Source organism: Chaetodon auriga, chromosome 15 (assembly GCF_051107435.1).
Source record: "Chaetodon auriga isolate fChaAug3 chromosome 15, fChaAug3.hap1, whole genome shotgun sequence".
Lineage (NCBI taxonomy): Eukaryota > Metazoa > Chordata > Actinopteri > Chaetodontiformes > Chaetodontidae > Chaetodon > Chaetodon auriga.
Window position 1 is genome coordinate 18,225,127 of NC_135088.1, and position 548,982 is coordinate 18,774,108.

Sequence of the window (548,982 nt, forward strand, 5' to 3'; positions counted from 1 at the left end):
TTTGTAAGAGTGCCCAGCCAGCGTTCAGGACGCAGCGGAGGAGTAACTCTAATATCTGACCCCTCTTGTGACAGTTTGCCATTTTCGTCTCTGTCCCACTGCCACAGCTCTCCATCTATGCCGCATTTCTTTCCTTATCCTCCCTCTCCATGGCGTCTCAGTGGGAGTGGGAGTGTAATTACGCAGTCAGACGGTGTTTACAGACGCAAAAGCGCTTTAATTTATTCCAACAGTTAGCAGTAATTCCCCACTTTAATTTATAGCTCCTCCACCCAGTGGGAAAACGAGAGAAGCAGATAGTGAGAACGAGGGGGAGAGAGAAGGAGCATATGGACGTTATATTACAGAATACAGTTGACAACTTCTACAAGGCGAACAGACACGTAAAAGCCATCACCATTGGTTTTACTACACATTTAAGGTGTTTTTTTTCCAATCAGTGGGGGCTTTTAGCTTGCTCTGTAATGGAGGGAATGGCAACAAAAAAAGATGTTCATGGCTGTGTTATTTGTAGCTGAAAACCATATGTGTTGCTACTGCTCAGTAATTATCTTCCTGCAGATGGTCAACAGTGGTACTCACGTCAGGTCAGGCTGTAGACCACGTAAAGCAGAGGAGTGAGGGGTAGTTTAGTTTCTGGTAACCGTCATATAATCAACACTGTGCCTGGGCAGTCACTCGCCCTTTCCAATGTGTTACACCTCTCGTCTTGTAAACAGGTTTCCAGCCACTTTTAGGTGTGATTTACCACAAATATGGAGTCATTTTCAGGCCAAAAGTGCATCCACTCCTGTGTTTTCTTAACCTATAAGCCCCTCTAAAGCTGTGAACATTGGTGAGAAAACTGGCATTGATTACATTCATACTGCCACCTCACAACAGCTACAATGGTTCTTATTGACTTTTTGGAAACTATGTGAAGCAAGGTACAAAACCTTAATGGCCGCACCAAAAGAATTATGTCAAGATACCCAAGAAAAACAGCTTGCTGAACTGTAGCAGGTGGCGCGGAAACACGCCTCTCCCCAGCATGAAAGTGCAGTATTGATGCAGCTGTTGACGGCAATTTGAAACAGGAACAAGGAAAAGAAAAGAAACCTTAGATGAAATCGTTGCATCGAGGACTGTCTTTGAAAAGATATATTCAAGAAAGCAATTGAGTGTGCTGAGAGAGTTTGACATTGATAGAGACACTAAATGCAGTGTCATCTTCCAGGACTGTATTTGCCATCGTCATGCAGCAAACAAACACTGATAAACCTAAAGGCCTCTCCAAATTGGATGATCCTGATTTACATTTACTCATTTAGCTTCTGTTCCCATACAGAAGGCAAATTGCATTTAATGTAATGCTAGAATAAGCTTAAATTCCTCGATAGCCAACATTACAGCAAAGCATTAATAAGACCATTAGTAGGAGTGCAAGAGTCAAAGCCACAGGGGCCTGACAGTGAATGTAATGAATCTTCCTGTGTGGCTAGAATGATCATTTATAATAAAGAAACACTAATTAAAGAAACAAGGAATTTTCAGTGCACAGAGAGAAAGAAGATATATTATGTAGAGGGGAATGAAGGTTGCTTCAGAGGCCAGAGGACTGCAGAGGACAAGGGGACATGAGGATATTAGATTTTAGGTGAAAACAGAGACACTGATTGCTGCGTTGACTGGGAACATGAAGCTGACTTCAGCCATGATGAACCACAGATGACTAGCTGATGTGACGATGGGTGGAGCCACAGATCTGTCACCACAGGGAAAAGAGGGCTGACCAAAGAGCAGACATGCAAGGAAGCTGGATTCTGCAAATAAGCTGCATCTGTCACTGGTCACACATGTCAGCGGCAAAACCACACGGAATTGGCAGAGAGCTGGCTCATCTGGCAAGTCTCCTCAGTAATTATGGCAGACTAAACGATATCACTGGGTTGTTCTGGTGAGCCAGCAGTCAACACACACCATGTAACTGTGACCTGGTTTGATTTTGGCTGGAAACTTTTATAATGTCATCCTGCTTTTAGAGAGACTAGGCAACGGAGGGCAAATTGGATGAGTGTAAATGCTGACAATTTGGAGTCAAATATTTAAAATCTATTCAAAACAATACTGCACAAAATGATCAGGGTGGCCCAGAGTGGCTGAACCTTGTTTAACAAAGAGCTTAAGATGTTACACTATAAACCTCACTGTCACAACAGAGTTAGATTTAGCATTGCGCTCCCGTACCACTGTCTCATGGTTGACACTTTCGATAGCACAACCAGAGACGCTGTCTTTTTCACTCCCCACATTGTTCTTTCTTGGCGCCTACATAACCAACAATGCAACTCAACTCAGTTCACTCTGCTGAACAGATTTGAGTGTGCTATGCTACTGTCAACTAATGTAGCCTGGAGCTGCTAAACTCAAGCAGAGACGAGGCGCGGGCTGCAGAGGTCCGGTGGACTCACTTCGTCCTAACTCCACACCGACACTTTTTTTTTTTTCATTTGCAAACTTGTAGTCTTCAGCCTTGACTGAGACAGACTCAAGTGACATCAGAGTTTGTCCTCCTCCTGCAGCCTATGCAGCTTTTTTTCATGTATGCAGTAATATCTGCCAACACACTGATGTGCACATTGGACGTGAAATTGAAAATTGGACACAGGCAGGAATAGTCACAGAATATATATCCAGTGTGAGAAACTAATATAAGACCCTTCCCCTGCTCTCCCCAAACACTGAGACTACACTCCTTCACCCAAAAGATTTTAAATCCCTCCCCTTTTACTGACCCCTGTTTGGAAATCTTGATGATTGTGCTATCGCATTTAGTATATATGGCTAAATAAGCAAAGTATGTAATCCTTAAGTATTAGGTATGAACTAATCTGCTTCATTAGGACATTAGGAACAAAAAAAACCCAACAACACTGACATAAATCAAGTGAGATAACCAAAACTGTTAGTGTGTTCACGTTCATTCATTGTTCATAATAAGATTTCCAACAGCCCAGATACAAAGAGAAAACCTCTGCACTGCCTCCGACATTTTCAACTTTATTGCTTATGTCACCAAAACATTTCAGTGAATTATCGCATATGACCATTTCAGAAAGCATCTGTCACATGATTTAGGAATAGAATCTAATGGGACAAACACGGCAGCCATCACTCTCGTTTCAGTGCAGAGTCATTACCTCGTGGACATTTCAGTTCAAAAAGTTCTGCTCATCTGATGAATAATTACTGTGCATGTCGGAAGTCAATTGGTTCTCGAGTGTGATGTCGGTGTTGAATGGGAACATTAGATACCACACAAGCCCATAAACACTGTAGAGGGGGAGATAGATCAATCTTGTGTCCAGATTGGGAAATGAATAAAAACACAGAGCATGTTGAGTTTTTGGAAGCCGTTTCTTCATATTTTTTACACCATCTTAGGTAAACCCAGGAATAGGAAAAAAGGTACAAATTATTGCAATAAATTTCCACAAAAACCCTCAAGACCCAATACAAGTACATCATAAAACACAATCACAGAACAATTTGTGGATAATAAATTAGCATACAGCGTGTGAAGCTTGCAACAGTGGGCCGTTTCACAGCCAGTTTTACTAGAAATGGCTCAAAAACCTTCTCCATCTTAAACACATTTGCATATTCAGAATTGCTACAGTATAAAGATTAAAGAAGTGAAGTTGAAATTTCCCTACCTGTCACATCATCCAATTTTAAATAGCGAGATAAAACTGAGAAAAGCATGTAATGTTCAAAGGACTGCTTATGAACGCTGGAAATTTCACATTCATGTGAAAGTAAATGGGTTTTTTGTGAGAACCATAACAATGTGCTTTCTAACCATATCACCTCTCTGTGGGGCCTCAAACTATAAACACAATCACGTCGCCTCGCTGTCATTTACATAGACATTCCAGTGTTCACTCTCCCTTTAAACCATTCATCTTGCTGCATTTTCTTCACTGGAGACATAAAATCAGCAATAGATGGGTAAACCATATCAATCAGCGCTTAAAGAGGAGGGAAAAGGAATAAGTTTTATTGCTGGATAATAAAACAGGTGATAAACAGGTGTGGAAGAGGGAAGGAAAGAAACGTTCATTTCAGACTTTAATATCCCCTTTTCCTTCTCGTGCAATCAGCAAACCATCAAACCGTACTGTAAAGGGTAGTGATCCATTAGAGCATGATAACAGTCATTTTGACTAGATGAACCGAGTCAGACCACTCAACTAAACCCGAAGCAGCTGTCAAATTCAACTTAAGTGACATGACCTGCTAACTAATAAATCCTCACTGCTCAGTATATTTTGTTTGTCCTTGTAGCTAATTTAATTACATTTCTATACAAGTGATGTTGGTCTCATCCATTTTGTCTGTCCTTGTTTCTCCTACTTGACTAATGCTCCTGGGATCCTCTTCCTGCTGGTGTTTCTGGGGGAGAGGAATTACAGTCAGATTATAGAAGGGGAGGGGGTGTTACTGTCAAGAGTCAGCCCTCCTGTTAATTTGCCACACAGAGTGGTATTTTCCTCCCGGTACTCACAGAGGCACAACCAAATATTTACAGAGGCACACATTCTTAAATCCACATCGCAGCCATCATTTGTACCCTGCCGAGGCAGATGTGAAGCATTCTTGGCACAGAGCAGGCTGGCACAGCAGGACGAGCGAGGTGGAGAGGAAGTGAAAGACAAAGTGAGAGAAACTCAGGGTTAAGTAGGTGTTTGGGCACAGCATCACCGCAAGTTGGAGGCCCAACAAGGGGTAATGCGTCCGTTGTCTGTTTTGGATTTTTCTTATTTTCAATAAATCCCATGAAAAGACCAAAACCAACAATGAATTGATAATACTCACAAATATTGTTTGTGTAGCTGAAGCCTGATATATCTTTTTTTTTTTTTCTCTGCTGCCATAGAGCTCCACTGTTTAAAAAAAATGAGCCACACTGTTGCTCTGGGTGACACGTTCATTCCCGTGAACACACACTGTAGTTTATTTTGGGTTTGTTCCTCACACTGCTGTAAATACTTACCAGTGCACCAAATGTGTCTTAATCCGCTGTGGAAAATAGTCCCAAACAAATGCAATATTTACTCCTGTTTGTGAGTGACATTTGCTAAAAAATACAGTGCAGCCGCTTGGCACACACACACACACACACATATGTATATATTTAAAGAGGAACAAAGGGGTTTGAGTCTGGGAGGTGTAGACTATAGTATGGAAATCAGAAAGTATGGAGAGACAGAATAATGCATTGCTGATTTAGCCTTGGAATTTGTTCACAATAACAAACATGTAAAATATTGGCTGCCTTATCCACTAATTGACTGTAGAGGGTGAGTTAGTCTCAGCATAAAACTCATTCCCCACAACCGCTGAAGACTCACTAAATTACTTATCAAACATTCTTTGTTGATGATTCCCAATTAAAGATCTAATTTTCCACACCACTGAGCTGACTTACTCTGTCCCACAACATACGGGGCAGAAATATTGGAGGCAGGGAAGGGAGACAAAATCACCACAGATGCATATTGTTGGGGGGTGTGAGTGAGTGTTAACGGGAAATCCTCCTTCCTCATACATTACCAGGGCTGCACCTTCCTCACGTGGACAACAATGCGTCCCAGCAAAGAGAGAAATTTTAATTATTGGTTTGAATTGCTGTTTATTTGGTTGTTTTCTCCCCTACAGGCTTGTTGGTTTGTTAACTCACAATTGCAGTTGGAGTTCCTTCCAGTTTAAAACTAAACCCAGAGCTCATTAAGTCTCTCCATCAGGGGTTCAGAAGTGGGTGCATGCTGGTGCGCCTTAAGGACTGGCCGAGGGTGCAGCAAGATTTACCATCTCATTGTTCACTTGTGCATTTTTAATGACGTTTCACCGCATCAAAAAATCTGTGGCATTTAGCTACATTAGCTACGCAGCTATTGACATGACGACTCATGGTTGCCAGTTGTCAAAGTGACAACACGCTTTACGGCTAAGTTTTCCAGAAGCTCAGCAGCCAGAACAATTGTGACGTCAGAGGAAGAGATGGAAACACGTGACACAGTATAAACAAAACTCAAAGAAAAGCTGGTAAGTGTCAGCCCTCAACACAGTGTGACAGGACTGAAACAGGGACCACCTGTCAGTGCAGTCACACCTGCAGGTTGTGATGTCTCTCTCCAGCAGCCTCACACCTGCCATGACAAAGCCAGCGGCCTTTTTTTTTTTGTCACGGTACACCTTAAATATAAGCTCATTTAAATGTTGAAGAAAATTAAAGAAATACACCTTACATATTAGCATTTTTAATTCTATTCATAATGTATTTTAAGTTAATTATCGATCCATAAATCTGCAAAATACCAGTTTGGAGTGATTGGGAATAGACCTATATTTAACTTTTTTCAGTAGCATATCGTAGGGCATTATTAAATGTAAATTTGTTGAAACAGACCAGCATGTTATATAAGGGATCGACAAAGCATTTCCTTTGAAGGGATGCCATGCTCTAAAAAAGCATAGGAACCCATTAAGGGACTGAGGAAATGGCTGGACTCCAAATGCAGAACACGGATACTGATGATTAGAATAATAATATGATTTATTGTAAGGAAAATGGATAATGATCACTGAGAGATGTTTCGTGTAGATCCAGAAAGGAGAGGGCAGGCAGGTGAGGTGAGTCAGCAGGTTTTTCTAGTGGTGGACTGGAGCTGGGCAGGCTTGGCAGGTTGAAACACAAGGAGAGCAGACTAAGCTACTCGGAAGGCAGGCGAGGCAAAACTATAGAGCACAGAACAAAGAACTAAGAGCACAAAGTGGCCGAGACGTGTTACCAGGCTGGTGAGGACAACAATCTGGCAAAGACTGACGAGAGGAGATCCGGGTTTTTATCCCGTGGCTGGTGATGCTGGATTGGCTGCAGCTGTGGCAGATCAATGGCCCTGTGAGCAGGTGTAGGTGAGCCATGATTGCAGGGAACCACCCAATCCAGACACACATACACACACACACACACACACACACACACACACACACACACACACACACACACACACACACACAAGGACAGACACAAGGAGAGACTAACACAAAGGGACAGGGAAAAATACATGGAAACATAAGGAAAGGGAGGAGGAGGAGGCTTCCTAACAGAACCATTGCTCTGCATATTAGTAAATAAATATTTCAATATTTTTAAGTTAGTGAATAGAAAATTAATTGATACCACTAAATGTACATCTGCAATTAAACAAGCAATAAAGCCTAATCTTCGATTTTCTGTTTTGATGAATGTAAAAAGTGTAATGTTAGGGTCTTGGCTGTTGACTAAGAAGTTATCAGATATCAGCCTCAGTCTTTGTACCATGATTAGCATTTGATATGTTATAATGTTATTTAAATACATGGAATGATTAATGGATTTTTAAAGAACTCAGCAGTAAATATTGAATTTTATTTCCCCCACTAATTTTTAGAGTTGTCAGCCGTCATGAAGCTTGCTGATTAAATCCAGCTGATAATGGTCCAATTAACAACCTCTCACTAACTGCATGACTCTACATGACAGACTTAGCTTGGTACACGATAGGAACACATACAAAGACATGGAAATGTCCCTTTTTCTAAACTGATGATTAAATGAAAATATGAACACATCAGTGGGGTGCGGTTCAAAGCTGTGGACTCTGAGTTCTGAGTTACATTTGTCAGAGTTATAGATAGATAGATAGATAGATAGATAGATAGATAGATAGATAGATAGATTAGCTCCCATTTCTAAATCTTAATGTAGCTCTGTTTACATCTTCCCCATTGGCCTTTGGACTTGAGTAATAATAGGCAGATAATTATCCAGGCTCTATTTGTATGAATCAAGGAGTGATGTTTTGGCTGGGAAATCCTGCAATAGCCTCAGCCTTAAGCAAAGTGGTTGGCAATATCAAGATGCTTATCTGTACATTAACAGTGAAATGGGTTTGGGGTTGAAGGAGATAGAAATATTAGGTAGCTTAAAAACTGTGTTATTTAAGGGAACAGTTTCAGTGCCACTGACAGCACTCACTCTCCCAGGGGGAGCCAGCGGGGAGAGAAACTGAGGGCAGTTATTGATCCAGTGATCTGCTCTGCATGTGGGCAGGGAGTCACAAGTGCAATACAGTCCTTTATTTCCCACTAACCTACATCAAATGGTTTTATGGCAGAAGGAGGCAGAAAAGCTTTAGAGTTTGCAAGGAGGTCAGAGCTGCGTCCAGCTCCCTGGTGCAGGAAATGGCTTCACGCCAAGCCGTGAGAACAGCTCTGGATACTGCTGTTGTTGACTCTCTGTCACACCTTTCTCATCTGTCCTGCCCAGTGCAACATCTGCCAGAACCTCAAAAGGATCAAAAAATTTCATCAGGGACAGATGTTCCCCTATTTATACCAGAGCATTTACAGTAAATGACCTTTTGCTGAAACTGAGCTCAGCGTTGGCTTTGCTAACTGGACTTTTTAAACAAAATGGAGCAGGGCTTAATTTAAGTCAGAGAAGTTGGCCATTATTCCCACAGAGGTACAAGATAAGGTTGCTGCTGGTCACTACTTTTGATACTGTCAACAATTTCAATGCATCTTTCATTAGTTTCTGATTTCCCTATCCTGTCTTTGGCACTGAAGCCCATTGTTTTTACTGAAACTATAAACCTTTAATTAATTAACATTTTGGGCCCTGAAAGCATTTCAGTATTCCCAGCAGTAAGACGATGTTCGCCAGATTGGGAACAGTGAGAACAGCGTGGCTCATTAATGTATTTTTAATAGTTTTTTGGACAACAATGGTGCCCTATGGCACAGTGTGTTTCAGTCATGAAAAAACAATTTAGATCATAGTATAAAAGTGCTGGAGTGTGCAGGTAGATTGGGAGAGAGGCCCCTGAACAGACTGAATTCCAAACATATATCTTCATCCACGTTTTGGGAGAGTTCTGCCACAGATGAGGAGTTTGTATCTGTTTGTACTATCCATGCAAGTAAGCCCAGGAACAATCCATGAGAATAACTGTGGGGCAACGCACAAGGAGGAACTAAATTAATAATGAAGCTACCACAAAACAGATTCCTTCCTTCATTGTGCATTATCAAACCCCTCTCCCTCCCAGCCTCCACCTCACTTCCTCACCACACACACACACACACACACACACACACACACACACACACACACACACACACACACACACACAGTGCCACCATAACTGCTCCTGCATTCAGTGTCTGAAGCTTTTCAATGGTAATTAGTTTGTGCACAAGCATGCAGGAATGTATTTCATGTCTCCTTTAGCAGCTTTTGCCAGTTTCAGCACATATGTGGCCCATAAAAAGCATCGTTGCTGTGAGGCTTGAGTGACGGCTGTAGGTGCTGTACACATAAACGTCAGCTAAGAGTGATTTAGTGACTGTTAATAAGAGCAGCGCAGACTCCACAATTGTGTTTCCTCTGAAATGGTGGACCTGTGTGCTGCTGTTGGTCTTGTGTGTGCCTGTAAAGGCACTCATGCATTACAAGGGCTTGACCCAGATCACAGATAGACATGATAATGCATGACAGGTTGTCCTTTTGAAAGCCCTGTGTCCTAAAAGGCAGACTAACCATTCAAGGTCTCCATATCTGATACCCTGACGAACAAAGAAAGAGTCTACTCCAACCACGAGTCACCCTTTAAATTTCACTGTATATTTATTTGAATCTATAAAAACAAATCCACACTGTATGAGATTGTCACATATATTCAGTCACTGCTTGTCCCAACACAGAGCACAGTTCAAGAGGTCATACTGGAAAATGTCCTCAGATTGAGCACTCACATTAATGTGTGAGACTTGAAGATTTCGGACATGTCAACAATATAGTCACAGAAAAGCCCAGATCAGACCTTATTCCAGTCACCAGTAGCTCTAAAAATACTCAGAGGATGTGCTCAAATACCAGGATGTCAACTTAAGCACAGTTTCCATGGCATCTGTGAGCCTATTCAGATTATATTTATTCATTATACATGGGGACGTGTGAGCATGACATTAAAGTTGCATACGAACAGCTTATCCCAAAGACTTTAAAGGCACTCTTCACCAAACAAACAAAGATAATGCATAATTCAAATAATCTCATGTCGTCAAACTGCACCACAAATTCCTCTGCTTCGAGTTATTCGGAGTTAATGAGGCTGAATTTATCCTCCAAGTGGTGTCATTTGAGGGCCACATGCTCCATGTGGAGGGGAAGTGACAGTTCATCCTGGTAGAACATTTACATTTTATAGTTCAGGACTAGCTGTGACAGGATGTGACGCGTGACGTCATGAATGTTAATCCAACAGTCTGGTGGCTCCAATGATCTTTAGTCAACAGGATTTTAGCTGTTTTCATTTTGTGCAGTTATTAATGTTGAGAGTTTGTGGAGGTGAGACACCGGCAGGCCTGCAGGGAAGCTAATACTGTAGGCTGGACTGCTCCTCAACCTCTCTGGAGGTACAGTGAGCATGCTGAGCAGAGAAAAGTGTTCTGCTAAAGTGAAATTATTCAAAATGCAACTGTGTGAAATGCTGAAGCCGAGCAGTGCTGTGGCCCCGAGAGCTCAACGCACTGCAGCTCAAGAAAACACGCTCAAATAAACAAAATGAGTAAATGAGTAAAACATCTTCATCATTTTGACAACATATGTGCAGCATTTAGAAAAAAAAAAAAAAAAAAAACACTGCAAAGTAAGAAAACATACAAACACACAGAATCATGTTGCAAAAATAGAAAACCAGAAATACAGACACTGTCAAACAGGATCAAAAGGCAATAGATTCAAACTAGTGAACAACACCAGATCAATGACAAATATCTGCAATAATATCTGAATCATGCAATCAGGATGTTAAACTGAGGAAAAAAAAACAAAACAGTTTTTTGACATCAGTCACTTCATGAGTCACAAACCATGTCAACAAATAATGTGTCCCAGGTGTGTCCAGGTATGTTCCTTTTAGACTGTGTTTCCTGTCTGTATTTGATTGTGTTTCCTGTATTTGGCTCTGTTTCCTGTATTTGATTGTGTTTCCCATATTTGGCTCTGTTTCCTGTATTTGTCCGTGTTTCCTGTATTTGATTGTGTTTCCTGTATTTGGCCGTGTTTCCTGTATTTGGTTGTGTTTCCTGTCTGTATTTGATTGTGTTTCCTGTATTTGGCCGTGTTTCCTGTATTTGGTTGTGTTTCCTGTATTTGGCTGTGTTTCCTGTATTTGATTGTGTTTCCTGTATTTGGTTGTGTTTCCTGTATTTGGCTGTGTTTCCTGTATTTGATTGTGTTTCCTGTCTGTATTTGGTTGTGTTTCCTGTATTTGGCCGTGTTTCCTGTATTTGGTTGTGTTTCCTGTATTTGGCTGTGTTTCCTGTATTTGATTGTGTTTCCTGTATTTGGTTGTGTTTCCTGTATTTGGCTGTGTTTCCTGTATTTGATTGTGTTTCCTGTCTGTATTTGTTTGTGTTTCCTGTATTTGTTTGTGTTTCCTGTATTTGATTGTGTTTCCTGTATTTGTTTGTGTTTCCTGTATTTGATTGTTTTTCCTGTCTGTATTTGGCTGTGTTTCCTGTATTTGGCTGTGTTTCCTCTCTGTATTAGATTGTATTTCTTGTATTTAGCTGCGTTTCCTGTCTGTGTTTTCTGTGTTGATGAGGTCTTATGTCTGATAATTCACTGATAACAGTGCGGTCATGAGGTCAACATATTCTTTAGCTGTTCATATCTGTAATAACAGCTGCATGTAAACACACTGACAGTGTCTAATGTTCCATCTGAATCTATGTGCTGGTTAGTATTCATCTCTCTCCATAATCTAGTCTGTTAACGTTTCTCGTTGTCTCCTCAAGCGTTTAACCTTGTCAGAGATAGGCTGGGATCCATTAAGATTTCCTGAAAGGGTTGAGCATTACAGGCTCATTTAGAATGACTTCCATTTTTAATAAACTGCTCACAGCCCTGCAGATCAGATACCAAGGAGGTGCACTTAACAATGCCGGAGAGATAGATATGCCTCATAATTTATATTATACAAATCTTTGGAAATCATACTGGTGCAGCCTTCATGATTCTTCTCTCCTTTTATTTTGTTCTGCTCCTTCCTCTTCTTTGTGAAAGCTCTTTTCACACCACACGCTCTCAGTTTGACATGTTCAACACGTTTAAAAGCTGCCTCGTCGTTTGCCCTGCTGAAGCTCTGGTGTCATTTTTTATATGCTGTAATAATGTTTACCTGTTTTTAACAGACTTGGATCATTCCGTTTGTGCATAGCATCACCGCTGCCAGCTGAATCTATAACAGTCTGAACAGGCTTGTTAAAGTGGATCACTGGCAGAGAAGCCGTTCTGAGGATATTAACACTGGTGATTTTACATTTTTACAACACGCTCAAGATTACACTGGGTTTTGTATTACTACACAATCATGCCTGAAGATGGTTGTGTGTGGAAAGGTAATGATCATATCTCACCTGAACCAGAAATGATGGGATGAGAATAAAGCGGATGGGGTTAACAGACAGCGAGAGGGGTGACGGGTGCCAGAGGGGAGGGTGAGGTTAATGGAATTGGTGGAGTAAAAAGTGTAGCGAGGGCTGTTTAAATGGTATGTGAATTGAAAATGCCTTTTTAGCTGCTGAATCAATACGCACTTTCTCTGTTCTGAGTGTCTGTCGGTTAGTGGAGGCTCTTTTACTAGAGAGGTGAGAGGGTGTAGGGCGAAGAGAAACATGACGCAAAGAAATCTTCACTCTCACTCGCTCATAACAGAAATCCCATTGCACCGAGATATTCATAAGGCATCTCAGGCTCACTCTTTTTTTTTTCTTTCAAAATCAAAATACGACAGCTTTAGTGCAATCTTCCCAGTCAACGTGGCAAAGAAATTCACTGCTAGAGAACTATGTCTTTATTCTTCCAATATTTGTTGGGTTGACCTGCGTGATTAAGTGAAAGCAGCTCTATGAGTCAGTTTTCTGAGATCTATTCACAGATGTTAGCTGCCGCAAAATTAAAGTTGCTTGTGCAAATGCCACTGAGTCAGAGGAGGACAAAGGTAAGCGGAAGGAAGTAGATGTGCACAGGATCATTCTCGTTCATTCTCCGACACAAGGTTGTTGGCCAATGATGTATTCAACAACTCATGGAGCAGTTACATAAAATGTAAGAATGCTAACACTTTCATCTACAACACAGAGAGAAAGAGCATTCAGTCATTAGCTGAAAAGTATTAATTTACATACCTCCGTTAATCCACAAACTGTCACTGCCAGCTGAAAGCCTCCTAACTGGTTATTTTTAATTTCTAACGTCAATTAAAGGAAGCTGTAAGCTATGAAAATGTGTTGTCCCTGGGGTTAATGAAAGCTCTTCAGTCCAATGACACAAACTCAAACAAGAAATGCCGCTTTAAAACTTAGTCCCTGACATTTTAGAGAGCAACCGGCAGCAGTAATAGTTGACAGCACCTGTATTATGACATGTTCCATCTTGTGTTCTTGTTCTGGTATTAATTTACCCAACTAAAACACGAGTAGGGAAAAAGGTGTTCTGGTGTTTCAATATTACACACCCATAAAATTTGGAGACTTCTGTGGGAAAAACGCTGGGAAACTCACTAGTCAAGCTTCAAAAGGCCTGATTCCTACAATTCCCAGAATGCAACTCAATCGTATCATTCATTAGACCTTCCCTGCCTGTTAAACCTTTCAAACTCAATGTCCTCCATTTATAACACAGGGGTTTTTTTGGTCAAATATTTGAAGTCTCAAGTCCAACTCAAGATACGTCTGATGACATCACAATGACATCACCCGGGTAATTTTCCTGATGCTTTAGAAAGCTCCCCCGCAGTCATAGAAGACATTATACAGACATCTTAACAGGCTGAGTAGGGCTCCCAGTGGTGAATAAATTGACCTTTACATGTAAAATTGATGAAGTGCTCCTTTAAATTCAGCTGTCAAATTACTTGTCACATAAAATTGATATTCTAATCAATTTTTTTCCTCCAGTCTAATAACACTGTACATTTACCATCATATGCCACAAGTCAATATAGTGTGTTGACGCTTCCCCGCGGAGCCCGAATGCAACTCAAACAAATTTTGTGACTGTTGAGCCGTTTAATAGAGGAATTGCAGGAATGCATCTGTATGTGTGATCTGCTCTGAAAACTCATCAATACGTGAATTATTCCTACAGCATGATGGTGCTGCTGGTCAATGTTTCCCCTCCTTTGTGTGTGCACGCTGCTGACTGAAGGAAGTGCACTCTGTTCTTGGGTCACTTCCAATCCGTACGGATTTTGAGCAAGTGTTCCATCCAGCTCCGTCTTTGTCGTGCTCAATATATTACATTTATTCTGTGCAAATCATCCACCGGGGGATTGATTTGATTAATGACTCAATGACACATTATATTCATGTTATCCATCGCTCCTCAGTCGCTCCCTGTTGCTCTTGTGCTGTCAGTGCCAAGCACCCTACTGACCCCCGGTGGTGTGGAATTTATGGTGCAGCGCTCAGGACCATGGACAGCGTCAGAGTTCATGAAACTCATCATTGAACTAATAGAGCATCGTGGGTCCCTGATGGGCATCATTTTGTAACATATATATTATCACAAACCACATATTTTAATAGCCTGTTAAATATTTCATTAAGCGCTCTCGTCAGTTAAAACACTTAGTGTACACTTTTTAATAAACTGGACGGCTGTACGAGAGCAGCTCCTCTCCTGCATTCAGCACAGACCTGCAGAGCTGTTTTAAGCACAGCATTACATTTCATTGCTTCATTAAAGCTGCAAGGTCTCACACGACAAGGGAATGTTAACTCATTACAAAATATTGTTGTCCACAGCTGTAAATGGATCACATCTTGAAGGACCTTTATATTTTAGTGCACTGCAGATTGTTGCTGGAAATCTAATATCAGCTTTTATGGCACTTTCAAAGGTGTCTGCGGGACTGTTAATATGCTCAAGATGACATTTTAATCCTACCCTCTAATTAATATTTAACTCCTTACAATATCTAAACATAGTTTAAATTTACCATGCCAACAGAGCAGCCCCCCCCCCAACTGTTTGTTGGCTTTCATCCTTGTTCTGTATGAAAGTGTGAGTTTTATGAGTAAACATTTGCTTCTTCCAGCAGAGACAAAAGTCCTGCCCTTCAGAAAGTGCAGCTGTTTGTAAGGGATGTGGTGCCAATAACAGCGGCCTTTGCTGCAGCACACAGTCGGTAGAGTATGTGAAGCGAAGAGTTTGATTAGCCCGGAGGCTCTGCAGGGAATTCATCTGCTGCCAACAATCAATGAGCAGCCTGCAAAGCATGCCAATCAGTTTTATTGGTTTCTCCTTGCCTATGTGTTATCACATGCATCATCACCACCAATATAATATCCCCTTTTGTGGCTCTATGACAATGTCGGCCTGTGGGTCCACAACTGTAATCCAAGCTGAAATATCTCAGCAGCTATTTGATGTTTTGCACTGGATTATGGTGCAGATATTCATGGCACCCAGAGGATGGACTCTGATGATTCCTGCATTTTCCCTCTAGTGCAGCATGAGGTTTTGCCATCTGAGGTTTGAGGTGAAATTTCACATCTATTGGATGGACTGCCATGACATTTGGTGCAGATTGCACAGTGGTGCCTGGAGAGTGAACTTTAATGACTAGTGATCCTCTGACTTTTCAAATACCTGAAAAACTAATGACATTCATCAGCCTCAGGTGTATTTTATGCTGAGTGCTAATTAGCGACTAAGATGGTGAACATGTAACAATATACCTGCATGTTAGCATAAGCGCAGAGCTGCTAGCATGGCTGTTGACTCTCAGTCTTGTTACACAGCCACCTCCATTGTTCATACCTCTATTTCAGAATGGCTTTGCATTGCATATTAATTTGGAGCATAAGTCACCCCTTCCTTCATCAAACAATTTAATGATGAATAAGAACAAAGAACTACATCCAACACAGAGTCACTGAGCTTCTCTTTAGGGCCACGAGCCCTGGACAGTACAGGCTTTTACAGGCTCCTGGCTCGGTGGTACATGAGAACGGGTGTAATTTAGTGAGAAGGTGTAATTGAGTGTCTTGTCCTGTGTAATGAAGCCCTTGTATCATTAGGGTGGGCACTGTGTCCTTTTCTGCCCTGCTCTGTGTCAGCTGTGTCCTGCTCCTTGTGATCTGTACTATTAATGGCCTGAGCGATGTTTCAAACATTCATGTGGTCTAATGAGGAAATGTGCTCATGACCCACTAAATCCAGTGCCACTGACCGTCCGTCACGCATCACATCAAGTAAGAGCAAAATACAAGTCCAATCTTAGCCATTTAAAAAGTATCCACCAGAAGTATCCAGAAGCCACCTAATGGTACAGTAAACTCATTGTACGGACTGCGATACTGTAGCCCCCTGCTAACAATACAGAAGCTAAAGAGATAGAATTGAAGGGTCATCAGGCCACATGAGTGGTGTATGAGCATCAGCATGTGTGTGGCTGTAAACAGAATTGAGCTTTATTATGCAAAGTCCGCTAGAAAATCATCTATGGTTTAAAATACTGTGTGCAGTGAAAAGATTATCAAAATATCCAGTGACATTAGCACAATGCAGCATGTGACAATCACAAGCCTACTCTCCTGTACATGCCACCTAACATACTCTGTCAAAAGAAAGAAAAAAAGAAATCAAGTAAATGATTTCAACATGAGACTTCCAAGGACATGCTGCTCAAGTCAAGGAACAGAAGTAAACAGAATAAAGCTCAACAGTTTTCTACCACCATGCCGGTTCTCTGCACAGTCAAGCCTGCCTGTGCCACCTGTGAACCAAATACAAATCACTGCTGAATTAAAAAGGAGTTCTAAACAAATAAACAAACAAAAAAAATCACTGCACTGCATTTGTGGTTAATTCAGTGTTTTTCATAACTAGATATGTGGAACAAGTACTATGAAAGGATACAAAGCACCCACGCACAATGAAGCTGTCGTCATAAAGCAATGATTATGAATGCTGGGGAAACCGAAAAGTTTGATCAAGACCACAGAAGAACATACACGCTGTGTTCAGTTTCAGCCACAGACTGTCTTTGGTTGGTAATGATGGCATATGAATAGCTGTTTAGAGCAGCACTGTTTACAGATGAAATACAGTCATACCCAGAGGGGAGCTGTTCTGCAACCTGGCTGAGGATCAGATAAAATAAAGATGCTAAGAAATCCACTCACCCACCAATGTTGTCCTTATTTGTGCAAAAAAAGGATGGCAGTTGTTCAGACTAGAGAGGTTTAGAACTCTTAAAGCCACTTCAAACACTACTGAGTGTGGTGACTGGCCTATTGTGAACGGATGTTAAAATCAATGGGGAGTTTAAGATATATTTGAATAACATAGTGGATTTTGAGTATATAAATGGCTCCGCAATTCAAACTGATCTCAATCTGCGGTAAAAGGTCTCATTCTGGCAGTTCGACCATCATTTCAGGGGGAACTGGCTGATAAGTATTCATGCTGTTGGAATAGCAATGGAAAGGTTATTAAACCTCCTGTATAATTTATTGTGTTTGCACTTCGTACCAGTCCCACTGTCAGTACTAACAGATCTCACTGCAGTTGATGCTGACAGAGCTCAAACTAATGAGCACTGTGGTCACAAGCATTTACGGAATAATTACAACACTCAAAAGACACACCAGCATCTATTTAAAAGTAATGTTTATTTTGCACCGACCAAAAAATCTTGGTGCAAAAGATAAATTCCCAGTTATGACATCAGTGACAGTGCATCTCAGTAAAATAGTAATGTTCAAAAAAAAAAAAGAGAAAGAGAGGGATGTCATTTACTACAACAAAAAGAATATCAACACCAATAAAAGTACAGTTTCTTAAGAAAAAATTTCAATGTTCAAACACAACAAACCAGTTACCGTTCAAAAGACAAAGGCGGCAAACAACAAGAAAATAATACAGTAACTTGCAATAATGCTTCATCTGGTACAGAAATATCAGTATAACCAACCTCCCAGCGCCACTCATGCTCTCACACACCCACATCCACATACGCAAACACACACAGTGCTGGTACACAACAATGTCATCATCAATCCCATTACCACAGCATTAAAATCAATTACATGTAATAAATATTAGTGAAAGCACCTTTAAAGCTGAAATGTGTTCAATTGATCAACTGACTGTGCAACAAGTAAAAAAAAAAAAGAAAACGGCCAATAAAAACATAATTACATCAGGAAACGAATATACCATTAAAACAAATGTTTCATCATTCATATTTTTTTTTTTTGCTCTAAATCAAGGATGAGTATGTACACACCAGGTCTCGCTGGTTGGTCTCACAAGAACCATATTAAAATCATTATTATGTGTCTCATTCTGTGACATAATTTGAATTGCAAAGCCATATGATGTATTAAAACCACGTGTAAAAAGATATATCTGGGTGACCCTTACAGCCCAGCTTAATTGAGGGGTAATGATATTTCACTGAATCAGACTGTATTTGTGATAGCCGCATGTAGTACTGGTCTGGTAGGGCAGCAGAAAATTATAACACCCTTTTAAAATTCACAAGCCAGAGGCGACGCTCACACAAAATCACCAAAATGGATTTTGCTCCAATATTCGTGCCAACACTCAACCGCACTTAGTGGCATAAAAACATTCTTGTTGATGCTTCCTTAGTGAGCCCGAAATACCAAAAATATAGAAAAAGTTCTGACAGTTAATCATCACAGCAAGTTAGCATGCTAGAGATTTCCAGACCGGCACAATAATGCGAGTAATTTACAGCAAGTGTGACAAGATAATCACACTGTAATTCATGACTGCTTCTCCATCGCTCTTTACAGGTGCTACTGTACGCTCACGTCGTGTCCAATGGAATCTGTGGAGCTGGTAGTGTGTTGGAGGCTCGACGGCTTTGCTATCTTTCCAACAGAGAAAATTTTGTCTTCCTCTGATTAAACATACCACAAGCATTTCTCCCTGCACTCAGTCCTTCCAGTAACTAGCTTTTTTTTTTCTTTTTCTTTTTCTTTTTTTTCTTTTTTTTTTTTTTTTTACATCTGATCATTTACATTCTCTGCATATAGTGCAAACACCTCGATTTCTGCTCAACCTGCACAACTGAGAAACGACAACAACAACAACAAAAAAAGTAGGCTTCCACTAAACTGCTCTCTTTACAGAGCAGAGTGCCTACACGTGTCACAGCACTCGTGGCCAAACCTTTGCTGTTTCTTTGCCAATCATTATAGGTGTGGCAGGGTTCAAAATAACTCGATACAGTCAAAGAGTTAAGCCTGCTAATTTCCAGAAGGACTATTCATTTGCTATTCGCAAATTTGTGTGTATTCACAACGGCTCAATTGATATATTCACTGCTTTGCTGTATATATGGCTTCTGCTCATTTATGGCTCCTTTTTCCCTTTATCCCTACATAGCCAGGCACTGTTTGTTACCCACAGTGAACATAGGTAAATATCTCATTTTTAATTTTTAGTGTGTCATATCACCATATTATGGTGGTAGAATACTGAATAAGTAAGTATTTTTCTCAAGGCCACAGATTTCTGTACATCTTAAAGATGCCGAGCTAGACCTCAATCAACTTCTCTTCCAGCCACTCAAGGAAAATACATGTTTGGTTTGGGGAGAATATGGCATGATGAATGAGGCTGCTTTGCTGTTAAAAACTGGAATTCAATTTTTGTATTGAAAACTTTGCGCGAGTTTGTTTTTTCCACCAGTTTTCCCTGCTGTTTTAGGCTAGCTCTGCTTTGGGGTCACTGTTTGCTTTGGCTGCGCTTTGGATGCTGTTGCAGAGGCGGAGGAGGAAGTGGAGGAAGAGGAGGAGGAAGAGGATGAACTCCAACGGGTCTCTACACCTGTGCTTGTCATCTTCAGCTTCCGTCGTTTTGCGAGGGGGGCGTTGTCGACACTTTTCAGGAAGAAGCCTTCTCTTTTACCACGGTTGAAAGCCTGAGGGAGGAAAATAAAAGACAAGGAAAGGATGAAAAACATATACGACATACAGATGAAACAAAAGATTAAACATATTAAGCACATTTCCTATAGAGGTGTTCAATGCTATTACCTTGTAGGTGGCATTGACATAGGTGCGGACCGTAGGCCCACTCGACTCAAGCACATCTGGGGTGCACAAAGGAGTGGTGGACATGGAGGCTCCACCCTGCAGCCAGCTGTTCTCTTTAAGATCAGAGAGTTTGAGACGCCTCTCTGGATCCACTGTCAGTAGGCCTTAAATCACACAGGGAGGGGTTAAAACAGACAGAGAAGCACAAAGACAAGAGAACAAGGCATAAGAGATGCAGACAAAAAACATTCTTTGACTGCTAAATGGAAAGTCCTGAAAGCATCACATCACAGTTATGTTATGTGGCCCTATTAGCTAAACCAAACAGCAAATACGTCACTAAAAACCTTTAACAAGTTCCTTGGCATCCTCTGATACGCCCTTCCAGGCCTCCCCATCCAATGAGAAATCGCCCTCTTTTATCTTTTGCATGATGTCAGCCGCAAATGATGAGGTCATCCCACGCTGCTCACTCTGAAATGGCACCTGACCTGACAGCATGGTGTACTGATGAAAACACACACACACGCAGGCATTAGTACTTCATTCAGCCTTACTGACGTGACAGAATTAAGAGTTTAAGGTGAAATTACCAGGATGACCCCGAGACTCCACAGGTCACAGGCTTTGTCGTATCCTGCACTCTCAAAAAGTTCAGGTGCAGCATACTGCAGCGTGAAGCAGGGAGTCTGCAGGGGGGCGCTGCCTGCAGGGCACAGGCGGGCAAATCCAAAATCTATTACTTTCAGCACTGAGTCCTCCCCCTCATCTGTAAACAGCACGTTCTGAAAAGTAAACAATTAAAGTCCATTATCACTTCTTTTTTCAAGAGAAGTAAACACTACAAAATGGTACGTTCCTAAACTTTGAAATATGCTTTGGATCGTGTCCGTATGTGGTGTAAAGGTGGGAGTAGAGGACAAACAGATGGGAATCTCGTACATATGAGGCACCACAAACTTGGCTCTTGATATTTTAGTGAAAATTACATTAGATGCTGGCGGACAAGAGCTATTTCCACATCACTCATCTCACCATGATTCATTATTTGGGGAGTCAGTCAACGAGCGCAAACTCAATACTTAAGAAGAAATGCACAGAGATGGCGGACAGTAAATGTGTTTAGATTGGCATCAAAAATAAAAGTTTGTGCAATTAAGACTGGCGTCTCCGTAAAACACTGTGCAGAACTAAAAGTTAATGGCTGGTTCTTACCACTATCTGTCATTCACAGCTGTTTTATACTACATGAAAGCCTTCCCCTTCAGTTAATTAAATCCCACAGCCATCTGAGACGGCCGAAAATGTGCGTGATAAATCTGCAGTGTTCATTTTAAAAAGTGCTGCGCTGCAGTAAAGAGGCATTATCCACTGTTGTCCACTGTTTACCTCTATTAAATCATGTGCAAACGAAGCTGCAAAAGTAACCACGCTAACATTCCCACGCATCATACTGGTCGGTTGTAGCTCTGTATGCAGACAGTTTCTGGCAGACGTCTTCGGGGTGCACAGGACACACGCAGTTCACAGTGGAAAAATACTGAGACAATTAGACCTTCGCTCTGTTCTCATTCCCACTAATTCTCTTCCTCAAAACACTCCTCAGGCCAATAACATGCCATGGCTTTCTTTCTAATTTATAACTTCTCTGGCAATTTTTAATCATTGAAATGCATTTTTAATAAGATGTGATACAGCAGAATTATGGTTGTAATAACGTTGGACTGATGTTTTCATATGAACAGAATCGCACATGCACGCGTGTGTGTCATTAGAGTCATCACGTGGCTTGTTTTTGTTCTTTCTAAATGAGATACCGTGCATATTTTCAGGAATGAATCAACTGATCAAAACACAGCCTACCTCTGGTTTGAGGTCTCTGTGCACAACTCCAGCCTCGTGCATGAAGCTGACAGCTGAGACCAGGCTCTGTAACAGCTGACTGGCCTCCGCCTCACCAAAGAGTTTCTTCCTCTTGATCCTTTCCAGCAACTCCCCACCTCGCAGAAGCTCCAGCACTAAATACGTGTGGTACTGACAGAGAGGGACATGTGCAAAGAGAAGACTTTACACGACGATTATGTTGTTGCACATTCCTTAATATGCAATGATTGACAGTGCACACAGCTGGTTCACTATTTGTATTGTTAATGGTATGTCAGCAATTGTACACGTCATCCTCTGTGGGTTTCCTCCACCGTACCTGATCAGTATAGACTTCATGCAGCTTGACGATGTTTGGGTGAGCCTCACATTGCCTCAAAGCAGCAATCTCCCTCTGAGTGTTTGCCTCCATTCTAACAGTCAAAAAAGAAAGACTCAATGTTCACAGGGGCATTGTGAGACTTACATCATCAGGCGGTACAGTGATGCTGTAAAGCACGGAGCCAAAGCTATTACTACGACGGTGTAGCAGTCACATCTCCACTCACCTGCGGCTGATGATCTTGACAGCGTACTCCTCGTTACTTTGCTTGTGTCGGCATTTCCTGCACACAGAGAAACTGCCCTCACCTAGAGGTGGCCCATGAAGACACAGCTCATAGTGTTGGAAAAACTGGGACTCCTGAACAAAGAAGGGATGGTATGAGTCAGACAGAGCTGTTAGAGGAGATGTGTTGTGTTTGTTTTATTTTTCCCTGTGCAACAGGATGTGGCCTCCTGCATTGTAACAACAATCTAACTTTGGTGTGCATTGACCAACGTGTGATACAACCCTAAAAAGTCAATATTTATGTCCCTGAGAAGGGTTTGCTACAGAGAAACATGCTTGGATTTATATATAGAGATATAATTCTATTCTCTATGATGAACATCAGCTAGACAAGCTGACATGAGATTTTCCATCCCTACACAGATACTATAATACTGTTTAACGCCATCAGAAGAGAGTCTCCTGATAATTGTGATATTTCTTGAGCATTGCTGAGGCCTTGACAAAATATGACAAAAAGTACTGTGATATAAGGTGAGCAAACTTTGGTTAATAAACTAGGCTACGCAAACTAGTTTCTCTTCCTCTCGTCCTTCCTGTCTGTCCTAATTAAAAACACTGCTGAGCCTTTTTTTAGATGATCTGTCTAGATAACAGAAAGGCTTCAAACAAAGATGTGCTGCTTTTGCAAAACTGCCTCTCTACCATAAGGTACAGAAGAATTAATGCCCCAATAATTTTAAAACTTAACCAAAAATGGCTTTATAGGCCAAGACCCGTACCTCTAACATTGCACTGCGTTGGACAGATGCTGAACCTGGTCGATCAGCACCAACCTGGGATTCTGCAAAGTCTCCCATGACCGCGTTTTTATTGAACAGGATGGAGGGAGCAATAAAGGAGTAACCCTAAAGGAGAGAAAGAGAAAGAGAGAGAGAGAGAGAGAGAGAGAGAGAGAGAGAGAGAGAGAGAGAGAGAGAGAGAGAGCAAGCTAGCTAAAATCACACATTTCAAAAAACATGAATCTACACTAAACAACTGTATTAACAGAAAAGGCATTAAATGATGTCATTTATGATGAGGCTTGTTGAGACTTGAGTTGAGACAACAAGGACTAACCTGGAACAGGCGACCAGTGCTTGGCGGCGTGCTTGCTGGAGAGTAGACAGGGTCCATCCCGGTGAACTCCTCAGCGAAGTTCCCCACATCAAGCTCACTCTTCAGCTCTGGCTTGAAAGGACTTGGCACCTTCTTCTGTGCGAGGTCAGCCCAGTTCAGGCCCTGTTAGGAAACAAAGAGCAGATGCGAAACGTTATGGATGAATGAGAGGAGGGCACAGGCAAAGAGAGGTATTCCAGTGACTGGCAGTTGCGGTAGGCAGGACCTTGAAGAAGGGATGTGCTTTGATGTCTTCAGACCCTCGTGGTCCTGAGCCCAGCCTCCTGTGGGGATCTTTCACCAACAACTTCCTCAGCAGGTCCTGAGCAGTGGACCCAATCATAGAGGGGAATGGTGGATCACAGCGCAAAATACGCCTGACAGGACAGGGGTGGAAAAGAGGGTCAGGGAAACAAAATAACGCCCATTTTGTTAGCATAACACCGTGATGACATACTGTCACATGTTAAATTATGAAATTTCAAGTTGTGCTACATAGATGGTTGAGGAAAAGGTACCCCCAACACAATAGCTGAGATAGTTTTTATGACTTTAGAATAAGGAGGGTTGGTTTAAGATTTGAGTACATGTTTAAAGGTAGAGGTGGAGTCAGCAACACTCACTTTGACACCTCACTCTGGGAGTTTCTCTCTCCCTCCAGGGTAAAAGGAGATGCCCCTGTCAGAAGCTCAAACATCAGGATCCCAAGGCTCCACCAATCTACCGACTGAAAGAGAAGACAGGTTCAGAAGAATTACATAAAAGGAAAAGACCACACAGTGTTGAAAGAAGATGTGATTTCTACGCCTCTTCTTACATGCTCTGCACAGGGGCCACAGTTACCCAAAGTCACAAGACTACTACAAGACACTACTACAACTAAATGTTGAAGTCACTATCCAACTCCCTGCCACCCTGCATTGGAATGGAAGAAGTAGATCATCTGAATAATTACAGCACAGATCCTCACATGTGACCAAATCTACCAAAATGATATGAACACTGAACATCAGTGCTTGTTGCCTTACTGTCCTATATTTACCTTGCCATGCCCGGCTTTCCCTCTGATGATTTCAGGTGCCATGTACTCAATGGTGCCACAGAAAGAGTAGGTCCTTTCCTTCTGTAACAAGGAGAAAGGGAAGATAAAGTATAACAGTAAAAACAAACCTTAAATGAACGAAATATTGTTATGATGTCAATAACAGATAACACTCATTCCACGTATCACTGTCCACATGCACATGCATTCCTATGTTTGGATTTTGTGTATCGTGTTTATGTACCTCTTCCTCCAGAAACTCCTTGCTGAGTCCAAAATCTGTCAATACCACATGGCCTTCACTGTCAAGTAGAATGTTTTCCAATTTGATGTCTCGGTACACGATCCCAAGCTGTACAAAAACACAGTGAAAAGTCACCAGCTGCATTCATTTAAAGTGTCGCAATTTGTGGAAAATGACGGCATGTAGTATACATAGAACAACATGGTCTATTATCTACTGGTTATTTTCATCATCACAGCATTTTTCAGTCCCATTCAGTAGTTACAATGCTGGAACTGTCAACGTAAACAACTGCGAAGACAGCAACACAAACTGAAGCACAAACCCTTAATTGCAACGGCACCTCAGGAAAAGAGAATAGCAGTCGCCAAAGAAGCTGTTGCTGAAAGGGTTTTATTTATACTATTCAAGGGAACAACTCATAAAAGTCAACATTACGGTTTTCAACCAGTTTGGAAAATTTGTGTGAATGGTGATTTTTCCACAAGCTGAAAGTATCTACAAAGTTTTTCAAAGTAAATATTTAGATTTATTTAAATTATGTATCATGAATCTATTGTGCCAAAGTTACAGACTGCTGCAAATTAATAAAAAGATCTGAAGTGTAAACAACTTTGAAAACAGACACATTGTACCTTCTTTCCACAGAGTGTTTTGTGCACATCCTTCAAAAAGAATAAGGATCTTTTAATGCCAGTGGCTTTAAGGGCTGGTTTTAGTGGCTGTGTTGTTGTGAAATCAGGTAACCATTAGGTAACATAATAACAATAACAATGATTTTGTAATACCATCATTACTGCAATAAATGCTTTAGCATATTAGAAGGTGAGTAGAGACTATGCACATACTCATAGAACTGGAGTTACATCCACTACCTACAATTTTCCTTACTATGACACCGACATGAAGATGTGGAAGGTTACATTACGAGCACTGCACACCTATAACTCTGCTGCTGGCTACAAGAACCAACACAAAGCCTTCATCTACACCCACCATCCAAGGAAGTGGAGACCCATTGGGTTAACTTAATGGTAATGTCCCCACAACAACAACGGCAACTGGAAAACTCAGAGGCTATGTGTGTATATGTGTGTGTGTGTGTGTGCGTGTGTGTGTGTGTGGTAATCATTTTACTTTAGACTGCTTTGAAGCTCAGGGATCATTGATATCAACTTCAAACTTAGATTATGTGATGAGTGCCATTTATGCTGCTTTACTGTTTATTTTGCTGGTGAGCCTGTTGAATTTGTTGTTAGCATGTTCAGCGGCTAATGTGGCTGGAAACATCTATTGTAGATCCACCACTGGAGCAATGTATTTAATACTGAAGGACAGTCGAGAGAAAATGTGAACGTTAAGCCTCATTTGAAGCCAATTAAATAACCAGACTAGCAGATTGGATGTGGGAGACTATTTTCTCACATTCTTTCGTGTAGTCTCATCCAGCCAGACTTTAATGTTAATGCCACACTTAATGCTGCAACACAAGTTCAGCTGGTTTCGCTGGTACAGGAAAGTCTTCTCTGCTGTGTGCCACACTGATATGTGTCTGTTGCTGGCATACGTAAATGTACTTGGTATACACACCTTGAAGTAAACTGACTGTTATACTTCTATAATACACTTTGGGTATTTTAAAAAGTAATTTTAGCTTTGGTTGTGTGCAGGCCAACAGTCAGCGTGGAGTGAAAAAGATGAGGAACACTTTGCCCGAAATGCAATTTCGGAACATTGGATGCTTCCCCTACAGGCTAAATCATTGTCAAACGATAGCCAGTGGGTCAGCCACAACAGTAAACAAGGTGATATGTTGGTGCAGTGTCTCTGTAAGTTTGCTTTGTCTTTCTTCTGCCCCCAAGTATCCAAAAATCAATAACAGCTGCTTGAAGTTATAGAGCTGGAGGGAGTGATACGCACCTTGTGCAGGTGCTCCAGAGCCAGGATTATTTCCCCAATATATATCCGCACCGCCTCCTCAGGAAAGTGATCCCGCTGGTACAGATGAGTGAACATCTCCCCACCGCTCACATAGTCTGTACTCACACACACAGACAAACACACAGGTACCTTGAATAGACATTATACAAAAAATACATAAACACATTATGCACAAAATGCCAATTAACATACATACAATAATGGACACAAACATAAACAGAACATCTATTCAGCAGCTCACACAAGAGTTGGTCACATTTGGCTGTAGTGTCGCATCACTCACCCAGGATGAGATGCAGTTTGCTCTGCGTCTGAAAAGCATAGTGGAGCGTGACCAGGAAGGGCGATTGGCGGATGTGCTCCAGCACCTGCCTCTCAGTGCGAGTATGTTCTGTTGTCTTTGCCTTTTGAACAATAGCTGCTTTCTTTAACACCTTGAGTAATAACCAACACACTTAAATTATATTTTGAATAATAGTGATGTTCCATCAGTCTCTTTAAGACAACACCAGATAAACTGACATCCTTAATAGAATTAATTCAAAGACCAGACAAAGCAAGTTACAGCAATGCATCCATTAATACAGCAGCCAAAAGCAACCTCATATACCAAATATTACATAATGTAAATATAATGAGAAGATTCTACTCTAATAGTTCAATGTCTTTTGAATGCTGGCTCAATCTCCACTTTGTGACATATCATCATATCATTAAAAGCAAAATCAGTAAAATATTTACCTAAAATATTTCAAAAGGTTTCCGGTCTTGAATTTAAAACACAGCTCAGTGATTAACATCTTTATCAAAAAAACTGTTTTGTGATCACATTTAGTTAAATATTTCAGACTAATAGTCTCACCTTCATAGCATACAGCTGGCCCACATCATGACCACTGTTCTTCCTGACCAAAAACACTTTTCCATAAGCTAGACGAAGACAAACAAATATTTCATCCAGTCATTCAAATTACATCTGGTACCAAAATGAAACTGAACTGTGCAAAAACATGCATGCACACCAAATTTAATCAGATGGTGTTTTGTTGATGAGAACAGCCTCTCTGATCTCCCACAGGTATTCATTATGGATGGGATCTAATAACAAGAGACATCTACAGCATATGGTCTACCTTCTAAGCACTCCAATATTACTCATGCTGATGATCTGCAACTCCCAAATCAGGATATGAATGTAAAGAAATATTTTACTACCGCATTTAAGTCCTCTGAGACACTTTCTCTCACAGGCCATGAAAATGAATAATAAACACTTTGTCCTCAAGATATTTAACCATGGCAGGAAAATACATTCTGTCTGCATAGGGTATAGCTCATACTGACATCTTACTCTAGTTTTTCTTCAGTTTTGACAACAATTGTATTTGTATTTAATATTTTGCATATTTCATGTAGACACTTGCCTCCAGTGCCCAAGACTTTGAGCAGCTCAAAGTTCTCCATGCCAACCTTCTCAGTGTGACCTGTGAGGTTAGCTAGTGGAAGAAATAACATACCACAATTAAACATTTGTGTATACACGCACCATTTCTGTACTCTGCAAAAACAGACATTTTTGTTTTACATGGACAGGTGGACGTGTTTCAAAAATACATTAGCATCTCTTAAAGTTTGCTGAAACCAGATTTTCATTGTGAACAAGCCAAATTACCCCAACTCATGCACCTTGTGTTGTACAAAGAAAACTGTAACAATATTTTTAGAGCTTTTTGCAAGTATACTAACATCAAAATACATGCATCTGATATAAACGTGTATTACATTGTTACTTTTGAAGATTTACCATTCAGCAGCTACTGTATCGCAACTTATGCTGCATGCCGATCCACTATAAACTAATAGGTTGTTGCACTTCAACCTAAGTCTACACCTTAATCAATGACAAAGTAAGTACAGTTATGCCTTTCTCTTGTCACAGCTGTTGAAAAACATGCAGTGACACCACTGATGAATGTAAACCAGATCTGCAACTAACCTGAAATTTTCACCTCACTGAGGACGCAGCAGCAGTTCTCTGCTTTATGTGATTCTGTGTGGATTTTCACCATGAATTATATTGTAGGACACATACAGAGTCCACAAACAAACTATAAGACAACAAAAGGTCCTTTTTTCAGTCAGGATTCCCTTCTGAAGCAGTGCATCTATACGCTGTTAACAAGCTTAGCACACAGGTGGGTAGTAAGATCCCTTCAAACACATTCTTTGAATATATACTGAAGAACATGACATCCATGATCTAGATACAACGTCAAAAAAATAGAAACACCTGTATGATGTTATGCAACACAATACAGTATTACAGTATTAAAACAGGTCTTTTTTTTATTGTTTTTAAATTGAGAATACAACTTTGTGTGTCGATTGAATTAAATTATACATTTTGGGGTTGTGCTGTATTGCACCACATTTTGCATCCATCTATGATCATTTTCAACTATGAAGGAATTAAACAACGCCTCTGACAAAGCTTTAATAATTCCAAATTAGACGTTTCACAAGCTTAAATTTATAACATGATGGAATTTATCATAACGTGCAAAGGTTTTATTCATCCTACGTAGTGTTTATAATATGCGTGATTACAAACGGTTTGTGGGACTTACCATTGGTGATCTGAAGCTTGACTGTACAGGCCTTTTCATTTGCTTTTGCATCGGAGTCATCGCTACTATCAGATGCGTCCCCAGGCATAACTTAAAGAAAAGAAGACTATAGCCTATACTGACAGTTAAAGATGAACTGGATAGCAAAATGTTTTAGTATGTTATACTACACGGTTAGCAATCACAAAAATCTATTGTAGCTGCATTATGACGAATACGACAATTATCGAAATGAGCGGACAGCTGTGTTTTCTAAACAATACTGTCCTGACGTTAATCCCCATGCGTTTGACATCCTGGTGTTTCGCATTGTTTATCTCGTGTGATTGGCCAAAATCAATCGGAAAACGCAGATGTGTAAATTCACAATTCAGATAAGACCTTCTTACTGGCTGCTCGCTTTAATTCACCACTAGAAGGAGAAAGAACATCAGTACTGATTTTGAGTAACTGTGTATATATTAGTTACAGCGAACTTTAAATGGCTAACGTTAGCATTAGCCGCTTAACAATAGTCATGATTCAAAAATTAGCAGACGTTACTTCTTAATAACATTAACGCTTGCTTTCGATAAGAAAAATAATCAAAATTACGCGTTGTTAGACAGTATGTTAACACCTACAACGCTAGACAGTTGGCACAACTGCTACAATAACAAGACGTTACCTAGCTAGCCGCAGTGCTAGTACATTTACAAAGTAGCAGCTAGCTAACGAATTGCTGCTGTTGCCCATCAAAGTTTGAACGTTAGCTAATGCTAATATTTAGTTAGCTATGTTCACTGGCCTCTTCACAAATCAGCTCTCAGACCATGTTGCAAAGACCAGTTTGTGTAGCTCCTTATCTTCTCTCTCTCCACTAGCGCCACGTTAATAATTCGCCCATTCTAAAATTTACACCCACTTTACATTTTTGGTCAGCGGCTAGCTAACTGCTAATTCCAGGATGCTTTCGACACAACCTGGGCGACGGTCAGTCACGTGACCGGTCGGGGTGGGCGGAGCATCAAGAACAGCGGCCACATATGACCCTGTTTCAAGAGTGGAAGTTGACGGGCCTTTCTACAAGTTTGTAGATTCCCAGGTGTTCATCTCTTCATCATATAAAACAAAATAACTTAACTGGAATGTCCTAAAGGTTTGAGAACAGTGGGTCTACGGCAATACATCCGTGGCCTTGAGTGGCACATCAGAGCTTTATTGGGCCCCAAAGTCCTCTGCACTTTTTAATTACTGTTAGATTTACAGCTGACATGCACACTCTTTGTGCCTCTGTGTGTACACTTATCATAGTTCGTGTTGCTATAGTGTAAATTATATTATAGACCTTTGTGACACAAGGCACACTTTCAACTTTGATGTCTGCAGTCTGAAGTGGTATCTATTTACCAATATACTACAAATGCCTAACAATGTGTTGAAGATGTTATTTTATTCTTCATGTGTCGAGCATATAAAAGTTGAAAAGCATGAATATTAACACATTTGTATGAAGAATTTCTCCATTTGACTTTTTACAGTGTGTGTACTGTGAGATGTTTAAGATCCTGGTATAAAATGTAGTCTACTTGTGCACTGACTCAATGTCAACATTTCTAGAACCCCCCAAAAAAAGCCACCACCGACCTTTAAAATACATTCAGATACTGTATATTTCACAGTACAACTGACTTCCATTAGTACATTACACTTACTGGGACAGTTTCCTGTACATGATGTGAGAGTTCCACGTTTGTTGTGTGCAGTTTATGATTATAATGACTTTGATGGTAAAAATGCCAACACCTCCCATTTCTGCTGTGTTGTGTCACAAGTTCTAGAAAGTTCCAGATGGAGCAACTCTGATGTGGAAAGAAAAACGGTGTCACAGTTCATTTCTAGCATATTCGAGTCCCTCTTGGAAACCATGGAGATTCTACGACAACGCGGTGACTTTGAGGTATCTGAAGCCACATGTGGCATAATGGTCAATAGCAATATTAACACTTAAATGTATCTCGGCTCTGAAAACAAATGCCGAGCAGTCTGCTGCTGTGGGAGGTTGGTACAATTTTCCCTAAGAATTGCCTCAGAGGACAAAACAGACAATAGGAAGTGATGACAGGTAGCAGTGGGCCTTCAGTACTCTGAGACAAGCAGACAAACATTAAAGATGCATCATTAAGTAATTGTGACCCCCTTTACTCAACCAATAGTTGTCGTCTTAGCAAGGTAAATCCACCCTTTTAACTATCACATTATTCCCATCATCTTGAAATATTCAAGCGAGGCAAGTTGTCCCATTTTGTACAGCAGCCCTCTAGTCTCAAGCTGGGAAGCCAAGATTTGAGATCAGCTTGAAGTATCTGCTTTGACTTCAATTATCAACACACCTCCTGCTGCCTGCACACAGTTTAAACCCAATTACCAAATCATGGCACTGTGTGAGGATTATTGTGTCAAGTCAACCCATGCTCTTGCTCACAGAGTGAATTTTCCACAGTTTTCTCAAGACTTTTACTGACAGTCTTTGCTGATACTTCAATTGGCGTCAAAGTGTTGAATGTTTGACTAGCACAGAAACAATAACCTGGCGGGCTTAACTGCTGTATGCACTTGTGTAACGAATCATGAGGGATCAATCTTAAGGCATTGAGTAGCATTCTTCCAGTTCCTGTTCCAATTTGTCTGGATCCATTGTCTCTCCACCACAATAAAGGAAACACTCAACACTTTCCTCAACCAGTACACCAGAGACAGCAGGGCTTAAAGACTAATTTCAAAGACTTTGGATCAGTACTACACTAATATCAAACATGTGCATGGCTAGTTGATAGGACAGATTCAGCTTTCTACCCGAGGTGTGAGAGAGGACCAAAAGAGAGGAAGCACTAAGGAAAACAGAGTGACAGATCAACTTTAAAGCACCATGTTCAGTCAAGCCTTAAATAGGACATGAGACTTGACAACAATGACCCGTTCAATTTGTGATCTACCTTACGATTTTGATTTGGATCGTAGAAATTCGATTTTGTTTCATTTCCTGAAGCCACGGGACGAGGAATATGTGAATTGCTTTCAGGTGGATTTCCCTTTGAAAACACTGAGCATGCTGGTGCACTGAACTGTGCTGTTTATTTTAAGATGTATTTAAGCATCTATACACGTGAATCCAGTTTTCAGATGGCATTTTCTGAAGTCCTGAAGTTCTGATGACACACAAGATGCTTTCTGAAATACAATGCAAAAGTTGTGAAACTGATTTTAAAAAACATAACATACACACAAAGTCTCAGTGGCCAATATAATTTTGAATTTGAAGGCAAGAAAACAGGATGTAATATTTTGGAGGGATTTGCGCATTTGTTCCACTGTTGTCTTGGAGTTTCCTCACACATCTGGATATTGGTTGTCATCAACGAATAGCTATCAGTCCAACATCAATGAGTTTCTGAATCTTCTGAGCGATAACTGGATTTTTTAAGTGGCTGAGGATAAAACAGGAAAAAAAAAAAAAAAAACATTATCATTATCAACCATTAATATGCTTCATGCAGAGACAGAAAGTGGCACAAAAACATGGTAACTTACTCGCTAAGCGCCTGAGGGTCCTTCTGCATTTGCTCGAGGATCATGCGCATGGCTGGATCGCTCATAATCTGCTGCACCTCAGGATCAGCCATGGCCCTTTTCTTCACCTCCTCAGGACTGTCATTCCTCATGGCCTGACTCACCATACAGCGCTGCATGCCCTCTGTGGCTTCCTGAAGATGGAGAAGGCGAACGGTGAAAAAGTATTTGAAAATGTCACTTTTTCAGACTTTTTGATTAGTTTCATAGATTTGGTGCTCAGTAAAAAAGGTGACAAGATAATTGTACCTAGAACTTCAAGAAAAGACAATTCACACTGATTTTCACATGACTTTGGTGTCCGGTCAAAAAAAGTCCAGTAATGACCCATTATTTTAATAGGTAACTTAAGTACTTAACCTGTGATAGTTGAGTTCTACTGGACAATATCATGTAAATCCACTAGTCTATTTATACTCCTTCCCAAAAACATTTGGAATATACAGCATCTCAAGTGTTCAAGACCTCAAAACGTCAGATTTTCCCAGGCTGTTCTGAACCGTGTAGTGACCTGTAACATACCTTTGAGGAAGAGTCAAGCTCCAGAGCCTTCTGGTAAGCATCCATAGCTTTTGAATAATCTTTCATGGCCTCCAAGGCAGCACCTTTGCGTGTGTAGCCTTTGACTGTGGACAGATGTGTTCACGTTAGGAGTAAAATCCGAATATATCCTGAATATATACTTTAATTATAAAAAGTATAAAACATTACTCCTGAAATTCTTCAAGCAGAATGTGAATCAAATAGTGATAAATACAAAGTTTCCTACTCACTGAAGGTGGGCTCAAGTTTGATGCACTCTTCACAATCCTGACATAAAAAAAGATGATCATAAGGTCATTGTTAAAGTGCAAAAGAAGAGGCACTGTTGTCAGGTTACAATCTCATTAACTGGCTCACAGACATGCTTAAAGAAGATGCACTGTACCTTCAGGGCAAGCTGAAACTCCAACAGCTTTGTGTAGCAGGCAGCTCTGTTACTGAAGAGTTTGGCATCGTTGGGGTTTCTCTTGATGGCTTCGCTGTAATGTTTCATGGCTAAGGGGTAGTCACCTGTGAAAAGGAGAGAGTTCATCTTCAAACAAGTTCTTAAAAGAAGAATCAAATGACAATGACCGACCAAAAAGCACTGCAACTTTTACACCCACCTTTCTGGAAGGCGTCGTTGCCCTTGTTCTTCTCTTCCAGGGCTAAGTCAGGGTTGATGTAGGCTAGTTTCTCCTGCTCCTTCAATATCTTCTCTGCCTGCCGACCAGTTATAGTATCAAGATGTAAGTAGAGTTATGTTTTCATCCCTTGTCTGACGCAACTTTCCAAAATCAGTTTAAAAGGTTGTATAAATGAACACTGTCTAATGACGTGAGTTAGAATCATTAAGGAGAACCAGCTTGCACTGCACCTGTTGACACTTCTTCAAGACGTCAGGAGTACGATGCTCTGTCAAACTCTTGTTGAAATACTGAATTGCTTCTTTGTATTTCTCCTGCTTGAAGTATGAGTTGCCAATCCTAGCTAAGGCCCTATAAAAAGAGAACGATGAAGATAAATGTCATTACATGCAATGCAATGATCTGACATGGTTCTTGTTGTCTCAGTAGCTGAAGAAGCTCTTCACTGAAGAAAAGGACAGTTCAGTGATACAGATCCTTATGAAACAAACAACCTTCTACCTTTGTGCTCTCAAACAAAATTCTCAAGGTGAACAGACATAATTTGTGTCCCAATTCAACATCTTTGTTTCATTTTTGGGAAGTAATGGAGCAACACTGCCACCTAGTGGTTCTTGGACAACGCAATGATTCTTGTCAATGCTGCTTGGTGAAATGTGGTTTACCATCCAGACTAAATAAATTCTGTGGCCTCAACAGTTGTTAATCCACAATATACTGCCCTCTAACCTGAGTGTGTGTAGAGTAACTCAAGCAAGAAAAAAATAATGTATAATAATAATAATAATAATAATAATAATAATAATAAAAGACAAATACTTCTTATAGAACTCACTTTGCAATTTGTCTATAGTCCTCCCGGTTCTCTCTGCCAACATCAATGGCCTTCTCACACAGCTCTCGGCACTTCTCAAAATCTCCCTTCTCGAAGAACACAGCTAAAGGGATCACACAAAGGAGTACACATTGAACATTTTGTGTAACTTAAAAGTTCTGATCATGCCTGTTTTCAAATCTGGTTGAACTGAGTTGAACTGGTGTCCAAAAAATAAAAAATAAATTATGTCTACTGGGTCAGTATTTCAGTGCATTCCAACTTTCTGTGCGATTCACTAACTGTAAACTGTAAACCCACATCAATGACATTTGCATTTAAAAATAGTGTTGTTGATAATCAGATTTTTTCCCTCCTACGAGGATTTAGTTGTGGTAGACAGCCCAGTGGCAGAAACTCCAACCAATCACAAAGTCTGATCCAAGAATTGTTCTCGGTGGACAACCCAGATTCATTCTATAGATGAGAAATACTGAATTATCTGTTTCATTCAGGCTGATATTTGTTTTCCAACATATGAGAATATGTACCTGCTTGATTAGATATATAGGTCATGTTGGTCGGATCATGTTTGACTGCTTCCTCATAGTGTTTCAGCGCTGTTTCAAAGTCCTTATTCTTGTACGCAGAATTCCCAAGTTCTTTTTCCTTCAAAGCCTGTTAAAAATTGATATTAGTGGATTAAAAAACTCAGTGGGGGTTCACCAGAAGGGGCAAAGTGGCTGAAAACTCAAAAATGGAAAGCAGGATAAACTGATTTACCTTCCTCTTGTTTTCAGGAAGGTCTTCCTCTTTGGGAGGTGGTGGCTGAGTCTCTTTGGGTTTGGGGGGAGGAGGGGGAGTGGGCTCCTCCTCTTCCTCCATCTCAGAGAGATTCAGTCCCAGCAGCACAGAGAGGGTGGTCATCACTCTGGGATCCTGCAACTTCCTGCAAAACAGTCAGACCAACATATGCATTTCTAAACCACACTATTCAGGGCTACTGCATGTTTTCCAACTCAACTTGACATGTATTTTATTCCGATACACTTTAATTTGGTCCATTTTCACAATTTGAGAGTTTTAAATCAGAGAATGTTGTTGAAACTGACACATTTTTGAAAATGCACATACGTGCCGAGCTCCGACGGTTTGTTCCTGAGCTGCTCCAGCAGTTCTCTGTAGCTGGGATCTGACAGTAGCTCACGGGTCCGAGAATCATTCTCCAGCTTCTGATACAAGTTGGGAATGGCGAAGGGGTTCATCATTGATTTCTCTGGTGAAACAAAATTCCTGATTATTAGTGTACCACATACGGTCACAAAGAAGCACTCAGGGTGCCCACATATCTTGCACTGGTCTCGGATTAAATTCACCAGAGCATCCTCTCCTCTGTGACCTCCACTACTTGTGCATTGTCTAAATGAATCATAACACTCAAAACACAAGTGGGCTGCCTACTCTCCTTTTGAAAACCTGAGCACTCACTATGTGAGTCTACTTTAGTGATCCCGTCAGCAGCCATTTCTAAATCCTCTAACACGTAGGAGGGAAAAGTGAGTCATACAATATTCACATCATAATGCCACTTTTTCTGTAGAATAAAAGACATCACAAATTCAGCAGTTCCAACCTGCAAGTCGGGCCTCAATGTTCTGTAAACCCTCCTTTAGCTGCTGATTATTTGGCTCTTGCCGGAGTCCCTCATGGTAAGTTGCTTTCGCGTCCTCCAATCGGCCAAGAAATTCCAATGCTGCAGCTTTGCGGGAGTAGCCCTGGTTGATCAAAATTGAAAGATTGTAAATTAACTTCTCCATTTTAATTCCTACCTATCTCATAGACAGAACAATGACTGCAAAAATGATAACTCACCTTGCCCCAGTCCGGCTTGATCTTGATGGTCTGACAGGCATCCTGGAGAGCATTCTCATAGTTGCCTTTCTTGGCGTAGGCAGCGGAGCGGTTACTGAACAGGACATGGTTTGAAGGGTCAAGGGTCAAAGCTTCGGTGTAGCAACGTACTGCCTCATCAATATTTCCTGCACTCAGCGCCTTGTTGCCCTGGTCTTTCAGTGCTGAAACCTATGAGCCAGGAAGATACAATCAATTTAAGCAATAAGAGACAAATTCACAATACTCCCACTCTGACTTCTCTATCACAATCCCCAAACTAGTATCCCAATATAGATCTGACAACAGAGAAGACATCCTTCGCAGCTGCTCCTGGCAGAAGTGAAGAAAGAAACTGACAAGCACTCAGCTGTTCACGTCAGACAGGTGCAGCAGCGATGCAGAGAGATAATGTGTCTTTATTTTGTTAATGTACATTCACAGGCCTCCAGGTGTAATCTACTCTACAAGAGTGACAATATGACCTGGAAGGAAGAAGGTTCAAATCTGAAACGGTGACCCCACTTTTTAAAAGGTCTGTTTCAGGAAATAAACACTGTCTGTTGTTTAGACCAACACAGTGTTTGGTAGCTTAGGGTACTTTAAATTGAGAAACAGTCTGTGTGGCCTGCTCAGACTTGCAAAGGCAAAGCATAATGATGATACTACCAGAGAGGGTGGGAGAAAATGAAAAGTATGAGAGTGTACAGATTGTTGGTTGACTGTTGTGGTTTGACAAGTTATCACACTGCAACTGCACAGTATGCGCTAAATTCAAGTATAAACTGAGCTGAATAATGTCTTTAAGTGCAATAAAACTTTATTTTTCATTCATAAGTGTTTTTTTTAACAAAGTTTAGTTTTTGATTACCTGTGGACACTTTTTAATTAAAAAAATGCTATGTAAAGTGTAGATCTACTTAAGCAAATGGAGACAATAAAGACAATAACATTAGTGTTAAAAAAATGTTCCTTTATGTTCAGCAATTGTACCTCATTTGTTATTATTACTAAACGTATTTTATAAGATGCATAAAAACAAAAACATGATATCGGCATTATATATCAGCCATCAGTAGGCCTGCTCTCTAAATATTGGCATCAAACATTGAAAAACCCTCATCGGTCAAGCACTAGAAAGAAGCGCCACTCTGTTTTACAAAGAGCCTCTTGATCCCCTCAGGCTTCATTTGACAGTTAATGTGGCAACACTTCATGTGCATTGACGATTGTCCCCGACTAAGAACAAGGTGTGCTGACTGGCATGGCTTTCCCTCCACTGACGTAATCTGATCTGAACACCTTAAAATATTAGAAAAGCAAAAGGGCAAAACACAGCAATATTGCAATCCTCTGAGACACTGTAGGCTGGGATTTTGGTTAAAAAAATAAAATTATTAAACTTTGTCATTAAAGTTGAAGAAGTACAAACAAATGTAATGTTTCTAGTATAAGTCCTGTATATTTCTCAGTCATTTACCTAACCATCCAATAAGTTGCAACTAAATCAGTGACATTAGTCACAATTAGTTTATCCCAAAGCCATGTGAGCAGCTGCCTACTTGGAAAACCAGGGCTGTACTTAATAACATTATGAATACAGAATTAATCTCAGGACAACTCAAGGAAGAGATGAACAAGAGCGTTAATCTCAGTGAGTTCTGGTTGTTGTTGTTGATGATGATGGTGATGCTGCTGTTCTCTGGACAGGATCACTGATGCATCAGGAAATCCCAGCACACTTTAAAAGCCATTAGGAATGCACACATAATCCAGAATCACAAATGATTAGACCTACTGTCAAAGACAAAAACGGAGCCTGCCTTATTCCATGAGAGCCGGTCACTTAAGTGTCAGGGATGGAGACAATGTGGTTGTGGAAGAATCTTACTCCACTCTGATCAATTACAATCACCCAGAAAGTATTAGCTAACAACACGGTACAGCACTGAGGTGATAACCGTAAAACAGTGAGGCCATGGAAAAGCAGGAAACAAGATACAGGATTGACAATGTCTGTTCTATTTGCATAACTGAACAAATAACCATGTAACGTTAAACATATGAAATTCCAATAACGCCCTGCCCTCTTCTGACTTGTAAAAGTTCCTCAGCACGTATTACGTTTAGCGGCGCTGCCTGTTACGTTATGATGACTGGCACATAGAGGCATGATAACTTGTTCCTTGAAAACAGAGGTGTTATCTCAAAATTGAACGAATCGCTACAAATACTTAAAACTATCAAACTGCAGAAGATTCGAGAGGTCGCGGCAGTGGACGACAAAATGCGGCTGTAGCCATGACAGCGGCGCCGTGTGCATCGAGAATGATCCACCGGTCTGAGTGCGGATCACTGAGGACAACGCTGGGGCCGATCCAAAAATACTCCTGCAGCATGTGCTCCACGCTCACTGCCTGCCGCAGTTTGAGCTGTCGTTCTTCTGACACAACATATAAACAATGGATTTAGGACTTAATCGCTCTTTTCATTTGCCCACCACCCTATTAATGGTGGCCTTCACATTGTGAGCTAACGTTAGCTGTTGAACGGGTACTTGCTAACTCAGGAGTTAGCGTTACTTAGGGGTATCTTGCCGGTGATTTGCTGGGGGTTTACGAGCTGCTTCGTTATATTGAGGCACAGGCAAGGGCAAAATGATGGCAAATCTTACTGTGACATGTTCAGCGACTAAGCAGCTGTGACAATTTTAAGTCACATAACGTTACGTTAGCTTAACGGTTAGCTAACCTTGTGGTGAGCAATTGTAAATTAGCCTCAATTGTGGACAAATTGACAATCAGTTAACCTAGCTAAGTTTGCACTTTTGGAATACACTTTTGACACACTGCAGACCAGCGCTGTCAAAATATCTTGTGTTTGGGAACATCATCAAGCCATCAGACAACATCAATCAAACAGCTACAGCACATTACTACCGGATTGACGCTAAACTAACAAGCTAGCTAACGTTAGCTGTTTCATATTAGCAAACAGTGAAATAGCAGTGTAAAGAGGTGACTAACTACAATAACCTCCCATTTATTACCATAAATAGTCTTAAAATTGCATCAACTCTGAGAAAAACATAGATCTTTGTTAAATACGCAGGTCTGAAATAGTCATTGTGAAGATAGTTGCAGGACACTCACTTTCTCCATGGTGCAAGCATGAGGTTCCTTCCAGAAACTACTGCGGTGTGACGTTAGCGCCTCCCCCTGAACAACTAGCAGGATGCCAGGTTGAGTGATGAAAATCCGTAATCAACGATCGGGTTTACGTGAGTGCTAGGGGGCAATATATAGCCCAGTGACTGAAACTTCCAGAAGACGACAGAAAAACCAAGGATGTGTACAAGATGTATGTCACATGCTCTGTTGAATGTCCAGAGCTGACTGACTGATAAAGATTTGGAGACAGAGCAGGAAGTTTAGGAACCGTGGCTGGAAGGGCAAATCTGAAATGATCTCTTAATATTCATGACTAGGACCTATAGACTGTAATGGGAATTTGCAGTATTAGGTTATATGATGTTATACACTGTTGTCATTAAAAGATGGTTGTTTTATTATATGCCATTATTATATTACATAATATGATATTCCATCTCCATCATATGATTTACAGAAGGTCAGTTTTACAAAATGAGATGCAAGTGGCCATTGAGAATTACAACCAGGCTTCCCATTGTTGGCACTACCACAGCTGTCGGTGGTCTGTGGTGTATGTGACTGTCTCTCAGTGACAAACTCTGAAAATTTCAGCCCCATGTAGACAATGTGCTCATCAAAATCTCTATGTTATTAAGCCAAAGTCACAGCAGACTATGTGTGGTCAGTATAGGTGGGAAGTTAATAAATGATTTGCAATTTACTGGAGATCCAAACATTCCCAGCACAGGGGACCAAATGTAGGCTTCTGTCACCCTGATTTCTACTACAGAGCCAGGATGAATGAGATTCAAAGGGCAGTATGGAGAGTTTTGTTTCTCATCTGAAATAGTCTGATCAATAACACAAATTGTTTGCCGATCCATATAGTTGTTTCTCAGTGGCAGAGGATGTAGTTGATGGCATCCTGAATAGACCTTTCATGTTGCTGTTGCCATGGATTTGCAGAGAGAAGGAAACACAAGACAGAGAAGCTATGTGTGTCAAGATCAAAGAGACTCTCAGCAAGGATGTGACACAAACCCACTGAGGCTGAAATTAGCCTCAGGCTCTGTGCAAAATGAAGAGCAGAGCTGCTAGGTCTGTCGCCTTTGCCCTTGTCTTTCCTTATAGATTCTCCAACAAGATGCCCCCGTCTCTATTTACTTTAGTTCATTCCCTCCCACAAGGAGTCAAGTGAAGTCCACATACAGTATGAGCAGGGCGTTACAGTCACACCGGGCTAGTAACAAATGAGATGAAGCTTACAGCATGTGCCTGTCTCCTTGACAGATTTTAATACTCTTAATACTCGTTGAAAAGAATTTCGGTGCAGATGGGATTTTTGTGTTTTCCTGTGGCTAGAACGATCTTTCAAGGAGTCTCATAGAAGCCCTACTGGATGTTGGTCTACTCTCCAATCCTCCCTTCTCCACTTTTACGCGTTACGAGAATGTCATCGCAGAAATATACACACATTCAGTTTCTTTTTCCCAGTCTCTGTTTATCTCTGTCTTTGAAGTTACAGACTTCTGACTTTTATCACCCCATCCATTGTATTAAGATGGAAATTCCACCTTTTATGACTCTTGTCTTGTTTTGCAGGTGCAAGTTCATTCATATTCCGCTTTCATAGTGACATATTGATGGTAGTGCCTAACCTAAAACCTTGATAATATTTTTCCATGTGGAAAGTGAAAATTATTTTCAAGAGAGCTTCTATTTCATTATACATCTAAAATGCCGCCGTAACTCCCAAAAATACCTTTGTCATGACTTTCGACCAAAGGTATATGAATCAGCTCTAACTTGTGCTAGCGCTTCCGAGCTGGAAAGGGGAACCTGAAGGCAACACCAGTCACCGGTGAGATTTGGCGCGTGTCGCTTTCCAAGGTGCTGAACCGGACACGACATTTCTCGTAGGTTGTTAACATTTGTTAACTCTCGCCAGTAAAAACGAGTTTGTAATTACTGAATGTTCAGTGTTCACAGAAAACTTTAGGCTAGTGAAAGCAGATACAGTTGGTAGTGGTACCTGTACATGACCGTTGTAATGGTCTGAACACGCAGCTAATGCTAGCTTTTCACCTAAATTAGCTAATTTAACGCTACATTAGCCTTGTTGCTGATCTAACAAAGCACTGAAAGAATGTAATCTGTTTAAACTTTCAAGACCTTCAAGCCAATTTAACTGACCTCTTCACTTTTTTTTTAGAACCAAGCAGCTAAAACAAACCAGAACATCTGTTACATGCTCTTTTTCATGTTAATTATATAGTGAATCTCTTTCTTTAGCTAATATCTCTTGCTAGTAAGATGAGCTGCGACCACAATGAGGAGACAAGAAAACCAGCCAGCCAGACCAACAGCAGGTTTGTAACAGATCCATTTCACAGTCCTCATCCCAGTATGTTCATTTCCTCTTATTAATAGTTTGCTTTGATTTCTGCCAAGTGATGAGAGTCAAGTGGTGTAATTTAAGACACAAGAAAAAATGGACCTGTGCTTGTTTTAAAGTGATTTTTTTTTATAGTAATATGTTGGTAAATTAATCGAATTGTCAAGGAGCACTGTTTTGTCTGGTTGAGCAGTCAGATATGTTTCCCCGGCTGTCTCCATCAGGCTGCCTGTCTGTGCCACTCTTTAACCAGAAGAAAAGAACCAGAGTTCCTTTGATGTCTGCTCCCTCAGAGGATGAGTTCTTCTCGCTTACTGAATGTACACCAGGCACCAGCTCAGCTACATCTCACAGCTCATCAGGTGAAGCATTCGGTTATACTCTGTAAGCTTCTGGTGTATTTCAGTCACTAGGTGGCAGTACACCCAAAGATAAATGGGATGCACTTAAACTAGCAAGTCATCATAATTTTTCTAACTGACAGCTTGTTAACATTGTGAATTACACGGAACATTTAGATATATTTTAAAGATGCTAGTTGAATTAATGTTCATTAATATCTGGCTGCTAAAAAACACCATCTCCTTAATCACATAATAGAGACCATTTTACATAAAACAAACACAGTCTTGTAAAGCTTTTCCCCATCAATAGATAAGCATTCACAGCTACAGACAGTGAAGGCTGCTACAAGATCGTTCTCAGAGAATGTACCTTTGCTCAGGTACCTATGGATGTTACCAGGCCTCAGATCCATCCTGTGGTGCTTCACAAAGCCACCTGTGGAACAGACAGAACATCCCACCATCTACTCCGCCCCAGCAGTATGGCAGCAACAGACCTGCTCCAGGACGCGCCCCTGCAGTGAGGCACTATGCAACCATACCACATCCATACAAAGCTGGAGGCACAAGGTATGTTTCACTGACTTTCTGACCCGTAGCATGATGGTCTGTGGTTTGACTCATTTGTCAAAGCCTTGCAAATACACAATGTATAAATAACATTAAAAAAAAAAAAAAAAAAACGAGACCAAATAATTTAAGATCATGTAAAAAATGAAAAAAAAAAAAAGAAAATGTAAAAAGTCAGTTTGGCATGTGGCTGAGGTTTGGTGAGTGCTGGGTTTCAATTTTAAATCCCAGTATGTGAAACTAATGTAGGATTATTAATTATTTTCAGCTCTAAGATGGGACAGCCTGGCAAACCAGAGAGACAACAGGAATCCACTCCCAGTGTTAACTGCAGACAGAGTGAATATCAAGCCGCCCGCATCAGTGAGAGTGCACAAAGCAAGCCAACACCCCGTACTGGGTTGTCTCAGATGGGTCAGCAGTCATTTTACAGACCGCCCAATCCCACACATCAGTATTTCCAGCAGTCCGGACCTCTGCCTGCTCCTGCCACAGCACCCAGCAGGCCCTCTGTCAATGCAGCACACCCACAAAACAACTCCTGGAAGTTTACTAACAGCTTTGGGCTGCAGAAAAAACCCTTTGAGGGAAACAGGAGCACAAACCAACCTCAGACTGCACAACAAACTCAAACTCAGGTAGAAAAATATGTGGGTAATATCTAATAATATACAAAGAAGTTTCATGATTTTGTTAGTGATCAGTGCAGCATTTGTATTTGTGCTTAGCAGGCAACATTTCCAATGAAGCCAGCCTTTGAGAACTCACTGAGGATCCTGACTGCAGTTATTGATGGCATGAGACACTGGAGCCAGTTTAAAGACAAAGTCTCATACTTATTTGAGATATTTGGTCAGTTAATTAGGAGTTGCTGTTGTCACTGATGTGTACTTTTAAGTATTATCAAGCATCATTAAAGTGATTTAACGAAACTGGTTGTGCTCTTCCCTCAGCTACTCTAGACTCTGCGGTCACACTGGGTCACCACGGAGCCAAAAACTTTCTCATGAGAGATGGGAAAGAGGTTGTGCAGTGTGTCTTCTATGAAAATGTGAGTAAGAGGTAAACTGCGTGTGAATGACTGAGCCTTTCCAGAATGCCCTTTTCATACCCAATCATGATACTATCACCTGTTACCAATGAACCGGTTTACCTGTGGAATGTTCCAAACAGGTGTTTTTGGAGCATTCCACAACTTTCCCAGTCTTTTGTTGCTCCTGTCCCAACTTGTTTGACATCAAATTCAGAATAAGCAGATGATGAGATACAGCATCTTTGTACTGTTTTCAAGTCTCAAACACATCCCTACCCTCTTCAGTCTTAATATAACTGTAAACCAAATCTATTTTCAGTTTTACATCATTTTCCAACAAAGTGTCTTATCTCATATTCTCCAAGTAAATTAAATCCAAGGACATTCATAATACATACAAAATTATCACATTCTTTTCTCAGGGATAGTGAAAACAGGTTTGCTTCATTATGTCCTCTGCTGTGAGGCTGCAGCTGAAGTTTTTGTTGTTGTTGAATTTTCTGGGGTTTCCTTTTTGTCTCTGTTTCATTAATGTTTTGGTTCCGAAATGCCACCTTTTTTTGCATGTACCTCTACCCATGAATTTTCAAAATCCTTTTAAATTTTTTTCATGCCAGGCAAAATCATCTGCCCTTTATATGGGGTGGCAGCCCAACACTGGCATTTTGGCAATCTTTAAAGCATTTGAAAAACATAAAACAGCACTGGAATCTGACTGAATTTCTGCCTCTTGTCCAACAGGAACAGGAACTGCCCCGACTCATCCGTGGTCAAGTTCATCGCTGTGTGGGAAACTACGATCGCAGTAGAGATGTCCTGGTGTGTGTGTCCGTCAGACCTGGCCTGCCCTCAGAGTTGAGAAACGCACAGGAAGCTGTCAAAGCCTCCGATGCAGAAATGAGGGCACTGATCAAATCTCTCAGTGAAGTCTGAGCATGAGTAGGTATCCTCATCAGTACAAGACTGGCAGGAAGAAAGTATACCAGTATTTGATGAGAGTACATTGGAGCCAAGCTTAGTGCAGTCTAGTATTAGTTAACTTTTGTCGTGTCTAGAAGATTCTGTAGTTTTAAAAAGCATGTTTAAGGTGTTATTAATGTTTTTTGCTGTTGCCTTTAGTTTGTTGTATGCAAACAAAATGCCCTTGTTCAGAACTTAAACAGCTGAATTCACGAGCGTGTTCTGACGTCGATGTTTGTGCATTTATTTGTGAAACAAATATATAAAGAGTTGTTTCATTTGAACAAACCTGTAACGAAAAGTGAAGCCTCTCTTTTTGTAAGTTCTGAAATATTTTTATTACAAAGAATATTCACAGGACAGCAAACATTGTTTAGAGGTTAATTCGGGTAAAGCAAACACGATGAGGTAATATCTCAAAATATATCTTTGAAAAACGGGGCAGTTAAGAATAGCGTGATATCAAGTACAGTTAGTTTATTTACAGTCAAACATCACAATGAAAAAAAAACAATAATTCTACTCTACCAAAACAGTTTCACCAGTGCTGAGACTTTACACACAATGGTTGAACAAATAGGGGAATAAGTCCAGTGCAGTCACGCTAGTCATTCCCACAGTCAAGCACAGTATGAGGTCCAATACAATACCAACATTTCTCTCCTGACCTTCTTTCAAATATGGCAACATAATCACAGTCATTTTCTTAATGTCAGGTCATTATGGGAACCCAAATTTGGGAGATATTTAAAGATTAACCCATTAGCAAAATCCAACCCATTAGTTAACACTAATATGCACAAAAACACCAACTACAAAAGGGACTCTAGCTTGATGAAGTTGGCAGTGTACAGGAACAGTAAGTGGAGAAGTAGACATTTTGTCCTTGGAACATGACAGGAACGGTGCCAGCAATCAAAAGGAGAGGTGGGTTGACAAAAACACAGCATCACTTTAGCTTATTTGAGGAGCTAATTATTTTAAGCCACGTTTTACACAAAATGTGAATAATGTGTGAGCTGAGCACAGATAAGCAAAGGCAAAGTTCAATTAGTACAGCTCCCTCATCTATCACTCAATTTCTAAATCACATAAGTCAGGGACGCCAGGAATTAATCTGTTAGCTGCATGTCACAACCTTTTAATACAGCAATTCAAGTTACCTCTTTGAGATAATTGGCAAAAATGTCTCAGGGCATAATTGAACACAAGCACACTGCTTTTTTTCTTTTCCCTTCTCTCTGCCATTCCCTCCATGGATTATAAGACATCATCTTTTTTTATCCTCCAGAATATATTCTCAAGTTAATGAGATCATACTGCATCAAGTACAGGAGAAACTCTTTACCTCTGAGAGGGAAAATCAAAGGAGAAAAGAAACACGTCACACAACAGGATCCACAGTTTTCCAGCAGAAAAAAGATGATAACCTGATAATTGTATTAAACACTTGTCTTGGTTATGTTAAAAGGCACAAGGTGGTCAGATCACATTTAAAATCTAGATCAATTGTTTTACCATTAACAAAGCCCATCTTATCATGCATTTTTGACAAAATTCTTCTCCCTGCCTTTTGCAATCACTTTTTCCTGAATTAGAGTGTTTAGTATTGTGTGTTGTAGACAGAAAACGACTGCTCATGTTTACCAAGCCAGTTACATTACACAAACAATTCTGGGGAAAAGGTTAACGAAAGGATGCAGTATCCCAACATAAACGCTTTGACAACACTGCTCTACTTATTATTATGATTCGCCTCCTTGTTATGAGATGTCTGTTTGTCCTCTTGGCAGGTCTGATGCTGTGTCTGCTGTCCATTTCTCTCTGTCTTTGACCCCCACTGGTTCGCTGCCTGGTCACAAGACTGGAAGGCAGAAAAAGTCTGAAGAGCAAAAGTGTTCAAAAGTTTTCTATTTTCAGTATTTTATTTTTCAAACCTCAAACATCAGCTCGGCCATATGTACAGTCCAAACGCGTATGCACAAAACACCGTCACAAGATGCAGCTCCTTCAGAGCTGACACGCCGCCGCTCAGAAGGGCTCTCCTGTTGACTTGAATGTTCTTCAAAAGCTCTTTTTGATGATTTGATTGGACGAATCGTACTGCCACATCACCTCATGCTTCCACTGTCTGTATGCACCCAAGTACCAGTCTGTTTTGGAATGTTACTTATGTTGACTTGTTACCCACAAAAGAAAGGAAGGAAAGAAAACGACTCTTAAATTTTCAGCAAGTTCTTTTTGTGTGTTTGTGTTAGCTTTGTTAAATAGTGTGAAATGAGGTTATCAGGCCTTGCATTTTCTGACTGCGTCATCTCCAAAGCTAACGTGAAGACAACACTGAAGTCAAACTGCAGAAAACTAGATTTGAGGGTATAAATGATAACCACAGACTATCATTAAAACATGAAACCTTCCATTTAAATTAACTGAATTTGAATTAATTACATAACAGATGCAGGAAGACAGTGTTTGTTGTTGAGCGTCAGCTTTAGTTATCACTGAGTAGGGCTTCCCAAACAGCATTGCCTTTAAAAACGGGATGCAGGTGTCTCTCCATGATATCAAGCCCCGGTTAGAGAGAGGGGTGAAGAGAGGAAAAAAACAAGATATTGTATCGACACACTATAACAGCGTGGGTAGAGGGGTGGGGGACAGCTGCTCCTTTGGTGCATATTTGGCAAAAAAGGGCAAGAAGACGGTGAGCATGACTCCAACGATAGCCAGCATGTAGCCCCAGCCGATCTGACACTCGCCAGCGTAGTAGATGTCTGAGTCCCCGCAGAAGGACCTGACCAGTGAAGAGTTTAGGCCGAAGGGGTAGACCAGCAGTCCAGCAGCCATGATGAACACTGCAGAGAAGACAGAGGGAGAGAAGGCAGAGTGGGTTAGACAGCGAGCAGCATATTCATCAATACATGTTGGAGGATAGATTAAGCACAAGATTAAAAAGATGTTTACACGGCTAGAACTGCATGTTTATTCTTTCATAGATAAAATCTTATTGAGAGTAAAACCAAACACTAAACATCCTGAGGGCTAGATTTCTACACTGTCCTGTGTGCCGACTGAGGGCCACTTGGTGGCAGTAGAGGTTTTTCAGAGAACGTCCAGCCTGAGAGTTAAGAGTTTAGGTACTTCATCAGGCTGCAGCAGTGCCTCTTATTTGCACAGAGACTTATGATTTGTTGCCTTCTATTACACAAATAAAAATAAATCATGACCTTGATGGTGTTATAAGTCCAACAGTGGCAGAACAGAGCTTTTAATGTATAGAACAACAAAAGCTCTGATTATCTAATTGACAGAAACTTCTTCTGCAAAATGATTCATGTCTCCTTAAATCCATTTGCACTCCTCATTTTTAAAAACTCCCCCTCCCTCTCCACCCGCACTTGTGCTGCGATCAGCTTTCTAAGACACTGTCCTCAGTGGCCATGCAGCCCGAGAGTGGCTCGCTTTTACAAATTGAGTCAAGTCTCCCTGCCTGTGCTGCCAAGCAGTTATCGACTGCGCTACAGGCTATCATTGCTGCTCTTAGTCATTGTGAGCGCCGGCTGGATTTCCATTACAATACCAGTTGTCATAGCTGTTTTAGCTTTGGAGAGCTGGGGTTACTGGAAAAGCTTGAACTTGTGACAGTGAGTAGCCCTGTTGAAAACACAACAAACATATCTTTTATTACACTGTATTGATTTCAGAAGATGTCTGTTTTCCTCCTTTTCAAGGGCAGGGGAAACAGCGCTCACGTGAGAACTACAATACAACAGCTGCATGAGTATAAATCAATGGTTTGTGTGGGCAGTGAAGGAGCAGGGATGAGGAGGTAGGATGCTTCCACTGATGTTCTTCTTGCACACTGGGGGCTTTGGGATTGACTGTTAGGAAGAGAAAAGCAGAGTGCTGAGGCCTGAATGGGTGAAGGAGAGGTGTCCTCTTAAGTGAGGACTGTCTAGCCTTCAATGGTGTCTCTCTGTGGAGTTCACTGAGGGTCTGCGTCTCAGCCTTGCACATCCTAACCATGTACCCAGCCCTCAGAGCTCTCAGAGTGGCCCCATGCTTTATCTGCAGGGCCCTGGCGTCTCAGAGCTCACTGCCTAATGACACTTTAATGACCTTCTTTATCAAACTATCACTGGCTTTTGTGGAAGAAACACAAAGACACAGGCGTGTGCTCACAAGCCAAGGCCACTTCCCGCCTACTCTGAAATGACGGCATTTAAATCAAACTTGGACACAAAACCAGAATGGATAAATGATGAACAACACAGCACAAACCCCAAATAATCAATACAGGAATGAAATGCAGGCAGCAGTCTCTAACAAGTGTCAGGTAAGCAGGGCGAGGGATGGATTTTATCAATCAGACCAGGAGGGTATGCAGGGCGGGTGTCTGGATCAGATAAGCTGCAGCTTGGGCTGACTGAATCTCGGAAAGCCTTTAATGAGAGAAGAACTGTCGAAAAACCGTAAAATCAACCTCATATCAGAGGCTAACTCAAAAAGGATCAATTTTATCCTTCAAATCTGAAGGGGATGAAACCGAAGCAAAGTGCATTTACACATCTTAATGGAGAAGCCCACTGATTTTACACATGAAAGGCTTTTTTTCTGGTCTTGTGGAGCACTACTGTTATGGGAAAAATGTTGTGTAACGCCTTTTGTGGCTCCAGGGGGAGCAGCATGAAGTGTCCTCAAGTGATGTCACTTGATGGTGGTTGGGTCTGATTAATACCAGTTTGAAAAAAAACTCACCTCCACTTGCATAACACACCAGAATCTCACTTTGCATTGTGGGTAATGTAGGCACCACATTTTGAAAGAAAAAAGATGGCATCTCTGGTTCTGTCATTTGTGAGTCTCATCATGTTATAAGAGCGCAGTGATAGATTGATAGATTGCATAATGCAGATGAATGAGGTCGATGATTTGTGACAAACAAAACGGATGAACAAGCTTAATTTCAATTTCACTAAAGGTAGAGTAACCTGAATGTTTTGCGAGAGCAGGGGAAGCTCTTTTAATGTTTGCCTCATCCCAGGTTTTGTCTTCCTTGTGAGACTGATTGTAAAAAAAAACAAAAAACAGTAATATAATCAAAAAGTTCCACCACAAAGACAGTTTTGTTTCGACTCAGGCTTCGTGTAATTGACTTGAGGGATATCAGATAGCCTATCTGAGCTCATACATATCAGACTATTGCAGCATCTGATCTGATCTGAAATAACTTCACTCATTCTGTGGCTGTAATAACTTTCCAGCAGTTCTTTGTGCAAAAATAAAGAGTGTCTGGAATATCCTGTAATTCTGGTAATACATTATTTTCAGATATGGAGATGGTGCTTGCTTTTTACAAAATGAAATACAAGATTCAACCCCCCTCCCCACCCCAATAACTTTGGCCCAGTCCGTTACACGGGTTTTAAAGAGCCGTCCACAGCAGCCACCAGGCAGTAAAAGGCAACGAGTGCTTCCATCATTTCCCTCCTAATAGACCCAAGAAGCAGACAGTTTACTAACCTCCCAGCCCCCAATCAATTGTCTGCATTTGTACGAACTCAAGACAAGGAGGAAAGTCTAGCTTGGTCAGACCTTTTTCCACAGAGAGGAATAAAAATGAAGAGGAGTGTGGAGAGTCTGTCAGCTTCAATCAGATGAGTGCTGCTGAGTACATGAGGCTATCATAATGGCTCAGAGATGATGAGACAGTGAATAATGGAGAGACCTCAAGTTAGCTGGGCACTAATGTGTCCCAGTTTCATTGCGAACTTTACACACAGTGCCAAAGAGGGGGGGGCCGCGATCGTTCAGCGTGTGTGTTCATTCACAGGAAACGGCAAAACAAAATAAGCCTCTCACAATCAGAGCCTGTGCTAATGAGCAGAAGTGGCCGTTCGAACCAATCATTGTTTTCTTTTCATTCGCAGTGCTGTCACTTAACATACTTACAGTCTGTTAATCTTGAGAAATGTCTTTTCTTGATAATTTGCCATATTTCTCATTACTGGCAACTTGTTTGAATGCACAGACTTCAGACCGAGGGAGTAAAATATTGATTTGGAAATGCAAAACAGCCAGAAGCGTCCAAGACGACTCGGTTTCATTGTTCATCGGCCTTAGCCTGTTTTCACAGGTAGCTGCAAGGCTGTGGAAGCCTTTGTGTATGCTAATGAATAGCAAATAGCGTTATGTGCTTGCTTCTCTCTTTATGTGTACAGGTTTTTTTTGTGTGTGCATCCACGGCAAGGGTAGAAGAGGAGATGCAAAATTAAAGAAAACAGCATTGTACTACCGCACAAAGACGCTGTGCAGCTTTTAACAACTAAATGAACTGAATTAACCTTGAATCTCTTTCTCAGCCGTGCAGCGAGAAATGGAAAGCTGCTCCCAGAGACGGCCAGACAGGTTCACAGCAGTGAGGACGGCAGAAAGAGATTGAATGGGTCTGTGGGGCAGGAAGGTGTGTGATAACCTGGCGTCCAAGCGTGACACCGAATCAATTTCATCACGGACCTCTTACACACAAGTCACACAAGCCCAGAGACACACAAATCATAGGATCAGCCATGTGTCATATTTCAGTGTGAATGCCTGAGTTCAGTTGTAGTAATCTGGTAAATCTGCAATCTACTCTTGTCAGAAATGTCAGAAATCCAATATACTGCGCTCCCAGTCATTTATACACCTTGTATTTAATGTCAAATTCTTTATTCTTCCCATGATATTACTAATAAAAAAATCATTTCTGTGAGCTTTCGGGTCCATTTCATTACGACGCCAAGACCTGCGCTTTGAATCAAACTCTATTTCCGCCCGGCGCTGACTGTCATAACTCTGTTAGCGATGGGACGGCTTGAATTAAACTGGATAGGAAATGGGTGGCTCCCCTACTGTTGATGCAGCGCTCTTAAAATCCTGCTTTATTGTGGTGTCATCCGTCTGTTTTCTCCTTCTGGCAAACAGTTACATAAAATACATTAAGTGCACTGATGATTGTCACCCAGACCGGAAGACGCCTGTCGAGACAAGTAGCACGCAGTAATCCCCGGTGTACAGCGGCCTTGTACTGGAGCAGCGTGATTCACTGCGTAAACCTTTACAGGAGGTCTGAATATGCTGTTCTCTTATATAGGACAGGCACTTTAAAGTATTTCATAATGAGAAGACAAGGGCACTGACATTGAAAAATAAGACAGGACAGGTTATACAATATACATTCAGGCCTTGCAGCCAGCAAGAGGGAAGTGGAATATATTAGAATAGACTAATGTCCTGCTTATCTTCTCTGACCTACAAGCCGGACAGACAGTCAGGCGGAGACCACCAGCTCCACCGGGACGAGAGCAGTCAGACGTGAGGATACACAAACATAAAAAGAAGACGCACAGAACCACAGCGGGCCTTTGGGTGTTACTTCTATCCTCTGTGTCACCAGCACCCGCTACTTACTCTCACTCCTGAGAGAAACTTCTTATCTGGCTGCGGTCCAAACAGGGACATTATCTGCTCCTGCTATTCACTTCAAAGACACATGAAAGAGCGCACACATTAGACTGTGGCCTTACAATACCGCAAACCCGTTTGATGTCACATTACCGTGCATAGCAAAGACACGCAAGCCAGTGGGGAAAAAAACACATATTTTTCTCCTCTGCCGGGATAATGCCTGCCTTCATCCAGGTAAAGTTGCAGGCGAATGCAAAACAACAACAAAGTAGGTCTAATAAATCTTGATTTGTCAAGGCGGCGCTCGTTTGTTTATGTTGCAGGCCATGTTTGTCATTGATGAAACACAGTGACAGGAAACATATGCTGGAAAAGGCTGTGAAATGTTGCTTAATTACAGATGCAGGCCCAAAGCTATACATCAGAACTACTGTTCTACTGCGGCGCCTCCTTCTCCACGTTCATGTTTTTCCATGAATAGAACAGGTGAGCCGATCACTGTCTAGTCCCATGTAGATAACAATAACATAGATGTGATCAGACAAGCTGATGGAAATGAGGTCGGGGGCAGTAGAGTGTGACCTACATACACGCACTTATATTGTATGTTCACATACGATTATGCATTTGTATACATGTACATACAAGACTGTATGGAAAAAGTAGCTTATATAACAATTGGGAGTGAGTGTCTGGTTCAAGGACAGTAAATCTGAAAGATTGCTGGAAATGTGACCGTGTGTGTGTCCAATAATAAAAGCATAACAAAGGACAGTGTGTGTCTCTAGGAAATTGCCTTTTCACTGGCCACATACAAGGAGTATTTCCATTTCCCCCTCCATCTGCAGGCAAATGGAGATGGATCATTTCTGCGTGTGACACTTTTTCCTGCACCTCGGCTCTGGCGGCGTGGAGACTGAAGCGGAGGGACGTCGAAAACACGGACGTGACTGTGCATTATGCAGACACCGCAGATGAAGATAAAGGAACAGCAGAGGAACGTGTGAGCACGCCTGAGAAGAGCACACACAACAGATTGCTCTGTATGAAAAACCAATCATCTTTAGAGGAAAATGAGTAGAAATAACATAGAGCACAGCATACAGACTACAACAGATGGTCCACCAGAGTCTCCGGTGTTACGTATCTAAATGTGCATTGAGTTTGCGCCATTATTTCGACCCCTCGGTGTGCTCAAGGTGAGGAATCGTAGTGTGGAAGATGAAAGTTTTGGAGTTGTTGGGAGTTGAACTGTGCCAGCAATGAATCTTCAGGTAGTCAGCTGGGACCTGGCGGAGCGTGGGCACAAACAGCAGGGACTCCATCCTAATGTGATGAGCTGTGCTCTAGTCTGCACACAGCCATGTTGATAATTAAGCTCAGTGCGCCTCTGGGAAATTATGCTAATGACGCTCCTCCGACTACCTACATTTCTTGAAACATTTGGCTTAAGGTAATCACGTACACAGCAGCAACTAAAACATGACTCCCTAATAAATGTTTCTGAGAGAGATTAAGGAGGAGAGGAATAAGAGAGCTGAGTAAGGAAGAGAAGTTTTCAAAGATTCACTGAAGAACTTTGGTAGATAGGCCTCAAATTGCTCATATGCATAAGGCTTTATTTTCTTTCAAGGATCTTTGTGGAAAAGAAACATGGCAGAGAATCAAGAGAACAGAAGAGGGGGGAAATTACATTTCCACCTGGACCTCAGTTTTACTGAGAGCAAGTGACAGATCAAAAAAGAAAGCAGTTAAAAGTGGTTTCAGGTGGATAAACGAGGGGATTTAACAATCAGTAGCCTGTGATGAACAATAGCTGCTACACTGAAATGATTAATAACCCAAGCAGGAAAATCAATTTGTTGGGTCTGTCTTGCTTTTTAGCAGGGGCGGTGGTAACAGATTAGATTTGTTCTTGTTACTGTTAAAAAGTTTTTCTGTGTACTTAACAAGTAAAAACAAAAGTCATGTGGAAAAAGTAATATAGACTGTGTGAGAATGGAAGAAAAGGAGCCAATCAGCAGCTGCAGCAGAGAAGAAGCTGCTGGTGTGTCTGTGGAGGCGACGCCCTGCACTCAGCTGACACTGAGAAAATGTTCTAAAACGTTCTAAATGTAAAACCTTCGCTGGCCAAATGAAGAAGAAGAAGCCATCATGAGTCAGCATTGCTGTACCTCAGCACAGGTTCAAAAAAAAGGTTTAATCTAGTTTAACTAATCACTGGTTTAATGCATCACCCGCCAAGCACGCTAAGTGACCCAAATCAAACACACAGTGTTGATTGACCAGCAGGTGCATGCTGGGTCTGGCTAACAGGCTCACTGAAATGCTCATGGTGGTCATTTAATGCATGCAGTCTAAAAAGCTTGCTGCACTCACTCACTGTGGTGTCCACGGTTCTGTTTTGATTGTTGGTCTTTTGGCTTAATTGTCTGTGTTTTCTGATTAATTATAATGAGGCTGCACTGAGGAAGAAATCTAATGCAGTAACAGTAACTTAACTGACTTTTTACTTTTATCTAAGTACATTTTTACAGACATAATATTACTTTACTTAAGTAAATTTCTTTCACTTTTAAGTGTTCCAGCACCCTTTCTTTACCTGCTTTTCAGTTACAATAAAGACGTGAGACAAACCACGGGAATGCGCTCGGGATGTCAACAAAACTGGTTTGGAACCACAGAGGAATTACTTGTTGGAGTCCACGTGAAAGCGACTTGTTAAAGAGAACATCGAGCCATTTTCAGTGGCAATGGTCCATTGCTGTCAATGAGGCACAAACCTGTTGACCTTGAGCACTGTACAAAATGAGATAAAAGAGTGAGGGAGCGAGGGAAGAGAGAGAAAGAGAAAGCTGATGAGAAAATAAAATACAGGGAGTTGGGAGAGATTAGCAAGGCAGTAAAATAGCTTCTGCTATCTTTAGAGTGAGCAGGCCTGCCTGTGGACTGGTCAATCACAGCTCAGTAATAGGTCTGTTTATCACTGAGTCATTCAGGCTGCTCTAAGCTCAACACAGGACTGCGAAGGTGGTCAAAGCCTTCGGCCCACAGTGCATTAAAGGATGGAAATGTTTTATTTTGTCTCACAGACTCTTAATTTTTTTTTTTTTACTCTTTACATTTTGGAGATTATATCAGACGATGAGGTGAAGCTTTAATGATTCCTCGTGTGGCGCTGCAGCAACAAAGACAATGACACAGATAAGAACGAAACCGATACAGAGTATTAAAGAAAGAACAACAAGCAGTTACAGTGTGAGGACATACTGTGTGTAAAAGAATAAAGATAACTTTGTAAAGAGATTAGAGATGAATTTAAAGGAATAATTCAACAGTGTGGAGAATACGCTTATTCACTGCCTCGCGTTCTCATCTAAATCTTGAGAAAGCAAATGATGATATTACCACAAAATGTACAATTATTCCTTATAATTATTCCTTATGTTGCTTCACCAGTTGCGTTCAACATTATGTTCTGAGCAACAGAGACAAAGAGATGTAAATGCCAACAGTTGATAGAGAATAAGGGAAAAGAAAGCAGAATGAAAGCTATACAAGAAGACGCACAGCACAGCATGCAGTTACTTGGACACCATTTTTACAGCCTTCAAACAAAGACCACTTCAAGTGTGTGTGTCTCAGCTCCCAGCGCATGCTGAGCCATCTGAACTCATGCTTATGAGTGTGAATCTCCATCCTGGGAGCACTGTAGCGATGACACATGAATCTCACACGCTGCATCCAATCTATCATCTTAATTACTTCCATTTCCATATCGCCATCTATTTTTTTAATGCTACAAATTAATTTACACCTCAGACAAATTGCTTGTCCTTGACTTCCTTATCCATTGTAAAAGAGATCCATGATGTCAGTGCAGCAAACCTGGTTAAGTACAAGCTCAATAAAATCTAAAAAATCCCTTATGAGGCAATCCACAATGCACACGGGGTTGTGTCAGTGTACAGCCTAACCAAACCTAATCTGCTCCTCAATCCATCCGTCCCAACTCCCAGATTGGATTAGCATGGCACACAACCTACCTCACGTGCATGAATGGCAAAATAAACAATAATGAAACAAGAAAGAAAGCGGCGAATAGATTGAAGACATCAATCAAGTGTGAAAAGTTGTGCTCACCATGATGATGTTTCGTGTGAGGAAACAGGCGATGAGGAAACAATGGATTGTCTGATGAAACCTGAAGGTTTGTCCCTGAGCTGCATGTGGACGACGGCTAAAGGTGAGGTGTGTGTGTGTGTATGTATGTGTGTGTGTACAGCCGTGTGTCTGACATTAACCCTGTGATTGTGTTGACAGCCTGTGGCCCTGAGGCTAAACCCTTACGCTAGACGTCTCCTGGGTTCAGTCGCTGCCTCAGGTCCAACAGGGAGTGTCAGCCGTGAAAATCAGAACAGCCTGGTGACACTGGTAGGTGCAATATATATCCAGCTGTGCATACAGTTCACAGCTGTGTGCCATAGAGTCAGGAGGAAGGAAGGTAGAGCAGTAGAGCAGTACGAAATGAAGACTGAGGTTGGTGTTCCCCCTACCTGAGTCAGAATGTGATAGGTATTCGTAAAGGTATTAGCTTATTAGTGTATGGGGAGCCCCTGGGACCGAACCACACTGTTAACATTTGTTGTTGGACAGTCAATCAAACAACCACAAAGCACAACACAGAGATGCAAAATGACCACAAAGACATGTACAACAACCACAAAGAGACACAAAATGACAACAAAGAGACACAAAATGACTACATACAGATGAAAACAATCACAAAGAGACACAAAATGACAATAAAGAGACACAAAATGACCACATAGAGACACAAAATGACCACATAGAGATGGAAAACAAGCACAAAGAGACACAAAATGTCAACAGAGGCAGATTTGCTAGAAAGATTCACAAAACAACTACAATCTAATATAATGACTATTTGTTGGCTGGCACAGTGAATAAAGGTAGCTATTAATAATGTACAGTGTATTGAGCCAGGGCTTTCAATTTGAGTCTTAACACATTTGTACTCATTTTACAAATGTTCCCCCCTTCTTTAAAGCTTTACCCCAGTCCGTCCCCATTCAAAGCTCTCTAAATCCGCCCCTGCTAAAACATGCATTAAAACAGAAGATGTCGTGGATTTCACTGAATAAATACACACATATGCATGAATACAGCAACCACACCAGCTATTTGAGTTTACTGTAGAACTCATAACCTCCTGCAGAACACCACAGGTATAATGAAACGTGCAAAAAGCATGAATTCATGAGGCGGACCAAAACCAGCATACTTATTTTCCAATTGACTACCGCACATTTTTCAAATTGCAGAGTGCGTTTTGAATGGGTTTGCTCCTGTTTCCTGAGGTCACAGAGCTCACTCAGCATATAGACAACCCTGTAACTCCAGTGAGAAAAATGAAAAGTCCTGCGAGTGGAATTCACCTTTGTTGTGTAAATTCAGTTTGCATCCACAGACACATCCATAGACACTTATAAAAGTGTCACCTTGGCAGCGTGTTGTTTTTCATGAAGCAGTGGAAGAGAGAAAGTACATCAGTATTAATGCGATGTGAACAAAGCTGCTGTAGACAAAAGAAGATCTGCAGCCCTGCACCTGAGAGCAGAAACTATAAACCAGCTCCCATTAATCAGTGTGTGTGTGTGTTGCATGTGTGTCCCTGTGTCGCTTGTATAGTCAACACACAGAATGTCTGAAAATAATAAATGAACATCCCTGTTTATGAATCTTGATCTCTATCTGTGTGTGTGTGTGTGTGTGTGTGTGTGTGTGTGTGTGTGTGTGTATTTCTCTGCTGGTGGTGTTGAATTGGTAAAGAGAGAATAGATATTGAGTAAAAGACTAATTTGATTTGTTAAAAGAAATCCGAAAAAAAGGACAAGATGTTTCTGAAAATGTGTTTTCAATAGTGCTTTTTTTCATATTTTACAAAATATTAACGGGCTTCTAAAGCACAGATGAAGGCTCTTTATACACGGGGCCATCTAAGCACAGAGACAGAGGAGCGTTCTTTACCTACTGTGGAAATGAATTGCGGCTACTACATGCAAGAGCCAGAGTGTTCTGAGCAGATACTGCATATGTATTTAGTCCCAATTAGCCTATTATTGTTTAATATTTTCACTTTCCTACAAAAAATTCTGATATTTTTTTAAATATATCAGTGTGAACAGACAAGAAAAACGTGTAAAATCCATACTGATAATTAGATATTACAGTACAAAACCTACAGTTCAACTGCCAATGAGTCCTTAACTCAACAAAAAAAAAATCCCAATCACTCAGTACAACAGAAAATAAAGCCAAATGATATATATGGTCCAAAAAGACAAGCTTAGTGATTCGCCAACAACTCCAGAGCTACCTCCCATAGTCCTGCCAGTGTGCTGCTGATGGCTCCAGTGAATGACCAGCCTGGGAGCCGAGCAGTTTGATGGTGAGAGCATGGAGTTGGAGAATAATCCCATTCTGTAGAACGGGTGAACTATGAAGTATGCACTTTTTGGCGCATTGCCAGGAGTTGGCAAGCTAATCGATGATCACTCTCTCCTCCACTGACGAGTAACTTTAGATGCGCGCATTTTCTGAATTCATTAATATGCTGTGCACTGGATGGGAAGCTTTGGTGGGCCATATGTGGCTCCTGTCGTAAAATATAATGCACTTAATCAAGTTTTCTTGAGGAAAACTTACATTTAGCCAGTAGTACAAGCAAATGTACCTTATCTTCATGGAAACAATAGTTTGAAAAAAAAGCAAGTGAGTCAGATTCTTCTTCAAAAAGCAGGAAGATTGAATTTTGTGGCCTCATAGCACGAGGACTCCTGCTATGGTACAAACCTGGAGGATCATTATCCGACGATATATAGAAACCTTTATGATGAGTGCTGGGTTGTGTGTGTGTGTGTGTGTGTGTGTGTGTTTGTGTGTGTGTGTGTGTGTGTGTGTGTGTGTGTGTGTGTGTGTGTGTGTGTGTGTGTATGGGGGGGGGGCAGCGACATAATGAATCCCTACAGGAGACATGGGGCCCTGCTGGGCTGCTGTAATGAAGCCCTGCCCTGCCATCGCTCCCTGACCCACTGGCATTAAGGAAAAATGGAAACCATTACCTTCAGCCTCCACTTCAACAGCCTACCAAGTGGGGGACCTGGAGCAGACATATATGCGTATATGTGTGTGTTTGTCAGGAATGGGAACAGCAATGAGCCTGCGGTACAGACAGGACACAGCAGGTGATCCAGACCAGACAGGACTCTACTGTATATGAAGAATATGGTTGTGACAGCATTGATGGTTATAGTCTAGCGCAGGTGTTTGTGTATGCGTAGCATGTAAAGTAAAGCCAAACACTGTGTAAGAGAAGAATGTATCTTAACAACTATCTACACAAGTTCAGCCTACACAAACTTCATTTCAGACACATGGCAGACATAGAGGGTTTAAAAGAAGATTAGATGTTCCCTCTAAGACACATTCCAGCAGAAGTCTCTAAAAGTGCCCAGGGATCTTAACAGCTTTGTATGTGTGTGTGTGTGTGTGTGTGTGTGTGTGTGTGTGTGTGTGTGTGTGTGTCAGTAGTCCCCTGCTAATCTCATCCTTGGTCGAATGCATCTTATTAGTAGTAGAATGTCAGTGTTTGTTGTGGATTTCCAACAGAGTAAACAGAGCATGCTTTTTCACGTGTGTGTGTGTGAGTGTGTGCATGTGAGCTTGTGCGTGTGATTTCCGCTGCAGTCTGTTTTATCACATTTTCGAAGTTGCATCTCAAAGCTATTGTTCAGAAGTGAAGAAATCCACAGGACCTCAAGGGAACGACAACAAAAGGGAGGCTATTGTCTTAATTCCCTGCAAAAGGTTTTCTGTGGGCTGCCTTTGCAGAGGCGTCCTCCACTGCTGGTCCCTCTGCCTGGAGAGCCATTGGCTGGAGATCATTTGATCAGCAGATCTTTGGGATCATGTTCATTACAAGAGATGGAGCACCACAGCAGCCTGCCACAGATGAACCCTTGAGATAAGAAGGGCTTCATTTCTTTTGGCTCTGCTTTTCCTTTTTTTTTTTTTTTTAAACTTTCATTACTCTCTCCGTTATTGTTTTAAAGGTTGAATGAAGGGATTGGAGAATGACAGCAGGTGACCAGCAATATCCAAATTGTAATGTTATTCGGACTACTTAGATATATTATATATGAGTCTTAAATCTTCCCCGAACCACCAGATTCAGCTACTTAGCAGCACACGGGTTTCCGAGCGATGTAGTGGGAGATGTGGGGGAATTCGACATAAGAAGTTGTTTTTGTGCCCTTAACTGCACAAAGAGGCAAACCTCCCCTTTAGCTCAGAGTGCAGAATTAGCTTTAGCCGCTCACAACCTGGTCAGAGTCCTGCATTTTAATAAGGAGGATGTTTCTGCACACAAACTGGCAAGGACAAAAACACCGATTTTAAGCTAGCGCAGCTCACTCTGTTGTTGCTTATTTAATGAACAGTCTAACTATGATCAGCTTGGCAGCTGATTACACCTGAAAACACTTGAAAAGAAAAATCACATAAAGGTGTGAAGAGTCTGTGTTCATGATAAACTGGCTGATAAATAACACTAATGTGTGATGTTTTGCCTGTACATCCAAGCCTATATATATATATGTGTGTGTGTGTGTGTGTGTGTGTGTGTGTGTGTGTGTAAAGTGCACTTTTAAGATAACTGCTGTCATACTTTGTAGTATATTTTCAGTGAGTGTGTTAAAACACTATTAGCATAACAATGCACTTAAAATAAACTTAGACGGATCAAAAGTATATTAATTTCATGTTGTCGTTACATACTCTAAAGTATATTTTTACTCACTAACTGGTATATATTCATTTACCATTCAGTGTATACAACATACAGACAGACAAAAGCATGTCGATACATGGCCGACCTCACACATAAACTTCTGTCATAACAGACAATATTAGTTAGTGTCACATTTTTAAAGCTTTTTTCATTATCTTAAGATCAAACATCCGGAATGCTGCATCATGCTGCCAACGACAGCCAGGAGACAATAAGAGGTGCAAAATACTTCAAGGACAGGCACGTATTAATGTGCATTGAATGCATAATATATCTGAGGACATGAATTTACAGCACATCCTGCTCATCCTTAATGTATTGAAAATGCTCAAGAAATGTGTAAAATACACTAGTATCCCAATGTAGATGTATTTGTTTTATCTATTCATGTTAAATTTCATGTACACTCAAATTCCAACATGCATTACATTGTAAATATATTTCATTTGTATTTTAAAGCAAAGAAAAGAATGAGCAAATATAATGTATTTTGAATATTTGCAGTATGTTAAGTATACTTAAAATAGTACTATTTCAGCACAGTCGAGTATAATTAATACAGCTTAAGCTGGACTTGTGTAAAACTTAAATATTATTAAGTGTAATAAGTACAAAATTACTTGTTCCAATTTAGCACACTTTAATATATTAACAGTCTGGATGTAAGTACACTTTAATATTCTCAGTATAGTGATATTTAGTATATTTTAGAATTTTTTTTCACTGGGGTACACGGCATGTAGGCCTAACACATGTAGTGTCTGCTATGTTTTAATGGTAAATAGCAGGATTTTCACACATGTTCCTTTTTGTATGCTAACATTACTAAACTTTGTGTTGCCTCTGTTAACGTTATCTCTGTGCTGAATGTTGCTGTTTGTCATGTTAGTTAGCTAAAACCAACAGCTGTCGACCAAAGCGTGGCATGCAAAAGAAGTTTTGGAAATGAGAGGACGAGTGTCGCATACACATTGTTTTAGAAATACTGAAAATGTCCATGTATAAGCTATCATGATATCAGCCAGGTTTCCATCCAAATGTAGTACAAGTTTTACCTTAATTTTGAGAAAATCAACAAAACAAAATGCACTACCTCTACCATTAGGCAATTCTTAGGAGTTGGCTGGTGGAGATAAACCGTTAGTGGCGTTAAAACTCCAGTCGGGTGCCATTAAATCATTGCAGAAGAACAGGGTGCAACGAGATGATGTGAATAAACGAGCGCCAGTCAAACCTCAAACAGAGAAAAACAATGCAGAAAACACACTGGAAATATGGCATTTATGTTTGTTTCACGTATTAATTCGAGGAACATTACAGCCTCCTCATCACTTCACACCGATCTGATGTTTTTGTCTGCTGCTATTTTTCATTAGCCACCTATTGTGGGAAATCGTTTTCTACACAGCTGCAGAGTGTGTGCCCTCCACGGTTTGCAAATAGGAAGCCCGTCAATAAATTATTTATCTTCTCTAGTTCAAGTCGCAATTTGATTCAGTTTGAGACGATGCTACTTACCTTTCATCATTTTATACAACGTGTAATACATACACAGGCCAGTTAGCATGGAGCCCTGATATGATTTATCAGGATCGTGTAAACGACTTTTGTTCTCACCCTGTGATAAACCAGCAGGTCTCCCCGACACTCAGTGCATTCTTTTAAAACTCGCTGCTCTTACATCTCTTACATCTTTAATGAGCTTCTCCCTTCCTCCCTCTGCCAACCATGAGTGTGACTCACACATGCACACAAATACACATACGTATACACACAAATGTCTTGAAGTGCTGGCCGTACTGGTGGAGTAATAAAGGACGATCGCAGTTCACCTCAACCTCAACCTACATCATCTCACTGGACTTCTAAAGCTCTCTCCTCAAAGCAAGAGGACCCATCCTGCTCTTTAATCAGTCACATATTTTCTTTAATCTGAGGAGACAATTTGAAATCTACCTTCAGCCTCGCTATGCTGATAAATGGCTTTCGTCTCTCCATAAATCGATCACATGCTTTCAGATCTGTAAATGAAGGCTTAGGTAACAAGGATGGCCAGGGAGGTAATCAAGAAGACCACCGAGACACAAGGGAGGGGAGCGCTAATGCGGTGAGAGCATTTCCTTGGTTACAGCAGCCTTCATGAAAGCAGTCAGAGCAGTGGTGCTTGAGCTTGTCTCTCTCACTCTCACACACACACACACACACACACACACACACTGGCCTGTGTGTGGCTGTGGCTCGACATTTGGCCTTTCTTGGGAGCAGAGTCTTGGTAACACTAGTGTGGCTCACTCTCCTTTATTTAATGCTCCGTCCTCTGTCTTCCTCTCTGTCACAGACACACACACGCACAGTGTCAGTGGTCGGGGTCAAAGGGTGACCTCTGCTCATTCAGGCGTGACTCTGGGGTTTAATCACACATACTTATTGTTTCGCCCTGAGAGCATCCATCATGGAAAAACTGACAGGCTGAAAGACGTGAGGGAAAGTATCTAGAAATGCTGGCAACTTGGGAAATTTTTATTTAAAAGTACAGAAAATAATAAATCATTGGATATTCTGATTATTATTATTATTATTTATAGGCCCCATAGTTGAAATATGCTGCTGTGTTATTTTGAAAAACACCTTTTAAAGATTCAGTATGTGTAATTTTGCTGACAGCTTGCATATTCTTCTCAAATGTTTCACAGAACTTAATGGCATCATGAATCATTCATTCAATTGGATGTCAACACACACACACACACACACACACACACACACACACACACACACACAGATGGGCTACATCCCTCTGCTTTGCCCCGCATGGTCTCAAGGCTCGATTTGAACACTACCTCACCTACAAACACACACTGACATCTTGATTGTCCTTCAGTCACAACAATCACTACACACTGATAGGTGGAGTGGACTCACTGTGAGAGGAGAATGCAATCGTGGTGTAATTGTGAAAACATGTGCAAGGTGTACAATGAAAGGGCATCAAACGCTTTTTAGGGATACTAAAATGACCCACTTCTTAAGTTTTTCTCATGTTTCCACCCAGCAAGAATAAAAACATGGATAAAACACAGCAGTATATACCTCCACCACCATGAAACATAAGCTTCAATGCTCTTACAAGCATATCTGCTGTGGAGAGGAATGCAATTTTTGCTGTTCACACCTCCTCTTTTTCAGACCAGCCCACTGAGCAATTTGTCAGGAGGAGGAGAAGAACTCATCATCATCATCATCATCCTGGGATGTGGGATCTGAGAGGTGAATCAGGTGGGTGTAGTCCTGCTGGGGAGGTCAATGAGTGCAACGCTGGGGATCAAGCACATCAGCCTGGTTGCAGAATATCATGTTCAGCCCTCCCCCTCCAACACTCAACCTCTCACACCTGACTCCTACTTATCGTCCTAGTCTGTGTTTGCTTTCAATCAGCCGAAATTGTGCTACATTTGTTTTGTATTTTTGTGGTTGAGCGCAGATGTTCACTGGTTGCTGCTGGTGCTGGCCACTCAGCTGACAGTGTGAGGTGCTCGCACACTAGTGAGCAACTATTAAGTGTTATCACCAGAGATTGTGAGGCAAGCAGGGCAGGATAAATAGAGCTGTTATCTCCCCCAGAAGCAGGTATTGTATGTTTTTGTGTAAGTGTACACTCACAGCACAAGGCCAAGTGTCCCCACTTGATTTTCAGCAAGCCCCATAGAGACACTCATGTCTATGTAATTTTAAAAATGTGGTTTAAGTTATGTTCAAGTTATGATATAGACGATCTTTAAAGGATTCAAGTATATTTTAGAGCTGCGGCTACGCTCAACCACAGGAAGGAGATGAGCCACTTGGTTGGCGCACTGCCTGTGGGAGGATGATTAGACAGAAGACAAAGCCAGGTGCAAAACTGACTGGTCATGCTTTAATAACAAGGCGTAGTCCTTGTTATTAAGACCTTAAATCAGCACTTATCTCCTCTCCTCTCTGTGTACAAACATTCGCTCATTCCAAAAGCATCTCATGCGTGTCTGGAAAACCCTTCCATTTCAGGATGGTGATGTGACAAAACAAGAAATATGCAGGGCTTCTATTATTACAGGCCCCAGTAACCCTCCACACACACACACACACACACACACACACACACACACACACACACACACATAAATGCACACATTCACAGAGAGATGCCCAATGCACATAAACACTGCGCTGTGTTCCCTTGTGTCAAATTATCATGATAACTGGGGCGTTCATCACGCTGCACAAAGACTGGTTAACATCTTCAGTGGCTACTCTATTAACAGCTTTATCACCAAGCAACAGCAGAAAACCCCCACTCCTCCAATCTCTTCTCTTACTCACACACACACAAACACCGGAGGACACACATACACACACACACGCTGTCCATTTAAATGTAATGGTGTTGTGTCTAATTTGGAGGGTGTTTGACAGACAGCATTTTAATGACCATGAGCCCGGGTGAGGACTTAAGCTGACAGAAGCATCTATAGGGCCTCTATCATGTCAGGGAGAAAGACTTTGAACAGTCAAATAAACATCTATGGAGAGTGAGATGGGGGTGCTGCTATTATCATACTATTAAAACCTACAGCTTCAAATAACCAGTGAATAAAGTTAGTGTTAATTACAAAAAAAAAAAAAAAAAAGAACTTACAGTGAGACACTGAAAACCAAGGCAGGCCTTCTCCACCTCCTCAGCATAATGCTATGGCACTCTGGGAGTACTGAGTAGCATGTAATGAGAATAACCATGCAGCTTTAGTCATGAAATGCCTAATTAGCCATTAGCATGCACTAAAAAGCAGCTATGAGACCATCACTGTCTCTCCTCCACAATCCCCCACTGAGCCGATACAATAGAGCACAGGCCCAGAGGACGCTCACTGTGGGGAGAGCAGTCAGCCTATCAGATGTCTCTTTCCACAGTTCAGGTCCCAGCACTGAGCCCACGATAAGGTTTCTCTTTCATAGCGCGGGTCCAGCACGCCCACACAAACTGCGGCGTCCTGTTCCTCTAATTTTGTGGGTTAATTAGAACGAAGCTGTCTGCTGTTTACAAGAATGCAGCCATATGTAGTCCAGATTATGCTCATCAACACTCTGTATTCAGAAGAATGGGCTTCAGCTAAACACACACAGATATATAAATGTACACAAAGTCACACACAAATGCTTGTGCGCATGCTCTGTTTTAATTCGGATTGTGTTCCCTGTCATTAGCAATTTTCTTCTCTCTCTGTTTTGGGCTAATTAAGCAGCTCAATTTGGTGCCCATCTTAGCTAATGAGAGGCGATGTGCTGAGACTGTGTATGTGCACAATGTGTATAATTAGAAAAGACAACACAAATCTGCTATTGAGTCAAAATCATACGACTGTCCCAAAAGAGAAGTTCCGTTTTTTTTCTTTCCACATCCACAGGGAGGTCAGAGGTCAGGCTTAGCTGCAGGAAAACAACACGGAGCACCAAGGACACTTCAGCAGTGAGGATGACTGTCAAACTGAATCTGAAGCATCTGGTTGAGGGACAGTACATGTCTCTGCTCACTGCTGCACCTTCCTGCCCTCAAACCGTTCAACTGGTGTGTGTGTGTGTGTGTGTGTAGGTTTACACTGAATACATTTACATTCATTAGCGTTGACATTTGCGATTGTGGTGCATTGACGTGGTGTTTGTCTTGTACTGGGTGTGTGATTAGTTTATTGATGTCTGAGTTTGAGAGCCAATGAGTGTGTGTTTACTCGGTAATAGCGGTGTAATTTTGCAGAAGCAGAACCACACAGAGGTGCTGCAGGACTGATGCATCAGAGGTGAAAGACCCCGTCAGCGCCGCCATTGATTGAACAGCAAAGACAAACTGAATATGCAGACCTGCACTCAGAGATCTGGACAGCAGAGCGTGATGAATGTGCGAACTAAATATCACCATAAAACCATCTGTAAAGCTGGTGACTGTGAATGACCAGCCAATAATTGCCTGGCTGGATTCTTCTGTGTGAGCCATGCAGACTGAGCTGAGTCATACCTGACAGTGTGTTTAAGTATAGAATGATGTCACATTCAATTTTCCCTCAGTTCCCAAGAATCTTTTATCTCTGATACAATAGAAAACTGTAAAACAAGTAGCAAAGAGTCATAAAGTCAGCAAACTCAATCAGTAATTTCAGTTATACAGCAAAATCTAGCTTTAAGTTAGCCCTCATAAGCTACAGGTCATACCAGACCAAATGAGGTTGTAGCAGCAAAAAAGAAAAAAAAAAAGTTTATGAATTCAACATTTTATTTAAGAGGAAAAATGGGCTATTTGTTGCTTCAAACGATGTGGACAGATTAGTAGCCCAGCCTTTGCAGGCCTGAGGTATGACATGAACAGACTGCACAACATGCATGTCTTTCAGGATGGTCGCCATGTCAGATCAGGTGATCATGGTCTTGCCACGACTTGATCAGGGAAGACATCCAAAGCATCGTACAACACATCAGGTGAGAGAAGGTAAAAAAAAAAATTCACATGACATGCTTGTCTGGGGACCTTGTGAGGCGTCCTACACAAAGAATCAGTTGCCCATTTGACAGACTGTAGAGGATTTAAGGATAAGTTGTTATGCCCGGTGCACATTTTGTCCTTGGACCAGGCCATTTTCAGGCTGATTTCTGTAGTCTGATCCCAGGTTTAAGCAGAAAGTCTCTACACGCTACCAATTCCCAAAGCCTCCTCGTGTCCAGCCCTTTAAATGCACCCAAAATGCACAACCATGAGTCCGACATTACACTCCCTCACTAAGTAAATATGACCAGCGTGCCCAGTGCAAGCCAAAGCGTGTCTGTGTGCTTCCATCACCCACATCACTGCCCATGCACATCTCATGCCCAGCCTGCATCCACCCAATGTACCATCTGCCTTGGCAGTCAACTGCACCAGACCAACCTAGACCATTGCTCCAAAGAGGGGTGGGTCGGTGATGGGGGGCAGCTCCAGATGCTCCTCAATCCAGCTGCAGCCTGTTGGCAATGTCACGGCATGCCGCTGGATTAATGAGCCCCCCCTCTGCTTGTTCCTTGGGCTGCTGTCCCACTATCTGTATGGTGCCTGCCAAGCCCATTATCCATGCACGGTTTAAGTCAAAATGCCACACGCTCGCTAACTGATCGATGGGGTCTTAAACAGTGGGGAGCCATTTAAACAAGGAGTGGGGGCTTGTGTGTGTCTGCATGTGTGACAGTTTTCTTGCAGCCTATGTTCCCACTGCCATCTCATCTTTCCCAGCCGTCTGCATGGATTTAGGTGGCTGGCCTGTGGGCCAGGTTCCATCGATTAGAAACAGCCAACCAATCATGCTGACAGACAGCTCGGTGGAGAGCACACCTTGGCTTTTAATAGCGCTGTCCACGATGCCCATGTGCACGTGGAAGGCTGAGAACAGATAGTAAAACACTGCAACCAACAACCACTGACACCCAGCAGGCACCCACTGTAACCTTATGTATCTGCATAATGAGACAGACCAACACGCAGACACAGACAACCTCAAGCAGTCACAACACACACACAGACCAAAACAATGCTTTTTTTATTTAAGCCTAAGCTTTCTTGTGCTTTTCCCTTGTCCTGTGTGTGTCTCTGCTCCACTGGTGGGCTGAGTAGCAGCTTAAAAAATACTCTGGGAGGAAATGCAAATGACCTTGTCTCATCTTGAAGCAAACACTGGGAAATTAAATTAAGTCTCCCTGCGACTTGGGAAGTGCTGTTTCCTCAGTCTTGTTGGTTATATGTGTTCATGTGTTTTCAGTGTGTGCGTGTGTGTGTGTGTGTGTGTGTGTGTTTGTGTGTAGGTAGCCAGGCTGTGGGGAGTTGGTGCTTTTCTTTAAATCTTGTTAAGTCGTATTTCACTCCTGTAATTTTTTAAATTTGTGTGAATAATAATCAAATTTGGCCGGACCAGATAAAACGTGTTGGAGTCGGTGTGTGTTTGTGTGGCCAGCTTTTGTGTGATTGTGAGAAAGAGTTCAGTGACATGTAGCTGTTTCTCTGCTTTCTGTCTTGTGTGTGTGGGTGCAGTCTCTTTGTCTGGCCTGCCCAATTGTCACAACCACTAATAGGAATTCACAGCCGTTTAATAATTCACACTGAGGTAGGCGGCTACAGTAAACTGTCAACAACACAAGCTCCTACTGAAATCCCATTAACTGCCAATGAATTATTCCCATATTACACACTCCCAGCCTCTATGTACGCAAGCACACACACAGACACACACTAATAACACATATGCACATGTATCACACTTCCTCACAATATTCCTAATGGCTCAACCCTAAGCTGGCTAAGCCTGGAGGTCTGGCAAGGCTCTAAGGCACTTTCCATTATTAGAGTGGTGAAATGGAGACCCCATTGGCCTTTGGGATGGGGTGCTCAGCCCAGGGACATTATGATAATGGAGGTTCTATGGGGAGCGATGCCATACTGGCTGATGAGCTGTCTGGTGACAGAAGTGCAACAGTGTGGCGACTGGTTCAGCTCACTGCATCTTGATCTAAACATTTCTCCCAGTCTTATCAGCTGTAATGTCCTCTGCTACATATTTGCTGCTTGTTTTGCCTTTCTCAATGATTTGAAGTGAAGAAGTGAGGGTCGGTAGGCAAGAGATTAATGTCAGATTGTATTTGCATTGCATATATAAGAATTTGTCATGCACATACTGAACCGCTGATTTACGCAAAATGAAACGTTGAATAATTTAATAATGCTCATAAATCACTTTCTCTGTAATGATGTTCTCCTGTCCTCTCTCCCAAACAAGAAATAGTCCGACACACCACCCACTGTAAACCACAAATTATTGTTTTCACATGGTTTTTATTAGATTCAACAATCAAGACATAACATGTTATTAACAAGCTTCACAGGTGCTGGTAGGCGGCCGTCGTTACCTCCCGACAGAGACAGGCGAGCTATTTCCCCTGTTTCCAGTTTTTACACTCCAGCTTCATATTAAACAGACATATATGAGAGTGGTATTGATCTTCTTATGCATTGCAACCGGGAAACCTTTGGATATTTATATTTCAGATGTTTATGTTAATCTATGAAGGAACACTAGCTCCTTAGCTGATGTGCTTCAAATCAGGCGGTGTGATAACGAGAAGCCAAACAGAAACCTTCATTATCAGTCGTGCTGGGAGAGATCTGTCCATGTTAATTTAGACTAGAAAATTGTGTATCACAGTTCCTGATATTAAAAAAAGTCCCACGATAGAAGACAAACAATAATATGTCATATATTACTCCACATCCCCTGTGCTGTGAAAAATCATTTTATGTTAGCAGACACAGCCTTTCCTCAGAGTTTCAACATAACGTGCATCTACACAACAGCCTTCAACAGCCAGCAGGGAGTGGCTCTTTGTCTGACTGCCTGCATTCAGCTCGCTGTGTTACACATACACATACACACACAGTCACACATGCACTCGCTGACACGCTCCTCTAGCAGACAGTAGACAGTCCCTATTTGTCAGTGACTGGGATTATATGTTTTCATAAGCAGCAGTGCAAAGCTGATGTGAAAGCTACGTGGTGTTCGGTTATCAAACATGTAACGGTTGGGATGCCCCTGGTTACCCAAGTGGAAAACTGGAAATGGTTTGCGATCCCTTCATTCCCCTTTTGATCTCTTTAAAGTAGATTCAGATACTTTAAAATCCCAAACTGGCTGTAATGAACACTTTGGCAAAACCTTTTTCATTTTCACTAATTGCTAATAGGGAACGAGCTATTAAGAAGCTGCGGCTCAGCACTGAAATTGAATGCATTTTGTAACGTAAGCACCTGCTTCAGGAGCCAAGAAGTGTCACGTTAATACTGTCCATTTACTGTAACTAACTGCTTCAATTGAGATAATGGAGAAGAGGTGGAGGGGCAAATGAATGGCCACCATCACAGTCTCCCTTCAAAGATGGCAAACTTGTTTTCCTAAGATGATAGCAAACATTTTCAGTCATACCGGCTTTTATTTAGTCTTTAGTAGCTCCTCAAGGTCATTTACACAGTTTCCATAATTACTTAATATTATAGCCGGTGGTTGGGATCTTAATTGACCTTGGAGAGCCAGACTGGATTGGAAAACATCATTCCAGCCTCTGCTGTAAGGATGAAGCAGAATCCAGAGCCAAATAGTACATGCATCCCACCAGCACAGAAGCCCTAAAAGCAGCATTCGGGCTTGGAGCACTTGTAAGTCCAGAAAAAACGAACACACTCTGGTTATATGATGCTTGAAATGTGGCTTTCCTGCCAACCAAAGCTGTTGGAGCTGTAGAGAAGCCACATTTAAATGAACACAACTGCTGGACGTGCTGGGTTGCTGGAGGGTTTCGGTGACCCGGTCATAGCGTAACCTTTCCTTTCTGTTACAGTTCACAAATCTCTCTGCACTCGGTCCCAGGGCTGTTAGGCATTTGTCACCAATGCTGCCATGTTATGAAAAAGCTCGCTTTAGAGCAAACATGTTAAGAGAGAGCTGCTGCGTCCTGCCTGCAACCTCCACCCTCGGGTGGCTGCAGCATAACATCAAGCGTCTTTATTAGTACCATTAGGACGCGAGGCGTGTTTTTCATACCCAGGCCGTGTTAATGTGAGGTTAGATTGATGATGATGATGCTCGGCGTGGAGATCTTGCATCTGATTTGCAGAGGTTGACAATGAGGGCTTCATTTCCATAATGAATCCTCAGCGCCTCTTTGATGAGCTGTTGACAGAGGACAAAACAAGTGTCTTGTCTTCCACAGATAAATAATGGAAGAGTGGAAAATGAGTCAGTCCAGTGAATTACTCCATCAGCGCTCGAGTTTTTGTCTTTTCTGGGGCTTCAAGTTTAACAGATTGTAACAAATCTAACAGAAGTTTTAAGGCTTCTGCTTACAGCCACAACTATCAAGCCGAAAGCTTTCTGTCAAAGAAGACAAAGCCTCGTCTCTCTTCCACACATATCCTTACGCTGCCCTCCCCAGCTCTGAACAGCCTACCTTCCAGCTTTATTGCCATAGAGCAACTCTGGCTAGATGAGATCCCCACACAGCTTAACATCTGGGCGCTTTGCCGCTGATGCCCTCATAAATAAAAGATAACTCCTGCCTACCGCGCACAGTCGCACTGGTATAAATCATGTATATGGATTTTCACTTGGCTTTCACTCTCTCTTTCTCTTACAGTCTCTCAACCCCCTTCCTTCATTCTGCCCTCGTTTCCATAATTCTTCCTCTCTTGCCTCTCCTTCTCTCTGCCTTTACAACCCAGCATGAAGTCTGTGAGACAAAGGAAGATGGCAGGTAATTAGAAGCTTGGTGATGGTGGGAAGAGTCCTTGTTCTCCTCTGGTTCAAAATCATTGCAGCTCACTCTGTGGACCAGGGTGTCTGAGGACTGCTGTTTGTACTTCAGGTAGCTGTGGCCTGTAAAGCATTTACCTGTGCTCCTAAAATAGAGTTTGAACTGACATGAAAATAAATGTTGGCAAATGGTGTGACTTATGCATCTATGAGCCGTGAGTGCATTCACCTTACAGTGCATCTAACACTCAATAATGCTCCAATTGAGCTGCATTATGGGAAATGTCATGGTACTTGCTTGAGCACGTCCAGTTGCCTTTTTAAGATATCTCAGCCTGCTTCCATTTTGATCGTGTTCTGTTTTTTGGAAGAGAGTCCCATTTGAAATAGCTCTTAAATGGTTTAAGTGGTCATAACCAAAATTTTTATATCAAAAATGTGTCACATGTAAGGGGTTGATTGTAGTGATGAACGAACAGAGAATTATTACCAGATTCTGTGGTTCCTCTCAGCTTTATGTAGCAAATAGCAGCTTTCAGCTCATTCTTTCACATTTTAGGCCCAAAATTGACTGTTTTGACCTTTTTCCTCAGGAGTTTGAGGAGAACAAAACCAGAAGCAAAAGGTGTGTCAATACTGGATTTATGTTCATCAGGCCATCAGAAACTTGACTCCAGTTGAAGCTTAAGTTCCTCTGCCTCTGCTGAGCTGGCCAAGAAGTTCACCGTGTCAACTTAAAAGGTGATAATATGTCAGTATGTTCGCAGCTTGTTTCTGGTGACAAGTACGAGCATAATATAATCTACCCATTTTGTGGATCAACATTTAATAGTACATCCACAGCATAATAAAAATGGATGAAACTGTTCTTAAAAAAGCATTGAAATACAGCGTTTAATACACATTAATATCTCCTTAAATTGTTCAGGGAGAAATAGAAACTACATAAAATGAGACTTCTACCATTGAAAAAGGAAGTATTGAGTAGGTATTGAAGCTGCAAGCTATCTTGAAACCTTTTGATGAACTGCACCATTTCCACTGTAAAAGAAGTTTTTAGGATGTAATATTTTTAAGGCTTAGAGCTCAGTGTTTAAGAGCACCATACATCACAACATATTACATGTCCTTTACAAAATGGATATACTCAATTACAAAGATGAGCTATTGTGAAAATGAGGTCTGAGTGATGTGGCCTTGCCAATAATAACATAGCTTTATTAGCGTTCAGAGTGATTCTTAATTGACGCCTGAGGGGAAATTCTATTTCTTTGCCTCCCCACATCATATTATTGCAGGCATGGAGGCATCATATGTCAGATCATGAGGACACAACACACACAGACAGACAACAGCATTCAGATGAATCAACAGACAAACTGCAGGAGGGGAGGTGCAACACAGATCGCCATGACTGATAAATGGACGGGCTGGAAGGTGGAGCCATGGACAACTTTCTGTCTCTGGGTCTGTTAGGAGACAAGTGACTGTACAGCCAGATGGAGGGGGGACAGTCGAATGATTGGCTGACATATTTAATCCCCAAAGACAGGAAGCCCAAATCATCTTCAAACAAAAAAAAAAAAACCTAATTATGTCAAGTCTCCTCTGGCTGATGATAAAGGATAATTACTTTTTTATTCCCCTCGCTATGGCCGAATACTTTCCCTCAGATGTGGCGACGTAACCTTTAACGAACACCATGTGATTGATGAGGCGCCTCATTTCTCCCTTCCAAATGATTACCGATCACTGTTTCCCCTCCTTAGACACACACACGCACACAAACAATCTATCCATCTGCACAACCGGGAGACACAAGTTTGTGTGTGACACTTGAGAAAGGAAAGCATCTCATTTCAGGACTTTCATTACTCATATCATCTGATAGTTACATCTCCAGTGCATGGAGGCAGAATACAATTACAGAGGAAAGAGAGAGGGTTCTGCTTTATCTGTCCCGGGAATGAGATGCATTCACGTCCACAATGACCGTTTCTGACAACAGTGTCAGCCACAGACAATACTCTGCCATATCTATCTGTCTTCAGTGGAGAGATACTCGGACAGTGAGAGCCAGTGATGAATGAGACATCGCCCCATGTCTGATACATATTTCTCATTTCCAGAACAAACAATACAGACATCTGAAATGAGTATCGCCGGCTGAAGGAACACAGGCAACACGACTCACTTGGCAAGCAGGAGGAAATAGACAATTTGTACATAAGGAAATACCTGCTCTGAAGCTGTATTGGGTTCACTTTACTCAGGACAAGTGAGCAGAAAGCATTTGGCACCAATACAACCCAACACACAGGGGTTGTTTTAATGCAGTTATAGTCGTTTTTTATATATATATTTCTATAAATGCAGTTGTTTACCCAGCCTAAACTATGGTATGATTGTGAACTCTAGCTGAGTCAGACTGAGACAATTTTGATTGTCAGTGAATGCTTATGTGCTTATAGGAACACTTACACCCTCTGAGAGGTTATCTTCCTGACCCCCTTACATTTAAAATCTTCATTTCGGCTTAAGGAAGCCCATTAACTCAAATGTCCAGCTTGACAGTAAATGAAATGAGACAGCTCCCCCTCATCCTAACAGCTTGTGTGAATTCCTGTGAGACGAGAAAGCCAGTGTACAGTTCATGTCCATATCTGGTGTTTGCGCCTCAGCCCTGACACTTGACAAATGTGGTGTTCCTCTCCAAACCTGGTTACTAGCAGGTTGTCCAATGACAGCAGCTATTCGCTGTTTAATGTCACCCAAATCCGATTATGTCTTTTGCGGGTGCATTTGCCAGCCGACAGAGATGGATGGAGATTATAAACTAAGGGATTGGCCGAGTAGAACCTTTTATAAAAGGTTAGGAAACACATAAAAATAGCAAGACTCAAGGATATCTATGGTTAAATATCCCAGCAGCCAAGGTCAGCAAAGTCAAGGTGGAGGAGATGATACAGGAAGAGGGGCAGGTTATTGGTGCTTCATCCTGCAATGCCACCAATCTGTCCGGGAGACACAGACTTTTATATGATGGATATAAATCTTCCCTTTTTCAGTATTTTCATGGCCACTGTAAATTATGACCACAAAAAGAAAGAAAGGAAAAGGACAAGGAATCAGAGGATGAGAGGTTGTTGAGTCCAGGTGCTGTGTATCCTGAGCAGTTGTCCTGAGCAGGTCATTTGATCTGTGCAGGATAGATGAGATAGCGTAGCTCCATGTGGCTAAGCTATGAAGCACAGCAGTGAACACAGATTGCTATCAGGGATCAATACAACGTAATCAACAGCTAAGCATGACCGTGGCTGAGAAGAGTTGGCGCTGAGCAGCGTTCAACGGTCTCATTCTTTTGCCAGTTATTTAGTGTGAATGTTGCACCACCACACATTCAGCCGAGACAGTATCAGTTTCTGAAAAGCACCAGTGAACTCTTTCACTGTATGTTTGCCAACACAGTTTACTCTCTGGGAAATCCAATAATCACATTCCTCCTCTCGTTTTGTCTTTCAGTCTCTGGAAGGGTCCATTCAGAGACAGGGACTATTCTACCTTATCCTGAAAGGCTTTAAACCCGCGCCTCCACTCCTCAATGGCTGAGAACAGGCCGGCCCGGGCTTTCTCTGGGTAACACAATTAGCCATGGAACGTCCGGGCCCGGCCTCCTTCACATTCAGCCTCTGTTTGATGGCCAGCCAGCCCCATGACTTCATGCATACACACTATCAGCCTATTGCCATGCAAAACAGCACCTTCTTCTCCAGCCCTGCACCATCTCACATCGCAGCCTAAAGGAGGTCCCCCTCTTTAGCCGTGCTTTGTCCCACAGCTACTAATGCGTGTAATTTTTGTGCGAATGAGGAATGAAGACTGTGAGCAAACACACCTCTTTCAGCTCGAGCTATTATAGGATTTGGCCCATATGGTGGGAGGAAGATTTGTAATTGTAGCCCACTGGGGACACAGTGGGAAAGACGAGGTTGGAGAGACCAGTATGGGAGGGCTGAAGATTTTGTGGCACTCAGTTAAAAATAGAAAGCCAAAGACAAACAAGTATTCATGGTACACAACTCAGGAAATAACTACCAGACTGTGTTTTCACGAAAATGTCTCTCAAGAATGTTCATACCCATCATCCATGGCTCCAAACTCCAGAATGAAAGTATGCTCCAATATCGTGCAATAAATAAGAAGGCAGAGAGAGAAAAGCTTCTGTCTGTCTCATCCGTCTGAATTCATCTTCGGTTTGAAGCACTTTCAAGCAGTTTCCACGGTAAAGAAGTATTCTAAAACTTCCACAAATGATTCAAAACGCTCTTTAAGGCTCAACAGCTGAGTGAGGAGGAGTGGAATATAAAGCCGGCATGCCTTCAGTGAGGGCCCGAGACAGCTTTATATGATTAAAATTGACTGGCACATGGCGCAGGCCTCCACACCCACCCATAACAGATATTGAAGACCCCCCTGGGAGGGCAAGCAGCCAGAGGTCTCCCCCAGTGAGAGAGACAGGTTTGTATAAAAGCATGAGGCTGCCGCCACAATCAATTCCCTTACATTCAACCCATGTATGCATGTGTGTGCATGTCTATGTTTTATGAGTGTGTCCATGTGTGTGTGTGTGTGTGCATGCTTTGTCCTTGTACCCTGGTACCAGTCACCAATTCCAATTCCGTTAGCTCCTTAAAAACCACTCAAGCTCTCCTTGCCATACCTCCCACCCCCTCCTACAGTGGCGTGGAAATAAATATTTATCACATCAGAGGAAAGAGAGAAAGGCAGACAGAGAGGCAGGCAGAGCAAAACAGGAAAACAGGGACACAACGAAAGAAAGCCAGACGCTTGTGGTTACGATGACAACAGCTTCCCACTTGGCAGAGGACAGAAACTGATGGAAATTGAGCAGACTAGAAAACAATGAGGAACAAGAAAAGGAGTTGTGAGAGAGGGGGAGAATGAAAATAGCAGCTGAAGCCACAAAATGAACCCAAGATGGTGAGCGCCCATCTGGGCGATATGCCGCTCTGGTCAACTCACCTCACTGAATTCTGGGAAAATGGAGAGTGTTTTTCTATGTTTGGCTCCCTAAAAAAAAAAAATCGCAGTGTTGTGTGCAATTTCCCATCTCACATTCCACTCGTCCCCTCCTTCAAGCCTAAAAGAAGAATTCAAATAGTCCCTTTCCAACGCGACGATCGTAATACTAACTGCTGTATTTAATAGTGTCTTGCAAGGAAGTAGAATGATATGTATATATAAAAGCGGTGTGCACACCACAGTAATGCTCAAGATTATTGTGAATGTGGAGGTTTTATGGGTGAAAAATCCATTTAGGATTCAATCAGAGAGGAAGATACTTTGGAACAGATCGCAGAGGCTCCACAGGACTCACTTAAAGCTGCTGTAAAAGAGATGTTTTTTAAAGGGATGGTGCACGAGGATCAAACATTAGATGATCCTCTGTGCTATCAGCAGGAGCACACATTTCCCTGACTGGTCTAGAATCATGACCTTTAACCCCAAACAGGCGACTGAGGGTCATGTGGGTGTCTCTGACTCACGGGAAGTGGGCCTAAGAATCCCACTTTATAAGCAACAACCAGTCTGTGAATCAGTTTGTCGATTGTCACAAAATGAACCAACAGTTCTAATAATGAAGTCATTGTTTAAGTACTTGATCAAACAAAAATGATAAAAAAATATGACTATTCGCTGATTTTCATGTCATTGTGAACTGAATATCTTTGGATTTTGAACTGTTGGATGGACAAAACAAGCAATTTGACGATATCATCTCAAGAAACTGTGGTTGTTATTTTTCTTTCGTTTGGGAAATTTAAAGGGGCACTCCATCGATTATACATATAAAAGTCAGCTTACTCATCATGAGGAGTACTGTTCAAACTGCAAAAATATAATGTTGTCTGTGACTCTGGAGTGGAGCTCTCCAAAGTGTATTTTTCATATTTTTCATTTAAGTAATCAACAATTAGCTTATCAAAAATGAAAATGATCCCTAGCTGCAACCCTGATTCATTTCACTTACACTCACTAATTCATGTAAAGAGATACAAACCCGCATACATCAATTCAACAATAAATGTCTGAAATCGGCATTTAGTTTGGTGTATTTCTATCATCGTGTTTGCCTGTCCCTTCAGGCTCTAAATCCACTTTAATGTTAATAGACACTCTTCCTTTTCTGTCTTTAATGGGGGCTTTAATAATGCAAGAGTATTCCATACAATTCTGTTAAATTCAATTGTGCAAATCATAGCCTGAGGCTTTTCTTTTCCATGCACTCGTTCTCACTCCAGGTAGCCAACCTGGAAAGGTCTCTGGCAGTTGTATCCATAATTCTGAGTTGGCCATAGATAAAACCATTATCTCCCACATTTGATCCACCTCAATCCTCTCTCAATATTATATTTCCTAATTAAGGAAGGTCTAGAGGAGCGCAGAGCCTTCCCTCAAGACTTTTTTCCTGACTCAATTTCTTCCCTTTGCCATCATTTTGCCTCCATCCTCTGCCTCCATGCTTCTCTGTTTCATTCCATACACATCAATCTCACTTTCCTCTCTCCTTTGATTCTCTACTTGTCTGTTTCCTGTTTTTATCACTCTGCCCAACAGCCATCCATCTTTTTTGTTTCTTTGTCTACGTCTCCTCTCTTTCGCTCCCACCACCTCTCTGTCTCTGCCTCCCTCTCTCTTTCTTTCAGGGGCAGCTGGCTCCAACAGAACAGTAGAGGATGATCAGAGAGGACGTAAATCCCAGGGAAAGCAGCAGAGGAGGTGACATGGGTAGTGGTAAAGATAGAGTGATTTGGTGAGAGGAAAAAGAGAAAACCCTAAAGTTCAATTTGCAGTAATTCTGTTATCTGAGGCAGGCAGTGCTAGGTCACAGCCTCAGATACAATGGGTCCCCTTAGTCCTGTATTCCCCACGACCAACACTCAACCTCACTCTTATTGCTGCCATTTGTGTGTGTGTGCCCATGAACCCCTGTCTGTGTGTATATTTTTGTCTGTGTTACCCTGGCCAGCACAGTAATCCTTCAGAGCTAAGATTCTGTCAACAGCAAGGAAGCAATGTGACAGAACTGGCAGCCATTATCAGTGAGGCGACCATAAAGTCCTCTAAAAAAATGAGATGTCTATTTGGAGGAGAATGAACAGAGGAGTATGCCAGACCTCACCTCCCACTCTATCGAGCAAAATCTGGGATGTTTTGGCTGTCTTTCGACATCATTTGCAGATATTTTCAAGCAGCGCATGCTTTAAAGGGTCAAAATAGATGCTGCAAATGTGAAGACGTCCTGAGTTTATGGGTCTCCAAAAGCTCCAAAAGCACTGGATTTTACAATGGCCACAGTGCAGCACTGTGGTTCCCTTTAACCTCTATGGGCCCAGTTTGGAACACAGTTTAAACAAGACTAAGCAGCAAATGCCAGCAGCTCTGTGAGCACAGCCGTGAGCTAAATGTGAAATTTAGCGTGCTAACATCCTCCCAGTGGCAATGCTTAGCAGGTTTAATGTTTACTATCTTTAGTTTAGCTTGTTAGCATGCTAACATTTGCTGATTAGCACTAAACACAAAGTACAGAGGCTGATGGGAATGTCATTAGTTTTGCAGGTGTTTAGTCATAAATGAAGGCAAGAAAATTTCTACAGACGTTGGCATTAGATGAAAAGTCAGGGCATCACCACTATTATGACTAAGTCATCCTGAGGTGAATATGAATGTGTGCATTGGCAATTTTTCCAATAGTTGTTGAGGCATTTCAATCAAAACCACATACTGTCTGTCATCCTCCTGATCAGGGGATCACCAAAGGCAGTACAGGCTTCATGATCAGGGAGCTTCTACAAAATTTAATCTTCCATCCAATAGTGAGATATACCAGTCTGGACCAAAATGATGGACCATCTGACCAACTGACTGACAGATGGACATTTCCATCAACAGAGCAAGGCTAAAAACTGCTGATGACATCACTGGGGTCCCTTCCACAGATTTGACAACAGAGGATATCATACAACTGTTTTTACAGGCTGAGTGTCGCACTCCATGGATCAAAAACTGATTGTGTGATGTGTAAAATTGGTGGAGTGCCCCTTTAAAATTGCTTTTGTCCTCATACAGCTACGCATAAGAATGAGAGCAATGATGAAGAACAGATGCAAGTTCCATAATACACAGATAACCGCTGTCTACGCTGTCTACAAGATACTCCATGACTGCCTCTATCAGCAATCTCTGGTGTAGCAGTTGAAAATCTGTGTTTTCACCTCTGCTGAATTGCACTGCTGAATACTGTTTCAGCCTTCATTAAGCCAGGCAGCCAACACAAAGGTGTGACCTTCAATTACTCCCCTCCACATTCAAATTAACCGTCTTTAGCAGGAGAGATAGAGGGTAAGAGAGAGAGAGACATAGAACAAATAGGCAATGAGATTCAACTATGCAAAAGAACAAAATCTTACACAAATCAGTTTAATGACTTAATACTTACCGCAGGCTTTAATGAGCCCTGGAAAAAGCCACTTATATATTAACCAGCAGGTCATAATTACAAGAGAGGCAAAGCTGTTAAGTAAACAAATTAATAATTAATGTGTATGCAGTGAGAATTTAAAAATGTATCACTTTTGGTAGAGGCTGTATTTCAAAGTTTTGGGGTAGGGAGTAGGGGTGGCTTTGCACCAACTACAAACACACAAAAACATTAACACTTTGTTTTGAGGGGAGGGCTTTGGGGGAGCCAAGGGTGTAAAGAACAGATATCGTCCATTGGGCTCGACTGGCCTGGGCAATGTGTTGGAAAAACAGCCCACTGTGGAGCTGGGATTATTGAAATCTTCTCAGGCAGGGCTGTTTTAAATGGGAAAAAGAGTGGTGGTGCTGATGCTGAGTGTGTGTACGTGTGTGTGTTTGTGTGTGTATCCCTGTGTGCACGAGTCACGGACAAGCATGAGCGCTGCTGTTGATGACATCTCCATGAATGAGTAAATCTGCTGCTTTCCCCTCCTCACACCACTGCTACTATAGTTTTACTAGGAAGTGGAGGGCAAACAGCTGCTGCACTTCTCTATCGAGCACACGCACACACAGCTACGCACACACGCAGACACACACAGTGGTGAGGGGGCTGAAAAAGCTGAAAATGAGGGTGTGCAAGCTGTGACGGTGAACATTAATGGGGACAGCAGCTGTGGAATTAATGTCGCACATCTGGGAGGACGGAGCAGAGAGGAGACAGCAGCTCTGAGAGGGAGTGATGAGGAAGAGATAGAAGTAGACAGACAGAGAGAGAGAGGAAGAGAGGAGGAAGGTATGGAGGAGGCATGTTTGACTTGACTTTCAATAAGCCTCCCCAATCAGTCTCACTTGATGTCGCCTTGCTTGTATTCTAGCATCTGGCTGATGTGATAGATTTTTAAGACCTTCCTGCCCTTGGCTCACCTGTTTGAAAGTGTTCATCTTGGACTTTTATTCATAAAGGAAAAGTTCACTTCACCTCACATTCACTTAGACACACTCCCATTACAACCTGGACACAGACTTGCCGCTCTGACCTTATATTAACATAGCACACTCGAGGCATTTTACTAATGCATTTACCCATTGCAGCCTCCAATAAGCGGGGCAGCATAATAAGCTATAAATTTAATTACACCACCACAACAAGTGCAAGAGCCTTGACATTATTTCTATGACCATGGAGAGATGTTGCAGCAGGGTGCATCGCCGGAAGAAATAGAGCAACAGCTCTGAAGAGAAATCAGAATGTGTGAACATTTTCACAGAGCAATTAGACAGAGAGGAGAAGGTAAATATTTTAGTGGGGAAAAGGTGTTCTTCTTGAAAATAATCATAGGATGCTGCTGGGACTACAAACGAAGGAGTGAAGGTTTAGATGGAATTAAATGGGTGCAACAGATTCATAACCAATTTCTCCAACCTCTACAAAAGCACAACTTCAAGGAAAGACCTTCCTCTATCCCCCCCATTCAAGTGCTATCCCGGGAGCTCCATCAAACAGGCAGCCAGAGGGCAACCTTAAAAGTCTCCTCAGCCTCCCGTCTCTCCTCTCCACTATATGTGCCTGTCTCTCTGTCTCAACACCTTCATTGAGGGCCCTCAAAAGCACATCTCCGAAAATGGAGTTTAAAGCCACACGCAAATACACAGGCAGGCTTCAACAGCCAACAAGGTGGAGGAACGAGAGAGCTGCTTGGATGTCTGTGTGTGCCTCAATGGGAACCCACCACCATGCCTATCAGCCAGAAGACACGTCTATGGGATCGGAAGAGCTTCGTAATGAGCCACCACATTCTTAGAGATCCACTTCACCTTTAAGACGAGCAGCTCAGAATATCAGCGACAGGAGAGAGGGAGAATGAGAGTGGTAGATGCTGATTGTGGTGAGGAGAGAAAAACATACAAACTGTCGCCACTCTTCAGGTCTCTTTCAGTCAAAGCATATGACCTGATGCCATTCATCAGCACCATGATGAATGAATAAGCCTCTTTATTGGATGCTCACAAATGCTCAGCAACCTCTCCACTCATCTGAACATGGTGGATAAGAAAAACTCACAGCAGACAGCAGCATCTTCATGCACATACAGGGAAAGTGTGTTTTCATACCAAAACAAGGGCTTGAAGCTGGTTTAAGGATGATTTCTACAGCCTGTGTCTGCACTGCACGGTCGAATTTTGGATGCCAATGGAAGAAACTATCTAGTTTTATGTAATCTCAAGAGCAACAGAGCACCAGAAAATGTAACACCAAGACGTGAAGAGGCTACCAATGTTCTTGCTGCGCAAAATTAAGATGATCAAAGGGCTGACTTTCCCAAACCTCGGGGTATGTCTTTAATATAGGGAAGAGTACAGAAGAGGTAGAAGAGCGGAGGATTCACTCTGACACTTCCCTATTTCCTATCAGACAGAAATATTAAACACTAAATATCAAGTAAGTTATGACCTATCTGCAAGGCACAATTAAAACTGAGATGAAGATGTAGGCCAAAGAGCTTTGCTGAGATTTTTCTTTAAAATTGGCTGATTAATTGGCTGTCACACATGGCCTGACGATGAGTTTACTGTGGAGAGGAGGGGAAGCGTTCGCTGTAAAACAAGCTGATATCCACCCTTCGCACAGAGCAGAGGATAGAAATGGATGATCTCTCTCTCCTCTCCTGCTCTCTTTTCCTCAGATATATTGTGCCATCAATCCCCCGCAGCGGAAGCCACACGAGGAAGATGAATAAATTAATCTGGAATAAATGGCCTCCTGCTTGACACATAATCACAGATTAGGCCAGGTCGGCTGGGAGTGATGGACTGAGCCAAGCTGTGCGGGTGGGGGAGGTGGAGGGCTGAGAAGGAGGAGGGGGTCACCCACATTAACCCCTACCCAGTGCAGGAGACCCTGCACAGCTTTAGCCAGAGACGGAGCAGAGATGGAGAACGGAGCTAGAAGTGATTTAAGTAGATCTGCTGGCTCGTCCCTGAGGTGTGATTCAAACCATGGGAGGCGGCAGCTAATGATGTCACTAATGAGAGGTTCATTACCAGGTCAGCCCTTTAGCCCCAGCTATGCTAACTCCTGGCAATGAATAACCTTTGCTTGAAAGACATCGATAAAGCTCATCATGTTTTTTTCCTTGACTATAATACACATGAAATCCAATCAATCATCAACAGGCTACATCACATTCCAAAGCGATCAAAAGCATCCACAACATCCAGCAGCATCTACGTCTGATTTTCTGCTGAGTGAAACACAATTATGGTGAGCGGAGAGATTCGTCATGTTGATTTATCCCGCACCTCACCTAATGAAATTTTCCCCACATTCCCTTTTGAGCAAGTGGCTGAAGGGGGGGATGAGAAATTGAAGACGGGACGACCCTCCGCACCCCACGTTGCTCTATTTAGATGAATGAATCGTACCGCTGTCCCTTTCATTTTTCTCAATTAAGTGTTTGCCATTTGGAATGCTTCCCAGCTTCATGATCATTAAAATCTTTGCATGTCAGAGGAGGTTGAGGAGGAGGAGGAAAGGGGGCTGGGAGGCACGCTTAATTCAATTTCACAGCCGTCAGCGCTACCTGCCCTCATCAGCAGACAGCGAGAGAATGCGAGGGAGGGATGGTTACGAGACAGAGAGATAAATAATGACAATAAACACACTATCCATCCGAGACGTGAAAAACCACAGGGCTCGAGCCTGAAAATCTTGCTTTTCTCAAGACGAGTGAAAAAACATCATATGCTTCTGATCCAAAGTTCAAAGATGGTCAACAAAACTGACATTTCTAGTGGAACAATTTCAATGAAACAAAGAAACTTCACCTCAAGCTCAACAAGTAGATTCGCTTTAAGGAAGACAAGACCTTAAGATTCCGTACAACACTGACAGAGTTCAGCATGAAGAAAATTGGATTTTTCATTGAGAGAAACGTAGAAGAGCCACAAGCCAAACACTCATCTTTGGCTAATCAGAATGGACTCTGTACACTTTCTTTATCTTCCTCCTGACGCCGCATTGACCAGTGCATACACCCCTGACCCGGCGTGCTTCAGCAGTTAACGTGATATATTCATGTGTCGATAGCTGGAAATGCAGGGGAGAAAATCAATGCTAATATAATGCACTCACATTAACATGAGAGAGGAAAAAGCAAGGCCACAGAGGAAACCCCCCCACTCCAGAAAATGTCATCTTTCTTCATAGTTTACATATAGGCAGCGCAGGAAAGAGACAGAAACATGGTGGAGGTCACCACCTTGATAACAGCTGAGTTCTTCTTCTGTTTATTCCATCCAAACCTCAAGCATTTCACTTCTTGAGCACTAAAAGATCTTCCAGGGAAAAGCGGCATAGTGTTAAAGAAGTGAATTGGGTAAACTGTGGGATGGATCATTCTCATAGCAAACAGAGAGTTGTAACTAAGAAAGAATATTCAAACTATTTGTTTAACATATAAGTCTGTGTTTATGCCGAAGAGTTTATCTTTTGCAAATAGCTGCGAGTGAGACAGGCCACTGGGACGGTGACTGCTGAATCCCTAAAGGTTTCATTTAAAGGGGAATGCTAATTCTTATCGACCAGCAAGTCAAGTCGGGAAATAAGTGATGGTGGTCTGTTGCTGCTGCCAGCCTAATACCATCACAATCAGAGCAGGAGGAAGAGAAGGAGGAGGAGGAGGAGGAGGAGGAGGAGGAAGAGGAGGGGAGAACCACCTCGGGCTTAATCACATTCATGGTTCATCTGCCTCAGTGATTTGCAAACGTGGGTCTTATGTACCCAGGGGTCCAAAATGAGTGAGTAACAGCAGTTTATTTTTCTTCAGTTTAATTTAGTGTTACTGAGTCTTGGGCTAAGAGTCTTTAGCCATGCAAGCAGCTCTGTGGGATAGCGCTTACTGTAGGCGCAGACACTATGAGAATGCTAACACGTTGCTGTTTACCAGGCAATGTTTAGCATTATCATGAGTTTAGCCACTGCTAACACTCGCTAATAAGCACTCAAAACAACATAGAGCTGAGGCTGCTCATTAGTTCTGCAGGCATTTGCTCATAAACCAAAGTTTTAGACACCTCATAGTTTTGACCTGATAATGACAGGGATGAAAATGTCAACAGGATCAACAAAGTCATACAAATGTGTTTCCATCTTTCTCTTTCAGTCCATCTAGTAGATGTTGAGATATTTCCAAGGACGAAATGAGAGGAGATCACCAAAGTCACTGAGGTTCATCTTCTGGAGACTACAAGAGTCTGCAGCACATTTTTGGCAATCCATCCAGCAGTTTATGAGACACTTAACTTAAAAACCAAAATCAACCTCATGGAAGCACTAAAGGAAAGGTCAGGGCATCACCAAAGTCATTAGGCCTCTTCCTCTGGGGACCATGAATGTCTCTACAAAGTTTCACAGTAATCTATTGAGTAATTGCAGACATATTTCAGTCTGGACCAACCAGCACTGTCATCCCAAAGCTAGCATGGCTAAAAAACAAGAATGTGAATTTTTCCAACCAAAACCTTCCACTGAAGGCTCAGTTGTTAACCTTCAAAATCACCCTTGCAGCTTAAACATAAAGAGAGCATGTTGCGCAATCATAAAATATTTTTACACAGTCAATGTATGTCCAAGGTACGTCTATGACCATCCGTCTCCCAGCAGCCATCCTGAAGCCCATCTTGGCTTGAGCTGGCTCATGAGGAGCTTAAAAGAAGCAGCTGTGGTTGTGTTATCATCTTGCCACCGTTGGGACTAAAAGAGTTTCAGAAGGCAACAACATAATGTGTCTGCTCCTCTTCTCACCGGGACCGACTCCAGTATCGAGCGCAGTCACCCTGCCGACGTCAACCCATTGATTTATACTTCCTCCTCCCTCCGTCTCTGCTCCTCTCTCCATTCCTCCGTCCTCCCTGGATGACTATATGTCGGCGATGGCTTGTCCTGGACGTGGATCGACTCTTAATACAAGTCACACACACACACACACACACACACACACACACACACACACACACACTCAGCAGTCTCCCCACCAGGTTTGATTAATTTGGCTCGTAACGCGTGTGAGCAGAGCTATCACTGGCATCCAGATGTTCCACAGCCCTTTTGTCTGCACCCCCCACCACACACACGCATACACACACACACACACACACACACACACACACACACACACACACACACACACACACACCTGCTTTCATCCCCTCCCCTTGCCTCCAGTAGTCGAGGATGTGATGCGGCGTGTAGCGTGCTGTTGTTTTGATTATTTCTCCTTTGCTTCTGTGAGCCCTCTGCGAGCTGTGACTATCTGCTCTGCATCAGAAGAAAGAAGTGTGTTTTCACAGAGGCTTGCAAAGATTGCATCAAGGACTTAAGGGCAGTTATCAAAGGAAAAGAGCTGTTGTGCAAATACAACGCACAAGCCCTCTCCCTCACTGTAATCGCCACCAATCGCACACTGACACACTCACCCACCACGGTGCAAGTGTGGCGACCAACACTAACAAGCAGAAAGTAAGACATCTCAAGCAGCACCGCGAGGACGCCTGAATCCCATTCCCCAGCTCTCAACCCAGTGTGGCTGAATGCAAACGGCCAGCCTCAGTGAGCGCTGACAGGGATCCAGAGACTGTTCTTCACCTCTGAACTTGCTCTCATCACAGGGCTAACCTCCCTCCTCTGATCCGACCTCCCAGCTTTTACCACCTGCTGAACCGAGGGAGAGTCTGGACACAGGAGCGAGGAAGAAAGAGAATAAGAAATGGGGTTTAGGAGAGGGTGAGAAATGCAGAGGACAGAGAGGGAATGATAGATTGCAGCCATTGGGAATACAGATCAGAGAGATAACAGCCACCTTACGGATGGAGGGCAGCGGTGAAGTTATGCAGCAAGGATCACTTTTGTTATAAAAACAGGATTAAAGGGTGTTTTTTCAGTGTGATTTACAGAGTGATTTGATTTTTACTCATAACAACTACCTCCCACTTCACCCCCATTCTGCATATTGAAATGCAATGAAATATGATGTAATATCTGATCTATTTGGCCATATGGATTACAGGTATACTAACATGACTTAGGAATGACACATCTGCACTTTGTGGGCATTTTTGTGTGTTTATGCTTTATTACATTTTAGAATTTGATCCACAGATATGCTTATTATACAGATATTATTGGTTAGAAAATGAGTATCTTCTATCTATACTCCAGTTGACTACAGAATGCTTTATTGCTGAGGCAGGAGGTGAAAACAGGACTTTCAATTATTTCTCTGAAATAGTCTTTGAAGCAGAGAAACAGATTATTTTTGGAATTATTCTCTTTGACTTTGTTACTTTGAATTGGACGTGTCTTTTCTTAAAATTCATTTATGCACTTTCATTTGGGGCCTTGAAAACCTCTGAAACAAACTTTCCACAGTATCAGTATTTTTCTCCTTTTTTCCACACGTACCCAAATCACTTTCAAACAACTTGTGGCCTGTTTGCAAAGTCAACGTAGGAGCATAAAAAAAAAATAAAATAAATGGAAATAACACTAACGCATCCAAACCAAATCCTGGTATGGAAACACACAGACAAGCAGAAACCAACAGATGCTTGTACACACACTCCAACAAGTGCACGCAGACATGCACACACCCTCAGGGTATTTGTATTTCTGAAGCATATGCGTCCCTCTTTTTACCAGTTGGAGTTAATACGGTTCTGTATCTCAATAAGCAGCTTCAGTCTGTTCTCTGATGATCTGAAGAAAACACACATGATTAACATACCATTCTGTGTGTGTGTGCATGCGTGAGTGCGTGTGTGTGTGTGTCTGTGTACATGTTTATGAGTGTGGCTGTAATTTTCTTAAATACAGATAAATACCAGGACACAGACCTTCTCTGTCTGTCTTATTCAGGCAGACACAGATGGAGGCAGGGTTAATCAGTGTGTTTGTTGGAAAGCAATGATATGAAGCTGATGTCTTGACAGTAGCATCTTGCTGCTTTAAAAGCTTTACCGTTCGCTGTGTATTTGCATACTGATGGCGCTGAAGCTTCCAAAGACTCTGCAGCATTTAGATCAACGACAGCAATCGTTAAGAATCCCTGAATACACACTTCGCTTACGTGTGGGCTGGTGTGGAGACAAACTTTTTCTCACATATACAAACAAACGCGAAAGCCAACGATGGCGTGCGAAGAGCAGCTTTAGCATGAGTTGTGTTGTGCGATGTGTGAAAAGAGCCACGCTAAACCAGAGTCACGCTTCCATCTGTGCTCCAGTTGGAGTTCATCATGTTGAAACAAAGTGATTTTGAGTCAACACTTCTTCTGAATGGTTTAAAAATAATATGTATCCATATAAATAACATATATCCATATTAAATCTTTAGTGGATACTCATCCAAAGTAGAAGCATCCTACCACTGACCTTTAAATTCTGCTGCCTAATGGCGAGCTAAAACTAAAGATTACACTTTGCTGAAGCCTGATAAAACATCCAGCAGTTCATTTCAGATTCTGGCACAATTTTGCATGAATTTGGCAACTATGGCAGGGTGTTGTTCCCGACCGCTACAACAAATTAGCTGCAGCTTTGACACGTGTGACGTCAATAACGACGGCTGTTGTGGCTCCTGGGTATCGTAGTATTTTCTTTCATGACACACTGACAGAAAAGCATGAAATCTCACAAACTACGCTGGGCTGTTTAAATCAGATGTCCGTGACTTAAACCCAGAGAATGGTTAAATTATCCAGAAGACCCCTGTGTTTCTATATTGAGGAAGACTAAGAATATCATTAAAGGAAGATTTTTAAGTCTGGGAATTTTCTGTAACTCCTCCAGTTTCACATCTCTGTACCAGTGAAGATGCTGTGTGTTCAGCAAGGGCAGACATGGGAATATACAAGAGCGCAGGTGCACTTAAAAAAATGCATCCTGAATAAATTTGGGATATAAAAATGAAGGTGACTGTGACGCTTTTGTTCTTTAATGACACAAAGTCAGCCCCCTTTATTTTATTATTTTGCTTCTGTTTTGTTCGTGCAAACAAATCCACCTGTAGTGTCTGTGCATGTGTGTTTTTATATGTGTGTGTGTGTGTGTGTGTGTGTGTGTGTGTGTGTGAGAGAGAGAGAGAGAGAGAGAGAGGTGGTGAGATCTGTAATTGGCACGTAGTAAATGGAACTCTTCTGGAGCCAAGTGTAGGCCATGCTGAGTTGAGGGGGAAAATAGGGCCATCATTATGTTAACTGTACATAGACAATAAGCATGTACATGAGTGTATGTGCATGCAAGTGTGTATGTGTGTGTGTGTGTGTGTGTGTGTGTGTGTGTGTGTGTGTGGATTTTTACTGACAGGCTGTGTGTTTTGCTGGATGGATTGTGTGCAGCCAACGCTAGGGGCCAAACAAAGGAAAGTTGTTTATCCATCTTTGCTTTATAGACACTGCTACACAATGAGCTCACAATGGAAACTCACGCACACACACACACACACACACACACACACACACACACACACACACACACACACACACACACACACACACACACGCACACAGATACAGTTGTTAAGTGGTTCATAGCCTTGGCACTGTTTGACAGGGAGTATGTGTGACTGTACATGACAGAGGAAATTGCCGTCACTGCCGTCACTGGGTAGGGATAGGGCGTGTGTGTGTGTGTGTGTGTGTGTGTGTGTGTGTGAGAAGTGTACATGAGGAGCGACAGGTTTTACATAAAGTGGATGTGACATGCAGCCATGGGTGAATGTATTACGTCGTGTGTGAATGTATGTGTGAAGATGCAGAGAGCTGGGCACAGGTGACACGGTTTGCTTGCATGTTCATTAAAATGCAGACATAGATGGCGTAAATTCTCAGAAAGTGGCCAGAGGATTTATTTATCTCAACAGCAGAGAGAACAAGGACCTTTCCACCGGCTTCATAAGAGGCAGACTGTTATTCCTAATCCTCCTCATTTCACACACACATTGTATTTATATTACAAAAAAATTCAAGTTAATGTACATTTCCACCACATTATTATAGAACAGATTACATACACACCACTCTTTCTCTTTCTAATGAAAATGCTGTTTTCATACACTAATTATTTCCAACCTCTGATCTCTGCTGTTATTTATGTCTTTCCTGTCCTGTCTTAATATTATTTCACACCTGTAGCTGGGCCCCTGTAGTCTGCACCAAGGAATACATTAAATTATTAATGCTTTATGTTCACTCTTGAACCAAGAGGTCTGAACATGACATCATACAGACTGACAGGTAACTCACTGATTGGACAGTTTTTGCCTTTCATCATCAGCGCAACATGGACCCACATGAGGAAATCAAGTCAGCAGGTGATGCTGCACTTTTTCTGGACCTTCTGTGTTTATTTATCTTCTCTGAGGAGTTCGTGAAGAGGTCCTTGATTATGAGCGCTGACAGTATAGGCTGAAACTGGACTTTTTATGCCATTGATAGTGACAAACAGGTAGACACTGAAGAAAAGAAAAGAGACATCTTGTGGTGTAACATTGTCAGAGGACCTTATGTTGTTACTGCACAGACACTAGGTTTCACTCTGATTTTAACTCAGAACACAGCTGCTTCTCACTTTGTGATTGATCAGGGAAAATCCCCGTGCTGACATGCTGATGGGGACATGCGTTACCATCGTTACCAGATGATTATTGCATAAATATACAGATCAACAAATCTTTTCATCTCTCTTTTCAGCTCAGCTTTAGAGGGAACCACGTCCAGTTCTGTATAATGAAAGCATATGACAGCTGCAGTAGCTTGGAAATGCACATACTGATGAAGTCTTCCCACCTCATTACCTTTTAAGATGAATTTTAAACAAACAGCAACTACACACACACACACACACACACACACATACACACAATCTATAAACCACAATCCAGGTCCTCTTATTTACACAAAACCACAACCCAACAATTAATGGAGGTCCTCGCAGGCACTTAAACACACAAGACATCCAGAGAGTAAGAGCCTGCTGTGAACAATGTGTGGATCTCATGTGCATGTGTGAGAAAGGAAATAAAATGAGGCTAAGTCAAGCTCCAAAGCAGAATAAACAAGAATAAAGCTTTTTAATCAATAACTGCAAGCGGAGCTGGACACGGGGAGTGAGCTGACAGGCAGTGAGAGGGTGTAAGTTGATTATCTGTGAGCTCGGGGATTATCCCTCGCCATTCATCCTCTGTAGCAAACCCTCGTCACCTGGATAGAGAAATAACTGAGAGTGGAGAGGCAAGGAAGAGAGAGCTGCTCTCCAGGAATCTAAGCAGGGAGGAGGAGGACTATCCCTTCTCCTCCTTTGTCTCTATGTCCTCTCCTCCCTGTCTCAAATTCTTTGCTGCACTCTATTTCGTCTCCACCCACCTACCTCTCCCTCCTCGGGCTGGTATGGGCAGCAGGGAGGTTCAGATTTCAGATTGCTGGCACGACAGTGACATCAAGGCTGTGCCAAGCCTACCGTGCCTCGCATCATCAGAGAGGGAGAGTGAAAGGATACTGGCAGTGACACCGTCCATGCACAAACACGAACACAAAACAAACACAAATGCAAACAGGGGGACTAAGACTATTTGAACTAGCAGGGTGTATCGAGTGTGTCTGTGTTTGAGTGTGTGCGTGACGCATGGCGCAGCAAGGGAGTGTGTTTGCCAGTCATATCAGAGGGAGCACAGCAGTCCCAAACCTGCCAGCCATGCCTGACATCTTTATCCAGGCAGCCTGCCGGCTTCACCCAAACCCCATCACCCATCCAAGTCACCTTGATCGGGAGGGAGATCACATATCAGGGCTTCATCGCAGTGCACGTGGATACTGTATATATGCACACACACACACACACACACACACACACACACACACACACACACACACACGCACACACACGCACACACACTCTCACACACTGATCCAAAATAATCCCCAATGAGTCAAAGTGTGACTCATCTATTGATTTCATACATAAAACCATAAATCCTATTGAGAAATTAGAGTTTATTAACGGTTACACTTTAATTTCTATTCTGGCAGTAAACTGTTTGAAAGGACTTTATTATCCACTAATCATGTAAGATAACAACAGCAGTAAACCACACAATCCTCACACTTAAACGTATTATTTGTAGTGGATAGGAGCCTTACACAGCCAGCCCACAAATCATGATGTGACACAATCAGACAGATTCATCAGTGGCGGTAGACCAACGTTAGTTTGCAGGAAAATGGATTAGCTTTTAATCAGCTAGAGCCACAAACACAGAACCACCATCAATTCACATTCAAAACACAAAGATGCTGCTCATCCAAACCACTTCTTTAAGGCCTCAAACTGCTGGACTCCGTCTGGGTAGATGTCTTTTTACATCAGCTTTCAAAGCAAAAGCTTGAGAAATTCTGACTTTCCACATGTAAAACCAGCAGACGGGGCTGTGTAGGTGGGGGCATGCTATTTAATGGAGTGGTAATGCAATGAAATATGAAAAGTCATGTTTGAAGGCTTATCAGATGCCAAAACTGCGCAATGCTAAACTTTCTATTGGTAATACTTGCAGAACTGGAAGGTTGTCACAGTGGCAACTATTTGAAATCTCACAAAACAGTTTGATAGTAATCCATCAGGAATGTGTGACTCCATGGATGTGACAGACCAATGCAGCACCTTGCCTGATGATGCTGCATTGAGGCAAAAGAGCCAGATTCAGTTTGTGTTTCTGCTTTTTTTTGCAGGACAATCCTGTGCTGTTTTGCCAGAGCTCCCTGATGGACGGGCTCCATTCAAATGAATGGGAGGGCTGTGTATTTTTCACGAAAGGACCAAAGTCAGTCTGAATGTGGCTGCAGGATGGGACCTATGAGGTTTACTGTGACTGTACGAATGATGGTGAAAACACTTCTTTTGCAGGATATTATACAATATTGTTTCTCTGTTGGAGCCCACATTATGATTTGAATGGCCAAAGTGAGACAAATTCTTCCTTAATAGACATGCACATTGTAGTTACTGCACAAACATGTTTCTACCATGTTCACATCTCAGCTTAGTATATGCATGCTTACATATGCTACTTAACTACAGCACTGAACACACAGTATGTAGGTAAGACTGATGTTGTTAGTTTGGTTATTTGGTCATAAATTAAAGAACTGGACAAACTTTAATTCTGATCTACTGATGGAGCTCAATGAAAAGTGAAGGGGTCACCAAAGGATTCAACATCTGTCCAAAAAAAAAATCCATCTAGTACAGGCAGATGTTCAAATATTTCAGTGAATAAGTGAAAACATTAACCTTCTGGTAGGAGCCATCCTCTGGGAACTATGTACGTCCACAAAACTACCCGAATGCATGACAAAAAACTGCAAACTAGCTGAAGAACTACACTGCTTTAAACACTGCGGTCTGCTTTCACTGACTGTGTGCAGGTATACACAGAGCGGTAGCTGTGACGGGTACTGATTAAAAAGCTGCAGGTGGGGACATACCAGAGTGCTGTTATTATTTTTCAGCTCCTTAAGGGTTGTCTCAGACACCTGGGTACACCTATGACAGCGCTGCAGGCACACTGACACGCATGCACATAGCACAGAGCGCTGAAACAAAGAGCAAACACATTCGTAGGAATGCTGTGGCAGCTGGAGACACACACACAGCAAGGACCTGGCACACACAGTGGATTTTGATATGTAATTATAGGAGTAAAAGTCCATATTCAGCAAGATCTTTCGCCCAGTGTCACTTCGATGCTATTAATCACTGATCAGCAAATCAGCAGCTCTAACAGCTAAAACAAGTCAGGCCTACGAATCAGTAAGGCCACTCTAGAGAAGACGTTAATTACACTGGATCCCTCTAATAGAGTCACGCCGCACCAATTAAAGACAACAGAGACACAGCGTGGACGTACAGAGCTCATTACTCACGTAAACAACACAGTTCTCACGGGACAGAGAGATTAATGGCAGTCCTCTTATAGCACATACATAGTGCCGGCATGATGAAAACACATGCAGCGACGGCGGGGGAAAACAGAGACGGAGCAAAGTGCTGTAACACACTCGCACACGGATGAGAAATTTCCAAAGCCTGTGAGGAGAAAACAATGAAAGAGAAGAGACTTATTTTCAGTCCAGGGTCCTCGTCAGGAGCAGACACCAGACACATTTCAATTTCAGAGAATTTCAAAGATTCTCGGGGGCCGATGAGAGGACGGGAGGGGGTTGGAGGGAAGATGAAGAGGCGATGGAGGGGCGGGGGGTGAAGGAACAAAAGGAAGAGTTGAAAGCAAGACCTAGAGCACGGAGGTGAGAGGGGAACATATTCCTCAGGAAAATTGCATGTGTATAGCATTTTCTTGTTACATCTCTCTTTGAGGCCCAAGTAAGGTATTGGGGTGATAAGTGCATCCACGCGCTTGCTGTCTGGAGAGCCTCTGGTCTCTTGTGATGCGTGCTGCTCAGCGCCATTTCTCTTCCTCTTCTGAAATAGCGGTCAACATGCAGGCGCTGAGAGGAGGCCTGCTGTCGTAAAGACGGGGCAGAAATCACGATCAGGTCCTCTGACAGAGAAGACATCCCTCTCCTCTATTTCGCTGAAGGCCTTTCAGTCGACTGAGGCTGTTTGTTCCTCTCGGAGACGCTGACAGGCTGTAATTCGTGTTCGGACAGAAAAACCTCAAAGTGCTACACCGTGTTCAGAAGCAGCCATATATTCTTTTTTTTTCCCATTTGAGTATTTCTCTCAGGATTTGATGGATACCGTGTCTCTCCTCGGTCATACAAAGTGCTGATTGTCCTTGCGACCTCTCATGAGGGTCGTTGACTTCCTCTGGCCTCTGCGTGCCCAGACTGTGTTAAACAGCCTGGCTATAAAAGGCAAAGCAGAGATGATGGAGGGATTAGGGCCTCAGTGTCACTTCTGTTTCCCATTAAAAGTCTTATCTCCACCACAGAGACCCCTGTGTATCCAGACTGACAACTAGCCCTATATAATTCTTACATCTAATCTGTAAATCTGTCAAAAACCATCAATGGTGCCAGTTTTATCTCAGTCATTGTGGAGCTATTTTTCATGGCTATAATGTTGATGCCCTAGTTTGAATCTATTTTATTTTGCTTTATATCCTTTATTACTGTTTTATTCATGCGCTTTATTAATAAAACACCAACTTATATGACTGCTCTTTTCTGCTTTCCCTTCAGGGTTCACTAAGGATCTTCTTATCTTGCAAAGCCAGCAAGATACTTCTGTGAATATGAGTATTCTGTTTCATTTTATTTTCACTTTCTACACTTAACAAATAAAGAAAAAAATTTGAATATATTTAAATAAGGAATTAAAAGGATGCACTGTACCCATTAGAAAATGATATTTTACCATACGCATTAAGAAATGGATGATAATAATGTCAGCAGGGTTACATGCTCAAAACGGCACTGCTGGTGTTTAGCATAGACAAAGTTCACCATGTTAGTAAGTCAGGGGATCACCACAGCCACTAGGATACAACATCTAGGCATCATTAATGCCCGGACCAAATTTCATGGCAATCCATCCCACAATCATCAAGACATTTCACTAAAAGCCAAAAAATTCAAGCTTCTGGTGTCATCAGAGGTCAGTAGGATTAATCCTCTGGGGACGATGAATGCCACAGCATTGTGTTATTTTTAGGCTGCCGCCACACACAGCACAGATGCCTGATGGGAAAACGTCCTGTGTCAGATCAAAATCCAAAGATTTTGACTGGATAAATCTCTTTTCACTGTGACATCTCTGTGGGATGGTTGAGGAGAAAACTGTGTCCACGCAGATGTGTGTTAGCTCCACTCTGTGTGTGTGTGTGTGTGTGTGTGTGTGTGTGTGTGTGTGTGTGTGTGTGTGTGTGTGTGTGTGTGTGTGTGTGAATGTATGGTGACAGATTGAGGGTGCTGGGAGACTCTGGGGACCGATGACACCTCCTGCTGCTGCTGCTGAACGCGAGCGGCACTCACAGATATGACCCGCTCTGCCCTCGGCAACAAGAAAAAAGAGGTGGCCCTGGTTTCCGAAATGTTCCACTCACCCTCTTTTCTCCCTTTCTGTCTCGTTTAGTTTCGCTTGTTTGTCTTCCTCATTTGTCTTCTCACAAGAGACGACTTGTATCGCATAGATGCCTCCTGCCTGAGAAGCTTTGCTCCCCGGCATTAAACTGCTTGTGTGTGACAGAGAGAAAAAGGAGCAATTTGCAGCCAGTTTCCACACCTCATATCTCATCACAAGAGGCACTAAAAAGGTTTAAGACTTGTTGGCAGCTGCATTTTTTTGACAAAATGTACAGTAAAGAGCTGAATAACTAATCTTTCTCTTCAAGTTTTACTGTTCCACTTAGTTCCCGAATCAGCAATCATTCTGATAACTGAACAAAAGGAATTCATCCTCTGTTTTTGCATCTTGAAGCATCAGCAGCTTAAGATTTACACAATCCTGGAAACTCAAAAGTTAAAATCCAGCTCATGAGTTTTGTTTTTACCCCAGCTAACAAAGCAGAAAGTGATCAGAAATGATCTGTCAGAAGACGAGCACTGTTCAACAGTATTAGGCCGACAAGAAGACAATGACAGCCTGCGTCTCTCAAATTCTTCCAAAAATACACTCTCTCTCCGCACTTCCCATCTATCTGACATGCTTTGGTTAGAAGTTGAGAACCAGGGGAATTCCAACCACGATGAAAGAGTGCAGCTAACTCCAGAGTAAACAGAGCTAGACCGAACCAAGAGACCCGAGAGACAGGGGAAATCATTAATGCATCAAAGGCTGTCAAAAGAATACAGTCTAAAAGTCTGAAAGTGTAAACACAGCAGATGGTGAGCATCTCATCCATGGACGGGCGATTCAGCCCCACTGACACAGAATTAGGCCCTACTGAGGTTGTTTGTGTCGGCCTGTCAGTGAGAAGGGATGATGGGGAAAATGGCTGGATGGATTAGAAAATTAGAAACTTATGTTTTTTGTTTTACTTTTGGTCATCGTGTCTATTGTTTTTTTTAATCACTGAGATCTTGAAACATGCTGTTAACGTGCACAGATGTAGAATGACATTTTCTAAACTTTCATCTGAAATTTGCATGAAAATAATCCTACTAGTTTAAAATGATATGACCAGTGTGATCAAAGATATTTACATCTGAAACAATCCCAGATCTAATAAACACTTAAACATATGGGCTCAACACATAAGTGCTGACAGCTACTTCCTTTGTAGTGTTTTACTGAACAGGCTATTCTTAGTGCGTCACGTTTCAGATGCTGTAGATGTTCCCCAACAATCATCTCACTTGTCTGCCCTCAGCACCGACCGTCTCTGCACAAGAAGTCATTATTGGGTTAGCTGCAGCTCTGAGATTCACTGGCAGCATTCAGCAGCCAGTGTAAATTCTGGATACATGCACCAGGGGATGGGCAGATAACATGCAGCTTCACTGTCACTGGTGAATGGATATTGTGGTTGTTTCAAGAATATTTAAAGTCAGTAATGATCCCACACAGTCAGGAATTTTGTGTGCACAATTACAGTACGTAGAGTCAGCAGGTAGCGAGCAGGAAGTCTGCAGGTAAGCTGTGATGTTTATAACAGTTATGGTAATAACTTTTCTGTATGCCTTCAATTTTGTTCCGTTAAATATGTTTGGCTACAACCTCACATGTCGCCTTGTTCCCAGACACTTTTATCATTAATCTTTCTGGTCAAAGCGACAAAAACAAGTCCCGAAGCTGTAATAACTTAGAATTATCATGTCATGATATCAGACAGTCTGCACAAACACGACCGAGGACAAGACGGTGTTCTGTCAAAAGTGGCATTTAGTGAACATTCAGTTTCCCAATGATCCTGTTTCATTCATGCTTCACTTCCTGTCCAGCAGCCTCGTCGTGACCCCACAGTCGCACGGTGAAAGAAGTGAAATGAACAAGAGAGGCCGTTGAGGGAGGCCGGGCTTTAATCTGTTTGGTCCCAGACCGGCTCCTTGCTCCATCCGTCTTCCTCCCCTGTCTGTCTGCTCCTGTGAGGTGCCCTCTTTAAACTGTAATCAACGAGAGGCGAGCGAGGTGAGGGATGTGTGGGGACAGAGTGAGAGAGCGAGAAGAGGAAAGACAGAGATCTCCCATCCTCTCTATCTTCACTGTGTATACTTCTTTGTTGTAACGGATTAGATCACAAGCTAGAGAGCATCCATCCCACCGGCAGATCAATCAACGTGAGCTGAGTGAGCAGCCCAACACACACAGGACATATCAATTAGGGGGGAACTGTGTGTGTGCGTTAGATGTGTGTATCACATGGTTGCACAAACCTGATTAAGTTTCATAGAAAAAGCGAACACCTTTTCCTTATCTTACTTGAACTGGAGCTTTCAAATCATTCGCAGGGGAGGTAAACAAAAACAGAAGGTCAAAAAAGAGTCATTTTCACAACTTTCACACTGAAACTCAAAAAAGATTGTGATTAAAATGATTTATTTAGATTACTTTTTTTTGTCTATATGAGATGAGAAAGCTGTGAAAAATGCCCATTACAAGTTCACAGAGCCCAAGGTGACATTTTCAGATTGCTGTTTTGTCCATTATCCAAATATATTCAGTTTACAATTACTGTATATGAAACAGAAAACCTGCAAAATTCTCAAATTTGAGAAGCTGGAACAAATGAATGATTAGTATTTTGTTTGATAAATGACAATTAATCAGTTAGCTTTTTTGGGCACTTGACTAATTAATGAATCTATCATTTTAGTACTACACAGAACATTTTGAACATAGCTATCACTGAGAGTGTAAAGCTATTTTCCTTCTATTTATTCAGTTTAAATACTTCTAATATGGTAGACACTAGGCTTTACTTAATCCATACTGCAGGCCACATGTCAGTGAAGTAGAACATCTTCACACACACCAAGAGCTCCAGATCGATGCCATGAGACAAGTGGATCAGCAGGTGAAAGCATGAGGACAGATTTCATTACAAAACTGATCGATGAAATCAATAGATCATAGTTGTGTGTGTGTGTGTGTGTGTGTGTGCGTGTGTGTGTGTGTGTGTGTGCGTGCGTGTGTACATGGGTACAAGTCCAGATAATAAGAGAGTCTGGTCCTGATGGAGGGAGAAAGAACCATCTACAACTGACTGCTTTTATGACAGTGTGTGTGTGTGTGTGTGTGTGTGTGCGTGTGTGCGTGTGTGTGTGCGCGAGCGGTCCCTCCGGTCTGTGGTCCCTCCCAGAATACTGATCCGAGCACTACCTTCATGCTGAGATATGATAGCTGCTTACAAATAACCTCAGAGAGCGATGCACATATCATATCCTCTTCGTCCACAAAGTCAGAGATACACATCTTCAGGACCAACAGCAAAGATATGTGTATGTGTGCATATGTGCATGATATATAATCCAGACAGCGGCAAACATTGTATGTGTATGTGTGTGAGCTCACCCTTACGCCTACCTGCCTTTTTGTGTGAGGAAGAGGCCGGTGAAGGAGTGTGTGTTTGACTGAAGGAGGCACCGTGCCAACTGCATGTGGGGCCCAGGGGGGTCAAGACAGGAATTTGGAGTTCTCTCTCTGTACCTTTAGGTATGTGTTTTGTGTGTGTGTGTGTGTGTGTGTGTGTGTGTGTGTGTGTGTGTGCGCATGTGTGTGTGTATGTGTGTGTGTGTGTGTGTGTGTGTGTAAAGAGGGCATGCATGCACCTGTGGGTACCATCTTTTGACAAAGATGGAATGGTATGTCGGAAACTGAGTCATGGCCCAAAGGAGCACCTCATCAAAATACACACACACACACACACACACACACGCACACACACACACACACACACACTCTGTCTCTCTCTCTCTCTCCCCCCCCCCCCCCCAGTTGGCTTCTCTAATCCCAATAAGTGCCAGCCATCTTTCATTGGCATAATATATTGCAGTCTGTATTCTGAGTGGACAGATAGACGAATCTCACTGTCACATGCCAGACATGTGAACACACTGAAAGCAGGTGTGTATTTGTCACATCATCACACCGCGTCAAAGAATGACTGGTGCATTGTGAGCTCCTTTCTGACTGAGCAAACAACAGATGAAGTGGTCTTACTGCAGAGTTATTGTACATGTGAAGAGAGAGACACTTGCATTGGGAAGTTGACAATTCTTTGCTAACGATTATACATTTAGATTTGTCAGTAAAGGCTGTGCATGTTGAGGGAACTTTGCTGGCAGCAACCAGCATTCTGCTCAGAGAGCTAGGCCCCACTTCATTGACACATACATGGAAATTAAATCTTCATGAAATCAACAATGCCAAAAATACTGCACATAAACTAGAGGATGGATTGGCAGAGAGAGCTGAAGAAGGAAAGGGGTGTAGAATCAAAGTCCAGAGGAACAGATGCATGGACAAACAGAAGTGGTGCATATATACAATATTCCACTGTGACTGTGTTTGAGATCACATTGCTGCAAATGCTTCCATTGTAACAGCTGTATATAAGGATCAGATGGATCACAACTGGGTCGGACAACTGCAAGTACGGACAGAGCAACATCAGCATCAAATTAAGATACACCACAGCAATAAAAGAAAAAAAAATCCATTAAGTGTAAAAGCTTTTTTAAAGAGACCAAAGTGATTCATTGCTATCCTCAGGGGACAGATATCCTTTTTGTTTGAGACAGAAGATTTCCCATCAGCCCTGTCATCATGCTCTGGGAAAAGATGATGCAATCCACATCTGATCATCTGTATCACTGTACATGATTATCCGTCCAGCTTTTTATAATAGTACAGTATAGCAAAACACAGTAGAGTTTAGAGTTTGGTCTAAACAGAGAAACATGACTGCACTGTAGTATGGGCCATACTGTATGTATGTGTTGTTGTGAAGGGAGTGCCATCTGAAGATGATACCCTACAACAAACGAGTGGGTGTGTTTACAGCAGAATCTGGACATGTCCTGCAGGAAGGGGGGGGGGGCTTCCAGTGGTTGGAAGATAACAGAAAACTGGATCCCAGCCAGCTGCCAGCTAGACAGCCTCTGGTGGGGAACAGTTCTGACTGTCTGGTACTGTAGCACAGCTTAGTACAATTATGTGTAGCAAAGCTTAATGTAGTGTATATTATAGTATATGCTATAGTATATGTAGTATACAACAGTTTGTACCCAGATTATACATACATCATGCTTCAACTCAATGATCACTGAATTTTGGTGGATTTTCTCGTGCAGTGCAGATTTATTTCACTTCCTGAATAAAAAGACAATAAACGTTGGTCAGTTTAAGATCAGCAACAAAAGCAGGTCACTCTGCCCACTTCAGCATCTCCACTGAATCTACCTGATATCTGTTCATATCCAGCTGCCTCTAAATGCAGTCAGTCCTCAGCCGCCCTGCTGCTATTGTCTTTGTGAGAAAATATTCCCTCTGCTGCTCTCTCTGCCTTTTGCTGCAGACACTTGAAAGCTCAAACATGTCCTGGATTGCTACAGTTCTTCCCTTCTCATCTGTGCAGACCAGCGACTAGGATACATACAGCAAAAATGGTGAAATGGTTTTATTTTGTGTAGATTTTATCCGCACTGTACATGGAGCTACCAGATATTTGTGACTGCTTGCCCTTTAATCGTCACTTAACAAAGATATTAGATTGATTCAAACCCATGTGGTTTTTGAGAGGGAATATTCAAACGCCATTTTTGTCCAGTTTCAACAGGCCTAAAAGCTACAACCAGAAGTTAGCTAACTTAGCATAAAGCCTGGAAACAGGAAACAGCTTGCCTGACTGTGTCTGGTAAAACCACAAATTGATGTTTTTACACTGGTTTTTGTCGAGATTAAGCAAACGAGATATAACATGTTAATTAGGGAGCTTTGGAGTTTCTGGTAGGCAGACTTTGTTACCTTTATGCTAAGCTACTTCAAATTTCTTGACAAAGCTGTTGAGCTGCGAATGCCGATGATGTAAAAAGGCCGGACTATTCTCTATTTCAGAGTGTATTTACAAGAATTCACAAGTTGGCCAGCGTACATGCATATGCACACCTACACGTAGTCCTCAGATGCAGCATTTTTAATTCACTTAGTAGAGCTAACACATTCATTTTCCTCATGCAAATGAGAAAGTCATAAACACAAGCAAAGCAATAGCAATTGAGCAGCATTGCCTAATCAATCATGGTGTGTGTGTGACAGGTACCGGCGGTCTCAACCCTTCATATTGCCTACAAAAACTAATTCCAAACAACACAGATGGCACAAACAAAAACATGACAACGCGGCACAAGCTCTCACTCATCGCTGTGCACTCAAGAGAAGCCTCTGAGCAGAGGATCAATCACTGCATGAGAGGGGAGAGGATAAAACGACATAAGAGAAATGAAACTGAAAGGAAGGCACGAATAAACATGCGCAAACCCACACACACACACACACACACGCCCGCAAACACTCATCCAAGAGCGTGTGTGTGTGTGTGTGTGTGTGTGTTTACGGCTGAGGGCCCAGTGTAAAGGAATAAAGCAGCTGCAATCCAACAGCCACAGACACAACAATGAGTCATCCTGGCTGTTGTTCATATCAAACAAGCACTAGTGGGAATTCCTGGAAGAAACACACACACACACACACACACACACACACACACACACACACACACACACACACACACATACACACACACAAATGCGAGTTGTATTATGTGACCCACTCTGAGCCAATCTTCAACCAGCGACCATCTAGATTTACTAGCTCAAACACCCAGAGCACACACCTGAGTGCCAGCACAGGTGCGTCTTGTTCCTAATTGCAGGGGCAGGTGTTACCAGGGCTAACAAATGTATTCCCTTTGCAGTCAGGCTATTCAGTGCAGACATCAAATTGTTCCAAAAGTGTCCAGTTCGCTGAACCCAAGTAAACTTTAGATGTTGTTTTGTCCAAAATAATTTCAGGTACAACACAAATTAATTAAGGGGAGATTCAAAGAAAGTGAAACTGGTAACATGGTCTTATTACAGAGAAACAGCAGCACATCAATAAGCAATGGATTTCCTTAATTTCCTCAGTCTCAACTGTTTACGATCATTACACAAAGACAGTACTGAATTGCATACTGATGTTTCAAACTGCAGCACACAATATCTTCGAGTCACACGTTTCCCAGAAGCAGCAGCCTCTGGTTTCTGCAGCAAAGTAAGGAAACAGCCCTTAAGTGCAGGATCTGGCTTCCACCTCATCATCTTTGCTCTAAGTCGCAGAATAAAAAAAAGCAAAGAGGCCTTCAGAGGTGGAGGACTCATGTAATATGCATAGTTCTTTCAGTGTGTTTCTGTGTGAATGTGGGTGCGTGTGTATGTGTGTGCGTTTGCCGGGGCATTCGTGGCAGAATGACGGAGGAGCAGGAAGAGGATGGAGACAGGAGAGGAATAAGAAACAGGCAAACATGTTTTGGATCCTGCAACGCTTCTCCTCCATCTGACAAAAGTGAAAAGACTGATTCGGTCCACCAGAACAAATATGAAAAAGTCTAAAAAAAAAATAAAGTGCAGCAATTCCCCCACCTTTCCTTTCAATCTGCCTCCGTTCATCTGCCTCCTGTCCTCCACCAACAGGGCATTTGTTGCATGTTACTGTGACACAATTATATGGTGTAACTACATGCTGGGACAGCTTCAGTGTGTGCTTGTGTGTTTGTGTGTGCGCGCACAAGGATAATCAAAGGGTTTCCAGCATATACAGATGATAAGGAAGGTTAATTAATATTGTAAAGAACATTAATATCAGAGGGGAAAATTTCTTAAACATGCCGGTTTTCTTGCTTCTTCACATTTGATCTGGAGGAAAGTATCAAAGCACCGGCGCCCTTTCAAAAGGCAACATTAAAGATAGATTAAAAAAAACTGTTGATCTCAGGCGGCTGCCTCAACACAAAGTCTACGGGAGATTCTCGAGGAAACCAGAAAAATAGATGAGTTGGACAAGATGAAAGTTCAGTCTTAATTACAGTCCGGCTCTAATTGACTGGTGGAACCAATTACTTTGGTTTTTGTGGGTAATGTGTCAGCGAGCAAGCAGAGCTGAGTGCCACCGTGCCCATAATTACAATATCAGATTTGACCAATGAGTGAGCCCAGCATACAGAAAGACAAAAACACACACAGGCTTTGATTCATAAGTAGACATTAGGCCCAGTTTATCCATTTGCAATGATGAGAAATGCCGTAATAAAGCAGGGTACATATCAGTGAATGAATCAAACATGTTGCATGTTTGTAAATGCTTTGTCAAGATGGGCTGAGTGCAGATGAAGTGGCTGCGTAATGTTGCTCCAGTAAATATGAATGATTTCTGTGTAAATCTGCTCCTGCCCTGTTTAATTAATGAGATTTGTTAAACTACAGAACAAACCAGAAGAAAATGTTCAGATTGCAGCATGTGTGTCTGAGGGGTGGAGGAAGCAGCGATGGCGAGATGTGACCAATCCCATTACTGTCAACAACAAGAGCAAAACACAGCTCTGATTATACAAAAAGGGACACACACACACATACACACGCACAAACACTCTGACAGACAAGACGCACATCTATGATTAATGTCTATTGTCAGCACCCCTGAGTCACAGGTGAAGAGGTTACAATGTCAGCATCACACTGCGTCTAAACTGGGTCACGTTCTGTCTGCACACACACACACACACACACACACACACACACACACACACACACACACACAGCATGAGCAGAGCAAAGACTTGTGCATAGAAGCTAAATCGACTTTTCTGTCCTTGATTTCTTTGGTAGATCATGAGATTCGGTGGTTCTCCTTGCAAAAAACGACTTTTGAGGTGTGTGAGAGCCTTCGGGCCGGCCGAGTCATGATGAAACAGAATGAAATATAAGTGATTGACAGAAAACAAGCAAAAAAGAGGTTTGGAGTACTGATTGTGATGAAGACGTGCTTATAGGAAATGCTCTGTGAGAGGAGTTAAAAAGGATGAGAGCAAAAATTGGACGGAAGATGGGGGAGTGACAGGTCAGAAGAAGGAGCATGGATTTACTCCACACACGAACTCTCAGAAGCACAGCATATTAAATGAGAAGGAAGCAGCCTGGAGGGCGGAGCAGAAATGAAAGACTCCAAAACAACGGCTGGCAAGGAATGTTTGAGCGAGGCGCTTGACCTGAAGTTGCTCCCATCACACAGAAATACGGAAAACTGGACAGGAATTGCTACGTTTTGTGCCTGGAGGCAGCTGGAAGGAGTTCAAAGATGGCTGAGATAATCAAATAATGCTCCAGTAATGTTTGCTCTCTAAGAAAAGTTATCTCGCTCAGTCTGAGACTTTCTCCAGGAAAACGCTTCAGAATACTAATGGTGACATGAATGATGGGCCAATCATCCTTCCTCCCGCAGTGATGAAAGAAAAACTCACAAAGTGTAATTTAATTGTTGGAGGGACACATTCTGCTAATAGGGTCTGCCACTCTAATCCAGCCCGATATGGAAAATGTATTCATCTGAATTGGAAAGGTGATTGACAGCTGGCACAGGTACCATATGGGCTCCGGCGGCGACAGCAGCACTGAAATAACACAGCAGGTGCTTTGATCAAAGCAACTTCCTATTTTCATCACCATGCTTCAGAGGACATCTGCATAGCAGCTTTGCCCAGGGGAACGCTGACACAGCAGGCCGGGCTTCCTTAGCATCAGCACAATGAAACTGGATGTGAGAGTGTGTATGCGTGTGAGGGAACACACACTGCCTCTCCCTCCCCAAGCAGCCAGGGTTGGGGTGAAAGCACTGAAGGACTCTCTGATGGGGATGCAGATAAGAAGGTACAGTTTCAGAGGGCTGCACAGAGGGAATCTTCAAAGGGAAATATTCACCGGGTACAGCTGGGGTTGGATGGAGTTTAGCTGCAAATTAGAAGCCTTTTCAGCCAAAGGACAGTCCACTGAGCGAATGATAACGTTCCTTCACAGAGCCAGTTTCCATTCACCCTGCTGTGACTGCAAAATTTGCTCGTTCGGTGCCGAGAGTAGTCACAGTGTCATGGCTTTGATTTAATTCAGTCCTGTGGCTCAAACAAAGTACTGTGATATATGCAGATATCAGAAGAATAATTTAGTTGTTACTGATGTTGTTGTACAAGAGGTTGATTTCCCAAGTGCCCACCAGTCATTTAACCTACCTCTCCTCACACTCAAGGACGTATCAAATACTGCTCTTAATCAGTAGTCGCCCTGCAAGGGTCGCAAAGTAAATCTGAAGGGTTGTATGATAAGGAATCAGCTAGTAAAAAGCATGTTAGCATGCTAACAGATAAGATTCACTAAACTATTATGCTGTAAAAAAAAAAATCCAAATACTAAAACAATTGGTAGCTCCCCAAATTATGTTGGCAAAAAATATACATTGAGGTTTACATCAAGTCACCAGGCTTTACTCAAAGCACTCGATGGTCGAATAACATGCAAGGCTTTGTCATCAATAAGGCAAATCTAGATTTCCAAAATAAAATTAGCTGCTTCTTCAGGACTTCGCCTTTAGCTGAGGTGAAACATCATTAGAAAATATGTTTCTTCAGTGACTTGTTGTGCTTTCAGCTTTTTTCTTTCTTGACTTGCCATCAAGGTTAAAGTTAAAAGGATTTCAACAAGATCTTGACATTTTGAAAAAAACACAAGAACATTTTCATGCTCTAGCACATGAAATATTTCGTACATTGTTGAATGCCTTGTGCAGACACTTTGGGTTTATATACTTTTCTTTAAAAGAAACCAAACAAAAACAGTGCTGCCCAATTCAGCGCTCACAGTAAAGCCAGATTTCAGTTGTAGTTTCCCGCTTATTGCAGAGTGATATTTCTCTCCTTTTATCTCCCCATGTAACAATGAAAAACTGCAAACACAAACTTCTCCGACTCTACAGGTAAAAAAAATATCTCTTTCAAGAACAGAAAAACAGAGCTTCAAGCGTATCCCTTTCAAGTCCTCAAACCAAGCAACTCCCAAAGAGCCTTTTTCTCACCACTAACATTTTTTTTTTTTGAAGTGGAATACTACTCTCTTGCAGTCAAATCAATAAAAAACAGAAAAAAAACACCAGGCAATCAATGCAGCAAATAAAATCTCCAGCGGATTTTTATGTAAGCACATAATGCACATTATCTCCATATGTTAATATGGCTATAACCCTGCAGGAAAACAGCTGAGATTAAGCTTGTATGTGCAGCGAGTGCTTGTACACTCAGCCGAGTGTGACATGTCTTTAGCCCCGAACAGATAACTGCACTGCGAGAATCTGCCTGAGCGTTGTACCACGACAAAACCCCAACGCAGCGTTCAGCTGCTTCTGTCAGCGGGTGAGTCTGAAGAAAATGAGCCGAAAGAGCCGGGGAGACGAGCGACGAAAGTCACTGTCGCTGAAAACTGGGCTGCTGGAACGTTATCTACATGGAAATTAAAATGCACTGTGAAATTCTTGTCTTTAATGGACATTAAATTAGAATGCAGTAATGCTTGTATGTATTTCTTAAACCTGCAAAGTGCATGAGTCTGTAGGTTCATGCCTCCCTGTCTGCTCACACACACACACACACACACCAGACCAAAGAGCCGTCCAATCCAGTGGATCCTGACCACTAAGAAGAACGAGTCGATGAAATATGCATGACAGGAGAAAAAGCTCCCCGCCTTCGCACACAGAAATGTTCTACCTCCCGCTCTCTCAAAGCGTAAAACATTGATGGCGGCAGTGCTTGGTGGCGCAGCGGCTGAACCGGCTGGATGAAGCGCCGAGCTCCACCGGTGGTGGGTTAGCAAGTTCACATCTAATTCTGGACTTCACCCACGGGACCAAAGGGCTGAGTAAGAGCTGGGCAGCTTCACCTCAAAAAAAGGTTTTTCTTGGTTCAACCCGGCCCTCAGCCGAGCGTGCGTGTGTGCAAGTGAGTGTTTATAGAGCAGGACATGACAGAATGGTTCACATGTAAGGTCATAATGTGCTTTTACTTCTGAGAGAGTGTGCAAACATTCCTGGGTTGAGCCTTCTACCTTCTAGCTGTGTAATAGAAGCAGTGATACAGAAGATTGTGCTGAAAATGGAAACAGTGTTTTGGAGGTATATGACCACAATGGTTGATGCTGTCTTAGAGCTCTGTGATGAGTGCAGACTGGAATGTTCATATATTGGCAGTAAGGGATCAGCAAGAGGTTGAAGACAAAGGCGACAGTACTTGAAGAGTCCTGCTCTATTTCTGCAGCTATCAACAGCCGCCATATTTGGAGAAGGCGCTGTCAAATACACCCTTAATTTGGGCTGAATGGTGATTGTGCTCGGCCCATCAAACAAAGCTGTCCTTCCCTTCCTATCAGATATTTAAATGATTCATACGCTTGAACGGCCGCACCTTGCATTATGTGTATATAAATGAAGCAAGAACCTCAGAAAACACAGCCTCACCTTTACCCTCGTCGAACCTTAAAAGAAGTTATGATGTGCAAAATGTGTGTCCTCACTTTGTAGGATTTCTCCTCGTAATGACGTCAGCCCTCACAAGTGGAGGAACCCACCTTCGTGCACACACACACACACACACACGTACTGTAGAAAACACAGTGATCAAAGCAGGCATCACGTCCACCTGCAAAGGCAGAGTTGACAAGCAGCGTCTCGTCAGCAGTTCATTTCTCCCTCTCTGCTAGAAAACACGCGCCCTCAAACGCAACACTGATAATATGCACACCACAAAGAACACCATTGTTCTTAATCTACTTGTTTCAGTTTATCAGCTCTCTTTGGTAGCACACACACACACACACACACACACACACACACACACACAAATGCACACACTCATACTTGCAATGCTGGGAAAACAAACAGTCTTCTGATCTGCCCTCCTCGGGGCTTTGTGGGCTCTCTGTGAAATCTCCGTCTATCTAGACAAGAGTCGACCTGGAAACGGAACAAAGGCCCGGCTCCTCGCTTCTTATTGTCATTTAGCAAAGTCTGTCGCCACGAAAGGCACACAGCTCGATTGCACAGAACGGGATTACACTCAGAGGCGCGCACGCACATGCACACACATTCACACAGAGAGGCACAGCCACAGACTCCTTCTCATCTTCCCAAAGCAACACTGATCTGATCCTGGAGTCAGACAGAGAAGTATGAGAGTCTGGCTGTGAGCAATAAGCGCCACTTTAAACACACCATTAACCATGCTCTGCAAAAGTTCCAGATTTGTCACTAAGGATTTAACCTGCCCAATGAATTCAGCCTCTAATTACGTTCAGTGAAATGTCACATGCAAGGATTTAAATTAGCTACTCAATATTCTCAAGGATAGAGGCTACATAATTGCTGCTGACGCTAAATAAATAAATGAGGGGGAAAAAAAATAGCGATTAAGGGTTTGTGGATCAGTTGACCTGAAGAACAGAGTGGGTAGATGAAGCGACTTCAGTCTTAGTAAATCCAAATGGCAAGAAGGTGGAGAAACATGATGAAGAGTCCACGTGCTGGTGGTTCTGTGAGGGTGCACAGAGCTAAATGCTAACATCAGTATGCTAACAACTTACTTTGCTGTGTTACATATGAACATTTGCTAATTAGCACTAGAGCTGAGGGGAATGACACTAGTTTTGCAAGTATTTGGTCCTGCTAAAATTATATTGTAATTAATTTGTTGCACTTTGTCTCATGACAAAAATAGATCATTTTGTCATTTTATCTTAAACAGTGCAGTAGGAGCACCAGAAGTGTCGGCTTTTACAGAGTCAGTGGTAAACGTGAAGGTGTAAAACCCAGACTAACATATGTTGGTATCTAAAGCACACAGGAATCATATCCAACAGAAAACGTTTGCACCAACCGCCATTAAAATGGTCCGATGCACAGGGCATTAGTGTGAAGGCCAGGACTCAGCAGTGACATGAGTCGTGCTGTAGTATGGGTTTTTAAAGCCAAAGCGTTGACATGACTGCGCTTTGTTTACGAGGCTACTTCTCTGTTGGAGTGAAAGCGACGGCCTGATAAGTCACACGTAGCCCTGAACCAATGACCTGTGTTAAGAAGGCATAATTGTCTTTTTACAGCAAGCTCTAAATCTCTCCTCGCCTTCCCTTCGCAGATTCACCCCTACAGGTATCGTGCAGACTCTGGTTGCCTAGCAGCAGCTGTCCTCGAGTTGTTTCTTTTGTCTTTTTTTGTTTTTGTGACTGATGAGCACCGAGTCAGCTCCTTTTTTTACAGGTCTGGTAATAGGCAGTGCTATCAATGCTTGTTGCAGAGTGGCATTAATGGTGAAAGATAGGATAGTGAAGGATGTCTTCTATTTGACAAGCACAGGGACAATTCAAGATGCTGAAATCATGAATTCTGCACAGCTGAAGGACTTCACAAGTTCAAAAATGTTGTGTTATTTCTGAGAAGAATGTCCTCCGTCTCTGTCTGTATCCAGTATAAGTATGCATCTGTACTGACCTGCAGCCATCTGCATGTATCCAGCCAGGGTGCAGATCCTCCTCTCACATCCTCCACTGGGCAGGAAGATTGTGATGATGGCCAACAGGGAGCTGACAGCCAGCAGAGCACAGCCTCCTGAACAGAGCACCGCACTGGTCTGAAGAATACAAACACAGAACAATTTCATTTTAGCTGCGTTTATTCACCAAAAGTCCAACCGACACCTCCCTGATTGACACTCGCACAGTTGCACATATTCACAACCAGGAGCAAATTCTTCTGTGGAAATCTGCTTGTCGTGTCACGTAGCCACAAACCAATGTGTACATGTTTATCCTCATGTCAAAGAGTTAGGACTCGTCGCTACATTTGAAGACACTCCCTGAAGCCAAAAGTGTGGGTTTTGGTTGGGTCAGATTGCATAATCTCACAGTCAATCCTCCTAACAGGTTAATGGCTCTCTCAGCTTGAAAACAGCACTCCATGGCCAAACAACAGGGCTCTGTCCCTATTCATTACATCTTTGCTCAATCACACACACATGCTGGGAGCAGGAGGAGCAAAACAGAGGCAGGAAGCACTACCACACACACACACACACACACACACACACACACACACACACACACACACACACACACATACAACAACAGATTCATTCACAACTTTTCTGATGAGCTTTGACTGTACAAATGTATCCATACTGGTACATACAGCAGCACGCATAGCAGTGAGGAAGATGGGTTTATTTGTACAAATGTGCTGTCAGTGTTTTCACACAGATCAATGTGCTAAACTGTCCTCTTGAGCCGCTCTCACAGAGACTCCTGCGAAAGTGTGCATTCCTGGACGAGTGGCAGCTAAGTTTAAAGCCCTGCCGTACATCAGCCCTGAGGGAGTGTGTGTATGTGCGGGCGTGCGAGCGCGTTTCCCACAACCTGTGTGTCTTCGTGGTGCTGTTTGATCTGCATAACCTCTCAAACTGACTCTCCAGCTTCAATAAAGCTGCCACACATCCTCCTCGACACATTTAGTAGTCAAGTGCTTGGACAAGTGCAGCACACTAACGCAGTCAGAAAACAGAGCCACGCTAGTGATTAGCATGCAGGCGGGGGCGATCGGAGAGAAATGTCTAACATGCACGAGGGAATTGCAGCCCTAAAACACGTGTCATTATGCATGTCCCTGATGTGACTGACGTGAATGGAGGAAGGATGAAAGCAGAGTGATTTCCATGCCAGACAGAAGATTTAATTAGCTTGTTCTGGGTGTTTGGCAGAAAGGCAGAGAGGGGAGCAGGCGACTTTAAGTGCTGTGATGTTGGTGGCAATGATGATGATTATTCCTTTGACCTTTATTTGTCCAGGTTTGTTGGGTGTGTATGTTTTTCTTCATCGGCGCCCTGCATATATAAGCAGTGCATTTATACACATCTGGGTTACAGATCAGCTCCCCGGGCACTGCTGGGAGCAAAGTGCCTTGCACAAGGGCACCTTGACCATGGCTACGATGTAAAGGAAGGGCGTGTGTAGAATAAGAACAACTCCCTCGGGAGAGTGATTTTATTGCAAATCATTTTAAGATTATACATTTAATTTGATGTAATTTACGATTCAAATGCCATCTTTATTCAGCACAGTGATCATTTCTCAGTCTCTCTAGCAGGGCAGTGTCTGGTGACAATTTTTTCCTTTGTGACGGCAGCTGGGATATTAGCTAAGCTACAATATTAGCCAGGGGACAGCAGATGAGCCATATTTTTTCATTCAGACCTGTAATTAATTGCTTCTTTGGCCATTTGGGGGCAGTGGAAAGTTGATTATTTACACATTCAGGAGATACGTAACAACATTGGCATTCATACGGAGTTGTGTCCAATATTCACTCACTTTTAGCTCGGTTTAGTCCTCATCGACTCTTGAGAGAAAAATCTGCCTTAAATGCTGTACTACGTTCCCCAGCTACACTGAAATTGAACCGAAACAATAAAGTTGTGCGGCATAAAACCAAAACAATGAGTGCTAAAATGCTGTAAGCTGCACAGAGCTGAGAGGAACAGCAGACGAGAGCAGTCGCCTGATTATCAGGGTCAATCAGTGCGACTCATGTGCCCCTTTGTTAACATAAAAACACTGATCATAGCCACTTTAATAAACCATAACAGGGACATAACAAGTAAAGAAACGTGTTGCCAATAACAGCCCTTATCTCTGGCACTCCTGCCACAGCTACTTGTTTTTCTTGTTTTGAACCTGGAGAATACAAGAGGACAGAAAATGCAGCAGCACACTTGAAGATACAGAGAAGTCATTAACTTCAGAGGTCTTTGTTCGTCTTCCTCTCTCGCTGGAATGATATTCATGTATGCAGAGAAATGTCTCCTTTCCCTCTGTTGCTTGATCTTGGCGTGCCTTGTGGGCTCCCAGTGTGCAGCCTGCCTCCCACCCTGCTGCTCTCAATTCACTATGACACATTAAAGGTACATCATGTTTCATATAGGGGAGTGGAGCTTGAAAGGGGGGAGGACAGTTATGTTCACGTATATAAGGTATAAGCTCTGAGTTAACAATAAAAGACACATCATGACTAGTCAGCTGAGCTAAGTCCCATAATGATGATTAGCTTAAAAATGCATGACTGGGGGGTAATGAAAAACACATTGAACGGCTGTAAATATAAATATTTCCATATGTAAGCAATAAATCCAGCTACTCTTTCTGTATTCTGTCCACTTTTCAGTCACTTCATTATCTGCAAGCATTAATGGATTTATACACATGACATTTTCTGTATGCCATTTAAACACAACCCAAGAGACTAACAAAGGCTATCAGAGCGCTACACAGCTATTTTTACAGAAACCAACCAACATTTCAATTAGCGGTGCCCCAATTAATCAACTCCCAACACTGCATCTGTGTGTGTTCTGATGAAACAAACTCATAATCATTACCATTTTTACTTACAGATAATAGCCTACAGAAACATTTCGGAAGCCTTTTTCCTCCAACGTACTTGCGTGGCTCTGAGCACAAGTTAATTTAGTAGAAAATGAGCTGCTAACAGCACTGGTCCTCTCAGTGATGCTTCCTAAATAGATTGTAATTATGTGTTAATAACTGGTCGAGCCACTGCAACAGCTGGAGCTGCAGAGGAAAGCGAGGGGCTGAATGAGGGAAGAAGTTTTCATTTGGCAGAAGACAGAATGAGACAGGCAGACATGTCTTAATCTCTTTGTCTTTCGCTTTACTGGAGTCTGTAAACTTGATTTGGAAGGTAATCATCTCAGGATATTGTGACTTACGGCATGTTGAGGCACAAAGACACAACTTATACACCACCACCATATTAATACAGGCAATACCTGACGGACTTGACCAACGAGCACCATTTAATTCCACAATGCTAGCAACAGGCCTGGAGCAGCATTTAATATATCCACACAAGTGTTACAATGCTGATAAAACCAAGGGCTACAGGCTCTGATACACATGTAAGACTACCTGGCTCCATCATAAAGAGACTTTATAGGTTTCCCACAATAAATGGTCCACATCCTGAGCCTGTTGGAGACCAATAACCGCACCAATACAAAAAGCTCCATCCAGCTGCTTTGAGTAATAAAGGGACAGTCTGAAGGGGACTCTTTGATTTCCAATTACATTAAGGAAGTCAGGGATTACACTGTATGGGCCAATGAAATTTCATTGTCTGCTCAATTGGGAGTTACAAGATGGAGATGGCAAGGCATGTCTCATTAAACGCACTTTGCCTTTCCAAGCCTGGACTGACTGGCTAAACGCATCAACGTAGGCTGCGAGAAATGGAGGATTTCAGCTCGTCAGAAGGGGGCAGCTACAGGACACAGTTAATGCTCACGCCGGCCCTTGGCAGAAATAAACCCACTTTACAATCCAACGCCGCTTCTTCACGGAGGACAAGAGGTGAAGCGAGAGCACTGCAGATCCGCCGGTAAGCAGACGTGACGAGTTTGCCATATTGCTCGACGGCTATCTCGTCTGCGTGTGTGTGTAACAGTTGGATATTTATTTTTATATAATTTCACCAAAATGTTCAATGTATTTCATTTTTCACACTGTTGAGGTTTCTCTCTCCTGCCTGTCTGTTTTGGGGAGCTGTGTGCGTGTGTGTAGGGGAGGGGCTATGATGAGGAGGTTTGAGGGTCTGCACCTGCGTGCTCTGGTCAGAGTCTGACTGGAGCATGTCTGCGGGTAAGACGTGTGTAAACTTCTTGCACACTAATATGAGAAATATGTTGTTAAATGAGACTGTTGTTTAGCAGGGTCGGTGCGGTTCATGTCGGGATGTTGTGGGGAAAGTTTTCCATGGTTAGCCGCATTGTGTGTGTGAGAAATGTGACTCCGAAGCAGTCTTTTAATGACGCTAGTTAGCGTTAGCTTCTGCTAACTGTTTACAATGACACGCTTCATTAGCTCAGAGCTGATACACGGCAGAGTTTTTTGTTTTCGTGTGTATGTGACGTTTTCCTCTCTCCTCGGCAGAAGTGTCGTCAGCCTCCTCATGTACACCACTCAAGTCTCTCCTATGTGTTTATTTGTGACAGGTATGGAGAAGTTTAATTGTGTTTATTTTATGTCCATTGGTTAATGTGGTTAAGATGTTATTTACATGTTGAATGAATGATTGAGAGTCTGACTGGAGCATGTCTGCGGAAGTGTCGTCAGCCTCCTCATGTACACCACTCAAGTCTCTCCTATGTGTTTATTTGTGACAGACTGAGTAAAACAAGAGTCAAAGCCTTCCAGCCCGTTTCCCTGGCTTATTCTCGCACAACACATCGCAGAGTACTGGCAGAGAAATATCTACATGGGTTACATGTGCGTTAGTGCTCGTGTTAATGTGTACAGGTACGCGACTGCTGTCTCATCGTCTGTGAGCTCGCCTCGGTCCTCACATCATGAATCAGCTTTCAGCAGCTTGAGAGCCCAGCGGTCACACCAAAGCCTCAGCCTTGACATGTTCTGCCTCTGGAAGCCCATTAGCACCGTGACACAGTTCCCCAGAACATCTGTGAGCCAGAGGTGAGGTGCTTCTGCTGCCTCCAAAACAAGGTATCAGAGATTTCCCCTGTCCAGTCCGCTTTCTGTAAACTGTTTCCCTTCCCCTTCACCTTTTCTCTCTTTGCTTGTCGTGTAGCTTCATCATCTTTCAGAGCAACCCTAATCATCCTGCCAGAGCACTAATACAAAAAGCACCCCCCGCCTCTAAATTAATGTGCTGAATAATACATCCGTCTTCCTCAATGATCTTCACCGGGAGGAGAGTGGTGGAGGCAGTGTAGTACAGATAAGTGTGTGTATGTGTGTGTGACAGTCCTCTGAATGGCTGACGAAGCTGTGTGTACGGAATGAATACGAGATGGAGAGGAGATGAGGGAGAGAGGGGAGTGGAGATTAATCACCTGACAAGTGGATGGAGTGTCCATTTGTGCCTCGGGGACAGGCTGCAGATAGGATGTGACATTCAGGAGCACTTAGGAGGACATGGGAGCGCTCGTTCCTACTCCAACACACACACACGCACATACGGATTCACTAAATGTTTGCATACAAACTAGAGGGGGTCAAACTCAGAGGGGAAAGTCTTATTCCTCTAGTTTGGATTGTGACATGATACTATAAAATCCCACACCAAGTATGATACTGTGGATACAGTGGATTTTCAGGGACAGAACAAACACTTGTTGGTTAACATGTGAAGGCTGGAATGATTTTGAGATGGATTCATCTTATGGGCAGTAGATGTTCACCAAAACTACAAAAATCAGGTCCAGGTTGTAACAAGACCAAAGGCTCTATTTTCCAGCTCTCCCTGTCAGGTCACACTGACAGGTTGAGAATCCTGGAGGTTTTCCTCACAGGAAACTAGTTGCTTTGGACAAGCAGAGCTTCAAATATGAATATATGAATACATCTGAAGATCCTACTGTCACTATGATGATCCACAATAAACTTCAACCCAAACAGTCTCCATCACGTGATGCTGCTCATCACAGCCACACATCTACTTCCATTGTAATTAAAAAAAGAGGAGCTCCCAGCGACACTGTGGCCAGACTCATTACAATGATGAGGCGCACAGGCGTTGCTACGGTTACGCGGAGCTTTGGGATGGAGACACTGGGAGTGGACTGGCATTAACGGATGGTCCAGAGAGAATTATCAGCAGAGAGAGAAGTTTTAATTAATCTACAATTTTTCACGGAACGTGTTTTTAATATGTCTGTCGATGCGCCTGTAGTAGACACTGTAGAATAAATCATTATTAATTATAAGACAAGTTTGATGTGAGCATCAAAGGTTTCTGAGGTCATTTTGCAGCAGTCTGATGCTGGTTGCACACAACTTGACTAGTAAATGTGTTGTGCATGGTTGAGCCATGACAGTCTGCAACATCACTCCAGTTAGTCTGCAGAGGGAACAGACACGTGCTGCCTTCAGGTAACTGAAAAGAGCATCACCAGATTAAAGGACAGTATAGACTGCTGCATGTGGCCTACAGAGCGTGTAAGAATCACTCATTAATATTTATTCTGTCTTGCTGGCATGATCACATCAGCTGGTTGAAGAATAATGAATAATTGAATGTAGAATAAAAGTGGACAGACGGACAAAACATGAGTAAAAGGCTTTGTGTGACTTTAGGTGTATGGGTGTGCCCTCATCAAATCAAGTGGCCAACACATTCAAGAACACAAAGCTGTCAACCTGCTCTGGTTATTCTTTGAGTTATAGCTCCAAGACACAGTCTTACATCATTTTTGCCTGAAGCCTGCATCTGTAATTTGCTCTTCAGGAACATAAAAGAACGCGCTCTCACAGAGATGTTTTTCCAAATAGAAAAAGACATTTCTGTGTCCATACTGTGTATCCTAGCAGTGATTTGCAATAAGGACACATATTGTCACTGTCTTCACAACGTTGCGTAGGCAGACCAACACCAGAGGTAACACGTCTTTTCTAATAGCTGTGTGGTTTCAGTGAATGGAAAGTGCCACTGCTGACTTTAGCTCTATGTCCTCTGCCATTTCACCATTTTGTCACTCCATTGTGGTGTCTGACACAAATACATCACAGGGTTTTTTGTGCATTCTCACATGGCATCCTCAAGAGGACATGATAAGTACATAAAACCCAGCAGCCCCTCTTCTCCCATGTGCAGAAAATGCTCATTTTTAAAATAATCCCACACTGTATTTTCTTCATTTCTATGTCGGAGCTCTCACTGTGACCGGCCTCTCAGACGTTAGCAGCAGCCTCCTCTCTCACCAGAAGTCAGCCGTTTGGTTAGCATTTGTTTGCTAGTGAGCGTAACTGCACTCGCAAACCCAACTTCATGCACTCATCTTCTCGGCAGCAACTTTACAAAACTTTGAGTCGCACAGGAAAACTCCAGCTGTGACTGCCTTAAATAATGTGATGGTGAGGTACAGAAGGTCAAGTAGCAGCTTTAATGTCATTATGTAGTGGGAGATGTGAAGAATTTTTATCAAAGTAATGACATTAAAATGAATAATTTAAAAATGTAATACTTCAATAATTCAAATGCTACGCTCTCAGGGACGGATTTTTGCATTTCAGCACATTTTCTTAACTGCTGTCTGGAAAAGCCAACTTTCTGCATTAATCTCACCACATGGGCTGACTTACTGTTTTTTCTTTTGGCCTCATGTGACTTTAATCTTGGTGCTCATTCAGACGTTCTACTACCTGGCCATGAATTCAGACATCTCTAATGTTTGGCACCACCACTCCTTTATAGAGTCAATGTCAATATCTCTAATCTTTTGCCCAGTAAGAGCCAAGACACACAGTAAGAGTAGAAAGCCCCTCACTGTCATCAGACATCCAGTGATTTCTTCCAAGGACCCATACAGGACGCTCCCTGCTGCAAAGCAATGCTTTAATGTGGTGTTGGGTCTTTGGTATCATGTTAAATGAAAGCACAGTGGAATCTCTTCTGCGCTCGCAGTGTCGCTTTCACACACACACACACAGGCACACACACACACACACACACACACACACACGGTTGGATGAACTGGGAGAAACACCCCTGAGACACACCAGAGACGGGCAACACACACACCTTTATAATACACTTGTGAGCCATGTACAGCATGTCCTGTGAAGGGATGTTTGATTTGGATCACAGTTCAGGGCGGGATGTTAGTTCAGAGACACCAGAGACTGCAGTAACCTGTCATTTCTGTTCTTAGTCTAAACTTCTGTCTAGTGGACTACACAGTATTTACCAACCAAACAGTGTTTTTTTGTGTGTTTGTATCTGAAGCAGAAAGCCTGCTATGAGTGAAGACACTGTACAATCTTCAAGGCCTCTCTCATCTGGACCAAAACGCAGGGTTGAATTACTGCCTCCAGGCCTCACATTGCCAGGGGCCCATAAAATCCACGTTTCACTCCATATGAATTGACTACGCGTTATTTGATTGATTGCACACCTGTTTTGCACCACTGAAGTACAACATCAGCTAAAATGGGTCCATCATCTCACTCTCCTCGTGCTGTGTTCACAAAAAATCCACAGACTAAAAGTCCTAAAAATAAGGGGTGTGCCAGTCCCAAAACCTGCTGCAGGTAATGCATCTTATGGTGTCAGTGAAACAGAAAAAACGAACAATAACGAACTTTTAAAAAGTCTATCTTTGATGGCAGTGAGTTAATGATGGTTTTTGCATAACTCTCCATTACTGTGACTGACGAACTTGAAATATGTCACTCATCTGCTCACACGGTCCATATTCCTAATTAAGATCTGTTAATTAAACTGCTTCAAAGTAACTGACAGGCAGCTTGTTTAATTCCAGCCCAGCAGCACTGGTTGGTTTTTGGGTGTCTGAGGAGTTAGTGAAACTGCCACGTATAGGGGGAGTCAATACAGGCTAAACCACAATTTTTTAGCAGGTGAATGCAGCCATACCCACAGCACTCCAGTTATAGCTGGCCTGGTTCCAGTTTGTCCAGAGCTGCAGGCAGCTGCCTCCCTGCCAGGCCACTGCCTGCCACCTGCTGCAACACCTGGACACCAAAGAGGCTTCACTTCTCGGCTCTGGGCTGATAAATAAACCCAAATTATTGTTGATCAATGAGCCAAAGCTGCCCTGTGATCTGTCACTATGAACTATTCACTAACTGTGTTCACACTGACAGCAGGCAGTGCAATGTCTCCTATATAAACGCTCATATTCCAGTTACATGCGAGTCTGAATGATGGCTCTGCATGCATGCATGCCCTCAATCAGTCCTGCACATTTTGTGTAACTGCAAATATCTATAACTGCAAAACTCTTAGCAGCCAGGTAACAATGCAGTTTTTACTCCTTATCATTTGTCATTACTCTGCAGGTTCCACGGTCTACTCTCAATTTGTTGCTGCTGTGATATTCAACACCTTTTCAACAGATTCAGCTTTTGCCGTGCAGCAATTTCCCCGGAGGACTCATTAAAGTTTGTTTTGTACCTTCTCAGATTTACACCTTCTCAGCTAAATGAACTGCGCAGCCAGTGATAATAATACAGTGGTCAGAAGGACATGCTGAAACATTACATGAGAAGGGCTGCTTGTCGGAGAAGTTCAAAGGTTCAAACATTAAAAACTGCAGCCTAAATGTTTCCAAAGCAACAAAAGTAAAAATGAGGCCAAAGATCACCCCAGAGAGAAATTACTGGAGCTTTTTTTTTGCGCAGTAAAAGCCATTATGTTCTATCATGTTCTCCAAGACGTTTAGAAAAAGATTTATTTCAGTCTATGAATACAAGTTGTATGAATATAAACTGCCGCAGGTATCTGCCAACCTGCCAAAAAACTTCAGTGAGGCGCTGGTCCCAGAACTGCTGCAGAAACACATAAACCGCTGTTCTAGTTTCACATCAGCTGCAGTGCAGGAAGAGGAAATAGATGCATGCTGGTATCATCCCAAAGGAGAATCATCTTTATGAAACCCTCAGGTAGAGCAGCACAGACAATGACTCATGTGTAAGAGACTGTTATGGAGGGCTATAGGGCACAGAGAAGAGCTTCTATTTTCAGCACGGCGCTCAGAGAAAAATACCTCCATTTCAAAACTACGTGAAGTACAGCAGTCCCATTGATTCACATCAAACGGTGGAAATCAAAAGCCGAAGAAACTTTAAGAGACAAGTAAATTCCCTCGATTCACTGATGATGATGATGAGGAGGAGGAGGAGGAGGAGGAGGAGAGCTCATAGAAAGGTTTCTCTTTATGTGTTAATCAAGAATTGTATGATAAGTGATCAAGTGTATATCTGGCAGTGCCCACACACACACACACACACACACACACACACACACACACACACACACACTGCAGCACTACATGGCTGATTACCTCTGTTTTCCTACAGTGCAGAGATCAGGGCAGGCAGATCCCATAGCTGCACGTTCTTGACCAAATCTAAGTCTGCAGTGCATACAAGCGCCTCTCCTCATTGTTATACCTGCTCTGCTGCCATGTGAATCCAATCTACAGCATCAGATCAGAGATCAGAGTCATCACATACCCTGGGGGGGGGGGGGGGGGGCAATGCATCCAAATAGCAAGCAGCAACACACAAGCCTTTTCTGCTCTCTTCATCTCTCTCAATTAAATGATGGCTGACTCCCCGCTGATGATGGAGGGGGGTGTACAGGTTGTTGTGCCAGCAGGATCGAACCAGAAACTTCTTAATAGCGCCTCTTCTCTCTCCTCTGCATCGCACCCTCGTTCATAATAGATCACAAAAGCCAATCGGATCAGATAGGATGATCAAATGGCTGGTTTGAAATGTATGGAATCCCTCACAGCCTGCTTTAATGATGACATCCTCAGAGTCGAGCCAGAGGTTTTTATTCAGCTCTCATAATAGGCTGCTGGAGGTGGGGGCTGATGGGTAGTCAAAAGAGAGCAACCCCAGGCAAAGTTTCCCCTTTCTCTTCTCTCTCAATAGATGCTGTAATTGAATTATAGCGCAACTGATACTTTTGTGTCTGACCTCCCCTCCTCCCCCTTTCCCCCTGAGTCTCTTCAAAAGACACCCGCCATGGAATTTGTCTTGTTTTGTCTCTTGGCTTTGAAAGCAGATGCTAATAAGAAATAGATGAAAAGCATACAGTTAAAATTTGGAATGAAGCACTGAATAAATTAAGGCGGAGTAGACAGACGAAAGACACAGAGGCAGTAACTGTTGATCAGCACGTTTGATCATTAATATGAACGTATGTTTGGCATCCCAATAAACGGCAGAGCGTAATCGGCGCGCAAAGAGGCCCAATCCAGAAATGACAGTTGATCATTTTACATCAAAAAAACCACAGCGCTGTAGGAGGGGGAGAGAGAGAGAGAGAGAGAGAGAGAGAGAGAGAGAGAGAGAGAGAGAGAGAGAGCGGAGGGGAGAGAACCAGATGAGAGGATGGGTGAGTGTGAGAGAAATCTAGAGAAGTTGTGGGGGAGGGGGAGGGAGGGGGGGAGGGAGGGAGGAGCGCTTTGCCTTTTCAAAGTGCAAAAGAAATCCTGTACGTTCTCACAGAGGCATAATAACACCACAGCCCACATACAGTAAGGCTCCATCTGCAGACGTCTTATCCACCTAGTAGCTGTTTATCCACACTGAGGCTCGCTTAGTCCTGTTTGTGGGTAAATAAAATGACTGCAACCTCAATAACATAAAGCATCGTCCCACGTACTCAAACTGCCACGACTGAGGTGAAAAGTAAAATCTGACTTGCTTGAAAAGCACATGGAAACTGTCCCTTTTACATTCTGAACTGTACAGTGAATGCAGCATTCATACAGAGCACTGCTTGAAGCGCTGTTCTTTGTAGGTGGATGACTGTGATCTTCAGAGTTTTTTTTTTTTTTTTTTTTCATTCTTTGAAGCTGTCTTACAATTTATCTGTAACTCTAAATAAGACCTGAGGCCCAAACCTGCTCGTTGTCAGGTAGTTAGTTTCAGGTTGTAGCCCGTACATGAACTCATTTTCAGATACAGATTATATTATGATGAAAACATGTTGATGGAATGACCACGATGATGTATTGGTGTAATTATCACAATTCAATTTCCAGAAAAAAATGTTACCTAAACTTATATGTGATCAGATATTCAACAAAATAAAGATTTCCACTTAAAAAATGAGCCAACCCAAATTCAGTTTGACACAGAAACTCAATAAAAGTGAATGTCATTTAAAAGACATTTAATTTTGCATATTAGTTTCATTTCAACACTGTAACGCATTAAATGATTGACTGCTAAACTCACTGTGCCGAAATCACCAGGTAATTAAAGCAATAGATCAACATATTGGAAAGTAGGTTTATTCACTTTCTTATAGAGAGTCAGATGAAAAGAGACCTTTTGTAAATATGAAGCTGCTGCAAGCAGCGGGTTAGCTTAGCTTAGTTTAGCTCAACATAATGAGTGGAAACAGGTAACCTGGCTCTGTCCAAAGGTGCCAGAATCTGCCTACTGGCAGCTCAGTAATGAACCAGGCTCAGATTTATGTTACAGCGATGAGAGTGGTGTGAAATTCGGCATCTAACTCCCAAAAAGAAAGCAAGAAAGCGTGTATAAATATATCTATATCTATATATATACATATACATATCTATATCTATCTATCTATCTATCTATCTATCTATCTATCTAGCTATACACACACACACACACACACACAGACATATACATGTATATATATATGCATATGTGTATATATATATGTGTGTATATATATATAGAGATAGATATAGATATATAAAGTATCTACATCTACATGTATGTTTATCTGTTGGTCAGCAAAAACATGGCACTTTATTACATTATGGAGATGCTGGGACCAATAAACTGCATTACCACACGTTTAAAAGACAGAGAAGAGTCTGAAAATTAATTAGTCTGAAAAGAGTGTTCAAATGATTTAATCAGTGATTTGTAGAGGAGAGCGTCTTCTAACGAGTGAGCTGCTTTCTACGATCCAGTTTGAACTGGATGACTCATCCCAGATGACAGGAAAAAAAAAGGAATTTACTCTGGATTTTTTGTTTTTTTTCCCCAGAATTTGGATGTAATATTTATAGCTTTTGCAAATTGGCATTTGATTACAAGTCCAGACCGCCCCCCACCCCGTTTAAACTATCAGCTTGTATATGGCTAAATTCTAACAGACGGAGGACTAGAAGTGTGTCCACGTGACGCAGCCTCCTCCACCTGTAATAGAGAAGTTTAAGAGAGCGTGTGGGCTCCAGCGGAGGTCGTCCTGCAGCTCTCACACACTCACACCCCCAAAAACTCACCCAGCCCAGCTTGCTCTTGCATTTATGCATGATCTGCACTACCGCTGGTCCCAAGTGCACATTTCATAATTCATACATACTGTACTGTAGCAACTGGAAACGCTACTATATCTGCCTCCACCACTCTGCTTCATTTCATCAGCGAGTCAGACCAGTCCATGTTACGCTCAGATTATGGCAAACTTCCTGACCCCGTAAAATGAACATATAGCTACTGGGCAACATTTAGAACATTTTCCAGTAACTAAATTAACATCTCAGTTTGGTGATCAAACCAGTGAGCACACCTCTCCAGTTTTCTCTCAGGGTGAAGCAGGGGACTCTTAAATAAGCCCTTTTTCCACACAAATCAAGAAGAAAGTGGATCTCCATGGGGCTAATAAGTGTGTTACCAGGTCTGGATCACAGTTGCATCAGTCTGATAAAGCACTATCCTCGTGGCAGAAAGAGTATCTGTTGCATGTTAAGGGGCTCTGGCCTATAGAGGTTCGGGAAGAGAATGATGTAACTGGACAACAACGTGCTGCTGAGCTGCTCTGTCTTACATGATGACAGTTTATCATTACACAGTAGGTCACTAATTAAGCTCAGCTCTGTAAATCGCTGGAGCTTGCTGTGTGAACACGGATAAAAGATTGAGTACAGCATGTGTTCCACTATTAATTATGCTTTTACTTTAATGTGTAGATCATAGCGTAAACAAACAATAAGTCATGTGAATCTAAAAGCTTGATTCCATTCACAAAGTACTTAAGTTGTTCCTGTTTCAGAATGAGAGTGTAATAGAGTATTACAGGACTCATGGTCAGCTAGGGGCTGCTGTTCTTATTAAAGTCATTACTAACTGACCCACTAATGGGACTAAACACAAGATGCAGGAATTTTGTTGTTGTGGCCTCGGAAGGGGCACATTTCGAAGCACAAACAGTCTGTAAATAGAAAACTTGAGATGTTACACTGACGCACAGATCGACCAGATGGTTTTATTATACATCAGTCCTGCTGCGTGCCCCCATATTCATCCTTTCATTCACTTCTCTCTGTGGAGACGCACATTAGCACAGCGGTGTCAAACTCTTCACTGTAGCAGAGGAGGAAATGAACTTTTTATTGAGGAATATTTTCCCCCCTAAGCTGGTTTTAGCGGGCAAGAGTGAAAGTCTTTGCCTTGAGTGAGACAGCCGACTCCCCACAGAAGGATCAGAAAATCTGATTAGAAGCCGCTATTCCCTTCTGACCCCAAAACTAAATTTTTGAGGGGAGCGCTGGCAATTTGTGTCCCAACCAGCGGCTAATTTTTGAACATCTGACATGTCTAAACTGTCTGAGAGCTTGTACGAGTGAGGTGTTTCAAAGAAGAAATTCTGTGACATTTCCCTTTATGTCGCGCAGAATGAGTCTAAACACTGGGGACTTGTGGATTTTCTCCTCTGAAGCGACACGACTCGCTCCGGAGAAGTTATGTTTGGGAGCTCGGATCTGGAGCTGGATCCCAGGAGCTTTATGTTTTGATGTTGCAGGATTTGTGAGAAGCGAAAAAGTGGAGCAGTAAAACTATATCCAGACACAGCGGAATATCACAAAAATATAGTCCATCAAACGAGCAGCTCCTCCTGTTACAAAAAAACCCTTCTTTCCTCTACAGGATGTCAGCTTTAAGATCTGAAGTGGCGCTGGATTTACCGTATTAAAGTGTTATTACTGTTACCCTGAGCTCTTTTACCTGCAACCCCTGTGCTTCGACTACTGATGGAGGCCGACTCGCGGGGCTACAAGCAGCTTCAGTGCATCGAGCCAAGTGAGCCATCATTTATGTTAAAAAATGGAGAAAGGCTCCCTGTTAAATCAATACATAAACTACCCGCAGGGTCCACAGTGAAGGCAGTGGAAGTGACAGGTTGCTTAACAAATGGACGACGGCCTCCCGGAGCCCGCTGAGTCAGCGCGCTTCCCCGGCGAAGGAAGCGGCGCTCTGGTATGCTGCTCCCTCCGTCCTATCAGTCAGACTGTGTCGACCTGGGAACTGCTGATCAGAGGCTCTTAAATATCACCAAAGCAAAGAGTATAATTCATAAGACAGAGATAAACGCTCACGGTGCCGACACGTTTGCCGCTGTTGGGAATCCAGCCAACATTTAAAGAAACATTTCCTGTCTGCCGGTAGAGCGCATCACAGTTTTGACCATCGGTGGCTTTCATCGCAGCAAATGTTTCGCTGTGCCTGCCGCTATGGGAGCATCGAACATCAGATATAAAAAGCAGCAGAAAATGATCACACACTGCAGGTAACGTCCATCCATCAGGGCTGATGAGATCATAAATCCTTCTCCGTCCCAGCCGGACTGATTTCCTCTCTACTTCACCTAGATGGGTATAAAATGCAGATCAACATCTTCCCCCCCTCTCTCTTTCCATCTCCTCCTCCTCCTCCTCTCTCTGAGCCACCTGTTCTATCCATCATCTGGACAGCTGCTCCTCAGCACTTTCAATTCCTCTCCCATACGCAGAGGCGACCTCTTGCCCCGCTCCGCCTATCGACGCACTCCCCCCAAAATCCTACACCCAGGAATTCGTGACAAAATCTACAGACACAAGAGGTAGATTGGATTGCCTTGAGGACTGACAAGTAGCCCCTAAAACATGAAAATGCATGTGACTTTTAGCAGAATTCTGTTTTTTAATCATGTGAAAGAACCTCTGAAACCTCAAGTGGGCGGCTGTTGCTCAGGCCGTACAGCGCCTCAGCCATTATTGTAGGGTTGGTGGGTCAATCTCTGCAGGTCAAAGGGTCCTTGAGCAGGATGATGACCTCCATAATGCTCCTCATATCTATGTATGTTCGAGAAACTTACTTGCTTTCAACAAATCATTGTACTATTTGTAGTTCTTCAGTTACTCTAAAACCACAGGACAGAAATGTTCTCTAGTGAAACCCAAAATATTCCCATCAATACCAACAATAACACATACAACTGAGTTTAAAGGAGCATGCTCTTGACATTGCATGTTTCCCATGTGTGTCTTATGTGCTGTGTGTATTTCTGATGTGTCTGTGTGCTCGTGTCAGTGCACTAATGCTGATGGAGCCTAACTGCTACAAACTGTGCCAGTAACAAACTCCCGCAGCAAAGCTGTGTGTTCATTTAAGTCGGCCGAATTGAATAAACTACAAATCCAATAATCTAAACATTACTGGCAACCACTTTCTAAAGCCTTTTAAATTGATTCCCTTCCAGGCAGTCATTGCTTTACATTCCTCTCTTAACTTGCTTGACATTTTTAAGTAAACTTACCTGTTAGGAAGTTCAAGGACGCTCTAATATGTGAGATTAGAGAGTGAGATTATAAACCGGACTGTTTGAGTGAGCTACTGTATGATATCATGAATTTAAATCCAGAGGACAAACAGACATGAAGAAATGGATTGTGTGAGTTTGTTTTTTTTCATGGATTAAAAAAGCTTCTTAGATGTCGGCGCATCCTTGAAGGCACCAGCATGGAGAGCTGTGGGAACGCTCCCTGCTCTGCAACTGTATTTCCACATAATAACACCATTTGTAAAAAGAAAAAAATAAAGGCGCAGTATATTCACGGCGGTGGATTATCTTTCTCAAGCAAGTCTCTGTATGTTGATTTTCATTGTGCTCACATGAATGGAGACTGGTAGCTGCATGGATGGTAGAGCATCAATGGAAAAAGCTTTCAGAAAAGGTGTGCAGTTACGTATAGTATGCATAATCTAATGGCATTATAAATGCAGAGCCACTAGTATGATCCTTTAAGTTCCTTCAATAGACAACCAGCAGAGTACTGCAGGCGCAAGTTCCGCAAACTGCTCATATCACAGGGACACGACACTGTCACTGACGCATCAGCAGACTGTCACACACTTTGAAGCCATTCCAATAGGTACTGTAGTCAAACTGCATTACATAACAGTAAACATACTGAAGGTCCTGAATGGTCTTTAGTTCAAACCAAAGGAGAGGAAAAGCAAATTGCGGCTTGTGCGGGAGTAAAAATGAGACTTGGGATGGCATCCAAATGGCCCATTCATCCCCAAATCTATCAGTGTAAAACGCTCCTCTGTATACACACTGCCCACCATTAATTTTGTCACCAGTCAGACGGTGGCCTTGGAGTAAACATGCACTGTATGATAATAAGTCAGCACGCCACATTTCACGCGAGTCTTGCTGTCAAAGGACATCTATCTCTCTTTCCAGCCCCTTCTCCTGCTCCACACTAGTGGGTTTTATTTTTATTTTTTGTTGCAATGAGTCTATTTATGTACATGGTATAAGTCAAGGTGAACAGACAGCCAAATACAAAACACCACTAATTTATATTAGGCTGAGTCTGGGGCCGGGGACATATTTGTCTCATAAAGCAGCGGCTGTGTGCTTTGCCACCAGCAGAAAGACGATGTGTTGCTCTGCTCTGAAGCAGCCACCTGAAAAACAACTCGGCGGAGGAGACGGTAGTAACACACGACTCTTGAACTCCCCGTTCTCGCTCGCTCCTCTCGGCCGCGCTCTTTCCTTTCTCTCTGTTCACAGGTAAGTGCACAGACAACAAGAGGCTGGATTAAAGGTCAGAGGGAGCAGAGTGGGAAATGGGCTGGAGCTGTTAGCCGCAGCATTACAGGTGGAAGTCTTTTTATGATATCGGCTGAAAGAGTGTGAATATGGATGATGGATGTGTTGTGCTGTTAGCAGGTTTGAGTGGATCTGGCCTTCTTTTAGCGTTAGTACAGGTGGGGTTTTGGATGGGTAACGACAGAAGGATTTTTACTGAAATAACTCACTGAGTCTACTACTTTTTCTTCTCTCCTAATGTCCTGCGGCATTCCCTCCCTGAACCCCTAATTACTGCTTCACTGCTGACATGGACAGCCACTGTACATCACATCAATGTCTCTTTTGATCACCCCCTGCTGGGTGAGAGAATTTGTGTGTGTGTGTGCATCTGCATCAGTTTGCCTCTTTTCATCTCACTGTGTAAAAGTGTGTGGGGGGGGGGGGGGGGGGGGGGGGGGGGGGGTTCGTCACATCACTCTGAGTAATCATACTTGCGTGCCTGGTGAACGTGCCTCTTTGGAAAGCACTGTACATGAAGCTCCAAACAGAATGAGGTCGGCAGGAAAAAGCAGCCAGACAAGTCCTCCTTTTGTCTCTCATGCAAACTGGGCAGTGAACTCCCCACGGAGGAATGGGAATACAACATGTGCATTAGACGCCATAACATCGTTTATAACAGGCAGACACACTTCTACACAAATGGCTTTCACCACAGAGGTTCCCCATCAGCATTAACGGAGAGAGGTTATAAGAGGCAGAGAGGGGAGAGAGGAGCTTTACTGCTACAGTAAATCTAAGGAGCAACTCCAGTCTGCATCAAGGACGAAAATGACGGCTTTCTGTTCGGTGGAGATTTCACAGCCCTCTGTAAGTCTGTTGAGCCGGTGTATTTGTCAGTAAGTGGCAGGGAATACATTGACTCCCTTGAGGGTGTGTGTGTGTGTGTGTGTGTGTGTGTGTGTGTGTGTGTGTGTGTGTGTCATTGGACCTTCTGAGCCCCGTGGCCCACTCAGAGCGCACACTCTTCATCTCTCTCTCATGCTGGTCAGAGAGATAAAGGCCAGACCTTGTCCATCATTCTGTCATTAGGCAGCACATGAACTAGTGAACCTGCCGTCCACTCAGTGCACGCCCTCACCTTCTGCTTGGGAGGGTGCGTGTCATAAGTGGTTAAAGAGAAATATTTAATAGCAGTGTATTCACTCTTAACTCAATACCTTCTACTGAAGTCTAAAAAAAGAAGAAAGAAAACTGTGTTTGCTGCTGATTAGTTTTCTCTATTCGGTCCAATCTACTAATCAATTAATCGTCGCAGCTCTAGAAATTAAAGGCAAGCATATTTTGAGTTGAAAGATGTCTCTGAACTGAGTCACTGTCAGTAAAATGTGAACAAAATGTGTTGGATGACTTCAAAAGGCTAAGAGGAAAGACTTCAAACTCGATTCTTTTGGGGGACTGTATGAAAATTACTGGGACGGTGAGGGGAGGCTGAACCTCGTGCTTCTTAAAGGTAATGGTGAAAAAAAGACTTTAAAACACACTTCAAATAGCAGAAGTGTACAAAAACTGCCATGTTAGAGCAATTTGAATAAAGGCAAATAGTTGCTACCTTTTTTGTCTTACAATGGTAAATTTTAAGCAAAACCAAATGTTATGTCAAATGTTATATTTATGTATCTGGCTGCTAGACCAGGGTTTTACTACAAAACCTGTATGATATTCCTCTAGATGAAGCAGTAAATTGTAAAAAGAAAAAAAAAAATCAATCCTGACAGTTAAGATGCTTTAAAATCATGTCATTTTTTGAAGCTTTGACGCAGATTTTTGTGTAAAATTACATTCTCACGCACAGACAACATGCTGCAAATATGGCAGCAGCATCCATTTTGCTGTTAAAATTTTTCTTGACATTAAAGAAGGAGGGCAAAGACAAAAGCTGAGTAGCAGCCAGACAAATGAATCATGAGTGAATTTCATTAAATGAGTTATCTATCTCCTTAAAACTAGTTCTGGCTCACTGAGTGGTGAAATGACATTTGGAGCATCTCGCAGCGTTTATGCACCAGTAAGTGTTCTTCATAGGTAGCTGGCAATTAGGCATGGTAAAACATCTCCAGTAACGTCTATAATTCATCTTGTTGGCATGTGGGAAAGACAACGTGGGCCAATTGTTTTGTCTCGTGTGTCAGAGGATTTCAGCGGAAGCCAATCACATCCCCTTTTCCACAGCCCGGTCTTCGCCTTGTCATGCTGCCATTTTCTGCACAGACAGACAAAAGATGAGGACGAACTCAGACATTTTCCAATCAGTGTTCCTGGAGCTCGGCCATGACTCATTTAGGACTACAAGACGACCTTGACATTGGGTGGGCATGCACTGTATGAGGACAGACATGCCACCACGGAGACAGCAAACACATACGGTGCAGTTCCAAGAGCACCCAGACACACCACCTCCTGTGTACACACAGTTGGATGTGTCTGAGCTGTTGGCTGGTTACTACAGAGGCCAAGCTAATCCAGCTCCGGTGTTTAGTGCTGTGAAGCAGCTGGAAGCACATAAGCTGTTAACAAGTTAAGGTGAAAATGTTCTCTGGCAGGCGCCCTCGTCCTCCTTCACACTTTACCTCGCAGCAGCTCACAGTGAACCTCCTCCACTGACACGTTCAACCTGGCAGCCTCCACCACACGCTTTCACACTTCCACTGACTTCTGCACACACGTATGTACGCTAATGTGTCCGTGCACGCAAGCACTGTCACGCACCGCCACTACTCTGCATCTGCTCTGATGGAAAAATCACACAACCCTGCAGGAACAAGCTGAAGTAATACAAGGAATAATTTAGGTGGAAAAGCACCATGCAGAAGGGGCCGCTTTGAATGGCTTTCCTGCTGCAACAGGCTTAGTGTGTGCCGGGTGGTGCTGTGCTGCACCGAGCAACTGAAAAACACTTTTTATGGATCACTGATAACGCTGAGTCACTGTAAAGATCATTATCCAACTTGGAAATAGCACTCACATACGCACAACTCTGCTATCACACAACCGCCTTTAGCTGCCAGACATAAAGTGTCACATGTTGTAAACATCTTTCCCATCTCGACCGTCCTTGCCACATGACATGAACAAGGCATGAGCCCATGTTTGTTTGCTACCCGCTTTTACATCTCACAGACATTTGTGTCTGTCTGTGTCTGTGCGTGTGTGTGTCTAAATGGAGGCAGCTGCCCTGCCAGCCTGGCGATGGCCCACAGCACAGGGTGCCTGAGCTCCAGCAGCTCTGGATGGCAGCGCGGTCCAAGCAAAAGCTTTTGACAACATGAAGCGACAACAGAAAAGCCCACAGAAACTACAGCACAAGTAGGCCAGACTCTCAGGGAGCCTCCTCCTCCTCCTCCTCCTCCATCCCTGTCCTGTCCTCATCCTCCTCTGCTTCACTCACACAGCATCCGCAGGGCTCAGCTTGTCTTTTCAGGGTGAGCCAAGAGTATGCTCTTCCACTCCGATGGAGACCACAGAGCTCAATATGCAGTGATAGTTGTCTTCTTCTGATAACACAAACACAGAGTGGGACTAATGGCGGCTGGGGCATGTGTCTGTGTGTGTACGCTGCAGCACAGAGTCCACACACAACACTGATTCCTAAGCACATGCTGTGTGTACTGTGCAGGTCTGTGTTTGTGTGTGCAGGTTGTTGACAAGTTGAAAATGGAAGGCGTCAGCAAAACGATGTGCACATCACTGAGGAGTGGTGGAGTAATAAAGTGGCTCTGATGAAAACTTAATGGCCCCTTCACCTTTATTAATGGCTGTGGGAGCCGGATCGTGTGCTCGGGGTTCGCCACCGTAATAACACATGTAGCTCTGCGCAGAAAAGCAGCTCCATCAGCTTCACACTCACTAACTCACTGCAAGAGAAGCTCATAACAGGAGGGAAGACCCGCTAATTGACTCACTGACAACTGGCTAACTGGCAAAATGACTACTGATTTTAGCCAAACGAGCCTTGAACACAGTGAGGCACACTTAAGTTCAGCGAAGCACATGCAGTGGTTGATGTTTGAATGCATGGGGTGATCTGTACACACAGAGCCCAATCTGTTCTGTTCTGTGTTTCTGTCTCTGCAGCTTCAACACCTGTGAGAAGAAACCCAGGCGTTGCGTTCTTCCCTCTTTGCAGATACTACAATCACACAAGCAACCACTTATTAGTATCCCCCTTTCAAATGCTAATGCAATTCATGCATAAATCATAACTCCAGAGGTGGCTCATATAGCGTAGCAGTTCTTTTTTTTGTGTGTGTTTGTTTGTTTTAAAGATTTTCAGGGTGAGGTGCGAGGCTGGGGGGGGGGGGGGTCCAAACAGCCTGCCTGTGGTAAGGAATGAAATTATCCCACATCTTGCATGAATAGCTGTAATAGTTGTAATAATAGACACAAGTTTTCTAATGAGGCCAATTGTTTTTGTTCAATTACAACAAACCTCAGCAACAGCCTGCAACAAAGCAGTCATGTCCAAACTTTTCCAAAGTCAAGGCCCTGCAAACACATCCTCATTGCATCACCATGTCATCACCCTCAAATATTCCCATTTGCATGTGTGTTTGTTTTTTGGATATAATTGCACAGCTGTTAACACCATAGGTGAGGAGCACGCAGTGTGGCCCGAAACAACCGCTCGCACGTTCCCCCGAGAGGCTTCAATTTGACAAAGAGAGACGAAATTGAAATCCCTGCTCGTGGGGAGCCCTGAACGGTGAGCAGCCTGCCAACCCAGTGCCACTCTCACAGCTTTGATGTGTGTCTGACATGCTGCGCTGCAGATGCTGCTCTGTACGATACACCCCCAGATCAATGAATCATTTCTTCTGACTGAAACGCACGGCATCATCCACAAATGCCTGAGTCGTGAAAACAGAGTACAGGAGGAGCATCAGCATCACGGTTATTAACCTTGTTGTGCCATTCAGTTTACTGTGACATGTATGATGTGTGTGCAGCGTGTGTGCTGTACAGAGTTTCCTCATGAGGTGTCAGTGAACCCTGAGCTATGCTGGAGTCACTGCAGCTTCTGTCATTTCCCACCAGAATTTACAAAAAATCTGAAAAATCAAAAGAGCTTCTGTGGATACACGGAGTAACGCTGATGGATGAGCAGATATTGCTGAATGTGCAGCATAACAAGTCCAGAATTTCAAAGACAAACAACTTGTTATGGATGCATAATCAACTTGATTAAATGTCTCTAATCAGGAGTAGTTTTCTTGAATCAGGTGTAATTTTCTTCATTTAGGGCGGTAATTAGGCCTGAATATGATTCGAAAGCTGGATGACTTATTCATTTTTGCTCCTAAAAGATTGCTGCCCTGCCACTCACTTATTCCTGGATCCTACAGCACGTCATCCCTTCCCTCTTTATGCCCCACATGCTCTCATCCATCCACATGTGACGGACATGGGTGTGTGTGTGTGCTGAAGTACCTGCCAGGAGCTGGAGGGGATCTCTGCGAATTTGCCCAGTCCCCCGAAGGTGTAGCATCGGTACATGTGATCCAGAGACTCCGAGCAGTGCCACAGCAAGCCGAAGCTCACGGAGTCCTTGTTGTTGTTGTGGTGGTGGTGGTGATTGTTCCTCAGCTGGTCCTTAACAATCCAGGCAGGCGATATGAAGCTGAAACTGCAGACGGCAACCAGAGCGGAGGAGAGGAGCACCCAGAAGCAGCCCACACAGCTGAACATGGTGGCAGCTTGGGGCAGAAAGCCCGGAGACAGACCCAGATCGAACCCAAACCCGACTTCTTCTTCTTTCTTCTCCCGGCTCAGGAGCGAATGCATTTGGAGCTCACACCTTCAAGAGCAAGTCTTCAACTTCAGCCTCTGACCAGCACTACATCAGCAAATAAATCACTGGACATCCGCAGAGGCAGTCCTGTGTGTGTGTGTGTGTGCGTGTGTGTGTGTGTGCGTGTGTGTGTGCCCAGAACATCTGGTCCGGGAAAACAAACCACTATGAAACCGTCCAGAACACATCAGCAGGAGTGATGGTGATACAGTAAAGTCAAGTCATCCGCGCCTCCACTCAGCCTGGAAAAATGCCCAAATGTGACACACACACGCAACCACGCACAAGATGTTTGTCACACCCAAAACTGGATGCGCAGTTGTCATAGCAGAGCAGGTGGAGGAGCAGCTTAGTTCAGAGCCACGAACACAAACACAAACATGTCCTGGAGCCGCAGGTCTCCTCCGCTCCTCTCAAGGCACTTGCTCTGCCTCAGCACGGACAGCGGCGCACTTGGCGTTTCAGAGAGTGCGTCTGGAGTGGACCTCGTCAAGCTCGCAGGGGTTAAAGCGCCTACTTCCGGATGTGATTTTCAAAGTGAAATCCTGAGAGAGGAGGCGCAGCGGGGTTTGAGGCAGTGCTTTGTGCACCCCGGAGCCCTCCCAGCAAAACAAGGAATACATTTTAGTATTTATAACTGAAGGGGCACTGCACTGATTTTACACAGAAGTGTCACCTTAGGCGCTATGAGGAGTACTTCTCAGTGTCAGCCTATGAAAACTGATATATTATGTCTTGTGTTGCGTTCTAAAGCTACAAAATAACCCCGAAAGTTTTCATCAGATTATGTTATATTGGCTGCATTATTGGAAATGTGGAGCAGTGTCTTGGGAGCATCTCCCAGCTGAAACTACAAGGGCTATATTATCGCTTTTGAGGTACAAAGTGGTATTAGGCAACAGGATGGGCTGGGGCTAGCTGGTTAGCATGCTAACCTCAGTAGATATCTCTGCCACACAATACATAGATGACTTTGACATAATGTCAAAACTGTTATTTCTTCACATTCTGTTGATGAATTTAGTTCAGTGTTTTAAACCAAAATCATTACATATCGCTCCTTTAATGTTCGATCATTCTGTTAAGCCTAATTGACCAATCACTCCTCTTTAGTGTGAATCATTTATGTGATGTAGCGTGGTGTATTTAAATATTGCATCCTGGTCTACCAACATCAGCAAGTTCCAACAAGTTGAATTTTTTAAGAAGTGGATGTAACCACTACCCAGGTAGACAAGTTTTGACAAACATCCACAACAACAGGGTGTTGGCGGTTTCATCACATAGAGACTTGTTTGTGAATTTGGGGAATGCAACAGTAAATGTTGATACTTAGATACAGTGTGGTAGATACCTGAAGGAAAATGTTTTTATTCAAGGAAAGTGGTAGCAAATCCTTCGTGACCTTCTGGTTTAACATTACTTTTATTTTGAAGGCGAACCCCCACTTTTCCGGTGTTTTGCCTGTGACTCTTTTTAACCTGACGGAACAGGCGTCTGGCCGCAAGTACTTGTCTAAATGCGCCTTGCACTTTGTGCACAAGGTTATGTGCACTGATACATCTTTCAGAGAGACAGCGCGGAACAACACTGTAATAAAAACAGTAGGCCTACATGGAAGTATTCGTTTTACGGTTTTAATCTCAATGAAATGTTATTCTCCGCAAAGAAAACACTCCTCATCGACATGTACAGTAAAAGAGCTTATCGTTGTATTCATTGTTGCACAGATGCAGGTTTGTGTCATTCAGTGAGTATAACAGCATCTCAGCCAATCAGAGCTCAGGACAGTGACTGTCCGCTTGTACTGAGGTGGGCGTTGCCTCTGCACGTGCAGGTAGCCTCGGTCTGGAGACCACAATGAGCTCGTGCGGCTTCAACCAGGATGTAGCGATACGCTGTAACAGTAGCAGCTAGCTAATTAACGTGTAAAACCTTTATCACGCCAATTAGCTTTAGTAGTAGGCTAATTTTATCTTTACAATACACACAACCATCAAATTCACCGCCATTCAAATCCAGTTATTGTGAACAATGCGAGGACAGAGCTGTTCTACTGCACACAGCGAGAGGTACCCACAACACTGAGACCCCTGAATATGAAATCAAGAGTTGAAATGCTTTATACTGTACTGGGGTGACTTTTGAGCCCCATGGGTTCAACTGTACTTTACAATTTATGGATTTTTCTGGTCTTGTAGACATACTTATTCCTTAGTCAGAAATAATATACCGTGTCATCACTTTTTGTGCTTTACCCCAACAGCCGACATCGCCCCCACCTGGCCAGAGGTGGTAATAGTCCACCCTGAACCGCTTCTGTAAACATAACCACGGCCTGCAGTGGACTGAAACTGCTATTTTATACAAACACTTCAGCGAAACTGTGTCAAAGAAAAAAAAAAAAAAGGATGACAGACAAAAACATTTCATAATATATGTATTTAAATCAAACACAATTTAAATATATTATAGATTAAGTACACATACATGTCAGAAAACTGTAGTGGTACATAGTACCAAGAGTCTTTTCTGGTTCTTTTCCACGTCTTGGTAAGGCTCAAAACAAATAAAAAAAAATGTTTAATTCACTGAAGCACACCTTCCAGTTGTACAGTCCGATCATCACTGACATTTGTTTCAGTGATGCATAAAAAAACAGCGATCACCATAAAAAAGGACTAACATTAATATATGGGGTAAACCAGAAATCTACATATATATACTGTGTGTATATATATACATATATATATATATAGAACATTTAGGACATGGAGTTTGGGGTTTCCCAACACAACTGGAGCACTTGTTCATTAGGGGAGTACTTCTTTTTCTACGCTCTGTAAAGACGCCAGGAGGTTCATACAGGAGGTCAGCCAGTCCAAGAACAAAATCAGCTCGTCTTCTGATACGTGGTCACATTTCCAGATGCTCTACAGTACGTAAAACAGCCAAGGTAAGACAGCTCACATCAGTGACCAGCAGACAAAACTACTCCAGGCAGGCCGAGGGCAGCAATTTTCAAGCCTTAAGTGTCTGACCCTTAAAGAGATGTCATCTAAAAACAAGGAATGGTTATAAAAGGTGTGGGGAGCTGTGTCAAGAGGGATTGAGGGTAATTCAGTCTTTGTCACATCCTCCACAGGTCCAAGATAAGACATTTTTCTGACAGTATGGCTACAGCAATGCAGTGACTGACAAGCTGTTGTTCCTTGCGAACCTTCCTCTAGTATCATGCTGAACGTTTCCTTCATCGGTGACTTCCTCCAGTCCGATGCAAGCACTCTGCTTTTGCCAGCTACATATGTACCTTTATAGTGTTATGGAGTTGGAAAGATTGGAGCCATGATGTAACTTCAACTTTTTTTCCATCAGCCCATGCGTGAACAATCGCTCACCCGAGCTCACAGCTACACACGTACGTACAGACACATGGAGGTCGGGGAGATGAGGAAAAAGCCTTGTTCGTTCTCAGAGTAATTCAGTTCATTGGAAGGTGAACCCTGTGTACAGTCTGTCACCGGCTTGGCCAGCGTCTGCAGGGGGTGACGGTCCTTTGGTTCCTCAGTGGGGTCATAACTGCAGACAGACAAAAGGAAACACTCAGAGAAGAACTGTAGTCATTCCACACATCACTGCACAGGAAACAGGCTCCTGAGCGAGGTTCTGTACCTTGGTGGCCTTGCCGGGGCTGTCATGGTTCGACTGGTGAACAACGTCGTTGACAATCATCTTAGCGATCTGCCATGCCATCTCCTCCTGGGCCTTGACAGAGAGAGTCACAGCACAGGCAACACAGTGAACTCGAGTACAAGCCATAGAAAGCCTTGCCATGTGCCTCAGACCACTCAATCATTTCTAAATATCTTAAACATCTTGTGGCCTCACCTCATCCGAGTTGCCTTGAACCCATTTCTTCATGGCTTGAGAAAACATGGAACCTAAATGAGGGGAGAGGGAAGGCTGAGTGAGTCAAAGGGACTGCATCAGGGAGCAAACCATGAATGAATCTGAACAAATAAAGACGCAGGCTAATTCCAGAGTGGAGTGGAAGCCATTTTTCTTCAAGGGGAATATTGTTAAATATTTCAAAAGGCTTTGAACTGTGAGAGAAAGGGAGCAGCCACCGCATGAGGTTTATATTCATGGGCACAGAGTGGATGTTTGTCACTGCAAAGAGGAATGAGATCAAATATGACAGAGTGAGGGCAAAGACTCAGAGAGCATAATGAGAGAGGGAGAGCCTAACAGGTAGAAGGGAGAGAAAGCGTATCGTGCCTTTGGATTTCTTCACGTCCGGCTCTGGCTCTGCCTCCCTGATAAACTGGCCCAGCTCATTCACCTTCCCAAACGTCATCTTTCTGAGTGGACAGAGAAGAGGAGACGGATGAAGACGGCAGCGAGAGAGAGCGAATGGGACAAAGCTGAGCCTCAGGCACACACTGCCGACAGACTGCAGCTTCGTCTTTTAATAATACTCTTCAATGAAATTTGTACGGGATTTTTCAAAGCGTGCTGATAAAACACTTTACGAGGGAGTCAATAAAATGACAACGGACACGAGCGTTCAAGCCAAACGAGCAATCAAAGGAACACAAAAGGAGAGAAACATAAAAGCAACAGCTAACAAGGGAAATAATCAAAAATTAGACAACAGCAAATATTTGAAAAGCACATTTTAAAATGCAGTTTTAGCTGGTTTCAAGCCTAACTTGTAGAAAGAAATCAGAAATCACACTCTGTGTACTCTTTATGTTTTTCAAAGCACACCTGCAGTTTCAGACTGAGATCTGATTTTCTGACACTCGGATACTTGCATTTACACATACAGCTCGCCTGGGTTATGTCTGTAAAAGTTCAGGTTTCCCTGTCAGTACAGGACCGTCAGACACACAAAACTCACCCAGCGTATGGCCGCTGGTACAAGGACTCAGGGTCCAGGCTGGCAACGTCCACCGTGATGGCCTCGTCAAAGTTTTTCAGGATCTTGATCGCTGCCTTTCTGGCACCTTGCTGTAGTGAGGACACCATGAAATGAATGTTTGGCAGCATTTCAGGTAGCACTGTTTCTCTTTTCTCTATGAAAACAACCATGGCAGGAACGATCACAGCCCTTTGGCATTAACAGACATCTCTTCATCATTCACGTAACGAGGCGGAGCAGGTCTAAATGTCAGCAGACAGAGCAACACCCCCGCAGGGGCTGAGGATGTGGGTTAAAGGTGGGGTCACCTGAGTCTGAGAGCCCTCGCTGGCATTTGAACCTGTGCGGTCGTTGTCCGCGGGCCCGCCCTGACCTGGAGTGCTGACATTCACAAACTCATCTGCCCGCACCGAGTTGATGAGGTCACTCAGGTATTTGTAGTAAAGGTTGCTCGACAGGAAGCCTGGCATGTAGACCTGAACAAATGGAGAACACGGTGAACTCCGTTAGAGAATAATGAGCTCTCTGATATGTTTCTGGGCACAAGGTACAAAGGTTTTTTACTGACCTTTATGTGCTAACAACAGCGTTCAGCTTTCATTTCATTATCGTAAGGCAGGTGCATTTGTCAGCGGCGTAATAGGACAAAACGTCAGTGACTTACAACACGAAACCTTTGGGAGGATCTTATTCTTTTCAAGGAAACAGTTCAAGCAGACTATTTCAAAGTAGATATTCTAAAGGGCAACGTAAAAGAAGCTTTTCTATGTTTTGGTGTGTTTCATTTTATGTGTGAACGTTCCACATTTCCTTAGATTGTAAAAGAATGTAAGAGATCCTGAAAATGATGAGCCCTTAAAGCTGCTCTATGAGAGTCAGACCTTCTCCATGGTTGTCCAGGCCTGTCTGAGAGGAGTGGTGAAACAGTCGGGGAGCGGCCCTCCCTCTCGGCAAATATTCGACTCTATCTCCATCCGCACGGAGTCGCCGAAGCCCAGAGGGTTGGTGGCCTGGAGTGAGAAATACCTGGAGAGGAGATGGAGCAGTAAACAACGCAATCAGATGAGGGCACCTATATGAAGGTTTTTATCAAAACCCAAAAGCAACACAGGAAGCCTCGAGAAACGTCAAGATCTTTACTTTATCTTAAAAAGAGGCTGCAGTGCCACCGATGATGTTCTTGGTACTGGAAGGCTTTAAAACGGGATGACACAGGTCAGTAGGCAGGATTATGTGCAAAAATGGGGTCATTTATTAACAAGAAATATGAGCTAAACAGAGGCATGAATACAGCAGAGATCACTTAAAGCTGAAGAGGAAGAAGAGACAGTGCAGCCTCACAGCAAGCGGCCACCTAGTCTCAGCCTTCTCAGCCTCCTTCCATCTGCTCAGGCTACCATAGAGTGGGCTGGACTAACACAAAGTGTTCAAAGCACACAGAATAATAAACCCCTTAAAGAGGGTTTCTCAGCGGCTGCAGATTTAAAAAAAAAAAAAAAAAGACGACTGCACTACAGTTGTCAATGAAATAACCTGCACAGAGAAACTAACCTTAAGATCATGATATGATCCACATGTAAAAGACTGGAAAAGTGTCCTATATATAGTAAATATGCCTTTAAGACGTACCCCATTACATCAAAAGACCCACGAGAGCATTCATGTGTGTAATAGGAAGCTTTAGAAATTATGTACAAATACTCAACGTAGGGCCATAAATTAGCCTGAGAATGGTTCTACAGCTAATGTATTGTGAATGAAGTCAGTACTTCAAGTCTGATGATGAGCAAACTATTATGAATATGAGACGCACATTATAAAGTTCAAAGACTGTAGCGGAGAGGAGAGGAAAAGAAGTGCCTGCCTGATAAGGTCGATCTGATAGAAACGTCGCATTTATAATCGTGGGGACTAATTAACAGCGTGTGGATTATTCTCCTCATAAAAGAAAACAGTGGGTATAGTTTTTAGTTCTAATTATCATCACTTCTCTGAGCGGCAGCCATGGAATAAAAGTGTAAAAAGCATCCAGACTGTCAAGCGCCCTGTTGGGAGCAAAATAATCTTTGTGCAATTAAAATGCAGCTATAATCGCCGTCGTGTGTTTAATGTCAACCTGTCCGTCGCTCCTTCTGTTGGAGGCTCTGCTGCGAACGTGGAAACGGAAAGAGCTATAAAAATATCTACTGCTGTTAGCTCTTTTGTTTATGGCGACATCCTGGAGGAATGATGTCTCCGTCGCTGAATGGTTTTAACACAGCGGTGATTTCAGAGCGTCGAATCGAGCCCGTTCTTTGCACAGAAATGTTATCTTGGAGCATGAGAGGATTGCAAAGACGCTGAGTGGACACCTACTTGTCGTAGAGGATCATGGCATCGTTTTGAGCCTCCTGGCCGTCATACTGGCCCTTTTTAGCTGCCAGCTGGTTCTGGAAGTTGTCTGCCGCCAGCCAGAACTGCAGTACATTCATCGCCTCCTCCTTTTCCATGTACTGCAGGGAAAGAGATTCAGAGCACAGGACAATTCAACCGGAAGCCGCTGCGGATTTCTGCAATATCCTCGTTTCAGGGTTTACTGCACGGCCTGTGTGCACGCTGACAACGAACATCTGACGAGTGTGTGTGGAGCTCTGCTGTAACTGCATCATCGTCAGTAGATTTAGAGACTGCAACGGGAGCATCCATGGGTTTGTTTGACTTATGTTATGTTTGCTGTGTCCTCAGTTTATTGCTACTCTAACAATAGAGTTCCCCTCTAGAATTGGTAAACAAACAAACAGAGCCTGTTTTGCAGGAGCAGCAAGAGAGAACAAGTGTATAATGAGGAGTCAAGGTTTGATCGCATCGGTGTAAAAATGCGTTCGTAATGAGACGCCTCAAATGAATCGTGTGTTTTGGGATGCGGCGGGGCCCACTCACCTCAGAGAAGTAGAAGAGAGCTGACTCACAGAACAAGATGTCAGCCAGGAACACGGAGCCACTAGTCAACACTTCAATCTGGTATTTACAGAAATGATGGCTCCGCAGGAATTCACTAAAGTGCCTGGAAATGAAAGAGCGAGCAGGAGACGAATGCAGCCGCTGCAGTGGATGTCAAGGCGGTAAAATGACAAAGGAGGCTAGCTGCACTTTAATCTTTGTGTCAAAACATGGCGGTGGGGGAAACCTCTCTGCGTGACTATTAACTCCTCTGGAAAATGAATAGACAGTAACTTACTGTTGCTCCAAGACGGTGAAGACGACCGACTGTGCAATGACAAAGCAGTTTGGGTCCACCATGCCATCCTCGCCACATATCTTAGCTGCGCAGAGGAAAGACAAATGTTTAATTTGGAGTTTTTGTGGCTGAAAGCACAGCACTGACTTTTAAAAATACAGTAAATTCCTTTTGCTAGCGTCTGTTTCTCACCGACTATGTCGTTTCTGATCTGTTCTGTGATGGGGATGGGCCTCACAGCGTCCGGAGAGATGTACTTGGTGAAGATGGTAACTGCATCTTTCTCTATACCTGAAAAACACACACAGTCACAGCTGATCACCCAGCGAAGCTACAAGATACAGAGGAGTGACATGTGGTTCCTCAGTATATGTCACTGAAAGGACACTTTAAAGGACAGCTTCTTAACACAAGGTGCTTTCAATGTCTGAAGACTCAGCAGTCGCCCGCTCAGTATGTAAAAGCTCGACATATAAAGAGAAAGGGTTGTTAAAGTGACTCACTTTTCATGAGTTTGTCAGAGAGGTCTCGCAGGGTGCTGTTTGGTTGCACCTTGAAGGGCGTCCCCATCCTGGAGGGCGCCTGCTTGCTTGGGGTCTCTGCTCGAGGGGTGCCGGGTCTCAGGCCTGCTTCTGTGCTGGAGGAGTCCCGCTGCTCTGACGGCACCGTAGGGCCTTGACTGCTACTGTCCTGGACGAGGGCATTTGGAGTGTATTGGACAAGCTCCCGGAGCTCTGAGCCATCTGAGGAGGCGGGGACGGGCTCGGCCAACGAGCTGTGTTTGACTGAGTTTAGGCTGTGCGCTCGGACCCGCGACCAGCTGGTTGAGCGGAAACTCTCAGCCTCCAGCCAGAACCGAACCAGGTGGTCGGCGCCCCGTAGTTCCATGAAATGCATGTAGTGGGGTATCGCGATTTGGTCCCGAAGGACATGGTCCACCGTCTTGGACAGCCGAGAGCGCGTCTCTTGGGGCTGATAGTTCACACTGGAATGACCTGGAACATACAAATGCACACGCAACTCAGCCCTCAACCGAGCACAGGTGACTGTAACATTGCATTTTTCAGGTCTTGTGGTTCCAAGACATTTAAGTACTTGTGCCTGTTGTGTGATTCAAGTGTCCATAACAGCAGATCTAACATTACTGCAGACACTGTGTAAGCTTTAGAGGAAACCCCTGCATTCATATGACATTTACATTGCCTTTAAGCACACCAAAGTTTTCAACTTTAATAACAGAGCGAGCACTTCACTTCGCTTCTATTATTTACAGCTTTCAACTTTCAAACTAGAAGGAAGATAAAAATGAGCAGAGTATTGACGGGAGCTGCAACATGAGGTGAAAGATAAAAAGTGGATTTTCTGTGTTCAGTGCTCTTATTTCAACAGAAAATCTGTAGCAGGCTGAAGGCTGACGTGAGCTGAATTTAAACTCCTGGTTATGTATTTTGAGGTCTTGTGAATTTGCAGCTGTCTGTCTGTCTGAAGGCAGCCTTAGACTATGCAAATCTCACACATGATTTAACCCAGGCCAACTTTTCAGAACCGCTCATCAACAGCATCCCCGAGCGCTGTCCATCCTGCCATTCATGCGTGTATGAAGTGGTCGGCAATGACTGTGGCACCCATGGCAACCTTTGACAGCCTCCGGGCTCCCGCTATGTCCCAACACTGAAACAAATCTGATCCCCGAAGAGACGGCACATTATCTGACTTCACGATTTCTCAAATAGAGACTGTTTGAATCCATCGTCCTGGGGAATACAAGCACGGACACACTGCCAGATAACAAAATAATCCAGAGATTTTATAGATTCTGATCTTTAATCATTGCTGTGGACAGACTGAAGCTTGTGTCTGTAAACTACACAGTGCTTCAAGAGATGTGTGAGGTGCTCATCAATCAAGATTCTCCAGATTCCTTAAGATCACACAGTCAAGGCCACCTTAATGCTGAAAGCTGTTAAACCAGTGCTGCGTCTGTGTCTGCACCAGATCATCAAAAAGCTTCATTTGCATATCTTTTCAGAGCCGGCCAGAGTCTGTCACAATGCCCCCTGACACATGCTACATCCGCTCTACACCCTTTGACTACTACCTCCTGCATGGCTTCCAGCCTCAGCTCTGGGCTGACCTGCCATGGCTGCCCTCGAGCTGTCACTGAAACTAACCCACCTCCTCCTCTTTGAATCCTCCTCCCACACCTCCTTCATTTGTCTTCCTGCTGTTCAAACCACAGCCCAGAAATCACTGGCGCTCAGTGCGTTTCATTCACATGTTGTCGTCCGGGCTGCGGCACAGGTTCCTCCACCTCCGCCTGACTCACCCCAGCTAATCTCTACGCTCGCACAGTTCCCGTCACTGCTGTCACTCAACGTGTCAGCCGCACTACATACTCACCGCCTCATATAATGGCATCCGGTGAACATGCCGCATTCACAAGTTAATTTTAGAGTACTTTTGATGAAAGGGATGAGCTGCTTCTTCTCCACGTCACCGTGAGAGGAGACATAAAGCCAGTGTTATTCTGACAGGTGAATGAGGGAGTGTTTTCCTCTTGCATAACACAGTGCGCTGTTTACAAGTTAGTGATGCAAGAGTTACACTGAGGCATAGGAGAAACCCAACTATCACAATAAGCAGGAGCTAATGAAGCAGACTTTGCAAAGTTTAGAATTGCTTATGTTTTCTTCATTTTTGATGGTTTTCATATTCATTTTCATTTTCTTTGCATCAGTATGTTGTGCTTGTATTATTCCTCAGCTTTAATTAAAATATTTTCAGACTTCAGATATATGGTCAAATGTTTGGTTTCGGCCTTTGTATGCTGTCACTAAAAACAATATAGAAAGACGTGAACGAGGGCTCTGTACCAAGATCTCCAAAGTGTGCGGCCTCCATGTGGCTCGGCTGCTTCTTGAGGATGGCGGTGCGACCGCGGGCGAAGGAGTCCATGTTGGCGGAGATGGCGTTGATGGCAACATGGCTGGGCCCGGCAGCTTCCTGGATTGCATGGTGGTTCCTCAGTCCGAGTGATGGAGAGTGAGGGCTGGCTGGAGCTGAGACAGGACGACAGAAAACAGGCATTAGAGAAGCGAAGGAAGAAGAACAATGATATCAAAGTTCTGAGTGTGTGACATCAGCGTGACTTGTATAAAAAGGTCTTTAGTGGAGGTTTTTGAAAGAGCTCACAGTTAGTGTACAGAGGCCTCAGGGTGTTTGAGACGACAGAGCCTCAGTGTTTGACTGTGAGCAGTCTGTGTTTCACGACGTAGCTCGAGGTCAAAATGCTGGTGCTTGTGACAATATAACCAGCAATGATTAAACATAACACGACGGAACAAAGAGCTATATGAATCACTTCTTTACAAAGGTTAATCTCAGCTCTAAGAGCACACACATGTCAAATCATCTACAGTGCATCACAAATAACCACAACAATCAACATTCAAAACACCCTTTTCTATAGTGCTTCCATGTCATTTTACACTGCGTGACACTTTCATAATCTCACAGAGGCCATGATGAACTCACCTCTACTGACTTTCGCATCTGTCACTCTCTCGGGTTCTTTGCTTTTGGCTGCGGGGAGAAAGATGAGAGCGGGGTTGTAACTGGAGAAGCAGGCAGCATTTTCATTCACAATACAGGGCGAGACCAGCCGGCAGAAAAATATAAATAAATAAGTCACACATTGAGGGATGAGGTAAAGGGCTGGCGTGGTGTCACCGGAAAGACTGGAACACACTATCTAGTTTCAGAATGACACAGAGAGAAAATGACTTAACTATGAACGGCTACGCTACGCAAACAAATTATTTACTGCAGACCTGCTTCCTTGCCGCTGCTGACAGATGAGGAGATGGATAGGGAAGCTGTGTTCTGATATGTGAAAGCCCCCTCAGTCCTGCTCATTACATAGTAAGCAGGACTGAGAGGGCTTTCATACTGGACGTCAGCATTAAGAGTCCTTCTTAAGATTTGTGACCTTGGTTTATCAGCTCTGGAGGCTCCCGGCAGTTTAAAGACAGATTTCCCTTTAGTCGAGTAAAGCGTCTGACAATTTACCCTCTCAGAGTTGCAATATGTCTACAAAAAAAAAAAAAAAACGGCCAGTATCATAACTTGGTGGATGAGCTAAAATTACGTGGGCAAAATGCAAAACAATTTAACGCTCCCAAGCTCTGTGGCTACCTGTCAAATGAAAACTGAAATATGTAGCCTGCAGTGGAATAAGTGCACGGTGGCAGACATGGTGGCAAGCAGTCATCAGAGTGACTCACCATTCACATCTTCAGATTAGGCTGCTGCTGCAAAGAGGAGTCAAGCCAAGTATCAATTTCAAGCGCTGCCATTAAAAAATGGACTGAGCGGCCAAATGGTGCAGAAGACGTTCTTTCAGCGAGACACTTTGGACAGAGCTGTTTGGGAGCGCGCGTGTCAGAGTCGGTTAGCACTGATAGGCTGTCTGTCACGGAGAAGAAGAGTCGTGACTTCTGAGAAGTCTGAGCTCCGACAACCTTTGATGCACTGAACTGAAACATGGTGCGAAAAACACCAGATGTCCATACTCTTAAATAAATATTTAAAGGAGCGTGATGATGCTGAGGGGGCCTGATTTTAACGAAATGAACTTAAGGACAAGCGACTAAAACTGATGAGAGCTTAATCTGAGGAACCAACGACACATTAGTACTATAATTTCTTTGCAAAACTTTCTCCTCAGTAAAAACTTTGCGTGGACATTTCAACCATGCCTATGACAAAGAGCACGCTGACTTCCTCTCAGCCGTCCTATTTTAGAGCACTGGAAGAGCACTCTCTCTAGTATTTCCTCATTTCAAAGACCTGCTGTGTCAGCTGTTTTCACCACTGTGGCACGTGAGGAAAACGCACGAATCTCACTCTTGAAGATGAACAACCAGTTTGCCAGTTTAGACAGTGGAGTTAGTGCACCGATTTCCCGAATATCCACAAGCAGACGTCAGCTGAAATCCTCTTCACAATCACTGCCTCTCCATCCTGTCTCATCCCTTTTGTGGATTTTCTACCAAAGCAGTGACGTACACTCACAGTGAGGAAACTGGCTCAGGAAAGAGGCCTCTCGCAATCTAGTTAAGACGGTATAGTCAGAAAAAGTAGCTCCTCTCCTTTAAATACACTTGGTTTCCAATGTATCAGCTACACCTAAAACCTCTGTGTTGTCTGCTACCACAGCCCTTAATGAAGGTCATAATGTTCAGACTTGGTTTTAACTTTATGGTCACTGTGGAGGCTGTAGCCAGTGGTGCTGTTAAACCTGTATTGCCCTGAGAGATGTGTCTGATATTTAGTCCACCCTAATTCACATAAATGATGGGGTCAAAATATAAGATAAACCTGTCAGTGTAAAGCAACTACGGCCTTCAAAATGACCATAAAGTTGAATCAGTGTCTCAGTTCCAACAACATTATTACCTTCATGAAGGCAGGAGTTACTACTGAGCTGAGATATTAGACTGTATTGGTTTTAACTTGGTGTACCTTATAAACTGAGAGTGTAACAGTGGGGCAGCACAATTCAACCACACAAGCGTGTATTTTGCACCACCAGTATACTTGAGTTGCAGCAGCTCAGTACAGATCAAGATAAGTAAATCAATATATTAAGCTGATAAATAATGTCCTGTTTCTAAGACAATATTAACCCCATTCTTTTGCTTGGTGGCCTAAAGTGAAGGTGTTTGACCGGAAATAATGTCTGCTGGCCCACTGCTGACAGATCTCATTCAATCACATCCTTCCTCTTAGGGTGATGCTGACCATTTCGCGGCCAGACGTGTCTTAATTAAGACAGACTACACACATTTTCTTTGACATCTAACCACTCTGATTCAGATACAACAGGCTGTTATCAGCCCTTTTCCTATTTCTCGCTGGTTAAGGCTGCAGGAAGTGATGAAGCTAGCTAGCTGACATAGCACAGGTGGACACTTGTGTCCAGCGACGGCTACCACAGATAACAGAGCTCAATGGGAGTTTTTAACATAGAAAACCAGCATTTTCCGCATACACAATCACAGTGTTGTGTCTAAGGGCATGTCGCTGACAGCTCCCTGCGGTAGATTTATCGCGACCCGTGCTTACGTGAGGTTAGATAGGGCAGGGAGGACAGAGGCCACCGCTAAGCTAACATGTCACTGCGGTGAGCAGCGGCAGCAGCAGAGCTCGTTTCCACAAACGCCGCCGTGTCTCTGGACAGTGTGTATGCAGCCGCTGTCTCGACCACGTTAGTTACATGTTATCGGGGACCCCTCTCCCCTCAGCCGGACTCTCTGTGCTGCTAGCTGCCGTTGACGTTGCAGCCGTCAGAGCGAGCTTCCTCACCTTTCCTCTTGAAAAACGACATGACGGGTTTCACACTCTGGACGTTTCCTCAGCTCACTGACACCATCCCGTGGATTCGCGGGTCCCTTCATTCAAATGCATCTGTTCCGTACACTCCTAAGGTGGAAACAGGTTGGTATCGCAGCCCCGGTCAGTGCTGTCAAATTACAATTTTCTCCAAATCCAAAGCCAGTTCCGCGGCCATATTGTCAATAAACGTCTTACTTCCGGGCTAGTGCGGCAGCAGCATTGTGGGAAATGATGTGTTACCTGCTCCAGTCAGAAGAGGGCGCTGTTTCTATATGTACAACGCAAAAATAATGTTGTGACGTAATGTGGTTTGTAAAATGTAATAAAAACATTTAAAAATGTCTGTAATTGATTTATTTATAATGTCGGCAAAATACCACACTCACAAATCTAAATAGACAAATTACAAGTATTTCTTATTACTATTTTTTATTACTTAAGTAATGAAACCAAACAGCACATTAATCACATAATGTGCTCTTTTTATGTTCTTCTGTACAGACATCTTCTTGGCCTCTGCTGTTGACAATGACTGATAAAGTTAAAAAAAACTCTAAAGCAATCCTTCCAGTCATAGCTTTTCCATACATGTAAACAGGATATGTTTTGCTGAATTTACATTTAAGGCCATTTTATAATACCCATTAATGTCAAATCCACATGTCAGAACAGCTTTCATCATAGCAATGACAAATGTGATGATACTACTGCTAACCCAATTATATTTCATACAACTGTACCACAAATGAATGTTTTGTTTTCTATAACCTACAGTAATTTCTTAACACCAGTAGTCACATTCTTAACCTTTTTGAAATATTGGTCAGTATGAATAAGAATTACAGCAGCAGAGAAAAAAAAATGAAAACATTTTTTGGAGGAACTGTACTTCAGGGGAACAAATATTTCAGGTGGGGTTCTCTCAACGAAGGTGAGCCAGAAGTCAGAATGATAAACATAAATGTGTGGGTTTGTAAATGAACTTTTAATGCAGTAGTTCACAGTCACACATTGTTCCACCAGTGGAGATTTGATCATTTCTCTCTGGAGAAAACTTCATTTGGAAGTCCATCACTTTCTGCGTACACCTTCACTGTCCTGAAAACATGCCTAATCAAGCAAGTAAGTGACAACACCTGCTTGTGCGTTTTGTGTGTGTGTGCACACAGTGCATACACACTATGACGACTGTCTGCTCTCACCTGTCACATTTGTTTCCATCATGATGGAGTTGGCAGGCACTTACTTTGGTTCAAGGTCCCACACTGACTACTTTTATAGATGTGTTTTGCACATTCCTGCAAAATTCTGTGAACAAAACAGCCAAAACACTCTAAAACACTTCAGAGAAATTCAACATTTTTGTAATACATGAAAGGAGTGATTTTGTTTATAAGCAGCCAAATTATTTTTGCAGATGTGTATTAAGAGCAAAGATTCACAGAAGTGATGCAAATTCATCTCATCCATCATATAAAATCAAGTTTATGTGGGGTTTTATAATACACAGAACTCAGTATAAATCATAAAACTGCTTGATTCAGTTAGATTATCAAGAGATGCCGTGCAGCAAACATGATTTATTCATTCATTCATTTTTCAATCCCGTCCAACTCCGTGGGTCTCTTTGGGCCTGTCGATGCGGTACACAAACTCTGCAGGCATGAAGTAGCCCAGGTACTCCACCGTGTCAGGCGTGGTGTCTATGTAGTAATGGCCACCTTCTCCATGGTGGCTGAAGCAGTGTGTGTGCTCCACGCGCAGGTCCAAACCCTGCGAACACAGAAAACAAAGCATTGCAAAGCATTACAACCTACTTTGAAAAATGCACCGCTGATGCTTGAGATGAAGTTGGTATGTTTGACTTACAGGGTCTTTGGACACCAGCACCGACTGGCAGATGAGCGGGGCGCTGACCTCGAAGTGTTTGAGCCAGTTGTTCACGTCATCATTGGTGTTGAGGGGGCAGGCTGAGAACTCTCTTGGCTATCAATGAGCAGACAAAAGGAAATCGATCAATGCGTGTAACTGTCAGTAGCTCAGTTGTGCTGTGACACATCCAATGTTTACCATGATGTGGATTTTAGCTTTCCCTTTCTGGATGACGAAGGTACCTCCCAGAGCCAGGCTTTTATCAGGGTAGTGACCTTCAAGAGTGTTCCTCAAGGCCGTCACAAGACTGCTGCCTCCCGTTCTCTTCTTGGCTCTCACTTCTATGACCTGCAGAGGCACATGGGGGAAGAGGGCACGGCAGCTCAGCTAGTATAGCCACTTACCTTTCATTAATGTTTATCCTTTCAAATGTTGGGAGCACACATGCGATGGGGCTGAAGTTCACGCACATCAACTTTAGCGAGGTTCTTAACTTCCAGATAATTGTGTTTAAGTTCATATATAACCAGCGATGTTCATTATTTGCCAAAAGCAAAAGTCAAGATGACAATGCATTTCTGAAGGGAACCCCACTGCATGACTGATCACCTTGCCAGACTTCCCTTCACAAGCGTACAGATTGCCCAGCAGTCCAAAGCTGCAGTCAGAGAATCTGTCGCTGTATTTTTCTTGCAGACACTGGCCATCGGCCGGATTGATGGAGGAGAAGTAGCTGCTGTTCACCGCAGGCCTTCCCGCCGCTTCGGTCAGAACCAGAGGCATCAGCTGTGGACGACAAAATTTAATCCATCAACTTCTGTATTACAAAACCGGTCTCTGGGTTTCTAATAACACCGTGATACTTTACTGTAGGGAAATCCACTATTTCACCATTCTCCTCAAGGAGGATCTGTGATTCAGTGTCTCACTCACAGGGAGGATGTGTGGCAGAAAGGTGCTTCTTTCAGTCTGTTTTCATTTAACATTTAACAGCCTGTAACTCCTGCCAGAATCAAGTCAGCTGCTTCACTGCAGACCAATCTGACCTTTGCTTGCCAAATGAGCAGCTTTCAGTCCAAACTCCAGAAATCTCCCAAAAGTTTGTCTTTTTCAATCCAATATTTACTCTGTAGTCAGAGACGCTGGTACAAAGATGTTCCAACTATCTGACGTAAGACCTAAATGGTACCAGCTTTGATTATTTTCTGTCCACTGCTTTAACAAATCAATGTTTTGCAAGCTATGGCGGGGCCTCCGCTCTGGGGGAAAGGACAGGACAGCTACACCCTTCAGAAAGCAACACATAAGCAGATGTAGAGTGCACTATGTGAAGCTAGTTAGTCAGGACCTGTGGTGTGATGGGGATTAAAATGACTCACCTCCGCATTCATTCCAATGACTCTGGAGGGAGCTCCTGCTGCGCCGAGGATGAAGGCCCCCGGCAGCTCTAGCTCCTTTGATACAGTATTCATGTCGTATTCCTGGGAGGAGGAGAGACAACTATGTAAAAATCTCATTCACTACAGGTCATTGCTCATTATCTCCATTGTAGTATTTTCTTAAAAACAACCTTGTCCTTCTGAACCAAAGGGATCAGGTACGGCACACCACCAACATCAGTGATGCGAGGACTTCCACACAGGCCTACAGTGGGACATTACACAGAGGTGACATTAAGAGAAACATGGCACAAATCAGGTAAATGTATGAACTGTTTGCTTAACCAGTCTTTCAATCCACAGACTGTAAAATAAATTCAACTACAACCACATGTTGAACCCTATCAGCTCCAGTGGGACGTGATGTGCCGCCTCACTCTTGACGTGGGGCTTGCACACAGATCGACTGGTCTATCTCACTGTCAATCATCATATCAGTCCTGGTCCTTATTATCCCTATGAAATCCTGTGGTGGAAGAAGTACTCAGTTCCTTTATTTAATTAAAAGTACACAAAAGCACACTGAAAATACTCCACTATAAGTAATTCAATAGTAATATTAAATCACTGCATTCAAAACCATCGGTAAAAGTATGTAAGTATTATCAGCTAAATTAATATTAATACTTAAAGTATCAGAAGTAAAAGTACTCATTCTGCAGTAAAATGCTCCCTGGCAGTGTTTACTGCTGTATTCATGTGGATGCAGGACTTCACTTTCACAAAGTGGTATTAGTACTTTTATTTAAGTACAGGATTTGAATACTTCTTCCACCACTGATCATATGTGATGTGGCACTGTGTTTAGTTTTTGACATGTGGAAACTGTGCACACTGTGCAACATGCATGATGTGTACTGGTAGGCTCTTACCTTTGACAGGAAACTGGAAGGGCTCTTTGGTGAGATCCGGGCACTCCACCACACGCACCTGCACTTCAGCAAAGTTGGCTTCCAGTCCAGCTTGTAATACTGCAACCAGCAATGATCTTGATCACTCTCAGTTTATGAGTGTCCTATTTCAGAAACGTGCCTGCGCCACTTTGCCTGTGTGTCAAAGCTAAAGTCCTTACCGGCACGCAGTTCCTCTAAACCTGGGACGTGCAGCTGGACCTTCTCCGTTTTGCTGATATCTGCCATGGCTGTAGCGGAAGGTAAATGTAGCTGCAGACTGTTGGCGGTGCAGGAAAAGTCGATCGTTAAAACGGCACAGTATGGTTCAAGTTCAACCGTAGAGTAAATATTAACAAGATAGTTCGTTTCCCAGATAGTGTTTCCTCGCTTGTGCAGCCCGTTTTATTTGCAGAACTGCCTCAACTTAAATGCATGTATTTTGTTCATGAGTAATACTGTAATAAATCAGTTTAAGGAAGTAAGGTAAGCATACTAAATTGCTGGGTTGATGTTTATAGGAATTATATTCATATCAACCTAAACGTACATCTTATAGGCTATACTTCAATCCATTTGTACAGAAGACTTTATTTAAACATTCACATTCACAACATTCACCTGCTGGGTTATCTATATAAATGAATAAATGCATGCTTGGTAAATATTCAAATCTTTTCTTGAAAAAATGATTCCAATGTTTGGTAGGGAAGACAAAATGTAACTCAGAGGTTAATTGATCAATTTATTCCGGAGCTTTCAACTCTAACGTCTTCATCAGAAGATGGGTTTTGCTCGTGCATCTGCAGTGGTTCTGATGACGTATTTATGGTACGTTCACTGGTTTACGTGAGAACAAGTGATTAAGAGCAACTCAAACTTATTGTGAAAGTCGGTACAGTCGAAAACGGAAGTAGGAAGAGAGAAACCTCTTGTTTCTTTTCGGGGCTTCTGCCTCCTCTTTGGTGATTGGTCAGATGATAATCCGTCACGTTGATGACGTACCCGTTTTCCGGTTGACCCCGGTACCACGTGAGTCGCTCTTCTACTGCATTTGTTTTGGTTCCTACACACGCTGGCATGCGACATTAAGGTTTAGGTGATATTCATCATCATTCATCTGCAGCGGAGCTTTAATCAGAGAGACGAGCAGAGCAGCTTCCTATGGAGGCGCTCCTCGATCCGAACCGGAAATCCGATTCGCTCGCGGTCTTTTGAAGCTACACAATGACAGGAGGGCACGATTCTCTAACTTGGACTCAACCTGATGTCATGGTTGAGACTCCATTAAAAACGCCACGCCACGTTGTCTTAGAAATGTCCTCCCCAGACTATGTGGAGAAAATCTCGCGTTTTTTTGAGTCTTCTGCGGGACAGAGCAAACAGGACACGGTGTCTAATGAAGCTGCTGGAGCAGAGAGGTAAGGATGCCACCCTCACGTGTCACAATGGTCCTACTGCTCCTCCTGTGACAGCAGCGTGGAGATGCTCCTGTTTGACTTGTATGATCTGTGTCTCTGCAGTGATTCAGGTGACAGCTTGTTCATAACTCAGAAGCCCGTACCTGAGGCTGCGAGATCACGAAGACGACGTCAGCATCACCCGAGGTCAGAGCCCACGTCTCCCCGAGATTTTCAAGAAAGTGAAAGTGACACTTCATCGTCCGCTTCCCACGAAGAATCCAAAACTGCCCAAGAGAGGAGAAGAGCAAAATACAGACTACCAAAATACAATTTCCCTTTCCTGACTGGGAGGAAGAGGAAGCCCCAAAGCACTCTGTTACCTGTCAAACAGAACACAAGCCTTCATGTAAGGATGACAACACATTTAATATAAAATGTTCTTGTATAACTTTGATAAATGCTTGCACATGATATTTAGTCCTGGATTCTTTCCTCTTCACAGAATTCCACTATGGGAGGCTTCTTTAAATGTGTCAGAGAGCTGTGGCAGGCCAGTCAAAGAGGAGATGATGTGGAGTCAGCGCTGCCAACGCTTGACATGGAGGGGGATGACATATCTCCATTGTCAGAGTAGGTTTCTTTCAAGGAACCAGGCTTAATTGAAGTTACATTTATGTGCATATAAATATTCTTAAAGTCGGCTACAGCCACCAATACCCAGTGACCACAGATGAATCTCTAATTTTCCATTTTTTAGTACAGTTTTAGAAAGCCTGGTCTACAGTTAACACGGTGTAAAACACTGTAATAAAACCCAACATTTTTTCTGTTACAGAGAAGAAAGGTCAGAAGATGAGGACATCAAAGTGGTGGTAAGTGAGTCCGTTAAAATAAGACGTCTGGCATCCTTGTGTTTGCGAGCTTTGCTGCAATCTGTGTCTCGTCCCACAGGAAAGGAAATGTTTGGTGGCGCCATCAAAAAAAGCAAAGCGCCAGCGAACCTGGTGCAGCCAGTCAAAACAAGAGAGGAGGAATGCTTGTAATGCCAGAGAGGAGACTTCACGAGGAAGACAATGCGAGCTGTTCGATAAAACCCCAGCGAAGGCATCGAGGGCTACACCGCTATGTTTGGACGCAGGAAGCGCTGATAAAGGAGAGTCTTCTTGCGGAGGTGTGGTCGAGAGAGAGAGGAGTAATGAACCTGTAACAAGTGATGGACACTTTCTGGCAGAAATGCAAACACCAAAGACTAAGAGAAACCTTACCCGAATAAACAAGAAGGTTCTTTTTGAGCAAAAAGCAAGAGAGGAAGAGCTGTGCAACGACAGCGATGCTACAGTTTGTGAGCTGGAGACGTTCCAGAGAAGTCGAAGCAAATACACACAGAGCGGTGGAGAAGCGACCACAGCTGCAGAGGAGCCTCGTCCATCCCAGACAGGACAGACGGAGGACAAACCTAAAAGCCAAAATCTCCTCCACAGTCTCCCACTTCTTTTCAGTGACTCTAATAATGACAGTTCATGTAATGAAACCAGGGTAAAGAAGAGGAAAAAGGAGAAAAAGAACAGAGATCAGGAAAGTGTAGAAGAAGAAAATGATCAGAGTCAGGAGGAGCCAGAGGATCTGCATGCTGTGAAATCTGTGAATGTGGAGGTAGAAGAGCCTCCCAGCCTGTCGGAGGGTAACAGGGCAGAGCCTGTGGCCTCACAGACGAGCGATGAGCTGGAGTTTAATGGAAGAACTTGTATGGAGAACTCGTCACATGTTGAAACCATAGTGAGACAGAAAGAGAGAGACAAGAGAAAAAGGTCTGCAGCAGACAGCGTCGGTGAGGAGGTGGATGGAAACTTAGAATCGGATGTGAAAATGGAGGATGCTGTGTTTTCAGTGAGCTGCAACGGTGGCAGGAAGAAGAAAAAGAGGATAAGAAGTGATGAGGATGTTGAGCAGTTACAGTCCAGCACAGCTGCTGAACCTCTGAGTGATGATGCTGAGGCCCAGGTGAAAAAGAAAAAAAGGAAAAAAGAAGAGACGACTGTAGATGCAGAGCAACGTGAAGAAGAGGAAGCAGCGAACAGGGCTGACGATTTGCCGCCAGTCTCAACAGGACAGTTAGAAGAATCAGGAAATGGTTTAGAAAATACTGCTGCGTCTGAAGAAACTGAATCCAGTTATGTCAAAAGAAAAAAGCACAAAAAGAAGCGACAGTTTTCTAATCACGCTGCTCAAGATGGAGGAGAGGGTGGAGATGTGAGCTTCTCTAATGATGCTGCAACCTTGGAAGAAAGTACAGCAGTGTCACAGAAAAAGAAGAAGAAAGCTCTCACTGAGGGGGTGGATAACCCTCACACTGCTGAAGAAAATGAAAAGGTTGAAGACGAGTTTAATACTCAGAAAACAAAAGAGGGCCTTGAAGACCAAAATGCTGAACTGGTGACTAAGAAAAAGAAGAAGAAGAAGAAGAAAACGAGATCCAGCAGGAACGTCTCCGAAGACGGCGTGACACAAAGCGATGATTCAGTGTCTGTGCAGAAAAAGGAAAAGAAGAGGACGTCGTCGTCCTTCCTCGTTGCTGATGCAGAGGAAAGTGATGCTCAGACGCTCAGTGAACAGAAGTCTGCTTCACCCTCTGTGCAGGCTCATGTCTGGGGTGCAGAAAAAAACGCTGTCAGCGTTGGAGATGCTGAGACAGAGTCAGCAGAAATCACAGGAAAGTTGGAGGAAAAAGTTGGGGAGAGGAAAAAGAAAAGGAAGAGAAAGATGTCAGTGCAGCAGGACGGCGTGGAAAAAGATCATGAGAGGGATTTTGAGGAAGTAAACAAAACATGTCAAAGTGCTTTGCCTGAAACCACAGACACAAGTGAGTTGGTGGCCCCCATGGAAAGAGTGGAGAGTGCAGCTGATGAGGATGTGGTGTTGAAAAAGAAGAAGAAGAAGAAGAAAAAGAGTAAAGATGAGCCATGCCCTGTGATCCAAGAGAGTCCACAAGCTGCTGCAGAAGAAACTGAATCTGAAAAATCTTCACTGAGTACCTGCGGTTTAGTTTCACACAAGAAAAAAGGCAAACATAGATGCAGTGCTGACCTATCAGATGATAGTACCTCTGACCTAGACACCAAGAAAACGCTGAACATGGTTGAACCAGCTTCACCATCTCCAGAGACACCTGGAGACCAGGCATTAAATGACATCAGGGAGAAGAAGAAGAAAAAGAAGAAGAAGAAAAGTGAATGCCCCGATAATATTCTGCTTGAGGGGAAATTGCCGAGCAAGTCAGCTGAGTTTGAGCCCGAAGAAAACAAGAAGAAGCAAAGAAAGAAGCAGTCAGCTGTCCTCAGCGTCCTGTCCAGCAGCCCCGTGTCCTCAGGGTCTTCTCTCTCAACATCTGAACTGTCGTCTTCAAACAAGCACATAACGGTCAAACGGACGCTTTACAATCCAAGGAAGGACTTCCTTACAGACTATTAGTGTGACTGGATGAGTTGTAGGTTGGCGGACAGAGTGATGGAAGAAGAAGAGGAATTCTCAACAAATGCCTGAACACATAAATGGACAGTGTTAAAGAGAAAACAGTTTTGTTTTATTTTTTATACTTTTTGTGATGTATTTTGTTTTGTATCAAAGCATTTCACAGACAGTTTTTACGTTTTTAGTGATAAGATTTAATAACACACCATAATAAACCACAATGATTACTTTTTTTTTTTTTCAAAATAAAAGCTCCTGAATATTACATATTTGGAGGACAAATGTCTCAAGACTATTTAAAACCACATCAAATTCTTCTTGTAATCATCTGTTTTTAATTAAACCTCATTGTCAACTAACCTGACTGGTATAAATCTGAATAAATACAGTAGCCTGCCACCTAATGGACATTTGGGAGAAAAGGTTAAAAGGTCATTCTTCAGAGTCATTCGCTGTCTGACAGCAGGGGGAATTAAGCAGAAATGATCGGATAGTCTGAGTGTCAATGAGTTGCTGTACAAAGGGAAACATTCATGGGATTAATTGGTAATATTGTGCCACTGCTTTAGGTCAAACATTTCCTAGAGAGTAGGTATGTTCTCTGGGATTTGCTATCTTACACTTTTGTTAGACTAATATGCTAAATGTTATCTGTTTTTCATAATTTACACATGTCAAAATTAAAAAACAGAACATCTGACTTATCCGCCCCTATTTATCTGCATTTGGATTTATACATGCTATGAATTTGATAAGGGAATAATAATAATAATAATAATAATAATAATAATAATGGTATACATAGTAAATACAGTACATATAGCTTATATGTTTAAATCTTGCGTCATTTATGCTTTGCTGAAAACGTGTTTCAACCCTAGGCTGCTGTATGAAGCAGGATTATGCCACAGCGTATGTTATGAAATGGACTTTAGATAAAGCGTTTCTTAAACATGGCAATTGTTTTTATTTTGAAGGTCGTGACCGGAAGTAGCGTATCTTATCTAGTCAAGCCGAAGAGACTACATGTAAATACCAACACATGGAGAGGTTGTTTAGATTACCTTTTATTTTGGAAGAAATTGACCGGAAACGAACCATATTTCTCGTCAGTTTGACCGTGAGAGGTAAACAAAGGGAGGGATCTTGTGAAGTGGAGTTTCGCCTGCAACTGGAGGAGATGTCGTGCGCGACTCAGCGCATTTTACGCACGGTGACTGACCACAACAAGCCAGCGGGCACGTTACGTAAGCGCGCTGCCACGGCAGGCTTTTAAACACCGAGGCTGTGACGCTCCAGCTGGAAACTTTTCCTCTGTCCCCAAAGCCTCCCAGAGCGGCGGGTCCTCATCCACACTGCACCGTTTCCAGCAGGCACCCCGTCATGTCTTCCTACAACAACAGCGTGCGTTTTAACGAGGCCAGGAGAGTGGCTATATTCGGAGGGACGCACGGGAACGAGATGTCAGGTGTGACGCTGGTGAACCTGTGGGTGAAGAACAGCGCCGAGATACAGAGGAAAGGGGTCGAGACTAAACCCTTCATCACCAACCCGAAGGCTGTGGAGAAGTGCAGCAGATACGTGGACACGGACCTGAACCGAGCCTTCAGCCCTGAAAACCTCAGGTAAACACAGCTGACCCCGGAGCTGTCATGTACTGTGTGGCTGCTGGACGTTGTTGTCGTTGTTCCGGCTCTGCCGTCATACATTGAATGGAAACTTTTTCATGGCACAGATCCAGAAAACACGTTCACGTTGAACAACAGAGCCTTATTTGATGTTACTGCTCGGGCTTTGAGCTAATCTGATAAGAAAAACAAAGACATGTGCATACCTGTGCTGTAAAACGCGAGCCTGTTTGAACAGTCTGTACATTTTCTCGTTGGGGCAGTTTTTGTTCTTTGTTTTTTGTTTTCTTTTTTTCTCGAATGACATGACTAAAGGCAAGGTTCCATCTGTAGTTCGGTGTCAGATCCTTGAAGATCTCGGCTACAGGTCGTGGAAATATGCTGGAAAATGTAATGACAGCGCAGTCGTGCAACATTATTGGCTTCATGACTGCATATGTGTGCGCTGTCAGACAATAGAAATAGATCAGATCTCCTGCTTAGAGAACATGAGGATAACACAATAGATTGAAAAACAGTCCAGCGTGGACGGATGGACGCAGCCGTACATGGAGGACAGCGGACAACATGTTACACTAAAATGTAGAAAGGCTTTTGTAACAGGATTTAAACTGTTTTCCTCCAGGAATTAATACAGCTAAACAGTCACGTGGACATCTCCATCAAACTTATTATTACAGGTAGTGTGTGTGCGTGTGTGTGTGTGTGTGTGTGTGTGTGTGTGTGTGTGTGTGTGTTTACCACCAGCCCTGATGCCCCCCCCCCCCCCCCGTACTCCCCCACCCACGTCCCTCTGCCAATAACAGCAGAGCAGCGTGTCCTCCAGGGCTCGCGCGGACAGTCAGCCAGCAGGAGAAACGTGAGCGAAACGTGACCGAGCTGCAAATGAATTAAGACGAGATCTTTTTCTTTCTCTCTTTTTTTTATTCGTCCCCCCCTCGTGTGCATTACAGCGGAAAATAAAGTCTTACGCAAACGCTGCCTCATATAGTCAGTGTGCATAAACACACACACACACACACACACACACACACACACACACACACACACACAGCAGCCTATTTACTAATGTGGTTGGATAACACCATGTTACCCTACAATTAATTAACCATAGGATGCCCATAATTAAACACCCAGGGTTATTACAGTGTCTGTGCTGCCGACTGAGGAAGTTAGAATTTCTATCATTTTATCACATTATGGCATTAATGTATTATTATTATTACATAATTTCTTATGATGTAATTCCACGTTTCTTTGTGATGTTTTCTGCTCTAGTGTGTCCTCTGAAGATGTTTGACAGATGAAGTGATGGAAGCTCAGATCATACTCTATGGGTGAAGTTAGTGTCACCACCTCGTCATGCAAACAATCTTTAAAGATCGTGTCAGCGCTTTTCAGCTTAGAAATCGTTCGGCCTCTCTCAGAGCAACTCATAAGAAGATTAACAGCTCACGGTGTCCTCTTTCTCAACTTAAATTGACTGACAGCTCTGCTCTTCCCCATATTTACTGTCCTCTCGGCTGAGGTTGGCGTGTTGGAGACCACTTCATCAGCTGTGGTCCACACTGTGCTGCAGTCCAGACAATACCAGATATTCGCTGAAAATGGGGTCAAAAGAGCAGATGTGGGGGAGGCGAGACAATATGGACAGTAGAGGTGCTATTCTACAGTAGCTTGGAGAATGTCCTAGACCAGTGGTTATTTTCACATGCTTTAAAAGGGCTAAGAGAAAAACAGGGAAGCTCTCATTCTTTGCTCAGACCGTGTAGAATGTCTGCATGGGGAGGAAAGCGAGTTCAGTCGGGGGGAAAAAGCACATTTCTCAAGGGTCCTTCAGCGCAGACATGCAAGGCTTGGAGAAAAGGGATTAAATGTCTTCTTAAAGCTCACAAAAGGAGGCCTCCGTCCTGATGATTTCAGCTTTTTGTATTCCAGCTTAAAAGCAACCACGACTTTCTACACCAATGAATCGGATGGAATTATGGCAATTATCAAGACATCATATGCAGCTTTAATGTTTTCCACATGTGAAGAACTGTGGGAAACACAAGGCCACTGTTGTACACAGTGTTGACACACTGTTGTACGTGCTCTCCAGTGTAACCCCACGGTACTGTGTTAACTTGTAGGTTTGTTAATCACAGAGATGTTTCCACTGTGGCCAGCAGTGAGGTGAAAGTGTTACAGGTCGTGCAGGTCAAGTAGGTATGCTTGTGTAAATCATTAACGTGCTTCATAGCTCATTGTTCCTTCGGCAGAATTGCCTGATAAGCTATGAATGTGTCAGCATCTGACTGCTTTGTCGTGCTGTGTGTGTGTGTGTGCTCTGCAGTGCCCCGGGAGGAGATGACCTGCCCTACGAGGTGCAGCGAGCCCAGGAGATCAACAGGATATTTGGGCCTAAAGGAAGCCCAGAGGCCTACGATGTCATCTTTGACCTCCACAACACGACGTCCAACATGGGCTGCACTCTGATTCTGGAGAGCTCCAAAGACCACTTCAATCTCCAGATGATGAACTATATCAAGGTGACGCCCTTGAAGACTCTGTGAGAGCGTTCAATCTGCAACATTAGCTGTTGATGATGACCCATAATGTGGTGAAGGTCAACAGAAGAGCCCAGAGAGAAATGTCCAGTTAATGTTTTATGACGCATGCAGGACATTATGTTAAGAACCGTGATTTTAAGACTAACTTCTCAAAATGAAAAGAGTGACCGAAGGCCTCACTTCTGTCTCCCACATCACTGTGCGTGTGCTTAAAATGTCAATGTTTGACCAATAGGCCTCTTTGCAGAGGTAAAGTTGAACCTGTGTGAATAATCTAATCATCAGTTTACCTTCATCTAAAGGATCAACCATCCAAAATACAGCAGAGGGACCTGAGGGATCTGCTTTGAGCCACAAAACCCTAATGAGCCCAAAAATACACCTTTATTTGTTTCATATACAACCATCGAACTTGCTCAGGGCTTCAAGACAGTTAATCCGCATGACATTAGTTTTGGCCCATGTGAATATTACATTAACTTGTTTGCGAGTTTATTGTATATTGAACTCAGTCTGTGATCGGCTCTAGTTCCTCTTCTTGCTCTTCAACACAAGACAAAGGCATGCAGGGCAGCAGCAGGGAGGAAACAAGCAGCCAAAGGCAACAAACCCTTTGTGACTGGAAGCAAGAGAGGTTATGAGAAACATGTTTTTATGTTTTAAGCAAGACAAAAGCTCACAGAGACATACACGAGGTTGACTTCAGGAGTCACCCACGTACTGTACAAGCCCAGTATACGAGCATCATCCTGTTCAGGTGCTGTGTCAGGCTGGAGCTCAGTCAACACAAATACAATCACACAATCTGCTATTATTTGACGGACTGCTGAAGCAGCTGGACTTTTTTAGCCAGCAGTCTAATGATGACGGCCCACCGCGGTGACAGCGTTAGTGCTTTTCCACTTTGAGTTGGTGCAGATTTAATTTTCCGTTCAGTCGAGCAAAACCTTACGGCAGTCACCCCCAGTTGTTCCTGCATGAGGAACAACTGATTCAAGCTTTATTTGCGGCCCTCATTTCCGACGATGGCGGCCTTTAAAATACAAAAGTATCTCTCGGTCTGTGCACTTCACACTGATGTGAACTTTGTGGAGGTGTGTTTTTTTTTATCTGTGGCTGAGATCCTGTTTTTGTGGGTTTTGTGTTGCAGAAAGCCATCGCTCCAGCCAGTTGTCTCGTTCTGCTCAATGAACATCCTCTTTTGAAATATTCCACTTCACGCTCAGTTGCCAAGCACCCTGTTGGTGAGTGTCTCAAGTCCAGCCAAATTGCTCTGGGGACTGTGGGCTGTATTTAAGACATCCCCAAGGAATCCATTCAGGTGGCAGAGAATTGTTTTTCCGTGTGCGAACGTGTGTTCTGGTTTGTTTCATTGCAGGTCTGGAAGTGGGTCCTCAGCCTCAAGGTGTTTTGAGGAGTAACATCTTTGAAGCTATGAGGGTAATACTTAAACATGCCCTGGACTTCATCGAGCTGTTTAATGAGGGTAAGACAGGCATATCGTAGCAGCTTAAACGTTAACACAGAGCGTTTATGTGGCTAGCAGGCCATGTTTTAAGATTTCAAAGCAGTTGAGATTGAAGCGTGCATGACTGCTGAATGAGCTCATGTTTGTTAAAGTTTGCATGAAAGTTACCTCTGTAGAATTTCGTCTCGGGGACGGCTAATGTGATTCATAATGTGTTATGTAATAGAAAAATAGCTTCTTTACAGTCAGTCTGTTTATCGCCATGGCGAGGAACATTTTGTGACAACATGCCCATGGGTGCCCGTCTGATTCATCCAGATGTACCTACACCCAGATCTCTAAATTTATCTGCATCTGGCTCATCCCGCCTCCGCTCTGCCCCTTCTCTCCCCAAGGCACCGAGCAGTGTTTGCAAAGTTTAGGTGCAGGGCAGCGTTTCCTTCTTTTACATCAACAAGCGGCCTGTGCAAAGAGTGAGTTGCAGTCTGCTGGTTTCCCCTGACGGGCCTGTTGTTGAATGGCCGGCTTGTTGGGACTTGGTCAGTTTCCATGTCATTAGAGTCCGGCTGCCAATGGTGTGGTAATCTTCTGCCATGGGGCCACGCTGGTGCTGATGAATGCTCGGGCATGGGGATGAATCGCTGTTCCTGCGCTTTGAAGCTGAGCAGCATGAAGAAACAAGGCGTTTCGCTTGAAGAGATTCAATAGTTGTTACAGCTGAAAATGATTTCTCTGCAGGATAACAGTCACATAGACTCAGTGAGAAAACTGTTTGTCCTCTTTGCTCTGTGCTGCCACTTGCATAACAGTGCAGCTCAGAGGTCTTACACTTGCGTGGTAAAGCAGTTCATTTGAGCATCTACTCGCTGAACGTCCGAGCTCTGCCAAAAAGCACTTCCTGTTCAGTTCCGGAGAGTGAATAAGGTCACTCTGGCACTGTGTGGCACCTTCCAGCTTCAAGTTCAGCAAACTTCACCAAAATACAAAGTACTACTACTACAGGGGAGCTATAAATGAGGTTTAGTATGCTGCTCTCTGAAAAACTCAACACCTGATTAGACACAGATATGCACATATGAGTAAAGTGACAGACACGTAAAAACCTCAGAGATCATTTGAATATGCTTCTTTTTGTCATATTTGACATCACATCCATATAAAAAATTCTGTATTTTTTAGTCTGTACACTTCACACTCATCTTGCTTATGAAAAAAAAACTAGTTTCTTTTTTTGCTGTTCTAATATAATCTGGCATATGCTGTGTGCAAATTTGACCAATAAGTCAAAATTTGAATATGTCTAATATCTAACTATGCTGTCATGTTTTTACTGATTGTGTCCTTCATTTCAAAATAACTGAAAGCACTGTGAGTTTTCCTCCACCTAATGCAGCAACTGTCATGTATCTGAGGCTTAGCTGGCCTCTTCAGAATGCATTGCAGAAAGCTGCATAATCACAGGTTGCTGATTAATACTCTGTCAACCCATTTCCTCTGTGAGGGTGTTTGTGCCATATTTCCATATTTTTTGGAAACTCAAGACTTTCTCCTCTTTAAAGACCTACAAAAAATGACTCCTAGGTAGCACATTCTTTTTTTTTATTTGCAGTTGCTCTCTGTCATGAGAGCCTTTAGGAACCCATGCTTTGTTTAGTGTTATTTTAGTGACAGCTCGCTCCCAAAGTTTTTATCAGGGATCCATGAGAAAACTGTCCCCTTTTCAGTCTGTTCTGCCCTCGCATGACGATCCCTCTTTAAGCCAGCTGATCATTGGAACAGTGAATTCTTAGCTGGGATCACAGCGGTCAAAAGTTGATTATTTCCAGCTAGAAAGCACCTCACTGCATCTCAGTGTATTGAGAACGTTGTTTCCTGTGTGTTGTTTAGGCATGGAGTTCCCTCCCTGTACAGTAGAAGTTTTCTGGGTCTCGGAGAGGATCGACTACCCCAGAGATGCCAATGGGAACATCATTGCCATGGTGCACCCAAATCTGCAGGTAAACATGGTCTGAATGACGCCTGCCTTCCCCTCTAGCCCCAAATATATGACCTATTCAACGTGTCAATATGAGCCATTATGAAAGAGGAAATGAAACATCTTTGGTTGATGTGAGAATATATTGTTTTAGTTTGAGTACCATACTCAAGTTACTTCTTGCTTGTTGTTGTTTCAGGACTGTGACTGGGAACCGCTGAACCCGGGTGACCCTATGTTCCAAACATTTGATGGAAAAACCATCCCCTACCAAGGCCCAGGCACCGTCTACCCCACTTTTATTAATGAGGCAGCCTATTATGAAAAACAACAGGCATTTGTAATCACCAGGCGAGAGACCTTGGTAGCAAGTGCCATCAGAAAAGCATGAAAACTGGCTAACACGGATCATGAATAGCCACAGCAACGATCCATGTATAGATTTTGCACTTTGTTCTGTTAGCAAATGAGATTTTCCTCACGTAGTGACTAGATACCATCTTTGACACACTGATTATTTTTCTGTGCGTTTACTATCAGAAAATCTATTAACTATGCAAATTTATGGAGGATTTTTCTAAAAGTCACTGTGAAAGTCTTTGATCTGAAGACTGGTAAATGGCTGTGGTAAGTATGTATGAAACTGGTGTTATTTTAAAAAAATATATTTACATTAAATCAATTAAGTTTTTATAATATTAAAGGCCGGGCCTAATTATTGATGGCTTATGAATCATCATACAACACTCCTACTGCTGCTCAGGATGGCCATTGAGGATCATAACCTGCAACTTTGGACCCAAAACTGTACATTGTTTGTCTTCTTCTGAAAATATATTTGTAACATCTTTGGGAGGTTGCTTGTGGCCTTGGATTCTACCTACCTATACCTCCAGTGGTTGCATCTGTGGTGCTGTCCTATTGTTGCCTTAATGGAGATTTCAGAGAAAATTGCACAACAAATTTGGTGTGGAATCTGTAGATTATATGTGTTGGATAACAAGATATTATTTTGATAAGAAAGGGTATATGTTCTGTTCCTCTACACAAATGGGATGCAGTTCGAAACATGTTTTATAATAATATATTTGTGTCTATTTTGATATACTTGTACTGTATGTTTGGTTTCAAGTGATGTGTAAGACTTGTTGAATCATGACGCTCATGTACTTTCTAATATTTTTACGTCTTTGTTGTCTCAAAGTGTATCGCTGTGGTCTTACAGTAATTCATTTTTCATTCAGCAGTATTCTCAGTAGCACCATTTATATGATCAGTAGAGTTTACTGTCCTTGAAGTCCTGTGGAAATTATCCATTAAATAAATGTAGTGCTATGCTTTCCTGTGCTATTTTATTGTTTAAAGCTGCACCCTAAAGACTGCGTAGCTGTCGCTTGTCATGCATGTATTATCATGCAGGGGAGCACCTGCAGCCAGTAGAGGGCATCACTTAACCACTGATTCAAGTCCTCATGGGCACAGAATGTACTGGAGAAGGCAGTTAGAGCTGGATGCTTGACTCCTTAACCTTGTGCAGGACATATCATTATATTGTAGTCATTTAAGGAATTTACTCTCTATATGTTTCAGTACTTTCCTTGTTCCTGAGCCTAAGATGAAATATACGGCACATTTAAAAAAATAAAAAATTCTGACTATTACGTAAACAGCAGAAACACCAATTCAAATATACATGCATATTCATTATGTTATACTAGGAAGAATGTTGAAACACTTTATGGATTAGACGTCATTTTTGAGTACTTAGAAGACATTTAAAATCCTGACTTCTGTTCAGTTGATTGAACTACATATTTTTTTGAATATTGAAAATCCTGACCAGAGCTGATCCTAATTTGGGTCATTTTAACAAAGCTCTGTGTCATCCTTGGCACAAAACACATTATTGTCATTGCATTATAACATAACACTACAGCATGCTGTTACTGATATGGTGTGTATATACTGTAAACAGTATGTTGCAGATTACATGCTTGGTGTTTATAGAAGACACACGGATGAGTTTACAGTGAGGGATCCTTTTTCAGAGTATAGGGTAAATGCTACAATTACAGCATACCTGGAGATTTTGTTTTTTTCCATTCATCCTGTTATTGTTTGCCTCACACTATTGGTTGCTTCTCATTCACGGCAATGAATTCCATTCAACAACTAAATTAGATGTCTCAGGTGGCCCGGGACATCTGGAATTCAGTGGGAGTGAAGTAGGTCGAGAGGTGTGGACAAAACCTTTCAAAATATGTTCAGTTGTGGTGTGTAAAGGGGCTGGATGACCAACAATGAGTAAAAGCATCCAGAAGATCATGCTGAAGGTGTCATTTTAATCTGTAGTATATGTATGTTTGGATCAAAGCATTGGTGAACTTGTTGTTTTCTAAATGAAAACGTTGGGAATGAGATGCAAAGAATGTTATCTGCCAACTACGCTGTTTGAGCTTAGCCCTACCATTTCCCCAATCATATCATAATCTTATTACTGAACACAGCACTGAGCTGAGAGTCATCAAAACCTTTCTGTTTTACCGATATGAAGGGATCATATCAGTAAAGCATGAGGCGTATGGCTGTCTTTATACTTCGGCATTCCACTACCTGACTGTATTGAACACTTGCAGGTTAACCAGAAAAGTCATACATTTCCTGCTATATCATGTTAGGCTTGTGATTTGTAATTCAGTTTCATGACTACAGGCTGGCCATAGCCTTTCTCGTCTATTCATTACAGTAACCCAATCAGGGCTCTCAGGCCTGCAGCAAGTGCTGATCAATGATTCCTCCTGGATACTGAAAGCTTTTAGGAGAATGATCTTTCAGTTCTGGGCAGGGATCCAAAGGGGCACTCGAAAATACCAAGCATACATCTCTGCCTCCACCCTCCCGTTCGTATCGTTCTTGGTCCATAGTGATAAGTTTCTCCTGTGCTGTATAGCATTACAAGTCTGGTTTACTGGAAGTCTCCTGTCTGGCTGCTTTCCAGGTTTTTACAAGGACGCAGCTGCATGCATTCTGCTGGGATGAAGGTGATCAGGTTTTATGTTTAAACCTCTGTGTAATCATCTGTCATGAAAACCACTATGATCAAAGGTTTTCAAGGTAAGATATATATATTTTCCATTGAAAATTTAGAAATGCTGATCAATGTAAATGTATGTCTGGTGTGGCACAAATCAAGTGGGTGGGAAAAAGCTGAGGAAGAGTCTCATTTCGCAGTGATAAAAAAGCATCAGTCCAAACAAGCCAGAGAATGAGGATGTGTTTATCCAGTGTTGTTTATCTAGAGGTTATGAAGTGTCTGTGACCAATATGCGTGTAAATGAAGCACATGCACTAACATGTCTATTGTCTGTGGGAAACGTCTGTTCTTGCTGTTAAAACAATAAGGGAGATAATGCTGCTTGAATATAAAACCACGTGCAATACGTTATGGGAAAATAAAGATTTTGTTCAGTATTTGAAATGCTATTTATTTGATTCTGACTTAACATAATTCAGGCAAAACCGGCAGATCAACCTTAACTGTTGCTTAACTGTAATCAAGGGTGATGAGCTCACACTAATCAGACGGCTTCCAATTGCCTGTGGTTGTTGCATTCATGTGCTGTCGGAATTCTTTTACAATTAAGAATGAAAGGGGAGGTTCTGAAGAGCGGAACTCAGATACTTTATCTGGCAATAAAATCATGCTTCTATATTCCATTTGTAAATATTGGTTATGGTGCTCTTTTTTAATGTTAAAGCTACGGGAACAGTGTCGGTGTTGTTGTCAACCAAAGTCAATAAACCTGATTCAAATGCTGTATCGGCGTGTGCTGCTCTCTTTCTCTTGTTAAACATCAAACGCAACACACGTGTCCGAGCAGCGCGTGAAGGCAGCACGCCTCAATACAGGAAGTCTGGAAACTTTTCAGCGTAGTCGCAAACTTCTCATCTGCATATGACAGACACTCACGGCGCACACGTACGACGCTCGTTTGTTTGTGTGGGAGGCTGAAGATGGTCAGAAAGTGGTCAAGTTAACATCGACAGACTGTTCACGCTCAGAAAGCAGAGGAGGAGAGGAAGGTGGATATATGCGCCAGACACGCCGCTACCTGTCGGTGAAGACGCAGAACAGTTAACGTTAGCTCCAAAATTTCTCTGATTGTTGCGTTGCGAGACTGCGGTTGGCCGAAAGCCCGGTTTGAACATCGATATGTGGGAACAGGAGGAATTTGCAAAACACTGGAGGAATGAATTCCCCGACGGAGAAGTACCCAAAATGGACTTGCACTCCGTAGAGGACATCGAGTCTGAGCTGGAGACATGTAAAACCAACCTGAAGAAACTCCAGAAGGCTCTGGCGGAGGAGAAATTCAAGGTGATCTACCTGCAGACCACCGTGTCTCGACAGAAGAGACACGACCAGGAACGGTTTGAAGGCAAAGATGAAAACTTTAACGCTGACACATTTAGCTTTTCTAAGACGGAGCATGTTCGGAAACCGCAGCGGCGGGACGATGAGGGCGACGGGCAGAGGACCAAGGTGTCTGACTCTGGAGGCGTGAGGCTCCACGCGGCAGGTAACACAGCGGGTCTCGCGAGCTCCTTCGGCAGGGAGCGGAGCAGGTTCAGCGGGAAGACAGGTAAGCCCGTCCCCATCCCTGTCCCGCCACGGAAACCCAGCTTTCAGAGAGCAGACCCGGCCCCAGCTGGCGCCCCTCAGCCGAACGACAACGAGGCGGGCAGCGACCGAGAATACGAGGATGCGGAGCTGAATGAAAATTTCGTCAGGAATAACTTGCTGACACCAAAGGTCGTCACCAGGGACAGCCAGAGGACGTCCAGCGCCCACCGGGACAGCCGGCGGCCTTTCCGCCACAGCAGAGACTTTGACTCCGGTGACGACGGCAGGCTGTCCCCGTCCTTCCCGCAGGTTCTTCGCAGACACTCCCGTGGCTCCGGATGCAGTACCCCTGACAGGAGGAGTGATGGGTACCTGAGCTCCGACCATGACGACTCCTCCTCTGCAGGTACTAACCTCGATGTCAGCAGTTCAGTTCAACTGTATTTCAGACTCATAGGTCCATATCAGTGTGCTGGTAATAAAATGAGAAATGTAAATACTGATGCACAATATTGCTGCTTCAACAAATATAATAGGATGACAGGGCATGGTGACAGTGGCCTGAAGTCCTGCTTCTAAACAGTGGAAAGGTCAGAGAGGGCCTGGCTGAGGGTCTTTAGTTGAAATTAGGCAACTAAAGACATCTCAAGTGCTACAGAGGGCAAGACACAAGGGAACTGAAACTTCTCTACAGATGGCGATATAAATGAATTAAATATAACACGTCGGGTGTTATCAGCCAGTGCAAACATTGCATTTGCTTTGATTACCTCACTGTGCAAACAGCTGGTCAATATTTTAGCACTGCCTCATTCACTGTCCTGCAATCCACAGTCGCTTAGAATTGATCAACAGTGTTATGTGACTTATTTATTTCTGGCCCCTGTTTTCTCCTGCGGGATGAGCCAGCTCTTGCTTTTGAAGTGGACATCATGAAACAGGAGAGACCCTGCCTCAGTTTGGCTGGGGACCAGATGTAATGTCAGCTCAAAGTGCTGTTGTAGATATCAGATCTGAATTAAAGGGAACTGATTCCTATTACCACAAAGTCTGTTGCAACATGGTATTTTTCAGGTATGGGTAAAACAGGAAAACTTCCCATTTAAAACTCTGCTCTGGCATCACTTTGTTGTTGTTGTTGTTGTTTTAACCATGTAGATTAGTGGTTCACCTCAGTCTGGGTCCATGGTATTCTGTCTATGTGCCTTTGGTGCAGCATGCTAACAGAGAACTTTAGAAAATAGCTTCCTTGTGTGATGTAGTTACATTAAGTAGTCTGTCTAGGAGCCTGAGCTATGGGAACTGGGGTCTGACATTTGGGAGCTAAGCGGTGGTGGTAAATCAGCCTCAAAAGTGCGACAGTGGAGGTGTTGGGAGCTATGGAAAGCAGTATCGACACAGACAGAGCAATCCAGTGTTTTGACGTACTTAGAACCAGTTGGATCTTTTCATTCTGTTGTTGTTGATTGAAACCTCGTTATATGATGTCAGGAGGGTGCCGCTCGATGTCATATCCTGTGAGTTAAGCACCACAAAAAATAAATACACACATACTGGCTGTGAGTGTAGCACCAAAGAATGTAGTCTACAAAAGTAAGTAAATTAATTTTATGCCGCTCATTCATAATATTGATTGATGGATAATGTCGCTGCCCTAATTGAAGACTATCTTGCTGCTGCATTTTCTTTGCATTAGGAGGGTGACACTAACATGTGTTTTTGTTCTTTGGATAAAGACTCCTTCATCGTGAACGTGAGAGCCAACACTGGACACAAGTCTCATAGTCTGACACTGGTTCAATATAGAAAAGGATAATTCCATTTATGTCATTTTTATGAGTGAATGTAACTTTGCATAATGCTCTAAGCTACAAGGTGGCTTAAAGGAACAGTGCCACACTGTCTAAAGACTGGATTCAAGGGGAAACGGAGAGCCTGGCTGTGTCCAAGGTCAAAAAACCTGCTGACCAGCTCCTCTAAAGCTCACCAATGGATTTTAATCTGTACAGAAGCTGAAACTTGGTTTGTTATAGTTTTCAGGGGGTCATGTGCTGCACTTTTTTTAAGCAGCATAATTTCCTCGATTTTTGCCATCGTGACTGTCAGGTTGCCAGGCAACCACTGAGACTCCAGGAAGTTACTGCTCCTGTCCCAGAAATAGTCCAGCACATTACTCACAGCAACACTGCATGTGCAGTTTTTACAGTTCAGTTTTTGGATTAAACACACAACATATTGCTTGTTAATTAGTGAGGTTCAGAGGTGTTGATGGGCGGCTTTTGTTACCTTTTGTAATGCCAGGCTCGCTGTTAAGAAACCTGTCTCCTGGCTGCAGCTTCACATTTACTGCACAGATATGAGAGTGGTGTCAGTCCTCATCTAGGCTCTGAGTCAGAAAAATCAAAGCACTGACTAATGACCTGTCAGTAGTCATAGTTTTAGAACACGTCGGGTCGGTGCCATCAGTCTGTCAACTTCGCAGCCCTGAAGAAGAAGAAGTAATCTATGAATTAATAAAAAGTAATAAACCGAAGGGTAATTCAGGAAGCACACAAGTGCTGTGGCGTTACTTTGGAACTTCCTCAAGAAAGTGTGGCAATATTGACTGAGATTGTCTGCATGTTATGAGTCAAGAGTCAGTGACTAACATTAGCACGAGAATAGATTGAGGAAGGTTTTTTAAGCAGACAAAATGTTTTTTTGACACATCCACGTCCATTAATATTTGAGGATTATGAGCGGCTTAGTACTAACTGTTAGCTCATGGTTTCATCCTTTTGTGGTCTGTTGATGGCATAATGATAACTGGATGTTAAGTGGTCTGAGGTATGTTAAAGGATTTGTGGAAATGACTGGCGTTAGTGTTTGAAGGGAGAATCCCAAAACATGGAAGTATTGGCAAGTAGCAGGATGAGCGCTTCAGGGCCAGTGCTTCCTCTCAGTAACAACCAAGACAATGAATACTGACACTAAAGCCCTTCTTTGTGTAAAACGGGCAGAGGAAGGCACTCTTACATGTTGAAATAATTTGATGAAACAGTAGAAAATTGTATATGTGTAATTTTTCAGGGCTAACATTTAAAGACTCACCTTTGCTGAAATGTTTGCCAAACAGACATGAATGTGCGGGTAGAAAATCGCTGGACTTGACTCAATGTGAAAGCGAAAAATGGATAAACCCGGAGAAAGAAAACACCGGCATTGTTTTCTGATCATGACACACGGTTTGGGTCAGGGGATGTGTTTTCCCATAAGCCTGTGGGTCAGTAAGGATAAGCACTTACTGCCAGGCTCTTAATTTATTCATTCTTTGTTGTCCAACACAATATTGATGTTGCGCTCTGACACGTGGGGAAAATCAGCGATTGTGTTGAGGAGCTGTGGGGAGGCTTGTTCAGAGGCTTCTGCCTGCTTGGCTGTGAGGTCGAGTTTGAGGTCAAGTTGACGTAACAGCTTTTGTGTGGTCACTTGGAATTGTGGGATGCGCTCCTCTCTTACTCCCACTCGCACATACACACCAGCAGCGCGCTCATGCCAGGGGTCTTGCTCATCCTGATGCCTTTGTGTAACATGCGTTTGCTGGGAAGAGGTTATCCATCAGGTCATGTGTCTGAAGCTATAAGTCTGGCCTCTCTCTGTGGCTCCTGATTCACCTCTGATTCACAGCACTGTGTTGACCTAAGCGTGGAGTAACCCACTGTTATTTCAAGACTCTTATTAAATATATTAGTTTTCAGCTATTCTCATAATTTAAGGCATTTTGATGGAGAAATGTAATTTATTTTTATTGACTGAGCAAGGATACAGTAGAATGAGGGAGTATTTGTAATACCTTGTTTATTCTTAGCCTGCGGCATCTTTCATCCGCACAGAGAAATGTCCTTTTATTTCTACATGCCTTACACTGTAGAAATCATCACCCTTTACTGTAAGGCTTACAGTAAAGGGTGATGACTCACTGTTTAGTTGGTCATTAAGTTTCAGATGATACAGTAAACATGGCTTGAAGTTTTTCGGCTCAGTTTATTAAGAGCTGTTCTTCTGAAGTCACTGTTTGTTCTTAAGTCACTTTACCAACAGGATGGCTCAGCTGGGGGGGACTGTTTCCTGTTCCTCTTACCTATAACACACTTCTCTGTCAGGCATGTGGTAGCTCAGAAAGTAGCTGAGTGAGAATAAAAACTCTCTGTGTGCAGACAAAGTTCAGCACAGCTCACTTACATTCAAACATATCGTTGTTTTTAAGTACTTAAATATGAAATCCTGTTCAACTGATACTAGCAGAGCCTGATATTGTAATTATTTTAACAGGTAAAGATGAGTCATCACATAAATGGTCACGCTAATAAGAGGGATTCTGTGGCAACATGTATTTCTGTTCTGGACTGTGGGCCGATCATTTTGGATTTCAAGTCTTTTTCTCATGACGTGTGTGTGTGTATAGGTCGTATTTGGATAGTCCCATTAGATTAGATTATGTTCATGACTAAATCTGAGAAGAAAATACTTCAGTGCTCTGAAGCTGCTGGAGAACAAAACCTGTTTTTGTCGCTCTGCTAGAGAGTGGTTGCTGCATATGACACACATATTTCTCCTTTCCCCTGGGTTTGTGCTCTCTTCCCTCAGATAAGCAGGGCCTGTCCAGGCCCGTCCTGAATAGCATGTGCAGCAGGGGAACTATGAGCCTGTCATATTGTTTCCATTTTAACACGCCGTAGCGTAAATGGCAGCTCTGGCTGTTTGATGTGTTTGCGCTTTTCTCATAAACCTGTGAATAGATGTTTTTAGGCTCTTAGGCCTCTGTGTATACCCTGTGTGTGCTTTCTGGTTTGTACGTATTGTGGCTGGACAGTTTGACAGCTCAAGTTACAACAGTGTCTTCCAGCGAAGTGACGGCTTTACACTGACTGTCCTCTAGGAATGCAGGAAAAAATCCCAACACAGCACCCTCCCAAACTCTGGCTCATCTGCATTATTTCCCAGGCAATAGTGCTGTAGAGCTCGGGCAGATATATGGCTGCTCCCGCGGTGTGTCAGCTACTCATTTGCCTCTTTCTGTTAGCACACAGACTTAGAGGGAGACACAGGGTTTATAACATTCTTACTGAGGATACTTAAACTAACAAGTAGATTAGCTAAATGTCAGGATTCGCTTCTTTCTTCTGTTTTTATATGATTGTAAATTTGATTTATTTGGATTAAGGACTTCATCTTTAGCTCTGGGATAACCTGATACCAACATTTTATAGACTAAATGACACTCCTACCCTTAAACTTCCACATTCATTGAAAACAGGCAGAACTATGTGGCCACACCATGGAAACAAGAATCCAAAAGGATGAAAGCTGGAAAAGCAAAATTTAGAAAAGTTTGGTGTTGGAGCTAAAACAGTTAGTTGATGAATTGTTGACTTGATGGACAGAAAATGAATCAGCATCTATTTTGACATGTGTTTGACATGTTTCAGTCACTTTTCTAGCAAAGTGCTGTAATATGATCGTAAACTGAGCATCTTTACATCTTGGACATGCAATTTTAAGATTTCACGTGTTCTCCTTGATGGAAGTATAATTCCTTTTTATGTTTAAGTCATAATTCTTACAGAATATATGGCCATCATTCCTGTTTAATGCCTACCAGTATAACCTCCTGTGGAGTAGTAACGGGAGCAGAACAATGATTTATCACATTCTTCATATCTAAAATGTTCTCAAAGTGGATGCATTCAAAGAATCCATGGCTTTAAAGCCTCTAAAGTACTATTTATGGACTGGCTTGTCCCCATGTTACCTTGGTGATGAATGTGCTGTCCTGACTGTGCAGGCAGGCAGACAGGATGTATCTGTGATAGAGGAGGAGGTGTGGGTTTTGCAGCATCATTGCTTGATGAGAAGGTGGATGCAGGGGTTGAATATTTGTATGTGTGCAGAAACCTTGGCCGTAGTTTTGTATCTGAGGTGTGAAATGCAAGGCCAGCGTTTGCAGTGCATATAAGACCGCTTCAGTCTTGTGTGGTGCTCTTTTATCTATATATACATCTAGCACAGCATGTGCACAGACACATGCACACAAACAAAGAAGGTCCGGATCTGTTTCTCAGAGCTTGTTACATGCTGAATATACCCATATCCTCTGTTTCTTCTTCTCTTCTATTTGTCATAGAAATCTACTGTAATAAACTTTACTGGACCTGGTGACTATAACAGGTGGTTAACCATCATATCATGATTTCCCTCAGTGCAGTGGAGGCTCAAATAACACTCTGTAGTTACCCCATATAAAATCATGTGATGCAATGTCCTCCAGTAGTCTGCTGACGCCAGCAGCTAACTGCCGAAACTGAGTATTGAAAGCAGTTGAGGTGCCAGACCAGATGCGTGATGCTGTTGTGACGTATGGATTCACAGATAGTGTGACTGATTGAAAGTGACATGTAGTGAGCATTTGGTTTCATGTCTTTGTTTCTCACAGTGTCACCTTTGCAGTTGCTGAATGTCACCGAATACAAAAAAAAAAAAAAAAAAAAATAGGGAGTGACTTAATTACAGCACAGCTTGTCTGATCCTGGCAACTATAAGGTAACAGTGCAAAAGTAGAGCTCTGTTCATGGTACCTGATTTCCCACAAGCTTAATGTTTAAAGACATTGGCAGACTGCCCTTTGTACGTTTCTGTGTGTGCCTCCACTCCCACAGTCAACAAAGGCGTGGACCTCCCAGGGGTTTGTCATTTGCGGCAGGCTTCCGGAGGTGGCGGTCATCTCTGGACTCAAAGCCGTACCCTCTATCCACCAACCAAAGCCCCCGCTACTGTTCCCCATCTCTCTTGAGACAGGGCTGAGCTGGATTGCCCCTCACCCGCCCTCTCTCGCCCTGAGTCTACCCATCTTATAAACAAGACTGGACAAACAAACTGCACCAGCTATCTCCCTCGCCGTTCTTCCTTCAGACTAATGCTCGGAGCTAGGATTTTACATGGGGGAATGCTGAAGCACAGGAAACACTAACTCGTTCTCTCAGTTCAAATCAAGTTGAAATGAGCAGTTTCACAACAAGGCGGCAGCTGAGAGTGGTGGTTTTCCTGTCAGTTGACTGATTCATACAGCACTGCTAAATGAACAAGCGACTTCTTTGCCTGAGATGAAAGTGGCATTAATAAATGTATCTCACTGTTGTTGCTTTCTGAATGACCAGAAATGAAGGAAACACACATTTGCTACCAGCCCAATATGGAAAGAATATATTAAAAAGAAAAGTCATATTTCGCTAAAATAACTCAAATGACTTCAATCAGGGAAAACACCAGGTCACTTCTGATTGGCTGAGTGCTCTGGCTGCCATGGAGACCCCTGTGCAGTGTGTGGTAAGAAGCTGATGTCTGTGTGTGTGTGTGTGCGTGTGCAGTGCATAAGGACCCACAGTGCCCTGCAAATCTCTCTGACACACTCTCTGTCAGTGGGTGTGCGTGCAGCAATGCTCCACATTGATTCAGCTACATCCAGTCTGACGGGGGGATTATTATGAAATGTCATTTTTTCATCATCGGACATTTTTTATTTCCAACATGCCTTTTTAAATCTGATATTTTTTTTATTTCATGGTGTTCCCTAGTTTCTGTATCTAATTTGCAGCCGGGTAGTTGATTCAGATTGACTTTGACCTTGTTGTTGCTCTAGCTAACGGGAGCTAAGTGGCTACTGTGAAAGCACTTGCTGATGGTCAGCGTGCGTTGAGGTTAGGGGGTGCCGACTACACCGCTGTCATGAAAAGTGAAATCATACACTTTGGGGTCCTATAATGTTGGCCTGAAAGCCAGTTCAGGTAGCCTGCTTTTCTATTTGTTTTCAATGTTTTCGGTTTTCAAATTTAGCACTACTTCTTATGTAACTCTGCCCGACACCCGATAGCCTCCATCTTTTTCCAACCCACTTTAGATGAAACCACACCCACGTCTGTCTGACCAAAGCCTCGGCAATCCCATTTGCCAACACTACCTAACTAATTCTTTACTCATGTGTGGTCTGATGAGTGGTCATCAACGTCAGTGCCCGATATTACTGCTTTCCAAAATACACACAATACAGCCTCTATGCTTGACTCAGACTGCGTACTTATAGTCCCTATTAACATTTCCCATTACCCAATACCAGACACCCACTGAATGTACAGTTAGGAAATAGCATGCTAGCTAGATAATTCTTATCCCATTTGTGGTCTGACAAACAGTAAATTCGTCAAACTCAGTGCCCCATATCACTATTGTTAAAGTTACTGCAGCTCATATGTTGCAGGATCCACAAGAGTGCAGTTTCCATGGGAACACAGCCATGGAGGATTCTGCCATTTGGAAGTTCATAAAGTTGGTTGGAGAAACGATAGATGTGACCTGGCAGGATAAACAGGAAAATCGATAGACTGTCTAAAAGTCCAAATGAAGACATGCACTAATTGGAATATTTTGCTTAGATTTCAGTCATGCCTTCATTCATGGCCTTCGACCATGTTATATGAAACTTCTGTTTTGAAGGTATGAGTCTAAAATCCTGATTCAGATCATTAACCAGGGGCGAGGGCTGTGTAATGAAACGGCAATGAGTGCAATCAGTGACGGTGCTGCAGTATATTTGTCATAGCCTGTTGTTCTACAGCAGAAGGGCGAGGAAATCTAAATGGTTCATCTAAACGGTTATCAGGTGATTTTGAGAAACGTTTTGCACACGGCTTCCTGCCTCATACACAGTTTACGTCTTTGTCATGTTTTCTTTCAGTAGCGTGTGGCATTTTTGGTCGATCACTTGTTGTAGAAGGAAGCTCAGTGCGATAGCTGGTGAGTTGGAGGCATATTCCAGTGGTCAACATCTGCTGACGCAGACTGGTTAGGACAGAGAACATGTTTTTAACAACAACTGTCCTTGTTCTACTGATTCATATGATTTCATGTGCATAAGCAGACTGATGTTGGCATTTGATAACCACAAGTTCCTAATGCTTACAAAGCCTAATGTTAGAGAAAAGGAAAGAGGGGTGCTCATATGCTAATGTGCTCTTAACTAGATAAAGTAAATTCTAGCATGAAGCACACACAAGACCGTCAAACTGTATGAAAATCTCAAGCTATGTAGGACGATGGTGTACCAAACGTCCTCGGCCTCGTCTCCCTGCTGGTGTGTGAAGTTCTCAGGGTGACAGTGTTATCGTGTCAGATGGCAGCCAGAGGAAACGTGTTTTGGTGAACTGTCCTGGGCCATCACCTCTTTTAAGGAGCCTTGGCTTAGACTTCTAGCTTCCTAGCTATCACAGTAAGAGGCGCTGCCATGACCTGACTCTCTTTTTGCCCTGAGCACAGGTTATTCTTTCTCAATGCTACAAGACGTCATTTCTTTGCAGCGTTTGTCACTCCTTCCCTTCTTTGCCCTTCTCAAGACGGCTATTTTTGGTGTCAGCTGCACACCGGAGGATTAATGAACCACTGGCCATCACTGAAGTATAGAGGTGTTAAAACACCTGTGGTAAGAACATGAAGCCATTTTCAGTTCTCTGCCCCAGTGAGCACTCATCTTATGGACATCCTTAGCTGCACTCATCGCTTTCACTTCCTCTTGTTGTAAGGTGGAAATGGAAACAGATGGACAAATAAACAGGTGAATTGAAAGTTGTTCATGAATTGCACCGCAGAAATCGCCACAACATGATGATATAAAAGTTACTAATGACAGTTAACAATAACAGTTTATTCTCTACTGAGACAGAATGGGAAAACTTGCTTACTGGTTATCAGACTAAGTCATTATCCATGTAAGAGAAAGGAAAGAAGCGTTTGAATTTCAGGTCACATGAGCTCCCTGTGTGGGTATTGAGTGTCATTGTGTGTGATCCCATGTGGAAACATTAGATACACTGAGCCTGCGGGTCTACAGTGAAAAGCATAGGCCTAGCATGACACTTAGAGGACGATCACTCCAGTAGAAACTTGTGTCGTCCTTCCTTTGAATTCAAGCTGTTTTTTGAGGAACTCCCTGCACGACCAGACACTGTTTGTTGATGCAAATCTTAATTGCTTTCTAACCGCATGGTCTTGGCAAATGAGCTGAGAGCAGTGCAACACAGTGCTGTTTGTTCTCTAGATTGGATTTTAGGCCACACTAATTCTGCTACTTCCTCAAACTCTGCCTTCATTTGGACACATTGTGTTTGTCTGTAGGTTTTGGGTGTTTTTGTTTATTCTAACAGCTTCTACTGTTTTAAGAATTGCATGCTCGATTTCTTCTTTTGTTCTTCTACGCATTCATAGCTGGCACCTGTTGGTTTGTTCTGCTACAGGTTGTGGTTAGGTTGGTGGTATCCTGTGAGAGATTAACATGAATGCATACCCTCTGTAGGGGCCAGGAACCAGAGCATGAAAGGCTGCTGAAAAGGTGTGTTTCGGCATGGAGCAGGTTGCTTATTAATATACCAGCACAATCATAAAGATGGTAGAGATGGATGAGAAATGACTGTGATGCAGAGGTGGTGGAAATAGTTGTTGTCTCATTAAGAGACTGGTGTGGATGACTGCAGGGATCTGCTGCTGATGCCTCGGCGTTGAAGCTTTCACTGTCTGTTTTGCGATGACTGTCCCACTCGTGTCATTGCGATTCTGTGTGCGCTGTACCCTCTCCTGATGACACAGTTCACCTGAAGTGGGAGGTGTGCGAATTGGCCAATCAGTGCCTCTGCGGCTCCAGCACCAAGCTCACTCACCTGTGCCACATTTTATCAGCAGCTGTGTTTATGGAGCATTTTATTTTCTCTAATAATCAGTTGCAGCTTCAATGTTCTTGATTTTTCTTTTTCTTTTTTTTTACTTTGAGCCTTTTTCTTTTTTTTTACTTTGAGCCTTTTTTTTTTGTGTTTTTTTACTTTGAGCCTTTGAGCATTATCTTGAGAGACTACAAGGAATTGATCAAAATGATTAATGACTGCTCAGCTCTTCAGAGAGTGCTGCTGGTTTTTGTTTTTCGTCCTTAGACCACTGTGGCCATGTCACTGTCACATGCAGTCAGACTACATGTCAGACCAAAAGTAATCAGGTGAGCGGCCCAGCATGCTCAAACACCTGTGTGACACAAGGTAGTGCTAGCTCACCATGGGATTGTAGGATGTTGGGGGAAGTGGACACAGCACCCCCATGTGGACATCTGTAACAATGACAGTTTTCATCTTCATCCTGTAGTGTGTTTGTTTTTCAAATTTTTAGTTAAACGCTGGGGTTGTGTCAGTACGGTGAAATTTGTTCCACATAATTATTTTCATCACATTTGTGTTTAGTATCTGCACAGGAGGCGGAGCGAGAGCACCATAAAGTGCTGCGTGTGTGTCTGCACAGGATGCATTCAGGCTCAGTACTGAATTCAGGTCACGAACTGAGTCTGAGACGCCTCCTGTGCAGACACGCGGTTTACACATGTTCAGTTTACTTGACATGAGGAGGACTGCTCAGCCTGTGGAGTCTTCTGGACGAGCTATGTGAAGTGAGAAAATAACCCTGATTCCTAGATTCCCTTTTTTTCCTCAAATTCCACATATTCTTTAGTTTACAATGCAAAAATCTAATTTTTTCCAACAGAATATCTGACGAAATGCAGCTTGTTTGTCTGATGCAGATATTTTTTTTTACCTATTGCAGCAAGAAGTACCTGAGTCAGGCTACTTCTGTTGTCTTTCAAGTATTAATCACAAGGATTTGAGCTGATGGTAAACTGACCTTTTTACTGTAGAATGCAAACACCAACATCAGCCTCATCTGTTTGTGGTCGTTAATGTCTACGGGAACCTTTGTTGGACTGATACATCAGTCTTGCAAATACTATTTCCCATAATGGACTCTTAGAGCTCAAGGTCACATCAATACCTCTTGTGGCTTTGTGACATTGTCCATCTGTCCACTACACACACTGGAGAGCTTCACTGGAGCCCCTCAGATTGTGTTGACAGAAACTAAACACTAGAGTGCAGTAGTCCTTTATTTAGACATCAGTGGCTTCGCTGTATTCCCTGTCCACTTTGTTAGTGGGCTGTGTGTTTGTGTTTGTGTCTTTGACTCTGTAGCCTGATGGTGACTGTTGGCATTTGATGAAATCAGTCAGATCAGAAATCAATATGTCGATACACACAATGCCTTTGTGTTCATTAACACACACGTGCAAACGGAGAGGCACTGTGTGTGTGTGTGTGTGTGTGTGTGTGTGTGTGTGTGTGTGTGTGTGTGTGTGTGTGTGTGTGTGTGTGTGTTTGTGTCTGTGTGTGTCTCTGTGTGTATGTGTGTGTGTGTGTGTGTGTGTGTGTGTACAGGCCAGTTCTCGTTATCTGGTGTCTGTCCAATCACAGCATGATTCAGATGATTTCTACATTGACCTCAATAGATCAAAGTGAATTCAGCTGGCACGGGCTGAATACTCTCTCTCTCTCTCTCTCTCTCTCTCTCTCTCTCTCTCCCTCTCCCTCTCTCTCTCCCTCTCTCTCTCTCTCTCTCTCTCTCTCTCTCTCTCTCCTCAATCTCTTTGTCCCCCTCCTCTGTCGTTCTCCTTGACACAAACAGGCACAGGATTGTGTTTAAGGGAGCTCTATCTTATCATAAATCAGTGGCTGGTTTAATATAGAAAGAGCAGACACACACAGATATGTCACAGTGGTCAGCTAGACAGGGCCGTTCCACATAATTGGATTGGTGAAGGAGTTGGGGGGGAGATCCAGGGCAAATGAGGTGAGAGGGGATCTTGCCTGCCAGAGCACATGCTGTGATACACACATGTATGCACGCACGCACAAGCTCTCATGGTTATCCTCTGTTCGCCGTAGCTTTGTCAACCAGATACAACAGCTTAACAGTGAGAGCTCAGTTGTCATGGAGAAGTGTTAACAATTAAATCATGTAAAGAATATTCTCATTGTAATAATGCACATGCATACATGGGAGTAGAGGGAGAGGGAATGGGAGAATCAAGGAAGTAGCCATTGGATGAATGGCTCTTGAACTGATGGAGAAAAAAACACAGATTATGACAAACATGGATGACAGACAAAAGACGTATTTGTGCAGTTGAGATAAAAACAAAACCCACGGGGCTGATCACTCCATTTCACTTAAAAGAAAGAAACGAGCAGGCGATAGCAAACGATGAAAAAAATGCCCCAGATGATTTCAGGCATTCCCATTTAACAAGCATTCATCACAAGTGCACTCCTGGCTTTTTAATAATGCATCGTCATTGCTCGTCCCCGCTGCCATCTCCCCCAACCCCCCAAAACAAAGGAACGTGTCTGAAAAACATACAGAATACCGTCATCCATCTCCAAGCTGTGTGTTTGCACTTTAGAGTGTTCCTCACACCGAGCTGAGTGTAAGTCACAGTACGAGCGCTGCACGATCCTCTGACAGAAAGAAAGTTGAACTTGTTGTTTGTCTCTGTGTTAATGTTATGAATTAAATGGGCATGGTCAGCGAGGGTCTTTTACACCAGCTGTACAGTCTGCTATGAGCTGTCTACAGCCATGTTTTCATTTCAGCCTCTTTCTTAATTCATCAGAAAATACCAGTAATATTTGAAACTCACTTTGGTACAAGCCGAAATATCCCAAGTTTGGCGTCTGTTGAGATACCTTCAAGCATTTCTCGCAGTCACACTTCTACCAGTGAATACTCATATATTCTTCTAGTGATGACTCAATTCCCTCCTCCCTCTTTGCCGAGACTAATTCTATTTCGCCTAAATTATTTGTATTTCTGTGAATTCCCTTTCACTCGAGCGCTTCATTAGGCTTTGAAGGCACTCATATGGAAATACAGCTGTCCTCTTCCTGTGTGTGCAGCTCCGCTCTCTCACCCTCACGTACATAAACTCACAAACCAGTAGTGCTGGCAAACATTTTAATGGGAGGGGGGTGCGGGAGCAGGTTGTTAAAAAAGAGCAGATCTGGCTTTTAATATTCCTGGTTTGCTTTGTTCTCATTAACCAGTTAGTGCCACCACACACACACATACACACACATACGTATACTTACTGCCACCCCTCTGCTGATGCTGGTCCTGGGAGATGGAGTGGGGTGGTGACTGGAAAATTAGTGCTATCAACAAACGGCCCCCTCAGACATGCTCCAGGCTCGGGGTTGGACAACAGTAAATGGGGTAAATGTGGGTGGGGTTGGTGGAGTGGGGTGGGGCAGGGGTATCTGGGTAGAACAGAGAGCATGGAGGGGTGGGAGAGTGGAGAGTGGAGGGTGGCACTTGGATTGGCTGGTGGGCCGCTACGCTGCCTAATGAAGCACGCACACACACATACACACACGCACTCAGGATATTCTGACCCATTGAAATTTCGAGTTAAGTGCCTCCAACAGTTTGGCTTAAATAAATGTCTGTTTTTTCTCTTTTTGTTTGATACAACACAGTCGTAGAAGCTTTGTTCTTGGAAGCTTTTACATTTGAATAGTGATCATCACTGTGATTGTAATGACAGTGTGTTGGTGGTAAAATACCACCAGTAAGCCATTTCCATCCGTATCTGATTAATATTCTGTACATATTGTGTTTGGATTGTTTCATTCTGTATACACAAAGTCCACGATGCTTTTATCCACTTTTAGTTTTGACTCCCTCAAGCACTGAACAAGGTTTCTTTACGCCTTCAAGAGGCAGCTGATTAAGGTGGCCCATTAAATAGCTGTTCCAGTAGAAACAGTGGAGTGAATAATGAGACTTCCTGCGGGAGTCAGTGGGGCAGAAGACCTCGAACTCAAATTTGACTTTGTGAAATTTAAATATGCCTTTGAGCATCCTGCAGTACAGTGGGTTGCTCACAGCGGGATGACATGCATGATCAAAGGCAAGTATTGATTTTAGCCTTTTTTTGTAGTCCACATTTCTTGCTGCACTGAGTAATGGTATATATATTTTTTTTGGGTTACACACACCCATGTGATTCTTTGTAAATGTCCACGAGAGGAGACTGTATGTGATGGTTTTAGACTCCATCTGACCTGAAGGTGATCCAACACAATGCACCTTCTTTCCTGGGAAAACCACTTTCAGTACGGAGACATTTAAAATTATGATGGCCTGGAGTCTAGATCTTATCCATCCATTCAGTCCAAATGCTCTGCCTTTATGCCAACACACACACACACACACACACACACACACACACACACACACACACACACACACACACTCACTCATAGAGTGGAGGGCTGTTGCTGAATGCTGACCTTTATGAAGAATGAACCATTGCAGATGTATCGAGCTTTGTTGTTGTGTTACAAAGAGCTGGACTGCTCCCCCCAACATCTGCAACTCGACTGATACTTCAGCTGCTCTTACCTGAACGAATGCACAAGCTAGTTGGCGGTGTGTGTTGTTTTTTTCTGCGTGTGTGTGTCAAAGGGTTGTGCAGACAGTTCGTAAATGGCCCTTTTTACTACACAGCTTGACTGCCTATTAATATTTGATAAATGTACATTTGTGACGCTCCAGGAAGACTAACATGCAGCTTGGTGTGTTTGCATATATGGTGCGTGCGTGTGAGTAGGTGTATGTGTGTGTTAAAGCATGGCAAGTGTGTTTTCTTTGTTTAGCTCTGCCCCTTCAAGGCTGAGGCCTTTAGGAGGGGGAGGTGGGCAGCTCCATACCCCAGAAGTTCCATGCACACACAGAAATGCACACATTGGTAGAGCTATAGCTGTGTGTGTGTGTGTGTGTGTGTGTGTGTATGAGAGAGAGAGAGAGAGAGAGAGAGAGAAGAGACACCCTATTGTCCCAGATTTAAGACAAAGGATGTGTAAGGCTGTACAGTAGATAAATCTATTTTTGATGAAGTGCCACTCACCAACCCTGTGTTCTTCTCCACCTGCTTGGCTTCCCTTGTACATTCACTTGTGTGTGTGTGTGTGTGTGTGTGTGTGTGTGTGTGTGTGTGTGTGTGTGTGTGTGTGTGTGCGCGCGCGTGCGTGTGTGTGTGTGTGTGTGTGTGTGTGTGCGCGCGCGCACTTTTGAATTGATGCATGTTTTTGTCATGGCGGTGTGATTTTCCTCCTTCCTAATGACACATTTATATTCATTAATAACTCTGACATACATTAACACACGCAGGCTTATATTAAATGCCTTGACGCACAAACACGCGGATGTGACCTCTGGCTAGTAGAGCTCTGGGGGTACCCTGTCGTCAAATGTGTGTGTGTGTGTTTTCTCCAGCTGGCACATATGTGCTCTGTAGCCAGACAAAGAGCGGTGCTCGGGGCCCGGTGCTCTGCCTGCGGAGGGTGGAGGAGGAGGAGGGGGGTTCCTCCTGTCAGCCTTTGTGTCCTAATTGAAGTTTTTCTGCCTCTCAGCCCCTCCCGACTTTCCTCCCCCATGCTGGTTAGAGGAGGATGAAGGGGGGAGGAGTGGACCTGACAGGGGTTTGAGGGGAGGGTTTCATATCAAGCTTTGTGGCCGCTGGCACGATGCTTGCCTTTAATGTAGCACATGCATTCATAAACACAGATGTGTAGTTGGATCGTTGGGCCTGATGTGGGAAAGGATGCTGTCAGCTGTTTGTCTGGGAACAGGACGCAACAGGAGAGCTAATGTGCTAAACGAGCTAATGTGTCCATTAAAACCTGACAGAGAGGAATTTGAAAATCAATAAAACAAACTGAAATCCTAAAATGTTGACATGTTTGCTTTACTGGAACATTTCTGTATGTTTGGGTTTTAAATGTCATGTCATTGTTTTAATAAAAATGTCCCCAGATATACATATTAAGAGAGTATATGTAGAGAAGGAGAATGACTGTTATGGCTTAATGATTTGATGAAAATATTGGAACATGTTGGTGTAGATGGTCCAGAGCATAATCAAGAGCTCATTTCTAGAAAAGACAAATCAGCCACATGAAATGTTTTCCCATTTTATCAGTACATTCGCTGTGGTGCCATCTGACATACCAGTATTCATCTCCGTCCAGCCTCCTTTCCACAGTTACTGCACACACACACACACACACACACACACACACACACACACACACACACACACACACACACTCATTTCTGAGTGTCTCTTTCATGTTCTTCCAAGATGTGTGTGTAGACGAGGGGGGCAGAGCAAGTGGCCGCAGGAACAGAACACGGGAGTAGCTTAAAACGTGACATCTGAACCAGTCACTTTCTGACTGAATGACGGGCTCTGTTTCACACACAGCGGCTCATTGTTGTGTGTGGCAGTCAAGCGGCAGTGATCTTCAGCTGACCATGTTGTGCATTTCCGACCATGATGCGTCAGAATCCCCCAAAAAACGTACACAAACACATGAAACCGTCCTCAGGAGAAGGCAACCAAGTCCCTGTTTAGATAAAGACAAAGCAAAAAAATAAGAAGGGCAGGGACTTGAGACAGAGATGGGGAATTTAAGGTCAACAGTCACGTTTTTTATCAGGCAGTTTACAAGAGGGAAAAGTAAAGAAGGTGAGCTGGCACGCTACAACAAAGAGCTGCTCACCCAAAACACAGGAGGAGATAGTGAATGGAACTTCAGATTGGCATTCATTCACTGACATAGCTTAAAGCGAGAGGATCAGAGAGACAGGTGATCTGCCAGTTAATTCACACAAACCTCATTGAACAGTCATTGTGCAGCGCTTCTGAATTCCTGCCTCTGCTTGAAGACAGAGGGAGAGCGAGCGAGAGAGAGAGACATGTCAGGAGTACGGGAGAGAGAGAGAGCAGCTGATGAGCCATTCGCGCAGAATCGAGAGAGAGAGAGAGAGAGAGAGAGAGAGGAGGGGTGGATGGGAGTGAGCGAGCAAGGCAAAGAGAGAGAGAGAGAGAGGGAGTGCTTCTCCCTTCCCCTAGCAACGGTCGGCGGTGGTCGTCTCCAGCCTGTTGTTTTCTCTCTCTCTCTCTCTCTCTGCCGTACGGACACACACTCGCACACCACTCACTCACACACACTCCTTTGGCTCGCTCGCTCGCTCGTCCGCCTGTTGGACCTCGGGGTGTCTTTTGACATTTTTTTCCCAAATGATCCTTTTTGCTTCTTCCTGGGAGATGAAGGCTGTCTTTCAAGGATAAGAAGAAGAAAAGAGGCAAGACGAAAAGCAGCGACAGAAACGGACGGAAGAAATAAGAGCGAAGCAGAGTGACTGAGACAGGGAGAGGAAAGGAGGATGGAGCCCCTCAGTGCTCGTGGCCTGCCCCGGCTGTCCTGGATCGACACCCTCTACAGCAGTACGTATCCCTCCATCCGTCTATTTACTCCTCTCCACACATCGCCTCGCATTTATGTTTGCGCTCGTCTTTACCTCTAGCTATTTTACCCAGCAACCCCCTCCTTCTCCATCTCATGGGCTGCCTGTTCGGGTTACAGCCAGAGCTGCAGGCACACAGAGAACACTTCTTTCCCTTTCTCTGGACTTCCAATTAGGGTGCATCACTGTGGCTGTCCATAACAAGATGGTCAAACCGCCCCCTCCCGCAACTCCTCCTTTCACCTACGTTGCCCCCCATAGTGGTAACAACTCGTGTCTGCTGTTGTCGAGCTTTTTTTTTTTTTATTTTTTTACGGCTAGCGGGCACAGAGGCAGGGGAAAGCCTGGAGAAATCTAGTGTAGGAGAGTGTGAGTCATGCTTACAACCTGGAGGTAGAACTTTATGTTCCAACCTATCGAGGACACAAGCTGTCTGATTTTGAATTTTTAATCTGCTCTTTATTGTGGTCTTCGTGCTGTGCTGGAGACAGTCTGCCATGTCATACGGTGCGCTGGGTCACTTTGGCACTGTTTTCAGGTCAGACCTCAGCAGCGCTTTCAGGTTACGATGAGAAACAATTCCCTTCGCTTTTCCTCTGAAATGAGCGAGACCTTGATTTTTTTTTTCCACTGTGTCTAAATTCAACTTTTTCTACAAAGGGAATTTTTTAATGAGGTTGATTTACATAGAGCAGAATATGAACAATGGTGTTTCGTGCATCAGTACAGAGCAGTGAGTGTATGCCACTGTGCAGCGATTATACACATCCCATCAGGCGCAGCTGTGATTCCCTGTTGTTGTTGTGTACTGCTGAGATGCTGCGTGTGTGTGCGTGTGTGTTGGGAATTTTGGGCACATGACACAGCCTTTTGGGATTTGCTCTGCTGTGTCACCATTGTTACCGTGGCTTAATCTGTAGAGAGGGAGTGAACAGGAGGGGAAGAGTGAGACGAGGTGGTGATACAGAAAGAAATCCAAAGTACAGTCATGGCGTCAGATGTGAATTTGGTGGGCAGCTGTTTCGTGAGTTCTTCAGAGAGGTCCAGGGACTGTCAGAGACACTGTACAGTCACTGGTCTGTTCTTTGGGTTAATTACAAATAACATAACTGTAGGAGTTTGTACGTTATAATGTCTGCTGCTAAGCACTAATGTTTTTACTGAATATGGTGCGAAACTGAGTAATTGCTAAACAGACGTGTGGTTGTGGTGTGACAGTTGAGCTACACATGTGTGTTGGAGGTCAGTTGTTTCACTTTTAGACAGAGTTTAAAGGACTTGCTCGACTAGTCGGGATCATTTGCATTCTTGCTGAGAAGATCGATACCACTCTGATGTCTCTGTCTGTGCTTGAGCCAGTGATTAGCCTTAGCTTAGCGTAAAGACAGAAAGCAGTTTTGACAAGTGTGATTTGAACAGTTCAACTTTAAATTATGAAATGTAAACATGATGGCTGTGAGAAACTAAAGACTCTGCTCACAATATATAGAGAAATTGTATCAAATAATGAAGAAGACACAACTAAATGGCATGTCAGTAATCAATACTAAACCGTATTGATTATTGACCAGTCAAACCCGACAGTCCGTGTGGGCTATTAGATAACAAACTGGCTTTACTTTCATATTTAGTGCACAGACCTCAAAGTGGTAATAATTTTATCATCTAGCTTGCTGCAAGAAAAGTTCATTTTCTTTGTTTGATGGTGTCGCAGTGTTTTATAATACAGGTCTTTTCATGCTTTCAAAAGCATCATTTTCCATTACCTATGAATGCATCATAGCACTGTATTATCTCTGCACTGAATTCTCTGTGGGTGCGTTAGTCCACTTTTCAAAAATGGATCAGGTCAGTGTGACTGCATGATAACGAATTTTCATCACTTGGGACTGTATACTGAGCCTGTGTACTATTTTAATATTTGCTATTTTGGTTCAGGCATTGCTGTGACCAGACACAGAATGCATCATTATTGAACACCTAACGTGCTTGAACACATCTGACATTCTGTGAGAGGCTGCATGTCTACAATAGGAGATACACTGTTAACATTACAACAGGCTTGATCCAGGCTTTACTATGAGCTCCTCCAGGGAAAAGGGTACAATCCTGTTATGCACCTGGCATTTCATCATTCTTCTTTCCCACCAGTCTTTCTTTTACCTTATGTCCCTGTGTGTGCCTGTGTGCGTGTATAGTAGTAAGTAAACTGGCATTTCAAGGGCTGCTGAACCGACCCCCTTCCTCCACTCAGGAGAATAAAAATACACCACTGCTTTTGTGAGCCTTTTCTGAGGACTAATGTGAAGCGCGGTCCCTCAGTACCTCTACACTGACCCTGAAACAGCCTATTCACCAGTTCACAGGCTATAGCACATCAGCGCACAGCAGACATAACTGTGGAAGATGACTCATACCTGCTTGTTAATGTTGTGTGAAGACCAATCCAGCCCTTCTTACAGTGTAGTGGAGTGCATTGTAGTGGATTACCAAAAACGAGGCTGTAATTGCATCCTTTCTCTTCAGCCATTGAAACTGTGTTAATGGCTCAGTGTTAAGCAGTGACCACACATCCTTAACTCCCTGAGTAAAGTGGGAGTGGATGCTCAAAGCCACAGCGGCCTCGTTACCCAGGAGGCTTTCTGTTCAGCTTCACTGTTTGGCCGCAGCTGATCGAGGCAACACCGCGCGTTTCTATTCCACTGCATCTCCTTGTCAATTGTATTGTTCAGACACTACATATAAGCATGTGTATACAAGCTGCATTAATAAATGAAGGCAAAAAATAACAGCTGCACATGCTTAAGTTAAGGTGCAGAGCGGTATGCACACACAACAGTGTAAGTACACAAAACACACTCCCAAACAAAATCAGTGGCTCAGACCTCTCATCAGTCATCCTCTGCCCCATTTGTCCACTCAGCAGCGTAAGTGGTAGACTCCCAGGCGGCTATTAGTGTTTTTATGTGTGTGTGTGTGTGTGTGTGTGTGTGTGTGTGTGTGTGTGTGTGTGTGTGTGTGTGTGTGCGCGCACGGGCATGTCAGTTACAAATACTTCAGCACACCCCTCTTAATTTCCGTCTCATCCTTTGCTTTTTTTTGTCTTTCTTCTTATCTTGATCTAAGTACTTTCTAATTTTTTGAGTGTATTTTTCCACACATACACACACTGTGCAGCAGTGTAAAAGGTTTTTTTTTTTTTTTTACCCATGATCTGATTTTAGAAGCATCTTGGTTGCACCATTGTCTCAGTTTTCTGTCTCCAAAGAGTTCATCCATTAGTCCTGTATTGTATTTGATATTTCTGTTTTTTTCAATGATTTGTGCACATGAAAATGATCTCTAACAGCTGATTTGTGTAATTGTACTAGTTTGCACCAATACATTGTGCTGACATGCTGGGCCAGTATTGGCCTTTTTTTGGATTATCAAAAAGGAAAAAGACTGTTCCCAAGCTCCCATATGTGATTATTCAAGGGCATGTTTGCCTCCAAGCCCATAATTTTTGTGCATAAACTGCAGTGCTGTTGCCATCTCCACATCTCCACAGCCAGAGTGGCAGATTGACTGACTTCTGACTCTTGCAGCCTGTGCTGTAACCTTCAGAGAATTAGCCAGACTCCTCTCTGGCTTGCTTCAGTGCCACGTGATGCTAAAGCAACATCAAAGGAAAGATGGATTATGTAAGAGCCAGAATATGAGCATTTTGGCATGGCACAGCCAAGGTGGCACGTGCACAAGCATGCATGGACGTATGTCAAAGCGATTTTCCCTAATCCCAGTCACAGTGAGGAAAGCTTGAATGTGTGAGCTCTGAGGGAGCATTCAAAATAAATCTATCCTCATTCCTCTGCATCCTGTCAGTGTATTGGAGAGTGCTTGATTTCATCCCAGCAAGGCATGCTAAAATACCACTGGGTGAGCCGTGGCAGGCTGTTGATCAGTTTGTAAAGGGTTCATATGTGCTATATAATCCCTGCTTTCTGTTGCCATGATTTGAAGATAGTAATATGGAATAATATGCTTCTGGACAGAACTAATCTTCTGTCTGTCTTGGTGCCATCCAACTAGTGTAGTCTAATCATAAACTGTAGAAAAACATGAGCGTGTGTTGAGTTGGTCAAATCAAATCCAAATTTGGGCAACAGAGTGGATCCTGTTTGGAACTGATGTGAAGCAAACAAGCAGTGACCACCATGACGAAACGCTGAAGAGTACGGTACCAGTCAACCAAGGCAAACACGCTTCCAATCAAGTGCCTCTCTATAATCTTACCAGAGCAGAAAACTTCTTAATTGCCATCAAGACGCACATAAAAGAAAATTTCATTAGCTATTAAAACCCTGGATTCCTGAGAAAAAACGCAAGTTAGAATCACTTTGATTTCTTCATGATGAGACGGCGATGCATTGGCTTCATCACTCATCCATAACTGTTACTGTTAAAGCAGAGATTTTAGAGAGGCAAGTTGTTTTAGAACTTACTTATCAAACACATTAATGAAAGGACGCTGCAAGTTTTTGGGTCATACCTCCATATTTCACCACACAGTGACGGTTTTCCCTGGCCGTCAGACCTTTGGTCCGGTTCCCCTCTGCAGCTGTGATGGATGCAGCTGGCTAGCTGCTCCCAGCTGACTGCAATCCAGTGCCAGTTCTGTCTTAAAGTGTTTAATGGTAGTAGTTATTTGGCTGTCACATGGCCTGCTTCAGCAAACAGGGCCACAGCAAAGTGATTCTGGATAGCTTCCCAGCAGAGTGTCACAGGGGAGTTTAATACAACAAGGGATGTCTCATTTATCACATCCTGCAAAATGTATTTTGACCAAACCACCCACCGTTTGTCTCTCTCCGTCTCACTCTGTTTGGGTAGCCAATGGCTCCACCCTCAGTGCCTGCAGAAACAAGTCCAGATCAATGGGATCTGGAAGTGTTTCCAAACATGTCATTTGTGGCTTGACCACAGAGAAGAACACAACACAACAGAGTCCTTAAAGGTCCACTCAAAGCCCGGGTTCACTGTGAAGATGCCATGTTTTTATTGCTGGTACCAGGTCAGAATTGTATTCAGTTTATTGTACGTTAGGATGTTGGTGTCATTGAGCAAAATCTATTGAAATATAGTGAGAACATAAGAGTCTCTGATGCAGTGACATGGACGAGAACTCTGATGGAAAACATGACACCCGGATGAACAATTATCGAGATCGAATCCTGGATCTTTACAGTTATGAGATTGTAAATGCTTGATCGTACCACTATTAATCAATCTATTGCTGTTAGCACTACTGCTGCTGCATTATAGTCTCTATAAACCAGCCCTTACGTCTGTCCACTAAATGTGCAGACAGAGTAATGTTTTGCTTTTCAGGAATGACTCTGTGTGTTGTGTAATTTAATCTGTGCCGTATGTCAAGTCTTGAATCATTGTCCTCCCCCTGTGCAAGCTCGTCCATTATTCTGATCAATAGATGAAGCTGTTCCTTCTCTTCCCTGCACTGTAGCTATAGAAACAGACATTCAGATCTCTCCTCTCACAGACATACTGAGCGGGAGAAAGAGTCTGAGTCAGCCTAAAGCAGTGTTGTTATGTAATACCGTCATCACTACTGCCTCTACCATGCCATGCTTCTCTGCTTTGTGTTCAAGCATCTTCCTCCCATTGGGCCCGGTAAGGGGTTCATGCTTATGTAATCGGCTTTATGTTCACTTCTCCAAAACAGCCAGGAAACAGCTGTGTGATGCTGCGGAGGCAGAGCCAAATGCTCAGTGCTTTGAGTGTGTGACAGAGTGAGAGTAAACAATTTAGCTGCTGCTCCTATCTAGCGAGACCTGAAATCCCACCTTTGTCAACAGATATAACCCCATTAAAAATGTGTTTACCTGCATACCATATATATTACTCATGGCAGGATCCACGTCACTGTTTGTAAAAGCATGCCTGTCACATATTGCCTCTCTTTCCTGACCATCCATACAGAACTTCAGATGGGGTTCGAACTGAAATGAAAGATTTCAATATGTCTTTGATCCTCAGGTCTTCATTGTGTGAAGTGCCAAACACAGTTATACACATTTTTACTAACTGTGCAGCTGTAGTAAAGAGGTGGCCCCATTAAAACGTGGACATGGTCGGTTTGCCATTGTTCCAAGTGAGTGAGTCCAGCTGAAAGGAGTGAAGGAGAGCTTCAGCACCAAGTCGTAACATTAACTTAGCTGCTTGCTCGCCCACATCCACAGTTGGGGTCATACTCCTCTGCCACGGCCGCCTGGGCTCATTCAGTGACAGCCTTGTGAATAATAGATGAAGCTCTTGGCTCAGCTGAGTATGTTGTTGTGGCATTTTCACACACAGCAAACACGCGAGAGCATCTTGTATTACTGGAGCTGAAGGATTTGGGGAGAATATCAAAATTTAGATTTTCTGACCAATATTGTCAGCTTATCCAGCTTAAAGTCAGAGTCTATGTAAAAGGTCTCGTGTTTTTTCAAAAACAAAAATTGCGAATAGAATATCAAGGTAACTCCATGTATTCAAAAACTGCTTGAGCATAAATATCTTTTTTACGAAGAAAAACAACGTAGCGCGCTGATATGCAAGCTGCCTTCCAACTAAAACACTCTGTCCACTCTGTCTTTTCAAGTATCACGTGATGCAGGGTTTCCGGTTTTGACCAAACATAGTACATATTACAGCAGTGAAGGGGTTGCTTTTGTTTCACGTACTAGCTACAGCTGCTAAAATTTAATGCCAGCAGTTTTTTACCCATTAGTCGGTGTACATTGTTGATAATGGAGCTTTCATTGTTTGACATTTTTAAACAGTGCAGTCGGTGTTTTGCATAGAGATGGAGGAATTATGGAAACGTGGTTAAGTTAGCACAGCTGCTCTTCTTGCTTATTTCAGGATTCGCTGGTTTAAGCTGAGATATTATGTAGCTATAATACCTCAAACAGCAGCATTTGCTAGATTCTCCTTTCAATGGCAAATATTTTAAGTGGGTGACGCTCTGAAAATCCTTTGTTGTGCTTGATGTTAGAGGGTGTGTCATGTGTCTGAGTGTGTTTGTGTTCTGTGAGTCTGTGGGGATCTTCACCGTGTCCTGAGGGGGTAGAGCCGTGTGTGTGTGCGCGTGTGTGTGCGCGTGTGTGTGTGCACGTCTGGTATGTTACTATGGACAGCAGTCATCCTGTAGGGCGATGGTAACCACCAACCCCTTCTTCTTTTTGCCACCCATGCCCCTTTACCCTCGGCCAATCGGCACAGAGTAACACCACCGTTCTGGCCAATGGTGCGGCTGGCGTGTTTACATGCTCCCGGAAGGCAGGGGCCATGATTAAGCATTCAGAGTAGTCGAGCGAAAGAGAGAAGAGGAGGGAAAAAGGGGGGAGAAAGGAGGGAGATGAGGCCATTATGAGTTGAGAGGGCTGATGGATGCTAGAGCAGCGACCAGTCACACAGACAGACTCAGGTGAACAAACACACATAGGTCATTTATCACCTCCAGTTTTCTTAAATTGACTTGTAACACTTTCCTAAATCGTGGATATAAATCTGACTCCATACAGGGTCGGTTGTATGTTTACAGTCTGTATTAGAAGCTGTCAAACCAAGAAACCATTAACATACAGATATATATATAATTTTTTTTGTGTGTGTGTGTATGTGTATGTCTGTATGTGTATGTATATGTACAGTATATGTGTGTGTTCACATGTGTGTTTGTGTGTGCATCATTAAAGATTTATGGTCCCAGTAAGTGTTGTCCTTCCCGTCTCAGTGGGTCATCTATCTGCTGGGGTCTGGTCGTCTTTTTGACTTTATAGTAAGAGGGGAGAAAGAGCCAGGGAGGTAGAAGGGATAATACATGTTTCGAGATGTGTTTCATGGGAGATGGTGGTACTTTATCAGGGTGAGAAATGTAGGCTATGATGGGAAAATAGGGTGTATTTTCAGGGGAAACGTATAACTGGATTTAGTTTTAAGAGAAGTGTAGCATCACAGTATAAGGGATTGGTTGAAAACTCAGTGATGGTGAGAGGTTGCAGAGAGATGCATGTTTTTTTTCTTCCTCTGTGAATGGAAGAGATACATTTGTGAAGTTTATTTATTAAAAGGCTGCTGGCACCATTATAAACTGTGATTGCCACGGTGAGGCCACTCTTATAAATCACTGCCCACTGTTTATTCACCACTTAACTCTGACCTTTCCTACATGGACCGAACTCTGAATCAAGGGAGCGATATCCTCAAGGTCTCTCGCCCGGTGTGTGTGTCTGTGTAGGTTTATCAGGCATTGTGCTGCATCCCCTCTTACTCTCTTATCTCTTCTGTCACTCTTTCCATTGTCTTGTTCAATAGAAGTCTCTTAAGATGAACTAAAAATAGAACAAACACCGAGGACACTGCCTGTAAAGTCTGTGCATTCATTTTCATTCATGCATGTCTGCGCATGTGTGGGGAAAACAGAATATCTGGTGACACGTGGGACACCTCGTCGTTTTTACTGCTCAGCAGATGTGCAGCAAGAACAGCTGGCTAATTGTTGGGGAGTATGAGAGGAGAACTGTAAAGCATCACAGCACGATTGTGGGAAATCTGCAGAGAGTCCTGTTCCCAGTAAGATTAACAGTATTTTCCTGAGAAGTCACATGTACTTTACATTTGCTCTGCAGGTTTCTCATTTTCCTCTTATGCAGATATTTCTCGCAAAACCCGTACTCTTGCCATCAAAGCTCAGTAATCCGAATTTTGCATTGAGTAAAATTGTGCCATTATTCTAGTTTTGTATTCAAAATGGTTTTATTTGACAAGCTGGCTCCAACACAGCTGAAGTGCTCCGACTCAACCAGCGGGCTCCGGTTTTAAAGACAGCGGCTCTTTGGCCCCAGAGGTTTTTCAAGCTTGAAAGTAAAATGAAGTACATAAATATCTGGCTTGGTCTGGTGCAATCATGTGCAATAGTTTTCACATTCATGGAGAAGGTTGATATGCACATGCCGATGGGGACAACTGGTAGCAGTGATCACGATGACATAATTCAACAGGTTGTTGACTAATTCTCAAAATAAGTTGCCTCACAGCTCTTTGACAATTTGGCTCCTATGTTCTCTAAAAGCCAGCAAATCTCCAACTTCAGATTATCCCCATAGACTGCTCAAACACACCATCAAATGCTCATGTAATTAGATGGATCCAGCAGAAAGTTTTCTGTACTCTCGCTTGGAGTGTACACCCACACACTGCCAGTTAGTTTTTATCTTCATGTCTCTTTTTGGCCTAATTAGCTTCCAGATGGATATCTTCTCTGTCACCAACTTTCTCATCGATTGTTGTGCTCTCTTTGATTCCCATCAGAGAGGATCGCTCCTTTTTGATATCAAAGGGTCGCTCTTTTCTGTCTTTCATTAATGTTAACTGCAGTGGTGTTATTGTGATGGGAAACATGAACCTGACTGAGCAGCGCGCCACTGCTCAGGGCGTCCTCTTCTATCTGACACACCTAGAGTATATCAAACTCGCTCTCTCTAATCTGCATCATATTCGTCTAACTGGGCTGGGGAGTGCAATGAAAAGACACTACAATCACTGCCAGAGTTGCCCTGAGGGCTATTGACAGCCGCTTGCATTTTAATAGCTGCACTAGTTGTACCTCTTTTTGTTTCGCTGCACGGTTTGACACACTTTCCATTAGCAAATTTCCACGAATGAATGCAGAGGGTACTGCTGCACACTGAGGTGTTGATGCCCACACGGTGCAGCTGCTGCGAAGTACGCTGCTTTGGTGAATGTGGGTGCGTTGGCAGTGAATAGCTCTACAGTACACGTGGAGGATTGATTTCCTCATACCTGCTTACAAACACGGGGATGGCGTTGCAAGGTGGGGCGTGGGAGATAAAATTCGGTAGATTAGTGGATCTTTGTGTGTGCGTGCATAGGTGTGTCTGCACTTGAATGTGACCTATTGTTTGTTTGTGTGTGTGCAGGCAGACATGGCTCCGGGTCTTGTGTACACCAGTGGCTGTCCTAATCTATGGAAGCAGTGGGTTGTAACCAACCAGTCCGAGCCTTGGGGATTTAGCCAGCTAATTACAATGTATAGTGGCTGGCTGCCATGGTAACATTGGTTGGTTGGGTTCGGGGGCCAAAGGAATGGGGGGGCTGACAACAATTCATGCATGTGGCTCTGCAGCAGAGGGGGTCCTTATCTCTTGCTGCCTACAGGCATATGGCACGTGAAGATATGCAGCTGTAGTAGAATTGTCATTCATTTGATGTATAAAGGGACGTTATTGCCTTTTATCGGACTCCTCACCGGCAGGGAAGTGCTCTGGATGTGTGCTCGCAGGTTGTGGAGTGGATAATGGGAGCGCATCTTCATTAGCATCATCTCAGTGCATTTGTAGTGGAATGCAACAGGAAAAGTCTCATCTGTCTGTCTGTGTTAGATGCTTTGTGCTGTTAACATTTTGGATTGGCAACCGTCCTGTCATTTTCCATTAAAGCACAAGGCTTAGGAGGCATCTCTTCCCGTTTTCCTCTCTGTCTGTGCTTCCTTTCGTCTTTCTTTCTCTCTCCAGTAACTAATGTGTGGGAGTCCTGCAGCTTATTGACCTTTTAAAGTGTTCTCAGCCTGTTTCCTGAGCATAGCGGTTAGCTCTATCTGAAGAGCCAACCCATTATCATCTTGATCAGGCTGGATGAGGGGAAAGGGGGAACAAAGACCCCGGCTGACTCACAGACTTTGAGGCCACAGCTGCTCACAGCTCTTGACACTGGTTTAGTTAGCATTGTTTAGCATTTCTGTAGCATCAAAGTGGCAGAAAGTAGTGGGAGGATTGATTGAAACAGAAGTTGCACTCACTGACATTTAACTGGACCAGTGTGTTCAGGTAGTCGTACAATCTGTGGATTATATCTACGCAATGGAATAAAGTGCATGTATTTCATTATTCCAACAATGAATGAAAGCTTTCTAAGTAAATTAGTATTAGGTTAAAATGTCCTTTATCTTATGAAATTGGATTACACCTTGAATTATTCCCAGAGGTGATCTGATTTCTTCAGATAGAATTGGAGGGTTCACTTACAAGCCAATTACCCTTGATGTCCTGGGTTTTGTCAGCACGTGTTGAAGGTGGCCATGACACAGTCACACCTCTCCATGCTGCAGCATCCAGGCATAGACCCAGTCACCTGTATTTATAACTGATCTTGCCTGCTATGCATGTGAACCTGTTCCTGTACAAAACTGTGTTGTAGCAGACAACAAATGTGTGAACAAAATCCTTCACCAAAACCTAAACCACCTGTGAGGTACTGCTGAGCTTCCTTGTCTAACAAAATTCCAATTTAAGCCTTAAATAAGTAGCCTGATTGGAATCTGTGATTGTCTTGTCTCTCTAAACGTCTGCTATCTGTCTCTGTGTGCACGTGGCCACGTGTTCACTCATATACCTGCAAATAGAGTTGTTTGAGGATTCTGTGTGTGTGTGTGTGTGTGTGTGTTCATAATGAAAAAGGTGAGTGCGTCTGCATATTAATCACTACCTAAGCTGCATTGATCACGGTTGAGATGGCTCCTGGGCGAAGCAGCGTGCGGTAAAGAATGCAATCTGTCCCTCCACACCTGTCTCTCTGGCCAGCGGCGGGTTATCGTCAGCCGACAGGTTCACCTTTTTTTCGTCTGGATGCTTGTCTGAGCAAAAATTGTGTAAAGAGAAAGACCTCTGAGCACCTGATGATTCTTGAACCTGGTTCATGATAAAAGAAAATGGATTAAAAGCTAATGAAGCAGTAATATTCAGAGGTTTCTTCTCTGTCCTTGGAGCTTACAAGTAGCTTAAACAGCAGTTGCACCGGCTGGCTAATTTTGAGTAATTTGTAGAAAATATAACCTCTATTTTTCCATTTTATGTTTTAAAATCTGCATCTCACCAATGCTCCCTCTTCATTTTCAAGCTTTTTATTTGAGCCGTCTGCATATGGTGGAATTAAATTGGTTTCCAGTTATGATGTATAGCTGCTGGTTCTGTCCTCAGAGTCTCATGTCATGTTGCTGCCGCTGAAATACTTAAAGTTGATGAGTGGAGTAACGGGCCCAGGCTGTAAAGGTAGACCTTCATAAAGGCTTTTAATTTCCCCAGTGTCGCCTCCTGATTGATGACTGTACTGCAGGGAGGTGTAAAAGCCTACGTGTACACTGTCAACACACATACAATGACCACACATCTGTCAAACCACTGATGTACTGTCATGGTGTCATGGCTCCACGGGGCTGAGCAGGAGGTTAGAGGAGGCAGAGCTCTGTCTTTTTGTTTTTCTTTTACTCTCTGTCTTTTATCTGGTCTTCAGAGAATTGGATCTGCTATGGTTGAGCTCACTTACATCTTCTGAGAGCGGCACTGAAGACACAGAGGAATATCCTGTCAGCCACCCAGAACACACACACACACACACACACACACACACACACACACACACACACACACACACACACACTTCTATACAGTAAAGATGATTGAATAATCAACACGCCCAGCCATGTTGAGACTCTCTCACATATGTGGCTCTCTCTTAATTACCTCCCCAAAGAAGCTGGAGCACAGCGGCCCCTGGCTCATGAACACACGTTTCATCTGTAAAAACGAGTGTGCGCATTTGTGTGTGTGTGTGCGCTCAGCCACTGCAGCCATGCCCCCTATACTGAAGCAGTTTGCAGGGCTGCTTCATGGTGCCCACACAGTGTACGCTGGCTTCAGGGCATGATGTAATCCCTCTCCTCCTTGGAAAAAAATTGCTGAGCAAGGCAGCGCAACTCCCTGATTGAATTCTCACACTGCAGCAGCAACTTTTGCTTCCCCTGACTTAATAGATTTGCAGCCTTGCACAGCCAGTCCAAGCTCCTATAGATAGACAAGGGAGAGAGCTAAGAGGACGGCTATACACTAGATCAGTTGTTTAAGTCCAATTGGCAGATTGAATGACAATTAAAAAAAAAAACATGTCTACCATTACAAAAGTGGATGGAATTTGGGAAAGAATTGCATTGACAGAGAACAGATGTTTACATGTGTGCTGATCTGTTAATAGGTCACACACAGACACAAACACACAAACACACAAACACACACACACACACACACACACACACACACACACACAAAATCTGCTCCTGTTGCATTGTCCACACCACACAGCATACTTGAATATTGCTGTCACTGCCACTCCATGATGCATTAGAGTTCATTCAGAGGGAGGCAATGAGAAAGGAGTTATCTCAGCATGCAGGTATAGTAGCTGTGGGCACGGCTGAATTTGCATACCAACACGTCCTTGGGGTCGTTGATGTTTCCATGTAGCAGAATGATTGGCTGCTCATGTAAATTTCTTTGCTATTTTTTCTCTCTTGCATATGTGTGTACGCTTTTGTCTGCCTTTCACGTGTACACGCTTGTGCATCCCTGCTGCTGTATATATGTGATGGATGCCTCTGTCAGTCCCAGGTAGCCCAGTGGACATGTTGGCTGTGTGATGTATGCCTTGGCAGGTTTCTGCAGTCGTATTCACTCATCATATCACCCCCCATACCACTTACCTCCCTCCAGACACACACGCACACACGACCCACTTTTAAAAAGACACCTTCTATGTCTGAGCGTAAAGTTGAGGTAGCTGAAGCTGCCATTTACGACAACTCTGGCCTCGCTTCAACTGACTGCTCAGTGTAGTTAAACAGCTGGCACGCCGGCCATGGCGGCTCTTAGCAGGGGTCTGCCCGTGTGATATCGCCTGGCAGCAGAGCTGGCACTCAGCTGCTCAGTGTGGGAGTGAGGAGGCGATGCAGCACAGGAGAGGTCGAATTTTTTTAAATGCTATGCTTCAATCCAACCTTACTTTATACTGGTGAGGGACCAACAGGAGCGTGATTGGAAATGATTACGTGTTGTATGTTCTAAGGCAGCATGTCAGCGTCCCACCCTTATCACTTATCACCCTTTCTGCTTGCCCTCAGAATTAACTGCATGACAGGCAGAGAACTGTACAACCCTGGTTTTAGATCTTTTCTAGGAGTTAATCCAATCTGTATTTTACTGCAGATGTTTTCCTCTGTTCGTTGATGGGCAGCGGGAACAGGCAGTGCTCACATGACAAACAAAAAGGAAAGCTGAAATATGAGCCATGATGCCTTCATAGATCTGCTACGATCACGACAATGGGTTTCTTCGATTGTGCGAGGTTAATAGTCAGTGTGTGCTTAGCTGGAAGAAAGCAATCCATATTACCCCTGCAAAGGTTTATTGTTTAGTGTGTGTGTGTGTGGGTGGGGGGTGAGGGGGAGTTTCAAACACCCCTAGTGGAGCCCTCAGTTAGTTTATGACTCAGTCTGCTCAGGTTTAAAAGTTTCTCTTGTCTTCTGGTATAAATAGTGCCACTCTTCCAGGAACATCAGCTAACCCGACATGACCAAACAGCTTATTGGCAAGCAGGAAGCATTTGCATCATCATGGCCAGTTGTCATGGCAGCCTTTGTCCTTGCCATGGAAACGAGGGCTGGTTATTGAGAGTGACAGGTGGGTTTAGAGCTGTCCGTCAGGAGAGGTTAACAGTGAGAGTGATGTGAGCTGACATTGGGCGGAGGTCATTGGGTGGGTGGTGGGGTAGAAGGGATCAGGACTGCAAGCTTCACTGGCTGGTTATGCAACAGTATTTGGGCTTTCTTCCACAGCAGACATAGAGGACTGTGGCTCCTGCCACACACACCACACCAGTGAACCTCCACACTCTGCATCACCAGGATCCATTGCTGCTCTGCTGCAAGCAGTCAGAGGTGAAAATCCCATCAGAGGACACTTGTGTGTTGATGAAACACTCTTCGTTATGGGGTCTTAAATCAAATGATGCTGTTTGCCCTTCATCTTTTCACCTTTGACTTCTTGAAAGGATCACAGGAGAGGTTTTGCTTTTTTTATCTCTTTAACTACAAATAATGTAAACTTCCAACCATTATTCAAAGGGTAGCATGAGTTTTGAGATTTTCCTGGTTAGGAAGGGTCCTCACTTTAAGCTGCTATATGAAAATTTTATTGCAGATACTTCAAAGGTGCTCCATGTCGGTGATCTGTCTAGATGAACATTTAGTCTGCTGCTATATGTTTTGTCAGTGTCACCCATAGCTGCGCCGTATGATGAGATATAGTATGTTGCAATAGAAAAATGTCTATTGTTTCATATGATGCTCTTTTTCGTCACGTCACAAATCACACTAGTCTTTACAGCAGGATTTTTTGTCATTTGGACAAAGCTTTGCGTTCTTCCACACAGATGCAGGCAGGAAATTTGCCCGAAGGCAACACAAAGCGTGGAGGAGAAAGAATGAGACACAGGACGAGGTAATTCTGACCAGCAGGACTCGTGCCCAAAAGAGGAACTACTTCTGACAAATCACACAGCAATTCTAAATAAAAGCAGAAAAAGTACCTTTTATTTGTTGAGTGTAGAAAGAAGCATTCCATGTAGTCATTTCAAGGATCATAATCTTATATGTATCATTATCTGGATATGAAATGAACTAAATTGGGATATGGGATTTTGCTCATATTGTGCTCATATCGCTTAGCCTTAATGTCACCTTATTGTTGCGCAGGGAAAACTCTTTGTTGGTGGAGTCGGCTGCTGAAAAGTGTTGCATTCACATGCTATGCTGTCCAAAAGTCAAACCTGGAGGACAGACAATAACCAAACTGAAAGAGTAAGGTGAATTTGCTTTATTTGCATTCCCATCAAAGGGATTATTATTAAGCAGCTGACACTTAAATGTCATATTTCAGAGGCCCCTTGAATGCATCAGGGAAGAATTCTTTGAAGGCCTCATATGGACATAAATAACATCAGAGACTGAGGTCCGCTGCAGACTGTATTTAATGTCCAGGCGTTTATAGTATTGCTCTGTAGTGTGAGGACAATACTGGCAGCATTTTGGCATTCTTAAACATAAATTTTCTTCCACCACATGTGGAACTAGTTGCTCTGAAACTGCTGAGCTAGTTTTCTCCTCACAAAGCAGATTTGAACACTTGGCGTTTACACTCTGTCGCACTGACTCACGCAGTCGCTGAAGTGAGCAATTGCACAGTTGCAGAGCTGAGTGCTCCGTGTGTGTTTGTGTGTGTATTTACCCCGTTTGAAAGGGTTTCCGGTGCAAGCCATTCCTTATTAACTGGAGCCTCATTGATCTAACCCCATCAACGCTCACCAGGGCCTATGAGTAATTGTGTAGAGCATGTATCTGTGGTGTGAGTGACACGGTGAGAGTGTCTGTGTTCCCTCATGGCCTGCACTAATTTCCCTAAGCATTATGGAGTGCAAAGGACGTCCAGAGAGAGATAAACATCAAGCACATGATACATGAAACTGTGTTTGGTTTTCTAAGAAGCAGCAGGGAAAAATCAAGCCCTGAAACACTAATGATGGTGCTGATGTAGTCTTGCTTTCTGCATCTGTTTTTGTTGCCTTTTGTTATTATTTTTTAAAATGTTTTTCATGTTGTTTATTACTGGCCATATGGAGATGATGCAATGTCACAAGTGTCATAATGTGACCTTTTCTGTGTTATATAACATCAGCCCAAATGTCCCTCAAAATTGAAAAGCACCTCTTAGAGTTTTCATGATTAAAAAGGGAGAAATCCATCGTAGAGGAGACAGATTTCTCCATCACCGTTGGCCTCAGTTGAGCAGAATGTTACAGTTTGTCAAGACTTAGGCGTGGGGTGACAATCAGTCAACTGAACATGCTACAAATGCACCAAAAAAATAAATTCAGTAAAGAAGTATTTCATAAACCATGTCTGATGGTATATATTTTAGATCAAATCAAATCTTCCCTGTAGTTCTTTTAGTTGTTTCACAATACAAAAACATTGTATAAAATGATTGTTGGTATATTTTTTTTACCTTGAAGAGAGCTGAGATCCAAAGGGAAGTCTTCATTTTGTCAGTTGAGACAGCTGTGGTCACATGAAGAACTAAAGTATCTCCACTAAAACAGCTTCAGACAGTGTTTGTTAGAAAGGCCGCGGCAGCAAATGGCAAACTGTTGGTACAGCTTTCATTATGCAGTGGTAGTAGGACTTCCGCACATGCAATGCGGGACATCAACAGCTGGTTCGAACAACCTCAGCATTAAATCTCTGTTTTAATCATAGCTTTTTTTTTTTTTTTTTACTTTCTTTAAAGCTCTCTGCAGGCAGTCCTGCCTCGGTCAGCACACGCAGGATATGAGCGGTGTACATTTGGTTTTTATCCTCCTCATAGCTCTGTGGTCTCCACCGGCGGCGTGTTTATCCAGCCTCTCGGTTCAGCTAATGGTCCAGTAATGGCCGTCAGCTCTAGCCCAGCATTTTAGTAGCACTGCAGGAACTTTTTCTGCACACGTGTGGTTCAGCTATTTGTGCGTCTGTGAGACTGTGCATATCTCTTTTTTAATAGACAGTGTGCCATTTACATTTACAGATCAGGCTCTGATTGTATGATGCACCTAGTTCCCCATTTCCCAAAACTATGTATTTAAGTAATCCTATGAATAGTTAATCATCAGCTCATCAGTATGCTCGCTGGATTCATAGAAGCTTGCTGTGCTGGCTTGCAACAATGTGATTTCAATCATTTCCAAATGTGAAAAGTCCCTAATCCACATCTGGTCTGACAAGTGCTTGAATTCCTGACTGTCTGAACCAGAAATGCAGTTTTGGTTGGTTCCTCATGCTACAGCGCATGGAATGCACCCAAAATCCATGCACAGGCATCAGACCCACACTATTGATTTTTATGGTTACGTGACCCATAAAGCATAACGGGGACAGTCTTTATTGGCCAGCTGGGAAGTGATGTGACATTGTACAGTGGACAGAGAAACACACTGATGTGCTCCAAAGCATTTTATAGCTTCCATACCTCCATGCTTCCTCTTTGGCTGTGGGTGTTTTTGAATGCACCATTGTTGCCTTCATTTGAATGAGTGCTATCTGAAAGGTTCACAACAGTGGAAGTATTCACCAGTGAGCAGCTCTCAAATTAGCTCTCTAACTTTCTCCTCACTCGTCTGGCAGTGCAGTTGAAGAAGCCTCTCAGTTTGTGTTTTGAGTCGTACAAACGGGACCGGTGGGACTTAAGTTGTGACATAATGTTTGCCCGACTGCCTTGGTGACACAGTTGAGTCCCAGCGAAGGTGTTCAGGTCAGACAACACTCAGAGACACGCCAACACGCTCATGGCTTTCTTCTTTGAGGCTGCTTGTGTCATCCGCTCTCTCCTCTCCAGCAATGGTAAGTCTTGCTCGCCCTGTATCTGACTGTGCAGTTTCTCTGGTCCGTTGATGTGTGTGTGTGGGTCAAGTCTGACAGGTTCGCTTCAGTGTAGCGATGTGCCAGACCGAGGCGGCATTGATTTCTCAATAGGATCTTCCTCCTCTGCAAGTCGATTCTTTTACGTGACGTTATCTCCTGTTAAGTCGCATGTCATGTTGACCTTGTCCCTGTTTTAAGCCTGTGTAATGTGTGTGTGTGTGTGTGTGTGTGTGTGTGTGTTTGGGGACTGCTCTATTGAACAGTAATAGCAGGTTAGGGCTGATGAATCCTCTCCACAGAAAAACATCCCTCTCTATAGACTGACAGTGCAGCATTGATTTTTCTGCTTGTTACGCATTGGGATTGTCAGGGTGCATTAGCAGACTGAGGCAGCCTACATTTCAGCCTGTCAGAGCGTGTGCAGATAAACATGTGCACGTGTGGACTCCGGTGTCATTGGCTCATGCACATGTGAGCACTGGGACTGTGTCAGGGTTTTAAAAGAAACGCCAAAACAGCGAAGCAAGCGAGTGATTGATGATGCTGTGAAATCGGAGATACTGCTTCATATCGTTTTTAATGTGCACTTGTATTTTGTTTGGGAAAATGTGTCTTATTGAAACAATTTATCAAAGAAATCTGAAGCAAAGCAAGAATCATTTTCAGTGAGCTTTGTAGCCCAGCGACTATAATATTCAGCTTATTTATAGATTATTGGGAGCAGTGTGTAAAAAGGAGTGTAGAACAAAAGCGCCGTGGCAGACATACATAGATAACAAGAGCCCTTTCAGATGAGAAGATGCCCTCTATACCAGTGATATAGAGACTTGGGGGTACACAGAGTAAACCTCAAGGGTCCCAGAATGATTGGCAGCATAGGAAACCACAAAAATCATATTTCTGCAAAGTAAAATCATTTATTTTTTCAGACCTTTTTCTCGTCTTTATCTTTTGCTGGATGGTTTTACCTCGTCAGGTCTGGAAACATTATTCAGATAAAGCAGCCTTCGAGGGATGAATCAATTTAGTGCAACTGAATGAGACATTCAAAACACACTTTGAGCCACGCTGCAGTCAATTTCAACAGACACAACAAACAGTTTCTCACGCCTGCCTTATCTTCTGGTGGTAAAGCTGCCTCTGCACACTCTGTGGGGCTGTGTAATTAATCTCTGGCTTTAGTTTCTGCCATAAATGTGACACATGATGGCACCATCAGACGATTACATTTCACTTTCAGGGCCAGCTATTCTTAAGATGACCTACTCATTTGTAATGGGGCCTCTGTGCTACAGAGCAGACAGTGTGGGTTGAAACAGGGCAGCAAAATGTGGAAGCTCCTTTGACCAAAGAATGTCATGAAAGTGAAATATTTTGGTAATATTGTTGACTTTTTGTGTTCTTGACAACCAGGCCAGTCTCTCCACCGTTTGGTCACCAGCTCAGGTTTGGTCAAAATTCACAGAGTTACATGTGAAAATATTCTGGTTCGTTGTTTTTCAAATCCACATTCTCTTGTTGACCTTCCTCACTTTCCGGTCTTTAAACAATAAACTAGTTGACACGATTATTTCATTTCTTCCTTCTCTCTTATACCACTCTTCCTCTGCATTATCTGACGGCTTATATAATGAGGGCCAATCAAATCTACAGCAGCTGTTTATCTACTGGAAACACATTTGTCACCGGACAAATGTGTACTGATCCGAATTTTAAAGTTCATTCATTGACGTACCTGCTGTACACAGGCTACAGGCCAACTTCCTGGTCTGAGAGTTGAAGTGATGTGTAAGTGCACTCTGTATGTCCCTCATGCAGGGCTCTGTGCTGCCCTTTACGGTGTTTACACTAATTCCCCTCATGAAACTGCCTTTTGTTAAGTTACACGTTAATGAACACATGAACCAGTGGATGAAGGTACTGAGCTTCTGCACAGCAGCAGCCGTGCATTTCAGTGTCACCACCAGTGTATGTGGTGTTCTCTGCTAACTTTGTTCCACCACATAAAGGCTGTAACGTCAGCGTTACTGAACACACAACCTTTACACCCGCCTCTTTGATCGCCTCTGTTCTGTGACTGTTTTGGTTCTTCTTTGGTCTGATCTCAGCAGCAGCATCCAGGCCAAAGACACGTCTTCACAGTCCGCCTTTTCTTTTGTATTTGCTCCCTTCTCTCTCTGTACCACTGTCTGCCTCGCATTAATATGGCTAATCAGACCTAATGAGTAGAAATAATGAGCACTCACACACCAAATTGCACACAGAGATTCACCAAACACAAAATGACTCTAATGACTCGCTTTACAGTTTAACACACAATGAATACAAAGCTGACATTAAATCAGTGTATGCATGAGAGCTCAGGTGACTGTAAGTAAGCTGGAAGCACACAGCTTGTGCATGTGTGCGCACACTGGAGGCTGCGCGGGAGCCAGAGAGCCGAGTGCAAGTTCAGCCCATTTGCTCTGCTTTGTCCCACTCTGTTCTCCATGGTGGACTGGCTCTCCGCTCAGCACTGTATTTCTGAAGGATTTCTGCCGTCTACTGACGTTTCTGCAAATAGAAATGAAACATCAGCCTCGAGCCGGGCGGAGGAAAGGATTTGGGGCGCACTGTTGAGCGCTACATGTAAAACAACACATAAATATGTTAGCAAAAACCGACAAGTTTTCTGTTTTTCGACCATGCTCACATTCCACCCACGCAACTGGAGCAGATTGGGACAAACTAGCCAGGAGGCCAGAAGGTGTACAGAAGAGTCACAGAGGAAACAGATGGAAGAGAGAGATGGAGGAGAGAGCAAAAAAAAAAACAACAAATGCATGCAACCACACACTTGCATATTGGAAGAGCTGTTCTTTTCTGTGGCTCAGTCACAGCACAGTTGGCATTGGACAGATGACCGTATCTCAGTGTTTTAACCCCATCCTCACCTTTATGTCCCGTGCTCCGCTCGTGTCGTCTTGCAGCGCTTCAGCACACTGTCACACTTTTTTGTAAATGCTTCATTGAGTCAGCTCAGTCCCGAATGCACCATTTGTCAGCTATTTGCCCAACAGCTACAAATATACCATATGGTGGCTGTGACTCCCACAGTCCACACACATACTCGCATGCAACTAACAGATGGAGGGAATTTTTTTTGATTGGCAGGTGGGCGGTCCAGCGACTGTGGGTTATGGTGCGTGTCAGAAGGTGACAGACGGCGGTGTGTCGAGGCACCCATCAACATTAGCTTGATGGTGTGTGTCTTCCCAGTGGGGATTGACCCCTGCTTTTATTTTCCAATTAGTTCTCACTTGTGGCTCGTTACAGTTGTCTGGTATTCTTATGCACAAACACACACACACACACTTGAGCACATGTCCGTCGGTGCAGTGGTGTTGAATTGATATGCATTTGTACCTTAACATTGTTTCTGAGCTCAGCACAGGTTATATATGCAGGCAGATACAATCACCCACGCACCTCCCACATAATTTGCTTTTCAAACATTTGGTTCTGCTTTTACACCAGCCCACTGCTACATGGCTCTTTGGAATAGTTACACAAGCTTTGGTGCATGCGCTTCTCCTATTCCAGGTTTAGAAAATGAACATACTAACGGTATCAGATGGACAAACAGGATTTGTTTGCCATCAGGGTTCAAAACATCCTGCAAAGCTAATCTACATCTAGTATGTGTTGTAGCTACAGCCTGGTTATCAGGCAACACCTCACTGCTATAGGTGGTAATATATCATTGGTATATACTGTCAAAACTACACCTCTCAAGCTATCATATATCTCCCCATGCGCTTTGTTATTCCACTGTTTTCTTCTCCAGTGTTCCTTTGAAGGCACGAGTCGATTCGGAGTCAGAGTCGTTCCCTTCCGCCGGAGCTGTCACTGTTACTCAGGCCTGAACGCCAGCGGTGTCACTGGACATGAGTATCGACCTCAATGCTGACTCGAAGCCTAATATAGAAAACTTCAAGACTGTGATAACCTCAAATACAAAATGAAGCTTAAAGAAAGTCACATGTGGAGTTTGCTGCTTTGGGGCATCTTCAGCACATTCAGCTGGTTTCATGCTGTTGTTGGCATGTTTTCAGCCACTGAGCTTTACAGAAGCAGTCCACAGGTAGTCACTCTGTTATTCTGTGTAGTCCCATCTTTATTCTTCCTTTACCTATTAAAAATCTACATGCCATCTGCATGTAGGCATTTCAGCTTTTGTTTCATCCATTTTCGTTATTTTGCACAAAGGGAGAATTCAGCGTGTGAAAGTCGCGTTGAGGAAGTGCTACATTGCTCTCAGTGAGTTGTGGTTGTGAGTCACTGGGGCCCAGCGATGGCCTTGTTCTCTGTGGTGAAATGCTAATCCACATCCATCTCTCTCCTTTTCCCTTCATCTCCCTCTCTGTCCCCGTCCTCCAGACTTTAACTACAACACAGATGGCTATGAGGGGGACGGAGCGGAGGACGGCAAGTCACAGGACGGCTCAGAGACGCTGCCCTATATAGATGAATCGCCCACCATGTCGCCCCAGCTGTGTGCGCCCCAGGGTCCCGACGGCGAAACTGTCTCCCCCACACCACCAGAGGGTCTGCTGCCAGGGGTAAGAGCACGCACACACATGCACACACACATACAGCGGCAGGTCCAGAGCAGTAGCAGTCCTACATGCTTGAACGTTCACACACAACTCCATATTACTAGACACCGGAATAATGACAGATGGGAGCGAGAGCAGTGCGACGTAAATCACAAGATGGATGTTTCAGGTTGTGATTACACGCTACATGACTGATTGGCTCAGGTACAAATCCTCCAGGCAAGTTTCTGAAGTAGAATATAGAAGAATCCTAAAAGGCCTGAGAATGGTTATGTAGGTCTAAGCTGATCCACTATAACTAATGGATTATGAACAGTATCTTATTCCAAAGCGTACTTAAAGTTATTAGACTGAATTCCTCCACCACAGTGCGTTTGGGTTGCTTCAGGCCTTGTAATGTGTCAGCCTCAGTGATGATTTGGTCACCAAATCTACATGTTTCTTCATTCGTCAGTGTTATGTTATTGTTGACTGACAGTGCAGCAGTATTCGTATTGGCCATGTGGGAGTTTTCTGTTCTTATGTGAAAACATCTTTATCCATTACTGACATGCCCATATGGACATTGATAGAGTGAGATCCAGTGTAAGTGATGGGGGACCTAATCTGCAGCCCTCATTGTGTGTCACAGTGCTTTCTAAAGTTCAGCCAATATGGACGTCAGCAGTGGGAGCCTGTCAGATCAAGTGTGCATGTTTCAGAGTTTCAGTATTATATTCCGTCTTTGTGTTTCCCTGGATGGTGCTTTTTCTTGCTGAGCTGCAGTGTAGCTATAGTAACACAGAGGGGATTTTGTACTGAAAACTCATCTTAAGCGCAGTTTTGAAATGAGGTCATTTTCAAAAGGCATAGAAATTTTCTTTCAAAGTCAAATTATTCACTTTATGAACCCCCTGACATCCTGTGATGAGTATAATAAAGTTAAAACTGATCAGCCAGTGTTTCTCCTTGTTAGCAGTAGGAGCTTCATGTGAGATGATTTCACACCAAGTTCCATCTGTGATCAGAGTCTTTTAGTCTTTTCTGGGCCTCTGATTGTTTCTCCTCGATGTAAGATTCCAGATTAGGGCCCAGTGTAATTGTCAGTGATTAGCCACAATAGCTGGACCCCTGCAGCACACTGCAGGTGACGCATCCACAGCAGCAGGAACTGGCCGCTGACGCCACCATCACTGATCAGCCCGTCCGTGCTTGAATACAGAACACATTCCAGCACCGTGTTTATCCATGAAGTTGTTTAAACCTTTTTTTAAAGTGGTCATTATAGTAATCATTTGTTTTTCTTTGGATTTTCAGTTTATTACTGCACACCAGCGTGCATAATTTCGAGTTTAGAATAGATACTGTTTGTCGCACTCTTTTCTTCATTTAATTGGACACTGTTGCTATCACAGCCCATGGAAAGAAGAAGAGCAGTACCTCCTCTGTTTACTGCACATGAACTGCTGCTGCTGCTGCTGCTGCTGCTGCTGCTGGAAACATAAAAACACTTAATGTTTTCTGTGGATTTTTCCCAGTAAGGTCCTTCTGGACACCAGGCATTTAGAACAGCTGATGAAATGGAAATACACTGGGTCATCATCATTCTATTAATTTCTGATTAGACAAGAGAGCAGCAATATAGTGCTCTCACAAAAATGCTGACTGTTTTCCAAATGTTTTTGTCTGCATATTTCATTGCCTGCAGTCCTGTTATGTACTCACTCCCTCCTTTATATCAGTAGGTCAAAGGTTGGCAGTGCTCTTTTCATGACTGTTAACTGTGTGTGTGTGTGTGTGTGTGTGTGTGTGTGTGTCTATATATCTATGAATGAATGAATGTTGCTTGTGTGTCCTGTGTGACCGCTTGTGTGTCTGGGTGCTTCAGCACCCTCGGGAGGCTCAGCGGGAGTCATGTTGACCCTGACCTGAACTGGCCCACACACACTCACACACACACACACACACACACACACACACACACACACACACACACACACACGTAGTAGCTTTGATTTGTAGCACGAAAAAGCCTGAATGAAATCTACAGCAGTGGTGATTGTTTGGCTCAGACTTTAATGGGAATAACACACAGCACAGCTTCAGAGGGTTCTACCTTGTTTCTTCATTATACATCAAACAGAAATAGAGAATTTGCTCCCGCTCGCTCTTTTTGCCCTTTAGCTGTCTCCCTTTGGCTCTCTTTTCCAAGCTGCTGTATTATCAAAGCATTGTAAACACACTGTTGCCTTGCTCACTGACCTTCTTACAATAGTGGTGATGTGTGAATTATCAAGCTTATTGTTCAGCTGTATTCATTGTGAGTCACTCTGTGAAGAGGTCAGCTCATGTAAATGAAAATGTGTCTCCATCTAGTGGCAAGTCGGGGTAAGAACAGTCGAGACGGGATGTTTTCACATGTTGAAACCATTTAATATATCATAATATTTAAAAGGAACAGCTCCGTCATCATTTGCATTGGGTGATCTCATGAATTAACCCTAATGGCAGTAATGATTAATAATTAATCAGTAATGATTCTCATTTACACCAACCACCAGAAACCATTTTTACCTCAGAGTTTTCAGCAGGGCAGAGCTATTTAAAACACGTTGGTCCTTGGATCTTCAAGACACCAGTATATCATGCACGATGTCAGCCAAACATAGCTCTAGATAATCTAGATTTGTGCTTCCACTGCATCACCCACCCTGTCTTTTATTTCTCCTCACCTCTACGCTCAGAAGGCAAATTGAGTCAGAGCAGTTCATGGTTTGCCACCTGGTTTGATGCTGGCCTGATGCACTCTAAAAGTCTAAAGGCTGTAGTCTTCCCCTCTTCACCGCCCCGTTATATTGGCCTTTCTTTCCGCTGAGTTTGCACCGGCCTTTCATCTGCTGACACAAGAACGCCGACGCTGACACCTCCATGCCAAAATGCATACATTCAGCACGAGGAGCACATTTGTCAGTGTGCATGCATCAGAGCTCAGTTTGGACTTGGAGATGTTTTTGTGTGTATTTTGGGATGGCTCACCAATTGCTCTGCCTGAGGTTTGAGCTCAGTTCTCACTCCGTTAAAGGGTTCTTCCTTATTCAAGTGCAGGGTCGAAGTACAGCGGGTGTTATATGATCCTTTCTCGGCCCATATTAATGGCTTGCAATGGTGGTGACCTAGAAATACAAGCCACGCGCATAAACTTACTCTTTTTTATTTTCCCAACTCTCTTCCAAGTCCTTGGTTTGTAAAATCGGTTTGACCTGTTTAACACAAGCTAGGCGGTTAGCAACCCAAAGAATCAGCCGATATTTTTCCAGATTGGCCTGAAAAGATGGTCCGCGAAGACAAGGTGTTGGACGCTGTGAAGAACAACTATGAAATCTTCAGACACGGAAATTTGAGGGCTCTAGAGGGTGGTTGACAGTGCAGCAGTGGGTGTCACTTCCTGTAAAGTGGCATCCAAAGGTCAAGAGCAGGGTGAGAGGCGGTGCTGTGTTTTCATTCACAAATACACACAAACTCACATGAATCATCCCGTCGTTCACGTTTTTCTGCTTCGTTTTCTTTCTAGTTTTAATCCACAAGTATTGATTTTCCTAACAGCTGGTCTTTGTGCTCACTTTCTTTCTTTTAAACACTATTTCATACTTTAACCCCTTGTTCTGCCTGTGCTAAACTGCTGCGACCCAGTGAACTACGCGACCTGTAATTAGAATCAGCCGCACTGGCAGCACATTAGCCGGTCTCGGCTCCACATCCACACATCCAAGGCTCTCAGCAGATCAATAAAGAGACAATGGCCAGAGAGAAGAGAGACGGGAGAGAAATGCACTCTGTTAACACCCAGTAATGCGAGAAAGAGAGAGACTGTGTGTTTGAGGAAGTGGCTTTTGCCTGAAGATACAGAAGACAGAAACAAAGAGAATGAAGCTGAAGACTCTTCCAGAGAAGCTCAGACAGAAACGGCCTGTGTAGCCATCAAGGAAGTGGCTGGATAGCGTTTGTTGTGAGGGGAGGGGCGGATGTAGAGGGAGGGCAGACCTCATCGACCGAGGTGGAACAGTGGTGCGCGCACACACGCTCACACACATAGCGTACACACATACACGCTCACACCAGGAAGCTCAGCAGAGGAAGGGGGTGGGGTTGTGTAGGCGGGGTCCTCTTTCTCTCTCGGTGTCCAGACGACTTGCTCTGAAGGGAAAACACTGATGTGTCCAGGCAGGCCCTGAAGAAGGGGATCTCGGGAAGAAAGAGGAGAGGAGGAGGCGAAGGAAGGGAAGAAAAAGAAAGAAAGAAACATGGAGGAGGAAGAGGAGGAGGTGCTGTGCTACTTGGACAGGGTGCTGGAGGAGGAGGAGGTGTTTGAATATGGAGATGGGGAGCTGGATCCCATCACTCCGACACTTAGGCAGTTCAAGGTGAGACAGCGGCTGGGCAGCTGGATCCGGGGAGTACACACACACACACACACACACACACAGGGACATACTCATGCAACTCTAACACACTGACCAGACTCGAGAGCTTAGCTATGTATAGCAAAGTGGAAAGTCTTATTGGTGTCTTGGCATGATGTGGCGTCACTATGTGCCGCTACGTGTGCCTATGAGCCATCTGTGCTGCAAGTGTGTGTGTGTGTGTGTGTGTGTGTGTGTGTGTGTGTGTGTGTGTGTGTGTGTGTGTGTGTCACACGCTCACACTCATGACAGCCACTGGGCTCTCAGAGTGGCCTAATGAGCCAGCTACTCTGGAGCACATGTCTCCTTACTCTGCTGCTTTTTAAAGACGGCTGCTTTCTTTTTCGAATGGTAACTTCTGTCTGTTGAGAGGTGCGTGCGTGCTATGCGTGTGTGTGCGTGTGTGGATGAATTGACAAAAAGCGGGGCTGTCTGCGCTGTTGCGATCACTCTTGAGATCAGCTCCTTTAGCGCACAGACTGAGGGCACAATAGGAAAACATGCAGCTTTTTTTTGTATGAAAAACATATCTGAGAAGTGCATGCACGGGAGCAGGTTGCCATGGAAAAATCCTTTCACCGCTCATGTATTTCTCATCTTGCCCTCTCGCCACACAGTAGCTCTTTGTACAGCAGAGGGAAAATATTCCCACTGTCGGGAGAAGTAGTTTTTCCCCCTTCCTTTCCTGACTTTTTCTTTCTCCCTGCTGTGACATGTTTGTCACTGAGGGAGTAAGCTTTACACGTCAGCAACACACACACACACACACACACACACACACACACACACACACACACGTTTACTTTGGTAATAGAATCCATCTCTCTGCACTGCTCGTGGAGCTGGCATCACATCTCAGACCTTGAAAAAGCTTGTTAGAAGTAGCTTTGAGATGTAATAAAAAGAAAACACAATGTCTGGACATACATATGGTTTGCGGTGCTTAAAATAAATGGCGAGCTGCAGTAGTACTTGTATATCAAAGACGCATCGGTCTGACTCATTTCTCGTGCTGCTTTGGTTATGAGTTGTAGTCATAAGCAACACGGTCTTTCTTTTAGTTTCTTTTGAGGAATGCCAACATTATAACAGACTAAAGCTACGTCTCACAGGCTCAAGCCCTGCTGCTGAAATCCCTCTTTACCCTACTGAGGTGATAACATGAACGCAGCTCACCGATAACTTTTCACACTTCAGTTCAAAGCGACATGGTGGAATGAATCAATCCTGGTTCAGCACCGTCATTGCAAGTGTGGAGATACATGTATGTTGATGAACGGGTGCCTAATTTCCCTGTAAAAGTACTGCATGTTGTGTGTTTTGCAGGTGAATAGTAATAGTTTCTGCTGCAAACTAATTCTTAATAATAAATCCTGCAAGTTCATATCTGTCCATCTCGACAGCTGTGTGAGAAGCTGCGTGTTGGTCGTGATTGGGTTAAAAGAATGAGGTCATGGTTCTTCTGCGTCTTATCAGACAGAGCTAGTGTGCTGATATCATTGTAAGGATCTTGTAGTGTTAATAATTAATCTTCCATTCTGCTGTCATGGCTGTCCTTTGGCTTCCCTAACATTACGCATGTCTCACTTTAATGTCACTTTGACTACAGTCCTCCACTTTATTGCCTTTTGTGCGTGTGTTTGTTGTCAGCTGGTGGGGCAAAGAGTCAGTAACAGAACAGGTGTACATGTGTTCTCTTTGGGAAGTTCTTAATGTAAGAGGGTTGTCTGAGTAGCTTTCACACATTTTAATTGTTTTGGTCAACATATTATGCTTGATACAGAAAGTGACCTGACTTGTTTGGCTTATATTAACACCACTGTGGATTTATAGTACATTTACACACAGTGGGACTCGTTGCTGCAGGTGTTAATACATCATTGTTGTGTGTGTGTGTGTGTGTGTGTGTATATATATATGTATATGTATATATATATATAAACAGTCATTATCATCTTCACACCATCTCACAGTGTGTAATATATTTTATCAAAGGCTTTCTTGAACATTTCTGTACATAAAAAAACAAATCAGTGTGCTGAATTGAATACCACACAGTTTGTATGGAGGATATCTTATAAATGAAGACAGATTTCATTTCAGTATTTGTTCTTTCAGTCACATCAGCGTCCACTTCCAACACAAAATATACACTACAATACACTAACAACATAATTCACTTTCAGACTCTCTTCAGGTAAGTCAGGTGGATCATCCTCATCCTTTCATCTGTCATAGTGCTTTGTACTTTCTAGCTCACTGCTTGTATGGGTATTTCTCACCTTTTCTCCTTTTAAGTATTAGTAGATTTACTAGTATTTTCCTCAGTTCAGGGATAAAAGCGCACCCCGTTTTGCTCTTGCTACGTGTTTGTCATACATGACTAGGGCGGTGACTTCCCTGATATTGAAGTCAAAACACAACGTTGAGTGGAATAAGCCTTTCCACAGAGGAAGCAGGCCATTTAGATGTTTTTAGATGAGTGAAGATTCCCAGTAAACAGCTGCACTCTGGATGTGTGTGTTTTAATCTCATGTTTACTGCAGTGGCAGCGTGCAGGAAATAAGCTTGAGTCACTTTATTGTAATGTGACACTGGTTAAAAATGAAAGGTTTCCCAGCGATCCTTGGTGTGTGTGAGATGTATGTGTTTGATATATTATTACAGTCAGGTCTGTTTCATCCTGCAGGGGGACATCGAGAAAGGACTGGAGATGAAGAAACTAGTGCTGTCTGGTTTCTTGGCCAGTGAGGAGATCTACATTAACCAGCTGGAGGCCCTGCTACTGGTGAGACACACACACACACACACACACACACACACACACACACACACACACATACGCATACATGTGTTCGCTGCAAAAAACACTGCTTTGCACCGGACATTCTGTGTAAATACAGCAACTGGAAGATAATCTCACAGATATTCACTTAATTCTGGGGAAAGCACCTCACGTGGCCGCATGCATGTTGCAGTGCTGCATGTGTTGGTGCAGGCCGATGTGAACTGTCATTAGTGGTTAATGGTCATACTGAAAGCAGGACCACATTTCAGCAGCTTCCTGAAACACTAACTGATCATGCTTCCCCATACTAAGCTCACTATGTCATATCCTGCCACTCACTGCCACAAGCAGCGCTTTGAGTGACATCCAGTCAGTCCGACATCAAGGGCAGCATTAAGATACATGAAATGTTGTCAAGTCACACAACAGTTACAGGACGAAACCTCCAGCGCTCAAACACAAAAAGCTGTAGTTAGTTGTCAGTCCGTGACGTGTACAATAGATTGCAGTAATACTTGCAGAAATCTGGTCTGTGTCTCAGTTCCTTTTTTTTTTTTTTTCCATCACTCAGTGACGACACAACAGCCAATAAAGAGTTTTGTCCCTATCCTCCTTCACTTCCTCAGTCATTGAGTGAACGTGTAAAACACACTTTGTGGTCATACTTTTGTTTTTGCTTTCTTGCATTTTTTCATATTTGGCAGGTTTTAGTATACGCTGCCATGTTAAAGGCAAGCTCAGACTTGTAAACAAAAGTCACAAGCCGCTCATATGTTGGACGCGGTTTTGGTATTACGGTGGTGAATTGGACCAAATCGAGGGAGACTGATGTTGACGGCTGGAAGTTGTTTATACACTACTTGGCAAACTGCAGCCTGATATCAACACCTGATGAGGTGACTCATGGCAAGGGCAGCAGACCATCCCAACATACCTCCACTGTGCATCAAAGAGACAGAGACCTCTCCTCTCCTCTCCTCTCCTCTCCTCTCCTCTCCTCTCCTCTCCTCCTTGGTCATCAATATGTATTGACATGTCTCATCTCATGTGAACTTTTCTGCCTGACAACAGATCAGATGACATTGATATGAATATGGGCGATAAGGTTTGAGGACATACGTAGAATCTTCTGCTTTTAGTAACGAGATCAATATCTGTGATCTCACACACAAACTTTGCTGTACTCAGCAAAGAATGAGCCATTTATAACACTTTATTAATAGAGCTATTTCCCATTAATCAGACAAGACATTAACAGAAGCTATCATCTCAGAGTAGTTGGTTGTGTGATGGAGAGGTTACACCCATCCACTGAAATAGAATTGAGTGTCTAGCTAATAGAAAGGAAAAGGCAATGACCCTCTGCAAATGAGCAAGGAGACTGGAATCACCTGGAGCTGAGAATACACCAAAAATAGCAATTGTAGGAGGAGAAGGCATAATATTATAGCCACACCTCTTGGAAATTGGTGTGCAAAGTCCCTGATCTGTCAACAGTGGAGGAAGGAGCCAAAGCAAAATGAAGTTATATAGCGCCAAATCGCAACAAAAGTCATGTCTTTGACACTTTTCATATAAAGCAGGTCTAGACCACATTCTTTAATTTACAGGGACCCAATGATTCCCCCATGAGCGAGCACTCTGGGGGCGTCCAGTGTGTGTCTGCAGCCATTGTCGGTGCTTTTCACACAACCCCTGCAATGAGCAGGGGGACTGACTCATCATCACTCTGAGAGAACTTTTGCTTCCATGACGTGAAAGCCTTCATGTTTTCACTGTAATTCAGCACCCCCCTGCCATCATGTCAACTCCACACATATCTATGATTAACTGAGTTGGCGTGCAATCTGGCAAGAAGAGAGTCACCCAATTGCAGAGCAGAGAGGCTAAGATTACATACTTCCTCACTGTGTGACACATAGCAAGATCAGATGCTTTTTTTTTAGGCACTGGCCCAATTAGACCACTGATTGGCCAGATAATTGCCACAAAATTGTACTTGTTATTAAAGCCTGCTCTTAAATTAGACACAACCTCAATATGCCATAGTGAAATGCTTAATGTGGCTTATTAAACAAACAGATATGAGCCTAGGAAAACCGTTATACAGTACTATTATAAACTTCAGTGTAGCTAACCTTTGGGAAAGATGCTTAAGGTTGGTCCTCGTCAGCTGACTTGTACTCAGAGTCTGTCCGTTCTCTCTGTCCGTTCAGCCCATGCGTCCTCTGAAAGCCACGGCCACGACCTCACAGCCCGTCCTGACCATCCAGCAGGTAGAGACCATCTTCTACAAAATCCAGGACATTTTTGAGATCCACAAGGAGTTCTACGACGCCCTCTTACCCAACATCCAGCAGTGGGACGAGAAGGTCACCGTGGGACATTTGTTCCAGAAGCTGGTGAGTCTGACGTGGGAAATTACAGTGTGGGTTTTTTTTTTTCTCCTCCTCTCCATCAATTGCATGGAACATATAAATGTGTTAAAAGGAGAACTGTCAGACTCTCACTATTTGTACTCATGAGTCACTTGTCTTAATTAGACTGTGCGTGCATCAGTGTGTGTGTGTGTGTCTGTGGTCTGAGTGCATTAGCTGTAATGTTGCAGTCTTGGATCTGTCAAGGCCGTCTTATTTGCACTGGGTTACATTGCTCTCAGTGCATCATTGTTATGCGTGTGGATGTGTCTGTGTATAGAATGCAGGCTCCAGGCCTCAGTCCTCCTTCTGTGTTACATCACTGCATTGTCAGATTTGCAGTGGATGATGTCATTTGAACCAGGCTTCTCAGCACTTAACATACTGTAAGAGCGTGTGCATATACAGCGCTTGTGTGCCTTGATGTATTTCAGATACTCATTACAAGTGTTTGACATACTGTGGATGAGCTGATGCAACATGCTGTAATAGAGACTTTCAGCTGAGACGGAAGAAACTGGACTTCTAGTAGGAAAAATGAATCCTCATAAAAATTTCATTTACAGGATGATGCCCCATGTCGTGTGTAAAATCCAGAGGCCGTCCAATAAAGATTGTTATCTTCAGTGGCCAATTTGAACAACTTGAATGTCATTTACTGAGAGCAGCAGTGTAGCTCATTTGATTGGTCGTCAGTAAACCCTGGCACACTGTGTCCTGTTGGGTCACCATGAGTACGTCCACTGTGGGCAGGCGCTCACACAATATTGTGGTTTATAATTTTCCTGGACTGGAAACCAGACAGACTAAGACACTCTCTATTTAGAGAAGTGTCAGTGAACTGCTGCAGGCCTCTTCTACCTGACAGTGACAACAGGCTTTTTCACGCTAAAGCTGGGAGTGTCAGAGCACCACAGAAGATAGAGAACACAGTGATGACTGTATACAGTGTATGAGCCATTAGCTGGTTTCATTTTCATAGTGTTGAAATTCTCTTTTTTGCCACCCTGCTGCTCATAGTGTTATTGCTTTTACAGCCTCAGTTTGTGATAGAATTTCTAAAAGGTATTGGAGAATAAATTCTTCATTGCCTTCACGAGCATCATCCCTCAGCAATACGTGCTGTATCCTGTAGCTGTCTTAGATGAGTGTTGCTGTGGATTTCATTCTAAATTAGCAATTGATTAGCTGAATGTAAATATGGCCTATTATTATAAATTTACAATGAAAACCTTCATTTTAGCTGCTGCTTCTGTTTTGAAAGATATGATTGAGCTGTGGTATCAAACAATAGTATTGCTGAGCTTTGGAAGATGCAGAGAATTGCATATGCGGTTTTAGACATCTCTATTTATATTTTATGACAATAACCAGATAAATGTGAATAACTGATTTATAATCAGTGGTTAAATATGTCCTGTCTTCAGCTGACACCATGTTTTTCTTGCTAATGAGCTGTGAGTTAATCAGATGTCCTATTACGAGAGATCCTGCGACATTTTGCCAAGTCATGAGACTCACACTGTTGTTTTGACTTGAGCACAAAAGTAAGCGTCATGCCAGCTCAGACAGATAAGCTTGTCAGAAACAAGATATCTATATTGGTCTTTGAAAAATGGAAGTTACTGTATGAAGTTGCAAAATGTTTCTGGCTCAATCTGCCTTGCCTTTAATTCATTGTTTGTCTCAGGGAGCTGGCAGCTTTGATTTACAACCAGAAGTATTTTATGTGACGGATTAAAATAGTCCGTGCAGCGGACCAGATCTTTATTTAAATTTGAAATGTGTAACAGCATGCAGTAGACTGTCGGTCTGTCAGCTTACAGCTTGTGACAGTATATCTCTGGACAAAATCAAGGTGTCACATTGTTTCTTCCTATAACATTGAAAAGCTTAGAAAGTCACCTGTTTATTCACACCCCAGTGACTCCGCTCCAGGTTCTAACCTGATGTATAGATATCACAACTCTGCTCGAATAACTGCCTTCATTTCATGTCACCATTATGAGGAACCTGACAAAGGTGTCTGTCGTATGCTCACATGGAACCGTGCAATCTGCCATGTTGACATCTTTCACTTTTGGTTTTCAACATCAACAAATGGTTTCAGGTACATTTTGACATTCTAAAAAAAAAACATGTCAACCAGAGTTATTATTAGCAGAAGCACACTATGATTCAAAGATTGTAACTTCCCGTTTATTCAGTGGGTATTTATGAGAATGGAAATATCAGTCTGATTCATTTTAAGTATATAAAACGATGCAGAAAGACAGACACACTGTACTTGAAGATTGTTGATTATATAGTCTGAAAAGGTGGACAAGCTTCGAGCACCAAACTGATGTAAAAGACTTCCCCCTAGCACTTGACGAAATAGCGTCTGGTTTTAGACTTTAGCAAGCGAAGCCAGCTTGCAACTGGTGAGCAAAAACAACTAAATCAGTGCTCATTATTTACTAAAATATTTTAAAAAAACCAACATTTTTTAAAGAAAGTTTCAAACATTCAGAGGAGGAAATGTGTTAGCGTCTCAGGAAGATTGATTGAAAATGCTTTAAGCGTATATTTAGTAGCAGAGGAAATGAACAGGGCTCTCGTGTAGAGATGTAATTCTTCTGGTAGCTTAAGTACTTCCTCTCAATCCCCCTCCTCTCTGTGGACCCCAGGAGTCGCACCACCAAGTGACACCTATTAGTGTAGTCATCAGCTCCCATCTGTGCTGCGTATATGTGCGTACATGAGCATGTTATGTGGCAGCTAAACATTTAGTCAGAGTGGCAGTGTGAGAGTACAGATGGCAGCGTAATTAGCTGGTCGACTCCCTACTGCTCCTTGTCAGCAGCAAGGAGACCACTGGAGCAACAGAGGGACAGAGTTATAGACAGCCAGGATGTACAGTAAAAGCCGACTGCAGTTCCACGTTTTCTCACCTTTTTCATGTCTGAAAAAGGGCTCAGCTGCAGCCTGTGACTGCCAGGACTGCGTTTGACCCACCATATTATCAAAGTCCCGGGAGGCAAGTGGGAAGGCTGTAACCTGCTGCAGTTGTGGCTCTGAAGAGCTTTTGGGCTAATAAAAAGAACATTTAAAGGCATTTCTGAGGACACTAACTGTAACTGTAATCTGCCTATTATGCTTTAGTGTTAAATGGATTCCTGCTTCATGTGGTAACCGTTTTAGACATGCTATGGCGGCTCTGTGGATGGCAGTGTTAATTGGTCAGTCAGCTGGTCCACCGCTTTGGATCTGACTGAAGTATCTCAACAACTATTGGATACAGACATTCATTCCCAAGAGGATGAAGCCTGCTGACTGTGGTGGTCCTCTCACCTGTCCTCTAGTGCCTCATGAGGTTGGCATTTTTTGGCTTTTAGTGAGATATGTCGATAACCACTGGATGAATTTTGGTAGACATTGGTGTCCCCCTCACGATGAATTGTAGCAACTTTGGTGATCCCTTAACCTTTCATCTAACTCCATTATCAGGTCAAAGCATGCCTTTGCTTCTGACCAGCAAAACAAATGATATTCCCATGTGTTTAGTCCTAATTAACAAATGTTGCTAAACTGAGATGGCAAACATGTTAAACATTATATATATTCTTTACATCGGCATCATTATGTGTGTGTGTTAGCGTGCTGATGTTAGCATTTAGCTCAAAGCATCGCTGTGCCTAAGGACAGTCGGGTTATCTCGCTGTGAGATTTGGATTTATTTATAAATTATGGTGTTGTTACACAGAGATGCTAGTCGTTGCACCATTTGAGAGTAAGTATTATGGTGAAATCTCCCTGCTTTGGTTGCACAGTGCAGTCATTTGTCACATGACATCTGCACAAATGACTGAAGTTTGAGTGTTAAAGATCAAGGGGAACAGTATTTAGGCAACAGGAGGAACTATGGCCTATTGTAGACCACAGAGTGCGAGACATACAGTTTTAGATTGTGTGGTTGGTTGTATGCCAGAGATGGACTGATTATTGACTGATATTCATATGTTGAGTAGTTGGCTTTATTCAGTCTTTTACTAGATAGCTGTACTTTTCCATTCAGACAGGATTGTATTGTGTATGACAGGATTACCTGATTAATGTTGGTAATGTTGTAAACAGGCTGTCACAAGGCTTAAATGTGTACTAAGAAGAGTGATTAGTTTCTTTTGGATCCTTGGAAATCCCATTGCCACCAAAAACCCGTCTATGATACAGCTCCATTAAGTTCTGTTAGCTTTAGCGTCTAAAGGTTTTATGGCTGCGTTTGTCTTTGTTTTTCTCTTACTGATCAAAACAACGTGATTAGTGTTTAAACAGAGCCAGGCATCGTCTAACATAAATTAAAAATCACAGCAGAGGTTGGACTGCGTGCTGCGTGTTACAATCAGAGCAGTACAATCCTGCAGAAGGTATTTCAGAAACTCACCAGCACTGTCCCCTCTGTCTCTTTCTCTTTCCTCCCGCCTTTCTTTCTTTCCCTCGTCATCTTCTCCCTCCCACCTCCACGCTGTTGTTTTCCTACCCGCCACTTTGGCCTGTGATCTGGTCGTTTGAAGTGCAGCACTATGTTGAGTCCTGCGCTGCAGTGACGGACGGAGCTGGAGATGTTTCACATCGGTCACAGCGTGTCCAAACAACACAATGAGCTGGTGACACGATCGTGTCATTGTCCTCGGTTTGTACTTTCCAGCCAAGCTGCCAGGTCTTTGGAGATTCAGTGATCAGACATGGTGGTTTCTTCCTTCCATCCAAGGTTTTGGTTTGACACAGCAGAGCCTCCAATTATGACGAGATGATATACAGACAGTGACGCTCGTTTGGCTGACTTCCTGTCAGTGCTTAAGTGGCTGTAGCACGAAATAACTGCTGACTATTTGTTTTATTTTCTCCATCATCTGCTCCCATGAAAAACATACTGATCAACACCACAATATGTGTCACATGAGGCTGGATGATTCCCTCACGTCTCTCTTGAGCCCAACTTGACGCGCCGAGGGGAAGTGGAAGGAGAGGAAATGAAAATAGGAGAGAAGGGGGGTTAAGGACAAAAGTAACAACTCTTACTCATTCACTCTATTCAGCTGAATCCAATCTCATTGCTTTAATAGGGTGCAGTCAGCTCTTCAGCCCAGCCATTCAAGCAGAGCTGTAGCAGGATGCATATTCATGCACTGCTGGTCTGCAGCTTGTGTTACAATGCACATACAGTGCAGCAGAGAGGGGCTGTTAATGAAAGGGGCGAGGAAAGAGAGAGTGAATCTGTTTCAATCTGGAAGACTGCGCAGAGACACCAGTGGAGTGGCATTGTGGGAATATGACTAGCCTGTGTGCAATGACAGTATGTGTGTAACGGTGTGTATGTGCGTCTGCTGATAGAGCAAAAGGGAGACTGCAGCACTCTTTTCAAACCTCCTGAGGGGAATAGAAATTAATTAATCTGCCAGAGCTGTATATGAATTTTAATATAATGGTATGACGTGCAGAAGTATGGAAGTGATATATGTATTCCAAAGGATGTTGGTTTGCTGTCGTAACAGATTTGTGCTGCGTTGTAACAGTAAACGAATTGGAGAGTGAACCAGTTGCTCATTGGCTCCTCAGTTTTGTTTCTTCTGCTCCTTAACACGTCTTATTTTCTTTTCACATGCCCCAGGCCAGCCAGCTGGGAGTGTACAAAGCCTTTGTGGACAACTATAAGGTGGCACTAGAGACGGCGGAGAAATGCAGCCAGGCCAACAGCCAGTTCCAGAAGATATCTGAGGTAAATTCATCCTCTGAAGATCAGCAGAGAGTCCAGGAGCTGCTGGCAGGATGTGAGGAAGACATGTCCAAACAGCAAATCTATAGAAACTTCTGTGTCTGTTTGTCATATAATCAAAGTTGCTGTGTTGTATTTTAACATCATTAAATCATCATTTTTAGATGCTAGCATTAAACACAACACACACACGCACACCATTATTATGTTGATTAATCCTCTGCAGTGAAGTGAAGGAGAAAACAAATGCATATGGAACGACAGCACAGAGGGGAACCAAGGCGAGCTGAAACATCCTCTTTTCAGGAGATCTGAACATCCTCTTTTTTTGGGAAATCTGTTCTTATTTTGAGGAACACTACTTCAAAACACAATTAACACATATATTGATGTTGAAATATGCTACACCCAGCACATTTCAGCTTATTAGTGTTTGGACGGATGAGCAGCACAATTCCCAACAGAAGGCTCGCTGTGTGTTTACTGTACGTCCACACGCAGTCACAGCAAGGTGGGGGCAAAAAATCCTCCTGATTGCTTTAAGAAGTTAATTAACAAAACATCTGTGATGAAAATGGCTCCTGATAACCCTGGTAATGCCAAACCCGCCCACGCATCCTTGTTTCCATGCTAGTTAGATGCAAAAGATAAATTAGAGTGGTGGAAATTGCACTGGAACCTCAGAATATGTGACCACAGTATCTACACGGCATATACACTTTACAGAATAGTCACCTTTAATTCAGAAATATGAAATCCTTTTATGTTTTTGACCTCCTACCACCCACACTGTTCAGCTTACAGGACACTAGCGTTGTAGATGCCGGTAGCATGAAAACTAAACATATAATATATACTGTATGTATATATATATATATATATCGATATAAGCCTGAACATGTTTTTAAGATATATAAATAACATTAGATTGTGCTGTAGAAGTGTGATGGTGGTTGTAAATAGTGTTTACTGTGAGGTAAACTTGTGAAGGTTGCGCCGTCCAGCCTCATTCAGCTGTCTCAGTCTGCTGCAGTGACCCTATACTTCTTCATTAGTGCTATCAGCCTCAGCCAAGCCAAGCAAGTAGAGAGCTGTGTGTGTGTGTGTGTGTGTGTGTGTGTGTGTGTGTGTGTGTGTGTGTGTGTGTGTGTGTGTGTGTGTGTGTGTGTGTGTGTGTGTGTGTGTGTGAGAGTTTGTGTGCATGCGTGCGTGCGTGTGTGTGCGTGTGTGTGTGTGTGTGTGTGTGTGTGTGTGTGTCTTTGTGTGTGTGTGTGGGAGGGTGAGTGTGGTAGTCTGTGTATAATTAATTAAATTGATCATTCCTCTGTTTCTTTCAGAACCTCAAAGTGAAGGGTCCTAAAGACTCCAAAGATTGTACCACAACTGTCTCGATGGAGGGTAAGTGTGTGCGTGCGTGCGCGCTTGTATGTGTGCGTCCTTGTCTTTGTATGTCTCTTTGCGAGCGTGCGTGTACGTCTGTCTAGGCTGGCATGCTGCTTTAAGACTCCAGCACTGCCCCGTCTACTTGTGTATGCAGTGGCGGGCTTTGGGAGGCAAACTGGTGCGTGTGTGAGCACTCTCTCTCACACACACACATACACACACACACACACACACACACACACACTCTCTCTCTCTCTCTCCTCTCTCTCTCTCTCTCTCTCTCTCTCTCTCTCTCTCTCTTCTCTCTCTCTCTCTCTCTCTCTCTCTCTCTCTCTCTGTCTGTCTCTGCCTGAGAAAGGAGGCAGCGAGCAGGAGAACAGAGTGAGGAGAGGAGATGAGGGATATGGAGGTGCTTCTGGTCCTCAGACTGTGTTGTAACTGCACATACGGTAACGACTGCATGATATCAGCTGCCGCTGTTTGATTCGGGCGACTTGGAGTGTTCTTTTTCGCTTTTCCTGTCATTTTCCTTTGAGCCAGGATGTCAGCGTCGTTCGTTCTAAGGTAGAACGGGAGCATACCGTGTTTGCTGTGAAGTTGGGACAGTTATCAATAAGCTGTCAGATTGATTTGGGATACCAGCCTGTCGAATTGGAGCTTTATGAACTCATCTCACATGTCTGCTGACAATTTCTGACTTTTAATGGAATTAGCTTTTTTTTTCCTGTGCATTTATGCTGCAGTAGCCCATGTACTGAGGTGATAAAATGAGTTTCTTTTGAAGCATTGGAGCTTTTGTCTGCCTGCTGTGTAGCGATCCTCTGGAATATGCAGCTCACCCGGACTGACAGTCTGCAGTTGTTCATGTCTTTTAACATACAGAATAAACAGGAGGTCAGCAGCTTTGTTGTGCGTATGTTTGTTTAAACGCAGAGCACGTTTAGTCTGTTTAAGGACCGCCGGCCCCAGACTGCTCCTCATGGAGAATACTTATCACCAGTGGATCGGAACAAGTCTGATCTGTATGTGAGTGAGTGTGTGTGTATCAGGGAGCTGGTACATGCCTTTGCTCTACTGGCGTCTTGCAAACTTAAGCTGTTTTGGGGTTTAGTTCACCTAAACCAGGGGGTAGACCTCTTGCTGCAGGGAAAAGGAGAAATGTTGTCGTCTGTCCAAATTATGCATTGATTAGCAAACATGATGGGCGAATGGCTTGTCTTCGTCATGCTGAGAAGGGGCGGCTGAGTGTTCGTATGTATGACAATCTTCAGCTGCATGTACCTGTGAAGTGTGTGTTAATTTATGCATTGTAAATGAGGAAGAACCCAACATGCAGGTTTTCATGATCACATCTGTTTCTTGTCTTCATTGTTGAGACTATGCTATATTATTGGAAACTTCTGTATGATTTGTTTGCTGTATCATATGTTACCATGGCAGTTAAGCAGCATGAAGCTAGTTTCGTATTCCCTCAACGAATCCGTGTTTGTCAGCACCCAGGGCAGCTGCTGTGATTACTTTTTGTATTGCGGTTCCTTAATTACCTGGCAAGGCAGTCGAGGGATTTCTCTTGCTTAGCTCTGAAACTACAACTTCCTCTGTCTTTTCCTCCCAGATTTCTTTGATCATGCTTTCTTCCTACCTGCTTTTCTTCCCTGTACTCTGTGTTGTTCCACATGATTTACCTGCTCCCCCCCCCCACCGCCCCCCAAATGAACTGACGTGTGCTGTTTTGTGTGTTTTCTTCACTGAAATGAGTCAATTTGTCAGACTTGTTAAAATATTGTGAAGCTCACTGTATCATCTGCCTGCCGCATCCTAATGAATGGCAAATAGCAACACAAGTACTAAATCAAACAAGCATCTGACATCCTGTTTTACATGTAAATGGAGACTCCTGCTCCGCACCGCTAGCTCCTTTTCTCTCTTCCTTAATCCTTATATGCCCTCTATCTATCTGTCATTCTGCCTTCTTTATTTCCCCTCTCCTATCACGCACGTTCTGTCCTCCGCATCCTCCGACATGGCTCTCGCCTGGCATTTGTAGCTGAATGTCTTGCCAAACACCGAAGGCTGAGAGCTGGCAGTTCCTTTGTCCTCGCTGTATATCTGTGCAATGCGTTTGTTACGCCTGTTCAAAGACTTTGCCCACATAGTCTATCCTCTCGTTAGTGAAGATCAACTATTTGTCTGCCAAGTAGTCAAGGCGACCTTGAGAACAGGACCAATCAGAGGCACCTCGCTGTGACAGGTCATCGACTTCCAATAATGCACCGCTCTCTCTTTCTGTGTCTTCTCATCCTCCCTCGTCCAGACTCTTGACTGGACTTTGAACTTCGCTCCCCCACCTCCAGATGGGATGCCCCAAAAACATGCAGCTACTGCAAAAATCATCAAGCATAGGTTTTCACACATGTCAGCATCCTGGCATTAATCCATATCCTGTTTTTGATTGTGTTCAGGATATGTTTCCCTGGTACATCTCGTAATCAGAGTCTAAATATCTCTGCATATATAATTAGAGAAAAACAAAAAAGGAGAAGAAAAGGAAAAGAGACAAAGAAAAAAGGTTCCTGATCACTGAGCGTCCTAATAGCTAGCATACTGAGGTGTCTGAAAAGCGCTGAAAGGTGTTATCGAGGTTTCTGTAACCTTTATATGACCTCACCTGGACTGAAATATATAAATATATATGAATATAAAATATATAAATATAACAAATAACTGTATTTATGTTTTGTGCCAATTAGCAAATGTTAGCATGCTAAATCCGGTAATTATTATCATATTTATGGCCTGTTTAAGATCAACATGTTAGCGCTGATGTTAGCATTTAGCTCCACCATGTCATACCATTATGCTTAATTACAGCATCACAAGGCAGCTGTCATGGCTGTGGAGTCTCTTGTTTCCAGAAAATAAAACAATTCCCACCAGCTAACATATTAGTAGTGTCAACTTACCTGCCCTCTACTAGCATCTGATACTTGAACTTGTAACAAAGGAAACCCGAATTCACCTCAACTTTCCTAAAGTACCTGTTCTTGAGCAGAATACGAACCTGCACACGCACATAATTGGAGGTGTTCACGGGCCTTGTAGTCAGTGCAGGTGTAGCTAATCCTCCAGGAGGAAGCGGTATTAGTTCAGTGAACCAGGGCCGTTGATGGAGGCCGCGGCATTAATGACCAGAGGGTGGAGAAACTTCAAAGAGCATCAGCAATGCCCTCTACAAGATTCTCTTTGGTCTTATACAGTAGCTGAGTGTGTGCGTGTATGTACATTTGAGCATATGAGAGTGCGTAAAGTTCAATATGACCAGCCTTATCAGTAGATCTGAACCCTGTTCCCTGTAGGTTTCTGCTCTCGCTCTTTCATTTCTTTTAGTTGAAAGAGGAGGGGAGAAGAAAGCAGACTTTAAAAGAAGGAGAAGAGGAGGGAGATTACATGACTCCTGTACGTTTGAGGGCAGCGCTGTTCGCTGGTTTAAACAGATAAGTGGAACATTGGAGGGGAAGTGTAGCACTGTTTCTGCCTCTGTGTGGGAGCAGGCCGCTGTCTGCCTGTGATCACCTGCCCTGCATACAGAAGGCACATCACTTCCCTCTGTTTCACTTGGCTGGCTCTTCTTCCCTTCACTTCCAAAATCAGTTGCTGTACGTCTTTCGCTGTAATAAATGGAGATTAGCTCGATCACTGAGTGGAACATTGTCAGCTGGTTTCCAGATTTCTATGCCCTTGCGAATCTGGTTTGTTTCTATTGCATACCCTTAAGGTTTTTTGTTTTTTTTTTTCCTTTTTGAGTTCACGTACAGAGCAACGTTATTATCCTTTTTTTTTTTTTTCTTTTTTTTACAATTCTCTGTGACACCGGTGGCATTATTATTTAGAGACCTTGAGACATTTTTGGCATTTCATTACTCGACTGGAAACCCAGAATAGAAGTCCTCTCCCTCCCCCCTTGTCTTTTTATGCATCTATATGTGTGTTTGCCTCTTATTCAACACTCCTTAGGGGTTCTCACATTTGCCATCTTGCCTGCTGCCCATCTCCCTGTATGACCCCCCCCCCCCCCCCCCCCCCATTTCCTGTCTGTCTTTCTCTCTGTCCTATCTGAGTGATTTTCTTCACCTAGAGCTGTCATGTATGTCAGACCTGCAGCTGTTCACACCACCTCAGCAGCAAAGCCATCCCATGGGGAAACTGGCCAAGTGTGGTGGTGCAGGCTTAAACTGTGATTTAGAGACAGGAGCCGTGGCTTTTTGGCACGTGTCTGCCTTTTTACATATACATGCTTTCTATGTGTCTTGCATTCCTTTGTGTTGTTTTATGTTTGTATCCTTGTGTTTCAGAGAGTCTCACTTAAAGTCCAGTGTTAGGCAGGCTGTAGTTTACTGAGTAGCAGTGCTATGTGCTATGGAGCTCTCTGTGTGTGTATGTGTGTGTATGTGTTCATCCCTTCATCGTGCAGCAACAAACTGCTGCATTACTCCACATTCAGTCTATTTAAATAACAATGAAATGCGCCTCCTCTGTTGATCCCCACATGGAAACTGTCTTTTTGCTTGATCCACTTCACAGGAAGGTCAAAGGTCAGGGTCAGCTGCGCGTATTGCTGATAGACGATAAGTGTGGATGCTTGCCGCCGTTAAGCTGAATGTCGTCAACCCAAGAATGGTGTCATCAGTCTCACTACAGTTGCCGCGTTTAACTCGGTGTGAGCTGAGTGGGAGTGTTTATGCTTGTTCGAGCGGTGGAACTGTGACCTCCTGTGTGTGTCTGCGCGTGTGTATGTGCGCGCCTGCGTGAATAGACTTGTGTGTAAGCGACAGTGACTCACAGCCTTCCTCTCCTCTCCCCACAGCTCTCCTTTACAAGCCGATTGACCGTGTTACCAGAAGCACCCTGGTCCTTCATGTGAGTACACAGCCTGCAGTCTACACGGCTCTTTCAAGCCATTTCACCCGAAGTGAGGGGAAAAAATTGTTTCTGTTGCTGCTGAATTTTCTAAATGTAGTTTTTCGAGACTCCATTGTATTAGTATGTAATCTCTGAGACGCTTATCTCAAGGAGTGGCACATATAACCAGTGGTGAAAAGTCACCAAGCACATTTTCTTTTCCCTCACAATTTTGAGGTACTTGTACATTATTTCATTTTCATGCTATTTTATACTTCTTCTCCATTTCAAATGAAATATTGTGAAATATGCTTAATTTATTTCAAAGTATTAGTTACTTCTCAGTTTAATTTGCATGAAAAAACTGATTTTAAGCTTATGAGATACAACACAAGATTACACCAGTGGTCCATAACCTTGTTGGCTTGTGACCTCTGTACAAAAAAAAAAACTGTGTCCACCCTTGGATTGAAACTTTGCCTCTTGCACATCTTAATTCTTGGTTAGCTACTCCACAGAGCAGCCCAAGTGCTGAAAGGTCAGTGCTTGTTTTTAGTTGTTTATCACAGTGCCCTCCCAGCCTAAATAAGCCTGCCTCTGTGGATGAGTTATAATCAAGTGGAAACTGCCAATCAAGCATACAGAAATGGCTGGACGTGCTATGTGTTATGTTTCAGGAGTGCATTGCATGAATACGTTTGCATAAAGTCCGAAAATCAAGATGCCAAGTGCATCCAAGGCTGGTGTGAGTGTCTCTACGAGGGTCATGTTCCTGTCATGCATGCAAATTAAGAGGCGGTGAATACTGGAAGTGTTGGCTTTTGGAAGATAGACGGCGGCTCGAGCCTCTGTTGTCTGCTGTCCTGTTCATCACTCTGCTCTCGTGACGAGAGCAGCTTCAATAAACACGAGGAAATGAGATTTTCAGAGATTACTTAAGTATTCAATAAGAACACTGTGTCTGTGCAGTGCAATTATGGTTTAAATAAGAAGACAAAATTAAATCAGAACTTATGATGGGAGGGTTTTTTGTTAGAAGAAGAAAGTTAATTTCTAATGATAGGCATAAATAAGGTCAAAAGGACATTTTTACATTATTCTATATACCAACAATTGTTTCTGTGTTTTCACAGTATAATAACGTGTTATGTCATGGCACAGATCATGTCTGTGTGCGTTTATCTAACCACGTGTGCTTGTGCATGTGTTGCAGGACTTGCTGAAACACACTCCTAAGGACCACCCAGACTTCCCCCTCCTGCAGGACGCTCTGCGGATATCTCAGAACTTCCTCTCCTCCATCAACGAGGAGATCGACCCTCGCAGAACTGCTGTCACTACGCCCAAGGGAGAGGTGTGTGTGATTATGTGTGATTATAAGTGTGTGTGACTGTGTTTAAACTCTTTTTCTCTAAGTATGAATGAAATTGGTGTTTAGAAATGACATTTAAATTACCTTCAAATAAGTGGATACAGCCCACACACTGTACTTAGTTACTATGATAAATAGAAAAGCTTTAAGATGCTACTGTAGTTTTTTCCCAGTGCTCTCCGGTTTTTCATTTTTAGCTTGTTACAGCTGAAGCAAGAGCCTCGTGTATGGATAATTGACTTTGAAGTTTAGTGCCGTGTCATTCTGTGCAAGGAGACTCTTCGGCGTGTAGGAAGGCGGCCGGTGGTAATGCTCTATATGCATCCTCTGACTGAGGTCTATTCAAACTGTTCATGTCTTTATATCCAGTCAGGTCTTTTCTTTTCCTGTAGTGTGACATGTTTTTTTCTGTTTGGAGAACATTTTAAGGCTATGCTTAAAACCTTTTCAAAATTAAAATCAGGCTTATTATAACAGAACACATTTCATACACTTAGAAGTACTTTTAACAAAAAAGATAATGTTTACATTCAGTGTTCCTCACCGGTACACACTGTGTGTATCCTAAAGAGTACTCCACCGATTTAGCATCACAGTCTTATAATCCTGACAGACTCACAATATGTAAGCACACAGAAAAAAAAAAAGATGAAAATCAATGCAGCAGAACACATTCCACACATAGTTCTCCCCTATGAAAACCTGGCGCCTGGCTTACCCACAACGCAACTCAACAGACAGTTCAACATTATCAGCAACGTGCTCGCGTTGGTGGCACAACAAGAAGTGACGTCAGGTGTTCTCTTAGGCCCGTCAGCTGGTGAAGGATGGCTTCCTGGTGGAGGTGTCGGAAAGCTCCAGGAAGGTACGGCACGTCTTCCTCTTCACCGATCTGCTGCTCTGTGCTAAGATGAAGAAGACGGCTGTGGGGTGAGTCCTCTCCAGCTCCACCTTCATATCCAAGCAGTGTATTTACACCAGAGCCGTTTGAATGTGCACCTTTGAATATCAGCTCTTTCAGGATTATCCTCTCTATGCTTCCATCTGCATGTCGTTCATTTTGCCTTCCACATCAGGGGAAGAAAAGATGACACCGGCACTTTACAAAAGATCCCGCCTCTCTTTCTGCTGCCGGCTCTGCCAAGCAAGACGGCTTTTTGTAGCCTCTCTAACAAAGAGACAGACTCGCGGGCATTTTGCCGCTGGTATTTTGAAAAGAGTAGCAGACAAACAGTACATGGTGAATATAAAGTGAGGATGAAGGTGTTTTTCAGAAGAACGTGTAAGCACAAGCAGAGGATTGTGTGTTTCAAGAAGCAATCTGTTTGAGCTCTGTGTGTGTGCATGTGGCCTGTAGGCAGCATGCTGAGTTGTCACTCTAGCCCATAATAGTCTAATTTACAGGTCTGGTAGTTATGGCAACACTATGGGTTCCTTCAAGTGAGATGTAGCTGCAAATGACACAGACAATCGGCGAATGTCAACCAAAATAAGATCCAATCAGGCTAACAGCTGCCGCCACGAAGCGAGCCACAGTCAATCCCATAAATATGACACTTCATCAGTGGACGTGTTTCAAGCCTTTAGATGTAGCAACACACACACAAACAGTCGTGTTTCCATCGCTTTTGGGCACATTCATTTCTTTGAGATTTACCCTCACCATAACCCCGAAGTCCTCACCCTAAAATGTAATCGTTTACGTCATGGGGACATTTGTCTCTACAACATGAGTAATACACATTCTCTCTCACTCACACACACACACACACACACACACACACACACACACACACACACACACACACACACACACACAGGTGGAGCAGAGCAGCCATCCAGAAACTCAGTCACCTTGGATTAAATCACAGAGGGTCCCTAATCCCATTGTAATCCTGTGATTACTGATTATCTCACTTCTATCTTATTGGAATTGGTCAAATTTACATTGACTCCGCTGCCCCACGTTCCACCTCCTGAATACATATTTTCTCATTTTCTTTATGTCTGTTTTGCCGTTGCTATTGTTACTAAAGGACTAGGATATTGGATATGATTATGTATTCATGTTCTACTCATTTATGTATCTAACTTAGCCCCACTAGTGCACTCGAAAGAAAATTAATGGATGGTCTGTAAAACAAAGAGATTTCCCAAAAGACTACAGAGCATTAAGACGCAAAATGTTTGATAATGGAGGGAGGGGTAAGAGATCAGAGGCTCGGGAGTGGTTTTGAGGCGTGTAAGATGAATCTACATGGATGATAAAGAAATGAATAGCCCATCGTTCCTGTGTTGCTGTGAATATGCATTAAATTGAAGTGTTATATTTTCTGTAGCTGAACAAAAGTGTCCAGCCTAATTTCAAATGCGTTTATGAAATATATTTCTTTTAGTATTGTAATTCACTGTAGTTTCTTAAACTTAACTTCTTGATGCTCTTAATTTAGGATTTTGGACGTAACATTAAGTGTTTTTTGTTTCCAGTATGAATCCTCATTATGGAGCTGCTCAGATTTCCGTCTGATGAAGGTGTTGCTCTGTTAATGAGTTAACTGAGCAGCACACAGGAATACTAATGAGTCTCATTAATGACAGCGCACATCTTCTCAGCACTGTCCTGAGCGTGCATCCTTGTCATTAATATAGCTTTCTGATGACATGAATAGGCTGAAAATGATTTCTTGTTTTAAAGTCTTCAGGTCAAATTAGTGCAGAGGTCAAACCAGAATGCTTCCCAATAGAAAAGTAATACATTTGTAAGTACGGGCTTAAATTGCTCTCAGTTGACCAATTAGTGCTGAGTCATTGCAGCAGGTTTTTTTTTCTTATTATAAAATTGGGAACGTTAAAACTTTTTTTATCATTAGCGATGTGCATCTTTGCAGCTAATGTCTTTACACTAAAGCATAGTCACAAATTCAGTTAGTCCAGAGATGTGTTAATTATGGCATCTCAAATCTTCTTTAAATTCTGACAGTGTATTGATGCATCTTCTGCATTTTACGGTGCAAATATTCACCACCAACTAGTTACTTAATAGCATGCACATTAATAGCATACTGGCTTTTATTTCTTATTCTGAAGATTAGGGTTATTAAGGGTTAGGGTATTATGGCCGTAATTGACGTACAACTACTTAGCATCAATAAACAGTAATTAGGAAGTTATTGAGGGGAAAAGTTAATGGCCTAGTAGTTGTACAATATGGTCATGCAGATTAAGTGCTTTATAATGACTAATAAAGCATTATTATGCTGCTAATAAGCAACTAGTTAATAGTGAATGTGTCTATCTTCATCTAAAGTGTCATATAAAGCTTTTGTTCTGTAGGTCTTTATTGTTTTGTGTGTCCTTAACAAATTTGTGATTGTATGAACAGAGCAAGGATTTATTGTGATTCTTTCTGACTGTGTTTGGTATCCTTTCCCCTCTCTGTCCATCTGCAGTCGCCATCAGCAGTATGAGTGCAAGTGGTACATCCCTCTGGCGGACTTGACTTTCCAGACCCTGGATGACTCCGACTCTTGCCCCAGTGTCCAGGTTCTGCCCGAGCACGAGATTGAGGAGATGAAGATCAAGATCTCAGTCTTGAAGAGTGAGATCCAGAAAGAGAAGGTAATCCTGTCGGTTTTTACTGACATGCAGAGCCAAATATGATGTATTCCTACAAGAACAAGAAGAGGAATTTGGAGCTATTATTAAACGATGTGTTTATATATAGAAACATAAGAAATATTTGGTGCCAAGGTACAAATTCAGTCCCAGAAACCTCTCTTCTCTGAGCGAGACCTTCCAGGGTTCCTTCAAATGAATCTTTAGCACAGTTTTTATTGCTGTAAGAAGGACAAACACATACAAGTGACTCAGGAAGGAGGCCATCTATTTATTTATTATGGCATATGCAGAGGTTCATGGAAAACTCTCCCACAGGAACCACTGTACCTTTAACTCTACACCTCTGTTTGTTTTAGAAGGGGTCAGTCAGGGTAAGGTTGCAATTGTGAGTGCCTAAAAACACAAGACAGAAAAGCGAAAAACTCAAAAACTTCAGGAATTGCATCACCCTTTCTGGTTTACTCCTAAACCGAAAACAACTTCAAAGGAGAGGCTGGAAAAAGAGATGCTGCGAGCCTTACAACAGTTCCATATATGTACACCCCTGTGCCTCTGGCTGAAACACATTGAAGGCTTCAGGAGCACAGAGTTCCTGTTATTCAACTCTCACAGTGTTCAAGTCGCACACCCAGGGCACAGCGAGTGACCACGGCTGGTATTTCGAGTCGGAGGAGGCCAGCGCAGTGAGAGATTCAGCTGATTATATCCAGGCTCTGACTCATGGCTTCCTGGTGAGAGCTGGGAGGGTGTGTGTATTTGTTTTCCTTCAATACTGACAAGAAGCTGAGATCCTTGAATTATATATCAAGACTCTCAGAGCATGGCACTTTCTGCCAGGGGCTTATCCACAGCCTTTCCTGGAAAATAGGCGCATAGAAATAGACAAAGAATTCAATAAGTCTTCACAAGGCTGATAAGAACTGACAACAGTAATGAAATAGTAGTTAGAAAGCGTTAAGTTGGAATTTTAATGTCACCAGAGAACGCTGTGTAATCAATATCAACATTTAACCTGATAAACATTTCACTCTATCACTCTGTTGATTAATTTAGCATCAATTTCGGCGCTAAGTGAGATTCTACGTGTGTGTTTGCTCGGTTGTTTGTGTGTGTGTAGAAAGCACCGAAGGGTCAGAGTCGCGTGGAGCGTCTGAGGAAGAAGATGAACGAGCAGGAGTCCTGGCTGCTCCTGCACTCCCCCACCATCCCCTTCCGCATCCACAATAAACATGGAAAGGTGACTGTCACTCTCTGCGTCGGAGCAGCTGCACTGCTCAACTCTCACCACTAGATGGAGACGTGCATCTGTGTGACAGATTAGATTTTATAGTCGGGTTTTTAGCGCAGTGTGTATCTGACAGTGTTTTTTCTGTGTGTATCCAGAGCTACCTGTTCCTCCTCTCCTCTGATTATGAGAGGTCAGAGTGGAGGGAAAGCATTCAGAAACTCCAGAGGAAAGGTAACACCGGCCTTGAGTAGAGCTTCTCTATTGGCTGCCCTTAGAAAACATTGTGTGCTTCATCTTAAATTGCTTTAAAGCCACTTTTTACACACTGTACCACAGAGAAGTGAAAGCGTGAGTCCGCATTGGTTGCTGTGTGTTTTTCAGATCTCCAGGCGTGTGTTTTAAGTTCTGTCGAGCTCCAGGTGCTGACCAGCTCCTGTTTCAAACTCCGAACCGTCCACAACATTCCTGTCACCAGTAACAAAGATGGTAAGAAACACTCTCATACAATACCGTCTTTATTCTTCTCCTCCTATGTTTGCATGCTCTGGGTGTTTCTCTTGCTTTCTCCTTTTTCACAATCGCAAACACACAGTCTCCCATTGCTCCTTCCTCTGCTTTGAGTTTAAATTCAAACACAAAAGCGCCTGTTACACTCTCGGCACAGAAAAGCCACATAATGAGACAGGGGGCTTTGCAGGAGAGAATCTAGGTTGCAATATGTTTCTCATCTAGCTCGTAGCGGTCAATGCCACGCAGTGTGTCGGCGGTGGCCTGCGCCGAGCAACTCCTATATGTTTGTTTTTGCTCCAGATCTCCACGCTGCACAGCTTTCAGAGGCTGCTGGTGACATTAAAGCCATCTGGCCGACCTACTCTGATTTCCCCAAATGCCACGAGGGTCTCTGCATTCACATGCACACACAATACACACGCATTACCACAGAGCTGACAGAGTGCTCGAGACACCGAAAGGCACGCTGCCTTAATCTTTCTCTCATCCTGCTTCTTATACAATGGCATCTCTATGCAAGTCAGCCGTTATTTTGACATCCAATGCCTTTAAAGCGGTGATCACAGGGATTCTTGCTTTTTATTTTAAATCTGAATTCTGGTGAGCTTCAAGGGAAACAAGAAGTCACTGCTGGAGTGCTTTCTGCTCTGAAGTTTTTCAGTTACCAGCTGAGCGGTGAAGTATTGTACTGTGACTTCTTATTTTTTTATATCCCGGGGAGATAGATGTTTTTTTTTCTTTTGTGCTCGTGCTAATTACCCCGTTCCATCTTTAATTATTCAGGACAAACTACAAATATAAAACACATCACTTCCATATGAATAAGAGGCAGCAAGTCCAACATTTTATATCCGTTTGCAATTTATTTCTACATATATTTCAGATATAAGATTGAAGCTTTAAAAAGCACAGTCACACACTCGCTGCGCAGGTTAATTAAACCAGTGTTTCACCAGACAGGCTGGGTGTCTGACATGCCTATTTAGGCTGTGTTCAATCAGCCATTCATTCGTTCAGCTGATCTCAGTCAGCTGTGGGTTACACACACCTTTTACTTCAATGTCCATCAAAGAAGCATTGAGCACACAATCAGATGGCAGATACAAAGAGTATTGCCAATGTTTTTACAAAAAGCAAACTGCTAAGTTTGGTAAACATTAGAGGATTAGCCATCATACAATACATACATTTAAACAGAATATCTGTAAGAAAGGTCTCAGATCAAACCCAGCATTCATACCAGAGTGAGCTTATTGGTGATATTTCTTTGAGGAACATGAAATAACACCCTTGTTTCTGGATGTGTAAATGTTGAACGTGCGCCACATTGATAGTATATAGTTCCATTCTGTAAAGGACATAAAAGAGTCTGTGAGGAGGTATTTGGAGGAGGACGATCAGATTTAATCAGCAAATCCCGCAGACTGATATTCCCATTGAAAGACGTGATGGGATGTCACACATTTGCCAGCGTATGCCCCCCGTATACCAGCGTTTTGAGTTCTTCGCTGTGAAAATCCATTCACAGCTTAGTACCATTGATCTGCTGCAAATCAGATCTGACCTGAATTTCATCTACATGTTTTCAGTAGCAGAGTCTGTTTGACTTGCTTCATATCCTACGACCTCAAGCTTCTCCTTCATGTCCACAGTTTTTCTCTGAAAAGCGTCAACCCTCTGCCCCTCTTCATGTCAGTCGTTTGTTATAATGTTAAGTGCTCTAGAGGACAGTAGGAGGTTGTCACTTGCATGTAAACCTGCTGATTTGATTAAACCCTCAGCTTTATGCTATAGAACAAGTCTGTCGTTTTGCTTCAGTTTATTTGATATTTTGCTCTTTTTCCCCGAGAGGTAATACCTCTGCGTGTTAAAGCAGAGCTCAGGCCCCACGTCATGAACACACACCGACGCACACACACCTCAGTGACATGTGTTGCAAGAAGAACAGCAGGGGTTTAAATGGAGACCAGCTGGTGAAGGAATGTTTCTCATAATAAAGAGGATTATTACAGAGAATCTCAAACACTCACACCTTCATCTGACTTATTTTGGTGGTTCTCAATTATCACATATTAGTTAATGGATTTCCCCAGTTTATTGTTGAAGTTAGATTGAAAGAAACAGGCACTTAGGCCACCTCGAAGCTGAACCTTTGAACCCTCTCCCTGCGAAACTCTCTAACTTAGATGCAACACACACACACACACACACACACACACACACACACACACACTCACACTCACGTTTAACCCCGGGGGACTGACTGCTCTCGTCTCAGCTGCCTACAGTAGAGCTCCAGACAGCCCTGCAGCCCTCCATCGTAGTTTATTTACCAGGAAACAGCCAGGCTTCACAGGCTCAACCGAAGCAAAAGTGTTTCCATCTCATGTGTCTGTCTGCGGGATGGGGGGTATATCAGGCCACCCAACAAACGTCCGCCCACGAACCTCCACTCAGTGGCCGGCTCGGTTGTTATGGCGGACGACTGTGCTTGTTGATGTGAGGTCTGATCTCGATCTGACAAAAGGTCGTAATAACAGTTAATTTTCACTTAGGTCCTCAAATCAGTTGTGTTCCTCAGCCATTTCCTGCTGCTTTGTGTTCAAGCCTTGGCTAATGTCATCTGAAGTTTAATGCATCTCTTATCAAACATAAATTGGTAACTTGGGGTGAACAGTTCTAGGAGTGGACCTTAATAATGAAGCTTATCCACAGTCTGGACCACCCAACCTGACCTGCTCAGAGTTTAGAAGTGAAAGTTGAGATGTTGTCAAGACAGAGGACTCATGCTCGAGCATCTTTGTATTCCTAAATCTCTCTTTTCCTGTGGGATTTGCTTGTTGAAGTGTTTTAAGTTGGATTCACCAAACTCTCGTCACTGCACAGGCTCGTTGTAAATCCCTCATTCTGGTCTGTTGAATGCTGCGTGCTCATGAGGAGGTGCATGTTCATGAGATTAAGGCCATATCGTCATTTAAGGCTGCCTGTTCTGCTGCATTTGTGGCCAGCTTTCATTCACAAAAATGTTACCAAAGAGAGAAAGACTTTTTTTTAGAAATCAGCAGACAACAGCATAACATTTCCAGTATCAGTGGTGGTATTTGGCAACCTGAAACAATTAGAAAATATGAACTGTACAGCTAAAATATGAAGAGTACAGCTGTAATTCCTCAAACGTTGAGTTTTTCAGGTGTGATCTGGATGAGAAATGTGATTGAAATGACATCAACAGACACAGTAGCACTGGCTGATTTCTTACTGTTTTTATCTATGAATCTGTTTCATGTCTGCGTGATGTTGATGTGGAGATACAGACAAGATTCAAGCCTTAATTTGCAACGACTGTTTGTTTTTTGCATTGTTTTATGTACACGAAACCCCTTCTGAACTTTTAAAAACATTGTGTCACCACATTTCCACGAGGAACTGGACTAATTGCTGTGTGTGCTTGTTTTCCAGATGAGGAGACTCCTGGCCTGTACGGCTTTCTGCATGTGATCGTCCACTCTGCCAAAGGATTCAAGGAGTCAGCCAGTAAGTCAGCCAGAAACAGCTTTTCTTCTTCTTCTTCTTCTTCTTCTTCTTCTTCTTTTTTACCGCTCTTGCACACACTTTGGCTCGGCGTCCCCACATAGCTTCTGTGCCTATACGCGTCTGCCAGCAAAACACATGATCCAGTCAATCACTGCAGTCCGCACATGCAGTTTCCATCATGCGGTGTCCCAATACTAAGATGGCCAGATGGATGGATGGATGGAGGATAAGAGTGTGGAGGACAGGAGAGAGAGAAAGAGAGTCTCAGAGGAGGAATGGAAGCCACAGTGGAATTTCCGTGGTTGTTTTTATTTAGCAGGAATCACAAATGACACAAAAACACTCGAGACACAAAAAAAAGGAAAGAGAAAGAAGTCTAAAACCGTGCACAGCAGATGGGGACAACTTTGAAAGTGAACTGCTGGCAAACATATTGCTCCGTGTCTCTGATATTGGCTGCCTTACTCAAATGTTCCTTTTTGTATTATAATGTGTGCAGATACAGCTTTGTGTGTGTGTTTATCATTGGTCGATCGTGATGCTGGCAGCGCCGCGTCAGTAGTGGACAGCTGGTGCCACGGTACACTGTGTGGTACACCGTGCCCTGTTGCACAATCACCAGTTCAAATATCAAATATCTGGAAAAGAGACAGAGATGAAGAAATGTGATTTCCTCAGTTACCATGACAGCCTTTAGAACGTGAAAGCTGGCCCGCTAGAATTTCCCGGGTAATGGATTGGAAAGCTCTCTCCTCTGAAAGCCTGTTTGATCCTCGGTGGAGTGGGGAGAGCTGAGGGGCTTAAAAATGAAGAAAGACTGTGTGTGTTTGTGTGTTGTGGGCGGCTGCGTACGTGCGTGCGTGTGTATGTGTGTGTAGAGGGAAGTTGGGTAGTTTCACTGGTACAATTTGATGTAAATGCGTCCAGTGAAGCGTATAGAGTCAGGGTGGGGCATGCATGCTTCGGAGGTAGTGTGGTGTAGATATGTGTTGTTGTTCTTAAGGGTCACTCTGGTGGTGATGATGATGATGATGATGATGGCCATTACAGAGGCATTTAGCCTGTTTCATGGAGGAAGACGCTGTAGCTGGTGTAATAATTTGTCCTAATAAAATAAAATAAAATGTCCCTGAATAGTTGGCCCAGAATTGCCTTAATGAGTGGATTTCAGTTTGCACAGCTCTACATCGCTTTATTCAGCTGTGTTCACGGCTCTCTGTGCTCACCGGCTGCACCCACAGTGCACCACTGCTGCCACGGAGCACCTGTGTTTTTAGGTTGGGAACGTGCTGTGTGGGGGACTGTCTTATGTATGTGTGTGTGTGTGTGTGTGTGTGTGTGTACATGTGTGGGTAGTCAGGTGTCTATATGTGGGAGTATACTGGCTGTGCCCATGATGCTGAAATGAGCAAGTGAACCAAACTGTTGTTTCCACTGCAGCTGCTCATCATCGGTAAACACTTCATGTGAAGTGCAAAGAGCTTATTGACACTATTATGTTCCCATTTGATTAATACATTTTAATATTCCTGATGGATGATTCAGTTGTCCTGTGTTGCGTAATTAGTCACTTCAAGCCTACGTGTGACAAACTGGATATATTTTGATAAATTGTTAAAGGTGCGTGACAGTCTGTGTCAGCACTGTGTTTCTCATTTTTCTCATAGATGGCTGTTTTGAAGCCCAGAGATCATAGAGCTGAGGGGAGACATCATGTTCAAAATGCTGTTTCTTCTGCCTGTATAATTCCCTCCACTGCCACAAATTACCAAAATTACACCATTTCCTCCAGATGTGGTATAATGACGGGATGAAATCTGCCTTTATATGTAGATGCTGTGCAGTGTTGTTGCGTAATTCAGCCTGTGTGTGCTGGAGGTTCGATGTGGTTTCAGCTACATCGCTGATGTCTCCTTCACTGGCTCTGTTTAAGTCATTTCTCATTGTGTTGTCTTCCCCTTCAAGCCACGTGTTCTGCGTGAGGATTTTGAAGCAGTTTTACTCTCTTCTGCATAGTAATGTGTGTGTTTGTAGTATGTGTTTTCCATTGATGCGCATTTGAAACGTGTAATGACTTATTCCGTGATGCAGATGGTTGAGTCGACTTGTAATCATCAAGAACAACTTTTTGTTCTTTTTTTCATTGAAAAATCACATGAGCTGTTTGTAGTTGAGTATCTTATTGGAGCTGTGTTATTTATGTCAAAACGATCCCCCCCCCCCAGTGGGAAAGGGCTTTAAATTCAGCCCAGGGCAAAGTAGTTTAACTGGGTCACAGAGGAGGGAGCTGGGAGTCGAGCATCTCCCAAAAACTCTCAGAAACAAACAAAAAACAGTGGAAACATGACCTAGTAGAGAGGTGGAAAACATGTTCGCTGGTTTATTTTTGTGTATTTGTGAGTGTCAACAGGTGACACTGCATTGTTCCCCTTATACGTGTTCAGCCGCTGCTCATGCAGCACAGCGGCAGTAATGTGCAGTCAGTTGCATCAGCTTTTCCAACAGCACCTAAAGAGATTTCAGCCTAATTCATAGGTGATATATATGGCTCATATTAGAACAATAGAGCAGTTACTACCATTTCTCTCTGTCCTACGCTGGAATCACTGAAGTTTTCATCACTCGCCTCTCTTCTCATAAAAAGTAAAGGCAAACACGTCCGTAAGTGTTCGCATGTTCTCATGACTGGTGTGATTTCTGCGTGTAATCCAATCCAGCCATGGCTGCATGCGTTCCCATTCATTGCTCGCCATGCTTTTACTAGTTTTCTCCTTCTGGATTCTATGACGACAATTTGATTATGCCTGTCCCCTCCTGATTTGGTTCCCTTGGAAGAATATTTTCTGGTGAAGCCTTCAAGCTAAACATGCAGACAGTGAGCTGCCCTGGTGGCTGTGACTCGTGGCTGTGGAGACACTTAATTAGTTTAACTGATTATCACGTCTCTTAATTCTGTGAACCTACGGTTTGACCCGGCATTCAACACGGCCTCGAGCAAAGATTAGCCTCCTCTATTAGAACACACACACACACCGCAGAGGCTGCAGGCCTCCACTGATTGAGATGGAAAAGGATGGTATCCATTAACCCCTGCATTTAGGGGTCATAGACCCCATGCTGACCAATTTATCCCCCTCATACTTTGAGGCTGATGGTGACCTGCCAGGAAAATGAAAACTCATGGAGTTCCAGGCCTTTTTTGGGCTGTCCTACTTCTCAAAGCCCTCCTGGATCCACTGCAAGGACACAAAGAGACCTCTCGAAATATGCTCTCTCTGGCCTTGTTTGAATTTTAGGTCTGGGCACATAAACCTACTTCAGATTGAGAGGAAATCAGCTTGCAGAGAAAACTGGGAGCGTCACAGGAATATGAATACGCTCTCCTCTTCTCCTCCTACTTTTTGAAACTGAATATCAGCTGTTTGCTTCAGTTTAAACTAGCTGGATCAGTTTTTATACTTAAACAAAGTCATCCCATCTGTTCACAGAGGCTCACTCTGACAGGTAGTTTGTCCATGTTTGGGATGTCAAACCAGAGGTGACGGCCACGAGCTGTTATGCCTCCTGTATGTAGCGGAAGCGTACGATAACTGCCTCTTTTCATAAATATCCCCCAGATGGTCGCGCTGAATTCCCCTCTGCTCAACTTCCCTCGTACCACCGCCGATAATCTCTTCCTCATTGGGAGTAATTATGCCAGAGCCTTTCAGGATGCTGGGAAAACAAACAAAGAAGGAATGAAACCAGATGAAATGAGATTCCATTATACTGTATGGCCCTGTTCGGGGTAGTCATATGGCTGCATATGTGAATGCTTCATAGCTCACCCAGCTGGTATGCTTGGTATCTCTCCATAATGCCACACAGACTGTTGTTTTCAATGACGCCACTACTTTTGATGATGCAGTGCGAACATAATCTCAACCGTGTGTCTGTATGTATATGAGATTCAACCACTCCCCCGCGTCTCCGTCTCCCTCGTCCAATCTTGGCGACTCTCTGGGTGAAAGGTCGAGCAGTACATCCATCCATCATGCTGTCAGATGGAGGTTACCCCCAGGGACCAGGTCCAGGCTGCGAGGACGTACTAAAGACACTTTATAGACAGCCGGTAGCGAGGTCTGCAGGAACTTCTACAACAGCATTTAAAGAAACACATTAACAGACTTAATTGCTCTGTGAGACCAGAGTGTGAGCTGATCCCAGGGGGGCGGCGGCTGTGGCGTGAGGATGTAAAGAGTGGAGGCGGGGAGGGGGGGTTTGCTGGTCCTGAACGTGTACACAGGCAGGAGATTGATGTCTTGTCAACTGACGAACTACTACAACATATTGACCATTTAGAGGGCTTTTTCACTTTGATGGAATGTAACCTTTTTTATCTTTCAAGCATGCATTCATTACAGATCTGATACGACAATTACTCACCTGCTGTCAGTGTGTAAAAAAATCTACTTTCAGCTTCTCAAGTGTGAATATTTTCTGGTTTTCTTGTGTTAGTAAATTGAATGTCTTTTGGACAAAACAAGACATTTTAAGACATTTTCTGGGCCACGTGATGAATTGATAAATTGCAATAATTAATTAGCAGATTTTTTTATAATTGTTAGTTGCAGCCCCACCTGAGTAATACATAATGATAAAAGTGTGAAGAAAATAATTAACAAGAAATACTGCTGGCCTGTAATTATGTTCATTTTTAATGAGGAGCCTTTGTCTCCATACAGTGACATCATTACCCACTAAAAGTCTTGTTTTAATGGCTGCAATAACTATTTAATGGCTGTGCTTTTACTACGAGATGATTAAAAATGTGATTAACAGAGGCTTGTCGTTGGACTTCACAGTGTTATGCAGTTTGTTTCCCTTCATATCTTCTAACATTTCACACGTCATGTCACAATTGCGACAAGAAGTTAATGTTTGTCAGTGGTCTGCAAGGCTCCCGTTTTCATGATGGATCTGTCTGTCTTCTGTGTTTCCTCCTAGATCTGTACTGCACCCTTGAAGTGGACTCTTATGGGTACTTTGTCAGCAAGGCCAAGACCCGTGTCTTCAGAGACACCACAGAGCCACAGTGGAATGAAGTCAGTCACCAGGACATCTCCCTTTATCGCACCTTTCTAGATTTTTGTGAAAAAGCAAACGCTTGATTCTCCTTTTCTGTATCTGTGTCGCTGAGCAGGAGTTTGAGATTGAGTTGGAAGGCTCCCAGTACCTGCGGATCCTGTGCTACGAGAAGTGTTACGACAAAAGCATGCTCAACAAGGACGACAACGAGATCGTGGACAAGATCATGGGAAAAGGCCAAGTCCAGGTAAGAGCACAGCCGCTTACAGGCCATCACGGAAACCAAGCGTATTGAAAGAGAGACGCCTGTGTCCTCCTGGGGACTTTTCTCAGCATGTGACGCATTTTAATCAGCCGTCTAGCCTCTGCGCACAACGGAGTGGTTTTGCCATGGTGGCCTCTAATGATGCCGGCTGCATTAATAGTTGGAGTTTATTTAAGGGGGATTTCCCTCGTCTCGTTGTGAGAAATGTTCCTATAAAACTCCCTTTCGGTCTTGTTAACTTGATCCTGTCTACACAGTGGAATCTGTGGTTTTTTGGTATCAAGGCAAAACGCTGTCCTCCCTTCTGCATCATTGTTTAGGTTTTGCAGAGGAGTCATATTTCCATTTTTCCAGAAGCCCTTCTGTTTGGAATCTGTTTGGTCAAGTGAGACTTGACTCCTGTCATTTTCCCTGCAGTTCAGTCCAACTGCTGCCGTTGCAGTTTCCTCCTCTGTAATCGATAGAGCTTCGCCTTATGAATTTGGGTCAACTCCAAGGGTTTAGTCGCTCTTATCTTCAGGTCCTCATGTTTTCTTCACCTGATGCATGTCATTGCCAGAGGTGAGCTTATAGCAGGTTATTTTAGAACCTGCTTCTGGTTTTTTAACTCTCCAAACTTAACAGAAAGATATAAATCATTTCAAATCACTCAGGATGTGTTTGTGGCTGCTGCACACAGAACAGCATTTGCAGGTAAAAGCAGTATCAGTGACAAGTTGCACTGGGAATACAAATCTCCTGTCTAACAGGGAGAGAAAGTGGGGCAAACATGAATCACTCTGGTACCATTACATTTTAAAGGAAAGGATGCATCTCAAAAATATCTTGTAAATCTTCTGTTCTTCAGTGGGAATGTTGTTTCTGTTGGATATCTTTCAAACTGGCTTTGAATGGAAAAAAAAAACACCCATGACATATTTGATGCAGCATTTCCTGTTTGACACCATCACTTTCCATGCTTCCCTCATTCAGTTTGATAGTTAGTGTCCTTGAGTGCTGCCTTTGACTTCCTCTGAGGAGCAAATGGGAATAAGAGTGAGTGTGCAGGACGCGGGCATACTTCTCCTGTTCAATACTATCACGTCCACATGCATCTTAATGCATGTAATTGGATTTACTCTTATGATGGCCCTGGATGTCTGTAACATGATTAATAGAAACATCAGATGATGGAAATCTATGAATAGTTAGCTGTCAATCTGAGAGTGGTGTGGTAGAAAATAGTCAAAGCTGACCTTGCCTTGCCTGTGTGATTGGGTTAAGTGTGTCGGGAGCCAGGTCCTGATGAAAGATTGGCTGCAATATGAGAGGATTTAAAACATAATTGTGCACATGCATGTGTGTATGTGTCACATTTGTTTCTATTTCTGCATGTAGAGCAGTTAAGGCTGAAAAAAGGTGGCTTTTATTTAAGCAATTGTCGCAGTTGTCGTAATTGGTTTTAGCTTGAATCTTTCAAGCAGAACCATATGGAGGAATAACACACTGTTTGCTTCCCTTTTCATACTTAAGGGGAACCATCCCATCTTTCCACATATGGTACAGTGGTTCATCAACGGTTCAGCATTGTATCTTACATGACAGTAAAACCCACCCTCTCTGGTATGGCTGCCAGTCAGAGAGACAAACACGGCTGCTGTTGCTGTTGCTGGGAACATCCACTTCCAGCCAACAACAGCCAAAAAAAAAAAAAAAAAAAAGCCCAAATAAATACACCACATGTTTGCTGGCACTCTGTGAGAAGGGGGAAATGGATATGGGGACAGAAATGGAGAGAGAGAATGGTATGTTCTGTCCCAGACTCTGAGAGGGTGGGAATGCTGTGTGAGTGTGTACTGTAAAGAGGGGTGGTGGGGTTGTGGGTGTGTTTTTGGTGGAGAAAGAGGTGGATGATCCTGAAAGAGAAACTGTTTCCCCTGATTGTATCAGCTGTGGAGAGCTTGAAAGCAAAAATGCCAGATTACACATTGACACTGAAATGTGAAAACTTTTCACTTTTCTTTGTCATATATGACTGTAAACTCAAGTTTTCAACTATCTTGAGGCACTGAAGGCCTGTATGCATAATCCATGAACCGTGACATGTTTCGCTTTTCAAGATAAACTTAACCACCGAAGTTGAATGCTCACTTCCGTCTGCTTGTAGTTTTGGTTTGTCGTCACTAAAACATGACGAAATCTTGGGCAAAGAGTGTTTCGTCTCACCGCACACGGTTTAGAGACATGGTGGGACTGATGTTTCATCACATTCCGCAGATATCTCATGTCTTATGGATATGGCAGCTGAGCAACCTACTGTATTGTATATTTTTGCAAAGAATAAGTGAAAGCGACATCAGTCTGCTCTACAGCCCAGAGTGCATACCCAAAGAGACTTTGCCTTGGACCCGAGCTGTTTGCTTTCCTGGTGAAGCTCAGTTTAGAAGGAGCCTTCAATGTTTTGCTTTCCTCTCTGGAGACCCTCATGATTTATTTAACAAGCTTGTGGAATACTGACTGACCGTAAATGGGCATACTGGGCTGGAACTTTTCTTTTTTTACCCACTGCTGTTACTTCACTTTGTTACCGAATTGAAAATTGATTGGTTCTGTCATCAGAAGGTGTTTTGATGCGGGTCAGAGATTTTATTTTGATAGTAACTTATAGGATTTTTGATGCAGTATGCCTGTATGCGCAGGAAGTATATTGTTTGTGTTGTGCACCAGTGAGCACATGCACACACACACACACACACACACCCACAAATGCAGTGGAGGAGAAGCATAAGAGAAAGGCAATGGTAGCTCGCTCATGTTTGCTTGATTGAGTTGCTTGTCCACAGGGGGAAATACCACCATTTATTTCCAGCCATTCACCCAGCTGACATCCTCCGAGCAGATAACCTCTGATCTCTGAGGTCATGCTGCTAATCCTCTGTTAAATGGCAACAATGTCGGGGTCACACTCCCCCGTCTCTCAAACTGGCAACACAAATGGATTCTTAAATGTCTCCGAGCAGGCGATTTGAAAAATTGATCAGTATCAGCTCCCAAAGATGCCAGTTACAGAAAAGTGCTGCCTCCAGTGTGTGGTTTCTTTGGCATGTTGTCACTGATATTGTTGCTCTGTTGCCAGTGATTGTCCTCCGGGGATCATACACACGATGTGACCTCAATTACAGTCAGAAACTTTGATTATTTTCACTGTTGGACGTTGACACTAGATTTTGAGAGCACTAATGAGGAGATGGATGTTTTTTAATTACAAGCTCTTCAGGGTCACACTTGAACTGATAATATTTAATTGCCAGTGTGATGCTTCACAAATCTCTGCTTGCCAGCGAATGGAAAGTGCAAACACTCTCCTGTTCTGCCTCGTGCGCTGTGCAAGTTCTCCCAAATGACCTGTATGTGTCTGCTGTAGCTTGCAATACTTGTCTTCAGAGGACTAGTTATGTAACTGTTTAGGTTAACAGCCCCAGTGCTTTGTGGAGCAGGAACACATCATATCACCCAGCAACAGCAATGCTTTCATCTGGTAACCCATCCCAGCCTCCCGTGGGCTCACCTCTTAGGGCTTTTATTGCTGGTCTTATCAGGGGAATGTGTGTTGTCTTTCATACACCCACCAGCACCTTCAGTCATTTAGCCTGTCACGCTGCTGAGGACTGGTTCGAAAGAAAATGGGATTCCTCTGCAAGTAAGGTGTTTCTTAAAGCTCTAGATTGATGTTTTCATAGAGCAGAGGTTATCAAAGTGTGGGGTGAAAGGGCCAGACGCATGCTGCTGTTCTCAAAACAACAGGAAGTTAGTTATTTGACCAGCTTACCAACACAGCAGTTGGAGCTCCAGCAGTGCCGTGACACACTGCTCATGGAGGAAATTAAGGTGCTTTAAAACCCTGATTGCAGCCATTTGCATCAAAATCCTTCTTTGGAGTCATAGCTCAGCCAAACGTGAACACACAGACATGATACACGTATTTTTAGATTCAGTGCGACTTACATTGCAAAGACTTACATGGCTTTGCAAAGAAATGTCCATAATGACCCCCCAAGTCTCCAGAACTTGCCTGAGAATCATGATGTCTTTAGGTTTTCTTCAGTATCACAGTACCACAGTGACAGTTAGCCATGGCCACACTGCAAACAGGAACGTCTCATAGCTAATTCAGCGTACTTAAAATGGTGCCAAGAATAGAAACAAGTATAGACTAAAAAACAGGGCTCAAGGTGTAGCTCACGGCTAACTAACTGTCTCCATGGCAACATTACATTTCCTATATTTCTGAAGTAAGACAGAATAATTGCGGGGGTGTTAGGGGAGCACATGCCAATTTTATTTGAGGGTGGGTCCGCACTATCAGACAGCAACCTCTCGTCTCAGAGCATCAGCACATTGGTGTCCACGTTACAAGAGCCTGTCACTTAAGACATGGCAGCCAGCACCACGTGGCGCTGCACTGAATGTTGTCCATCTCATATGTGTGTCTGTTGAGGAGCCGCATGTTCTCTGCAGTGTCCTGTTCTGCGTGTACCTCGCTGCTGCAGCCACATATGATGATCCTATTAGTCCTTGTGAGTCATGCAGCACCTCCAGTGATGTCCCCAGCTAAGAGACACCACCTCAACCTCTCTTCCCCCTCCTCCCCCTTCTCCTTCCATCATCCCCAATGCCGTCCCTCTGCACAACGCTGGGGGTTGTTTTCATTGGTTTTGATTCCAGCGTTAGCAGTAACCTGATAGTTTTGAACAGCTTCCCGGAGATAATGGGAGCCAGAGAAGTTGGGCACTGCGAGCGAAATGAGAAAGGGGTGATGAAGCTGTTTGTTCCTGGCAGCTCTTAACTCCCTCTCCGAAGCCAAGGAGCTGGACAGGGGTGCACGCATTAGCCGACGTTACTGTAAAACTACGGGTGCAGAGGGGTTGTAAAGTTTGAGGGCGAGCATCTATCTGCACTCTCATTCCCACTTAAGAGCCAAAGCGCTTTCCTAATGCTATGCACGCAGCATAGCATTAGTTTGACATTTACATGTTACGTGAAGGGTTTATTGGTGAAAGTACCATTGTTTGGGCTAATAGCAGACGGGCCATGTGGGGATTTGGTGGTGAAGCTTGTGGACCAGTGGCACACAGCCAGTGCAGAGAGTACAGGCCTCAAGTTCTGATCTAATCTGTCAGCACTCGATCAAAGATCATGCCAACAGCAGGCTGTCACGACAATGAAATATAGCCTGGTGACTGCATTTAGTAATAAGTACAGTATGTCTGAAGAGTGAGGAAAATTTAACTCGAAAAACAGTGATAATATTTTTATCAGATGATGAAATTGGTAAGAAAATCAGTTCAAACTGAAGATTTTTTATATTTCAGTTTAGCACAGAATTAACACTGACAGGAACAAAATGATTTTTTTTCCTCTCATGGAGACTGTGCCCAGGACTCCCAAGTGATTATTTTTTTGTTTTGTTTTTTTTCATGTAACTCTGTTAAAAAAAAAAAAAAAAGTCTCGCCTCTGGGGCGTGCAGGGTGCTGGTGTTTCATGTTGTATTTGTTTTGAACACGGAGCTCAGTGATTTTAATAAGGGTGTGTGTGTGTATGCGTGTGTTCATGCTTCAGTGTGGAGGTATTCATATGAATTAGTGTCTAATAGATGGTGTCATTTATTTCGTTCCTGCCCCTGTCATTCAGGGCTGTGATCTGTCATGTTTCCACCCTACACACCCCCTGCAGCCATACACACACACACACAGAGCTGTCAACAACATGAACAAATGGGACTCTGCTGTGTGTGTTCAGCCCCCCTGGGGACAAACCAGACTCACAAACACACACACAATGGGTGATGGGCTAATGCATCGTCAATGATATCAATCACTTCAGCCTGCTACATTACCTGGTGTTTAGTAGCTCGCGTCTCCTTTGTCTGGCTAGGTGTGTGTTTGTGTGAGGGTTGTACATGGATGGAGTGTGTGCGTTCATTCAGTAACAAAACTAACCCAACTCCTCCTTTTTCTTTTCCTCCTAAACCCACTTATTTTATTCTTAATGTTCCCTATAGTTTTTTTTTTCTCACTCGAGTTTTTAATGAGGCTCATCCCTCATAGCCTGCCCGTGTTTGAGCATATGGTGCTTTTTTATTGATGAGTCCCAATTAAGCCGACTTCCTCATCAGACGATCCTTGATCAGTGGAGCTGATAGCAGCGTTTTGATGGATTTTTAGTCTTTCCTTGTCATCTTCCCACAAAGAAGCTCCTCCGTCACAACCCTCAGTCAGACAGCCTTTGTTCCCACTTAAAGCATCCACTCCCTGCCACTCGGGATACGCATGCCCTAAATAACTACATGCACTCCTGTAAGAATTCTTAGATCATGCAAACATGCAGATACCCACTTTTTTCTCTTTGTGAGCAGCACAGGAAAAGCCCCAGACCTGCCAAATCTAGTTTATTTGTGAGTGTGAAGGCTAAAGATAGGTTTGATCAACATTTGTCAGCCAGCTTGAGTTTTTCTTGGAATCAGGTGATCTAGGTTGGCAGGAAAAGGCAAAAATGAGGATTTTAAAGTTTTGTTATTATGCCATCAAATAATATGAGGAGGACAGCAGTGAAATCAAATGTTGGCGTGCTGGACTGTCCTGACGTTGCACAGTAAACGATTATATTCTTTATATCCTGCAGTGTGATGAAGTGGTAGTCAGTGGTACATTGTTAATCATGAAGAGCAAGTGGCCAAGAGTTGGCTGCACGTTGACTTCTGCTTTCAGCCTGTGTAATCTACTCCATCATTACTTAAATCGCTAACTGGCGTTGGACAAAATGAAAGTCGTTAAAATTTACCTCAGGGGAGCCGTGAATGTCTGAACCGAATTCATCAAGATGCTGAGACGTTCACAAAAAGCTAAACCTGTCAACATCATGACACGGGAGGAAGAGTCGGGGTATGACCAAAGGCAGTCAGCTTCAGCCTGTGGGGACCGTGGACATCTGTACAGAATTTCATGGCCACCCAGCCAATAGCTGTTGAAATATTTCAGCCTGGACCGACTGACAGACCCACATTGCCTTCCCTTGAGCCAAACTGCTTATGAAACGTTATCGGTTGCAGATTTGAAAATAATGAGCGAAATCTTGCTAAATTCTGAATCTAACCACTGATGAGTAAAGAGATGCCAGAGCTGCTTAGAATCTCAGCGGCTGGACTCAGTACAAGTCGGAGGCGTCGGACAGACTTTTGATTCAAGCGAGGATAAAGAGTGAACTGTGAACCGTGTAGGAAGAGCAAAGCAGAAAAGCTTTGCTGTAGCGCTCGGATGACTGGGGACCCCGTGAAAGAATAAAGTGAGAATATAAAACCGCCATTTAAAGGCCACAGGATCTCTATGTGACCTCCTTCACATCTCTTTTTCCCTCGCCATCCCATTTATCCCTCTCTTTTTTTTTTTTTCCCAGCAGAGAATACAAACACGCTGCTCTCCAGTGGACCTCAGAGAGGGGAAAGCTAGCTTTGTAATTGGTCCTCATTATAACATTACATAATGTTTCAGGGAAGTGTAAGGGATTGACAACAGATGTATGATTTCCTACCATGAACATCCATATGAAACACATGTGGAGAGCGCAGTCAGAGACACGGAGGAGAAAGAGACGGAGGAGGACAATGAGAACGAGAGCCCCAGATGGTGGCCAATTATGTGATGCTGAGAGTTAAAGCGAGAACAAAGGAGCTCATCACAGCCTGAGAAATGAAATGCTCTCCAGAGAGACACCGCGAATCTCTCCACGCGTTTACTACTGCCCCTTTGTCTCGTGGAAGAGTCTGGGTTCAGGAATAATTGGAAACAGTCTGAAGGAAGGGGGGGGGGGTCAGCTAGTACAAAGAGTGTCATATTTGAACACAGAGGCCGTCAATTCTGTGCTCAGATAAAACCACGAGAGCTGATAAGAGCCACTCAGTCCGGCCATAAGAGCTTGAGTTTCCCCCCATTTTGACCAGTGAGGATCAGTTAACTGGGTTGCTATTAAAATTTCCAAGTGCGTCTCTTATTGTTTCAGCTGCTCCGTAGCTTTGAGCCTGAGACTTGAAGAGAATAATGCAGAGGCTCTGCAGTGGGAGACAAAAGCTCAGAGAGAAGTGGCCATTCATGATGGAAAGTAGACTTTTATTAACATCCTGACTCTCACTGTCTCTGTCACCCTGCTGTGTTTAAAACAATCAGCTCTTATCCAGCGTTCATTGTAAGGACGACAGCTAGCAGACTACTAAATGGTAACATAATACATTTCATTGAGTCTCAAAGGGAAATCACTCTTACATATGATTAACCCTGTGTTCCTTCTGTGGTGGTTTCACTGTAACAACAGTTTTTCTTTCTTTGTGTCCTCGGACATTCCAGACTTATTTTAGGTTTTTTTTTTTTTTTTTCCTCGGTCCAGGGCAGTCATCTTTTCTTCTAAATCGCATTTCAACTTCACGTTCACACATGCCCTGGCTGCTCTCAGGCTGTGGATTTATAGACAACAGATGACATTGGGGGGAGAGATTCACCTCATCCCTCTCATCACGGTCCCAGTCTGACTTTCTGAGGGGCAAAGCTCATTTCATGCTTGGCTTTGCCTGCCGGCGCACTGCGAGGCTCACCCCATGGATTGCCTAGGGTTCACTTCGGCTGTGGGTCTGTCAAATCCATGTGTGGTCAGTGGATGAGTGTCCTTGTGTTTAAGTCTCGAGATGTGCCCCCTGTGTCTGCTCCGTCCTCTGTTATTAGGATACTATCATTTCTTGTGAATTGGGACAACTGGGGTTTATAGGGGCATAATGTATAATATAGTAAATTCCTAAAATGCCCCAAAACCACATTTGCTTAAGGTCAAGTGACAAAGCCCTCTAGCAGCCAGAGTAGTTATGACTCTGCTGCTACGTCAGGAGCAAACAGGAAGTGGTATGATGCTATTATAGAGCTGCAAAGGGCAGGTGGTTGAGACGGATGGATTTTTCCATGGTTTCCAAGGACAGTCAATGTAAAATGACCATGTTTGTTCTCTACCAACCATTATGGTGTCAGAGTAGTGTGGAATAGTTTGACATTTGGGGGAAAATTCCCTTCCTGGTTTAACTTCCGAGGAGCAAATGAGCAGATTAGCATAAAGAGTAGAAACAGCTAACCTGACTCGACCCAAATCTACCAAAAGCCGCCTACCACCACCACTAAAGCTCCCTAATTAACATGTTATATCTTGTTTGCTTAATTTCATACAAAAATTTAAGTGCTAAGCTTGTCAATTTATCTTATGCTAAGCTAAGCTGACAAGCTGCGGGTTGTAGCCTTATATTTAACAGACTAATATGAGAATGGAATCGATTCCTCATCTAAATCTCTGCTGAAGTAAGTGTAGTTCAACCTCTTCCTTTAGGGTATCCTCCCACTCTCCTACACTTTCCTCACTCGTCCTTGGTGGACTGGTGGAACAGCTCTACAGAGACACCCGTTGCTGTCTCTCTGCCGTCTTTTCTTTCTTAATCACATTTCACATCACTGCCAGAACCAAATCTCTGACCACCAGATGCGACTGTCTTTTCTATCCCCGAGCACCCAGTGAGACCAGAATACTTTCTCCTTTCTCTTTCCCTCTTGTTGTTGTTGGCAGCCTTTTCGGCCCATATTTAAGTAAATGGGCCTCAGCCACACACTGTGTCCCAGCATGGACGAGCCTTTCTGGCTTTCAAGTGGCCAGTCGGGGGACCAGAGCTGTTCCAACAGCAGTGAGATGCGATGGATATCCATCTGCAGCTGACGTATGCTCTGGGCTGCTTTTGTTTTGAACCACACTCTACCCCAGGGAAGCTTGTGATCGGGTCGGACAGCTATGAAGCCGTAGCATTTACTCAAATGCCACTTTGTTAAAATGCTCTCCTCAGCTGTTTGTTTAGACGTGATGATTGTGCAGGAACTTCAATGCTTTCCATATGGCCATAGCTGGGCTCGGAGATTGAGCAAGTATTTGCCCACTGTGGTTCTGCAGCTCATTATGCAGGATGGTCGATCTGCAGTGGGGCCTGTGTGAGGTTTGGTTTCTTCTAGGAATTGGAGAGATGGTGGGGAGGACAGTGGAGCGAGCAGTGGTCGGCACCAGGAACACATGGAATTAATAGTTATTATTGTGGCTTTAATCCAAAGTATGGTGTGGTATCTCAAGTAGCACACTTGATCTTCGTAGAAGTTGGAAGGTCGGGGTCAGCTATGAAGCAGTATCTGTAAAACTTGTAGAATTTAGTATCTTGGTCAAACACTTGAGAAGGACTGATGGGTTCTTGTGTTGCGGGGTGATTTCCCTGTTCGCCACACTTCCCCACTACATCCTGTCTACTGTGCAGCCTTTCACTCTTAACGTTTTCTCCTGAAGCATTCACAAGAAACCGGTGGTATAGTGTGTCAGAGGGATTACTGACATCTTGGTTTTCCATTTTACAACCTTTGGAGAAGCTTTGTAAAACATCCCTGATCCAATGACAACATCTTGTATCAGCAGAAGTGGTTCGAATCTAATGACGTTGAGATAGAGCGAGGTGGCCTTTCCCAACAAGACGGGGGAAACAGCAGAAAAACAGCAAATGGTTTGATCATCATGGCTGCATGAGGTTTTGATATTGCCTGCCTGTATTTTCCAGTCACGTTTCAGTTTTATTGTTCATTCACATCCCTGTTGAAAATTCCAATGATTTTTGTAAAATGAGCCTCACAGCTGCTGTCTGCCAAGAGCTGTGGGTATGTGTGTGTGTGTGTGACTCATTCCTCGGATGCTCCTTGTCCTCGAGCCCTTTGTTGAAGTCCCTATATGCTGCGCTGTATCTGTATATGCCTCAGCAAGCTGTCAGATCAGTCTTCATACTGTATGCTCTGCTTGGCCCTGTTAGCTCACCCACTTGCTATTTGCAAGTTAATAAATGACGAGTGCTCATCATTTCTAAGAAGGACATTCTGATGAAGAGGAGAGTATACTAAGCTGGTCAACCAATTCAACAAATCTTGCTTGTTAGCGAGGGTCTGGCTTGTGTTTCCTCCACACCGCATGAAGATGAAACAGTAGCTGACTCTTAATCAGTAGCTTGAGGTACCGCAGCTGTTATTTTTGGGTTTCTGCGTGCAGTTTTTGCATGTTAGAGTGTTGCAGAGGCATCTGCTCAGCTCTTGTAGTGATCTGTGTTCATGTTTGAGTCAAGAGAGAAAGCCCCCAGCCTCAAACACACAAAATGAATCTGCCTGCTAGACAGAGAAAAAAATGAGTGGACCTGAAAACTGCTGGCTGAGGAAAATACAGATATCAATAGTGTTATTCCCAGGCTTGTAGGGAGATTTAAAGTGAGTGCAAGGCCCTGAAATAGTGCTTTTGGTTTATCTAGACTGTGACCTTTAACCCCATTGTAAACATGAGCTGATGCACAGTAGAGCAGATGTGGTGTATGATGTCCAGATCTAAACATAGTGGCACAGAGGGCCAGAAGCAAAACAGCAACATCCAGTAACTGCATGACATTCTAGCTTGTGTTAGCTCATTGATTTTCCTTGCTAAAAGCTATCCATTATGAATGATTACTGGTTAAATACTGAGCTTAACTAGTTAAAAAGCATGTCACATATGAATACTGTGTGGATTACTGGTTGTTTTCACAGTTTTTTGTCTCACAGCGGGTTTGGGTCAGTAGTTTCAGGTCATGGCTCAAACCTACACACTTCCCTGTTTCCCTCTCTTCGCATCTCAGCAAGACTTGATGACCTTTCCATATTCCTTCCACTCCACTTATCAGAGTGGTTCAAGGGCTCGCTGTGTTTAATGTAACTGCACAAGGAACAGCACAGTTAGGTAGTGTAATACTGAGCTCCTCTGACTGGTCGTTAATAATTTTAAGCTTCATGTACAGAATCTGTGCTCTGCAACCCCCCCCAGCTACCTTCAGTGGATCAAGTTTTCATAACTTGGGTTATTGCGAAGGCTTTGAGTCATTGCTGAGTCCATGACTTCCCATGACATTATGCTGTTCATATGGCAGGACCGTGAGCAGTGCCAGGCGTTTGATCCGTCTTTATGACTTCCTGTCCCAGGGCAAGGGAGGCGAAACTGCCCATTTCCTTTTCGGACAGTGCAGACCGCATGAACTCTGAGCTTGCTGGTGTACTAATGGCACAGACCCTGATGTAATTTGCTTTTTATTTTTATCAGGAAATATCGGAAACCCTCCCCGCTCTCTGAGGCTTTATTAAACCAGGTTTCGTGGTATTAATGTGTACAGTAATGCAGTTCCAGACTGACAGCTGGCCACCATGACAGGTGTTTATCTTCACTAATGAAGCAAAACATTCCTCATGCAGCAGATATACGTACACCGTAATGAGCCCAAATAATGTAATTATATAACGCTAATGTTTATAAGGTGGAGTCTACGCACGGTGTGACAACAAAGCTCTTTTTATTGGCTTCTTGAGTTTCAGATCCTAAGTATTGGGCCCCTTGCTAATGATGATGTAATTGTTTTCAAATGGAGGAAATGTTCCTAAAGTCTCTCCTGACTCTTGGTGAGGGTGTTTTGAACTTGTCAGCTGTGTAAAAGATGAAGTCATTGCCAGTGTGGTTATGTAGTGTTTATGGCCTTACCAAAGCCAGCTCTGGTGCTGCAGAGCAGACTGACTCCACATGTAACATGTCGGGGATCAAAGGGTTCCAGCTTGATCTTCTGCCTCATTAAGGAATGTTAAACCTCCATGGAGAAGGACCGCAGAGGTGTATAACCCTTTGTTTATAGCTCTCCCTTTGACCTTTTAAACCTTAAACCTGCTTTGTGGTTACACAACATCCAGTGAGGGATACTGATTTATGTGCTCTTTGTTTTTTTTCATATGTTGTTACACAAATCTTAAACAGGGCACAGTTTAAAAGTAGCTTTTAAAACACTCCATGGTGACTTCACCATTGAAACGTACAATTTTGAATAACCTTGGAGAACGGCGCTGTTCTCTCCAGCTCTTTGTGTTTCTCGGATGACGAGTGCTCTCTGTGCATCGCTTCGCTTGAAGCAGCCTGTTGCATAACCAGCGTGTCGTGCTGAATTCATCTCAGCAATCTTTAAAAAAAAAAAAAAAAAAAAAAAAACGTCCCTGGCAGCATCATAAAATGTGTTGATCCGGCGGGGGTGCCAGTACCTGTTCCCTCTGCTGGTCCTGCTTTCAAAGAGCTGAGTGGGTGTTTATGAGGGAGGGCACCTCAAAAGTCCATTACACAGAGTCACAAATTGTTTGAATTATGTAATGTGTGTTGTATAACAGCCAGGAGAGCGATGTGTACTGTATGCGTGTGTTCCAGGAGCTGCAGAGGAGTTGTTTGGGTTGATTGCATCTCTGCCCACTTGTATCTCCTCCTGTCCCTGCAGTATAACCTGATGATGCTTCACTCAGCCAGCCTGAAGGAGACCAGTCAGCTCCGGTTTAACAGAGGCCACCGTGATCCAGCCTCGCTCGTCTTGCCACTGGCTGCTTGGTATCAATCATTAGTGGAAAACTCTTGTTTAGTCCTTTAATCCGTCCTTTTTATCTGTGAATTGGAAGGAGAAGCGGAAGAAAGATTGAGGATCAAAGAACAGAAGAGACTTTAGAAGAGTTGTGTGGTACATCAGAGAGAAAGTTGTTGGCTGCGGCTCCTCCCTCTGAGCCCGAGGTGGTTTCCTGCCCTGCTAACTGTGACACAGAGATGGGTCATCATAACAACCCAATCAGCAGCGTACTTGTGGAGTCTTGATTGATTTTCCACTTAGAAGCTGATGGCTTCTTCACCTGCTAATGAGGTTTTGACCCTACACCGATTGTCTTTTTTAACTGACTATTGGTGAAAGAAAAGGGGGCTGGGAGGGTCTGGATGCAGCTGGGAATTAGTTAACAGAATAGCTGACCCAGTTTTGATGGAGAAGAAAATGTCAGAGCTCACAAAACAGATTTGATGATGATGGGAGTTTTCTTGCCCTTCATTAAGGCACGTTCTCAGTCGCTGAGGAAATACGCCACCGCGATCGCATTTTGTGCTGACAGTAATTTTGAGAAATTGTTGGCCGTGCATTGCATAAATTTTTTTCATAGCTACGCTGTATAAAAGAATAATTTTGGGGATTTTTTTGGGGGGATGTACTCATTCACTTTGAGAGTTAGAGGAGAAGATTGAGACGATTGTCATGCCTGCACGCTGAATATAAAGCTACTGCGGCCAGTTAGCTTAGCTCAGCATAAAGAGTGGAAGCAGCAGTTAGCCTGGCTCTGCCAAAACCTGTAGAAAGCATTGAATCATTTTTAATTTAGAAGAGTGTGACAGTTTAAATTGGTGTACTAGTATCACTGTCTTATCCGCCTCCTACCCTAACATTTAGCCTGTCATACTCAAAATAGTTCCTCAGCAGCGCTTTTTACTGTAGCCTCTAGTTGCGTAATAGTTTCTCGTCTCACTAGAGATCATCTTGTTACCTCTTCCTCTCTGTTCAGCCGGCCCGCCCTCCTCCCTGCTCGCGTAATCTTCCAGGTGGCTGCGTTCAGTCAGCGTGGGTTTACACTTTAAACTGAATTATTCAAGCAGGTCGGCCGTGTCGTCGTCCTGTGAGGCTGCACTCTCTTCATCGCTGGAACGGGGTCACACGGCTCAGATGTAACACAGCCTTGTCCCAGTCAAGCAGAGGGCACAACACCAAGATCACAACTTCAGCATTAAAGCGGCAGAAATCGCACCCAACTCCAGTCTACAGCCAAAATTGTAGCTGAAACAGAGAAGACTGTGTCATCCCTGCTGAGACTTACTTCTTAGCTATGCCCTATTTACACCGATAAAACTGATGCCAGGTATGAGTGCATCTGGAAATCTTGTCTGTGCACACAAATGAACAAATCTAAAGCAGCATGCGGGTGCTCAAGCCAGAAAAACCTGGACGCAGCAATGATGGTTAAACCTGCTGTGGAAAGATTTCTTATCACCATCTCGTCTCCTCCTTGCAGCTAAGGAAAAAAAGCAGGCCCAGACATTCAGGATTATGCGGTTCCTTGATGTTATGCTGCTTTATGAGTAATGAAGTCTTAACTCTGCAAAAATTCCAAAAAAGTTATTTTGCACCACCACTTGGGGTTTCAAAAATGCAGATTTTCCTTGCGCAGCTTCTACTTTATTTTGAGTCATGGGTGTTTATTTAAAGCAAACTGGAGTTTTAGCTTGGCTCAGATTGTACGCTGTGATGTTTGCCAGGAACGGGTGGATCAGCTGTAATTAAAGAAAGTTCACTGTGTTGCTTAGCTGTAATTACCTCCACTGGAGGTTCTGTTGTCTGTTTGACTGAGAAAATGTCTGTTGTTTGGTGAACAAATACATTTTGAGCCAACGAACAACACGTTTGAATCCTGTTGGTACGCATACAGGGCATCAGCTGTGTCGGGACGGGAGCACCTCCGAGTGACTTAAATGATAATCAAATCATAATGAAGAATAGTGACGATAGAAGTGCGAATACGTCAAGATGGGAGCAATAAACTTAACAGTTAGCAATGACAACAAATCAAGTGGAAGTACACGGACCTCAAGATGGAAAAGATGAGGAGCAGCATGTATGTGGAGTGTGACCTCATTGTTTGAGTGGAGGTTTGTCATGCAGAACCTGCAGCGTTACTGCTTCACCATTCGCTCTTGCATCACTCTGCTTGTCAACCTCTTGTTGTGCTTTGTGTCCTCTCGCTCAGTTTATCTTGCCAGTTCTCTCTCTGGCCTTACCTGCATCCAAATTTACTGATCAGACTCAAAAACATTCTTTAGTGAAGGCTTTTCTGCTGATTTGTGCCTAGATTTGCAAATGTGGAGGGTTTAAATAGCTCTCTTTTCATATCCTGAATGCTTTGTTTTTCCACCCGCTCACTGTCTCTGAGAGGACACACACACACACACACACACACACACACACACACACACACACACACACACACACACACACACACACACACACAGAGACTCCTCTTCTTATCCTGACCACACCCAACAACCCACAGCAGACTGGAGCTCCATGCTAATGAAACCTTCTCCTCTCTCCTTCCCGTTTCTTCCCCCCTCACTCTCCATCACCACTTTTGTTCCAAAGTGCTTAATAAGTGATGGAGCGGTTAATCTGAGGATGATGCCCCCCAACGGCTCAGATGAAAGAGAAGCAGGAATAATCTGTAGAGCACCCTGAGGCTGTGATTTCCCACCCTGCCAACCCCCCCCCCCCCCCTCCCCCCCCCACCTCTGCTCTCCCATTTTAGCACTTCCACTGTACCCTGAAGGACCCTCCCTCGAAAGCCCCTCTCTCTCTCTCTCTCTCACACACACACACACACACACACACACACACACACACACACACACACACCTCCACTTTTACTCTTCCTCTTGCCTAAGCTCCAGTGAAGGCAGCAGGAAAGATCAAAGAGGTGGAGTGGGTCATCCCCTAAACATACTTATAGAGACTGTTCAAATTAAATCTGATTGATTTATCCGCTCTCAACGCGGCTTGCGGCTATCGATGTCACCCGGCCCACCATGTCAGCCAATCACGGGCCTCAGAGACACACATGATGGAAATGCAGCACTTTGTCATTTTTGATGAGTAAGTCAAATAAGCCCAAGGCTATTTCCCCCTCCTTTTCGATTTCATCATTTTTCGATACCCGAGTCCCAAATGATCACCTTTGTTCCTCCAATAGCTGCTTCACAGGGATTTACAGTAAAAATCCTACAGAGCTGAGGCCGGGAATGAGAATGTACACACACACTTTGTGTAGCATGAGGGACAGTGGAAATACAGAGTAACTGATAACAGTCTGTCTGTATTTTGGTGAAACCATTCATGCTTTGATACAATGCAGAGAGATTGGGTGAGCCCCTTTAAAAAAAAAACTATTAAACAAGATTAAATTAAAAAAAAAAAAAAAAAATCGGAAAAAGATTTAAGTTCGACCTTGGAGTTGACCAAAACTTTTAAAATCCATTTGGACGGACTGTGAAATGCTCTGCCAGTTGTGTAAATTATCATTAATATTCCCCAAATGTTCTGCATTGAAGGAATAGTTCAACATTTTAGGAAATACACACTTTTTTGCAGAAAGTTAGATGAGAATATCAATACCACTCCCACATCTGTGCATGAACTATGAAGCTAGAGCCAGGAGTCAGTTAGTTTTAGGTTAGCATTAAGACTGGAAACAAGGAAAATGTCAAATGTCTATTAAACCAGCCATCCATACATGTTCTACAGGACAGAACATGCAAACACAGAAAGACCCCAGCACCGAGCTGGCTTGGAGCCCAGGACCTTGATGCTGTGAGGAGAGCCACCGCACAGCTTGCTGTTTGGAAATCTGGAGTTTTAGTTCACAAGATGTTGTTCATGTCCAATATTCCAGCTTTTACTCAGGATGGAATTTGAGACTAAATAATCGTATAATCTGAAAAAAGAAATCATTGTGGCCTGCTCAGCGTCACACAAAGTCAGCTTCATACAATGGGAGAGAACAGTGAAGGTCAACTGCAAAACATTTACCGCCAGATGTTTTCAGCAGCTGTATAATGTTCCCAGGACGTTACATGCAAACACAGTGAAACATCAGACTGACTGCAGTGTCAGGGCCATCCCATGTACACTGGCCAGCCATGGATTCCGAGCTGCTCCATATTCATGTCGGAGCGCCGCAGCCGTTAAATTGATCATTAATTTATCTCCAGCTCTTGAGGCTCTCTGTGATTGGCAGAGCTGTGCTGAAGCCTGCAGAGTGGAGGCCGGAGAATCGCACAATCAACAGAATCGTGGTGCTTGTCAGGGAGCGGCCGCAGTCCCACATGGAGTTTGGAGTGGAATCCAGGCCCTCGTTCAACACTCCCTTCCCCCCTCTCCTCTGGTCATATGGAGCGGCTTTATGAGGGGCCGTGCCACCCAGCACATGTATAATTAAGGGCCAGGACTGGTCCTGATGCCAGACCAAAGGCACTCAGGCTGAGCCTTCTGCTCCCTCACCTTTTCATGTTGTCATCAGATGGTTTTATCTCCATCCTTGAAGTTTAAAAAAGTACGTGTTTCTGACCATCAATGACCAGCAGCAGCGGTTACACTGGCTAGTTGGTATGATTCACAGCATTGAAGACAAAGGAAAGAGAATCGCACGCAGCAAATAAACTTGATCAACAGTAAAGGAAAAAGACAAGTCACCAGTGCTGTCACATGACCTCTATACATGTTTGATATTCTGTCATTCTGTCAGTTATCAAGCTTCTCACACACATGATTAATCCAGTGATTAAAAAAGATCCAAAACACCTGATATCTTCTGGCATCATTTCTACACGCCTTTAAAAACACCACAGCAGTGAGTGTTCAGCAGCGAACCTGACACCCCAAAAACATCTCAAGGATTCCTGCATTTACTAATTACTCCTTTTCTTTTCTTTCATGTACTCTCTCATTCCCACAAGAATACTTCATCTTATCTCCCCGTTGGACTCCCTCCTCCTCCCTTACTTGCATCTTTCGTCTTTTTATCGTTCCCATGTCTCCCAAGCTCAAGGCCCCACACAGTTCATCTTCTCATACAGTTAATTTATCTCCACAGTACATTTTTATCTATGTGAGGGCCTTTTAGGAAAATAAGGGGCCCGTTATTCCGCTCTTCTTACGCACATCAAAACTCATCCAACCAGCTAAACCAGGGAGCTGAAATAGTTTGCCTCCGACAAGATCCAGACAAATATTATCCTTGCTCATGGCTATCCTGTTATTATTATGTCACGTATGGAGTAAATTTGGGTTTTTGGGCAACTGTGGCGGTCTGGACTGGAGCTTGTGTGAGCCCACGGTATTCTGGGTTAGCATGTCTGCATGTACAGCATGTCGGCGTGTTTTCATTGCCATAAATAGTGCATGAGCTAACGGTAGCCACTGGATGGATGAATGTACATGTTCGTGTTCTTCGTACGAGCACGCGTGTTCACTCCATGGTTTTTCTGATGTGATGTGTTGTGATGTGTTGGACTCTGGTTGACCCGTAGTATAGACGCCTGAAAGCTGCTGCTATCCTGTGAAGCAGGGGTTGTCAAAGTGCAGCTTGTGAGCAATGGCGGCCCCTTTGCAGACCCCCAAATGCATGGATTTCACTTTAATTAGCCGAAATTTAATGCAGCACTCAGCAAATTGAAAGGTCCAGTTTGGACGATGGTGGATGATGCTTAATTTTTTCAGCTTTATCATCTTATGTCTCACATATAACATCTACTCGTCCATTTCTACGTTCTCTTTCTGTCTAGTCTTGCCCAAAAATATCTCTTTTCTCCCTGTGGATTTTTTTTCCTCCCGTTTCCAAAACATGGTTTTCCCAGACATTCTTTCCAAGATGTGACGCATGGAGTGTGTATGTCTCACAGTAACAAACCTCACGAGTTAAAAATACTCTGTGGCGAAGGCTGGCTGACGTCTCCTCCATACTAACCTCTCCCTCCTCCTACGTTGATGGTCAGACATGCAGGCTGTCCTGCTCACCCGTCCTATCTGCTCACTGTTTTATCTTCACCACCGAACACGCACTAACCCACATGTTTGTACACCATGGTATCATACTGTCTCGTGCTATCTGAGGCGCCTCGTGATGACATGATGATGGCTCTGTTTGCTTTGTTAAAGTGTGTTCAGAGCCTACACAAACTTAAAATTGACTGCTGAATATGCGCTCTTACATCATTCCTGCTTTTGATTAAACCTGATCCTTGACATTAGTTCAGTAGTTCAGGTTGACACATTTAGCAGAGCACACACTTTTGCATCTCACTTCCTCGTAAAGCAAGCTGTCTCCCACCATTTCACTGGATCAAGGAAACTGTGTAACATGCTCCTTGTATTTTATCTGAATCCCTTTATGAATCACTTTACAATCAGCAGCAGCAGCAGCCGCAGCCAACCTACCAGTAGACACCGACTGTGAATCACAACTACCATTCAGCCCAGCAGACAGTCTGTCTTACTGGTCTGCAGGCTTTAAAATGCATCCTCGTGTCTGTAACCTTTCCCCAGCAGAATATTTCTCCCCTCTAATTCAAATGGGATGGGACACAGCGGATGGAGATGGAGTTTGACAGGCATACACACACTCCCCTGCCCCTATCGATCCATTATACAGAGGAATACGCCTTTTAAGAGCAGCCAGCTCCGGCTGTCCTGATGAATAAAGATGGTGATTCGCTCTGCGTGTCTCCCAGGACGTGTGTGTGCGTGCATGTGGAAACCAGAGAACTGTAAGAGCGTGGTGAGGAGAAGTCATCTTCACAGAGAGGCACGATAACAGGCACATAGAGGAAGAGGAGAAGGTGGAAAGAGGAGGGAAAAAAGGGTGGCTCATGTCATATTTTGAGAGGAAATGACAACATAGCAGCTTTTAAAGCCTCCTAGATTTCAGCTGACATTATGTTTCCACTGTTTTAGACATCATCCTCATGTAATTTGTCTTCATTAGCTCGCCGCTTTAAAGTCTCGCACCTTCTCTTCCTCTGTCTCTTCATTACCTTCCTCTCTTCACTCACATCCTGAGTGTGCTGACCAGCTCTGGGAAAGGTTGACAAGGGGTCAAAGCACTGAACAAAGCACAGCGTTTAGCAGCCCCTCCATCCCTCCGTCCCTCCCTCTTTCGTTCACTCTCCCTCTCTGTCCTCTGCTTCTCATTTCTCATTGACTGTTTACTGCGCCCTCCTCCCCTCCCTCCCCTCTTTGGAGGTGTGTCCATCAACATCTGGAGAAGCAGGGCCGCTCAGTGACAACAGGAGCTCATTCACTCCCCCTCACTCCCCCCTCTCTCTCTCTCTCTGACTCTCTCTCTCTCTCCCTCTGCCTCGCTCTAGCGCTCTGTATCTGTGTTTGCCGTAGTGGAAGTCAGATTGCACACTGAGGGAGATGTTGGCAGCTGACTGTGGAATGAGCTCGCAGAGAGAGGAACCAGCGTGGAATTATTATCAGCCTTATCAAGGAGACCATGGCAGCATCTTGTTCTCCCTCCTGTCATCACTCTCTCCTTTTTTTGAAGTGAATATCTGAGTGTGGGAGACTTTTTTTTGCTGTTGTTGTTGAGGCATCTCTCCAGCACCTGGTCCGGTGATCAGTGAGAGGTTGCGTGGGTATCCATCCCCCCCCACCCCCCCTCCTCATTGTAAGCGGCGTACTTTGGAAGGGGCATTCAAAGGCTTTTGGGATGACGGAAATCCTGGTGTCGGATGTAAACTTGAACTCGGTGTGTGAGCGTCTGGAGCAGCACTGCTGCGTGGACCAGAACCAGCACAATCTGTCCAGCCAGCCGCAGACCCCCGTGCTCAAGAGGCACACCAACACCGGGGCCAAGCTATGGGGCCGCGTCCGCAGCAAGCTGCTCAGACAAAAGGTCTCTGACATATGCTAACATATGCACACACACGTCACACACAAGCTGTGTTTCCTCTCTTTTATCAGGAGCACTGTCACTTCCATCTGTCTGTTGTGCCTCTCCTTTATGCTCGGTGTATTCCTCTCTGTGTGCATGCGCTCTCTCCTCGGGTGTCTTTCTTTCAGTGCAGAGTTGACTATTGTTCTTATCTGATGGGTCTATTGACTGCAGTAGAGACAGTGATGCAGTGATAAACAAAAAGGTGGTAAAAGTGTGACATACCATTGCGCCATCCACAGTAAAAATGATATTCAGAAAAGCCAGGATTTATTCTTTTCTTCTCCTTGAATATGATCTTACCCATCAATAACTATTTGATGCTGTTCAGTGTAGATATTTGTCACTGAGCCTTATGCCAGATTTGAAAAGGGGTAAGTATAGTGTTTCCTGATGTTAACATTTTGGTAAATAGCACAAATACTAGAGAGACTTATTGCCTACCTGGACACTGGACTTAACAATGTCTTTACCAGGAGGTGAAAGTCTCCATCACTGTTTCAGTGGTTTAACATGAACAGTTTCCTCACTATTGTCTCATTTCTGCCACTTAACATTTCACCTTTTCTCCCTCTTTTATTCCTCGTATAAAGCAGCTAATGATGAGTGCATGGTGTTTCCAACTAAACTGTGCTGATTGTGAAATGTTTCAGTATTGGGTTAGCTCCCCCTGTTGATCATTTTCAGGTACTGTCCTCCTCTGGCTGAGGTGATCTAATGCCCCTTTGGCATTTCAAGCACAGATTCCACTAATTAACTGTCACATTATTCCAAATAGCCCCTGAAACATGTGTCTAGCATATTTGCATCATGTCTTTTTAAATACAATTAAGCTCTGCAAGGGTGGGGTTTTGATTAAACTTTGGCATTTTGTAATTATGCAGCCAATTATCAGCAGTTTCTCCACAGTGTTTTGTTCCTTACAAACTGTCGCCGTTTCATGATGAATGTTTAAGCTCATTCAAAGGCAGTAGGTGTTTAAAGAAAGAAAGGGCGGTTGTCACTTGGTTTAAACCTTCAGGTTGGACTGACTGACCCTTGTGTTGAGGAATCTGCCCCCTAAAACTGGGCATGCACATGCGCGCTCACACGCACACGTCTCATATAGCATATTTAAGCAGTACGTGAGCCTGTTCTGGTTCTACGCATAGCTCTGCACACGCAGCTAAAACTTATGACTCATTTATGTTTTTATTTATTTATATTTCACTGTGTGTTTACACATGTTTATTCAGCAGTTCTTCTTCATCATGAGTGCATCGCCAGCATTTTGAGCTGTAATTTGTGTGCATAATAAACAGGTTCAGGACAAAGAATCCAAATTGAGAGCTGGCTTGACCTTTGGTTCAGGGCTTTCCATTATTCAACAGAGGCCTGAGGAGGGCTGACCACTGGTTTTACTGAGCGGGATGAAACGGGGATTACAACCTAAGCCCAGACTTTGCTGCGTTGACCTGCAGGTCCTGTATTGATTCATCCCTCTCCTCTCTATACACGTGTCTCCATGTCTTAATGTCAGACAATGTGATTAAAGAGGTTTCTGTATTTCATTACTGTCCAAATTTGTCAATTTTGCACTTGGTTGCATGTGATCCCACCCTTAGCACTCATCCTGCGCAGAAATCCCCCGTTCACCAAACTGCTCTGGGAAGTCTCATTCATCCTGCCATTCATTTTGAATGAGGCTTTGAACGGCAGGTTTTATGAGGAAACTTGTGTTGCAGTTTTTCTGCACTCTGTTGCCTTTTGATCCCATCAAGTCAGGTCTTGCTTTTCTGCCTTGACATGATGGTGAACTGTGTTTGATGAGGGGTGAGAGGGGATAATGTTCAATCATCCACCTTCATCGTAGGAAACAGATCCACGACTGGCTGCCTGAGGGTCTTTAAAGCAATATGGAAATGTCAAAATCTGAAGTCTTAAATGTCTTAAAAAAAAACCCGACAGGGTTAATATAGTGTTTTTCATTACATGTGCTGTTATAAAACCAGTTGGACATTATTTCTTTTTAAGATTCTCAGATAATCTGCCTCTTTATGATTTTAATCATATAGGAATCAATTGTTTTTACTTTATTTTGCATTTTAAATGAGTCTTAATCTACTTTGAAATTTGTCTTTAAATTCTCTTATAAGATTTAACTTTCCAAAAACATGTACTCATAATGATAATAATAAAACCAGTGGAGGCAGGGCAAGCCATCCTGAGGGCATGTTGCTGTGTGTGTGTGTCTGTGGCATGCATCATGTTATTTACAGGGTGCTGAGAGGAATGTGGATGTTAGAGGATGCGTGAGGGTATGAAAGTGCACCAGGGGAATTGTCCTCCTTCAGCCTAAAGCAGCACCTAATTAAGACACGGTGCGATGAGATGGAGGCTGGCTGGGAACACTAATTGGACTACGCGCAGACATAATGTATGGAATGTGTCCCAGCAAAAGAACAAATGATGATTAAGCCATTACTCGGCTGTTGGTCTGGCTTCTTGGCTGTGTGTTTAACACCGTGTTCTTTTGGCTGATGACCTGTTTGCTGGGCAGGTTTGGCTTTATTTCCTCTGTGCAGTTACAGTCAGCTTAGTGGGGAGAACAATGGAGCTGTCGTGCCGGCTTAGCTGTGGAAAAGAATCAGATCCAACCATTATCATCCGCCCTTCGCCTCGCTTATCCCACCTCTCACCCCCACTGCATTTTAGCCCACATACAAAATTATGCTCTCCCATTTGAGTATGTTGATTAGTGCAGATGAGATATTAGGGTTTCATCCCTCCTGCGTGCCTAAAATGCCAGCCAGTCCCCTAATGGCCTTTTATATAGGCCACATAAATCTCCATCTGTCCCCACCGGAGGGCATAGCCCTTTATTGGCCCCAATCCATCCCCCGTACGCAGGATCTGCGTTTGGTTAATGAGCTCCAGGAGGGGAGTGGCAGGTCAGTAAAGCATTCTCAGGTTGATACCCACCGTGACCCCCTCTGGGATGAGTCCAGCCCCATCGCTTCTAGCCGTACAGCAGGCCGTATGCAGGGTGGCTTTAATCTCAGCAGGGTGACAGCAAGGCATTAATCATGTAATTAGACGGCGAGTTAGGAGATGTGGGCTTCTGGTATGTTTTAACAGTGGTCCAGGCAGGAAAGTTGTTGCGGCAAACAGTTCTGCATATAGAGAATGAGTCAGGGTGACCACGTGGATTCAGGGAATTTGATCCATTTATCTGAAGTAGTCAAGTGCAGTCAGTTTATGACTCGTTTCGGTGGTTTGTTTAAACAGATGTTGGTTTTCAACCATTTTCTGAAAGTTTTCTTCTGAACTAAAATTATCAGACCAGGAGGAAGACATTTTTTTTAGCTTATGAAAGTGCTCCAACTCACAGACTCATCAGAACTGAAGTGAGATCCCTCTGATCATCGCAGTGGCACCTGCTTTGTCGACTCCGCTGAGTAAACATTCGTAGAGATGATCTCATGGCTCACACATGTTACATGCTGTTAGAGGTAAAGATCACCACTAACCTGAATGGTGACATAACGAGCTAGCCCACAGCTACGCAACATCCACCATAAGGAAGATAAGAACAAAAACATCGCAGTCGATCTGTCCGAGACAAACATGAGGGTTCATCAGAGGACAAAAATGTGACTTCGATCCCAGTCTCTTGATAGCACATGTGAATGTTGTCACTGCTGCGCTAGATTAAATCTGAAATTTGGTGGTTCATGTGTCTGACAATGGAACAAAGCAGCCTGTGCATCTGTGACTCCACCATGTGGGTTTGATATAAGAGATGAATGTCTGGAATGGAAGAAAAGAGTTAACCATCCAGTTTAAGGTTGAAATCAATCTTTACTGACTCAATTCGTACTGAACATCATACAGAATGGCAACAACATGATGAGAAATCACAAGAGAATAGTGCGTTTTAAGGGAAGAAAACATGAAAGCACCATTGGATGAATGCAGTTTTTGTGTTTAACTCACAGCACTAAAGGGGTGTTTTTCTCTATCTGCTTGTAAGTGTAGGATAACTCGTGTTACATAAGTATAGTATGTGTCTGCATATGGCTATTTCCAGGGCTCATAAGAGAATCACACACACCGCCTGCAGAGATGCAGGACTACTCTACAAATCACAACCCTCTGCTGCTGAAGCCCCTCACCGATTGGCTCAAACAGCCAAGTTAGAGAGCAAGGCAACATGGCAACCGAGTCAAAGACCTCACATGGCCGTGGTGACATCAGCAGCTGTTGAGTAAAGAGGCTCGCTGTCACTGATGCACACGTAAACATTTTGCTTATGTGGTTCATTTGTCTAAAAATAGTCACGCTTGTACTCCGTGAAGCAACTATACAGCTGCATGGTGTTTCAGCTGCAGAGAAAAAGGCGCAATCGCTGCACAAACAGTTACTGTAATCTCTCAGAACCAAGGAGCCGTGCAGTTTGAGCTACGTTCTAATTAAAGAACTAATAAAAAGCTTTCTGCAGCTGAATGAATATTTAATCAGCTAGAGAGCAGCAATGGAAAAGTGCGATGCAACACAAAGGAGAAATTAAACAGAAATTCATTCATTTAGCATATCAAAAGATCAAGTTGTGTTTTGAATACTGTCGCCAGCATGCATTAACTCTCCAGCACAGCCACAATGGGCTAATTAAGTGTGTAGGGATTTTATTTTTAAAGGCATTAAACGTCACTTCAGTTACTGACTGTTGAGCACAATGTCTTTTGCTGTTTCAGAACACACTTAAATCTTTTTTTTTTCCTTTTAAATCTACATAATCAGCAACAGTTTGTTAAGAAATGCCATCATAGAACAAACAAGCATCCAAACCTAATGACTGAATCTGGGTAACATTTGTTAAAAAAATAAGACGTTTACATGCAGGATTTATGCTGCACACAGAAATCCCAAAATACATCTTTTCAGCAGAAAAAATGCACTTTTTGTGCACATATTGCATTTTTTTCCTTGCTTGTCACTAAAGAATGCTTTCGTGTCTAGTACCCTGATGGATGGGTCATACCACTGAGGGGGCCCTGGGCCAAACATGTTCATGTGTAGGACCTCATGCATGGTTCTTGCTTGGCTGCTTGGCATTACATGGGCTCTTTTCTCTGACAAATGGAAACCCTGGATATATATTCTTCTCCTGCTGTGGTGCTGCATGTGCTGACCCAGGTCTCTGGAGCTGTGTGTTCTGTAGGAAATGTAAACAGCTCCAGAGGGGTGCAGACCTCTGACTGTCCTGCTGTGTCCGTCTGTTGTTGCTGTCACTCTCACACGGGCCTCAGGAGTGTGGCTCACAGGTCACGTGCTGATGAAGGAGGGTAGGATTATCTCTGCAGAGCAGGGAGAGAGCAGGCAGCCAGTTCCCGTAGTGTAGTGGTTATCACGTTCGCCTAACACGCGAAAGGTCCTCGGTTCGAAACCGGGCGGGAACAGCACTTTTTCTGATCTATTACTCGTTCTTTTTTGACAGAATAGATTGAGAAATGAGGTCAGCTGTGTATGAACCGTGGTGCTCTTTGTTTTAAATAAACAGGCTAAACTGGCTTCTTATCACCATATCTGTGAGCAGTTTTATCAGGATGAGCACCTGATTTTGACTCTCTTTAGCCACACGTTCGCACGGCTGCAACCTCCAGTGTCAAATTTTCACTTTCACACCTTCAAAGAGTTCAGCAACCCAAACTTGTTTTCAACCAAAAGGCTGTAACGCCACACATCACTATCTGAATCATTATTCAGAGAAATGAAAAAGTAAGGAAATTATGTTCAGGTGGGTTTACCTCTCCACCAAGCGTTTCCCTCTTTGTTGCAGAAACCGAGCGTGTGAACCGACAGCCTGATCTCCAGCTCTGTCTGTTCAAAAGACCACGTGGCAGGAAAACAGCATGATTTATCTTATCTGCTTTGTTCTGTCCCTGTAGATCAGTCGGACCAGAGTGCAGGCTGCGTCTTCATCCTGGCTCTGTTTCCCCTTTTGAAGTTAAGACTCTTGGCCATAATATTTCTGCCTGTGTTCTGCTTGACTGACAGAAAGTTCCAAAAAGAAAAGATACTCAAGTCAAGCATCAGTGTTCTGTTCAGGGCCGACAAGCGGGCAACATGCTGACTTGTTTCGGACGGTCAAACCTACCAAAGAGCAATAAGGTGAAGATATAGTGTGTGTGTGTGAGCATACATTGGTCGGGTTTGATAGGAGTGAGAGAAAGTAAACGGGCAGCACGGAGACCAGCTGAGCCCCAAACCTGGTGCACACTCAGTATGTACAGTATGAGCTGCTTACAGAACAATGAGTTCCCATGGAAGAGAACAGCATGCTGGTTGGATTGCTCTGTCCTCCAAACACACACACACACATATTTATTACAGTCTATATAAGGAAAAAGCTTGTGCCCCAACTGGAACGCGTACAAATCAGTGTCCGCATCGGTCCAGTAGATTTGAAGTATTTCTGCGCTCTGTTCGGGGCTGCAGTCTGCTGGGGCCCCTCCTCAGTCATATATCCTTGATAGTTTTCACGGCCTCACAAACAGAGCTTTGCCGCTGGAGTGATGCGATCCTAATCGGAACCATATCAGCCTGAGGATGTCTCTGCAAAAAGAAAAAAAAAAAAAAAAACGAGACACTTTCTGACTTTTATCTTTTCCTTGACATGTGCATGAATGCACACACATATGTATAGTAGATGTTCATGTGCTCGAAATCCCCTTCAAGCATTCTTATGAACGGAAATTGGTCATTGGACTTTTCATCTTCTTGGAATGAGATGAAAGGGGGTGAAAGCTGTGCTGGTTTGCTTCCTGTGGCTTCTTAAAAGCTCTGGAAAGGTGTTAAAATACAGTAAATAAGCAAGAAGTGAGTGACTTTAAAATATATATTTTAATAGTTTATGTTATCTATCTTATTATTATTATTCAGTTTGATTAGACCACTTTGACGAGCTTTATTTCTACATTTGTGTTTCTGATTGGCAGATCTCGGCTGCGTGACTTTAGCTCCTGCAGTCTCTGCTCTGCTACCTGCGGCCCTCTCCCTGTCAGTTTCCTGGCTCAGCTGTCACTCAGGATAAAACCTTAAATCCTCTTGCCACTTTGCTCGGACCAGCTGAGTGGACACATCCCACAATAAGTCAAAATTAATTTCCAAGAAAGCTGTTCCTTGTTGTGAGCGCAATATTTAGTATAAACTAAGTCAGTCTGAGTTTGCATCGTGCAGGCCTCCTTAGCCAATCTGTTTGCAGTCATCCCCTTAAGCCAACTCATTCCAGAGGAAAGGAAAAGGGGGCAAACAAGTTCTTCTCCAAGTATTTTAATGAAAAAAGAGCCCAGGTGAGGATACAGTTTCCTGAGGGGTGAATGAGTGCAACCGCTGCCAGTAAAGGATCCTCTGTGTTTTTACAGCCCCATTGCTCTGCATTCATTTTCAATTGGGTTTTTTTGGAAATTAGCAGAGGGTAATAGGAAGGAAATAGGTGGGAGGAACAGTTTTTGTTTTTTCAGTGAGTCTGCTTTGAGGGGTTACAGGAGGCGTCAGCAGCCAGTCCTGGATCGTTGCCCAGTTCTCTTCTTGGCAGTAACTGTGTAAAGACCAATTGCAGTGATTACCTGTCCCTCCTCGTCTCAAACCCGAGCCCTGCTGGGAAAACAAGCCTTAACGATAATAGGAATGCGTGAAACCGATGCCAAATGGTCTTTTTACGAGGTAATGAAATACGCTCACTGAGAACTTTTAATGGCTGCAGCCTAATGCTGACAATAAGAGAAGTGTGCTGCCCTTGTGCTCACCCAACAATCGTTATTTTCCTCCAAGTTGAGCATCTCCGTGCAGGGTTGTGATGATCTAACTGTGTAGCACAGTAGCGCTCAAACAGCCTATAAAAAAGGCATTAGCTGTTGTGGCCTCACGCAGCGGGCATAGACTGCAGGAGACATCAGACAACAACAGGCTGCCATCTATCATGTCTCAGAGGGCATCGTGGGACGTGCAATCCAGACTTTGAGAATGTGTGCGATGAAGTCAGCCAAGTGTGTCTGGAGCCCTTGTTGGACCTCCAGGAGACTGTCGAGGTCACATGTGGGGAAACATAAGTGGCTTTCTTTCCTAAAGTAGACTTGGTGAGTGTGTGTTGTGAAGTAGCAGTGCTCGGGCACAGGCAACACACACAGCTGGACTTGACCGGTCCAGAGATGAACTCTTAACTGTGTAAATGAATGACAGTTTCAAAGCGCTGTCCCTCACTTTCTCCTCACATAACATTACCTTAAAGCACCTTTAAACTTTGTCAGCAGAGTTTAGGCCCGTCAAGCGTGTGTCGGAATGAAACAAGCTGTTTCCTTTTTGATGAATGTGCAGGTGACTCTTTGTTGCTATTTCCCATAATGCTGTCCTGCAGAAATGGGACTTTTCCACACTCGCTATTGTTGTCTGCTGATTTGATCAAGCAGTCTCCTGCATGAGTGAAGTCATACGCCCTTATTTGGTCGAAGACTTGACAAAAATCTTATCTCACAATGTCGTGTCCGTGTTGTGTCTTTCAGCTGGATCCTCAGACGGTGCAGTCCAAGAATTGGCACATGGACGTCATAGAAATGAACGGGGTAAGACACAAGCAGTTTCTAATTCTGACATAATAAATTGTAAAAATTGTTGTGAGATTTTTATCAAAGGAGATGTAAGGTTGTCCAGTGTTTTTATTTAACAGCCAGTGTCTTAACACTGTGTCCTCCCACATCCCAGCAAGAATTCAAAGTGTGACTTAAGTGTTGTGTCCTCAAAAAGTACTGAAATGTGTGTACACACAGATTTTTAGAAAAGAAGAGTTTAGTTGGTAACCTCTAAATCTCTAAATCTAAATAATAAAAAGACAAAATGAGGGTCCACAAGGGTCCCGCACTTCATCTCTGGCCTCTTAAAGGAATGCAGTTTATTCTAGCTGTGTTGTTTGTTCATCGTCAGATCAAAGTGGAGTTCTCCATGAAGTTTACGAGTCGGGACCTCAGCTTGAAGAGAACGCCGTCCAAAAAACAGAGTGGGGTGTTTGGAGTCAAAATCAACGTGGTGACAAAGTAAGCATATTCTTGCCATTGAGGCCAGAATGGGCTCTTAACTTAACTTAACCACTTTCTACACATTCATTGATTTATATTTGAGCTAGCGAGCACACTTCCTCTGACAAAGACATGTAAATCTGCATAACTTCACTAAGAGTAACATGGGTGCCGTGTGTGTCCACAGGCGCGAGCGCTCCAAGGTGCCTTACATTGTCCGTCAGTGCATTGAGGAGGTGGAGAAGAGAGGGATTGACGAAGTGGGAATCTACAGGATCTCAGGGGTGGCCACTGACATCCAGGCCCTCAAAACAGCATTCGACACCAGTAAGACTCCACTCACTGTCTGCGTGACGCTCTGCCTCCCATCATCTCGACTGGAGAAGTCAGGGGCGCTCTGTAATTGAGGCCTTTGCTGTAACACTCTGTAGAGAAGAGACCTGTGGGAACTGGCCTTTAGGGAAGCCAGGACAGATGAGGAGCAGCAGCTGTCAAGCATTCAAGTTTCATGTTGCATAAGAGTCTCTCAGCGTCTGTCATGGCTGCTTTTACGTCACCGAGATCCAACCGAGCAGAGCCCAGTATCACCTTTCATTTTTGTGTATAATATTCTGTCTGCACGTCTGGATGTGGGGTTACTGAGAGATGACATCATTCCTGGAGACAGAGAGAGCTGAGTGTTGTTGTGAGCCTTTAATAATGGAGTGTGTTCAGCTTCTAATCTGTGTTTGCGTCTCACTTGCAGATACCAAAGATATTCTGGTGATGCTGAGTGACATGGACATCAACGCCATCGCGGGAACGCTGAAGCTGTACTTCAGGGAGCTGCCGGAGCCTCTGCTCACCGACCGCCTCTACCCCGCCTTCATGGAGGGCATAGGTGTGTGACCTTAAGTCCCCGAACTGTGTGTTGGGCCCTTTTAGAGCTTTACAGGGGAGTTACTTTTGCCCACGTGGAAGAGAGAAGCTGTCTTGCCAGTAATTGGATCTGACATCTTTTTCCTCTCCTTCACAGCGCTCTCAGATCCGGCAGCCAAGGAGAACTGCATGATGCACCTCCTGCGCTCCCTACCTGACCCCAACCTCATGACCTTCCTCACTCTGCTAGAGCACCTCAAACGGTACACACACACACAGACACACACACACACACACACACACATACACACCGACTGATCACAGTTAGGCCATCTGTCAGTAAAAAGTAGTCAATTCTATTAGATAATCAATGACCCTTTTGGACTTTTTCCTCTCCTTGCACGTTAATTTCCATTATTATGTGTTTCTGTATCTGTAATGACTTTCTTTAACGACCCGGACCCCATGGCTGTTTTTCCTGTGTATTAACCCCGCCCCCCCCCGACTGACCGGCCCGTTGGTGTTTGTTCCTGCAGGGTGGCTGAGAAGGAGCCCATCAACAAGATGTCCCTCCATAACCTGGCCACTGTGTTTGGCCCCACTCTGCTCAGGCCCTCGGAGTCAGAGAGCACGAAGGGACAGCACATCACCTCCGCCTCTGACATCTGGTCACATGACGTCATGGCACAGGTACCCACACACAGTCGCTTATGGATTTAGGTGCTGACTTAATACAAAAACCTGTGGGTGTATGTTTGTCCTTCACAGATTTGAGGCGATGTTTGTTTTTTTAGTTCAACATTTTTCAATGTTGAAACTCTCTGGTGCTCTTTGTCCCTTTGGCTTTCATGGAACATTGAAGCAATAGACACAGATTCATCTCTGTGAGGACATGCAGTAAAAAACTGGTGTGTGTGTGTGTGTGTGTGTGTGTGTGTGTGTGTGTGTGTGTGTGTGTGTGTGTGTGTGTGTGTGCGTGCGCGCGCACATTTCTCTGGTCACTGCACGTTTTTTCCGGATGAATTTTACTCCCACGTCGCTAAGTGACCCATGTCACTGCGGTCTACTCTCCCAGCTGTATTTAGGCTGCAGGCCATCCATTCAGCTCTACTGAGAGATGAGTTTCCTGTGCACAAATGTCTTTTCTTGACAGAGTAAACAACGTCCAGAGTAAATCATCATAAATAGGGCTTCATGCACATGCAGGAGGTCCCGTCTATCCATTACAGCTGAGTGTTTGTATTGGAAGTTATTTAAAATCTAAATGTTTATTGCATAAGTATACAGAATGTCAGACACTATGAAGGAAGCTTCCACCGCCATAACCTGAATGTTATCTCATGGTTACATGAGAGATGGATTCTCCCCTGTTTTGATAAAAGAATCCAGTGATGTTAAAGAGAGGGAAGCAGTCAATTGAGTCAACAGTCAACAATAGTACATCCTCACTGAGCAATCAGATGGAGCACGCCTGAGCAAAGCCAGAGAGGACAGGAGAGGGAAAGGGACAAAGTGCAGGGAACACATGCTTGCATGCAGCCTTGACAATAATAATAAGAGGGACCGTATGTTTCGACATAAGTCAGGCTCACAGTGTCTGGCTGGGGTGAGTTGACAGGGGCTGCTGGAGGGACGCAGTTTTCTGGATTTTGAAGGTGTTTTTCTCTCTTCTCAGGTCCAGGTGCTGCTGTATTACCTGCAGCATCCTCCCATCTCCTTCGCCGAACTGAAGCGCAACACTCTCTACTTTTCCACTGACGTTTAATCCCCACCCACTTCCCTCAGGGCGCCATCTGGAGAGGAGAGAGTGAGAGACTCCATACAAACCTCGGTCCCTGCCTCTCGGTCCTCCTGCCTCACCTCTCCTCCCAGCAGGCAGCTCATCTCGACTGTACAGCCCCTGCCCCTTCACATCCCTCCTGTCTACACCCCCCAAACCAGCCACCCTCCCTCCCTCCCCTCCCCGTCCTGAAATGAGATGGAGCTGAGCACACAGGGAGGTGGTGGAGGAGATTTCCCGGTCGTCTAGTAGTCACACGTCCTGTTTGTAATGTGAGGAGAGCAGAGCTGACCCCCGCCTCCCACAACAAGACGACAAGGCATTCTGGGACCACAGTGGGAAAGGTCAGGGCGGTCCAGGGCCACAGCCTGGCGTGGTGGCACAGGATCACTCCCGTGTGTGTCGTGGTGTCATCTAGTGAGCCCTTTCCAGACTCTGGTTTGATGATCTCAGAAACCAGTGGAGTCCTCCAGCGTTGTTTTCCTCATCAGAGGCATTCCAGAAAAATGGCATTTACATGTTTGATAATTATGTTCAACAGCTGTTTTGTTTCCTTTTTCAGTCTTTCTGGCTTTGTGCATGTGCGTGGTGGAGGAGGCCGGGGTGTGTGAGTGACAATGTGGATGTACTTGATCTGAGTGAGTGAGTGTGCGTGCGTGTTTAAGGGACTATGAGAACTTGTGAGGTTTCGAAGTGGCTGGGGAGCCATCCCAATAAATGGCTGGTGATGTGTCTCTCTGTACTGACAGACACACTTAGAGACCTGCTCTCCCCAGTGAGTCTTGGCCAAATTAGCCCTATTTATTTTGAATATATATAATATGTGTGCCTGTACAGTTCTGTGCAACTAGAGAAATGCTCTAAGGAGTCTGTTTTTTGAAGTTTATTCAGGTAGTGATGTTACTTTTAGTCTGATTTTCTCATTCACCATGTCCATGGTTGGTAAGCTGTACTGAAAAGATCACCAGAAAGTCTGCCAATTAATTTCAGATCACTTTGTAGAGGAGAACGGGCACTCTGTGACATGAGGGTTGTTGGGGAAAAAACACAATGAATGGAACATTTAGCTTTTTTTTTTCTTCTTGTTGTTTCATTGCAAGCCTGTTCCAAGTGTCTTACTGCACCAGTATAATCTATAGGATGATTTGTGTAGTTGCCCTCGTTGCATGTTCAGCTTGTCAATCAAACCAGGCCGGGTAACACAAAGGTAGGTTGTCTCTGCAAGGCCCTCGCTAAGACTGGCAAACGCCCATCTCTGCTCTGTACAAAGCCAACCTTTCTGCTATCAAGCCTGCGACATATCTTAAAATACTGTAAGCACTGCTAGATGAGTACTATTTGATATTTTTAATATAAGATTAAAATGAAATAAAAAATGTTGTATTTTACTTCCTTTGAGAAGAATTTCAATATACTGTAATATTGAGGCTAAATGTTAATGTGAACTTTTTCCCCCTTTTTTTTAGTAAAATAAAAGTTACAAAACACTCACTTTGTGTCTGTTGAGATTTGAGATCTGCAATATCAGTAATGCTGTCTTTCTGGAGACAATGGATCAGTGACACAATAGCATGATTCACATAATCATTCACTATGTCCTGTATGACTCCAGCAGTTAGAATGTAGAGTTGACTGATGTGAAAGATAAACCACGTTTAGACATTTAAAGTTCAGATCTTTGCTTATTGCACCCCCTTGTGGTCAATTTTAAAAACTGCTGAAAGCGACCTCCAATGAATCTTGAACACTATTGGCTGTGTTTTTGTGTTCACCAGTGTCGATATGTTGAAATATTAAGAGCAGAAGAGCAGAGGTCAGACTCGTAGCTTGTACCACCCGCAGAAACTCCTTGTAAGTCCTGCAGACATCACCACAGAGATCCAGTGAGGTCCAAAACTTAGTCCTTTGGGATCACTAAAGGAATTTCATGATAGGGTTGTGACAAAGAGCATTCAGAAGACAACCCGCAGCCAAAGATATTCTTCAGATGCTGTTTTTGAAAAGGGCTTTTGACTGAGTCCTTTGATGCTCCCTCAGTAGAGTCAAGATTCACTTCACAGAGTCGCTCTGGCTCAAGTGACCACTGATTTTCTGATATTCAGATTTTTTTTTTCTGATCCTTTGTGCTTCCAGGCCCGCAGCCCGTCGGCCCAATCTGTAACCAGTCCTAAGAAATCTGAGCCAGGACGTTAAGAAAGTCAAATTTCGGTCTAAAGTGTGTCAATTTTTAAGCATAACACCATTTTTCTTTTTCTTATAATTAATAAGTATCACATATAAACACTCCCAAGGTTAAGGTTTACAATCACCTCTGACATTATTAAAGGGAGCTCAGGAGGTCTTGTCACATACTCAGGAGAGACCAGCAGAGACCACAGCTGCACTCTCCATTACTTTGGGGGATAGAGGACCTGTCCCAATACACACACTATCTCTGCAACATAAAATGTGAATGACATGATGGATTCAGCACTAATACAATCAAATGTTGACAGGTTGTGAGTATGTGCTCCATATATGTAACTTTACAGATAAAACTCTTCTTACAGAAGTGTTTGAAGCATAGACAGTGTTAGATACGATGCAACCCTGACATGTCTTCTTTGGAGCCCTGTTATTGGAGGATTCAGTGGTGGAGGGAGGGACATGACTGTGGTCCTTACGTCACAACACTTAGAGTCACAGCTGTCACCTCTGAAGAAACTTAGCTGAAACCGTTAAAAGACAGTTTACAGTTTTGTGGACATGTAAACTTCACATGAAGAAAAGACGTCCTGAATGCACAAGTAAACAAAAAAACATCTTTAATATAAATAATCCTGCTGTGGATTAGTTACTGACACATCATACCAATGTTCTACAACAAGAACAGCATTGGTCCGAGTCTGATTTGAGATGGTCGGGACTTGTGTTCAACATCAGACCTTCAGACATTCTCTCCTCACCTTCTGCAGATTCTCCACATGAATGTTTGCTTTGCTCAAACTGTCCACATGATGAGAGTAATGAGACACTGGGAAAGACATACAGGTCTTTTCCAGCCTCACTGAACACCACCGTGCACAAAGAGGAACCTGTCACTTCCAACAAATACATCAGTTCTGCTTTTGCAGCAATCCTCCATGTGCAGGGTTGGACGTCTCACGGGGCTCGTCCAGATGTCCATCGATTAAGTTCTTGTCCATGGAGCCACTCTTGAGCGGTTCACCGCAAATAATATTCAATGGCAGCGGAGAATGCAGCAAAGCCTCCACATCCCAGCACCCCAGCCTTCAGACCAGCTGCAAAACAGAAAAAAATAAATAAATAAACACGAGGACAAGAGACATACATTACCTTCAGTTTAAAACACCACGGTACATAAAGCAGGTTACACACCACGAAATCCAATGGCTCCTCCGGTCACACAACCGCTGTACACTGCGTTCTTCCAGTCAGATTTGCCTCTGTGCTGCAAATAAAAAAACAGGTACAGCGTTACACACTTGATGTGGAGGAGAAAAAGGCTGGGGGACAATCAGGGTCTCCAGTTTGAATCACAAGTTGGCATATTATTATATCTGAACTGTAATCATTTAGATGAGTGGGTTGTTTTCCTATATTTTGCAAGCTACAGACTGTACAAAGCTTTGTGCACACAAGCAGTTTTGCACCAGAGGGCGCTATCGGACCATTTTGATGGGGGTAAAATACCAGAACACAACTAGCGTGAGGTTCTAGCATTTCCTTACTTTGGCCACAGAATACATAAATCCTTGTTAGATTATCCCTTTAGCAGCCAATATGATACAAGCCAGTCTGGACACACAACAACTCTAAAAAACTCCTCTCACAGCCGTTGTGAGCCAGCCTCGAAGCAGTGTTTTGTAATTGTAATAGAGATACTTCAGAGTATGAAGTGTTTTGTCTATTCTCTGTTTTGCCACAGGACAAAGGAGGGACATCACGGAATCCTCTTCCTACTCCTTTGTTTTGAGCTCCTGCCAGTCATCAGTTTCAGCCATATTTGTGTGTTATATTGCAGCCTCAGGTAATGAAGAGTGATGCTGTGACCTACTGATTCTATGATGCACTCTGTACAGGAGAACATGGCGCCCACGATGGCAAAGTTCTTGGCGTAGGACATCCCCCTCTGGCCCATGTCTTTGAGCACTTCTCGTGCTGTCGGAGTTCTCAAAGGGTCTTTGGGGTCGAAGCCAACATTGGTATCGATGCCAGCTGTGAAAACACCAAACGCTCCTCCGAGGACAAACCCTGTGGGAAACAACAACACCAACATGAGACAGACACAGAGTCTTCAGCTATTCACCTATGATCAGAGACATATTGGCACCCTTATTGATATTGATCATGTGTGTGTGATGTACAGGAAACATTAAGGTAAGGCTGACATTTATTTATATATTATCGATAAATCGTTTAATATATTTATGACAGGCATATATGCACAGACAGATGCTGAGCAGCTGTAACATATGTTTCCACAGAAAGAGTCTCTGCTCACCTCCCACACAGGCCAGAAGCGACTTGAAGGCGCAGCTCTCCATTCCCCTCTCAATCATCTTCTGCTCGTCGCTTTTAGCAGGCATCGGAAGTCCCCCCATAACGGCGGGGTTCAGGTCCTTCACGGGCCTCTTGTCCCCGATCAGATGGTCCATAATCATACTGTACTGAATCGTTGGGTTGTCCATTCCCGGACCTTGTGAGTCGGAGGCAGCAGCGCTCGCAGTCCCCGTGGAGGCGGCCATGTTTCTCAATGACAGCGCTTTAGGTAAATACAGCCGAGGACGAGCCGGTGCAGATTCGTCACATTTTGTAACCGCCTGAGGAGGCAAAAAATGGGAACACAATACACAACAAACAGTACACAACAGTACGCAATATCAACAACAACAGATGAAAACATATATATTTTTGAAAACTTTTTTTGAATGTTTTTATTCTCTCATCGTAAGATACATTTAAATTCATGTCAACACATTCGACAAAAGCCAACCTGCCAATGTTGACAGCGGCACTGCGGTAAATTCCGTCTTTTCAGAGGTTATGCAACGTTTCTGTTCAAACTTCATGGTCATTTTGGAGGCTGAAGCTTGTGTGCTGATGAATTCCATCGCGTTAGATGTGTTCCACCTCATTTATAGAGCGAGAGGGGAAGAACTATGGGATGGACAAAGTATTGTGAAAAATATTCAGATTTTTGGATAATATTTTTAGTCTTACATTAGAAACACTTCAAAACCCTGCAATAACCCTACATTTCTGGAACTGAAACACACACACACACACACACACACACACACACACACACACACACACACACACACACACACACTATCATTATTATTGTTGTTGTTATTATTATTATCCTCTACATGTAAAGGGAATTACAAAATATTTCTAAAATGCATGAAATCCACTACAACACCAAAAGCAACTGTCTTCAAAATTGTCACCAAGTTTCCTCAGCAGCTGACATCCTGCCAGCAAACATGGAAATACGGTAAACTTCATAAAGGTCAGATTTTTAGTTGGACTGTTGTACTTGTTTCCATGAAGTTGTGAGGGTGTTTTTATTTCAGTGTAGTATACAGTTTTGTTAACCTTTATGGTACAGAATATATTAAGAGCTGTCCCAGGCTGTTTCTCTAAATGTCTAACATTCATTATCATCAACAAATTAAATAATGAAGGAAGTAACTACATGTTAGTTGTCCTAATTTTACACATACATTAAAAAAAAACAAGCAAAAAAAACAAACAAACAAAACAACTTATTCACACATTGGAATGGTCTAATCTTACAGTATACACAAAAACCAATCATCCTACCTTCCAGCATTAGAAAGACTACATTTCCCAGAAGTCTCCCTGAGCACTGCGCCAAACTCGCTTCGCGCGCTCCACCTACCGGCTCCAGCGCAGCGCGGTGGTGACACACTAATGACTCGCGTGCCTGAGGCGGCAGCAGCATCCTGATCAAACAACAGCAGCACCGCCGCAGGACTGAACAGGTGAGATGAAGCTAGTGGCAGATACTCCTCTACGACAGTCTGCGGCTGCTTTCCTCTTCTTTCGCCAATGTGTTGACTTAATATGTGCAAACTTTACCGTGAACGCGTTTCTGTTTGTCGGTGGACGTTGACACCGCTGTCAGAGAGAGTCGAGGAGATGGCAGCGACGCCAAACTGACTTTGATGACAGCTCGCTTGTTGTCAGCTTTCTCTGTCACTGTTGACGTCTTTCATTAAGAGGGTAAGTCGTGCTGAAGCAGACGTGTCCCTCCGGTTATGATAACGTGTGTCAAAAAATGGCAGTTGTTTCCGAGCTAATTGAATGTGCCACTGTATGGCCGTAATGTTGACAGAAAGTGGGGATTTTAACATGGCATGTTCTCACATGTTCCTCCTCAGTGTGTCAGTTTACATGCTAACGCTGCACCATGCACTGGAGTCGTGAGTTCAACAGGGTTGTCGCTCGATCGTTACTCCTCATCTGCTTTCTAAACATCCTCTTCATCGGCTCAGCTCTTATTCCTCCGTCAGTAAAAGCTGTATTGGACTCATAGTACGAACCTACCGTCACCAAGAGTAGTGACTATGAATTTTGTCCTGTGACATGTCAGTTATCTTCACAGGTCAGTGATGACACTGCAGCTGTGAAATGAATGGCAGATATTTTTTATTCATTCGTAGGATTGTTCATATATTATTAAAATTAGGCTCATTTTTCAGCTGTGTTTTCTGTAAATCTTATTTCCCACCTGAAGTTCTAAATTCAGCTTGAACACCATCTCCACACTGCCTTTAATACATATGAGGAGGGGGAGAAATGCTGTGGCTTTTATTTCTTTATTATTATTGTTGGCCTAAAAGTGGTCACATGTAAACATATTGAATCAGAGTATGTTTTTAGTTGAAAAATATTCCAATCAGGTTGCTAAAACCTCCCATGTCCTCTGTGTTCTCAGCGGTGACTATGGCCCTGAACTTAAATTCTTTTAACAATACAAATGTTTTGTTTGCTCGTGATATTACGCAGATTTGACTCAGCATAAGGTTTCTTTTTTGCGTACAGTAGCTTGGCACTGCACCTGCTTCTTTGTGGGATTGTCATGCTTCCTGAGATAAACCCAGGAATATACTGGCAGATCAGGTTACAAATGAATATACCAAATTAGCTGTACTGCTTTGGTTTTCCTGTCTTTGTATGTAAATTTTACATTTTGCTGCCAATGGCAAGTTGCCTTTGGACCCACTTCAGTGCTGCCAGCGTGTTTTCTTCACATGATCAGCCAGCCATTTGTTCCTCATTAGATCAGTGCCTTGTGAAGCAGTCAAACAAGGCCTTTTTGTCTTTAGTGTAGTTATTTATGAAAGTCTGCTGTTTATGTTTTTAATAGGCCTTAAGTGCTTCAATTTCGCGGATTATCCTGACTAAGCTGTAATTCAACTCTTGCCACGTAACATTTACTTGTAAACTACATCACCAGTGTTCCAGATCACCGTCTGAAATAGCGATGCTTGAATAATAAACCATCGCTATTTTGCCCACAGCTTTCTGTGCAGCATAATTGGACATCTCAATAATGACAAAGGGAAAGTTAAGTTGTAAAATATCCTAATTGCAGAGCTTACGTTGTAGTCTTATGTTTATAGAAGAGGCCAGCCTTGCAGTGGAACGCGCCTGGAACCAAAAGGGCAACAAATGACAGCTTTCACTTTACTCAGCTCCTTTTGATCATGCCAGGAGAAAGGAGACTTCAAATATGAGCGGCACACCAGTCATTTATGAGGCAGTCAATGTCAATGGTGTTTGTAGGTAATTACAACTTTTGTTTTTCTCATGGTTAACCATCCAAGAAGGGGAAATAGTTGGAAACCTGTCTTGGGCTTCTGGGCTGTGTTCAGAACAGACTGTGCTGGACACAGAAAGGCAGTGAGGGAGACTGGTCTTGTGTCACTGCAGTATTGGCTGTAAGACCATAGTACCGACTTACGTGGATGCATACAGTTTTTTTTAACTGTCAGCATTTGCTTATAGATGTTGTGTGAAGAGGCTTCTGTGTTTTCTGTGTCTGTGATTTCTGTGCCACTGTTGTCAGAGTGTTTGCAGAAAGGAAAATCACATAAACACATCTGACATCTACTAACAGGACTGCTAAGTTTGCATTCAGTCTTCATGACGTGTTTGTCATCGATGGAGGTGGACACGTCTACGTCTGAATCTGCCTCATCGTCTACGCTCTCATCCCCTGTTCAACTCATTATCCAGGCAGTTCCTGTCATTGGCTTGCTATTTATAGCCAAGGGTTATGTGGGGAGCACCCATGTCCAGTTGTACAGTGGTGGTATGGCTTGTTTTGTTCGATAGAAAAGGATATCTGGTGATTTCCTTGACCAGTCAGCTCGATGGGAAGAACCAAGTGTATGTGAGTGTGTGACGTTCGAATGGGTATTCAAGGTCTCCTCTCATTGCTGCCCCACACACTCAGTAATACCTCCTACCAATGCTGGTGTCCTGGATTCACTTTTGTGAACTTCGTGCTGTGGGACTGTGCATAGAAAATTAGCAGCAGCACTGGAGTCCTTCATCCACGTGCTGCAACAGACCTTTGTGTGAAATGAGTCCGGGTGGGGGTGGGGTAACAACATTTAGAGTGACCTTGTCCAGCTGTGGTAAGAAGGGTGAAAGGCAGATACAGCAGTGATGTAGCTCACTGCTCACTTCAGATGCTGCATTCACTGCCCACTTACGTTCTGTGGAAGGAGATGCCACCATGATAGTGTCCTGTAGGCTCAGTTTATATCTCTCAGACATGGATCAGGGTGTCACACTCTCAGGAATGAGGTAAATCCACACTTTTCAAACCGTTTCAAATATGTGGACAAGGAAGTACTGATCAGACGTTTAAGCTGATATCAAAACTTGTCAAAATCTTTACTTTTAAAGAGTATTTACACCCCTGACTTTGCATTGTGAGCTTATTTAAAAATGTTATGTGTGGTTTGAGGAATAAATGTGTGTGCATGGCCTCATAGTGCAGTGAGGAGTCAAGGCAGCCGTTGTTGGTGAGGGTTTTGAGTAGGGAGGGATTGAAAATTATGAACAGCAAGTGGCATTAGCATAAAAATGTGGTTGAAGGAGTCGTAGGTGGGATACCTAAACATACCCTACCTAAACCACCCCACTCCCCACATTAATGAGATGGAAGATCAAAGAGGCGCACCAAGTTGAACCTGTTGGTAGTCCTGCTGAACCTGATGCTGCAGCTGAGCCTGTAGGTGCTGAGTTCATCAAGTTCCTTAGTTGCTGTGTGGTGTTGGCCTATAATGACCTGTCAATCAATGCGGAGCGACAGTTCTGTCTTTTGAATTTTGTTAGAGTGCCAACCAATGTTGTGCATGTCTAAAATATTCTGCAGGTGTCTTCACAATGCTAATGACCTCATTTATGAAGTGGATTCATGATAATGTTTCATATTAAGTAATGACTTTGTCTTTAAACAGACTCGGGGGTAGATAGGTCAACAACTGCACAAAGAGCGCAGACTATATCCTGGTTCATAAAGGGATCAACATGGCAACCATTTCCCTGCTATTCATTATCAGGTAAAGCCATTAGGAATTAATGCAACTTGTTGCTCAAGGTGCAAGTTGTCTCCTTGAAATGAGATGCTGTATTTTTTTAAAGAATCACATCTGAATGAAGCCAAAGATCTCGTGTATTGATTCAGAGTGACTGGTGAATAGATATCACAACAGCAAAGACACCTCATGCATGTGCAGTAGCTTGAGTAACAGTTTTGTGCTGTGAGGTCAGGTTACCAGGGCTCTGTTGTTTGTCTGAGTAACCGTTTAGCCTTTATTTTTCTCAGTGTTGACCCTCTTGTTAGTTACAGAAATATCTCTCACCCTTTCACCCAGGATCTTAGGAAAATACTAAAATGGTCAGAAACACATTTCTCTGCCTGGTGTGCCCAGACAGCTCTCTTCCCCATTCACGAAGCACTCTGTGTGATCTGAGAAGAAACAGTTGCTATCTACTCTCAAGAGGCGAGGTCTGGTCCGCATACAGTTGAAGTGGCACGTCCTTTACTGCAGTGAAGGAGGCTTTAATTGAGGAGATAAGAGGAGATGGAGCGATTGGAGCAGGAATGAGTACTGGCCTGGCATTCAGTGAGTTGAATAAACAGAAGCACCCGTGTTTCTGACAGAATGTGAGGACTGCTCAGTTCGCTGCCAGCAGGTTGCAGCTATTTTGTGTAATAATTTAACTCAGTGCTTTTGCCTTGTGAAGGCACAGATGGCTCCCAGCCTCCACTGCATTGCCAGGCTGCCTTCTCTCAGCTTTTTCCCTCTGAAACGTCATCTACCTCAAAAGGCAAGTTGAGAAAAATTAACCACACTGGCACAGCAATGTTTTCTGCCTGAGAGGTGTGCACAGCTGTGAAGGAAGGCAACTCCAAGCATCTTTTTCCTCTGGCTCTGTTTGTAGTTCAGCTACGTCCAGGAAACAGGCCGCATACTTGACAAGCATCGCAGTCTGACTCGCTGGCTCCAAGGAATGCTTGCGTTTCTGTAAATGGGTCATCTGGGCCACGGCTGAGGTAAAGCAGAGATATGGTCTTTTCACATCGGCCACCACTGCAGCCTGAGACATGCAAGTCAAGAATAAGACAGATGATTTGATATTTTTGAGTTATTCCATCCAGGTAAACAGGACAAGCGAGTTTACCAGTGTGACGTTTACATGCATGTCGGGTGTGTCGTTAAAATGTTTGCTCGGTAGCTGAAAGAGGTCTGATCTATTGTGATCTCTTTTGGTCTCTTTATATAGGTTACATTGAACACACCCACAGAGGACATCAAATAGCTCTCATAGCTGTGTGTACTGTTGCAAAAGACACACAGCAGGGATTGCTCCTTTTGGGTTGGACAGTTATTCTACTCAGTGGAACTAATACTATGATGTTCCGTTGTGGAAAATCACTGAGCTCTGTGAAGTGGTTGTCTTTTCATTCCCTCGCAGTTCTCATGGATGCAATGCAAGTATTTCTATGGAGCCCGCCCACTCGCTGTACATGCAGCCGACCAGGCAGACAGGAAAGCAGCTTTCTACAACGTGGCTCTGACTGTTTATTAGACAAGAACTTTGACACCATCATAGCAGGAAGTTTGGCCCTCGAGGGAGCCCGGCTCTGAGAAAGATGAAACAGAGGATGAAGCACATGAAATATGCATGAGGACTGTATCTGTCTCAGCTCCTGATACAGTATGCCTGGTGAAGCCAGGACAGAGCAGGTTTCTGGGAGATAATGGATAGCTGGGACTGCTGTGAGTTGCCACAGTTCAGGACATCACTAATTCTTTGTTTGGCTTCAGCCAAACACATGAGGATGTGGAGGCTTGAATGCATTTTGTTTGGAAGGGATTCATTTTGTTTGTTTCCATCATGTTAATAAATTCCACACAAAGGAGATATCATCAGCATCAGCTGTTTTGAGGACTGGCCAATAGCAATTTTTAAGTAAAAATGCTAACTTCTTAAATATGAATATTTTGTGCTTTTCTCTGTCATACCTGATAGTAAATTGAATATTTTTTTAACTGTGGATCAAACGAAAGAAGACATTTGAAGGCGTCTTGGGAAATGTGTGGGAAATTATAAAGAGCATTTTTCACTGTGTAATGACATTTTATAGATTAATCAATAAGATAATGGGCAGATTAATAATAAAAATAATCAGTTGCAGCTCTAGAGGAGCAGGGAGAGTTTGGCTAATTAATTGTATTTGTATCAGTTATACTGTATGACAACATAGTCACAAAATTGCATTACTAATATAGATCGATGTAATGAAAAAGCTTTGAAATGTGAATATTGTATCTGACGTGTAAATGTGGAATTGAACTTCCTGGCCCCTCTCAGATTTGAACCGTCACAATTAATGAGCCAGGATCCCGTAGTAAGCACTTCTTACTTTGAAAGTTTGGGAACCCCCTGCTGTGTAGGCCTAAAAGATGGCTAAACAACCTCGAGATCTCTGTCCAGATCAAAGGAAATCATCAATTCAGCACTTTCCTTACTAACTTAGTTCCTCTAGCTCGTCTTGAACTGAAATGTGCTGATTTAAGCAGCAGCTCATATTCAGATGCTGAGAAGTTTTTGTGTGTTTTGGCAGAGAAATTACCAGAAGCTCGATAGGCTTCTTGTTTTGCTCTCGCTTTACTCTCTTTCTAGCAGTAATTCACTTCAGTGTCACCACACAAAGGACGTTGGCACAATAATCAGTAGCCTCAAACACAATACATACAAGCATATACATATGCGAACACATACCTAGCATTTGTGAACTATTGCTTCTTGACTGTCGGCTAAGGGTTCTCCATTGGACCATTTAAGTCAGTTAGTGTTTGTACAGCTGTAGGCATTCCTGTGTGTTTGGCATCTTGGCTTTGCTCACATTCAGCTCTCACAAATTGCTACTGACTGCAGAAATTGTCACACATTTGCTGCATTGTTTTGTGTGAGAATAGGCTGCAACTTCTCGTACTGCTTTTGAGAAGGTTTGCGCCCTGTTGCGTACTAGTTTCAGATCCCTCCAGACTAAAGGGGAAACCCAGAGGGAGAGCAGAGACCGTCTCACAGCATGGGACACAGACTAATCCCACACTCTTCCTGTTTCACTTTAGCTGAGATAATGACTTTGTAGACACCGTTTCCTTAGACCCAGGTGCTGTACAGATGCTTCAGAGCTGCTGACGTGGTCAGGCAAAATTAATACATTAATGCATGCATGTAAGCACACATATTTGCCTGTCCACATGCTGTCTACTGCAATATTATTGTCTCAAATAAGGCTGATGTTAAAGTGAAAGCAATCTTAATTACAGAGTACATTACATGTTTGTGTAGCAATGGGAATCCGTTCTGGACTCTGTAGTTCGAGTGCAGATGTTAGACAGATGTTCATCTGTAATGTGATATCAGTAGCAGCAGTAGCAACATATCAGTATCACACAGAGAGATAAGTTTGTTTTCAGTATTTTGACACATTGCGGTTGGCCTCATTTCATCATAGTTCTATAAAAGTTTTCATAGACTAAAATTGTGTTTTCTCCTATCAGTCTGTCTTCAAATCTTCTTGTTGCAGAGCCTCAAGATGGCAAGAAACAACCTCATATACAGGGTGAAAAGAGGGACCCATTCACAAGCCAGAAGGCTTCAGTTCACTGATATTTAAGTAGATATGGCTTTAGATAAAAAATAGGTTCATATTTAATTGTATGTTATTTTTATGGGGACAAGTAGGTAGCATAGACCAGTGCCACATGAAGAACACTGGATTTGTAATCCTACAGTATGCTTACAATTGTAATTGCTCACAGTTTTGGATGGATGGTATATAATGAGAGAATGCTCTACTTTCAGTGATCATGGAAAAATCATTATTTTAAGCCTTGTCTCAGCTGAATCACCGGCATTGCACATTTTACATTTGTGTTCACATCCTGTGCAACAGTGATGTGTCTGAGCGGAGAGTGTGACTCAGTGCTCTTTCCTGTGGACGGAGGGAGGAAAACGGAAGAGAAAGAGAGGCAGGCGGTGCTTAGGAGCTTCAGTGTGCCTGCTAATGGTTTTGTCTGAGGAGTGTCGTACTCAGTGGTCCGTCCACTCTGCCTCTTGTGTCACGCAATGGCAGGAATCCTCTGAGAGCCACCTCACCTAGCGAGCATCCAGCCACATGGATTTATGTTCCATCATTATTTATTAACGTCTGGTCTGTTTCATACTCCAGGAGTCTCCTGCTTCTAATTCTCTAAGTGTTCAACTTAAATGCAAAGGATCTTGGCAGCATGGAAGCTTATTCCTGTTGGAAATTCTTTGAAATTTCCTCTTACGCATGTTGTTTGTATGGCTGAGAGATTGTCAGTATACTGTTAATTACTGGTCTCTCATCGTGGTGTTTATGAGTAAGAGAGGTGGAAGTCAAAGCTTTTCCTCCAACTGCATGCTCTACAAAGGGACACCTTGGACTGTGTCATTGTTTTTATACTGTGTTGTTTTGTACTTGTCAGTGGAAAAGTGCTCTGCTTTTTTGTTGCACTGGTGAGTCCAGGTTAGTGGGAGCACCTGTACAGAGTGGGACATAATCCTCTACATGAGCTACGTCCTCCTGGTGAAACTCCTCAGTGTTACATAAATTCAAAGCAGGATGGGAGTTTTTGTCCTTGAAGAGTGGCTCATTTTGATGATGTCACTCTGACAGCCACGTGGTCCGTCACTTTGATCCAGACTGAAGTACCTCAACTTTCAATATTGGGCATTCATGGTATCATGGATGGTGTATCCTGATAAACTTCTAATTAACTGTCTTAATGATCCCATGACTTTTCATCCAGCACCAGTCTCATGGTGGTGGAAAAGTCATGCAGTGTATTTTTCACTGAAATTCTTGGCAACTATTTTGCACACTTAAATACTGAAATTTGGACAGCACTGGCAGACTTACCACATTTCCAGTTCCATTTGTGATTTGTAATGAAGGCAAATCGTGTCGTGGGTCAGTATTTTTAAAATATTGCTTCAGGCTTGCTTGCTTTTTCAGCGCTGCAGACGTCCAGAAAGCGTATCCTACAGTAGAAAATAGAAAACATTCACATTTGTCTAGTTATATCTCTACAGATGGCTTTACTTTGCTATCCTTGGAAAAACACAAAGTACATCTGTTAACTAGAACTGTGTTTGAAGTGTCCCGATACATAACTGCAACAAACACCTTCTGAACATTAGCAACAAGTATCTTCTGTGGTCATGGTGTAATCCACAGTTGCCCCACAGACGTACATATGTGACCACTGGCAGTGAACAATCACAGGAACGGTTCAGTGTTTTGACAGCATTTAACAAGGCTGCAGTCAATAAGGTAGTTTCTGCCAGTGACAACATTACAGAATCAGCGGAGTCGAAAGCGTGCGCCTTACGTCAAATCACATTCAAAATCTGGATCTGCAGCAGGGTGTGAAACAGCATGCGGTGCCTAAAAAAGCATTCTGAACTGTTTCTCAACCCATTGCAGTGCTCTTTTAAAAAGCAGTTTTTGTGGTGGTGTAGGGGTGTGGTCAGACCAAGTTTTCAGTTTACCACTTGCCACAAACTGAAGCTTGTTTCATCCCGGACCAGAGTGCAATACGCTCTCTACCCACATGCTCCACGGCCTTGGCATGCCGTATGCTGTGGGATCCAAATTAGACCAGTATGGTAGAGCATAAAATGCAGACCCCTCCACAAATGATCCACCCTCACATTAAGAAGTGTTTCTGAGACAAAGACGGGCTTTGTCAGGGTTGGTAGCTGCTGTTTGTGCCCAAACAGCCTACAGATCCCTTTGGAAGCAGAGAACTCATAAAAATGCCATAGATCAATCTTTATTTTTCAGACTCCTCTTGCAGGAGCCAGGCATGATTCGGATATACTGAAGTGCACAAAAATTTCACTGAAGCAGCACAGGTACTTGCTTTACACGGCTATGGCTTTTAATTTAAGAAAACATTGAAACAGTTGTGTCTCGCTCATAAACCCTGAACACACATGGTCCCAGGTTAAATCAGATTTCAAGCCTCTGTCCTGAGAACAAAGTGCAGACACCTGCATTACAAACAGCAGCGGTTTAGGCTGTGTGATTAAAATAAAAATCATTACCCTCATTCTGAAAGTGCATAGCCACATGTTGGAGATCTGTTCCTCCTCCTCCTCCTCCTCCTGGTCCATTCTCCCGTTCTTCTTCCTCACAAGTAAGAAAAAGTCTGGAAAAAAAACTGGAAAAACAGGGAGAGGAGAAAAACATGCCCATGGCTGTGACTCTGTCCCTCTTTCTTTGAGAGAGTGAAAGAGGCAACAGTAAAGCGGTTGGCAGCCTGCAGTACTTCCTCATCCTGACTGCTGTATTGAGGCAGACAGTTGTTGCTCTTGACCCTGCATTTTCACCCTCAGACTTTCTCCGTAGAGCTCAGCAAAGGACAAATATTTTGGTCGGTTGTGCTTCAGGGCACTCAGGCAGAGGGCAGGCTCTAGGACAGCATCCAGTACCAAACACGTGAGTGAACTGCGCCACTTTTTTTTCCCTTTAGCATTTTTTCTGACACCAATCTGCCATCAACACCCTCTTTGTCATTACTCACTACCTTGAGCTCTCCGATGATATTGCAATATGCCGTTGTATCTTCAGCCTTATGGGGACTATGCAGTTTATTTTGGATTGAAGCTTGAAGCTGATTGGCAAATGTCAGGTTGGAACAGGGAAGTTTGAAAAAGGAAAAACTGAAGTCATTTTATATAATGAGTTAGGAAGAAAGTGACTGAGAACATCTGCTGCCGATATTTCTGCCAGCTTTCTCACATGTCTGTCAACCACTGAAAGTACAACTCAGAAAGGGAAATGTGGCTTGGGCTAAACTTTGCAACTTGTGAAGCACAGGAATAGTATTTACGCGAGGTTACAACGGTGGCTTACCAGAAGATGCTGTATTAAAGCTTATGATATGCTTACAGCATGTTATATTTAGCTTTATGTTACTTGTGTCTTGGTTACAGTGCAAACCGATGAGCCAGGCAGGCAGGAACACATGAGAGGATGTGATGACACACAGTGACATTTAACCAAGCATCTTATATCCTTTTTTTCTATAAATACAGTCAGGAGCATAAGAGATGCTTATTAGTCATGTTACTGCTTTTGGTCTGATGTAGGTGAGCAGCAGACATTTTAGTGCCCACGGTGGTAAGATGGTAAAGACCTGTCTAAACTCAACAAAGCTTTAAAGCCTTGTTTGGGTATGCTTGGTTGTGTGTTGCAGTGCTTGAACCTTTTTAATCTTTGAATCTATTCTCTGTGGATGGAGTAGAAATTATTGATTGAAGTGAAGCAGTACGGTCACACCTGAATGCACTTTGCTTAATTAAGTGCCACCTCAAGAAGGCAGCAGGTTTTGCAGCCTCTTCTTTGCAGGATTGCAGTTTCCCCTTCTGATGAATGATTTTTTTTAAAGGTATGTGTAAATGGCAGTGACAGGATGTTCGTTGTCATGCACAGAGTTCCTCATGATGGGAGGAGACATTTCACTCGTATCTGCTCAATATTCTACACATGAGCTGAGCATTTGAAGCATTGTGCTGGGGCAGCCTGTATTTAAGGTCAGAGAATGGTCAGGAGTGGTTAGCTAGGATTTCCCTACGTGATCTGAGGAAATGTTTGTGGTGAGCTGAGTGAGTAGGCCAAGTTACGCATTCGTGCAATAAATGTGCACATGTAAGACAGTATTTCCTCTGTAACCCGTGCAGTATAGAGGTTGGTCTGTGAGGAATAATTATTGGTTTTGTCTGAACATCTCTCCCTATTTTGCTGCGGAACAGTTCTACTGCAGGGTGCACCTTTAAAATGATTATACATGTGGATCTTTTTCAGTAAAACTATAAATGAAACTGTATTTGTATGTGATAAATTGCTAAATTATTTTAGTGATGTGATTTAAATGTATGAGAAAAAAGTATTAGGTTAAGTAGTATGCTGTAACATCTTGTTTGACACGTCAAATGTGTTGACCTGTTGTATTTCCTGATTTGATCTGATATGATGAGCTATTTACATTATGTATGAGGCCTTGTGTGCTGATGAAAGCACCCTGTCTTTTCCCTCAGGGTTGTATCATGTCAGATGTGTGAGAGATTGTTTCTTCCAGGACAAAACTGATAACAGTTGACTCCCAGAGTTTTTTCCTTGTCTCCCTCCAGCAGTCCAGTTCAACAACAACCGTCAGAAAGAACCCGAGAAACTCCTCCAGCACGCTGTCCTATATTCAGCCTTTACATACATCTTCCTGTTTTTCGAAGCAATATAATTAAGGCAGATGACAACCCATTACTTATGGCTGTGGCGACTATAAATTACATTCGGTTTTCTAATTGGGTATTTTTTTAAAGCAAATTCCATGTTTAGCTTTTTACCAGCCTTGTTTAAGCCACGATGTCATCACCCCACATATTTGTTATGTCAGACCGTGCAAGCTGTCATGCAGTAAACATCAGTGAATGTCTGCCATCCTCACACTGCATGTCTTAACTCTTGGCTAATTCAAGTTTAAAATCCGCCCCGCTATCTGTCTCTCAAAGACATTTGGGTTCCTAACTAGGCCGTTGTAAAGTAAGTGGGACACAGTTCTGGCTCCGGAGAATCATGTCTCTGCAGAGGAATATGGAGAGGTCATATTCACAGAGTCGAGTCCTGCAGTGGTTCAAAGGAGGTGAAAACAAAGTGGATTAGACTTACACTGTGCACACTCTTATCTCACAGGAGGTTTGTAATTTTAAAGGCTTATGTTTTAAAAATGCTGTATTATTTTTTTCACAATTGTCTGATTTAATTTATTCCACAAAGTATTTGGTTGTTGCTTAGTTCCTAATAAATTATGCAGCACTTCCTCATTTAGCTCACACAGACATCAGAGTAGTTTGGCCTTGTAAAGTAATCGAAAGGGAGGTGAGCCATGGCAGCTGAGGTGTTAGACTATCAGGCCAGGCAGGAGTTAGTCACAGGATCTTGCCTAGGGAGGTCTCAGTATCATATGATGGCCCAGGAGGGAGATACATGCTCTCACAGGGGCAAAAACAGAGCATACAGTGTGTTCTTAATCAGATAAGCCCCTAAGCACCCACAAACATCCTCTAATGACATAATGTAAGAAATCCCAAACTGTACGTCTTCTGCTGGGAACATTTTACTGATGTGGACCACCTGTATTGTCTGCAGTAGTTAGTGCCCACGCTGCTCCCAGCACCATCATAGCATTATTTGTTAGATAATTGGTTCCTGCAGATTTTTACTGCAGCATCTCTTGCCCGCCTCTGAACTGTTGTCTGACCACATTCAACATTTCAGTAAGTCCAGCAGAGCAGAGGGGGAAAAAGTGCTTGCAGAGACAAGAGGGTATCCCCATTAACAGCACTGTGACTCTCAGAGGCAGGAGATCAGGTTACCCCAACGCTGATCAATGACTCAGGCAGTCTGCTGGGAGCTACAGAGCTCTTTACCAGTCCACACTCTCCTTGGTTAAGTGCACTCTTACCTCCTTCCATTTCCTACAGCCACTCTTTGCCCAGATGTGTGCATTTCCTCCTGCACATCAAATACACACCTTTAACAGTCTGTGTGACCACATCCTGTTGGAGCTGGAAAAATGAAGCTATTATTGTACTGTTTTTTATGCCCGTGACAGCTGTGGCCACATGCATTGTGTTGTCTAGTTCTTGTGAACTTGATGTCTCAGGAACGCTTCTGGCCATTATTTAACACCATAACTCAGGAACAGAAAGGGAGATTGTGACCATATTTCACATTTGGTCAGATACTGAATTGTTACCACTAATCTTGGGTGTCCACCTTGAAACTGTGCTGATTGTAGAGATCTTCTCTGCTGTCAGGTTGAAGATGTGTGTGAAGCATCCACATTTTACAATTACCACAACCTCATTGGTTCTGCTGATATTGAGCTTCAGGTGATTGTTGCACCATGTGATGAAGCTCCTTCTATCAGTCCTCTGTACTCTACCTCTAAAAATAGTCTCTAAGTGATGACAGCATGTTTCTCACTGGAATCATACATGTTAATATAGAGACAATATTGACAACATAATACCATCAATACAGTTCAATTTTGCCATACGTACTCTCAAGACCTTTGATTAAATTCCTTCAAAGTCTTCACTGCATATATTATGGACAGACATGGGTGTAAACTGCAGTTTGACTGGTTGGTGGAGGCGCACAGCTGTGAGGCAGTATTTGTTAATATTCCTTACAGAGGAATGACAGTTGTGGCTGCATACCTCCTACTAGATTTTAGGAGATATTGCTGTGAGTTGGTCAGTACTGCTGGTTTGAACATATCAGATAAGAAATGTTTTTTCTCTCCTCCATCTAGCAGGAAGTAGTTCAGTGCTGTTGCTACTGGAATAACCTTAACTGCACTCAGAGGCAACTCCTGCCTTGTATGTTTTGGAACAGCCACAAAATGCCACCAGGCAGAGCTAATACAGTATAGCTTTCTTATTCACATGACCCAGCTGTGTACTGCCCATTACTCCTAAGTTTCATGCAGTTATGGTGCTTGAGGGAGCACAGCTAGTATATTGCTGAAAGTGAAGTGTTTTGTATATGTAATATGATTCTGCAGGGTTTTTTTTATTTTTATTTTGCAGTATTGGTAATTTCATGAAAGCTGTAGATCTATACTGCCCCACAAAGGAAGGAGGCAGAAACTTCAACTTTGGGACAAAATGGATTGAGTGCAGTCAACACGTCACATGTGGATATGCAAAAAATGAGGTTATCAACAAAGTGTTTTTAGAAAGATATTGTTTTTTTGGGGGGGTAATCAAAAGCAGAAGTTTTTACAAATCAAATGCCACTTTTGCACAGTTTGGCTCATCTTGTTCTTTCTAATTAATAGAAGATCATGTATTCATATTTCAGCAGTGCTTACTGGTGCCTCTGGAGCTGCAGACAGTGTGTTACAGTGTTTGAAGAGAGCAACCCTCAGTGAGATAATACTGAGCATCGTCATTGAAGAGTCTGCCAACCAGCTCCAGGGGGAGCTGTTCTGCTGTACTGCAGAGACACATTAATGCTGCCATTTTTCTTGAGATTAGCTGTTCAAAACACTTTCCTCTCTTCTGTGGAATTCTCCCAGGTGTAGTTTGCTGAGACGCAGCCATGATGAAAACGGGCGCCACCAAGGTGGGCCTGCCCAAGCCAGGACTGCAGGAGCGGGCCAAGCAGGCCTCGTTGGCCCCCTCTTCTTCCACCACCACCTCCACAGCCATGAAGACCTCCAGATCCTCCAGCATGCTGGCCTCAGACCAGCGCCTCAGCAGGGTGAGTCACAAGCACACTACCATCTACCGCAAACTAACATAGTGATACTTTGCATGAATAATGAAGCCCATTGGATCGCTCCAGAACATTATTCAAACATTAACATTATTAGACCTTCGTTGTTGATGCTAACAGCGGATGTGTTTCTAGCTGAAAAGAGCCAGCAGTGATGATGCCTTGACAAAGCCTGCATTGGGAGCCGCTGCCTCTGGTTCCCGGATGAAGAAGACTGTGACCACCGGAGCCATCTCAGATCTTGCTGAGGCCCGTCCTCGCAGCCTGTCTGGTAAGGTCCGACCACCACTCCTGTCAGGTATCCTCGAATAGCTAATTTCAGTCACTGAAAAGGGCCAAACAACTGAAATCTTCACAAATTATGAATGTGATCTGAATGTTGTGTCAGAATGGAGAGATCATCATAGTAAATACTGGAATTAGTTCAGCTAACCACTTGTGCCCACTAGAGGGCCACAGTACATCACTAAAGCTGCCTGCCGCGCCGTGGTGACCATTAGCTTGAAAGATGCTTCTCTTTACCCTTCACTCTTTTTTTTCTTGCCTCACTTTATTCTTGTTCTCTTGCCATTGATGACATGCAGGTGGCTGTGGGCTATGGTTCTCGGGATTTTGGTCCAAAACTGAGAGACTAGATGCATTCATAGTCTGTTCCTCAGAAAACATCTGCTCAGCCCTGTTAACAGCAGGCTATGTTTTGGATGACAAATCAAGAAACTTTTTTTTCTATCCAAGGACAGAGAGAGAGAGAAATGATGTTGGTGGTGTTTTTGGCTGGTGTTTTGATGTCGTTTTGCTTTAGTATGTGGCGTGTGTTGTGTGCTTGTGTGCATGTAGAGTAAGTGTTGATATATGTATTGGCTTAGCTAATAGTACGGTATTATGGTTTGTGTGTGTTCAGTCACGAGTTATGATTTAAGAAACACTCCAAAGCTCTGAATGAAAAGAGAACATCTGTGACCTCATGTTACATATATTAGGACATATGCAAATATTGTATAAGCACACGTTATTTCAGACAAACCCTTAAATTCCAGTAATTATATGCTGCATTTCATTAAAGTATTTCCTGTTGTGCTTAAAAGTGCCATAGTATGTATCCACATTTGAACAGAAGTAAAATACAGTTATAATCTGAAGATACTGACTTCCTCAGTGTCCCCCTCCATAGCCCCTTTCCCACTAACCACATGTGTGATATTGTTTTCAAAAACCCAAACCAAAAAATCTGCCTGCGTTTCTTCTTACACATGGCACGTTTAGGGACGTCTTTTAGCTGACAGTGTCACACACTCTAAAAAACCTAGGATTTAAGATGGTGATTCACAGTGCAGTCTACTTCCATCTGTGTTGACTTAAGTTGCTGTCTTAACCCCCAGTAGTCAACACAGTGAAGATCCTTGGTGTGGGATGCTTACACTAAGTATGTAATTGCTTTACTCATGTTAATCTCTATAACAAAAGTGTTCAGGCTGCCCGTAAAGGTATGTCAAGTGGCATAACAAAGGCATGTAGATCTTTTATGGCCCCGGTATTGCGTGTGAAAGTCAGAAGAAGGGTGGAGACACCTGACAGACTTAAGCTATTTAATAATGTACCTCTTTGGACATGTGTGGGACAAATACCTGCTGCCTGCTGTTGTTGGGGATTTGTGGTCCATGCTATCTATGTTCATTTCCTGTGAGTGAATCACACACTTTAGGTTATTAGCTGTACTAGTCACTGAATCTATTAAGTTGGGTGTTAGAATTGTACTTTGCATGAGCAATGCATGCCGCTGGATAAACAGAGCAACTACAAATACACCTGATAGCAAAACATGTATTACACACAGGACAAATGTGGCGGTAGATAATGACAGGGATTTGTTTGCAGTAATTGATGTTTTTCACAGCACATCCTTGGAAAAATCCTCTGCAAGGGAGATGGCTGTGTTTGTTTACACTGGCCTGTGTGTGTAGATGCTGTGCTCCAGTGAAATTCTTCTTCAAAGGGTTGCTGTGCTGAAGCGAACATAATTGAATTCTACTTTGACAAAAGACTCCAAAGTTGCTGTGAAACCACTGCCAAGTGACGCTCTTTCAAACGCAATTAGACCATGATCAGCTTGCATCGGATTGGGCTCTAATTAACCAAAGTTTGGTTTTTCAAAGCGTTTTCACACCCAAGGACAAGAACAGACTCCCAGTTTGTGCTGTTCATGATAAATTCATTACTCTTCACGTACTTCTTCTGGCCTAGTTTTGCAAGCCAACTTGTGGTCGCCAACCAAAGTTAAGGACAAGAATATTGTTAAATAATTCTTTGTCATAAAGAAAACATCTTTAAAACTGGGCACAGTTGTAGTGCTGTTATGACGCTGCAGTTTGCATCAGGCAAGTAGCATCCTTTATGTTAAGCTTGTTTTGCATTCTGGTCACTGATCTTAGCAAGGTGTGTGCCATCACTGCAGGAGCAGGATCATCCATCAGATAGGATGTTCTTTTCCCTTAAAAAAAAAAATGTTATTCCCTGCACTTCAGCTTCAAATGAGGTCAACCAACCAACTTCATTTGCCTAAATCGAAAGGTACTGTTAAGATTTTATCAAGCATATTTGATCTAAATAATTTCACTGAGTTTACAGTCCCCCACTAATATTCCATAATGCGCACTTTCTTAATGAAACACCATCAGATGTATGCAAACTGACATATCCTGTTCTTGTGCATCACTGTAGGACACCCATGACAAGAACAGTGTGTTTTGCTCAATGTGATGTTCCCAGCAGGCAAACTGTATTGTTCTGCACCTGGGCTGGGCCTCTGCACCAGTGCACGTGAAGACTAATGATGACAGACAGTGAATGGATATGTCAAACAGGTCTCAAAAATCAAGCTAATCAGCAAGTGGAAAATCAAATCTGACACCTGAAAGAGCAGTGAAGACCATGAATGTTAGCAGTGACAATCATCATTTAGCCTGCTGCTCTCAAGTGTAAGTCACCAAGCCTGACCTGAGAGCTCTGCTGAGATATCCACACTGGGGAAATACCATGATTTGAATATAGATTGGGGTGGTGATCTGTGGTATTTTGAGCTCATTGATGTTGAGATGCTCAGAAATGTGCTGAGTGTTTTGTATTTATTGATGTGGAAGGGTGGTCTCTGAAGAAAAATCTTTTTCTGAGTGAAGTGAAAAGAATTTCCTTCATGACACGTTGGGATAAACATATTCACTGGAATACTGAGATGTGTCATCAGGCTCGTCTGAGTGACAGTCACCCATTAGTGTCGTCAGGTTGGTCATAAACAGATGAGCTCCTCCCTAGTTGATATGTGACATTACACACCGTCAAGAAGCAATCAGGACTCACTGGGCTTCAAGGCACACTGCAGCAGAACTGTCATCATACCCGTCAGGCAGTAAATGAGTCTGTTTGCAGAAGCCGTCCAAGCACATTTTGTGATTCAGCCGTGGATACATGACAGAATCCTTACCGAGCACTGAAAACATACTTTTACTGAAGTAATGTGTGGAGTCAGAAAGATTATTAAGCAATGCACCATCATTTTCAAACTATATGTGTACCCACACCAGTTTTAGTAAATCAGTGCTAATTAAAAGTAGGAATGAGGACTGCAGTGGTAAGAATCTGCATCATTTATTTTCTCCAGTTTTATCAGAACTGGGTCAGATCTGCCTGAGTTGCTGTGCATGCATGGAAAATCAAAGCAATAAACAATACAGCCTCGTGTGCTAATTTAGTATAATTTAGAAAATTCTGAATTGTGCTGCAGTCAGTCTTCAGTCATGAAATTTATCGCTGCAGCCCTCTTTCCCTGGATGAAATTAGCCAGGATTGCCCACATCAGGTAGAAACTACCAGTTTTACAGTTGTCTTTGAAAGTATTTTCATGGTGTCTTATCTTCAATTCCAACTAGCTGTCAACTATGCAGCTACGGGCTTTGTACTGGAAATCTCACTGCCGTCACTATTCTTACATGATAAAAGGCTTTTGTCTTTCTAAAACACTTCAAACAAGTTCAAGGGACCGACACACAAACGCAGTATCGCCTAAAAAGGTCTGCTGACTAACAGTCTGACCCCACCCCTTGACTGCCCTCACAGCATGCCATACTGATAAGTCAAAACTGTTATCTTTGCTAATGGAGTCTTGTCCCTATCCCACTTGGCACTTAACCAGCTCTGCTGTGCTGTCAGACAATGGGTTAAAACCCAGCCTCATCCTGATGACTTATTTAATACACCTCATCAATAATTCAGTAAAGCTTTCACTAGGAGAGGAGTCCCTGTGGAGTGTGCAAGGAGAAGAGACAGAAGGAGATGAGACTGTCCTGCTCTATAAATAACAGGCCTGGTGGGGGTGTCGGCAGGGCATAACTTTACAAATGGGCACTTCATTGACAGGTGCCATCTTCATGTCTGTTTTGGTCAGTGCTTTCACATTGATCATTAATGTTTGGTTGAGTGGAGTTGATCTTAAGATGAATGTCTTTCAGTGAGTGTTCTCCTTGTCTGATTCACTGAAGTACTCTTATATTTTTTAGCACTTGAAGAGTCACAGTTGCTAATTAAATTGCACTGCTTCAGCATTAATCCAGTTCCAATGATACTCGACCTGCTGTAGTGTTTTGCAATCATACCTGTTACACAGACGGTGCTAAATGCAGTGCTAAATCTGTAGCATTGCATTCCTATAATATTCTCATGTTGCCCTGAGCTGCTCGCCTCAAGCAGAGATGAGGAATGGGCTACGGAGGTCTGGTAAGCTCGCTTCTTTGCCACCCCCACATTTTTTAACTTTCAGACTTGTAGTCTTCGACCCCAGCTGACACTGACTGAAGTGACATCAGTCAGACAGTTTATCAGACTGTGCACAGCTCCCTCTGGAGCCACAAAAAGGCTTTATGCAACTTTCTTCGCATATGCTTTTGTACCCCGAAGACCTGTAAAAAGACTTTGATGTTAAAAATCAACAGACTTCCCCTAAGGCCCAAATTTGTGTGACATTTAGTACTACTTGTTGTTTGAGTGGTTATACCCCAAGTATGATAAATTAAGTTTTGTTAAAAAAAAAAAAAAAAAACGGGATTCATAATACAAATAAATAGATTTGGAATATAGAACTGCTACGTAATCCATTTGGATATGCCTCATTGAAAACAGAATGCAAAACTACCATGAAGCACAAATGTGTCATACTAAATTCAGATAGGACCTGAACGTTGCACCATTTAAAGGTTTTCACCTCAGCTCTGTTTTTTCTGGTTGAGCCAGAAACAGTCAAGATACCTACACTAATCAGGTTTTCTCTAACTCTACTTCATGACATATTCCCTGTTCCACTTTTGGTAGCATCTAGTATCACTTTTTGCCTTAAGGTAAAAGTTGAGAACATGTTGAATCTTTGACAAGAGTTTTGCAGATTGTGTGAAAACACATGCACCTGCCAGCTTTACTGTGTTTCTGCTGCATGCTGTCGTTCTCCTGAGTGACATGTCAGCACAGTACTGTCACTTCATAAATCTCACTCAGCAAACCAACAAAAGTGAACTATCAGGATCAGCTTTACCAAAAAGTGTCAAGCTCTCCCATGCCACAGTGTTTGCTTTTCTGTCCTACTGACCTATGAGGGACATACACAGATAATGTTTAGTCAGTCTCCTGCACGAACGGTATTGTTATCGTATTCACCGCTGATTCAAATCCATCTTGTATGTGCTTTTCTCTGTTGTGATTGAATGTGAATTACTGCAGGCTGAAGTTTTACACAAGACAAAGTTTGTTTTTTGCTGCGTCATTCCCCAAATATCCATCAACCAAACTCAGGGCATTCTTCTCGTTCACCTCCCGCCTCAGCTGTGTCAGTGAATAATGGAGGTGAGGTTTCTCTCAGATTGTTGGCCATATGTGAGGTTTGCTGGCCACAGCAGATGGACGATGACGATCTGTTCCCCATTAATCAGCTCATAGCTCGTATCCTTTCCTCATGGCACCAGTTCGGTGCCAGGAGAGAGGGAAGATGGTGTATTATGCAAGTGTCAGTTGACCTTAGTTAACAGTTGTAGTGAAGGATAAGCATAAAGCCAGAGTATGTGTGAGTTTTACTATGCACAACTCAGACACCGGTCTCCAGACACCAGTAACATGTGGTCCCAGCAGGACCCTGTCTGTCTGTGTGTGTCAGTGTTTGGGAGGCAGGAGGAGAGAGAGAGGTATAGTCCTTGAGCTCCTCATATCTGTCAGATGGATTAATCAAACACGCCTCAGTCCACTGGGATGCCTCAGCCTGTGCAAGCACTCAGCCATGACAGACACATACTGACGTGAACAGTAAAAAGACATACTTGCATGTAAATGCAGACAGACACGTGCAAATATACATACAAAATAACCCACAGCTTTGTCTTTTATGTTCCCCGTACTGCCATGTCCAAGTCTAAATATATACAGTATATACAGTATGATTATGTACTCCTCCAGTTATTATGCATGCAGTGTAAAAAGCAGAAATAGCTTTACTCCTACACGCTACAGTGGATCTAAAGGCTTCGCTTCAAATTCCAGAATTAACACTGTATATACGCATCTGGCATCAACTCAGACATAAACACACCTGGCCCCTTTTAGGTTTGTTGACCAGAGTTTTGGCATGGACTTTGAAATTCCTCTCTTGAGAAGCCTGTGACCCCAGCAAGTCCCCTAAAGATGCAAGACAGAGAGAAATGGTCTTGCCAGATCTTGAAAGAGGCCTGTTGGGCCCACAGAGATGGATGTCCTGTGGTGAGGAGAACATTCTTAGCTGGATTAGAGGCATGTTTGTTTACCAAGGTAGATGTGGTGCTCCAAGATGGGGAGAATATTGAGAAAGGGAGAGGAAAATGTACCAAGAGTTTATGCAACATTCATAAGATATGAAAAGGCTTGGAAGCAGCCTTGTACAGTATTGTATCAAAGAGCTGAATATTCAACCTGACGTGGGCAGAATCATGCAGCAAACGAGCCCTTCCTTACAGCTGCTGGAGAATGTTTTGAAAGGCTTTTCTGGCTAAAATATTTTGTACATCAAATACATGTTGAACAAAACTGCAGTTAAAACTGTAACTGTCCATTGCTTCATTATTCCTCCCAGTCATTTTTATTTCCATGGTTCTTCTCAGCCGTGAACACAAAGGAAATAAGCTGGTCGCTGCTCTGAGCTTATGCAACAGAGATCCTCGTCCTACTGAAAATATCAGTGCTTATCTGTGTCAAGTATGGCTTTAAAAAATTGATGATGCAGTGAGGATGAATTTTAATTTCTGATGAATAGTACTTCATACAGATTTGTGCTTGGCTTGCAGAGGTTCCTGCATACTGTGTCACTGACACTCAGTTAATGTGACATAGTGCAGTCTTATTGTATTACTGTAAACTGACGTTGGATGAAACACTTCGGCTGTCTCTTCAGAAAGCTACAAATAAAAAGCCATTTCTTTGTGTGCATATTTTAATCCATATTGGTGCTTGTATACTGGGTATACTAGAGATATTTTTGGCCCATAGATAAATTATATTGGTCCTCTTGAAATCAATTAATCAGAAGCAATTTGCTGAAGAGTAGTTTCTGACTATCTCGTGTTTTGGCCAGACTTCCAAGAGGGATTCTTAATGATTTTCCTGGTAGTACAACTGAAAATGACAAGTCATTCTCTCTTGTAACTTGGCGTGTCCACGTAGCTCCTGCCATCATGAATATTTAACACGTGCATACATTGTGAATGAGGACAGAAAAAAAACAAGCCTTCCCGTCTTTAGCGCCACACAACCCCACCAAAATTAGCACACCACCCTCGATCTTTATACACATGTAAGTGCAGTCACATGTACACAAATGCTATTGTTGCCTGCTGGGTACGCTGTAGAGAGGATGGTATGGTAATCCTTGGGTGGCCTTTTATCCCCTAGACCAGCATCTCCTTTCCCCATTTATGAAGACTTTTGTTCAGAAATGGCAGTTGTGATAAGGGGGGGGGGGTCAGCCTGTGTGTGAGGTCCCAAGCTGCAAGTTCCCTTAGCAAGAAAAGACAAGAGCTGCACTGTCACCCTCTGCCAAAAATACACATAATGCCTCTGCTTTCCTCTTGCTCCTCCTGCTCCTCTTTCCTTCCTTCTCCCCTCCACCCTCAACTCTCTCTCTCACTCTCTCTCACTCTCTCTCTCTCCCTCGCTCTCTCTCTGTCTCTCGTATTTTCAGTACCAGCGAGAGGTTCATCTCACCATTGTTCAACTGGTATTGGTGAGAGTAAACTGGCTGGTAGTAGAGGGAGGAGGTGTATTAATGTGTGTGTGTGTGTGTGTCTGTGTGTTAGTGTGTTTGTGTGTGTGGCCTGGGAAGCCACTCCTCCTCTGAGCTGATTCCAGTCATCACAGCAATAATGAAGTGCACACAACGCCGCCTGCCCGCCTGCCTGCCAGTGTGACATAGTGTCACCATTCTGGAGGACACGCACATTCGCACACATTCACACACACTTGCAGTCACTCACTGACAGGACGCGCAGCCTGACTCCTCACACATGCATACACACAGTCCCGGGTAGGAGTGGAGAGGAGAAACGAAGACCAGGAGGGAAGAATAAGAAGAATTTTATGTCTCTTTCGGTTTCCTCTGTGTGACTGACCGGCGCTGGTTGTGGGTGCTGGACAGAGAGAGCAACCCCGACACTCACACACACACACCCACACATACACCTCTCCCCCGCAGCCACGGATTCTTGGATTAGTCCGCCCCGGTGTGGAGAGTGGGAGTCGCGGAGTGGACCAACATGGGGAACCAGGCGGGGAGACAGGAGGAAACAGAGTCAGGTCTGCTTCTGTTGTACTGCGCTTTGCCTCAGCATCACTTATGCCTCTTTGTGTCTATCTGTCTGTCGCTATTGATGTAAAAAGCAAAGACATTCATGTGTGAAATACAGTAGATATGAGCAAATCCTCTGTCATGTCCTGTCTGAGTACATCTCAGACACGACGAAGTCCTGACTAATGAGTACTGACAAAGATGCGCACCAACAGAGCACTGACTGATGAGTGCTGATTAATATGCCCTGGAGTTATAGAAGCTGTTTAAACGGGTTAGAAGTTAGTTGTTCTGCTCTCTTCTTGTGGTTTTATGTGTGTGACCATGCATCTGGTATGTTGTTCTTCTGTGTTCAGTCAGCACAGGTCTGCATGTGTATATGTGTTTGCACCTGTGTGTAGATATTGGGATCTGGGCGGCTGAGGGGAAGTGCTGAGTGAGACTTGTCTGACAGTAAGCATGAGGGAACCTGCCAAAGGAGATGGTATCATCAGTCTCATGCTCACATCTCTCCACTGCCCCGAGCTCACTGCGCCTCAGTAAGATTTCCATTTCAAAGTCCCTCTGAACTGCACTCAGCAGCAACTTCACGCTCATCGAAAGACAACCAGGCTCTTCTCTGTCTTTGTAGCCTCTCTGAATTCCTTTACCAAAATTAGCATTTGCATCGTGTACTTGTGTATGAGCCTTCTCACATTTGCACATATGCACTCACAGCTTCATCATATCTTTGTGCTATTATGCGATTATGTCTGCATGTTTCCAACCCTACAAAAATAGACACTGAATAGACCAGCGCCAGGTGGCTTGCGAGGGCAACAGGCACGGACACACACAATCACGCACACACCATACAGTGGAGTATTTTATCAGTAGTGGGTGTAAAGCTGCATCGTTTCATAGCAGTAGTGTGTGTTGCTTGAAGATAGAGCACAGAAGGCTCAGATTGGAAGGCAATGGTAGCAAGCTGCTGCATGCTTAAAAAGATTAGCTCCCGGTTTCTTCTCCATGCACACATGCTCACACACACACACACACACACAGCATACAGTGCAAAGTTAATACATTATACACAAAACAAAAGAGTGTTGTTGAGTTATGAGTCAGAAAGTAGGAACAAAGGAGGCTAATATTATTTTATTTACTTCCTTGATCTCACTAAATATTCTCTAGTTACGAAGCAAAATTGGGCTGCTTGTTGATAAATATTACTCTTGGTACAAAATGATTATGCAACACATGGAACACATGGGTGATATATGGAAGTCTGTGGGGTTAAAAGTGAGTCAGAGTTAAATGTTTGCTCAGCCAGTGAAGGAATGCGCCATCACAGTCACACTCCATACAATCAATCACGTTCTCCAGGCTACGAAAAGTATTTAAACTCTGCAGTACTCCATGGTTCTTGGTCCAGCCTCCCATTTGAACCTCCATTATGAAATGAAGCAGTCAGCTATATTGTTAATTGATTGACCTGTTATGCTTGTAAATCCACTCTCCATTTTCTCCAATGAGCCTCTAGAATAATGAGAATTGATCACGAAAAGGCTTGATTTTTCACGATGCTGCTCATGACATGAAGCTATAGATCCAAGAGCACGAATATTAAGGACACGCAGAAGCCCTTGAGTCTGCTTTTCTCGAGATTACAGTATAATAATAAGCATACAGACTTTTAAACCTTTCATTGAAGCAGGGTCTCATTGTCTGCTTTGCTCTGATGATCAGCAAGATAGTGATGGACAAGAAAAGGTTGTCCTCTCCACCCCAACAATGAAATGGCCAGCTGAGGTTTGTCAGACTCTAAGCTTGGAGAGAAGAATAACAGTTCTGGTGCTGGAAGTGGGGAAAGAAATGTGGGAACAGGAGGAACTCGTTCAGATTTGATTGATGGTGCTATCTCTGAAGTGGCAGGCTAAGGAGTAAGCTGTCTGCTGCCGTGATAAGGAGGTCGTTATCAGAACCAAATTACCCTGACTGCTACTACACCAAGCCTTCCTGTCTCCCAACTGGCTCACCAGGAGAGTGGCCAAGACCAGAGCCTGCGGTCAGCATGTTGTCGGCTGTTGATGAATTGTCAGTGAAATATAGTCCAATAACAGTGGGTCTATTTTCAGGGCTACAGCTCAGTTAGTTGTACCCATTTGGGCCCAGGATTAAAGCAAAGTTAAAATATGTTTGTGCAGTGAGGTAAAATAGATTGTCGGGAATTTCACGTGGTCAAAAATGGGAAATGTTAAACACCCACGGTTTCTCCAGAAGTTTGATGCGGATGCTTGAAGGTAGCTGTAATGTTTGAAGATGGTGCCAAAAACGAACACAGTGTTTTTTGAAAGAACGGGATGCTTTCGATGGAGCGGTAAGCATCTTGTCTTTGGAATAACATTGTTTTTTTTGTTTTTTTTTTCTTGTCCGCACTGAGATTATCAGCAAACAGCAAGTTTAAGTTATTCTTTTTATGGGTGCTGGTGCAGAAACATGGCTCAGCTCAGACATCCAATATGAATTTTCTCAAATTTCAGCACCGTACTGACATTATGTGATGTTGATTTAAAGATTTTTCTCACCTTCTTTAGGACCTCTGGGTACTTCCACTTCTGAATAAGGTTGTGTTATAGATATTTTTTACTTTGACTGACATTTCCTTGATTTTCCTTTCAGCTTTGTTGCATCTGTTAGGGTTGGACAGTCAAACCCTTTGTCGCTCTAATTGGTTCATGGAGTTGGTGACCTCATGAAATTCCCATCATAGCGTTTGCCCCATATTCACACTGCAGAAGTCTAAGCAACCAGTGACCAAAAACACCTGCATGGATGTGCAGGGTCTTTATTAAAGGTACTTTTCATTGATATGCTCTTGCTAGCTCACTTCCGCTAGGCAACAGTGCCCTGGATAGATGTGACAGGAAGCTGTGTTTTCATGTTGTGCTTAAGTAGGATTAAGTTCTGCGTGGCTTCTGCTTGGTGAACTTCTGTGTTAAGGCAATTTCCATGCTCAGGTTTCACACATAAGCCACACTGTTCTTGGCTTCCTCTCAGACAGACAGCGACATCTGTCTTCCTCTTTTCTTCAAACAGTATTTTTGTGCATTGACATTGTTTTAGCAGCCGTCTTGCTGACAAATATATGACAGCCTTGAAAATAAGATCAAGAGACCACCGCAGAGTAGCCTTATTCTAACAATGATACTAAATGCTTATTGTCAGCTATAATGTCTGATGAAGCACTGATTCATCATACCTGCTTGGTAACGTTCCCATTCAGAGCAGACTTCTACGCCACCATGAGCAAAAGCACAAAGAATGTGGAAATGCGTAGATTCTTGTGCCATCTCAACACCATATCCGAGCAGACTGACGTAGAGCAGGGATTCAACGTGAGGAAGCACGTTTGTCCAGCGTCTGATAGCTGTGAGGAAGTTACATCAGTCAGACTTTCCATGGCAGTTAGCAGTTGGTACAGTAAACACGCAGGCCTTTCCACAGAGCTTTGTGTTTGCAGAGGGAGGCGTGTGCTGTATTAAATGTCCTGTTTGTGTGACTGGAGAATATGACCTGGACATCAGAGTTGGTATATTACAATCTTCAGACCTGAGCTCATAAAAATCCCAAATTTATGGTAAAGCAACTAACAAAGCATGTAAAAAAATGGACACCCTAAAAACGTTTGAGTTGGATTTGACATGTAAGCCACTAAGCCTGCCATTGTGTGTTCAATGCATACCAAATCAAACCTGTTGTGATGTGGTTTGTGTATCTGTCAGCAGCTGGCTGTGATCCTGTGATCAGTAATCCTGGCCTTTCTGTGGATGTAGGTTCTGCTGTCTGCTGCTATCCAGTATTGTTTTTGTCTCCAGATCCACAGCCCAAAGAAACCCAGCATCAAACTGCTGTCACTTTCTGAGAGTAAAACTGGGAAAACTCCAGGAACAGCAGAATTCATTAACACATTCTGGCGAAAAGGTTGTGCTAGAAGTTAACATAGGGACTTCTTGTGGGTTGTATGACACAACTAATATGATATATTCATTCAGGTTTGGTTCTTTCACTCTCACCATGTAGGGACTGTCAAGATGGCTTGAATTTACATCACTTTGTCTGAAATGTTGCTTTTGTGAGTGGTGGTGTGAGTCTTTTTGTAGAATTGTTTCTCTCCAGCTGTGGCAAGTGGAAAGAGTTACTTGAGATTAACGGCTGTCCTGTCTTTAAATCTCTATTTGCAGCTTAATCTTTCCACAGTATATGTTTTTTTAATTCTCGTCAATCCAGGAAAGTAAATCACAAATGCTTGATACTTCTTAAATCTTGTAACGTTTATTCAAAGGGTATAAGGATAAAACATATATCATCAGAGGCTTCAAACTAAGTTAGCAATAGTCATCACAACCAATTATCCATCGCACACGCTGATCCTATAAACCTGCAATCATGTAAAATGGTATATTATTATTACCCTCAGTGGGTCCTGTGTTAAACTGTTTTCCATTTGGAGCATAAAGAAATCCCTCAGTTGGCCGGCTCATGGTCCTTGCTATTGGATATCTCTGTAGGGTATTGGCTCCATAAGTAGTGTAAAGCAGAGTGGATCCACATAAGGACGCTGTGCTAAAAGTTTAAGCATGCAGGCCGTTTGAAATGATTCAATCAAAATGATTAAAGGAGCCAAAGAACGCAGGCCAAGTGGCCCTGTGCAGCTTGCCAGCTCTCATGCTGAACTTCCATGCTGTTCTGCAGAGGAAGCACTGAGCTGTTCACTTTTCAGACAGAAACAAGCATATCAGCCCAAATACACAATGAAGTCTTACATATGTCTTTTTTAAGGGTAGGCTGGAGGGTTTGCCCGGTCAACTGTAGACACGATTGATGAACATGCCACCTGCTGACAAGAGAGTCACAGCAGCGACTTCAGAGTAAGAACGAGGCTGATTCACTGGGCCTCTGCTGGGCAGTTGGAAATACTTTTGCTTTTCAGATGTCTCTGTGTCGGCTGATAAATGGGCATTCTTTACTTTGCGTGTGTCAGTCCAGTAATGTTTTTTTCTGTTTACAGAGTCCACATTATTTCTTAGCTGTCTAAAATAACTGTACCTTTTAGTGATTGAGACTTGCCACATTCAAAACAGTCTCTCTGCTTTGCTATGTTTTATTATTTTTCACTGGTAATTGAGTAATCTGAAGAGAAAAAATATCACCTCTGCTACTGAGCATAATCTCCTGCATATGAAGTCTAGTGTGCTATTATGCAGTAATACCTTCATTCGGCTGATGGAAGAGAGGAATATCTTTTGCAATCAAAAAAATATGCTATGCAAGCAGACCTCAGACCTTTTTTTTTCTGTTTTTGATGAAAGCTAGTCAGGAACAGTATTGTTAGGAGTTGAGCTGACAAAATACAACTGGAAAAATTGATTTTATGTCTGTGAAAGTCAGAGCATGTTGACTTTCTTTCCAAACATGTCAAACATTTAGCCAGACACTTGTTTTATTTGGAATCCGTGGATTGTGTGATGAACTTATCCAAAGTGTGAATAGCCGTGCAGATCCTCTGGAGTCAGTCCCTGAACTCAGATTCAAAGACAGGTGTCAGCCTGTTGTTAGCCCTTAGTAAATCTCTGAAGCTTGATGATCTGTATATCTGGTTTACACAGCTGACTGTAGCAGAGACAGACACTGCTCCTCTTGTAATTAATCAGTTTGGTTTGGTTCCATTGAGCTGCTGTAGTTTTATATTATTTGTTTGCTTATTTATTTATCTGCTTACATATTATATGTCCCAGACTGGAGGCAGTCACAGATTCCAGCTGCTTTTCAGGAAATATCATGTAAAATGTTTTCATGCTGCTGTATTCACCAAACATGTGATCTTTATTACAAAATCAATTTTTCATCCAACTAATCTTCCTTGATTTTGAAGTTATACATTATTGCAATACAGAAGCAAATTTTATCCTCAGCAAGTCATGCTGTCATGGTTTTCAGTGGCACATTGTTGTGATGCAGCTTACCGTCCAGGCTAATCTCTGCTCAGTCACTGTGGCAGTCATGGAGCCTCGCTTCTGTCTATCTTCCACTCCAGTAAGAGGAAAGGAATGCCTGTGAGTCCCAGCGTCTGACTGAGGGGCGCCTGTTGACCTATTTCATGCCCTGTCAGTTGGACAACAGGAAGGCCAGATACACAGACTGCGTTTTCTGTCTCTCCTCTCCACTTCCACCTGACTCAAAAACTGCACACCACATTTCCTGAAACACAGAAGGGAAGACAGAGGAGTGGCAGCGAGAGACTCCCATCCAAAGCTTGTTTGCGATGGTGACGATGCCGGTGCGTCATTTCAGGTGCCAACTCTCTGACACTTGACCACCTGCAGTCATTAATTCATCACGACTCTTCACCCATGACCCTCCTGTTGTGTAAATTGAAGACTCTGTGCACTTTTCTCACAAAGCACTCTGTCACCTCTTGGCTGGCTGGCAGGCTGGCTGCAGTTAACTGGCTGGTGCTGGACTGTGTCCAGCCACACGGCTCTCGCTGTGATTTGAAAGCTTATCTTCATTAGAAAGAAAGAAGCCAGCACAGTGCATTACTGTGATCAGGGAGCTGACTTCCCATGAAATAACCGAATGCTTTTGGATTACTGGAAGTCAGTCTGTGCAATTCATTTAGATAATTAGTTACTGTAAACAACACAGTCATTTCACATGCTCAGTCTCCTCAGACAGGTTTAGTGAAGTTGGCAGCAAGTCTGTGTTTGTAGCTACTGTCTAAACTGTCATTCACATGAAAAATCCTTAATCTGGAATAATTGTCAAAGAGTCTTCTTTAATCTGTAGTGTAAAATATGACTTTTCTTCTGCGTTTTAGAAACAGTTCCCGAGACGCTGAATGTAAAAATACTCTCAGTGACAACGTTCTCTGTCATTGGGAATGATTTTCTACACTTTCTCCAAAAACTGGTGTTTTGCAGTGTTTGCACTTTGCTATCAATAAGAGCTGGTCTGCTCACACTGCGTGAGGATTTATTCCTTGCTGGAGGAGGAAAGCTCCTCAGTGAGCCATTTAACTGCCCATTCCACTCCTTTTCACAGATTTAGTGCTTCTCAGAGGTAGCTATAAATGGTCCGGGACCTGAGCCGGCCTACATGGATGACAGCACTACATTAAGACTGAGCTAACTCTTAACCGCCTTGGTCTTGGATATTTCAGTTTCGATTTTTTGAAAGAAAATTTACCTATGGTAGAGAGAATTTTGAAGGCTGTAAACAAATGTGGACACAAAGAACAGTGCATATATTTCACTTCATTATGACTGAAGCTGTTTGTGTCCTAATTACTGCCACACAGCATGTTTTGACTAGCTTCATAAAATTGCCACGCCTGACGCTTGTAATGAGGTGTGTAACCTTTGTGATGGGGTGGACATTTTTTAGTAGTTAAATCCTTCTCTCCTTTTCAGCAACCATTAAGAAAGAGGATGATTACAATGTGACTCAGCACAGGTTCAAAAAATGTGATGGCGCTGTGTTATGAACTGGTTTTCTTGTTTACTTTTCTTTGTCTTTATTGCGTTTGGCGTGGTAGTACACAGGACAAATTATTGTTATCTATAAGCCACATATGTGGGTGCTCTTTTTTGTCTTTTATTCATCAAGGAAAAAATGAAATGGGCAATGTAATTTACAGCAGTGCACGGGTACATGTTAATGCACTTACCCTCATTCTCTCCTGGGAGTCTTTTCAGGTGGACTCTGAGCAGCTGCACAAGAGCAATTGAAGGTTAAGTGTCTGATTCAGGAGAGTCTCAGCTGTAGTGTTTGCAAGGGAAACGCTTCTCGGTCTCTGTTTGTCCACTCGTCAATTTTGTCATTGTTCAATATGGTTGTCAAACACATTAAAGAGACGATTTCTTGTATCTAATCCAGTATCATGTTCAGCCACAAGTTGGGAACTGTCTCCTCGTGCCCTCAAAGTGTCAGTTTAAGTGGAATCTAATCTCCGTTCTTGCTCTCCTGGCAGAGCCATGCCTTGCCTTCGCTCTGTGTTTGGCAAAGTGGGTAAGAATTTAAATAATGCACTTTGTGCAGTTGCTGTGTTGGTCTTGGAAACAGGTTGTCTAATTCTGGTGGTATTTTTAATCTCCTAGAGATGTGCTGATAAACTGTCAGCGTTGGCCAATATCAGCTGTATCAAGCCAACATTTGGCCAAATGTGGAGCTGACGTTTTAAAATCTTTCTCTCTGAGAGGATGTCTTTTAACACTTTTAATAAAATATAGTCACAGTGCTTAAAAACACTTTAAAAAGAAGGTGCAAAAGTGAAACCTGTTCTGCACCTGCATTTGTACTACAAAAATGCATATTTGTATATGTATTAGCTGGTACAGACAAAAAAAAGAAGTAGTTTTGGATTAAAATGTATGGAAATGTTTCCTCTGCAGTGACAGAGTTGTAAGACCCTTGAGTTCATTTCAGAGGCGCTGTAAATATCTCACACTGTATTCTAGTGTCTGTTCCAGCCCCTGTAGGATCGTGCTGTCTTGCATGTGCTGACTCCTGGCATCTGGACTGGTGTCATTTCTCTGTACACATTAAGCAGCTGTGGTGATGTCATGGTTAAAGAGGTGGGCGATCTAAAGATGAGTGAGTTCATGTGCTCCATCTGGCTTTTATTCACCAAGAGCCAGAGGAAAACAGAATATGAAGGAACAGCAAGTGAAAGGCTGTCCCACAGTCCCACTCCTGGCATCACTCATCCTCATGGGAATGGACTGATCTTAATCACATCGGACTCCTCTCACTCTCTGTCTCTAACAAGGACCTATTGTCCCCCTCTTTATTACCACTTATAATGGGAATATGACAAGTGGCCGTAAAATAGACGTGAGCTGCTTGCTGTTTCGGTCTTTTTCTGCCCTGTCTGGATGATGCTCCCTGTAGTGCATAGTAAATAGTCATTTCTAACACACAGTGCTGATTTAGTGTTAACATCTTCCATGTGACAGTACATAATTTAGGAGTGCACGCTGTCCTCATTCTGCCACTCATGGATTCATCCTCTGTGAAGTTCAGAGAAAAGTGACTGTGGATTTTTAATGGCACCCCGGATATTTTTCAAGTTCAGGTCTGTCCTAATCTAACTGATTGGGATGAAGTGCAGCGGTAATGGGAATTTAAATGGCAGCATCCCTTTAGTCCAGACAGGTTGGACTTCTTTTTAAAGAGCAGCTTTTAACGGAGAGCCTAATCTCACTGACATTCAGGGCTGACAGAGTTGAGTGTTTCTCTGCCATTCTTTGTTTTTATAGCCCTTGATTTTCTTACTTTACTCAACAATTTGAGGTTATCATTGATAAGTTGGGTTTTGTTTTATATGTGTTGTTTGTTTTAGATTTTCCATTTCCTCTGCTGATATGTCTTTACCTCTCTACTTAAAGCACCTCACTTTAACCGCAGCTCCACTCTCTGGGAATGTTAAACGGCTTTGTACCCCAGAAACTGTGCCAGTGTTGGCAGCTCTTGCCACAGTTGCTAGTTCATTCAATAAGGGGATAGCCTGTGCAAAGTGGCTATCAGTGGCAGAGTACTTAAAGAACCCACAAGGGTATAGGATTTCCATTCCAAACTAGGCCATTTGTTTGTGGATTTTGTGTGTGTGTGCACGTGTGTGTGCGTGTTGCTCAGGGTGATGCGCTGTCTATCTCCGCACACAGCCTGTCTGTTAGTCTCTGCTCTGTGGGTTTGATGATGGTGCATGCATGTGGGAGACACAGGGCTGTCTTTGTCTGTGCACTGCTTAAGCTGCTTTGTGCCTGAATGCTCCACGTGCACAGGGACCTTTGTCATCCTTTGAAACAGGCAACTCCCTTGTGTCTGCAGCGCTGTTTGCTGATGATCTGAAAACAAACAATAAAACGTTTTCAGGCAGCACCCTGCTCACGCCGGGCATCTGTAAATGCTCTTCATACTGTATTTGAGAGAGGGCTGGAAAAGGCTCGCACCAGCAGCGACCCACGCTGATGCCTTTTGAAATGCCACAGTTAAGCTCTGCTGCAGCAATGAATGACCACAGACAGCAACAGACAGACCGTGCCAGGCAGACGCTCTGTTGTCCAAACAGAGAACAATATGTGAATAGAGTACAGTGACCAGCATCATGAAACTGCTGAATAATACAAGTATCTGAGTGTGTGACACACTGTCCATTCAATTGGTGTCATTACATGATGTTAACATATTCATGGTCCCAGCATGTCTGTACGCTGATTCCATTAACCTTCCCTTTTCAGTGTCAAGCCTGCTTTGTGGTAATTCTACTCAGAAAAGTTTTATCTTGGGAACTTGAATTGCTAATTAAGAATTCCCTGACTGGAAAGTGGAATCTGTGTTGTATCACCGCTGGCACCACATTTGCAGTCCAAGTGGATCTTTATGTTAATTTAACCAATCTGCATTTTATTGCCTGTAAGCCAGTGACAGCTGTGGCCAGAGGCGTTTGTCCAGCCCTGCTGCACGCACCTTATCTCATGAACGCCGTGAGGGTATTTCTTCAAATTTGGCACAAGCTTTCACTGGGACTTAAGGATAAACTGATTAGAATTTGGTGGTTAAAGGTCAAAATTCAAGGTCACTGTGACCACACAAAACACATTTTTGGCCATAACTCAAGAATTCATATGCCAGTTATGCCAAAATTCACTCCCATATCTTATAGGATAAAATGATATACTGATGACATTTTATATCCAAAAGGTCAAAGAGCAGCTTCATTGTGATGTCATAATATTTGGCAAAAACACTTTTTCTGCCTTTCGTGATCAAAAGTCACTTTTACCACACAAAACACCTTTTTGACCATAACTCAAGAATTCATGTTAAATATGACACTCTTTCACACAAATGCCTCATAGGATAAGGTAATGAAAAGGTCAAAGGTCAACTTCACTGTGACATCATAATGTTCTGCAAAAACATTTTTTGTCCATTATTCAGCACCAACTGAGGAAGAGAAGGGCAGATTGTGATCATATTTCCCATTTGGTCAGATACTGAACATCCATTTTTTACAGTCTGTAGCTTCTTTGCAGCAGCGTCCATATTTGAGGTGTTGTAGTCCAGCAAGTCGATTGGTTTCACTGATGTTGAGCTTCCGGCGATTGTTGTTGCACCATGTGATGAAGCTCTATCAGTCCTCTGTGTGTGTCAAAACTATAATCCCTCTCAAAACAAAGTATTGAATTTATTCTTGCCAATAGGATTGAATTGCTGGACAATTCCAAAATATGTGATCACTGAATCGTTGCATCTCCAGTGTCCATATTCTGGTCTACCATTCTGTAAACTTTCTTCTCGGAGTAATAAAAACCTGATAATATCCTTCCATGACAGTTCTCACCATTGGCCAGAGCTGGAGGTGGTGGATTGTATTTTACATATGTTGAACCACACTTCCTCTGTCAGATTATGATTGCTTTCTTCTCCCTTTTAGTTTTAACATTAATATTTAATATAACGTAGAATGGTTCTTGGAGGACTGCATACACAGTATGTCCTTGATGCCAGTGCCTTGTGGATGTTGCCCTTGCATACATCAATAAAACCACTGATGGGATTCATTTCAGTTTCCTCATTAATTTTAATATTCCTGTTGAGGTGATGCCTGAGCTGTAGATATCTTTAGAAATCCTGTTCATCTAAATTGCCTATGTCAGTAAAATATTGGAAGCTTTCCAGGCCTTATTAGTTGACATTAGGCTATAGGATGTATTATTTTTCCAGATCTATTGCTTACACCTCAAGTCCAGCTGTGCATCAGTTTTAGAGTTTTACATTCTTTATACCAGATATTGAGAGGAACCATTGTCCAACAATTTCATTTATCACAATATATGACTCTAGAAGTTTATCACCCAATAAGGATTCAGTAGGTATATCCAGTGTCTTAATTCTTTCCGTTTTGCATTGTAATCAGCACTGTACCACCAGACTAAGTACCTTGATTGAGCTGTGTTATAATAATCCTCCAGGCATGGAAGAGTCATTCCTTTCTTTTATTTTTACTCAAGTGTTTTTAGTTGCACCCTAGGCTTCCATATACATCTGGAAATCATTTGTTTCCATTCAGTGAACTACTTCATTGGTATCTCTACAGGCAGGGAGTGAAAGAGGAACAACAATTGTGGTAAAATCTTTATTTTTATAATCTCTATCTGATTATGCATATTGACCTTTAATGGTACCCGTTTATCCAGATCTGTTTTTATTTCCTTCGTGATAGCACAGCATTTTATTTCATATGTCAGTTTCTTTGGTGTATTAACACTGAGGTATTTGATATTCTTAGTTTTCCTTTTAAAATTGTACTTTTTACATATGTCCTCAGTCTTGAGTGGAGCAAAGTCTTTGCAAGAGTCGGGTTTTAAAAGAACTGCTCACAGTAATAGGTTGATCCAAACAGGGATGCAAACGTCAGCGCATGTCTCCTCAGAATGGGGAAAATCCTCAGGATGTACATTTTATAGAACTTCACTGAACTTGAGCAATGTAGCTTTGAGCTCCTCATTGCTTTGCAGCTCGGTGACTTCATGTTGTAGGTTGTTCGGCGCACAAGCTGGTTCCACATTTAATGGTGTAGTAAATATGTTCAGTTCATTTCTGTTTACTTTTCTTGTCCTGAAACTTCTCACCAAATGCCTCAAGGAGTTTTTGCACTTGCTCAAACAAATTCTCTTCTTTGAACATATCATGAATGGCTTGCAAATACAGCTATTACTCCCTTGTATCAAATTTGGCAGAACTCTCACGCACAAAAATGGCTAGTTGGGTTGTTTTTGATATGTCTGTTGTTTCATCGCATGCCAGAGAGAAAGCCTGGAAATGTCTGGCGGTGTCCTTCAGCGTCTTTTCAATATCTTGTGCCATATCAGTATCCGTATCTGATCTATCCATATCCGCTCTGTGGTGGTTCTTCAAGACAAACTGATGCTTTGGAACAATTTAACTTTGTCCGGTGCTGGGTGCTTCACAATTCTCCCTTTGAATGAGGTTTCAGCTTCTCGGCTTTTAGCTTGCTCACCGCAAAACTTGCCTGCATCACACTGTCTCTGAATGTGGTCTTGTGAGAGCTGCCTGTTGAGCCAAACTCCACAGAGGAGAGTTTACTTTATCCAAGCACATTTGTCCTTGCAACTCATCAAGTTTAGAGTGTTTCAAGCTGTAACGAAGCTCGGGTTTGGCATTTTTCAATACAGTGAGTGTGTCCTTACATACTAACTTAGGCATCCTGTCTTAACTTTTACTTCAGCAAAAGAGTCTGTGGAAGCGTTTCTATAGCTGAGAGAGAGAAATGAATGGAAAAAAACTCTTTCCACATGATATTCACACTTATAAATCAGAGCTCTGTCAACCTCCTTGTAGATGGAATACGGTAAATGCTGATTTGATCACTTTCATTTTCTTCTGTGTTGCAGGTGCACAAGCAGCCAAGAAGTCTGGTATCCCAGCTCCTAGAGAAATCCCCTCTACCATAACAAGAGACCGCATCTCTCTGAGGGACCAGCTTAGGAGCTCTAGCACTAAGAGGATGGTTTCTAGTGCCAGTACTTCCAGCCTCTCTACCCTGGCAAAGCAGACACGCAGTTCAACCAAGTCCCGCGGAGATACAGAGAGCCAGGAAAGGGGCCTTCTGGAGTGCCAGGTGAAAGAGCTGCTGGCTGAGGCCAAGGCTAAAGACTTAGAGATCAGCAATCTCAGGATGGAGTTGCAGCGCTGTAAAGGTAAAGCCTCCACTGTTTCCTCCTCACCCTCACCCAATTCTGTCTCACCGCAAGAGCCTGCTGCAGGTCAAGAGCAGGGACAGGTGGCAGAGGCCCTCGTGCTAGTTGGAGAGCTGAGGGAGAAGAACGGGAAGTTTCAGAGAGAGCTGGCAGCACTCAGGGAGGAGAACCAGGTATTGAAGGAAAAGCTGCTTAGTTTGGAGACCTCTCCTCTCTCTAGTACAAACACAAGTAGTCCCTCTAAGCCTTTGGTGAATGGCCTGCCCTCAGACTCCAACTCCTCAACTCCACAGCAGGACAGTCTCCCTTCTGCTGCCAGCCCCCTTAAAACCTCTGTCTCCTCCAGCTCTGACATCACCAAGGGCTCGCCATCGCCTGACTCCTCAGAATTTGAGAAGATCCCATCACGTTCAGAGTCAGTGAGCAGCGGTGTCAGTGGAGAAGCTGTTCCAGCGGGGGCAGTAACCAATGCAGTGGGGCAGGATGTGTCAGTGCAGAGCCTGACAGAACAGATTCACAAGATGGAGGAGAGCCATCACAGCACAGCTGAGGAGCTGCAGGCAACTCTGCAGGAGTTGGCCGACCAGCAGCAAGTGGTGCAGGAGCTGACAGCTGAGAATGAGCGTCTGGCCGGGGAGAAGCGCCTCCTGCAGACCTCGCTTCAGCAACAGAGAGAGCGTCTGGAGGTGCTGGTCCAGAAGAACGAGGCGCTGGCTGGCCGACTTCAGGAGCAAGCCCAAGCTCAGGCCCAGAGGGAGGAGGAGCTGGGTAGCCAAGGGCCTCGGCTGGCCGAGCTGGAGCAGAGGTATGCCGAGCTGGTGGAGAGCTCGCGCTTTGAGCGGGAGAAGCTAGTGGATATCCAGCAGCAGCTGACGGGCAGCCTACGGGCTCTGGAAGAAGAACACCAGGAGTCCCAGGGCCAGGTGCACTGCCTCAGAGAGGAGATGGACAGGCTGCAGGCCCAGCTGGACAGGGAGCTGGAAGCCAGAGGCCAGGCAGCACAGGCCGCAGAGGAGCAAAGGGCAACAGCAGACTGTCTCAGACTGGAAAACAGTAGGCTGAAGGCACAGGTGGACATTGAGAGGCAAAAAGTGGGTGAGCTGAAAGCCATGCAGAGTGCCAGTGACAGTACTGAGGTGCACAACTTGTTGAAGACAGCCCACGCTGAGAGAGACAGGCTGGAGGTGGAGTTGACAGAGCTGAGGCAGGAGCTGCTGCAGGCCCAGGCTGAGACTGAGCATGTGCGAGCCACAATGTCCAAGGTAGGAGGGGGGCAAGGTTACAACTCAGTTTCCATCTTGGGATTTATAGTATTTATGATTTCTAGCACCTTTGTTGGGTCTGTTGTTAAAGCCCAACATGTTAATAGACTACAAAGGGACTACTGAAAGTTACTGATCTTTAAGAAATACTCACAGATGGGATTTCAGTCAGAGCATGACAAAATGCATTAGCATTTATCAACAAATAAACATGTTGTTTGTCTGAGGACAATGTTTGGAGACTAAAGTTGAAGTCAGATGAATCTATTTAAAACTGGACGATTTTCTTTTGGTTAGAGAGCGTCACAGTTCAAACATTTTCCACTTGGTTGCTTCCATTGTGTTGTACTCAACCCAGTACAGCCCAGGACTTGAATTATATGTGACTCACTGTGTTCATTCATATTGTTATCTTAATGAGCTCATTAGTCGTGTTGTGTATGACAGAGCTTTCAGGAATTCCCCACAGAACAATCTCCCCATCGACATTTACTATAAACTTTGAAAATGCAAACTAAGCAGATTACCCATTAAGAAAGGAATAGATTTGAACGAAAATGCTGCAGCTGTATGCCCAGTTAATAGTTGTATCAAGAGTCTAGCAATTGTTAATGATTAAGAAATGTGCGTCAAATGGGCGACCATGACATTATTACTAATTCGTGGCTCGGTCACCACCTATTAAATGTGAACATGAGGACACACATTTTCCACAATAGTTCAGACGTGACCATTAAACAGGCTTTACAGCTGGCAGTGGGCACTTTCTTCACCAGCACAGCATGTGAACTCAGATTGTTTTCATATGTTTGTCAGAAATCACTTTGGTTTTCCCCCTCAACACCACAAACACCAGAAAGGCTGAGGCAGTGTGGGTTTGTGGTTATGTTGGTGGTTGTTGACTCCAAAATGAGGTGTGTCACCGTCAGTTTAGTGATGTCATCATTGTTGGACTGTGACTGCTGTGCCAGCAGTAGGGTGGTCCACCCATACGTGACCTCTGAGTCACATTCCCGTCCTTTGCCACAGGGCTGTGAGGGTGAGGCCACTCCCTAACTTTGCTCACAAACATCCTAATCTATTAGTGCCCCTTGGTGTCAGTCCTTCACCACGACATCATTTACTTATTTTTGTATACCATGCACACAGAGATCTGCATTACAGTCATTTCTCCACAATCATCACGGTGCGCTGATGTCAGCTTCAGTGTAATTCAGTAGCTGGAGCAGAGAGCACAGCGATGCAGTCAGATCTAATCCAGACTGAACTCTTATTTCCATGAGTCACTGTCACCTCGCATGTCACTCATTTACGCTGTGGCCAAATTGTCATTGTCAGACATAGTTAAGCTGTTGTGTAAACAGCACTGCATGGACTCCGGCATAGGCATTCATTACCATTCACAATGGAGTTAAATGTTTACAGGTATTCTTATTTCTGTGTTACTTTTATCATAATTGAATACCAGAACTTTAAGTGGCAGATGTGCAAGCTTGGGTGGAAAAATCTCTGGTTTGAGCACCAATGACAATGTCATGTGTACCAGTGTGCGGTAGTCACATTACAAAGGATGCAATATATTAAGGCTAATTAGAGTCACTGTTGTTTCTTTTAAATTTTTTTGTTACTTGATAGTAAAGTAAACTAATGTTTTCATCAGAGCAATCAGTCTAGCGTATCTGATAGCATAACAGAATTTAGCCTGTTTTAATTACATTTTGGTCAGCGGTTTCCTCACACACACACACACACACACACACACACACACACACACACACACACACACTGCTTTTCTCCTTAATTTAGCTCTCATGGGCTCCCAAAATTTTGTCTTGAAAAAACATTTTTATAGAGAGCATTTTTTTAATCTTATCTCATGAAAGACAGAGGTGTAGAAAAGCACCATCAAGATCAAATGGAAACACTGCGCCACAAGAATGTCTGGAAGATATCACAAATCATCCGGTCTTGAGCCAAATGTGACTTAAGTGCATCCATCTAATTAGCACAGTGACAGCCTGCAATTACTTTCACATGAAACACTGCCTCTTTGTTTGAAGCCATTTGTACTAAACCCATCACACTCACACAATGCACACACATACACAGATGGAGGCCAACTGCCAGCAGGTTCAGGAGCGGGCCGAGAGGAGCGAGCAGGAGCTCTGCAGCCGAGTGACTTCCCTGGAGGAGATCGGCATCCAGGCTGAGAACCAGGTGAAGGAGCTGAAGGAGACCATCTTTGAATTGGAGGACCAGGTGGAGCAGCAGAGGGCCGTCAACTGTCACACCAACCAAGCTGTCCTGGACATGGAGAGTATGTCCTTTTCACTGGCTCTTCAGTTCCAACCTGCAGGCTTAAATGTGATCTAGAGAAATTAATCAGTCAGAGGTTTCCAATATTTAGTCTGTCTTCATTTACATAAATAAAACAATGCCTCTATAAACAGCTCCAACAAAAACTAAACATTATGCAGTTCTTGAAGAATTTATTGCAGGGCTGTTGTATTACACTGCATTAGTTTCAGCCACATATCCCTTATGAATAACCTTATAAACTGGCAACTGAGGGTATATGAAAATCAAATGCAAATTAAGGGCACACTAACACACCTGTCTCTGACTTGCCATTAGTGCAGGTGGGAAATGGACACAGATGAGGCTGGTCTGATACTAATATCATTGCAGTGATGAGAAACCTTTCTTGTAAGATCCTGTTACTTTTTAAGAAGTCTTGATGCTATAAACTGTCCACTCTATCTTCACCACAACAATGACAACTGAGCAGTTAAGATGTGAATGCTGTGTTGGTTTAGTGCAGTTCTGCCTGAGTCTACAGTCAGTTAGACCTGCAGCTCTCAAAAACCTTGAATTTGTCATTGCAGATCTTGTGAAAAAGCTGGAGGAGCAGAAAGCTGAATCAGACCGACAACTGAAAGCCTTGAGCAGACAGATGAAGGTAAGAAGGCTCCGATATTCAGACTCATAAATCTCCTTTAGAAATTCTGTAATCTGTAATTGAAGCAACAAGGACATCACGGGCAATTGTAAACACAACAAAAATGGTTGTGGTTGTTTTAAAGATGATATAAAAGAAAGTTTTCAAAGTGAGGATGTCCTGGTGACTCACTTAGCTATTTTGGTCACGTACTGTATAAATAACATACAGTCTCCCGTCCTCTTGTCCCATCTCTCTTTTTAACCTTCACCCATGAAATAAAAGCAAAATTAGACATTAGAAATCTGCTACTTCTGGCATGGCTTTGGATCTTCTATGAGGGCCAAAGCAGGACAGAAGCAGTGAGTTTCCACTCGCCATATTGTGGTGAAATGATGAGTGTTTGGAACAGAATGAGCAAACAGGTGGACAGCAGAAAAGTGGTGATGTGTCTTATCACTGTAGCCTCTGTCCTCTCTTTAACAGCCATCTCTCAACCCCGCAGTAAGTGAGTGATTGTCAATATGGAAATTTTGGGTGGAGTATGACTTTAAGGTCAGAATGACGTTCTACTGCTCAGTTTTTCCTAGTTTTGTTTCTACCAACATGCTGGACCTTGGAGTCATCTGGAGTCTTGTTTTAGTAGCATTCACGTGGGCAGCTGTGTATCTTTTGGCAGGTTTTGATTTTCTCCATGGTTTTTAAAACAGGCATTATAAAATACACTGGATAACACATTCCTGGATTTCACTGTCATACTCTTAATATTAATTTTGCACCGTACTCAGCGATCTTGTGATGTGTCTGCCTGTCCGTTGATTCATGGACACCCAAGTCTGACTAGATACGGCAAAAACATTAAAAAACAAGGAAAAAAGACATGGCCAAAAAATAAATCTACAAGGTCCTGATCTTTGCCTACAACACTAAATATAGACCTTTTTTGCTTTAGCGGGTCTCTTCAGTTTTGTTGTCTTTTGCCTGCTTCAAACAAACCTGTTGCTCTGCCTCCCATTTGAGCTTCAGATCCAAAGAATGTTTTCTTTCTTTCTTTCTTTCTTTTTTTTTTTTTGTTTGTCATGAGGTAATTTTTAAGTTCTTTCTAGCTCTAGTTTTAGCAACAGCCTCTTTCGGAGTTTTTCTCAAATTTGGTTTGATTTATTACTTCCACAGATCTCTGTTACAAAGAGCAGACACTGTTGTTAACAAAACATGGATTGTGATGGGCCAAAATGTCACTGACACTGTCAGTATCCTATAGTTTCATGTAGTTTTTTCAGCCTAATCTGTAAAAACTTTACAGCTTCGTCATTAAATACACAAGAAAGTACAATTGTTCGTGTATCATTTGTTCATCAGATTTCATTCAATCTATTGTTCGACATCATTTCAGGACCAGTTCATATCAGATCCTGTGTCAGTTGATGATTTCTGTATGAGTTTGCATCTACCTGTACAGTATATGTCCATATATTTGTGTCTTAAGGATGAAAAAGAGGAGTGGCGACGGTTCCAGGCGGACCTCCAGACGGCAGTGGTGGTGGCCAACGACATCAAGGTGGAGGCTCAGCAGGAGCTGCGCACACTCAGGAGGCAGCTGCAGGAGGAGCAGGATCGCAGTGCAAAGCTGTCGACGGACCTTGAGGCCCTGCAGGGAGTCAGGTACCATCTCCACCGTACTCCTCTTTTATTGTTCCTCCTACTCCACCAAACACCAACCCCCTGGCTCCCCTTGTTCAGCATCGGGCTGCTGTTCCTTTCTCTCTAAACACAATGTGGATATGAGATACCTGCCAGAGTCTTGCCATATGCCCATCCAGTGTTTTATACCATGTGTGTTACAAACAGTAATATGTTTGAATTTTAGCTCCCAAGAATCTCTTGCTAAAGAGGTTTCCCAAATTCCTATCTGGTACCAGAATGTATTTAGTGTAGACATTATTTAGTTCATATCTTGGTATTTCGCAAGATTAAATCTTTTTGAGTTTCATAGTTAAGGTTCCTGGGATTTGGCAGACTCTGTTGGTAAATTAGCAGACTCCTGCGGTATTTTCCTCTGTGTATTCTACTCCTTTAAGCTGCTGCCCTCTCTGTCTCCCTCTTCCACACTGACCGTTGCCCTATAATAACATTCAAACCTGACAATCCACGATACACTACAGTATATTGATTAGAGGTTATTATTATTATTATATGAGAAGGCAGACGTGGTGGCAGATCTGCCCGAACCACAGATGCTGCTTTGCTCCGAGTGTGTTACAATGAAGCCAGTTTAACACTGTCCTCACTGCACTTTTCACTGAAAATATTCCACGCCAAAGTATCCTGCTGTTTAAGACTTCATGTAGTGTTGTTGCACTGTGGCCATGCAGTAATGTGATTGATGTATTTATAGAGAGCATTGCATTGGTTTGAGTGTGAGTTTACTGTATATAAATGTGTCTGAGAGTGAAAATGCCATGATGTTTTTGACAGTGTTGTCCTCTGTCATTATCATGCAAAGTGAAATACTTCCTGTGGCAAAGTCTGCTTAGATTTGCTACTGTATAGCGCTCTGTTTATCTGTGTGGCCAGTCGTGGTGTAATCCTACAAGCAAGCAAATAATCTCTAAATCATTTCTACTAGATGTAGATGTCATACTGTATCACCTCACAAACCTCAGGAGAGCATTTTCAGCCTAGAGGAAATAGTAAAGTAAAGAAATATTTGGTTTAAAACCAAATATGTTTTGTTCCAATTCCACGCAGTCCTTGTGAATTTAGCACATTACTGGTTTTAGAGTTTGGCTAAATCAGCGAACTTTCCCCAAGATTAGCTGTTACGCTGCGTCCGCTCCCCACCTCCAGCAGCTCCCTGTGATGACTCTGTCAAAGATGTCCCACTGACAAGCCTCCCTATGTAAAGTCCAGGTGAGTTCCCTGCCCTGTCAGCCAGCCTGCCTCTCCCTGCCCTGTGTGCTGCTGCTGCTCACTGACCTTCCTGTCTGTGTTTGGCTTCGTGTTGCTGCTTCAGCCTGTCTGACTCTGTCTGTCTTTCCGTATGTTGGCTGACTGCACCTTCAGGACTATCTCACCTTTTTGGTTTGCTTGGCCTGGTTCTTTAAACCTGACATTCAAGTAGATGTATCTGGTGCCACCTGCTGTTCTTTGAATGAATAACGCTCCTACTTTTTTGGTTAAATAGCAGGATGGTCTGCATGGCATGACTGGATTAAACTCATGCTATGCGTCATCTGCTTCAGATACATTTGCATCGCGTCTTCATCACTGGGTGATTTAGTAACTAGACATTATGAGTGACCTAATCGTATGAGGTATGCATGGAACAGAGTTTTAAAAAGTCCAGAAGTGCCCAAAAGTCTGCTTTTCATGACACCAATATTAAGAAGAAATGTAAGATGCAAATGTACAACGCACATACAAATGAGTAAATAGTATTTATATAGTGACTGTACACAGTAGTTCATCCTCTTTCCTCTTTCTTTTCAGAATGAGCACCGGAGCCACTTTTGATACCAAGACGGCAGTAGAGGGACACTAGAGAAGTGCCCCCACCTCAACACCATGTGAACAGAGTGTTACTGTTGCACTTAATACCTTTCTGTGTCATTCAAAATGTAATGTGGTAAACCAGTCTCATTCTACGCCACGCTGACCAGTGTACATGCAGCACTCTCAGAGTCTCATGACACAGTGTCTGGCTTCCATTTCTCTCCATGTCTTTTGAAACCTTTTGCATAATAGTTCTGTATTTTTATTTCTCAATGAATGTATTCTTTCTTTGTAATGTTCCTGACCTCTATTGAAGAAATGCCATATGTTCAAAAGACGCTCCTTTTCATACTGTGCGAAGCTGATTTGTGCCTTTTTTACAAAGTTGAGATGGTAGAGGGTAATGACCTGTTACAAGAAGCATCATGAAACAAGCAGGATGAATTATGAAGACGACTCGGTAAATAGATTGCCAGCACTCTGACAGAACAAAGTCAGACCTGTAACATCATAAAGTCCCCATTTCAAGGCAGGAGCAATGCAGCGGAAACTATAACCCTGATTCAGAAAAAGCTGGGATGGTGTTTCAAACATAAATCAAACAGAATGTGATCATTTGCTAACACTTTCTGACATATACTCACTTGACAACAGCCCAAAGATAAAATACTTAATGTTAAACCTCATCATTGATTTTCATAAATATATCCTGAATTTGATGCAGCAACATGTTTCAAACACGTTGGGACAGGAGTAACTAGAGACTGAGAAAGATGATGAATGCTCCAAAAACACCTGTTTGGAACGTTCCACAGGTAAACAGGTTGATTGATAACAGGTGACAGTGATTGATTGATTGATTGGGTATGAAAGGGGCATCCTGGAAAGGCCCAGTTGTTCATAATGAAGGATGGAGCGAGGTTCACCACTTTGTGAACACATGATTGGATAAAGGATGTTGCTACATGGGCTCAGGAACACTTTGGAAAACCACCGACTGTAAAAAAAAAAAAACATTTTGTTTGCAAATAATTGCCTTCTGTTTTTATGTTTTACACAGCATTCACACTTTTTGGAATCAGGGTTGTAGTTGATATTATTAAAAACTTGGTGTCTTATGGTTTTTGTGCTGGACCTCACATTTGCTTTTCATACTATTGGTCAAATTACTTTCCCTTTGACCTCTGTTTACGTCAATCTAGTTGAAAAGTCTTCAACAAGGTCTTTGGTCCTGTACTTGGAATAAAACTGACTACAATTTCATATTTAGCCATTAGATGGCACTATGGAACACACAATTACCATACATGTGACATCCATGTGGACGTGCTGGTATTACCTGCCCTGTCACTGTTTGTACATGCATCTTTGTTGTTTTCTATATTCCTCTTAAATTTACAGAGTATTAATTCTTTGTGCAAAATAAAATAACTCGGTTGATTTTGATGCCAGCCATGCTGACACATCATGAGCACTGCCAAAATCAGATTTTACGACTGCCACAAACACAGACAGCTTTACCTCAGAGTAGTTTGTTACTCTCCGCAAACAGAACACACAAGGTTGATGGTCCATTTTTACACTTAGAAGACTGTGCTTCGGGTTCACGAAAGGATTATTTTTCCCTTGAAGCACCACTGCCAGTCAAGGCTCTCAAGATGTTAAAACATATTTAGATATTTCTTCAGCATCCTTCATAATCTAGCAGATCCTCACATTTTGTGATGTCACTCATTTTGACAGACATGTCACTTATCACATGGTTGATTTCATCTTTGAGCCAAACCCTTACACAGTATTCTGTGTTGCCGTTGTATCCTGGAATATCACAGGATCTCAGGTTCTACTTAAAGTCCAGTTTTTATCAGAGATATTCAATTTGTGCATTTTTGTTAAAAGCCATATTGTTCTACCAGGTTCTAAGGTACTGGTGCTCAAAATGTAAACATTTGGATATACTCAAAAACACCATCTAGAAAAACATAAGATGGTTACAGTGTGATTGGTCCTTTTCTGTCTGTAGTTAAGCCCTTTAATGAACAATACAGTGAATGTGCTGTTAATTTATTCTGCGAAGAAAGACTGGCTGTGACTGGTTTTATGCATGTGAAAGAATACATATAAGTGTATTGTATGTATGTTTGATTGTTGTTCATTAGGCAAAGGAATAAATGAAACTACACCAGTCCAACTGTGGTTGTGTATCTCTTTCACTCTGCACTCGCAGGAGGTGAGTTGAACACAATGTTTAAGGCAAAAATGCCGAGCTTGTGATTCATTCCTCATCTGTCACTGATAAAGGCAGTCCAAATCCCTCACACTGCAGCCTGGAGTCCAGTGTTCACTAGGGGCAAGAGGTAGACAATGTCCCGATCATTGGGCTGCTCAGATTTTCTGTTCCATATTTAGATCTGGATATCTGCAACTGTCCATCAGTTATTGACGCTTTTAGTTCAAACTTCAAACCATGATCACATGATCTTGTCAGGTAATATGAGACAAAGTGAGGATTTCCAGTCTAGTCTGCAGTTCACAATTGCACATATAATCAGATTCTCCTCCCCCCAGGTGCATTTATTATATACGTCTCTACACAGCAACCCTGTTCATTGTGTCTGTTAGGTCCCTCGGTGATGAGGTGAGGGTGTCCGACTCTGATAACAGCCGTCACTGGTGCGGCATCTCCATGATCCCGACCGCACCCACAGACGCCAGCGGAGATGCCGACTCAGAGCCCGGAGCTACTGTCAAATCCCTCATTAAGTCCTTTGATACTGTGGGACAGAGTGAGCACCGAGCACCTCAGCACACACACACACACTCTCACACACAGGGAATCCCAACAGAGCAGTGTAACCATAGAGGAGAACAGCTGGTGAGATCTCCAGTGTGGATATCTGTCATTTCTCTGCAGAGAAGTGGTGCAGTTGTGTGGGACTGTTGGTCATGGGCTGACCTCAGACAGGTTGGAGGGTTTTTCTGGTTTTTGTCATTTGACACCTGGAAAAATCTGATAATGTGTTACATAAATCTGCGGCTGATTCTTGTCACATGTTCTCAGCAACTACCAGCATGTATTATGGCATATTGTAATTGCAACAAATCAAAACACAGCAGTGAATGTAACATGAGAAGTATGCAGAGCTGGTTTCTATGCCAGTCTAAATATAATACTGAAGTTTCAGAATTTGTCTCTAATAGCTCAGTTTATCATGTGAAGACATTTTTCTGCAAAAAAAAATGTTAATTCGGCAAAAAGACTTCCCAAAACAAACAGCTGTATCATAACTTAGCCAAAATGAAATTCACCGTTAAATTTACAAGTCTGTCACTTTAATCAAAAATATACACAATGCAATCCAATACAACAACTGTGCCATAACATCCATCTTCACAACATTTGTAATGTTCAGTTTTTGGTGACGTTACTGAAAATGTGTAAATTCAATGATATGTTCATTCCTGACATTATAGTGAAAGGTGGTGTTGTACTGGACTGCATGATATTGAGAGGTGTTTCTAAAATGTTGTCCCTTCCATTTACATACAGGAGGCAGAATATTAGTAACACCTGTGAATATAACGCAGTCCAGTACAACTCTATCACTAACTATGAGCACAGTGCTAAACATGCAGTTTAATTAACACCTCTGTGACAATGTCAACAAAAACTGAACATCATTAAAGTAGACTTTATGGCTTTATGTTGGATTGGATTTGGTTTAGACTGTACAGGTGTACCTAACAACTGTGAACACTGTGTGTCATCAAATAGTAAGATTGAGAATCTGACCATTGCTACAGTAATCAATGAGTACATTATCTGGTATTTCAGATGGACCAGGCCACACAGTTCAAATGCATTCCTCCCCAAGAAGCCCACTGAGTGGGATCCCTGTACGCACTGCACCTGCTGCTGCTGTCCCCCCAATCCAGGTATACACCGAGATATTTTCCCTTTTAAAAAGTAAAAAAGTCTTCCTGTAAGTGAAACCGTTTCAGACTCTGATATGATGACACCCCTGCTCTGTTTTATGTGCTTTCAGAGGCAGTCATACATAAAACCGCTGTCAAAGACACTGGAAAAAAGGATCAATCACGGAGAATTCTCGCATCAATATGGTACGTAGCACAGATATAGTTTTCATTTGCATGTACCTTATTTGATTTAGCAGTAACACTGAAACAAGCCAGACAAAGTAGAGCCGTGAGTCACTACCTTTAGAAATGAGTAATGCTGAAATGTTGGATGTAATTACTCCACACAGAGAGTCAAATGAGTAGATGATCGAAGATATGCAAACATCCGACTGCTGTTTTTCTTAGAAAGTAAATACTGTACATGTGACTGAGCTCTTAAACTGTCTGTGTCAGCATCAGGCGCTCCAGGTCCTACCTTGATGAGTTGACTGAGATACAAACAGTAACGTGATACACTGATTTTTAAGATACTGGCCTATTTCAGTGAGACAGTTTGCAAAGTCTGCATCACTCCCCTGATCTTATTTCACTTGCTGCCTTTTCTGCTTTGTCAAATGTGTGTTACAAGGTAAATTGTGATTCTGACTCATTCTCTATTACCCCTCCCCCGCTTTCCTGCACCCTTCGCTCCACCAGAGAAGTTGTCGGGGTGCGGTGAAGACCTGAAACCAACCAGCCTCATGAGGAAGAGCCCTTCTCTGGAGTCTGTAATCAAAACCCCCACCTCCTTCAGCAGCCGCGCAGCATCCTTCAGCTACAGCCGAGGCAGCAGCAAGCTGAGGTGGGCCCACCCGAATGATTTTGTTTGATAAGTCACTGCGGGATGATTTAGAGATAGATGATAAGGTTTCCTGTGAACTGGTGAAATAACCTTCCCTTCTTCAGAGCAGTAAAATCCCTGAGATGTATGTGACATACTGTCAGTTCTCTTCCCTCTGTTACAAAGAAATACAGCTTCAGAGTTCAGAATAGGGTTCATAAATTCAGATGTTTTTTTTTTTTTCTTTGCACTGGAATTATGACTTAACAGGAAAAACTGTCGGTTCTGCATTTTTGTAAAACAGAAGTTCCCCCGTTAACATCCTTGATAACAGATTTTACTGTTAATGTAGTTCAATGCTACAACTTAGTGCACTGAAGTTCCAGCTGTGAGACTTTGGAGTTGCACAGCTTTTATTGGCAGCAGTGTTTTGCCCCAGTTGGCTGTAACACAGTGCATGGAGTGTCCCCATATCAGATATTAGACCAACACGCTGTCATCTTCTGACTGCTGGCATCATTTTCCTGTACAGACCACTCCTCTCTGTGTACACACAAACACAATTGTACCACTGCATTTAGTCAGACTCAAACTCAACTATGACTGCAGCAGGTGACATTTGAGGTAGATGACTCAGTGTTTGAGTTTGCATTAAGTGTTATCACAACGAGACTGTAAAGTCAGTCAAAGCAAATAGGCATCACACTGAACTGCACCCTCATCTTCAACCAACATATGGACCGTTGCCATGAATACACACTCCTCTCAGTTATCTTTATGACTATTATGATCATTAAGCCTGTATTTAAACAGGTAAGACCCTTGTTTTCAGGGGAGCCCATTACAGTGTCTGTCCAGCCTCACATCCTCTTCCTCTGGTATTATGAATTTGTTGAGCTCTCTGCTCTTCGCCGTCTGTATTTATAGCATTATTATCTATCTGTCTAAATACTCTCACATATTAACATGTTAAAGCTGGGGTTGGTATTGTTCGATAAACCAGCAAGAGTAAACTAGATTGTGAAAGTATACAACTGAAAAATCTCATCCCCTCCTTTCAAGCCTCCCTCCAAAGCTGCATCTCCAAACCACATAAATGCACGCTACCTGACTGCTGCTGGAGGATGTGTCCATGAGAGCACGCTGTGGAGAGCAGCACAGTGCATCCTTGTCAACGCTTACTGTATCCAACTACCTCATGTCTCAAAAACCCCTAACATTATCATAATGAACGTAAACAACAAATATGGTACACAACAACAAATAATACAACATAGCTACTGCTAGTACTCACAGCTGTAAAGTTGCCTGTTAGCGTTGGGAAATTTTTCTCTGCAATTTTTCTTGTGAGAGCTTTAGATAAATTTCCACCCAGCCTTGTGCAAAACTCTGGTTATGTGCAATGATTGCACAGGCAGGGTACGTGAAGTGGGCAGGTCCGTAGGTGGACAGGCAGGTAGACCATCCAGTCAGTTCATTTGGGCTGAGCATTTGATTTCAATAAATGTAACAAAAATGCTTCTAAAATACATAACGTAGCCTAGCTTTAAATGTAAGTGAGTGTCACTGTATTCAGACCGTCAGGCAGGCCTCACACAGCAGATCAGCAGCAGTGCATTACCGTGTTTGGTATGGTTTTAGGATTATGATATAGCCTCTGATCACTGCTGATAGAGGCACGCTCTCTCCGCCTCTGCACAATTTGTTTGGATAGGATCTTGTTGCTTCTGGCCTTGCGGTGCCTCAAATGGAGGAATAATGAATTTAACAGCAGAGCTGCTGTGACGTGTGAAATGTTTACCATGTTCAGAGCAATGACCGTGTCTCATGGTCTTCCCATGGCCTCAGCTTCAGCACAACCCCCAGAGAGCAGACCCTTTGAATAATACAGCAGTTATGCGTTTGACCAATCTGCTGTAACACTCGTGATTTCGATTTCCTATTCCTTGTGTAGTAATAGTAACAGTGCAGTCAGTATACTGTATGTAAATGTTCGAGCTTGAGCCCATAAAGGTAGACTAGTAAAGTTAAGAGGGAAGCTAAAACAAGACGGTGCTTAAGTTTTACATCCTGCATTTAAAGCCAGAGTCAACAATGAGCTGCATATAGCTTCCCCCTTGAGCCAACTCAGAACTCTAACACATACATACTCAACTGTAAAGCTTCATTATTGTAATGACAAAACAACATGGAACTGTAGGATTTCCTTCTGGTGATGGAAATCCTGGAATTCAGAGAGGGAACACTAGGAAACTACATCAACTATGCATGAAGGTAAAGTTAAGGAGTAGCAAAGAATTGTACTAATGGATTATTTTAATTTGTTGCACTGTAAAGTATTGCATCCTGTGCAGACCATTAGAAGTTGTACACCATCATCCCTGTGGCATTTGTCTTTTATCACTATGCCCTATGTCAAATATAAAGTTTTAAGAGTTAATGTTAATTTTACATACAGAAAACATGTTTATTTGTGATCTTGTATGAAATGTTTGACCATTAGTAGCTTTCCTTAATGGTCTCATCATAATTTGATGATGGTGAATCATTAGACAGCTCGCGTGCGTTAAGTACAGTGTGAGTGTAAACAGGAATATTTACTATTTTTAACGTAACTGATCTAAAGTCCCTGGAGCACTCCTATGTGTTATTACACCAGGGTCTCGTATGAACCAGTTTCAGACACGGTGAAATTATTTCCTAAGAGGATTTTCATCTGAAAAAATGCTACTTAATTGAACACAGTCTCACACCATGAGGCTAACTCAACCTACATGATTATGGTGTTTATGAAGCTGACTTCATGTGGACGTGAATAGTTTTATGGGGTAATCAAACACTACACTTATCATTCTCAAGAGACACACATTAACTGTCCCTCTGCGTGTGTGTGTGTGTGTGTGTGTGTGTGTGTGTGTGTGTGTGTGTGTGTGTGATTGCGGTTTGTGTTCCCCTGGTGACAGTGTGGAAAGAAAGGACCCCTTGGCTGCACTGGCGCGGGAGTATGGAGGATCTAAGAGAAACGCTCTACTGAAGTGGTGCCAGAAGAAAACAGAAGGCTATCCGGTAGGGATCACAGGCCAGAGACCTCTCTCAAACACAAGACGGTCTCCGTTCACTTTCACACCCTGCTTTTCTCTGCATCTTTGTCTGACAGTTTTATTTGAGTCTCACACTCTTCAGGTTTTCATTTAAAAGTGAGATGACAGCTCCCGCACCCCCTTTATATTGCGCAGATGCAGTATTGGTCTGGCTATGCCCTCAGGTTTGGTAGTTATTTCTTTTTTCTTCTGCAGCCATCACTGAGGTGTTAGACTGTAGTGGCACATTACTGTGTTTGCAGACACACCATTCACTCTCCTGTCATCTCACTGGGCATATGATGTCACTGTGGCACAGAGGTAATGGAAACACTGAAGCAGAGCACTCAGTGTTACAGGCACACTGGAATTATACATATGTGTGTGTTTATATAGCCCCCCTTGTTTTTATGCATGTCCATTTGTTTATGCATTGTTATTGTGTTGTATCCCCATCTGTGTTGCCTGTGTCCATGGAGCCAAGTGCTGACAATCACCTGGCTTAGCTGCTCCCCTAATACGCAGTTTAAGGAGCCCATTAAGTCCAATGGAATTAGAGATTTGCCCATGTAATCATCACGTTTGTGTGCCAGCATGCCAGCTAGTTAATGCTAAAACTCTTACCACCAGGAAGACTGGTCCCAGGCTGCAAGCTTGAGCTCAGGAGGAAGAGGAGTCATTTCAGCTCTGTCTGTGTTCTAATAGAAGATTAATTATAGTTATAAACATAAATGACCATGTTTAGTCTGACAGGATGTAGCTCTGGCTTGACCAAGTAGGTGGTGGTGATGATAGCTGCTAAAAACAGACCCAGCATTCCCAGTGATAAATGGTCGGAAAAATTGGATGAGTTGTCAGATCAATAGTTCCTATTTCTCAGGCCCAGCGCCGCTTAGTGCACTTTGAGTCACCTCCCGTCCCTCAGAGGTTGGGCGTGTGATGGGCACACGGTGCACACAGCCGATCCTCTGTGATGGAAATATCTGAGCAGCCGAGATAAAACTGCTGCTGACCAACAGATGAGCTGTCTGATAAGATGCTGGAGCCGTTTACAGACTGACATGCCTCAAAATGTTTGCATATCCAGCATATACCTCCAAGTTTATCAAAAAACAAAGATTTTCAAAGGGATTAAATGGCTCACCAAAATCAAACCTCACAGCCCCCCCCCCCCCCCCCCCCCCGCAGTATAAGTTGCCCTGGGCATGAACGCCAGCTAAGAGCCTTAAACTCAGTGGTGGAGGAAGTTATCAGATCCTTAAATAAAACTAGTAAAATGTGCAGAATGTATCAGAAGTATTCATTTTGCACAACCACCGCTTTCTCAGTGTTATATTATTATGTATTATATAATAAGTTGGGTATAGTTTAATCTACCAACATGTGTCAGGTTTTATTTCTCCATCATATGTTTGATATGAAAAATTTTACTCTGCAAAGGAAACTAGTAGCTAAAGATGTTCAATAAATCTAGTGGTCTTAAAAGTACAATATTCTCTCATAAATGTTGTGAAGTAGAAGTATAGATCGATATCAAATGAAAATACTCAAAATTGTTCTTAAGTATCGTGCTTAGTTACTTTCCTCCAATGCTTGAATTTAACTGGACTCCTGTTAAATAGTAACTTGAAGGGAAGTACAGATCTCAGTTCAGTTCAGGACAGTTGAGTCCAGCAACATGAAACCCTTAATAAAGCCTCATTCCCATTTAACTATGTAACCTATGATCCCCTCTCACAAAGGGCTTAGCAACAGTGTGATTATTTGCAAGTATCAGGAATGCAGTAAGAAGATTTGGCTGCGAGGAGTGTTTCGCTCTGTGGCATAATCAGTCCCCTCCTGGAGTAACTGCTCTTGATCTGAGCTGTGATCCTTTCGTGTTTGTGCGTTTTCTCCATGTGCACCGTGTGCCTGACCTGTAGTTGGATTCATTCACAGACTATTTGGCAGTTAACCTTTAAAAATGTCTATTTTTAGAACAGGTGTGACTGCCTGTACTGCGTTGCCTTAAGGGCTGTTGATCATGCTGCGTATCTATTTGCACATGATGAATATGAAGTGAATATCTGTTTCCAGCAAACGTTTTTTGACTAACCTGCTCAGAATAAATGTTTCGCGTATCTGAAGGGAGTAAAGATGACAGTGTGTTATATCTGTCCATCATACTAAGTTTCCAAAGAGCCATTTCCTGAGTGTTTTGAACTGCTGGCTTTAACTTCAGTTTCTAAGCAGAGATATGTAACAGTGGCTGTTATTTGCCTCTGGAGCTTTTGGTGAATTCCACTGTCTCCCACAGGGATTTCTTACTGTTGGACGCATGGATATGTACTGTTCATTTTTATGTGTGTGACATATTGTGTTTGTGCATCACTTCCAGTGAGCGGACCCCAGTTGAGTGCCTTAAACCCCACCATATGTGACCGCAGACCCCTGCTCGTCTCATGGAGAGCTGAGGGAAAGGTTACTGTCAGAGGACCTGTTGAGCCTCATGTGTCTGGTGAAAGGTCAGGTTGTTACAGTGTTATGAGGCCTCCGTCCATGTGGAAGCCACTAATTACAGGCCTCATGTCCAGAGAGAAGGACCGGTCTGTCACACAGTCTGAAGCTCCAGTACGGCGAAGGCACAGAGATTACCTCCCGAAATACAACCACATCCAGGTGGCCTGCTTTGTCTTTGTTCCTGTCTGTCCTGCTCATGTTCTGCTTTGATAAAGGTTAGTGAGGTTTGGTTTGATCGATGCAGTACATCCTCATGCACTTTGCGGTCCCTGTCGTCTCTGCTGTGGACTAAGGTCAAATAGGTAATAATTCAACACTAATTGCCTCTTTGGTATAGAGTCACCCAGTTGTAATTTATGCTTGCCATCTTCAAGCTACATAATTAATGGTCAGTTTGAAGTGGCAGCTTTGACCATCGCCATTCACTTTCCATCCTCTCTCTGTTTCCAAGCGGTGGAGTCAGGAAACAAGCTCTTATATCATGCTCATCTGCCAGCGTGGAGCCAGAAAAGCTGCTGTGTGAGACGGGGACAAAGCCGATGGGAGGGTCCGGCCCGTGCCAGTTGTTATTACTGTCCTATTGTTGGTGGACCTTTTGGCCAAACAGCAGTCTAATTAAAGTGAAACCAAAAACGAGGGCTATTGTAAGCATGCTGGGAGATTATTTGATGTTTAGGTGCTAATAGCTGCCGAGGGCACAGTAGATCTCTGCGATTATAGCTGGACACAAAGCCCTAATGCCACACTTTGCCTGTTTACTGTGATCAATAAGAACATCTGAGACATGAGTGTTTGTAATCATCACAAGGAGATGATAAAATTAGACCACAGTGTAGGGTGTGATGTGCTTAAAAAAAACTCAAATGAAGCTTCATCTCACCTTAATCATTTCGTGTCAGGTAACATGTGGATCTGCAAATGCATGCTTTCCTGCTCTTTCAATGCATACAGGTGACAAGGAAAAAAACCATGGTGACATATGTAACCATGGCTTACGTGCCTTACATCATGCATCCAGCCGAGCCGCAGCTGTGCGTGCGTGTCTCTGTGTGGACGTGTGTGTGTGCATTTGTTGGTGTGAGCATCGTCCTTACGGATCTTGCCTCTGGACGGAGTGTGACAGCTAACACGCCGAGAGAGAGAAAAGGGAAAACTTTGCAATTGGCATGCATGTAAACACACACACACATGCACACACACACACAAGAGTAGGATGATCGTGTTGTCACCATGGAGAGGAGCCCTTCAACCCCTGAGGGAGAATGTGGTGTGTTAAGGGGTGTGTTTACCCAGCAGCTGCCTCCATACCCCAGTAGCACAGGGCTCCTTAAAGCAGTTAAATTCCTGACCTGTGTTAAATTCTGAGCAGAGGATGAGATGTGAGCCCCGACAGGCTCGGTCACACTTCAAATGTCAGATTCTGGGAAGTGCAGATCGATCAGTGAAGACCTTAAGCTGGCTCTGATTGACTCTGCCCTGTGGGAGAGACTGAAGGGGCCTCCCACAGGAAATTGGTATTCACAAGGGATCCTGTGCACGTCAGTGCTGGACTGGACACAGACTTGAAACACAGGACTGCTCTTAAACAGCTTCTGTCACACTGGTTTTCAAGGCAGTTTGTGAGAGCCGACTCGAATGAGCACGTTGCTGTACGGCCACGCTCGGCCTGAAACTGGATGGTTTGTGTTTTCTATGTGTGACTAAGTTTTTCCTGCTCTCCTTCTGAAAGTCTTTCCAATGTTTGTGTGGACATTGTGCTGCGACAGCAACCAGATGACAAGGAATTGTGATCACCAAGCAAGCCAGACCCTTTTCATATTTCATTTTGAAGTTTTCAAGCAAAACCTCAGATTTCTGTGTGAAAATGTTTGATCTGTGCTGTGAATCCTTCCACCTGAGTTTCAATTCAATTTGCAGATGTGTCAACTTGTATTCAGAAGCAAAATGTCCGCTGGTACCAGTTTTAAGAAAGTGTCCGCTTTTGGCCTTCTTGAATGTCTGGTCTGTTAGGAAACACTCTAGACTCTTACTGTATGTTTATCAGGGCCTTTGATGTCTTAATTTAGGACTGCTCTGGACACTTTTTAACTTTTTTTTTTTCTTTTTTTTTCCTCAATTAACCATAGAAGCCAAACAAAAATAAATGCGCTGTTTGTTCAAGATGGGAACAATGAGCAAAGGCTCTGAACATTAGGCTCAGCTGGGCCTGACAGAGCACGGCTCATCCGGCCTCGTCTGGGAAACTCGCACACACACACGCACACACACACGCACACATGCACAGCCATTGAAGAGACAGGAATGGAACCCCATGCGAGTGTGGAATGAAGGTCAGACATCGAGGAGGGGACGAGGGTAGGAGTTCAAAGAGTGACCATTACTGTAAGTTCTAATAATGGAGGATTAACAGTAACACTGCTGTGAGGGAGGTCGTCAGTGTGAAATAACAGACTGCAGGTCGGTGTAGAGGGCTCACTGTACTGTAGTTGAAAATGAAAATGTTCCGTATTATTTTTTATTCCTGATATCATCATTGATCATAATCACTGAATAATATCTGGGTCAAATATTGAACTATGGTTTCCTCTGAGGCAGGAGGAAACTGTTAGCCGAGCTCCTCAGAGTTAAGAAAATAAAACACAATAGAAGGACATACTGACCTCTGAGTGTAACTGAGGATGATGGGGGTATGGCAGTTATTGGACAAATAGAGATTTTGACCTCCTGATGGTGCTAGATGAAAAGTCAGGGGATCACCAAACATTAGTACAGAGTTAAGAAAATAAAGCACAACAGAAGGACATTACTGAGTCCAAACAGTGGTTCAGCTTTGTGTAGTTTTGGTTGGCTCGTGGATGTGCTGTGTGATTACACAGAGCTGCTCATAGATGTGAAGGGATAGTACCAAGCAGAGGACATTTGATTAGGTCTTCCACTCTATGATAATCTCAATATCTTCATATGATGCCTCTTATGTTCTTATCAGGTAGGTTGGCTGGTCTATCATAAATCATCAGTGTAGTAGACCTGTGTGCTCTTGTGTCCTCACCGCTCTTCATCCTGTCCTGTGTGAAGAGTAGGTCCATTGTATGTAGAGACAGGCTGAATCTGTGGATTGCAGCTCTCCCGAGCTCCACCAGCTCTGTGACCGTCCCTGTTGTCCCGTCTCTGTCTCCATGGTCCCGCCTGCCTGGGCTCTTAGTCTGTCATTGCTCATGACTATGATTCATTGCAAGGTACATTAGGGCATTCTCCCCCTCTCCCCCCTCTGTCTGTCTCTTTGTCCCCCCATTTCAACTTTCTTTTCTCATTTTTGTTGTTGTCTCTGCTGTTCTTCTTTGCTCTCTTTCATTTTTTAGTCTTCCTGTTGCTCATTCAGTGGAGGTGAGGTAGAGAGATTCTGCAGCAGGAAATATACTGAGACAAGCTCATCAGTCTCTCAGCCTTGATGTCTCTGCTGTTACCCTTTAGATGGATGGCTTTTTAACAAATTGTGTGTGCTCTGCCCGTGTGTGTTTGCCACCATTATCTTCCTTCGCTCCCCGTCTGCTCGCTGCATGCTGCATTGTGCTTTACATTCTTGATCTGTGAGTAAGAGCTCAACACTTCAATAATGGCACGTGGATGTGTGGATATGACAGCAGTCCAGCAGCATTTCCATGTGGCAGCGCACTCTTACCTTCTGCAGCTGCACACAGTGTTAATCTGTCAGTGTGATGTTTAGTGCCTGGCCCATGTCCAGCTCATCTGAGAATTCAATTTCTGAATGGTTTGCAGCAGAGAGGATATGCTGTCCAGGCAGGTTGTGACACTTCCTCGGCCTTTAATGTCCGCTGCAGCTGAAGCACTTTCTGCACTAGCTGCTAATATTTTGCTACCTGCTTTTTGTGTATTTTTTATGAAATTGAAAGGCTGAGAACCAGTGAAGTAGAATGAGGTGATTCTTCGCAAGAGTACGTGCGACATGTCTGTATCTGCATTTTGTTACCTCACCTGTATTCACCCATAATTTAACTGTTGATGTTACCACAGATCTTATGTGCTTTGCACTTCAGACCAAAGCAAATACACGCAGATCAACTTGACGTCCTCTCTCTTTTCTATCTGTTCACTCCTCTCTCTGTACAAGCCCCTGCTTCTCTCTCATACTCTCTTTCTCTGAGCCCTAAAAAGCGACGGCTCTGCCTTTTGTGCCGAGCGAGACGCTTCCTGTCGCTTGATGCTGTGTTTGCTTTTCTGAGCCGGCTCCCAGAGAGCTGTTGTTGTCCGCTGCTGTTTTAGCATTCATGCCTCTCCCTCTCTTTCTACCCTGAACGAACCCCCGCACCCCCAACCCCTTTCCTCTCCCATTCCCACCCTGAACTCAAACACACATGCATGCCCTGGATTAGGACTTGTGTTCTCCTCAGACCACCCAACACCCCGACACACACTCTCACACACATACACAAACTGCCCTCTGCACCCTCTCTTATCAGCTTACTTGTTATTGTGTATCTTGGTCTCAGAGTCTCTGCGGCTGGAGGGGGTCTGACCCACCCTCCATCACTCTCTCTATGTGTGTGTGTGTGTCAGGCTACACATATATCACACATACACACACACAGACACACACACACACACAGTGCTGCTGCTGAGCCAGCTAAGAGGGAGAAGGGGTGAGGTATGAGAGGAATGTGGGCTGACATGACTGCACAGGTCTGCCCTCCAGACATAGTAGACATGCAGTGACTGATGGAGAGGACACCCGTCCATCCAAAGACTTTCTCTCAGCCTCAGTTAGACCATCGAAGCCTGTGGATGGAACTTAGATTACCTCAGTGCTATCTGCACAACAGAAATCACTCTGCTCTCAATTAAGAGTGCATGCTGAATAGTATCAAAGTGGTTAGTAAAGTATATCATGAAAGTGAGTTTTTCCTTGTCAATATATTTGATTCTTTGGGTGATTGTTTCCCTTATGATGATCACAAGTGAATGTGAGTGATTAGGTTATTCTTGATCACACACAGCCTGGAAGCCTGAGCCCAGGACTATGCGTCCTGTTAGGCTTCATTCAGATGCAGCAGCTGCTCCTTCAGATCCCACTATGACCACAAATGCTGGTTGGACAACAATCATTGGCTACTCTTTTCTAACTCACATTTTGTTTGGTATTTTAACAAATCAGATTTCAATTACATACATGCTCACGCCTCTTTCAGATTTAGAGTGATTGACATAATTAAATATCTGCTGTACGTTCATGTTAACAACACATTATGTCATGTTGTGACATTTAATAGCATTTAATAAGACATCAGCTTGTTTAGCATGTGTAATATTTAGCTTGTTAGCGTGCTAACATTTGATAATTAGCACTAAAGATGAGGATGATGGGAGTATGGCAATTATTCGGATAAATAGAGATTTTGACCTCCTGATGGTGCTCGATGAAAAGTCAGGAGATCAGCAGAGTTACTACAGTTCAACCAGTGGAGAATTTGAATGCACCAAAATTTCATGGTAGTCCATCCAACAGCTGTAGAAATATTTAATTTTCACACCCGTGATGACCATAGCGACTGCCACGTCAGTGTGGGAACAGTAAACAAACATGCCACCTTTTGCTTTTGCGGCAGGATGTGTATCAGTCCCACAGTCGCCCTCCCTCCTTCACCTTTCACCCTGAAACCACAGCTAGTTTCAGACTGAAGTAACTGGAATCCATAATGCCAAAGCAGATAAGTGAAGGCAATCAGAAATAACAAATTTGTCAACAGTTCCCAGGAGCTCAGGGGATATTCATTACTGCATTGACTTGTCCTCAGGACCTGGAGTTCTGCTGTTTTTCTGCCCTATCAGGTAGTTAATTACATTCACATGGTGTCGCACATATGGCTCGGTCACTGGTTAAAATGAAAATGACCAGGGCTCTGGTCCTCAGGGCTTGGATTAAAGGCTGCTGGCTCAGAGCAAGAGTAAACAAACACACGGCTGCATAGCCAATCTTCAGCATCTCACTTGACCTAATGCTGTGTGTACAGACAAACTGATGTACCCAGAGGTATTTATTGCAGGGCTTTATCTCAGATACTTAAAAAAAAAAAAACACTGTATCTGGCCTCGTGCGTATTTCTCATGCTGTCAGGAGGTGGTGGCGGCAGGGGAGACATCCACTTGTAGCAGATACTTTAATATCTGTGCTCCAGTATTATTATTATTACTATTGTTGTTGTTATTATTATTATTATTTTGAAGCAGACACATAGCCATGACCCCAGAGAGTGTCCCTGGCTGTGATTCCCAAAGTTCACGAGAGAAATACAAGAGGAAGACACCGGAAATAACTTATCTATCCAACAGGGACCCCGTGACGCCAAACAATGGCCAGGAGGAAGTCTTTCCTCCGTACGCTCTACTCTTAACAGACCCTGAATATGCTGTATAGGGTGTACGAGGTGACAATGCTCGGTGAATCGCGCACACGCACACAAAAACACAACAGGCTGGACGTGCTGCTATGCATGTTCTTCACCCAGAGGAGAGATCAGAGAGAGCTTCAGAGGCTTAAATGGGATCTAAGAAGAGGATCCACCAAAGGAAACACGATCAGGCATTAATTGACGCCGAACAGCATGTAATGGCATTACATGTTAATTTTCGTGTTGTTTCCTGGGGCTCTAGGACTTAGTGGTGTTTTTCATGGCCTGTTCATGTTGTCGCACAAAGTATCCCACACAAATTATGGGCACTTTAAGCTCATTATCGTTGTGTGATATTGACATAGGCTTGTTTGTGACTTGTATCCTTTTCTTTTCTCTGCAGAATATCGATGTGACCAACTTCAGCAGCAGTTGGAGTGACGGCCTGGCTTTCTGTGCCCTGCTGCACACATATCTGCCTGCCCACATCCCGTACCAGGAACTCATCAGTCAAGATAAGGTAGAATGCTACAGGAAGACTACACACACACACACACACACACACACACACACACACACACACACACACACACTTTGTCTCTTTAGTCGCAGTGTTCACAGGTAGGTATGAGCCTCACCAGCAGATAATAATTGCAGCATAAGGACCTCAGTCTAACACACGTGTACAACATGTTTCATGTACACAGGCCCTCTCCACACATCATTACATTTGTGCTCTCTTCACACACATTATCCTCAACCCCCCTAGCCAAATGCCAGCTCACTTACATATTTGGATTCAGTCATCAGTTGGCTGGGACCCACTCATACTTGTGTGTAGTGCAAACAAAACGACATGTTCAGTTTCCTGCTGTCCTCCCTCCGACTTGTAGATTTGTTTCTCCAGAAAACACTTCACACAAAGCCACAATATGTTGTTTGTGGAAATGTGGGGCTGTAAACTGTGAAATTGGTCTGCTTACACAGTGTAGGTCTGAAAAGATGCATGTTTGCCAAGTGGAAAATAAAATGTCTGTAATGCTTTGAAGCCATTTTTTCCAGGCGTCATTTTTTCCACCATTACGCCACACATGCCAGGCTTCCTTTATGAAGCCGTATACATTTTATAGGTCTGCCATATTGTCCACACAGCATTAAAAGGCAGCCTGAAAATGAATTATGAATGCAGCATTTGTGTAGCCACTAGCACAGGGCAGCAGTGGCTGCATTGCTCGTTGTTGACAGCTCTGTAATGTGGACGTGCAGGTGGTATACTGTAACATTAGCTTCGCAAACGATATGGCTCCTCTCTGGGGACTGCAGATCTTTCAGCCTGCAGCAACATTAAAGCAATAGAGAAACACCTCCAACCTGGCCTGGCACATCCTATGCGACAAATTAGTCACGTAGGAGTGTGTGCACGGTCCTGTTGGTATGAATGTGTAACATTGAGCTGATGACAGAGACACTGTGCAGCCCATCTCTCTGAATAATTCAATAGACGCGTGTTGTCTTTAATAACTCTTGCTGAGTGACTTCCCCTGAGGCCCAAACACCCAACCTCTTCCTGGTATAATCTGTCCTTCCAGTAATCCCATTACTGCCTCCTTCACTAGATATTTTAAGAAAACAAGGTTATAGGTGGACTTATATTTTAGGTCAAAAGGGGAGAAGTGTGTTCTTTCAAGTAGCAGTCTGCAGCTGCAGAACTATGTGTTAAGAATCCATGATTTACGCATTCATTATCCCAGCTGTGCTGATGTCTAGAGGCAGGTAATATGACAGTTCAAGTGCTTGTGAGAGTCGCGATTAATGACTCAAGGACCTGAACTCTTGAAAGGTAACAAAAATGGAGCTTGAGGTGAAGAGAGACGTAAAGAAGCTCAAGGAATGATGCTGATGAATTCAGGCTTCGATCAACAGCGCTCACTCACGAGGACAGTTTGGATTTCACTCTCAAGTTTTATACATACAAAACTCAACAGTTTCATTCAAGTGTTAAGTGCTAAATCTTTGGGGATTTAGTTTAATGGGGCTGGAAATTAGCCCCAAAGACAGGTCTGTTTTATACAGAGAGATTTTGTCCAGTATAGCTTTGTACTCATCAAACAAACATAAGGGATAATGTAATACACTGAAATGCTCACACAAACAGGCTGAGGCTTACATAGGTCTCAGACTGTCCCTCTGGTGTTTGTTGGGGGTTTATAAAGGTATTTGGGGGCTTACTGTTGCTGTTTGAACCTCCGTCTGTGGTGTCTATGGTGTTGGATGTCAGGATGTCAGGGTGCAGGGAGCTTTTAGTGTCTCAACACCCAACGGTTTGTTTTTCTTCAGGTCCGGAATCTGACACTGGCTTTCCAGGCTGCCGAGAGCATTGGCATCAAACCCTCCCTGGTAAGTTGATTTGCCACAGACCACACAAACACACTCACACACACACACACACACACACTCACACACACACACACACACACACACACACACACACACACACACACACACACAATTTGATAACACAGAGGGACCCTTTGATTAGACGAATTGGAAATCGTACACTTTGATTGGCCATTTTTCCTCCTGATGGTCTTGTGCTTAACCCTGTCAAATCAGTTACTGAGGCCTTTATTGCTGGGTTATTTAAAGTTGGTGTTCCAGCATTGTGCGCTGGAAATCTTGGCATCAGGAGAAAAACTAATCTAATGCATAATTCAGATATGATTTGGCTTTGATTCGCTTAGTTGGTTTGTGCAAACATTAGCAGCTCTCCCCAGAAATGGGTGAGTAACAAGCAGCTGTTTCACTGAAATATTTGGTTTGTGAGAACCCCCCCGCCATGTTTTGCCATGTTGTAAACACTTAAAGAGCCCTAATCACCTACATATTTGCGCAAGCAAATCTTCAGTGAACTGTCTATCTCTTAAATCAGTACTTAGACATTTTGGCACATACACTTACTCACATTCTCACAGAGAGTTCCGTATTAAATAGATGCCGATCTGTCTGTTAAATATGACGCTGGACACTGTTAGCTTCACTTTGCATAAAGACTGGGAGCGGGGGTAGCAGCTAGCATGACGCTATCCAAATCAAACTGAAGTTATTGTTTATTAAAAGCTTAAGTACCTCTCGCAGACTCGGCTAATCTTCTTCATCAGGACTGTGTGGGTGTTGTTTGATTACATTTGACTGGCAGTAGCACGACAACATTAGGAAACAACTTCATAACTCTCATCACATTTTGACTTAAATGTTTAAACTAAATCCCAACTAGTGCAGGGAGTATGTGACATCACCTTTTTCCAGTCCCGCCCACTTCAAACCGCGGCCACAAGCACAGACAGAAACACAAAATCAGACCTCTGCGGCGTGAGAAGCAAATTCAGACCTGGGTAGAAAATGATGTGTTCTTGTAAGATCCTGTCACTCATAGTAAGACGCTTTAAAGTCATGTTTTGAATCATGTGCAAATGTTCAAGTAATCATTTCAGATACAAGATCATTGCATTTCGGCTGCGAACTGCCACTCATTTATCTTGTCGAACTCAGTCACTTTGCTGCCTACAGGTCATGCAGGTCATGGAGCAGGAGCTGTTCACACACGCCCTCAGTCTTATGCCTTTTTTTTTTTTTTTTTTAACCAGGTCTTTTTTCATGTAAACACATATCACTGCCAGGAAGAGTGTGGACACTAAACAGTTTAATACTGACCAGGTCAAATGAATTCCTCGTCCACACATCTTAAACAACTTCCAGGGCAAACAAAATAAAACCAGCTGTATCCTGAGGAATAATCTGCAGCCAGTGGGAATGTCGTTGTACTCCTCAGACCTACTTTTATTGGTGCTGCACATGCTGGTGGCTCTTTCATTTTGAATGTCTGAGAAGTGATAGCAGAGTGTCTGAGACATGCAAGGGTTAAACTTACATGACCTCACCGCCCCCCCACCCCTCGTTCTGCATATCTTCGTGCACCTCTGATGACTGCTTCATGTCTTCAGGAACATGATAAAACAGATCAATGCAGCTGCGTCTTTGTTTGTTTGAAAAGTCCAACAAAACTAACTGCTCAGAGATGAGTCACATAATACACAAATCAGGCCACCAGCTCATCTGAAAGAGCCCGCTGACATCAGCAAGGAAGTGAATTAGGCTTAAACGTTTCACTGAGGCCAGAGTTCATGTTGTTATGTTATCTTATTAATTCTCCATTACATGCTTGTGGCTACCAGATTGGATTGCAAACTCGTTCCCATGTCAGTGATTTGAAAACTATAAACAAATAAATTACTTAACTACCACTGGCTCTCTCTAGTCTCTGCAGACAGATTTCCATTCTTTGTTTTCAACTCCATCTGTCTCTGCTGCATAAACAAAACCCTCAGACACATCCCAGAGAATAGCTGGGCCTCCTCCTGTTAGGAGCTGGAGCCATGACGGGAGTGACTGTACTGAAGCTTCTGTGTAAATCTGAGCTAACGGATGCTGCTGTGACGCCGGTGATGTAGAGTCATGTGAAAGTCTTCACTGCCTGACTCATCACTGTGAACCAGGATTTGTCTCTGAGCAGCCAATTGAAGGCTGGTCGTGAGAAAAGTCTCATAATACTCTAGATTACAGCTTTTCTCAGAAGCTGAAGCACATTTTAAGTTAGAGTAACGAAGAACAATCACCACGTCATTTATACTGAGCAGCACAAGAACTTGGTCCAAGAACTGTATCAGTGTGACAGATGACACTAAAATGATGTTTCTTTATGTGGTTTCTTACTTAGACTTTACACGCTGTTATACAGTGATAAAGTCTTTATCAAATATCCTTTACAGTCGACTGAACCAGTTCCTGTCATGCAAACAGCAGCTTCAACAGTCTGTTCACGTGTTTCTCACCGTGTTTCTCACCGTCACTGTTCACAGTAATGTAAAACCCAAAAGAAGGAAATGAAAGCACATAAAAACCGTGTAAATAAGGAACTGAAATAACAAACTGTAAATCTCCTCCTCGGTCATCCAAACATTCAGGGGTCTGTTGTCCCTCTCTGATGTCTCATTGGCGTTAAAGTCAGGTTACTGTGTTTTGGGAAAAGATGGAGTAGCGCATGTAGTGACCAGCATGTGCTCATTTGCAGGAACATTTGAGGATCAAGTGACGGATTTATTGGAGAAATTCATCTGTTATCAGTTCTTTTTATGACACCAACAAATGACTGAAACCTATGAAATGTTTGCCGTGTGTCCGGCAGGTTGGCTTTCATACTTTGCATGTGAGGGTTTTCACAATGAGCATGTCAGTGGACACAACTGAGAGTAATACAGATTTGAAGAACAGTGTTATCAGTCTTAATCACGGGGCGGTGGATTACTGGATCGTTTGAAGATATTTGGACGTTTACATTTGACATCTGGATAAAAGCAACAAGAAGAATATTATCATCTATAATTATAGAACTGCAGCCACATTACATTGTTCTCGTTGAGTTGTCTGATTTCCTGATGGGGGTGCTGTTTATAAAGCCCAAAATGATTATAAACTCTGAGAGTGTAACTCCTGCAGCTAGCTTTTAAAGCATTGTTCTTTCTGTTCCAAACAGGACATTGAGGAGCTGATGAAGACGGACCGGCCAGACTGGCAGAGCGTCATGCTGTACGTCTCTCAGATCTACAAGTACTTTGAGACCTGACCAGCGAGGAAAGAGGAGCTGGAGACTGATGGGTCGGAGGCACTGCAGCACTTTCCTGTCACCATCTGTTAGCACTACATTCCCTTCCCGGACAGACCGAGCGCTGCCACCTCAGCCCTTCTCCGGCTCACCGTGACATGGCCGAGGAATTTAAAACAGTCATGGAGCTGCAGCCGGTGCTGAAGACTGCAGTCAGGAAACAGTTTGAACATGTGCCAAATCTCCTGTCGAAACCCAGCTTATAGCAGACTATCTATGCATGGTTAAAACGGAGCCTTCTGTCTGAGTGTGCGGTGTGACGTCTCCTTTAACTGAGCAACATGCAGCCAGTGTTGACCAAACTTTTGGTCAAACTTTGAGTTGAACTGAAGCCTTTGTATTTTCCACCTTTAACTGTGTGTGTGTCCTTAAAGATACTGTAGAAATAAGACAAACCCTAGCTGCCATCTGTGACACCACACTAAGATAATTTAACACTATGAGAGTTGCTGAATAGTTTTGTAGAAATATTTTTCTGGAAACAGATCGATCTCTATGTTTGCAGCGTTCAGGACTGGCTGAATCAAACCATTGTACTTTGCTCTCCTGTGTTGTTTCTTCACACTTCCCATCAGGACTCTCTCATTAACAATGGTACTGCAGCTGCTTTGCAAAATATACAGACGTATTTTGCATGCCGTGTCAAATTATGAAGGAGAGGATAACTTTTACATGTGTGACTTGAGGCACAACACTTTCTCTGTGGTATGATTTAGACAAGCCTCCATTTGCAGATGCTTTATGTTTTGGAAGATTAAAAAGTGTTATTTATTTCTTTACAAGCAGCCTGAAAAGTGAGAATGTGGACAGAAACATATGCAGTTTTCTATTTACGGATGTCAGATTCGGAGGCCTGTTGGATTGGTATTACTCAATAAAGGATTGTAAAGTTTTATATTCAATCATTCACTTTTTTTAAATGATTCTTCACATTATGCTTTGACACAAAGACGCTCAGTTGGAATACTCCTTTTTTTCCCTCTATTACGTGAATCCCCCAGCTCTTCAGTGTGCTGCTGTACTTTAGGTTTTCCACTGCGTCCATTAAAGCTCTGTGCCAGGGTTGTAAAACATTTGGGTATGTGGGAAACTGAGAGAAAAGGCATTTCAGTGGCCCACGAAGTAACACTGAAAAATCTAAATACAATAAAAAAATAAATAAATAAATAAATAAATAGGCCTGAAGAGATTTAAAAATGAATCAATTAAAGGCTAGAATCGTAAAGGACAAACATGGGATGTGTTTTAGTACAAGCTCCTAATCATTTCTATTTTCAGAAACAGCCTCTCTAAAACTGATTGAACTGACTGAACTGAAAACTGATGCCCAAATATAAACAACTTTCCACTCTGACTCCACTACCCCCCATAGACTGAGGTGGGGGGAGGGGGGGGGGTCGTCCGTGTCCGTGTCCGTGTCATAAGGGCGTGAGGGCAAAAAGTCCGCGATTTCGGCCTGATTGAAACCAGATGCAGCCGCGTGTCTATGAGGAGAGAGGGCGCGCTTGCGTGTGTGTGTGTGTGTGTGTGTGTGTGTGTGTGTGTGTGTGTGTGTGTGTGTGTGTGTGCGCGTGTGTGTGTGTTGTACAAACAGGACAGAGTTTACATTAAACGGAAAGCACGTGGAGGCGTCGCTGGATGCTGTTTAATTGGCGCGTAATTACGCACGACGGCTCGGTGACGCTCGTTTGGGATTCCACTCATGCTACTTGTAACCGCATGCGAGCGTGTGTGTGTGTGTGTGTGTGTGTGTGTGTGTGTGTGTGTGTGTGTGTGTGTGTTTGGGGCGTGGCTTCTCTGTAAAATAGAGTTTTTTCCCCTTTCTTTCTTGCGTTTCACTCTCCACTTCAAAACCGTCGTCGGGGGAAGATGTTGCTCACTCTGCCTGCGCTACAGACGCACAGATGCAGCTTCGACGCTCCACAGAATCACTGTTGAAGTGAGAACATCCAAAGACGATGTACAGGTTCAAGGTGAGCGGCACCAGTGTTCAGTGACTTTTTCTATCAGTTGTATGGATGCACTTCTATAGTAGACGCACAGGACATGCATCATTACACAGCTAGTACAGCTTCTGCCAACTGTGTGGTTCAGGAATAGTACATCGCTGCTTTTTATTTTAATTCTGATTTTAAAGTCAGTTTCTCTCTTTTCCACAGATGGCTGGTTGCGCGCCTCACACTTGTGGAATATTCCTGGATTACAGCAGAAAGACTTCTTTACTCTTGTGGGACTAGGCGCAGTGTTGTTGGTGACCGTCTTTTCTGTGAACAGCCTGCAGGTTTTAGTCCTTCAACACACTTTGCTGAGATGAATTCGTTCTACATCGTGATTGAAGTAGTCATTGCTGTTCTCTCCATATCCGGCAACGTACTGGTTTGCTGGGCTGTCGCGATCAACACCACTTTGAAGAACGCCACCAACTATTTTCTGGTGTCTCTGGCTGTGGCTGATATTCTGGTCGGTTGCCTCGCCATCCCCTTTGCCATAACCATCAGCATCGGCATACATCTGGACTTCTATGGGTGCCTCTTTCTGGCATGTTTTGTCTTGGTACTGACACAAAGCTCCATCTTCAGTCTCCTTGCTATTGCAATTGATAGATATCTGGCCGTCAAAATTCCCCTGAGGTGAGTAGCCCATTGTTCACTGAAGTGAAGTGAATCTGGCCAGATTACTCCTGTAAGTGTGAAGATACTGGTGAAGAGAAACCTCAGAGTAGAATGGTCACTGACACTTGTTTTGCTTTCTTCTAATCCATCAAAGTGAGTTAAAGTCTTCATTTTAGGGGATCGTGTTGGAAACCAACCACCTATTGATCAACAGGACTGTAACTTCAGTTGAAAATGTGCTAGCTGGTGGATCACTAGTGAATACACAGTGTGTTAAATAAGCAGACAAATACTGATTTCCTTCCACCCTGTTTTAGTAAAAGAGCTCTAAAATAATTTTACATGCGTAATAGTGAATTCAGGAGTGGTCTCAGCTCTGTGATCTCAGGAATCAGTTTCCTGTGGAGCCTTGTGCCTTGAGTAAAAATAGCGTAGTTAATAACTAAACTTGGAATGCTAATCAGATAATACCCCTCTAAACAATGTTTAAATGCGGTGCTTGAAACTGACTTAGCAAACACATGGAAGTGGATGTTCATTAACCTTGAGTCAATTATCCAAAGGGTTCAGCCCATGCCAGTGTTACATGCAGTATAGTGGTGAATTTCTGAGCTTGACTTATTGTAAGTCATTTTGATCTGTAGTAAACTCTTGATGCTACGCAGGCAGCGAGTGCATCATCGGCCCCCTCCTGCAAGCTGCCCGATGTGGCACAGCAGGAGAAGCCGCTGGATCAATACGTGGCCACAGTGTGTCACTTCCATCGATCCTGATGGCAAAGGCCACCGAGCTCCACGGTGCAGCCTCAGAGCAAGTCCAGAGTCCGCCTGAGGAGACGGACGCAGGCAGCACAGTGCTGGCTTGATGTTTCTGTGAGCTGAGGAAATAAAGTGCCGTTGTCTTTTGACATTTCATCATGTCGGAGGGTTGCTGTTTATTATTTTGTTTAAAGACAACACTCACTCCAGTGAATGTTGTGGGAGCTGGATGTGGTTTTGGGGGCTGCTCGTGCTGTGATGTGCTGTCATTTCCATTAGACTCAAGCGCTGGCAAGAAAGGACAGTTTGACACTAGCCTGGGATCAGCGTTGTTTGTGGCTTGTAAAATCCCCATTTGTGCCTCTATTTCTGACCTACGGACGGAAACCATGCCTTAAGCCACCTCATTCTACGTCCTCACACAAAAAGCTCTACGTTTAATTGCCTTTAAATCATCGACAAGCTCATAAGAGGGTCTGTAAAACGTTCTCGACATGACATTTTATAGTTTCCTCTGAAAGCCCAGCTTCAACCTCACTACACACACGTGTTAATAAGACCAGTGTGTGCATGTTCACCTCAAATAAATTCCCATGTCCACAGTCATGGCTGGTGTGTGTGTGTGCGCGCATGTGTGTGTGGCCAGTCTGTAGGCCTTTGGGGCTGCGATTCTCTGTCAGATAAATGTGTTTTCACAGATGGTTTAAGTGGAAGTGAAAGGCCAGAGCCAGATGTTTGAAACCCCACGAGATGACAGAGCCGCACACCCACTCAACACTCGCTTCGAGCCCCCGTCTTCCCTGTTTGCATTACTCAGAAAAAGACCCTCCGGCTATTTTGTCCCTTCATCCTGTTGGAGCTCTCAATAGCACATCACAGACCTCAAAGGACTGTCCCCACCCACATCAGCAGCACTGCCTCACTGTGGTCGGGGACAGCAAGCATCATCTCGCCTGGCTGCTGATTCAACAGATCTCAGCTTGATCACTTTTTAATGGAGACTTTGAGAGTCTTCTTGTCTTTGTTTCAGCACATGTGTTGGGTGTGGTGCAGTGCCACTCCTGGTGTAAATCCTGCTCTTGTTTCACAAATAACAAAAAAGGTCAAAAACTTATTGTGGTAGTAGAGTTCAAGGCGCAGGCGAGGCTCCTTTGGTGGTTGGACTTAAGTCGAGGAAATATGTTTGAAGACGCAGACATACGGTGAAGGATGCATCATCCTCAGACTCTCAGTGAGGCATATCCAAGACGACAAATACAGAGTCCTGAAATGACCCAGGAACAGCTGTGGAGACTGGAGGACAGTGAAGTGCAGCGTAATGTAAAAAGATGTCTGATAAAGGAGATTGATGCTAGTTTGAAGTGGAGTAAGGTTTAGGACTAGAGTGCGGGTTGTGCAGCGTGTCTTGAAAATAGAATATCAAGAGTAAAGTAACAGCCTTGGGAAATACTCATGTTTGCTTTTTTTTTTTTCCTGAGAATTAGATGAGATGTGTGTGAGTTAAATGCCAGAAGGCAATTCGCTTAGCTTAGCATGGAGGGGAGACAGCTCAGTTCAAATGCAGCAAAATCCACCTCCCAGCCCCTCTGAGGCTCACGAACTACACAGTTTATCTACAAAAAAACTGAAGAGTGCATTTGAGAAGTGCAGTTTTGTAGTGAGTTATGTGCTGGGACGGTTTGTCTCCGTGAACAACTCCCTGTAAAACCGCAAATTGTTGTTTTCACATTTTGGTTTGTGTACAGATTAAACAAAGGAGAAATATTCACGAGTGAGCTTTAGAGGTGCTGGTCGGGATATTTTTTTAGACTAGCTCTCTCCTGCCTCTGGTCTTCATGCTAAGCTAAGCTAATAGCCTCCTGGCTCCAGCTCCATACGTAACTGACAGAGACGAGGGCGACCTAAGAACTCGGGTGTTTGACACAGAGAGCTGTTTGACTGGAATGTGGTGGAGGTTAAAGGTTAAACCCATGTTGATTACACACTGTAGGTTGTAATTGTTTGTATATATCACAGTGAAACCAAGCTGACCACAGCCTCCGCTTTCTGAGAGGAAAAAAAAAAACACCTATAAAGCCTACAGGGGCTGAGTATTTCATAGTCCAAAAATAGATTTTGAGTGGAGTATCACTTTAGTAATGAGTCACAAAGGACCAAAACCTGACAGCTTGACACACTGTTACACTCTGGGAGTCCATCTTCCCCATCAGCATGTACTGACAGATTATATCTCTTTGGCTTTCCCTCCTCTGTCAAAACTTAATCAGACCATGAAAAAGCCCATTCAAATCATTGTGTACATTGTTTTATTCTCGACGGGCCTTTACCATCTCACACAACCTGTTTGTTAGAGATACTCAAATGTAAGAAATCATAATGCAAAATGCTGCACAGCACTGTGTGCCCCGCTGGGTGAAGTGTTATCAGTGTGAACAGCCACCTGTTGGATGTGTTTGGAGCAGGACTGCAGACACTGCCGGTCATTTAAGCGGATGCTGCGAGCGTCTAGAGCTTGTGTGTGGCCTGGCTGAGGTCTGTGGCCCTGGACGGAAGCGCGCTGACAGAGAGAAGAGAAGGGATGTATGGAGAGTGGAGCAGGGGAAGAAGGCAAAACAAAGACAGATGCCAGCGTGCTGTCGTCATGCCAGAACTAATCCATTCAGCCGCTCGCCCGTTGCCTGCCTCCAAACAGAGAGAGTGGGAGGCGGCGTGCTGGAGATGGGCCCTGTGGGAAATGGCCCCTGTGAGGCCTGTTGTACATGGGACTGACAGATAGAGGGAGTAGAGGATGGAGAGGAGCGAGGAAGGCAGAGCGGGCGCAGTGGTATTCATGCCACCTCACCAGGGTGACCTAGTGGGAGTGGTATTTTTATTAATCATAAACCAGGAAACAGTGTTTAGAAATCATTCAGAATTGATTTATAAGCATTTTAGTCACATAAATAATTTACCATTTACAAATGATTTGTCAACAATAACTTGGTTAATGGCTTGTAAATGAAATAACAGATTAATATGTATGAAGTTACTTACTAATCATTTACTAAGGATTATTCCATCATGAACTAATGATTTAATCGTGACTTCTAACCGATCATTATTACAAAGTGTAGCAGCTAAAGTCACTTCTGATGCGGTGAGACTGTGCAGCTGCTGAGAGAGATTATTTGCGCAGCGGCTTGTGTGTGAGTGCGTGCGTGAGCGTCAGGATGTGTGTGAGTCATTACCATGTGGTTGCTCGCCTGACCGTTTTTAGGAAACAACACTTCAGCTTCAAGCGCCGTTGGGGACAGTCAGGACGACACTTGTATGAGTCAGCCCTGCATCTCCACACGCGCCCTCTGCGGACCTGCTCCTCATCGTCTCATGTCTCAGCTGAATCTCAAGCTCAGCCTCCATCCCTTTTGTAGCAGTGAACTAGATGAAAAACACGAGGTGGAGGTCAGGCATCAAACAACAAAACAGCGCAGAGCTGAGACAGAAAGTAAAGTGAAAGCCAAAGAAAGTCTCTGAGTGCAGCCTCGTGCGATTCTTTCATTTTGGATCGTGTGTGAACTGTCCTCACACTTTGAGCGAGGCGTGTGCTGTTTTAGTAACATTTGAAGCGTGAACTGAAGTGAAGCAGGATGTGAGAAACTGTCACAGATTGCAGCAGACTATGTTCTCATTTTGTAGCTGATAACGTGCTCAGGCGTGACATTAAAATAAGTCTGTCTGTTAGTGTGGCACTTAGACTGTGTTTCCGTGTAACATGGAAATGAAATGGAAAGCATCATCAGTGTCATTGAACTGGGGGTCTAGATCAACTCATTTTGTAGATTTTGACATTCGTGGTCTGCAGACAATGATTCCTAATGACTTTTGTGATTCTCTTACTAACTGTAATCACTTTGGTTACCCCTTCACCTTTCCTCCAGTGCCAACATCAGGTCAAAATTTGAGTTTGCTCAGTGCTTTGGTTTTCTTTTTAAATTCCTGCAAAACTAAAGACATTCCCATCAGCTGCAGCTGCGCTTTGTGTTAAGTGCTAATTAGCAACACACTAAAACTAAGATGGTGATAATGATAAACATCGTAAGTGCGAAACAACAGGGCATTAGCAGTTAGCTCAAAGTGCTAATGTGTAATGCAGCATCATTTTACTGCTCGTGTGGCTGTGGACTCTTCGCTGCCTTGGACCCCTGCTGTGCTGCCACACAGACGCCATTCAAATGAATGAGAGGGCTGCATTTTTTCATGCAGGGCCACAGTCGGTCTGAACATGGCATTTTTCTTGTTGATGTGGCTGTGGGCCTGCTTGCGTGTATTTGTTCCTATTTTTGATGTTGTCTTGTTGTTTGTAAAAAGGCAGCCTTCAAAAACGCTATTTCCTACAACACACGAATGCACCAAATCACAGCAAATCACCATCATACTTCACAGAGCAGAGTATGATGAGAGCTGCATAAGTATTATGTAACAGTTGGACCACAGCAACAGACAGCACAAACAAAATCCAGCACCAGTTTACTTTCTATGAGCAAAACAAACGAGCAGCAGTCCCTGTGGGCGCTTTTCCAGTGCATCATGATTCCATCCTCTTCAGGACTGTCAGACGTCTTCTCCCTCTTGATCAATAATATTTAAGTCTTTGTTTAAGTCGGAAAGTGCTAACAAAGCTCTGCCTGCAGTCTGCTTGATTTGAGATTTGCTGGGATTTTGACACTTAAGAAAATGAAATAAAGATGCAGGTATATAACCTCTTGAGAGGTACATGGACAAATACTGACAAAAGTTATTCGAGGTCACAAAAACCACCCCAAAAATGTTGATGTTTTGTTTTGCTCATACACTGTAAAGTTTCATTCATGCTTGCACTGCATTTTTTGCCACGTTGTTGTATTTGTCACTATCACAGCTGGGCTGTCTTTAGGTCTCTAGAGCCTTTCGTGGCTGTGACATTCATCCAAAACGTCCACATTGGGAACATTATTAAGACCTCTGCTGTGTTTTCTCCAGGTACAAGGAGTTGATGACGGGAAAAACCGCCAGAGAGATCATCGCTATTTTATGGATCCTCTCCTTCATCATTGGCCTCATCCCCTTCTTCGGCTGGAACTTGAAGTACCCGAGCTGCAGGAACGGCAGCTCCGGTGCAGACAACACTACGACCGCTGGCCTCATGGAGGGGCTGAGGGGCGGAGGAGACTTACTACGGAGCTGCAAGCTCGAGTGCTTCTTTGAGAGTGTGGTGGACATGCAGTACATGGTCTACTTTAACTTCTTTGTCTGCGTGCTGCCGCCGCTGCTCATCATGCTGGGCATCTACCTGAAGATCTTCACCGTGGCCAGGAAGCAGCTGAGGCAGATCGAGCTCAAGTGTGTGGGCAACGGGGACAGCCATCACCACGGGCTGCTGCAGAAGGAGATCCGGGCCGCCAAATCCCTCTCCATCATCGTGGGACTGTTCGCCATCTGCTGGCTGCCCGTCCACATCCTGAACTGCCTCACGCTGTTTTACAGGGAGCTGAAGAAGCCTGAGATTGTCATGTATGTGGCCATCATTCTGTCTCATGCCAACTCTGCGGTAAACCCCATCATCTACGCTTACCGCATCCAGGACTTCAGGAACACCTTCCGCAAGATCCTGGCCCAGCACTTCCTGTGCCGCAGGGAGGAGCTGTACCTCAGCTCCAACGGCAGCAGACGCAACAGAGACCAGATCCACATGACCATCGACCCTCTGCTATAGAACCGTGACAGAGGAAGAGTGTTATCTGTGTCGGCTCTGTGGTTTCACTCTTGAATTTTATTTTCACTGAAGTTTCTAATGTTTACAGAACAAGGGTGTGACGTGAGGATGAACCGATGTCAGGAGCGTCTTGAATATGGACATTTATTTATGAATTGTGTCGAGTATCAGGGGGCAAGCAGTTTAATGTTGAAGGGCGAGTCTTACACAACTTTTGTATTGTGAAGGATTTTTGATTTAAAAAAACATGTTGAAGCTAACTGGATTTGTAGGACTGTGAACAGGATCCAAACTTTGTTACATTCTAAAATACTATTTATCATTCTGAATCCACCCTATCACAACTCCAAACACTCCTTCTTACGCCCTTCTGTTTTATGTTGTTGACATTCAGTGCCAGTGTTCATTTATTTATTACAAGAGCTTATCTTTGAGAATGTAAAGATCAAAAAACTGTGTGGTTAGATCTGTACTTGTGGACCTAGAAAGGTACAATCGTAGTAGTCTACATGGTTATTTTTAGCTTGTGACCCTTTAAAATGACGTCATACTCACGACCATCACAGGCTCAGTATACAGAGAGGAGTACTGGTTTTCTTTATCAGTACTTTTGTAAAACAGAAATGTTCTTGAGCTGCTGCTTCTTCTAAGTGCCACTGTTTGCAGGTGCTCCTGTTGCTGCAGTCGTGAATCCTCCACAGTAAATGTGAGTACAGGCAGAGGGACACAGTAGTGTAACAACAGGGTCTCTCGTTTATATTAGAAAACCATATGAGAAGAAAGGGGGGGAACATAAACAAGAAAATATAAATGCTTTTCCTCCACCATGAATCATCCCTCATAGCTTCAGGGGTCACAAAATTATCTCGTGACCCTCGTGGCTGAAAGCCAGAGAAAGGGTTTTTGTTGCCAGTAGATGAACAGCATGACTTGCTTCAGTCATGCAGACCCAGGCATAAATAGTTTAGCAAAACACACCTGCGGTGGTGCTCCATATCATGTCCATGTTAACAAAAGCTCAGGAAGGGGGAAACTGATTGTACCCTGTAGAAATATGGCATCTCCACAGAGCATTTTCTGCTGCTTTGTTTTGAACCAAGCGATGGCCGACTGTAAGAGGACAAGCCGCTGTCAAATCTGACGCTTCAGATCAATGCAATTTATACTCCTCGTCATCCAAGCTTCTGGTGCACGTGTACTTTGCGGCTTACATAACATAGAGCAGCACTGCTTTGAGTCAGTCGGGTGTATGTGAATGTCATTTGCCTCAGGAGTCCAGCTGACAACCATCTCCCCTCAGACAGTCCCAGCTGGGATCCGGAGGCTCTCATCTGCCCTGTTAGCGCAGTCAGTCCTCCATAAGCAGCTGAAGTCAGCTGAGCGGCTTCATTTGAAAAACAACCATTTGAAGGGTGAAACCTCTGAAGGATGCTGCATTGAGGATTCATTTTAATCGAACACCTCATGAGCTAACTCTCTTTACTCAACCCACAAAAACAGACATGATTAATAATTAAGAGTGAAGCAGGTAACACTAATGAAATGTTCTCCAGAGGCAAGTTCTTTGCACTCAATGGTTTTCATATGCAGCATCCGAGCGTGAGGCAACACAGCTGCAGCGCCGCTTTCCACCGAGTCACATCTGAAAGCACCTGATGCTTCGCCTCCGTTCTGCAGGGGTGTGGTGGGTGCAGCTTTGCTGTGCATGTTCCCGTTCGGCTCCTAAAACTGAAGACTGGGCCAAGATCCAACGAATGACAAAAAAACAAAACAAAACAAAAAAAACGTCTTGGTGTTTTTAGTCTGAGCAAAGCAGCATTTTGTTTGGAGTGTCGTAATTTATGTGAAAAATGAGGGTGAACGTGGTCACCTGAGAGCCATCACTACACAAATGGAAACACATTGCACTGACATTTTCGATTTCCTCCCGTTTTGTGTGCTTCATTGGTGGTGTTGAACCATGTTGTGTTGGTGTTTAACAGTGTTCTGAAGTTGAGCACTTCACTGCTTCGACTATCTCCCCTCATGTGTCCAGTGTTCCACCTCTGACTAACTTCAAGGGCTAAAATACAGGAGTGTGCCAAAGTTTTAGTACATTCCAGTGGAGACATCTATACTGTAACTGCACTGTAACATTGTATTATTGTCTTTGTTGAATGATGTGTTAAAGTACTGTAGGTGTCTGGCTGTCTATGAGCTATCGATTGATGTCAAACTGTTGCCTTCTTTTACAATTTTAAGACGGACAATGATAAAGTAGTTCAACATTCCTGCCTTTCGCTCTGAAGTACCTGTCTGTCAGTGTGCTATAGTGTTGTTACTAATCAGGAAAAAAGAAACATCCACTGTGGTCAAGCTGATGTTCAACCTTTCCAGAGGCCATTCTTTCTTTCATTCAACAAAACTACAAGTGCGATACTGCTATTTAACATGATGCAATCTGTATGTATGTTGAATTATTTTGTTAATAAAGGCAATGTTTATATTGTTACAGATCTGTCTTTATTCCTAAAACGTCCATTTCAAATCATGTGACACTTCATATTTAATATATTTACAATCAACACGTTGGAAAAACTGCTAAATGCTTTTTGTTTGTGAACTTCAGCATGCAGACACTCGCTTCTCCCCTAATTGATGCGGCTTCAGAGAAAAAGAACCTAAAAATAAAGACGAACATTCTCAATGAACAGATGTCGTTCCCCAGGAAACGGAATAGAAAAAATAAATAAAGCAACATCTGGTGTCTTTCAGAGAGACATATGAAAGCAGAAGTCGTGGTGCAGATCCTGTGCTCTGATGCTCTCTGCGATGACCTGAAGAGTCAATTTAAAAGAATCAGCTCTCATCCAAGAGGCTCCACAAGGGCGTCCTCGTCCACCTGCTGTACCAAGCGTACCTGGGTGTCACACGGCTGCTGTCCTGCTGAGCAGCATGGACATCTCCTGATCAGACACACACTCCGCCTGAGTCACACCCATGGCCTGACACAGGTAGACAGCCAGGATGTGTTTGCACTGGGAGGAAAGAGTGAAGACAACAATTCATTACATGAACACGGGCAGCCATGTGATTAATGCCACGTATACGACACTTCACTAATTGGACTTCAAAGATCTCATGTAAACACCAGACTAGAGAGGAGCTGGCTCTGACCTGCTGGGAATTTTCCATCAAGTAATCTTCAGTCCAAGAATAACAGTCACAAAGCAAGAGCCAAAACAATTTCCAATGTTTCTATCGAATTATAAACATATCTATAATAAAAAAGCACATTTGATTAAGAGGGTGTACTATTTCCTAACTATTTTTGTGTTTCCGTTATGAGTCACTGCACGTGCTGAATGACAAAAAAAGTCCTGCAGTTCTGCATTTGTGTGCACGTCACTCTACAACATTAACATGTCAATCATTGTTATCCCCACCGGCTGAGCGAGCGCTGCGCTGCACCAACATCCTGCACCTCCTGGCCGAGTCCTGTTATTGTTTTTTCTTGTCGTCGTAATGTTAATATTACCCTTAGTATCATGACCTAACCAACGTTTAGCTTACACCACACCATCTTTTCTTGTTTCTCATTCATTCAGTCACACATAGCAGGCTTATGTATAGTTGTTTTTTTGGGTTGAATATTTCCTCAAATAAACCACAGCCTAGTCCATGCATTAATGAGATTTCCTCCACACTAACACGGCTGTGGAGTAGTGTTTTACATAAACAATGAGCCAAAGTCAAAGTGTGGTGAAAAGGACAAAGGTACAGATGTTTGTTTAGCAGCCTCTCCTGTCGACCGCGTTCATTAGCGCAGGGCTGTCTGCTGTGGGTGGGAGAGCTCCATTATCTGTCCTCTGACCTGCTTGTCAGAGCAGCATGGACCTAGTTTGGCCTCACCCAGTCACGTTGGAATCTGCAGAGCCCCCGATTGAACACAGTGGCTCCAGCGGGGGAGGACTGCAGACTGCATGGTCCAACTGAGAGAGTCTTAAGTGTTGCATTTTGAGTTTGGGACTGCTGTTTTTGAATTCTGATCCACTATCAGCCTTATCTTTTAGCTATCACACATGTAACCACACAAAATGATCTACAGCTTCATCCAGTTAGCTCTGAAAGTTGCTGGAGAGTTTGATGAGGCAGAGAATAGTTTGATCTTTTATGGGGAATGTTATCAGCAGTACTGATGCGCTCATGGCGAGTCTCCACGGTCTGATGCAGTTCTCAGTTTCTCACACTGATTTTAGCAGCATCCTCCAGGGAAACAAGTCTTGCTGATACTTGGAGCAGGAGTGAGGGCCGATTGCTTGAAGTTATTTAGAGCAAAAACAGCCAGTCAGAGTGGAGACGCCCCTCAGTGGCCAGACAGGAACGTGACCTGACCGCAGTACATCTGTTGCACACATTTCAACGTGTTGACCAGACGACGATTCTCTCCAGGATACACGCCTGACTGGCAAGACACAATGGCTGCAAAATGGCTTTCATGCCTCTGCATGTAAATATGCAACAGTACACACAGTGTAGCACAAATATGTAATCATACAGAGTTCAACCCCTGCAGTCAGCACTGTGTATGTACATTTGTGTGCTTGTTTTTTTATGTATTAAGCATTGAGGTTTTATATGCAGCCCAAACTGTGTGTAACAGGTTGATTGAGACTCACCAGCAGGCCCTCGTTTCTGCGGAGCACACTGTAGGCGAAGGCCGGGCAGGGACAGTAGTGACATGATGCAAAGCAAGTGTATAAGCGCCCCGAGCCTCCCATTACCTGCAACAAATTCATGCAAAGTCCATTTAAATATGTGGCAAAGCCTGTGTGTATTGGCCTTATTTGAGAGATGGTACACTGAGGGGAGTGTGAGCTGGGAGGAGGTTCACCAATCAAAGTGATGATGTCACCTGGAGACAAGCCCTGCAGCTGCTTCATGGGTGAACTCAAACTGTCCACACACTATGACAGCAGTCACGGTATTAATAGGCATATGTTCCGTCTCACAGCTGTAAGCCCAAATAAACTGACTTAGGTGGAATATCTCAAAGCCCACGGTGTCGCTCTACCACCTACTGTCACCAGGAGACATCATGATGCCAAATCTTCATGCTGTGACTTCCAGCTTGCAGCCCAACTTGGATTGTGTTTTCGGGCAGATCCTCTCTCTTTCAAATGTTTCATAGAAAGTAACAGGGCAGTGGTTGGGTTGAAGGTGAGGTTGCTTCCACCAGCCTCATCATTTCACATTACTTATTTGGCGGAGATGAGATGGAAACGATGCATTTTTTAACAACCCATACGTGGCGTCTAATGACAGAGCCTCCTGTCCACGACGCTGGCGCTCTCTCCCAGCTACAGACAGTGATTTAAGTCTCGTCCTCATGCACATGACACACGAGGGCATTAAGCTGGTGGATTAGCTTGACACTTCACAATAACTAATGAGTCCCAAGATGGCAGAGCAGGCTCCATTATTCTCCAGAGGTTCAATAAATTACCTTTCCCTGTGACCTACAAGAGTAAAAAAACTCTCTTTTCTTCAATGTGACGCGTCATTATGAATAAGGAACATAAGAGACAATCAGGTGGACTTAAAAAACCTCGGTGAAGATGAATAAAGCGCCATGCACAGCATGGTCAGGAAAGAAACAGGAAAACTGTGGAGATCAAGCCAAGGACCGCTGCAGTTTCTAAAGAGCCAAGTTTATTGAAAACCAACTCACACTTAGGCCCTTTTTGCTGTTTCGTGCCATTATAGATTGCGTGGCCCCTGTGCAGCTCACACTGCAAAGCTGGCAGCTAACATGATCAGCAGGCACCATGAACTGTAGGCTTCCACTGCCTGGCAGGGATCCTGGTTTCCTTGAAACGACACTATAGATGCACAGTTCAGTCCCTGCAGAAGGCAAAGGGAGAGTTAAAGGCCCAGCACAGCTCTGACTCTGTCTCTGCCTGAATGCTGGCTCTCACAGGAAAACTTCTCTGGAGGCCGCTGTGAGCCAGAGGGCCAGGAGTTTGGACGGCCCTGTGTCCACTGGTTCCACACCACAAACATGGCTTCAAGGAAATTAATAGCTCTGGGAAGTCACTGACATACACAACCCCTGAATCTGTGCTCCAACATACTGTATATTTGTCTCACCTCTTGTGATCCTTGGCTGACCAACACAGTATCAAAGTGCTTCAAGAACTGCGTGTCTTTCATGTGTGTCCTGGTGAATGACTTCAAGTGCTAAAAAAAATCCTTATTCCAAGAGTTTATTTACATTCCAGTCAGGAGAATGGTTTGGCAAACCACTGCCCGCTGGAGAAAAGAACTCCTCACAATCAGGCACTCACATTAGCACAGCAGCATCACAACTGCCCCTTTCACCACCGTATGAAGTCACTCCTGCTCTGTTGGACAAACAAGACATCTGATCTAACACCTAGCTGCTATCTCTTGATTCAAACCCTGTAACTGTACTGTCCGGTGAAGATTCCCAAACAAGGCAACTGAGTCTATACAATGTCTTCAAAGTGCTTGTTTTGTTCAATCAACAGTTCAAAACCAACCAAATACTCTATTTACAATTAGACAAAACAGAAAAAAAGCAGCAAATCTTCATATCTGATGAAGCTGCAGCCTGCGAATGTTTGGCTTTTTTTTTGCTTGACTGAAATAATTAATCAGGTATAAAACTAGTTAACTGCTTAATCATCTAACTGTTTGGGCACCACTGCGTGTCTGACTGTTCATGTTTCATCACTGCTGAGAATACTCTCTACCTCTGTATCCTAACAGGCTGCGGTACACCACCGCATATGAAAAGGTCACTGAAGGTTAGGAATGAGGAAAGGTGAAAAATCCCAGCAGCGAAATGCCACGTTCTCATGAGTTATTCATTCCTTTTGAGGGGAGAAGAGACCAAATAACCACGACGATATGAGAAACTCAAGATGAATCCCATGGAAACAACGTATTAACAGGAAATGACAAAAAAAAGGGCAGAATTTGTTAATTTATCAACCATTTTGGCATTTCTTTGACACACTTCCTGGCTACCATGCAAGTCACTGTACTTCCAGTAAACGCAGTAGTCTGTACTGTCTAAGAATATAATATATAAAGATAATTCAAAAAAAAAAAACAAAAAAAAAAACTTGTGTCTGATGGCTGTCTGGAAAGCACTTAAGAAGACTATTTTCTGTTTTTTTAAGAGTATTTTTTATGAGCTGATGAGAAATCTGCTGTCTCACCCTCTCCCCGTCTTACAGGAAATTTGTAAGGACTCTTGATAAGTGGATGAGTAACTGTTGTGGGGCTGCATGTTTAAATGAACCACTGCTCCTCAAAATCGTCACTGCTTTCACTCTCCTCTGGAGGTTTAATGACTTTCTTCCAGTTCCCAATGCTGTTGCCACACTACCCAAACATGGTGGACCAAACTCAGGCCTGAAAGGACACATCTGCCATGACTCAACCTTTGATCCCCAGAGTGACGTCTTCATCCACTTTCCTCAAACTTTTATTTCTGATGCAATAAAATAAACTCCAGCTTCTGAGATTTGTGACAAAGAAGAAGAACATTATTAATACGCTATTTATGTGGTAACACTACACGGTGACGTCACGTGGATCACCACATGGTGTAAGGGTACTATCCCCAAAAGAGAAGCCTGTACCTGCAGGTCAGTGGGAGACAATGAGGTCTCTTTAACTTGGACAAAATAAGTCAGATTACTGGAATATATTATCCCTTTAACAATTGTTTCAACCACCCTTGTTCAGCAGCTGTGAGCTGCAGCCTGCGTTGGTCTGTGTGAGTGACGTTGAAACTGAAGTGGTGAGTAAACAGTGGAGCAACAAAGCAGAGCACGGAGGGGGAAACGTGCGACCTTCCCACAGGTTTTCACACACATGCAAACAGTGATGCCATCAAACACTGCAGGAAATGAATGGCATTGGTCTGGGGACTCACTGGACGAGGGCTGCGACTAACATGTCAGTTGTTTTCTCAATTAGTCGATTAGCATTTAGTTCAAGAAATGTAACACAGTTGTGAAAAATGCCAATCAAAACTTTTCAGAGGCCAAAGAGACATCTTTAAACTGCTTGTTTAAGAAGACAAGAAGCAAATCCTCACACATGAGAAGCTGGAACCAACGATTAATGGATTATCTGCTCTGACTGAATATGATGTTAAAACCTCAGTTAGTACAAAGCAGTTATCATTCTGTACTGGATTTGATCTCAGAGAAACCAGGGTCACAACCACAAAACAAGAACGACAGCAGAACACGATAACATTTGGAAAAATGCACTTTCCTGAGGAGAAGAGAATAAAAATAGACCATTATATTAATCATTTCCAGTACATGCTGCTGGACCACAAACGTCACACAGCCTTGAGGGAAATGAAGTGAAACAATTAACAGGCCAACTATTGAGCTGATGGTGTCCCACCACAACAGAGCAGATGTCCTTAACTGCATTGGACTTTACATTGTTTTTAGCAGCAGCCTGTAGGAGTTTACAGGAAATTTGGGTCACAATGACCACAACCTCAATGGACTGACTTCGTCTCCACTCCTCCAGCTCACTGTTTGTCCTATATCCTCTTAAGTCTGAGGACAGGATGGCTGAGGTCAGCTTTCAAAGCATGGAGTAACAGCATTTCTTCTATATCTGTAATATTCTGTATTAGTAAAGTGCCTTTCGAACTATGTGGATTTAAGAACTCAACATCGACTCATGTCCTTTTCTTTGTGAGGATTGGGGCACTGAACAGCAAAGTTGTACAAGTCACTGAAAAATAGTACTCTACTAAATGCACTCTCCTAGTTTCACTCTGAATTTTGAAAAACGGTAAAGTATTGTAGTGATTTAATGTTAGAATACAAACCCTGAAATTATTGTATATTAACTGTGCAAGTAGGACTACTGATTGTTAAGGTACAAAGTTGACAGACCTGGAATGCTTTGCGTCCACTGGGAGACGACAGACAGGTGACTGAACGTTGGTCAACCAGGTCCAAAGCTTGGAGCGCACAAGGCCCGAAGACAAACTTCAGCCTGGAGGAGGTGAGGCGAATGAAAGATGTTAAGATAACCACGACATGTTTTGTACTTTTGTACTCAAGTTTAATTCTGTACATGGCAACACAAGATTTAAAATGTGGTTAGTATAAAACAATAAGTTATAGAGATAAAAGACGTTGTACATGGCACACACCCAGAACCTGATGAGTAGAAGATCAAGAGGAGAAAGATAAAATTAGATCACTTTATTTACCACCACTCCTGTGTGTGTGTGTGTGTGTGTGTGTGTGTGTGTGTGTGTGTGTGTGTGAGACTGTGGCAGAGTTTCTCATTAAAAAAGCACGTTCAGTCAGCCTCCTGTAGAGCTGACTTTCGGGGCTACCATTGGTAGAACAGCAGACACATCTGCCTCTTTTCCACTTCACGTCTTCGCTGTATGACTGGAATCCTCACGCAATCGTGAATCGAGTGTGAAGCTCTTTTTCTTCAACTTTAGGGTACTAAAACAGGAACTTCAAATATTTAAAGTTCGTGTTTCATATGGCAAATATTATTATTCAATGTGTAGCTGTGTTTAACCACACTATGACGAGTTTGAAATCAAAATACATATTCTAGGAATATAATTCTACTGTCAACATACAGTGTATCATAATATGACAACAGGCTGTAAAATACCATGTACGTTATTAATTAATGATGTTCAATGCAAATGCAAACAGTGATCCCAGACAATGCTTGTAATGTAAAATAAAAACTTAATTACTTGTTGCTTGCAATTAATAATGTAGACATCAGAATTTTGCCTGTGAGGAAGAGATGAGAGCACATAAAAATGGACTCATGTCTCCTTGTGAATTACCACAAAGAGTAATGAAGGGCCCCTAAACCAGGGGCCTCCTGACAAACAGACAGGATGTGGCCCTCTTGGTCCAGACAGTGATCACCCCTTCACTCTCAGTAACTCTAACCACCAGGTCAGGAAATGTCTCAGTGAATACACAGCATCATGACAGCGTGTCTCAGTGCTACGTCACTTTGGCAAATCCAGACTATAAAAAATTCCTCTTCCTCTTCACTGTGGTTTCGGCACGTCACACCCACTCAGATTCAGCCATGTGCAGACCTTTTCACTCTGGTCATAACTCAGACAGGGGACTGTGACGACATTTGTGGGAATAAGAAGACTGATACTTACGCAAGAAGCAGGTCATCAGGAACTACAAAAAAAAGAGAGAACAATCAAGTTATTTCTTAAATTTGTTCCACAGATTTAAGACTGATGATTTTAATCATTGATGCTGAGGTAAAGATACTGTATTCATATATAGAGACCTTTAAAACCGTCAAAACCAGACAGCTTATTTCTCATATATGTGTTTTGTTTGACTTTGCTTCTTAAAAGTTGCACATATTTTTATGGTTTCAAGGAAATTGCACTACCTGCACCTACCTCATACTGTTTATACTGTCTATACCTCATGCCACTTGCACTACTTGCATGTATTTATATTTTTTGGATATTATGACTTTTTGCACTTCTGGTTAGATGCAAAACTGCATTTTTTTTGTCTCTGTGCTGCACTCTGACGATGACAATAAAGCTGAATCTAATCTAAAAATGTGTATGGAGAGTGCCTGGTGTTTCCATTAAGTGGCGCATCATACCACTGTTACACTGCATTATAATAGAAAGCACAGTTGTCTTGTGGGTGCAATTAATTGCTTCAGGTACTATTAAGGGTTTATACAGACACACACGCACAAAAAAAACTACTAGTAATATTTGCAAGCATAACAACAGAGGTCTAATGACTGATTCAAATACTGGTAAAAATAAAAAAAAAGAGAGTAACTGCCGAGGTGGCCTGAGGCAAGGTGCTCACCTGGAGTGGCTCTGTGTCACTATTCAAACCTGCAGTACTGTGTGGTCCCCAAATGTGACTTCAATATACAAATAAAGCAGCTTTTCCTGAAGCCAAAGCTAAAAACAGAAGTGTGTTCTTCAGCTTGGCAAATGAATCACAATCACTGACTGAGCAATGTTAGGATGCAGGCTTAGCAGGAGGCAATCCTTTAAGGACGCTGCACACAAAACTTTGTTGTAGTTCTATTTTTTGGCATAACGTTCCCATATCTTATGTCCTGTCAGACAAAATCTGATCAGGGACAACTGTGTTATATATAACTAACGTTATACACCTGTAATGTTATCTGTCGATTTGATGAAGATGGATTAGTGGGTGATCTGTCAGTCTCATCACGTTGGACATCCATAAAACTACCCATGAGCCTTTGTCACCAGCATCTAACAACATAAAGGATAGCTCAGTTTGACTTGAGTGTCCCAGGAAGCCATTTCTGTTTTCCAGCCTGCACAATAGCCTTCTGGACAGCACAAGTGTCAGATATAAAAAAAATAATATGATGGATGAAATCCATTTAGCTGCTTCTGCTTTGGGGTCAGGGCTTACTGGGACACATGAGCAGAACACAGGCACTGGTAATACTATCAGTACCTGAGTTTTTTCAACCATGACAAGTCAAAATGTCTTATACCAGACCCCTAGAAATGAACACCTAAATGGCAGAGTCATTACTGATGTGCTTCACGGCACTTGCAGTTTCCCTGCAAAGTGACTACTGTGAAAATATTCATCTTTTCAGCTGTGTCGGCCAATAGAAGTGCTGTCTAAAGACTAATGTTAAAGTGTGTGTTAGCAGCGCCTCCTACAGCCCAAACATTAAACTACTTTGTGAAACACTAACAACAACATTAAGTCAAAATGTACTAAACGCTACATTAACGCTGCCGTGGAGCACAGTAACGACAGCTGCGTTTGAATTCATGGGAGAGAAAAGTTAATTAATCGTTCCTGACAAAGGATAAGCTCAAGTCTGCTCTGAAAGCCACTTTGTAACATTAACATGACGTTACAACCGTTAGCTAGTAATGCTACAGCTAGCATTAACATTAAAACTGTCCAGGGACGATTATCACATGTACATCCCTCTATCACTTTGTCTTACTTTGAGACGTTTCCTGGTATGTTTTTTGAATATCTCGGAAAAGTTGTTCGGCCACTGGAGGTAAAACAGACCGCATTTCGCACACCTTTCTGTTTCAGGAAGCCGTCGACTCCGTGAGCCAATAAGGTCCGACTAAAATATTACGACTTCCGGCTCGAGCGTTCCGTTCCTTCAAAACAAAAGTCCTGACAGAACTCAAGTCATTGGGTGTGTTGTGAGACCAGCAAGCCCCATAAAGACACGTGTATTCCTAGCAACTTAAGAAAATGGTGTCACTGCTCCTCCAGACATGGACTCTAGAGCCATAGAATAGAGTCATACTTCATGTTATTAGCAACAGCTCAAAATACCTGCTGTAAAACAAACCTATAGCAGGCCAGACTCTGGGACACCTAAATCGAAAGCAGGCATTGATAATGCTATTTTTTATTTTTTATTTTTTATTTTTACACCTGTTACTCACAAACCAAATGTCTGCTGTGAGAGAGGTCTATTGCTGTGAATTTCGTTTCACTTTGGCAGTCAGTCTCAGACTCTTGACTGCTAAAAATAATATTATGAACAGACCATCAATGTGGCTGCAGTAAGCTTCTTTAACCAATCATGAACAGGATGAGTGAGTAAAATAATCACCATCACCTTCATTTCGCATGTAGACTATGTAGTGGCAGGCCTGCTGTTAAGTAAAGCCATGCTGTACACCACAACAGCTCATTTTTCATATGGTTCTTGTTTAAATGCATAACTTGTTTAAATGTATAACGGAGATGCAGCAAAACCTGTATTTTACAATAACCATTTTTTCTGCACCGCAAAGGGCTCCAATGTGATTAGTTGCTTTCAATATGAATATGAATTTTGTGGCAGTTTAAGGGTACTTCAGCTAACATATCTGCTTCATTGACTCACATTCATTTGAAGTTGCAGTTCCTGACACCACAATGTTATCACTTTATGTTGCATTAATTCAAAAATGAAAATGAACCTGAAGAGTTTTGGTACATCTGACAGAGTGTAATGACCAAACATAGGTGATTGGGGATAATGTCAGTAATGGTTCTGCTGCACTAGCCAGCTTGCAGGAGCAATATGTTGCATTATAACTAAGTTTCCAGACCTCTACAAAGAAAACTGAGGAGGAATTGATAAATCAATGGCCAGACAGAGGGAGACAAGCTGTCTTACTCTAAACTGAAGCACCAGATTAACATAGGACTAAAAAGAAACCACAGTGAGGCAGAGATTATTGAAGCAGAGGTTTAAGCTCAGGCATAAACTTTTGTGACATGTTCAAAACAGACCTCCCTCTTTCACAACTGTGCACCATCTGATTAATATTACACAAGACAGTAATAAGTCTTCATAGAATTTCCTATTCAGGGAAATAGGGCTGTAAGAGAGACTGAGTTTCATCCAGGGAGCCTGGCACAGATGAACAATACAGCCCTGAACTGTTCCAGAAGAAATTTCTATGAGCTGCTGGGACAGGACTTATTATTCAGGAGTGCAACAAGAGCTTGTCAAAACCGTCAGATCCAGTCCTTCTATTTGTCCTCCCCTAAAGGAAGGGCGGAGTACCATCCCACTGAAAGAACAATCAATGAGATCTCAAACTCTTTATCTCTCCCTCTGGCAGCTCTTGGCTGTCAATGAGCTATGAACACTGTCCATTTCCTCTACACCCGAGTCAGAGAGGCATCAGATGATGTGTCCCTCTGGATTTCTTCCCATTCTCTATCACTAAATCCAGTTGGTGATTTGTTCATTGTTAACAGCAGGGATGGCACAGTGTGATCAGTATAAGTTAATTTCCTCAGTCACATCAACTGTTCCACTCCCAAGTTACACCAAACATCTAAAAGTAAAAAATGTATCTGTAGTCACGTCTCACCTGAAATACACCAGAGGTGGTTTGTTCTGGGGGTGTATTTTCAGCACCACAGACGTTACTGAATGATCAGATAAATGTTATAGACATTTTATTGGAATACTACAGGCAGCAGTGTTTGTCTATGATCCTTCTCTTACATGACAGCATGTTGGTACGTGTCACTTGGATCATGGAAGTGACACTCTACAGAGTATACAGGTTACAGTGTAGTAGAGCTTTTCCAGTATTTTGTTCAGAGAATAATATATATCTAAGATGAAACTGACAGAAGGGTGAGGCTGAGAGGAAACAACACAATCACAAATCAGTTTGCTGTTTCAGCACCACAGACAGCACCATGGATTTCTGAATCCACAGCACAGTTAGGCTACTGATATTTCAGAGCCACAGTGGGTACCATAGATTCTAACGTGCACACACTGCAGCCATTGTGAATGGCAGTGTGGGCAGGAGGTCCAGCACTGGAGCTCAGAGGAGCTGATGGAGGAGTAATGGCAGATACCATTTCTCCGAAAGGTATGGTGTCCTCTGGGGAGCTGAGCAGCCTTCTGGATTCAAACTCAACATCCCTCATCTTCATGCTGGTGTTCACCTCCCACACCTGAAACAAGGTGTGACATAAGATGCACAGATTTAACGTATTTACAGAGGAAATCAACCGTTGACTCCAAACCATGTTTGAGTCTTTTCTGGACTGTGGTCTTACCAGTTTGAGAGGAGGTTTGACATCAGCATCATCAAAGTCCTTCAGTTCAAACTCCCAGAGCTTTCAAACAGAATGAAAACACAAGCATCATCTTCAGTGTTGCCCTCTTCCTCATTACAGACAGGTTGGTGTAGTGCTGGACTGTATGTATGTATTTGTTCGTGTGTGTCTGTGTGTGTGGGTGTGTGAGTGTGTGTGTGTGTGTGTCTCTGTGTGTGTAAGTAACTCACTGCACTCTCACTGTGCTTTTGCTCTCCTCCATGAGCAGCTCACACGTCTTTAGCAGTCGCCTCAGATGGCAGCAGGTCTTTGTGCTGAAGCCTCAATAATTCCATCACCAGGACGGTCTAAACAAAAAACAGCAGATCACATGTCTTTATGTCCAAGTACAAGACACAATGCGTGAGGCTCTGCTATTTTCTTTTGGTGCAGACATGAAAACTGTCGTGGGTCTTACCTGAGACTTACAGGGGTCGAAGTGCCAGCAGGCCTGCAGAGCCCACTCATACATGGGCGTGTCAAACATCACCAGAGAAGGAAATAAGACAATGTTGTGCTCTAAAGTCTCTATGTTGTTCAGTAAGCAGTTATTCAGATCTCCAGCAAAAATGACACTCTCATATACCCTGATGGGTCTGTATGCCTCTGTTTCCTTCAATAAACTCCATGATATTTTGTTGCTGTGTACCAAATACAAAGCAGGTTTAACAATGAAATGAGAGTACTCAAGCACAGTTGATCCTCCAGACACAAGTGAACAGAGTGTGTTCAGGCTGAAGAGTGTGTGGAGTCTGCACGACCTTCTAGAACTCTTCTCTATATGACCCACACACAGCAGGGAGTCAGTGTTTTATCTCCATGCAGATTCAGTCAAATTAACACGTTAGTCGCTTAGCAACAGTCAAAAGTATTATTCAAGTAGTCTCGCTGAGATAAGGATCTATTTTACAGCCGACTTTTTCATACACCTCACAGTGATGGATGTGATAGCTGAGGTCAATGCAGACCACAGGTTTAAGAGCGGTGATAAGAGCATGCATAATCCACTGCAGGACATATTAGAAATGAGATGATATTGTGAGAAAACTTGATGGTTTGCTTTAAAATGAAGCCCCAGAAAATTCCATAAAATCTTAATAATATGTCTTACATTAAACCAATAGCAAATGTTCTCAGTTGCCTGAGACTGAAGCAGCTAAATGGAATTCAGCCATCATTTGTTTTATTATTTACACCTGTACTTTCCTTCAGTGACATGTCAAGATGTCTGCCGTGACAAACGACAATCACTTGCTTCATCTTTCATTTCCTGCGTCACTCTCTAAAGCGATAGCTGACATTTGTAGCCTATTATAAAGTCTTTATGGTATACTTTTTCTTTTGTTCATTCTTTTTTTTATAATGATGAGGATGTAGTTTGTGCTATATTGTTGGTATGTCTTAGTGAAAACTGCCTGCCACTGTATAAAATATGTTTTTATCCATGATGGAGTCATGACAGTCAGTACAGTGAGTATACTAAATGATTGAGCCAAGTTTTTGTAAAAGAAAATGCCTTCAGTTCCCATAACTAATACAGTTAATGATCAATTCAATATTTACAATCTGAAGGTCCCTACACAACCACTGTCCACCCACACAGGCTCAGTTAATGTATTTGAGTAAACCTCTTATTATCTCTGCCACGATAAACTGACATCTCCCTGGTGTAAGGGGAAAAAAGAAGCAGTGAAAAAGGGTAAGAGGGAAAGAAAAGGGCCCAAAACACTTCACATTAACCTGAGCAGAAGTCTAATGTGCAATATAGAGAGCAGGATAAAGTCTTGGGTCAGAACACTTTTACTGAATGTTTTGTTTCTTCCTTTTTATTTGTGATTTATGTGCACTTAGGCTTCTTGCCAACAGATGGAGCTAAAGTAATGTGTTACCTGCTGTACACACCTGAAGCAATGAAAGTAAGTGGCAGATCTGGATGTCTTTGTAGTGCGTAATGAACAAAACAACATGTGTCTATTTTCTGTTGTCATGTGGAGCCATGGTTGAAAATCGTTTTTTATCAGTGTGATACTTCAGAGCGAGTTTGGTCCCCTATGTCAAAACAACAAGGAGTAAATGGACCTTCTAGAGCCTGATGTTTAGCTCAATTTGATATTAATAAACCACTGCTGCTGCTAAGGGCAGAGATTCTGCACTGATGACTTGTGAATTCAGTTGTGCAGATTTGAAGTGTGAAATCTTCTCAGCACCTGCTGAAACAAACAGCAGACCCACTGGTGCTGATCAAGTACTCTGTCAAATTTTAATTTTAGGGATAATCATTCTAATCAGGACTATTTGAAAATGAGGATTTATTTGAAGTGAATAGTCGCAGTCAAAATTTATAAAGGACTTTTGTATGCATGTAGAATTTAGTTCATCTTTAAAAATGCTATAAAATGTTTTTTGTTTGAACTGTGAAGCTGTCAAATACGAGAGCTCATTAACCAGAACAATAACCAATCTGTGAGGTCTGCAACCAACCATGAGCTTACAACAGCCTCATCACTAATAAATAACGCAGGAGAGGCATTTCTAAAACAAAACACCAAAGATTTACTCAGTAATTTTCACTTAGGTTTAACTAAATTCAAATCATGTCACTGGCTCATGTCAAAGCTCAACACCAGAATGAGAGTAGTTCACCAAAGCATCGCAACCAATGAGAGACATAGACAGCTATTTAGTGAACACTGTATCGCTTCATTTCCATTAAGAAGAATGGGACACAACCAAGAGTGATGCTCAAATGTTCCTTGAATGGCTGTAACAACAAACAAAGAGTGGTTATAACCAAGAGTTCTCTCTCCCCCTGACACATCCCGTATTCCTGTCCAGTCTCATGGGCAATAACAGTGACACATATCACTGCCTTTCATGCAAACACACACACACACACATTCACAACCAGTAAAAATGAAATGAAAGCAGTGAGCTGGACACCAGCGTTCTGCTGGGCTGTTAGGATCTAAGGATGTATCATCATATGCCACCAAAAGGTCTAGATCTGCATATCAGCTACATCTCAGGAGACACACGGAGCAAGGATTAATAAGATTTAACCCTTTAGTCAGTGTGATGAATTATTCAACACACTTCACCAAGTGCAGGATATTAGCTCAATTTTCAGAGTATTATTATTATTATTATATTAATGTTATTAGCCTGAGTTAGTTGTTGCATTGTTAGATAAAACAACAACAACAACAACAACAACAAAACCTGATAAATGAACAGTACAGTGAAGCTTTTTTCTACCTTAACAGAGCAGCTTTGCCTCTCATTCACCCATCCACACTCTGCCATCAGGAGCAACTTGCAGTTCAGTGTCTCGCTCACGGACACTTTGACATGATCCTACACTTTCCCCTCATAGTCTGGTGTGCGCAACACAATTTCAGGTTTTTCCTCCTGTTACAATAAAGCCAACAATCCCAGTATGCAAAGCTGCATTGTCCTTTGTCAACGCTGAAATATAGACAGCACCATTATGACACTGGGAAGTCCCTTTTCCCCTTTGTTTCCACTCTGTAACCTGCAGACTGGGAGCATTGATTACTGACAAGAATGGCAGCCTGCAGTACCCAGAGGGAGAGGGAGCTTACAGCACTGCCACACAAAGCTTGTTCTTTGGAATACAGTACATACACAACTTATATGCCCATTAATAGGGAGGCAACAGTGTCTGAACACTATTGCAATGATGCAACCTACATATCTCAACCTGGTTTAAATTATTCAAGACAATGTCTCATAACTGTGTTGTGAAATGAATTAAAGATTAATTTACTCCCAAATGACAGAGAAAGTTCTTGTATTTAAATGCCTGCTCCAGTTTTGTGTGTTTGTGTGGTTCAAATCGCATCTCTCTGGTAGAGTTCAGACTGCTCTTGCTGCCAGTGGTTGCAAATCAAGTTCCCAGATGGTGGGAAAAGGTGTCATGCTTAGCCCTCTTAGATATTTCATTGTCCACTTTTGGGCTGTTGATACACCTTTTTGATTAATTCAACCCTTAACTGCACAGCTCGGGTATTTGAATTACCTCCGGTGTTATTCAATTCATTCAGTTTGTGAAGTTTTTACAAGAATACAGACCCAAATGCTAAAACTCAGACACAGAGGCAAGGGTGGATGAGAAATTAAGAAGTTTAATAGTTCTTTCCAGTAACATTAAGCAGACTGATTTGAGAGGTCCAATCATAAAAACAGATGACCGGGCCAAAGTGAGCAGGTCAGAAAGGAATCCAGATCCAGAAACTTAGGAGGCAGACAGACAGGGCGTAGGGTGGAGCATGAGGTAGGAACCTGGGCACAGGGGATAAGAGTCAGGGAGGGAGGCAGGCAGACAGACAGACAGACAGACAGACAGGCAAAAATAGCACAAAGGTTCTTGGCCGATCTATAGGCTGGATGAACAGATGATTCAATGAATACTGCTGCTTAAACACTGTGGCAGCAGGTGAGTCTTGATAGAATAAATGAAATCAGGTTTACTCAGGAGAGGAGAAGACTGGACCAGACCTGACAGCCACGCGCTGCAGTGATCACATACACACAAGACAGACAGGGGAAGGACAGACAAGACGGAGGGGAAGGGACGCACAGGAGCACACTAGGCAGAAGGAAGGGGAAAAGGCAGATCCCAGCACAATTAAACTCAGAATATTTATTTTCAACAATATTCTGGTGTCAAAATGTGGAAATTAAAAAAGCATTGTCCTTCCAATGTTTTTCTCTAAAAAGTTTATATGGTCCCTAGAAACATTTTTTATTCGTTGTGTGTATGTCAGATTCAAGAGATATTGAGAAATGTTGTGTTTCATATTCATATTGGTTTATGTTAGCTTAGTCACAGTAACACGATGGTGCGGAAACTGAGTTCCAGGTTTAGTGCCAGGCAGTATTTACTTTTATATTGGAGCGTTTTAAGGACAGCAGCTCTGGAAGCAAAGATGTAACTGAGTGCGCTGATGAGGAGGAACTTGTTTTTGTGCCCCTTATGAATCAGATAATTTAAAAGGAGTACAGGGTACTGGGGCTGTTGCTACAAGCCATCTGCTCCTTGTATAACCAAAGTGAGAGCTGTGTCTATATTCTTGGCACAAAAAGCACTTTCAGTGGGTGTTGGCAAGGTTGCCCCTTCAGATCCTGTTCGTGATATTCATGGACAGGATCTCAAGGCACAGCCGGGGTGCAAAGAGGGTCCAGTTTGGGAACCTCAGAACTGTGCCTCTGCTTTTTGCCGATGACCTGCAGACCTTGGCTTCAACACACTGTGATCTTCAGCAGCCACTTTGGCAGATTGTAGCTGAGTGTGACGCAGCCAGGATGAGAGTCAGCACCTCCAAGTCTGAGGCCATGGTTTTAAGTCAGGGGGTTTAAGTATCTCGGTATCATGTTCACAAGTAACTTTAAAATGGATTGTGAGATGGACAGGCAGACAGCAGTAATTCAGCTGTTGTACCGGACTGCTGTGGCAAAGAGGGAGCAGAGCCAGAAGGCAAAGCGTTTGATTTACCAATCGATCTACATTCCCACCCTCAACTATGGTCATGAGCTGTGGGTACTGACAAAACAATGAGATCACGGACACAGGTGGCCCAAACGAAAAATTCTCCATAGGTGGGCTCAGCCTTAGAAATGAAGAAGAGCGTGGAGTAGAGCCACTGGTCCTCCACATCGAAAGGAGCCAGCTGAGGTGGTTTGGCCATCTGAGTAGCCAACCCTTCCTTTGGATGTTTTCTGGGCATGCCCAACTGGGAAGAGACCCCTGAGTAGACCCAGACTATATACAGTATCTCACCTGGCCTGGCAGGTCCTCATGATCCCTGAGCTGGAAAACACTGTAGGGGAGAGCGATGTCTGGAATACCCTGCTTACCCTGCTGCCACGGCGACCCGACACTGGACAAGAGGAAGAAAATGGATGTGTGTGTGTGTGTGTGTGTGTGTGTGTGTGTGTGTGATGAAGTACATAGTGTAAAGGGCTTCTTAGTTAAATCCTAACTAACAGACTAAGTTGCTGTCTATGTTTTGTCTCTATCTAAACTCCTTCAACAGCACTAATACTTCAAATAACAAAGCATAAAAGAAGAGAAATAATGAGTCTGGGATCATTGCACCTGTCCAGATGAGACAGAGAGAGAAAAAGAAAAGTACCCAGCTTGTTCAGTCGACGGTCAACTCTTACCAACAGCAATCACGCTTTCGCAGCAGGAGAGACAGGCCACAGCACAGAAATTACCTTCACAAGCCAATTAATGCATCAAGCTCAGCCCCTGCTGCTGGAGACTTGGCAGGGCCATTACAGCTCCCCGTCCGTCCCCTTTTCCCATCTCCCTGTTTTGGATGAGGAACTGCCCCCTGGGCTTACATGTATTTCCTGCAGATCCAATTTCACCTGAGTGCAGCACTGTGTCAGTCACGCTGTCAAGGAAATGTCCTTCCCTCTCACCTCTTTTCTCTTATAATGAATCCATTCAATTTAGCCGTTTTCTGGAGACTTGGGAGTAATGCAGTCCTTACAAGGTAAAATTAAAATATAGATTTGCATAAGGGGACAATACACAACGCTTTCCTATATGCAAAAATTGGAATGTGAGGACATTTGTGTTCAAGGGTGGGTATATGCAAATGTGAGGTTGGGAGCACTTTATTGTAAAAAATAATAATAGTAAAATAAAAAAATATATATTCATGCAATATTCATGAAAAAGTCTTTTCTTCTTCTGCATCAAAGGCAGATTAACTCACTAGGCAATCGACACTCTGTATGATGTTTATCTCTCTAAGGCAGCTCCTACACTTTACCACCTAAAGCTGTGTGGCCAATGGCAGGTGATAACGCAGATCACAGGTGCAGAGGCAAAAAATACACCAGTGAGGATGGAAATTTAATAAAAATGTAAATTTCTCTCAAGAGTTATAAGAAGCAATTTGAGGATCTGCAGAGCAACGTTTGGATGATTAGATGGTATAAGGATGCTGATTGGCTGCGTTGATTGTTTATTGAATGGAGGCAGCAGGTCTTAATATTAGGTTCCTGAGCCATTAAACCCTGGTGTGTTCATTATGAACATGTAATTGCATACCAACAGAGGCCCTGATAACATGGAGATGGATGGTCGCATCAGTGCAGCACTGACTTGTATTACTGTAAGACAGTACAGCCATGCACTCAGAGAGACGCTGTATTAGATATAGCAGTCAGTCAGAATCAACGCCTGTGTTTATTAGACATGTGCTGGATTGTCGATAAGCTCTTTCATTCAATGCAAACTGTAATCCAAGACAAACAGGACACACAATTTTGATTAGACCACAAACACTGGATAGCTGCACCATCATAAATGAGCAGCCATTGTAAAATTATGTAGAAGCATCACACACTGGCACAAGTATTATGCAAATTATAACAGAATAAATTAATGAGACAATTAATCAGAGTGGACTGGCGTAGAAGTGAATGATATCATGAAATAACAATGCTTGAGAGTGGTAGCGCATGATCGCTTTCTCTCATTTTCTGTTCGTCTCAAGACACATACGGACCCACTTTTCACACACTCAAAAGCATAATTCATAATCACCTCTCATACAAGTTCAGGCTGCCAAAAGCGTACTCTGTAGTTCACCATTTATGAAGCAATCGATTGCAAAGAAGTGTATATATTCAGGAGTTTGTTCCCAGTATAAAAATAACAAAGTACTGAATCACAGGGTGGAGAGAGAAATTATACTGTCATATAATTACCTTGTAAAGTCAGAGCGTGTCCCCATTACACTGATCAAACAAGAAGGTTAGATTTAAATGTCAGCTGAGAGGGCAGGGTGACACGCCATGCAGGGCTTCACACTGTTGCATATAGACAGTACAGTGAGTGTGTTAGCAGTGCTGAGGGTGAACCTTACACAAACTCCTTTCTTGTTAAACTAACAAATTAAACCTGTCGCTCTCCATCCAGCTGCAGAGAACTGACATTTATAGAAGCTGTTACACCAGAGGACAAGATTTTCCCTCCTACAGTGTCACACTTTGAAAAATGTGTCTGAAAAGTAGGTTAGATTTGAAATTTGTATTCAAACCTAAGATGGTGCGTCTCTGAAAAAGAGTCCACAGCCACGCTGGTGGTTCTGTGAGGCTGTAGGCACAGCGGTGCTTTGAGCTGAATGCTAACGTGCTCATAATACAATGCTGCCGTGCATGGTTAATAGGAATAATGTTTAACATGTTCACCATCTTAGTTTAGTGAATTAGCATGCTAATCTGCTAATTAGCACCAAATGCAAAGCAATTCATTTTGCAGGTATTTAAACCAAAGTTCTGACCTCATGATGAGGCTAGACGAAAGGTCGTAAGGTTCACTCTGATTGACTGACACACAGACATTGCCATCCCTGGAGACACACCACCAGACACTGAAGGAACAGTTCAACAGAAAAAAATAAAAAAATAAAAAATAATAATCCTACTAGAACCTAAAGCTCATTAAATTAATTTGTTTAATCCTTACAAAAACTAAAGAGTAAAGACCACAAGTTATGGTTTTACATGGAGTTATCTACATTTGAGGGACCGCTTGTCGTTATTGTGAGGTTGCCAGACAACCAGCAAAGACGACAATTACATTCAATTAATGAATTCATTGATGAGCTTTAAAGGTGCTGGTAGCCCGATATTTTTTACCTTTGGTACCTTTGGACAGAGCTAAACTAGACTGCTTCCAGGCTTCAAGCTACGCTAACTGTCTCCTGGCTTCAGCCTGATATTGAATAGATGAGAGTGGAGTCAAGCTTATTATCTAAGTCTCAGGAACGCGATTAAGTGTGTTTTCCAAAATGACAAATTTTTCCTCTAAGATTATCAAACCTCAGCTCTACACAGTCTATGTCTGTTAGAACCATCATGTGTTTAAAACACATAAATAACGAGCCTCTCTCCTAATGCGACATTCTTTTGCTTTCCTCCTTTCGAACAGAACACACAATTTAAGTAAAATATGTTTTCAATTATTCTAATTCTGTCAAAATAATGAAATGATCCAGGTTAAGACAATCTCAGCTAATCTCACAAAGTAGATTGTAATGTAATTGTATTGAATATTAAGGGTGCTCTTACGTATTGTCCTTTGGGTATTACAGTCTGTCCATATCATGGTGACCTAATGAAGAACACCCATTTAATGCTGTTTTGAAGACAGCATTGCCTCCCAGGCCATTAGTAAAAGGTCAAATTACAGTCAAGCTAAGTGTGGGTCTAAGGCAGAGAAAGAAAGAAATAATAACTTTATATGTGATCAATTGGAAAGAACAAGGAATAAATACTTAAACAGTTTTACCATTAGGCACAATGTGCAAATTGTAAATGAAGTCAATCATTCATTTTCCTCCTCCTTATTTGTTAGTAGTCTGGTGTCGAGGGAGTGCTGGAACAGCTGTTCACGTGCCATCTGGGAAAAGGAAGACTGGCTGGCGTACCATGACACATAATCACTGGCTGAGATAAATGTAATTGACAAAGGGAGAGTGACAATCATTAACAGTCTCTGATTAATATATACATATACACACACATACACATAAATGTATCAATGTGCTAAACACCATAATGGGTCAGTTGGCTCTTTTCCATTTACTAAAACTGAATGCCAGCGTCGGTGCTGCGGACTCGGTTGTTACAGGTCCCAGTGAATCAAATGTGAAAATGAGGAAATGTGTCCTTTTACTGTATGACTGAGCTGTCCTTCCTTGTCATACAAGTGAGAAGTTGAGAACCAATAATAATGTGACACCCACTCAGATGACTGCTTGCTGAATATGTATGGGATACAAATTCAATGGATAAGTTAAAGGAGGTTGAAATGTGTGTGTATTTCATGGCTGGACCAAGAGTACTTTAAGCGTTGTTTGGATATTCATGAGTCACATTAAAGCGCACTGATTATTTATTTACATGATGACATGTTGACTTTCAAGAGAGGCTGTGGGTGGCTGGGGCTCAGGGGTCATCCACTGATTACATGCTTGACTGTTCACTTCCCACATATCCACATGTTGAAGTGTCCTTAGGTGAGACATTCGACCCCACCTACAAATGGTGCAGTACTGCACCTTGAATGATAACACGCTGCCATCAGGGTGCGACTGTGTGTATGAATAGATGAAAGACAGCAAACTGTAAAATGTTTTGGTCCAGTATGTGTACCGTCTAAAACTTTCCACAATGAAAGAACATACATTTGTAAACGATGACAGTGCTGACAATGATTGAATTTGTTACTTACATGTAGAGTGAGTCTATTGGCTTAAACATGGAAACACCAGTTTGAGACCAACTTGAGAGGCAATGCATGTATATACAATTTGTCAGCATCCAATGATAGATAATGATGATTTTAACAACCACTTCAAATTTGTTTCTTAAAGTTTGACTCTAAAACAACTCCAAGATATTTAGAATTGTCAGCAATTTTGTTTTCTTCCATTTGTTTGTACATCAGGTTGACAGCAGTCATTTTTTAGAAAAGACATGACAAGTAAGTTTTACCAATGTTTAGAGGCAGTGAGACAGATATTTGGCATCTGTGAAAGTAGCAGACACTTCCTGCTTCTTAGTTCTACGAACAAACAAAACAGCATCATCTGCATACCTTTGTCTTCTGTGGGAGATGTAACTCTTCCACCTTCACACTGACAGCATTTAATTTTGATTGTGGACTCACGATCAATTTCAATAGTGGTTTTCAACGTGGTTTTAATGATCTCATTGATTCAATAACTACTTTTATTTTGTTTGTATCTAGTTCTTATGCTTTTCATGCTTCAGTGCTTTTATCATCTTTTCCTTTCTAGTGACTCCCAGTGGACATTCCTACTCCACTGCTTAAGACACTTGCTACCTGCAGCTATTAGAACTGATTTTAAAGTTCCTTTACTTGTTCATAAAGCTTTAAATGACCTTGCTCCTCCCTACATCAGATATTTTATTTCATTTTATACTCCAGCAGATCACTAAGGTCATCCACCACTTTTCTTTTAAATGTTCCTCATGTGTCCCATAAAAGTACCAGTGAGAGGAAAGGGACCATATGGCTTGCTATCAGCGCACAGTTCAAAAGCCAGCATTGGTAATGGTATGGGGGTGCATTAGTGCACATGGCATGGCCAACCTGCACATTTGTGAAGGCCCCATTAATGCTGAACCATATATACAGGTTTTGGAGCAGCATATGCTGCCAAGTAGACAACAGCTACAGCACGGTTTGAAAATAAAAGAGAGAATAAAAGAGACATTATGGAACATAAAATGTGACAAAGGAGACCTCGAACTGTTGAGCAGCTGAAACTGAACACAAGCAACAATGGGAAAACATTTCAAAATGACAGCAGTTGGTCTCCTCTGCTTACAGAGTATTGTTAAAAGAAGAGGTGACGCAACAGAGTGCTAAACATGACCCCATCCCAATCTTTTTAAAGCATTTTGCTGACATTAGATTCTAGATGAGGATACCATTTTCAAAAACTCAGTCAATTTCTCAGTTTCAACATTTGATATGTTATCATTGTGCTATTTTCAATTAAATACGGGATTTCAATGTTGCAAATCATCACATTCTGTTTCTATTTTACACAGTGTCCCAACTATTTTGCAAGCATGGCTGTATTATAAATCTACATTCTATCAAATTTTGCCTTGATTGACTATCTTGCGGAGTAAAAACATGGGGTGTAATAATGAGAAAAGTCACCAGTTTCTTATGTTTCAAAAACATCCAGTGGAAAAATTAAATCAAACCAACAGCCTTCACTTCCATGAACACATGAACTGAAAGGTGCAGTGACATTAGATAGAGTGGATTATGCAGATTTTTCTTGAGGGAAATGCGAGAGTGCCTGCAGGTGCATTGTGTGCAGTGTGCAGGTGTTCACAGCACTTAATGACATGAACCACTCATCAACATTTCATCATTACAGTTTGTTGTTAAATAAAGCACTAAAATCTGAATTCTCAAAGCATGATAACAGTTCATTGCAATAGACCTCATACATTTGATGGAGTTGCCTAATTAATTCAGCTGTTCAGCTCAGATGCTGTGTGCTGGTCTGTTTATTTATAGTAGAGGGTGACACGGGAGTGGATTGTCACTCCTGTCCCATCCCACACTCACAAAAATTCTCCTGTCCCCTCCCAATCCCATAAGAATGACGCTCATCCCACTCTGTTCCTATGCTGTGCGTCATCAATCCACAATCCACTCACATCATGCACTGGTCAGCAACCGGACACCAGAAGAGACAGGAAAGAACAAAAAGTGATGAAAAAAGACACCAGAAGGAGTCGCATTGTGTTCAAAACACAGAAATAATTCATTATTGTTATTAAAAAAAAAAACTGACTACTGTTATTAGGATTCCTGTCCTGCTCGCTCCCATTGACTTTTTCTCCTGTTCTGTCCCAGTCACATGATGAATTGTGAAATTGACTCCCATCCTGTGGGAACCCTACAAGAATCCTGTGACCCATGGAAAGCGGATCTAATGAATCTCAGGCTGTAGATGATAATGGATGTTATTGTGACTTTTTAATTTTTGTTCTTTTTGTTTTTGATATGACATAAATGTAGCAAAGTACTTTGCTTGACAAAAACAATAAATTTGCTGAAGAGACTCACAGCCACAGAGGGTAAATGTTTAGATTTTGGGTGCAAGTGTAAATCCTAAAAGTCCAACTGAAATTAAGTTGCATGTTTTTTAAACACTGAGCTTCACAATGGCTCTTCAGAAACCTATGGGTGATGTCACTGAGACTACGTCCGTGCTTTATACAGGCTATAGCTATGTAGTCTTCTCCTTCCATGAGATTAATGTATTTTGAACATGCTCTGAGAAAAATAAATGTCAGAATAGAAAAAAAAAAAAGATTGAGTCAGCACTTAAGACATATAAGTCTGTATGTGCACACACACATTTGAACAGTTCATCTATGTCCACATAAAGAGCAGGACACAAATACTGTGCAGTAGAGTACATTTTCAAGATCACGGACCACCGGCATAGGTGTCACAGTACAAAACACAGAACAGTTCAACAACAGGGGTATAAGCAGCAGCTTCTATTGTGTGGGATGTGGGAGGTCAGTGCCACACGTCTGTAGTCCCAGAGCCTCCATGGTCCCTGGACTCCACTACAGGCCTGTGGTGATGAGTACAGGGCTGCTGTGGACAACTTTGTCACATGGTGTGAGCAGAACCATCTGCAACTAAACATGGCAAGACTGAGGAACTGGTAGTGGACCTGAGGAGAACCAAGGCACCGGTGACCCCTGTTTCCATCAAGGGGGTCATAATGTTATCATAATGTTATTAATTTATTTTTGTGTATGTGTGTATATATACACGCAGTGTGCGTGTATGTGTATGTGTGTGTATATGTATACACACACACACACACACACACACATACACACACATACACACATATAATCACACATTTTAAACTTAAATACTGTACTCCTTTTTTAGCTGTCCTCTTGCTGTTGAGTCATTTCGGCTAAATGTTAGCAGTCTGAATCAGCCATGTATTTGCGGTGTTGGACCATACCCCATTCCTCCTGTGAATGAATGACTTGAATCATTCACTCATTGAGTGTATCCCTGCGCAGTACCTATTTTATTTTGTTGTCAACAGCATTTCCAAAGTAAAATGTCACCAGCTTGACACCTGTACTGGGTCTCTTTCCTGTGTACTGCTTTGAAACTCCCTGCTGTGACAGTCTTTAAATTATCATGACCAATCTCAAAAACATCTTTTCCTGATCATATACAGGACCTGCCTTCTGAAACAATTCGGCTCCCACCATAAACAAACAGAAAATTCATTTCCCACTGCTGTGTGGTGTAAGGTCAGTGGGATGGTACCAACCATACTGTGCTCCCTTAAGAAAAGCAAAATGGCATTGAAACACAGGCATATTTTGCAAAACACTCTTTCTCTGAATAATGTATTGACATGCTGGGCATGTTTTCTTCAGAGAAGCCACAATACTACTCTTCAGCAAGGCCAGTTCTTCTGAATTGGGCACATTTGAGGCATCATGTAACAACAATTAATCTTAAGTTAAATAACTACAGTGAGGCTATGCATTTAAAAAAAGAGCCCCATGTCACTCCAGGACCTGAGGCAGGCAAAAAACATGAGTCAGGCAGACAAGTAGGCAGCTGTACAGACAAGCAATACACAGAGACATGAGACAACTGTTACCACTGTCCACGACAGACGATTCTGGGTTCAGAGCCGGGTTTAAATGCTGGAAAGCAGGTGGAAAAATGGCTGATTGGTCTCATATGTACTCAGGTGATGAGGAGGTGTGTGCAGAAGGAGCCAATCCTGTCATTGTGACCTGCGCGACACACCCACACACAGACAGGGAGAGACAGACAACACACACACTGAGAAAAACAAGGCAGAAACACAAAAGAAAAGAAGAGAAGAAGAGAAGCAAAGAGACATACTTTATTAATCACATCACATGACATGCACACTGCACACTACATCCACACGCCATGCTTGTGAAATTATTTCTCTGCATTTGACCCATCCTGGAAGTCCTTTCTCTGCTGCAGACCGGGAGCAGTGGGCTGCCAGCCGACAGCGGCGCCCAGGGACCCGGTTCTTTTCGTCACCATTGGTCAGGTGGTGATCTTCTTGCAAGTGGGGCTATTTTTATGGAGGATACCCCCAGGTGAACATGGGGAGAACATACAAACTCCACCCAGAAAGGCCCCTTTCCTTGTGATAAGGGGCAGCAGGCACAGAAGGCATGGTCCAAGACACGCCCCCAGCGTCCACAGCGCCCCAGACGGGAATCGAACCCGGGACCTTCTAGCTGTGAGGCTAGAAAAGGGGGAGACATGCTGCTGATCAGTACAAGACTCTTGTCAATAACTGATGTCCATCGTCTTTAATGTAGGCAGTTTTTGTTGCAACTAAACAGTCCAGTGTTCTATCATGTAAACATGTTTGACTTTTTGTAACCATAGAACAGAAATGACCACCGTTGAGGTGTGGGATGAATTGAACATTTGAGGATGGAGATAATGACACACACATTCAGACAGTCTCTCCTGGAAGGCATTCACAGTGCTGCATTGCAAACAGGAAAAGTGACAGAAATTGTTGTGTGGAAGGATTGAAAAAGAGAGCTTGAGAGAAAAGTTCAAAGTGCTTCCTTTCTCATCTGCACACACACACAGCCAATCACTGCGTAAAGCTTGATTGATTGATAAAGATTGTCAGTGTCTCACTCCTTCTTCACGACATTTCAGAAGTTGTTCTTTTCCTCTCCTGCATTTATTTGACGGCTTTAGTTGCGTGTTATTTTGCAGATTCAGATTAATAATACAACACACAGTCAACAAATAAATGACACACAGGTTTTTACAACTCACTGATAACAAGTAAACAGTAGAAATACACCATTCATGTTCAAAGTCATCTACTGGGATGATGCGCTTGCATGTATTTGATTGTGGATGACATCACACTGAACGCTTGAGCCAGATCCAGCTTTTTTGCCTGTCGAGCATGACATTTTTTGCCAGAGCCCTCTATATTCGCATCAGTGGACTTGTCTCATTCAAATGAATGAGGGGCCTGTGTTTTTTCATGCAGTACTGACGTCAGTATGAATGCGGCCTTACAAAAATTGTTGGGCACAGCCCCCCCGATTCTGCCGTCAGAAAGCGTGTGAAGGGGATTTAAGACGCCGATCGACCATGTGACACAAAGTTCTTTCTGGTTCTTTTCTGTGCAAATGTGCACACAGAGAGTTCACTTGTGCACTCATCATGTTAGTAACACTGTTACAAGGGGTTAACAGGATAATGTGCTGCCACTGAGAGAACTTTCACCTCTTGTTAATGGACAGAAAATGACTTTCTGTGAAACATCTGAAAGTCCAGGCGTGATTTCTACCACAGTCAGGACTCAGATGAATCATTTTGACAGTGAGACAGTATCACTGTCATGTAGGAATGAGTCCCACACACCTTAACACTTAAAACAAACAAATTTCTGCTGTTTCCATTTTTCCGCAGAGCCCAGCGCTCTCGCAGTTTGCTCCAAATGACAATGTTATTTGTCAAGCGGACATGGCTGACAGTCCGATGGAGATGAATGAATCACATATGTGAAGCTTGCAAATAATCTGTTGCTCCCATACACTTGGAGATATGAGCTAGGTTTTATTTGAATGACGGCAGTTCGGGAGACAGAGATTGGCTTTGTTTGAGCTCATAAGGAACCTATCACAGAATCCAGATTTATTACCTTGACATACTGTGTATTGAAACTGTATCATCAGTACGTGCTTAATGCTAAACTAAACCCACCAAGAGAGGAATTATGCAGCATTTGTCTATCTGCAAATGATAGACATGAATACATAATAATGTGTACAATGCAGTTGTAGTATCTGCTCTTCTGCAGGACACTCTTCCCCCCAGGGCTTTGAGGAATCTTGCCGCTTGTAAATACCTTTAACCTAAACGTTGAAAGGCCATGACCATATTAGGCCCTCTCCTGTTGCGCAGTATATGCTCTGCCATGACCATATTGGGTCTTCTTTAACCCTTCTGTGTTAGTTGTATCAACGCAACTCCCCTATATAATGCATGTCTGAGATGCTGTATGGGTGTGTCGATTCTATTGGCTGAATCCACCCAGACATAGCATGCTGTCTGAGATGCTGTACTTGCTTTAATAAACCTTTTTTTTTATATATAAACAAGACAGTATTGGCGGAGAACTTCTTCATCATCTTCACTTCATTGCTGCATCATTTATACACAACACAGTCCCAATAGCAGAAGAAATTCAGTCTTCTTTTTATTTGACCACTTGTAGTCTAAGTAATAACTGTCATTTTCCTCCTGTGTGATATCCTGAGGAAAAAAGGGGTAAAAATCATACCTGACACCTTCTATATCTGACTGTTGTCAAGCTAGTGATGTGAGGGTTGTCAGGAGAGCTTGTCTGGCACCCATCTTCTTTCCCATTTGACTGATTATACTTCAGTTACAGCATGAAACAAGTGAGTGAGGACTGATATACGAACATTTGAGCTTATGTGTTTAAGGGATATATATTTCTCATGTTAAAAGAGGCTTAATGCATATGCCAACAGCATGAGAGCTGCAGTAAAAATATGATTGTTACAACATCAGAGCTCATAACAAAAATACTACAGATTGAATGATGCTGAGGGGTGTTATTGGATGACAATTACAATGCAAGTTGTCAGGCTCAATAGCCTCAACCATTTCCAAGAAGCCCAATAAGCGACAGCCAGGGTGATGACTACCTGCTCCGAAAACATCAACTTGATTTCTGAACCTCTTTTCACCATTGACAGCAGAGCCATTTATGAAACAGCAGGGGCTGGTTGGCCTGTCAGAAATAACCTGCTCCTCAGTGGTTGATTTCAAACCAACCTTCAAGCAAAATTGGCAGGAGCCTCTGAGGTTTCTAAAGTCTGTTTTGTGAATTTGGCCAATTAAGATTTATCTCAATTTCAGGTTGTGTAAGTTTATATTTATATTTTGTAAGTTTGTATAAGAAAATATAATGAATATTACCTCATTTCGTGACGCTATGAAAGCCGAAAGTAGAAAACTGCAATCCTATCCTTCTTATTGAAATGCCCTGCAGCTGTGCACCACAATTTGTCATGGAAAAGGGTCTAGATGAAGGTGTTAACCTGCTGATCTAATATACAGAATGCGCTGTGCTTAGAAGCTGTGCGAACTGTCAAAGCATAATGATCACACCTCCCTTTTTGCTCGTATTCATAAATTATCAAGGCATAGTGATTTATTGCAGCCTGCCAGAGTGGCACAAAGTGTGCTGCAGCACCCCCTGGAACAAATACTCTTCATGCAGATTAACATCTCACACAGTTACAGCGCTAAATGAACGTGTATGTGTAAGCTGATGATTCCACAGTCATGACCGATTCGTCTCCTCCCACGCCTGCAGAGTGATTAAAGTGATCATAACGTGAAAATAAATTCAGTTTTTCTCTGTGAGTGACTTCCTGGACCGGCTCTGTATTCGATACTTCACAGATAGTGAAGTGAATTAAAATGGCTTGAAAGAGAATATTGACATTCAGCTCTCGTACTGACACAGGACTGCATTAAGAGCAGTACAGTCCCAGCTCTTGGCAATAAAATGTTTTTTTCTGTTCATGGCTTTGAACACAGGCACTGTTGTGAGCAAGCATGTCAAACTAGACAACAGTGTCAATTTAGGCAGAGGAGGAGGTGGCACAGCGAGGGCTGGAATGACTGTGGGGGTTCTCAGGAGGTCGGGATGAGGAGTAACGCTCAGTTAATTACTGCCATTATTTCCCCAGTCGCCTCCTGAGATAAAGGTCTTCTTGCTCGGGCTCTCATTATTAAACACAAGGTTGTTTGTCTCCTTATGTTGTGGGAGGATGTGGAAATAAAGGCTGAGGGGTCTGATTTTAATGTGGCGCTTCTTCATTTTGGGCATGTGCATAAGTTTAGACAGTTAAGGAGCCAGATGACTTTAGAGAAACATTGCCTGGGTTTGTATGTTTTTGTTGTCTGGTAATAAAGGGTGGCATGAGGCTTTTAAAGATGCTCTGCAAGCAGTTTTAAACCTCTGTGCACTGCTGACAAATTAATTGCAGTTTGTTGGAGTAAGTACAGTAAACAAATGAGACTATGACGAAGATAACTAATGCTTCTTCCTTCTGTCCCTGCCACCATCCCTCCTACAGCTCCTTCGTGTTTGCTTGAAGGTGTAAAGGATAAAATAAGCTTTTGATAGGAGCCAATCAATACCTGCATAAAGTGTATGGACAGCTGAATGTGGACAGCGGGTTATGTAGGATCAGCTAAAGTAAATAACTGTTTCTTAAGGTGGATCTGCATGTTGTGTGTCCTACAAATAGCAGATTTAAGCATCATCCATCCTGTGAAGAGGGAATTATTGGGCCTGATTCGAGTTTGAGATTCATGCAGGTACCCTCACTCTAATCTGGAAAAGGTAGGAGGAGAAATGTGGAGGATTGATGCAGGTCAATTTGTTTTATATAACCCAGAATCACAAATTATAAATTTGCTACACGGGGCTTTACTTTCTGTACACCTTACTGCATCCTCTATCATTGCAGCTGTCACTGGAATAAAGAAAAATCATAACAGGGATAAAAAGGAGGAAACAACAGAGGAGGGACCCGTCTTTCAGGACAGCCAGACATGCAGTAGATGTCACGTGTAAACACGTAAACATGAAGAATGCAGATCAGAGAAGGTGTCACATGTGGCCAGATCACTGCAATTCATATACATGCAGAATGACTCCAAATGCAGCCTACTGACATTTGTTGCTGTCTCTCATTTTTTTTATGTAGTTCTTCTCATTGCTGCTCCCTCTCACCCACAGTCTTTTCTTTTCATCTCTCCTATTTCGAACAATGGCCACAGTTGCATTAATTTCCATTGTTGAATACTGACTTAAATTATTTCCTCATCCATTTGCGATTTAAGCTGCTTAATCTTCTTCTTTTAAAATCTGCCCTGCTCCATTTGATCACTGTAATACAATGCAGAGTCTTCTTCATCACAATTAGCTGTGAAATCCTTGAGCTAAGCTTTAACTCCTCATTCTGACAGTGTTTGCGATAAATGCCATCATGGGTTATGCTTACTTTGTTAGCCGTTATAGCTGTACATTCATGCAGAATTTGGTCAACTGCAGATTTCATACGCCAATGCTATGTATTTGTTTGAACATAACAAGTGTCCATTAGAAATAAGAATGCAAAAAATTATCTTGCAATCCAACTGCAAGATAATTTCTAATGTCTGGTTTACCTGGGAAATGTAACTCTTTAATCCATGAAGCTGTGCGTAATTATGTGAAATGAAACTGTTATCCATTTAATATATCACCATGTTTTATTGATTGAAATGTCATCCTGTATAATCCAGCTATGAACACAGCATTAACAATTTTGCTTGGAGGTTTTGTTTGCTCATGTATGAGATTATGTTTCCTGAATCCAGTGCTGATGTTTTATTCACGAGTGTATGAAAGATAAACGCACTATATATCACAGTTCCACATTAAAGTGTCTAAAAAACACTGGACCTATGTAATATACTTTATTGAGTTGTGTAGTTACATATGTACATATACTATGTTCAAACCCTGAGGAATCCATATTTTTTGCTCAAGGTAACAGTGTGTTTTATTCAATCGCCTCCTCTGGCAATGCGGTAACTCCAGAGAGCAAGGAAAGAAGTCAACAAATGTGGCTAAACATAATGTGAATAAAACATTCCATGAACATGGTTTCTGCATGTGTCACATCAGATAGATTTTCAGTGGCAATGATGGTTGTTTAACAGTGAAGACAACAACTCCTGAGATCCCACATTACTATGCAACATCATCAACCTTTTGTTTTCATTGTTGGGATTCATACCGTGTGTTTGAATCCACACAAAGTTCCTGTGTCTCCAGTAAAAAGGCAATTAAATTTGCTTACAGTTTACAGTGGACTTATATTACATTTCTGAGCACACATTAACCGACAGAAAGTAATATCAGTGTGTGAAAACTTGTGCTATGCTTTATCCAAATGAATTATTAAAAGGCATATAGATGCATCCGATAGATGCCGTTGGCTGGGTCACTCGTCTTTAAGGACAGTATTATCCAATTTAGAGCTACGCTGCAATAACAGTAGCAGCTTTATTAACCAAGCATCTATCATCCATCATCATTTTCCAGGATAATAGTGCTGCTGAATTGCAGGTTATATTCATTTTAGAGCACCTCTGCATTTTGTTGAAACAGCAATCACTGTGAGGTTGATGTAACGGTTCTATTAAAGCATTTTCAGAAGTGTGACCAACACTTAGGATGAGATGTTAAAGGGAAAATATTGTTGCAATGGTGAAAAACATCAAGTACTTCTGACCTTCAGGCAAGGGAGGGTCAAAACTCCTCTTGATAGTTCTTCTTTTATGATCCCAATCAGTCCAACAGTGGCGCTATAGTTCCAAAAACTTGAAATTTGATACACATACAACTCATACAATTTTCTATACAAAGAAAAAAAAAAAAAGCCGGAATGTGAGATGCAGAAAAAGGCCAACTGAGGAGAGAGTGCATCTCTCAAATTTCCCTGTGCCTAAACATGAATACATATACTGTATGTGTGTGTGTTCTGTTCATAAGAGAATGAAATGAAATATTAAATCCTTAGATCCTTAAAATAGCTTAGAATAGCTTGTAAATGCAGGTATACGTGTACATACATTATTGTTATTGTTATTTAACCTTCTCCTTACATTAACTCTGTGGCCAAAATTGCAGTGAAGAGTTGCGAACACAGTCACATAAACAACAACTGGAGATCCGATCTGGTCTTGTCCAAAACCAGCCACGTTGGTGGCAGGGTCTGTGTTGTGGGAGTGTTATACTATGAAGCAGTGACCTCTGCATTCTGCCTCCTCTCTTGCTCAGTATAGTGAAAGGGTAACTGTACATTTATGTGTAAACATGTAAAAAGTCTAGAAAGGTCAGCACTATTCTGGTCACATCTGCCTTGGCACAAAATTGCCTCATGCAAACAAAGGAAATAATGGCGCACACTCTGATGTTAGACGTGTGTAAGACATAGCCAGAATTTTAGTTTAATGCATTTAAAAATGAAGTGATATTACCAACAGAATGTGAAAAAAGTCACAGCTCTGACAGCATGTCAAAGACGTATTGTGTTGTAAGGTTAGCATGCTGACCGGCTAGCTGTATAGCTGCATAGGTTCATCTTTGACTACTAGAACAATGGCAGATTTCCAAACTGTTCTGCTGATGGGCTATCAGATAGATTAAAATATAATTTAACTATGCTAATATAAATAAGTTACAAATGGAAGAGGAAGAAAAGGGCAACAACAACCACATACTTTCAAATAAAATGCGCTCATCACGTTCATGAAGCTCACACATTGTTTATCGAAGTGGGTTTATTTTTCTTCAATCAAATATTCATATTCGTCCCCAGTTAGGGCTTTGATGGGATTCTTACAGGACCCAAACACCATGACATGTCAATGTGGGCAAGACAGCCCTGCTGTTTGTTATTGAATAATGAAGCAGGGCCATTTGGTTCATTAATAATTCATCCTATGATATAAAATAACCTTGGGCCAAGCCATGGCTTGTAACATAGAAGTACAGGAACCTCTGATTGTCAGCTGGGATGTCAGCTTACTGTAGTGAACACACAGTAAAAGGCACATCTAATTGATACTGCCTGTAGCTTAATTCACTTGAGTTTCCATTTATTAATGTCAGTACTTTTTGTATGTGTGTGTAATTACTCATCCAATTTAGTTTTCATCACTTTTTCATATCTTATCTTTAAGTGAAGCATGTTTCCCGCAGAGGAACATTAAGAGTGCCAAGAAATGGCTTCAAACACAATACCCACTCAATATCCTGTTTGTTTGAACACTTGAGAGGTGTACTTTTTAACAGTACGTAATGTCTAACTCTAGTTAGCTCAAGGTAATTGCAAGATAGATTCTAGTATATGCATGGTGTGGTTTTTGCAGTATCCCAGTTATCTATTGTATCACATGTAAATCTTATATCAGAAACCTGGATATGCTACCTGGAGTTCTCCAGTAGAAACCATCATATTGCACCGCCTGGTTTCTGAACACTCTTTGTTGATACAGAACAGAGTGGCTGACAATCAGGAACCTGCATACTGTTATCATCAGGTGAGCAGGTATATGAAGGACCAGGTTTTTCATGTTCCATGTAAACATCATGTCCCGAATGTGATCAAAAACAGCACAAGATTAAAACACAGGATACTCATGTACATGTTAATGCACATTCAGGGGAAATTAGCTCATCCTCATCTGCCATTGCATCCTAAATGAATGTGTTAATCAAATTACCATGCAGATGACCTGGGGTGAGGTAGCGATCCAGCAAAGACAGTAATGTACAATGCACAGAGGGTGGTGGGGGTTAGTTGCTCATTTTTGCTCCAAGGCCCTCAATCAGGTTAATGCAACCATTAGCATAGCTAAACAGCAAGTGGTTACCTACACCTACCTACACATCCATCAAATACTGAGCAAGATTATCAAGCATTTGCTGGAAAACCAAGCTGCAAGAGGAGAGTCAGGTGACAATGTTGGCCCATTGTGCATTCATCACTATGAGCAACCCCTTTCACATACGTGGTTGTGTGATCTATTGTTAATATGAAAATACTTATTGTAGCCATTTAATGTGGCCAAAGGTGACCAACTCTTTTAAAAAAACATGCCACAGCCTCACACAGCCAGGCTAACGGCTAGCTTGGTTAGCAATTAATAACTTAGCTTATTTAATATAATATTTAATAGCCATAGCTTATTTAACACCTCACAAATACAAACTCACAATACAACAGAAGAAAAAAGATGGTGGCTATAACATAATGAATGCAGAGATAATGCTCAAACGCAAGTATTTAAAAAGTGGATTAAAGTCGCTTGTCTATATTTGTCTATACACGTCAGTTGAGCAGCAACAGTTAAGGAACTGTAGGTTTTCACTAACTGCTGGTGCTCTGTTGACAATAAATCATTATCTGTGGTGTATGTAGGTAAAACAAATGTAGCAGGCGAAAAACATGGAAGGATACTTGTGTGCATGAAGAGTTTTTTCAGTCAAAGTCACCTCTGTAAGTGAACCACACCTATAACTTGAATCTGTTTGTTATTCCACTGTTCATTTCACAACACAAAGACTGGAGAATCAGCCACAGAATACCAAGTGAGCTAGTTTGCTGGTTTGGGAAAGCCTTGCTTCAATGCTCTTTGTGAAGGATGAATTAACACACATTGTTGGCTGCCCATTGAGACACCCAGAGACAAAATACCCGGCCATTCAGCTTGACTGAGCCTTTTTTTTAAGCAACTTCCTTTGCCTTGTTCTCTCTCTGCAACTTTTACCATCATTGCTACAGTTTGTGTAAGCTGTTGTCTGGTAACAGCAGCAGTGACAAAGATGCTTTCCCATAAGGGACCTGTATTAACAATGCAATAACTTTACTGTACTTAAAATAACCTATAAGCCAAACAGTGCATATTGAAAACATAATCATCTCTCAACAACAGCATTGCAGCTGACTGCCTGAATCATGGATCCATCTATCTGTGCGTCTTGCCTTCTTCAAGCTCCCCAAGCTTCATCATATTTATGTACCTCTGTTTTTTTTATTTCTTTCCTTTGTTCCCAGTTCTCTGATGCACTAGCTGCAGGAAGGAGATTACTGTGCAGGGCTTTGCCCTAAATATTGCCTTCACCCTCTGGAGACCAACTTCCAGGAGATCTGGAAGTCTGTCAGAATGCTTACAGGGTCCCCAGGCGCTTTGACCTACTTGTTCCTCTCGCAAGGCAAACTGTGGAGACATACAGACGCAGAAAATAGTTCACAATTATAAAGCATCCAATCATCACCACCAGCACTCGCATCAAAAAGAGCAAGTTCACTGAGATCAAGTTAAGACTACATTGGTGTACAACATGGTGCAGTTACCAAACAAACCCCTAAAAACACAACCCCTGTTCTGCTTTCTTTTCAGGAATGAGTTTATGGATTGTCTGACTCAAGTCCACAGCATTCTGGTCACATTTTGATTAAAAATAACACCAAGACAGCAGGATCTTCAAAATCAGACCAGAGAGGGCTTTGTTGCTGTTTTGGCTGGGCAATTAGTGGAAGTTTAAATCAAACATTTATCTGATTCACATCACTGAAAAATAAATCAATGCCAATTAGAGTTTGAGATGGGACATGATGCATTCAAGGCACTTGGAAAAACATGAAAATGCCTGCAGTTTCACCGTGTTTTTTTTCTCCACTGAAGTTTGCTGCCTGCCATCCAGCCTTACTTACAAATTGCTGTGATTGGGGACAAAATTTAAAGGTCAAATTTCAAACTTTGAAAGGCCACAGCTGCTGCACCCTCAGGTCTAAATTTGATAAAGCTCGGCTGGATAATGCATCTTGTTACAGACTGGCTTGAGTGAGGCCTGCATTATAAAGAAAAAACATTATTATTTACAGCACAACTGTGACCATACATAAAGTACATTTATTGTAAGCATATTTGTAGTCACTGATGTGCAATCTGCTAAATGACAGCATGTCGCGACATATCAACCTTTTCATTAGCAAGAATATAGAAACATAGCAACTATAGTATTCCATTATAAGGGACAAAGTGCTTAAGACATTCACTTAGGCTCTTAAAGAGAAGGTTCGAAATACTTGTAACCAGTGGCATATACATCATTTCTTGATGTGCAGTAGAATAGTTCCACAGTACTGGAGCGGAAAGATTTCCAAATATGATTGATGGCTTCAGGGGGGTTATTTCACTTCATCTCTTCTTGGCTGAGGTGCACAGTCTTATTTCAACCAACACTGTTTTACAACATTACAACATTAATAAATACAATGCCTCATAGAGTCTCCTAATGTGCACTACAGTGGCTTTACAACTCTTACAGTGATGCACTTGGATTTTAATATTGTTTTCCAATTACGGGGGTGTCACATGATGTGTAGCCACAAACCATTATTTAGTAAAGGTTAGGCGCAAGTTTGGTGGATTACCCTCAGTAGCTTAGCATTTCTTCTAAATGTCACACCTTTCAAAGAGGAAAAGTAGCACTTAATGGTTCCTCAGGGGTGATTTTTCACTGTCAAAAAATGTAATTGCATGCCACGTTTTGAAGGTGATTTTGTGCTTGTCTAAATCAATGTCTGTTCATTGTGCATGTTACATGCAGGCTATTGGGTATTCAACCTCTTCTCACAACCCGCATATCTTTTTTAGATGCACACCAATAGTACAGAGCTGATAAAATGATGCTGCCTTTCCATGTCTTTCCTTGTCATCCTCTTGTACTCGTGTCGGCTGTTGATCCACTCTTGTACATGCCAGTAACTTGTGTCAGAGAGGATGGGGGTTGGTCCTGCCCTCAAAGCAGAGGCTCCCTCAGTCCCATATAAATACACTCACAGATGTCTTGCTTCTAGCCGTGTCTGCCTCTCTCTCTTTCTCCCTCTGTCACACTCCTACCGGAATCAGACAATCACTGGCATTAATACGAGCAGCAAGAAAGAGGAAGCCAAGGGTATTCATTTGGTGCAATGGGAAAGGGTTGGAGCTAAACAGAGGCAGCAAGAAGGTAAAGTGGAATAAGACGAGAGACAGAGTGACAGCGAAAGGAGAGAGGAGAGAGACGGGAGGAGATAGAATAGAGGGAGGGAGGGTTTAAGTGCCAAATAAGCTGCCCTCTCTTCTCCCACATCTCAGTCTGTGAGCACTGGAGCACAGCGTGAGCTCTGGAGTGCATTCTCAACATGCACACCTGTAAGCCCTATTCATTCATTCACGAATGCAGCGTTCATCCATGAATGACAGCGACACCGTTGAGACGTTAACAGCAGCAAAGAGTGTTTTAAATCTGTCTTGATGAGATCATTTGAGCTCGGAGGCAGAGGCAGCGGAGGAGAAGGCGACATGCAGAGAAGTGGATGCTGAGCGGCTCCAGTCTACAGTTAAGGTCTGAACCTTTTCTCTCCTTTGATCTGTCAGCCCTTTAAGATATGCAGTGTGGACAGACAGGACATGCTTTCTGACTGTTTATGGATGTTTTCTCTCCTGCTTTGCTGGGTCTACTATCATAGTGGCGTTGAATAAGACAAGCAACAATAGAGATGAGTTTAGCAAACCCTCTGCCATCATCTGGCTGAATCACACAGAACTTTCATGTTGACAGAAATCATTTTCACAGCACTGCTGAGTATCATGGTTGCTTCAGATTGGGTGCAGCTTTGCTCAGGATCTTTATTTATGTCTTGGTTCTTCTGCTGTTTCACATATTCTCACAGCATGAAATCTCATCTAATTGGTGTGATACTGTCATTACAGTAGCATTGAACATCTGAAAAGATTGATACCTTAATATGGTATATGTTTTATGAAGTCACTGTCAAATTTAAGTTTGCTGAGAGGAAACCTGTCATCATTGGCTCTGCTCAGCACTACTTAAATGTAAATCTTTTAATTAGACTTTGGATGATCTTCAAGAGGTCAGCAAGCTGCCAAAGCGTCTGGAGTGAACTGCACATTATCTAACACTTCCTTGTCAAAACACTGGCACTTATGGAGACACAGATCAATACATATATATAATACTATAATAATTATATAATAATTCTAATGATAATTCTAATGATATATATATATATATATATATATATATATATATATATATATATATATATATATTCACTTCTTAGCATCATTTATTGCTACAAAAAGTCTCGATTTTATACAAAAGCAGTGATTTAAAAAGAGCAGAATAGAATAGAATGTGATTGTCTTTGTCTCAGCATTAAAAGCAGGCACAAATTAAAAACAATAAACATCAAAAAAGAAAGAAACTACACATATCACAGACCATCAGCAGTACACCAATATATGCACAAGCAAATGAGATGAGATCTCCCAAGACAGGGCTATTCTAGTGATGTTGCTTCAACCCTGCACAAATGTAAATTAGAGTATTTTTGCTTACAAATGAACTGCAAATCAACTCTTATCAAGAATACTCGTGAAATACGAGATATACAAAATGTGGCCAGAGTGATGTATTACACACTTTGCACTTTTGTAAATTGGAGTTTTACATCCTCAAAGTTTATTCAGACCTAAACAGCAGTATGAATTACTACTTTAACTGCTTCCCTGGTTTGCAAAGTTCAAGTTAGTGTAAAGCTGTGTTGGTCTGGATGATCAGCGCAGCCAAATCCTGTGGTTAAACTCTTTACTGCTTCCTAAATACTCCTTGAATCACACTGTTCACTTACACAGTCACACATGAGTTATAAATGTCGACCAAAAAAAAAAAACCACACACCCCAACTACTCCCAGACCATTCCCTGGAAGTTGTTTTTTTCACCTCAAAATGTGTTAATTACAGGTGTGACACACTGTGCAGATGCTTTTCATACTTTATGAAACTGCAAACAATTTAGAAAGGGAGAATTCCTGAGCATCGTTTTTGTGCAGAGTGCCACACACCAATGAGGAAACAGACTGCTGTCTGTGCCTTGTATAAAATATGAACGTGTGCTGCAGTCACCTCAGTGTTCATCAGTGGATTAGCAGCAAGTCTAATAATTTAACTTTGTGCTTTTCACTCGCTGTTCATTAAAAAAAAATGCTCACAAATGGTTCTTGTTGAAATAGTTTGATCTAGTATTAAGATCTGTTTGGAAACTCATCAGAGCGCTTTTTCAGGGAGCATTTGAAATCCTTCCCAACAGTTTTGATTCTGCTTCAGTTCCTGTGTAAGCTATATCGAACACATCTCAGCAGAATTAAGAGTAGCTTAGAAGGATATTCAAGAGAAAATCATTACTGGCTTTGAACTAGCTCTGCAGGCTTGCCATTTTTTTATCTGCATACTCCACTGTGCTCTTGATGTACATTACAGAAAAGTGCCTTTGAGTCAGATTGTTTGAGGTTGTTTTTGCCCACTTGAAAGCTGGTTCAGATCAGAGGCAAATTCTCACTTCAAGCAGGGGGAATGCTGCATGAGCAGATCAATACACAGAACAGGTCCTTGCAAAACCAGCACTATCATCCTACGAAGCACGATGCAGACTCCTCTTAAGTTCCCACTGAACTGGAATCTTTCATGCTCGATGAAGGCTACAATCAGGGATGTGCAGACTATAGTCTAACAGGAACAGTATCATTAGTGCAAACTGTGGAAGTACTCTCTGTGTAATGACTGACAGATAGATAGATTTTCTATGTAATTGAGTATTCAGGCAACAGAGAAGCAAGGATGTGGCTATCAAGTAGTTGGAGACGTACTGCAATGACGTGCTGTGCTGTCAGGCAATGTATTCAAAATATTTGATTCCTGTTAATGGCAAGGTAACAGTCACAACAACTATTGCTATACTATAGGTGGATTGCCATGAAATGTCATTCATGTGTCCATGAATCATCATCAATTTGTACAATACTTTGGACAAGGACCAAATAGACACAAAACTAAAGGCATTCTCATTCTGTTTAGTGCTAATTAGTGAATGTTGCCATACTAACACGCTAAACTAAGACGGTGAACATCATAAACATTATACCTGCTAAGCGTGTTATCTTGCAAATCTGGCCGGTAAAGTGGTGGATGATGTTGTGCTGCAATCCGGCAAAAGTTTCTGCCTTTTTCACCAAATGCCCTCTGCATTGGCTCCCCAGCAGTGGTACCAGACCATTCTCATTCAAATGCATGTGAGCGCTGCTTTTTTCACGCGGGGCTGAAGTCAGTCTGAACATGGCAGCATGTATGTGGTGTCAGGCACTACAAAATATTTTGCAGATTGAAGCCAATCGAGACCACTGAACTGGCTTAAACTGTTTTCTCTGGTGAATTTTTTTCTTAACATTTCTTTGTAACATGTGTCTTGCTGTCATTCACAGAAACTGCTTGCCAGCATAACTGATATGTGCAACATAAAATCCGTCTACTGTACAGCTTGAACCATATGATTATCAGACACTCATCCATGCATATTGGTTGCTCTTAGCTTACTTGTGTAATGTCCTGTTGAAAGTGAATGTCACTCATAGTTAGAGCAGAAAGTGTAAGTTTAGCTACATCTGCCAAATCTGTACAAGCAGCCAGAAGACGGTATAATTCACTGAGCGTGAAGGCACTTTATATGTTAGCAGCTGCTGTGCTCTCATCATATGACTCCTATCCTGTCAATTACTCTAATGGTACACTGGAATTCGTGCTGCATTTTCCACCTGTATGGGAAATAAAAATGTCCAGCCTGGCTGTGACTCAGCCTTACCAAATACCAAGGAGATAAAGATACAGTATGTCCCACAGCAGATTCTTCATGAGGTTCACACTCTTCTTAAAGTGAGACAGACATTGGACCTCTGGCTGAATGAGAGAGAATGTTGTGTCTACAGCAAACAGCATGAGTGAGGATTACGTTTTGGCATTTGAGGAAGGAGCTTGCACTATTACTTCATTGCCCCAAGAGCACACAGCAGGTGCAGCCATAGAACAGGCTCGTAGAAAACTTGAAAGCAGCCGTTCATTGATGCCAGCAAGAGTTCTGAGAGAAGAAAAATCAGCAGCCAGGCACTAAAGCTGTGAGATCTGAATGTAAAAAACAATTAATCAGCTTAATAATAAATGCAATTCAATATTTAAGCCTAATTGGCAAAAATGACACTGTAGTGTGTGTTTACACTCTTGAGCGCCTACAGGAAGTGTTCAAGCAGTTGACTAAGTCGGTATCTGTAAGGTTTAATACAGATAACTGATAATATACAGTCCGGAGGCATCACACTTTTCTTGTGTTTTGCATCGGTTTACTCGTACACTCTGCAGACTCCCACACATCCTTCCACAAAAACTTTTGCTGTGCTTGTTTGATTAACTTCATCATGTCCGAAGGGAAAGTGATTTGCAGTGTGAATACCAACCAATGAACACCAACAGTTACATCAGAGACAGTCCGCACTGTACACAAAACAGAGCAAAGGAACGAGGAGCAGGAAGGATTTCAGATTTAATAGTGATTTCCTCACCAAACAGAAACAATAGAAGCATTTTTGAGCCAAATTTAGCCATACAGACTCATTTTCAGCTACACTGCCTTTAATTTATGACCAATTTATTTATGATTTATGACCAAATACTTTAATGATATTCCCATCAGTCTTAGCCATTCTTTCTCATAGATATATACACCTAAATACCAGATTTCCCGCTGCAACAAATAAACACAGAACATGGAATTAATGGAACCTAATGTCAATAGGTCTTTGTCTTTTTACAATTTTTTTTTTTTTATCTAACACGGCACAATTTTTAGACACACATCAGCACCCACATCGAGTGGGATTCTGCCTCCAGCAGCTGTGGACATCTTCCACGTCAATCTGTTTGAGAGGAATGAACAAGCAAAATCAAAAAAGCATCCTCCATCAGTAATGTGGACGACAGAAAGAGAAAGAGCAGCTGTGTGTGTTTCTTCGGCTAAATGACCGGACTATTTAAAACTTACTGCACTACTTTCAAAGTTTCTCCCCCCTGAGACAAACATTTTCAACCACTGGGAAACTATTTAACATGTCGTGTGTGTGTGGGTTTTGATGTGAGTGTTTATGTAATCAGGATTGGTTGGTGCAGGTTGTATATAATAGAAGCTGCTCTGCCTGCTTGTATTAAAATTGAATTGAATGCACTTCCATTTTCCATGGTTGTGATTGTACATGATGTGGCTTTATGGGATTGTTTTGAATGTATTTTTACTCGTGTGGGGCGGCACAAGACCTTCAATCAGTGAAATGTGATTGAAATCTAATTTATTCACACTGAACAAGGAGGTTATGTGCACATGAACATACACATTTCACCTATTTATTTTCACTTTTCCAATCACTGTAAAGCCTGCAAATCTGCATATCACATCAGTCCTTTAACTAAGTTCATGCAAAGTCAAAAACAAAAACTTAAATCATACAATCCTGATTCAAAAACAACCAAAGACTGGGAAAGATGTGGAATTCCACAGGTAAACAGGCTCACTGGTAACAGGTGATAGTATCAAAAAAAAAACAAAAACAAAACATGTTTGTAAGTTTTTATACCACCAACTGCATTGATCTCCTGCTCGTGATTATGACCACATTTCTTTCAAATGTAGAAACAAGAATATTCTGACGTTACTTCAAGGCAAAAGATTAACTGTGACAACTTACACAGAATTGTTGTTTCTCACTTTGCTCATGATAATAATTGGATTAAGCTAATTACATGCCCAGCAGAATATTACACTTGTGCTCAGCAATAGTGTGAACAGTGTGATTTTTGATGCCGCTGATTGTCATTTGCCTCCGGCTGCTGATTTGAATTCTATTACAGGAACGCTGCAACCACAACATGGTCATATAAGCTTCTACACATAATTATTAGTTTGATTATGATCATATTTATTGAACTGATATTGTGATAAGACATGAATTTTGATGAATGTTGATTGCCTCAGGGGAAAACAAACACATCATTATTTACTCCATCAACAAATGTAGTATGCAAAATAGCAAGAAAATGGGAATATTAACTGAGGGAACAGTTTCATTAAATTATTCTCAAACTCCAAGTGCATGCAGTAATTAGATTATAGTGTGCACATAACCAAAGCCAGATAATGATAATGGATGCAGACAGTATCCATGGTGATTTTGGAGAGTACATTGGCTCACTTTTTGTTTCTGAACAGTTACTGAAGTTTGAAATCACAGATGTAAGTTTGACATGAAGATTTTTACATTTATTGAACTAATCTCCAGTGCAGCAGTGTTAGAAAATGTTTATGGACATCACTATTACAGCACGATTCTCATCTGAGAGCATAATGTGAAAAGCTTGCAAAGTGCAAATTTTACCATGAAATAGCTTTGGCAAGGAAAGTGGATTTTATTATTATAAGATGGGAGTCCTCATGCATGAAGAGAGTCATGCAGTTCGCTGTGACACATCTTTTTATTCCTCACCTGCTTATTATGAATGTCAGTGAGCTGAATTTGATTTGTTCTCGTGATTGTACTGGCCGGGGTAACGAGGCTGTTCAGGTTCTTTCTCTGAGCGAAGGAGAAATTTCAAAACCAGACCACAATCTAAACGCACATTTCACTCAAATCATTGTATGAATCGCAGTCAGACATAATGTTTTATTGAGACTGTGCTTCCAGGCTGCCACAGTATGCAAGGTGATGTGACAATATAATTAGTGAAAGTGTTGCATTGTCATCTTCCTTCCGATAGACACGTTCTATCATTTTCTCTCTCTTCGACTCTGAGGTGTAACATGCAAACCTGTCCTGTTTGTGTTGGAATATGTCCACGCATTACTGGCTGAAAGCAAAACCAAGACACAGAGTTAATCCATTACCAACCACCAATCTGTCCCCACAAGTCACATTTGAATATTATTCAAATGTGACTTTCTCCATCGGTATCAGTGGGTTGGAGCTTTGGATTGAGGAGGAGCAGCAGTGTGTGTTTCTTCAACTAAATGAGCCATTCTGATGATGACTGGACTACTTAAAACTTACTGCACTACTTTCAAAGTTTCTCCCCTCTGGGACAAACATTCTCAACAACTGAGAAATGAGTAAACATGTAAATGTGTGTGTGTTTTGAATGTGTGTGTTTTTGTAATCAGGATTGGCGGTGTGCAGTAGAATAGGGTTGTGTATAATGGAAGCTGTTCTGCTGTGTGTATTATAGTTGAGTCAAGGCCACGCATTCACTTCATTGCTGATTGTGGTTGTGATTGTATATATGGCTGGATCTATATGAGGTTGTTTTGAAGGTATTTTTACTTGTGTGGGGGTGCACAGTATTTTCAATCAGTGAAATGCGATGGAAAGCTCATTTATTCAAATTTAAAACAGGTGCTAACAGGAATATATACATTTTACCTATAGTTCACTTCTCCAATTGCTTTCAAGCCTGTATTTCAGTCTATACCTTAGGATGATCACAGCAGTCTTTTCACATGTAAGGGATAATGCCCAATGAGGTGTCCATTACCTGAATTAATGGGCTATCTGGAGACTGGAATCATCACACATGCAGTGGAAGATATTTCATGTCCGAGACAGAAATTTAGGGTGAGGTCAGGGATGTTCAATTGTCACCACTAGATACCACTAAATCCTGAACACTGCACCTTTAAATCATACAAAACAGACATTTTGTTGATTCTTATACTTACTTCAAAGCAAAATGAGAGGATGGTAAGACTCGACTGTGGGGTTGTGCATAGAATAATGTAATAATAGGGCTGGCTGCATCTATGCATGCTGTTCACGGTCAAGTGTACTTTAACCTTAACCCTGACAGCTTACAGTTTCTCACTTTGATCATGAGAATAAAAAAAAAATTACAGTCAGAGTTAACTTTTTCTTAAATAAAGCCAATATATATAAGAAGATCCTAATTGCAAATTCAAACTGTGCTCTAAGTGGGAACATTTTCCCTGTCGGAGCTGTGAAATGCATTGTTGGCACAGTGCTATCCGGTGCTCATTTACACTTTGACTGAAACGTTAGACTTCACACCGTCTGTACTTGTAAACATCTTCACAGCAGAAAGCTGTAATTACTTACACCCACGTATCAAATGACTTAACTGTTTCTCCGTCACTTATTTGATAACTCAGTTTCTAAGAAAGACATTCTTTTAAATCTATTTCTACTTATTATGGCAGTTTGACTGTGCTTTTCCCATATTTTGTACATAAGCAATAGTGTAAGCTCGAACACCAAATCTCCCATTTCCTGACATTTTAATTTTTAAGTTTAATTTTAGTAAATTTATGTTTACAAGTCAATGCTGAGTGCATGATGACTGCTGATAATGAATTAAAATAGATTCATACTGGAGCATGCTCTTGACAAATGAGAACACGCTGTGAATACAAGCTTATCTTATGCAGTGTGTGTATGTGTGTGTGTGTGCGTGTGTGTGTCAGGGGGCTGAGAGAAGAGGGGCCTGTAGCACAAGTCTATAAAATGCATTCATCATCACAGTCAAGCTGAAATCATCTTGATGTCGCTGCACCAGATCAGTTAAAGATGGATTGTGTAAGATTCTTAAGTATCATGATGTTTGGCGTTAATGTCATCAAGGCAACCTGATGCCTTGATGCTATCAATAGGTTATCAGCTCCACAGTGCTTGTGCTTCCTTGTTGTTCCTTTACCTTAACATCATTATTCCTTATGGAAAAGAGAGGATGCTGTACAGTCTGACAAAGCTGCCTCAAAACAGGGAAGGCTTCCAAATATGGATCCCTCTCTCTCTGTGAGCATTTAATCGACAAGTTAATTCAATAATTATTCTTATTCATTATTACATGAGAAAATGGCGACTTGCCAACATACTTGTACTGTTGAGTGATATGTGAGAGGAATATTGTGTTCTGCTGGAAGCCAGACAACAATATAGAGCACTTACTGTACTCACAGGATGCACTTCTTACCCTCAACACCAAGAGCAGAAACATGGTCCACGCAAGTACAGGAAATCTAATGATCTAATGTTTGGGTTAGCTGTCAATCATGACATTAGACCTCCTTTTTCTTGCATCAAATGATTTTTTTATAAGCTTTGCCCATGCCCCATCTGCTAACATGGAGGGGGTGGCGTTTATGACCTATGCTGCCCTCAGGGGGTGATCGAGATGATAATGTTGTCTTTATCTCTTTATATGCAGCCATTGACACGGACTGTGCTTCTGTCCCAAATATCCACGTAAAACCATTTTTAGCCATGCTAGCAGCTTGGCTTGCTCAGCAACTACTGGATGGACTGCCATGACATTTGGTGCAATCATTCATGGTCCCCAGAGGATGAAGCCTACTCACTCTGGTGATCCCTTTACTTTACCATCAGATTGAAGATTCTCTGACTTTTGGTGTTGTACTGTCATCTTTGATTTCTGATCAAATTCCTGCAGAACTAAAGACATTTCCATCCGCCTCATGTGTACTGTGTGTTTTGGGCTAATTATGCTAACATGCTGACAAAAGATGGGAGACATATCTTCACGTTGTGAGAAGAATGTTTTGGCTGATGCTTAATTGATTGACATCACGGCTGGAATTTGTCCATACTCTGAATGCTCCCGAGTGAACTGTGGTTTTGACGTTGTTAGAATGTGTTGCTCTAATCAGCTCACAATAAATAATGCCAAGACGTCTGAATGTGACCAAGAAAGCCAAAACTAATGAAGCTGAGTTGCCCTCTTGATGCCCCAACCAACCTCCCAAATAACACTGACGTCAAAGTCCAGATTGTATTATTGTAGCATGTTGTATCATGCAAGATGTGTATCTAAACAATACTATGCCAGTGTGAGAGACTACACTGCAGAGATAGAGCTGTTGCAGTGAAAAGGCACTAATTATCATCCAGATCATTTTCAAAGGGCCCACCACACTGGAAAATACAGGAGTTATGCTTCACAGTGTTTTCATTATATACATCAATATTGCCACTGCCAGCTTGAGAAGCTATTAATTTAATGTGAATTTTAATGATTTGCATTTTAATAGCACACCTACACTTCTTTCTGAATGTGACACCTTTGAAACTGCATCAGCGTCTCATTAATCACCCATCTGTCAAACACTAAATGGCATTTCTCTGAGCCTCAGCACACAAACAGATGCAGGCAGAATATTGATGGAAGTGATTGAATAACAGAAAAGTAAAAGCACGAAGAGAACTATCAGGAGATAATTCTTTCATTGGTGTAATGATAATATAGATATCCCACTTTTTTCATTTTGAGTCCAAATGTCTGGATTCTCGCTTTCAAAATTTGTCTTTATCAACAAATATCCCGCTATTTTTTTTTTTTTCTCTGTAGCGTCGTGCATGGACAAGGCAGCATAACGACTATTAGAACTGATTCCCGTCAGGTCGATTGCAGGTGTTGGGTTTCTGGTGGATACAAAGACACCAGTTGGAGAGGAGGTGTTGAGCTGAGAGCAGTGAACCTGTTTACATGCACACATTATTTCAATAACGCTGCAGATCATAATGCCTCTAATACTCGTGGTCATAAAAGGCTGTTTATATGCACCATCTTTTTCTGCTCCCTCAGAACATATGCATGAATAAACAGCACATTTCTTGAGGAAAATAAGTCTGACTCGTACAGTGAAAACCTGAACAAAGTGATCAGGTTCATACATATTCAAAAAGTCTTGGACTTGAACGATAATTGATTAGAATGATTTGATTCTGGGATAATGATAGCACATAACGGTGCTTGTACTCAAAGGAAGAAAGTGGAGATCGAGGCTGGCAGGAAGCAGGAGCGGAGAAGCAAACAGAGGAGGCAGAGGTTGAAGTACAGGGATCGATACTGTACTCTGGGACCCCTTAGAAAGAGGCTGATTTTTATCCCATTTGAGCTACAAGCCAAGTAACTTATTGAATACATGCATGTGATAATTCAGCACATTGATTATTCTGGTTAGTAGAAGGCTGCAGACGTAGGCTCCACCGCGGACTGAACTGTCAGAGATGCTTGTGGATACAAAGAGAAAGCAACAAGATGTATCAATATTCAGAAAGCCATTCATTGTCATTACTAGGGTAAAAGATGGAGCTTTCTCCTTTGAGTGACACATTTTTAATTAAGTAAGAAAGAAAATCACAATTTCATTTATACAGCACCACGCAGAGCAGCCCTCGAAAAATATGGAAAAGCCAACTTAAAGAAATGCACTCAGCTGATTTAATAATGGGGTGATTATTTAAAAAAAAAAACAGTCTTTGTTTTGTTTGTTTGTTTGTTTGTTTGTTTGTTTGTTTGTTTGTTTGTTTGTTTGTTTGTTTGTTTTCCCCGATATAGTCAACAGGTTTTGGTTGGATGACCAAAGTCTACTGAGAGACTTCAAAGCTCTGCAGCTTGGCAGTTAACCAGAACCGAAGAGGAGAGAGCACATTTGTCCAGTTTTAACTGCTCTGCACTGACTTCCTGTAACATTTACAACCGATTTCAAAGTCCTCCCCCTTATAAACAAAGCCCCTGATGGGCTAGAACCTCGGATTTTTATCTTATATTTACTGTTGTTATGGAGTGGGTTTTATCCTCCATCTTATTTTCGATTAATTTTCTATTCACGTTTTTACATTCATGCTATGCCTTTTTTTATGTGCACTTTCTGCACGTGATTTATTTGATGTAAAGCACTTTGAGCTGCATTTCTTGTATGAAAGGTGCTATAGAAATAAATGAATTAATAATGATACTAATAATAGTGTCCTCTCAGTGGTGTAAGGATTTAGTAGCTCAGAAATGTATGCAGGAGCTAAGCCTTATAGTGCCTCATAAGTGATTAAAAGAATCTTAAAATCAGTGCTGAACATCATTGGCAGCGAACGCAGCGAGGCAGACAGCCAGGATAATATAAGAGTGATGTGAGATCTACAGCCAGACCTCGTGTTGAGCCGAGCTGCTGCATTTTGTTCATGCCGAGGACGTGTCAGGGCAGTTTGACTCAGGCAAGGGAAAAGGGCATTGCAGAAGTCAAGACAGGGAAAAATAAAGGTGTGAATGATGAGTTCTAAATCAAAAGCTGATAATGTATTTGCAGTATTTTGGGGCTGGAAACCCCCCCCCCCCCCAAAAGATTAAGCATTAGCATGTTAAAATTAGCAAACATTGCACATGGAGAAGCTGTCTGCATTCATATGGAGATGTATGTTTATAGAGATTAGCTGAAATGTGGCGTTGTTGTCCAGTTTGAAAGTCATTTTTTCCAATTTGTTTGTCAGACGAAAGCCGAGGGATTCCAGTTTTTCCCCTTTGCTAGTCTTGTACTCACACTAGATAAAAATAAATGAGTATCTATTACTGCAGTTCTTTAACTAGTCAACCCAGATACAAACACAGTGTACAGATCCTTTTTGCTAATATTGGACTTTACTTAGATAGAATTGCTAACAATGGTGGCTTTGCAGCTGTTATCAGTAGTGTGTTGGCACTGTAGTTCTTTTCACCATGTGATCATCTGTCAAAAATTCACAATATCTCTGATTCGGAAATTACAAATCAGACGTTCTGAAGATATGATGAGAATGCAGCATTACACATTATTTTCCTGCAATGATGAGTCATGACTGACATGGGAAACATCTATTTGCTACCCTGAGCATGCCTTGATAGTGGTGAACAAATAAACATGTCTCTGAATGTAATACAGTGCTTCTGATTTTAACTAATCTAATCTTCCACAGGCTTGAGGGGTCATAGTCAGTCATCTAAACCACCTGCTATAAGCAACATCATTTACAGCCACTGCACTTTGTCACATGCCAAAATATAACTATCCTCCTTAATTACTGATATGAGCTGTACTGCGTTTCACACTGCTGCCTCCTCTCCATCTGTGGGGTTCTTTATACCAGCAGAATATTTTTACCCTATCCCATTATTAGACTTTTCAAGCAGAGGCGTCCATTCAGAATGTACTCCTTTCATATGCCTGTCAGGAAATGAAAGCAAAATGAATAGAAATGCCCTTACTGTCTGGCTAGAGGACCATGTGACTAGAGCAGTTTATGCCTCAGATAAACAACCCCCATGTTATGCATGGTTGTCTCAGTTTTTCAAGTCCAGAATCATCCCTGAGTAAGAATTCCATCTGTGGGGCTGTGACATTTTTCATGTGATTTATTCTATTGTCCCGAGTCCTCCGGCCATGGCTGCCCCTCCACCCCGTCCCCTTGCCATCAGCTTTGACAATCCCAGCCTTTGTTTTTGCAATGAGAAGCAGCATTCTTCCAGAGGGATGACCTCCTCTGTCTCTACAGGGGCTGGCACTGAGGACGCGACCCTGCCTGAGGATTGGATAGCACCCGCTGGATGCTGTGAACGAAATCCACTGGTTGTCACCCCAACTCTGCTGCTCATATGTGCACCAAACACGCTCTCCTGCTCCGGGAAGAGAACTTGATGGATCCCTCTGTTCATCAAAGCTGACACATCAAGGCCTAGCCACATTATCAGCACCTTCATCATTAACACAGCACAACAGGATTAGCCTCTGTGACGAAAGTGGATCATCACTCATTTGTGTAAGTACACATCTCTTACACTTTATTGTTTTCTTTTTACTTTGGAATTAGCATTGTATTGTAGCTCATTCAAATGACAGTCAATGGTGAATTAGATCAGTGTTAACAATGGTCCGCTGGGGAAAGAAACAACATTCCCTATATGTGGCACAACAGAACACAAAACTTGAACAGCATCTGAAGGTGAGAAGCTGAGACCAAAGGTACCGAAGTGAAAAAATAGTTCAGAGGCTCATTCCTAAAATCCCACAGGACCTGAATATTAGAATTCCAAACCAGGCACACACCAAGGCTCCAAGCTCAACTTTTACATTTTGAACCAGTTGAAAGGGACAGTGCAAACATCAGAACATCAAACACCAGGAACGGTAAGACATCAGATTACCTGCAGCTGTCTGTCATATTACAGGCACATGCACAGGTCATCATTAGGATTTAAGGGATTAATAACAGTTGGCTGGATTCAGATGGCAGTAATGAGGATTTAACGTTCCTGATAATCTCCCTCTGTGGTGAATTTATTTGGAGCTAAAAATGATATTTCTATCCCTGACGATACTTTTAAACTCGCTGCAAAACGAGCACAAGAATGTAATTCTGATTGCTGCTTGTGACTCGGTCCACCACCTGCCTGGAGGGCTGGAGGATGTGCATGGAACTGCTTTGCTTTATTCAGGGTTTTCTCTGGATACAGTTTGCAGTGCTAAGGCCAGGGCTAACACTTTGGAGGCTGAACACCCACAGTACAAAAAAAATTCGAAGGTGTTGGTCATTAGTGTTGTGAGTCATCATGACTGAAGCTATCTATCTGGATCCTATATTAAAGGCTTATCTGTCTTTTGTTCTGCACAGCGATCTCCAGGCTTGTTACTCTTGAAATACAGCATCTCTCATCAGCCTGCCTTCAGTTTGTATCTGCCTCGTAGCCCTTAGCAGCCCCTGCCATTTGACTGTCATTAGCACAGATAACATTAGTATGGATTTTCCAGCTGTGACAAGATTTAAAAGACACGTCTCAAGATGTTTGATACCCAGAGAGCCCTATTTATAGATTTCACGGGCTGTGCCATACATTTTAAACACAGTAAGAAGTTTTCGATCTTTTTAAGTGCTGAGTGAGGCTGGCACCGTCTTCCATTCGTCCTCCTTCCACTCCCGGCTCTTTGATCCAGTCAAGGTCTATCCTTAATGAGCACTGGATTGGAATCATTAGGTTTGTGATGTAAACAGATGAGTCTGTTTCCAGCACTGCAGCTTTACTGCCAGGTCCATAAGTGTACCTGCGCAGATAGAGGGCTGTTTGGTCATGTCTTAGCATGCCATTAAAAATACCCTTTGTCCTGAAGAAAGCAGCTTTGGGGGCCACAATCACAGCGTCGCGCACAAACAGATAAAAGTTGACAGTGTTGTCACAGTTAAATATTTAATGTCAAGTAAATGTATGGAGGTCAAGTTGTGTCATTTAAGGGGATTATTCCTCCTTCTGGGTGTGAAGGCTGTTGATTGGTGTTTTGACAGGCAACACTTGCCTTGGCCTCACGGTTCAGTGCCTGCATGCAGTGAAATTGTTGTTTACGGCCGGGTTACCACAGCAGAATGCTTTACAATCTGATCCATCAAAACCAATTATTTCACTATCAAATATAAGACATACATACAGTTGTGAAATTCTTGTTATTAATTTTAATGCTATATCTTCTGGATAATTCAACTCATTATCCAGTCATTGTTATTCCTCTAACTTTCTAAGATAAAAATCAATCTCAGCATTACATTCGTATGCTGGAGTTCCAGTTTTTGTATGCTGACTCATCTACCCCCTGCAGAGGTCAATAACAAGTGGGCAGGCCCTCTTGTGTTCAGTGATGTGCGTGGACACAGGCTTGTCATCTTCCTCTCTGGAGAGGACATGTGGCTCAGCCTTGGAGCGAGGCCTAAGACCGACGTTTGTTCAGCTCCATCCATCCTAGAGCCTTGGGTGCAGGTTAAGAACTCTTGGCCACTGCCTCCAACTGCTGCTGCAGGAGGATCTTCAGCTTAAGAATAAATTTTAAATTCTAGAAAACTTGATGTCTCCATCTTCCCTGGTACATCCTAATTTGGCAAGCTGTCCTCCTTCCTCATCTTCATCAGCAGCTCTCTCAGACCTGCCAGCAAATCCTGGACAATAAAGACTTCCCTCCACTGACCAGTCCGTCGTATCCAGGAGTGAAGGACTCCCCATTGTCTAGCAGTAACCAGCCCGGATCCCAAAAGAAAAAATCTCATCAATCTCAGTCTCAATTTTGGGACTTTTGGCCCACTTATAAAGTTGTCTCAAGCAAAACATTAGTCACTGAGTGAAGTCTTGTCATTGCTGTCCACCAGATGTCCAGAGAGCTGCTGCTGGTTACACTGCAGGATGTGGATTACAGATTTTCACTGTAGGACCCACACTGAAAATCTGTAAGCCAGTCAGGCCATTGACTAAAACCATGCACCTTCAGGACAAGAAGCTCACTGAATTTGATTGACAGGGATAATTGTGTTTGACTGCAGCACATCTCGGCAGCCTAGTTTGTGGTTTTATTTCATCACTAAGTACCTCTAACGAGAAAGTTTTGTTTTTGTTTGTTTGTCTGTTTGTGTCTGTTCACTAGCTGGATATTTTAGAGACTATTTAGCAGATTGGTGTTACTTTTAACAGCTGGAAATTGGTGAGAAGAAACATCCTTTTGCTCGTTTCTCCTGAACTGTGTGGTGTAGAGACATTTTGTTTTCCCTGGATTCCTTGGTCCAACACCATCTATCAAAATATCCCTGATTTGACTGAGCCCCAAAAGTAGTTTCATTTATTTCATTCACTGGTTGTCCAATTCTTATTTGTCATATATTGCCATTGTTTCATCAGAATCTGTGTATATGTAGGTGAAAGTACATCATTCCAAATTGTTCTGACTGTCTTTTTCTTCCCCTCACATCCGATTCTGCTGTGGTTGCGTTCAGCCATGACACAACTCACCCTAAAATGAGAATGCAAAATGCTGAGGAGGTGGAGAGCGAGTCATTGCTTTTCAACATGATGTGCATAAATAATTACCTTGTCTATATCAATGACATGCTGTTCAAACATAACCCTATTAAACCTTTGCTGATGTGTTAATTAGCTGGCAGAACCTTTGATCTCAGACTAGAGTTGATCCTTTTTAATCAAGGATTAATTATGTCTAAAGACTTGTGATTAACCAGCAGATGATTTGTCTCATGAACAGCCTGCTGAAGAGAAAAGAAACAAAAGCACACAGAGTGGTTGGAGCCTGTCTTATTGTAATAACACATATTTGTGGTGGTTATTGAAGGCTGCAGGTCCTCTGGACCCCAGGAAACAGGCAACCAAATGGATACTCAGAGAGCGAAGCATGAACACAAACGCACATGTATATTGTGTGATATCTCTACTCTCTGCAATTCTTTTTCCAAGCTTCATCCGCACAGTAGCTTGTATGGCTCGAGCAAATATCAGCTGAACCAGGTGAAGACCACCTGGCTCTAAATTGCCTGAAACACGGATGGCCTTTGGTAATGAGTCATACCAAAAGCACACAAATAATGCAAATGAAAGTGCTGCAGATGCTTCCACGTTATGTACATATAAAACATTTGCTTTGTTCTGCATGTCCACAGGGACCCAATTGTACCATTAGTGTCCACACTTTGGAGTATTCCAATCAAAGACTAAGCATGTTGGGCACCATGCACGTCACATGACCAAGAGGACAAAATCAACAAATTTCACAACAGAAAATATTGTTCCATATCTGCCAGGCTGTCGGACGTATTCTAATCGTCTCCGTGTGTTTTCTCTCTACAGAGATAATTGGCTGGACTGAACCACTGATACACACAGGCTCCTTTTCTCCAGGCCTCTTTATACAGCGCCTACAGCATCAGTCATGTGTGTTGGCTATAAACATAGGTAAGATAATATGGTTTTGCATTTATATTTTATATTGCAGTACTATCCATTAGTGTAATGTGCACAGCACTAATTCCATCAGTTCTGCCGCATACTCACCACTCTGCTGTTCCTCTTTTTGAACAAAAACTTTTCTATTTGAGATATAACTATAAAGAACACATAGACCTTCTTAGCTTTATCAGGGTATTTTCAGGGTACTTTAAGGTTTAACTGAACCTACAAATGAATGAATCCATAATGTCTTTGTCTGTGTCAACTGTTTACAGGCAGGGACGGGCTTGACCCTTTCAGCTACACTCTATCCCTGTTCAAATCATTACCTCAGATGTTCTCTGTAGTACACCAGTATGCTTTCAAATGAGACAAAAAGAAAGCTTGGAGCATTTTCTGACCTATTTTCTGTTGTGCGGCAGTTCCAGCAGGCTGAGACTGTTTCTTAACACAATGCCTCCTTCCTTGTAGTTTGTGCCTTGCAGCTACAGTATGTTGCTGTTCAATAGAGAGTCACCTTCTATGGACTAAAAAATGCAATTCAAACCTAGTAATGTGCCATCAGATTGGGAAACTCAGTCAACCAGCTCATCCATTCACAATAAAGACAGTATGCTAAATATAACTCTAAAAGCAGTAGATGTTTCCTTTAGAAATGATAACTCTAAATGGAGTCTGGTGTAAGACATTTTGATATCTGTCTGTCTGACCACTAAGATAACAAAAATAATTTTTAATGTAATTATACAGCACTCTAGAAGAATTACAAAATTGGACTCAGTTCCCTTAATATATGAATAATAAATAAAATGACTCAAAATTTGACTCATGTAATTTAATAAATTCAGAAAAATCCAAAATGTAACAAAAAAAAAAAAAAAGTAAAAAACAGTAATTGGATATGACAGACTATGTAATATAATAATTACAAAGATGTAACTTGATTTAAAGCATTTAAAACAGCATTTCCAAAAAACACTTTCCGTTTTGTTAGCTTGTTCTCTTCACTGAGATGTAGAAATGGTCACTGGAGAAGCTGTGACACCTCTTTTCACACCTCTCTGCTTCTTATGATTGTCAACCATATCATATCATGTCATATCATATCATATCATATCCTGTGTTATATGCTGTGCAGGTAGTGACATGACTCAGGTCTGACCCTGGAGATGCCGAAGAGACGAGACATCGTCGCCATTGTGTTGATCGTCTTGCCTTGGACACTGCTCATCACTGTTTGGCACCAGAGCACCATCACTCCTCTGCTCGCTACTCGAAAGGGTGAGGGTTAAAATCATTCAAGAGCCGGCGCTGATCACTTGACATTGTGGAGATTTTTTCTGGTCATATCCATCATTGCAGTATTTAACCAAGGTGTTGGTGTTACTAACAGCATGCATCTGTGTCAGGATACTGGTTCTGTTTACTAAAATGCTAACAGTTTAGCAGTGTAGTCCACACTGTATCATGTAGGCCTCATGTAGCACAAGGTCCTGTCAATACTTGACAGCACACAGAGGCTCATTGTATTTGTGTTCCGTCCTGGCTTAGATGACAGACATGATGGTCGCTCCAACTCCAGGAATACTTTTGCTTTCAAGGAGTCCTGCTCAATTCAGAACCGGGACATCGTGGAGGTGGTGCGCACTGAGTATGTCTACAGCCGGCCTCCGCCCTGGTCTGACATCCTGCCCACCATCCATGTCATCACTCCCACCTACAGCAGGCCGGTGCAGAAGGCAGAGCTGACACGTCTGGCTAACACCTTGCTGCACGTGCCCAACTTGCACTGGATCCTGGTGGAGGATTCACCAAGGAGGACAACTCTAGTCAGCCGTCTCCTCCAGGAGACGGGTCTCAACTACACCCACCTCAATGTGGAGACACCTAGGAACTATAAGGTACGCGGGGACACCAGAGACCCCAGGATACCTCGGGGTACCATACAGAGGAACCTGGCACTGCGGTGGCTCCGGGAGACCTTCAACATAAACAGCAGCCAGCCTGGGATAGTCTACTTCGCAGATGATGACAACACATACAGTCTGGAGCTGTTTGAGGAGGTAAGATACGTTGCAAAGCAAAATCAAACATGTCATAGAGCTGAATTACTCTTTAAGAGTTCAGTGTCTTCTCCTCTTCCTCATTATCACAGACTCCTTACTTGTGTTATGTGTCTTTATCTAAATCTATAATTTTTTATGGAATGACTTATGATAGTGACTTCTATCTCTGTCTGTTTTCAACGGCCAGATGCGTTCCACCAAAAAGGTGTCAGTGTGGCCCGTGGCCTTTGTGGGTGGCCTAAGGTATGAGTCCCCTAAAGTAAACACCTTGGGGAAGGTGTACGGCTGGAAGACTGTATTCGACCCACACCGGCCCTTTGCCATCGACATGGCTGGGTTTGCAGTGAACCTGCGCCTCATTCTGTCTAAACCTCAGGCTTATTTCAAGTTACGTGGGGTGAAGGGAGGTTATCAGGAGAGCAGTTTATTAAAGGAGCTGGTCACTCTCAGCGACTTGGAACCTAAAGCTGCTAACTGCACTAAGGTAGGAAATGGAGGCTGTGTGCATGTTTGAAATGTTTTCCAACCTCTGTGACTTGGCAATAAAACAAGCTGCTTCTGTAAATGCTGCTAGTGGAAGACGACGTATGTTGAGATCCTTTTCTGTCATAACAATTTGTTCTTAAAGTCACTAAACTGTCAGCTTACAGCAAATTCTTTATGCTTACCGCTCATTTAAATTATGCCACATTCTGCCTCTAGACATTGTGTCGCAGGTATGATGTAGTATATTGCTAATGCATAGCATTGCGAGCCAAAATGTCTGTTTTAGTGTTTCATCATATTGACTGTATTTCTGCTCATCTCCATCGCTTTCTTCTTACCCGCAGGTATTAGTATGGCACACACGGACAGAGAAGCCTGTGCTGGTAAATGAGGGCAAGAAAGGATTTACAGACTCTAATGTGGAGATATGACATACTTCAGCTGACACAGGTAATAGAAGAGATTTAGAAATGCAAATTACTGCATTTCCACCCAGTGATTATTTTGGGGAATGGACCAAAGGGGAGCATCTTAGCTCATATGTGCACCATGAGGTACGGACCTTACTTGAAATAGATGTCTTACCTTTATATAATGTGTTTAAAGGATTGCCTCCTGCAGATTTTCTTAGAAAAACTGCAACATTTTTGCTTTGGTTATCACAGGCATGTTTATCCACACTAGTGATGGGGCTAGCTATGTTAATCTGTGGGTTGGATCACCATTTCGGTCTAAATTGAAAAAACTACTTCATGGATTACTGGGGACTTAAGTACAGACATTCATGGTCCCCAGATGACTTTGGTGACCCTGAACTTTCACTTAGCACCACCATGAAGTTGACATTTTGTGTTTTTAGTAAAATATTTCAGTAACTATTGGATGGATTTGGAACATGTATCTATGGTGCCCAGAGGGTGAATCTTAATGATTTGAGTGATCCCTGAATTTTCATCTAATGCCACCAGCAGGTCAAAGTTTCACATAGTAAGACAAATACAGCACTGCTAACATGCATCTTGTTTCCGTGTCTGTTTTCCAGGGGAGCCATTTCTCCATGGGATTCTATTTGGATTCATGTCAGCCTCACAGCTCCTTAAAGCAATAGCCAGGGTCAAAGATATTATCACAGCAGAGTAGCTGTACTTCATCACAGCTTAGAAAAGGAGGCTCACCTGTCCACCCCAGGAGACAGCACAAGCCATGTGCGTGAACTGACCACAGAGTATCAAAGCACAACTGCACAAAAACAAGCCGGCCTGTTCTGCTCGGAGCACTGGCTGATGCGAGACACTGGTAGGAGACGCCAAAAGCTTGTCCACTGAGTTCTCCTTGAAGAGCTGAGACAAAGGATGTTACGCGATTTAAACTGCAGGAAGAGATGGCACGGCAAGCAATAAAGAGCCCTCTGAGCGCAGACAACACCAGCCAACCGTCCAATTAGCATTAACTTGGACCCTTTTGTTCTGAAGCACGCTGGCTGTCGGGCACAGGGCTGCACAGAGGAATAAAAGGGGTCCTTGTCTTAAGTGAGTCAGCACTGACTGACAGACTGCACTGAGGGGATCTGAGCCCTCCCCACTTGTACTGTACAACACTGAGCTTTTTAGATAGCACCCTGAACCCAGCACTAATTAGGAGTCCTGTTACTCCTCAACACACATTCACACATGCTTAGCTGTCGCACTGCACATGATGAGCACACTCACGCACGGCTCTCAACACCACGGAGCAATGATTTACTTCAGTGTAATGGCAATGTCCTCTCTATCAGTTATTTACTCCAAGCTCTTGTTTATTCTGATGTGCTGTACTGTATTTAAGAGAAGATACGCTATTCCTAGACACCTGACTTCACAGGCTTCCTCATAAGCTCATTAAGTCCTCGTTGAATGAACTGAGGGTTTCTCAGCAGAATTATTTATTGTTTCAGAGTAACGTACCATTGACTGGTTAGTTGTGAGCTATGCTTGCGAGAGTCAATGGGATATGAGGTCATTACTCTAAAAATTGGATGTGCATCCTTTCAAATAGCTGTATTACACAATCTAATTATTCCCACCATGGATGGCTGGCTTGCAAGTGATGATTTCATACTCCATTGACTTGCAGTGGCACTGCTTAAAAATGCTAATGTTCTCAGACTCTGTGACTGTTTAAAGTTTGGTCACTTTTCAATGTGACAGGCATCTGAAACCTTTAATATAAGGGTCTGATTTTGCTACAATGCTGCTTATGTTTCATTTGCTCAGATTTCCCCATAAACCTGTTTTTTGTTTTACAGGATAAGATATATCTACTTCAGTAACTGCATTCGGCAGAATATTCACACAAGCAATACAAATATAACAACAATATCAAATATAACTGCCATCCCCATACAGAAATGATTACTCTTTAACTGGAAACCCGTGGGTAAGAGGATATACTTGGTAATTCCACTCTGTGTGTAAAGAGTTACTGGAACTAAAAGTACTGTATGTAGATAGCTATAAACTGCTCCCATGCAAACATGCCTCTCTGTTGTTGATATCAGTCTGTGTGTATGTGCATGTAGATTTTAAGGTATTATATGAGACAATGACCATGATAACCACACTGATATCCCTAAATTTGAAGGTTTGAAACAATGTAATAAGCACTTTGTCAATCTTTGTCAAAAGACCCATTTTTACACAAAAAAAACAATGCCCAGACAGGCGGTGATGGCAGTCACTGGATGTCTGCTGCCATGCCAAGATCAGGCGTATCCTCAAAGTGGACCTTGTAGTCACCCTCCTGCTCCTCAAACACAATGACCTTATTCATTTCAAGAGAAAAAAGTGAGAGACAAAGAAGAGAGAGTTAGAGCATTGAGACTTGATGGCTTGTTGTAAAAACTCAATCTTTCAAGTCCATTATAATGCAAAGAAAAATCCTTTAAAGGAATTGTTTTGGGGATGTGCTTATTTCTTTTCCCAATCAAGAGTGAGTTGAGAAGATCGATACCACTCTCATGTCTGTACATTAAAAATGAAGCCAGCAGCCACTTGGCTTAGCTTAGCATCAAGACTGGAAATAGGGGAGAACAGCTTGTCTGGCTTGGCCCACTGGTAAAAGAAATTAACGATGAGGGGGATGGTCGTGTACCAAACTTTATCTTGGCTGGTCGCAGTGAGCATGAGCATGAAACAAACGACATATAACATGTTAATGGGTGTGCTTTAATTTTGTTAGTACAAACACAAGCTGTTTCCCCATTTCCAGGCTATATGCAAGGCTAAGCTAACAGTAGCCGAGTGTACAGATATGATCTTCTTATCTATGTATCGCAGCAAGAATGCAAATAAGCATACAGTATTTATAAAAATGTCTAACTATGCCCATAACAAACGGTGGTTTGTGCACTGCTGTACCTGGTTGATTCCACTGTTGAGAAAGGGACCGGGGAGGTAGAGAGTCTGCTGGGGGCCAATTGACCAGTAACGGCCCAAATTCAGCCCATTGATAAACACAACACCTTTTTCCCAGCCCTGTGGACCCAGAGATAATTTAACGGCTTCATAATGTATGCATGAATTACTTCTCATACAAATACATGCACAAACATGCACACAGCATATTAACTATGTTTCATTTCACTTACTGGAAGCTTCACAAATGTGTCACTCGGATATCCGTACACAAACAGCCTCCCCATGAAGAATCCAGGGAAGCTGGGAGTTTCAGGGAGAGTTTTCCAAGGTGCCTGATAAAGACTGAAAGAAGGCATCCACTTCAAACACACTATTACAGCAAATTGAAAGTGATATGCAATGCTTTAGATTCAATAAAGGTACAAACCTATCAATAAAGCTGGGTTTCATATCCAGGCTGTATATTGTAAAATCCCGCAAGGGAATATTGTTTAATAAAATGTCTCCCACAAGGCCTGTAAGAATACAAATCAAAATTGACTTGAACGCTACCCACTGAGTGCTTGAGTGATTTAATAGCAAGCACAGCAATGAACTGCATATTGTCTGCCGATCACCTTTATGTTGTTTGTCAAGGTCCCTTCCCTGATGAACTCGTCCACAGTTTTCCACCAATAAACTTAAGGTACGCCGTCCCTGTAGAGAATCATTGCTTGTATGACTTTTTCACGTTTTGACTACAACACAGCCAACACTTCAGCTTCTATCACATCTGAAAACTATGAATGATGTTTATTGGACATTTGTCTTCATTGTTCAATTTGATTCCATACCTTACCATCAGGAACTGCCAACTCCTGGCTCCGGCGTTTGAAAAGGCCAATGTAGCTTCTGTCTACAAACACCTAGGAAGAAAAACATCACTGTCATATAAACGATAGTACATCACACATAAATTCTGCTTCACTTGAATGAAATATCTCAAAGATGACTTTGCCAAGTGCCACCACAGTCATCACCTCTACACTACTTTCATGTGCTGTACTTTGGGTATACCAACAATACTGGGTGACAACTGTTTGACTGACATTAAAGGAACAGTTCAACATTTTGGGAAACATACTTATTTGCTTTCTTGCTGAGAGTTAGATGAGAAGATTGACACCACTCTCATATATGTCAATTAAATTGGAAACTAAAACCAGGAAACAACCAGTCTGATTTTGTCCAATGGAGACAAGACCTGACCACCAGCACATCTAATGCTCACTAATAAACATCAGTTTTATATCTGATGTCTCACGCTGACAAGTAGTCTGCAGGAAATCAGTGCAGCTAGCCAAGAAATTATCAGGAACATAACTCACATAATTTTTTTTTTTTCTTTTTTTGTGCAGATTAAACACATAAGATGTAATAAAATCAGGGAGCTAACAAGCTGTTGGCAGGCACATTTATTCCCTTTGGACAGAGCCAAGCTAGCTTCGTATTCTGTACACAGTTGTATTAATGTTCTTGTTTTTGATTAAGTCGCAGCACGAAAGCATTATTTCCAAAAATGTCAAACTTCTCCTTTAAGTTCAGCTTCAGTGGCAACATACACATCAAGAAACATAATGTCTGGAATAGGTTAACACAAGGAAACCACATCCATACTGCTTAAGGTCAGAATGATGGGCCATCATGACTCACTCGGGCACGGTCTCGGACGTTGTCTCCAGACTTCAATAATCCTCCACTGGTGATGGTAGTCTCATATAGTGTGTATCCATAGGACTGGCCGTTCCTGTTGTTCACTGGTAGATTCTCCATGTTTACTGGCTTTGCTGACTTAAATGGCTGCAGAAAAGTTTAAAAAAAATTAACTGACCTCCTTGACTGAAAGGCAAAAAAAAAAATTACATTCATTACACATATCAGCAACAAATAATCTTACATAAAACATACTCCCTCAGTGAAGCTCAAAGCATCCCATAAGGACAGGTGTTGGTACATGATAGCAGCTTCATAAGCCTCCCTGTAATGCAGGGCTGGCATGTCGGGGAAACTGTCTCCTCCTGTACAGACAGGTCAAATACAAGATCAGGCAAAGAGGTCGATCAAGCATTCACTAACTTCATTCTCATTTAAACTATGTGTTTAACTTACTGCTGTAGCGAGAAAGTAAATCCCTAAGGAGATGGTACTTTGGAGTGTACTCCCCAGCTTCAGACAAGGGAGCATCATAATCTGTCAAACATGGCAACATAACATAGATTAACTATCATGTGCTGCCGCCTGCTGGTTCTTCAGGTCAGTGCTGTTCTTAGGAACATATTCTCCAGCCGTGACACTGCATTGAATCATTAGAATAAAATCTTTGTAAATTTGCATCTGTGACATGGCTCGCTTGTTTGTGATAGAGCACATGGCACAGAGGAACCAACCATAGCTGGGGACCAACGCTTTGTAGGAAGGATCAGCGAGTGCTCCGCTCATGAAGCCAAAAGTGGAGCCTCCATGGAACATGTAGAGGTTGACAGACATGCCTCGCCTCAGAATTTCTCTCACGGTGGACACCATATCTGACAAGAAGTGCAACATGTTCACTGTACACAAACTGACTCCTTAAAAACGTAAAAGTCCCTGCGGCAAGGAAATGATAATACAGTTTTTAAGTCGAGTCAGAGAAACCTCTTTGACCCTCTGCTCACACGCACATTTGCATTTACATTGTTTGCATCTAGCTGGTGTTCCTTATGCAAAAAAACAAAGCGGTAGGAAAATAAATAGAAAACACACCATGGAGAATTTGTTTACAGCATAAATGTGACTTGAGATATAATATTTTGACCCGACTTTATCAATGTGTGTTTATCAAAACTAACTAACCAGTATTTTTTAAGCAAAACAACAGATTTTTTGTGCCAAAAACTGCATAAAACAAAATCAAAAATGATGTATAATCCAAGGTTTATCTTTATCTTTGGCTGAATCGCACAGTATGAGCCTACACTCAGTCCTGGGATGGCTCAGGCTAATAAAGAATAAAAGGCAAGTATTGATAGAAAGGTGCAACAACAACAAGGAGAAGCATCCTTACCCTCCGGGGGAAGCACATGGTGGACATCACCCCATACATCATACCAGCCAGTCCAGTAGTCCATCACCAGGGTGGGGCTGTTGGGCTGACAAACAACACAGAAAAAATCCCACAGGATTGCATGAACCCACAGTGACAGAGAGTGAAATGATGTGCAAAGATAAGATACATACCTGGATAGCACTCAGATCCTGGATGTTTCTCTGATTTAACTTCTGCAGCTTCACTGATCTGATTGCTGCAAGATATGAAATCACAAGGTAAGCTGTGTGTGTGTGTGTGTGTGTGTGTGTGTGTGTGTGTGTGCGTGTGCGTGTGCGTGTGCATTAATGTACTGTACCTCCATCTACACCCCCTGACTTTAATGTGTTGTGGCTGTCTGATGTGAGCATGAGCTCACTTATTCCTCTGGACTGTAAAGCCTTTAAATAAAACAGAATGTCACAACAGAAGATACAAACATCATCAGATTGGTCCATTCTATCAATATCAATCTCCATTTGTGCATGTGTGTTTTAATGTAGGGTAAAGGTGACATTTTAATCAAACAAGCACATCACATCACCTCTTTAATGAAAAGCATGTAACTTTCATCCTTTGCAAAGGATCCATACTCGTTTTCGACCTGCACTGCAATAATGGGGCCCCCTTTCTTGAACTGAAAAACATAAACAAATTTTAAAGAACACAACTTAAATGAACTGGAGACAAACTTTACAGCTTTAGTGACAAAAAAACAACCTGTAATGGAACCACTTTTGGTATAAGTTTGTCAAAAAAAGTATTGACAGCCTGAGTAAAGCCTGGGTATGTCGTCCTCAGCCTCATGTTACCATCGCTGAGGAGCCAGCTGCAAAGAGACAGAAAACGAGATACTTAGGCATGACTAAATCCACAGAGCTCAAGAACAATGGAGGCACAGTAAATGTAACATAGTGGACAAAACCTGACACACTGGGTGAGTCTTCTCTTACGGCAAGACTTTTTCACCCAGACTCCACTCAATTAATCTATTCAGGAGTATAAACTAGTCAGCTTGTTGAACAAAGCATTGGACAGGCTTTGGGTATAAATCTACATCCTACTTTCATACATACAAAGAAAACTGGGATCTCTATTTGCAAAAACACATATTTTTCCTTAAACTGTAATATGCAAAGAATACTAGCTCTAACCTTGGCAGTCCTCCTAAGTCCAGCTCAGAGGAAATGTAGGGCCCTGGACGTAAAATCACCCACAATCCCAGTTCAGCAGCAAGATGGATATAGGCTCTGAAACCCAGATGGAAAAGACAATCAATAAGAATTTACTATCACAAACACCAAGTTTAGACTTCCCATGAAACCCAATATTTTGTTGTGTGAGGAGTGTGAAATGAGCTTGGCAACAACCACAACAACAACCACAACAACACACTAAGGCGTCACATCCCTCCTTACTTATTACTGCTGTGTTGTTAATTGCTTGTTAAGCTGCTGTTGTTGGGGAGATGCTGCTGTTGTCAGGCGGGGTCTCTCAGCCTCTAACACTGGGACTTAAATGATGAGGAGAAAGGGAGTGTGTTCTTAACACGCCTTAGAGCAGTTCATATAGTTGGAACAACTAAGTAGGTGGCGCAAGTGTTTTCATTCTTTTATGGACATTTTTAAGCTGCATGTTTGGTTTAATGAGAGCATGGGCTGCACTCCCATAAGCAACAAACTGCATAGTGACCAAACATAAGTGAGTTTTTGTATTCAGGTCAGGGGAGAGTGACACTACTCCTTACTCTAAATCCAGCTGTGAGTAGAAGTTGAAAAGCCCTCTCTCTGGCTGGTGCAGACTCCATGGCACATACCTGCAAGGATCCAGGATGTTCTCTGTTAATATTCAACCAGTGGCCAGTCTTGGGAAACAAAATACAACCTACTATGGTGTATGGTGTATATATTTCCCTACGTAGTGAGGGTGTTGATGCCACAGGCCTTCATTTTCATCAAGCGGTCCCTCCAGTAGGCCCTGGGCACACGGAAGTAGTGGATGGATCCCCCGAGGATGTGGAAGGGCTGTCCCTCCAGGGTGAGCTGAGACGAGTTAGCACTCAGGCCCACCTTCCTGCTCATTCTCCGTCCCCCTGCTGGTATCCTGGAAGAGGAACTGTAGCTTATTTGTGTCACGCTCCCATAATACAGCACATAGGCTATTGTGCTTGAATAGACCGCATGACATGCTTGATTGGAATTTGCAGACTCTTGTATTGGTGAAAACAACCATAAAGAAATAGCGAGATGCTTAGAAACAAGACTTCAGCAGATGAGATTTAGCACTTCATATTAGCCTTTCAAAATGTTATTTCAACTTTTTTCACTCTACAGTTCCCCATAACTTTCTTAATGCTGTAGTTAAAGTCTGTCCAACTAGCAAAAAAAATATTCAATGAATTAAAGTGATGCTTTGATAATTGGTTCACTAAGAAGCTGTATCTAATATCACGGTATCAGTACAATAACTCTATAGAAATTGACTTCATACAGTAATGGGTCTGTAGCAGTTTGTAATAATAAAGTAATAAAGTACTGCATTAGTCACAGATAGTCTCAAAGTAGCTCTAACGGAAACATAATGAAGACTAACACTAAGAAATGAACTTACCTGAAATATCTATACATGATGAAACCAACAATGCACAGGCAGATAAGTGCATACTTCTTTTTGTGCGCATTTCTTATCCTACAGACAACCATCGATAGGATGTGAGATGCCTTCCAGTGACATAGGCAGCAATCCAGTTCACTTTACAACATCTGAGAACAGATGAGCGCATGACGCTGGCGTGAACAGCGCACCGCCTCGTGGGAGTGCCCCTGAGCAGCCATGGAAATCTCTCACACCTCAGGGTGTGTCGATGTGTCTGTATCACTTTTGTTTTGCTTAAAAACAATTACAATTATTAAATATGGATTTATTAAAACAAACTTGAACATTCAACATATTTAAAATCAAATCAAATGAAAACATAATTATCTTTCTTAAATTACCCAAAATAAATTATCAGAAATAACAACAAAGAACTGAGTACTTATTAATATAATACAAACATTTTCAATGATTGTTTAATATGCTATTTTCGTCTGTAATTAGGTAAAAGGGATGCTCCTCGCCCCTCCTCCTCCAAGAAACTACACTTCCCATGATCCTTAGCAGTCGGAGCTTGCGCAATATGTTTTCCACGGCCCAGGGTTCTGGTGGTGTCTGTTTGGTGTTGTTGTCACATTAAGGGGGGAAAAGAAAGAATTAACGAAGTTAATATAACCCTGAGCCTGTCGCATGAGGTAAGGAAGATCCGGCGGGTCACTGTGTGCTCTGTCTACGACTTTGCACGCGTGTTGAGACGTTGTCTTGACGAAAAACACAACAGTTAAATTAGTTGTTGAGCGTTAATAGTTCTAGCTAGCTAGCTACACAGACAGACAAGCTAACAGAGCACCAAACAAACCAACGAAAGTCAGAAATTGTGAGACCAGAGGTATCATGCTGACCACACTAGCAACACAGTGAGGGTCTCCACGTATGAAACTGTTCAGAGTTTTCTGCAGGCCAGACAGAGCCAGTTTACCCTGACTGTAACGTTACGCTATCACCTATTTCAGCTAACCCACTGAGTCAGCCTGCTAACGTGAACTTACACAAACAGTATCACTGAAAGACGCTGCCTGAATGTACGTTTCGCTGTCATTCTGTTACTAAAGTTATGCTAGTGATAGAGACTCGGTCATTTGAGAATAACGTGTGAGGTTTGCAGTTAACGTTACCATACGTGCAAATTCGTGGGTTTGTTTTAAAGAAGTCGGACAATAGAAGTATAACTGAACACTGGCGTTGGTTTTGCTAATTTCAGTTTCACTTAATAGGTAAATAGGCTAAGTTGCCGACATCAGATCCAGGTAGACCTCTGCCAGTTTGTGTCCTGTTTTCTTCTTCGTGTATCGACATTACACTTACTGAATGCTAAATGACCACACATATATTTTACAGTATCATTTCCAGTAACATTACAAAGGAAAGACTTGCTGAAACATTTTAGAGAGAAATCACACAATTAGCATAACATTTTCTTCATAACATTTTTCTTTAAACAAAGTTAGATCAGATGTGAATCAGAACAAAATGGCTACCAAATTTCAGTAATATAATAATTACATTCCAAAGTATGGAAAAAGTGCTGAACAGCTGTTTGTTATTGAACGGCCTCAAGGCCAGAAGTGTTTTTGTCATGTTTGTGATAACTGTCATTGTTTTTGAAGTCAAATAACAGCAATGTCTTGCAGGAAAGTTTGAGGTATTGATATATGTACACATGACAAACTGTCAAATTCATAAATGACAAGATCTAAAGCACTGATGTTATGAATATGCTAATTTCTACTAATTTTGCTGAATAGAGCTGACATGGGTGAGAAAATTATGTAGACAAAGTCAACCTTATATTGCAAATTCATTACAGAACCAGTCTCCACTGACTACATCTTCTGCTGTTTAACTCTGCATTTTAACGATTATTGTAAATTTCTAGAAGGACTTCCACCTGCTAGCTCTTGTCCTCATTTTGTTTCCTTGGTTTCTGGGTTGTGGCAGGTTACTGGGTGAGCCCCTCCCTGCCATGAGAGCTGACCACCAGGTCACCACCCCCCCCTCCTTCTGCAGTTGATGGATCTGCAGCTGGTCCAGAGATGACAGACAGCGTCAGGGCGTTCCTCCGCAATGTTGCGACGGTCAGCAGACACACGCACACACAGTACTCACACAAAAGCTATGACACAAGGCACGAGGGTGTAGGTCATTGACGGTGAAGCAGATGCATGCTTTCAAACTGATGGACGCATTCTGCCTTATTTTGAAATGGCAGTGACATAATCTCACTGGCAACTTCATAAGGTGCACTTATATTGAAAGGTGTTAGCATGCTGTGTAAAAAGTTGATAAAAAGAGAATGAGTTGCAAATCTTTTTCAACTCATTCTGTTGAAAACAGTACACAGAACATTCCACAGGTAAACAGGTTCATTGGTAACAGGTGATAGGATCATGATTGGGTATGAAAGGGGCATCCTGGAAAGGCTCAGTAGTTCACAAGCAAGGATGGAGTGAGGTTCACCACTAGCCAGGAACAGTTCACAAACACTTTGGAAACCACTGTTGGTAAACACAGTGCGTTGCTGCATCTATAAATGCAAGTTAAGACTTGATTGTGCAAAGCAAAAGGCTTGTACGAACAACATCCAGAAATGCTGCACACTTCTCTGAGCCCAAGCTCGTCTGAGATTGACTGAAGTGGAAAAGTGTGCTGTGGTCTGATGAGAAAACATTTCAGATTGTTTTTGGAAATCATGGACGTCATGTCCCCTGGACTAAAGAGGAAAATGAGCATCCAGACTGTTACCAGTGCAAAGTTCAGAGCTAGCACCTGTGATGATGTGGAGTGTGTTAGTGCCCATGCAGGGGTAACATGCACATCTGTGAAGGCACCATTAATGCTGAAAGGTACAAACAGGTTTTGGAGCAACATACGCTTCCATCCAGACAACGCCTTTTTCAGGGTTGTCTCCGCTTATGCCACCAAGACAATGCCAAGCCACATTCTGGACGCGTTACAGCAGCGTGGCTTTGTAGTAAAAGAGTGTGGGTTCGAGACTGGCCTGCCTGCAGCCCAGACCTGTCCGCCATTGAAAATGTGTCATCATGAAGCCCAAAACACAACAACACACTGTTGAGCAACTGAAGTTGTATTTCAAGCAAGAATGGGAAAGAATTTCACTTTCAAAACTTCAGCAATTAGTGTCCTCAGTTCCCAAACGCTCACTGATCGCTGTTTAAAGACAAAGTGATGTAACACAGTAGTAAACATGCATCAACTTTTTCTGGAACGTGTTGCAGACATCAAACTCAGAATGAATGAGTACTTCAACAAAATCAAGAAAGTTTATCCATTTAACATGAAATGTCTTGTCTTTGTACTGTATTCATTTGAATATAATCTGAAAAAATTGTAAATCATTGCATTCTGTTTTTATTTACGTTTTACACAGCAACTTTTTTGCAATCAGGGCTGAATGTAAAAGAGGATGACAAAATATTACAACACCTTTCAGCATAATGCAGTCCAGTACAACACCATCACCCTCTGTGAGCTGTTTTTGTGTACTTTTGTTCTCGACAAATGAGCATGGTTGAACTTCATTTTCTGTTTATTAGCTTTTATTACCTATTACCTTACCTAAGTTTCTCATTTTGTATCATCAGCTTGATTGTGAGCTGGCTGTACTCCAAAGATAATGTTTGTCTCTGGAATAATCAAAAGTAAATAAGAGGAGATGTTAGTCTTAGTGTCTGTACACAATGTTTATTTCCAGCGGCAGCCTCTAGTTGTTTGTTTGGTTCAGAATAACTTCAGCATTGTTGTTGCTCTATCTAGTAGCAGCTAGCTGGCTAGATCTGGTGACAGTGACATTATCAAATAAAAAGGATCACTATGATATAAAAAGTGGCAGGAAAAAAACTTAATTGTGGAAAATGGCATAATGAAATAACAAATTTTAGAAAAAATGCCATTTTGAAATAAAGATGTCTCTTGCCAGATAAAAAGGTTGTCCTATTAGACTCTGTTATCATGGAAATAAAAAAGATGAAATAACATTTCATAATATGGAACTTTTTTGAATTTTAATAATTTCTTAAATAGTTACACAATTTATTGTTTTGTTCATATATTTTACACAATTTGTTCATGTTATTACTTATTTCACAATAATGTATTTCATACTGAACACCTCCGGGCTCCACGCCATCCGTCTAACGGTATTTAATAGCTATTGATCAATAATAGGTCAGTCAGCTTGATTCAAAATTGGATGTCATCCAGCCTCCATTGTTCGCCTCTGATATGATGGAGTAACAGAGTTGGTGTTTTTTCTTTTCTTTTTTATGTAAATGTGTTTTAGATGGTTGGGTGGAGGAAAGATGACAGTGCAGTACAGCATTTTACCAAAAATCTTCTGTTGTCATTGTGGTTGACCTGTCGTGAAATCCTCCTGACTTTGAAAGAACTTTCAGAGAGGGCCTCAGGATGGTTTCTGGTCATCATGACATTAATTAAACAAAAAGATAAACATTGACCTGAAGCGTTGGCTGTGCACAGCTTTGTGCACAGAATCAGCAAGTCCTAGAACATGCCTTCAAATACCTGTATGAGCCTAATCCTTGTGTTCAAGAAGCATTTATTGGGACATTTCAAAGCTCCATTACAGTTTGAAACAAACGCCTTATGTGTATTCTTCCGTGCTCTGGGTTCTCCAGGGGATCAAGGACTCCATATTGGGGATTGGGACAATCTCCAAGCTGGACGCCCGCATCCAGCAGAAAAGGGAAGAGCAGAGGAGGAGAAGGGCCAGTGGGGCCCTGGCACAGAGACGGGCACAGAGTGAGGAGCGCAAACCGGACAAGTAGGCCAGACAAAAAGCTGCATATTTCACTGACAATACTACTGATGTGCAGATAAGCTCACAGATATGTTTGAGTCTGCTTTATTGCTATTCTGAAAAAGCTGGGAATGGAACGCCTCCTGACATGATCCTCTTGGTAGAACCTCCTGTGCACCTCCTATGCTGTGCATTTCCCACACGCTCCACCAAGCAGATGGCTATATTTACCATAAGAACAGAGATGCTTAGGTTTTCCTTAGCTAGTGTTGAAGTCAGGTCAGCATGCACTGTGGCTCTTTGCTCAGTTGAACAAGAAGTGGTTGCAAATCGTTCTGTATTCTCATGACACTCTTAATAACGAAAATAACTTTAGAAATTAGTAAATAACACGTTTAATTGAAGCAGTCATGGAGCTCTGCGGCTGTAATATCCCGTCTTTTAAAAGGACCTGCTCCTGTTCCAAACCTTCACTATGCAAACACAGACATGTTAATAGCATCCATGAGTTTGTCTGACTGGTTAAATAAGAGAAGTAAATTTAAAGTGAAACCAAACTATCTTTTATTTTTCAACAGTCGCATATGTTGTCATTATTTCTTTTCTCTCTCAGTGAACCCAAAGTAGCCAGCAGGATTTTTCAGTGCTGTGCCTGGAATGGAGGAGTGTTCTGGGTAAGATCTCTCACACACCACCTATGCTTTACAGCTGCAAGTTTTGAGTTTCCATGACAGTAGTGCTTCTGGATGGCTGCTTTTTAGCCACGTGTTGTCCCAAACTCATCTTTTAGCTTCTGGACAATTTTGGGAACAAGTCCTTCTTGCAGATGTCAGTTAAAGTAGTGATCTCTCAGATAACCAGCTCTCATACATCCATGTTCTGTCTGATTGTGTATTTTTTGAGGTTGATCCTTTAAATATCCGGCCAAATACCAGATTTTGAAAATCCTGTTGCATGAGGAAGCATGAGTTGAAGAGTAACGGGAGCATTTTCTCTCTCCAGCTCAGTCTGTTTCTCTTTTACCGGGTGTTTATCCCTCTGCTGCAGACTCTCACAGCAAAAATCATCGGTATGTATGGCTGCTAATGAATCTGGGCCAGGTTCTCTGACTTATGGTAGGAAGCAGCATGTCAACAAGCTGTTTTTGCTCCAGGTGACCCCTCCCTCCATGGCAGTGTGTGGTCCTGGTTAGAGTTCATCCTGACCTCCGTTTTCAGCGCTCTCTGGGTTCTCCCTCTCTTCGTCCTCAGCAAGATCGTCAACGCCATCTGGTTCCAGGTTAGGCCCGGCTTTGTTAGGCTGTACTGATCTGAAGACAGAACTGGTGGCCTTTTTAAAATCTACGCATAGATCCCATTACACGGTCTGTCAACCTGTAGATATAGATTACTTTTTATTCGGTAGTGAGTTGAAGTGAAGTCACACCACTCATCCGGACTCCTAAGCCTTCCAGCTGCTAATGAAAACAAGCTTTGACCCCATGAGGCATCACTGGAGGGCTTTCATTATGAAACATCTGCACGCTCACAACAGCATACACAGAAGTGTTTCAATTAGCATGAAATTCTAACTTGTTGCCCGAAGCACGTTCTAGGAAAACTATTCAGGACTTTTCTGAGCGCTTTTATGTGAGAAGGTCAGGACATCGTAGTACTAAATACAGGACCTATTAAAATACAGTTATTGAAGTCATTTCATTACACAGAAACAACAGTCTGCTTTTAGTCAAGTTTTATCTCCTGTCATCTCATATTGCCATCACAAAGCAAAAGGAAATTATCTTCTAAACCTTGATGTTGCTCTGTTGCCCTTTGATTACACAGACGCAGACAGAGATGTGAGTGTTTTCTTCTCTCTTACAGGACATAGCTGACCTAGCATTTGAAGTGTCTGGATGTAAAGCGCAGCCGTTCCCCAGCGTCAGTAAGATCATCGCTGACATGCTCTTTAACCTTCTCCTCCAGGCACTCTTCCTCATTCAGGTACATTTTTGCACAACCTTAAGTTTGGTTTTCATCATTTAAAAATAAGGTTCCCTCAAGGATTAACTGATTCAATTTTGGTGGCCAAAGGTCACCCCATGCCCGTCCCATTCCAGAATTAAAGCGTTAACCGTGACAAAATTTCACACAAATGTCTGTTCAAGAATGGACTGATAACACTTTGGTGGTCAAAGGTCACTGTGACCACACAAAACACATGTTTTGCCATAACTCAAGAATTCATGTGCTAATTATGACAATACTCCACACGAATGTCTCATAGGATAAACTGATTATGTGACTTTTTGTCCATTATTCAGCAATCTTGAGCGTCCACCTTGAAACTGTGCTGATTGTTTCGATCTTCACTGCTGTCAGCTTGAAGATGTGTGTGAAGAATCCACGTTTTACACTTTGTAGCTTCTTTGCAGCAACATCCATATTTGAGTCATTGTAGTCCACCGCAAGCTGATTGGTTCTGCTGATGTTGAGCTTCATGTGATTGTCGTTACACCATGTGATGAAGCTCTCTGTCAGTCCTCTGGAAAATAGTCTCAAAGTGAAGACAGCAAGTTTCTTACTAGAAATTATTCAATAGCATCATACATGTCAATTTAGAGATAACTTCCATTTCAGTAAAAAAAGACAAAGCCTGTTATTAAATTCCTTCAAAGTCTTCACTACATACATGAGTACATGAGGTGGTGATTCTAGTTTTGTGAAATTGTTTCTTTTAAAAAGGTCTGTTGTTACTTATGAGGACGTTTTTTGAACCACAGCCTGATCTGCATTAATCTCTCAACTCTCTTCACCAAAGAAAAAAGATTTAAAAATGCAGAAATTTCTCTCCTCTTGTTGAATATAGTTGTGTTGTGTATTTTCTAGGGTATGATTGTTAGCCTCTTCCCCATTGATGCCATTGGACAGATGGTTAGCCTCCTCCACATGTCTCTACTCTACTCCTTGTACTGCTTTGAGTATCGCTGGTTCAATCATGGTGAGATGCTCGCATTACATTCTACTCCCAAAATAAATGATCTGGACTGACTGGAGGACTCAGAACTGCTAATGTTTGTTTCAGGCATTGAGATGCACCAGCGGCTGTCCAATATTGAGAGAAACTGGCCGTACTACTTTGGCTTCGGTTTGCCCATGGCTCTGTTGACTGCTCTGCCCTCCTCATACATCATTAGGTAAGACTTCTAAAAAGAAATCAGTTCTTGTGTTTTCGTTATGTGTCTGTGCCTTTAGTAAGAAAACCAAATAGTGAAAGAGGCAGACTTTTCCTAAAACTGGTAACAGCATATATAACAAAATAATCTATGCTCAAATGTTAATGAAATGTCAATTTATGACCTATGGGATTCTAAAAAAAAAAAAAACAGCCTGAGAATAAAGTAACTAAATAACTAAAAAAGAAACACTGACGTCCTCCAGGGTCACATCCTGCCTGAAGTCAAAGAGGTTTTTTTGGCTGAAAATAATCCATGAAATATGGGTCGTTATTTACAGAAAACAGACCTCATGGTCTCTGTGGGCTGAGTTCTCATTCACTGCATTTACTGTATGCTTTGTTTTTGTTCTTTCTTTTCTACATAGTGGCTGCTTGTTCTCCATCCTCTTCCCTCTATTCATCATCAGCGCGAATGAGGCCAAGACGCCAACAAAGCTGTAGTGAGTCTGAAATGAAGACGACCATGTTTCTTAAAAAGTTTCTCTCGACGCACGAGTCACTGCTCACATTTGTCTCTTCCACTCTTTCAGCCACTTCCAGCTGCGTCTCTTCTCATTGGTTGTGCTGATCAGCAACAAGCTTTTCCACAAGACTGTCCACCTGCAGTCCTCCCTGACGTCGTCCACCTCCTCAGAGAGGCTGTCGTCCCCCCACACCTCCCCGACCCGCCAGAGACCTCTGCCCAGCCAGTGATGGAGCTGCTCGAAGGAGAGAGGAAAGCAGTGGATGATGGCTTCACTCGATGTGATTTCCCTTAATGAAGATGATAAATGGTTTAGCACAAAGGGTTTACATGTTTTTATCTAAATTCTGGCCCTTTGCTTCTTCAATTGCAGCACCCACCAAACGCGTTTTCAGTGTGACACAAAAATCGACTGCCCTGTGCCTCACACTCAAAACACATTATATACTCAGCTCTTCACTTGTTTTCTTTTGTGAACTTTCTGTCTTTTTTTTTTGTATAATGTGCCATTTGAGTGACTCCCCTTTAATAAATTACAGCACAAGAAATCATGTAGTTTTAATGTTTGAGCAAACGTGTGACTAAAGAAGGATCTTTTTTAACATTGAAGGGGCTTGTTTGTGTTCAGAAGCAATGCACATGTCGTGTTTTACCTACATGTTTTCTTGATGTTGCAAGTTCCATTCCTTCCTCACAGATTGAATGCTTTCTTGCACATGGATATGTGTCTCTGTCAAATGTTGGCGTCCAAGCAGTTCCAGGAATAACCTTGTACAGTTAAAAAGGGATGTTTTTTTATCCTGTAAGAGCTTTGTTTTTAGTAAAATATACAAATCAGTTCCAGAGCTGCTATAAAAAGGTTTAGTGACCTTAGTAATGGAAAAGAAATAACAAAGTCACTCTTGTCGTGTGTTGACTAAAGGTTTTCTTGGTGTCTCACCCTACATTAAAATCTCACTCCACTGTCTGATGAAATGTACATGTTGCAAATCACGAGCTGACACCAGCAAAGGAAAAGCGGCCTAAGCATTTTCAGTCTGTGTGAATTTAGTAGGTGATAGGTGAGATGACACTGCCAAACTGCTGCATCTGTTTTATTTATTTCACGTCACCCACTGCAATGCTAAGCTCTGTAATAAAGGAAGGAGTCACGTAGTTCAAGTCTTTATATCTCAATTCAATGGGTGATCATCCTCGTTTGCCCCAGAGAGCAGAAGCAAAAACAGATCACTGGCCGTTTGTTTTTTGTGCTGTGTATACGATGTTAATGCTGTACTTCCTGAATGTCCAACCAGAGGCCCACCACCATGCAGCGACCCAGTCACCAACCTTTCTCTCACACATCAGAGCTCATGGCCATGGGGAGGGCTGTGATTTTGAAACGGTGTGCAATTATTGTAAGAAGAGCGTCGTGTTTGTGCAGACTGATATATGTGAGTGAGGTTTTGTAAAAGTAATATGTCTAATTTCAATAAAATTGGTCAGTATTCAATATTTTTTATCACTGTGTTCAGGGTTTTGCTGCAAGGTGTTGATCAAGTAGAGTTGGTTTGAGACCTCACAGCATAGAGAAGCTTTTAAACACAAAAGCACAGACTCAAGTTTCAATTGCAGAGTGGAGTGGATGTGGAAAGTTGTTTTATACTCATCCCTGATTTCAAATGTGTGCCATCCAATACAGTGATAGAGCAGGGTTAAAAGAAGTTTTCCAAATTGGGATCAATAAAGAAAAGAAGTAGATATTGTGGGTGTGCAGTCCACTAAAGGAAGCATTGTATGTTGAGCAGCACTAAACCTGTCATACTGAAAAATTCTGGTTACTTTTATAATGGTCACTTGAGAAGCTGATGCTGCCTGGATCCTGGAGAAACTCATCTGACGAACCCGAGGAGAAACAGACATTGTACAGTCTTGCAAATTAACAGCTATAAAGGTGCAACAGTAATAAATGAAAAAGGCTAAGACTGCGTACCTTATATCCCCATACATACCTATAGTATACTGTTCTCTTGGTTATAAATGGTTGACTTTGTCCTATTAAACCAACTGTTACAGTTACGTTGTCATATAGTTAAGCGGTTGCGCCTTTGAAATTATATTGTCTTGAGAGTTTTGCACCAGTAGGGGGCGACATGCTGCCGTTCCTCACTAAGGACACGTCACTACACTACAGCGGCAAGGAAGGGAAACAAATTTGATTGAAAGCACAAGAACCAATCAGATTTATGTGAGATTGCCGTTGACTGACTTTTAACCAATAAACGTGGTTCATGGCGTGGTTGGGGCGGGATTAGTTCACGGTGAAGGTTGTCTGTGAATAGTGTATGAGTAACAGGAGCGGAGCGGGTGAGTCTTAATGAACATCAAATATTAGACCTGTTAGCTCATTTAGACGCACCAATTTTTATTTTGGGACTTTGTCCTTTTGCCATTTGTGAAGGAGTCTGTGATGTTTTCAAAATAAGTCAGAGTAGAGGCGCTGTTCATTATACAGCAGCTAGCAGGTTAGCCTCGCTAGCTACTCACACACTTTTAACTGTATGGAAGCAGCATCAATACTAGCCGGCCTGATGCTGACTAGCTACAAGATTCTGTCTAATCTGTAACAATGCTTGCATTAATTTTAAATATGCATATGATGCGTGATAATAGCGAATTAACAAATATTAGCTGGTGCTCATGTTCTTGCACTGGGTTGGTTAACTGTCAGTACTCACAATGATAGTAGTGTCTGTACTCGCTCTGATAGTAGTACCTTGAAAGTTAGCATTAATTAGAGCTCTGTTGAGCTTTATGGTTTGTGTTCTCGGTTTGGAAAAACGTGCAAACTCTGGCGGAGACGGGCACGAATCCTTGCAGAAGTTTTCCATCGTGGGTGCTTCCTGGTTCCTGAGGCCACATCTTACTGCGTGGCCTTATCTGGTTGGGCTGGACATGGAGGTCGACTCTTAGGAGTTGGAAGACTTTAATTTTTTTTTTTTTTTTTTAGTGTCTGGCGTGCTTCCAACGTGACCTTGAAAAGATTTTCTTATTTTGCAGGATTCTTGTTCAGTATTTTTTCCCCCCTAAAAACTTATGTTAGGTCATAAAGGGCTTTTCTCCACAGTCCTCCTATCTGTACCCCTGAGTCTTACGGTACTTGTCTTCCTCCCATCAGGTAGTACGGTGAGCTGTCCCTAACCTCGCCAACATGACCAAGCTGGGCTTCCTGCGTTTGTCCTATGAGAAACAGGACACGCTGCTGAAGCTGCTCATCCTGTCTATGGCTGCTGTCCTCTGTGAGTCCTCTTTTTTCTTCTGCTCAACAGCACCGCCTCTGTAATGCTAAAAACAAGTGTAACGCATTGATCCATGTGCTTTTCCTTTTCTCCAGCATTCTCCACCAGACTCTTTTCCGTCTTGAGGTTTGAAAGTGTCATCCATGAGTTTGATCCGTAAGTGAAACTTCTGTCAAGGTTGTTTCTGAGCGTTGTTCATAGATTTTCCTCCATAAACTGGTGTCTCACCTTCACCTTCTTCTCATCCTTCAGGTACTTCAACTACCGTACGACCCGCTTCCTGGCAGAAGAAGGATTTTATAAGTTTCACAACTGGTTTGATGACAGGGCATGGTATCCTCTGGGGAGGATCATTGGTGGCACCATTTATCCAGGTAGAGTTCAGAAAAAATGACTGGAGAACAGCACAAGTAGATGACTGAGGGCTGATAAACTTTGTTCCTAGTTGTTTTAACATCAAAGTAGAGCAGATCAGGTGTTGTGTAAGGTTCAGAAGAGAAAAGTCAATGTACTTCATGTACACAGACTGCTTTCATTGGCACTAATATAAGATGTACTTGAACACCTCTTGTCTCCCTCTCTTCTCTCTCACTAGGACTGATGATCACCTCTGCTGTCCTGTACCACGTCTTACACTTTTTCCACATTACCATTGACATCCGTAATGTCTGTGTCTTCCTGGCTCCCCTGTTCTCCTCCTTCACTGCCATAGTGACCTACCACTTCACTAAGGAGTTGAAGGTAAAACACATACTAGGATACACAACCAGCTATGACATGTAGGGTTATAAACTCTCACTTTATTTACATTAAGGGACTCATAAGGGTCAGATTGGGGAAAAAAATCATCCAAATCTAAACAGCAGAAGCAGAGAGATCCCTTCTTTTTTTATCCAGAGTACATGATAAGATAACTCTTTATTGGTCCCATAAAGGGGAAGTTCAAGTGTTGTATAATGTGGGTTGAGCTCCAAAAACACTGATCCCTACAATTAGTATAATGTAATTCAGTCATGTCTTTAGTTAGTCTGCCTGGTAAATGCCGCTTTCAAACACTTCTGTTTAAATTTGTCTTGGGTCTCAAAACCAATCTGAGATTATCTGAGATAACCCTGATGACATCATCAGAGTTACTTTCTCAGACGTAATGCTCCTTTCAAAGCCACAGAAGACATTGTGCAAGTGATTTCACAGGTTGACTAATTGTCCTTTTGACACATAAACATATCTTCATGTCAAGAAAATCAATGGAGTGCCTCGTTAGAAGTATGTGCATGAGTTTAATATACTTTTGTTTATGTGATGATATCAACAAATATAAATGTATATCCTTTTATCACTAAATAGTTTTTCGTCTGTGTAGGACGCAGGTGCTGGGCTCCTGGCTGCTGCCATGATTGCAGTGGTGCCTGGTTACATCTCTCGTTCTGTTGCTGGCTCCTATGATAATGAAGGTACATGTTTGACGTGCATAACAATGTAATTTAAAGAGAATATCACTAGAAGATTATGAATGAAATTCCTCTGTGCTATCTTACTCAGGTATCGCCATCTTCTGCATGCTGTTGACCTATTACATGTGGATTAAGGCTGTCAAAACGGGGTCAGTGTACTGGTCGTCCATATGCGCACTTGCCTACTTCTACATGGTGAGGAGATCTAACAAAGTACATGATTTACTGAATTTATTCAGAGTTTACAGAGATCCCAATAAGATGTTTGTGTGTGTCTAGGTTTCCTCCTGGGGTGGCTACGTGTTCCTGATCAACCTTATCCCCCTCCACGTCCTGGTTCTGATGCTCACAGGCCGATTCTCTCACCGCATCTATGTGGCTTACTGCACAGTTTACTGCCTGGGCACCATCCTCTCCATGCAGATCTCTTTTGTTGGTTTCCAGGTAAGGTGAAAATGTACCATCTTATGTCATATGAGTTGCTCTGATGGACAGAAAAGTGTTCAAAAAAGAGAAAAAATCTTGCCTGATTGTCATTGTCAAAATATCATCTAGTCCAAAAAAGATACAAAAGTCAGTGTCTTGTGATTGGGGAAAAGAGGTTTCACTCTCTTCTGTGACACATAGTTCACCTCCCTGTCTCTCCTCTCTCATATACCAGCCGGTGCAGTCATCAGAGCACATGGCAGCCTTCGGTATGTTTGGCTTGTGCCAGATTCATGCCTTTGTGGACTACCTGCGCAGCAAACTCAATGCCCAGCAATTTGAGGTGCTGTTCAAGAGTGTCATCTCTCTGGTGGGCTTCATCCTGCTGTCTGTGGGCGCTGTCCTCATGCTGACTGGTAAGAGGGTTGACAAGGTGCACCAATAGATACATTGGCAAAGGCCGGTGTAGTGGATGGAAAAATCTTTTTGAAATGTTTGCTTCAGTCCTTCCCTTCCTTCCCCTTGACGTTCTTTTGCTTTGGACCATGACTGACCAAATGTATGTGTCCCCCAGGTAAGATCTCTCCATGGACTGGTCGTTTCTACTCCCTGCTGGACCCCTCCTATGCCAAGAACAACATTCCCATCATCGCCTCTGTCTCTGAGCACCAGCCCACAACCTGGTCCTCATACTACTTTGACCTCCAGCTGCTTGTCTTCATGTTCCCAGGCGAGTGTACACTCAGCAGAAACACACAGAGTAACAAGAGGTTTATACTGTGGCATCACTCTGTCCTTCACACAATGAAACACACAGCTCAATGTATGCTTGTTGCGTGAGACTGACAGTTACCTTCCCTTTCCTTACAGTTGGTCTTTACTACTGTTTCAACAACCTGTCGGATGCCAGGATCTTCATCATCATGTATGGCGTCACCAGCATGTATTTCTCAGCTGTCATGGTACGTCCTGCATAGCATTTGATGTACATCTCAAAGGACTTTCCAGGACGCTGTTGATTTTTTTGCTTCTGGAGTTTGTCACATTTCAAGTGTCACCAGAAGATGGCACCTTCACACCATTACACATAACTGAAGTAAATGGAAAAACAGGTATTTAAGAAAGTGAACGTGCATCTACTTTTTACATCACATGGATTAATGTGCTGCTCCCTTGTTGCCTCCTCAGGTGCGTCTGATGCTGGTTCTGGCTCCAGTCATGTGCATCCTGTCAGGCATTGGCGTATCCCAGGTGCTAACCACTTACATGAAGAACTTGGATGTCAGCCGGCCCGACAAGAAGAGCAAGAAGCAGCAGGACTCCACCTACCCTATCAAAAATGAGGTAGGTCTGACAGACTGGTTCAGGGTGCTGTTGTGGCTGTTAGAGGGTAGTGCCATCTACTCTGTTGACATTTTGTATACCATGTAAACACTTTGACCTGAAACAACATTAGATTCAAACTGGTTAAACCTCATCATTTTGACCCAGTACCGGCAGGAAGCATGAAAATAACAGTATTGCAATAACAGGGCTCGAGACTGCGACCAAAATGGTCGCATATGCGACCTTTTTTTCAGAGTTTGCGAGTAAGAATTTCATCTGGTCGCGTTCGTGCGAGCGCATCAGTTTTATTGCTCCGTGTTAGACATTGTGGTTGAAAGTCGTCCTTTTTTTTCACTAGCTTAGTCAGCCGCCTCCACCTGCACTCTCTCCTGTTGAGACAGCGCCGTCGCGTGCACATAAGCCGTCGCATACACGCGCAGCGCACAGAACTTCAAGACACCAAGACTAGCGTTTCGCTATTCTCAAAAATGAAGCGGTCTATTGCTGATTTTTTTTTTCCAAAAACTAAATAAGGAGAGAGAGGAGGAGACTGGTGGTTAGGTAGAGCCAGCAAAAGGTGCCGAATCAGACGACCTGTCGGGACCAATGCATCACCCGAAACACCGAGCCCCTCCCGACTTTTTTTCAGCGGATGGATGAGAGTAATCACTCAACAGAAGAGAACGAAATGGTCATTAAGTTTAACACTGCCTATAACATAGCGAAAGAGGAACTCCCGTTCACACAATTCAAATCCCAGATCGCACTGATGAAAAAAAACGGGCTGAATGTGAACCCAACCTATGCCAATGACAAGGCATGTGCCCAGTTCATAGGAAAATCATGTGCTGGTGCGACCAACTGAGAAAGTTGGTCGCACCAGTGCTACCAGTGGAAAAGTTAGTGTAGAGCCCTGAATAATAGACTGTGTAATAGAAGTGGACATAGCCACCCTGACATCACCACTGATTTGAGGACTGCTGTTTTGAAGCCTTGAGTCTGGTATTATGGCCATCGCCATCTTGTTTGTTTGGAGCCAGAAGTGCCCATATTTGGATGACTGTGGAGCTGGGGAGTATTGCAGAAGACTTGAAACTGGCGATTTAGACTATAAACTCATTAGGAAATAGTTTACTGAGGTAATAAATAAAGTGAGAAGTAGGTAGAGCTTTTTATAAGTGCCACCAGCTGGGAGAACAGCTGACGACTCATTTAAGTCCAGCCGCTTACTTTCATATATTTAAGTTTTGATTCTTAGAAAATTGTTTTGATCAACAAACTGTAATTCGCCATGCATGTGCATTTTACCGTCACCTGCCACATCTTCACAGCACAGTGGGTTGGCACTGTCGCCTCACAGCAAGAAGGTCCTGGGCTTGATTTGATCTTATCTATTTTGTTATTACAGCAGAGCCATTTGTAAAACACAGTTAAACGGGCCTGGCTCATTTGAGGAATATGTAGGCTATGCTTCAGCCTCACGCTGTAATTTACAGTTTGAAATGTCCTGAATGCTTTTGTATTTTTGCCTTTGCCCAATTATGCAAACTAATGTTGGATAATAATTTAACACTAATACATGTGCTAGGTATTAAAGGGAGGGATTAAAAACATGCCCCCATGTTTATTTTCTTTGAACAAGAGTGCCCTCAGACTCCCCTAGCTGGTTATTTTTCCTGACTGGCTTTTCCATATTCTTGTGGAAAGCCCTGAGTAGGGTCATTCTCTCATAGACCTCCTCTATACAATCAGACTTCTTTCTGCAACCAGTAAGCCACCAACTGTTGGTCATTTGAAAGAATGCAGCTTTAAGGCACTTCTGCATTGGCTTCACATTTCAGACCCCGAAGCTACATTCAGTTCTGGTACCTCAACCTTTTTTCAGTAGCTTCTAGCTATACTTCTTGATGAGATGGCCAACAACACTGGGCCAAGGTTTCAAGTTAGGAGTTGATAATTCAAAGTGTATATGTCCCTTGAAAAATAAATAAGCAGAGAGTTTTTCTGAAATTCTCTTATTTCAATCATCAGAATAAAAGCACACTGGTGGCCCCACAGACAGAAGGTTAAAATCTGATGACATCCTGTGCTGCATGTTCTTACAGGTCGCCAGTGGGATGATTCTAGTTATGGCCTTCTTCCTCATCACATACACCTTCCACTCTACCTGGGTGACCAGCGAAGCCTACTCTTCTCCCTCAATTGTCTTGTCGGCCCGTGGAGGTGATGGTAGCCGCATCATTTTTGATGACTTCAGAGAGGCCTACTACTGGCTCCGCCACAACACCCCTGAGGTCAGTTATACCCAAAGCAATAAAGAATAATTAAATCAGTAAAGACTTTTCAACTAGGGTTTTGAATGAAGTGAATCATGGGCTGATTGTTATTTACTCATTAGTCTGCTGAGCTTCCATTCAGTTTCTGGAGTTTTATTTTGTGTTTCCAGGATGCCAAGGTCATGTCATGGTGGGATTATGGTTATCAGATAACGGCCATGGCGAATCGAACCATTCTAGTGGACAACAACACGTGGAACAACACACACATCTCCAGAGTTGGACAGGTGAGCTGGGTCACCTTTGTGGTAATCATGTTTATGAAGTGCTGCCTGTTGACTGGACTGTTGTTTGTTCTGTAGGCCATGGCATCCACAGAAGAGAGGGCCTATGAGATTATGAGGGAGCTGGACGTCAGTTATGTCCTGGTCATCTTTGGGGGACTGACGGGCTATTCTTCAGATGGTGTGTACCAAATATCAGTAGATCAGAGTCAGTGTGGCTACTCGACTTAAACGTGCACGTCTACAGACACATTCCCACTACAGACTGGCATTTTACACAGTTGGATCTAATAGGCTTGGTTTTAATAGTCTGTTTGCTAAGGTTAAGGTCGACTGTTTGAATGTTTCCACACACCCTCACATGTAGTTGCAGTTGTAATAACTGTAATAACTCTTCTACATTGAATAGTTTAATAGAGAAAACTACTGTTTGGTATGCCTCCCCCCCATTCTTAACCTGACTGTGTACTAAGCTGCCAAACAGGTATTTTTAAAATTTTTGGAGTTGTATTTCATTGAATTTGCTGTACTAGCAAGTACTTAGCTTACACATTCATTGCATGAAGTAACTGCATTGCCAGTTCATCAAACTGTTCCTGTGTTATTGACTGACTTTGTCATTGAATTTTATAGAAAAGTGAAGCCAAACACAAGACACAATATTGTAGAAGGCATTTTTAGCACCACTTCTCTAATATATCTGTCTGCATCACAGACATCAATAAGTTTCTGTGGATGGTCCGTATTGGGGGAAGCACAGACACGGGCAAACACATCAAGGAGCACGACTACTATACTCCCACTGGAGAGTTCAGAGTGGACCGCGAGGGCTCACCCGTCCTGCTCAACTGCCTCATGTACAAGATGTGCTACTACCGCTTTGGCCAGGTCTACACAGAGGCCAGTGAGTAACTCCACAGCCCGCCTGTCGTCACGCCTAACCTGCTCGCTGGTCCTTCTTTATAGAACTACAGCTTTCTGTTCTGTCGTAACATCTTAATGATCTCCCCTGCAGAGCGCCCACCTGGTTATGACCGAGTGAGGAACGCTGAGATTGGTAACAAAGACTTTGAGCTGGATGTGTTGGAGGAGGCCTACACAACAGAGCACTGGCTGGTTAGGATATACAAGGTGAAATGGCTGATTTTTTTTCTTTACCCTGTTGTTTCTGAAACACTTCATTTGGGGAAATCAAACATTTTGTAGATGTGACAGATTGAGGGTAATTGGAACAACAGAAGGGTTGATTTCATTTCTTAATCTAAACCTTGAATTACAGCTATAACAATCATTTTACTCATCTGTCCAGTTTCTCATGTTACAGTTTGCTACTTTTCTTGGGCATTCATTGTAGTGATGATAAACATAGTAATATGTTTTACAAGCCAAGTCAACAGTGTACTATATCAATAGAATAATTTGAACCTGATTCATAAATGAAAAACTGTCCCTGGAATACTGATGGTAGTTCAGTCTGTCTGAGGCTGGCCTTTTCTTTTTTTAATGAAGGTCAACTTGTCCACTGTACTATTACCTAAGGCTATACCCCAAAAAATGTAATATGAACCCAGAAAAACTGCATTTTAAGACATTTCTAACCAAGTCTTGTGTTCCATCCTGTAGGTGAAAGATCTGGACAACCGGGGTCTTTCAAGGACATAAAACCTTCCGAAAGCAGTGAAAACAGCCTTTTAGCGCAAAGCACTGAACACCTTCCCCTGTGGTCTGCAGATGAGTGGGAAAAGAATACTTTTTATACTTTTGTTTGGGGGAAGAAAATTGCATCCAAGAGATTTTTCTTTCTTTTTTTTTGTGGATGATTTTCTTTTTTTTATTTTGTTATAATGAAATGTCTCATCTGGGATCAGAGGGAGCTGGTGTCAAAACGTCCAGTCTGATGTCAGGAGTGTAATTCGCCACGGAGCGGTCAAAAGAAAGTAGCGTTCATTTAAGAGCGCTTTGGATTTTTACAATGTGGTCAATTAAAGTGGGAGTAAATGTGATAAAGTAGTGGTTTTGTCTTTTTTTCCCCCCTCTCATAAAATGGATCAAAATAATTGAGATAGTTGATGTGGGAAAGAATAATTTGCAACTTCCTTACATTTAAGAAATCATCTGTTAGAATGAAGTCACAGTAGATTCCAGAGTTTTAGATGATTTTATTGTAGTGCATTTAGTATTACACACCGTCCTTTAATACTTTATGAACAGAAAAAAACAGACGTTTCCACCCCAAAACGATAAAACAGCTTATAAGGCAATTAAAATTCTTTACAAACATTCAGATTAGTGAAGTTGTTTTTAAAGTAATAATATAAAGTGTCTGTTAGCTCCGGTCCCGTAACTTGTTGTATTTTTTTTTTAAACAGCACACATACACAGCCCCTCAAAGTCTGGGCTCGTCAGGCAGATCTTCCAGAAGTGCAGGGTTTTTTCTGTAGATGTAGGCGTTGGGATCGTCGTCCAGCTTCACCAGCTCAGCCAGTGATGACACGCAGGGATCGTGGTCGAGCAACATCGTCGGCAGGTGGGTCGATTGGCGCTGGATGCGGCAAGAACGGCGCACTGGTGTCAGAAACTTAAGATCTTTGATGTTGCTCTTTCTCCTGGGTGCACTCGAGCTGACGTCGTCTTCAATTGTCCTCTTGACACTGAACAGGGGATATTTGAAGGTAGACATACTGTATCACAAGTGAAAATAAATGACTTTGTGGGTATTCATGGTTTAATATTCAGTTACTGAAAGGATTAGACAAAATTTTAGTTTTGCTTATGAAAGCTGATGGACTCACCTTTGCAGGTATGGAGTGGTCTTCACGTTGTACTTCACTACTGAAGCATCTTCCCTGTGTGGAGTGGTTTCCACACACTCATCATCACTTTCGACTTCCTTATTTTCCATCTCCACCTCCTGGTCATTGCTCTCTTCTACTTCATCCTTCACTTGCTCGACCTTTGGCTGCTCACTAACATCCTCAGGCATTTCATCCTTCAGCTCCTCTTTCTTACATTCATCCTGTGGTTTGCTGTCTTCCACTTCAACATCACTGCACACATCTGTCACCTGTGAAAGTTCTAGTGGAAATGAAAAGAACATGAATGTGGGTGTGAGTAGACATCTGTACAGAGTGCAGTCAGAAGAACTATGAATCATCTTTATACCACAAATGAGTAGATCAATTATTTTTTAAGACCTGACTTAACACCACTGAATCTATCAAATGCACCTCTGTACTGAAGAGACACAGGTGACTTACTGTCGTTGCATTTCGATGGCGTTGCCATGGCCTCCAAAGCATCACACAGGTTCACAACAATCTGAGAAAATGAAAACAAAGAACAGAACATGGTTTCTCGCTGTGGAAGAGAACGTTTTTAAAACAGCAGCAGAAACCCTGTTTGTTTCCTTACGTCATCCACTCTGTCCTGTTGGTCAACAAGCAGATCTGGATCAGAGTTATCAAGCAGGTCTAGGGTGGTGTTCATGATGACTGGAGTTTGGCTGTGTGTTGGTAACTCTGCTGTCTGGGTATCTGCACAGGGAGCAGCAGAGTCTGGCTTGTGTGCTTTCAGACTGGGTTCAGGTTGAGGCTTGCACTGTGCAGCAGACCGTGATTTGAGACCAGCGTCAAGTTTTGCAGAGACTTTGGTTTTTGAGGGTACCGCTGTAGTCATGGCTGGTCTCTTGAACGTCTTGCCCTTGGAAGCAAGCCACTCTGCCAGTTTAGCTCTGCGGAGGGAACACAGAAACATTTTCAAACGTTTCTGATGTACACTGACACCAAGGAAAAACGTGTGTGTGCATATATGAGAAAAGTGTTACCTTCTTTCCTCAGCAGTCTCCGTGGTAAGTCTGTACTGGCTGAGGGTGCTTGAGACAGGGGGTTTGTTCACCTTCTTGTCTGTCACTCGTACCGCAGGTCCAACCCTTTGTCTCTCTGTTTTTGGTATTGATGGTTTTGGATCTGCCTTCAGCACAGCGGTACCTGACTTCCAAATGGATCCGATTTTTGACTGGACAATCCTGCCTTTGTACATGCCGGGAGCAGATTTTGATGGTGGCACAGCAGCTGGTCGCTTTGGAGCCTCTGCAGCTATTTTTCTGTCTTTCACAGCTTGTTCGGAGAGGAAGGCCCGACTTTGTGTTGGTTGTTGTTTGACAACCACAGCAGCAGCAGCTCCTCTCCGTTCTCTCTGCACAGTCTTTACCTGTTTGGGAGCCTCGGCGGACTTTGACCTTGTGTCTGGTTGTTTGGCCTTGGCTTTAAGAGGACCATTTTTTGCTCTGATTTCCTCTTTTTTGTTGCTTTTCAGTTGGAAGGGAACAGCAGACGTTGTAGCACTTTTGATGACGGACTTGCTTCCATATGCTGGCTGAGCATTTTCCTTATTTCCCTAACACAATTAAAGCAATAAGAACATTAGGTTAACTGATTAAGGCTAAAAGCTGACTAGAATTGAGTGAGAAGTCAACACAACAGGACACGTATTTCATATGAATGTGTGTTAACTTACTTTGTTGCGGTTCCGTTTTGAAACTGCGACGTCCATAGTGAAGAGTCAACCAGGTTCAATCAATCGATTTCTCTGGGAGATCAATAAGCAATACATACACGAGCATAATTGTTTTGAATAATGCGTGTCGTTAATGTACATCATCTAGTATGCTGGGATTACACTTGGTATAACCTGCGAGTAAATTTATATTTCGCCTAACAGCCACAGATTAAGCGTTAAATTGACGTATGACGCTGCTTTTACGTTAAAATTTCACAGCATGTATTAACAATTTTCATGTTTTTTTTTGTGCGTTTTTGAGAAATAACATGTGCAACTACAATAACACCTACTCTTTATCTACATTCGTGTGACATTTGCATATATTAAATAGTCTGGCACGTTATGTTTATCAAAAAGCAAGCATTAGCACGCATTGTGATCAAGCCCACCATTAACGTTAACATGAGGGATACAAACAAATAAACGTTAACGAGCGAGAAGACGTTGGCTGTATGTTTGGTCAGAACTTCTGCACTAGTGTGCTAACTGTACTCATTTCTGTATTTTTAAAAAAGTTAAAAAGAAACCCTAACTTACCTTGCTGTAGTATTGTACAATACAAGGAGCAAATCCCTCCAAAGCACCACAACACGTCGTTTGTCTCTCTCAGGAAAACATATTCGATTTGACTTGGTGCTTCTGCGCTGCGATTGGTCAGAGTAGTATCGCGAGAGAACAAAATAACCAATGGAGTGTCTCAAAACTAAGAGCGAGACTTGAAGAAGACCGGTTCCATTCCGTCATCGCTCTAGTTTTCGTCCCTTCAGTTTGAATGTTTGAACCCAAATAGGATTCCATTAATACTGGTCCGTGAAAACAGCCACACGCCCAACGCATGACAGCCACAGTAAAATCCATGAGTTAGTGACAAACAAGCAGCTATGATTTCCAGTAACCACCAGAGAAATGAGGTTAACAAAATCAACGAAATGACTACGTTTATTACATAATTATTAAAAACAATTATTTTAGGAAAACGTCACATGACGTTGCTGTAATGCAGCTATGACTGTACAAATGACTTAAGCACATCTCCACTGTCATATAACATGTGGCCTGTCTGTCATCACCACAGAATTAAATCTTGACATCAGAAATCCTAAGTGATGATTACGATGATAACAATAAAGATTAAGAACAAAAATAAGCAGTTTGATAAAACTTTACATAACGCACAATATGGCAATATTACAATATTTGAAAATATCGATGATGTGAATATGTTTTGAATAAGGCCATGGAGTGCATTCAACCACTCAACCGCTAGGCTTTGAAAAGGCTGCTGAGGATTATGGGAAAGAAGCAAAGCGCGCGGTTTCATGCACGTTGGTAAACACATCAAGCTCAAGATAAACAACCAAGCGAATTTGCCTTCAAAATAAAATCGAAATTACCGTTAAAAAGAAAAGCATAAGGCTAGAATAACATCCCTGTAGGCTTTAGGAACAAGTGTGCTAAAATAAAGGGACAATGCAAACAAAAGGAATCTTCTTAAGTTGTCAGGTAGCTTATATTTTAATGTATGTGTTTATAACCCTAACAAATTGACAATGTAACATGGTGTAGCTGGCATATGCGTTTTGTGAATGATAAAAAGCAAATGTGTTTTTACATCAGCTTTATTCTAGTTACGCAAACGCATTGTACTTTATTTTGAAAGTAAAAAACGGAAGTTTGCTTGCAGACAAAGGTGACTTGATAGCTAACTGGCATTAGCATCATAGTTTGCTAGCCTCTAAGGGATTTCACCGCAAAAGAAAAAAACAAAAACAGGTTTATGATATAAAGTTATCATGCAGAATCGCTGCGCTGTGCCGAACTGTACCAGTAACATATCCGACCCACAGCCGCTCTTCAGGTTTCCACATGATCCAGAAAGGTAACTAACGCTAATAAGGATGGTAAAGCCAACAGGAAGCTCTCAAGCTAACTTACCCACAACAGTTTTGTTTCTTATTTGCGACTAAAATACGACAAGGCTTGCATTTAGAACAAGCATAACTTTGTTTGAATTGTCGTAGTTTTACTTCATAAACTGTTCATTTCTATATTTCGCCCTGTAGCACGTCCTTTAATAAACCTGTTGCAAAATCTAAAAAGCTAACTGTTGTTTACTTCATCACACAAACTCAATTCAGAAGTTTGACATTGATTTGTGCTTCATGCTAAAGACATATAGACCCAGTACATCATGAGACTTTTAGCTATTGTTATGTTCTGGCAAAGCCTGTGTCACGAAATCCAACTTGGTGGGAGGCGTGTAATAAGTAAATGACTATTTCCAACATCTGCAGCAGATGCAGAGCTGGAAGGACAAACCCACGTTCTTGAATAGACCCTTTTCACTGCAGATATTTTGGCATGACAATAACGATCACTGCATTCCGTTTAGCCGAACTTATTCCAGGGTCCACGAGATGGAACTGAGCCATCAGTGTCCAAAAGAGTCACATTCATTTGTAACCTGCTGGAACTGCTGCTACGCATTACAACTTGTGCAGCTGTCAACAGGAGGTGTACCTGATCTTGCTGTTCTCCCTTAAAGATGCATCATTGCCCTGCTAATCTCTGCTAATAAGATTGTTTTATACATTTCGTGTTCTTGTTTGTGATGTATTCTTCACCATTAGAGTCTTAGTCATTGGTAAAAGTAATTACAGATTGAGGCATCCATCATGTTGTGGAAAGGTTATTCAGCTGATGTAGCACTGAATCACTATTGAACCTCCAAGCCAAAATGTTTATTGATTTTTAAACTTGATTTCATTTTGGTTAATGTCTCCTTTCAGGTCTAAGAAGTGGGTTGAAAAATGCCAGAGGCAAGATCTCACAGACAAATCACCAGACCAGTTGTACAGATACTACAGGCTCTGTGGGAAACATTTCGAAGCGTCTTCAATCCATAGTGTAAGTTGTGTTTTCAAGGTTGCACCTGATTTTGGATCAAATTGCAGAGGACAACCAGTATGAGAGTTTACTTTAATGTAGCTATCAGTATTAATGTAGAATATAAAAAGTGCCGTCCCGCGTATTATTTCACTAAATATTCAATAGATACAATATATTGTGTAGTGTTTTAGGTTATAATGCTAATTCAACATAAGTCACATTTTGGGTTCAGCTTTCATGTGTGCTATATAATGAACTTTTTTGGCTTGACTTTCTCTTCCGGACACTCAGAGTGCAGTGTTGAAGGATGATGCTGTACCAACTATCTTTGATGTGCCAAGCCAGCCTCAAAATGGGCAGGTGAAGCGCAGTAAAGAGACGGTGGGTAAAGGTCTTCAAGGTCCAGTGTGTAGGATTTAGTGGCATCTAGTGGTGAGGTTGCAGATTGCAATCAACAGAAGAGCCCTCATCTCACCCTCCCTTTCTAAGCATGTAGAGCTTAATAGAGCTCTAGAGCCAGTGTTTGGTTTGTTCGCTCTGGGCTACTGTAGGAACATGGCAGACACCATGGAAGAGGAGCTGCTCCCTCAGTAGATATAAAGAGCTCATTCCAAGTGAATGAAAACACAGGTGGTGATACTCTAATGAAAACATACTTCTGAATATTATGATCAATTTTTGCCATAATAATAATAATCCTACATGCTGGTCCTTTAATTATTTTAAATGGGGATAAATAATTTGTGTGATTTGATTTTTGTAGTTTTATATAATCACATTTCTATTTTGTTTTTGTAGGCCAAAGATGATAAAACAGAGAGTAAGGGGAGAAAAAGTAAGTAGAAGTTCAATACACACACACACACACACACACCCGCACACGCACATTTATTACTTGACAATGGAATAAATGACTCCCACACCCACATTTGTCACAAGATGAATGATTGATTTGGTTTCTGTCTTGCAACTGTTTCTGTTTCCCTATTTAGAAATGAAAAAGTCTCCAGCAGAGACGGCTAAGGAAGATGTCCAGGCACTCCCAGAGGAGGAAGAGTACAAAGAGTATCTTAAGTCATTGTTTGAAGTTCTTATACTGCTGGGAGAGCAAAGCATTCCACTGACAGGACCTGGTGGCAATAAAGAGGACGGCCTTGGGTCAAGCAACTTTCAGGCATTGTTAGAACATCGCATGAATTGTGGAGATGAAGTCCTGAAGAAGAGGTACGAGGTGAATAAGGAGTGCTGCTCCACAGCTCAGCTCAGTCAGTTTATTGAGGTGCTGGAGAAATACATCCACGGTAAGCTGATGGAGGAAGTTAAACAAAACGGCTTTTTCTCATTACTTACTGATGATTTGGTGAAGATCTCAGGAGAATGGTACCTCCCCGTCTTTCTCCGATATGTGGATCAGTCTAACTGCCAGCGGGAGAGGTTTGTTGGATTCTTGTCCTTTGAAGGAGACGGAGATGTCCTGGCAGAGAAACTGCTGTCTGAAATGATTGACAAATGGGGTTTGGATATGGGACAGTGTAGAGGTCTAGCCCACTCCTACTCTGGGACTCATTTTAGTAAAATAAAAACATTCGCTGCCAAGCTAATGGAGAGGTACCCAATGGCAGTGCTTACACTAAGATCTACTCATACATTGAACGTGACACTGGCAAACGGTATGGCTTTGTCAGGGGTTCAGCTTGTCATGTCAACCTTTAAGAAGATTGAGTCCTTTTTCAGTCAGTCCTCTTTACTGCAGTTGGAGCTGGAGCACGCCATTTCAATTTTCTTCCCAGACAAAGAGGACAAAGCCAAGGAACTGAAAGAGATCTGTCGAACTGCCTGGACAAGACGGCACGATGCATTTGAGGTGGCAGTGGAAATCCTAGAGGCGTTACTACTCTGTGTGGACAGCGTGCATGACAACGAGGACATGAGGTGGAACGATCAAGTCACACACAGCGCCTTAGAGATTTCAAAAGCACTAGCTGATTTCGAGTTTGTCATGGCGTTGGTCGTGCTCAAAAACACTATGACGCTGACACGAGCATTTGGGAAGAATGTGCAAGGGAAAGCAACAGACGCCCACTTTGCTGCAACCAGTTTAAAAGCCGTACTGCACTCCCTGAAGGAAGTGTCTGACAACATCGACGTGTATCACGAGTTCTGGAACGATGAGGCCGTCAACCTAGCTGCTGCAATGGAGATCCCAGTTAAGGTTCCTCGCTCATTCTTGAGAAAGCATCAGTCACAATCCGGAAGCATTCAGCCAGAGAGTTACTACAAGGAACACCTTTCTGTTCCCGTGGTGACGCATGTCATTAAAGAACTAAATGAGCTCTTCTGTGAAGACCACCTGAAGGCTCTGAGATGTCTGTCCCTGGTCCCTGCTGTCATAGAGCAGCATAAGTCTACTGAACCCGAGGAAGAGAGTGTGCAAGTGTTTAAAAATGACATCCCCAATGCAGGAACCCTCTCTGCCGAGCTGCACTGTTGGTGGGTTAAATGGAGCAAAAAGGGCAAAGGTGAGGTTTTGCCCTCCAGCCTCCATGAAACACTGCAGCTGGCTGATGTGAAGTTCTTCCCTAACATGCTTGCAGCTCTGAGGCTGCTCAGCATCCTGCCCACCTTGGCTCTGGAGGACAGCTGTGATGTAGCATACAAGCGCTTCCAGATGTACATGGAGAACATGCCTGACAAATTCAAATCCAAAGGCCTCACTCTCTTGAACATGAACTATGATGTTGGGTATGATCTGGATGCAGTCGTGGAAGCCTACATGAAGACATACCCGGACAAGGAGGAGGTGTCTTCGCAATGAGATGATGATGAATGATGATCCACAGCTTTGTTAATGACAAACTGTGTTAACCTGATAAAATATCTCCTCCTTTTGTTTAGTTTCTTTTTATTTAGCTCTCATACTGAATTAGCATCTTTTGTTATAAACTGTAGAAAGTAAATGACCAATAAACTGGACTGCAAAGTGTTACTGAGTGCTAGATACCAGACATGAATTTTGTTTTTCTTATGCTTGTCCTTCATGCTGTTTTTGCGTTGTGTTTTGGGGAGTCACCACTGACCCCCGTAAACCTCCCAGGGTGGATATGAGTCCTGATCCAAGTCCATTCCTTTACTCCATTGTTGAAATAAGATGCATTGCTAATGTTGTAAGAGTGTTTTTACTGTGTCACCCAACGTTCTGCTGACATTTAACAACTGGATGAGGAGTTTCAGCTATAAGTACCTCCCTGAATATGTTAATAAAGAGGTAGCCTCTTGGGTTTAATAACCTTTTGTGGTCATCATTTTAGTTCATTGAGTTTTTTTGTGGTGCTTTTTAGACACAGTGGATTGAGTAGGAGTGAAATTTACATGTTTATTTCTGTCTCAAATAAAGCAGAGTTTTCCTTCCAAGCCAGATTTAAAGCAAAGACTGATGGAAGGTGGATTTGACTTCTGCCTAAAATATATGTATTAGAGGTGTGTCCTGGAAATGAATCACTACGTGTCGAGTTCAGTTTGAGTTGTTTTCATGTACAGGGTGAGTTGGACATCAGGACTAAGGGTGAAGATTAAAGTCTCTTTCTGTGAATAAGGTCTATAGTTCTTAGCTACACTCCTGCCCATCTTGCACTTCAGATATTATGCCTGTCATGAATGGAGTACCTGCTTGTGACTAAACAGCTGAGTCATCGTCTGCTGTCAGACTCAAATTTCCACTATAGAGTTTGGTGTTAATGAAATCTGACTTAATTGAAAATGAAAGCCATTTGGCCCTACCTCTAGAAGAAAAGAGCTGTTATCATCTGTTCTTTTGCCTCCATGTAATGAATTGCAACAGAGGCAATCTTATTCTAACCACATGATGCACATGATTATACTCATATGAATGACACAAAGTAGCATGTACAACACCAAACATTTAAATGATCATAGGAAAAGTGCAGCTCTGAATAACACTGATGATTGTCTATGTATTGTTTGGCTGTCCCAGTTCCAGGGCCCTGAGCAACTGTGTTACCAGTAAATGTATGTCTATAAGAAAGTTTTATTTTAAAAAGAAATCTTCAATTACAATTACTCAGTATACTTAAAGCCAGTGTACTCATTGTTCTTTTCTGCCAAGATATATGACAGCATAATAATTTAAGGGCTGACACAAAACTTGACAAAAAGGCAGTGTAAAGTGGGATTTAGGACATGACCAGAAACTTAAATAGTCTTAAATAGAAGAATAGGTCGGGTGTGCGTTTAGTGTGTACGGAGAGCGAACATCTTTTAAAGTGAGGAGAAGAGGAAGTCGTAAATCCAAATCAGAGAGTGTCAAGCCATAGCGAGATAAACACCGCAGTTTAGGAGCTGTCAGAGATTCATGTTGTTCAACTGTTTATCAAAGACTTCTGTGTAATGTCAGGTATAATGTAAGCAACGAATACTGATAAAGAGTTCTAAAAATAATGCATAAATAAAACATACATAAATGAAAGTATATGTTGTCATGAGGACACAAGACAAAACTAGAACAAACGGCCGTCGGGAGCCCTCGTGTTTTCTGAGGTACGTGTATGTGTTGCTCGCTTAGTGTCAGGATGTGAATTATCTTGACAGTGAAACTCTTTGGGTAGACCTGAGGGTTCCATTCTGCCCTCTGCTGGTTAACACTACGTACTGCACAGTCCAGTTCCTCGTTGATGGGATAACACGCTTTCGGCGACTCTTGGCTCACCACGCAACATCAACTTTTGAAAGCATGGAATTAGTAGGTTCTTAGTTTGCCAAAGAAACATTAAGCGAAAGTAACATTGAAACTGAACTGTGTCAGTTGCAGATTTTGTCTAAGGCATGACTCTGTAGACTCTCCTGCAGGTTTTGTCACAGTAGGCTTGCCAGCTTGCAACCGCCAGCTAAGCTAGCTAACTTGCTAGCGAGCTACATTGCAGTCCAAAATGACTGACTGCTGCGCCGCAGCGAACTGTGATTACCAGCAAGGGGAATCCGAAAACTCCACTCCACTTTTCAGCTTTCCTTTGGATCCGGAGCGGTAAGAGTCGTGCTTATTTCATTGAGGTTTGGGTTAAAAATGAGCCACTTAGCATGCAAAATGAATGTGTTAGCTATCCACTGTTAGCACTGGCGTTAGCTTAACATCATGTTGGCTAACAGTGACACAACTCTGTCGAAAATGGCGCAGACTAACGTTACTCTTGAAAGAAAAGTCCGTGTGAAATACACTCCGTCCACTCATTCAGGCTCGGAGAGCGACACTAACGCGTAACAATGGCTCTGTCGTTTTAGCTTGTGTCTCCAGTCATTCCGCAAACCGAGGGAAACCATAGTTTAAAACTTTTTGTGCTGTAATTTAAATCGCCATCGGTACACGACACCTACCGTCTCGATCGTGTGGTAACGTTAGTAGGCTCAGCAAAATTAAAACACATCGTGAATAATGCTGCGATATTGTGCCTATTGTTTACCAAACTGTGCTAATTACACAGACGTTTTGCAGTAAGGTCACAGGACATTTGGAACAATGTATCTTGAAACTTAAATTTAACGCTGCGTAACGTTAGTTTGAACAGGTGATGTCCTGATGAATAAAGTGCAGTCTAGCGCCTCCTTTTATCCCGCTGTTACCGCTTGACTTCCGCTGTTTTTTTCACTTTCAGATTCTTGTAATATTGTGCAATGATAGGACTGTTGCCTTGATTAAAAGCTAATCAATAGAGGGAACGTAAGCGCCGTAATTTAATGACAGATCGCGTTCAGCCGGCTGTGTCACAGAAGAAGACTAATGGATTCTCAAAATACTTCATGTCCTGCCCTGCGATGATCCTTCCCGTCCTTTAGCTCCGTGTGCTCGTATTTAAACTGGCACCCAGCTAATCTTATGTTGAATTGAGAGAAGTAAATCTCATTTGCCTGTGGGACAATCGGTCCACCTATAAATCAGTGGACACACACACACACACACACACACACACACAGACAGAGAGAGAGAGGCATAGGCGTTAGTCAGCAGTCACTCACAACTTTGTTCCTTGTTTTTTTTTTGTGTCAGTCAGCATTGAGGCAGGGTTGAGTAATAAATGCAGTTGACCAAAACACAGTTGTATCAGCAGGTGTGCAGAATTCATGTGTTGCAGGTGGGAGCCATGACCTGTAGTGTAGCAGCACCGTGCACATGCAGAGCGGTGTGCATGGATGATGTGTTTGACTAAAATGTGTTACATCTTGCATTCACCAAGCGATGAAGTCTTTCAGCATGGCAACTGGCAGTTTTAACGTTGATTCAGTTGCCAACTGAAAGCCTATGCAGTGGTGTGGACCATGTCTGTCATCTGCACTTGTTGTAACAACATAGACATGTTTTTCACACAGTATGTTGAACTCTGAGATAAGAAAAGGATGTCGCCTTTTAAGAATTGTTGATTAAATATTGTTGCGGTTAGCTTTTTGATGTTCTTGTGTGTCTGCTGGACCATAACCTAACTAACTAGATGAAGCAAAGCATAGCACAGCTCAAGCAGTTCTGCCATTGCTGTCTGTCCCGTGCTATGTAGACCATGGTGGCATTTTACTAATATAAAGAGTATCCATGCTCACCCGTGTTAGACTGCTGCATCACAATGAACCGTGTTGAAACTGAAGCAAACTGTTTCACAAACCTTTGAGGGCGCATGCCTGTTTGTTGAGTTGTTATTTAATATATTTACACTACAGAAGATTAATGTGCAGAAGTGTTTTGGTCCGTGGTTGTGACCCCAACAATTTATGCTATTTTCCTCTTGTATTTTTCAGCTGCAAACAATGGTTGAACAACTGTTGTCGTCAAGATTTGGCATCAGAATCTCCTGAGCAGTTGCACATGCTGTACAGACTTTGTGCAAAGCACTTTGAGCCTTCTATGATCTCTCATCAGGTAAGAAGCTAAACTGTTGCCCATTATTATTAGAAATGCATCAGTTTGATCACTCTGTTAATTCCTCACCAGTGCAACGCATACTACACAATGCAACATCAAACAACACAGAGTTGTATCAAAAATGAAAAGGAGACTGTTATTACTTCACCTGTTGCACCTGAGAGAACTGTGGTGGATGCCGACGATGCACCGTGGGGCAATCAAACTGAACCTACTGCATTAATCTGCTCAATAATAAGAGAGGACATAAACAAAGCAAATGATTCATTGCATCCTCTGCTGGATTTCTTATAAGTCAGATAGAAGGAGTGTGAAGACAAACTTGTTGACGTGGAGCTGATGCTGAGGCGAGTGAGGTGGACAAAGTCTGTGCTCCAAAGAAAAAACAGACAGGTTGGAAAAATTCAGCTGTAGATTCAGTATCAGAGTATTTGACTATTAGGTTTCATGGTATCATTCTTAGAAGATGCATGTAACTGTGTCTGGTCCTGCAGCTCAGGCTGAAGGAGGATGGTTGAGGAGTCAAAGGTTGCGTGTTCGACTAGTGTGGCCGAGTGGTCTAAGGCGCTGGATTTAGGCTCCAGTCTCTATGGAGGCGTGGGTTCAAATCCCACCACTGCCAGCTTTATACTGCTTTTCGTTGTTTCTGTTTTGCACTCTGGCAATGACAGTTAAATTGAGTCTAATCTAATCTAAAGATAAAAATCTTCCTTGTCAACCTGCAGTGGATATTGTGCATAGAGTGGGGCTTGCTACAAAATCTGGTTCAAGGCTGATGATCATCAGACTGAAAAGACGCTTGGACAAAGACGCTATTATACAAATAGCAAAGAAAGAGAGAGTTTTCTGAAGAATGTTTAATTTAGTACAGCTTTAGAGTCACTGAGTTAAGATACACCACTACTGATATATGTGTTTAATAGAATATGATAATATTAAGATATACCACCGTCATGGTATACAAGCTACTCTTTATGTTCAAAACTAAAGCTTGATCACAAGCTATAATCAAAAGTAGAGTGGCAGTGTGTCTGAAACAGACGATGGAGAAAGGTCTGAGGCAACAGATGGTGTGGCACCTACCGTTGTGTCGCCACAACTGCCAGACGCAACCAATGGAGATTTGTAATAGAATGTTTGGTAAAGTATAGTACGTTATAGTTAACCTTTCCCATAGATGTATGTAAATTAAAAAGTGTTTTGTATAGTACAGTCTGTTGTTTTGGTTAGTGAAATATAATGACCAGTGAAATGGCGTTGTAACTGTACATCCTGGGTTCACGTACCTGTGTAGGATTTAGTGGCATCTAGCACTTCCAAGCATGTAGGAGGACCCATGGTGGCTGCTAAAAATGCGAAAGGAGCTCTCTACAGCCACTGTTGGGTTTGTCTGTTCTGGGCTACTGTAGAAACATGGTGGTCTAACACTATATGGGTGTGGACTCCACAGAAGAGAACCTGCTCCTTCATATGAAGAAATAATCAATGATTCTTATTTTAAGGCGATTATACACTAATGAAATCAGACTTGTGATTATTATATTCCATTTCTGCCATATTCTGCCAATAGAGCCCCCAAATCTTACATGCTGGACTGTTAAAGGAAACAATAAATGGTACGATTAGTCCAAGCTTCTCAATTTAAACATTGTTTTTTATTTAGAACAGTTTCTTGTCACAAAGGTGGATGACATAGCGCTGCACCACACACCTTTCAGTTTAACTGAAGGCATTCATTTTGAACAATTCTGTCTGTTATTCTTCAGGATTGTTTTTTGTACTGTTATTTGTTGTTGACTAAAACATAAAGTCCAAAAGGTTTGTTGCGTTTTATGGATGTTAATAAGATTTGAGATTTATATTTTGAAGATTATACAGTACAAGAATACGCTGACAGGATGTTTTTCCAGTCAGCCTTTAGTGGTTACCTTCATTTAGAGGGCAAAAAAAAGGCATATCTGAATCATAAAATTGTAAACTGAATACCTACCCAACAAACAAATTTCCATGTAGTCAAGTATTACCGCCCAGCCCGACAGCAGAGTTAACAAAAATGAAGATTTATTCATCGTGTATCGTGCCTACATTTAGTGGCACATAACATATCAGGAACAGACTTAATCTGCAGAGGCGTCAGTTCAAGAGACAATATGAATAACTTTTTACAGAGACCCAGCAGTTCCCCTTTGAGGAGACCAAACTTTTCTATGTATGTCAGTTTTTTTAGCTGCAGATAGATCATCATCATAGGACACAACAAAATGATATGTATGATTTTAAAAAACGGAAGAAGAAGAAACTTTATGTCAAATGATGACATTTATCTGTGAAATCATGATAGATTTTTTTGGTGTTTTTGTTATTTAACATGGGCCGGATGTTATTTTATTTACCTCAGACATGCATTACGATGTGTTATGTTAGTGTATTGTGATGAGTCCTGTGAATGGGTATTTTTCTCTTGTCACAGTGTAAACTGTCGACCCCAGGAAGGATAGCTGCTGCTATGCAGAAGCTAATGGGGATCTTAATAAACTAACAAACAAATATGGTGTGAACTTATCAGTGGGAAATCCCCTATTTCAGGTTTAATATTGAGGATAAGCATAAAAGTATGATCTACCGCTTTTTTGTTTTTCAGAGCGCCTCCAGTTGTGTCTTAAGGGAAGATGCTGTTCCAACAATATTTGACTTTACAATGCCTACAAATAATCAATCAGCCTGCAACAGGAAACGAGCAAGAGATCCTGTAAGTATATCGCACAGTGGTTAAATAACTCTACTTAGCTTTTTTCATCAGACATTAAAACTCTAAAAGTGCAAATAAGTAATTGTCCTTTCCATCTGCCTAGTCGGAAGAGGAACCTACTTCTGTGAAGAAAACAAAAGGTACAGCTCCAAGTTCAATTCATTCTTGAATTGAACCTGTTGGGTTTTAATCCGTGTTAAAATGTGTTAGCTCTTGGTTTAGGTATTCACTGATTGAATCATGTCAACCTTTCAATCGTTTTCTTTCTTCTCCCTCAGAAAACACAACAGCAGCAGCAGAAGTCCCTGAAGGGATGAGAGAAATATGTGGAGAGAACAGTGCATTACCTGAACTGCAAAAAGATAACCAAACCCAAGAGGATATAGCCAGCTCCAAAGCAAAAGAGACTCTGAAAGTCTACTTCAAGGAGATCCTGGCGCTGACTGGATTCAGCATCAATGGCGCAAACATCAACACTGATGAGCCGATTGGAGGTGCAAGAGGTCAGCAGGCTCTAAATCGTATTTGTGTAGAGAAAATTGACAAGAAAGAAATCCTCCAGTTCAGTGAAGACCTTATGCGGGAGGAGATCCAAAACAGCCTCAGATTGGCACGATTCTTCTCTATTCTGCTTCAGGATGTGACAAATATAGAGGGAAAGGAGCAGATTCCAGTTTTCATCAGGTCTGTCACAGTAGATGGGTTCCCACAAAAGCACCTCATTGGGTTCTTACCATGTGACATGGATGCAGAGAATCTGTTTTACATGCTTCTCTCAGAGTTGCGAAACAAATGGGGGCTGAGGATGGAGCACTGCAGAGGACTGACTTATCTGGTTACGGGCAGTATATGTCAGAAAATGCGAGACCTTACCTGCAGGATTCTGCAAGAGTTTCCACAAGTAGTTCTGTCTCCAAGTGACCCATATGCCTTCAACATATGGATTATTCGCTGCATGCCTGTGCCCTCCATTCAGAGTGTTGCAAACACTGTAGAGGAGGTGGCCTTGTTACTCAGGAGAACGCCAGAGCTGTGCAAAAGATTGGAGGGAAATATCCAGATGACATACGGGCATGTGAAAGGGGAAGCCGACAGGATCAAGGCAGCTGTCGGTGAGAATTGGGAATATGGCACTGATGCCTTCCAGACCATGTTAGATATTCTGGAGCCATTCCTTAACTGCATCAATGAGATGATTTCAAAGGTGGATGAAGATACTGCTGAGCAGATGGCCAAGCTCAAGCCAATTTTGAAGAATTTCAATTTCATCATCACACTCGTTGTTCTGAAGAACACCCTCTGTTGTGTGAGCATACTCAACTCGAGTCTCAGGGGAATAATTAGCATCAGCAGTACCTTGCAGTACACAATTTCCAATGCCTTAAAGCTGGTAAGCAAATACCAACAGGAGCTTGCAATATTCCACAGGAAATGGTTTTCCGATGCAGTTGGCAGAGCAAAGAAGCTGGGAGTGGAGGTCAGTAAACCAGAGATGGACCAAGGAAACACAACTGATACACCACTGGATGACTTTTACAGAGAAACTCTGAGCCGGCCTATCTTGCAGTATCTTGTTGCAGAGGTGAAGAGAGTATTCAGTACAGAGATGGTGAGGATTCTCCGATGGCTGTCATTAGTGCCATCTTACATGGCTGACCACAATTTCAGCATTCGCAGGGATAAAGTAGCAGACGCCAACTTGAACAACCTCGCAAGGCCTGACACATTCTATGAAGAGCTTGGATCTTGGGAAGTGAAATGGAGGCATGCAAGCAAGCGCAGGATCCTACCAACCACAGTGTTTGCTACACTCAAGATTCCCGATATTGGGTTTTACCCGAATGTGCAGAGCTTGCTGAGGGTGTTGGGCACTGTTCCATGTGTAAATGCAGAGGCAGATGTGTATGGCCAATACCACATGGTACTAGAGCGGTGCCACTCCTACCTGAGAGCGACACCAGAGGACCAAAGACAGTGCAGAATGGCATATGTCTACGTGAACCAAGATGTGCACTTCAATGTCGAACAGATGGTGGACTCGTATGTCCAGAAGCATCCAGACATCCTGCAGTTACTGCAAATTGTGAGTAGATTTTCATAAGCAGGGTACTACTGGAATTTCATTGCCGTCTTTTGTGATAAAACAACTATTTTACCTGAAATTACATTATACTTTCTGTCTTTCGCAGGATGATGACACAAAGGAGAAGCCTCCCCAAGGTGAGATGACTTTTAAATTGTTTATTTACCGTTTCAGCACATTGCAATTTTGGTTAATCACACGACTATTACATTTCCTTAATCCAAAATATACAATTTAAGGGAATGTTCTGGAAATAGAGCTATTGACACAAAGATGGGCAGCATAAACAATGATTACTATATTTGAATATCGGATTTAAGTGGAAATATATTGTTATACTGCAATCTAATCTTCCTTGTCAACCTAATCTCAGTTTACAAGATTATTCCCATCTCTCATTTCAGTGGCATCCCATGGGAACCATGCTGAGAAGGACACTGAAGAAGAATTACAACTCATAAACCTAGAGATGGATGCTGAAAGGCTTGTGGAGATGAAGTGTGCAGAGACTGATAGAGAAGCTCTTAAATCTGCTTTGCAGACTGCAGTGATGGCTGCATACAGCAGTCAAAGTAAGCAACATACTGACGCTTCAGCTCAGGATGGAGAAGTTGAGTATGTGACCAAGTCTGAAATGAAAGAAGTTCTCACTGTATGCGAGAATGCTGTAAGGGAGGGAATCCTCATGGAAGTGGGGAGTTCATTCTTTTCCCTGTTCATTGACTGTGTAGTGAAGTTTGGGGAGAAAGACTATCTTCCACTTTTCCTTAGGTTTGTGGACAGTTTTGATGTCATGCGATTGGAATTGATGGGATTCCTTGAGGCAGATCTTGATTGTGATGCCATGGTGCACCGTCTTCTGGAAATAGTAACAGTTGAGTGGTGTCTTGATTTGAATAACTGCAGAGGTCAAGCATACCTGGGCTCTGGTGATGTTTCCTACAAGCTCAAAGCCTTTGCCTGCAAAGTTCAGGAGAAGTATCCTCTTGCTATAAGCACACACTGCTCTTCCTACTCTTTCAACACATGGTGGTCAAAATCCATCCCAGTGCCTGCTATTAAGAGAGCCCTGGATACATTTGAAGAGGTTTTGATGTTTTTTGGCAGCAGCGCTACTCTACAAAAACAGCTAGACCATGTAATAGCCTTTGGTCTGAGAGAGAGCTATGAAAAGGTCCAAGAGTTGCAGGGGAAGTTCTGTGCCCTTTGGCAAGAGAAGCACGATTCTTATGAGGCGTTTGTGCAGATGCTGGAGCCCCTGGTTGAATGTCTTGAGAAAATCAAAAACAACCCGCAGAGATGGAAAGCCTTTGTGTCTGAACAAGCTGGGGCGCTCCTACGTAAGGTCATGGAATTTGATTTCATCATTGCTATGGTGGTCTTGAAGAATGCATCTTCCTTTACCAGAGAGCTGAGTGCAGGTCTCCAGAAGGACCACTTCAGTGCTGCATCTCAACTTTGCCAAATCAGTGGTATTGTGGCCACTCTGAACAGAGTAAAAACAAATATGAAGGTGTTTCACCAGAACTGGTTTGATGAGGCCTGTGCAATGGCACAGAGTCTAAGAGTGCAGATTGAAGTGCCTGAAAACGCTTTGCCAAGAGACGGTATGATAAAGCCAGTAGGTTTTTACAAAGATGGCTTAAGTGTCCCCCTTGTAGATAACCTCATCAATGCCGTGAAGGATCACTTTTCAGAGGACCACAAAGAAGCTCTCAACTTCCTCTCCCTAGTTCCATGCTCAGTCACAGTGAGTTACATGTTTGAGAGCTTGAAGTCAAAGCCTCCTCTCTACAGCAGTGATCTTCCTGATGCTGACAACTTCTTCACAGAGCTGTGCTGTTGGAGAGTAACTTGGAAGACCAAAGTTGCATCCGTGACCATACCAAGCTCAATATTTCACACATTACGTCTGCCACTCATGCAGTATTTTGGGAACATCAATGCGCTGCTGAGGATTATGTCTGTGCTACCCAGCACAGCACTGGAGGACTGTGGTGTTGTAATGCGCCACAAGAAGTTCCAAGATTACCTGAGAAATACAAATCCCAAAGACAGGTCCCCATGCTTGGCTATGCTGCAGGTGGGCACGGACTTCAGTAGAGACCTGGACCACATGGTAACCCAGTGTTTGAAGGTGACTCCACAAGCCTTGGAGGGGATCTGTCTGGTAAGTGCTGGTTTTCTTTAGTTAAAATGACTGTTACATGTTTATCTTATTTAATTGTCTATATTTTATTAATTGTATGAATGTTGAACTAATTGTATTGACTGGGATATATTCACAGGACAAGGAGTCCAAAAGTTTCACCAGGAATGCTGAAAATAACATGGAAGGTATGTTTGATAAATTATAATATAAATGAACCATAACATAACTCATGTCCATACCAAGTTGCCATAATTTCAGAGTTTATCATAACCACTGTTGTGTTATCTGCTTTTTCCCCTTATGTATTTAGTTGATTGTGTCAAAGAGGACGCTGAAGAGCTTAACATTCAGCAATCTCCTGACAAGACTGAGGACCAAGACATGAAACCAGCAGATGAGAATGGGCATGCAGGAGATAATCGTCAAAGCATGGCAACGGTATTCAGACTGGCTGCGCTACTGGGGAAGAAGAATACCAGTCTGTCTGACCTAGGAGAAGAGGAAAGAGAGTGTTTCATCCAGGAACTCAGCATGTGCCACTGGTATGGAAGTCAGAGCAAGTGCACACCTTGTGTCGGTGATGATGAAATGGTGAACCTCCTCATAAATGGAATCAGAGATGTCATACTCAAGGAAATACAGGAATCGCCGTTCTTCTCACTAATCACAGACAAACCTGTGAAAATTTCTGACAAGACACACCTACCTGTTTTTGTCAGGTATGTTGGAGAATCTGCTCCAAAAGTGGAGCTCATGGGTTTCTTACCATTTGATGAAAACTGTCACGTTGACACACAAGCGAATAACCTGGCGAAGATTCTCACCGAAGACTGGGGCTTACCAATGTCTCAGTGTCGTGGACAAGCATTCATGCACTTGAGCTCGGGTTACCAAAGCGTGAAGAAAATGTCTTTGGATTTCCTGAAGAGCTATCCTCTCTCTGTGGTAACACCCAGTGAGTCTTGCGGCCTTGCCCATTGGCTGGCAGGAAGTGTGCCATGTCCTTCAGTAGCAAAAATGCTGCATATCACAGAAGATCTGTTGCTGTTCTTTGATGAATCTCCTGGTCTGGAGGGACAGTTAGCGCAGACTGTTGATGGGCTTTTGAGTATGCCAAGAGAGGCCCTGGAAGAAATGCCAGAAACATGCTGCTCGAGGTGGAAAAAGAGAGAGGACTTCTTTGACATACTGGCTGACACATTAGAGGGCATTCTCAGCTGTCTAGATGCTGTTAGCTCTAGTGCCATAGGTTCCAAATCAATGCATGCACAAGTTCTCTCTACTGCTCTAAGAAATATGGATTTCATTGTCACCCTTGTGATTTTGAAGAATGCTTGCGCTCCTCTTCGTAACTGTAGCACTGTCTTCCGCTGCGGAAACCCTGCTGATATTCTCTGTGAAGTGGAAAAAATCCCCTCGATCATAGAGACTCTTATCAAAATGTCTGAAAATGTGAGCACTGTTCACTCCACATGGTTTGAGCAGGCGTTCCAGCTAGCGACCAAGGTAGCTCCTGAACAAGTGTGCTTCTCGGAGGAGGCTGACAGCTATGAGTCTCCGGAGATATATTACAGAGAAAATCTGAGTGTTCCTCTCCTCAGAAGTCTCATTGATGAAATGAAATACAGCTTCTCAGACAGCCACTTGAAGGCCCTGTCAGTTCTGTCATTGCTGCCCTCCTGCAATCCCATTCTGTCGGAGTCCACGGAAAAGCCATTCAGCCTCTACCTTTCAGATCTTCCTGAGCCTGAAGCAGCCGAGCAGGAAATCAACACCTGGGCCTCTGTCTGGAGAGAGAAATACCAGGATGTTGCTCCTCCAACATCCATTGCTGAAACACTTGCCCATCCTGAGTCAAAGAACCACCCAACTGTTACCTTATTGCTCAGGCTAGTAGCTGTCCTGCCGAGTGTCAGTATGGAGTGTGACCTGATGAAGACCACTCTGAATTCCATGAGGGATCTATTAAAAAGCACTGTCTGCAAAGGCAGCAGGATGGATTATGTGATGCTCCTATCTCACTGTACAACTCTTCAGAGACTGCCAGAGGTCATTGAGAAGTGTATGGAGGTTGATGCAGAGAGCAGTCCGTGTCTTTCCCAGGTAAATTTAAAATAGTTTAAAAATAGTTCTTTGTTTAACAATGTTGTAAACTTACAGCATTTTTACTGCCATTCTAATCAGTGCCATATATTTTTTTTTAGGTCATGGGAACTTTACAGAGACTTAAGTTGGACAGTGGTAAGTGCATTCATCGCAATTTGCTATAAATACCACCATGAGAAGTTTGGCAACGGATAGTTTTGTATGTGTGGCATTAACATTTCTTTTTATTCTTTAAATCAGGAGGCATTGAAGTAAAACCTGCGACACCAACAGAATTGCATGCCTCCAATGTAGCAGAGAAGCCCACTGATGGAGAGGTGAAATTGGCTGATAATGATGTGATGCTGGAGGTTGCTCAAGGACCAAGAAAAGCGGTGTCTTTCTATGAGCCACAATTGCGGGAACAAATCCTCAAGGAACTCTGGGACTCTCAGTTTTTCACAGTTATAACTGAGCAAGCTGTTGAAATTGATGGTGAGCTCTATGTGCCGTTGTGCATCAGGTACTTAAACAAAGACGACATCCAGTGTGAGGAAACATTGGCTTTCATCCCTTTTGGTGAAGACCCCGTTGTCCTTGCAGATGCTATTGAGACTGCCCTGTCTGAGAAATGGGGGCTCAACATGGAGTATTGTAGGGGACAGGCCTTGTTGAGTGTTGGTAAAGTAGGAGCTCAGATGAGGGCTGTAAGTTTAGCTATAGCTAAGAAATACCCCCAGGCTGTAAGAACTGTCAGCTCTGCTTTGTCTCTAAATGTATGGCTGGCTAGATCCTCTCCTTCTGAAGAAGCAGCAGATGGAGCTGTTCTCATAGGTAAAATATTACATTGGCTCACAGAGGATGCAGAACACCAGAACAAACTGGAAGACATGATCATTCATGTGTTCCAGCACGATGAGGGAAAGGGCAATGAACTGAGAGACAGACTCATCAAAAACTGGGAGAAGAGTCATGACATGCACGAGGTGATAGTAGAGATTTTAGAAGCGGTCATGCTCTGTTTGAATGAGCTCAAAGGGGAGGGAAGTACTGCAAACCAGCAGCAAGCATCACAATTCTTTGATGCGATCAGAAACTTTGAGTTCATCCTTTCGACAGTGGTGCAGAAGAACATGTTGACTGTAACAAAAAAGCTGAGTCAGTCTCTTCAGGGTAAACCCTTAGATATGTTACTTGCTGTGAATAACTTAACTGATCTCAAAGCATCCCTCAGTAAACTGAAGAGTGATATTGACACCCATCACAAGGCCTGGTTTGAGGAAGCTGTTGTGCTGGCTTCCAAACTCCATGTAACAATGTTGCATTCAGTGCTTCAAGAGCCATTGAGTGAGTTTTACAAAGAATCCGTAAGCATGAAAGTTGTAGAGCACTCAATAGCAGAAATGGACGACCTCTTTACAGAGAAGGTATTGGATACCTTGAGGTGTCTGGAGATTGTGCCTTACGCAATGTCCAAAGTAGAAACCAGCATTCTTAGTGGTCTTGTGTTCCGCCTGTACAAGGAGGACTTGCCAGATCAGGGGTCTCTTCACTCTGAGATGAAGTTGTGGAAGGAGAAATGGTTGGATCCCCTGGCAGGCTATCTCCCAACTACTGTGCTCGATACACTCAAGACGTCACAGATAAGAAGTTTTAGTAACATTGAAACTCTCCTCAGACTCCAGGTCATCTTGCCGTTTTCAAGGAGGGAGAGCAACTTCAGGCAGGGAAAAAGAAGCTTACAGGAGTTCATACAGCAGGAAAAACGATCCCTCACTGAGCTCCATCTTCTGTAAGTTGCAGGTCTTCCGTCACGGCTAGCAGATTTGAGTAATGCGCTGGAGATGTCACCGTCATCATACTTAAGAACTATTGTGTCTCAACCCTAATTGAGGTCCCAAGTTCTGAATATTTCTGTGTACATTATTGATCTAAATTCTTTGAGATTTCCTTTTGTTGTTATCCTGCAAAAAACGCTGTTGTTTTGTTTTTTACTCTGTAGTTTGTACAGTTGTACTACCCAATGGGACCAATGTCTTGGCAGAATCACAAACAAGAAAACAATGCTCCACTGACGGTTATCAATGCTTGTGTGCCTTGATGCAAAACTAATAATTCACCCCATGTATCATGATAATACAGATTTTGAAAATGGCCCATTGGCGTTGACTGACTTCTGTATAGCTGTCATGAATTCATCATAATGATTAAATTGCACCGTTACCTTTCCTGGGCACAAATAGAAATGGTTAGTTCCATCATGTCTTCTGATGATTTCCCATGTTTCCTGTCTCTTTGCAGGAATGAATTTGCTGTAAACGTATCTTTGAAAGAATGTTTCCTTAATAGGAAAATATTCATATATATTTGTCAAAAAAGTAATAAAAAGCTCCAAAAAGATGTTTTGGCCTTTCTGTCTCTTGTTTTTTTCCCCTGCTCAGCTAGATGTTCGTGTGTCGTCGAGTGTGGTCACGTCTGTAAGGGAACACAAGATGGCGCAGTGAGGCTGTATTTGGCTTGAGATGAGATTACAGTCTGGTAAGAAGTGGCACTTCAAATTGGTGAATATAGCTGTAAGGTGTAGTATCGTGTATTTTTCGAAATGTTGAATCAGGACACCTGCATGGAGGTATTTGCAATAAAGTCCAGGTGGTTATTAGCCTCTGCTATGTAGTAGCTGCTAGGTAGTGCAACTATTAGCCAAACTGTTTTTACGTTGCTGCTCGTATTGTTATTTAGGTAAATAAAAAGATACCCATGTACTTTTTCACAGTTAAGGGTGGATGTTTTTCTTTATTTTTAAGAGGTGTTATCACTCGTGCTGTCTTATGGTAAGTGAATTCGTGCTGCAGGCTGCCAGTGTTAATGATTGCTGACTGACAGCAGTCAGGCCACCGTCTAGTTTAGGTCATGATGGTTAAAAATGTCTCAAATATTTCGTTCGCTGATCAACATGGATGTGGGTCTAGAGGGAGGCTTTTGAAGGTCACACAACCACTGCATTATCTCTAGATACCTGGTCAATGTTTATTTTACAAAAAAAACAAAAAAAAAAAACATGTCCTGAAAGTGTAACGTCTGCAATGCTGGTTATGTGAGGCAGTATTTGCCAGTGATGCAAATCATCGCTTTCGGCCCGCATTGTTACCATTGTACTTCGGTTAATATGTAATTTCTAAGAACAAATGTATTCTGTGGGTCTGCTGGAGGACAGTGTGCCTTTCTTGTCAATTATTTGCTATGAATTCCAATCTGGTGTATAAGAGTTTATAAGAGGAACAATTAGAAAAGGAATGAGCTAGTGTGTTTGGCTTTATTTAAGACAAGGTGGTAGTGTTTATGTAGGACCTATGTAACTGCTGGCCAGTAGCAGTGTTCCTTTAAGTGTTAAACTAAATCTAAAAACACCTGTAATTAATGGCCTGATTTAAAAATCTACGGCTTTGTATTACACAGTATTTGAATCTCAATCCTGGTTCATTCCAGTGTTCTTCAGTGGTCTTATTAACGCACTGAATCTGTGCTGACACAATACCTCAGGGCTTATTTAAGTGAGTCACTTGAAGTTCAAGACATGATCCCAGTTTAAACAAGGATAATCAGATTTTTTTTTTTTTTTTTAATTAATTAATTAATTTATTTGTAATATATACAGTAAAGTATATTAAATTTCCTGCAGGTTTCATGAAAAGAAAACCTATATGTTACTGTTAAAACTCTACCATATATATATACATTTTGGGTTTGTTGACATGACGCCAGCTTATCTTCAACACTGATAACCCCACTGAGTGCACTTTTTAAAGAGACATGTATTCTTCCTGTGAGTTGTAACAGCAGATGCCTCCCTGACAAAGCTCTGATTGTCGGTGCTCAGCTCAGTGTGAAAGGAGCATCTCCGTGTCCCCGCTCAGCTGCTGAGCAAACGGATCTGTCTCCGCTCCGCTGTGGGCCACCAGCCGCACTGTTCGCAGGCCTCACTGTCGCCATGTGCAGCACAGAAGCATCGTCTCATACACTCTCTGCCAAGAGAGATATACGTCCTACAAGCTGTGCCTTATTTATTTACACTTTGGATGTGAAGGAGACATTGTTACGGTCTAAGTCTCAGGTGTAGCCTGTGTGTTTGAGCATGACGAACATATCCTCCATTTTTAAGCAAAACAAGGTATTGCCGTAATTGACCCGTGCTCCAGGTTTCCTGCTGGAAGTCAAGGTTCTGCACTGATGTAAGACCCGTGGCACTTTGTAATCATGTCCATACACAGCCAGGATTTAACTACACTCTGGAGGGGAAGACAGAGGGCTTAAGTGGATTTTATTTCAAGGTTCCCTTTCAGGGAAAATTGGCAGCACAGGCCAGAATTCAGATCTTTCTCCTACTACCAGCAAAACGTTCGGTTTTAATTATTGTCAGCTTGTTGATTGCAGTCTTAAAGAACACTTCATTTTTACATGCCATTGTAAGCTAAAGGATTTTAAATTGTAAGTGAAGTGTGGATTGTCCTTGAGTGTGTTTAACCAATAATTGGGCGTATAAGAGATAATCCAATCATGAAGCAGTGAATACAATTTATTTAATTACTGCTCATGAGCTTTACTTGATTGTCTGAAATGACTCCTGACAAAACAGTGCTCAGTACCCTTTTTGGACGTGTGCAAAAGCATAGAACAACGGACACGCTGCTTGGAATTTCAAATGTTTAAGAGTCCTTAAAGAAGTAAGCTTTAATCATTTATAAGGATGCTCTGGGGCTTTCATACCTCTGTCTGTCACAATTTATCTTTATTTTTTTTGGAGGCCTGCAGCCTTGCTTATGCCTGTCCTTACAGTTCCTCCATTGCTCCTCAGCTTTATGTTTGCTTGGAGGTGCGAGCAGAGAGACGTCTGTAAATGAATGGAGCGCCCCAGACTCTGCTTAAGTCATCACTCCACCCACATGGTTCACCTCAGCCCCCTCTGCCCTCAACACCTTTTGCTCCTCTCCAGCAACACCTCTTCAGACACAGTGATACGGCTTAATACAGCATGATAAAGGACCTGTGCTGTCGCCTTTGACGCTGGAAGAAATGTCTCTTTTTATAGGGAAATACACCCAAAAATATAATTCCCACATGTTACGTTTTAAACGATATATGGCTCAGTTTTAATTCATGTCTTGGGCCAGATGAACAGCAAAGAGACAGACTGTAGTGATGATGTCATGACACAAATCCTACAGCTACTCCTTAGACAGTAAATAATACAACAAATCCCAAGACACGTTAGTGGATTCTGGACACATCTTCTAATTCAGTGGCAAGTGCTGCTCGACATTCAAATATTACTTACTTGGATAGAAAGAAGTGTTTCCATGAGTTTCCACTTCCCAATTGAGTCAGTGATTCATTCTGTGTCAATGAAACATCCAAATCCTGTCACCTCATGAAATCATCAAATTAGTGTCTTTATCTTCCCATTTCCAACTTGGTCTGTGTCAAAATGGCTTAATCACTGGGGTAGGAAAATATAGTAAAACTTCAGGGTGGACTTTCCCTTTAAAATGTGTTTGGTTGTTGGAGCTGGTTTTCGTGCATTGAACGGACTCATTTAACTCCGATTTATGATGCTCTGATGATATGACAGAACTGTAATGTGCTGGTTGTATGATGAGTGGTTGTGTTACTGGAATTCACTCCTCTCTTGGCTGGTTAACCCATAGTGCAGAGCTGCATGGTGATTTTGTTTTTCGGGAATGATCACCCAGTGCTGGTAAACTCCTGGGCAGTGCATTTGCCGCAGGCTTCTTGTACACAGCTCGTGGTGTAGGTGTATGGCGTCCTGGAGGACCACATGACGTGTTCAAAAGTGCCACCCATCTGTCACTTGAAAGAGCTCTGTCCTCAAAGAACAATAGAGACAGAGGTTGTAAACAAATGGTATACAAAAGATGTGGGTCCAGTCAGACAGATTGGACGGAGCTTGTTGTTTCTGTGGCGATCCCCGCTGTGAGGGACACCAGAGGGTGATGGGATCTTCACATGGCTGATCCGAAGCTGTCACTGTCCCTCTGCGTGTGATCTGACAGGTTTTACCCTTTAGGAATACTGCTGATAACACATAATGTTCTTGTTATTTGTCAATAATCAGCTGGCAGCGGAGCCTTGCACCCTTCAGTGTTTGGTTGGAGATAAGAGGCAAAATGAAAAGTAACCGTCACGGATATGGTTCGCTGAGTGTTTCCATTTGAAAAGTCCCTTTTAAGTTCTTGCTTTATTGTATTTACGATGGCTGTTAATCAAACTCCTGCTTTTAATTTTGATTGGAAAATTATTCACGGTCAAATGGGTTCAGCTGGTAATAGAAGACAGGCAGAACTGAACGCACTCATCAGAGAGTTGAACCTTTATTAGTTTATCATTGTGGTTTGCATATTTCAGTCATTTTATCGGAAAATTGACAAAATAGATGGGATTAGATTTGAAAATTAAAATATGGTCGTGTGCCTATGTGAATCTTTTTTCCGTTGTGTGATGAGGGTTTGGCATTAAAACTATGTTAAGAATACCTCCATTGTTTTTTCCCCTTTTATATCATCTTGAAACATTTAAACAGCAATGAAAGAAAAATTCAAATAACATGAAGCTATTTCTTTTGCCAGCTAAGTCACAGATACATTTGCACGGCTCACTGGAGCCCAGTTTGTTTTTATGCGTGTCCTGATGGGAGCATGGGAGTATATTCCAGGGGCATAATGGTAACTCTGCACCCATTCACACTCTGATCCTCCTGGGTGAAAGTTGAGTGTCCTTACTCCCCCCGCAGTGAGCCTCCAGATTTGTGATATTGGCTCAATCCTCTTGAGATCTGAAGGACAATGGCTCAATGCTGTGAGCCTGCGGACTCATGCCTCTCAAACATTAATGCTGTTTTCAGCCAGCGCTGGCCTGACTCCATTCTTCATTCAGTCAATTTGGAAATTGCATATTTTTCATTTAAACATTATTACAACACCAGAATTGTGACATACAGTTTGCACATATAGTTCTTTTTTTTTCTTTTTTTTTTTTTTCTTTTTACAAAGGGTAATTAAATTACAGTTTCTATTTCTGTGCTTTTACATTTCCGGATGTTGAAATATTTCATCAGGGTTAAGGTATCCCATAATCTTAAGGTATTCGTTTACTGATTGAAACGCATTTGAAAAAAAATTTCCTGCTTGGGCTCAAACCACATCTGGGTTAAATGATAGTGTGTTGTAAAAAAAAAAAAAAAAAGGCAAGGATTTTTGTCTGTAATCCCACCATGTCAAAATCTGATTATAGTGACAGTTAAAAAGGACAATATAACTGTAACATTATCTCCGTAAAAATGGTTTTGATCGTGCATGTGGAACATCTATCACAGTTCATCTCTGATTCTACTGTTATGTGACATGAGTTATTTCATTATCATGAACTCCAGCGGCTCGCTTATCCCCCTCTGTCTCCCTCAGAAGGTGTCTTTCCCCTCTGTGTTGCTTGGCAGGTGAGCTGTGAAGATCAAGGGGCTGCGTGTTGATCCTAGCTCAGGAATGGAGAGCCTGAGTGTAAAAAGTTTCTCTGTAGACGGGCCTGGTCCCGCCAGAAGCTCCGCAACTCCCACACACGCTCCGACCTGTGCCCATTCACAGTTGACTGCCATATAAAACACATAGAGTGTCTCTGGAACCAGGATCACAGCCCCGCTGTACATAAGGTACATGCATATGTACTCTGCGGAAAAGGTTGCTGTGGACCCTGTTTGGCCAACAGATTTAGACACAAGATCCGGGTGTTCCCAGAGGAAGAGGGCTCGCTGTGGTCTGTAAATGTGTCTGCTCCAGAGACAGCACGACAACACCTGATCTGCTGTTCCCAGTGGAGTACCAGGCCAGCCATGTTAGCTATACCAGTTGCAAGGTCAAGGTCTGGACAACAGCTCACTCTTGCCTTTGTCTGTGCACTGGTGGTGCAGTAGATTCTCAGGGAAACTATACATTACTTTCCCACAGCTGGCTCTGCAGCATATCACTTACAGTGTGGTTAATATTTAAGGAAATCAGCCAGTGCAGGAGAGCTCCATGTAACTTTAGGAAGGTTTTATTTAAAACATTTTAAAGGACATATGCATCGTGTGTGCTTGAAATACCACAGTCTCATGTCACATTGTATTACAATATATTGTAACTATTAGATGGTATTCACGGTCATTAAGAAAAGAAGTTTTTAGTGTCACAGTGAATTCAAAGCATCATTTACAGTGCAAATGTCACATTGACTTGTGTCTAAAACACACGTTATATTTCAGTGCAGATAAAGACAAAGTGTGTGACTGTGACATTTTCCTTAAACACTACTTTTAGTAACATGTATTATGAAGGCAATTTGCTGACACACGAGAGACTGTGCAGGGCAGAGTTTTCCACCAGCCGAGTCGGATTTTTGCTTGTTCTCCTTTTGTTGGTCTGAGAGCACAAAAGACGCAGAGAAGATCACGCAAAAAATGTTAAATGTCAAACCTTGTTTCTAAATGGATTTGGAGGAAAAGCATGAAACATGGACATTTTCAGTAATTATAGTGGAATTGTAAAATTGTTCCATATTTTGTCCATGGGGCTGTGCGCTTGAAATCAACAGATACGCAACATTTCCTCTTCAGCTGAACTGCTTGGAACACTATTGCAAGTTTTGACATACATTGGAGCCAATATGCTTCATATGTATCTGTGTATCCTTTTATATGTTAAAAATCAAATACACTTACATATCTTATAATACATGAAAGTATCACTGTGGCCTTTTAATGTGCATTTTTATTGTTACTTAAATTATAGCCGTTGCTGTGGTACTAAATCTAATACACTTTTATACTATTACTATAAGTGTTTTAGCAGTGAACCATAGAAAAAGACAGAATAACTATTTGTAAAGAAGAACGCACATAAGTGAGTGACATTTCATTTTCAGTATTATTCTAAACCAAAAACAGATTTTACATGGACACTTATTGGGTCTTATTGGGTCTTTTTTTTTTTTTTTTTTTTTTTTTTTTGAATTAAATACCAGCTTAATCAAACATTTAACCTAGTGTTTTATGGCCGTGTCAGGGAAATATTGGCCACTATTAAGCACAATGATAAGGTCACTACACGGTGTCCTTTGAGAACTTCAGGAATCTTTAAAGGCATTTTATGGGACTGTGATTCCAGAGCAGCAATAAAAATGCCATTAAATTAAGGTCACCATATCGACCATCCATCATCACAGACGCACACTAACTCACTTCACCTCCCTGCGGGAATATTATGGGACTGTTCCGCAGGATTTTCACCGTATCAGTCCAACTGCGCTGCGTGACAGACTGTCCAGCTCTGCTCTGGTCCTGCAGCGTGCTTTCTTATGCTAATGCTGGTCTGACATCAGCAGTGAGATCAAAGCAGGGCAGGGGTACTTTAGAGCCGAGTCTGCCCCCACTCACACTCACTCACTCCAACCTCTCTCTCTCTCACATACACACACTCACCGACACCGCTCTCATACACACCATGCGTACCTGTCCGGAGCTATTCTACCACCCCATGCTGGATTTTACTCATGCATCTGGCTGATAGCGACACAGAAGTCTCTCCGAAAGGATATTCCGACCTGCTGAGATCTGCTTTGAGCTGTTTGCGTCGTTTTGCCGAACGCTGAAGGCTGAGCGCCGCCGCAAAGGTGAGGTGAGACTGGTTAGACTGGAGGAGGAGAAGCTGTGTCTGCTGCAGTCCGTGAGGGCGCGATAGATAAGTCTGGAGTTTTGCTGATCGGACTCAAAGTTGCTGCTTTGTGTGTCGCCCGAGTTTGGCTGTAGAGGAGTTATCTGCTAAAAAAAAAAAAAAAAAAAAAAGTGGGAAGAATTGAACAAAGTTGAGTTTAACTTGGAGGGATTGTGCTTTACTTTGCGTGGATTCATAGTTCCTGCAGTCTTCATTTCATGTAAAGGAAAAACCTCTGCTCATCCTGCTTCTGGAGGATTGTCTTTAAAGTCTCATGAAGACTTCAGTCCGCACAGGCAGAGTCAGACTCTTCACAGGCCGCTCTGAAAATATCCTTGACCGACCTTGTTCGTTAATCTCCGCTAATTAAATCTCTGATCGTTTGGAAATATGATTAATAGGTCGCTTGGTGTGCGCTGCCCAGTTTATCTCGGCTTGATGAGAGACACACATCGGATGGTGTGTGTGTGTGTGTGTGTGTGTGTGTGTGTGTGTGCGTGTGAAGCCATCAGCCTTCATGTTCTGGGGGGAAACAGGAGCTGCCATTTAGCCCACTTTGGCCAAATGTAAATTTAAACAGTGAATCCACTTTAGGCCGCAGATATGACCCCAGGCGGCAAACAAAGTCTGAATGTTCAGGGTGGAAATGCTTCTCTCGTCATGACGGGATAATTATTTTCAAATTTCAACCTACGGGTGAAACATCCCAGTTTCAGTCGTCTCATTTAAATAATTCATATCTGGGATTTCGCACAGTTTCGGAGGCGTCTCCGCCAATCAGCGACGAGGAGGAACTGGCGCTTTAATAAGCTCCATTATCAGTGAGCTGCTGTTTCGACAGATTACTTATCATCCGCTCACAGCGCTTTCAGATAATGCCTCTGATGCGCTGTCCCGTCCGCTGATCGTAGATCAGCGCTGATCTGTGCTGGAGCCCCGCACTGCCACTCAATGGAAAAGTCTTCACGTCTCCCAAGTGGAGCAGAGGAGACAATAAAGTGAATTATAGAGACTAAATGAATCCGGTGTGCTTGTTAATCACGAGTAACAGGCCTTCTTTGTCTCAGTGTTTCTGTGTCAAAGTTTAGCTAAAGTTCACCTTATTGCACAGAACATATATCACCCAACCCCCCATCAAACACTGAGAAATACATACTAAATGCAATATATAACAGCTATGGTATGTTCTGACTTGTTATCATTAGAAATATCATAAGTGATAGCAAAACAATATGAAGTAGAATAAATGTATTTTACTTGCCTGCTGACAGTCTGTAGCACAGATAGAACTGTCTTTATAGAAATGGGTCTTAAAGGTTTCACAGCACTTACACGTCTTGTTTCTTGCGTGTTTATTTGCTTGTAGGAGGAGGTTGAAGTGCTGAATCGTGATGGATTTTCTTTAGGCTGCCGCGTGCTTGAACGCTAACAGCAGTGTTATTGAACCGCTTAGAAAGTATGTCTTACAAAGCACAATTCTGCTCATTTCCATTATTTTCTATCATGTATTCTTTATTTGATATGTGCAGAATATTTGAAATTGCCGGCAGAGAACTTTCATTCAAGACTTCTGCCATTAAGTTTGATCTGTTTTTAAGGTTTCACACAGACTTTCACAGTATTCATCTGCAAAAACATAACAAAAAAATGTTACAACTGGCTTCCTGTGGCGCGGCCATGTCATTGATAATATTTATATTATTCATTACAGGGTTTAGAGGAGGAGGCCGTGCTATGAGACTTGACTTCTGAGTCTGATACCCAACAGCCCTTTTGTATTCGTGTCCTGTGAGAACTGGAGCCACTGTCCAACCATGAGGAGCAGCTCTCATGTCCTGCCTCTTGGTGTGCTCACGGCTCTGCTGCTGTCTCAGGTCTGCTCCGGCATCAAATGGCTGTAAGTATTCTCAGGAGCGCCGCCGTCTCATTCTCTCGGCCTGTCACCATCTTTACGCTGCTCCACATTCAAACAATGTCAAAACAGATGGCGTCATGAAGCTCCACGGTGTTGCGTGGCTTCAGTGTTTCATGGGGCCGACGGCTCGTGGCAGCTTTGAGAAGGGCCCCAACATTCCTGAAGTTGCTCCTGATCATGGTGGAGGCTGCGTGTTCTGTACATGTGTGTCTGATGAAGGGGACAGTAGATTAGTTGGCAGTTCTTCAGGTTATGAACGGAAACCTCTTTGTTTTAGTGTGGCTCCAGTAAAATGAGTATTTCAGTCACAAGATCTCAGCTCAAATGTCCCCCAGCTGCATAACAAGACGCAGATAAGAATAGGAGAGGAGATAGAAATGACGAGGTGGTAGTGCAGACAGGGCCAGTGATGTCACTGCTTCCTGTGTGTAGTCTAGTCAGGCGTAAAAATAGTGCCGTAGAAGGAGAGCGATGCCATAAGTGTTGACACAAATGTTTATTGCTCGCACTGAGCACCACACTGTTTTTATGGTAAGTAAACCTAAACAATCATTTTCGCTATTATTTTGGAAAGTCTGTAAATTTCCCAAGTTGCTATTTTTTGAATTTATTTCTGTTTCAACTGAAACTTGTGTTTTTGTTTTATACTCTTATAAACCCTTTGAAGATTCCTCCACAATTTGTGGAGTGTGCTCTCTTGTGTATTTGAAGTGTTCATTTGCAAAATCAAATAAAAGCCATTCTTAAAATGCATAAACCAACACCAGTTCAGCTGATATTCCGTTTAGTGCACACACAAAAAAGAAAAAGGAATCAATAAATCAAGATAGAGAACCATTAATTTCTTTATCTGAGTTTTCACTCCTGCGCCTTATGTGTGATCACTGTGAAAAGGGCTTTACCAGAAATATCTGTGGCTTTCTATCAGAAAGAGTGGTTGTAATGCTCACAGCGGGAAGGCTAAAGCAGATGTGCCCACGAGGGCTGGGATGGCATGTGCTAAATCTAAGCGAGAAGTCTTACAGTCTTGATAATGCACAGCGGTGCAATGCAAAACAGATGTGGCAGTAAACACCTGTGAGTGCCGGGTTACCACGAGCCCAGTGGAGTCACAGCTTATCATTGGGCACAGAGTGGCGGCCCCTCGGCCCCTAATGCAAAACAGGCCATGGTGCCGTCTGGTTCTCACGAACTCTCAGCAGAGTGCGAGACGCAGAAAGCAGAGATCAGAGCTAACCTGCTCTGCTTGTGGTTTCTCTATTAAGTTAATCCCCAATAAGTTTAAATTGTTTAAATCAAATGTGTGCACCCTTTTATGGTCTGTAAACGGACGATTCACGTCAAACTGAGGCCACAGAGGACGACGCTTCCTGCGGTGGAAAATGCAAATGGTGAGGGCTTTATGTACTTACTCATCTGAATGTGGATCAGAATTTGGTGGGGTTTTTTTTATGTTTTTTGGCATATCTAGATTCTTCCTCTGTGCTTTAACAAAAGAAAATCCATGTGCCAAGAACATGTCACTTAAATTTTAGGAATCCGCAGCTGACTCTCCTTTGGGATTTCCGCGTGATAAGATGGTTCTTTTCTGCAATGCATGCCAAAATATTTTCCCGCCTGGAGCATTATCTGTTTGGATTTTTCAATTGTTTCTTCAAAGCCGATGTGTCTCAGAGGCTTGAAATGTGTGTACACAAGAACCTCAAATTGCTAACACACCGCTGAAACTCCCAGCATGCTTTGTTATTCCCATAAACGTGATAATTTCACATCTCAAAAAGCGTAATCAAGCAATCATCCCATTGTTGTCATCACCACCGCAATTAAGAGAAGATGTATTGTTGAATGCATACTGACCGATACCTCCTGTCTGTGTTCATCCCTTCAGAGCGCTGTCACACACTCCCGCATCTTTGTACATCAACCAGACCCAACACTGTAAGCTGCTGCCCGGCATGGTGTCCTCCCAAGCTCAGCTGTGCCGCAGCAACCTGGAGCTCATGCAAACCATAATCCAAGCTGCCCGCGAAGTCAAGAAAACATGCCAGAAGACCTTTGCTGATATGCGTTGGAACTGCTCCTCCATCGACATCCCCGTCGATGCCCCCAAGTATCGGCCAGACCTAGACCGAGGTATGGAATGGGCGCTGCTGCCAAAGAGCTGCTCCAAGTCTTTCACCCACAAGAGACATGATATTTACAGTCACGCTTGACATTCAATGAATATGTAAAAGCCAAGGTCATTAAGTGCTGCGTGTATTGCGGTTCAGTTAACCGTAACTGGTGAAAAGCTCCTCGGCCCATTAACGCCGTCTGTGCTCAGACGCTGCGATGGATTTTTCTGTACAGTGTGAATTAACATGACGGCTGTCTCGAGAACTTTAATACAGCATTATGTCCATTTCAAAAGTGATTTCTGGTTTTAAGATGACACGTTGCCTCATCTTTCCACTTTTTTGCTGCCAGCCAAATTATTCCGTTATCCATTCCTGAGGAGCTGTCTCCAGGGACTTGTACTGAAGCTGTTATTTGAGAATACTCCCCCCTCCCACACACACACACGCCACCACTACCGTATGTATATATTCTATATGATGAGATAATTGGCTTGATATTTTCAAAATCCACAGCATTATCTGACTGCACTCCTGCTGGTGTTGCAGTCTGACTTTGCTGTTTGTATAGCCAAAAGGACCTTGAGTCAGCCAGAGACAGTTGCTGGGCTGTGGGTGGGGGAGTTGTGCAGCACTCCCCAGAAAGGACATGACTGCCATTTACCAAATGAACAGTCTGCACCGAACAGGAAATGGCTCATCTCTGTCCAGGGATGGCTTTGATCTAACCAGCCCACGGTCGTACATGATTTCTTCCCTTACTTTCAGTGGCTTCTCGACCTTCAACATATGCACTTTCCATGTAGGCACATCACTACCAATCACATCAGAGCTCGCTCTGCATTACAGCGTGAGCAGTGACAGACTGCGTTTGATAGTTTCATTTTGTGAACTCAGTCACTTTCTAGGACAGCAGAGAGGGGGATGGAGAACGGGGATAGATGGATAGCAGCAGCGGTTTGACTGCTTCCAGTGGATGTTTTGATTTTTATTTTTTTTTTTTATTTCTGGAAAAACTTTTCATCCTTGAAATCCATGGTAACCAACATCAGCTCAAGCTGACCACTACACGCCAACACATCACCATACACTGTGATGAATTACAGTAGACCAGTTGCCTGTCTTAAAAGCATGCAGTTGTGCAGCTTGTGATAACCACACACCCAGACGATCAAAAACAGACTAATTTCGCTCAATTTACTGACAAAATATTGGCGTGCTGTACTGGAAGCTTTTCTAAATTTCTGAATCTGCAGCCGTTCTGCTACTAAAAACTGCCAGAGCTGAAACGGTCAGTTGATTAATCAATAGACAGAAAAATAATCTGTAATTATTTTATTAATCAACTGCTCCTTCTTTGTCCTGTGTGCAAACTTGAGTTTTAGACTGTTGGTCGATCAAATCAAGACATCTGACCACGTCACCTTAGGCTTAAAGAAATTGCGCCTGTAAAATTCACTATATTCTCACATTTGATGGACTAATAGATAACTCAAGCAATTAATTAGTAATGGAAATAATTATTAGTTAATTTATGTTTGAGTGTTAGTGCTGAACTCCAGACAAAATGATCAGTGAATGGCTTTGATGTCTGTTTTGCCAGTTTGCAGTTTGCCAGGGCCTAAAATCCTAGCGTATCCCTCTTTCACTCATATCATTTGGGTTTCTTATCTGTTTCGACAGGAACGAGAGAGGCTGCCTTTGTCTACGCCCTGTCAGCAGCAACCATCAGCCACACCATCGCACGGGCGTGCACTTCTGGAGATTTGCGGCTGTGCTCGTGTGGTCCTATCCCTGCTCAGATCCTGGAGCCTGGCTATCGCTGGGGCGGCTGCGCTGACAACCTGCACTACGGTTTGATCATGGGCTCCAAGTTCTCCGATGCGCCGATGAAGATGAAGCGCGCAGGCTCTCATGCCAACAAACTGATGCACCTACACAACAGTGAAGTCGGGAGACAGGTAAGCAGTATGGCCAGGTTTTTACTTTTAAACGAATGTCAATCCCACAAAGAGTGAGCACTATCTAACCTCCGTGTCCTCTGTCCTCTTGTCCAGGTATTGAGAGAGGCGCTGGTGATGAAGTGTAAGTGTCATGGTGTATCTGGCTCTTGCTCCATACGGACCTGCTGGAAAGGCCTGCAAGACCTGAGGGAGATTGCCATGGACCTGAAGACCAAGTACTTGTCTGCCACCAAAGTGGTTCACCGGCCCATGGGGACACGCAAGCAGCTGGTACCCAAAGACATCGACATCAGGCCCGTGAGGGAGAACGAGCTGGTCTACCTGCAAAGCTCCCCAGACTTCTGTACCACGAATGACAAACAGGGCTCTGTTGGCACACAGGACAGGTGAGACTGCCACGTCACATCATTGTGTTTAAGTGTGAGTGTGCATGAGAAAGAGGGGGATATTTGCCATAATGGTAGTTCTTTGTTGTTAGCTTTATTAGCGTGATTCATATCACTCACAGACCCACGCAGCTGACAAATAGGAAGTAACCGGTCCTGAATGTCTGCTCATCCAGGATGTTGACTCTAGTGAAGTGCCGTCCTGCCTGGTGGCACTGTTTAGTTTGCAGGCTGGCTGATAACAACCAGCGGCCCCTGAGAGTGCTCCGTCTGTGGTTTGTCTGAGCATGTGTCACTGGAGAGGCTGCTGTGACTGGAGTCGTTGTCCCGCTATCTAAAACAATGACGAATACGGTTATTCTTAGGACTGAGTGTACTCGAGCTGATATCGATTGGAGAGAGCTGCACTAATGGGGAAATAGTTATTGGTCCCCTAGAGATAAAGTTGTATTTACACCAGTCAGCTCCAGTGTTTTAGTTAGGACAGTTTTGAGTGCTGCTGGTTGGTGGGCAGCAAGGAGCTCATTTGTCTGAGGGTCTAACTCAGGCTGTGATCTGGCTAAGTAATATGTATGTAAATATGTTACAGGGGAAGACAGGCCCCATCTCAGGCTTTATTATTTAATTTTGAATTGCATTTAGAGGATAATTAGTTTGTCTGTTATAAAATATAAAAACTTGATCTCGTACAGTTTCACTGACAATGACCCAGGTGACCACCTGTTATCTTGTTTAACCAGACATATCCCACTCTATAAGAATAAATGCAGTGATGTGCACATTTTCATGTGCTTCAGTATGCTTCTATGCCACCAAGGATTATAAGCTCCGCTAAATGGCACATGGTGTTGTTGTATGATTGAAATGTCATACATCATATGACTGTCATATCATGGGTTCCACAGCTGTAGGCCACTCTACAGATAACCAGAAGACATGCTTCATGTCAAGGACACTCTGTGCCCAGTGCTTCCCGTGTCTGCAGCCGGATAACTCAGCAGCCACGCACTGTCTGCAGCATTAGTGCTTTTGCCAAATCATGAGGCACTTGCTTCGCTGCCATCAGTACATGAATGTGTGATGCTGATGGTTGTGTATGAGTGTCCGTGAGTGAACATGCGTATTTATCAATTATTCCCATATGTGCTTAGACCAGTTGAATCGAAGGAATTCTCACATCTCCCCACATCATAACACTCGGTCACAGGGTTAAAATATTGTGTGCTTTGCTTAGATTTTTCACTCCCTGGTGGGCAGTTGAGGAGAGGTTTTTGCTGTTCTCTTTTAACTTGAATTGACCATGATCCAGGTCACATTGTTAGCTCTGACCCATTCATGGGACCTGAGAGCAGGAGATACCCTTTCTACAGTCAGGCTTTCTGACTAACAAGAGAATCTGGGACAGGGAAAAGTGAATTTTAGCAGCAGTTTCTAATGGATTAAGTGTGATCACAGATGCAAAAATAAGTGTCATGATCCTGGGATGAGGCACGCTAAAGAAGCTCGTGCTTTAGTCTTAAATTGCATTACTGTGCCTCTGCTTAAGCCAGCAGATGTGAGCTACAGAGTGTCCAGTGCTGTGCTGTGGCTCCATTTACAGCACAGCAATGATATAATGAGATCTTGTTCCTGACGAAACAAAACTGCGTGGGGGCGTCTATTTCCCAGCTCCCACCGATGTAATAAACCTGTCTTACACTCTCAATGAGTCTTGTCCCTCCTCCTCCTCCTCCTCCTCCTCCTCCTCCTCCTCCTCCTCCTTCTCCTTCACTCCCGCACCATCTCCCTCACCATACTGGTCATTAACACTCTGCTATCATAAAACAATGCAATTATGTGGGGAGGGCACGCTAGAGAAAGGGAGGGTGGCCCTGTGTATTGAGTGTGATTTACAGCGGGGCTATTCTCTGCTCATTCAAGATGCCTTAGGCTTCTGAAATGAGAGGCTGAGCATCCACAGCCCAAAGACGGCGAAACAAAAAGAAAATGAAAGAAAAAAAATGCTTGGGAGAAGGACTAAAGGTTAAGGCACAACAGTCAGTCAAACACTTTTAAAAGGCTATCCCAGGCTGTGAGATTGTCCACATAATTTTAGAACGAAACTTAAAATGAAATGTCTTGCGGAGGAAACCAAACTGGAAATATGTTAGCCGTCATAGCTTGTTATTCAGTTCAAAGTTGTTGAACCAAAATGTCAAATTTAATATTCCCTTTATTTCTGTCTTTGCTCATTCCAGGCAGTGCAACAAAACCTCTGTCGGCAGTGACAGCTGTGACCTGATGTGCTGCGGACGTGGCTACAACCCATACACAGAGAAGCTGGTGGAGCGCTGCCACTGCAAGTACCACTGGTGCTGCTACGTAACCTGCAAGAAGTGCGAGCGGATTGTGGAGAGATATGTCTGCAAATGAGTCCGTGCCGCTGCCGGCCCCACCAGCAGTCTTCTACTTGTACCCAGCCGCCCGAGGCTACAGGTTAACCAAAGCACTACAGTATCAAGAAGGCTTACTTTTGTCTTAAGCTTTAGCATGTGTATCTCAAGGAGAAATGGTCTATTCTTGTGTCAGTATCATTTTTGTATCAAATCTCCAAGCTGCCAATTGGGCTTCTAAGCTTTTTCGCTTCACAAAAACTGGATGTGCAGAGTGTGGCAACAGCGCTGGTTACGTGAAGACCGCCGTCCTCCTGGGTATTTCCTTTTTCATGTTAATGATGATAAATCCCCCTAACAGGGATACTGAAAGTCTATTATATCTCTAATTAAAAGAAGTAATATTGGATTTTATGCTGGAAGAGAGGGGGCTGTCTTTTCCCCTCACTAGACAGAGACTTGGTTTGGTTTCATTCCACGGAAATCAAAGGTTCTGATGGATCCATGTGGTACTCTTTTTAGGTACTATTAAAACTTTTTTCCTCTGGCAGTGATGAGCGACAGAGGAAAAGGGAACACAAAGGGAATTTCAAGTACTTTTCACTCGTGGAACATTTTTGTGGTCGGACTCTCACTCATGTGTCCCATGTGGATCTTCACATTGCCTGCATCCCTGTGGATGGAGAGAAGAGCATTAAGGACTTTGTAAAACGGTGCATTATCTCCTTTATGTCTGACATGCAGTTCAAAATATATTCTATTTTTCATGAGCATTTGAGCTGAACTCATGGATTTTGTAAACCACTTTTGTGTGGATGTACATACTGTTATTTTGTATACTGAAATAAAGAAAGAAGTATTTATAAAATAATTAAATGATCCTACCATCATCTTTACATGGAAACTGCATGAATTTCTCTTTTTCTGTGAACTGCATCTGTAATGATATACTGTGTAGCTACTTTTAAAGAATTTTGGCAAAGATAAATCCATAACCTCCAAGCCGAATCATTTTTAAACTAAGCAACATTTACCGTAATTCACTGCAAATCCAAGTGTTATAAAACAACAGTTTACCACAACTTATAGCACACTACGATTGTAAATCAGCTCAGCACAATCAGTAACGAGTAACAGGGTTCAACCTATTGGGATCTTTCTGAATTACCCAAACCCTGGGAAAGTGTTTGTTTGGACATTCCACATCCTCACCCAGGACATTACAAAGGGATTTTTGTTACTCCTATCGCGGCTTTAACAATCAAATTCTTATCTGTCCGAGAGCCAGACCTCCAATGGACAAACATCAAGTTTTTAAAACATATAGCCAGAGAGTTGGCCTGTCAGAGGGAACGTACTTGGCACTATGTCGAGCCGAGACATTACCCTCTGGCCAGCCTTGTGTTGGTTGAAGTGGTTCTCATGATTTTACGCTGACAGAAATAGCCGTGGAAGATGTAGGGCCCATGCTGTGAGCTCACATGATACATCGCAGCACCAGCCTGCACAAGCTGCACACTCACTGAAGCTGTAACACTCCTTGACCCCAGCCTGTGGACGCACACAGAAACTGCCAAAACAACTCCACATACTCTGGTAAAACAAGGCTGTGGCCAGTATTATCACCAGTCATTTAGATATTTAGATGTGGTCGTTTAATGATGGCGGACTTATTTCACAGCTGTCCATTTCATTTCTTTTCATTTTTGGATTTTTGAGCATAAAAGGAGATATTAAGTACTTCTGTTTCAGGTCACGAGGAGACATGTAACTCCAGATCCAAAGTCAAGATCCTGGACACACAAACCTCTAAACGCTCCAACAGAGAGCCAAAGACAATACATGGCAACAGTTCAACTGAGGGGAGTAACTGCCTCCAACAATTTTTATATGTACTGTAAATATAAAGATTTGATCAGTCTAAATGCCTAGAAGCGGCCTGAAAGCAGAAACAGGCAGTGTGGACACACACAGTGTGCTGTGCTCCTCTGGTTTGGGGGCAGGGAGGGTCCTCTGTGTGCAGGTGAGCGGGGGTCTGCTCTGTCTGCACACAGGCCTGTCCGTCGACAGCCTCAAGGACTCTTCAGTCACTGGCATTCCTCAGCTTGGTAGTTGCAGAGAATAGGCTGTGTGAGTGTGTGTGTGTGTGTGTGAGTGTGTATGTGAGTGTGTGTGTATGAGTCCACCCACTGCTGTCTGTCACTGGGTTCACTGCTGCAGAAATGTGAAGCCTCACCTGCTGATTGAGGATTTGCACACTGTCCTCAAATACAGGTGGTGCTGGCAGAGTCAAGACTACCAGCAGATAAAAAAGTGCTTATGAGGGGCCCAAAGTCATGTTAGTGTGCCTGAGTATGTAAGTGAGCATGTGTGCAAGATGCATGGTTGTTACTCTGAACACATTTGGTAATAATATCAGAAAAAAAGTGTATTTTGAACATGTCAAACACTTTCTGGACAGCTTAAAGCACTTATGAAAAAGTGCCGACAAAGACAGATTCAGCTGAACTCCTGACTCCCTGCTGGGACCCGTGGTATGTCTCTCAAAATGTCATCCACCATCTTCTGTCAATGTAAGTCAGTTCTCGGAATTTACTAAATTTACCACATTGTGCTCATGTAAATGCTGAAATCAACCTGATAAATTCATTGTCACATGCAAATACCGCAGAGTAATTTCATCAGGCCTCGAAAGATTAGATAGGGCCTGAAGTCAGACCTGCTTCAGTCTGGAACTGCTGACCCTCTGAGCAACCAGTGCTATCATTAAGACGTGCAACTATTCAGCTGACCTCAGTCTAACCCCCTGAAATATGTCACTTTATAGTCCACACAATAAAACAACATTTCATTTAAGGGCTGAGTATGCTAACGATATGACCCTGTTGTTAACATTAATTTGCTCTACATTCTTCCATTTCTCTATCTGTCAACACAAAGCTGTGGTGGAGAGGAAGAGTGACTGTGTGGAAAATGGGACTTGAATGGGCTGCCATTTTGGCAGGGACTGAGTAAAAAACAGTTTAAGAGCGGCCCTCATCCGCGCTGTCAAAGACCTTTGTGTCCGCAAGGAACACAAAACAAAAGTAAAGACGACACAAAAAAAAAACCCAAAACGGAACTAATCACCGCTGCGGTTTCTGTTTCTTTTCTTTCTGTGTGTCTTTGTCAGAAAGTACCTAAGTATCTGTCCATGGTCGGTGTTCGCCCTCGCTCTGTGGGAATTGCCTGGTAATAGAGACGGAAAAGAGGACTTTAATGGAGAGCAGTGAAAATATCAGGGGTTAATGTCAGCCTGGACAATATAATACCAATTGCCTTTGTAAAGGCTGTGGTCTCGATAACTAGCTGTGAATGAGAGAGACAAAGAATTTGGCTGGAGTGGTAAAGGCTTTCAGATGTACTGACCCGCACTGTAAATGGACTTTTGTGGACCCCACCCTCACCCTTCAGCCTTTAAATAGGAACCCAGCAGTATGTGCTGTTAAAGGCCATTTTTTTGTTTTGGTGAATGTGTGTGTGTGTGTGTGTGTGTGTGTGTGTGTGTGTGTGTGTGTGTGTGTGTGTGTGTGTGTGTGTGCGTGTGTGTGTGTGTGTCCTCGGGCAGGTTGCTGGGTGATAGCAGATCGTGCAAAGCATGCACCTTTGGAGATAAAGACAAACCAGGAGTTTATGATGTTTAGTTGGAAACTCATTTGGCCAAAGACTGTCAGTGAACACAAATAAAAATGTCCGATTTCACTGCGGAAATCATTTCTATTAACTTTAAGTGAATGTGTGTTTCATGCTATTTACAGCTTGTTACATTTTATTTCATTTTCCATCTTTCGTCTCTGCAGGTTCAGGTCAGTGTGTCTTTTGTTTTGCTTTTCTTTCCGGTCACATGCGTTTTGTGCAGATTGTTAACGAAAGAGCAGAATCAAAGCAAACAAACGAAGCCTTGCCTTCATTCATTTTTTCAAGAATTCTACAACTCTTTCAACATTAAACTTTGAATCAGCTTTTTACTTTTCCAACCACTGTGGTTGGACATTTCAAGCTCAGCTACAGTGCAAGCACCATTTTTTCTGTTGAGTTTCTCAAGCTAATAAAAAACTAATGTAAAAACTTGTAATAAATCTGTAATTTAAAACAGCACACAAATCAACACAGTAGACCATGTAACGACGGTCACTGAACAGCTTGACCATATATAGGCCCATGAATCCAAAACTCATTTTTTAAACCTACAAAATGTCCCATCGTGCTCTAAAGCTAAACTCCAACAGCAAAACTAGATTATTTTAACGACTCCTTCAGTGTACCTGCTGTATTTACATTAAAACTGCTCTATCTCCCTTTCTGAAGTGTTTGAAAACTCAGTGAAACTGAATCGAAGTGACTCATTTCCAGTTTTTGAGGTATTCACCCTTCATGGGAATACAGACCTTAAACCACATGCCACATTGTTTGGCATAAAAATAAATGTGTTCATCTTCAGACTAAACTCAACTTTAAACAGATAAATTTATACTTCCAGGATCTCAACATACGATGAATCAGTGGCGATCCGGATGGCAGACCCTCGGTGAAGCTATCGGAGAAGATGAAAAGAACCGTGGAGAGAGAAAGAGCGAGACTGAATTAATATGAATAAAAGAAAAAGCAAGCTAAGTACGCTGGGAAAAGTAAACACTGGTCCGTGTAATCACAGTAAATCTGGCCGGGGAGCCGACAGAGCAGGCTGCGCCCTCAGTGGAGGAGTCAACAAACCCAGAGAAAAAACAGCTAACTAACTAACATTACTGAGAGGGGTTAAAGAGGGTAGCGGCACGGCTTTATTCACAGCAAGATCAGTGAAACGCCGCCATGTTTACCCAGTGTCTGGCTGAGTTCAACTATGTAAACCTCTGCATATAATTCAAAAAGAAAACTCAGGCTCGCAAATGTAAAGATGACTTCAGTCGCAGTTTTAGAGGGTGTTCAGCCGATGTGCGAGGGTCCTGTGAAGTCAGCCATATCTGGAGATTCTTTTAGACTCTTTCTGACATGAAACCTGCCTCTGTTTGAGAGAACCGCCGAGGAAAAACATTCACCTAGCCAGCAGCATTACGATCAGCTATGGCGATCTGATAAATGGAGCGCACACTGACCACAGATCAGTCAAGGCATCAGGCCCGTTGCCTTCGCATTTCATCGCCCTGCATGAAGAGCTTTTTCCTTGGTAATATCTAACAGTCAGCTGTCATGTGCTGCCAAGCTGACTGATGTCATGCAAACATATCGAAGGAATTTGGTTAATGGCACATTTAAAAAATGGTGGGATATTAAAAAAAAAACAAAAAAACACAAGAACAAAGAGGTGAGGTTATGCAAGACTCGTATGAGCATTATTAGTTTGATTAATTTTCCATCCGACAGTTGATGCAAAGGAACCAGTGGGGTCAATTACACCTTTTGGTTTTTAGATGTGTTCACCAGATTCACAGATTTTTTTTACATGTCACATGTTTATGGTTAATTAATTTATTCTAGTTTTCATATTTCTATGAACTGACAGATAGATGTTATGAGTTGAAGGATAAATAAGATGAAACTCTGGAAACATGTGGAATAACTCTATTAATTTGTGGATCTTCATTTGAAACACAGCACAGCTTTGCATTCCTTTGTTTCAGAGTCTGCCTTTATAAAACAAATGCTCTCATGGATTTTGCAGGAAAAGGACTTTGTTTATCATATATTGATAAATTGAGAACAGATGTGGGTCCTGTTTATTTCTAGCAAATCTTCCGTTCTCATTGGGAGACGTGAGAATCATTTTTCTTTGAGGGTTTTCATTTTGCATCAGTTCGTTCAGGAGGCTGCTGATCACCGTTCAGCTTCGTCTCAGTGTTTTGTTAACCCAGACAACTCAGGTCGAACACTGGAACATGAGGACAAGTTCAGGCCTTAAATCGCTCCTCCGCTTCCTTCCACAGCTGCAGTTGTTGAGTGGCTCAAACATACGCGAAGCCTCAGCTTAAAGCACATGGACCATAGACTCAAATCCCCCTGATCTAGTTAAATGCCGCCGCTCTCTCAAGCTGTCCAAATGAATGGCTGAGGCATGAAATTCAGACATTTCTTCTCTTGCCGCAACTCAAGCGCATCACAGTAAATCAATCTATTGCCCTCGCAAATCTTTCAACTTGCTCTCATTTAAAAGAACCACTTTTTTTATAGGAAGAGAAAGCAATAGATGTGAGGAGGGAATCGACTTTATGCACATGCATGTTTGTTTCGATCTCTGCTCCATTTGTAACATAAGGGTGATTTTGAATGCTATCCAGATTACCCCCCTCTCTTTAACTGCTTCCACATTTCTCAGGCTGAATGAGGTAATACCATTTATTTGGCAAAAAGGCCGTGTGGGACGGGCAGCCAGCAGAGCCATTATGTGTGATTAGCACTGTTTGCAGCACCGATTTGATTTGTGAATTGTCTGATTGGTGACACACCCTGTGGGACAAGGGTCTTTTTTTTTTTTTTTCAACTTAAGAATCTCCAACTGGAAACTAAGTTCAACCATCAATCATCAATAACCTGCTACTGAGAGCAAAACAGGTGCTGAAATCTTTGAGGCTCCACCAGTTTTGAAAGGCCAGATCAGTAAAGACAGATCTTGGCTGACTTTTTGCGCTGACGTTGAGCCGTTTCTGTTTTGCTGTTAAAAGGAAAGTCATCGAAAACATATTCACTGTTTCCAACCCGAGGCTGTAACTCCTTTAAAGGAAGTACAGTGATACACTATTTAAAATGTTTGTTTATTGTATTGAATAAATAAGAATTTTAGCTTATCACAATGTGGGCCTTGATGTTTTTCTGCTTTGCTTTTATTGTGAAATCTAATAACTCATCTTAAAAAAAAAAAAAAAAAAAGGAAACTGATGCAGTGAATAGTTGCAGGGTATGTTTGTTTTCTACCCACTTGTTGACTGTACTTAAAATGTGTTACCGGGTTAATTGTACAGATCTAAGTCCAGCTGGGCAAAAAACATGAGGAAGATGAAATAACGATGATGATGAGAACAGGAATGATGCTCACAATTATTAAAATTAGATGTAATAAACCAGATGTATTTTTAAGACCTTAGCAACATGAACTTTCTAAAGAAAACAAACTGCAAAGAAAATGAAATGTATTTACTTGTCTGCATGTATTTCTAAAGGTCTTCTGTAAGTCTAACAACAAATCAGGACTTTACTCATCGGCGGGGGAGAGTTTCTGTCCACTGCTGTTTTTTACAGGAGTGACTCAACAAACTAAGCTCGATTTCATCTTGGGGGGCTTTTGGTGGAGCTCTGAGGAGCGATGATGGTGCAGGTCCCCTGTGCTGTGTCTGACCCAGACACCTCAGCCACAGGCCACAGGTTCACTATATTATACCTGTACTCTGACGCCAGCCTGATTTACTGGCCTCTGTTAGAGCTGGAACGGACTCAGCCCTCGGCTCGGCCGTTAAATCTGCATGCTGATGTAGCCAAGAGGGGAGCAGTCTCTGCTGCTACACTCAGCTCCTCCACTCCCACATACACCCCACTTTTCCCTACTGACCTGCTTCATCTATATTCCCTCTCCCAGCACACACACAAGGTTCATTTATTCGTCATTCTACAATGAAACGCAAGATGTAGTCCCTTTATGTTACACAAGAAAAACTATTTGTCTCTCTGATTTTTCACTGTGTGTGTGTATATACATATATATGTATACACATACATACAGTATATACCCAAAATGTATACAAATAGCTTCAACTGACATCAAAGTCTGTCTCTGGTGCTCCAATGACAACAACACAGCTAAAAATACAGGTACAAACACATTCAAGATGTACTGAGAATCTAATCTCACAAACCACATTTGGAGGTGGTCATGGACACATAAGACTACATTGTTAGTGCATTGTTAGATGTGAATGCACAGAATACTTCCTGGCCACATTAGACACACATACTGTATGTCATCTGTGTGAGTAGAACTATGCTGCCAAAAGATCTAATCAAAAGCAGTAAAGTAAAGTCCAGATCAATGTGAAACAGCGAAGGCAAGACATGTCACAACAGTAGGCCTTTACAAGAAAGCAACGATGCAGCTAAATTACAACAAGCCTTCCTGGCAGAGGCAGACATGGATTTCAGTTTATTGCTTTTTTTGGAGTTGATGTACATGTTTTCTGGATGCACTGACTGCAGGTGAAATCGACCAGACGTAGACACAAGACTTTTAGACACACATTGAAGTTAACTGTGTGCAATCAATCTCAGACACAATGTGAGTCCTGATATCTGGATACAAGAAGCCAGTAAGGTCTAGACATGGCCTAAGTAACATGATCTATTTGTATTGGCAGAGATTATGCTGTTCCTTGTCTGTTGAGCTTGCAGCTCTAGGAGTCTGTCTCAGAACCAAGCAGACATAATAATCATAAAAAAAATGATGCTGCTTTGCCCAGTTTCGCTCTTATTTGACTGAAACAAATGCTGTATGTACTGGAAGCGAGGGGAGATGAATCTTTATTTAAAGCGGCATAGCTGGAGGGCCATTACAAGGAGCAAGTAGGTGCGAAGGGTTAAAGCAATTAGCGCACATCTCTGTCACATCCTGCTGGGGAGCAGATTTCAGATGTTCTGCCAGTGGAGCCACTCACTCCTCATTTCTCCTGCTGCCCCTCTCATGGCCCTGCTGTGGGCTGCACATTTCCACGTCTTTCTAAATAGCCAAGTCCTAATATTTACTTCTCGCTTTCAAGCTCAGGCAGAGCGGGAGCTGGGCGCAGTCTGTCGGTGCAGGAGAGCGGAGGTGGCAGGAACTGATGCCCTCATTAATTCTGCGCAGGGAAACAAACATTTGTCCTTTCAGGGTCTTGTGTGACTTTGTGGAGGGGCGAAGCTGTAGACTGACAGGGGCGGTCTTGTTTGTCGGGTTCATGTTTGTATTATGAAGCTGTGTGTGTGTGCGTGTCTGTGTGTGTGCATTCATGAGTGTGTGTGAGTGACCTGAGCATGCCTGTTAACCAACAAAAGAACTTATGCAGTTAATTTTGAGACCTTTGAGACTTTCTGATGTTTTGTGCAAAGCACACTGAGCTGTACTGTGGTAGACATGTCAGTTTTAAACACGCATGTCAGTGAGATGTAATCTTAGCTATGAGTTTGTTTTATTATCACCGAGCTGTGTGTTACTGTAAAAAATCCACTGCCGTGCCTCGCATTGTCCTTCCGTGCTTTCTTTGATGTTTCTTGCTGCTGCTGTTTAGAGAACAGTGTGACCCCCACACTGTTTCACAGCAGAATGACAATAACATTGACTTGAATTGAATTTCCATAACCAGCCAATCAGCGCGGTGCAGCATTGGAGTCAAATTTAATGTTTATCCTACGCCGGGTAAATGATTAAGGAAGCCTTTTCTCTTTCTGTCGGCACCAGTCTCAGGAACAAACAAAGACAATACAATAACCATCTGCTGCGTGGAATGTTTAGAGATCTCTGATCAACGCTGTCTCAAGTCTCTCAGGAGAGGTGTGTGTATGTGATTATCCTTCTTGTCATAAATGGTGTACAGTTTTGTTGTGTGTTGTGTTTATTATCACAGTTTGCTTCCTCCCATTAGACCATTTAACTTTGGCAAATTGACATGGAGGCGTAAGACAGATTGCTTCCTCTTGTTTTCCGTTCCTCCTTCCCTCCTTATTTCTCTCTCTGTCCCTCTCCTCTGCATTGGAACCAGACTATTGCCTGGGAGGTTGGATCACAGTGCATTCCTACACGACTCTGTTCCCTGAACAATTTGCATCACAATCTTCGTTCCACAGAGCACCACAATTCACAGCTGTGCTCTTTCAGCAGCGATCTTAGAGGCCAATGGCAGACACAGACATTTCTGATGACAGCTTTTCATGTCATGGCAAACACTTTGGAACCATGTCAATGTATCATCATTAGTGTAATTCTAAAATGTCATGAATATGTAGAAATGGCTTCCAGAATATGGGTGCTTCGCAAACCAAAAATATTTTCTATGGAAAGTGCTGTAGAAAAGGAGAAGAAGGAGCTTCCCAGACATGCAAGTAGTCGATTAGTTATTATGAAAAATAAAGTTTTTCAAAATAACGTGACCTTTAAGCCTTTGACATTACTTTGAAATGCACTGCTAACTCTCCCCTTCAAGGAATATTTCTTCACTTTCCTTTCAGGTGCTCTAATCTGAAGTGAAATGAGATTTATCCTAACCTCTCCATCAGTGGGACTTCTACCCAGGCTCAAGGCAGAACACCCCTCTCTGACAGAGAGAACACAGAGCACTTCACAGTGACGGACGGCCTCTTCAGCACAGAGCCCCTCACACTTCTCCTCAGCCTGCCAACTGGGGATTAGCACTACAGCCTCGGCTGCTGGTCCCAAACCCCCCGCCCCCAAATCCTCGGCGGTTCTCCACCACTGTCCTCCAACCACCGACCCTCCATCCCCTCCCGCTCCGACCCAGCATTGGCCTCCAGCATTCCTCCCTGCGTCACATGGCCCTCGAGCTCGGCCGGTGCTGCCCCAGGCCAAGAGATCTGAGTACCAGCGCGGTGCCAACATTCCAGCCTGACGGGCGTTTTGTTGGAGGGATTTCCTGTGGGCTTTCATGCCAACGTGGAACAATTACTGCTGCTCAACAATCACTGGCTGTGACAGGTGGACACAAGGCCAGGGGCGTCCCACCAATCATCTGTCTCTGGCGTGGAGTTACCACTTTTAGCTAAGCACACTGGGAGGCCATCTATATTTGAATACAGTTTATACTGAATTTGGTTAAGCACGGAGGGACACGTTTTTTCTCTGTTTGGGAGTAATGACTAAACAAACAGAACAACAAGCAGGGAAACAGGTCTGGAGAGGCAGGAGCCAGGTAACATGGAGTGCCGGGCCGTCATGAGGAGGAAAGGAGGAATCTTGCCCTTAAGGGCCTCTGAGGGCCAGCAGAATGTTTTTCTTTTGCGCAGAGGTCACTTCTTCTTATCGGTTTGATTGTCAGAAGTTGTGCTGCACTTCGACCACACAAGGGCCATATTAGCTTAAAATTAGATCATGTTTAGCACAGATTAAATCAGCCAAGCCCCTCAACAAAGTGCAGCTGTGTGTCCGGCTCTATTTTGGCTGGGGCACTTGAGGAGGCTTTGATGAAGACTATGGAATGAATCTCTGAATCATTCATCCTTGCAGCACTTCACAGATATGCCTTTGGTCTATCAGGATGACTTAGCCAGACTTTTAATCAGCATATTTATGTTCTTAACCTTGGCAGCATTTTGGATGTGTCTTGGCATGAGAGGTGTTTAAATGAATGGAAATTGTTAAAAATTTGTATTTTTCTCTGAGTTCTGTCTTTTCTGTCACACACACACACACACACACATGAGCAAACTTCACCGGCTGGTTTCTATTGAGGTGAAGGTCAGATCACAGATGCCACTGCAGCAGCTTTAATAGAGGCTGATTAACAGAGGGCAAAGGGAGGACTGGAGATCATTTGGACCGCATGAGATGGGCTAGAAATCCTGCTCTCCATTCATGCATACTCTGTGTCAGCTCTCCCCTACGTCGTCCTTCTCAATCTCCGCAGAGAGTCAGGAGAGTTTTATTCATTCTGAGTTGTCCTCCTCTACTCTTTCAGATGTTGTTTTGTCAGTTTGCATTTGTTGCAATTTCTAAAATTAGATTCAAACATCGGCGCCAGAAACTCGGCGAAGAAAGTCATTCTTGCTTAAATGCAAGTCAGTGATTTCTGCTGAAGGTAAATAGATTCCGAGAAGGAGAAGGTCAGAAATCTGGGCCGTAATTTTGTAAAGTGCCAAGATCTCAATTGCTCTCAGATTTGTCTTCCTCTACGCCAAACAAGGCCAGGGTTACTGAGGTATTTTAGTTGTGGCAGCGCTGGGACAAGAGCGCTGAATTATTTGCCGTGACACTTTTAGTCTCAAGCTTAGCTGTTGGTTGGAGGGTGTAGCGGAAGGAATTATCTGTCTGCGTCGTCGCCAGCCAGAGGAAAGAGATGTTTTGGCCTTGAAGCTCAGAGGGGCACACGAGATGGTCCCCACATGAAAGACCCTGTCTGGCTTTTTGCTTTAATCACTACTGGCCCTCGCTGGGAGGAACTATTTCATGTCTGCACTTTTGGAGTCTCAAACTGCATCTTTGTTTGTTTTCTGCCTTTGTTTTGATAGATGATAGTCACTTTTGCTTGCGGCTGTTTTCAGTTCTGCCTGCCCTTCACATGTGATGTGGCGGACGTTTTCACATGGGAGAGTTGAAAGTGGACCGGCTGAGTGGAGGATAAATGAGTAAAATGGCAGACCTGGAGACCATCTCTTGATTTTCCGTTATTGCTTTGGCACTGATCCTTTTAATGGCTGTATCAGGTAATAAAGACATTCCACATTAGCCGGGCTCAACCTGTTTACATTTAGATGTTGGTCTAACTGTGAGCTGTAGCTCCTCTGCCAGAATCAATTACTACTTTCAGGACTGCGGCTGCTGCTAATAAAAGCTCAATGATTCAGAAAACACCTTGGTTCTACATGGAGTGACATGCCGGGGAATCAAACCAGCGTACTTCCTCCTTCTCCACATGCCTGAGCAATGTGTATGAACAGCCACTGGCAGCCCATATGATTTATGAGCACCTACTGTACGTGCTGATCTCGCCTGCTTGACCCCGTACAGCCAAGAGGACAAGGCTACTTAACAAATCAAAATCCTGATAGCTTTAAGAGTAAAGTCTCATTAGTCTCTAGGCTGCATTTCAGGAGGATTTGTGTTTTTACATTTGTGTTTTTCTTTTTTTAGCTTCTCTCCTCGCTCCACGTGGCCTCTCTGAGTGTTTCTCTTGTGGCTCTTTGTGTTCAGCCTCTCTCTTTCTCTGAATGCTCTACTGACCTTGCATTTTCCTTGTTTCCGTCAGTACTGGGTTCCAGCAGCTGGACTGGCAGCACTGGCCTCTGACTTGCCTCCATGGGGCCATTATCATTTCCTGTGCACCCCTCTGCCCTTTCTCTTGCAGACAGAGGCTCTAATCCTCCTGGCTGCACTCTGCCTGTCTGCCTGTGTGCCTGCCAACAGTGGGAAACATTACTTTAAAAATCTAAATTATTACCTGATGAGCATAATTTTTCCCTGCTTTTGTTGTACCAAGAATTAAATAGAAGCAGTGGGAAACATTAAAATCTAAATTATTACCTGATGAACATCATTTTTTTCCTGCTTTTGTTTTACCAAGAATTAAATAAGAACCTTCCAATGCGGCAGGTGCCTTTGGTCAAAGTTCTGTGAAATTAAATGCAACGCAGTAAATTTTGTAAGCAAATAAAATTAACGAGCACCATTTGGATGTTATTGAAACAGTCTAAATAATAACACCATTAGTTTCAGTGTCTTGTCTGTAAAACATTCGGAAGCTGACCTAAAACAGGTGGTTACTGAATGCCCAATAGAGACTGACTTGGAAATATTATGACAAGGCCTGAAACATAATGGAATACTAACAGTAAGTCTGCTGCCAATAATGTTACTACCAGACTTATTACTACGAGAGGGAAAATACTGTACTTTTTACCCAACCACTAAATTCATGAGCTATATTACAGCTATTAGTTACTTTGCTAATTCAGATTTTTGCATACAAACCATATGAAGATATGATAATGAGTATGATGCATTGTTTTAGGTCATGCAGCATACACACACTTACACATATACAGACATATAAAACACTAGGCCTATGCTATTCTTATCTATTATATTCTATAAAATGTGCTGCAATATTGTATCGTATTAAATCCGTTAAGTTTATAATGTAGTTCCAAGCAGGAGAAGGAATAGTTAAACAGCGTGTAAGTCACCAGAGACAGTATTTGATCTTCAGGCAACAGAATTAGCTTGTTCACCTACCAGAGATGCTGGCTCGTCCGAAGCATCAGAGTTTCGCAGAGGGATGAGAGAAACAGAGAGTTATTTGTTACTGGCTTTACACAACTGGTATTTAGGCTCCTTTGAATGTCTTAATAGTGCTCATGCTCCTCTCATTCACCATGAAACACTGATGCTTAGGCAAAATAAATAACACAGCTCAGCTGGTGGCAGCTTACCTGCTGCTGGTCTGACAAACAGCACGCACCATGCAAAGCCACGAGTGAATGAATTGGTGCAGTCTTGACTTAACTACATTTAACATGTCTGAGACAGTAAAAAAAAAAAAAACTGTAACAAAAAATACAACATGACAAAAAAACGTTTTTTTTTTGTCATATTTAGAATTTAGAAATTTGAACTGTACCGCATAATTTCACACATGTATGGTCAGCTCTTGATCATGAGCTGCAATCTGATTGTTATATGTCGTATGGCAGAAATAATCTGTCTGCGAGCACATCTATCCAGACAAACAGCCATGGCAATTTATAATACATACTTCTTTCATGCTGCTTTTACCATATAATATTAAATCAAGTAACAAATTGAGATGTTATTACTGACAGTAATCTGAGCACCCTGGTGGTTACTCTGTTCCCCACATGCTCATGGAAATAATCCACACTTCTGGGAACATATAACCTCTGTAGATGCCAGAAGCTACACAGCAACAAACGCATCTGCAAAGGGGAAGCTTGACTCGCGTCTGGCTGTAGTGTCAATGTGTGTGTGTGAGGGAGAGCGAATCATCTTAGGACAGAGTATAGAACCGTAAACCTGGTCACTTCTGTCTTACATGTTAGACATGTGTAGAGAAATAATCTAAAGATCACACATTAGGAGAGATTGCTCACTCACTCACCTTCTGTCTGCCTGTCTGGTCTGTCGGTCCTCTGTGGGTCTGTGGAACATATAGAGTGTGTGTGTGTGATGCCAGACTGCCTTGCTGCTCCTTGCTGCAGCACATCACAATTTTATCTTACTTTTTACCAAAACTCTTCATTAAGTTGTGGAGCACAAAAGCCTTAAAAACAGAGCACTGTGGAAGAAAAACAGCCCCCTTTCATCACCAATTACCGGCCAGCCTCAGACATGGAATTACTGGATGTAACTCTAAAGCCGCTTTTTATAACTGGAGCATTCTCTGATCTAGTTGTTGCGCCTGTCTGGTTTTCCTCGTTTGAAACCTTGATAGCAGCTCTTCTGAATCTGAAGCTGTTTGTGCAAAGTCTTTGCAGCACATTAGAGAAGCCTGACAGAAGACACCTTTGCATAATGTTCAGGTGTTCAGGTGTTTACACAGCATCATATCATCAGCGGCCTGACATGGTTGTATGATCACCAATAACAAACAATCCCCCCTTTTATGTATAGAGTGGATATATATAAAGTTAATTTTTTATTTTGTATTTTTACTCTCTTCTATGTGTCCTTTTATATTCCTGCTACTATTGCTGCTGCCTGTAACACCCCAATTTCCTTAAACTTAACAAGGTTTATCTTGTCTTGTCTGTCTGTTTATTAACTTAAAAAAAAAAAAAAAAGAGGAGAAATTAGTGCCAGCTGTGTCTTTATATATTTGCTGGGACATTATGTGAGTAGATGTTATTAAACTTGATTCTGTTTTTGGGTTATCTTATCATCACAGGTATCTTTACCTTGATGGCTATAAATAGAATAGAATAGGCATAATGTGATCAGAACAAAAACCCATTTTAACTTTATGGTGAATATATTTTGTGGGGCTTCAGCTCACAGTTATTTTCATGATTGACTAATGTGTCCGTGATTTTTTTAATGTCTTATTTTCTTTAAGTTCCTTGAATCCAAAGTGAATATCAAATTGCTTATTTTGTCTGAGATATGGGAAATGTGGGTGTCACAGCAGCACGAGGACAGAATAAGCAAAGATAAAAACAGAGGATGAAATGAAAATGATAAAGTATAAACTACACAGGAGCAATTAGACTCAAAATCTGACCAACACAACAAACAAAAGTATTCAATTTAATATGATATGAAACAGTGAAAAGCAAATATTCCATCAGTGATCTAATCGTTTCAGTTTGCCATGCGTGTGTATACTGTTCGTATGATATCACATGTTGTCTAATATAATTTCAGCTGGAATTTTACAGCCAGCCCCTGAGTTCAGTCTGTGTGATGGATGATGGATTCGCACGTTGTGTCAGAGGAGTGGACAGAGACGGACTCTCAGCAGTCATTGATGAGACAGGACCTGCTGTTCTGATGGCAGTCAGCTGAGTGCAGATGATCAATACCAAACCTTACGTGAGGGCCGTATTGGCTAAAGCTTGTCCATTTGTTGATTATCAGAATAACTCCGGCCTGATGTTTGCCGCACTGATAAATTACTGCATTGTGAGCGTACTACGCCATGATCATTGTCCCATGAGTTGAATCAGATCCTGACTCGCCTCACAGTTATAATGCATTTACTGGATGACTGAGTATGTTATGTGCGCCACATCTGCTCCTTTTCTCTGTCTCTTTTTCTGAAGTTGTTCTATTTTTGAAGCTAACTTCTCAGTCATGAGTGTTGCAGCTGGAAGTAGTCACAATGTAAATCTATCAGCACCTCACAATACAGTGAATACTAATGTGCGCCGGAGGCTTGAAGTTTCTACATCACGCTTCTCTAAGTCGGACTTTGGACCACGATTAGCTCTCACGCTGGTTGTGATGTCACGAAGCCCTGCTGGTATTTGACACATGTTGAACTGAGATTTAAGCTCTGAGAAACTTTCCGTTTTTTAGATGAAAGTGAACACAGTCTTCTTCTTCTTCTTCTTCTTCTTCTTCTTCTTCTTCTTCTTCTTCTTCTTCTTCAGTACACTTCATAGTAACAGTAAGTAAAGACAGTTTTGATTGGAGGGAGATTTTTTTTTAATGATTTTGAAAAGCCTCATAAGCACAAGCAGAAAATGATTCCAACTCAGAGGCACAAAGGCCATGAGTTGTGCTTGAAGTGATTATTGAACAATAAAATCAAAAGCTGGACGATTAAGATTTAACCATACGCGTTTCATCATTTCCAGGCATGTCTCACTCACTGTTTTGCTGCTATCCTTTAGTGAATCAGGGCCTGAAACTGCTGCTGCTGATTGGTGCTTGGAGTTAATCTGTTCCTCTGTGCTTGTGGGTTGGGGTCTGCTGTCCTCTTTGGATTCTCTAATTGCCTTCCCTTGAATGGAAACTGGCCTGACTAATGAGAAGTGGATGTTGAGACACTCCTTACTGACAGACGGCCATTGAAAAAGATGTGTTTGTTTGCTTGAAAAATGCAGCAATGAAATTTTGGTCATCAACTCGAATAAACATTATTAGCAGTCTCTGATAGCAGCCACAGCAATATACAGAGTTTCAGTCACGGCTTTGATGTTTCCCATCCAGCCATAAACATTTATGCTTCAATTAAAACCATATTTCATTTCTCACACAAGCTGTTTATGAGTCATTATACTCTCGAGCCCTGCAATCTTTTGCATCTCACCCTCTATTTGTAATGACAGCTAGACACAGCAGAGAAGAAAGATGGATCAAATATTTACTCTCTCCATTGTTCTCTTGGTGGCCTCTCCTCTCTCACATGCTGAGGTATCCAATAGATGTAAACAGATTCATCTGAAGAATCATTAACAAATGGGATTTGGCAGTGTGTGAGGCTATTTTCCCCGCGTTTAGGCCTTTCTGTCATAATAGAGCACAGAGATACGTCATTCTAAAACAAGTGTCCATGGAAATCATATTGATGAGGATACTCTTTTAAAGTTTCTTTCACAGCTGATGTAGAGGTTTGGGAGGATTATTACAGGATAGCACGAAGCAGTGAGCAGAGGAACGAATATTACCATCATTCATGCCGTAAAATCAAATTCCTCTGAGTTCCTCAAAGAGCTTCCAACAGGCGGAGGGGCTAATTAGAAGGTTGTGGCATGCGCTCTGCCAAACTCTGCAGCTGATAAGACCATAACTCTGGTATTCTGCTAACACTCCTTTAGCTCCATGGCAACAGAAACAAATAACCCGCTCAGACTACGAAGTCACGTTCCTCTGTAATCACACACCACCTCATATGGTGCGATGATAGTGTGTGATTACAAACTTTTCTACCTGTGAATTATTGTTTGATTTCTTTTCAGCAGCTGTTGAGGTTAGTTCACGCAGGTGAAATAACAGCGTCGCTGTCTGGGATTGATAGTGAGTCAGGATATACAGCAGAGGCTTGTTTTACAACTTAAATATCGGTGGCATGATAAGTATCACATCCAGCAGATATTACAACATCATCCTCTCTCTGCACGACCGAGTCAAGAAAATACCACAAATTAGGTGGACAGTTTTCATACGCTTCTATTTTCTTATGTTCATTTTCTGTCATCCATCATTCACTTAAACGCTGAATGTGTTTTAAAAATGTGATCTTTTCATGTTGTTTTAGTCAACAAACCTAAGCTTTAATATGAGTAAGATCAAATAATGCTCGACCCTCATAATCTGATACTCAACGATTTTTAGACAGATTAATTATTTCATCAATGTTTTAACAATAACAACAACAATAATAATAAGCTTTAAGCTTTATTTCTGTAGTGCCTTTTGAAATAATTTACGGTGCTTCACAAAATACAATACCACACACTATACTATAGCAAAAATGGCAAATTATAGAGAAATAAAACAAGAAGAATCAATAATCACAGAAGATATATATTAAAAAAAATCAGGCATATCAAGAGTTGTCAAACACAGAGAGAAAATGAAATATAGCATATTTTAAATAAATATAACAACATTAAAATGACATTAAAATAGACCTGATAGAAATGTCATCTTTACAGGTGTGTTTTCCAAATCTTTTTTAAGTGATGCACTGACTCAGCTGAGCTGGTGCTGAGTGGACTTTGTTCCACAGCTTTGGAGATAAAACAAGAAAAACAAGATCCCCCTCTATTTTAATTTTTTTTTTACACAAAAAATACCAAAATATTCACTTCTTCTGGCTAATGAGTTGTTAACATTAGATTTCGTCTACTATTTTAATAAACTGAACATGAGTTTGTAAAATGGGACTGTTAGTTTTTCTGTTTTATGGAACAAACAACTAACTGATTAATCAAGAAAATCTGTAAATGAATTGATCATGAAAATGAACACGCGGCCTTCAAGCGCTAAATGGATGAAATTCATGTGGCAAACACAAACACAACAACAACAATAAAAACCAAAATAACAATAATAATAATAATGATGAAATCAGAAACAAAGAAAAAGATGAATGTGAAAAGTAAAGATCCCTGCAGTGTCTTTCTGTGTCTGTGACCACTGAAATGTCTTCAGTCTTCTATGACTATCACTCGGCTCTGCTTCAATAATCTCAGAGCTCCATGAGCAGCCTAATAAATCTGCATGCTCTCCCTGCAGTCTTCCCTTCGATCCACCAACAAAGACCGTGAGGAGAAAGCAGCCACAAGGTATTTAGTTTCTCTTGAAACCCCAAACCGGAGCACTGATGAGGACCTGAGATGTAGCGCTCAGTGGGGAACAAAGAGATTTTATTGGAGTCTGTCCCTGCAGGGATTTTCGGGCCTTTGCAGAGGCTGAGCTGCGTGATCTGTCCGCGTTGCTCCCTGTTGTGGTGGGATTACGAGGTGAAGGCCCATCTGCCCAACTAGAGTGAGCTGTTGAGGTCAGGCGGGCCCCGGCTTGTGGCCCCTGCCCCCCCAAGACATTCCTCTTTTTGCACATGATGCAAACTGGCATACCTGACATCCTGATGCTCTACTGTATTTATTTTTATCACGAGCAACTTTTCAAGAAGTTTTGATAGCTGGAAAAAAAAGTGATTCGACCTACATCCTGTGCATGAGACCGTTTACATTTGCTCTGTAGAACATACCTGAACAGTCTTTCCTGGGAAAAGTCCTGTGGCTCACAGGAAGTGATGTGTTTTTACTTTTCCAGTAACAGCTGCAACAGTGGTTTCTTTGTCATAAATATGAGAGGAAATGTGTAGTTAGCAGGAGCAGTAATATCCACGTCTGAAAGGACAAAGAAAAGAGCTCCACACTCAGAAAATGATTTCATTTGGACACTTTCAATGAGTGGAGAGTGTCCATACCTGACACTTCTGCAGCGTGTCACCTGATGTGAGAGTTTTATTCTTATAGGACAGGTGAGGTGTGTTTTTTCAGGGAAATCTTCAGCAGCTTTCAAACTTGTTTTCACTCTTGCGTTTCAACCTTCTCGTGACTCTCCATCTGTTATATGACTTATTAGCAGAGAACTGTTGGTCCTTGTGAGCGAGAACACCCAGAACTGACATTTAGGGATGATTTGTTTAGCTTGCTGTGATCAGAGGAAAGGGTCACATGCAGGCAATCCTTCACTCACCAAACAAAGATGCACTCAAACTGTAAGCATGTGCCACAGGACTGAATCCAGCAGGTGTTTAACTACATCAGACAGCAAGCTCAAACATTTCAATGATCTTGCATCTTCTATTGTTCTTTGTGTGTGTGCGTGTGTGTGTGTGTGTGTGTGTGTACATACGTGTGTGTGTATGTGTTTTCTCTCCTGAACCCAGTCCAAAGCTGTGAGCTAGCAACTGGCAAGTCCAAATCCACGCGATCCAACTTGGCCACAGCCGTGTGTCAAAGATACAGCTCAGCTCTACTATCTGTGCCGGATTAGACCTATAACTTTTTCTTTATCTTCGTCCTCCACTTTCATTTCTGTCTGTGTCTATACCTCTGATGTTGTATGAGGTGTGTTCAGAGTCTGGGAAAAGAGAGGAGGAGGCATTGCTGGTCAGCAGAGACCACTAGAATTTAGCTTACATAAACTGTGGGAGTTTTTACAAAGAGCTTTACTGGTCCCTTGTGAAGGAATATGAAGACCATCAACCAATATAAACTCAAATCACAAAACCAAACATGGTTACGTATGAGTAAGTGGTTTCCCATGATTGCAAAATCAAAAATGTGCGAGTTCCGCTTGCTGGCTTGGCTGACCCTGCCCACCGTGGTGGACATTCCTTCAGTCTCCAAGTGTGACTCTTCCCCAGAGCCGTTGCGACTTGATCCTCCTGCCGGGCGAGGCAGGAGGTCTCCGTGCTGTTGTGGTGTATTGTGTGCTACCCAGCGTCTCTGTGGGGGAGCTGTTGCCGTCAGATCCGCTGCCCGAGGCTAGGTGTGCTGCTAAACAGTGCAGGCATACAAGCGCTCAGTGTTTTCCAAGCAAATTTACGGGTCCTAATTGTACGCTCCAAATGATGTGTCATAAATCACATTCCAGGCAGAATGTTGTGCATGATACAGCAGTCTGACAACAGAGAATGTCTGGATCATCATCAAAATGTACCGTCCCAGTTCTGACATAAATCTTTAAGGAAACTGCATGATAATGGTTAGAAGTGTCCTGTAGCTGACAATGTTAAAAAAACATTTAAACAAGATTAAGAGGTCTGCTCTGTGAGGCTGTATGTGGGCGCAGAGGGGCTTTATTTTAAATATGAACTTAGTTTTACATCAAATTTCACATTTCATTGAATTTTAGGGTAGTTTTTGAGATATCGTGCTAAAAAAAACGTACACACAGGAAGCAGGAGGAAAACACATTGCAAAAAAGCTGCATTGCGTCTTCTAAAGAAAAGAGTTCTATTGGTTTTGATTGAGTGCAAGATGTTTGCTGTGGTAAATATCTCACGCACATTTCTTTGAAACCATTTTTTCCAGTAATCTGTGTGTTTTAAGGAAATTATGATTTGTATATATAATGCCTTTTGATATATTTTGCCCAAGGGGACAGCTGACAGGGACAGATGTGTCTGTTATTTCTCATGTCAGTCCTGAGTGTTGACTTTAGACAGAGCAAAATGATTCACTAAGTAAAAGTTTGAAGAAAATTCAAGGCTGACTTTTCACGACTAGTGTGGCAATCAGCTAATATCCTGAAGGAATGGTGCCACTTCATCTGACTGTGGTATTTCCTCTCCGGTTCATCAAAGTCAAAAGCCTGCCATTTTTGTTTTCTTTCAGCTGCACCCTATTTTCTCTGTAAAAATCACAAAGTGTTTACTTAGTTCCACAGGGGAATGGTGCTAAACGTGAGTATGCCACGACTTGAGTGAATCGCCTTCAGAGGAACGTCAATAGGAGGCACCTTGTGCCCGGACACACTGTGAGGAGGTGCCTGAGGAAGACCTTTGGTCATTGCAGGACTTTGGTTTCAGGTCAGACTTTGGACACATGCTGCCAGGAGCTGAATGGCTACCCCCCCCCCCCCCCCCCCCCCCCTCCTCCAGAGACATAAGGTCAGGGGGCGGCTACATCAATACAGCCTCCTGACCTCCCTCCTTGACCCCTGGAGCACCTCTTGTCTCTTCTGTACCTTGGCCATCAGGGACATGAGACTCGGCAGAGCTGCATCTGTTACAGGTATCATTTACAGAAAGACAGACAGACGACCAGAGAGACAGACAGTCACACATCATCTACTGTTTGTAACTTCTCGGTGGCTATGACCCTCTGCAGGGTTGGCCCGGCTCACGCTGACTCTTTCTTTGAAGCCTCAGGGGACCAGCCTGTAAGTTAGACTTTAGTGCAGGGAAATGGATGGGTCAGGTACCTGCTGTGGCCTGTCGTTAGCCCCAAGACGGTCTTATCAGCTTGGGCTCAATCTGGGCTCTCAGCTACTATGGATTACATGTATAGCCACTCCTGTCTGCCTCTGTACCCCTGCTGCAGCAAAATATCCCCTGCTGTTGGCGAACAGAGTGCAAAGACACAGCTCCACAATGGATCCCAATGAAGCAAAGTGAGAGAGCTGCATGGGATTATCTAGTTCCATTCAGGAGCTGTTTGTAAGCTTTCAGGAAGACATGCCCCCCTTAAGTGTTATTCATCCCCATTCTCCACCGCGACTTTACAGGAAACAGATTAACTGCAGTAATTGAGGCTTTGATTTGATGTTCTGTGAAAGTGGGCAAAGGAAAGCACTCAACTGCTTTTCATTGTGGGCTTTGAAGATGACTTATACAGAGACTCAAATCTGTAACACACATTGTTGGAAAACTGACACACTGTGACTCACACACTGAGCAGTCACATGCTTGGTGCTGTCAGCACGCTAACAAGACCACTCTGTCCCATCTCAATTCTAATTTTATAATGGGCAACAAATCTGTTTTTCAAGAGCTGGATCTCAGTGTGTAAACAAAAAAGTTGCAAAGTGCTAGAACAGAGCAGAACAATGCAAAATGTGGTAAAATAATTAAACAAGACAAGAAATAGGAAGTGTAGCAAACAGAATAAAACAATAAAGACAACGTCAGTTAGTACACTGAATTCTCTTGTTTTTGGAGCGGTGTCGATGGACTCTATTGTCCCACAATGCAATGCACAGTAGTGAGGCTACTCACAGCTGGAAAATATTTAAACACAGTGTGGACAACAGCTCCAGGAACATCTTAGAGAGAGAAAAAAGAAAACAGTCAATGTTGCATTGTGCTTTCTCTGTGCTCTGATTTCAAATGTAAAACTGTTTGTGGCATTGGTTTGATTGAACAGCACATTTCCTGCGTCACTTCCTGTTCACATGAAACAGTAAAGCTTTTTAATGTCTTCTATGCTAATGGCTGAGAGAGTATATCATGAATATGAGCACAGGCACGTCACGGTATGAATATAAAGTATGTAACTGGGCCACAGATCTGGAGTTTCACCCAAAATGGCCGCCAGCACATGGTTAACATGCAGCTATTCTGTGGCCTTGATTCTGACAATTCTGCTGGTCCCGCACAAATTCTTTGCTTCTGACATCGTTTGGGCCAAAGAGATGAAAAGAGAATCTGTTAATAATTTACACAGTGAAAAAGACACTACTAATGACAATAAACCACGATCCGGAGAACTCAGCATCACGGATGGCTGAGACTATGATGTCTGCTCTTTGAAGGAGGACAGAGCATCGCATTTCAAATATTTTTCAAACATTTTTGCCTTAGCAGATATTTAACAGCTCCAAAAATCCCATTTGGCGTCAATGTTCAACCCGTTCCCACAGAACAAAGACAGCGTCTCAGGCTTCATCCGTTCTGGTTCACTTCCTCTGGCGAAACATCTCACATGGTCCTTATAACACAATGCCAGCCAGCTCCGGTGTGACCTTCTGTTGTACAACTGACCTCCAGCTCAAAGCAGCAGAAAAGAACACACATGTCTCAACAATCTGTTTCCTATTTCGTTTCTCTTTTTCCATGTGCTGTTCTAAGAGGTCTAATTTTCAGATAATGCTGAGAGGCTCTCCTCTGACAAACGTAATAAGTGGGTAAACACAGCCTGTCAGAGTGACCAGTGTTGAACTGCTGGCGAGCAGCCACCAGAACTGAGCTACTGTGCTTCTTGTCTGCTCATCATCCTTTCCTCACAGCTACGTCTGACCAGCCAAGCTGCTGACATCCAGAGCAGATGAATCAAACTTCATGCGAAAGAAAACAAAAGAGAAAGTTACAGGTGGGCTGAAAATAATATAAAATGACACATAGACATTTAATCAATAAGACAAAACTGCAGAGCTTTGTTTTTACAGCGTGTTCTGAGTCTTCTGAGTTGGTCAGTTGCCTCAGTGCAGCCTATTATGGTTATTAAGGAAGGCATCTTCTGAGAATGCTTTATTAGATTTTGGAGAATAGTGATCCATGAATGAAAGTTATAGCTCTACCACACAAAATGAAAACAATTCCACAATCTTGCACTCATTTACCAGCAATTAAGCCGCCAGCTCGACTCACATCTCATGCACGAACTGTCAGCACACTGATGGATAGCTGTTTAAACGAGATCTTCCATAATGAGAGTAGTCCAACCCACAAAAGAATTGCTGTGAAACACACTTCACACTCAGCCGAAACCCAATAATCTCATTTGGCTGCAGTTTGCATGCTATAAACAGCTGTCAATCAATTGTGCAACAAAAGGCATTTGAGGTAGTCTGTACTAAACATTTTCAGCTCATCTCACACCGAAAATAAACACAAAAGTAGTCGTCCAAGTACTGATTGTTTGAGTTCACAGGAATGTGGACATCATTTTAGCAAATTTGTGGTTCAGGCTGCCTCAAACAATCTAACAATTCCTATCGCAGGCTAATTATTCTCACCTCTAGTTGTGGGAACAGATCAAAGACAGAGGCAGGAATCAGCAGATCACTGGGAAAACTATTTTTTGCAGTGTTTAAGGTGGCTGTAAACAACGCTGCAAAACACATCCATCCGTTCGAGTTCTGCCAGTAGGGTAGCAAAATCCCACTGGTCCCAAGTGCTGTTTCCTGCTTTTAAGTATCAAAAAATGACAACTGTAATAATAGAAATAAAATAATGTGTACAGTCATTTAACAAAATATTAGTGATAATCCCAGTATGTCCCAATGGTGGAATGTAATTTATTCCAATTACATTTCCTCTGTTTAAGCACAATATTGAGGTTTATCTGTCAGCTATGATTAATAGTTACTCAGCAGATGAGGGTTTTACACACATGTTTTGAGCATTGATGTGGCATTCAAATTAGGATGCAGTGCTATAGATTAAACTACCAAGTGGTGTACAAAGTTTCTACAATAAGTTCCACCTCACCAAGCTGGTGAACATAGTGGAGCGTTATTTCCCTCAGGCGTTGGTAGAGACCAAACATGGAGCTAAAGGAGCATTAATAGTTGACTTGCACTCACCAGTTGGCCAAAAACATGACTTTAAATTCAGGATAATGTTAGATCAAACTGTTGGATTTGTAAATAAACAACTGTTTTCTACCTGTTTAGTCATATCAACATGAAATTATATGTCAATATAAGTTGTTTCTGCTACCCCTAAGTGGCTAAAAATTGAATTTTGCTAGGGGACATATGGGTCTGACTCTACTTCAAATGACTTGTCCTGCAATACGTCATTTTTTTTAATAAGTCCTTCTTTTTTTGCTTAACAGCTCTTTTCCCCAAAGACTCAGACGTTTCATCTTATTTTAGCAAACTTTGACCTTCATGGTGAATTCAGCTATCAGCGAGCAAGATGGCACAAGGATGACATTGTGCAGGTGTTTCATCTTCTCTCCTCCTGAGTATGAATCATCCCACCACACACACATGCAAGCAGGCAGATGACTGAGCTGTGCACCTCTTCCGCTAAATGCTCCCACTGTCCTGCTGTGGAAGGACTGCGGCACTGTGGCTGAGGGCTAAAATAAAAGTCAACTCTTTCTCCCCCGACCGCTGGTGAAGCCACAGGCCTTTTTACATGCTGTATAAATGTTTTGACACGGGGAGGCCAACAGGCTTTCTCCTTTATGCTTATTAAAATTGTAATAGTCCGTCACTAAATATGTATAATGTTGAGCACCTTGAGGCAAAAAGGATGGAATTATTTGTTTATTTGACGCCTAGCACTGAATGTGCAGCGGAAAGCCCTGTCACAGCTCAGGGGCTATTGAAATGGAGGTTGGGAATTTAAAATATACTGACCTCATATTTGACTTGTGCTGACCATAAGCACGCATTCAAACCATGGCCTGAACAAAGTAAACAAACAGATATCTGGGTTTATTTGTGTCTCGCTGTGCAGTGCTCTCTGAGCTGATGCCTTTACTGCTTTATGGATGTATTGACCCCACACTCATCACTACTTATTTGAAAAAACGACTGACCGCTAGGGTGGAGAGAGCTGGGATGGATATAATCAGGGGGTGATTTGTATAGGTGAAATGCTGCCTGAACTCAGATATGCTTTGGCCCCTGGGTGCCCTGAGGGCATGTTGGCTCTTTGATGTCCCACACGCCTTCTGTTTGCCTTGGTGGGTGGGAAAAACAAAACCAGAGCAGGCCCAGGGGTGGTTTGGAGCAACAACACTAAGACGCTGTTAGTGTTCAAATTTCATGGCCGCTTTTTAGCAGTTATTTATCGAAGCATACCTGTAAAATCACAGGATTCTGTATGATCACACTGGCTGCCACAAATTCCAGCTGAAACTTCACAACAGGCAAGTCTTTCATTAATGCATAATAACCTGTAAATATTGCGGTTTGATATATTTGAACTATATTTTAAGACAGCTGTACTCTGGTGACTCTCTGACGACAGCTCTTTTAAGATTGAAGTTAACTAAGGTTTTGAATTCAGTAAAAAGTTCAGCATGACAATATTTTAATATGACCAGTGGAAAAATGTTTTGAAAGTCTCCATTCTCTGCTGTAAGTTTTTTTTTTTTTTTTTTTACTCCGGGCAGAAAAAAAAATGCATAGGTAACAGACTAGAGCGAAAAAATCCCAGGTTCAAATCCAGGCGAAGCTGTTTATTTTGTCTTGCGTCTCTCTTTCTTGACATTCTTCACTGATTAGAGTCTAAGCAGAAACCATCAGAAATGACAGCGTTTCACTGTAGTAATATCCCCATGATCCAAACTTCTTAAAGTTCACTCTGGACCCTCCAGCCCCCCACAGCCCTGCCTGTTTTTCTGGTTAAAATCTGCCTGTCAGTCGATGGTTATTTATGGCTCCGCTAACCTGTGAGCTGGATAATTAATAATAGTCTGATTCATCCCCGTCCAAATGTACATGGTCTGCTCTGAAGGAGGACACGGCACAGCTCAGCCTCGAAAATCTCCTGTGATTTAAAACTCCCTGACTCTGAGTGCAGCCTGCAGCTCCGTGTGGACACAGGCAGCGGGAACACAGCTGCAGCCCGCAGAGCTCCTCCAGGAATAATTACCCCATCACATTTCTGTCAAAGGGACATATGTGACATATTTTAGTCCTTATTTGTGATAATGGAAAAAAAGGTTGTAGGTAGCACGTGCAGAGCTAATGGCCCTGAGGCAGTCATATTGTGCTACCTTGTTGGACCAGTACTTTTCCAAAGCTACCAACATTTCTGCTAACTTACAGTCAGTGTTGCTTAATCTGACCATTTTGTGAAGGTGTAGTGAGAACTAGTGAAATTATCCTATATTATGTAGCAGCAGCAGGTGACTCACTGCTCCTATTTAACGGTGACAGGAATCCTTTGGTACTTGGCATTAATCCACTGTGCAGTGACTTTTATGACCCTGCACCTCTACGTCATCACAACAGGGAAAATAGTCCCTGCTGGTTCACTACAGCGAGCTGGCTGATTTATCTCCTGCAAAAAATACCCAACCAAGCCACATATTAGTTGGAATAAAGGAAAAGCTGGAATAGTATTCCCTTAAATCTATAAAGCATATTCAGTCAAATCAGCGAACACACTCCTTCTGTAAACAAACCCTGTCCCCAACATAACCAGTTATTCTCTTCTACTGCTTTTTATTAATATTTTGGGGCATTTGATGCTTTTATTGTGACAGTAAAGAGATGGCAGGAACTGAGAGGAGGGAAAGATGTGGAATCACATGCAACAAAGGTTCCCAGCCTGCAAACTATGGATGTCATGGCTCATTTTCTTAACCCCTAGGCCACCAGGGCACCCCAGTGTTCTTTTGGGACACTCATCTTATTTGTGTCGCTGACTGTCGTGACGAGCCGATCACGAAGGAGCCTGATGCCAGTCAAGAATGTCTGGAGAGGAACTTTAATAACTGAGGGGACAGGAGGACACATTTCATAACCGTATTGAAAATAACTAGAACTGCTTCTCTCTACCCAGATGTCACTAGGGGTTGAGAGAGACACCACACCCCTCTCTGACTACACAATAGCAGCTCTGGTCTATATCCCAGCCACTGCTGCAGGTCACATCCAGACATGACCCTCTTCTCTTTCCTGTTGCTGGTCCCCCAAACGCCATGTCAGGTGTTAGGTGATACCTCTTTCTGTTGAAGAGGAAAATAGTAATGGAAGAAAAAAGTCTTGGAGAACAGCTTCAGAGGGACCATATTAAAAAGCAGGGATGCTCAAGAGTGGAAAATGTCTGGCCCAGAGGCAGGCAAGAGGTGAACTGTTTTTACAGATTGTAAAAGTTTTGCTCCCCGTAACCTTTTTTTTTTCTCCTAGATGGTTGCTCTCGTGTTTTCTTAGGTATTGGGACTAATAACGCTGCAGCTTGTATATAATTTTCGAAAACGGCATTGGGGGATGACAGGTTTTTGTGTATTTCACTCGACTCCGGACTGCCTTCCTAAAAGACTTGTTGCTGATCAGTTTTATGTTTGTTATGCAGGTTGATCTTTTCTGAACGCACATGCGCTGCTTCACTTTCATGCAGTTGAGGCCAAATTCCTTGCTTATGGGCACCATATTCACGTTGTGGAAGGAAAGAGCCCCCCGCGCTGACTTAATAAGACCTTTCTGAAATAGAGACATTCCTGTCAAAAACCAGCTTGTCAAACCTAAATTAACATCACCACAGGAATTGATCTTTTCAATGAAATGGCCATAATTTATCACAAAATCTGAGCTCCCACCATAAAATCTAATATTTCGAAATTAATACCCTTTATAACACCCTCAAACTGACTGCAGCTCCAAAAGCGCATATGGTACCAATTGCTATCATTTTTTCAATTCCAACTCCAATCTGAGTTGGCTGCATTTGTAAAGGAGGGAAAAAGGCCAGAAATGTTCCTAAAATATTCTAAAGGTTTCCAAGACATTCAGTGCTCATGACCCTTTGGAATTACAGTGCAAATACAAAACTGACCCAAGATGAAATTCAAACTCAATGGACATTTTTAGACTTGTTTGACAAAATTCAAGATGTGAGTGGCAACTCAGAGGTCTGGAACCAAGGCTAACACCGACCAACAACAAGCCCTTCACTGAAATTACAGCAAGAAGCTCTGTGGACCAAACCACAACCTCATTAATTCCGCCATGCAACCTACTCTGACAGCAAAGCAGTTGCTTCACTCTATTTTGGTCAATTTGTTTGTAAAATCACAAATCATTTGGCTACCACTCCTAAAAGTTGGACAACTTCAGTGAACTTAAGGATGGGGTGAGTCATTCTGGAGAAAGACTGTTGATGTTGCTGTCTCTCCTTCGTCACAATGCGATTAGACGTTAGCCTGCCAGATTTACAGTCCCCCTCACTCCCCCATCTCCCCTCCCCCTCGCCTTGTTCTGAGCACGAGCACGAACGCCTCCTGCTGCTGATTGGCTGGAATGGTGTTGTCTGGCTCGATCTGAGCTACTTTGTTTGTTTCCCATTTACAAAGCCAGGGCTGTGTACAAAACCCAGATTTCTTTTCACCGCACACACAGAACAGACAGCGAGTGGAGGAGATACGAAGAGAAAATCAAGAATCTTTGTCCAGCGTGACTCCCCCCAGTGATGAACCCACAGAGAATTGTCACAGACTCTGCAGTTTCCCTCATCTCTCTTTTTTCAATCTTTCAACTCATTGTTTTACTTTTACTATCTTAACTTTTTTTCATTCACTCTCACTGTTCTCATCAGCATCCTTTTCTGCCAGCAAAGCATCAGCAAATAAAACCAAGTGCACTCCACGTGCCAATTACCCTACGGCACAGTCGACCTTAGCTAGCAAGTGAGTATATGGGAGCATTCAGAGCCTGAATTAATTGAGTTTTAAGAGTTATTGGATTTCAATTTGGCTCATGGTGAGAAACACAACTTCAAATGAATGCTAACAAATAACTTTGTAAGGCCATAATATGTTAGTGCTGTGTTCACAGCTTGTTTCCGCTGCCCCCAAGTGGCCAAATCAGCTATTAGAAGTTTGCAATATTTCATGTTTACAGCTCAAGCTTTCAGTATTGCGTTCTAATGGCGTAAGTTGCTGGTCCAGTTTCTCACAGATGGCTGATAGACTGGATATTCTTTTTGGAACAATTCTTTTTTTTCTCACGTTGACTTAAAACGATCTAAATTTCTTGCCAATTTCACACATGCAACAGAAATACTTGGTCAATTGTTTTCTCACTGTGAGGGCTAAATACAAGGGAGCACAACAGAGGTGTAATGAAGTAGGCAGGAATAGGCTGTGAAATTCTGGAACAGGAAGAAGACTATAAAATGTAGTGCCAATGGATGACCTGTTGAAAAGGCATTCACATTTTACAGGCTTTGACACTCCACTTAGAAGGCCATTGTTTGTCTGTGAGAGAAATTTATGCTCCCTTTAATGGGTTGCAAAAACTGTTCCTCCTACTTACAGACCAGATGTGATTAATGTTTACACACTTCATGGACTGGGACCAGCTTTAAATAATCGGGCAGACTTGTCTATTTCTATAAGTATCCTACATTTGAACCTGAAAGTCCCACAGAGTGAAGTCTTAACGCCTCCTTATGTTCAAACACACCCGGACGGGATGCTGTAACAAACCAGCAGATAGCCATCAAGGCATTTTCATCTCCCCCCACCATTTAATTTCAAGGCGGTCAGCAAATGAAGCTGCATATTGACAAGAGATTTAACACCATACCTCACTTGTTACACTGAACCTCCCATTTAGAAAGCCATTCGTTATGGCGCGAGGTGCTCACTTAGTTTGCAGCCATTTCTGAGCATTCTCCACATTCAGAGAGCGATGCTTGCTTCATGTTTGATCACCTTCCTCTAGCTGCAGCCCTGTGGTATGCCCTGTGCCAGCTGTCACTCGAGTGACCTCTAATTATCACTGAGCTGCAGGCTTTAATGTCCTTGTGAGTGGGCGTGTGTTTATGTGTGTGTTCCAACTCTCTCCATAACCAAGAAAAATACCCTCAAGCACGAAGTAGCGATTCTGATCAAGGAACACTGCTGTTGGCTGTTTGCGTGAGTTTGTGTGTGCGGGCATCCATATGTGTATATATTATTGCATGACTGTGTGCCTGTGTTTGCGTGTGTTTGCGTGTGTTTGTGTGTATGTGTGTGTGTGTATATGGCACATAAAAGTTAAAGGCTGCTTTATTGGTGTTTACAGCAGAGCGGAAAGTAAAAAAGGTGCAACATTTTTACACCTGTAACCAAAAAGGAGGCGATACTGTTTTAATTAAGGATGACATGTTCCTCCCTCCCACACGCTGCCTGTAGATGGACACACACGTATATCCACTCGCCCACACATGCCTTCCACTAGTTGACCTGCGGTGCCAGCCTGATCTCGTCTTTCTAGCAGCCCATAAAGGCAGCCTGCAGTGTGGACAGCCCCTTCGCACTCAAGGGTTCTCCTCAGATCTCATTACACTGTATTACAGCTAAGCCCACCATGTGTTCCCGCAGTGGAAAATACTGCTGTTCTCAAGGTATGGCTGAAAAACCATTAATTCCACCTCCCCCATCTTCCACTCAGTCTCCCATTCCTAATGTTCATAAAACCATCGCATGCTCTCCGGGACGGTGAGATACCAGCTGCATGGATGGTGTTCTTCCACTATATGAGCAATGAACGAGGGGTGCCACAGGCCTTCAGGGCCTCATCTCATTGCTCGCAGCAGGAGCAGCTTAGCTCATAACGTTGAGAAATGGTTTGCAAAAAAAAAGCAAAAAAGAAAAAGGACTTGAGATATTTTCTAAATGAAATCTCACAGGCTGTGAAAACTCCAGCGGGGCTGCCAGCATTAAATCAAGAGAGAAGGGGCTTCATTAATTTGCTTTTTTGTTTATCTCCCTGTGTCAACGCTGGTATTTTTAGAGCAAACGTGGAGCAGTTCATTCAACAGCTGTGACCCACCTGGGATGAGTGCGTGCATGTATGTTTGTACGAGGGTGAATGCTGTTATTAGTTCATGGTCACCTTCCCGGCTTAGCAACCAGTGACGGCTGGGTGGGGTGTGAAAGTAAGCCAGGCCACACACACCTCATATGTGGCTTCAATGTTTATGTCCCACGGGTTCATCCTCGCCTGTATGGATTACAGTCAGAGGCACAGAAACAGTCTGGCTGGGATGCAGTTTTAGCAGTCAGACATACTGGCCTGTACGGCACCACCTGGGAGAGCTAAAGAGCTCAGATGGCAGATCCTCCTCATGCTGATACTGATCTGATACTGTGTGTTTTAGCCCTGAATGATCTGACAGTGAGGTGCACAAGGCCAAAAAATGTACAACTCTAACCCGCTGCACAGAGAGATCTGGGATGGGGAGGCCGAACTCTGCGTCTACAAAAATAATAATAACATGCTTCTTTGTAGCTCCCTCCGTGCTGAAATCCCAGCCTGCTGCGATCACAGGGGCAAGAACGAATTCCTGTCTGGAGATGCCAGAAGCTGTTAGTCTGAGCAGCGGGGCTCACTTGCTCAGCTCGCTCCAATCAGACAAGAAGGAGGGAAGATGAGGGTTCTTCTATACAAGGAAGTGCTCCAGCCAGGCTAACACATAGAGGGGAGATGGGCAGGCTTGCAGGATTTGAACTGAAAGAGAGGCAATTAAACAAAGTATGGGTTAGCAATGCAACAATCCCTGCACACTGCTTTGCCATTCTCTCTTTCTTCCTTCCTCTCTACATACATTTGTTCATCTTTTCCTTGTTTCTTCCCATCTCCACTTTTTCCTCCAGCCTTTCCTCCTCACCTACCATTCACCTGTCTTCTCTCTGCCTTCTCTCTTCCTTCTTTTTTTCCATCCTCCCATCTTCCTTCCCGCTTTTCTTATTTCTCTGGATCAGACAGTTGTAGTTGTTCAGAAGGTTGAGTCCACACTGTGTCTTTGTTCCTGCCTGATACAGTGACAGGCAGACACTGAGAGGAGTTACAGTCGCACACTGAGCTGTATGTGTACAATGTGACAGCTCTTAAATGTTGCTGCCTCTGTAGTGACAGGCTGCTGAGCGCTGTGGTTGATAGGACACAGTTAAAGTTACAGCAGCAGATGGAAAAGCATTACAGAGGCATGGAGAGCTACTTCACATACCCTCTGCCTTTGTGCAGCAGCAGCATATATATATATATGGCGATGTATTAAAAGCAGAGGGTCATATATATCTTCTGCTCAAGCACATCCTTGGCAAACAGGAGAGGGAGGCTCATAGCTTTCCCACATTGCACCTGGGTGAAGTTTGAACTGTCCACGCTCACTCACTCCCTTCTTTCTTCATTTGTCTTTTCCTTTCACTTTTTTCTTTTTCAAACCAGTATTTGACACCTCTGAGCTGCCACCCACAAAGCTGATTTATGTCCATTAGCTGCAAAAGCTAGTCCCACCTTGAAGGATGTGTGTGTGTGTGTGTGTGTGTGTGTGTGTGTGTGTGTGTGTGTGTGTGTGTGTGTGTGTATGCAGAGGGGGGTTGGGGCAGGTAGCAGGCCCTTGCATTGTTGTGCTGCACTGACGTCATTTGACATTCATACCTACCCCATACCCTGCAAAAGGGCTGATCTCGTTACCATTCTGCAGCCAGAATTCAAGAAGAATAAATCCTTGGCTGTGTAAGAGTTTATAGGGCTCCCTGGATGTTATTTATCCCTGCAGCCAGAGGGAGATCCCATGTGAGTACAAGGCATTCAGGGGTTAATGTGAAATCCTCCTCATTCCCCTCATACAGGATGATTTATTCCTCTGACTTAAGTTGTAGCACATGTGTCTCACATGGACAGAGCAGCAGATCGGATATGACTGCTGCCGCTGATGCCTTGGGAGTCATTTGTCAAGGGTCCAAAGGGGTCAGAAATAATTTTTGACCCCATAATCAACCAAGTCTACCAGCCATGGTGTGCATATCAGTTGGTGTACATACTCAACCTTAAAGGTTCTTTGTGTTGCTTAACAAGTAGGAACATTCACTCAAGTACCAACAGCTGGCGAGCTGTCACGCTAACAACCATCCCAGCATAAACACAGGCAGAATACGAGCGCCAACAACTGACACTGTTTCGTTAACACCGAGAACAGGCCGCAACCAGCCATTGTACAGCCATCAGATCTGTTATTTAATCACAAGAGAGCCTGGATGTGTCTGGAGGCTACAAATCTGTAAGAGCCATTAAGGTGAGCAGCAAAGGTTAGCTATCAGGATGTCAAAGCCTTGTTGAGGCTTAAAATACACCATTGTCCCTATTGAAGGTATATTTTCACCCTCCTTCACCATTGTTCATCCTCAGCTTCAGTATCCACTTGGCATCTATTCTTAGCTCTATTGTCGCTGGGATTACGGTGACATGTTGTCTATTGTGGTTCTTACAGCAGCTACAGCATCCGTCCCTGCAGGACAACCACAGGTCACTCAGTGCAAGTTACAGGTGTCTTTACACGCACTGTGCACCAGGATAATGTTACGTATTGGTTAGATGAAGCTTTTTCACAGTGGTGGCTGCTGTTTGAAGCAAAGTTTCTGTCATTAGCTAAAATGAAACTTTCAAATAAAGGATCCTTTTTCATTCTCAGTATGAAATGTTGCAGACTCTTGCATTGAGTGAGCAAGTCAGGATTCAGAATCTGCAGTGACAGTTACTTCAAGAAAACAAAGGTAGCAATCAAAAGATGCCATAGTAGAGAGGACATGAACATGAAGTTTGATGCATGATGTTCCAGTACTTTATTAAGCTCAAACATCATCTCTGTTACCGCCCTCATAGTTATAGAGGACAATCTGAGCACACGAAGCTGAAAAATAAATCTATGTATGTATGAAAATCTAATATATGAATGTATGTTTTTATGTAGTATGTACATAAAATTATAAGAGCACTACTGGTTTCTTTATCCTCCCATTTCAGCCTCATATTCCATCACAAAGTTGAGCTTTTTCTTGTAATGTGAGAAAAATCTTATGGGTTGTGTCGAAGCTACTATGGTAAGTGTTACGTTGGATGATGTTGACCTCTTGAGTCCTGCAGTGCTGTATTTTCATGACAGCTGTTGCTCAAAGACCCACACCACACATGGCAGGAAGACAATGTATCCGGAACAGATGAGGAGAAAAAAGGAGGCTGAACACTGAATCTGCAATAAACATGTCTTTAAGAAGGAAACTTACAATTTCCCCCTACGCAAAACATATGAAGAGTCAAAGTCAGGTCAGTCTGTCAATCACATGACATTGTCCCGCTGCAGTGATCCTCACTGTGGTGATCAGGTGGAATATTTTCACACTCCAGAGCAGTTTCACCTCTTGTCCCCTCCTGCTCACCATCTGGACTGTCTGTGTATTTGTTCACCTGTAATATAATACTTCCCTGCAACAAACAATTGGGGCATTCCTCTTCCTGTTATAGTGAAAGAGCCTCAAATGTGAAATAAATCAGTTTGGCGCTTTTCGCAACAAACAGTGCGCACATCATTTCATCCATCAGAATTAATTAGACAACGGTACATTAAGGACTTTTTGTTTGTTTGTTTTAACTTTGGTTGCTACATGCAGCTTTTTTAAGAAGTGTAAATCTGTTCAAACACATCAGAATGAGGTAGATCAAAAGTAACACATTGGAGGAAACAGTTTATTAGCATTAGGAATGAATGATTTCTTTTTCCCCCTTGCCATTTTCTTTCACTTGCTTGACAAAAATTTGATCTTTGCTAGTCTCCCATTACTTTTAAAATGTATATTTTTGCAAGCTGTGACCATCTATTTATCCACTCCACCAGGGAAGCCCGGTAACTAATGAGACTTCAACAGTGCCTCATGTTTTCTCAGATGTGATTCATGTTGTGGCTGCACTGCAGAACTACAGGTAAAAGTTCAGCCCATTCGAAGGCCAGTCATGCATCTTTATGTCTAATCCAGTTAGAGTTGAACTGGTAAAGAAGCTCGCATTGTATCCTATGAGGACGGACTACCAATTCTGATAATGCAGCCACATATGACTCCAATAAGAAGTGGTGGGAAATAGGGGTCAAAGTTGACATTGCAAAGGCCACAAAACATCAGAAGACAGAGATATAAATCTGGCAAAGTCAATATTAGTCAGATAGGGTTATGCAGACTTTGAAGGAGACATCTCTAGATCAATGCACCGGCCCTCAGGGCTTTAAAGTGGACCCCTCCACCCTGCCCCACCCTCACCCTCTTTGGATTTGCCTGCTCTCCAGCTTCTATCTCATCCATCTCATCTGCACCAGTACTGTTAGGCTGCTCTTGCTCACCCAGCTGCCTGCTCAGGAATCCACATACCACCTTTTCTCTGCACCCCCACCCCTGCCAAGCCCCATTCAGTCCACAAACAACAAATAACTTACCTCAGCTGATGGATGACTGTTTGAAACCTAATATGAAAGCTTTCATCTTGTCAGCAGAGTTACTGACAGCTAAACATCAATTGAGGTATAGCAGTATGTTGATCATGATGGAAAGACGTTTAGAAAAAAAATGTATTCTGTGCTCGCAGATGCCGAATACATGTTTTTTTCATTAATTCTACATTACATAGCTCTTTGAATTGGCAATGCGCACACATACTGACTCTGTTTAAGGTATTGGTTATAGGAGCAAGGCTGGAGTTATGTCAGCTTTTCTCCAAGTCTGCCATAAAGTTGAATCGGACAGCTGATTTCACACTACGCTCTGTCAAACCTTTGAAGTCTGAAAGCGTTTCCTTTATTTATTAGCCCTACTTTCAAAGTCCACGCTCCCCATGAGGTCAGCGCTTTGACGTATTGACATTTGACGATAGCTAAGTTTGCAGAGACAGGATCAGCTCTAGGTAACATCAAATGTAATTTTGCAGTAGAATGCATAGTTGAGTTGACCTGCACAGCAGAGATTTACTATCCAAAGAGAATGTGCCTGTATTCAGACCTCAGATCAATCTTTTGTATGCTTCCCCAGCGGCTTTTCTAAAGGAAGAGCCTCTCAACAGAGACGATCTAGAGGACACACATTTGTTTTGTGTCCTGAATTGCTGATTTAGACCAGGTATTTAGAAAAGACAGGACACATCCAGAAAAACTGACCACGTCAAGTTATTATTTAGTGTGCAGTTTGAGTCGCAACAATTTCTTAAACTAAAAAGACATCCAAGACACTTAAATCACAACACAAGTGCAATGAAGAAAAACTGAGTGTTCCCTAATTAGTTGTAACATGATAATGTTACCTTTCTACACTCTATACTGTAACCGAAACTGACAAACACTCATAAACTGAGGCAGTTAGCAGCAGTTCTATGTGCAATACCACCACGTGAGGAAAACATTTGCAACTGAAAATATGGATGTCCAGTCTGTCCTAGGGGTCTTTGGAATCCATTAAAAGCACATTCTCATCAAAAACACTCTGACAGAGAAATTGCTGCCCCGCCACCTCACAGCACTCACAATTGTCAGAATGCATTATGTGTGAGGTGCATACTGCAAGTGTTTCTGCTTGACTGACAAACACAATATGACCTGCCCGTGCTGTTCATGTCTGCTTTTACTGCGGCTGAGAAGAGACGGGTAAAAAAAAAAAAATTAGAACCACATCAGAGCTCCAAATGAACTATCATGAGCAGGTACACACATGATCATATGAGTAATAATAAGCAAATGACTCATACACACATAACACTTCATCATCTGTCATGAGAGGCATGGCGACATAACTATATTCTCCAATGACACAGCTGAGATGTTTGACACGCCTCCGCTGTCACTAGCATGCACTCGTAAGCCTTCTGCTTTGATGTGGAGAGAAGAAGATTCTTTATTGTCACATTCAGTCATACTGTGGGACACTAAATCTGACAACCTAGAGCACAGTCTACAATGAAACTGTCTCCAGCATGCTGGGAACAGGCACAGAAACTTGTAATGAAACTATAGCAGAGAGAGCAGCATGCCTGTTATTCCTCCATAGCCTTTTATTTAATCAGTTAACTGGATAATCCTCCCACCCAATCTCATCATTGCCAATCCAGGCTACTCATCCACCAATCATAAGCACCTTTTTCACTGTATATAGGTCTTCATGTCATTGTCTTTCCAACACCAGCAGCATTTACTGCGTTTCGTTGTCTCTGTGTTGCACTCTGACGACGATGACAATAAAGTTGAATCTAATTTAGGATCACAAGTGGCTCAACAACAGGCTCTTTAGATCTATCATCTTACCTAGAGAATCCCACCTGCATGTAAAACCTTTAAATCAGTACCACATTACAGGAAAAGAGTAGAGATTGTGTATTAGCTTCTCCTAGTTGAAGCAGCAGTCAGCTCCTGCTGGCTCCGTCTTCATTATCCCAGCTAAAATTGATGCTCGCACGGTCAAAGCAGCAACCTGAGCCTCTCTTGTTGCATTTCCTAGTAGCTCATACAAGTGCATTTAAGTAAAGTACATTTACAATAATTACTCTGCCATCCACTGATGTGAGTATGCGTCAGTGGACGGGGGAAGAGAACCGGCCACAGCTGGCAACAGGGATCCAGAGAACTCTACTAGAACATGATACGTCTGTACAGTAACTATGACATATGGAAATAAAGTTGAAAAGGAGCAAAGTGTTCCTTTAATCTAAAATGAGTTACCTTCTGCAGCATGAAAATAAGCACATTTGCTAATGTTTCTGCAGCCAGTGTCTACAGTACATTTGTCATGCAGCTACTAAAGCTAAAGCTGTGCACTGTGCAGTATATGTAGACTAATGGACAGGCAATCTGTACTCCAACCACTTGAATCGCTCTCCTCATTAGACTCTAATCAGACTTTAATATAGCTCAGTGTTGTTTTACAGTGCGTGTGTGACTTATGTGTGACTAGTCAGTTAATCAGTGTACACTTACTTTAATGTACTCTTGATAGATTGAAATGATTTCGCCCCTTGCTCCACTGCTTGCCATTTCAACGTCATTAGACATTATTGTTATGATAACCAGGACAAAATCCTTGGAATGGCAAAGGCCGAGGGAACATTTGATTAAATGCATCAATCTCTATTTAGTAAGCCGTATACGTGTAGTCTACGCTTCACGCATGTAGACGATGAGGGCTGGTGCACTTCTGGTAAAAATTAAAGTGACTTTCATCCAGCTTATCAGGAGAAGAGAACTTCTTGTCACTGAAAGAAGATGCTTAGAATATTTATGGGGAGCATGAGTGAATTTCAAGCTTTGAAAAATGTTATTCCTCCGTCAGATAGTTCAGTATATCACGCCTGAATAAGAGCTTTGTAACAGCTGCATGGCAAGCTGTGCACTATTTCTGATTCAGCCATTTATAACTGAAAAGTATACCTTTGGGTTAGCCACAGGCAACCCATGTTTTCTCTGTGCACTTTCTGACATTGCATACTGTCTGTTATATGTACCACTCAGTGACATGTGCTGGCTCTCCATGTGCTTTTCATCCCCAGTCTGCTGGTTAGAAAACGGTCTCATCCATTCTGCTTTTCTTCAGCTAAGCCTAATATTGTGTAGGAAATTCCTGATTCAGTGTTCAGCCCAGACATTGTTTCATAAAAAGTACACTGTCATTGCCTCATGCAGCTTGTCTCATCCTTCCCCTCCTGGTGCTGCTGGTAATAAGCAACTTACCAGTCTACCTTGGGAGAAGTCCAACTGGAAAACAGCAAAGCAGGAGGTAGTAGTGCTATTTTCTGAAACTGCGTTGTGAGAAAAATCACCGGACATTTGGTCATATCTGTGGATGGGTCTGTATGACTCTGCATCTGTTAGGTATGAGCCATTAGAATTGACTTATTATCCTGCATTAGCCTGGAATTTCTTCATTTTAGAGGCAAGGCCATAGGGCAGGTCATAAGGTCATAAGATTAAGAGTGAGAACTTTGACTTTATAGATTTTGATTTCACTCACACAGACAAATAAAAAAACAAGAATTCTTTCACCTTGCATATTTATGCCTCATGCCACACATGACGATTACATCAGTGTTGACCAATCAAGTACATGTATTAACTTTCCATTGCTGGTGTGGACTGCACAGGAGAGAGGGGGCACCAAAGCCACAGTGGCACATGGGCATATGATTTTCAGAAGGGTATCAAGAAGGGAACATGATCATGTGTGCACCAAATGTCACGACAGTCCATTTAATAGACCTAGCTGTTGAGACATTTCACTCATAGCACCATGTGTAAACCCCATGGTGATGCTGAAGTCATTAAGATTCATCCTCTGGCAGCATGACGTCTGTACAAAAGTTCATTTCACTCTGGATCAAAGAAGTGGACAGATGACAGACTGACCCACATGGTTATCTGTGGAGCTGCTGGCTAAACAGTTCTGTGCTGCCAGTGCTTCTGTCAGGTACTGGAAAATGTTACCAAACTACTCCTTTAAAGATGTATGCTGCATCAAAGGACTGGATGTCCTGCGTTCTTCATGTTGTTTTTCGCATGGACACCGCCAGTAATAATGAACAAAGGGCAAATGTAAAATATTTCCAGAACACGGCAATCTCCAAAAAACACAGTCATTTTCCCCCTGAGGATTGGATGATTATACAGATTCAAGTAACGCTATCAGACATCTTTAACGAAAACTACAATAACATAATAACACCTTAAAAGGACTTATGTGCTTTCTTAAGCTTAGTCAAGATGACATTGTCTAATATGTCATTCTTCACATTACAAAAGACTTTGATAGTGTGTCTGATTTCAGCGCTAAACCTGTAATGAGAGTAATGTTAATGGTGTAATACCACCATTTTATGATAGAGAGGGTATCTATTTCAAGGGCCACTAATGGACTACTGGTGTGACAGAAGAAGCTGAGGAATGTTCCAGGTCCCTTTTTTTTTACAAAATTGAGACAGAAACACGCAGCCACAGTAGAACAATAGATGACAGCTGAGGTCTTAAAGGTAATAGGAAAAAAAACCTCTGTTGCACAATATGGACCGTCTGTTTGCACTTGTGAAGACAGAAGACAGTGTGTATTACAATCTACTACAGTAGTACCTTATTTTATACTCCAGTGAACCGCCAGGAAAGTAGCTACCATTGAGGACACTGAAGTCTTGTCAACTGTATTTTATCTGGGGAGTTATTGTGGCTGACAGCAGCCATTCTACAGCTGAAGATTTACACAGGGTAGGTATTCTGCAAGCTGAGTCCAGTAGTTTTAGTTTTGTTTTTTAAAATAACTATTTTTAGGTCAATAAATCAATACATAAACTTTTCAGTATTTCTCCAACAGAATCTGAATCCTGTCCAGAGCGAAGACGGCTGTGAAACAGCATTGAAGCCTGTGTCTTGGAATATAAATGTATAAGGATGCTTTATTTCAGGAGTCTGTAACTTGATGATTTCTAAGGAAATTTCATGGAAAGTAAAAACAGTTCAATATCAACAAATACTGTATATACTTTACTAATACAGTATGGTACTGTATAGGGGGAATAGACAAAGTTCTGTTACAGTGACACTGGTTAAAGTGCTGTTTCATTTAATGTAATTTACAAAAAAAAACCATAATTTGACAGATAACTCAATGATTCAATATGAAAAACTCAAACAATTAAGAACTTGGTGCTCACAAAATCCCTTGCTGTCATACTCATACTGACGCAAACCTGCTCCTCCCCATTTATACCAGAATATTATTAGGCCTTGAATAACAACATTTGTTTGGATTCCTCTCCAGAGGAAGTTGGTTGGGGAAGGTCAGGGTGGTTATGGCTGTTTGTCAGTGCGGCTGCAGAGCTGGAACAGATTTCTGGAAGGGTCTGAAAAACAGAGGCCTGCCATGTTTCTTCCCCCCCCCACTGAAAAACTAGACCATGAGGCCCTCTAGAATAACATGGAATGCCTGGAGCAAAAATAATCTTCCTCATATCACACAATACGGGAGTATGTGGATTTTGTCTCCAGCGTAGCTCTGAAAAATGTGCAGATTGATAAGAACACTGCCCTCTTTATCATAAAAAACAAGGATACAGGTTTCACTGAGCAGGCCTACCAGACCATCCATCTGACTTCCTGGCTGTCACGCCTCTTGTTGCATCCATCGCACACGACGAGATAACTGAAACCATACTGAATGGCGCAACAGACACTGGCTGTTAATAATGGTGCATGTACAGTCTTATTGTCACATTAAAATGAAAATAATCTGTTAGCAACATACAAACCACATTTGCTCAGCGTACACAAACGGATATTTCTAAGAAATAATTCATTTTAACAAGCAGGACTGATTTCTTATCTTCCTGGTATTTAGTATGTGAATGTTAGGGCAGATTTGAAGCTCAAAGTTCTTCTAAACAGTTGTATGAATATATAGCTTTAGGTTTGGCTCAGCATTTTCACTTGTCACAGTTAATGTTAACATAGTATTAATGATAAGTTTTTCAGTAATCATTGAAAGAGTAGTTTGACATTTTGGGAAATGCATTTATTCACTTTCTTGTTGAGAGTTAGATGATTGATCTAAATATGAAGCCAAGTCCAGGAGACAGTGGCTTAGCTTAGTCTATTTTATCTTTGTCCACCTTATCTTAGTGTAAAGACTGGAAACAGTAGGAATAGTTTGCCTGCCTCTGTCCAAAGTGCAAAAATATGTATGTTTTCTCCCTCTATTCAAACAATTTATTCCACGTGAGACAGGTTGCTCACTCACACTCACAGATGTGAATTTAGGGTGAAACACTCCAAAGGCTAGCAAAAAAAAAAAAAAAAAAGAAAAAGAAAAGCTGGAACAACACCACTGGACATGGGGTAAGGACATTATGTTGTGGTGATTTTAGGAATGGGTACATATACTATGAGACATTTTCCACTTATATTTAATTAACTGGCCCAAAGTATCTGAGCACAGGCACACAAATAAAAGTGAAAATGAAAATGGGCAGAGTAGCAATTGAAAAAGCTGCCTCGTGGTATTGGAAGGTCCCCAAACTCAAGATTATTTTTTTCATGGCTTTCATGGAAGTCAGCCCAGAGAGAAAATTTAATATGTTTAGGTAATGAAAAACAAGGACGGCTCCATCTGCACTGAAATTTTTTGACCTTGATGTAGAAACGAACTTTTAACGCCCAATTTTCAAATGAGAACTGGCTACTGAATCATCACCACCATCACTGAACCAGTAACTGTTTAGCAGTGGAGCTCCACTCACTGGAGACAGAAAACCATCCTCGCCGTGACATGTGGGATGTTACTTCCTGGTTTAAAGCTTATTAAGAGACAGCGAAAACCACAGAAACAATCATGATCTGATGAATACATGAATCTTAAACACAGTGCTTTTATAGGTCCAGTTTGGACTGAACTGAATGCAACAGCTTGAACCAGGAGCAACTGAATGAACAACTGAACCCAAAACAGCATCAGACAACAATATAAATACAGTGGGCAAACCCAGGTCTCAAACATTGATCTGAGTTTTAGGATAAAAAACTGTAAGATTCCATATCTGAGAACAACTGACTGTGTCTCTGGAAGTACAACTGATTAGAAATGATTCATTTAAGTGCAGATTTCTTTGTTTTAGGTATTTGTCACCTGATTCCCTCACGGCCTACCTGTTCTTCACTGGCACTGGTCGCTTCACATCAGATAACCCTGCTCCCTTCTTTGATCGGCTTGAGCTGGTCAGCTAAACAAAGATAGACGCTGTTAGTCACTGGATACGTAACTATCAAACAAAGTCCAAATCCATCAGTTTATTTTCATTGGAGACAGATCCTGTTCAATTTTAACATGCCCTGTAGTAATATGTAGCATATGTCGGTAAGTGACCGCTTACAGCACAACGCTGCACAGGAAGCAAAACATTTAGACTGAGCTCGCTGTCAAAGTCAGTGAATTATGAAAGGTTTCGATCAAAAACCCACAATGAAATAGATGTCAGCCACACCTGTGGGCACAAAGACACACATCTTATTGAATCTTTGCATTGTGATAATCCAAAGTTTTCCACACCCACCTGTTGTTCCAGGTCTCCAAAATCCCATCAGACGTCAAAGTAATTGAACTATGCTTAAACTGGAAGCATGAAGTGTATGAGTGTGTGTAGCAGAGTGATTTCAATGTTGAGATGTGAGAGCAGTGAGAAAAAAAAGAGTATTATCCCACCACACACCCAAATAGACAGACTTGTGCATTCATGAAACACGACATTCTGTTTTATTGTCTGCAAATCAACCTGTGTTTTATCGTTATTAATTTCACTCAAGGCCGAGCGATTCAGCTCTAATGTGTTAAATGTGTTCCCTCCTCCCTGCACATGTATAATAAAGAGTCTGTGGCATGTCAAGTGACATTTTTATAGAATCCAAACTGGTTCCAAGATTTTTATGCATTTATTAAAAGTGAAGCAAACTTTTTAGAAGGCGAAAGTAAGAAATCTGAATCCATCTCTAACGTGACAAATGGGGAGATGCAGACATGCAGACAGGGATTTGACATGTGGAGCTGTCCAAGACAAGCTGAACGCAACACAAGTCAACCAGTGGCATCAATTAGCAACATGTTTCTCTCAGCTGGCCAGAGTGTGTGTGTGTGTGTGTGTGTGTGTGTGTGTGTGTGTGTGTGTGTGTGTATACAGAGAATAAATCAAAGATGATAACAGTGTAATCAGTGCTGGAGGTTTCCAGAGTTAATTGGTGAGAACTGGAGAAGCAGCAACATCCCTAAAAAGATGTCAGATCGGTCAAGAAACATGAGCAGTCAGACAAACAAACCTTAAATAACCCTTCAGGTTAGCCAAATGTATTTGGAAGCGACAGCAGTTTCAAGGCCGGGTTCAGCTCGTGTTGACAGAACTACATCGGTGCGAGCTTGCTGATATCATTGGCAACACATTTTAGCTAAGAGTCCCAGTCATGTCATTTAATTGATGCAGTTAACTTTATGTTGCTTGTTGTGAGGCCACAGTATGACAAGCTTCACTGATTTTTTTCCATCCTCACGCCTTTCAAACTGGACCCAACACATCATCAACCTGTTACGACTCAGCGGGGAGCTGTTTCAGTCTTTGAAGAAACTCCATCAAATCTGGGGAAGACATGGCTGCTACAAATAGCAGGTGTCTGTTATGTACCAAAGATAACAGTGATAGCTACTCAAAATAGTGGTGGACTCATGGCTTGTCTTGGAGAAAAGGCCACAAAAGGGTTCAGGCTTGTTGCCACCGGCCACAGGTCACCACTGGCCCACACCCATGAAGGCCAACAGGAAAACTATTCCATGATACAGACGAACCTCCTGTGTCAACTTTCACCCACCATACTTGCTGCTGTGTGACCATCTGACCGCTTTTCTTTCCTGCCTCTTTAAACTTCTGTTTTCCCAGATCTCAGGAATTGACACAATATTATTATAACAAGGCTGTTGATTCAAATCAATAATGGCAACATGTAAATTCTCCCTCCGGTATAAATCACAATGGGAATGGATTCTTTCCTCGGGGTACCACAGAGAATAAAACTGTCTGAGCTCAACTGATTTCAGGATAAAAAGAAAAAAAGAAAAGCACAGATACTTCAACATGAGTCATTGTAGCTATGAGGTGATGAACTATTACCCTCTTAATAAACACATCATAAATGCTTGTTCCTTTAGCACTAAAATTGTCAATGAGTGAGTTCAGTCCTGTTGATACAGTGTCATCATCAGTAGGTGTTCCCCGCGGGCTCGCTGAACTCTTGAGTTTTCAGGCCATGGCGAAATACTGAGCTCTCCCAGAATGACGCTTGCCAAAGCTCTGCTCAGAAACATGGAGAGGAAGACCAGATAGCACTCATCCAAAATTGTCTTGACATGTTCATGAACGGTTTTGCTGAAGATTTGACCACCAGATTCATATCTTAAACCACCTCTCACAACACGGTCAGTGAACACAGTCAGTGGATTTAATGTTTGAGAGGTGAGAATGTGTATGGAAGGACTTCAGAGGCAGCTGTGGGCAAATCAGTCGCTGGGGCATGAAAGCCTTTGGCGCAGCCAGAGGAAATATCTATATATATATATATTTATATGTTTTTTTCCACAGAAGAAAGCTGATATTCCCCAATGCAGCCAGAAGGCTTCAGTGAATCCTCAGGCAGAACTGTCCTACCTGCTGAGTGGATTTTTAGAAAAGGGTGTTTTGCCCCAAGTCCAAAGCAAACCCAGGAAATCTCACCTCCGCTACTTCTCCTACACACACACACACACACACACACACACACACACATACATTTCATCCCTCTCCCCTCTTTCACTTCCTCTCGCTCCTTTGTGTAACTGGTCTCACTGTGAGACAATGAACATCAGATGTGTGTAATTGCCGCTGGGATCTAAAGGCCTGGATGCACCTGTGATGTACAAGATGAGACAATTACACACATGACAAGGTAATTAGAAAAGAGAGCACTGAGTCAATTTAACGACCTTGAAGATTTCCTCATTAAACGCTGGTATTTCAGTGATTATCAGTGACAGTGGCCATGTGTGTCCCATTATCAGATGACTGAGTTAGCACAGCTAAGATGTGGCTTTGGTTTTGGTTTGAGTCCAAACAGAACCTTCTTTCCCAGGACGGACATTTTGAATCTAACAGCACATTTGGGATGAAACAAAGTCACAATGTAAATAAAAAGGGAGGTTTAGTTAACGTACAAGTTAGTTACTAAGTACAGTAGCTAGATAACTGTATATGTTTACAGTATCTCACAATAAGAGTGAATACTGTTCCGGGACGTTTTCACACGGGAATCTGTGAAATCGTTACGTGACTGATCAAGTCTTATACTGAGGCTCTCAAACACAACAGTATACTCTTTCAACACAGACTAATATATCTTCATACATAAAACTTTCACAACATATGTTATTAATACAGCTTCTAGTGAAAAGGACCGCAAACATGCACCGTCCTGAAGATGACGAGATAGATAGATGTGGTAAAAATGACGCTGTGACCTGTGAGTGATTTATGTTTGTAATGGTTGCTGTGGGAGTAAATTCTGTAAAGCTGAATAACTGTCTGACCTGTAGAAGGGACCCTCTGTGGCCAATTGTGGCTTTGATAAACCAAACATTAAACAAACAAATCATTAAAAATGACACAATAAAAAGAAATTGGACTCTTTGGAGCAGTGGATCCCACCATTTTTGGCTTGTGACTTTTAAAACTGAACCACTGTCAGCATGCAGCTGCTAATCAGAGAGTCAGTGCTTCGACTGTCTGCATGTCAAAGTACCATTTGACAGACGAGAGCAATATCACCATGAAGCTGGGTTTTCTTTCTAATTTTTAGAGGCCTGAAGAGGTAAAACACTTAAACCTAAATGTTAATGTAACATGCTCACAATGACAATTTTAACTTGCTGATGTTCAGCAGGTATAATGTTTACTATGTTCACCATCTCAGTCAACACAGAGCTGAGGCTCATGGGAATTTCATTAGTTTTAGTTAGAGGTATTTGGTCATAAACCAAAGTATAACACAAATTATGATACAATGCAAAGATAAGAGAAAGGTCTTACTTGTTCATCATCTCATCCCGAACTGCATTTCAATAAAATGACTTCAAGAATTGACACCAGCACAGAACTTGATGAATTCAGCCTTTGCCTAAATAGTACTTCAGATACTTCAGATGCCAGCTGAATTGAGAAGATTCACCAACTCACTTTACTTAAGCACTTGTGTTCTTTTTTTTTTTTTTTTTTGGAAGCATTTTCAGATAAGAGAGGTGAGATTAAACTGCTTTCTAATAAAAAATAATTTAAAAAAATGGAATAATGTTCTTCAAAAAGTTCACGTTCACACCTGAACATACCGGGTGATACATACAGCATAAGACAATATAAATGTGTATTGTTGTATTTGATCAGAAGAGCAAAATCAGGCTGAAACAGTCATGGCTCAACATGTGCAAACAGCAAGTGGACACCAGTGGCATTTCTCTTAACTCTTTTCACTTTCCTCTCATCAGATGCCATGCAGTGGTATGTAATCCTTGGTAACAGCTCAGCAGGACACTGTTTGTGAACACTCATGCTCAGCCAGGCTTTTAATCAGGAGATCAGGACCATGAATCAATGCATGGCTGTACCTCAAAGGCACACACAGAAAGGGAATCATTCCCAGAAATAAGAGAGGAGAAAACACGATGTTATCCAAGATAGTACATCTACTTCAAAACATGTACACCATATACAGCACAAAGGCTACTGTACAAAAGCAAAAGCATCATCCGGCAAAAATCTAATCTTTCCCTCTGTGCTGTGATATGCCTTTTCTTATTGTTTCCCATTGTTAGCTGTAGGGGGACTGTTGTTAAGGCCCATTGTGTGTTTGGGGAGTATTCCCCTCTTCCTCCATATGTCAGGTGTCAATTACGTCATTCAAACTTTCTAAAGGTAATTATAGAAAGCCACAATGTCTTCAAGCACGAATTTACCACGAAATCCTCATATGAGCATGATGACATCAGTCCTCAGCAATCGGTTTTAATTTCACAAGGCCAATAATAAAACCGTCATGGTCGTTGTGATATTATTTTTTACCCAGACCTCTGCGCTCACAGCCCTCCAATCCTAATATTGATATTGCTGCAGTGAAATCAGCTGGACACCACTGCATTTCATTAGGTTGTGCAACTGGACCATGTGGGGAGAATAAGTCAGCCCCATAAAAGAGTGAGTTTGCTGAATGGCTTGGAAAGGTTGGAGTGACAGCGAGGAGCGATGTTTTACTGCAGAAAAGTCTGAGAGGTGATGGGATTTCATCCAGGCAGATGAGATGGCTTAAACAGCTGAGCCAGGTCACAGCACAATATTGACCAGCCAAGTCCAGGACCGGGACGGGTCGAGGTGAGCGGATCCACCAGGGTCTGGTCTGAGCTCTCACACAGGACACCAGAGCTGCGGCGTCTCCCTCCACGCTTGTAACGCAGTCCCCCAAGCCCTGTATTAAGACTACAACCGAGCTATAAAGAGCTGGAGTCGCAGTATGAGGTCTCAACTCGCTAATGAATGAGAAAGTACTTTGTGTCTTTGTGTTGCCTTCAAACCACAGACCTGAACACTGGCCAGCAGAGGCGTGTCCACACTTTTCTCACTGGTGTTTCCCAACTGGGGCGCTGACTGCAGGGGTGGCATGACGTACACAACCACACACACACATACAAGCACACACACGTCGCAATAGTATTAATTCACCAATTCCCATATCTACTTTAATTACTGACAGTATCTTACACTTTGCTGTGTTCCTGTGGTTAAAATTGTTGTTTAAAACACAAGTAGTCCGACCAATCACAACACAGCAGAGTGGTGCATACAAATATAATATCAAGCTTCCGTACTTTATTCATTTAAGTCCTCAAAATGAAATTGTACCGTCAAAAGTAGGCCACGTACAATAGGAAACAATACACATTCAAAAATATTTGTCAAACAGTATGTACAGCTCACCTGGTAGACTGCTCACCTGTACATGTACTATGGGGTCTGTTCTTACCTCAGCAGTCTGCGCTCTATTCCGACCCGGACCCCTTTGCCACATGTCATCCAAACTCTCTCCCTTCTCCTGACTCTCTTTAGCTGCACTATCAAGTAAAGGCAAAAGGCCAGAAAAAACCTTTAAAAAAGAAACAAAACCAGTTGCCTTGGCGAGAGAGGTTTTCAGGAATTCACTTTCTTCTCTCAGAGTGAAAACAGCCAATCACAATCAGTCATGTGAGTGAGTTGGCTTTGTCAGAACTTATTTGGAAACGGTGTTTCCATCTCCCATGAAGTGCTTCCACTCTTTTTTGGATAAAGGCAAAAAACGCCTTAATGCTTTTTTTTTTTTTTTTTTAAATTTTGCAGTAGTTTCCATCAACCCTTTCTAATGTGATACTTTAAGATGTGCATAAAAACACCTTGATGGAAACACGGCTCCTGTTTGACCTTAATGCACAGACATGGTCGTATCAACAGTTGGTCATTTGTTAACTTTTAACAGGGGAGGGTGGCCCAATGGGAGCAGCCCCCTGCCCTCACACCACCAACACACACACACACACACACACACACACACACACACACACACGTACACTTCCCAGAGGTGGTTTCCGTCTGGGGGTGTATTTTCAGCAGCACAGATGCTACTGAATGATCAGAGAAATATTATAGAAATATTACTGGAATACTACAGGCAGCAGTATGTTTCTATGATCCTTCTCTTACGTGACAGCATGTTGCTACTTGTCACTTCGATCATGGAAGTGACACTCTACAGAGTATACAGTGTAGTATACAACCGAGTATTTCTAGTAATTCATTCAGAGAATATTATGTATCTAAACTGACAGAAGGGTGAGGCTGAGAGGAAACAACACAATCACAAATCAGTTTGCTGTTTCAGCACCACAGACAGCACCATGCATTTCTGAATCCACAGCACAGTTAGGCTACTGATATTTCAGAGTCGTGGTCGGTGCCATAGATTCTAACGTGCACGAACTGGAGTCAGATAAAGGATCAATGAGTCCAGAAGACTAAACCAGCATAATCAACTAACAACCACTCTGTCTCTGCACTCCCTGCTACTAGGGGATGGCATTTCCCATCAGATCACCAACTAGTTAGTGAAAATTAGTCATTTGGCAGACGCTTTCATCCAAAGTGATGTACATGTCCCAGATGTACAGCATTGGGGGCAGTTTTGGGGTTAAGTACTTCAGCATGCAGACTGCCGAGGCCAGGGATCGAACCGCCGACCTGATCGGCAGACGGCTGCTCTACCTCCTGAGCCGCAGCCGCTCCCTAGTTATCTTCTGAACTTGCTCTCAGTGAAAAAGCTAAAAGTTCAAATTAACTGAATGTAATAGAGTAAATTTATAGCTTCTCTTGATACTCTGGCATTACTCTGAAGAGAAGTATGAGTCATTAATAACTCAATACACTGTAATGCAGCCATCCAACACTCCCCTTTTTGTGTCTTATTGTAAATAAATGTGGAGTGCGTGCCGTCATATCTGACATGTAGCAATGGCAGGATTACAGTGCACGAGTGACACCCACAGTAATAATGACAAGGGATCTACTGTATCACTGAGACCTAAGAATGACAAGTTTACGGTGACTGTCGGTGTCAGATGACATGGCTGCTGTATAAATGAGGTGCTGATGGACTGCAGTGTGCTCAGCTAATCCTACTTATGACGTTTGCTGATGGATTCTCCTCTTATCACAGGATGGTCATCAGGATTAAATGGATTAGACAATTTGGCCGGTGACTATTTAAATCAATAATCAGAATTAATGAGGAGACTGCTAGGGGGTAAATACAGAGAGTACAGGTTCATTCATGACTGTCACACACATGCACACATTGTGGTGTAAAGCCCAGAGGCCTGATCTTAGACAGCCAGCAGTACTGGTTTGGCTGGTGCGGATTTTGTGAGGTGCCTGTGATGATGAGCAGTACAGCAGACTATACATTGCAGAAGTCCTGTACTCTTTAAACTGAGCACTCAGCTCAGAAATATGAAGATGGCTTTGTGAGTGAGGGAATAAAGCCTGCTTACTCTCACTCTCAGTGCCTCGGTTCTTGTTCTCATAAACTTTTAACTACAAATAACCTGCACACTATCGGTGTTTTAAACAATGCAACGGCACATGCACTCACATGCTGTGCAGAGCAGGTCTGCCTTGCACGATGGCACAAATGTCCCGTCTCTGGCTGAATGAAATGTCTTTCCCGGAGGGCCGAGTGTTGAGGCCTTCAAACACCTGCGGGGGCTTAGCGGTGAAAGCAGACAGTCTGCAGATCGACACAAGGAGCTTATAGGATCGAGGAGCAGGAAACTGCTTTATGTGAATCTGGAAACACAGTACTAAAGGACAGCTTCAGTAATCATCTGCCTCATAGAAAGACTATGAAAAGATCCAGCAGGTGATTCTAAAACAGAAAGCCTTATTGCCAGTGAGGAATGGGCTAAAATATTTTCATGGTAGCCAAACATAATCTGCCTGACACAAACAAGGAGAGACGTGAATTACAAGATCACAGTATGCTTAAAATGCTTTCAGTTACTGTTTTCTGCTGCTTAATGTGAACAAATTGATAAATTACCAGGAGGCCTGACAAAGTGTCATGGTAATACCACCAGAAAGGTTGGATTTTACTAAGTTAAGTGCTTAATGAGGTAAAAGAATGCAAAGGGGCTTATTTCATTAAGGCTTACATCAAGTACTGGAGGCACTGTAAGATTAGTCACATGTACAACCACATGTGTACATACA

General features: G+C 42.7%; 21 protein-coding genes and 2 non-coding genes across 31 annotated transcripts; 14 read left to right on the forward strand and 9 right to left on the reverse strand.

Moving 5' to 3' along the window:
- Positions 1–17,759: 17,759 nt before the first annotated feature.
- On the reverse strand, positions 17,760–30,624 carry rps6ka4 (ribosomal protein S6 kinase, polypeptide 4). The gene is made up of 18 exons (XM_076750333.1): positions 29,625–30,624; positions 28,422–28,493; positions 27,860–27,927; positions 27,281–27,431; positions 26,977–27,092; positions 25,057–25,164; positions 24,813–24,893; positions 24,394–24,497; positions 23,997–24,147; positions 23,732–23,893; positions 23,395–23,520; positions 22,611–22,744; positions 22,382–22,475; positions 22,042–22,212; positions 20,772–20,963; positions 20,526–20,685; positions 20,179–20,342; positions 17,760–20,063 (listed from the first exon to the last, which is right to left on the reverse strand). Exons 1-18 carry the CDS (start codon positions 29,710–29,712, stop codon positions 19,851–19,853), a joined length of 2,355 nt encoding a protein of 784 aa, XP_076606448.1. The 5' UTR covers positions 29,713–30,624; the 3' UTR covers positions 17,760–19,850.
- Positions 30,625–32,719: 2,095 nt separating this feature from the next.
- Positions 32,720–40,503, reverse strand: stip1 (stress-induced phosphoprotein 1). The gene is made up of 14 exons (XM_076750732.1): positions 40,259–40,503; positions 37,089–37,298; positions 36,850–36,991; positions 36,351–36,492; positions 36,000–36,165; positions 35,768–35,894; positions 35,238–35,340; positions 34,633–34,753; positions 34,382–34,478; positions 34,162–34,286; positions 34,007–34,043; positions 33,756–33,859; positions 33,195–33,367; positions 32,720–33,091 (listed from the first exon to the last, which is right to left on the reverse strand). The coding sequence occupies exons 1-14, from the start codon at positions 40,265–40,267 to the stop codon at positions 33,019–33,021; spliced, it is 1,629 nt and encodes a 542-aa protein (XP_076606847.1). The 5' UTR covers positions 40,268–40,503; the 3' UTR covers positions 32,720–33,018.
- A 2,044-nt stretch (positions 40,504–42,547) lies between these two features.
- On the forward strand, positions 42,548–45,848 carry spata22 (spermatogenesis associated 22). The gene is made up of 7 exons (XM_076751220.1): positions 42,548–42,627; positions 42,878–43,015; positions 43,378–43,567; positions 43,836–44,205; positions 44,296–44,419; positions 44,521–44,618; positions 45,342–45,848. Exons 1-7 carry the CDS (start codon positions 42,588–42,590, stop codon positions 45,531–45,533), a joined length of 1,152 nt encoding a protein of 383 aa, XP_076607335.1. The 5' UTR covers positions 42,548–42,587; the 3' UTR covers positions 45,534–45,848.
- A 30-nt stretch (positions 45,849–45,878) lies between these two features.
- lhfpl7 (LHFPL tetraspan subfamily member 7) lies at positions 45,879–136,575 on the reverse strand. Its single transcript, XM_076750190.1, has 3 exons — positions 135,732–136,575; positions 112,332–112,470; positions 45,879–48,412 (listed from the first exon to the last, which is right to left on the reverse strand). Exons 1-3 carry the CDS (start codon positions 136,083–136,085, stop codon positions 48,186–48,188), a joined length of 720 nt encoding a protein of 239 aa, XP_076606305.1. The 5' UTR covers positions 136,086–136,575; the 3' UTR covers positions 45,879–48,185.
- A 1,940-nt stretch (positions 136,576–138,515) lies between these two features.
- akap10 (A kinase (PRKA) anchor protein 10) lies at positions 138,516–150,838 on the reverse strand. The gene is made up of 15 exons (XM_076750851.1): positions 150,600–150,838; positions 147,768–147,815; positions 147,107–147,292; positions 144,737–145,228; positions 144,426–144,524; positions 144,234–144,318; positions 143,936–144,059; positions 143,372–143,508; positions 141,898–142,042; positions 141,325–141,492; positions 140,996–141,105; positions 140,371–140,453; positions 139,981–140,033; positions 139,765–139,857; positions 138,516–139,671 (listed from the first exon to the last, which is right to left on the reverse strand). The coding sequence occupies exons 1-15, from the start codon at positions 150,619–150,621 to the stop codon at positions 139,666–139,668; spliced, it is 1,851 nt and encodes a 616-aa protein (XP_076606966.1). The 5' UTR covers positions 150,622–150,838; the 3' UTR covers positions 138,516–139,665.
- A 757-nt stretch (positions 150,839–151,595) lies between these two features.
- On the reverse strand, positions 151,596–155,178 carry bkgd (beta-keto-L-gulonate decarboxylase). The gene is made up of 8 exons (XM_076750582.1): positions 155,013–155,178; positions 154,813–154,911; positions 154,072–154,145; positions 153,881–153,982; positions 153,111–153,287; positions 152,700–152,849; positions 152,499–152,615; positions 151,596–152,402 (listed from the first exon to the last, which is right to left on the reverse strand). Exons 1-8 carry the CDS (start codon positions 155,077–155,079, stop codon positions 152,229–152,231), a joined length of 960 nt encoding a protein of 319 aa, XP_076606697.1. The 5' UTR covers positions 155,080–155,178; the 3' UTR covers positions 151,596–152,228.
- Positions 155,179–155,833: 655 nt separating this feature from the next.
- Positions 155,834–160,051, forward strand: LOC143332318 (uncharacterized). The gene is made up of 5 exons (XM_076749643.1): positions 155,834–156,251; positions 156,354–156,639; positions 156,736–156,863; positions 157,069–157,105; positions 157,185–160,051. The coding sequence occupies exons 1-5, from the start codon at positions 156,058–156,060 to the stop codon at positions 159,699–159,701; spliced, it is 3,162 nt and encodes a 1,053-aa protein (XP_076605758.1). The 5' UTR covers positions 155,834–156,057; the 3' UTR covers positions 159,702–160,051.
- Positions 160,052–160,830: 779 nt separating this feature from the next.
- aspa (aspartoacylase) lies at positions 160,831–168,664 on the forward strand. Its single transcript, XM_076751342.1, has 6 exons — positions 160,831–161,326; positions 163,665–163,860; positions 165,032–165,125; positions 165,260–165,367; positions 167,237–167,346; positions 167,524–168,664. Exons 1-6 carry the CDS (start codon positions 161,085–161,087, stop codon positions 167,713–167,715), a joined length of 942 nt encoding a protein of 313 aa, XP_076607457.1. The 5' UTR covers positions 160,831–161,084; the 3' UTR covers positions 167,716–168,664.
- A 2,635-nt stretch (positions 168,665–171,299) lies between these two features.
- On the forward strand, positions 171,300–285,084 carry abr (ABR activator of RhoGEF and GTPase). Of its 4 annotated transcripts, none has more exons than XM_076750184.1 (23): positions 171,300–172,354; positions 212,978–213,159; positions 220,285–220,383; positions 222,600–222,785; positions 228,451–228,558; positions 229,893–229,953; positions 234,803–234,855; positions 236,051–236,191; positions 237,018–237,139; positions 239,659–239,827; positions 240,945–241,064; positions 241,211–241,286; positions 241,437–241,541; positions 245,025–245,099; positions 250,086–250,183; positions 250,282–250,413; positions 280,446–280,505; positions 280,864–280,973; positions 281,143–281,282; positions 281,701–281,835; positions 281,971–282,076; positions 282,350–282,503; positions 283,489–285,084. In XM_076750184.1, exons 1-23 carry the CDS (start codon positions 171,538–171,540, stop codon positions 283,576–283,578), a joined length of 3,339 nt encoding a protein of 1,112 aa, XP_076606299.1. In that variant the 5' UTR covers positions 171,300–171,537; the 3' UTR covers positions 283,579–285,084. The 4 variants fall into 4 exon arrangements, with proteins under 4 accessions (XP_076606299.1, XP_076606300.1, XP_076606301.1 ...); XM_076750185.1 differs by lacking the exon at positions 171,300–172,354 and adding an exon at positions 189,707–190,192; XM_076750186.1 differs by lacking the exons at positions 171,300–172,354; positions 212,978–213,159 and adding an exon at positions 217,285–217,556.
- trnav-aac (transfer RNA valine (anticodon AAC)) lies at positions 277,271–277,343 on the forward strand. Its single transcript has one exon. It is a non-coding gene; the product is annotated as a tRNA-Val (tRNA).
- Positions 285,085–286,373: 1,289 nt separating the features above from the next.
- Positions 286,374–288,345, reverse strand: timm22 (translocase of inner mitochondrial membrane 22 homolog (yeast)). The gene is made up of 4 exons (XM_076750733.1): positions 288,098–288,345; positions 287,651–287,847; positions 286,972–287,044; positions 286,374–286,874 (listed from the first exon to the last, which is right to left on the reverse strand). Exons 1-4 carry the CDS (start codon positions 288,339–288,341, stop codon positions 286,798–286,800), a joined length of 591 nt encoding a protein of 196 aa, XP_076606848.1. The 5' UTR covers positions 288,342–288,345; the 3' UTR covers positions 286,374–286,797.
- Positions 288,346–289,502: 1,157 nt separating this feature from the next.
- Positions 289,503–358,422, forward strand: specc1 (sperm antigen with calponin homology and coiled-coil domains 1). Of its 5 annotated transcripts, none has more exons than XM_076749960.1 (15): positions 289,503–289,607; positions 304,341–304,525; positions 304,676–304,811; positions 326,843–328,410; positions 330,520–330,727; positions 331,296–331,369; positions 332,835–333,010; positions 337,463–337,626; positions 338,676–338,776; positions 338,887–338,962; positions 339,458–339,602; positions 342,545–342,647; positions 351,968–352,084; positions 353,902–353,961; positions 357,155–358,422. In XM_076749960.1, the coding sequence occupies exons 2-15, from the start codon at positions 304,364–304,366 to the stop codon at positions 357,242–357,244; spliced, it is 3,180 nt and encodes a 1,059-aa protein (XP_076606075.1). In that variant the 5' UTR covers positions 289,503–289,607; positions 304,341–304,363; the 3' UTR covers positions 357,245–358,422. The 5 variants fall into 5 exon arrangements, with proteins under 5 accessions (XP_076606075.1, XP_076606077.1, XP_076606076.1 ...); XM_076749962.1 differs by lacking the exon at positions 289,503–289,607 and adding an exon at positions 289,748–289,848; XM_076749961.1 differs by lacking the exon at positions 289,503–289,607 and adding an exon at positions 299,573–299,692.
- A 691-nt stretch (positions 358,423–359,113) lies between these two features.
- Positions 359,114–368,876, forward strand: adora2b (adenosine A2b receptor). The gene is made up of 3 exons (XM_076749966.1): positions 359,114–359,256; positions 359,443–359,913; positions 365,652–368,876. Exons 2-3 carry the CDS (start codon positions 359,594–359,596, stop codon positions 366,382–366,384), a joined length of 1,053 nt encoding a protein of 350 aa, XP_076606081.1. The 5' UTR covers positions 359,114–359,256; positions 359,443–359,593; the 3' UTR covers positions 366,385–368,876.
- zswim7 (zinc finger, SWIM-type containing 7) lies at positions 368,875–378,537 on the reverse strand. Its single transcript, XM_076749967.1, has 5 exons — positions 378,424–378,537; positions 376,592–376,613; positions 375,324–375,426; positions 371,043–371,147; positions 368,875–369,401 (listed from the first exon to the last, which is right to left on the reverse strand). Exons 1-5 carry the CDS (start codon positions 378,497–378,499, stop codon positions 369,291–369,293), a joined length of 417 nt encoding a protein of 138 aa, XP_076606082.1. The 5' UTR covers positions 378,500–378,537; the 3' UTR covers positions 368,875–369,290.
- A 28,668-nt stretch (positions 378,538–407,205) lies between these two features.
- Positions 407,206–431,471, forward strand: b3gat1b (beta-1,3-glucuronyltransferase 1 (glucuronosyltransferase P) b). The gene is made up of 8 exons (XM_076750189.1): positions 407,206–407,737; positions 420,617–420,880; positions 424,731–424,835; positions 425,968–426,110; positions 426,381–426,892; positions 427,083–427,379; positions 427,726–427,831; positions 428,424–431,471. Exons 4-7 carry the CDS (start codon positions 425,999–426,001, stop codon positions 427,810–427,812), a joined length of 1,008 nt encoding a protein of 335 aa, XP_076606304.1. The 5' UTR covers positions 407,206–407,737; positions 420,617–420,880; positions 424,731–424,835; positions 425,968–425,998; the 3' UTR covers positions 427,813–427,831; positions 428,424–431,471.
- Positions 430,060–436,581, reverse strand: LOC143332577 (beta-galactosidase-1-like protein 2). The gene is made up of 19 exons (XM_076750188.1): positions 436,490–436,581; positions 435,797–435,982; positions 435,627–435,695; positions 435,034–435,129; positions 434,600–434,708; positions 434,424–434,516; positions 434,199–434,280; positions 434,032–434,096; positions 433,859–433,943; positions 433,203–433,340; positions 432,925–433,005; positions 432,724–432,833; positions 432,469–432,615; positions 431,610–431,681; positions 431,394–431,472; positions 431,204–431,291; positions 431,007–431,118; positions 430,777–430,893; positions 430,060–430,180 (listed from the first exon to the last, which is right to left on the reverse strand). The coding sequence occupies exons 1-19, from the start codon at positions 436,579–436,581 to the stop codon at positions 430,094–430,096; spliced, it is 1,908 nt and encodes a 635-aa protein (XP_076606303.1). The 3' UTR covers positions 430,060–430,093.
- Positions 436,582–437,039: 458 nt separating this feature from the next.
- Positions 437,040–446,484, forward strand: ei24 (EI24 autophagy associated transmembrane protein). The gene is made up of 11 exons (XM_076751178.1): positions 437,040–437,169; positions 438,473–438,609; positions 441,190–441,335; positions 441,925–441,985; positions 442,314–442,380; positions 442,465–442,589; positions 443,174–443,293; positions 444,179–444,290; positions 444,375–444,486; positions 444,893–444,967; positions 445,058–446,484. Exons 2-11 carry the CDS (start codon positions 438,568–438,570, stop codon positions 445,218–445,220), a joined length of 1,023 nt encoding a protein of 340 aa, XP_076607293.1. The 5' UTR covers positions 437,040–437,169; positions 438,473–438,567; the 3' UTR covers positions 445,221–446,484.
- Positions 446,485–447,279: 795 nt separating this feature from the next.
- Positions 447,280–456,041, forward strand: stt3a (STT3 oligosaccharyltransferase complex catalytic subunit A). Its single transcript, XM_076750770.1, has 18 exons — positions 447,280–447,336; positions 448,148–448,268; positions 448,364–448,424; positions 448,521–448,642; positions 448,864–449,009; positions 449,632–449,722; positions 449,811–449,917; positions 450,002–450,166; positions 450,384–450,564; positions 450,723–450,878; positions 451,019–451,110; positions 451,337–451,492; positions 453,580–453,768; positions 453,921–454,037; positions 454,113–454,215; positions 454,750–454,938; positions 455,050–455,165; positions 455,658–456,041. Exons 2-18 carry the CDS (start codon positions 448,181–448,183, stop codon positions 455,694–455,696), a joined length of 2,118 nt encoding a protein of 705 aa, XP_076606885.1. The 5' UTR covers positions 447,280–447,336; positions 448,148–448,180; the 3' UTR covers positions 455,697–456,041.
- Positions 456,042–456,175: 134 nt separating this feature from the next.
- LOC143332920 (uncharacterized) lies at positions 456,176–459,216 on the reverse strand. The gene is made up of 7 exons (XM_076750771.1): positions 459,132–459,216; positions 458,550–458,621; positions 457,858–458,429; positions 457,446–457,764; positions 457,292–457,352; positions 456,827–457,109; positions 456,176–456,685 (listed from the first exon to the last, which is right to left on the reverse strand). The coding sequence occupies exons 2-7, from the start codon at positions 458,583–458,585 to the stop codon at positions 456,421–456,423; spliced, it is 1,536 nt and encodes a 511-aa protein (XP_076606886.1). The 5' UTR covers positions 458,586–458,621; positions 459,132–459,216; the 3' UTR covers positions 456,176–456,420.
- A 1,064-nt stretch (positions 459,217–460,280) lies between these two features.
- thap12a (THAP domain containing 12a) lies at positions 460,281–464,765 on the forward strand. Of its 2 annotated transcripts, XM_076751336.1 has the most exons (5): positions 460,281–460,473; positions 461,384–461,501; positions 461,775–461,864; positions 462,282–462,318; positions 462,476–464,765. In XM_076751336.1, exons 1-5 carry the CDS (start codon positions 460,388–460,390, stop codon positions 464,296–464,298), a joined length of 2,154 nt encoding a protein of 717 aa, XP_076607451.1. In that variant the 5' UTR covers positions 460,281–460,387; the 3' UTR covers positions 464,299–464,765. The 2 variants fall into 2 exon arrangements, with proteins under 2 accessions (XP_076607451.1, XP_076607452.1); XM_076751337.1 differs by lacking the exon at positions 461,775–461,864 and having other exon boundaries at positions 460,302–460,473.
- A 1,387-nt stretch (positions 464,766–466,152) lies between these two features.
- LOC143332736 (uncharacterized) lies at positions 466,153–479,864 on the forward strand. Its single transcript, XM_076750498.1, has 11 exons — positions 466,153–466,521; positions 468,279–468,399; positions 471,044–471,151; positions 471,255–471,291; positions 471,430–473,234; positions 473,341–473,371; positions 473,639–475,404; positions 475,523–475,571; positions 475,697–477,489; positions 477,591–477,627; positions 477,733–479,864. Exons 1-11 carry the CDS (start codon positions 466,427–466,429, stop codon positions 479,265–479,267), a joined length of 7,377 nt encoding a protein of 2,458 aa, XP_076606613.1. The 5' UTR covers positions 466,153–466,426; the 3' UTR covers positions 479,268–479,864.
- On the forward strand, positions 468,942–469,024 carry trnal-uag (transfer RNA leucine (anticodon UAG)). The gene has a single exon. It is a non-coding gene; the product is annotated as a tRNA-Leu (tRNA).
- A 7,089-nt stretch (positions 479,865–486,953) lies between the features above and the next one.
- Positions 486,954–496,840, forward strand: wnt11 (wingless-type MMTV integration site family, member 11). The gene is made up of 6 exons (XM_076749786.1): positions 486,954–487,185; positions 488,938–489,123; positions 491,030–491,274; positions 492,939–493,216; positions 493,313–493,605; positions 495,843–496,840. Exons 2-6 carry the CDS (start codon positions 489,041–489,043, stop codon positions 496,015–496,017), a joined length of 1,074 nt encoding a protein of 357 aa, XP_076605901.1. The 5' UTR covers positions 486,954–487,185; positions 488,938–489,040; the 3' UTR covers positions 496,018–496,840.
- Positions 496,841–548,982: the final 52,142 nt, after the last annotated feature.

Excerpts from the sequence above, each read along its gene's own strand:
- rps6ka4 (XM_076750333.1), bottom strand. The coding sequence starts at position 29,712 with ATGCCTGGGGACGCATCTGATAGTAGCGATGACTCCGATGCAAAAGCA. Across the intron at positions 27,928-28,421 it reads CAAAGTCTTGGGCACTGGAG|CTTATGGAAAAGTGTTTTTG; the intron begins GCAAGTGTCTAC and ends GTCTTCGTCTAG. Across the intron at positions 24,498-24,812 it reads GGAAAGCCGGGCATGGCAAG|TCGGTAGATTGGTGGAGCCT; the intron begins GTAAATATAGGA and ends CTTCTCTTTCAG.
- stip1 (XM_076750732.1), bottom strand. Across the intron at positions 36,166-36,350 it reads AAACCGTCGGAGCTCGGCAC|GAAGTTGCAGGATCCCAGAG; the intron begins GTATGTGCATTT and ends ACTGTTTTGCAG. Across the intron at positions 34,479-34,632 it reads TCTTGAAGAAGTGTCAACAG|GCAGAGAAGATATTGAAGGA; the intron begins GTGCAGTGCAAG and ends ACTGGTCGGCAG.
- spata22 (XM_076751220.1), top strand. The coding sequence starts at position 42,588 with ATGAGGAGACAAGAAAACCAGCCAGCCAGACCAACAGCAG. Across the intron at positions 42,628-42,877 it reads GCCAGCCAGACCAACAGCAG|GCTGCCTGTCTGTGCCACTC; the intron begins GTTTGTAACAGA and ends TGTCTCCATCAG. Across the intron at positions 43,568-43,835 it reads TACAAAGCTGGAGGCACAAG|CTCTAAGATGGGACAGCCTG; the intron begins GTATGTTTCACT and ends AATTATTTTCAG.
- lhfpl7 (XM_076750190.1), bottom strand. The coding sequence starts at position 136,085 with ATGCATTCGCTCCTGAGCCGGGAGAAGAAAGAAGAAGAAGTCGGGTTT. Across the intron at positions 112,471-135,731 it reads TCCCCTCCAGCTCCTGGCAG|ACCAGTGCGGTGCTCTGTTC; the intron begins GTACTTCAGCAC and ends TGTATTCTTCAG. Across the intron at positions 48,413-112,331 it reads ATACATGCAGATGGCTGCAG|TGTTCATCATGGCTGCTGGA; the intron begins GTCAGTACAGAT and ends TCTTCTCTGCAG.
- akap10 (XM_076750851.1), bottom strand. The coding sequence starts at position 150,621 with ATGTCGTTTTTCAAGAGGAAAG. Across the intron at positions 147,293-147,767 it reads AGATGCGAAAGTCAGTAGAG|CTCCAGCCAGCCCTCACTCT; the intron begins GTGAGTTCATCA and ends GTCCTGTCTCAG. Across the intron at positions 140,034-140,370 it reads GGACGTGAAGAAATCCAAAG|GTTCCATGTTTTCTCAAGCC; the intron begins GCACGATACGCT and ends CCCCTCATTTAG.
- bkgd (XM_076750582.1), bottom strand. The coding sequence starts at position 155,079 with ATGGCAGATATCAGCAAAACGGAGAAGGTCCAGCTGCACGTCCCAGGT. Across the intron at positions 154,912-155,012 it reads TTTAGAGGAACTGCGTGCCG|TATTACAAGCTGGACTGGAA; the intron begins GTAAGGACTTTA and ends TGCTGGTTGCAG. Across the intron at positions 154,146-154,812 it reads CTTCCAGTTTCCTGTCAAAG|GCCTGTGTGGAAGTCCTCGC; the intron begins GTAAGAGCCTAC and ends GTCCCACTGTAG.
- LOC143332318 (XM_076749643.1), top strand. The coding sequence starts at position 156,058 with ATGACAGGAGGGCACGATTCTCTAACTTGGACTCAACCTGATGTCATG. Across the intron at positions 156,864-157,068 it reads GACATATCTCCATTGTCAGA|AGAAGAAAGGTCAGAAGATG; the intron begins GTAGGTTTCTTT and ends TTTCTGTTACAG. Across the intron at positions 157,106-157,184 it reads ATGAGGACATCAAAGTGGTG|GAAAGGAAATGTTTGGTGGC; the intron begins GTAAGTGAGTCC and ends CTCGTCCCACAG.
- aspa (XM_076751342.1), top strand. The coding sequence starts at position 161,085 with ATGTCTTCCTACAACAACAGCGTGCGTTTTAACGAGGCCAGGAGAGTG. Across the intron at positions 163,861-165,031 it reads AGATGATGAACTATATCAAG|AAAGCCATCGCTCCAGCCAG; the intron begins GTGACGCCCTTG and ends TTTGTGTTGCAG. Across the intron at positions 165,368-167,236 it reads CATCGAGCTGTTTAATGAGG|GCATGGAGTTCCCTCCCTGT; the intron begins GTAAGACAGGCA and ends TGTGTTGTTTAG.
- abr (XM_076750184.1), top strand. The coding sequence starts at position 171,538 with ATGTGGGAACAGGAGGAATTTGCAAAACACTGGAGGAATGAATTCCCC. Across the intron at positions 228,559-229,892 it reads AGTTCCAGAAGATATCTGAG|AACCTCAAAGTGAAGGGTCC; the intron begins GTAAATTCATCC and ends TGTTTCTTTCAG. Across the intron at positions 281,283-281,700 it reads CAAAACAGCATTCGACACCA|ATACCAAAGATATTCTGGTG; the intron begins GTAAGACTCCAC and ends TCTCACTTGCAG.
- timm22 (XM_076750733.1), bottom strand. The coding sequence starts at position 288,341 with ATGGCCGCCTCCACGGGGACTGCGAGCGCTGCTGCCTCCGACTCACAA. Across the intron at positions 287,848-288,097 it reads GCTTCTGGCCTGTGTGGGAG|GGTTTGTCCTCGGAGGAGCG; the intron begins GTGAGCAGAGAC and ends TGTTTCCCACAG. Across the intron at positions 287,045-287,650 it reads CAGAGTGCATCATAGAATCA|CACAGAGGCAAATCTGACTG; the intron begins GTAGGTCACAGC and ends TTTTATTTGCAG.
- specc1 (XM_076749960.1), top strand. The coding sequence starts at position 304,364 with ATGATGAAAACGGGCGCCACCAAGGTGGGCCTGCCCAAGCCAGGACTG. Across the intron at positions 331,370-332,834 it reads CCTTGAGCAGACAGATGAAG|GATGAAAAAGAGGAGTGGCG; the intron begins GTAAGAAGGCTC and ends TTGTGTCTTAAG. Across the intron at positions 339,603-342,544 it reads CGAGGCAGCAGCAAGCTGAG|TGTGGAAAGAAAGGACCCCT; the intron begins GTGGGCCCACCC and ends CCCTGGTGACAG.
- adora2b (XM_076749966.1), top strand. The coding sequence starts at position 359,594 with ATGAATTCGTTCTACATCGTGATTGAAGTAGTCATTGCTGTTCTCTCC. Across the intron at positions 359,914-365,651 it reads GCCGTCAAAATTCCCCTGAG|GTACAAGGAGTTGATGACGG; the intron begins GTGAGTAGCCCA and ends TGTTTTCTCCAG.
- zswim7 (XM_076749967.1), bottom strand. The coding sequence starts at position 378,499 with ATGCGGTCTGTTTTACCTCCAGTGGCCGAACAACTTTTCCGAGATATT. Across the intron at positions 375,427-376,591 it reads CCTGATGACCTGCTTCTTGC|GCTGAAGTTTGTCTTCGGGC; the intron begins GTAAGTATCAGT and ends CACCTCCTCCAG. Across the intron at positions 369,402-371,042 it reads GCAGAAACGAGGGCCTGCTG|TGCAAACACATCCTGGCTGT; the intron begins GTGAGTCTCAAT and ends CTTTCCTCCCAG.
- b3gat1b (XM_076750189.1), top strand. The coding sequence starts at position 425,999 with ATGCCGAAGAGACGAGACATCGTCGCCATTGTGTTGATCGTCTTGCCT. Across the intron at positions 426,893-427,082 it reads GTCTGGAGCTGTTTGAGGAG|ATGCGTTCCACCAAAAAGGT; the intron begins GTAAGATACGTT and ends TTCAACGGCCAG. Across the intron at positions 427,380-427,725 it reads AAGCTGCTAACTGCACTAAG|GTATTAGTATGGCACACACG; the intron begins GTAGGAAATGGA and ends TCTTACCCGCAG.
- LOC143332577 (XM_076750188.1), bottom strand. The coding sequence starts at position 436,581 with ATGGTTGTCTGTAGGATAAGAAATGCGCACAAAAAGAAGTATGCACTT. Across the intron at positions 432,834-432,924 it reads TTTACTTTCTCGCTACAGCA|GAGGAGACAGTTTCCCCGAC; the intron begins GTAAGTTAAACA and ends CTGTCTGTACAG. Across the intron at positions 431,473-431,609 it reads TGGCAGTTCCTGATGGTAAG|GGACGGCGTACCTTAAGTTT; the intron begins GTATGGAATCAA and ends GATTCTCTACAG.
- ei24 (XM_076751178.1), top strand. The coding sequence starts at position 438,568 with ATGACAGACAGCGTCAGGGCGTTCCTCCGCAATGTTGCGACG. Across the intron at positions 442,381-442,464 it reads TCTCACAGCAAAAATCATCG|GTGACCCCTCCCTCCATGGC; the intron begins GTATGTATGGCT and ends TTTTTGCTCCAG. Across the intron at positions 442,590-443,173 it reads TCAACGCCATCTGGTTCCAG|GACATAGCTGACCTAGCATT; the intron begins GTTAGGCCCGGC and ends TCTCTCTTACAG.
- stt3a (XM_076750770.1), top strand. The coding sequence starts at position 448,181 with ATGACCAAGCTGGGCTTCCTGCGTTTGTCCTATGAGAAACAGGACACG. Across the intron at positions 448,425-448,520 it reads GTCATCCATGAGTTTGATCC|GTACTTCAACTACCGTACGA; the intron begins GTAAGTGAAACT and ends CTCATCCTTCAG. Across the intron at positions 453,769-453,920 it reads TCCGCCACAACACCCCTGAG|GATGCCAAGGTCATGTCATG; the intron begins GTCAGTTATACC and ends TTGTGTTTCCAG.
- LOC143332920 (XM_076750771.1), bottom strand. The coding sequence starts at position 458,585 with ATGGACGTCGCAGTTTCAAAACGGAACCGCAACAAA. Across the intron at positions 458,430-458,549 it reads CAAAACGGAACCGCAACAAA|GGAAATAAGGAAAATGCTCA; the intron begins GTAAGTTAACAC and ends TAATTGTGTTAG. Across the intron at positions 457,110-457,291 it reads GCCATCGAAATGCAACGACA|AACTTTCACAGGTGACAGAT; the intron begins GTAAGTCACCTG and ends CATTTCCACTAG.
- thap12a (XM_076751336.1), top strand. The coding sequence starts at position 460,388 with ATGCAGAATCGCTGCGCTGTGCCGAACTGTACCAGTAACATATCCGAC. Across the intron at positions 460,474-461,383 it reads TTTCCACATGATCCAGAAAG|GTCTAAGAAGTGGGTTGAAA; the intron begins GTAACTAACGCT and ends GTCTCCTTTCAG. Across the intron at positions 461,502-461,774 it reads AAGCGTCTTCAATCCATAGT|AGTGCAGTGTTGAAGGATGA; the intron begins GTAAGTTGTGTT and ends CCGGACACTCAG.
- LOC143332736 (XM_076750498.1), top strand. The coding sequence starts at position 466,427 with ATGACTGACTGCTGCGCCGCAGCGAACTGTGATTACCAGCAAGGGGAA. Across the intron at positions 468,400-471,043 it reads CTTCTATGATCTCTCATCAG|AGCGCCTCCAGTTGTGTCTT; the intron begins GTAAGAAGCTAA and ends TTTGTTTTTCAG. Across the intron at positions 475,405-475,522 it reads CCTTGGAGGGGATCTGTCTG|GACAAGGAGTCCAAAAGTTT; the intron begins GTAAGTGCTGGT and ends ATATATTCACAG.
- wnt11 (XM_076749786.1), top strand. The coding sequence starts at position 489,041 with ATGAGGAGCAGCTCTCATGTCCTGCCTCTTGGTGTGCTCACGGCTCTG. Across the intron at positions 491,275-492,938 it reads TCGGCCAGACCTAGACCGAG|GAACGAGAGAGGCTGCCTTT; the intron begins GTATGGAATGGG and ends CTGTTTCGACAG. Across the intron at positions 493,217-493,312 it reads ACAGTGAAGTCGGGAGACAG|GTATTGAGAGAGGCGCTGGT; the intron begins GTAAGCAGTATG and ends CCTCTTGTCCAG.